Below are 467,444 nucleotides of genomic sequence, written 5' to 3'. Positions count from 1 at the left end.
TTACTTTCAGCCTTCAGACTTTTCTGAAATACAAACTGTAAAAAACAAGCCATTCTTTGTTCATCCTCATAAATCATCACACAATGAAATCATTGCCCTACTGCCTGCAGGTGACTGATTGGAAAAAACGAGTCCTGATAATGAAGAGATTATGATGAAGAGCAGGGCTTAAGAAAACAGAGCCTGACGTGGAAAAAGAAAAGGTTAACTTCCTCCCCATTAACTTTTGGGGCACAGAATTCTAACACATCGATTTCAAACTGATGCTTTATGTCAAAAATCTCTACATTAAAGCAGGGTTCCACTCTTCTGAGGGGCAGGAATGAGAGTTTCACAAAGGAGCTGAGATTCAGATGTCTTCACTTCTTCCCCTCTGCCATGTACAGAGCAGGATGCCACATCAGAGTGGTACAGAATGTTCACCATCTGCTATTGGCTGAACTCTCACCAGGACTGAGTTTCTAGATGCCTGCATTTCAAAAGTGCTGAGACACTCTGATAGCTCATTTGTCTATGAACAATAAGGATATTCCCCACACCATCACCTAGAAATTATCCACAAAGTTTAAGAGTGAGCTCCAAAATTCTGAGTCAGGTGCCTGCAGTCTATAGAAAAGGTAAATGGTTTATATGAGCTTTGCAATAGCCAAACCACTGAAAGGAGGAATATGCAAAAAACTGCACTTTGAGGAATGCCAAGTGAGAAGAACGGGGAATTTTGCAGAACTGGGATTTTGAACAAAAGCATTGAATCAATGTGAAAGGGATTCAGAGATAAAAACCATCTTTTGACTGAAGTACTGAAGTTGCACACATACATGTAATGGATTACCTATAAAATCTTCATGTCAATGAGATAGCCAGGCTCCATTTACACTCAAAGGAGAGATGTGAGCACTCCCAGAAAGATTAATTTATCTACTTTTTAGTATCAATCTTGAGATAAACCAAGTCACAAATCACATTATTAGCACTCCTATAAATAGTTCCTAGACATCAGATTACCTCAGTTGGTTAGAGCACAATAATGCCAAGCTCATAGGTTTGATCCTCATTAGGGCCATTCGCTTAAGAGCTGGACTTGTTGATCCTTGTGGGCCCCTTCCAGCTCAGAATATTTTGTGATTCTGTGTAACTATTCAGATATTGACTTCTGTATTCATAGAATCATAGATCAGTTTGGGATAGTAAAGACCTGTAAAAGTCATCTTTTCAAAACCCCCTGCAGAGAGCAGAGCCATCTCCAAGCAGACCAGGTTACTCAGAGCTCCATCCAAATTGACCTTGAATATTTCTAAGGATGGGGCATCTGCAGCCTCTGGGCCACATTTGAACAGATGACTCTCATCGTCCTGTCAGATTGAAAAGATGGTCATTAAACAATTTGCCTGAGATCAGGAACAGATTAATTATTACCGCATTTACCAGATCAGTAGGAGACTTGCATTTTATTTTTACCCCAGTAAAAACCCAGTGTTTGGGTTTGTAACCTACTGAGAGAAGGGGACTTTAATCTCTCATCTCATAGTACAGGTGGGCCACAGTTCAAGCAAGTAACAGGGAGTAAGCCAGTGGCAATATCCCTGAAATGGAATTACAGTCATCTGGATTCCTGTCAGCACTTCCCTGAGTGAAACAATCATGATTAAAATAGGGCAACAAAACTTAAAGCTAGATCTAGGTCCCCTCTTTGGTTCTTGTTAAAAAACACTGCTGGCAAGCAAGACATTCTTAGCACACCCTTTTAACCTCTCTGACTCTTTAATTCTTTGCTGCCACTGAAGAATAAAGAATGCCTTTCTCACAACCAGATGGTTAAGTTCTGCACTGGTTGCCCTGCATACCTCTCAGGCATGTGAGCAGCTATGCCATTGACCAGAAAATAGGCTTGTCCATTCTGCTCCTATCTGCTGACTTTGAAATGTGGCAATACTGACTATTAATTTGTTAGGTATAATTAGAAAAAGCTTAGAGACACTGCAGCCTTCAGGGACCTTAGACTCCCTAAAGAAGCCCAGGCAGAGAACAAGTTCCAAAATGTTCAGTTCAGCCACAGTAGCAGTTTTCTTAACTATACAGAATAGAAAAACTCTGGAAGTTCTATTGCTTTTTAGTTGCAGAAATGATTGAACAGATTAATTTTTTATATTATTTTCTTGTTACAATTAGATATCTGTTTTTCAAAATATACTTTAGGCATCTAGACAATATTTTCAGATTTTTAAAAAATATTTGACTTTTCCTTCATTAAGTTTCATCTCATTCCCACTGTACTGTTATCAACCTCATCTAATTTTTCATGTATACTCATTCTCTTCCCTATCAACAGTGTGACCCAGTTCCATATTAGATCATTAGTTCAATCCTACTTTTTGTGCCAAAATCATTAAAGAAAATACTCGAACTCCAAGGCTGATTCATGAAAAATGGTTTAGTAGTTCACCAACCCATTACATATTTTTCTCAAAATTGCTCATTTCCATCTCCACTTTAAACAACTCCCGAAGTATCTTAAAGTTTGTACCTCTGTGTTATTAATGAGCCCTTTCCTACGGGCATCATTTCAGATACTTTACTCATAAATTAGACTGTCTCAGTGGGACTGCTTCCATTTAGCTTCAGACATCTTCAGAGTGGTCATCTACATCTGAGCTAGTCACCCCTGGCTAACTTTGCAGTCAATGGAGAGAAACAAGCACTTGTGAGTGTGATTCATCTGACTTATTTTAGATATTTATTTCAGGATGGGATGAATCATACCCTAAAAGGAATTATTTTTTGGAACTGCTAAAAAAAGAGAGCATGAGGTGAGTAGTTCAGAAATAGAGGTCACCAGATCGGATACATGCATTTAGTCAGATCAATCCCGTCATTTATTACTAAAAATTTTTGATCCTGCATATCTTTCTGCTTTGTAAAGCCTGTTATCCAAAAAATGAATTCAGTTATTCAGACATAAACCTCACTTGACAAAATTTATTCTAATTTATACCATTTTCTTTTATCTTTATGTCATATATTATTCTTTCCTTCATTATTTTATCTTGCATGCTCTTGATGTTACACTTGATGTTACTTGAGGTCTGTTGTTGCTCAGTACTTTCACCCTGAATAAATTAACCACAAGGTGTTTTGCTCCAATCTGCAAAGCAGATTTTTTTCTGCATTCATTCAAATTTGTACTTTATTAATTTTTATTTAATATTATGTGTTTATTTATACATATTTATATACTACATAATATTGATCTTCTTTTCTTTATGCTTATGTTTTACATTTTCTGGTAAAGTGCTGGATATTCTGAAAGTAAAGCCCAAGCAATGGCAGAAGCTTGGAACACAAGAGATTCATTCTGAGGTATGGTTTGAAAGGATGTGCTGCCCTTTTGTAACATTTCAATTGTGTGTCTTTAATCCCAACTTTGAAATAACTAGTAAAGGTAATAAATGCAGTTAAGCATTCATTTTACATCCAGTGAATCACAATAGTTATTGAAATCAAAAAACATGGAAGGGGGAGAATGTAAAACTACTTAGAAATATGTAACACCAGAGCAGTAAACAACTTCACTCCCTAAATCCTCCTTATTGTGAAGCCTCTCTGCGAACAGATGCACTCGAAAATGATCTCTCTGATGCTTAGTAAATTAATTTCAATTTGACTTTATTAATACCAAATAGGTATCCTTATTAACAACACATATTCATCACTTGATTGCCATATTTATAAGAAATAATAAACCGCAAACATTTAGCATAACATTCCAATGATTAAAAGACTGGAGTAGGGAGGGGGTTTTCATACTCTGAACAGTCAAGAGTCATGCATAATGTAATAGCATATTTTTCAGCTGGTGTCAGCAGGCCAGATTTCAAGACATATTTAAAATGTGTTTTTATTAACAAGAGGAAAAGATCTTTCAACTGATCTGAAGCAATTTCTGTGTAAGAAGCTGAAGAGGCTATCATTATAAAATGTAATGGTAAACAGAGAATCCTGACAGAGAACATCCTAGGAAACTGGTTTCCCCTATATTTGATCTGTATTTAGTGAGGAACTGATCCAAAGCTCATTTGAGAGTCAGTTGAAAATCCCCTGCTGAAACAAATGGATTTTGGACCAATGTTGGACTGCAAAAATAAGGTAGCTGAAATTATCCACCAGTCATGAATATAATTGGTGTTAAAATGAGAGAGGAGACGAACCTACAAACTTGAAAACAATGTGAAGCTTTTCTGGGTTATTTTCCCTATATGACCAACCCCAATGGCCCTCAAGGCTTTGAATCTGTGGTTTTATTCCAAAGCAATACAGAAATAGGTGGCAGGTATAAAGTGTAGCTGGTAGAGGCTTCTATGGACCTACCAGTAAATCTTAATTCACATATCAGAGCCTGGTTTATTAAATACTATGGGTTAATAACATAAGGAGCACTTAAAAAATACATGGATGAAAATTTTTAAGGGAAATCAAATTATCAGGAAACACTGGTAGTGAAAACACTCTCATTCAAGAAATGCGTCAGAGCTTCCTATGACCAAAGGTAGAGAAGCCAATTCACTCATAAAAGTTTTTTTTTACATTTATCTCTTGTGAGAGTGAATCACTTCTGTATTATCAGTAGTTCACTCATCTACCTCTTATAGATTAATATATTTTAGTATTTATAATAAATTATTCCATATATTAACCTGATTTTATATCAGGGTTAAAATAATAGAAGAGTTATGCTTTGCAGGAGTACTTTGCTATCAAGTCACTGCTCATGCTGGGGTTTCCATCTGCAGACTAGCTCAAGCTGTTCTTCATCTTTAAACTTGGGTAAATTAGATTTATCCAAAATAGGTTAACTACCGAATAACACTATTTTAGGCAAAACCATAATTTTTAAATTCAAACTTTTAATCTCTCCTTTCCATTTGTTTTTACTCCTTGGTTAATATTGTAATAATAATTTTAATATATTTCATATTATTGAAGATATTAATTCTTAATGTGCTATCTGTATTGTATTATTCTGTATTATTGCATTGTATTGTGTATTTAAGATTTTTAGTAAAAATTTAAAGTATTTGTTACACTGAGAGACTTCCATCAGGGGCTGACTCCTGGAATTTTCTTTGGGAGGATCTCAAGACTGAGAATTGGCTCACAGTTTCTAGTGTCAAAGGGGACAGGCTTTGTTATGTTATGATTTAGCTTCTGCCAATGCAAATCTTCAAAATAAGTCTGGGGATCTATGAGTGCCTGTTTTTCTTCCTGTTGGCTATAAAGAAGCACAGAATGAGTAGCCCAGATGTAGATAAAGAGCTACATGTGATCATTTACCCCAACCTCACTTCAAGTGATGTAAATTTACCTGTCTGTTGTCTAAAAGTCTTAGAAGGGGAAATACAAATCCCATTCAAAATTTTACTCCACATCTTCAGGAGAAGTTCCAGCAGAGAGGAAGAGGAATGAACAGGACATTTTGTGTTCTCCAAGAGTTTGCAATTCTACCAGTCTGACAAGGTGCTAAAATTTTCAGTGACATTGCTTACCTTGAGAAATCGTAAATTCTAAGACAATTAGGATAAAATCTTCAAGCAGGAAATTCCTTAAGGGATGCAACCTTTGCCAAAGACAAGGCAGATTAAAACAGGCATTTACTCTACATAGCCTGTAGATAACCAGAAACCTCTCTGGAGCTTGAGAACAGGTACAAAAGGAAGATCCAGCAGCTAACTGTGAAACAAAGAGTTTGTGTGATAGTTAACCAAGAAAAATATGTTTTGTCTGAAATGCTGCATAAGAACATGTGTGAGCACAGTGTGATCTGTCTTCCATTCATTTACAGTGTACACAACAGCTTCCTGTGCTCATGTGTCCCCAGGTATGCTGACTGAGCAAATGTGAGATAAAATGTAGGCTTTTAAATGATCTGCAGAGCGTGTTCCACCAAGTTCACACTGACAGACTGGTCTGCCTGACTCATAAATTTAGTCTTGATAGTTAGCCCTCAAGTCACTGATTTGCTTCCAGTGCATCACTTGGACACACTTGGTCATGATCTGGAAATGAATGACTGTTCAAAGTATTCTGCCTTGGCAGTGTTCCTGCTGCAAAAAGAAAATCCCTTGCCTATTTAGGAGTTTTGTGGAAACAAGTGATTGTGACCCAAATCTTTAGATCTAACTCAGACCCAAACTCAAAGAGCAATAGCAAATCTACAGCTTAGTCTCTTCAGTAACTTTGAGGATATTTAGCAATGTGACTTAAGATGTTATACGCTTCAGAGTCAGCAGCATAAATTTATCTGAAGTATCATTCAGAACACACAGTCTGGTTGAAAGTCCAACACTGTACTTGCTTACTCAATGCCTGGGCAACGCTGTCAAAATCACATTTCTGTTGCTGATAAGAACAAAAAAGCACCTGCTCTTTTCTGTTTCTCCTCTTTTTTCTTGCTTTTTTGGTGTTTTTTTTTGGAGAGCTGAGGCGCCTTAAATTTAGCACATGACAAAGGGCCTGGGCAACTCTTTCTAGATTGCTGTTAATGCAGAGTGGAATTGAGGGCTATTTATAGCCTTTGCGACTTAAGAAGCCATTGTGATTGAAACAGAGAACTTCCTAATTCATTCTTCATCATCCTATAGTTGTTTTCGTTTGACCTAATTACCTGTGACTGCAGGTGTCAGTCTTTGTTAATGTGCTGGAATTCTGGCTGGGAAAAACATCTCAAGCGCTTAGAACATTCGGATTCCCAGACAGACAATCTATAGAGTCTTTTATTTGCTTTCCATGTGCATCACTGGTGGTTTAAAAACTATACAAAGTAAAATGGGGGATTTTTTTCAAACTAGTTTATTTCTGGCTAAGCTTGGTGCTCTAAGGGCTGTAACAGAACACAGTTACTCTGTTAGCCTCTATGGTTTAGCAAGGTATTTAAAGGGAAGAAATCACTAAGCAGACAGACTGCGGCAAACTATGTTTGCAGCAGCTATTGTGCAATGCTGAAAGGTGATTCTATCAAAAAAAGAGAGCCATTCTGTAAATCTAGGGTAAATATGGGATTGCTACTCTAGTGAGAAGGTCAGGATGCACAATGTTACATAGCAATCATCCAGAGTAAAGATGCAGCTTGCAACATGGGATTGAAGAAGACAGGACAGCACTCTACTCAGGCACCCTATAGTTGGGTAAGTGGTGAAATCACACTCAGCTCCACTCTTGCCAAAGTATGCTGATGGTAGGAAGGCAGTAGCCAGCTTTTCTATTAGCCACTCACTGGAGAGATGAGGACTCAGGCTGCACTGTAGATACCTGAACTGGAATCAAAAGAGTCCTCCCCTCTTTGTTACAACGTCCCTGTTGCTTTTACTCTGTTCAATGTGCTCCCCCCTCTTTCATTATTAAACTCATTCATTAAATTAATAAGTTGGTAGTGAAAAAGTACAATTCTCAGACAGCCTAATTTTTCACATTTCTTGGAGTGATAAGGAAATTTTGCATGTCTATAAAGTTTATTGTGGTCATTTCCACTGAACCAAAATCTGTGAACCTTGAGCAAATATTTGGTTTAGGGTTAAGTACTTTCATGCACAATATATTTTCTTATATTCATTTATTATGTATTTTATTCCTCCTGTAGACTATAGCAAAAAATCTTCAACCAATGCATGTCCTTTCCCTTAAACTATGTGAGACTGACTTGGCATATATTCAGCCTCTGCAGTGGCTGCAGCAGCCACTCCTCACCAAATGTAATAGCACATACTCTGAGTCTCAGGCAGCTTTTTTATGCTGTTTTGTTATTTATGATCCACCTACCATGCAGGGTGGGATGGGGGGGAGGGTACCCCTAGTTAATTTAAAATTGCAAGCAAAATTCTGGTGTTAAATTCTGCTGATCCCTTAGCACTTGCACAGCTGTGCTCACAACCAACCAAGTCTGTCAGCGAGACACAAACTAGCCCTTTGCAGATGATATGGAGCATGGGAATCCTGTTGTTGGAGCTATCTCATTTTTATAACAGGGCATGCAGATAGTAAAGGTGCCTTCCATGCTCAACTTTGCCTTTCCAGAGTCAAGTACATATCCCTTCCTGCTTGCTACTTCCCTTAACTTCACCACCCCTATGGCAACAAATGAGGAAGGTGGTGTTCTTAGATATGCTGTGGATAATGTCTTCTGGGAAAGAGTTAGCTTGGGTTGACTGCTGGTGGTTCTGCCTGTGTACCTGTGAGGGCCCTTACCTCCCACTACTGAAGGGAACTAATGAGATGCAGCGCACATCAGAGAGAGGGAAGGCACAGGCAGACTCTTCAGCTGTCACATAGCCTTTGTTTTGGTATTCCAACGCACCAGGATCACTATTCTGTCTTAGGAAAAAACCATTTGGTGTCACTCCTCTTTTGTTTTTCTGAACATATCAGTGCACTTTTGGAGATCTATGAAACAGCTACCACCGGGAAATAATTTTGTTGCTGGATTTACCTCAAGAGTAGAACCATTTAGCATCCCAGACACACACACCAACTATTCTTTTTCTTGCTACACTACAGCATGGTTAACTGGGAAAATCTATTATCCTGGACCACTATTACAAAGATTTTCCTACTTTTCAGCAGGATTGGCTCTAACGTCTGTCTATGGGGGAGAATCTGGTGGCAGATTAATCTGATTCTGCTGCTAAGAAGAAACTTCATACACTGCTGTACATGCAATTTTACCTAACTATGCTCCTTGCCACCATCTAGTGGGTGGCCAGACATTCTGTTTATCCCTAAAAATTACTGGGCTATCTTTTGGAGAAGGCACAGAAATATTTTGCATATGTGCCATACTTAAATATGTTTGTCAAAAAGAGCTTCTCTGCTAGCTCGTTCAATAATTGCTATATCTGTTTTATCTACTACATATTTTCATCATAAGAATACAGCTAAAAGTCAAATATGGCAAATCTTCGCTCTGTATTTAGTTCATCAAAGCTGTCTTTGGAAACCTCAGCCCACTGAAAGCCCTTAGAAATGTATGACCATTTTCAGATGGAGCCACTACTTGCTTCAGCTTTGGCTTTTATAACAGAACTTATTGCATATGTGCAATATGCATATATTGCATATACCAAATGTGTATATACAATGAGAAACCAAGTCAAGATGACTTACTGAAATTTACTTCTGACCTCAGTCAGTTAAAACTACTATCTGGTTTTTCATACATACACTTGTGTATAAGTTCCCCTGCAGCACTTCTGACTCCCACTAAACTGAAAGCTTAACAAGGCACAGGAAATACAGATGGAGTCTTAAGAATGCACTTACTGTTCAGGAGAGTGTTTTGCTCTGTTGTCCAGTCGCAGTGCCAACCTCCTGTTACACTGACAAGCACTTTCCAGCTGGATCTATCAATACAAATTCAATCCTCTGAAATCACAGTCAGTTGTGTAATAGACATTGAGTATTGGGAGTCACAAAACATTCACTCTGTTGCAAAGAAGCTTAAAACCTCCACTGCCAAAGTCAAAAAACTGCAGCGTACAGCAGAAAAGAACAGCAGTATGACAAATGCTCCAAAATAACAATGAAATTTTTAGGAGATAGTTAAAAAGCTGCTCTTATTCCTTTCCAAGCTTGTTTCCAGAACTCTTTTCAGCAATCATTACAGTTACTCACATAGATAGATAGATAGATAGATAGATAGATGTGTGTCTGTACATGTATATATATACATGTCTACACAAATGCATATTTTTTCCTGCACTTCATCTATTGTGACTTACTGATGATTCCTTATCCATTCTTATTCACAGTGATAAGGATTTCCTCAGTTCTTCCAGTGGACCTTGACAGTCTTTCTCCAGTGAATACACAGCATCGCCAGCTTAAATGGCACTTCGAGACCTGCTATAAGAACTCTTTTCTTGCTTACATATGTCTTAATTATTGCTGGTAAAACAATAATGTGTGAATTTATGATGAGTACACTTTCTCATGTTTAAAAAACAGTAATTCATAATTTGCTACCATTTCAACAGGCAAAACAAGGTTCCCTTCTTCCAAAACCTGAGAATTGTCAACAACCAAAACGAAGCTGGTATGCACATCTAAAGCAGGCAATTTTTCACAGAATCATAGAATCACAGAATGGTTTGTGTTGGAACACACCTTAAAGACCACCTAGTTTCAACTCCCCCAACCCTCCACAAGACCAGGTTAAAGCCCCATCCCACCTGGTCTAGAAGACCTCCAGAAAGGGGGCAGATAGATGTCCCCTGTGCAATCTGCCCTAGTACCTTGCCACTCTCATACTGAAGAAATTCTTCCTAATATCCAATTTAAACCTACCCTCTCTCAGTTTTAGGCCATTGCCCCTTGTCCTCTCACCACATGCTCTCACAAGAAGTCTCTCTCAGCTTGTCAGCCCCCTCTAGGTACTGGAAGGCTGTTCTAAGGTCTTCCTAGAGCCTTTTTTTCCAGCTGAGTAACCCAAACCCTCTCAGCCTGCATTCACAGGAGAGGACTATGAAGCCCCTATCTCATCGAACCCATCCTCATGGTTCTCCCCTGGCCTCTAACAAGTCCACATCCTCCTTATCTTGGGGGCCTCAGACCTGGACACAGCACTCCAGGTGGGGTCTTATGATCGTGGAAAAGAGGGAATTACCTTCATTGACCTACTGGTCAAAATCCTTTTCATGCAGCCCAGCATACAGTTTGTATTTTTGATGCACTAGATGTCCTCTGAACCAAAACTTGTATGAAGTGACAGCAGTGCCCCCTTGGGAAGAGCCTAGAATGCCTAGAAGGACCATAGGTCTGCCTACAAGATCTTTCCTGTAGAAAGCAGCTCCTCAACTAGCTGTTTTTCTAAGAAACTGTTAGTGCTGCTTCTGTTTTTAAAGAGTTAGAATAATGCTCATAGCAATAATTATCATATGAGTTGGTTTTCTTTGCTGCTTATGAGAGAAAGAAGTATAAGGCATATTCAAGAATACTTTATATGGTAGCTGGTTTATTTAGGTAGTTAAATAAAGCCACAAGATAAAAAATATTAGATGTGACACACAGAAAATATATTTTCTTACAAGAAACACCTTTTGAATTTGACAGATGGCTTAATGTGAGATCCCAATATAGCTTCAACAGAAAAACAAAAGAAATAAAGGTGGTAATAAAAGTGGTTGGCCTAGAGGTATGTTATTTGCATGGGATTCAGAAAAATTAGTTTTCAGTTTGTGTCAAGAATTTACAGTAGCCTGAAAAGGTTAGGCCTAATCTCTACTGGCAACCAGTGGAGCCACACAAAGGAATTTGAGCAAGAGGAAATTTAGCCATTAGAGAAAAACCTACTCCCTTCCCCATATGTTCCTTTTCATTTCCTCATTGGACTATCAAGATCTTAAGTGGGAAAGGCTAGTCCTGAACTGACAAACATCAAACTGAATTTGGCAAGGTTATTGCTCATCTCTCAGCTTTAAGGTGGAAGCAATGATGTGTGAAGGTAGTGCACATGAATGGTGCCAGAAGCTTCACTACTCCAGAAGCTGAAATCCCTTTTCCAAAACTACTGAGTGTACAACAGCATGGGTAGTCATTGAGATGATTATATCACTATGTTTGGACCATACACAATCTTAATAAATATTTTTATACCATCCCAAAGAAGACTGCAGCCTCTAAAAAATATTTTAGAAAGCATTTATCAAAGCTTTTTTTATTATTTTTTATTTTGGTTTTTTTCCTTATTATTCTTTTCAAAATGGACAAATATTTTTAAAAAATCCTAAAATCTATGAACCACCTCTACCATGCTACTTAAAGGATGTGATACAGAGCATCATGCACCATTTCAGAATGAGACTTGGTGAAACTAAACACAAAATAATGGTTCCTGAGGGAAAAATAAAATCAACAACATGAGCACAAGCAGTTGCAAAAAGAAATTTTGTTATTATTGCAGTCAAGAGATATTAATCTTTTGCCACATATTTAAGGGAATGCAACTGCATGAAAGCAAATGTTTAAAAATTCATGTTATAGAACTTTCTGGGACAACATAATTGAAATTATTGCTTGCTATAATTATTGCCTGGGGTCTTAATTTTTGTCTACTTTTCTATTTTTCTCTCTCATTCCACGATATAGAGGAGATACAATTCCTCTTCAGGCATCCGTGTACCTGAGTTTGTTGAGTACTGCCCAGTGTTTCAGACAATGGGATATGCTAAAAAACCACACAAATAAAGTATTTTATAATACATTTTCAGAATATGGAGTTCCAGTATCAGTTATCACGATGTCCAAAATTTAAGAGCAGTAATACAATTAAATCCCTATCTTATTATTTTACATCTGATGGGGTTGGTGGTCTCATATTAGACATTGCATTTAGTCCTGCTGTTAGTGAGCACTGTAATAGCCTTGTAGGAACAGAAGATTTCTCCTTTTGGATTAATTTGGTTCTTCATAACTGTTTGTTTGCCAAAGCTACACACTGTATTTCCTGACAGCTCCCTGTAGTGTTGTATCAAGGGATAATTTAAGGCAAGAGAGTACAGGACAGTACAAGACAAAATTTTTGCAGCACACCAGAGTGTTGCCATTTGAGGTCAGGGACATGATAGCACCAGGGCTTAATCCTGAACACAGCAAACTTGCTCAGAGGCAGCTGATATCTCATAAAATGGTTTTCAAACTAAATGTGAATGGAAAAGGAAGACTCAAAAGCTAATGTGAATGTCTGTATGTACCAGCTAGGGCTATAGTTCTGCCTGGCTCCAGTCTTCCCCATCCAAGTGTTGACGCTTTCATACAACTACTGCCATTGAAGTCAGCACACACATGTTAGGAGCACTTGGCACTTTTCGGAACTCGATCCTCAAGCAGATACTGATAAAAACTGTAAGTGCTGCTGATGCCTTATGCTTCAGCTTTCATATTTTCAGATTCTGTGGTGCCTGGGGATGTAGTTCTGAGCCTCATATTAAGTGCTAGTGAGCTCTCTTCATAGAGTAGGTAGATAAAACAAACCCTTTTCCTGCTGAAGACCAAGGACAAATTTCAGGCCCAAAGCATAAACAATTGTGGACTGAAGAGAGAAAACAAGATGAGACCTCACAACCTGAAGCTGAAATTGGACAATTAAACTTCAATATGTAAATGGATCAAAACTTATAAAAATGTCAGATCTTGTGACCAATCAGCCATTTTGTGACCATTCATAGTCCACCCCGTGTGTAGCCCTGGTCAGACTCTTGTCCTGCCCAAGGTGGATCCTGGAGGCCTTTCAATGAATACCTACTTTATTCTCTAGCTCTGTCCAGTCTCTGTTTCAGGTCGGCCTTCCCAAGGCATCACTGCAAATGCATGTGGGTTGCCAAGGGTTCTTTAAAGCCAGATATCTTTCATAAAAATAACTAACGCTTGACTTGTGTTTGATCATGTTCCACAGGGCACTGCATCTGTGGAACAGTTTCTTGATACATCTGACTCACTTGGAAGCGAATAAATACAAGAGTAAGAAACATGAGCAGAAATGTTTTTCCATCAAGAGGTGGTCAAGAAATATCTTGTGTCGTTAGATTCTGCCTAAAGGTTTCTATACAAAGTTCAAAGAGACGGACTTGCTGAAAGCTCTTCATATATTTGCCTCAAGGAGTGGTACTGGAGTGCATGGTTGATATTTTTACCTTCAGTGTGCAGACTGGAGCCATTTCTTTTTCTTTTCGATTTTTTTTTTAATTTATTCACTTCTTTTTAATGTGTTAAAAAATAGTGAGAAAATAGGCAGCAAGGTTTTTCTTTCTTTCTCTTTCTTAATAAAACAAACTAATAATTGCAAGAGGTGTTTATTATTAGTCAGGCCTTGATTTGCCATGCATTGAGCCATCTATCTTTTGCTGTGGTTACAAGAACAACCTGCTATGGGTAAGCCAACCCATATATGTTCTTGTGGGGCATCAACTTTTTTGCAGTCACTGCCTACACACACACATTGCTACTCTGACTTACCCTGGGGTAGATGCAAGCAGTGAAGTTATTTTTCCTTTATTATCCTATTGCAGAATCTATCACAGCCCAACAATTCCACAATTGATTTGCTGGCAGCCGAGCCCTGAGGCTTGGAATGTAAATAAGACTCAGAACGAAAGTGATGTGCACTGCAGCAGCCAACACTGAGTGCAGGTACTTCATCAATTGACCTGATTTCTGGAAAATCTGCTTGCAACCTTGAAACTTGCTTGCAATTACAATTTTTGCAATAAAATATTAGTCTCCATGGTAATGAAAAGTGCTTTACTAACTCATTTAGGGAAAAAAAAAAAACACACAAGGAGATGACAGTATCTCTGAGAAAATGAAATTTTCAACATTATTTCACAGTTGGACAGCTTCATGCAGACTTGTCAACAGATTAGTAGCATTCTTTGCATTTTATATATGGAAAATCAGAGTAATTAATAGCCCTCAGGCCTTCCTTGCAAAAAGGAGATTTAATGAGCTCTGTAGCAGTATCAGAAGAGAGGAGCACATAAATAGCTTGCCTCTGTCCATGCAAAAGAACACCACCAGTAGAAGGATGGCCCTGCCCTACTATTTACAAGATCCACTTAATGTTATTAGATAAATGCTGTTCTAAACATTTGAATGTTGCAAAATTCTGGGGCACGAATTATCTCTCTGGGGCAGGAATTCTGTCTTTCCTATGTTTTTTTGTAATATCTATCACTACAGGGGTCTCACCCACAGGCCTTAGCTAACTAGGAGGAAAAAGAATAATTGCATTTCAGTAGGAACAAGAAGAACAAGAAAATTTGTTACAGGCTCTGTAGAAGGCCAGGTGCTCAAGAGACAATGTGTTGTTCAGGCCAACTTACGAAAAAGGGTCTTTTTTACAAGCTGCATACACAGGCTTAAAAAGCTGGTTGTGAAATCTTTCTGAATAACTTCCTCACAGGACACAGTCAAAATAACAGGCAAAAATATTCAGGACTAGGAGGCACAAAACCGAGGTCAGGGTGGGGAGAAAGAAAAGAACTATCCTTTTTCTCCCCTTTTAGAGGGTCAGAGAGAAAGGTGCAGAATTCAGTGCATGGCAGCCTGCCCAGGAGTGTCCTATCAAATCCACTTTCCATCAGCAACAAGGCCTCTAGAAGAGAATTGGTTAGTTGAAAAACTCAGTCCCATTCCTCCTGAGATGGAGCTCTCTTGGATGGGCAGAAGAAGGGTGCAGTTTGTGTCCAATGAAACTATTAGGCTTTTAACATTCTTCTAGCTCAGCTAGTCTTTGTGAGACCTCGGAATTCCTCACTAGAAGGGAAACATTATGCCATAACCAGCTCTGTTGGGTTCTGTTTCTTGTTCTTGCCATTGAATTACTTTCAATCATGAATAAACAACTCTATCTCATTATTCATTAGGTTTTCCACCTCTAGAGCAAGACGCTTTCCTTTCCCAAGCATTTTAGATGAAAACAACAATAGATTGTATAGATATAGATAAAGTATTCCTTCTTAAATTTGTTATACAGCCGTAATTACCACTGAGCAAGGAGGGAAAGAAAGAAAAATGTTATTTACAAATCACAGCTGGAAATTATCTAAAAGCAGCCACTCTAACTACACTCTACAGTAACTCATAGGTCTTAAATATCTCAGTGCTTTCTTGGGTAGACACTAAAAATACAAGTATGATCTCATACTTATAGCCACAATTATATAAAACAAAATTATTATAGTAAGAACTACAATTTAATTTAATTTAAAAAAAGTTTAAAATAATTTCTGTGGTTTATGTCAGTGTTACTCTTTGATATCCTGGCCTGCTGTCTGATGGTGTCTAATAATTGCCTCTCGGATCACACTGCTCTTCAGCTATACCTCAAACACAGATGCATTTTTAAGATCTTTCAATAAAGATTTCAACTTAGAAGTTGGAAACTGGGTTCATGTGAATCATGCACTATTAACTTCTCTTTTTTTCATTGTGTTATAGTATTTCATTGTATGTATTTCCCTAGAGTTCTCACTTTTAGAGATCAAAAATACCTTTTTCCCCTCCTACGTTTTAAATGTAGGCCTCAGTCATGGAATTCTTTACATGCAGGTGAACTTTCAGGATTTCATGGAACCCGTTTTTAGGTAATCTGGTGTGTGGAAATGAAATAAAAGACAAGGTTAGACTCATGGTTGAAAAGTTAAAAATAACAGGAAAAGGTAGAGGCCTCAATTCATTCTTCTTCTTCACGTCATCATAATTTCATACTACTCAGTACAAAATTGCATCATCTGACTGATTTACCACACTCAGCACTGTGTTTTATTTAGGCAAATTACTATGTGAGTGCAAAATGAAGGTCCAATTTGCTAACATTAGGTAATACAAGGAAAGGCAAATAATATTTCTGGTGCTCTCACCAGGGTTTCAAATACTTTTCAAAAGAAGTTTCTTTAGATGCTGGAAGGTTTTTGCAGTAAATGATAATTTTCCTAATCTATTAATGTATCACCCAATGCAATTTTTTATAGTGTACATTAAAGTTCTAATCAACTTAACCTTAAGATAGATACAGCAGACTTTAAAAGTGCCTATTTTAATTTATATTTGTGTGTGTATGTGTGTGTAGTTTAAACACTATTAAACTGGAGGACAAAAGTAATGAATTACAAATTGATTCTGACAGCATAGATGCTTGTACAGCTTCTTGATTAGGACAATACAATTTTAAAATGTAAAACTTGGAAATATTCTTAAATCATATTGTTAGCACATGCAATCATTCAGATTGTGGCTTCAATCTTTTCCTCACACAGCTTTAAATAATTTTTGGAAGGAAATTCAAGAACCTTTGAAAATTATTTAAGGGTTCCACTTTCCATTTAAATTTTCTTTTTGTTATCTTCTGCTTCTTTGTGTCAGGAACAGATAGTTATTTTAATTTCAATGTCTGGCAAAGAGAGGTGTATTTTTGCTAACAAAAAGCTATGCAGATGCACAGAGTGAAACAGTTCAGTATTAATAGTGAATTTGTAGCAAGCTGGTATAACTACCTTGGTACATTCCTTGAAAGGTTTAGGTTGATTATTGATAGACAGTTCTTTATTTTTCCCGTAAAAGCTTATAGCTTTTAAGGGAAGTATAGCTTGTATTACATCTAAAGTACTACAGTGAGAAGTATTGAGTATTCTTATGCTTCAGAGAACAACAGAATAGTGGAATCTTTGTTACCCACACGTCTTTGACCTACTACATTTTCATTTTTTATTGAAAAGAACACATTCTACAGAGCATATTTCTCACATTCAGAATTAACTGATTAAAAAACATATTTCTTATCTACTTATTTAGGAGAAGGAACATGTGTGATTAAGTATATACTTTTAATACAATTTAAGACTGTGAGCCACAATTCTTCAACTCTACCCTAAACATTTTAGTAGCAGCAAAACATAGTAACAAGTCTTCAATGGATCTGCTCATTCTCAACCGATGAGCAGGGATATGTCTACAGCAGCAGGGCTAAAGGATTCACTACTTCACTGGAAGCCTCAATTCAATAGAAAATTAGAGTTGTAGGGTCTTTCTGTCAGTACTCTTATAATAACTTCTGTTCCATTTAATCCAGAGTTATCAAAGTACAGGAGCCTCAAGCACGTTCACTTCCTGCATATTTCATAAAAAAGCCCATAATCACTGTGAAAATGGCAGCAATCTGATAGATACCTTAATGAGAGACCCAGCTGTCACCAATTCTGTGTGGTGACTGCCTGGCCAGGAAGTCTGGGCAGGCTGTTCACCAGCAAACACACTCATAGCTCTGGTAAGTCATGGAACAATGTGAACCTGAAACAGGTGGCCAGCCAAAATGCAAAGTGAAGAATACCGGGGGATCTCAATGAGGATGACTTACATGGGTCACAAGGAGAACCACAGTTAGTAAAGCAAAGAGGTGTTGGAAGATGAGGCACAGAAAAAACAGGGAACAAGACTCTGATCATTGCACTCGCAACAATCTTGTTTAACTTCTGTTTCATTTCTGCTTTGCTTTTATGACTTACAGCTGATCAGCATTGGAACTGCACCAGGCATATGACTTTGGCTGTGTCTACATACAGGATGTGTGCTTACAGACACACACACACACACAGCACATGACATACAAAACAAGCTGCCTAAGACCTGCTACTTAAAATGCCTCATTCAGTGTAATTAATTGGGACACCAGCTGTCAAGAGGAAGAGACCATCGAAATACTGTTAACAATAGTAGGGAAAATATGCCTATTCTTTATGAAAATATTTGCATGTAAAATGCCTGTGCATACCTCAGCCATGGAACAGGTAGGAACAGCCGGTTACCTACAGGCACAAGCTGTGGCTGGGCCCTCAATGGCCACAGCCACATTTACGAGAGCAAAGTCCAGGCAATGGAGAAGACATAGCTGTTCCAAAAACAACTGTGGTAGCAACTGACAGCCTTTTTAAGCTTCTGAACCACTTTGGTTGAATCCTGCATTACAACAGTCCCTGACATTTTGTTCTCTTGTCTCCAAAGTGACTGTGATACTGTCAAGTGCTGATCCCTTGAAATATGACGTGTTCTGCACACTCCTTTCTTACAAAAGCGAGGCTGGCCTTTGTGCAGATCTGCAATGGCAGGCTGCTAAAAATAAGGATGCAGTAGCCACTTAGGCAGATCAATTTAGCATGCTGAGAAAACTACAGAGCGAGGAGATACTCACTTCATACACACAACCCTCCCAGAAACTGCAGATTAAAAAAAAAAAAAAGTTGTATTTAGGAACTGCTTCAAATTGAAATGCTATAATAACCCTCCAAAGAAGCAGACTGAAGATAAATTATGCAACTGTAGCTGATTTGAATCAGATTTTGAGGGAACTAGGGAAATCTCCAGAACAGGTATTTGCTCTGCAGTTCTTCATGTTAATTAAAGCAGAACAGAAGGTCATCATAAAAGCTGATCTATTATAAAAATAATAAAGGCCTAAGAAAAAAATGGTTATTTCTAAATGGAAAATAATGGGAAGCAGAACCTTCTGCATGTGTTAACTAGTTCATATGGAAATGTTAATCACTATTGTTGTATTGACATAAGTGGTGATGAGGTGATTTATACCATCTGTGCATCTGGCTGTGAGGAAATACATATATTTGACCAGAAATGATGATACCAGCAGACACACTGAACAAATGGAATTCCAGTTATAAAGCACAGATACAGGACATGCAGATGTCCAAGAAATGTAAGCAAAGGAGCTCCTAAGAAGAGTATGTGATTTGAATGGGTCATTAGTAGAAATAAATACATCAGCAAATGTGATAAAGTCAAACTAGCTATGGAACAAACACAGAAATGTGGAAGTGAGTCAAATACTACAAGTCTGGCAATTGTCACAGTGAGTCTGGTGAAGCAAATCTCAACCTTGATTCACAGAACCTTACATATATTTACATATGCTTAAATTAAAATAAATTCTTACATATGGGCAAACTTAAGCATGAACTGAAATTTCATTTACTTCATTAGAAGTTATAGAAGATAAGATTGAATACATGATATATTGCCTTTTCTAACTAAAGGAATTTTTTTCTAAATTGGGCGCCTCTCTTCTGAGTTAGGGCCCTTCCATTAGCAAACACTAATTAAAAATTCTATAAATATTGTAATCTCAGGAAGATTATTGAATTTGAGAATTCTTGTTGACAAGAATTTGACTTGATAATGCATATGTGTGGTAGTTTGGGGGTGTGGAAGTTGAAACAGTAAGGAAATGTCAGGAAACATCAACCAGTACTTCCTAATCATGAAATAATATGGCAAAGCTTCTTAAAAAACTTCTTAAAGTTATTTTTAAGAAGAGATATAAACTTCAGTGCTTTGGATTGTAGAAGCAGAAACCTAGAAAACATGTCTCTGCTGATTATCTCATGTTTTACCTTGAATTTATAAGGCAAAATGACCCAAAAGTCATAACAACATCTTTCACTTTTACCATTTCCTGAGGACAAATTATGAAACACAAAGCTTCCTCATTGTGCCGACCTAGATCACTAAGTCAGGGACAAAGCCAGGACAAACAAGATCATTTGAAAGTACAAGGCTCAATTTATTGGTTTGCAGGTCTTTGCGTACCTATTTTAGCTCTTGTACCACAGGGACCTGAAGCCTGCAATCAGTTCACAGAGCTTTGCGTGCTTGATGACAGCAGGTCGCCGGCTCTCCACCACTTCACAAGCGAGGAGCACCTCAGACGCTTTGTGGTAGCTGTTTAACAGGCACAAGTTACAGACTTCCATCTTAAAAGCAGGAGTTGCACATATACAGCTGAATAATATACGAGCCTGGCAATTGTGCAGTCTCAGCTGCTGCCTCTCACCCAGCTGAGCTGCCCGTGTTGCAGAGCAGATGTTCCAAAGCAGGTGTCAGCAGTTATGGGTGGCAGCCACCAAAACCCTCCCTCCCAAAGCAGTGTTTCCACTCGAGAGTTAAAGCCTCAAAGGAGCCATGAAATAACCTTGTTAATTTGACGTTTGATAAGGCAAACATCTTTAAAAATCCCACTCCAAATCATATGTCACTCCCTGGCACACAGCCAGGAGTTCTCATCCAATTTCAACATATTAAGATTTTGATGGGGGATTTTTAGAGTAGCTTCTGCCGAACATTTGGTGCCACCAGTTCAGTGTTTAATCACTTTCTTACGAGGAAATAGCGATGATGTTTAAACGTACGAATTACCTACACCTGATACAAGGCTTTTGTTGTCACCTTACAGTACCTGTCCTGCGGAGACATCTGCAACAACCCCAGTAGGACGACAGCCTCCTACAAAAAGGCTGGAACGCTCTGCCCGCTCGCCCTTTTATCGGTCCTAGGCGGCGAGATCCCGACACCCATCCCCGCCACCGCCCCACTGGGGCTGGATCAGCTTCCCGGGGGATTGTCGCTCCGCGCACGCCCGCCGCCGCAGGAACCTCGCAAAGGCGAGAGGCGCGGGGGGCTCATGCTCGCTGTTCTCCCGCCCCCGTGCCGGCCGGCCCTCGCTCTCCCCGGCCCACCCCGCGGCCAGCCAGACACGCGGGACAACGAGCACCGCCGGGGCACCCCGGGCGGACGCGCACCGGGAACGCGGCGCAGGCGACGGCGGGCGCTGCCGGGAGCCCGCCCGGCCCCGCCTGTGCGCGGGGCGCGGAGTTTGGGATGAGGCGGGAGCGACCCGCACCGGCCCCGCGGCCACCGCGAGTGAGCACCCAGCTCCGCGCGCCCGGCCCCGCCCGCCACACGTCACCGCGGCCGCAGCCAATGGGCACGCGGGGCTGTCTCAGTGGGCGGGGCCAGAGAGGGGCGGGGCGGGACGATGGCCAATGGGCTGCGGGGATGTTCCCGGAGGCGCAGCCGCCGCGGCCCCTCCCCCGCCGGCCGCTCCGGCTCGGGGCTCGCCGGGCGGGAGAGTTTCGCTCCCGGGTGGGAGATGCCGCGCGGGCTCCGTGTCCTCGCAGGTAACGCCGCGCGGGGGAGCGGGGGTCTCGCCGGCGCCCCGTCCGCTGGCGGGACCGGCCCGGGGGGTGAGGGCCGGACGGGACGGGCCACCCCCTGCGGCGGAGCCGTCGCCGCCAGGACAAAAGGGGAGCGGCGAGCGGGGCAGGGCCACCGCCAAACTCCCGGCGGGGCTCGCTTGCTCCGGAGCCTCGACCCTTTACCCCGCAACCGCCGCCGCGTTCCCGGGCGGGTTCCTTCCCCTAGACCGCCCGCCGGGTGCCCGGGACGCCCCCAAGTTTGCGGGGCTCCGGGCACGGCCAGCGCCACCCTGGGTGCGAGCCACCCCCGCGGCTCCGGCGCTCTCCGGCGGGAGGCACCGTGCCCGCCCCGCCGCGGGGTGCCTGCGGTGTGCGGCGGGCGCTCTCCGGGTCGGCTCGGGCTCGCCTTTCCCTGGAGAGGGCGGCGGGGAGGCGGCCTCCCTCCCTGTGCCCTGCCGCCGGGCAGCGCCGTGCGCGCCGCTCCGGGGAGGCGGCGGTCCCGCGGGGGTGCCGCGCCGCCCGGGGAGCCGAGGGCCCCATGGACCGGCCTCCTGGACCGCAGGGAAGAGGGCTGGCACAGCTGTGCGCCGGATAAATAGAGCAAGCGTAATAGGAGAAACTTTCAGGGCGAAATGATTTTTGAGTAGATTAAATATTTTAATTGCGTGGTGCGTGTTGATGCTGTATCCGTGCTGTCGGGAGCAACGCCGTGCACTTCCCTCAGTTAGCAGCCACGCTTTCTCTCTTTGTTCCCGTGAAAACTACTCCGAGAAAAGGTTTTGCTCTTAAAGCAGCTGCTTTGCTCAGCCGGAGAGCTCCAGCCTCTCAGGTTGCGCAGCTCCAGGTTACTGACTTTATCTGAATTTAGGAGCAGTGCCATATGGTCTCCAAAGCGAGGAGGGGCACTGGTGTGGCAGGGTGTGCTGCCTGTCCCTGTGCGCGTCTGTGTGCAGGAATTGGGAATATGCGAGGACCTGAATGAAGTATTGCGAAAGGAGAAAGCTACAGGGCAATTGCTGTAGCAGCTCTAATGGTCAGCTCTGTTACAGGAGCCAGATGATTGGAGCTGTTTTCCTAGACCGTGCAAAGACATTGAATGCAATGGTTCAGGGGTGCGCCGGAGCTATTTTTCTAGATTTTCTGCTTTTCCCGTATGACGGTATTAAATGCAGTATTTTCAGGAGTGCAATAGTTGATTTAATAAGCAAATAAATATGAAGAAACTGAAGATAGGCCACTATACGTGCCTGTCATTCTTTGGGTTTACAAAATAAAAAAAAATCATGTTCTGCCTGGCTTTTACTGCAGTTTTCCATTCATAGCCACCTTTGCTTGCTGTTTATAGCAGCACTTGATAATAGGACCACTCACAGTAGTGTCTGAGCACCCGAGAAGCAGAAGCAGAGCAGTGATCTGGACAGAACGCTGGCTCTGGAGCATCCAGGAGACCCACCTGAGTAAAGGTGGCTCATGGGTGTAAACCTCCAGCCTTAGTGTCTCCACACTGATGTGTCACTCAGTGTCCTTGGACTGCAAGGTCTTTTTCATCTGTGTCAACAACCTCATGAGCCCATGAATACAGCTGTGGAATTTCAAATGCACTTGAGGTGTGCAGGGTGATTTTGTGAGCGCTATTCCCATCTCAGTTCTATGGGTCTTGTTGTCTCATTGCTTAAATTGTTGAGATTTAGGGCCTAGTCGATTAACTGCTATCTCCATATGTCTATCTGTGATGTTTGTATGAATTCCTTGCATAGAGAGTGGGTAAGACTAGGTCCTTTAATTTGATTAACTGAAGGGAGTTGAGCTCTTTTGGCAATTGAAAATGTTTGCTTTTTAAATGTGGAAGGAAATTATAATGTTTATCATTTTCTACAGAACTTTATAAATACTTCACAGTCTCCCTGATGCATCTGCATGTACTGCTTGAAAAGAACAGTAAGAAACAGAAAAACAGTGATTTGCTCTAAGTTTTAGAATTTGTCTGTGCCAAAGTTTACCCTTAGTATCTAAGGATTTCTTATATTTCATCTCTATACTCCAACCATGAGAAATTGTACCTTCCTCATTTGAAGTACAAAATTATGTTTAGGTATGTTCCAGTAACTATGAGAGGCACTGAGAGAAAAAACGTAAGGTTGTATGAAACTTCTTCTCTCCCAAGCCAGCTTTCCTTTAAAATTCTTTTTTAGTCAATTAGAGCTGTAACCATGCACTTGTATGTGTTTCTTCCAGATTTTCAACCAACATAATGCTGAAGCTCCCAACTTGGAACAAGCATTTCACAGAATGGCACAAATGGAACCTAATCTGGACCATGATGTCTCATGGTTCCTCCTTCCATCATACTGGGCTAAAATGGTTGTGGCACTAATTTCCTTCCTCTGTTTTGCTAACAGCTATGATGGAGATTTTGTCTTTGATGATTCTGAAGCCATCATCAATAATAAGGTTTGTATCTTTTCTTTTCCTCACATCCTTTGGCATAAATGGTCATAGGTAAAGAAATAATGGAACAGTTAATTTAAATAGACCCAAAAGTTTCAAGTTTCAGCTTCAGTAAAGAGCTTTTCTTTTGGTTTTGTTTTTTTTTTGGGGGGGGGGGTGTTTGTTTGTTTGTTTTGGGGTTTTGTTTGGTTTTGTTTTTGTTTTGGTGGTGTTTTTTTTTTTTTCAGTTTTCTATTTTGTGTTATTGGGTGTGGTTTTTTTTTTAAGTTTTTTAAGTTAAGCCTGATTTAAAGGTACTTGTACATCAAGACTGCCAGTAAGTTTAATTTAATTATGCTTATTCCCAAGTCAGTGAGAGTGTACAGTAAACTTTTCTGATACCCATGGATGTTAATAGGAAATTTTGTTCATTATCTTCTTGGGGTCACATAGTAAGACCAATGAATAAACTTAATCTGGCTGCAGGTACATAAGGCATCATTAAGCTATTGTAGGGTGCAGAGGCTTTTCAGGTGTAGTTTATATCATAAAAATGTTACATGGGCAAGCAAAGCTCCCTTTTTCCTCCTTCCCCCCTTAAAGTTCCTGTGACAACAGTATTTTTTTGAGATGGAGGTGGAGTATTCTTGTGTTCTATTTTAAAGGTGACAATACATTGAATGAACAGACCTTGAAAAGCTTAGAAATTAACATGTGATTCAAACAAACCTCTAGCTGAGATTCTTTTCACTTTGAGCAGTGGAGTGTCTGCAATTGCTGAGATACTTCACAGGATCACATGTAGCAGTGAGTGAGCCTGTGCCCATGGATGGGTATTGGTGTTACAGCTTTTATGCTGTTCTGGAAGGTACTTGTTAAGCATTTAGAAAGAAAAGCACAGGATAAGAATAATCACATTCATCTGTTGGTTCAGTCTTCCTGAAGCCGTGGGGTTTTACAAAGAGGATAATCTGGAGACTCATACTTCTAGAACACAATTCACTTTTTTTTTTTTTTCCTTGCACAAGATATAGAGGCAACTTATCACAATGTGCCTTTTAGAATCATGCAGAATTACTGTTTCCTTAGACAAATTTCTGTTATGCATGTGTAAGTCATCATACCCTCAGTTATAAATGTATGGGGGGGAAGATATATCTGTCAATTTAGAAATAAATCTCAAAGCTTCCAAGAGAATACTGTAGACAAATTAAGAACCTATAGCCTTGTTGTTTTGGGTTTTTAAAAAGTAGTATTGTAATTTATATTGCACAGCTCCTGGCAATGTTTCATTCTGCAAAGTTTTATTTGGGACCTGTTTATAATATTTTAATTTCTTAAAAGAATGAACAAAAGACTGATGTTGAAACAAGGCAGGTTGTTTTGTTAATGTGTAATTTCCACACTTGTAATCTCCCTCCATTTCTTTCAGTCTTTACTCTAAAAATGTTTCAATTTATCTATGCAACCCACCAATTTGCACCAGGATTCAAGCTGTTGGCAATGCCAAGAAATTCAACCAACTGCTAAAATAAATTAGTTCACATGTAGTCTGTATGTTCGAAAAACTGTGAGGCTGATTCTATTTTTCACATCAAAATCCTCTATTATTCTCTAGAAATTAAATGAGGATTTTGTGACCATATCGTTTTAACACGGGGATCATAGGAAAATATGGAAATTCAAAATCCACAAGAAAAATGCAGAGACAATGAGTTTACCCGTTTAATGGGGAGCGAGATTATCTAGCAATGGCACAGTTTATTAAACAAAGCGTAGCATATTTTATTCCTATTTAATAACAAAGGCAGCAGTTGAAGTAATTTTATAGGTTTACTGAGCATTGCTACTGTAGTATTTTCTTGGGTACTACACAGTGCCATTTCTGCTAATTTACTAGGTGCCATCATCCCAATCTTTTGTTTCTTTTATTGTTGTTTTAACAAAAGATACACATTTAGTTGACCCCATGCTCATTGTATCATGGAACATTCCATTATTGAATTTTATTGGAGTTAAAGGCTGTTTTTCAGATGCTTTCTTATCATTTTAAGCAGCATTTTAACTGGTAAACAACAGTGGCTTTTGTCTTTATTTATTTACTAACTTGGCAAGACAAACAGTTGGATTAAGCAGAACTTCAGACACAATATGTCATTTCCATAAGCCTTTATATAGAAAAACTGACCTTTCTTCAAATCTTGAACTCTGCTGTCTGTAAGCTGCTGCTAATCAAATATTTAGAGATTATTTGATAGCTACTTTTGGTTTTTAAAGAGAAAATCATATGTAGCTTTTGAACAGCTGTGTCTCTCAGAGCAAACTGTTCCTATTTTAGGGTAAGTTCGCTAAGTAGGAGAATTTCTGTAAGAAACTTTCTCACAGAACTTGGATACAAGGGCAAGATACATGATTGAAGATATCTGGGTCGTATGAAAGTGTAATCTAATCACTAAGTAATTCCATGCATTCAGCTTTTCCTGCATTCTTCCGATGGAAGACAAAAGAACCCTGATTGTAGCGGAACGAGAAATCAAGCCTTGTACATTTCCCATCTCAAGTTATTGAAGACTATCTGTGCCAAGGAAGACATACTTTTCTTCTTCAGTACTAACATTTATAAAAGTATGTCTTTCTTAGACCTTATGTACATAAGGAGCAGTGCTGGTGGTTGGAAAAACACTCCCAGGGCCACACCACCCTCTGACAACTGTCCCCTGCAGAGTACAAAGACTTCAGTAGATTTTGGTGTACATCCCTGTCCCAGCTTGCCCGTGGAAAAGCTGGCTTTATTGATTTAGTGAGCTGCTGGTTGAGTGTGTTCCTGCTCTGAGAGTCAAATTATGACCTTTAGGGTTTGCACATACCAATGAAGAAAGGAACAGGAATTTAGGTGCCTAAGGCTAAAATTGCAGTTCTGGGAGAAGAAAGAAATTTCTAGCTATTACTTGGCAGTAGAAACATCTGTGAGAGCATGAAGAAATTTTTCACCTTGGTAATTCTTAAGCCCAAGTAGGATCCCCTGTGAGTCTTGATTTCTTAAGAATTTCCCTGAGAGTGCTTTATTTGACAGCTGCAGTCTAGGTTTTTTCAGACTACAGTTTCAGCCCTGCTCTCTTTTATGTGTATTGATTAGTAATCTATTAGAGAATACTTTAGTTCATTTCACTATATGCTAGGAACTTTAGCCTATTTCCCCTTCCTAATTTTTTTTATCAGTTGTCTAATACTGGCCAAATTTGATCAAGTGATAGAAATAGAACTCTTCCTGGATTTTTTTTTATAAATTTGTACTTTTGGATGGATGAAAGTCAGAATATATTAAGAATATTCTTGTTAAAGAAGCAAGAAAAAATTAGTTATTTTAAGTTCAGTTTAGCAGCAGCCAGTCATTAGGGTCCAGCAATTTGGCTGTAGTTTGGGAGTATGTGCAAGACAAAAATACTAGCTAAGGATGAGAGGGAACGTACTGGAGACCACAGAAGTGCTCAAGATACTATAGAAGCAAGTGAGATGGTAGCAACATTGGAGCAATATTCATTATTGGAATTAATAAACCAAGGGAATTGCAATGTGGGAATCTTGTAAGTAGGTGGAGTTCTAGGAATAATAAGACAGGGTGCACCAGGGTTGATAAGACCTTTCATGGGGTTAGCAAGCCTATTTGTCTACTTAATTCTGTTTGCAGTGTCCTGTCCACTTCCTTTGGTTCCTTGGTCTCAAATAATTCTAAGGCAGAAGGTGGGGGTAGAGTAACTTGTTGATTGCAGGAGTAATACTGACTAGTAGAGTTTTGTTGTTAGGTTCTGTCTCAAGTGTCTAACCTGCATGAACCTTGCCGTAGCATAAATTGGTATTTAATTGCACCAGGGAAGCAGAAGAAGGGCAAGAATATGTTAGTTTGAACTTCTAAGCTTGTCCTCATAGAATAGTGAGGCCGATGCTAGCAAGATCCTTGTTTTCCTCCAAAGTGTATGCTTTCCATTTAATAGCCTACATTATTTGGGTTTTTTATTATCAGCATGGCTTTGACATAAAAGGGAAGAGCAAGCAAGCCTTTTTCTTTGCAGTCTTTTTTTATAAGCTCCTATTGCACCCCAGAGTAAAATAATTCATTACCATTCTGTCTTTTAATCTTTTAGAACGATATATAGAGATGTTGATTCTTGATTTCATGTATTAAGAGTTAAAACAATGTCAACTATTTGAATAGTCCTGTGCAAAGCAAGACTTCAAAAAGAGCTAACTGTTGTTTCCTACCTTTAGTTCCCTTGATTTCATGCTTTTGTTACTGGTTATGCTACTGCACTGGTAAAAAATGTAGCAGTTTGTAGTTGGCCTTCTCTGTAAGATAACCTACACCTAAAATCAAAGGCTTTTTACAAAATTATAAGGTAAGGAGATTTATGTATTTCATATCTCAGCTATTGACCAGATTATAAACTGATGTGAATATAGCTCTAAATTTCATGTAGTTATGCCTACTTACAGAATCCAGGATCATGGCCTTTATAATAGCAGGCATTCAAGATGTACCTTCATTGCAAACTTAGGTACCATGGGTTGAATGTCAGTAGTGAGCCAACAAAACTCCTCCTATGTCCACCTTAGTGTGAGCTTGTACTAGCTTGTGGTTTAGCTGTTTTGAACAAACGAAGAATTTTAAGAATCTGATAATTTGTTTTCTTGTAGGACCTCAGGGCAGAAACCCCACTTGGTGACCTGTGGTATCATGACTTTTGGGGTAGCAAACTCAGCAGCAATACCAGTCATAAGTCTTATCGACCGCTAACTGTCCTAACTTTCAGGTGAGACTTGTATTTTTGCTTGAGGTCCGAATATTTTTTAACCTGTATTGACTCAATTGAATTCAGGGGAGAAGCAACAGAAAAGGCAAGAACAAACTAGCTGGAGGGTAGTTGGATACCTTTCCAGAATACAATTTTTGAGTTCACTACCTTAATCTCAAATGGTGTTTTAATTTTCCAGGGGTTTCTTTCCCAAAATAGTAATTATTTTGACATTCTGTATTTCTGCTTTTCAGAGATTTTTGTCTTAATGGTCTTCTATACCTGGTACTAGGAGTGGTGTGGTACTATGTCACATCATCAAGGAACTAGGAAGTGTATGTTCCCTTCACTTGGCCATGCTGCCACTTACTTACGCTGCTATTGTAGTTTTTGTTCTCTGCTTACCTGCTGACTTGTCAAATGGTTTATCTTATAAATAGCACCAAGGTAGTGTGGCCTTTTTCCATCAGCTCACTGTGTAGTCTTTCCACCTCTTCATTCCAATATTCTAACTCTAGTGTCTGAGAATCTAATGAAATGTCTGCCTATATATAACTTGCTGGTTTTGTTAAATAGCTAAAGATTTAAGAGGGTTACTTCTGTAGATGCTTAGCTCATGTTTTCTGCACAAAGATTTGAACAAACAGTAGACAATGTAGAAATCTGGCACAGTAATGCAGAGAATATTTTAGTACTCAGTCTTAATTTTTTTTATTCTCCCCTTGTGACTCAGTGGTATCAGTGGGGACTTGGTGCTCATTCTGAAGTTGCCCATTCTGGGCCAGGGACTAAGTAAGTGCAGAAGTGTTTCCACTCTTAGTCCTTATATTCAAGCAAAAACTTTGACCCTTTAGGGCAGTGTCAGTGTTTTAGCACTGTGGGTTTCACTGTCTATTGGGCTTTCTTCACATTTTCATCAAGAAAAATAAGGAACTGAGTAAACTGAGTAGAACATGTCAGAGTCCTAAACCTATTGAAGTCTTCAATGCACTACACAGAACATACTTTACCTTTTTTTTTTTTTTTCTTTTTTCCTTTCTTTTCTTTTCTTCTCTTGTCTCTGTAGTATACTCCATCTCTAATAACATTCTCGTTTGTTTAAAGAGTGAACTAGGATACAATCATTACTATATCTGAAAATGTAGATGAGCCTTGGAGATGGTCCATAAAATGCTATTTTCACAAGTAAGAAATGGGTTTCCTTAATTTCCCTAAGCTCCAACCTTTATGTGTATCATATTTATAATAGGTTATGTTTTTAATAGGTTTTGTTTATGCCAGATGCAGATTAACCAAAAGAATAGTGTAAAATGCCCTATTCAAACTAAATTTCTGTGTACCTCACCTACTGATAAAAGCATATGAATAATAGCACAGTGTTTTCCCCCTTTTCTTCTCAGCCTCCATTTTACTGCAGAGCCTATCTTGAATAGGGGTTTAAACTGAATTTTCCCTAATTCCTCCTTCTGATTCTAATACTTTTATGAAATGTGTCTCTAACCAGTCTCACAAATCAGTTACCAAGATGTACTGACTACCTTCTGGGGGGATATTGATTGTACCCACATGCTTAGGACCTCTTTCAGAGAATATGTCAGTGGAAATCATAGTTCCAGTGCACATTAGTTTCCTCACTGTGTGGATTTAATTGACATAATTTCATCAAGTTGGCTGCTCTTAAGCCCAGGGGTATCCCTCAGTGGGCTGGGTTATTTATCCCCAGGATACTCCTGTGTTACAACACTGAAGTTACATTGTTGGCCAAAAGCCAGTTCTAAGTAACTATAGGAATGATTAACATAATGGTACTAAGGCACGTGTTTGGATAGGATAGACACTGTATCCATGTGATATTCCTTATGAATACCTTGGCCTAAAGACTGGGATATTGTTCCTATCCTGTTGTGGTGGCTAAATGGTAACATCACATGTACTGAGATGTCCACTTTATTTTTGTGTGCCTATGTCTGCTATGGGGCTGTTTAGTTTTTCTATTTGTATTTTTCTAACCACTGTTGTAATTCCTAGCCTTAATATTTTTGTTTCTATACAGAATTAATTACCTTTTTGCTGGAGGCTTCTATCCAGTTGGTTTCCATGTCATCAATATAATACTGCATTGTACTATCTCAGTGCTGATGGTTGATGTGTTTTCCATATTGTTGGGTGGATTGCAATTCAGTAATAAAGGAAGACGGCTAAACCTGGCTCCAAAGTCCTCTCTTCTTGCTGCTTTGCTCTTTGCTGTACATCCAGTGCACACCGAGTGTGTAAGTATTGAATAATTATCTCGAGATTTTTATTTTAGAAGTTCTTGAGCATCTTGACTAATTAATTCTGGCATAGCCTTATACTCTACAGATTGATTTTATATATTCTTAACACTTCTCTTGGCACATGTCTTAATAGAACAATCAAATATTGTGGTTAGTACATCCAAGGCTTGTAATTCCACTGAGCTAGACCTTATTAAGGAAGATAAATCATTCAAGTACAATCACTAAAGGAGGATAGCACTATGCTACAGAGTTTCCCTACCTCTTGGACTTCCCTAATTACTTTTCATTTCCATTTGCATTGATAAAAAAAACGAAGAGTTTTAAAATCAGACTAAGGGCACTCTATGAACTTTGTATGTGACTTAGAATTCTGTATTCAGTTTTGTATCCATGCTGCAAGGACAACACTGGAAAAAATGGAGAGTGCTCAGAAGAGCCATGAAAGTGATTAAAGGGCTAGAAATCATCCTGTTTCATGAGAGCTCAAACTGGGTCTGTATTTTTAATATGAAGGAGAAGATTAAAGGATTTTTTTTAATCGCAGTCTGTAATTATGTACGTGGGGAACACAAATTTGACAGTAATGGGCCCTTGATAGTGCAGGCAAAAGCAAACTTCTAAAGATGCAGAATAGAAGCATGGCACATGTATAGCAATCAGTTAAAATATCTGACCAAAGCAAAGTTCTTGCATGGGAATTCTGTGAAGAGAAGATGGTGTTCTTAAAAAGCTCTTTTGTGCTCATACTTAAGAAAATCTTATGGCCTTATGCTAGTGGGGTTGCTGAATGTCATCACTGATTTCTTGATCTTGTGGTAATGAATAAATGAAATATAAAATTATCACAAAAAGGAAAATTTTGGGGGTTTTTTGTTAGAATTTGGAAGATCTGAGCTACAGAAATAGTCTTAGCTTTAGTTTTGATTTTGTCCTAGCAATGAACAGTGAATCCTACAGTGTACATTCTACATATGTGGCACTGATTTTTCATTTATTCACAGTATGCCATGGTTTTGGCTTCTTGCATTTGCTCTGCACATGATTGGTGAGGAAAAAGTTATTGAAATCTCTTCTCTCAGCTGACTGGAGACCTTGCATGTATTGAAGACCTAGAGATGGTGCAAAGTTATGCATTAGTAATTTGGCACCTTTTCTGGTAGTGTGGCTAAAACATCTTGACAATCATTCTCTGGTGTTCACTCGCCTGCACAATAAATTCTTTGTGAGAGTGCACTGTGTCAGAAGGGTCCCTCATATTCGTTCTCCACAATCAGTTTTAGATGTCAGAGTAAAGTGAAACAAGTCTTCAGTTCTTTTGATGTTCTGACATGTAAAGAGAAATCTCATTTGAGTCTTAACTTTGTAGTAGACCTATTATTGACCCCTTTATCAATATCCATAAATTTATTCTTCATTCCATTTGACTCTAAGAACATATTTAAATCAGCATGAGAATAGTAATAAGCCCTTTGCCATGTTAAATAAATTACAAGTGATGTGGTCTGCTTGCATATTTGAAGCCTTGCAAATGTTTCAGGCAAACAGTGGAAGAAGAGGGGGGGAAAAGTAACACGCTTATATATCATCTAAAATCCAGGAATGAACAAAAGCCTCTAATCATTTACATGGTGAATAATAAATCTTGCTCCAGTGAAAAAGTCATTATACTGCTACAGTTCTAGGATGAATGTGTGTCTGGCAGCATCTCTTAAAAAGTGTTCCTTATGATTTTAAACCTGTGAGTTTTAAGTATCCGACATCCTGGTTTTGAAATGAGATGACATATTTTGACATAAAATTGTGAAGAATCCGTCTGTTTGCTGCTTTAGGTTTTGGTTTACGCAGTGAAACAAACTGTCATGTAAAACAGATATTGCAGTGTGTTATGCTTTCAGTACCTATGTTAGGAAAATGCTATAATTTTTCTACCTACAAGTAAATACTCTTGTGCTATAGTTTTCTGCTCTAAAAAAGGCCTATTCTTTGTGCCACTTCAGTGATGAAATGCTAAATGAATCACGGACATAAGACTATATCTGATACTAATTTAAAACTAGTTTGGTTTTTTTCCCTTGTTTGCCTTCTTGCCAGAATATATATGCCTTATCTTGCATTTTAGGTGACATTTTGCTATTGGAGTCATCTGAGCCCATGTGTGTTATTAGCTCCTTAATCTCTTTGCTGTAACAAGTGGACATTTATTTTCGAAATTGTGTCAGCTCACCTTAACTTTTATCTCATTAGGAAGAGCGGCTCCTGAAGCAGAATGACACTTCATTATTTTCACCTTTCAAAGTACTCCACAGCTATTGAGTTAATTCTCATAATTCCTTAGTATGATAGAAGAAGAAGAAGCAGCAGAGAAGTTAGGTGCACAGTGGTAGATAAATCAAGAAGTTCTGAACTGAATTTAGGAGTCCCAACAGTTTCTTCTTTTGCAGTGCTCAAGTGAAGCTGAGGGTAAAAATGAGAGAGTCTCTTCAGTGGAATCAGTCGTACTCTCATGCCTCTACACTTCTCTTTCTCTGATGTTATTTAGAAATAGTTGCTCCATCATGTTACCCTGATACCAAAAATGCTCTTTTTACTTTCCTCTTTCTGTTCAACACACAAAATGGGACAACTGGTATACTGTAGAAGAACTGTAGTTTCTCCTTTTGTCCCTGAAATATGATCACAGAAAGTGATTTTAAAAAGAAAAGCTAAAGCTGTTCTGCCCCGCTTCTTTACATCTCCTGAGAACACGGAACTCAGCTGTCTAGTAAGCAGAGCTAGACTGAAAAATAAGGGGCATTTCCATGATCCTTGCTCTGGGTGTATATTCTAGTAAGGTTCCAACATCAGGACCTATAGACTCCCCTACCAGCTCCATTGTCATGATTTTCACAAAAAATTTGTGGTGTTATCCTGACACTTGTGTAATTAGGAATTGAAGATCCAAAAGTGTCTTGCTGTGTCTTAGCAAGTTGTTGTAAATACAGTTTAGGGCCTTGAACCAAAACTTTCAGATAGATAGTCCTGAGATTGCATTTGATTTAAACAGGTTGGCACAGATCTCGAGTATAGAGGTCCCAGGATGTGCTTCTCATTTTCTTTTACATTAGCACAACTTCTGTTTCAACATGCAGTTGGACATTGCTCTAATGCAGCCAGTTGATGTAACACAAAAGACTGCCAGAGGGAGATTTTTTTTTTTTCTTCCCTGAATCTGCAAGCTGGAAGCTATTTGTCCATTCTCAGTGTTCAGATTGCAATTTGAAGGCTGGCTTGTCTTCTGAAAGTGAACAGTTTTGATTTGTGTTTCAGCAGAGCTGCCAATTTAATTGTGGTTCAGGATGTTTGGCTTCCAAGCCATGTAATGGCTTCAAATTGAAAGAGAGTAGATTTAGGTTAGATATTAGGAGGAATTTCTTCAGTATGAGGGCCGTGAGGCACTGGCACAGGCTTCCCAGAAAAGTTGTAGATGCTCCATCCCTGGAAGTGTCCACGGCTTGGATGGTGCTCTGAGAAACCTGGTCCAGTGAAAGGCAGGGGGGTTGGAAGGAGATGGTATTTAAAGTCACTTCCAACCCTAACTGGTTTATATTTTCATGTTTTCTAAGTGTTCAGCTGAAATGCAATTTTATCCAAAAAACAGATGGAATTGTGTAGAGCCTAAAATTTATTCAGTGAAGTCCTCCTTCATGTTTTTTTAAAAAAAATCCATAAACTAAAATTTTCATAAACCAAAGCCAAACCATTTATGTAGTTGATACTACGCAATACCCCAAAAAATAGGATGCATCATTAAAACTAGATATAATTAATCCAGTAAACCAAATTAAAGGAAAAAAAAGTGATACAGTTATAGTCTATTATATATTTCACTTTGTATGTGTTCTTTTACTTCATGTTTTCTAAGAATAAAAATGTGGTAATTTGAAATTTTTTTTTTTGAAAGGTTGCTGGGATTGTTGGCAGAGCTGACCTACTGTGTGCCCTGTTCTTCTTGTTGTCATTCCTTGGCTACTGTAAAGCATTTAGAGAAAGTAAGCATTCTGTTTGCCCCTTAATTACCTATTGTGTATATTTTTACTCTTTGCACATTTCAGTAAAGTATAGCAAAATTTAAAATGTCAGGTTGATTTGTTTACCCTCAAAAAATATTTTTTTTTTTAAAATCTGCTTTAGCAGCTAGTTATTGTTAGAAATTCTAAAAAGGTTGCTGTCTCTAATTCTTGTTAAACACTGAATTTAATTTAAGAAAAGTCCATTTTATGCCAGGCTTATTTGCTAAATGTTCTATTGTTTAGACGTTTTAATGAAGTATTTTAATAAATATTTTAGAAATAAACCTACAAATGTATATGCTTAAATATTTTACTACTCTTCATGGCATTATGTTGGAATGTCTTAAATGGAAGTCAACTTTTCAGAATGTTACTTGTATTTTTAATGAATTGCAAAGAATTATTCCTATGAGTAAGCCTTCTAAATTCCTGCAATATGCAAGTGCTGGCATATTATGCTGAATATAGTGTTACTCACAGACTTTTTGAAAGACAGCTGTGTTTAGGATGAAAATTTTCTTGGTAGATGTATTTTCAAGTGAGCTTTCAGATCTCTGGTGTTATTTGATCTGAATGCAGGTTGGCAGTTCAAATACAGTTGTGGAGAAATTATCTTGGGGGCTCTGTTAAATAAGCACACAAGAAAGACTGTGAAAAGCTATGCAGGACATGTAGTCTGGGTATCTGAATGTGCTCCCAGACAAAATACAGGACTCATTTGGTGAACCCCCAAGAAGCTGTGCTGTGAAGAGTGTGTCTGTTGTTCAGTGGGCATGGCCTGTAATGATTAGCCAGAGCTGGCAGGGTATTTCAGAGGTGCCTGAGCTGACTTTGTGATCTGGCCTAACACCATACTTAAGGCATCACAGAGACCTCAGTGTGGGCTGAGGGGAGTGAGCTAATCCACAGTGAGCTGTGAGATGCTGTGAGCAGCTCCTGCTGGTTCAGTTTAGATTGTTTGGAACTATTATGCATGTTTCTGTTGCTGATATCATAAGTTTCTCTTGCCATTTCAAATGTTACTTAGGATGATTCCTGTTTACTTCAGATATATTTTTCTTCCCTTTGAGTAGGTTTAATTTCTTTCAACTGAGCTGATGATTTCTTGATGAAAATTGGCCTTGGGTTCTGGCTTGTTTGTTCATTCTTTTCTCACCTATTTTATTGGATATGATTGTGCTTATGATGTTTCTTCTATTAGTGGTAGAGTAAGATAGACAAATCAAAATATTGCCTTATCTCTTTTCCAATGTCTCAGGTAGACAGTTATGCTTGTATGGCAGGGGTAATAATCTTTGCCTGAAGAACTCAAGAGCCAAATTCTTAGGGTGATTGCTGGAGACAATAATATAGGACCATCTGATTATTTTGTTGTAGAGGACATCTTGGGATTGATAAAGGATGTATATTCTGGTTAAGGATGCTCTTCAACTTGTGAATGCCAGTTTAATAGCTTTAAAAATCAGTGTCAATGTAATAATATTCTTGGCTGAAATTTGTGTCATTGATACAGAAGAAGGAAAATGTTGCAAAGACAAGATATTAAGCAGCCCTTACTCATTTTTTTACTGGGAATTACATCATAATAGGGGAGCAGGTGTGTCTTTTGAGCTATTTTGCCAAGGAAAATTACAGTCTGCCAGCACTGTCTTTCAGGTCAGTTTTCAGTGTTTACTGTCACCTTCACTGCCTGCTTTTCCCTTAGCAACTTTTTGAAGAAGTTTAGACTTTCTCTGTACACAAGAATTTGTACCCAAGTTACATACTTGAGTCTTTCACCTTGATTGCTGCAAAGGCACACTACTGACTTATCAGCCAGGAGCTTATCAACCAAGCACTCAAGACCTTTTTCTGCAGAGCTGCTGCCCAGGCCTTAATTGTTGTGTTTGATTTTCATGAGGCCCATTCCTCCAGCTTGTCATATCCCCTCCAGACAACAGTCCTGTTCACTATTGTATCCATCTATCCTCCAGCTGAACCCCACCAAAGACAACAAGTAGTTTTACTTGCTGCCCTTATTGTAATTTTTTTTTTCCTTTGTGGAGGGGAGGTTTGTCCAACCTGCAGCTGTTTGAATGTGAGTGCTTGTGTAGGAAAGGGGCATATCTGGATTGTAAAGGGCAGCTACAAAGAGAATGGGGGCTCTCTCTTCACAAGGAGCTACATGACCAAGACAAGGGCCAGTTGCACTGGGAAAGGTTTCACCTTGATGTAAGAAGGAATTTTTTTACAGCACAAACAATCAATCACTGTAACAGCCTCCCCAGAGATGTGGCAGAGTCCCCATGGCTGGAGGTTTTCACGATGCATTTGGACAGGGTTCTAGGTGATCTCATCTAGGCTCCCTTTCCCACAAAGATTGGGCCCAGTGATCTCTGGAGGCCCCTTCCAAACTGAGCTGTTCCTGTGATTCTTTGTATGAAAGGCTTTAGGAAAAGTGACTGTCGTAGAATATGACTCTTCAGTGTGTTTGCAAAGTAAATAAAAGGTTTTACCCTTGGTATGAATTTCCTTCTTTTGTGAACAGTTCTTCTAGGTACTCTCAAATAACAGGTTAAATAAGGAGTAAAGAACTTTCATCTGACTTTAGCTGAATTTGATTCTGCACAGATTGAGCGAGTCAATCCCAAGATGTAAGTTGGTCTCACTGTGAATATAAGAACATGCATTTTGAATATATGCACGTATAATTTAAAAAGCAGACTTAGACAATGTCTCCTAAGCAGCAAAGAAAAGTACTTTTTTTTCCTCTAAGGATGCTGTCCTTCTGATATCAAATCCTCATGATCCAGAATGTCTTTGATACTGCCAGTGGATGTTGGTAGTTCTAGAGCAAGCTAAGAGCTGTTACTACACTATTTTCTAGGTCAGGCCAAGAAGGTAATTTATCTTTGTGAAATAGTCTTTGTGAGAAAGGGAGAAAGCAACCAAAACCCCCTCTGTATCAGGGTTATGTTCCTAATAAAATAGAGATGCTTTATGGTGATTCTGCACAAAAGTGGATTGTGCCAGTTTGTTCTAACATCCTTTTTCCTTTTGTCCTGCTAGGCTTTTTGTATATTAAGGGCAAGTGTGCCCCTAAACTATAGGTCAACTTCATGTGTCTTTGTTCCTGAATTTGACTGTCACATTTATATAGAGCTTAGCTCACCAAATTTTTACAAAGAGTAGGAGAATTATTGAAGGTTGATATTTTTTGTTTGTTTGTTTTGTTTAATTGTTACTAATAGACACATTGTAGTGTGACTCTTTTGGAACACTTAAAAGTGGGTACAACTCTTAAGACCATCAAGACTTGTGAATTGCATTTGTGTTGTCTTTTGAATAAGGTTACCAAAAGATGTTTGATGCCAGTTTGTTTTTATTTCATGTACTTTAAATGAGCATCAGAGCAAAACAAACATTGAAAAACATCCTGATGTGATGCTACTGATATGGTTGGGTCAGTAACATATATTGTTTTGCTACCAGCAGCATCCCAATGCTATTATCAGACAGATTATCCAAGTTTTTAATAATGAACTTGATTATTCTTGCAGCAAGGCAATGTGAAAATTATGTGTGACTGAATTCAAAAAATCTGTTTGTGTTTCAATAGTTTAGACACAAACTTCAATAGTTAATGAATTGTCATTCTTTAAAGAAAAGGGTCAAAAATCATATGTGAGAGACTTAATTTCACTTGAGAAAATGAATGTAAAGTGGGGTTTCTTTGAGGTTTTTTGTGGGTTTGTGTGTGTGTGTGTAGGAGTAGGAGCTCATGAAATGTCTGAGGAGGATTTAGAAATACTATGGGGAAAGTATATGTAATAGTGAAAACAGTGAGGAGATCAGAAAAATATCAGTGTCAGGCTGGAAAACTTCCAAAGGAAGATAATGGGTTTTGTAGAGCTCAAGATATACTGCAGCTTGTTTACCTGATTTATTTGTGGTTTCAGTGGATTTTTGGCTAGACAATTTCTTTAAGCCAGAATCTGAACCTTTTTTTTTTTCTTTTTTTTTTTTTTTTTTAAAGTATAGGCATTTAGTTATGTGGGCTATAATTATGTCCTACTGAAGTTCTACAATTCTGTTACTTTTTCCCAGTATACCATTTTTGAAGTTAGCATCTTTGAAAGGATAACATTTATAATTGCAAGGAACTAATCTGTTGTTCTCATTCTGTCCTGCTATTTTAAACACAACTGTGGGGACAAATCCACTGCATAGGCTTTGGAGACAGCAAGAGCTGACAACTGTTTAGGTATGTTCTGAAGGGAATTGTGGGTTATTAACTTTGTTGAATTTTAATGCAGCTTCTCTGGGAATTCATAAGGCAATTTAAAACTGCTGTAGTGTTCATTTTTGCCTTCCTTTGTCTTCAGTTTTGACAGTGATCCAGTTGCATGTATTTGCCATCTGCATTGGCGATCTCTGAGTAACATAAAATGAGGAGTTCATGACTCGCTCCATGTGAATAATATTGGTGTAGGTATTAAATACAGAACCAACTCTTTGCTCATATGCTATGACGTGTAAAAATTATTTTGTGCTGGTTGTGTGTTTCTGTTTTGTTTTGTGCTGTGTAGATGTCAACTAATCATCTACTAGTTCATTGCCAATTTAATAAAGCATGCAAAGTAGTGATGAGTTCTGTGAATATTGGAGGTTTATATTATGGAAGTTTTCCCACATTTTCCACAGAATGGAAACATTTAAGTCTCCTGTGTGAAAGAGATCATTGTTAAGATATGGGGAATTTGTTACCAAATGTACAGTTGGTCAAGAGGTATTTACCATTGTTAAACATGTGGGCCCTGGTTTTTCAACTGTGTGCCCTACTGTTCATATTTGGACACATTGGGAGGGAATAGTTGTAAGTGAAAAACCTATCAATTTTATTATTTTAGTTGGCTGAGGAAACACAATGACCTTTTTTCTGGCAGAATTAATGCTAACTTTCCCTCCAAGATGTTGTAATTCAGGGAATAGATGCTTCCTTCAGTGTGGCCTTCAGGTAATGAGTTTGAGATGACTGGAAATGTTTAGGAATGGCATTTCCTACTGTAATATCATTATTTAGTGAAACACTGAGCTGAGCTCAGTAGTATGTACATTTGGAGACGCACAAGGAGATCTTGGGCTTAATTTAATTCTAACAATGGATTCTTATTTGGTCTTTTAAGACTAGCTAATTCTGCCCCCTTTGCTTGGCAATTCACGAGCAGGGAAATCTTAGAGCTTGATTAGAAGAATATTTGTAGCAGTTCAGTTGGAAGACACCAGTCCCACAGGCAAGGCACATTAATGGAATATATGAGTGCTTGTGATCTTTTTCAGTTAGAAATTAAAACTTCCTGCAGGAGCTCAACATAACTTACTTTGCTTCAACCTTCAGAGGAGTAGGTGCTTTCACAAAATCAGTTGCTGTGTTTCACCTTAAGATGGTGACTCCTTAAAGTGCTCCAAGCTGTCACCTGGCAGACTCTTAAGTTGCTAAGCTGGGTTTGAAGGAAATGCTGAATGCCTAAGTGTAGTAGTAATTACTTTGGATAGAGTTAGTTTGGCTTTACAATAGAACTAAGCTTGGTAGTTTAAATGTCGCATTTTCTTCATATCCTTCGCTTCTAAGAAGTTTGTTTTCATTGACCTGTGGATTTAGGACACTGGAAAATAAGGTCTGTTGAAATAGGATTAGTGTTTAAGTGCGCTGTCAATATGTTGCTCGTAAATTTAGGATCAGTCAATTCTGCACTATAAAACATTTTGTGTACGCATCCTTGCCCTAGGAATGCTTATACTCAAGTCTAGCAGTCTAAATGGAGGAGCTCTCATGGCTTGTTTATGGTTTACATAGGTATTTTATTGAATCCCCTCAACTTTCAGACTTGATATACCCCTAAAGAGAGACCATCTGAGCAACGCTTTTCGGGTTTGTGTAGAAACACTATATTTCTCCAGATTAAAAAAAAAAAAAAAAAAAAACAAGCAAGTACTCTATTTCTTTGGCATGCTTACAATTTTGTCCATCTGTTAGAGTGGCAAAATGCCCACTTACAATATGGCATACCAGTTTCAACCAGACCCAGGTGCCAATGAAAGATTGGTTTCGTTTTCTGACACAAGATTTTTCTGGTGGGAAGCAGCGCAATATTAGGGGAATATGCTTTGTTAGACTGATTACTTTAGTTGGTATGTGTGTATCTCATAATAAGCGCTTATGCGGTGCTTTACATTTTCAAATCACTGTTTAAAGAAAAAGATAAAATTGAAAGCATTGCTGAATGATGGTCTTCTGTATCTATTTTGCCAGCCTAGTTTACTGAGATTTCTGCAGTTGAGGCAGGGGGTGGTGGGGATGGAGAGGTATTCTGCATATTGACCCAGGAACAAGCATGAAATAAAATGTTTCTTAATTGAAATTCTTTCTCTTTGAAGTTTAATCACTGATGTTTTTTGATAATATTACAATTCTCTGTATAACAGTTGATTTTTTGAGCCTGCAAAAGAAAACAAAGGAGCAAAGATAGTGCTTTTCAAGAGATCTTGTTCACAGAATCACAGAGTGGTTTAAGTTGGAGGGGCCTTGAGGTCACCTGAGCTGACCTGCCCACACAGGGTCACCTAGAGCCAGCTGTCCAGGAGGCTTTGCTGCAGGATTTTGCAGTTTCACTCAGTAAACTATATGAGGTTCCTGCCAGACCATTTCTCCAGTCTGACAAGGTCCTTCTGTGTGCTTTCAACAAGTGTGCTGAGGGTGCCCTCTGCCCCATCATCTAAGTCATTAATGAAGATGTTGCATCGGACTGGACCCAGTATTGACCCCTGAGTACACTTGCTTTCCATTAGACGTTGTGCCACTGACCATCACCCTCTAGACAAGCCACTCAGATAGTTTTCAGTCTATCTCACTGTCTGCACATCCAGCCTATTCAGCAACAGTTTCTCTGTGAGGATCTTATGGGAGACTGTTCAAAGGCCTTACTGAAGTCAAGGTCTTTGATGCTCAGTTTTTGGGACCTTCATTATTTCTCTTTTCTGTGTGTTTTTATCATCTTTGTGAGTCCATGCTTAAGCTGGACTTTGCTGGGCAAGCTGAGACATTTCTTGCATTTGAGACTTGGGATGTTCAGAAGAAACTTGTTTATGCACAACTGTGAGTGTGTACCTATTGAATGGCTTCAGTTTTCTTTTATTTGGCTAGACCATTTCTCCAGGCCAGACTGGATGGAGGTCTGAGCAACCTGGTCTAGTGGAAGGTGTCCCTGCTTGTGGCAGGGGTTTTGGAATCAGATGATCCATAAGGTCCCTTCCAAACCAAGCTATCATTCCTTGTTTTTTCCAGTTTGTCAATGGAATTCTGACTTCTCCTTTGTATGCTTCCTAGCCATTACAGCCTGGCAGCACTTCTGGTCTTAATAAGCATATTTCTTATTCCATCATCCAAATGGAGTAAGGACAAAGGAAGAATCTAGTACAGAATGTTATCTTTACTTTTTTTCACAGCAAGCTAGTATTTTACTGTAGTTTTCCAGCTGTTATTTGTATCCATTTTATAACAACTTTATGCAGCCTCTTTTTTTTTTTTTTTGCGGCATATTTCACTCTGCTTCCAGTGGTATTCTCATGCCTTTACAAAGTCAAGATATAGGATGTTTACAGATTACCTTTTATCAGGAAGACTGGTTTTTTTCTGTCCAAGTCAAAAGTTATACTTAGTTCTATATAAATGACTACAATATTTGGCGAACAATTAATCATATTCTTTCATGTTTTAGAGTATCACCTAGAAAATATTTTGTCTAGGTGTAGTGATTTCTTGTAATTTTGACCAGGCAGCTTAGCTTTACATCTACAGTCTATCCTTTCATATTTTTGCTCCTTTTCAAAAGTAGACAGGTAGACATTGCTTTATTTTATTTCAAACTTCTGGATTCTCATGTATTTTTCATGATTTCTCAGAGGTAAGAGTTGAGGTTACTCTGAGTTTTTATAGGACCTGTTGAAGTGAATGTAACCAATCATAATTTAAAACAGATTAACTTCTCTATGAATTCTGTGTGTTGTAGTTCACTGTTTTGGCTTTTGTTCTTCCTTTCTGCTGATGCTGTACTCACCATCTGATTGCAACTGACCTTTTTGGGAAAAAAAATTAAGGAAAAAGGCACATAACACTTCTGTTTTCTTGGCATTGTCCATTTTATTTCTCAATGACTATTGGAATAAATCCTTCTTCATTACCCTTCTTACTAATATATCCATGGAATTGTGGGGTTTTGTTCTTTACATACATTACCTTTTCTCATTTTGTGATGTGACCTTTCTGTGTTAGTTTTTCTGTATGACTGTGCTGCTATTACACTTGTCCTTCATGATTTGACCTAGTTCCCTTTTTACTATTACTCTTATATTTTGAATCATCAAAGCATTTCTGAATTGCCAGCTGGTCTCTTGCTATATATACTTCCCACTATCTTCGTGTTAGAATAATTTGTATTTGTGTACTGAATACTGCTTCTCTGAGAAGTGCTTAGTTATCCTAACTCCTTTCCACTAGAATTTGATTCAGAGAAGAAGAAACCTCTCAATGGAAGTCTACTTCCATAAACACAGTAAAGTCTATCGACTGTCTTCATTTTTTCCTTTTTACACTTACTAAGGATGATTTATTGTCATTTTGTGAACACAGTCAATAGCTTTGCCTTCTATCCTTGCATTCTCTGTTCTAGTTGATCTCTACACAAAAAAAAACCAACAACAAAAAAACAAAACTGATTTTCAAGACCTGTCTGAACAGTCTGTTGTACTGCAAAGTTTGAAAAATTGAAGAGTTCCTTGAAGAGATGTATTTAGACAGAATTCTTTTTGACTTGGCAATAATCATAGAACAAACATTGAAGCTCTTTCCTCCATAAGTTACAACCCTCAGTTGTTCTTCTGTATAATATGTGTGCTGGAGTTTCCCTGTTGCATTTTAATTTTTCTACTTCCAATGTCTCTTTAGTCATTATGTATTTTGTATTTTCTTGCTTTGTTTTGGTGTTATTAGATGTGTATGACTTCTTTCCTAAAAGAAGGCTTCGTTTCATCTTTATAGCATTTGCACCTCTAATGTTAAGTCTTCCCTCATTTCTGGAGACATAATTTGGGCTAGAGGGAGAAGGATCAAATGCCCTCTATATATTGCGAGGATGAATCTCAAATATCTTAATATTCACTCTGTTGAAGCTTTAGAAGTCTTAGGTAAGAAAGGAGTGTTAGTAAGCAACCTCAAAATCTGTTCTTCAGCATATTTGTATTAAGTGTGGAGCCCTCTGCTACAAAAGATGTCGTCTGGTTCAAAATGAAGGAGGAGGCCAATGTCAGCAGATTCTTTTCACGCTTATGGTTATGATTTGTATCTGGCCCCAACAACATTGGAGGTAGTGTACCAATTTCCCTGTATCATCAGTGCAGAGTTACTTCTCTGAAGGGTGTTCAGCTGCATTTCATTAGGTAACTTAATCTCCGAAGGTGTCGGTTTCTCATGGCCAGTTATAGAGGAAGCCTAGTGTACTAGCTTAGGTGTAGGCGCCTACTTCTGGTGAAATTAATCTTTTCATAGACCATTATTGCAGTTCTCTTTAGGCAGTGAGGGTCAAACCTGCATTAGCAGTAGAGGAGAACTGCTCTAGAGATCAAGGGATGTAGGAAAGGGATTCAGTCAATGAATGCAGAGTTTGACTTTGTTTTTTCACATGTCAAGTTTGATTCTTGTGATGCCTGTAGAGCCCGTGTTACTTGAATCAAGCAACTGCCTCTGAATGAGCAGAGTGCTTCCCGCTGCTGCTTGCACCTATGGAGTAGAGGTTGTGACAGATATGTTTTAATGTGAAGTACCTGTGTATTCTGTGTGTGACAGTACCTTGGCTGAAGTAGGGTTTATTGTTGTATTCATCTCAGGTATGCCTGCTTGTAGTACCCAAAATCAGCTACATGGTAAAGTCTTTAAAGTCTTTTTCTTTGAGTAGAAGCTGTAGTTGCTCTTGATCTCTTAACCCCAGAGTTCCTCACCCTGCTGTAAAACTGCTTCCTGAGTGCAAGGACTGACTGCTTCTGCTCAGCTGCTGACATTTTTGAGCTCCATGGCATTCTATTGCAGTGATAATAAAATGACACGAGGTACTTGCTAAATGCAGCAGCCCTGGAGAAGCAGCTCATTGTGCCTTTGTAGACTAGACTGCAGTTAAAACAGTTTGTGTGTGTGACACTTCATGAGTAACTATTATGAAGAATTTCTTGTTCTTACAGTAGTTTGGAAGAGAGTGGCCAGTAATGACAGAGCTCTAGCTAAGGATGATAAATCTCTCTAAATATTGGGAATTAACCTTTGCAGATGACAAATAGTGAAAATTATGTGAAGCTTCTGCTGCTCTAATTAATCTGGCTAAAACATGAAGCAAATAAGGAGATTTTTAATGTCTCCAAGAGCAGAAAATGACTGCAATAAAGGGACAAATGCCAGCATATTGCAGGAAGTGACCTGTGCTTTTTAAGTCTGTGTATCCAGATCTTGACTGGTAGAAATTACCGCAATACTAAATGCTGTTTGTTTTTTGAATTCTTATCTTAATTTACCCTTAAATTTATAAAATGCCTAAAGAGATGGCATTCTTTGTTTTGACAGATAAGGAAGGGCATACGTTTTCGGTATTCTGGGTCCTGGTGAGTGTTGTCTTAGGTGCAATAGCCATGCTGTGCAAAGAACAAGGAATTACAATACTGGTAAGAATTTTCTTATTAACTGAATTTTGACCTAAACATCTCTCAGGTGTAGTTGTAAAGTCTACAGGGATGAATCTCCTCCACAGCTAATGGCATGCACACCTTTTTATTCTGCTGAGAAAACTAGTTAATGTTGACAAAAAGCAGTCATTCTAGTAGATCTGTCTTAACTGTATCTTTGCCAGTCTGTTAGATTTTTTCACTTGAACTTTTGTAAGCAGGTTGCATATATTTTTGCAAAGTTTTAAGGTTTTACAGCATTAGTTTCACTTTTGTGGTCCTTGTTTTTGAACATAATTCTTGAGATAGCAGGACTACAAACTTCTCATTGAAGGCTCATGAACCAAGATATAACCAGAGGAGAGCATTTTTAAAAGTTCCATTTCCTTGCTTTTCTGAACAGTGCTATTATAAATGGGGTCATTGTTTATGCTCTTCTAGTACTGCATGTCTTCCATTTCTCCCTTGTTTAAGGATCTGTCTGTGGAAACAGATGTAGTTATTGCTCGTGTTTATTGTGGTCTGGCTTTTTATAACTTCAGTGAAGACAATGCTGTTTTGGGTGACCAAACTGGCCACCTGAAATGCTGTATCTGTGATTTTTACCTTTTATATAGCCATGTATCTTTATTAATAGTTCCAATTTAGAGTTTTAGTTGACATAGATAAGCAACAGAATCAGAAATTTCTTTGCAGCAAGGACCCTCTTGTCCTTGCTAAAAGAAAAGGGGGGGAAATTACAGCAAACTTCTTGATTTGGGATGGGTTTTTTGATAGATGTTTGTAGAGTGATGTCTTTTTCAAAGGTGTCTGTAAGGTAAACTTAAGGAACTGTCTAAAAACATGGTGTAATTATTTACTCTAGCAGTATGAAGAACTATTTGAGCTATCAGACATAGAACTATTATTGGATTTGGGATTTTATTCATTTGCTGTTGCTCTGCTAGGATGATTATATTTATTGTTGTGCTAAGGGTCACAGGTCAGAGGGATAAAGGGCTAAATCATCCATTAAAAAGATTACTTGGAGGCTGAAAGTGATTTTTAGTAGAATTCTTGCTTTCCTATCTCCATGTGAGTGAGCCAAAAGCCTTTTAATTGCCAAGTGGCCTTTCTACATGGAACCAAGCCACACTTTAACCTATCTTCTGTCTCTTCCCTTTGACTGTGAGGTGCTTGTGGCCGCCCAGTGTTCCAGCTTTTCTTCACCTGGAATTAGTTTTACTGCTTCTTTTCTATTTAGTCTTTAGAACAGTGAGGTAATTTCCAAAATTATTAGAATAATAATTTTGGATATTATTCAAGAATTATCATAGTGATATGCTGAAACTTAGAAGGAGAAACGCTAAGGTTTGATTTTGCCAGTAACCTCAATAGAATTACCCCTGGACACATTTATACATTTTGGTTGCCTGCTTTAATGTAGTTATGTGCAAGTGTACTCCTGCAAAGCACAGAATATGTTCTAGTTTTATGTGCAGTGGTTGATGTCATGTGGAACTCTTCTTTTTTTCTTTTTTTCCCCCAGCAACTTGCACTGTGTTTATTGCTGTAATTGCAAGAAAAGCAAGCCTGATACCTCGGTTAAATCTTTCTGAGCCTTTGTCTGTACCCTTTAAAAACAGTATTTCCAAAACCTGGAAGTCCAAAGATACCATGCAACAAAAAATAAGTAGAAGGCTTAAAGAAACTCCATCTTATTCATAGAAACCTTACCTCCTTTATACTGCATTTATACTGCAGAACATTTGGAGAAGAAGATGGAAAACAGATTTCTGTTGTGACCATGCATATGTTATCTAGCTTGCTGGTGCATGGTATTCCCTGAAGAGTTATTCCATGTGGCAGGAGAATTCCCATTACATTAAAATGTTATTCTACTTATCTGAGCTCTATTTACCATTCTGCCATCATTACTACCAATGTATCTCTCTACTTGTTTGAAATCAGAATTAAGATACAGAGTAAGTCATGGTAGAAGTGCAATTGAAAATGTATTTTTAAAAAAATGTGTGATTAGCTGCTTCATCTTATGCTGTTATTTTTCTCTTGGCGTGTTAGGGTTTGAATGCAGTGTTTGATGCACTGGTGATTAACAAGATAAATCTTTTGGAGTTCATTCGAAAGTTACTGTATAAGGACAAAGCATTGGAGGTGAGTCTCTGGATGTTTTGTTCATTCTTACAGATTTTGTTCATTCTGGCCATTCAGACAGTTATGTCCTAAAAGAAAAAGATTCAGCTTTTGACAGTTTTGTTGTTGTTGTTGTTGTTGTTGTTGTTGAGAATTAGGGGGAAAAAAAAAACCCAAACCAACCGAACAAACAAAAAAGGCGTGATTAGTCAGCCTAGTAAAGCAATGTGCTATGACATCTTTGCAGCAACATGAGTAGTAACAGGGTATTGTTAGAATTGCATTGGATAGTGAAATCCCTCCCACAATTTTCTCAACAGTATGTTAAAAATGTTGCATGGAACAGTTGACTGCTTGATGCAACAAGTTCTTCAGGGTCAGTAACTATGCACCTGAAACAGTACTTGGAATGGCGTTTGATCAGAATAAAGAGAGGGAGAGATTTATTCAGATTCTCAATGACAGTTTGACAAGTACATTAAAAACACATTATGTTAACGGGCCCTAGTAGCTTTGGAGTTTAAAAGAAAAAGTTATGTAAGCACTGATAGTTGTTAAGGATTGATTTTTCTGACTTTCGTTGATGTCACTTTATCTGGTATGGTCTCAAGTGGAGTCTGGCACCTAGTATTGGCAAATAACAGAAACAATCAGCCTCAGATCAAAAATGGATAACAGCCAAATAGACCTACAGCCTACTAAAGCATCACTGCTATTGAACAGCTAAGATTCTGATCCAGCATTCAACAAGGCAAAAGAATATTCCTTGTACTTTGCCTTAGTCGGTAGTTTCACTGCAGAGGAGTATCACTAATGTTTCCACAAGTCCTGTGGGGCTTTTAAATTCCTTTGCAATGAATGAAATGAAGAGCTTCAGGGGAAATCAGGGGAAGTAGGTTCTCTAGAACTGAAACAATAGATTTGACCAAGAAAGGCTAAATGGGGACTACAGAGTGTTTCAGGCAGCAAATAGGAATGCTGGTCAGCTTTGCTGAATAAGGAGGCTAATATCAACTAGAGTATGACAAGGGAAGCATCCAAAGCTGTAGGGATCTAAAGCAGAACTAGTTCAGAATTAGGTACTGGAAACAAAAGGTAATAAGTAGAACCTCAGGAATAAGTAGCCAGTCAGCCTCACATCAGTGCCCAGTAAGATCATGGAACAGATCAGCCTGGAAGTTATGTCAAAACATATGAATGACAGGGAGGTGACTGGAGACAGCCAACCCAGCTTCACGAAGGGCAGGTTGTGCCTGACTAATCTAGTAACTCCTTCTGTAATGGAGAAGGTTTCAGGGAGACCACCTCCCAAGAGGCTGGTTCCAGGGTTTGACCAATAATAAATTTTTTGCAATGAGGGCTGTGAGGCACTGGAGCAGGTTACCCAGAGAAGTTTTGGATGCCCTGTCCCTGAAAGTGTTCTGGGCCAGACTTGACAGGGCTTTGAGCAAACTGATCTAGCAAAAGATAACCATGGCATCCCTTCTCCAGCCCAAACCATTCTATGTTTCCAGGAAATGTCAGAGTCAAACCTTTTTGGAGGATTATTCTTTAAGCATGAAGAGCTCAGAGCATGATGCTTCTGTTTAAAAGAAGAACTTTTAAATGGTTTTGTCTCAGTGAAAAAGCATCAGATGTACCTTTTTCCTCTTATTCTTTTGGGAGAAGTAATTAATTTTAGTTCCTGTTACCTGCAAAAATCTGTTCTGCTCTTTCCAAGGAAGTTCATCTAAGATTGTTTTGCTTTGTTGAAAGGCAGATCCTAAAAACTCTTCAAGTAAGAACAGGTGGGTTTTTTTCTTCTTGATTGAGACAGGTTTCAGTTTCATTCTGGATATCAGTAAGCTCTAAATCAGAGGGGATACAATAACACTACTTCCACTTTCACATTCTGCCTACTGAGAGATTTTATGACAATTGTGAAATCTGGCCTTTAAGATACTGCATGTACTGTTAAATGAAATGGAGCCCTGGGATAACAGATTTTGTTGTTAATATGTCATAAAACAGTTATAAATTTTCACTGTAAGTGTTTTTTTTTTATAGTACAATTTTCTCCAAAAGCTCTTCTATAGGAAAACCATTCCTAAATCCTCCTTGTTGAAATTTGGTTACTGAGATGTCCAGCTTGGAAGCAATCATTGAGCACAAATGCTAGCTTATGTAAAATCAAAATTACAGACTGCTTCATCCTTAGGTTTTCAACTAAATATTTTATCATGACTCTTGTAAATTACAAATGCTAAAAACCAATCTGAATTTTTTTAAATTTAATTTTTCCATCGTTTTAGAAAATAAGTATCGTCAGCCAGTGCACTGATGTCTGTCTTTGTTCAGGCAGCCTACTTTTATTTTTTTAAACTTCAGACATATATTGATATCCTAAACAACTGTGGTGATCCTTGCTAAAGAGCATATAAAAGGTAATAATAATTATGTGCCAACCTAAAGCTTTGATTGGTGTATTGTTATACTTGCTGGTGATTCTGTTTCCAGTCTCCACTGGTGAAGCCTGAAGAAACTCTACAATGTTCACTGGCTTGTTTTTTGGTTTGGGTTTTGGTTGTTTTTTTTTTTAGTTTATGAAAATGATGTGTGCTTGGAGAAAAGTGTTATACATTCTGGAGAAAAAGATTTAAAAGTCTGTCAGATTTACTGTCTATACCATCACTTCTTTATGTTTTATGTGAGTTGCCTTCTTTACACCCTGAAGTGCATATTATAAGATGCATGATGTAAACCAACTAAATTAATCTAAATCAAACACAAGTGTCTACTTTTTCTGATCTTGGCTAATTCACCCTGAAGTAAGTGATTTGGGTATCATTAGCTTCTAATCATGTTTTTGGGTGTGAAAATTTTAATTCAGTTTCTAATTCCTCTCAGTTCCTAACTGTGCAGTTTTCTTTGTATATACCTGTAATTTTACTTCTAAAGATACCTAAGTCGACAAAAATTTTCCATGACAAGCAGACAGCTGGAAAGAGCTATTTAAAACAAAGTCTCCGAAGTAATCATCGTCCAATTTACAAAGAAAAGATAATTTAATTCAATATGCTGTATACTAAAGGTTGTATTCCTCTCAAATTCCCTGTCAGAAACTGCCATGTAAAACTACATCAGCTATAGAATTACAGAGGATTTGTAGAAGGGTGTCTTCTTGAACTAACAAGTTTTTTTTACTGATTGAGAAGGAAATTAAAATGTTTGCAAAAAAATACAATTAAAATGTCAATTCCAATAGCAAAAATGCACAGGAATAGCTTTTTCCATCTGAGATAGAGTTGAAAAGGATGTGAATGTGTTGAGTGTGAGAACAAATACTGTTTCTGCATGAGGTGGTTTTCTTTCTTTCTTTCCTGTAGAATGCTGGGCTGTTAAGGAAGGGACTGCTTTTCAGGACAACTCTTTTGATGTGTGGAGGGGCCGGCATACTCTATATCCGCTGGAGGATTATGGGCACAGGACCACCAGCTTTCACTGAAGTAGACAACCCAGCTTCATTTGCTGACAGTCTGTTTGTAAGAGTAAGTTATGAAGTTGCTTTTTTTCTGGCCACCTCAGAGCATTTGTCTTTGTCATAAAAATGAGTTTTCTGTGCTTCCTGGAGACAATAAAGTGGGCAATTTTTACATTTCAATATATGTGTGATGAGTCACCTTCACTTGTGCTGCTGTGATAATTCTCTGCATTTTTTTTTTCATACTATACTATGTATATTCTTTACATTCAATTTAGGATGCACTGTACACATTTAAGTACTTTTCCATTTACTCACTGTTTTTCCCATGCATGCAAAAGATGAGCTTTTACTGATTTTCATCCCTTTTTCACATACTGTGTTTGACTTTTCATCTTCTTTCACAACTAAAGAAAATAGCACAAAGTTCTAGTCTGGTGTATTTGGAGTATGTCTTGGCTATATACCTCTGATGGCATTATGGATCTTTCTGGAGATGGAGAATGAAAGATGAAGACAGTGGATGATGTCTGTTGATGTTTTGTCCCATTGCACGAGATTGTTCTTTTAATACATGAATATTGGTTGGACAGCACAGAATTGCCTTTCCCTGATCTGAGCTAGAGAGCCGCCTAGCTATGTTTAAGAGAAAAATTAAGGATTAATCCCACTGCTGTAATAGTAATGGATATGTAAATAGTTGTAGTCTAACTAACAGTATTCATGGCCTCTTTATTGTGTTACAAGGGAAATGGGGGAAGAGGGAAGGACTAAAGTTGCCCCCTTCCCCCCCCAAGTTTAGTATCAAATAAATGTTTGTTTTCTCTTTGACTGACAGGCTATAAACTATAATTACTACTATTCACTGAATGCATGGTTGCTGTTGTGTCCCTGGTGGCTGTGTTTTGATTGGTCAATGGGCTGCATACCCCTCATTAAATCCGTCAGCGACTGGAGGATAATTGCACTAGCAGCACTTTGGTTCTGCCTAATTGGTCTGATATGCCAAGCTCTGTGCTCAGAAGACAGCCATAAGAGAAGGTAAGAGACAGTGATGAATTTTAAATGCCTGGCCAACTTGAGTACAGTATTATTTTGTTAAATCCACTACTGATAATTTTAACAACTCAGTGGAAGCAGTGTCTAGCAAATGCAGTTCAAATAAATATTTATAGCTGTCATTACAGTTTTATCCCAATTTGGGTCCATCACTGTACACCAACTAGTAGAAGCAGAGTTGGAGGAAGAGGCATGGATGGCTGCTTTATTTTTTCTCCTGAAGTGGTATTTTGAGATCCTTGACACTGTAGGTGGTAAAAAGTAATATGTGCTCAAACGCAGTAGGAAATTACGTTTCTTGTTGCCCATAGTTCTTACAAGTCATCATTTTCTTTAATTTTCTCCTAATAATGAAAGAGAGGAGATGTACTTTGAAAGCAAATAGAAATACTGGCCATGGTCAATACAGTTAAAAAGTAAAATGCTTGACCCATAGTATGTACTCAGAAAACAACTTGTACTTTGCCCAAAGGAACTAAGAAGTTTATTGTAAACTGTTCTTTCTCGCTACAGACTTCGGCTTAACTTTGCAGATTCTGTTCCCATGGATTTTATGTAGACTTAATTTTTCAGTTCCTTAAAATTTTTCAACTGCTCAGTCATAGAATGATTTGAGTTGGAAGAGACCTTAAAGGTCAGGTAGTTCCAGTCCCCCTGCCACCAGCAGGGACACATTTCATGAGATCAAGTTTCTCAAACCCTGTTTATCCTGGCCTTGAACACTTCCAGGAATATGGGGCACTATCGCTATGTATCCTTTTGAAAAGCCGATCTCCAGCTGTCTTGTTGCCCCCTTTTAGACACTGGAAGGTTGCTAGAAGGTCTCCCTGGAGCCTTCTCTTCTCCAGGATACACAACTCCAACTCTCTCAGCTTGTCTCCATAGGAGACGTGCTCCAGCCCTCTCCTTATCTTTGTGGCCCACACCTGGACTCACTCCAGCAGGTCTTCTCTGTCTTGAGGGCCCCAGAGCTGGATTGCAGCATTCCAGCTAGGATCTCACCAGAGCAGAGCAGAAGGGCAGGATCACATGCCTTTCCCTGCTGGCCATGCTACTTTGATGCAAGCCAGGATATGGTTGGCTTTCTGCACTGCAGGTGCACTTTGTTGGTTCATGATCAGCTTCTCATCACTGAACACCCCCAAGTCCTTCCTTCTTCTCAGGGCTGCTCTCATGCCATTTTCTGTCCAGCCCATCTTTGTTCTTGGGACTGCCCTGCCTCAAGTACCAGACATTGCACTTGGATTTTATGGGGTTTGCAACAGTCCCCCTATCCTATCCAGGTCCTCCTGGATGGCTTCCCTTCCCTCCAGCGTGTTGACCACACTGCACAGCTGGGTGTTGTGAGCAAACCTGCTGAGGGTGCACTCAGTCCCACCATCATGTCGCTGACAAAGGTGTTAAACAGTGCCCATCCCAATACCGGCCCTTGAGGAACACCTCTTGTCACTGGACTCTGGACACTGAATCACTGACTGCAACTCTTTGCGTGCAACCATCCAGCCACTTCCTTAGCCACTGAGACGTCCAGCTGTCAAATCCATATCTCCAGATGAGGATGTCATGCTGGATAGTGTCAAATGATTTGCACAAGCCCAGGTAGATTATATCACTTGCTCTTCCTTTATCCAGCAAAGTTGTAACTCCGTTGTAAAAGACTATAAAATTTGTCAGGCACATTTTTCCTTAGAGAAGCCAGATTGGCTTTTGCCAATCACCTCCTTATTATCCAGGGGTCTTAACATATTTTCCAGCAGGATCTGCTCCATGATCTTGCCAGGCAGAGAGGTGACCTACTGACCTAATTTCCTGAGTGCCTTTTTCCCTGTTCAAAACATGAGGGTTAAGTCTCCTCTTTTCTAGTCAGTGGGCAGTTTCAGCAGACTGTCATGACTTCTCAAGTATGATGGATATGTGCTCAGCACTATCTTAGCAACTTCATCCATCAGTTCCCTTGGGATCTGCAAGTGCATCTTACCAGATCCCTTGGAGTTGTGCACCATCAGGTTCCTTAGAGTTCTTGAACCTGACCTTTTCCTACAGCAGGCAGTTCTTCATTCTCCCAGTCTCTACCTTTGCTTTCTGGGATTTGAGCAGTGTGGTTGGAGCACTTGCTAGTGAAGTCCGAGACAAAAAAGTTATCAAATATTACCTCGGCCTTCTCCATGTCCTGGGTAGCCAGGCTTCCCGTTTGCTTCCAGAGAGGGCCCACATTTTCCAGTCTTCCTTTTATCACCAACATAGGTAATTCTATTGTTTAGAGTGCAAGATCTTTTCATATTCTTTTCTTCCTTCTTATCCCTTCAAATGTTTACAGTGCACCCACCTTCCTTTCTGCTGTTTCCATACTTATTTGCACAGATAAATCATTTTGGAGAAGGGGTGGAACTCTTGCTGCAAGTGATGTCATACTTTCTAGTAAAAATGCACACACTAAGCTTTTATTGCTAAATAGCTTTTTAGTAAAAAGCGAAGACAAAAAGTATAGTAAAGGCCTAGGACTTGTGGGGAGGAAAAGAGACCAGGAGGACACATCTGCCTTACAGTACAGAGATTCATTTGTAATAAATTAGAATAGAAAATTACTTTTGTCCATTGCCTTTGTAAGAAATATCTGATGACATAGACCTGAATTTCTTATTCCCTTATGTCAGCTCTGTAAAAGTGAGGTACCTAGACTCTTTTGTCTGAGCTCTGTATAGTCCATAAAGCGCTGAGTCCATACTTGCTGAGGATACTAACATTGGTGCCTAAAAAGAGGAGGACTGCTCTCAAAAAATAATGTGTCTCTTCTATCTGTATACAGAGAGTAGATTATTAACTTTCAAGTGGTTAACCACAATGGATTCTACTACTGATGTGTTTGTTAGGAGAAAAACCACCCTCTCGGTTGAATGTGCACCTAAGTTTCTTCTTTAACACTGGCTTATGGTTTTGTCCCCATTACTGTCTTACAAGGTCCAAAAATAGACAGGTAGCTTTTACCATTACTTTTCCTGCCTGTGTATTTTAAATAGGAGTTTTGTAATTAATATGTAATGGGGCTATTTTCTGGCCTGGAAGCATGAATATTGCTTTTCTGGAAATTATAGCAATGATTTTTTAAGTGCCTCACTGAAATTTGATCTTAGTGGCTCTCAAAGGCTGTGTTTGAATACCCTATTCTATATGCACATCCTTCTACAACATTTGAACAGAGTTTGTAAGTTAAGTGGAAAACGTACTTTTGTTAAAATTTGTAGTTAATCTGAGAATCTTTCTTGTTTGCAGAATCCTTACACTGGGACTTGGATTTCTTATTATCCCTTTTCTTCCTGCAAGTAATCTGTTCTTCCGAGTAGGATTTGTTGTTGCAGAGAGAGTCATCTACCTCCCCAGTATTGGATATTGCATTCTCTTTACATATGGATTTAGTCTCTTGAGTAAGCAAGCCAAGAAAAAGGTACCATCAAATTAATCAGTAAAGTTGTTGATGATGAAGCTATTCAATTGCATGATTTGTTTCTTAACTTGGCTCTCTTTCCTTAAGAAAATTCTTGCTGTGGCAGTACTTGGAATCTTGTTGATCAATGTTATGCGCTGTGCGCTCCGCAGCAGCCAGTGGAGGTCAGAAGAACAGCTTTTTAGGAGTGCGTTATCTGTGTGCCCTCTGAATGCAAAAGTAAGTCACACATGGACTTCTAAACTTGTTTTCTTTTTTTCTTTTTTTAAAGTGCTTTGAGATTTGGGGTCAAGGAGGTGTCATGCATAGTTAATATATTGTGCTACACTGTTACTCACAGTCTTGGCTGGGTTCAGGAATGACATTGACAGGTCAGACATCTAAATTACAGTGGTAGCGTAGTCAAAATACCAGAAAGTGCAAATTACAATATTGTCATTCAGAATTTGGAGGTGGGGGTGGGGAGGCGAGGGAGAGGGGAGAATGCACTTCAAGAAAGGCATCAAGTCAAATTGGATGTACTGCAAATAAAATCTATTTAGAAGAATTATGTGTATAATTGAAAGTTATTGCAACAAAAATGTCAAAACAAGGTTAGTAAGTTGTAACAAAGTATTCAACTGAAAAATGTCTGTGCTGTTTTAAGTATCTTTTCTGTGCACCTTCCAGTGGTATATAAAGCCAGCACAGCTGAGGGACAAAGCAGCATATCATCAGTGCAATTGTGGGAGTAAAATCTTGCTCCCACTTCTGCTTTTTTTACAGCAGCTGATGCTCTAGACTCTTCAGACATGGGCACTGAGGAAAACTGCAATTTTCCCTGCAGGCTTAGTGAGGGAACAAGGAAGATGGTGGGACTGGATAGGATGTTTCACTGAGCTGAGCAGCAGTGTTCAGCCTTGGAGACTGTCTCCAGCCTCCAAAAGAGGTGACCTCCACAGCAGTCCTTTGACAGCCAGGAGTGTGACCTGTTGAAGCATACCACTGAGCCCTGATGTTGTCTGAATTTTAGCAAAAATACTCTTTGAAGAGCCTGGGGGTGGGACAGTGCAGCTTGTCAATAAAAAGACACTGATGTTTTAAAAGATTAGATTTCTGTAATCTAGAATGGTATCTAAAAATTGACAATCAAGACACAGGGTTTAAAAAGGAACCTGGGAATGCTCAGCTTCACAAAGAGAATGGTAAACTTAGCATTTACTGGAATGCAAATATGCAACTGTGAGATGTAAAAAACATTTATGGCCAATATTTACATGGTGGCATCTTTCAGCAGTCTGAGATTTTAATACATAGGAAAGAGCTGTTGTATTTTATTGTGTGGCAGTGGTAGGCAACCATCTTCTTTTTTATGATGACCTCAGTATATCTTGTCTTCTGGATGACAAGCGCATACTATAAATGGAGCAAATGCAATCTGTTTTCTTTGTGTGTAACTCCATCCATCTGCCATGGCAAGAGTGCTTTAGACAGATCCACACTCTTTGCCTGTGCTCCAAGCTCCTTGGACTCCAGCCATGCCTGGCTGGGAAGCTGTGTAACTGTGCTCCCGCAGCACTGCACTTCAGCAGATAAGCTGTGCACAAGCTACTGAACTAATGCAGCTGGTTTAAAGCCAGTGAATGTACAGGCAGAATGAGCTTGTGTTTGTCAACACTGGGCACTGTGGACATGCCTGAGCTGTGTTTCTGCTGGTGACAGCTTGTGCAAGTGGAAAGCATGGAGATGTGAACAGGGAAAGGACTGTAGGCTCACATTCCAATTTTGCTGAAGGATGTAACTTCGAAATCACAATAGTGGGGAATTTTTCTAAGTAGGAACATCAGACAGTCCATGTATGAGAGCCTATCTCTTTTTTTTCTTTATGAATTCAGCTATATTTATTAAATTTTGACAAAGGTAAATGTAAAAATTTGAGCCAGTTTTTGTTCTCATCTTCAGTTGTCTTGAAATTGCAGGCTTCCTTGAAAAATGACTCCACAGGACTTTCTTTCAGTGACCCATTTATTTCAGTGGGAGGCTGGTGCAGACCAAAGAATGGCACATAGATAATAGCTTTTTCTTGTTGTTCTTGGAACATATTAAATATGTGTAATGTGGTTTTACTGCCATTATGTAGCAGGATCTCAAAATCTCAAATCCTCACTAGCAGAAAAAGCTGCTTGTGTTTTGTTGTACAGCTCTTTTCAATTCCAAATTGTCTGTGTGGGAACCATAGAGTAAACTTACCCTAATTCTAAATAACAAGTAGTAACAGCACCGCCTTGTCTAATTTCGAGACTCATTTCTTTAAACATAACTGTATGATAAAAATGAGGAAACTGCATTAAATGAGATTGTCTGGCCCAGTAGTGAATCTGGTGCCTTGAGTGGTGGCACATCTGGCTCAAGAGGATGACATTTAAAGTCAACTTTAATAAACCATGCCCAGTAACTTTAAAATTTATTGGAAACAATCAGGTACCATAATGAAGCTACAAATATTTTGACCTCTAAAAAAGTTCCCAATACAGATTTTTTAAATGTTTTAAATATTTTTGAATTTTAATATTTAAAATTTTATTTACAATATTTAAAAATATATGTGTTATTTATATACATATATATTATTTTTTAATATACACATTGGGTGGGTGGGGTTTTTAAGAGAGAGAAACAAGTATGTTACAGATCTTGGTTAAAGCATGTCCCACATTCGTACTTGTGTGGCCCTGCACTCAGGTTGGTTTCAAAGGTCGTTAGACTGAAACAGTACACATTTTTAATAGATTTGGCAGTATTCTCCTTAGCTGAACAAGAGGTGCCTGCATATTGATTCCATTTTTTCTACCATCTTTTTTCATACTGTGTCGATTGTATTCTTCTCCTGGGGAGAAGAAACTGTTTCTTTTGGCTGTTTCTTTTAGCTTGTGGTTCCTCACCTTGGACTAAATGAAAGACATAAGTCAGAAGGGCTGTGTCCTAGATTTCTGTCTTTCTCTCCACTGATGATAAAAGAATATAAGAAGTCCTGACAACTAGATACATAAGATTATGTGAGATTTTGACACTCTCCTACTGCTATTCGCTATTTCTAGACATTGCTGGATTGCTCCTCACTTTCCAAAGTCATTACACATTGTTTCTTTTAATTTAAAGATTATTCCCAAAAATGCTCTTCTTGTTGCCTTTTCTTTTTGCTGTTGGAAATGTTTGCACTGCTGGAAGAACTGAGTTATTTTTTCTCAGGTTTTAGAAAAGTCACAGCAGTTAAGAATCCAGAGATGGTCTTTATTCCTGGATGACGTCCTCTCATTGATTGTCCATAATAAATAATTGCAGTTACCTTGTTACATACATGGGAAATAGCTAGCATTTTTCTTTTCCTAGATTTGAAATAACTGAATTTAAGTGATTGTAAGTTGTTATTTTGTACGTAATCCCTACATTCTCTTTGCTGCTGGCTTTTCTTCAAAGGATAGAGATTAATAAACATAATTTTTGAAAAGCCATTTCAGTAGCAATTTTTCTGCAATAATAAGCAAGGAAGTTAAAATACTCCCAACATAATGTTAGTAACTATCTGCCTTGACATATCAGAGTAAGGAACTTTGACATTTATGCATTATGCAAACTGCAATCATTATAGATACAAATTTGTCAGAGACGAGCTGTGCTAACACTGAAAAGGTACAGTAAGTTTGTGAGATTGGTTTCTATACTTTCTTAAAAGGTCCCATAAAACCTCTTTGTAACAGAACAAAATTTAATGCTGTCTGATCTTTGATCTTTAAAGAAGGAGGGCATGATCTAGAGGGCATTTCCTTTAGATATTGAGATATTTTTCTTTATGCTATATATTAAAAGAGGACTATCTTCTGGGGAATTTAAGTGCTGTGAGCTGTGTTTATATGGATTATTTGCAGTGTTTTGCCACCATTTTAGATGTCAGTTTTTGTGTATACAAGCACAGTCATGCAGAAAAACCTTTAGACAACATTAGATACACAAACAAGATGTGAATATCAAAAAAGCTTTGTTTTATTATTATTTAGGAAACAGAGTTTCAGTAGTAGAAGAAAGAGAAGATTGATGACAGGAGCTGGCACTGAACAGAGGCATCTGCATGTTGCTGGAGAATTTTGACATCTGTGCTTTGCTTTTATCCTTTTCAGCAAATGTTCATATTCACTGAAAAAGATTATAAGCAGCTAGGAAGAGAGAGTAAAATTGGTGATAAGAGTAGTGCTCCAACTGAGGGGGTGTACCTCCTAGAAGATGATATTACAAAAAGCAAAGAAACCAGTCTGGCAATAATTTCATTTTTGTACAGGAAAATATATTTCTTTTCTCTCTTTGTTTAAATTTAACATTTAAATAGGCGTTCAAGTACTACGTATATCTGGTACAGAATAATACTTTTAATTTTTTCTTTTTTATACTGGCTTCTTAGGCTGACTGAGGTATTGAACAGACCAATACATAGAGCCTATTCCTTGGCTAGGCTCTGGTGCCATGGTTATGTTAACCTAAACAACACATGCCTATAGGTTCTACCCTATGGTTTTTTTTACCTGGTCTCTTAGATTTTGGAGAATATTGTGTTGTTGTGCATCCCTGAGATATGCTCCTTTTAGAACTATTACTGTAAAGTAATTGCCTGTTTAAGATTGATAAAGGATCATCTAAGTATAATGTAATAAGTCATTTCCAGTTAATATTTAATCATTTAATAACGAAAGGCTCTTAAATGTTTAACCAGGAAAGGAAAATCTTCCCTCCCAGGCTGGCATGCACAATATCTCTCAAAACCAGAAGAGCCACACCTCTAAAGATGAAATTTTAAACCACTCACCAGCCCCATATTATTAAAGACCAGACTCTTCCCACCCGTTGGTACACAGGAAGCATTTGTGTCCCCATGTTGTTCAGGAGTCACAGCCTTGTGCTCAGCAGACTGCAGGTGGTTTCTGCAGGTCTGCTTTGAGTGAGCTAAAGGCTGACCTTGGCATCTCTCTGCTGTGGCCACTGAAGTGAGGGACTCAGCTAGGTGGCAGAAGTAACCTGCACCTCTCAGATGATTATATGTGCCTGGAAACCCTTTGCTGGTTCTGTTCTTAAGAGCAGGCTGTTACTGCATCTTATAACCCACTGCAGAACTGGTTTTGTCATTAGATATTTATGGGAGGCTGTGCACTTCTTTTGGTATGTTTGGTTTTGGAATTTTTTCCTCTTCTTTCCTTTGTCACTGCCATATTAAGAGGAACTAAAGCTACAACTTCACTTGAAGGGAAATTAGAAAACTTACCTACAGCAAGGAGACCTTCATTTTTGGGGATATTGTATAGAGACATTATTTCCTTTCACATAGGATCTATAGATGAGGACAAAAGAAATACACCATTGAAAATGCTAGTAGATTATTTAAATAGTTGTGCTGTCAGTTTTAATAGACTATAGTACATCCTTTTAGTTCAGTTCACAAAACGTACATGTGCACTCAATACTTCATTTGATGTTTTGACTTGAGAGAACTGATATCTCTCAGTTTTCTTCAGACTGCACAAGTCTGTTAGCATGAGAAAAATATTCTTGCTGCTGATGCTTTTGGGAAAAAATGGATGTGAAGATACTACATGCTAAAAAAAAAAAAAACAACTGTGAAAAATAGAAAATGAAGCTGACATGTGAAAGACTGAGTGGTTGGTGTACACCAAGATTTTTCTCATCTGCTCTGTCCTGGTTTTTAGTCAAATTTCATTTTGTAAAGCTTCTTAAAGAAATAAATTAAATCAAGGTAAATATAATTTTGTTTGCTGATACTGAAGCATAAAGTTATGTACTTGAATACATCCAATATTCAGTGAAATCCTTAAGTATTTCTTCTGTGTTGCCACAAGTTATCTTTTATGTGGGTAAAATTTAAATATGTGAACTTCAATATATATAATCAAAGCAATCCAATTTGGTTAGAATGTTAGTGTTCTGAAAAATTTCTGGAAGAGATATAAAAATAGAATTCAGTCCTAAGAAACATCTTTTAGGGTACTTCATTTTACTTTAATGACTCTTGGGAAAATGCTGCTCTATCTTCATGTATTTTTTTGACACTGTCAATGGATCTTCATTTGGTTATTTCTTGTGCCATTCTCTTGCTTCTTTGCCATGGGCCCTGTCTTCTTTATATGAATGTACAGTACAATGCCAGGATTTTTTTCTTTGTGGAAATTCTGCTAGACCTGCTTTTATGGGATGCTGAATTTGTGTACTATTTTATATCTTACAGTGTGAGGACCTGCCTCTGTGCATATTTAGTAAGCTTTATAGTATCTCTGCTCTTCTTAGAACCAGTGAAAATACTTTTTCTCCCATTTGAGAAAGCATGGAAAATGTCCTTAACTTCATTTGTTGATGGTATGTTATTGCATAGTTACAATCATATAGAGATGAAATTCAACAATTAAATACCATAACAACTAGGCTCCAACAATTGTGTGCACTGGATCAGTAGGTCCCAGATACTGTGCCAACTGCAATTAGGATTTTTCAGTTAATGGACACATCAGATAAAATCCTTTTTTTTTGAATGTAGAAGGTGAATTAGACTTATCTAAGTGCATTAGAAACCTATCTTTTTGGACTTCAATCTGAAGTTATTCGTCTATAGTGTTTTAAAATTAGATTTTCATTTAAATGACGTATCTACAATTTGATTTCAAATGGTAATCTAAATAATGAGTCCTGATCTGAGTGCTGAGAAATCTCTTTTCAAGAGTCAGTACTCAAGGTACTTTTTGACCAGGTAACATAGTCTCCTGAGATTTGCCTTAAAGTGGGATTTGAGATGTCTTCCAACTCAGATTTATCCTGAAATATATTTATTCCTATTTATTCTTGCCATAAATTTGGCTGATGCATCTTTTCCCTGTAGTCTGAAAGCTCTAGATCGTTCCTTCATTCTTCAGTTTTTAACAGGCAGTCTTCAACATGTTGATATACATATTATTTCAGAAAAGCTCTTTGATACATTTTTATCCTAAGACAATAATTTTGCCTGTCTCTTGCCTTTTGTTCGAGTTTTCTGTGAATGTTGAGTTTCTCCTAGTTTATGCTATAATTAAAACAAGGTTTGACACATTGCTGTAGTGTTCCTTCTGCTATGATAGATTTGATTTGAGTCAAACTTTCTCTTGCCTGGTTAATAAACAAAATTAAGAGCAGGAGGTCTCCATACAAAGTGTCTTGTGAAAGGTGTGGTGACCTCATTAATAAAATTAGGAAGTGAATAATCTCTCTTAATTAGCTGGATTAGGGAAGCTATTCTCTACCTCAGATTTTGTCTTATGGTCTTCATTGTATGAATTATGCAATCTTAAGTACCAACCTACACTGAAAACCAGCAGTGAATGACACAAGTGCTGACTGTTTCTTTTTGGAGAAATAATTTTTAGCTACTTGGTTCCACAAAATATCTGACTGTGTGGCATCTGGTGGAATATCCATCTGTGTTTTCAGGTGCACTACAATGTTGGCAAAAACCTGGCTGACAAAGGAAATCAAAGTGCTGCAATCAAATACTACAGAGAAGCTGTAAGGTATTAGAAATTTTACTGCTTTAATGATCTGTCCTAAAATTGCTTTCATGTTTAATATGAAGAAAATGCTTAGGTATTCATTCTGATGTTCTGCAGCATTGCAGAGCTAGAAACTTGCATATATTAATACGTGTCCATACATAATATTAATCTCTTAAATTTTAAATTTTAGGTTGAATCCAAAATATGTACATGCCATGAACAACCTTGGAAATATTCTGAAAGAAAGAAATGAGCTCCATGAAGCAGAGGAGTTGCTGTCCTTAGCTGTACAAATACAGTATGTTTAAACCAATGCTAAAGCTGTGTTTTGCACCAACTGAGCCAAAATTAAACAATAGGATCTTGTGTTTCAAATGCTTAATTGTTCACTCTGTTGGTGTTTTATCCCAATTTGCACAGACCTGATTTTGCTGCTGCATGGATGAATCTAGGAATAGTGCAGAACAGTTTAAGAAGGTTTGAAGAGGCAGAGCAAAGCTACTGGACAGCAATTAAACACAGGAAAAAATACCCAGATTGTTACTACAATTTAGGGCGGTTGGTAAGTGCTTTTGAATAAATGATAGCTATGACTGGAAGCTGTGTGTCTTTCTGTGTAGATAGATAGAGAGAGAGAGAGAGAGATTTATGTAATTCTGCTGTGCTGTTAAAAGCTGATAGTTATCCCAATTTGCTTATATTGTATTTTAGGGTGATTTCATACTTTTCATAGCTTTTCCTATTGCTTTCCTGGTATACTTTCTTCCATACAACCTTTGGTAATCCTACTCTATCATATAAAGAAGTATAAATAAAAATGGCGATTTTAAAATTATTTTTTCCAAAAGGTATTATTAATCATTTCCCAATATTAACGCTGTTTTGCATTCATCCGTATATTGTTAGCTGTTAGAACTATGCCGAAAAATTCAAATTAGATTTTTTGGAAATATGTACATTAAACATGTACTAATTCTCTTATGTAGATTTCTAAATTGTATGCTGTTTCTTCTACTTATTCTAATGGTACATGCATATTTGAAGACAAGCCTCACTTCCAGAGAAGAGAAAAGGAAAATTAGTATATAGCATTCTTATCTTCTGCACTGCAAGAGTATTCCTTTTACATTTATTTTTGTCTATACAAAGAAATCCTACTAGAAAGGAGCAAGACATTAATAACTCTTTATTCTCTTTATTGTCTTTAGTGAATGATAGGAAAGTAAATCAAGTACTAGCAAAATCACTGGATTTTTCTTTTGTTTCAGTATGCAGATTTGAATCGCCACATAGATGCATTGAATGCATGGAGGAATGCTACAGTCCTGAAACCAGAGCACAGTTTGGCTTGGAACAATATGATAATATTGCTTGATAACACAGGTAAAGGTCTATTTTAATGTTTTCATTAATAATTCAGTGTCTAGAAAAACTTAAACCTTTATCTGTTTTTATCTAAAAGGATCTCTACTACTTCTTTGGCAACCCAGACACTCTAATAATATAAGAATGCCTTGTCACTCAGTGATTTTAAAGCATAACTTGAAATCTAGCCCATAAATTGAATTTCTGATACTTACTTGAAATGCCATCATTGTGCAAGCATGCTTGTATTATAGATTAAGTTCCAGAACTTTTTAATATCTGCTTTGTTCTTCTGAAGGTGTTACCTGTTGAAAACAAAATGAAGATACTCTGTTGCCTGCAGGATTTTACATTTGTGTGTGTGTGTGTGGTATCTGGTTTTCTCAAAAAAAATATGCAGTCAGCTAGTTGTAAAATATCTGTGCTTGCAGCATGAAAAGCAGCTAATCAGGCTGTGTTAAAATAAAGCATGCTTTCCCTTTTTTCGCTACCTGGGCTCCCAGGCAATCTAGCTCAAGCAGAAGCAGTCGGAAGAGAAGCCCTGGAATTAATACCAAATGATCATTCCCTTATGTTTTCCTTGGCTAATGTACTGGGGAAATCACAAAAATATAAGGTAGGTAACTAGAGTAGGTAACTTTTTGACTCTTGGGCTTTGGGCTGGCTTTAGGTGGGTTTTTTCCCTTAATTAAACTCCACCTATGCTTTTTGTAGAAACTGTTTGAGATCATTGTGGACTACAACTTAGATAATCTGTTTAAAATATTTCAGTGCCTTTTTCTATCACAGTATTGGTGTGTGATTCTGTCTTGAGCTGATCCCTCCTTATTTTAGATGCTTGGGTGACAAATGTTACTGCCTTACACTATGTCAGTGGTCAGTGGAGAGAAATAGGCTCTTAAGCACACTAGAGGGCAGTTAGGGTCTTGTGTTGCTTCACTGGCGAGGGAGAGAGCCTGCATTGAACTAGAGACCTTGTTTCAGGAATACAAATTAGACAGGACAGGCTAGTCCTTGTGCTTTTGCTATGTGTTCTATGAATATATATATACAGATAAGAATTCTAGCCTATTTGCCTCAGACATGATCTAAAATACAGTAGTAAGAGTTTGTTAATCCCAGATTGAGGATTGGATACCTGGGTGATCTCAGAATACTATGAGAGAAAGTACATACTCAGTGTATTGAACTTTCTCTTGGATGCAGTGGACCAGCCTGTGAGTGGTACCTCATTATTAGCTATCTTTATTTGCAAGTAGTAAATGTAATGAAACTGATGAGAATGACTTGTTTTCCAAGGGGAATTTTACAAAGTGACAGAGAATAAATCATACACATTTAATATAGTTAGTTGTTTAAACTGACTCTATAATCAGTGATTTATGTATGTGATAGGGACAAATTAATAATCAAGTTCTTGTTGTTCCTTGGAAAAACATCATTTACTGAACTTTTTTTAGGGTTTTTTTAGGCTTTTCAGGGATTTGATGTCTTTTTGATAGTGATAATGTTAACATCACTGCAGGAACATCCTCATTTATATACAAAGTAAGATGATTCTCCAGTATGAAACTTGACAAGAAATGGCCTAAGTTACACCAGGAAAAGTTTAGATTAGATATTGGGAATTTTTTTTCTTTTCTTTCTTTTTTTTTCTCTTTTTTTTTCCCCCCAGCAAAAGAGGTTGTAAAATACTGAAACAGATTGCCCAGGGAAGTGGTGAAGTCACCATCCCTGGAACTGTTCAAAAATGTATGGATATGGCATTTGAGGACATGGTTTAATGGTGAACATGCTGGTGGTGCAGCGTTTACAGTTGGACTTCATGATCTTAAAGGTCTTTTCTAACTTGAATAAGACTAATAAGAATAATAATTCTCAAAATAGATGTATTGTCCAGTAGTCACTTTGATTACTTATATTTCTACATATTTGTTCATGTGTGGAGTCTTGACCTGTCCACAAAGAGGCCAGGGCCTGTGACAATGCAGGACTGGCTTTTGTTTGTGTTAGTGATGCTATTAAACACCCTGTTACTGTTTTTCTAGACTGGCTGAGGTTTTTTTCCTGGACATTCTAATTCTTTTCTCTCTCCACTTGAGACTGCTATAAAAGATATATTTTAGGTTAGTTTTACAAAATTACAGAAGGATACAAATTAACATCCAGAACGTATGAGGTATGATATTATGGAGGAGGTAATTGCTAGAATTATTTTGGTGAGTCAGGCCTGTGGAAGAATAGAGGATTTTATAGTCATTCACCAGGAAGATTATGTAGCATGACAGAATAAAGAGCATTTATAATGAAATAAAGTTGAAAAAATAAGTTGAAAACAACCTAGAAAACTTTTCCAGGTGTAGGAGAGACAAGTCTGTCTTAGTGGATTTAAGAAATAAAAAAGAATATAATGGTTTTGATTGCCAGCCCTGAAAGGCTATTATGCTGCAGGAGAATGTGCTGGAGACAAAGTAGAAGTAAGAGTAGAGGAAAATGCAGCTTTAAGTCCACATTCTTAAAAAAGCAAAAGGAATAGTGGAGCCCAGGAAAAAAAAGCAGAGTGCCAGTGAGTGTTTTAATAGTTCAATATGGAGTAGTAGGTTTGTGCAGAGTTTGACTAGTCACTTAAAATTGATGGTTATATATAACAGGGAGAGCAAATTATTGGAATTGGAAAGTGGGCTCACTTTAAAAGGTTATGATCAGTTGTATTTGGCATTGCCTGGAAAGAGATACAGATTTGTTTGTAATGGGAGAGTACTTACTGACAAAAAATAAAAAACCATGAAAAATTCAGATTTCTTGTCCATCCCCTCACCATGTAAAAACAGAGAAGCTGATGGCTCTTCAAGGATTTTTATTGCATGGAATTGGAGGGGAGGAATGGGGATGGAGACTGTCAAGGTGATGGAGGTAATTTTCAGAGTGCTGCCTGGCTGTATCTGATGTGTTGTATAACCTCAGGCATTTAATTTATTAGGTTACTCATTATGTGTCTGTATAAAAGCTGCTACTATGTTGGCTCTGTTGCCACAAACAAAGATCTGTTCTGGGATTTTTTTGTTATTTCTTATTTTAAAAGACATTAAGTCAAAAAGCTTTTATTATGTTGTGAATTGATTTCCTTCCAATAAGCACACAACATTTTCCTTCAGTTTCAAGTGCCCTTTAATTTTCAGCAGAAGATAGGTTTCCTACGTCACAAAAAAATAAAAAAAATAAAAAAAACCCACCACAACAACAAACAAACAAAAGAAAAACCAGCCCTTTATTTTTTGTTTGTATCTAGTGATGAATGATTTATTGTTTTAGAGAGAAAAGCACATAAAGGATGAGCTGTTTCTGTGGTTTTGTTTGGGTTTTTTAATTAACATCTGTTATATCAAGTTAGATTCTCCTTTAAATGCTTGTTTTATCTCAATTGATGAAGAACCAAGCTATCTTTAGTTCTTTGAAAAAGATGTGTGCTATATTTTTGTTACATGTACATCTATGCTTTTTCTGTAAAAGTGCAATAAATTGAAACCATTCAGCATTTTTTGTATTTGAAATAAAGCCAGACTACAATTCTGTGGCCTTGGCAGCAGATGGAATGCAGTCTGCTTACCCCAAGCCTTTGCTATATGCAAGTTGCAAGTTTCTTGGCAACACTTAAAGATTTGGCGAGATGCAGCAATTTGAAATATCACTGATGTACTGGAATGTATATTTACTCCATATATCCACAGTAATATGAATATGATGCACCTTAAATAGCCTTTAATCAACCACTATGCTTCTACTAGCTGCTGAGCAAAGTAGTGGTGATAAAAATATCCTCAGCATGGAGCTGAAGATTTATGGTAATGGCAGCCAGCTCTTGAATATCTGTTTCATTAAATTATCTGGAAGCATATTGCACGTGTTGTCCCATTGTGCTTCAGCAGTGAAAGGATAAAAGTATGTACATTAGGTGCTTCTCCTCTGTGTAGGTGGCAATTTTAGGTATAAGGCTGAATCAAATGGTTAGCATCTCTTTCATTCTGATTGCTGTTAACCTGCCCAGTGAGGAAAAAAGAGATTTACTAGGTCAAAATACTAAAATTTGGAGTGGGGAAAAAATGCAACTTTGTGAGGCTTAAAATTACTACATGCTTTCAAGTGCAAGTCCGCTGTTGATTTTTAAGATTGGAGAGTTGTATGAGAAGAGGAATTATTGTGCACCACTTGCCAAATTTTTGAGTCTCAGTATGTTTCTCAGGTGATTGATAAACATGGAAATCATGGAATAATTTTGCCTGGAAATGACATCTAGAGGTCATCTAGTCCAACTCGTAACCCAAATCAGGGCCAGTTCCAGATGAATCCTGAATATCTCTGTGGATAGAGATTCCGTAGCCTCTTTGGGACAGCATCTTTAAATGCTTGACTTAATATAATGAAAAAAACTGATGTTTCCTTTAATTGGAATTTCTTGTATGCCAGCTTATATCCATTATGTCTCATCGCATCTCACAGATGTGTGAGAAGAGTCTGTTTCCATCTTCTCTGTATTACCTTATCAGATAGTTGTAGGCAGCACTTTCATCTTCTCTCCTGAAGGCTGAAATGGCCCAGTTTTCTCAGCTGTTTCTTGTGCTCCAGCCCTGTTCCATTCTGGACACATACTCCAGGTGTGGTCTCAAAAGTGCTTATCAAAATCCCATTTTGGCCATCCCAATGGCCACCAGAGGTCCATTCCAGCCTCAACCATTCCGTGATTCCTGCTAGTCTGTTTCTCTGCCTAGGTCCCTTAAAATAGTTGTTCTCCCCTCCAGTGTATTTCTCACTCCCTCCTCTTAAGTGCTATCTGTAAAGTTTTGAAATTGCATTCATTCCCATCATCCAAAACATGAATGAAGTCATGAAATAGTTTGAGTTTCAAAGAGACCAATGCATCCAGAAACAATCTGGTTTAACAGTCTGGGTACGAGAATGCTGAAACAACTGTTCATGTCATAGGAAGGCAATGCTAAAACTTGTACCATGGAGTCATATACTGTAAATTTGCAGACATCTGGTTCTCTTGTTAATTCCTATCAGAAGTATTTCTTCTCCTGAAACAAAATCACAGAATGGTTGGAGTTGGAAGGGACATCTGGAGATTGTTTCATCCAGTTTCCTGCTAGAGCAAGTTCACCTAGAGCAGGTTGCACGAATCATGTCCGAAGAGGTTTCGAATATCTCTGGGGAAAGACACTCCATAACCTCTCTGGTCAATCTCATGTTCAGATGGAACTTCCTATGCATCAGTTTCTGCTCATTGCCCCTTGTGCTGTTGCATGGCATGAATGAGAGGAGCCTGGATCCATCCTTTTGGCACCTTCCCTTCAGATACTTAGACATCAGTGAGGTCCCATCTCAGTCATCTCTTCTTGAGGCTGAGCAGGCCCAGCTCCTTTTACCTTTCCTCATATAAAAAGCTCCAATCCCCTCATCATCTTCACAGCCCTCCACTGGACTAGCTCTGAGAGTCCTGGGGTTTGTAATTTCCTCAATGGGTGGAGACAAAGGCGCTTTCCGCATGAGTTTCTCCTGGCTTGAGAATGGCAGCCTCAGCTGTGCTCAGCAATGCTTTTAGTTTGGGTTCGAATTTGGACATGTGGGGAGGCTCTTAAGTCACTTAGAGCTGAGTGACTCAATCTTGACATCAGAAATTTCTTTTCCCCTGGAGGTACCCTTACAGAGAGTTATTTCATGCTTGACATGAGAAGATGGTGGAACCAAAACTCTGGCTGACAGGTTTTCTTTCTCAGTAGAGCCTGTGTTATATTTTAAGCAGTGAAAGCTTAGCACAAAGGAAAGGACTTTTCTTCATATTAGTGTTCTCACATACCTCAGACAGCAAGTATGTGCATACAGATGGAAGCCTACCACATTGAGGTAATTTTATGTTCAGGTCATTTGCATTGAAACTGAATGAACAACTTTCCTTAAAGCCCAGCACAGCATAGAAAACTATGTAAAATTTGCTCTCAAGTATCTAAACTTGCATGTCAGCAAGTAAATATGTTCCATTTGGATTGGGGACTTTTTAAACTTCCACAGGAAATATGCTGTGGGTGAAAAAGTATCAATATTAGCAGCTAGTTTGGAAAAATAAAATTGTTTTAATTAGAGAATAAATTTAGCGGTAAATTATTCTCTGAATACTAGGTGAGGGAGCTGAGTAGTATTCAGATATCAAGAGTCTTAAAAGCACACACTGCAAGCAGTAATACAAAGATAACTGGTGAGGAAAATGCGAAGGATGTTGCATGGCATGATATGATTTGGCATGATTCTCTTAGTAAAAGGTACTCAGCTAGTCTTCATAGGGAACCACACTGAAATATCTGTTTGAAAGGGATTTACTGGAATGCCCCTATTTTTAATGCTAAAACTATTGTAAAAGGTAAAGTGTCTATAAGCAGTTTGCTTAGATATCAAATTACATTTCCTTAATTTGATTGCATAAGTAGGGAAAACTTCAGCAGGTAATGTTTGAAAATACTATAACTATTAAAAATAGTGCTTTAGTTAAAGAGCAAACTTCACTAGTGCTTAGTGAATTTCTGCTAAAATAATAGCAGTCTGTGAAAACGTGAAGTTCATTTGTTACATTATTACTCTTTTCAGGGGGCTGTAGCTACCTGAGCTACAGGATCAGGCAGGCTCAGGGTATTTGTATGGTGGTATCATATAGATATGGCATAGTTTTGGAGGGTTTGTAATTACAGTGGTGGGTAAATTTGGCATAGTTTTATATATATGAGAATGGACTTTCCTGATGACTTATTATTTTAAATTATTCAGGAATCTGAAGCTTTGTTCCTCAAGGCAATTAAAGCCAATCCAAATGCTGCCAGTTATCACGGTAACTTGGGTAAGAGCCTTTCTAACTCTTATCAGCTATATTGTTTATTTGCTTCATATTCATTGTGTTTAAAAAGAAAAAGCAATCTTTTGAGCCTTCTTCCTGCTGGGCAGATTTCTATTTTACTTTCTAGAAGAACTGCCAGCCAGAAGAACAGGGCACTAAAGCCAGAAAAGCTGTCACACGATATGACAGATCAAGAGGGCTGCACAGTCCAGTCCAGAGGTAGCTGCACTTTAGTGTCTGCAAATTGGTTCATTTATGCTATGCTTGTAACCCGCAATGAGCTCACCAGATAAGAGCTGCCATTTATGGCTCCATTGTAATTCATTCCTTCATCATTCCCATGCCAGTTCTGCTCCCAGGCTTTGCTCCTGCATTTGGCAACAGAACAAGCAGCTACTGTGCCACCAGCCAGTGACAGACCCTCGCTGGAAACAAATACTTCAATGTTGTTCTCCAAGTGATTGGCAAGATTGTACATTATTCAACAATATTGCTAATGAAATTCCCCATTGATGTTCCAGCTGTGCTTTATCATCGCTGGGGAAACCTTGACTTAGCGAAGAAGCACTATGAAGTCTCTCTGAAGCTTGATCCCATGGCACCAGGAACCAAGGAAAACTACAACCTCTTAAGAAGAAAACTGGAGCAGTTGCAAAAGAAAGGCGGTGCCTGATGTTCCTTTTCAGGTTGCCCGTGCATGCTGTTTATGACAACTGTCACATGGGTACTTTTGACCATGTACAGGATTCAGTCATCATTTCTCAAAAACAACACCACCAGCACCGCACACTTGAATGTCCAGTTTTGCCCTCCTACAGATCCTAACATTTCAGCTTGAGGGATCATTTTATTTTTACTTGAACTGCTTTTAAAGTCCATTAGAACATTTTTATAGGTATATGAAAGCAATGCAGATGGAATTTCACACATACACTTGTAATTTGATATCTTCATCTGACTTCTTAATAGCGGGATGAATAGCAGGAGGCAGTTTCATTTCTGAAAGTGATACTTAAAAGTGCAATTTCCTGTTTAAATCCTGATCTTTTCAAGTATGAAAAATATCTGTCCACTTCAGTTTTATTACTGCCTTCCAGTGCCAGTCCTGCAGAGCCAGTGTAAGAATGAATTCTCTCCAGCACATCAGTCTGCTCATATAGTTTGAGTTAAGACCTTATGCTCATTTCTGTCTCCAGCCTGTGAAGTGTCAGATTTGTATCGGAGTAAATAAGGGCAAGGATTTGACTATAAATGTCTGTCAGCCACTGTACTGCTCAGGTATGCTTAAGTGTAGAAAATACTGTTCAGTGAGGATGGAGATTTTAGCAAGCAGCTAATGAAAAGAAGGTGAGGCAACAGAGGAGTCAGGTAGAGTTTGTGTTCTTGCAGGCAGCCTCATCTACACAGACAGCATGGGCAACAAGTCACAATTGCTTTAGCTCCTGTGGCAGGTCAGTAGTTTAACCACAGTACAGTTTCTGTAAGAGCTAATTGCTGTGTTCTCAGGCAATTCAGTGCTTTCTGGTTAAGGACATTACACCTTTCAGTTCCTATATTGCTGGGGAATAAAGAGGGAATTTCTGTGGAAAACCAGCTGTGCAGAAGACCTGACCTTGGCAGTTGATCTGTTGTTACCTGAAAGAACTTGGCTTCACCTTTATCTCCCATGGCTGGTGTGTTTGCTGAAAGGGCAGATAACTAAGCGTAGCTGTTAATGCATAAACTGAGCACATCCATGTGCAATGAGTCAGAGGTCGTTTTTTCGATACCATGTTACCTCTTAAAAGGGGCTATGCTTTAATACACATTTGAACTCTGGCTGTCCAGAGTTGTTTGTCACATACTAATATTTACATTCCTGCTTCAGGAAGCAGTCACGTGTCTGTTTATTTGCTGGTGGTTGGTTTTTCCAGTTTCTTTGGGGGTTTTTGAGATGTTTGGTTTTGTCGTTTGTTTGTTCGTTTGTTTAAGATTGGAAGTTTGCTATTGGATATGAAAGCTGGGGAACTTTACCTGTCTTTTCATATTCCTTTATTCATGCCATCCATGTCCCTGGGAGAAACTGATCAGTGCAGTATGTGCAGCTTTCCTAATTTGTCCATTGATTCTTGTGAGACTGTTTAGCATTCTCCACACACAACTCATCTGTGTGTGGAACCACTAAAGTGTCAGGGAAATTCTTGCCACAGGACAGGATGCTGTGTGCCCTTCTCATCTGACCACCATGTGGCTGTGGCAGTGTGGTGCTGTCCACAAATTTGGCTTTGAACAAACTAACATGGCTACACACTGGTTTTAGTCAAGGTGCCAGAGGCATGAATGTGTGCTCCTCTCCTACAAATATAGCCTGTTTCTCAGTGGGACTAATTAGTTCACATAGGGTACAAAGCTGTGGCAGTTGCTTCCATTTCTTCTGGTTTCTGGACAGAATTTTCAGAAATTGTTTTCTGAATATGATCCAAGCATGCTCTTTGGTAAGCATGTGGTAAGCAGAACACTTCACCAGTATGACTAATCATCTTCCAATGGCCAGCATAGTTTAGTACCAATTTTTGTATCTGAAAGGTGCTGAAATAGGTGCACCTTTCAGTACAAACAGCAGGTTCTTAAGGCTTTCCATATATAGCCTACTGTTCGTCAGACAGAGAGAACATGTAGGTTCTTCAGTCATGAGGAATTAAAGAGTTGGGATCTGGCTGGATGAGCTAATTTATAGCAGAAGATAAATGTTTACTACAATCAAGTCTTTTCTGTATATTTGGAATATGATATCCTGAGTCTAAATTATTATTCTCATCATAAAGTCCACTACATGTGTAGTTTTCTCTGTTGCTTTCCATATCAGCTTTAAAGACATCCACTAGATCAATATTATGTATGAGGGATGAATTCTTTGTAGGTCATTATAAACCAAAGTTGTAGAAATTCCTCTGTGGAAGTCCATTCAAGAGTCTTAAAGACAGAAGAGACGGACAAACACGTTGGATGTTTTGTTAGTATTTGAAAATGGTGTTTGCTTTTCAGCACAGACAACATAATTTCTTCTTGATTAGCTTTCTGGCTACCTGTATATATTTTTGTGAGAGTTTATTTGTTTTATATAATATTTACTGCTATGGAAATTCAATGTGATTACTTGTATGATGGTAATATGAAGCATACCCATATGTCTGAGTTTCATGTTGAGGCAGGATTGTTTTCAAAAGAAGCCACAAAGACAACTGCTTTTGTAATAAAAACTTCCTTAAGATTTTTAAAAATACTAAATATTTTTTTACTTTATTTTCAGAAATATTTTGAAAGTGCAAACAGTGCAGTAGCTTTTATTAAAATGGTTGTAATGTTAACCTTTTTATTGGTTTTTCATACCTCATTACTGACTCCTGGAACAGTGCAGAATACTCAACTTCAAAGACAAAAAGGTGAAGAAAAAGTGGGGTTGTACATAACTGTAGTTACAAATATCGTCTATCTCTCCAGCATGCTGCATTTTTTTCCCATTGCTAATTCCAGAAGATTAAAGTTTCCTTATCAGTTGGCCTGTTTGATTCTCTAGGGAAATTAAGAAGCCTTTTTCCTTATTTCTTTTTTTTTTTCCCTTTAGTTTTTGAGAAAGATTACTTGTTCAAATACAGTTCTGAGAAGAGAACTACAGAATAATTTAATGCACAGAATGGAGTCAGGAAAACAGTCACAATGACTACTATGGATGTTAGTCTCTTTTCACCAAAAACTTCCAGTGAAGTTCCCTAATTGTATGTCTCTGTTGTGTCTAGGTCAATGCCATGTACATGAAGTTTCCTGTTATTTAAGTTCATAGTATTTAAACTTAAGAGATATGGGTTGTGTATGTGTTTGTGGGCACTAAGAAATAAAAATCTATAATACTTTTGAATGGTTTGTTAAAAATATTGGGCCTATTCACTGGGAACCTCTTCCTTCATATTTCAGATACCTGTATTTGAGCTATCCATCCTAGTTTCTCTGTATAGTCACTGGGGAAAAAATCTTTAGAATGTGAGATGTCATATTTGAAGGATATATTCATCTTCACTAACCTCAAAGGGTAGCTAAAGTGATCAGCTCCTATACATAAAGAAAAATCTGCTGCTTTTAGTTGAAGTGATCTGGTCCCATACATGAAGTAATCTGGTTCCTCTAGAAGTCTCATATAGTGTTGGCACCAAGAATGTTAAAAGACTGGCATTGAAGCAAACTGGCAGGTACTTGCCTTGAGAGTCAGAGAATAGCTGGATGAGAGAATGGGAGAAAATGAATTAACTTTGATAAATTTACATGACTGATAAAGCACTGAACATCAGATCCCTGTGTATGAAAACAACATTCACATCCAGTTCGATTAATTGCTAGCTTGTTTATGTTTCTGTAATGAACAATAACAGCTTCTTATTGAATTTTGGTGTCCTTCACTCCTATTTTAAAAAGCGATTCTGAAGCAACTGTAAATTTGCAACAGTGAAATTGGTATTTTTTTCCCTTAAGTTCCAGTTGCTATTTCAAGCTGTAGCTGTTAGAATGTTAAATGTGATAGCATTGTGTGGTTTTTTGTTTTGATATCTTCTGATATTTGTTTGCTGGTTCCTGCCTGTGTCCCATATTTCACATGAGCATTGGTACATTCACATACCTGTCATTACATGTAGATTCTCATATGCTTCTCAACTTGGCCCTTTCACTGAATAGTGCTCCCCTCCACAGCTCTTGGTGTGTCTCTACCAAATATGTGTTAATGAGGACATGTTTTACTAGAAAAGACTGAATTTTGCTAGGAGCAAAAGTGAGATCACATGGCTGGATTTCTGAGATGTAAGAGCTGAGGGAGCCAAATTTGTGTCATGGAACACCATAAGCAGGAGGTGCCACTTGTAAAGGGCACTTCAGACTGTGCTGGGCTCCACAATAATGTGAAGTGGTTGTACATAGGTGTTATGTTATAAACACCATTGAACCCTGTGCTTTAAAGAAAAAGGACTGTGTATCTCTCCGAGGAAGAGGATGTGCACAGCTGCATGGACTATTGACCACTGGAGGACTGATTACTTTGTGTTAGAAAGTTGCACTGCCGTGTTGTGGCATGAGTGTTCAGTGTGTGTCAGTGACGATACATGTCAAGTGGTTCAGGGCTTTTTAAAATAAGTATTTTTGTTAGGACAAATCCCTACAGGTACTGAAACTGGTAGCTTGTGATTTCTGAGCTGAACTTTTTTTATGTAGTGTTAATCATTTAGATTGCCAATGGTATGTTCCAATTTATTTTCAGCTGAGCAGGAAGTAAATACATTTGTAATGAAGCCATGAAATAAATCTGCATTTTGCTATCTCTTTTTTTGCATAGATTTTAATTGTGACAATGGTGTTCATTTTTGTAGTAAGTTTTTGATTCAGAGTTCTGCTACAAGCTAGGAAGAAAACCTAATGGGCCTGGCAGACCAGGACTGGGACATACAGGAAGGCATTCTTCCTCTTAGAGTAACAGTTCAAAATCCTGATTCAGCAGGAGTGTACTGATGTTGAACGTGTGTACCTAAACAAACAAAAAGCAGCATCTGAGGAAAGCAGTGGAGTACTTAACTAATTAATTAAGTGTCTAAAACGATAACATATAAAAAGCAGGAGCTACTGCCTCAAATGCTGAGCAACCTCCTCTGCCAAAATCGGATTTTTTACCCATTGTGTAACTAGCCAATAATGACACACTTAAGAGAGACACTGATTATTTCAGAATTGCACAATCCTGGGCTGCTCAGTGGTATTGCACAAATTACACACACTAATTATAAGAACTTTTTGCTATTTATACAATTTAGCAAACAAAGGAATTAGTGGTCATTGGCTACAAGTTATATAGTTCTCTTATTAACTGGTATTCTTTTATTGGTTAATGATTCTCTTGTTTCTCATGCTAATTAGTCCCATGCTCAGTCTTTCTCTTCTTTGGGGTCGGTGGGTTTCTTGGGTCAGTGGCCCGTAAGCCAGTGGTCACGATCTCCCCCTGTTGGAATTGTCATTTACCCAATCAGAGCACAATTGCTGGGTTGGGTATTTATTAGTTTCTACTTTATCTTGGGTGTTCTGCCAGATGTCTTTGTGGCCTGTAAATTCCGTATTCTTTGTATCCACTATCAGTGATACATCTTTCTTCCCAAGTTCTGTTAACCTTCCCCTAGGTCTGAGATCATCGAAGCATTTCAAGCCCTAAACTCTTAACAAGGCAATTCTACCAAGTAATTTGTTTTTCTAACACCTGGACATCACTTAGAGCTTGCTTGTTAGCTGTTATCTGTTTGACAGATTGAATACCCCTTCTTGTTGATTAGGCTTAAAAGCATACAAAGAGCAAACATCAAAGAACATCCTTTCTTAAGAAAAATTTTCCATCTATTTACATATACATATACATATTTATTGTTTTGCAACAGTCCTACCCAGTGTTATAAGTGGAACAGAATTATTGAATGGCAATTGGGTAAAAAAGTGAATAGTCTATAAGAGATACAACCTAGCTTCCACTTAGTAACTAGTCAAGGAGGAGGGACTGACACCAAAATATCACATGCTGTCCCAATAACCAGGCTACAGAATGGTACTTGTATGCTCTAGAGAGAATAGTAGAATATCCTGAGTTGGAAGGAAACCATGGGGATCATCCAAGTCCAGCTCCTGGCCAAGAGTCACACTGTGTGCCCAAGAGTGTTGTCCAAAATACTTCATTAACTTTGTTGGGTTGACGCTGTAACCACTTCCCTGGGAAGCCTGTTCTAGAGCTCAACCATCCTTTGGCTGAGAAACCTTTTTTCTGATATCCAACTTCAACCTTCCCTGACAGAACTTCACAGCTTCAGGTAATTCCCTTGGGTTCTATCACTGGTCATCAGAGAAAAGAGATCAGTGTCTGCACCTCATCAGGAAATTGTAGACTGCAATGAGCTCTCCCCTCAGTCTTCTCCAGGCTGAGCAGACTGCTCCTCATACAGCTTCTCCTCTAGACTCCTCACTATCTTCAAAGTCCTCCTTTAACTCTAATAGTTAAGTATCTTCCTTACATTGTGGCACCCAAAACTGCACACAATATTCAAGGTGTGAGGCTGTCCCAGTGCAGAGCCGAGCGGGACAATCCCACTGTGCCTGATGCTCCCAGGACATGCTTGGCCCTCCTGGCTGCCAGGGCACTGCTGACTTATGTTCAACTTGCCATTCACCAGGACCCCCAGGACCATTTTTACAGCAACAGTAGAAAGAGTATCTCACTCTTATTCTGTGATGGTTCTGGCTTCATTTTCCCTGCCAGGATTGGGATTAATACACGGGAGTCTAAGTTCATGTGCGGAGTTGGATGTTTATTATTTCTTACCTGTTTACAGACTCATGAGCTGTGAGCTCTAACGAGGACGTTAGAGAAATGAGGTAAAATGGAGTACTTTTCTATCTCTACCACATCTTTTCAAGGACAATCTGTCCAATTATGAAATGCCACCTAAATTATTTTTATTTTAAGTCCAGTAACTAACTAATTGAAGTCTGCAATGAGGACTCCATCAGCCAATTACAGAAAATCACGCAAACCCATGAAGAAGGACCTAGACAATGTCCAAAGACCCCCATCTTGACTCACGTGTATTGCTATATACTAAAATCCCAAATTCAAGTTTTTCACCCTGTGAGACACACAATATTATTCAAACTACACACCCACAACCCCAGTGCTATCACTCAACCTCAGAAGCCTGTTCCAAGGCCTCAAGTCAAATGTGGTGCTTGCTTGAGGGTCAGCACTTTTCAGCACAGAAAGCCTGAAATTTTCATGCTCCAGGGTTCCAACATTATTCCTCTTATCAATGCATTCACTTTAAAGCGATTTATTGTGTGGAACCTTAACATGTCTTGCTAAAGAGCAGACTGATCCCTACGGAGCCAGCTTGGGGGAATCTGGCTGGTAACTAGAAGCTGCCTGCAAAGGTGGTAAACAGGCACTTAGCACCCTCAAAGTTTAAAACTCCTGCTTCAGAAGGCTCAAGACCACTTGGTGCCTACAGCCAAAATCCCTTTCAACAAAGTAGTCAACAGAGTTTATGAAACAATAAGGTTTTTTTTTTAAAGGTTCTCTAAAGGCCAGACTGGCTGCCAAATGTTGCACGTTTATCACGGCCTCCAGGAGGCGAGGCCCCGGCGCGGGTGTCGGGAGCGGCCCTTCCCGGGAGCGCCGGGCGCTGCTCCTGCTTTGGCAGAGGCCGCGGGTGTCCGGCTGTCCCGGCCGCCTGGCCGCCCTGTCCGCGCTCCCGCCAAGCACGATCCGTCCCTCTGGCAGCCGGGGCGGCCCCGGCCACCGGCCCGGCTCCCCGCGCTGCCCGTCTGCGGGGGAGGGAGCGCGGGCAGGCGCCGCCCCACGGCCCGCTCCGCCCCGCCGCCTATTCCCCGGAGAGGCGCCCCGGGCCGGGCAGACGGCGGAGGCCGCAGGCGGGAGCGCGGGGTCTGACGCGGCGGCAGCGCTGGCGAGTGAGTGCCCGAGGAGCGCCGGGCAGAGCGGAGCGGAGGCCGGGCCGAGGCCGGGCCGCTCTCGCCACACGCGATGCCGCGGGGAAGCGCTGAGGGGAGGCGGAGGTGCCGGCGCGGGCTGCGGGAGGGCCGGGGGCTCTGCCGGCGGAGCGGCCCTGCGGGAGCGCCCTGCGGCCCCGGCCGCGCTCCGAGAGCCGGTGCGAGCCGGCCCGGCCCGGCCCCGCTCTGCTGGCGGCCGGCTCAGCGCTCCCGGCCGGGACACGGCTGCCCGCGGGGCAAGGGCACAGCACCGCCTCGGTGTGCGAGGGCAGCCCGTCGGTGAGAGCGGAGGGCAGGGAGAGCTGTCCCTGGCGCTGGAGCGGCCAAGGGCGTGATCACCTTGCGTTCTCCAGGTGCTCAGCCGCATCCTCCAAACAGCAGTGTTCACTGTGATCCAAATATTCCTTTTAGTAACATTAGTTACTACATTTAGTAACCCGTTACTAACCCTTGTAATGGGTTAGTGGTGGGTGTTTGGAGAGCTAATACCTAAACTAGAGGGAAAAGATAACGGCAAGAGTTCGGCGGATATCGTAGCCGCAGAGTGTAGCAGAAGGTGCCCCTGTCCACGGTAGGGCTTGAAAATAGACGGTTTAAAGCCCCTTCCGACGCAAATCATTCCGTGACTGGATATCCTTACAAAATAACATTTCAGAGCACTTATGTTTTTGCCTGCATTGCTTGGACCAGAATATTTGAGGGGGTCCTTTTTTTTTTTTTTTTTTAATCCACCCTGGCTTTTCATTTTGCTATACTTTCATCTGCCACCTGTTCTGTATCCTTTTCCATTAAAGAGTTACATTAAGTTGTTTAGGTTTGGGTTAAGGTTCATTTAGTCATATCTGTGTTAATTCCAGACAATTAATTTCCTCATTTTTTGCTTCAGGTATTTTTTAATTTGCTGGTTCTGTAATTTTTGCCATGCTTTGAAAATACCAAGGTAGCAGCTTCTGTAGAGCTGAACATAGAGCAGCACAGCTGTAAATATCTCCATGACCAAGTTGTTTCATGTAGAGCTCTGGGAGGAGTGGACTTGTTTTATATACTCTCTAGCTTAAGCAGGCAGTCAACCTGGAAAAGCAATTTCTTGACAATTAAAGTTGTTCATTGTGTGACAAAGGCCATTGAGAGAAGCTTTAAATTTCACATCTCTGAACAAAACCTGGGCAAAATGTCATCATTTTCCCTTCCTCTTGAGGGAAGTTTTAAAAACTTAGACTGTCTCTACAGTATATTTAACTGGCACTCATCTCCTGCCCTCACTCCATCATAACTGTCAAAGTCATAGGAACACTAACATGTCTTGTTACCTAAGTGTAGAAGAGCTTTCTCCTGCCATGGTTAAATAAATGCTAAACAGAATAGATGTGTCTTTTACTGTCTGTCTCAAAACCTGAATTTGCAAACAGGTTGCATGTTAAATAAAACAAAAAATGGCCTTTCTGTGCACTGTCAATGTTTTTAAATCTGCACCCGACTGCTGACAAGTATTAACTACTTGATATGTGCGTCACACTTCATTTTCCTTGGGTTCTTACAGCCTGTTTGCTCCTCACTTTCCAAATTAGCATGGTTTTCTGCCATCAGCTTTGCAAGCAGGTTTCTTTGAGCTTGTTCATGAGTTTGTTTTGAGACCACTGGAATAACGAACACAGCTTCGCTCCATCACAGAAGAAAGCGTGTCATGATGTTGGTACATGTCGTGTCATCTACTCCTTATTGCTTTTCTTTTCAGTGGCTTAATATGTGTCATTAGTTTCCGTTGCTTATTTTCTCCTATCATTCAGTGTAGAAACATTGCTTGGAGTGTTTTATTTACTGCAGCATCTTTTTATCCTTTAGAAAGGCTTACCATGTCAGTTCATGCTTTCCTTGGCTGATGTTTGACATGGAAATCTAGGTGCCTCCAGAGAGCAGAGGGCACAAGCAAGGCCTGGTTTGCACCAGACATCCTGCTGTGTTTGCCACCCACTGTTCTGCTGAGCACAGCCTCTTCCCTTGGAAAGTGCCATCTAGTATTGGCTTTGGCCCTGCTCTGAGGGGGGGGCTGGGCTAGATGACCTTCAAAGGTCCCATCCAACCAACATTCCTCCAAGTCTGTCTGTACATTCTCGTAAATCCCAATAGTAACCCAACTGTCTATTTTAACGGAAGTTTCGTCTTGAAAATTTCTTTCACCTGACTGCTCATGTAACCACAGGTTTTGCCACTTCTGCTTCTGTTGTTTTTATGGTTGTGTTTGTTCTTGGGGAACTTCAAGGAAATGAGGTTATGTGACTGCCTATTCTACATTGTGAATATGCAAGTGTAAGTACAGGCACAAAGATAAAGTCATGGGGGTGTCATGGAGTGAAATAAGAGAGTAAATTCCAGGGGTATGTTGAGGCATTTGCCGTATGCTGCTAGCTCTGGTACACTTTTACTCTCTAATAGATTAGCCAAATTATTTTTCTGTGTAATCATGAATGCTATTAATAGTTACTGTTGGTAGAAGAAAAATACACATTTCACTCTAGTTTTTTGTAATTTCATTTTCAGAGCAATGTACTTTTCTTGTATGTTTCTTGTATGTTTCTTGTACTCTAGAAGTTCTTTGAACTTGAACCTGGTCAAATAATTTTCATAACTCTTTTAAGTAGAATTGAATGTGAAACTGGAATGAGATTTTAAGTAATGTGAACTGCTTAAGCAGAGAGCATGTGCTGTAACAGAACTCATTTTCTATATGAACTGATGCTACCTTTTGTTTTCTCATCTTTCATAGATATAATTGCAGTATTCTGACAGAAAGGGTAAGTATTACATAGATAATTGAGTAAGAGACAGGGGAAATGGATGGACCCAGTCATATCATTGAGTTAGCAAATGTGATACCCTTTCCATTCTGTCTCTCTAAAAAGGATGTTTAATACCTTTTTTCTTTAGAAATAGAACTACTCAGGCAGTAGTAAATCACTGGTCTTAACCCAGAATCCATAGCTATCCAGAATTTTTTGCTCTTTTTCACTGCAAAGGTTTAATTACATTCTATGGACCATGTCAGATACAGCTCTCTTTTCCCCACTTCCAATTAACGTTAAAGAAGGACAGACTGTACCAGGGTAATATCATGTCCTATTGATTTACCATTACAGTGTTGTGGAAGAATGGCCTTTACATTAAGACTCTTGGCCACTGTGATTTCTTTAAGTGTGTCAGCTATTCGCTCTTAACATCTTGAGAAAACAAATTCGATATCACTGTCACTCCTGATTTCTCTGTCTTACAAGACACCTCTTTTTCTTTGGAATTACCTACATAACCACCTCTCTCTGCAGTGCTTTGACTGTAATTGCTCATGACCTTTACTAACAGCCAGAGTTACCATTGTATTGCTGACATTCTGACAGAAGTTCTTGGTCACATAGAATTGCTGTTTTTCATCCTTTCCCTCAAGCATTGTTTTCTTTCCAGTGTGGGTTGCTACTAAATAAAAGGGACATCATCCCACCTGTGCTGAAGCAGGCTTCAGGTGTGTGAGAGTAGCTGTATTAGAACAATGCTGCAATTTGGAAAATACATGCTATCAGGTAATACCAGAGTAACTGCAAGTCTCTTTATCTTCTTTATCTCCCCTCATTTTATCTAGCCTGATGCAGCCCACAACTTTTATCACAGCAAAATTCAAGTTGGGAGGGGCATGGGGAGTCACTCATCCAACCTCCTTACTCAATGCAAGTAATTGCATTTGCAATTTGCGAATTGTTTCTGTGGCCAGACCAGATTGTTCAGTGTTTTATCCAACATGTCTCGAAAAGCTATAGGGATAGAGACTACACAACACCTCTGGGCAGCTTACTTCAATTTTTGTCTGTATCATGAGAACCCTTTCCCTTGAATCAAGTTGGGGCCTCTCTTATTTTGGTTTATACCTATTGTTTTTTAAGTCTGGCATGTACTGCTGTGAAGACCCTGTGTTTCCTGGATAGCCAGGTATGTTTCCTGGATAGCCACAGGACTGCTATTAGGTCGATTGAAAGCCATCTCATCTCAGGTTGAAAAGGCTGTTTCCTGAGCTGTTTTTCACAAGGCAAGTGCTTTTGCCCTGTGACTGTCTGAATGCACTTTGTCCATATTTTTTCTTGTTTTGTGCCCCTAAGTGGGTGTAGTATTGTAGGTGTAGTCTAGTGAATGTCAAGTAAAGGGAGATTGTTGCTCCCTGTAATCTGCTGGTTGTGTTCCCGTTAATACAGTGCAGGGTGCTTGCTGTCTTGGCTGCTTGCTTTGTTCAGGAAGGTGTATTCATGAATCCAGAGGTACGGATGTGTAAGGTAAAATCTTTGAGATGTCAGAGGAAACATGGATCCCAAACAGTATCATCTTGACTGCTGTACTGCACTTCTGGCTGAGTCTTGGCTCCAACAGCAGTCAGGGTTGTAGCTCTCCCTTTTAGTGAGGAAGCAGATGTAGATAAGCCGTTTCTCATCACTCGTTTAGAAGTCTTGCTGTTTACTTAGTATTCCAGAAGTGTTAGGAATGTTTGTTGGCATTATGTTACTTTCTGGTAGAAATATCATGCACAGTTTCAGTAATGTTTTGGAATGTTAGTATAAAAGACTTCTCTCTTCTCCCAAATATTTTTCTTACACCTGATCTGGACTCAAATCTTTTATAGTTTCTCTCTTGTATTTTTCCGTATCTGGGCCTGTTTAGCCTGGAGAAGAGACATCTAAGAAAGGACCTCATCAGTGTCTGTAATATTGAAGGGAGGGTGCCAAGAGGATGGAGCCAGGGCTGTGCTCGGCGGTGCTGAGCAATAGGACGAGAGGCAGCGGGCGGAGACTGATGCACAGGAAGTTCCTCCTAAACATAAGGATGAATTTCTTTACTGTGCAGGTGACCAAGCACTGGAACAGACTGACCAGAGAGGTTGTGGAGTCTCTCTTACTGGGGTTACTTGAAAACCGTCTGGTTGCAATCCTGTGAAATATGCCCTAGGATAAGCCTGCTTGAGCAGGGAGGTGAGACCAGTGGTTCCTTCCAACTTGACCCATTCTGTGATATATCCTGGGTTTCATCCTATACCTCTGCTGCCACCTTTGCATCTCAGGTACTAAATGCTGTCTACAGATCTTGTGAAATATGTCAAGTTAATACATTTTGCCTTCTGGTGGGCAGGCTGGTTTGTGTGCAGAACTTCCAGTAATTAAAGTTCTGTTATTTCTGCTGACACACAGTACTGATAAGAACCATGAGTTTGTACTTCGGCACTGCCCCCTTCTTTAGTCTACTTTCATTGATGACACATTTGCGTTTGAAATGTGAGTTTCATTTGTCGTTGCTGACAAGTGATACACCAACAGATTTCTTTACTGGTGAAGCCTGAGTGACCAGCCTAGATTCTGAACCGTAGGAAATTAAAGCAAGGTGGATGCTACTGTCTGGCTCATCAGAGGCTATTAATGGCAGTCTTTCTGAATTCTTTTAATTGAACACAAGTGTTTGTTGTTTAATTTGTGCATTAAACTAAGCTAGGGCATGGACACTGAATTTTATCACTAAAATCAGTATGTCATTTTGATTGTCTCTGGATTCTGTCCACTGCAAGTTCTGTAATCAACAGTCCTGTTCTTGGTTACATCTCAGAATGTGTGAATTTCACTAGAAATCAAAGGTAACAAGTTTGATTATTTCCCATCAGGAGAGGCCCAGTTCACATGTACAGTCGTACTGAAAGCCTGAAGAGAAATAGAAACAAACCAATTTTCTTCAAAGCATTGCTGAGAAAAATGATCTTGGAAGTGAGACTGTAAGTAGTGAGTGAGAAATAAAGGTCTTGTTCTAGTTTTCTGTTGGAGGAATGGTGTTCGCAGTGGTTTTTAATGTCAGGTAGACCTCATCATGTCCTCTTGCCTCCCTTTTGTGATGACATTCTTTTGGCCACTGTATTTTTTGTATTTTCCCTCTACTTAAGGGATAACAAAAACTGTGTGATGGCAATATGCGAAGGGAGTGCTGGAATATGCACTCATTGTGGGGATTTAGCCAACTTAGCTCACCTGGACTGAGAAGATGTAAATCTTCACTGAGGCAACAGGTTCTTGTTAGTGTTTTGGCTTGGAGGAAAATGGGAATTCCTTCATGAGTTTGCGAAAAGCTCATGGAAAAAAAGGAGAAATGTTAGGAGTCTGGAGAAGGGACTTAATAACATAAGCATCCATAGTAACAAATTTAAGAGAAAATTACTAGATTCAGTTTTTTTATCTCGGAGATCAGAAGACAGGACTAGTTGAGAGAGAGACCAGAATATGTGGGTAGAAGAACTGGACACAACTGAAGGAAAGAGTTTTCAGCAATAGTAGTTTGGGTGCAGATGATCAGATAAGGGATGAAAAAATAAATACTTACTATGATTTTCAGCTGAGATGTGATGGTCTTGGATTTATTGACAGGAATAGAAGGAGAATAATAGGTATTAGAGTTCTTTATTCCCCCGATTGCATTCTTGCTCGGGTGCTCAACAGAAATTGTGGCTTGAAGAACATATTAGGCCCAAACTTCTTTCTGGCAAAATAAGAACTCTGAAGAGGATAGGACAAGCCCAAAGAGTCTAGGAAAGTGAGGAGAAAAGGTTACTAAAAATTACTGTGTAGAAAACATAATCTTGCAATGAATGTCATCTTTCAGATATGTTTGAGTGTATATCAACTGCTATTGATCTTCTTTGAGGCAGTTTTTAGTGAACCCATCAAAACTTAAGATTTTCTGTGGAATGAGTAAGTAGGAATGTGAGCTCAGTGTTCCAGAATGTTTTCACTGAGAGGAGATGGATTACAGCACATATATGGAGTGTGGCTTCATGTACTGTGAAGCAGTGCTTCAAAACTTAGGTGCTGCTTGTGAGGTGCGGAGATCATGTTTGGTAACTGTTAGGAAGGGACATGGGCATAGGAGAGCAACTAAATTAAATTTAGATGAGATTGCACTGAGCCTGCACTATATTACTAAAATGCATAAATAACTGAGAAACTATATGAATGGAGAGGAATGTTTCAACACAGCTTATGGAGTGGAGCCCCAGGCTTGATTTTGCCTTAGCTGAAAATTACATAGGGAATAAATCCCAGCAGGATGCTTACCATGCACATACACATTTCACACATCAAACCACTAACCTGCTCCAAGGCTGCAGTCTTTGCTGTGATGTGGTTCAAGTATAACTGCTATGAAAAATTTCAGGATATGAATCCAGCCACAGGCCAAATCTTACTGAAGCTTTCTGAAGCTCATTTCAAACATCATAAGTAACACAAAGTTACATACTTAGGAACTTGCTGACTGGGGAGAGTGCCCAAGGGGAAGGTGATATGAACGGCTCAGAAAGAAGAATCTCTGCCTTCTGTGGACTCTGTACATAACTGTTATCTCTAGCAGGGGTCAAATTCAAGAGAAGAGTGAGCATAAAAGAAAATCAACCTTTAAGATATTTAAAGTATATAACAGGTTAATGATTTATGTATTTTGATTAAACTGTCCTGAGGCAGTGGGCCTCATTTCATTATTTGGGTTCCAGGCATGATTAATGTCTCAGTAAGGTGAATATGCAAGTGGTTATGGGAAGCAACAGGAAACCTTCTTAACAGAAACAAAACATCTTTGAGAAGACAAGCAGGTGAACAGAGAAAGAAAAGGATTTGATAGTGTTTTTTTCATCTTTGTAGTATGAGACTCCTTACTAAGATCTACGGACTGGCTGGTTATTCCTCTCCCTCCTCTGCTTGTTTATATTTACCTTTATTTATCTTGTCAAAATATCAAGAAATTTAGGTCAAAATATATCTGGATCCATCTGTTCATCTAGTCTGTTCTTTTACTGCTAGTAGTTATATCTTTTAATTAAGTATGCTTAGTGACAGTTTATTATATTAATGGATAGCATCGAGTATCTTTAATTTTGTACAGGATGAACTTAAAAATTTTCTTCCTAATATCTGTATAACAAAACAATGATTTAATCTCCTTAATTTGTCGTATTGTAGTCTGTATGTCTTACTTGTAATTTGTTTTAGGTGGAAACTCAAATCAGACTCTGTATTTTAGCTGTCTTTTGCAGAGGTTTATTATCATTGCAGTCTTATTGTGAGCTCAGGAAGTGTTTATTCATTGACGTGGTGATCCAGTTCAGTTTTGAATTTTGTTGTGTACTTAGTCTTTTGATAAAATAACTTTGTGCTCTGAGTCTTATGACAGACTGAGAAAATTATCAAGTCCATGATTGACCTTTCAGTTCTAGATTTGTCAAACATTTTGATAGGTTTTGGGGTGCTTTTTTGGGGGAGATTTTGAGATTGACCATCAGTGTTGTTGCAACCAGATGTTTTGATGCTGCAGACGCCAGACCTGGTAGGTATGATACTAAAAGGAAGGAACAGATGACATTACCTTTGGATTCCAACTCTCATTATTTCTGTCTTGTGGGCAAAGCTGCTGCAGATGCAGCTTTCGTTGCATGTTTTCTGAGCTACCATGATACGGTCACTTAGCTGTCTAAGAAATGTCTACTAGCTTACATTGTTCTTTTTGATAAAACCTATGACACTGCTGTGGATTACACTCACATACACGTGCAGCAGTTTACCTGTGAATCACATATGCAGTGGGTAAAAAAATGTGTGTGTAAGATTGTTTATTGTATGTCTAGAAAAATAGCAGTGTCTCTTATCTACAGTTGCCACATCAGCCTCTCAGAGGAAAACTCTGAGGGTATAGATTTTTAAAAGTTCCATATCAAAGTGATGTATCTCACCAGCATGCTGTCAATAAACAAATAAAACCTTTATGCCTGTGAACAAAACAATTTCTATTTTTACAATCTTTATTGAATAGCAGTTATTTCAAAACTACTTGGGATTAAAATCTGTCATATCTGTGGTCTAAAAACAGTTTTTGACATGAAAAATAGACACAACTAGGAGAAGGGTTATTTTGTGGACTCAGATTTAAAGTGGCCTTTATGTATAATATGTAAAGCAGGATGGCTGTCTTGGAAGCCTCAATGCACAAGTGCGTGTTGCTTTCTACCTAGGGAGCAGAAGTTTCAGAGTGGGAATGGTACAGGTGAGCTGTGCACCTGTACTTGAGGCTGTGGTGTCAGAGGCTTTGGTTGTTCTTGCACTTTGCCTTCTTCCTGTGCTTTTATCAGCCAAAGATGTATGGCTGAGCTGGCACTGCTCCACCTTTGAGGCAGTTATATCCTGTGTGTGCCAGATCCAACCAAAGCCAGCTGCAGTCTTTGGCCGGTCTGAGTTCAAGAAGCCTTTGGGCAAAGCTCAGGCACGTGGTGTGATTGCTGGGTTGTCCTATGCAGGGCCAGGAATTCTACTTGAGAATCCTGGTCAGCCCCTTCCAGCTCAGCATATTTTATGATCTCCTAAGAAGTAGAAAAATGAGATTCATGCCCTTTGTCCCCAGGGCTCTAACCCATGTCCCATTTGGTCTTGTTTGGCCTTTTGAAGCTAGATCACAGTGCAGAAAGCAATGCAAAATTCATGGGGTCAGAAAGCACTCAGTGTAACACCTCAGGATTATGTCTCTGAGTGTATTTAGGAGGCACTGCATGGAATAAGAAGGGGTGGGAATCCAACATTTCATTTGCTTTTTAGGGTTGTTACTATTTGGGAAAATAAATCTTAAAATCAAGTAATTGCATAATGTACCATCTATAAAGAGACAGGGAATGGGATCTCTACTAGAAACCTCTCCTTGAGGTAGCAGGGATCTACTAACTAGACCTCAGAATTGGTCTCTTGCAGTTTCCATGAGTAGAGTGTTCCTTGCCATGTATTGCATATGATTTAAACTGTCTTTTATGTTTATTTTTAAAGGAGGGCTGAAAGATTGGCTCATCCATTTTCCTGGCAAAAGCCAAGTTTGGCAGCTGCAGTGTTATTTCTGATAGAGATTTGCTGTCTTGCTATTGAGAATAGACAGTAGTGAAGGATTCCTAACTTTCCTAGTTATCTATGCTCTTCCTAGGCACTGTGCTTATCAGGAGGTGGACAGTCTTTCTAATGTCCATCTGCAGAATTTGAGCTTATTGGATCTTTTGTCAAAGCACATGTGGAAAAAAGCTTACAGCCTCCTCCTCTTCCAGTATGCTTTCATATTCTTAAAGGCATGATGCTATTTTCTATAAAAGAAGTGATCACAGTACAGGCTCTTTATTTTTGTTGTTTTCTTCTGTAGGTTTTGGTTTCCTGACCTATGATTGTTCTCTTTGTCCAGCTGATAACAGTTCTTTACATGTAGTGCTCAAAGCTGGGCATACTACTCAATTTGTGGCCAGACTAGAGCAGGATGTTTTTTCCAGCCCTAACAGTTGTTGACTCTTGCTGAGTTCATGATCATTATAATTTTCAGATTTCTTTCTGTGGAAATGCTGTTACACCAGTCTTTCCACAGATTTTGATCATGTGGTTGGTTATTCTTGGCACAATCTTTGTTCTGGCCTTATCTGAAGGGCTGCTGAAGAGCAGCAGTTGTGCAGGGGCTTGTGACTTCTCATTAGCCTTGTGCACATCATTTGGTGTTTTCCTTATTGGTGTTTCTCTGGTACTGGAATTAACATAACAAATCCTGAGCATATGTCCAGTTTGAGGTTAACATCTGATAAATACTAACTAGTCTTTCTAACCAGTTTTGGAGGTTTGGTTGTTTGGTTGGGGGTTTTTTTTTGTTTTTTTGTTTTTTTTTGGTTTGGGGGTTTTTTTGGTCTAAATATCGACAATTCTTTTAAATCATGTTTTTCTAGCTACCTTATGGGAATATCATGAGCATTATCAGTGTCAAAAGTTAGAACTTTTGACAAAGTAGCTAGTGAAGGTCAAGATAAAGTAACTAATATGGATCAAAACAGATGATTTCTTTTCAGAATCTGCACATCTTACCAGTGATAGAGATGGGAAACTGCCTCTGTGTGCATTCTAAATATTAAGTTTTATTGCTAAAAGTTCTGCATCCCTTCTTTCTTCCCTAGGAGCTGACATTGGAAATGGTGTGTATCTCCATCCAGGTGATGTCCCCTAGGTCTGCCTGGGTAGTCTTTTGCGGTGGAGGACACATCAGGCCACTCTGCTGAGCAGCTCCAGCTAAACCTTTGTGACCTGTGTATTACTTTACCAGTTGTCTTTCTGCTCCTGTGCATATAAGCACATTCTGAGTCAGTGACCACTGAATACTTGTATCGTTTGGAAGAAAAGGATCCTCTAAGGTCTTTTTTTTTTTCCCTTTTAAAAAGGGATAAGGGACTAGGGAGTCCTGAAATAATTAACACCTTGTTTTACAGAAAACTACTGGTGTTTGGGTGGGGTTTTTTGTCCGGGTTTTTGTTTGTTTGTTTGTTTTTGTTGTTTTTTGGGGGGGTTTTGGGTTTTTTGTTCTGAAATGCTGAAGCAAACCAGTGGTGGTGGTAATAATAAACAAAACCTGCCTGTAAAACCTGTCTAACTTGGTTAACCCACCAGATTTAAACTGTCTCTTTTAAAAATTACTTATTTATGTTAACATCTGTTTAAATCAAGCATTAAGGAGAAGAGCTGCTTTTTCTTAATGACTTGCACCCCTTTTCCTAGGCTTAAGCTTTATTCCTGCTTTCCATGACTGTTTTATTCCTTATATGGGTTGATGTTATTTGATACTATTATTCAAGGTTGTATTGCTTGCCTATCTTCCTTTATGGGATTTGGAAGCCTGTCATCAAAAAGCTGGCCCCACAGATCAGCTTAGAGGTAGTAAATGCCTTGCAGGCACATAGAGATCTCTTCCAAACATTGTGGATCCTAGAAATGCACTCACCTGAAAATAATTCCTGTATCAGGGTTAGCTTTGCTCCTTTAGCTTTAAAGTCCACAGTGACTGCACTAAATCCTGAAAACTTGTACCTATGGAAGCGCTTCTGTCTTAACTGAAAAAGTATTGAAAGACAATATGACTTCTGGAAAGTCTGCCGCAGGAAACTCATGCATAATTAGTCGAAGTGTAAGTCTGAGTGAGATTTTACAAAATAATTATAAATATCTTGATTGCATTTTCCTTTGTTTTCTGATACAGAATTTTCTGCCAAGATAGAGACTCCTAAACCTTTTGATTCTGAAATACTGCACCCGTATGTTATAATACAGTGTTTTCTATCTTTCTTGTATAACAAGCTTATGACTTTTTTTTCCCCCAAGAGTTCGGGATTCTTTCACTGATTTCTTTGAATGCTGTATTAAAAATCTAAGTCTCATACCAGTTAATCTAACTGCCAGCCATAACTCCATCTGGGCTTTGGAATAAGCATCAAAAGCTGAGGAAGTTTTCATTTTCTTATGCCCATTATCTAAAGATTAGAGCAAATAAATGCATGTACTTTCTCATTAAAAAAATACAGGGTCACCAGTTCTGACTCTCTTCATTTCCCTTTAATTTGTCAATTTTTTATTGGCTCTACTTTGCTGATAGAGTGGAAAGAAGGAGAGACTGAAATTAATTAAATCTTCTTTGATATTTAACTTTTTGTTTAGTGTCTTGAGGATCCAAGGAGCTCAAAGCAATAATCAATCAAAATCGCTCCCCACTGTCTATTCTCAAGGGAACTGTAATAATAACCAATTAATACAGCCCAAGACAGAAAGGTGGTGATTAGCCTCTACAAAAATTGATTGCAATTAGCAAAATTCTGCTGTAGCAGAAATCACCAGTTAAAGTGTTTTTGTAAAAAAAGGTTTAGGCTTTAGCTTGCTTGAAATACAAGAAAATTTTCACTTTGTTCGGGGCTTTTTTGACCTTGTCTAAGGGATAAAGGCTTTTAGACACCTTGAGCTTCATTTTTAAAATGACCTGCCATTATCAGTTAACTGATAATGTATCAATTAACAAAAAAAAAAAAAAAAAAAAAAAAAAAAAAATATCTGTGCATGACTCGGCGTAATTTTCTACAATTCCACTTCCTTTGAAGTATTGCTGCCCTAAAAATCAAAGCACACACAGACACACCACTGCAGAGCGTTGTAGAAATATATGGTGTTATTCTGGTGACACCAGGTGTTGAAAGTAAAAAATGTAATGCATTATGAATTCAGAAGCATGCCTTTACTAATTGATAGTTATTGTGAGGTAAACGGTGAGCTGGTGAGGGTTTGTAATTTGGCAATAATTTATCTATTTTGAAAGAAATGTTCACATGCTGAAACTCAGAAGTTACTTGATCATTACCTGTCTTCTTAAATGATATCAAAAAGACAAAATTAAAATGTTATATGATTTCTCGTCCGTGTTTTAAGTAATGTACTGTTTCTTGATTTACATCTGGCACCCTAATTATATTATTTAATTTTTTCCTCAGTTAATTAGCATCACTAAGTGAGTGTTTGCTTAAGAAGTGCAGAAGTGAAATTAACTGAGATTTCCAGATGTCCCTAGATACTGTCAAGTCTGGGAGAAATTCTGTTCAGAATAATAACATTATTCCTGTGTTTGGGCATTGGGAGTTGCCTGAGTCTGCTGTACTGTACAGTATTTGGGTGGGGGAGAGTGGCACTGGGAGGGCAGTGACAAATTTGTTCAAGAGCTGAAATGTAACTTCCTATGGGCAAGTTGGACTAAGAAGTTATTTAGTAATTATTTAATAATGTTTTGTGCATTTTTTATATTGTATGAATAATGCTTATCTTTAATATTTTTCAGGTAGCATAATTTTAACTCCAAAAATATGATTTTTGGTTAATCTGTAAAATTGTCCTTTCTTATTCCAGTATTTCATTGTCAAATGCATTTGGTGTGAGGGTGTACCAGTGTTCATCCAGAACTACTTCTTAAAACTTGGCTCATTTGCTATGGGCCAAGACCTTTCAGTGCAAGCAGTCTGTTTCTAAAAGTGTGGTGCTGATTGTATTTACTGGAGGCTGCTGTCTTTATTTGTGGCATAAAAATAAATTATAAGTGGTGCTGGTAAATTTATTTTAGTAGGAGCAAAGTTGCTGACAGGAAGAGCAGTTGGCTTTATATTGTGTATCAGTTTGTGCTGAGAGGTGTGTGTTGAAAATGTCTGCTGATCCCAATGCAAGAGGAAACTTTTCACTTAGAAGGATAAGAGAGGTCTTGGGACTTGCTGTTCCTGTCCTACTTACCCTGTTTACTCACAGTGAAATTTGTAAAAGCATGAGGGAGTGAATTGGAGAATATTCTACATACTACTGCATATTTGGGACCGATTTGGAAAGGTGGGATCCCAGTAAAATAGCAGCATGTATGAATTGTTTTCTTATTTCCACAGCATACCCTGAGAAAGCAGGAATGTAGTGATCCATTGTTACTTCTCCCTCGTGTCCCACAGTATGGACAGGGGACAGTGGCAGTTTCCCTTTCCATGCTGAGTTCTGTGAATCCCCTTTGGACAGCTCTGTTGACAGCTAATGTAGCTAGTTTACCCATCCCCTTTTCTCATAATTTTGGCCCATATTTGGGGGCTGTGAGGAGGCCATTGTGGGGAGATAGTAAAGCTAGTCAGAGGATATGCTAATTTATAATGGAGGCCTAATCACCTTTGCTTGGGACATACTCCAATCCTAAATTGGCTACATCTTAACATTTTACATTGTAATACTGCCTAATTCATGCTGGTTTTCTCAGCACAAACTCTAGATTGATGGATAGGTGTAGTTGGACACTCTCCTAGATATTTCAGTGCCTTAAGGTATGCGAGTTTCTTCTGATGTGCACACGAAGTAACTTGGAAGACTTATGTCTCTAGAATGCTAATTTTATTTTTAAAAAATTTAGAAGATCCTTTTCAGCTGCTCTATATGCTCTCATGATGCAGAAATGTATCACAGATGGAAACCACTTGGTTTGTAGAAGTAAAATCCTTCATAAAAGCCATTAGAGTATGTCCAGAGCAGGGTGACCAGGTGGTGGAAGGCCTCAAGGGCAAGACTCACAAGGAGTGGCTGAGGTCACTTGGCACGTTCAGCTTGGAGTAGAGAAGGTTGAGGAGGGACCTAATCACAGCCAACAGCTTCCTCAGGGGGGACAGTGGAGGGCAGGTGCTGATCTCTCTGCTGACCAGGGACAGGATACAAGGAAATGGGATGACACAGGGGAAGTCCAGACATGAGGAAAAGGTTCTTCACTGAGAGAGTGACTGGCTGCTGGAACAGGCTCCCCAGGGAAGTGGTCATGGCTCCAAGGCTGTCAGAGATAGAGGAGAGTCTGGGCAACGCTCTTTGTCATATGGGTTAGATTTAGGCAGTTGTGTGAAGAGGAGGGAGTTGGACTCCATGATTCTTATGTGTCCCTTCCAGCTTAAGAGATTCTGATTCCTTTATTGCCTTCAAATGATGAATGCCCCAGAAGCTCTTGTCTGTGGTCCCCAAGCACATGTTCTTGCACTTTGTATCATTAAAAGCCATCTTACTTCAATTACACAGTTCTTAGGCCATCTCATGTGGCTGCAGCATGAAATGATGCTCTTCTGGATGCATCACACACAGATGTGGTAGGCACACAGCTAATTACTGCAGTAAGATTAAAAAATAAAACAACATTGATTCCTGAGGAATGCAACTGGTAACTTTTGTCTGTGCTTATTACTTCTTATTTTAATTCAGTCCATTAGAATCTTCCCTTAACTTACTCCTTGTTCATAGACAGTTCTTCCCTATGTCTTGGTCTGGAGATGTTTTCACTGATGATTAAATAATGAACTTCAAGTTCACTGTGTTATCCTTGTCAGAGTAGGTTGTTTAATGACCCTGGCCTGGCTTTTTTGCATTCAGAACCACACTGCATATTAATCCCCTTCTCATTTACTTCCAGTGCTTAATTCTGTTCTTCTTTCTTCATTAAGTTACTATCAGAAATTCTTTCTCAAAGGTCACTGAAGAGAGGGTGCAGAGCATGTTTAAAGCCATTTTCATTTATGTAAATATTTTATTTGTAAATAATTGGTTCATATAAATTAAGATGAATATTATGTAATCCTGTTACAGTCTTACCCCTGCTATAAGATGTCCTTCATTAAAGCTTCCTCCCAAGCATTCTGGAAGGAGAAATGGCAAGGAGACCTTGAATTAGAGTAAATTCTACATGTCATCATTAAACCAAAATAGCTTTTATCTGCAATTGCAAATGTATATGTAGAGATAGGGAATTATTTCCATCAGTAATTCTTGTGCGACTCTTGTGGCTCCATGAGAAGATTTAAGGGGTTGTGTAGCTGGTTTTCCTCGTTTTTCAGTAAATACAGATCTTACAGAACTGTGTTAAATTTTGCATTAGACTATAGAATGCTTTTGCATCAGAGACCAAGCCACTCTTTACCAGAAAATAAACATTTAATTCAACATATTCTTTTAGGACACATACAAATGGGAGATTTCTTGTCTTGTCTACCAGGCAGGAGGATATGTGGGAGTTTGGTTGGTACATTTTATGGATTTGAAGGCAAATACTCCAGTGCCTTGCTAAGTGCTTGCTAAGTGCAATTTCAGGCTTTTTTGGATGTCCCCAGAATATGTATTTGTTTCTTCTATGTAGAAGATAGGAGGCCAGTAAATGTATTTACTTTGGGATAAGGCTGCATTCCCTGTTGCTGAGGAAGGATGTGAGGTATGTTTAAAACTTCATTGCAGGAATTTGTAAGTCATTCTTAGAGAGCAAAAATCAAGACCAGGACAGTTGAAATAACTCATTAATTCTCTTTTCATGATGATCTGTGATTTACTTGTTCTGTAGTAAACTTGTTACTAATTTCTAAAGAGAAGTGATATGTCTCAGAGTGGGATTGAAGTTAATTATATACATCTGTTACGGTTCTTTGTAGTTTTGATTTGATGTCCTGTTTTGGTTTGTATTTTCTTGCCTTTTATTATATTAGAAAGTGGTGGAAGAGATACGTTGCTGAGCTACTGATTGGGTTTTTATTTCTGACTTGTATTAAGTTGCAAGCTGAAATTCACTAAAAAATATTTTTATTAAATAAAACTGCCCAGATAGCTTACCAATGTAAGACTTACTTTAAATTACTAAGACAAAAGAACTGTAGTGAATTAGAATAGAATCACAAAATCATTTAGTTTGGAAAAAGACCTTTGAGTCCAACTGTTAACCCAGCACTGCCAACTCCATCACTAAACTGTGTCCCTGAGCACTGCATCTACACATCTTTTAAATACCTCCAGGGATGGTGACTCCACCAGTTCCCTGGGCAGCCTGTTGAGCTGATTTACTTTGTTGCTAGTATGTCTCAGTATCATACTAGTATAAATATTACGCTTTTCCACAAATTTGATTCAGACTGAAAGGATGGTATAAGACTTTCTTCTTTAAAAAAAAAAAAAAAAAAGCTCCACTTTTGCTTCTTTTGCATCTTTAGTAACCTCAGCTCTAGTCCCCTAAATGTCAAGGAGGGCCTCTTCCTTCTATTGCTACCTAGTGGCATACATACAAATAAAAAATCGTTATTGTTAGTGCAACTTCTGTGTGTATAGATATGCTTGGTCTACTATTCCTTCTCAACCTCAAAATTTGTATGACTCTGCTTCAGAGCAAATGTCCTTGGCCAGTATCCCACGCTATCTGTACACTTTCTGGTGGAATATTTAAAATTGTCTTTACATTTAGATCTGATGGCTCCACTAGTACAGCTGGTTTTAACCTTCCTCTCTCCTTTTCTGGTGGCCACTAACACTTCACAAGCAAAGCATGACTCTGTGTAGAAAATCCTTGTGTGTGTATATGTGGTTACAGCAAATGTATATGAATTACCTTTCTTTGACCCTTTAAAGCACCCCATAGTTTCCCAGGAATCATGTGTTGAAAAAACCCAGTCTGTTGCATTTTTCTAATGTTTGATTTCTGCCACATTGGTCAAAGGTTTGTGTTTCAGTAGCTAGTCCATACTGGCCTAGAGTATGTATGTATTTTTTGTGGAAAAATACTACAGTGTAATGTGATACTAGATTTATACATGGATTTTTCTGTTTGGCTCATTTTAGCAGAGCACATTTTGTTCGCTGAACATCTCTGCTGTCCTTTGGTTTTTAACAAGGTTTGAGGAGCACTGTGTTGCAGTGACCTTTCCACATGGTGCTGCAGGGCTCAGGCACCTTGACTCATCCCAGGGGGACATCCTGCTATGGAACTGTTGGCTGGAGTGACCTTTTCTGTTCTATCAGGATGTCCAGCTACTGGCCCTCCCAGCCAGCCACACAGTGAGGCCCAAGAGGCACCACTGGGTCTCTCCTGGGCAGAGCTCATCCTGCCTGCAGCCCTGCCATGGCACCTCCACGGAACAGGGGCAAAGGCATAAGATGGCTTCCCAAGTCAGAGGCCCCTGCCAGTGGGAGGATGCTCTTGCTCACCAATGGGGCTTTATAAACATCTCCTTTCCAGGCTCAGTTGCACTCCCAAGGGACAGTGCTGGGCCATGACCTGGGCACCTCTCCCCTCCTCACAGAGGATCATTGTGCAGCTGTTCCCTCATTTCCTTTGTGGAAAGGCACCTCATGATCCCACGCAAGACCCCATCTTTTCTCTCTTCCCGTTCTCTCTCTCACCATCCTTTCAGTGTAGAAAAATACATTCCCATGCTTAGGTACTCAAAGTGTTTGCCATGTTTCACAGGCTGGGATGATCTTCTCGGTCCAAAACAGCGAACTGACCGCTCCGGGTATTGGCATGTAAATTAATGTGCTGACCTCGCAGGGAACCCGTCCAAGCTGCAGCCTCTGTCCCGAGTTTCAGGATGTCGGCGGTTTGAAACTCTGGGCTCTGTTCTGCATCTCAATGATGGAAACCACTTCAAATTCACCATGGCATAGCAGGGCTGCCCTATCAAAAGTTGTTTTTCTACTTTTCTCCTCTAACAGCAGTCTGGCATTTAAAGCTTGTGTTCCATTCTTGCGGGTTGTTTTTTTTCTTTCTTTTGTGTAGATACAACTGTGTAAGCACCTATGCTAAAAGTGCAAAGAAGAGATTATTTTTTTATATATAATTTAAATTAATTGTAGTGTATTTAAAACTGCATTGTAAGGACCCACCATGCTTGAGTGGGATTTTGAGAATCTATCTAGTCTCTTGCCTTTCTCTAAGACAAGAATAACTGTAGCATCCATGATAGTTTGAACAAAGTTTTCAAGAGTTCCAGTTTTCATGGCTTCCATACTGTTTACTGATTTTCAGTAAACACAACTCAGTCGGCACTCAAGACTGAGATGCTTGAAGTATTGCTGTGTTCTTCTGAAACATCAGTGTGTTGCTCAACACTCAAAAAGGCATGGGGAGAATGAAGTGTGAACAAAGGAGGGTGCAGGGTTTCTCACCCTGTGTAAAGGTTTGGTTTAAACCAGACATGGTTTATCTATTCTTAAATATTTCAGTTCTGGTTTTCCTATGTCAGAAAACCTTAGGAGAATCAGTAAAGAGTGCTTCTTGGTTTGTTAAATATATGTGGACTTGTCAGCCGTCACTGAGGAGGTGCACAGAGCCTCCTGACTCAGGAAGATGAAGCAAGCAGGCTTCAGGGGAAGACCCCACAGTAGTCTGGCCTCATGCACACACACGCAGTCACAGCCTGGGGCTGCCTTCCATGCTGCTGCTGCCATTGCTGACACAAAAGCAGGCGTGAGAGGTCACAGGAGGAAAAGGACTTTACGCAGCACAACGCTCATCACTTTGACTTGGGGAGGGTCTGGACCCAAGTCTGGAAATGCATCGATGTTGCCGTGCCCTGTTCCTGTGCTGCGATGCTGAGGTATCTGTTGTGGACCACCCTAAGATAGAGGGCACTGGGGTCTCGAGCTTTTTGGGGGTCATTTGTTATGGTTGTTCTTATGCCTGTCTGTTCTTACAATTGGAAAGCTGCTCCTGTCCACGTTAATGATGTCGTGCAAAAAATTTTGGCTGGTTTTGTGTTCATGTATGCAGAGAATCAACTCTCTTCTTAAATCCTTTACCCATATTTTTAGGTGATTATGCCCTTCTCATCAGCTCCTGCTGGTTCATTCTTGGCCCAAGTAAAACAGTTCTGGACTCAGTGCTCTGCCCTGAGCTCTTTCTAAATAGTTTTGTAGTCCACAGGTTTCTGAATTGAGGTCCCAAGACTTCAGTGGCACCTGTACAACATGACTTAATATTAGGACAAAACAGTCAATACTTAGTAAAATAATTTTTATAATATAACATAATTTTTTCTTTCTCCTTCTTCCTCACAATTCAGTTTGTCCACTTCCACTGACCTGTTTTTTTATCCACCTTTTCTTGTGTGTGACGATGTGCTGACGATCCCCTCCTGTCTCTGCAGTGTAGAAATTTAGCCTGTTAATCAGTCTAATGTTGTGTCCAGCATGTGTTCTGCATTCCGTCCCCCACATCTTTCTGTATGTAGTAGTTTAATCTGTCACTTTGATGCCTTCTAAAAGTCACTTTGGGAATTAAACTCTTTCTGTAAGTAATAAAAATTAATCTAACACATTTTCTCTATGCAGTACAGTTGAAAGTGATTTGGAATGTTTTCAAACAGACAAAAGGCAAATGTTTGCCGTGATGACAAAGGGGTACAAAGCACGTGAGCAGTGTTGTGATTGATGCCTGTCCAAAGGAAGGGCATCCTCACTCTGCCTCCTGGCAGAGACTCACAAGATACTCCAGTTTAAAAACAGAAGTATTTGTTGTTTTGGGGATGTGAGTTATCCAAGGAAGAAATGAAAACAATCTGCAAAGAAGGTTAAGTGGAGTTTCAGGTAGTGCCCACTAGCATCCAGCATGGCCCTGGTTACTCCAATACTCTTGTTTGTTTTCCCAAACCAGCACCTCACAGTTTTGGAGCGGGTGACTGCTGCGAGGAGACCATAACCTCTTGATTTCAAAGGAGCCATCATTTCGCTGGTGCCTCTGTGGTTAATGTAAGAAAGGTGTCGTGCCATAAACTTTTTCCGAGGTATTCAGCAAGGTTGGGAAGGGGTCGGCCCAGGCAGGAAGCCCTTGTCTGTGCTATAAAGAAAATAGCAAGCAACAAAATGAAAGCATCAAAGGACCAACAGGATGCGGTCCCAGGAGTCCTCTCTGGCATGTTAGTCCTTCTTGAAAGTTAGCATTGAGTGAAGAGTGACCTTAAAACTCCCTTCATTCAAACAGACTGGGCTCAAGTTTAAAGTTCAAGGCATTTTGTTTTTTCACCTGTTTCCTACAGTTTTTAAGAAACTTCTGAAGAATTAATGTGTAACTATATCTGGTCACAGAGCCAATGCAGAGAATTTTTCTCAAGGGAAAATAATGTTACTGTATGGAGTGAGAGAAATGGATACTTTCTGAGTTAGGTTTTATTTTGTTGAAACTTTTTCTCCCAAACCCACTGTGAGCATGATTGCAAACAGCCCTGGAGCCAGCATAATGCACGGCTCGGGGCCATGCTTTATTTTTAAAAGAAGCTGGTAGGGTCCTGTAATTGTGGGGGGAAAAAAAAAAAAAAAAAAAAAAAAAAAAAAAAAAAAAAAAAAAAAAAAAAAAAGGTGGTTTTTGCCAAAGCTGCTGCAGCCACTTGGGAAGCAAGGTCTTGTTTTGTGCACAACGTGGGAGCAAAGAGTCTGGTTGCAACTTCATCTGTGAGTGCATGGTGAGTGAGCCAGCGACTGGCCCTATGGCCATCCACCCTTCTGTCACCCTGCTGGAGCTGTTGGGCCTCGACAGGGGAAACCAAAGCCCTGACCCAGCACTCCCTTGGTGGGTGAGGGTGGATGTGGATACAGTGCTGCCGCCCTACCAGCACTGGTGCCAAATGGTAACCCAGCTGCTCCTGGCTGGCACCAGTCGTGAGCCACTTTTCACCCAACAACACCTACCCGTGTGATGCTGAAATAGCTCCTCTGTTTTCTGATCTTTGCATCTTGCCTGATGAAGCAACTTGTTACAGATCCCACAAGCGATCTGGCAGGTCATCTTTCACAGCTAAAAGAAATAGTTTACAGAGATGACGTACAAATTTCACTCATGTTTCCCCATGCCATTAAATTTTAATGATTCTGGTATGAATATTTCATGAAAGTACTTTCTGAATGGGTTTGTTTTGTCCTGGCAGCTAATATTCAGTGTAAGTCTGGGCAGCTTTTGCTTGTTTTTTGTTGGGTTTTCTTTTCCTCTCGGGTCGTTTAGTGAAGGTAGGAAGTGTCAAACTGGATTAAGTGAGAAAAGGCAGCTTCATGTTGGTGATTCAGCAAGGGGGTGCCATCTATAACTCTTTTCAGCTGCGTACTGGAAGCCTGTGAAATGACCCTCAAAGACAATTCTGCTCTGTGCTCTCCTGCCACAAGGTGGCTAAAACTCTTTTAAAAGCCCAGGATTTGTGAGCGCTTTAAGTGATGTTAATACATCTACAGCCTTTCTGCAGCACAACACAGGCACACTGGAGACCAGATTTATTGTGCAGAAAATTGTGTATGTCTTATTTATATGAAGCAGTGATCAGGAAATGTTATTACCAAGTTTATTCCAATCCCTCCTTGGCTGGAGGGCTGGGCTTTGCTTTGTTGTTGGTTTTTTTTTAATAGAAGGAGAAGTCATTGTGCTCAGCCCATCCAGCATGAGCAACAGGGCTGCTGTAGGGCACAGAAGTGCCATAGGGAGCTGTGGCTGAAACTTCAGCTTCCCACTCCATCTCCGTTTGTACTGCCTGCTGAATCAATCTGCTCAAAGGCTAAATCAGAAACACTTGCCCAAACCTGGGTTAGCAAGTTCCTTTTTTGCCGTTGAATTCTGTGGACCCTGCACTGGGCTGATGGGGGCCTTTCTTTAAATGGGTGATGTTCCCCAACAGCCAGCTGCTGTGCCATCAGAAACAGGGGGGTTGTTTTCACCAGTTTCAAGAAATGGTGACACTGTTCTCTGTGAACTTTTTGGAAGCTTATCTCCAGCTGTACAGTAGAGACAGGGCTTTTGTTTAATGGAAATGAAGCGTATCTTTTTTTTACAGATGCACCACTCACTGTAGAGCTTTTTATGTGCGTTTTAGGTTTCCCTTTTTATTTTTTAACTTATTAACTCTGACAAGTAACCTCTTGGTTGTGAACAATTTAATTCACAATTCATTTTTCTGATTCAAAGTGAACACGAGTGCCCTAATCCCCTAATGGGAATTAATTGCATGTTTCAATGCTTAACTCTGATCCTTTCTCAATCCCCACTGGGACAAGTTTCTTCCTGAAGGATCTGTGTTTGTTATTCAAAACACAATCTGAAAGGTAATGATTTTTCTTATAAAAGAGACTCGGGCCAACTGAATATTAATGCTTTTTTTTATTGTGAGGGAATGATCTGCATCTAAGAAAAAAAAACTCGTTTATATCATGAAGGATAAATTACTCTGAAGTATATCTGATGAAATACAAGGAAAAAATCAGTGTGTTGTTATTCCCCTAAGTGAAAGCAGTTTGCCAGTAAATGAAGGCACACACTGTTTTTGCTTAGAAAGCTGTATTTTGATACAAACTGTTTCCTTCACCAAAGGGGAAATTGCTTAGCTACTGAGGATTTTTAAATGACGCTGTTCTCGGCCAGCAACACACCCTTTTGGATAACTGACCTAACCTAACAGTTTACTAAAATAAGAGTAAATTGCAGAAAATAGATTAAATTTCTACCTCCAGTCTGTTTTTAAATATTTCTCAAACTTGAAATACATTATTTAATGACAATCTTTCCAAGAGGAGCTGCACGGGCTCCTCTGATGTTTGGTGTCTGGCCCAGCCAGGTGACTGTGGCTGAGGCAGGCTCTGCCCAGTCAGTGACTACAGGTAAAATGTGGGAAAACATCACAGTGCAATTACTTCTACCCTACAGAAATGATGGAGCACAAACAGGGCGCAGTGTGAAAAAATAATGCAGGAACTATGAAGGTACCTTCCCCCCCATTACATTTCGGTAAAGCCAGTCTTTTATCCCATTTAAACCAATTTTGAGTGTTTCATGCTCACAGATTAAACAAATGGTCATTCAGGGTCTGTTGTCAAGAGGGAGCTCACACATGTGCAGACCAGCTACTCGAGGTGATTTAACACCTTGGGGTGTCTGGGGAAGAGGGGAGGGAACACAGCCTTACCTGGACCCTCTGCCAGCAGCCCTGGCTTCCAGCTTCTCCCCTGGCCCCACAGTTTTCTGTTTGGCCTTTGTCTGTCACTCAGCAGGTGGGACCTTGGCGCTGGCATTGCAAATCCACCAGCACCTCCACGAGATGACTCCACACCAGGTTACACTTGCTTTTGGGAAGTCACTGAGCACAGCACCATACACTTGCTCCCATAATGGTGAGAGAGGAGAAAATTAAGACAGATTCAGAGTTTTTCCTGGGAGTCGGGGATGTGTTGGCTGGTGCTTGCAACTCCTTAAAGAATGCAATTTGCTTACAGCAAAGAACTGCAAAAGGCTGACTTTCTCCTGGTTTCTGTGTTTTTCACGGATGTATTTGTTGGCTGAAAAGTTTCTAGATACTTGAATTGAATATGATACTTAAATGTGGTATAGGGCTATGAGACCCCTTCTGCACGCGCCCAAACAGCCTGTTTTGTAGGAGGTGTCTTGGCAGGGCCATGGCTCTCCAGGTTCTGGCCCCGTGGGTAACGCCCCTCTTTGTCTTTCAGCTGCTTTTGCAAGTACGATGGCCCTGGCCCGTGTCTTCGTCTACGGCACGCTCAAGAAGGGCCAGCCCAACTACAAGCACATGATCAACACGGCCAAAGGCCTAGCGAAATTCCAAGGAAGGGGCCGCACGGTGGAGAAGTACCCACTGGTGATTGCAGGGAAATACAATATTCCTTACATGCTGAACATCCCGGGGACGGGCCACCACATCGCTGGGGAGATTTACTCTGTCGACGAGCAGATGCTGCAGTTCCTGGATGAGTTCGAAGGCTGCCCAGACATGTACCAGCGCACCCTGATGAGAATCCAGGTGGTGGAGTGGGAAGAGAAGGGCGGCACGGGAGAGGCCGACAATGTCCTGGAGTGCTTCGTGTACAGCACGGCCACGTACCCGCCCGAGTGGGTCGGGCTCCCCTACTATGACAGTTACGACTGCTCGGGGAAGCACGGCCTCGCCTATGTCCTACGGGAGAGCCGGGAATAGAAACGGAGGCGATGTGGCCTGGCCGAAGACATAGTGCTAAGCAGGTGTTGCTCGGTAACCTTTCCAGGAAAGCTGTAATACCTTGTTATTAAAATGCAAGAGCTCTTGTAACCTTCCCAACCCAGGAGCCTTGGCACTAGTGTTGAAGTCCTGTAGGCCCAGAGCTGCAGACTCCTCCCCAGTCAGTCAGTGTCCTCCTGGCCCCCCCAGCCTGCTGCAGGTAACTGGGTTTGCACCAGGTGTAAAATGTATTTGCTCATCGGGTCTGGGGTCTAATTATTCCCTCTATTACACCCTTTGCCTTGGTGCATAATAATGGAGATCAGTGAAAGGCAGAGGAACAGATTATTTTTTTCCCTGATTGACAAATTTTCTTGCACTATCTGCAACTGATTTAAATGTCTGCAAAGTAAAGCACAACTCCTATTGAATACTGACTTGTAACGGGTTTAGTAGGCTACTGCATGTAAACAGGGGAAGCTGGTCAGATAACTTGGTGCTTCTAGACAAATAGGAAATTGCTGGAGAAAATGTAAAGATTATTCTTACTCTGCATTGCAAATGGGTTTTTTTCTGAACTGGAAAGGTATATTTTTAAACCATGTTTAGTTTTAAAAGGCACTGTCAAGAAATACTGAGAGAATATAAGGGAGTTACATTTAAAATTGTTTTTTTAATTTTACATTCTAAGCACTTTGAGTTCCACTTCTGTTACTGTGTGACTGTAGGATTTGGGTGTGTGTGTCTGTGTGCCTGTGTGTGTTTGTCTGGGGGGATGTGGGGGCTGTTGGGGACCAGGAAAAGCATGCTACACTGGAGCCATTGTGTGCAGTTACTGTCAAGGTGACTTTTGCCAAGCATTTTAATGCAGAACTTGCTACTGTATGCAAACTGAGTTTCCTGATGGGGGAAACATTTATGTACATTATAAAAATATCCAAACGGCCTGCATTGTGATTATTGCAACATTTCAATTGGAAAAAATACGTAAAGAAGACTGTTGTCCCCCTGACCCAACCAACTGTGCTGTACAACTGTGCTGTACTGGTTTCTGCACAATCTGGGAAAATTGTGGCTTTTTCTTGTTACACTTCTGTGCCTTATATTTTCCTTCAGCTGCAGTGTTTGGTACAGATAGATTGTACAGTAGCCAAAGCTGCCAGAGGGATGGGAGCAGGCATTGTATGCCATGCAGTGAGCCAAAGTACCATCAAATGCAGCAAGGATACAATTAAGAACTATTTTGTACTTTTGCTTCACTGCCAGTAGCCCTGTGATGGCCAGAGGAGATCCAGGGTAGGGAATCAGCCTAAACCTTAGCAGCAGTAGGCACTGCTGCATCTTATTTAGAAAAGCTTTTATGTTGCTGCAATAAGCAAAAACAAGTAACTTGATAGTAGAATACTTGTGTCTCTTTACAGTACTTCTCTGTTTAGGACAACCTGCAGAGACTGAACTGTGCTCCTTTGGGAAGGGCTAAGATGGCAGTAAAGGAGACTTGTACGGAGATCTGCAGGGTCTCTGCCTCAGTTTCTCCAACTGCAAAAGCATTAATTTTCCTGGAAGGCAGGTACTGTCCAAATGCTCTCCTTACTCATCTTGATGAGTTTTATAAACTAATTCCCTAAGCAGATCCCTGGGCTATACATTCCCCCTTGGCCATGTGATGTAGTTAATCAGCAGTGTCTCAATAACAGGAAGAATGCCTCTTCAGTCAGAAGTTCCAAGCAGAATCAAACATTCCTAGTTGAACGTGAGTTACCAGCCCTGTCACCGACTGTTTTCCTCCTTCACCTTCCAGTAAAGGGCCCAGGCACCTCTGGCCACAGGGTTTCTTTCTGGGAAGTAGCAGGACTCTGCACATCCCCGGCAAGAAGATGAGAGCAGGCCCACTCCACTCCAGGGCAGTGGTCAAGGTCCCTTTGTCTCCCTTTCCTGAAAGCATTCAGGCCTGGTCTGAAGGACAGCGCGTGCTCTTAGCAGTACCTTGGGGCTGCTAAAGAGCTCTGAGAACAGTGCCAGCTCCTTCTGTAAAGGCATCCAGTAATCAGTATCAAGAAGATAAGAATGGGGAGATTGAGTTTGAATAAAAGAAGACAATTCCCTTACAATGTCAAATGAAAGTACATGACAAATGTCTGCACTAGCAAAATAAAGACTCTAACCTGTAATTTAAATCTAATCTATACAAAGCATTAAAAATATAATAATATATAAGTATTTTTAAGTATTTAAAATCATAATTTATTATTAATAATAATTCAATAAATACATATCCTAATTCAAAATAAATCAGATCAGAATTTAAGCCGTTGGTGGTACTTGTGCAGCACTTATACGGAGTAAAGGAAATCTGCTCAGTTTGCTCAGTGGTTAATGTTTCATTCTTGCCAGCCATTCTGTACAGCCTGGCTGGGGCCTCAAACCAGGAACATTGCTGTGGAGAAAACAAATCAGATTTTGGCTTTTGTAGTGTTTTCTATTTTTTTTTTTTTTTTTTCAAAAAAAGAGGCTTTTCCTGTTTCAAAGCAGAAATGGTATTTTATTGATTTTATTTGATCCTGAAAAATCAAAGCATTACAAAGGTTATGTACAAGTATTTCTGGAAGTAAAAATCTGGGATCTGTTGCCAAGATTTAACATCTGTGTTTGCTGTCTTAACCACTGATACAGTAAATATGCCTGTATAAAATCTTGTGCATAGTACTGTCCGTTTTCTGTGTTGAAATGTCTTAATGTTACTTTACAGATGAAAATAATAAAGGCTTAGTTAATTCAACAGTGTAGAGGCAACCTTTCATTCCAGTTCCACCAGCAGATCTTCTTCTCCAACAGTGTCACCAGCTTTGCAGTGCACAGCTTTCACCTAGGATACAGAAACAGCAGAATTTAAACCCGTCCTCGACAGCCTGGTGAAATAAATGGTTTGGCTGACATGGCTTGTATTGCCCAGAGCACTGCATCTGCATGCATGGGGTGATGGCCACTGTGCAGCCTGGGGACACCCCAGGGACACAGATCCACCTGTGCTGCAAGAACCTGGAGCTGTTGAGTGCTCGACCTCCAGTGCTCAGAGCCCAGCTGAGTTTTGAGTACCAGTGCTTGACAAATACTGTCCAACCCCATCAGGGTATTTAGGCACCTACCATTAGCTGCTTTGCTTGCAAGAGAGATACTTGAAGACCTGAATGTCAGACAGAGGTGCCACTTTTTGAAATTAAAAAGTACCTTTTCTTCACCTGGTTGTGAAGAAACACAGGCTGATTGTTCAGTACTCATGTTGGGACATTGCAATGAAATACTTCACCATTTCTTTAATTACAGTTTTTAAATATAGCAGAATCTTAGAACTGCAGCCGTGAAGTTTCTCTCGATTTCCAGAGAGTGTGGATAGGTGATTCAAATCTGAATTAGGATTTTTTAACATAACTGAACTTGGCAAAGGGCTACTACCACTGTCAAGTAAGTGCAACTATATCTGTAGATGAATTACATACTCCCATGCAGATTCCTGAATTTTAAAACACTAACATCTTACACTAGTCTCTTATTTCCTCTATAAAAGGCTGCAACATGTTTGAATTCCCTTTCAGCACATGAAGCAATAGAAAATATTTGAAGCTCTATAGAATTTGCTTCCAGTATTAATTCAGAGCTCATACTGACATGCCAAATCCTTGTTCAGCAATAGCTCATTTTAATCATCCAAACACTACCCTGGGTCCCTGAAGGAAATGCACAGCATACCCAAGTACCAGGCTGTGATGGACATGCTATTGCCCACATCCATGTTTGACAGTCTAAAGTCACGTGAGCTGTAAGCAGATCTATGTCTCTGTAGCACAGGCACACTCACAGCACCGCTCCAGAAGTGATGCTGAGCACAGGCCAAGACAGCGTGATACGTACAAACAAGGGCTTTAGTTCTAAATCAGTAGTTGGGCAGTGTACCCGATGAGCCTCAATCTTCTAGGAGAGGAAAGTAGTGTGAGAAACATTCTGCCCCTTGCCTTTCTTTTTCTACAAAGCCAAGGTTCAGCAAACATCGGAGCTAACCAGAGTTTCAAACCCCCCAGCGATTTTTGCCGTGCAGCGGGGCCGGCTCCTCATGCTGACCCAGGCACAGCTGTCCTGTGGAAGACAGGAGGCTCGCCAGTTCCCCTCCAGATTTCGCTCATTTTTAAACCACCTGCAGCTGGAGTAAACTCAAAGTGGATAAAAACAAGCCACTTTTCTCACAGTTATAAACAGGAAGATGGATTTTGATACAGAAAAGGAATTCAAGTCAGGAATGAAAATGGGAACGTCTTCCAGCTGAAGACAAATGAACTGAGTTTCAAAACATAGTTTCAAAGCATCAAAACATGGACTAACAGCCTGTACCAAACATCCCATTCCTGTGGAGAGGCCAAGTTATTTTAGCGCTCAGAGCCATGACTTTGCACTGCAGAATAGGATGAATTCTCTTTAGCAGCTTCATTTCTACACAGCCCAAAACTTTTGTGCTTATTCAAATTCTTAACGTTCTAAAGGTCAAATAACGTGCTTGCTATTGAAATGGGTGCACCAAGGGGACACTGTAAGGTGCACACGTGGCCCCCTGAGTGGCCTGTGCACCTTTCACATCTGACCTTGGAGGATTAAGAAACCAAACACAGTTTTCTGTGTCATCTGTACTGAGTGAGTGGGAAATATTTATTATTAGGAGAAGTACGAGCAGGATGGTTAGGAACAGGCCCATGGATTGCAGAACACCTTGTTGGGAAAGGGAAAGTTAAAATGAAAAATAAATAGGGTGGGTGGGAGAGGGAATGGCATTTTAATTACAAATACTAGTTAAAGCCAGTGGATGCAAAGAGCAGCAATAAGGGGTTAAACAAATAAACTAAATGCTTGGAAATATTAATCAAGTGAGAAAATAAATTATATAGAAATTAATGCATGAAATAATAAAGCAGCAATGTTGGAGCAAAAAAAAAAAAAAGGAACATAGTCCTCTCAGTATTTTTTTCTCTTGAGATCCAGTTTTGCACTGGATGCACTGGAAGAGGCAAGTCCTGCGACCCAGCCTCGGTGTCAATTTTAGAGCTGTGCCAAAAAAGCTTTTCTTGTAAACACACAAACAGTCCTTGGCATTGAGAGCCATCCTGAGATCCCAGCGAACCTTGCCAGTGGCAAGCCCCATCCCTGCCCGCAGAGTCAGGCTCCCTGCTGCCTCCATGTGGGCTGAAGGCTCCTGCCCTGGGGTTCGTGCCTCAGAGAGAGCAGAGGGGCTTGACTGAACCCAGGCAGAGATGGGCTAGGGCAGGTTAGCAAACATGCAGTAGAGGAGAATATATAATCCAGATCCAGACAATGCTCTCCCATTGGAAAGGATGGTCTGGGGCCCACGTCTAGGTGATAGTATCAGGCTGTGAATTATAATCTGGCCCAGGGATGCTCTGAAGTCCCACCTTGAAGTCTTACAGTCCTCAGACCAACTGGGGTTTAGGGCATGCCCTTGTCACATGAGCTTAACCAGTTCCCTGCCCAGAGTGCTGGTTTTGGCACATCGTACACTGCAGCAAAGTCCCAGCTCCAGGGCTGCATCACTGATCCCTCAGAAGCAGGACAGCCTAATGCACAGCCTTGCAAAGCTTAACAAATGTGCAGATCTAGGCTTGATATTTAACAGCTACAATAATAAAAAAATGCTGTTTTTTTCTCTCCTGCAAAAGCACTTTCTATGCCTTGTTCTGGCTGGGTTTTTTTAACGTCAAATTATTTGCCATTAAATAATTAACTGGCAAAGAGAGCTCTCTTCTTCAGTTGCTCTCTGGAAAGATGAAATTTGGAGAAATGGTCTGCAACACCTTTCAATTCAACTTGGCATTGTAACATCACAGAAAACAAATCATTTAGGAGAAAGAGAGTTATATGAATTTCCAAAGCCAGTAAAACTATTTCCTGCTGTGCTATCTAAGGCTCGGAACTACTTAACAGCATTCACAGCAGATGCAAATGTTACAAAATTAAAGACACCTCACTTTGAAAGACTTACAGCAATCAGACTTAATTCCTTAACAACCAGAATCCTCCTTTTTTCCTTTTTAAATTCTATCCTGTTTGACAAGTTGCATATGGTTTTAAGTGACCTAAGGTGGCTTACCTTGCCTGTTTTAGCAGCAATCATACTGTTCTGCATTTTCATTGCTTCAATTACACAAATCTCTTGACCTTCTGAAACCTGGTGAAATTCAAACAGTACAAAATGAGGATAAAGGATTTGAAATGTTCTAAATGTGATGATTCTTATGGAAAATAAAAGGATTATTTTGTTAAATGCTATAAAGACTTTCATGACACAAGTCAAGTCAGCCAGTTACACAGTCACAACACAAATGACAATCACAAAACTGGCAACAAAGTAGGGAAAAAAAATCACCTGCTTAAAACTATCTATCACCCCAGGCACACGTGAGAGGCTCCTCTCCCATCCATCCATTCAGCTCCAGCTTCCACAGTTCACATTCCACAGTTCACGCCACCACAGTTCAACATCAATTAAACGCAGAGCAAAATTTAATTCATGCATTTTTGGCTGGGGAATTTCTGCTTTGCTTCACTGGCACAGGGTCCACAGATATTCATACTGATTCAGAAGCCAAAAGTTCCTTGGCAGGTGTCTGGGGGAGCTTGGGCTGGAAGGTCCAGCAATACCCAGTGGGCTGATGCTGAGAAGAATGTCACCCCTCTGCACATGGCAGCCTCTGATGGTGGCTGATGACTTTGGACTGACAGAAAGGAGCACATCCATGAGGAGCCACCAGCTCTCATCCACAGGGGAGACAAACGCATCACTTTCACCACAGCTCACAGCTCTTAAAAGGAAACGCTGAGGCTTCCTCTTTCTGTTTGTTTGTGTCCTGCCAACAGACATGTCCAAGCTCGAGGTCACCAGGAACCCACTGGGCTGCTCTGCTGGGCTCCCTGTGCCTCCCAGTCAGATCTTCCCTCCAATGTCTTGGACCACCCTGTGCAGAGGAAACTGCCACTCAAGGCTTGACAGTGGTTGTGGAGGCTGCCTAAAAACGAGAGGCAAAATGGGAATTGGAATTTACCCATTGTAACCCAGCAATCAGCTGGTCATTCCACAAAGATGATGCATGCCAGAGAGAAGGGGTGCCAGGACCTACATGCCAGGATTTAGGACCTATGCACTCCTATGGGATGCCTGGTTCTGAGTGCCCACTGCAAGTCTTTTCATTGGGCTCTTTTGCAGATGGAGTCTGCTATTCCCTCATTATCCCAGCAAGTTTGGGATGCTTTCACTCTGAAGTCCAAGTTTCATTAAACAGGGTAATCTGAAAACTGCAGAAATCTGGTTTATGCACTGTTATATGTGCCAGTGCCAACAAAATGTTTATTTATATACACACATATATACACATAGGTATAATTCTCTAATTATATGTAAAATGAATAATACATATTTAAGGACAAGTGTGTACCACTTGGAGGAATATACTAACAGACAGATGTGAAGTCAGAGATCAAATGAACATTGCATGAAGAACATTCCCAAAATGTAAGTACAGTTGTTTTTTTACTAAATGACTGAAAAGCACTGATATCTGCCTATGGATTCCGAGCAAAACAAAACAAAAACCATTATGTTAAAAGGTGCTTACACACCCTTTCCCCAACAGACTGGCAACAACATTATGAGAGGTTTGGGAGGGTAAAATATGGAAAGCATTTGCTATGGGAATATGGTGTACTAACTGGATACAGAGAATAACCAAAACCCAATACTCTGCAGAAATTCCATCCTGAGCTTCAGGCAAGCAGTTAAGTCATTAGCAGGTGTCCAATTTGTTGAATAGTATCAAAGAATTGTTCTTTGTCCCCAGTTATTTCCCCTCTATTCCTTTTCCCTGTCTTTGGTCTCCTTCCTTTCACACCTGCTGCTCTGCTCATAGCCTTGTCCCAGCAGCTCACTCCTCCTTTCCTTTATTCTTCTCCTTTCCTTTTCCCTACCTCATTACTTTTCTTCCATCTGCTCTGAACTTTCCAAACATTTCTGAGGTTATGAGGAAGCAATGAACATCTACTTTGGATTCAAAGAGAAGGGAAAAAATGGGCAAAAAAGTTTGTTGGGAGAGGGTTTTCTTTTAATAATGCTATTATTAAAATACGCATTTCAGAAACAACTTTGCCACCCTCTGGTTAAACTCTACCATCAGAGAGCCAAAAACACAGGTCTAGGGGTTGCTGAAGATTGATATGCTAAGGACAACAGATCTGAATTCAGTGGCTTAATTACAAAGCCACAAGAAACTCTCTCCTTGAGCAGTTAAATGTACCTGTAACATGGCTTCATTGGGAGGATGGTGTGAAATGAAGCAGTCAGCAATTATTTAAATAGAGTTCTGGAAATACATTTACAGGAAAAGTACAGAACTGCCTCAGTAGATCTAAAGTATGGTGCTAAAATGGCAGAAGTGTTAGTCATTGTGGGATGGAAATATCCCTTAGTCTGAATTTCCTCCCAGTTTCCCCTCTATCTCAAAAATAAAGTTTTTGTGTTTTATATAATGCCTGCTGGGTTGATGACAAAGGACGCAGTGTCTGGAAAGGAAATAAGCCTCTCGACCCACAAAATTCATAGTCAAAGTATCCAGTTAACATCTAGTCTTACTGATTTGAAAGGAAGGAGGCACTTTCAGCAGGTACCACGTGTGAAAATGCGGCGTCTGTACTTCTGATGATGTGCAATTTGTTCAAAATTATCTTGGCGCAAGTGTCACTTAAGCACAGAAGTTTAATTACTGTTCTTATGTTAAACCTTTACAGCTCCACTCATTGTGTTGAAAAGCGACAAATCCTAAAATTAGGCACTTGTATCTCTCTTTCCTCTTTTTCAGTCTTTTGGGCATTGTCCAATTTCTTTCATTCTATAATTGCACATATCCTTTTGCCTGTTATTTAGCCTGCAAATGAAAACCACAGAGATGTGTACAAGTTCTTGCTGTCTAACTTATTTAAGGATTTATCGGGACCATTTTAAATGCTCTATTTTCCTCGTATAATTTATTTCTTTCAGTGGATGGTAAACCAGTGAAAACCACCATCTTTACATTTCCATTTAGAGAGGTCTCAGTGATGACCCAAATCTGTCAAAACAGGAAGCTAAAATCAAACAAAAAAAAATCTCATTTATTTGAACCAAGTAAAGTAAAAGGGCTCATTTTCTTAAAAGAAATTAATCTCAGGTATCTTTTTCACAGATTTACACTACAGATAAATCGACCTTTACGTTGCTTGGTATATCAAAATAAATGAGTGATTAACTGCTAGACCTGCAGTCTGTATTTTAGCAGTTTATTTCTGCAAGGTGCAGCTCAAAGTAGCAGTTCAGTTTTGTTCTCTACAGAGTGAAAAGGAAAAAGAAACAGAAAAGAGAAAGAAAAAAAAAAAAAAAAGAAGAAAAAAGATCATTGAAGTACCCAGCATCTCGATGCTGCTAACAATTGTAATGTGAATTTGGGAACAGTCAGTGGTGCTGTTTGAGTAACTCAGAGACTGCACGGTGAAAAGGTGACACACAGGACAGGGAGCTGTCTCCAGTCATTTCCCAACCAAGCACCTCAAGCCACAGGGTGGAAGCAGAATGGTAGATGCAGCAACGCCGACCTGCTCTCACTGCACCTACACGAGGACCACAAAGACTCTCTGCACTCAGAGATAGCGCTCTTTAAAGCTCAGGAGCACGAAAAGACGGCACACACCCGAGGGCATTGCTACCACGGGATCTTTGTGAATATGGTACACTTTCTGCAGACTTCTGTGCGTCATCGGAGAGAGACTTACTGATTGTGACAGGACGTCTCCCATGTTAGGCTTACAAAATGGTCACAAGCCCCACAAGTCTTTCTGATAAACCCAATGGGCACTGATGTATTTCCCCGCTCTCTGTCTAATTGGTGTAAAGTTTGCAGATCTGAATCACCGATCTTTTATCCAGCTTGCTGCGTCCTCTCCTTTGACATGAGGTCAGGGTTCACATTCGCATCCGATTATCGAAGTGGCACTCATTAACCGGCAGCCTGCCTCGCACCAAAATGAGTTCGCTGGAAGGGGAACTCGGCCCATTTACTCAGCAGATTTCAGCATTTTAAGGAGGCCTGAATGTCACACAGTATTGCTACGTTTTGAGGAGTTTCAGACATCTCCAGCTGATGATTAATTGTGAGTGATGGGAAATAAAATCCAGTAAAGCCAGCTGCTTGCCATGGTCGGCAAAATTACTATAATGGATATAGGCTGCCAATTTTCCAGTTTTACTGGCAAGTCTTCCAAGTGTAATTAAGGGAAGTTATAAATGATATGGAAATCTATCAAGTCCCATTTATTTTCAGAGGACTCTTTCCCCTGAGACTTTTATCTTCAAGCTTATAGTTTGCTTTGTTGTGCTAATGATTTAAACCACTTCTTATTTCTGATTAAAGCCCCCAATATCCTTCACAAGAAGTTAGATCCACTTTATTCAGAAGGATTTAAAGAAACAGAAGCCTTTTTAAAGTTGTGTTTGTAAGCCGTGCTGAGCTCCCACTTCCTCTGTGGAGGCATAACAGAGCATCCTCCATCTTAGGCACCTCACTACCATCTGGATTTCTGCTTCTGACAAACTCTGGGGACTGGGAAAGATTTGGTGATGAGGAAGAAGGGAGAGAAAAGAGTGAATAAAAAAAAAATAAAATGTAAAAAAACCACCATCAACAACACCCCAACTTGCCTCCCAATCCTAAATCTTCCAAAAACAAAGATCGTAGGTGCTGCTTAGACACCAGGCATTTAGCACAGAGTGGTGTTGCTCACTAATGTTGTTTGATTTGGAATAAAAGCATGAAAATGATGTGCAAAGGCCTAAAATTGGAGATGTAAAGGATGACTGCACAGTATTCCATTTCTCAATTTCATCCTTCAGAGCCACAAAATGGGGGTGATACAGTTACTGGATGAGATTTACAGTAACAGCTGTGGTCTTCCCACACAAGGGAGGACCTTCTAATGGGCTAAGGTCTGTTTTGAACAGACGGGGAGTAGCAAAACAAGGTTCCCTATTAAGGGTGTGCAGTAATATTCCTGATAAAGAAAATGAGTAGTGGTAGTCAGATTGGCTTAAAAGACCTAAATCTCCTTTCACTGTTAAAAAAAAAAATAAAGAAAAGAGCTATTTTAGAAAGTGCTAACTGCTAAATAAATGAAAGACATGTAAATGTAAGGGTTTGTTTTTTGCCTAATCTCCTCCCTACAAACTGTAAAGAATGCATAGGAACCAGTGCCAGGGGCATATGGCTTTCTCCTGTGCTGAACATTCATACAAAAGACAGGTTCATCAGTCATTGGAGTATCTGGATAAAAAATTAGCTCCTGATGGATGGTATTTAGAGCTTACCTGCTGCTAGTACATTACCAGAGAAGCACAGGTTTTGAAACCCACATGACATCAGAAACTGCAGACCATGAAATACCCCACGTGCAGGCGCGCTCATAATGTGTGCCAGGTTATACAAAATAAGAAATAAGCTATTTAAACCCTCTGCCTAAAATTGGGCCCGCTGCAAGGAACCCTGGGTCAGCCCTACACAGGCCAATTAATGCACAGCATCTGCTGTATAGAAGCCGTGCATGAAGCACTTCCGAATGATTTCAGCAATTAAAAGAAAACTGTTTCCTGCCTGTTTTGACAGCAACTGTTTCAATGCAAGAGTGAGCACCAAATCATTGTGTGCAGCTGAAAAAATTAAGTCTCTTTTTTTTTTAATCTTGTGAAAAGGAGGTGGGAGGGATGAAGATTTCTTACGGAATCGGATCTTTCTTTTGTTGTCCGACATTCTGTGTTTTTCTGCCAAATTAGACAGAAGGCTCCGAGGGTTTACGGGGCCCTCTACAGTATCACCTTCTGGTGCACTGTGGCTCCCTAAAAAGACGGATCAATATCAACCCTGCTGATTTGCCTACAAAAGTGAAAATCCCTCAATTACATTTTTAAGACCATTATATTTAGAACACAGGTGCTCTGATGCGTAACATTTTTAAGGCTCTTGGAGCTGAAGTGGAAAGAAACAATGACAGCCCTAAGCAAATATGAGCTTGGATTTGGTTAAGAGTGAAGTGAGAGTTGTATTTTATTGGTTTCTCCTTCCTCATCTTTGGGAAGACACCAGTAAACATCACTCACAATTTCCACCATACCGCTGCTTAAGTCCCTGTTGAGCCTTTTAAAGTGAAAAGAGACAATGCAAGATAGTGCCATATGAAAGAGAGTTATCCTCCCTTGTAGCCTTCTGCAAAATAATTGCAAACATGCATCTTGTTTATGCTTGTGCAAAATCACTGAGCCGTGAATTAAGTATGCATTCACTATTTATAAAGTGAATAAATTTGTTTGTTTATTTGTTGTTTAAACTTAGTCCATGCTATTATCATTCCCTTCCCAGATTTTTTTCTCTCTGACTTGCTGACAATCTGGCAGCCAGCATCCAACAAGAAAACAAATCAAGAGGAATTGGATGAGCAACAATTGCAATTCCTTGGCATTGTCCATTACCATGTAAAATAATTAGTGCAAGTTTTCTCTTCTTTCCAAATTAACTTTGAAACCAGAGCTACAGAACTGCAAATATAATTAGCAGCAATTAATAGGACTTGACAAATCATTACTAAACTTTTTTTGCCACACTCCTTTAACGAATGAATCTGAACATAGCATATCCCACATCTTCTGACCTCTGACTAAAGGTCACTGATGTCCCCCTGACAGCAATCAGCACTGGTCATTGCACTCCCACTTATCCAAAACACACTGCCCCAACTGCCTCTGCCATCCCAGGGTGCTGGGGAAGTGATATGCAGGCAGAGCACTTCTGGGGCTGCTAACTCAGCCCAATCTGTATCAATCAACTTTTTTAGAAACAGCCTTTGAAAAGGCAAAGCACACCAAAATAATAATAATAAAAAAAAAGTGTGAATTCATCTCAAAGGTTTGGCAACATTTTTTTTCCCCTAGCAGGAAATAATAATATTGACTATTTCTAACTCATCATAATAGGATTTCCTTCTTTATTACACTGTACTTGAACACAAATCTCAGACTATGCAATTGCATAAAATATGTAGCAAATTTTTTTCAAATCAAATATAAAAAATCAATACATTATGAATTATTATTATAGGTTTTTTTTTTTTCAATGTAACCAGAATCATTACTTGTGGCCTCATGTAATAAGAATGGTGAAATATTTGAATACTTTTACTCTGGAAATTATACAACCATGAAAAAGTTTTCATTTGCTGTTTACCAACCGGGTTTTTTTTTTCCCCCCCAAAAGATAAACCGCAAGAAAATTGTCAAATACACAGAATCATAAAAACTATGTATGGTTTGTGACCCTATATTGCCAAGTTTGTGAATTCCATTCAATTGACAAGTGGAGTTTATATTTTCTCTGAAGAACAGGAGTCAGGAAAGGAGGGAAAGGGAAAGAAAAAGGAAAGATGACCAAAAAAAAAAAATCCATACAAAAGAAAAGTAGTATTTGAATTAGATAATATCTTACTACTTAGTGATACCATATTTATCTAAATAGAATGTGAAACTTAAGCAAATAAATTTTTACTATTTTAACCTGGATGTTGTTTCTCTACTATAAATTCTGATTAGTATAACATTAGAAAAGACAAAATTTTTTTTTAAGATTTTGAGGCCTGAATAGCAAATATATCTTCAAACAACACACTACTCTCTGATGGCAACAGGTAAGGTTAAAACTTCACCTTTTTTTTTTTTTTTTTCCTCCACAAGAATGAAGTAATGACAAACAGAATTTAGAAAGCTCTTTTGTTTTGGTTTTTAGTAGTGAGCATTTCAGCAGTACAGGTCAAACAAAGTATCTTTTCCCATAGCAAAAATTTCCCAAGGCTTGTGAGATGGAAAATCGTGAATAAAGATTTTTTTAAAAACTACTCTTCTAAAGAATAACAAGAGAAATTGAAATAAAATACATGCAGCTGAACTGAAAGAGGAATGCAGTTTAAAACTTTTTTCTTTAATTAACTTTAAAAGGTGGAAACACAGTAATGTCTTTTGTAAGTTATACAACTAAAAAAGCAGCCTTCAAGTTACCCAATTTTGAAATTACTGAGACAATTAGCATCTACATTTAACAGCTGACATTTTGGTAGGAAAAAATTCATCCCATGCAGCATTAATGCCCATGGCTATACTAGCATCAATCTGAAATCATAATGAATTTTTATATGAGAAAAGTACATTTAAAAAATGGCTTGAATGGTGATGACTACCATAAACCTGGAGTAACCTTAATCTGCTGGAAAGAGAGGAAACTTAGAAACTTCAGTGAAAATAATTTATCATCCTTCTTTTTTGGCTGTAGTAACAGAGGAGTGTTTACCCAGAGGTGCTTTACTCTTACATATTTAAGTGTGGGGGGAATCATTAAAGTGATTTAGGCTGCCAGGTATTAGGCATTAGCTTAGTGACCAGTGCTTAGCTCAGTAATGACAATTGTCCTGGCTAATGTTACTAAAAAGGAAAAACAACCAACAGAAACATACAGCGAAAAGAAAACCACCTTCACTTTCCTGACAGACAGAAAACTGAAATTGCAAAAAATATGTTCATAGGTGAAAATACAGCAAAGGCTGCAAGGCAAACAGGACAGCTAAGATCTTTCTTTGTTGCTGTGGACAGTTCAGACTACTAAATTTGGAATCAGCAGTGGGAATACTTCCGGTGGGTTTGCTTTAGGAGCAACATTGCTTTCTTTACCTATGCAACCATTAGGATCTAGATCCTTCCCCACTCCTGCACTTTCAGTGCACAGAATCCTACACGCACAGAAACTGAGCCAAACAACTCAACACAAAGCAGAAGTATTTTCAAGTGCCCACCCGTGTCCTGCCCTCTAAGTAAATAAAGGAATCTGTGCAGCTTTAGTAGTTTGTATGGTGCTGTCTTTGTGGTAGCTGCGGTGAGACTAGAACCACGCGCAGTGCCATCTCCACACTCTGGCATAAAAGTCCTGCTGTGTGCTAACCAGGGCTGGCTTGTGCTGCCAAAACTGAGTGAATTATTTGCCTGGATTCTTGAAGTCCAGTGGTTTCTCTGGCCCATGGCAATAGGAGGAACCAAAAAGTAATTCTCCCAAAACCAAATTTCATCCTAATGCGCACAATCATTATGTGTGCATTACATAACAAACACCCTCATATCCAATAAGGGATATATTTCCTGTATTAATGGGACTGTGTTATCATGAGGAATGTAATCTAAATTTAAATTTTCTTTCCCTAAATAGTATTAACCTTCTTTTCTAGTCAGCCAGATTTCTGTTTCTTTGTTTATGTTGCTTTCTGCTTCTGAATGCCTTCATTGTGCTTCCAGGAATAACTGAGTGACAACTAATTACAGTCTTCTGATCACATGAAGGGAAATAAAGAAAGTAGAAAGTAACTAAAAACCTAAAGAAATTGGCAGCATCACAAGTTCTGCTTCTCTGTAAATGACAAACAGCACTTCCCTACTGTGTTACTAAAATCTACAGATCATCTTACAGACAAAAGAAAATAAATTTCTTGCATATGCAATATCTTTTGGCAAAAAAATGAATTGAAAACTGCTTATCAGACCAGCTGAATAGAGGATGCTCACGCAATCTTCTATCAGACTTCATCAGACCAAAGTATTTCTCAGCAACAGCAGACAAGAGAGACCACTATGCTTCAAGTAAACACAATGACACATCGAGCGGGGGAAACTAACCCCAGAGATCAGCACTGCCCTCTCATTTGGCTACGGAAACATGGAGAGGGACTAACAAACACCATGTGCTTTACCTGACGGGGCGATGCCCCGGACCTGGACCGTAGGCAATAAACACGAGTTTATTGACGGCCAGTCAGCCAGAGATGAGCTGACCCTCTCTAGGCGCTTTTTCACCATTTGTAAAGTCACACCTGAGGGAGGGGGACGACAGCTCAGCTCCCCGTGGTACTGACCGCTCTGAGAGTGTCTCTGAGCACAGGGACTGTGCCGCACCGACGCTGTAGCACACGGCTCACAGCTGAGGGCAAACAATCTCAGAGTAGCTATAACCTGACAGCTTTATTGCTAGCAGCAACAACACCTGAGGGGAAGGATGGACAACTACCTCACGTTCTCCCATTTTTCAGCTGTGCTGTTTTCACACACCGTGCAAATCTGAGCTGCCAAACCCAGTGGCAAGCACACGGAATAGGAGCTACTTAAATTCCCATTTCTCCAGCACACTGAAGAAATTAGACTTTTCCCAAGCAGTGCAACAAAAAAAGCTGTACTTATCAAGGAGCTACAGTTCCCTGCCCATCATGCCTTCAGCAGCTGTAGTGGGTGAGCTGGTTTCTGACAGACAGCCAAGACTGGTAATCTGAATCCCACCATCCCACTGCTTATTCAGTGCCGATAGCTGATGTTACCCTCATTCGCTCGCTGGCTCAGGGCTTTTTTTTAACGTTTTGACACTAGTCCTGAAAAGGAAGGATTTAAGTTAAATCCTTTTCAATAACGCAAATGTGTTTTTTGCAATTAAAGCCACACAATTAGCAATGACAAGCTCAGGTCAGCAGAACACAGATTATGGTGTTCAAATGCTCTGCCACTCAGTGCCTCCAGCAAAAAGCTGCAGGAGAGGAGAAGAGAAAAAAAAATCTCACACACATTATTTAACAACTTGTGCTCTGATGCACAGCACCACTTGTAGATTTGTGGAGAGAGCTTCATTTATTTATTTACTTAAAACCCCTTAGGCTCTGGCCTCCTTCACCACTGACTGTATACCTTCAAGACAACAAGAACTATTCTTCAGGGCAAGAAGGCTGGTAACATTTAGAATTAACTTCTCAAAACTAAATACTAAAAAAATATTTAAAGTTTCAAAATCCTTGACTTAAAAATGTTTCCATTAATTCTTCACAAAAAGAAAAGTATTTGCTTATGATCTCCCTCATTCAGCCACTTGTATTGCCTTAGACAAAGAAAGCAGATTGCTCTGACATAAAGAATATTATTGAGACATAAAGAATAATTGTAATTGAATACTGCTTTAAAGTATTAAACTATGTGTGTGCATGTATAGATCATAAACAAGAAAGCTAAGTGTAGAAGCTAGAAGAGTTTTTAATTTCTTATCAGCTTAGATCTGTTTCCTCTGAAATGTCTTTATTTCATTACTACGAACATTGGCACCTGCAGATCTTTTATATTAACATGACGATTCTGTTTTCACAGTACACAGACAGAAACAACGATATATTTTAAAACCAAGGTGGTATCATAGTAAAATGTAAGCAAATATACCACTTTGCCAGCATGATCAATGACTGTCACCTAAAAAATGCAATGCTGATTTTGAATTTCAGATCTTGATCCCATTTTTGAATCATCTTTCAAAAAGATCTAGGTTTCATTGCTGTAAATTATGAACCCTGTGATTGAAGCTACATACATGTTTATGGTACCATTTAACTGACAACAGTACTTGAAAATTAATATGACCTGATTCAAATATTCCTGTGTCTGCAATCACTCTCTTGTTTTCAACAGTTATGAGAAATAAGGGTCTCAGCCTTAGAAATAACACATGATACAATGTGATAGAATTTCATATAAAGCTGAGTTCAAGTCACTGTTTATGTTCAACTTTAAAACAAAAACTTGTTTCCAACTCAGAGTGAGGTAAGAAGCACTGGAAATCACCAAACCAGCACAATCCCTTGCCCTTCTGTATGACAACTTTATTCCTTCTGCAAGACAAGAAGACTATCACATGTGCCTGGAAATTCCCAGCACAGAATTCCCAACTCATGTGCCCTGCAAAATGATAACACAGGGCTTCTTAAAAAAAAAAGAAGAGAAAGAAAGAAAGAAACGAAAAAGGGTAAAGTTAAATATCTGTCCTGTGTCCCTTTTTTTTTCTAGCAATATTTTCATTACCTCAGGGCAGAAAATCAACAATTCCCTCCTGCTAGCACTGACAGCTGATAGACGGATAGATGATAGATAGATAGATAGACAGACAGACAGACACACACACACCCACTTATGTGAATCTACTCACAATTTTCTCCCTTGTACCTGTCCTGCCCCTCAAGGTATTGGGGATACAAAACCAAGCTATCTCTTTGAGTTTCTTCTGTGGACTTGTACTAGGCTGAAAATTTTCCTTTTGAAGTCAGTTTAATTTGAATTCGTTTTCCTTACAAGTTTTTATAATTCGAACTAAAAACAGCACACATCCTTCAGCACACTTTATTCTACAGGTGATTTTAAAAACCAGAAAGAAACAAAACCAAGACAACAATAAAAACCCTTCCACATCAAACATGTAGTTTCAGTTGCACCAAGGCGAAATTTCTGTGGGATATATAATGAAAATACAGATATATAGATCACATTTCTTACCATGTCCCCAGGCTTGACAGAAACTGCCACCACTGTTCCAGGCATGGGAGATCTCAAAATGCTGGAGGTGTCCTCTGCTGCTTTCTCTGGCATGTACTTGCTCAGCTCCGCAGCAACCTTCGTCAGTATTTGCAATTTGTACTAAAGAATAGGAAGAGGACTGGTTTAGAAAACTGTACCTTGGTGAACTCCAGTCAATAACCTGCATTATTTTATGGCACGTTTTTATGTAATACATCTGTTAGATATTCTTCACAGGAGCGTCTAAAAAACACTGTTTGAAATCTTTATTCAGAGTTTCATTTTCAGGATGCAGAAAGAAAAATATTCAACCCAAGTCTGCAGCAAAGTGCACATAAAACCAAAGAAACGAGTAAAGACATGTCAGACTTGTTTTAAAATTGTGGGTAGAGAGGGGAGATGCAAATATAAAAACAAAAATGCCCTTATGTTTGCTGCACATTATCTTTGGTGGATAAGGAATATTCAGGGATTTTTTTCAGTGCAGTGATGAATTGGAAATTGACCTTTTGGGAAAGTCTGCCAGACTTTCAACGACATGACTGATCTTAAGCATTGTATTTACCTTTTAAGCATTTCTTTTTACCATGTAGTTCATGTTTGAAGTTAGTAATTCGCTCAGCTTTTGCAATTAAAACCTATTAATTCAATTTCAATCCTGATTTTTCATACATAAGCAGAACAGCCAAACGTTGTTGTGTTGAATATGCTTTATCTGCACTAAAACCCATTCAGCAGCCGTTACCTACCCGGAGAAAGTTTTGTTTTCTCTAGAATGTTTTACAGCAATTAAAAACAGGGTGGAATATGATGACCCTCAGGTGAGAGCATCCCTTTAAGCGAAACCTTTCTGAAGGCGTATAAACGTTGCCTAAAACATCTCGGGCCCAGGGCTTTTAATTTTTAAAAAAGTTGCCATCACTTGGCGAGCTCCCTGGCCTCTGACAGACAGACAGACAGACGGACGGACGGACGGAGGGCCGGCACCCGGGAGGGAGCGCACGGAGCCAGTAGATGGCAGCAGGTCTCTGTGTGACACTCCCGCCTCGCCGGGCCACACCGAGCCAAGGCCAGCGCCGCACCTCATCAATAATTTAAACAAAGGTTTTAATAATAAGCATCCGGCGGACGGCATTTACAATTCAAATGCGTATTTTGCTGATGGAAAGTTCAACACCTTGCTTGGAACAGTATGTTTTGCTCCAAAACAATTAGCTATTGTTTTATTAACAATAAAATGTCTTTACTTTTCATTTTTTACGTGGACAGAAAAAATCCGATATCCTTATGGTGAAGGTAAAGGGGGACTCTACCTTCTGCTTCTGCAGGAAGCAGAACAAGTTATTTAGAAATACATGCAAAAGGTGATTAACTCTGCAGTGACATCTTTAAAACGCGGCTTCCAGAGCCGAATTCAAACAACATAACAGAGGATTATCATCCTCCACAAATGGTGTGTGGACACACAATATTTTGCGAGATGAACAGTGCAGCCATTCACTCAGAAACACTCGCTTCTAACCAGAAATAGAGGCAAATGGTTACACGAAGCGATCCTGCCACCACACCCCAGTAAGTGTAACAAAACGCCGCAGCGATGTTCCCTGAGGCTTTAAGTGGCACCCAAAGATTCGAGGACCCGTTCGCAGCCATGTGCCTCGGTCCTAATTGCCGTGGCACGGGGAAACCAGCACCATTTTGTATGCAGAAAGCAGCTTTAACTCCAAGCCTCCCGCAGGCATCATCACGGCAATTCAGGCTGTGGCGCTCACCATTCCCCCCAAAACACAGGCGGCTCTCCGCCCGCTCCAGGAGCGCGGCGCACGGGTGCCAGCGGCACGGACACACGGCCCTGGGCAGGGACAGGGCACCCGCTGCCTACGGGAGAACTGGTGACATAAGCCGCCAATAGAACTGCAGCAGTGTGACAAGTCAAATAATAACATCTTGTGCGTGTTGCTTTACTCTTGAGTGTCTGTTTTGCAATCAAGACATACAAGTGTCTGCCAGTTTCTGAAGGATATGATCCTTAAGTGAAATTACTGTGCAAATAAAAGCTTTTTACTCCTATTAAAATTCATCTGAGTCATAAGTGGCAAGGAAAAAAAGCTTGCAGAGTGTATTCTGCTGTCAATCTAATAAACATTCTGTGTAGAGGGACTATTTATCCAAGATAAATTGTACTTTAAAGTCCTTCATTAAATCTATGGGGGGGAATATAATTACAACAAATTGCACAGTTTCAGTATCCATGGTTGGTGTCTTCTTTGTACTCAGAGTTTGAAAATAATTTTTTTTAAAAAAAAGAAAGAATGCAGAAATAAGTTATATTTGTGGACCATATTGTTGCCTCTTGCAAGAGACTATTTTGATATGATTTGAAAGGATTAGGTTTAGATGTCATTTAGTTTTTTAAGCCACATTAACACTCCTGAGCTGCCCAATTTCAAAATTTAAACTTGAAGGGAAAGCCAGACCTTCTGCATTCATCTAGGTTACAGTATTCCACAGGGGTTGAAATACAGAATTCCCTATGCACTTTACAACATTCAACAGTGGGGGGAAAAACACATTCCTCAGTATGCTGCACTTTAAAGCTCAGTTCTCCACACCAAGCTAAAATATCCCTACCAAACATTGTTTTTACTATCTTTATAATTTTCATATCTTTTAGATTCCTTTCTCTGCAGGACTCCTGCTTTGCTTGGAGTGAGATGTAAGAGTCAGTACTCTCAAAGCTTTAAAATGCAGGTCTTTGTTATTGATGAGCTGTTCCTTTTCCTTTTGTATTTGTTTATTGTTCTTTAGTCTGTTTGGGGGATAAGCAAGTTACTATAATCAAAAAGTAAAAAATAACAACAGTAAACTTCTGGGGAAAGGCCTTTTTTGGCACAGTTGGTTCACAAATGACCTTTCAGAATATGAAAAGACAAAAGCCGCAAAGAAAGGTTCCTTCTCCAAGATTACCTTTGATGTATTTCTGCTGCTGGCTGGATCCCACTAAATACCTGCATAAATATCCCTTTGTGATGCTGCTATTTATCCCTGGAGATGAGTTGTGGAGCTCATGGGTTGTTGGGTGCAGGGTGCTGTACACCCAACCCGGGTGGCTCGGTGAGAGCCGCAGGACTCTCTTGGAAGACCAAGTCAAACAACGCCCACCAGTGCTGCCACAACAAAGACAATTAAGAAAATACCACATATTTTCATTACATGACAAACGCTGCTGCTATGCCTTTGATTTAGCGAGAACAATGCTTGAACATAGGAAGCAGAAGTTTTGATATGCTTCTAACCAAGTGCGGATGAGGTTCTGATTTTCTTCCTTTATGCTCAGAAGGAGGAGATGGGAGAAAGAAGGGGGCGTAAATTGGGGAAGGCTGTTAAGTTTAGGTTATAAATAGAGACCAGGAGGTTTCCACTGGCCTAAACCAGAAGAAACATTTGTTGGAGTCATAAATGGATTGCAGGTGGACTCTGAGAGCAGGGAAATCTGCTACCCATCAGATCTGTGCTGATGAGTAGTTGTCACCAGCCACTGCTCCACTCCACAGGGTTTCAAAGCCCAACTCTGCCAGCCAAAGTGAAGTCAATAAAGCAGTACCAAAAGGAGCCATACAGCTTTTAATGGCACAAAACAGGTGTTTCTTTACCACCAGACCACTGGAGTCCACAGTCAGCTGACAAAAAAATACAGTAGGGAAAAGTGATGTTACTTAATAGCTTTCTAAGGGTAACAGCATCCTGTCCTACCTCTCCCACTAAATGAATTGGATGTTTATGTAATGCAAAACTACCTCTTACAACCAAATCTCCATGACAAAAATAAGAACACAAAAAGGTGCAGTAATAGCAATTCAGGCTGGGGGTGGAGGAGAAGAAAGCAAATACAGTGAAAATTATACCTTAGGTCTCATGGTTGTTTTGGTTTTTTTTGTCAGTACATTCCCTACTGATCCCCCAAGTCAGTAGACAAGTAGACTGACTGCAACAAAAAAAAAAAAAGATGGCCAGGGCATATCTCGCCCCATCTGTGCTTAAAAACAAGTTCTGTAGTTTGCACAGATATGGTTCCCTTAACGTATGCATCAGAATATTGTAAATCTTCACTAAAATGCTCAAAATTGCACTGTGTTACACCTCACATTAGTTTATTAAATATGATCTTCCCCTGTACACTTGAAACTCATGTCCCCAGAAGCTGTAAATGTTCAAAATACATTGGAGGTTTTATAGAGTAATCACTACCCATATGTTACTTACGTTAGTGTTTGGACTGCTGACCAGATGTGGATTTTCAGTATGCTTTACCTAAATGCTCAACCATGTTTTTCAAATAGCTGTCATTCCTGTGGTCAGAAGGGTGAAAATCTTACATAGCTCAGATTTCAGTAGAGAAATTGTCTGCTGTGTGTCTTCATTATTTTCACTAGCCTCACAGTCTCAGGTTTGGAACCAGTGAAATGTATTAACTGTGGTCACATAATTTCCCTTCAGCATTCCTAATCCACATCCTGCCTCAAGTCACTTCACTGTTGTCACCTGTGCTTTGACGCCATCGATTCACACGGAGTATATTATTCTGTACTCAGTGGAAGCAATACCAAGCAATGTTCCAGTTCCAAACAAAATGAGCACGCTGCCTTTTTTATTAACCATTATACACGTCAACATCACTGAAAGACCGTACTCTTGCTTAGATTTCCACCACAGCATCTAAGCGGGAAAATGATCCCTGCTTAGCATTTATTCTGTGCTACTAGACGGTGTCAGACACCACCACCTTCTTTCAGAGTCAAGGATTTCTTACCGAATAACGAGATAAATGACATTTTGCAAATCACAGAGGCTTTTCTCTCCGAGCTCCGAGTTCTAGAGCTAATTTGCTTCCACAGGGTGGTGGTGAGGATTGGCATTAACACCTGCACAAACTAACAGCACTTTTAGTCTGATGGAGGAGCAAATACCGAAGCTACAGAGACAGCTGATGAAAAAAGTAGCAGTAAGAAATATCTCAAACCAGTCCCCAAAAATCGTGAGCCTCTAGTAGCATCAAAAGGGAAAGAAAACCGAGAGGAGCCTCACCAGCACGTAGCACACACTTCCAGCAGCAGAAACTTAATTAGACTTGTAATTCAGGCGCATTTCCCACTTTCCATTCCTTGTGTGATACATAATTAGCACTCTAGAGAAACCTACCAAGGGTTAAAGCCGTGCACACAAACAGCTTCCCTCGGCTTCAGACGGCGGCCGTGCGGGCAGGGCGGACAGACGGACAGGCGGCGATGTCCTGCGGGCCGGGGAGCGCAGCGGCCGCAGCTGCCGCCGCCGGAGCGGCCCCGGCGCTCGCACAAGGCTTTGACAACTCCATCAGCGCAGTCTCAAGGTAGCTGTCAATCAGGATGCATCATTTAATACAACAGCACACTAAGGATTTTCTCCTACAACCCACATGACAGCGTATCTACAGCTCTATTTATATCAGCGCCCAGTTGTGTTTACAATGCTGTTGTAATTAGAAAAGATGCAACAGGCAGCAATATTATTCAGATTCCCATTTTGCCGTGCTGCCGTGTAAAGTGCGATCCTGCTTCACAGAGTCATGCTAAATGACAAAAGCGCTATTTTCTTCAGTCTCTGTGCTCAGACAGCACTTCATTTGCAGCTATCTATAATTAGATTAATGGTGTAGTGCCGTACAAAGCGGGCCCACTTCACATCAGATAGCATATGAATTAGGACAAACACTTATTTCAATTCCAGGCAGAGAAAGCAGTGACTGGGGTATTTAGCATACCCTTTATGGTGGAATGAGATGTTAATTGTGTACCATTACCTCTAAACTGCTTGCTTGTTGTATAAATCACTGTGCTAATTGATGCAGAGATAGAAACGTAGCCACAGGCAAGAAAGCAACGGAATGAGAGCTGAAGATGGTGGATAAAGGATTATCGGGTAAAACCATATGGAGATGAGATTCCTTTGAAACCTGCCCACAAGCAGTACTACTATGAACTACAGGGGAAAAAGTCCTGCACGAATGCGTAAGGAAAAAAAACCCCATATATTTTTTTTATTGTATAGTTTACATCATCGTTTCAGAACAGAATCATAGAAGCGGATTCAAGCCAAGCAGAAAACTGAAGAATAAATGCGTGTAATGAACTTCAACACATGCTTCCAAAAAACAAGTAGCAGGCTGAGCCTGGCCTGGGAACAGGCACCACACTGCCCGGATTTGGGGGCCTGAGTTAATAAGTAACACTTGCAAACTATGCAAAGCAGATGTTTCCCTGACCCAACCGAGGACTGGAGATGCAGGCTCTGCAAAGAGAAAACGTTGGTGCTAAAATAAAATAAAATGTAAAGAATAAATTAAAAAAAAAAAAAATAGAAAAACCAACCAAGACATTCAAGTGGCTACTGATAAGCTACATGTCCTAATAAGAAGGGAGAAGGGAAGCAGCTTTACACACCTGTTGTAAAATTCATTCATACTCTGGCCCGTGCATATGCTGACAAGAAAACTCATATAAATCCCCCTCTGTATACTGCACAAACAAGAGGAGAATCTCTCAGAAGTAACAAGTAGTTGTGTCAGCACCAGGACTATCAAGGCCTGCTTCTTCTCAGATGAGGTTTGTAGTTGTTTGTCATGTAAAACACCATTACAGCCCTGGGGCTATTCCCAGCTGCACACCCCAGTCTGCCATTCTCCCATCTTAAAAAACTCGAGTTTAACCAAACTCTCTGACCACATTCCCTACCACACAGAGTTGCAGCTTCCTCCTACAACTGCACACATTTTATTCAAGAAACAGGTTGGACCATAGTGCTTTTGGGATTCTTCCTCCTCTGATATGCTTGGCTGAAGTCCATCAGCTGAGTCAAAGGTACTGCAAAGCCAGAGAACAAACACACACGGAGCCTTCAGCATGCCTGCCTCAGCCTTAGTTTCCTAAAAATAGCATTAAAAAAGGAAGATGAGCTACAATACCATCTTGAACTACAATACCATCATTAAAGGACAAGCCAACTTGGTGACGTGCTCACCTTTGAGCCAAGCTTATTCCCACAGACACTGCAAATCTGTTTGGCATCATTTTTATTCTGCAAAAGAGTGGCTCTAGTATACCTGCTGGAGCCAACGCCACCGCGCTCCAAACTTAAATTCCCCCTTTCCCCTCTGCCCTCCAAATTGTTGTATGAATCTTTTTTTTTAAGTTTCTTGCTCAGAAAACTTGGTTGAACTTGTACACAGCTAAGACTTAGCTTCATTCTTTGATCACTAGAAAAATGCTAGCAACTAAAATACTGCACAAATGTCCTGTTCTAAGAAAATGTATTTCATTCTCTTGCAACATGATACCTGAGAGCAAGTGCTGACTTTCAGCCACAAGTTCTAAGATCTCAGTGTAGCGAAATAAACTTCCAAAAAGTACAAGGTATCTTCCCCTTGAGCGTTCAATCCCCTCTACTCTAGTGTTTGATATTGCCTTAGCTTAAAAGAGCAAAGAGAATGCATTATGTCTGCTAGACACTTCACTCTCCTAAGGTTCATTAAAAAGACTGAGATGCTAGATTTTCCAGCCTCGTTCTCAATTTTCTTTTGGAACTACTTGTTTTTCCTACTCATGGCACCTAATTATTACTTGGGGCGAGAGGGGTTAAAGTGTTAATTATTACTTGGGGTGGGAGTGTTGCAGCAGTGTCTACTGATCTCAGTTCCCAAAGAAATACACATCACAAATATATATGTAGATGTGTATCCATGTAAATAAAGGGAGGGCTTAGGGGTGGACAGTTACCCATTACAAACAAGCAGGACTAATGTACAAATTACTGCTTGCCGCAAAAATCAAGTGAATAGCAGAGGAGAATCATGTACTGGTTGATGCAGTGCTCCAGTTACTCCGAGAGGGACCTTTAGATTATTTCCAACACAATAAACCAAACAGGAGTAAGCAGAGTGATGGCAAAAATACTTTGAAATGACAATAGAGTTCCACAGTTTTAGATTTTGGTCACCAGACATACTAGTCTGAGGATATCTTTCTTTATCACTAAAGCTTACAACTTTAAGGAAATACTAGCTATATCTGGACAACCAAAGGGACTTAAGAAATAGAAACGAATGGTAGTAGAAAAATGCCCCTGCGCCGACTACTTTGAAATAACACCTCCCAAGTGTGCTGCTGGTTGACGTAAATGGAAATGCACTGAGGAAAAGGGCTGCGAAGCTGTGTAACAGTCCTGTTCCTAATCATTAATCACTTTTTTTAGGCCATTTAAACTAGCCCATTAGAGCCTGCAGCAAAATGCCAACACTCCCATCACCTGTATGTCAGCAGTGCTGGTGTTAACAGGAGAAAATATATGGTTTCTATGACTGTGCCCCAGTTCTACAGCATTTGCTACTTTTAATTGAAAGAGGCAGTTAAACACAAGGTAAATCATTCAGTTAGCTAAGCTGTTTAATAACACATAATTGATAATGTCAATATGTTACAGTGACATAATGCATCACTTTCATCACCCTTATGCTTCAAATACGGTCAACCTATACTTCAAACATTTACTTTAAATCTGCTACTTAATGACAAAGCCAGGGAGAACTGCCCTGAGTACCAAATGTGGAACATAGGTAAAACACACACCACTGCCTCAACTCATCTGCAGGTTGGTTAGAAACGAGCTTCTGCCACAGCACTTGCAACTTTGTGAAAATAACTTGGTTACATTACTAATGACTTGGTTTTTTGTTTTAAAATACCAGAAGTTCCTACTGTAATAATCTCTCTTTCTCTTGATAAAATCTGTTGAAAAAGAGCATGAAAATATCTGCACAAGGAAAAGCAACTACTTGTTTTCTGAAATGTGTCCCAATCCTGAAGGCTTTTGCCTAACCTTTCACAAGTAACCAGGCCAACAGCAGTCATCAGGACTTCTTTTTAGAATAAGGCAAATCACATGCTTAAGTGTTTACAAAACCATACCCCCTAAACATGGAATATGATCTAGAGTAGGAAAAATACATCTTGGAGATGTGTACAGCATGGTTAAACATGACTAACCCTATTACATAATACTGAGGTTTTTAACATGCATTAATATTAAAATAAAATTTATTTCTACAAGCATTTAAAAATGGGCAAGAACATTTGACCTGTTTATTTTATATAACAATAAAAATGCAACCACTGACAAGAACCATGCAATTGGTTCTGCACTGCATAGCAGAGAACACCCAGATGGCTGCAAAATGGGATGGGGTTTTGGTTCTGATTTTCAAAAAAATACATCCCCCTAAAAAAACCCCAACAAACAAACAAAGCACAATCACCTCCCAAAAAAACCAAACAAAAACCCAAGCAAACCACTTAAGTGACCACTGTTACAGGATGCATGCAGGAAAAGGTGAGGGGCAGACCCAGTGACAGCAAGGCAAAACTAAGTGTGCTCATACTCTGAACCCCCATGTAACTATAGCTATTACAGTTACTTGCACATGACTATAATATTTGCTTGCTGTGAGATTTCAGCTGTACCACAGACAGCATGGCTAGAAAGGCTCAGTATTCTAAAAGTAAAAACATGCTGCCTCATAAGTAGCCACTTGACCTGCTCCTTTTCTTATCCCTGGAAAGCTGCTGTAGAGATAGAGGAAATACCTTCACCTACAACTACATCTTTAAATCTTTCAGAGAGAAATTTGGTTCAGCTGTCCTGGAGTTCACTGTCTGAGGAGTTACACAGATGTCCCCAACTAATAAAGGCTGCCATGAGCTGCACTGGCCACAGGTGACTACGAACTCGGTTGTATGCCTTGACACAGTAACTTGTTAGAGTAAGGGATTCTCACAACAATAAAAAGCAAATCCATTGATAATAAACGGCACAAGGCTCACAAAAGCAACCTGTAGAGGCTGGTCTGACTAGAAACTGAGGTAATTACTTATAAAAAGGGAAAAGCCAAAGATGTGTGAAACTGAAGTTTCACCAACCAAATACATAGCAACCTAAAACCTGTAGGATATTTACTACTTCTCACCCAGATTCCTTTTGGTTAACTACAAATTTGTAAGCTCTTCAGTACGTTCAGTATGGAAGCACTTTTGAAAAGTACTGTCTGATTTGGGGCAAAACATAGCCTCACTAGGAAAAAAAAAAAAAAAAAAACAACCTTTGAGTAAAATTCATTTAGAGAAAGGTCAAGCAAATGCTGCTTCATTTGTAGACACCAATGTTTTTCCTCCTCTGGGTGGCCAGGATATAATAAATGTTTGACTCCTCTTGCCTTCAAGATCAGCACTACTTTTGGCACTCACTTAAATGGAGGAAAAAGCAGAGCAGAGAGAGGTCTTTCATTCACTGTGAAGATACCTACAACCACACAGAAATTTAGACAGACCTTAATTCCCACTGACTGCAAAAATGGTTTCAGCCTGTACATTTCATAGAGAGAAAACTGCAGAGCAAACTGCCTTCTTCCACAGCTTACTAAGTTTTCTAATGGTTGGGTAAGCACTGGTTAGAGTTTGGTCTGTAAATTTGCCTTGGAACACTTCCAAATACTACTTGGTAAGCCACAGCATCTTTCTGTTTTGTTTTGTACAGCAGGTAGCACAATGACATCTACAACTGGAGGAAAACGTGTGTAGGAGGCCAAGGCCTTTGTACAGACATTTAATTCAGTATATTTTCATCCTCTCTAGATTGAAATATGGATTTAGTAAAGTTTAAATACGAAGCCCCTTGAACCTGGGCAAGTCCAGATACATTTGCAAAGCTGTTGCAAACTCAGAATTCCAAGCAGGAGTCTAGATGGTCATGAGGGGAAGCTGTGAGAAAGGAGTACATGTGTGAGAGCTCAAGTCATCCAAGATGGTGCAATTTTACATAAATGGTGTGATAATCTCTTCCATATGTCTTCCTGACTGACACTCTGTTCTCACACCATGGCAATTACACAGCCTGACTACTGACTTAGGGGGTTTAGTAGCATTACTGGCCAGGTTAGAGATTGAGAGGCTTTAAATCCTGGATGTTATTTTGTTCTGGATTTGTTTTTGTCAGTAGTCCCACTAATTTCACTCAGTTCACAGTATCTCCCAAGATACTTTACTTAGAACTTTCAATTCAGTAAGAACTAAGTTAATTACTACACTGCACGTAAGTAAGGATATATCTGCCTGGAAAAAAGTTTTTTTGAAAAATGAATCCCTCATTCTTACCATCTTCTTCAGGAGGGGGCTGTTGAAAAACCACTTAACTGTGCTCTACTTTTTCATTCTACGGTTTTAAAAAAAGTTCATTTTTATTTAGAATGCAATAAAAGACTGGCAGACTATGAAAACCCACACAAAATCTGTGCATTTTATTATATGTAATAAAACAGGATTTAGTTATGGTTTTTTAATTATTCTGGATACTAAATCATCATGAAAGTCTCAGCCACAGCAGAGCACTGGTGTGATAACTGCTTCCTACCATTAAATCTCCAATGATAGTTTCATGGCATTAGGAAGGATAAATACACAAGCAGTAGACGCACATTTTCTAGCCTTTGTAATTTAGAAATACATGCTATTGCATCCATGATTACTAGCAGAACTATTCATATAGGACTTAAAATTGTCTTTTGTGTCACAGACTAGTGCTTTTGTAATTCAAACCTTCATGACATCATTTGCTACTATCTAAGGGCTCAGTTCAAAAAGACTTACATTCCCAAAGTAGGACGCTTAAGCAGAATTGAAGCACCTAAACCCAAACTGGCAATACAAATCCCCAATCATCTGTCACTTAGCACTGAAGGTACTTGTATTCTGTCTTCCTCCTGGCTCAAAATACACATTTGGAGCTTTGCTGCTGTACCTCCTCAGTACTACATAATATAGATAGATCCTTCTTCAAGTTCAAATGTGACACAAAAGTCAGCAGAACAGGGTCCAGTTCTGCTCTAGGGGCCACTTCTACCTTCTAGCAGTCTTCTACTACATAAAGGGGTCTACAAGAGAGTTGGAGAGGGACTTTTTATGAGGGCCTCTAGGGACATGAAAAAAGGTGATGGCTTTAAACTGAAAGAGGGTTAATTTAAATAAAATATTAGGAAGAAATTCTTTACTGTGAGGTTGGTGGGACACTGGAACAGGCTGCTCAGAAAGGCTGCAGATGCCCCATCCCTGGCAGTGTTCAAGGGCAGGTTAGACAGGACACTGAGCAATGTGGTCTAGTGGAAAGTGTCCCAGTCCTCAGCAGGAGAGTTGGAATGAGATGATGTTTAAGGTTCCTTCCAACCCAAACTATTATATGATTCTATAATTAAACAACTTATGACTGAGCTATCTTAGCCCAAACTCTTAACATTCCTGTAAGAAGTGAGTCCTGGAACTTATTTTTCAGTGAGCAACAACATTATCCAGTAGACTTGGGACTGGAGATGAAGTGATGAATGTTACTGTATGCAATACCTCAAAATGAAGAACTTCTTCCCCCTGAGGGTGTCAGAGCACTGGGACAGACTGCCCAGGGAGGGCGTGGTGTGTCCCCCTCTGGAGACTTTCAAAACCTACCTGGACACGTTCCTGTGCCACCTGCTCCAGGTGACCCTGACTTGGCAGGGGGCTTGGATCAAATGATCTCCAGAGCTCCCATCCAACCCTCAGGATTCTGTGATCCTGTTGAAATATGCTCGTTGAGTCAGTAAAAGGCAATCACCCAAACTACCATCAGACTAGAGCACCTCAGTTAACCACTCATAGTCACTCCCACCAGAGTTATTAGTGTGTGAGCTTTGGCCATTACTTCATAATTAATTTAACCTCTGTCCTCACAGCAATATTTTGAAGTTCTTGGTCAAAGTGATTTAGTGTTTAATTTTTTAATTTAACTGAGTTTTTCTGAAGTGTTCACAGAGTGTACTGATCTCCACATTTCATCTCTGTAACTGACTCGATTCTTTGCACAACAATTAAAGGATCATGTGAAACTCTGACTATCCTAATGAAAACAGTACAGAAAGAAAGCTAGGAATATTTCTTTAAATGCAAATCAAACTCAAAGATAACGGACTTTGAATAAATTTTTTATCAGTTCTCCACTTCACTGAACAATTTTTTTTTTAAACACCATGGGAAATATATTTGCAATTGCCATTATAGGTTTTTTTTTTTAGAGATGTATTTTCACAGAATCACAGAATGGTTTGGTTTAAAAGAGACCTTAAAGATCATCTAGTTCCAGCTCCCTGCCATGGGCAGAGATTCCTCCCACCAGGAGGAATCTGGGTGGGTTGGACCAGGGTGCCCAGATTTTACACATTCTGTTCTATCTTATTATGTATCTAAACTATGTTTATTCCTCACACCAGCATTTTTCTGAGTGTAATCCAACAGAATGATTGCTCAGACAACCTACAATAGATCTGGAGTATTACACTTGGAGCTACCACTGGTTTAGATCCAAAAGCTGTTTTCCAGGGTCACCAGGCTAATATCTCTGCTGGTTTAAAAGGTGAAATGTAACCAGCAGTGCACTTATTTCAATCACTAGAAAACATTGTTGCATTTTTTTAACTGCCATTCTTTGCTTCAAAAAACCGAAAAGCACTATTCACAAAACATTTGAACTCCTTCTTAAATCTTGTTGTTAATTTAAGTGAATTTCTCTACTTTGGGAGAAGACTAGGAATGATCCACTAGGCACAAGGTAAAAATCAGTCAACTGCAAAGAATTTTAGTGGCAATGATACAGTAGAGTAACACATCCATAGTTAGATCTCTGTTTTCAACACACCAGTTCATCACACTTGGCATAAATAGCAACAGGAGTGAGTCTGCGTATCAATAATCATAAAAACCTAGTCTGGGAACACGAAAAGGAACTCAGAACAAAGAATGCTGTTGAGAGCGGTAAATTCATGAGTATTGCTGTGTAGAGTAATGTGAGGATGAAGAGAAGGAAAGGATTTTAAGACTAGAAATAATTAGCACTGATTTTATCCATCACAATACTCTCACTACTCAGTATAATGTTAGGAACAAACATGCTGGTTATCAGGATGTTTTAAAGCTTCCCAGTTTGTCAAATCTGCAAAGAAATAGATCTGGGGACATTTCACAGTGGGATAAGATCAAAGTTTAACAGATCACTCTTCTAACATTATTCGCTAATAAATTTTTAAACTGAGACACATTGCAAAAAAATTTCTTTTCTTTAAATTTTAACTATATCCAACATCGTTGAAATTTGGCTGACAATGCAATACTGGTCTGGCTAATAAAGGGGTGCTTTCATCAGTAGATGGAAACAGCAACACACCAAGCAGAGTGGTGAAAGGGCAGTCAAGATGCAGCTCAGCACTCTATACTTCAAAATGGACTCAATAATTAAAATATTTACAAATTTGACTACAAGGTACTCAAAGAAGACCTCTGCTGCTGTGTAAGGCATGCAGTTATGCATGCAGGAGTGGAAAAACAGGACAAGGGAAGAACAAAACTAGTTATGTGGCCTAAAGGTGAAGGAACTCAGCTGGGAAGAGGAGAAAACTGCACTCTGCTCAGCTACTTGGTGTGACATGGGGAAATGGTTCTGAAAATGAGGATCAAAATTTGCTTTCCCCATAGAAATTTGCTTTCCCTCAAGCACAGAGAGGGTTTCTCCTTCTATCACTCTAAGACTTGGCAATTACAACATACTGCAGAAATTTCAATTCTGTCATGTGGAACTTAGCACAGAACTCCAACTCACAGTCTTGCAGGCAAGTGCTCTCAGCAGCAAAAGGAACTGCAAGTGTTCACCTCTACCTTTTACTGCTAAGAATTTTCATCAGCATGGCCACAGCTGCTAGGCTTTGGCTTGAACTCAATTCTGCCCCATCCATGCTAGATGTTTTCCAAAGCCTATTCTCTCAGGAGGCTTGAGTTGTACTCAAGTACTTTGTTTCAGCAGCACAGGGAGGGTAAGTGATTTGATATCCAGTTCTGCAGAGCAGGGTTGCTGAGAAGACACGTGCCTTTAGTTGGACAGCTGTTAAACCTATTTTAGGTGTCCTGAGGAGACTCTGAAGGTTACTGGATCCTAAACCTCCTGGATCACTTTCTTTGACTCAGACACATAAATTGTACTTGAATCCTGCTGTAGGTGCCAAAAATAGGCATTTGAACTGCTCTGAAGCTTTAAGTCTGATGCTTCTACCTTCACTTCTCTACAGGTTACTTTCTACAGACAATCTTCACTCATGATGAAATTGCATCTACCAATTACAATCAGATGGCTCACATCCTCCACCCCTTTTTCATATACAGACAACTCTTTATTGCACCAGCTCTTTTGAGCTAATACTGTTTCCAAATATCAAATTCTAGACACAACCAGCTACAGCTTGGTTGCGAGGTATTTGTTACTAAATATCTGAAATGAGACAAGGGCACCATAGCACTGGCAGAATTCTGTCTCCTGCTCTCTTCATACGGTTGTGTGATAATCGGCACCTTATCTGCTCATATACGAAGACTTCAGGATCACTGTGCAGATTGTGAAGACAATGTTTGAGGTACATGGTCAGTGACTAAATCTCAGTTGTACAGTCAGCTGTAATCTAAAAAAGGGTTCTCTGTTTCACAGTTTCAGTGCTCTAGCTGCTGCTGTTTAACACGTTTTCTGTAAGGCAGTTCATTTTCACTTTAAGGGAATAGATGCAAGAGCAATCCGAAGCCATCCTCATGGTTGACTCATGTTTGTGACAGTTGAGCTTATTGCACTTGTTCTTCCTTGATATTCTTTCATGGAGCCAATGGCTTCAAAGATGGTCAATCAACACAACTCCCTTCTCCCATTTCTGATTGTTTGCTCATTTTGAAAGATCAGGACTTTTGACTGCAGAGTCCATAGTCACAATAATATTCAAAGTTTCAAGGACTGCTGACCTACGGCATGACCAAGGGCCTGGTTTGCTGCAGTCAGTTAACACTGTAGTTCCACTTAAGGACTGTCAGAGGACCTGGTACCAGTTGGGATCCTACCTTAAGATCGATTACAGGCATTGGATTTCTCTTCCTCCTTTAATACAAAACAAAACTAAAACGTCTTTGCTGCAGTTATGGAGGGGAAACTTTGCTAAAACTTGCAGCTGTAACTTGCCGCATGATATCATATTACATGACCTTCACTGTTTATATAGTTGATAGAACATAATTTATTGAATTCATAGAATCAAATTAATTTCTCCTATGCTGTATTCATTTTAAAATAGAATCAATATTATTTACCCTACCTGACAATAATGCCCCATGTTTCACATACAATTGATTCAATACCAGCAGGTAGTTATCAATGAATGCACTTTGCTGTGGCAAATGAACACAATCAATACCCAGAAATGTGAGTTTTCTGGTGTGTGACTGAATTGTAACTGAAGTGAAAGTTGAGCTTTATCTTTTTACTTCTTCATTTATGTTTCATATAAGGAGAATCTGAAATGAATAGGCAGCACCTGTACAGTAACAATCTGAAAAATTACCAGGCAACACCACTGCACACTGAGCATCACTGAACTTCTGACAAGGTTACATCACATGAGGTAGCCAACAGAAAAAAAGGAAACTTCGAGAAAGAAATGTTAAAGACACTCAGCATTTCTTGAAAAATATATGTTTGAACTCTTGATCATCATATGAGTATCATGTGAAAGACAACTCTGTAGAAGGGCAGATTGAATAAATTTCAATTTGTTTTGTTCAAAACAGAGTAAGAAAGAAATACTTAGTTCTAGGGAGGACATCCAAAGACAGCATTTTTCATTTAGAAAAGAAAGTATTAATGTAATATCAGTTAGCATAAGCTAAAATTAGTTTAAAGTTGTATTACATGCATTGAAAACAAAGCTAATGTCAATGAGACTGGCAAAACAACTGCTAACTTCAGAATCAACTAAAAATAGAGACTGTGGCAAAGTAATTTCATTTACAGCTACTTAGAGTAAAATGTGAGAAAAGAAGATTTTAGAAGACATTAGAGATAAGGGTGTCTGTGACCACCCCCTTTCAGAGGGAGCTAGTCTTCTGGTTGCTCTTTCTCCTTCACAGACCGTATCTTTGACCCTCAAAATCCTTCAGTTTTTAATCTTTTTAAGGCAGTCCCCATTTTTCCTAGAGTAACTCAACCTAGCTTGCACCACTCTGAAGTCACGATGCAGCAGTCATTCTCCCAGCTACCAAGGTTTCACTTCTTTCTAGCCACCTCCTCAACCTGTATACGGATTGAGCAATCCTGATTTTACTTATAGAAAATTCTGGGAAGTACACTGAAGAAAAGCTTACTTGCATAGCACACTTGAGCACATGCTTTATTACTGATTTAATATTCAGATATTCTTTGCATAAGAGCCTGGAAAACAAAACCAGAATGCTTTAGAATAACACTGGAACATTTATATATATTTATGGAGAGAGAGAGAGAAAGAGAGAGAGAGAGAGAATACTGATTTTAAGTATAAACGATCTTTACAGCTCATATCTTTCAGAAATCAACTGCAACTTCACAGCTTTTTTTATACATATGTTCTAAGACTTAAGTTGCCTTTCTTGGAAAAAACTGCAAATTCCTGAAAATCTAGAGTAGCTCTTTTCCTTAAAAAAAAATCTGCTCATATATTACATCTATCAGTTTATCTATTTGCTTGCAAAAAATACAGCAAGCCAGTATGTGTCATCCATATTTCCTCCCTTTTACCTGTGTTTCTTAAAAACATCATTGTGACAACCATAATCTCCTACAAGTCTCACAAAAATAGAACAGATGCTATATCTAGCTTCACAGAATAAATATAAAACTGCAATTAACAATCTATGCTTTGTATTATTTCCTGTGCAACATTAAATCACAAGCAGAAATTTCCATAATTCACTTTCAGGTGCCCATGATGACAAACAATACTCAGTACAGCATATGTAAAATGCAGAAAGCTACTGCAACTACTGGAGTCCACAAAACAAAAGGTCTGACAGCGAGGCAGTAAGGCAATTTAGTGTAGGAGTCAACAACCACCACCAAAGAATCTTTTATCTTTGCTGGTTTTTCTTTTTGTTCCTATTCTTCCCAGCCTCATCTTCCCAATGTCTGACTTTTAAATTTGAAATACCAGTTATTAATTGGCTTCATAATTTCACTAATTTATTTAGCATTCACATCAACAAAGTTACAGGCGGGGAGAACTAACTAAGCTTCTTTATCACATGCAGAACCATACTCCATACTACCTGAACACACAAAGTGCAAACATCATTTGATTCATTCATATCTACATTGAACTGTTTCCTTTTTACCTAAATTCAATCTGTATAAACAACATTAGGTATAATAGAAGCATAGAAATCCATAGTGTCTATGTACAAATTATATTTATACATTTGCATAAGTAGATATACATGTAAGAATTTATTTCTGTTTCAAGGTTTATAAAACCTTTTATCTTACAGCTGTGAGTCTTCCTCTTGCACAGGAAAGAATGTATTGAGTGGGAGGGGTTAAGTGGGAAGGGAGTTTATTATTATCAGCAACATGAAACATGGAACAAAACAAGGCTTTCTCTTGTTCTCATACATTTGAAAGGCATTCTAAAGGAAGTTTTGTTATTCAGTTAAGGTACTAGATATTCTGCTGGTAATGCTCCCAGTAAGTTCCAGACTTGAAGAGAAACTTCCCGTAACACCTCAGCTTTAAGGGTGAAGTTCAAGTGCCATTGCCATTTGGGATGCTTTAAGGTGTCCTATCCAGCTTCTGCATGTTGCCCTAGAAAACCACAGTGCACCTGTAGGTCCTGTGTCAGGGCTGCCAGATTCCTGTGGGTGTCTGGGGTATATCACACATACGGGAAAGTTTGAACAAGGAAACTTTCACCCCTCTACAGACCACACAGAGAAGCACATAGAAGACAATCAGTCCCGCAAGTACCTAATTCTCTCTATTGACTAAGCAATCTCCAATTACAATGTCTAATATTTGGTCATTTCCATTAGGACAGGTATAAATCAGACTGATATTATTCTCAGTTCTGAAAAATGCTGTTCCTTAGTCAGGAAACAGTAGCAAAAGATCACAGGACAGAAAAACAGAACTACACTCTACTTGAAAAGAAAGAACAGGTATATAGGTTTTTTTCATAGTGGGATAATAGGGGAAAACATTCACAAAAGGCCCTTCTGAAAAAAAAAATTTAGGCAAGTCATTATGTCAGAGATTTGCTGGTGGATGGTTGGGAAGGAGTTTCATGTTTTCCCTCCATGGCAGTTAAGTTTGCTTAAGACAAAAGACAAACAGCTTAGTTTCCAACAAGCAGTTAATCCAGATGAAGCCTTATTGGACCTGGAGACGTGAAAAACTCAGGACTGTGGAGGTGACAGATAAGGGTTCATCCACAAGACACATACCCAAAGCTTTTGAGTAAGGAACATAGCTTTTGAGTAAGGACTAGCCTGTAGGAATGGAACAGGAACTTGGCAGAATGTGAGCATGTGCACAAGTGGTGAAGGAGAACAAGACTGAAAGGGCCCCTGGTGATCCAAGGCACAGTCCTTGAACTTCTTGGCACCACCAGAGTGCATGTCCTCTCCCTTCAAACTACTGTCTGAAGTGCAGAGGATTTGTCCAAGTGGCATAAATACACAAGTGAACCCTATATGATTTCTGATTCATCATTTACTCACTGCTCAACATGGAATACCAAACAGGCAAGTTTAATCGTTTCAATTTCCAGCTATTTTATCTGCTTTACTAATTACCATTATAGCACTGATTAGACTCTAGTGGCTATTCATTAGCTGTAAGTTGAACAAGGGCTGATTTGAAGCAATTACACTTACTCAACATGTTCTGAGGACAAATTATTTTGCAGCCATCAGACGATGACAGATAAAATACACGATCAATAATGAAGACCCAAAAGAATCGGGGTGAAATTCTAAAATCAGAATCAGAATCACTTCTATTTTCAGTGTGTGCATTATTTGGTAAAACCTACTTTCCTCCAGCCAGGGTAACTAAGGATGCTACTGTAGTGATTAGAAAAGCAGACTTTGGGATAGCTCAGTGTTACACCTTACATACTTGGTCTTGGAGAAAGGCTGTGTTTTGCCTGTCTGAAGGTCTCCTTACAAGTGATTATGGCATCTTATTTCTGGAGAACTTGTTTGTCCTTGCACTCAGACTTCTCCCTTACTCCATCAATCCTTACTGACAAAAACTTCTTCCTCACAAAAATCACATGAGGAGAGTATTTCTTATTTCATTGACTTGGAGTTAGCATGGCTGGAAATACAGGATATTTCATAGGGAAGACATTGAAATTGGGCCAGAGAATGTCTCTGAAACATCCCTAGGCAAGTGCCTCATCCCCATGAGGCTTTAGAATGATGACAGCAACATACTACTACTCCCTCAAATGATTTAAAACAACTTCTTGAATTAAAAACAATGGAAGAAAACAGCAGCTTACTTCACATGCCCAGAACTAGAAAGCCTAAGATTATTAGGGAAACACCTAAGCCTTTTCCTTTAAACCTTGAGTCATTTCTTAACTTGATGGAACAAAAACACAAAGTACACCACTTAGCAGAAATAAAACAATACAGAAATACTGAAATGGATACAAAACATGTCAAAAAAACTTCAAATAAGAATGTGTTTTGTTATAGCTAATCATGACACTGAGAACAGATCAAATGACCTCTCAATATATCTTGTACTCTATGAAAGTTTAACAATGCTTGAAAAAAACTGTGTGGTGGGGGCAGATGAAAGTGAAGAACCTATTTTGGATGCCTTTCTTAGCGACTTCTATTTTTACATGATCTGATCTGTTGCCTTTGCTCATCACCCAAAATACCAAGACCCCTCCTCCCCTGCCAAAGTCACCCCGCCAAGTTCCACAATGACTTCCATTGATTTTCAAGACATATTGTCAACTACCTAATAATTTAACTGGTAGGCACAGCTCTTTTGGTTGAAGCTTCAGTTTCCCAAACAAAAGCTAACCACCTGAGACCACAGAGGACAGGATATGAGCTACTTATAGCAACACTGGACCAGTGAACAAGAATAGCAGGAAAGCTGCTTATTTTATTTTTTTTTCTCCAGCAAAGCCCTTTGAAGTAAACTATTTATTAAACATTATAATACTCGAAACAAAAATCTTTGAAGGCAGGTTATCCTCCTCTGCACCATGTCCCGTTGTGAATGAATTGCTTCCTTTTCCTTTTTGGATTTTTTTCACTTGTGAAACTGACACTCAAATTGTTCTCTTAAACTACTTGGGGAAGTCTTCGTCTTTGCTGAGAGGAATAATCCATCCATCAACAACAGGATCATTAAAAATATTTATAACTCAAACTACTTCAATATCACTGCGCTGTAAGCAGCCACCCTGTTCATCAGGCAATGTTATATAAATACAATAAATAAGTTCCTTGTGCACAGAAAAATAGTATTGATTAATAAGTAATGATGCAAACAGATCTTTTAAAAAAGAAACAAGCTAACAGTAAGACTTAATTTTTCATTTTTTAATTAAAAAAGTAAATTCTCCCCATTAACCCTGTTACTAATGAATACTTGTGTTTTTTCTTTGTTCTTCTGATTAAAACATTCATCTCTCTCCCTCTCTGTTGTTGAAAGAACTAATTTGTCTCTACAGCATCACTGTAGTATCAGTGGAAGTTTCAAGACCAAACACAGAGAATTGCCTTTTTTAAATACATGTATTTGGGCTACAGAGACAGAACTGTCACACACTGTGCTGTATTTGCATCTTTGGAAATCTGGCACTGATGTGCAGTGAAGAAGAGGAGTGCTCTGAAACGACTGCTCAGAACTGTCTGAGCCTGAGAAATTCCCTGGCCAAAGCCTGGGAAATAATCGGAAGTGAACTGAAACTCCCACTGGGCCACCATGCATGCCTGCATAGTAAAGATGTCACTGGCAAGCTGCAGACAAAATCATATTAGAAAAGGTTTTAACAATTCTCTACTGAGAGAAATATGTTCAACTATGCGACAGTGGAGAACTATCAATACCCTGAGTCCTGAAAGATGGAAGAATTTGCAATTTCCACTGATTTGCATGCATGCAAGAGGAATCTATCACACCTGAAAATGTAATCAAAAAAATACAACATAAGACTCCTGACTAATTTCTTACCTAAGGAGCAGGCACTTGCTTTTTTTCATGCAAAACAAGCCACTTTTCTTTGAGTAGGCACATTTTCTTAATTTGTTCTGTGCTGTGATTTCAAGTACAACCTGGCGCACATACAAGTGATGACCAAGAACTATGAATTTTAAATAATCTTCTTCTCCATCTCTTAGACATTTGTCCATCTGACAATATATTCCTATTACATATCATATTTTTGTATTTTACAGAACCACAGAATATTCTGAGTTGGAAGAAGCTCACAAGGATCATTAAGTCTAACCCTCACAAGGTGATTGAACCCACGACCTTGGTGTTACTAGCACCATGCTTTAACCAACTTCACCTTCCAGAAACACCTATAAAGAATTTTTAAAGCACATATAAGAACTTGCAGTGGGCTTTTTTAGCCTCCAATGAAATGCTTTCTTGTCTATAGAAGTGGGCTAGATGCCTCCTCCCTGAAGTCTGCCACCAGCAAACGGCCTTAGTTTATCTGTGCTGCATATAAATATTTTGGATTCCTGCCACCCTAAGGTGAAATTTGGTGGGCTTCTTCAATGCCACAGTCTCGACCTTTGAAGAATACAGAATCCATCCTTTAATCATTTTTCTTACTATTGGAAGATATCAACTTGCCTTTAGCCATGTTACTGCCTCTACCATAAGGACATATGAACAAGAAGATGGACAAATGACAAACACTTGTAAAATTTTTACCTGTGGCAACCACTGAAGTACTGGAGAACTTGGAGAAGGATTCTCTCTGGTGAGAAACCCAGAGCGTAAGCTCATGATTTGCTGGAGATTTTACAGACTTTCTATGGAATTGAAATGCTCTGAATATAAACTGTTACAAATGAAGAAAGATTCTTTGGGCATTCATAATTCTATTACTTATGAATCCTTAGTCACATGGAAACTACTGAGAAAAGCAGTACACGTACTGGAGGCTTTGTCCTCTTTTCCTTTACATGAGCTCTTTTGAGTAGGCAAAAAAGCAATAATATATGCAGCTAAATGATGGACCAAGGTAAAAATGTCTGTACAGATCTCAGTTCCTAAAAGCATGTCACTATTTTAAGTTTATTCAAGGATAAAGCCATGATGACTCATTCACTGTAGCACTTTTCTAAGGGCCTTGAATGTGTCAGCAACCTCTCTATCAGCTTTAAGGTGAAGTTGATAGTTTGGGGTCACTCCTCAGAATGGACAACTTCAGTGGTTCCATTCCTATATCTTTTTAAAAGCCTCATAAGTTGTTGGGAGAAATTCCAGATTTATTTTGAGACATCTAAAAGCAGCCATAAGATAAAAACTCTGTAATTCCCCTGAAACTGCATCACTTCAAAATTCACTAAGACTGCATCAAAGGGAGGAGGAGATGGTTGTAGGCTCTTGTTTCCCCAGGATTCTTCCTATCTGAAAGTCTTTCCACTGTTTGTCTTCACACCCCCAAGTAGAACTGAATCTCATTCATTAATTCCCCCATAATATGCCTAATTTCTACCAAGCATTTAAATCTGAGTCTGGATTTCAACTCACCATCTGGCAGCACAGGCACAAAGCGAATAAGGAACTTGATAGATATTAAGAAGATATTAATAAAAGGTTTCCATTATTTCTCCAAGATCATTCAATTAAGTTTCACTACAAAACAACTAAACGTTGTATTTACATTGCAGATCTTAATACATTTTTAATTTACAATGCTAAACTTTTTTTTTCCTTTTTTGTGTTTCCAGTTTGGTTATAAACAGAATGGTTTTTTTACTGTTACTTTAAAAAGCATTTTCCAGCCATGCACGGAACTGCCAGTAAGAGTGGCAGTTCAATTAGCTCATATATTCTTCACCACTGCACCTTCTACACTCCAGCACCACAATCAGTGGGACTTGTTCTCATGTGTCAAAACTCTACATCAAGTTTTTCTCATCTTTAAAACTTTTTTGCAGTTCTCACTGAATCAGCTGCAAAGTCACTGCATGTTCAATAACCACAGTCTGGAATTGTGGTAGGGAGGAGGCAGCCATCCAGGGAAAATCAGAGGGGAAACTGGGGACCAGTTAAAAAAAGTAATTTGCAATTAATGAAGTAGCAACTGGAAAGAAGTTTCATTCATGCATTTAGCACTGTTGCTTAGATCAATTAGAGATACTCTCCCAGTAATGTAAGCAGAATCTGATCCTTAATATGCATATACCTTCACAAAACTCTTTCAAGTATATGAAAAAGAACCTTGAAATAATGGCAAAACCAGCTCATTACATCATTTTCGGACACCATTTATATCAGCTAGTGCCATCTCCAGGATCCATAATAACTTGATTTTATTAATTCTCATGAAGTCTGATTTTACATTCAGGCAGTCAACATGATTCTAAGTGACAATATCTCAACCTGAAAGTCAGCAAAACATAAAATAACATCAGTAGAATATTAAAAACTCCCACTGAGATAAATAGAAATATGAAGGTTCAGACAGAGCCAAATAGATTAGTGCTCACTTTCTACTCATTATGTGCTTTCAGCAAGCACAGCACAGGTTTATAATTTGATGGGGAAAAATTATACTTTTTAGCTATTTTCCAACCTGACTCTCTAAGGCTGCTCCTTCCTTTAAAGACAGCATAGTATTATTACCCATACAACTATGACTACACAACGAGCTCGGAACAGTGATGTCCATGTTGCTAGGATATATATTAGTCTCTCAAAATAAGTCTTGGGAGGAACACTGAAACCTAGGAGAAAAAGTCAGGAGGAGGGAAGGGGAAATTTTTCTTTGACATCCTCCTTACTGCAGAACTTATTTGTAGAATAGAGTCAAATGTCGCATCAGCAATTAAACTTTGACTTCTACTAGAGTAATATTAATGTAGAGTGAGTCCCAGAGCAGCACTGCCCAGCCCTGTGCTTGGGGTTAGCTCCAGTGCTAAACAGCACGTTGCTGACCGACACAGGAAATCCCTCTCCTGTTCCTTGAGTTGAACTGAAGGGCTGGCATAAAGAAATGTCCAAGCAACAAAAACTATGGGCTCAGAGTCAGATTTCAAAGGCATTTAGGTGCCTAACATGCATTAATTTTAGTGGGACTAAGCTGCCTCTGAAAATCTGGCCTTCGGTCTTCACTATTCTTAAGCCACTGCAGATCCTGTGGCTCTGCCAGGGTGTAAAAGCAATTACATTTCACAACTTTGAATCCAACAATACATTTTGGAAATCATTCAAAGTACATGTTTTTTAAACATAAAGTTTCCTTGTTCAATAAAATATACTGGAAATTTAGATGCTTGGTATTTGCAGGTCTCCCTCCTTTTCTTTAGATTGAGACCAGAAGATAGCAGTCTGGTGAAACCTCTGACATCCAAATAAACTCTGCTTTCTTCCTTTAAGTGCAAGAAGTGTTTAATGGATAATCCTTTGACAAATATTTTATAAATAGTAAAATATACAATCTCAGGTTTACTGAACACTAATGCAATTGCTCCTAAACAAAACCACTGCCCACAGAATCCTAATGCCAACAAAAACTAGTGCAGATGTTGTAGTGTGTATAAAAATCAAATATTAGCATTTGAGGTGTCCATTCCCATATAACTCCAAGATGAATTCAGCCAAACAAATACCAGCTTGGCTTGTAAAGGAATCCAATGTAATGAAACACATTGAAAATAAGAAAACCAAATCCTCATTTTTATTCACGAGGCTGGCGTGAATACAGCTGAGCACCGAAAATTGATCTCAGAATATTTTAATAAAAAGAAACACAGGTAGCTGTAATATCTAAACAGGGGTAGCTATAATATCTGTTAAAGCCAGGCCATTTCATTTAAAAATGCTGCCACTGCACTGACAGTTGGTACACCAACTGTTCAGAGCAGAAACTGAAAGTCCTTGCCTCACCTGTGCCCATGTTTGATTTGTCCCTTTCTCTGGTCCCAGCTTCCCAACATCAAAGTGCAGAGATGGAGCCTGTGAAAACATCTCAGACCAATCCCCCTTCCCCACTGAAGGTGCAGCAAGGAACAGGCTGTGAACTTATGTGCTGCCTTTTATCCTCACAACATCATTGGCTGGTCTAATAAAAGATGCTGGTTTTCCCTGTGAAACTTGCCACACTTTATACCTGTGGTTTTCCTTTCAGTAAGACTTGATTTTAATATCTACTGATGTTATACAAAGAAATCACACTGAAAATATGTATATTAGCTCTTTAAATACTCCTTTTTCCCCACTGGAAATGGTCAGTGGGCTAGCACATTAACCTCCTTCATAGAACAATGCACATTGCCTCTCACGGGGAAGAGCAGAAATCTTATAATCTTTCAGGAGTACACTGCTTTCTCTCTGACCCTATGAGGCAGTATCCTTCTCTTCCCCAATGGAGTTTTTTCCTCGATGGCCTCTCAGACCTGCTTGTAGCTGGCTCACACACTGCTGAAAAATCACTCCTGAAGAGAATAGCCCACCTCCCCTTAAGCACCTGCTTGAATAATTTCAGGAAATTTGTTCCTGACTCAGGCTAATCCTTCCTGGCTAGTCATCTTCCCTTTCCTTCCCAATTCACTATTATCCTTTAATTGTTGATCTGATCTCTCATGTTCCAAGTCATCAGGGCTCCTTCCTCACGCCTGTGCAGGACTAGTTCAACAGGAATCCCTAAGATGGTTAACATCTGATGGTTAACATTTTATGAGAAAACCTCATTTCAAGATGAAACCAAAGGCAGTAGCTTTGGCTTAGAAAAGACAAATTCTTCTATTCTTTTATTAAGGTACAGAATTGAAGAATTTATTGCTGCTTGTGTAACCTGAAAGTTATTCAGTGTTTTTACCCCTTTGCCCTCATTTAACCTTAGACATGAAACTGGTTGGGGGATGGAAGTAAAGAAAATGTAGAGTAGCTGCATTTTCTTTCATCTTTCTTCTGGAACTCAAACAAAACTACAATGTGATAAATGGCCATTTGTGCCACAGATGTTAATGCAATACTAAACGAGAGAAAAATCACCAATGCAGTTTGCAAGGCTCCCTGTGATGTACGGTCATCAGGCAACACAGACTGGCATAAACCCAGATTGATTTTGCATATGCAACCAATACATGTTTCAATTATTGATGTCAATGTTCTCATCACACACAGTTGGGTTAATTGAAGGCAACCACGACCACATTCCAGCAACCTTTAAGGAAAATTTAAATGGTCTCTACGGCAAGTACTACACACAAAGGAAACATTTGAGATGAGTTCACAGGTAATTTTACAATTTATACTTGCAAGGTGGAGTACCTGTTACTGGCAGAACACAGGGAGGGGCCGTCCAGCATACTAAAAAGAACAGTTTAAGCCATCATTTGGCTCAAGTCACAGCACATTCCAAGAACCCTATAAACAAAGACATGTGCAATGTTAACTTTCTCTTTTATGCTGACAGCTTTTTTCTCCCATATAATGACCTTCCTGCACAGTGTGCGTTACCATAAAAAGAAACAGAGCCCAGTAAAATTAGAGGAACTGCTTAATATCAAAACGTTTTATCTGAGGAAGACACCACTGCCAGTGTAAATATAAAAAAAGCACAGGAATTAAAAAGTATTTGTTTTGCTGTCTCTTCTTTAAGTTCAGATTGTTCAAACAAACCTAGCTCGGAGTTTTCAGTTACTCTGCACTACATGGTCCTCCCAAAGGCTGAAACGGTACTCCAGAGAACGTGAACTTGGCTCCAGTTTCAGACAATTTTCAGCTTTTTCTGACAAAAAGTATTTGAATGCTCTGCCTGTAGCCAAGAATTTGGATATGAAAGGCACACCAGTAAACAAGTCACCAAAACGGGCCACTACACAGACTGTAGTGCATGCTTGTTTTGAAAAAAAAAAAAAACACCTCCCGTGGCCCAAAGGACACGGTTTTATTTTACAAGCAGAATGCTAATGTGAAATTTTAGTTTGATTTTATCTCTCTCATCTAAGTACAAAAGAAAAGCTACATGCATTTTTGATAGACAGAGCCTACATTTGCTATTTTGTTTGTACAAAGAAAAGTGAAAAGGAAGAGAACCTAAGAACCTCTCAGCTAGTTGGCTTGGTAAAATGCTGCACCAAACCAAATTACTTTTTTACAGTTTTATTTGAACTACTACAGAGAACCAACAACCCTTATTCACAGCATTCATCTTTCTATCAGCATTCCCAGAATGAAAATTGAAACTTTAAGAATGTTATTGCTTTGTACCAAATGTTCACTAGCTTCTACCATGGCAACTATCCCACAAAACCCTAGCAGGGCTAATCACAGTTCCCAAAGGTTTATTATCTTTTGTATCAGGGAGGCATTCAAATGCACTAAGGCTGCCTGGCAGCTAAGGCAGATATTGTCCTCACACAAAAGAATTTTAATTTTAGCCTTGTGCATTTGGTGAAAATACATTTCTGAAAACCAGAGAACACGCCAGCGAAAAGCTCACACCAGCTCCAGCGTGGAGCTTCTTGCTCCGCAAAGAGACACATGTGAGAACTAAGCAATAGCCCCGCAATGCCAGGGAGACTTCACGTCAGGAAAGTCTCCCTAAGCTGGCCAGGAACCCAAGGGAAGGAAATGAGAGTGATTATGTACAGCTGAGCAAGCACAGTACAGAGACTCCTAAATCAGTGATATGGTGTTCACTGCTGGTGTTCCGTGGTAAAAATGTTTACCATCTGTGTTACTCTCTCTTCGTTATGGACACTAATGGAGCCTTCAAACATAAAGGCATGGGGGTGCTTTTATGAAAACAAAACCACGATGAAGCCAAAGTACTTGAGAATCACTTTTAGCTGCATATTAAATAAGGAAATTCTGAGACAAAATGAAAAATGGATCGATACCAAAACATGAGCACTTCCAGGCTGAGCTCAGGAGGGCTGCACAGCGCTGGCTTACTCTGCCCTGGAGGCCTAGGTCTAAACTATCAAGCAGACAAATCCTTTAGGTACAGAGAGGTGGCTCTAGCTCAGACTCAAGAGAGAAACGTACACTCCAATCACTGCAAAGGCTATTAGGCCTATGCTCACCATGCTCATGGCAGAGAGTTTCCTAGCAAGTAGCTGCATTTCTACAAAGTTTTTCTGCACAGGAACTTCTCTGCTGCTGTCTCCTGCTGTTGAGAAGCCACAATGGCCTGGAGAGTATTACAGTCTGTAGTGAAGTCAAAAAGTAATATATGCCATTCAGTTTGAAGTCAGTGCATAAAACCAAGCATCAGACTTGCTCATGCTAGACATCTCACACTGTCATATATGAAAATTGGTGGAAATCAGAGCCTTCAGCCTGACTTCCATCTCAGATACTTTTTTACTCTCCTCATCAAAATTTATACAGGGAAAATGAGTTCCAACAACCTGATATCGCCACTACAACCTCAAGTAGTTGCCTTAATACATCTTCTCACTTCTCCTTCCCTGCCCAGAAAGACACTGCAGGGAACCTATAGTAGCAGGAGTCTACCCTGCTTCCTTCAAGCCCAAGGAAGTCATCTTGGCTCAGACACCCCTACCTCCACTCAACAACTAGCTACTGGAGTGCCTATTCTCCAACCCTAGCATATCCAAATTCTTCGGCAGCCACTGCCCAGTTTCAACAGAGTTGTCAGTAATTTGAGGCTAAATGCTCAACCCAGCATAGGCACACAAGCTGCACAAACCACACAAGATCATCTGTCAGTGAGAATAATGCTTTTCCAGATGAGGTGTTCCAGGTAAATTGTTACATGTGTCATGTTAGTGATGCCAGTTCAAATATAATTCTAGCACAACAAGAGTGGACTTTGTGAACCACAAACCAAGCCAGCAAGAAGATCAGAAGCAGAATAGCAGTTTATTTTCTCTCCAGCTGGAGGGGCCTCCCAGCAGTCTCATGACACTGAAAATGGTTTTAGAACAATTAGTGCCAACCGTCACATGACCAAAACTGAAACACCACAAACACCACACAGGTTTGAAAAATGCTTCAAGAACTGGCACAAAGGTGGAGGAGCTTCTGCAGTGCTGACAGCCACCTGAAAAGGATATTAATGTATCAGTCATGGACTCAAAATTCACTACTGCTAATGCAGGGTTCTCAGCAGATGAACTGCTGAGGGTGGATCATTCAGTTATAAGCTTTTGAAAACTCCTCCTCCTCCACTACTGCATTCTGCTATATACCTGTGTCTCCACCACAAGTGTTCAGTCTTTTTCAGATTAGAAATGGAGCTTGTCCTCAACTGGATACTTCTCAGTGCAGTCACACAAGCTCTGGCAAAGAATGATTATTCTCTTTTACACTAAGCATTAGCACAGACCTGGAATTGCTTGTCCTCGTTTTTTCTTCATCTGCCTCACTTCTGTGTCACTGCCCAGTGCCCTGGGGACAGCCAAGAATTTGCAAATTACTGAACACATTGTCAGGATACAGAGTTCATAGAGATATTCAAAAGAAAATTGGACACAGCCCTGACGAGTGTGCTCTCACCAACCCTGCTTTGAAGGAGTGGGGGGTTTGCTTCAACCTCAATCATTCTATAAGAGCCACCTCTGGCCTCTCTAAGGATAAGTGTGTTTGTACAGTTACCCCACATGTAACACTGCAATTCTATTTGGCTATTGAAGATAAATTAGGAAACATTAATGTTCTGTGTTTTCATCTTGCCTGCAGCATGACTTTAAGGGTGGAGAAATTCACTGCCTCTCTAGCATCTTGAGACACTTCGTAACTTGACGAAAGTTGTATTTTGCTTTACAGGACATCTGAATATAATTTGTGCCTCATAAAAGCCACCATTTGATACTGTAAACAAGGCTATTTCCATTATCACATATTCGTGTTCTCAGTCAATGTGTCAAAACCAGGCTGTGGAAAAAATGCCTGTCGGAACATAGCTGGGATCTTCTTGATGTAGTGTCCAGATCTGGCTTAGGTGCAGCAAGCACATTGGGTTGCTCTGCTTGCTGAGTATTTGTTAAAATGTCAACAGTGGGCTTGGAACTTGCAAGGCTAAGGGAGGGCTTCCCTGCAGCTCCTTTATAACCAGAAGACAAACCTACGGAGAAAAAAACCACCAAAACAACAGAAAAGGATCACAAAAAAACAAGGAACGCCCAAAGAACTTGTAACAGAATACTAATGTAAGTACTTTAAAACTCAAACATCTTTGTTTTTCCTCATATAAAAGCTGATGTCAAAGAAAGCAGCAAGTGAAAATTGCTTCTGAGGGCATGTCAAGAGAAGTTGCTCTAAGGCAGGGAGGAGAAAGAGTTATAGTGGAAACACAGAACATTAACACAGCTTTTCTACCCATAGGGCTTTTTGGCCTGGATTGAACATTCCTGTGGCCCACTCAGCACTGCCCTGTCACATAAGCTGAAGGTCTTTGGCACAGGGGCAGTTTGTTTTCACTGTCCTCACAATAGTGTGGGTCTTTCCTTTTCATCCTCATTGCCCTGACCTCCCTTTTCTCTCTCCCTCCCCGCGATCAAACACCATTAGATGCAGGAAGAACCTTGTTGTGATTCTGCTGCTCATAACACAATTTGCTACGTGAATGCTTCCTGTGCACCCTGCCAACATGGCACCTCTCCAGGACAGAAGACTGGTGTTTGGGAGATGGTCACACAAAGCATGAGACTTCCTACTACCACTGCTCTGTCCTTCACCTTCCTTTGCCTTGCTGTGGGCAAGGACTATAAATATCCAAGAGCATGAATGAAGCAAAGATGGAGACTGCCTGCTTGAACCAGGTGAGTGCTTGCAGCAGCATGGATTGCTGTCCTTCAGATGAGCAGGGATGCACAGAATCATTTTTAAAACATCATTCATATAGTTTTCAATGTACTTTACACAGAATTTATGTGAAACTTTATTGCATAAAAAAGTGAAATAAACTCTGTTCATGTATTCTTGCATGATATATTCCCGTTATTTGCAGAGGGCTTTAAATGAACACTGGGAAAAAATAAAGTGCTTCAAAATATAGATTTTATATGCTATGAAGAAAATAAATAAACAAAGGAACGACTTTTGTGTTACAAGAGTCCCTGGTAATCCCCCCCAAAATCTCTAATATTTTTATGTTAACTAGTAGCTATAGTAGTAGCTATACGACTTGCTGATGCATAGCAATTTTTCTAAAGTTTTTTTTTTTTCCTAAATGCTACTTAGAGAAAGACATGAAAGTTAATGTCAGATTAATACTATTATCTCTTCACAACTCATGTATCTTTCTAAAGGGAAAAAAAAAAAAAAAGAAAAGGAAAAAAACCCCAAAATACAAGTGTGTCTAAAGAGTCTGACACAGGAAATACACAGGAGAAGCAATCTGAGTAAAGATGGAGAAGGTAAATATGGCAGAAGAAACAAAGAAAGGATTACTAGAAAGAGGAAATGAAATAGCAGTGAAAAGACTTGACATGGCATACCACAAAGTAATATAAAGCTTTAGTGATGAAAACACTAACGTCAAGTAGAAGGCAGTAAATCCTATCAAACAAGGCAACACAGAAGTGGACCATTTTAAAGACAGCACAGTTGAACATACATTCTGGAGTTCATGAAAGCACGCAGAAAGAGGAACTGAAACCAGTTTTAGTTAAGAGACAAATCTTAACACAATCAAGGATTTCAGCTGTGGGAACAAAAATGTATAAAATCCACGTAAAAGTCAACTGAGTGCATGACAACAGCACTTAGAGCACCACACTGATTTCTGACCTGCTTCAAAGAACCATGCAGTCTGCTAAGTTTGACCTATCACATGGACTCAGAGTTGGTCTTTCTTCCCTCAATGATGGTACTAGCAGTAGAGATGCTTTAGCTCAGAGACAGACAAAATGCAGTGAAACAGTAAAATTATTAGAGTTATTTCATCAGTTTGTGGATTTAATTTATATCCTACTGTTTACTCATCTTTTGTCACATATTCCGTAGTTTTAACAATGGGAACACAAAATTCACTAAGCAATCTCTTTATTTGAACCTAGGCTATAACCTGCAGTAATTATGAGCAGTATGTAGCAATATTTTCACTATTTAGGACAGGAAGTGAAAAATACCAAACACATCTAAAATTGCAGTAGGGATTTCTGTAGACAGAAGGTAATTACACAAAGTGGACTACGGCCAAGACTCTCAGAATATGAAGCAATCTCAGAACCTTGTGGAAATTACCATGGGATCTTTAATGATAAGTGGGCTAAATCTTCCCTTAAATTGTCCTAAAAAGCATGCCTTCTCTGACAGTATATTGCTACAGAGTGACAGGACCATTGTATTCCAAAATTAGATAGCATATCCAACACTACAGCACACAAGTGGAAAAATCAAAAACAAACAAACAACCCAAAAAAAACCCCAAAGCACAGTCATTTAAAAGAACAGACCATGAGAAGACATCTCAAGTGTTTCACGTGCACAGAATTATTTGCTTCCCTCTCTAATTTATTTCAGATTAGTAAGAGATGTTTTATTTTAGGTCAGTGTTATGACAATGGAAGTATGCCAACTTAACCTTCTTTTTCTTAATTAGCATTTAACAAGAAGCTTGTCCTCTTCTAGAAATATTTCCTTCCATAAGGAAGAATAACCTTGAACAGAAGACAAAGCTAAGCCAAGAAGAAGAGAAAAATGAAACTGAAGCTCCAAATATATTTACGTGTATTTAAAATATATTTATTTACATATCCATAAAATGTAAATAAAATAGATCTAAGTAAAAAATTACTTCATCTCCCAGAAACAAGCAAAGCGCCGTATCTGTATTCATAACTACTCTGGGGAAAACCAACCACAAAAATCCTCCCTCTTTTACACATGCTCCCTACCATGGACCATGTGCTCATGTAACTCATTGTTTATCCAGTCTGGAGACAAAAATGCCATGAAAAAGCAATCACAAGGCAGATGGCTGGTTTCACTAATCTGACCCTGTTTCTTCCAAGTAAATCTAGTCTACAACAGTGATGCCCCAAATAATCCACCATTCCTATAATACTTAGATTTGCATATTTAGGTTAGAAATGCCTGGCATGGCTGGATTAAGACTTACCCCCAGTAAAACAATGCTTTGTCATAAATTCTCCCCCAGAGACCATGCAGGTTCTTAAAGCAGACATGTCCACACACTGAAAACACGAGTGAAAGCACACTCACAAAACATTCTCACCAGTGCTCACCTCTATAGGTGCAATGCTTTTTACTCTGCTTAAACCTGACTGTATAGAGTGACAAATGCAGAGATTCTTTCTGTAGCCGCCCCCATGATAACAGATGACAAGATGCAGCACAAGCTTCATCTCTTGCTAATTAAACGAATCAATTAAGAGACTATTGTTGCAACTGTGTAACTGCTGTTCTATAGTGGCAATAACAACCCCACGGGGAGGTCTTTTACTACATTAAAATGCTGTCCTCCACAACTCCATTTGATATTATTAGAAACAGTTATTTGCGTCTTGCTGTCATATTAGTAGCAAAGGCAAATTATGGAAATATGCAGACCAGAATGGTCCCAGTATGAGATCAGGTTTGGTTTTCAACCTCCAAGGGAACAATTGCTGAAATTCCAAAGTTCCCTAAAGTTCTTTAATGGAACTGATAAATCTATCAGCACAGCATCCATTTAGATTCTAGGTAAGGGTCACATATTTGCATACTTTCCTGCTAAGCTGATACAATTCAACTAGATAAATTATCATATTAAGTTTACCCTCCTGAGTTAAACTGATGGAGTTCAAAATTGTTTTCGATGGTTGTCATTAATCGCTGTTACATCCTAAATGCTCACTTTGAAATCTAATTGTGCTGGTGTACCAAGGGTCATATTAATAGCATTTTTAATGTTAAATCTTTGTAAAACATGTTTATTTTACTGATATTACCACTGAAGCCTAGAAGACTAATGAGAAACAAAGTATATTTATTATCAATAAAAATTTCATTTAAAATTTACATTCAGAGACTTAAATTAGCTTTACTAACTTCATCATGCCTTTGTTTCATGAAGATTCCTGATTAAGCTTTGAAGTCATGTAAATTAATACCTCCTAAATAGTTCTTGGATATATGCCAAAGTTGCAGACATCAAAATACAGTTCCAAAACATGGGCTACATGTATGTTCAGTAAACATCTTCATAAGAAAATACTCATCTTCACTATGAGGTAACAGTCTTGATACAGAAAAAAACCTCCACCAACAATTCTTTGGTCAAATGAAGCAATTAATAATTATTTCAGTGGTAAATCATAGTCTGCCTAAGTAAATCACTTGAGTTGCACCTTTGGGTAAAGCTGTCCACTTGTCTTCCAAGGAGTAACAGGCTAACCAGCCAAGTTCAGCCCTTGTCCTCAAAGTGTTACTGAGTTCAGTAAGAAAGAAACTTGTCAAATGAAGTATGGAAAATCAAAAATCCTATTTTTTCTGAATTTGCTTATTTCTGAGGGATGAGGGGACTCATTCATTATAAACAAAGACCACTACACTACAGATAGCACACACACTACAGAATCCACCAACATAAAGGATGTTCATGGAAATCCTGATCTACTTCTGATGTCATCACAGGTTTTGTTCTGCAAATTGAAACTCTAATTGATAACAGATACAATACCAAGAAAAAAATGAATAAATAAAAGCAAAATATTAGAATTTAAAAGCAATAGCCTAATTCCATCCTTGTTTTGTAAGAATACAATGCTTGCAATGCAAATTTCTGCCTCTCAATCCCCATTCACAACTCCTTATCCAATTTGCACCCACATACACTGTTTAAACTGCTGCTAAATTTCAGCCAAATTACCATAGAAAAGCTAAGTCCATCTACCTACAAGTACCACAACTATGTTTTCACACGTCTTCTGAAGAGCACTGGCTCTGTTACAGAAACAAGACCAAAATCCATAGTCCAGTTGAGGGAAATTTGGCAGCAGCCAATTAGGCATCCAATAAGCACCTGAAGCATCCTCAGCTTAACCTTTGCACCACCACGTCTTATTCAAGGAGATCTCAGGCAAAGACTGCAAGAAGTTTTTCTGTGGGAACTTGTGGCACTTCTAGTTTCTTTTAAGTAACAGGAGGAAAATTCAGAAAGAACTCCAAGCACCTTCTTATTTCTCTTTCCAAAGGAATCCTGAACAAGATTTCCAAAATAGTCTGATTATTTTGACTGTAGGGACATGGCTTTAGGTAACACTGGTATTTCTAGATTGTTCGGGTGTTTTTGAGTTTACCCCCAGTGGACAGTTTGAATACATCCACTATACCTTCTGCTTTAAAACATGCAAATAATATGTAAGAGAACTGAAATGTGAACAGCTTATGTAGCTGTGTGACTGCACCTGATCATTCACACCTCATGAACTGGAACAATTCTCACTGTTGAGTCCTAATGATGGTCACTACTTTCACAAGTGAAATCCTTGTGTGAGTTACCTGCTTTCCACAGAGTACTGCAGCACCTTGCTGCCAGTCTCAGGATTCTCATAATCCATCCATCCATCAGGAAGCTACTGTTTTCAGAAACAACTGGATGTTTTTTTCTGTTGACACCTTTTGCACTACTGAAATGCCACTGATGATAATTCTACTACTAGAAGCACTGTGGTTCACAGTGCCTCTAAACATGGATGAAAAATAAAACCTATGCAACAATACAATTCCCTTTAAATCAGCAGAGACCCTAATCTTAAGGCTTGTGAGTAGGAAGAGTAAAAAAAACATTTTAAAAAAGACATTAGCTTGCAAAATAAACACCTACTGGCCTATATTTATTTTCTTGTGGTTAGTACTCTATATATTCCAATAAATATCACCTTTGTAACCTCTGCAGGTCTTCAACCAATGTTTGAAAGTCTGCATAAATCTTCAGTACCTAATTTCAGAAGTGTTGCATATAGGAAGAAAAGCATAAAGAAAGAAAAGAACTTGTTAAGGACTATGATTTCTAAGGGTGAAAGAAGCAGGCTGTTAAACATTTGCCATTGTGAGCTGAATCAGACTCATACAGCCAAAGCTTTATAAGAATGCAGGGAGAAGGAAAAAAGGAGGAGTAAACTGTCTGCTGATGAGATTATACACAGACTGCAGGGTTTCAGGACAATTTGTAAAGCCTCAGTAATGGGACAAAAAGTTGGAAGTTGGTTGTTGAAGCAAAAGCAGATAAGCCATGACAAGAGAGAGCAGAAGGGAGAATCAGCAGCGACAGAAGTTAGTATACTGGCCTGTAGCTCCTAAGATTACCTTAGATACATAACTGAAATAAGAAAATACAGTATGACAGGAGCAAAGGCAAGGATTTTGAGGATTGCCTTTACATAAAGCTCTCCATTTGTGACTGCCATGAACAGGATAGAGAACTAATAACCCTGATTGCATATGGAATTTCCCTTTGCCAATCTATCTGGAAGAAGCTAAAATCCAAACTTCATTAATACTGTGATTACAACTGCACTAGAATACACGTCAGTATGGCCAGAGCTTGACAGAGACTACTTTTCCTAAGTCCAGTATTCTCAACCTGGAATTTGCAGATCTGGTTGCAGTGGTGGGCCTCAGGACTATTTTAAATGGGTCTGCAAAAAGGCTGAAGAAAGGATGTGTAGCATCAACAGGCTAACAGTAATCATAAGTGAGCATAAGCTACCAGAGAAAAACCTCAAATATTTTGTAAATCAAAGGTGGCAAAAAGCACTCCATTGGTGATCAGCAATGGAAAAGCCTCCACTGAGATGCATGAATCAAGAAAACAGCACTAGCAAACTCAGAAAGTACCTAAAGAGGCTTGACTCTTAAGCCAGACTAATGCAAATCTATTCCATGTGGGTTCCTATATTGTGTTCCCCTATATTGTTAAGTAATAGACTGAGCAGGATATCATGCATATGTTCTTTTATCACTACTCAGAGGAAAAAAAACCAAAACTGTTTATATTTCTGCTGTGATGTTAGAGAAGATCAAAGAAGCAGCATAAACGATGAGCAGAGGATAGGGACCGTGACCTTTGAGGAAAGTGATCCATTGGGTCAGCAGAGCACCACTGTCAAGCATGACCTGCAGCCCAAAACTGACAATGGCATTACAGACGTGATGGGGCCAGGCTGCTCATGATCTGAACATACACAACCTCTTTATTTCAAATTCTACACACAGTCTAGAATACATTTAATGCTTGCACAATAATCTGCAGTTCTCTGTATACTCGCAGCTTTCTTTCTGTTAAAGGCTGCCTGCCCAGACATATTTCATTGTTGAAGTCCAGCTGAGAAGCCTGAATAACCAACAAATGACTGGGGCCAGCAGTGGGCCAGCCAAAAACATTTCTCTCATGTAAGAGAACAGACGGTGGAACAAAAAGACAAAAGACACAACAGAAAATGGAGGGTAATTACAAAGACAGGAATGAAGGGTGGACTTGGGTCTTCCAAGTACTCAAAAATCCATTTCTTTGAATTGCAGAGGTTGAAGCAGGAGCTCTGCATATCGACCTTAGTGCTTTGCTACAGATTTTATGTATCTATTTTATATGATCTTTACACCTAGAGAACAAGTCCTGTGAGGAGCAGCTGAAGGAGCTGGGGTGGTCTAGCCTTGACAAAAGGAGGCTCAGGAGGGACTTCCAGACTCTCTATAAATGCCTGAAAGGAGGTTGTAGCCAAGTGGGGATTGATCTCTTCTCTCAGGTAACAAGTGATGAGAGAAAACTGCCTCAAGCTGCACAAGAGGATGTTTAGATAGGATATTTGGAAAAATTTCTTCATGGAAAAGGTTGTCAAACATTGACCAGGCTGCCCAGGAAAGCGGTGCAGTCCACTGTCTCTGAAGGTATTGAAAAGATGTGTAGCCATAGCACTTGGGGACATGGATTTGACAATGCTGGCTTAACGGTTGGAACTGATCATCCTGGAAATCTTTTTACAATCTAAACAATTCTGTGATTCTACATTTTTGACAAACCTACTTCTGTGAGCTGCCTACACAAAGGAGATACCCCATAAAAGACTGCTTCCTTATTTCCTGGAATCCTGGTTTTGGGCACAGTTTTGGACATTAATCTGAATCGTGTACTATCCTGCTTCCTTTTTCTTTGTACAATATACAGTACAACCAGATTACTTGTTGTTATGGTAATGGTATTAATAAATACACTATTGGAATAAATCTAGCGTGAAGTGGCAAAATAGCAGGACTCCATCAGCACACCACATCTAGTGACATTCATCAGAAAGGACAAATGAGCAAAAACTCATGTAAAATCTCAATTACAGCAATAACCCAGGATCTCCTCTGCAATAATTTAGTCAGGACTCAAAATGCTATCCTCACAAGAAAATTAAACCAAACCAGTGCAATTTCCCATTCAACAACTATTTCTTACAGCTACAAGTTGCTTGCTCCTCAGGCAGAAACATCCTCCTACATCTTCCAAAAGCATGACTCCCTATTATATCTGAAACTCACAACCCTCTATCAAAAAACAATTTGCAGAAAATAAGCTATCTAATTCCACTACAATTTGGAGAGCAGAAAAATGCTCAAGTAGCAATGAATTTCTACACCTGATCAGAAACAAACAAAAGCATTATTACAAATCCATGTAAGACCCCCGAGTGATGCTAACAGTATGTACTCAAAGCTATGATATCACTGGACAAAGCAACATGATTTTTCCTGTTCTCCTCTAAAATAACAGAAATATGCTGCTACACTAACAGAAACATTCATCTTACTGTCCAGATGTTTACCATATGTTATGCAGCAAAATTCATATTATACTGTTGTCTTTCATCTGCAATGCAGTCTTCTCTGTCTTCCATCTAACTAACTGGAACAGCCAAGATATTTCTAATAGAGAAGTACAGCTTTCATTTCCTCTCAGAGTGTCATTTGCCTTCCTGAAGCAGTGGCTTGTGTTTTGTCAAAATCCAGCAGCAAAGTTGTTTCTACAGGCCAATGTCAAAAAATCCAGTGAAGCCATTTATTGAAGCTGATGCCTTCCTGAGAAGCCAGGCAAGCTGTGTTCCTTACAAGCTGGTTCTAAAAATACATTCTGCTGGACAGATCAGTGGTCTGGACGCTCCACAGGACCATTTTGCCTGGTACCACTGGAGTGCCATCAACATTTGCCCTGACCAAAAGGAACACAGGATGCTCAGGGTTATCCTTTATGTTTGCTACTACAAAATAAGAGTAGAGAAGTAACTTTGCAAGCTGTTTATTATGTTGGTAACAATACACTATAATAAAAATAATAATGAGCAATCAAGAGTCTTTTCTGCTAAATTTTCTTTTCAAACACTTCCTAAGTCAACTGCATTTAGCAAGGGTTTAATAAGAGAGAAGTAATGGTGAACTCAAAATGTATTTCTAGGGCCTCATTAAGATAACATTTCCTTTGTTTGAACGTTTACATTTGTGTATGCGCACATGTACACACATACAGACTGTCTATCTATATGTGCAGCAATTTGTAGTGGATATCATTGTATCTTCCCCTCCCCCCGCCTTCATTACCTAAACTGAGTATATTAAGTTTAAATCAGAACAGTACTAGGATGTTAATTGAGGGAAGGACAAATGAAAAACCAGGACTTATGGAAAGGAAGACACTGGGCTAGAAGAATGGAGAGAAGCAGAGGCACAGATTGGATTCTATGGGAAAACTGGTATTGGAACAAACCCTGGGAAGCAGACTTCATTAATGTTTCTCTACCCTGATTGCTGAAGTTCTCTCTCTGGGTTTGATAAGCAAGATGTGCATAATTTATATTAAATAAAAAAAGCTCAGCGTACTCAACGCTTTTCTGTTTAGTCCTCCTGAGAATTTTAGTTGTAATCACATACTTGATTTCCCCAAATAACTAGGATTCAATAAACACACATGAGTTAGTCAGTAAGATCTAACATATATTACAATCCATTAGCCGTTTCATCATCATTTTTTTAAAGTTAAAAGGCCATCAATTCTATTCCCACTTTTATCATCTTTTCCTGTTGCACAAGGCCCAGAACATGAGTTCTGGTCTGTGAGACTTCAGGGCACTTCTGACAAAAGAATACAAAATATTTTCATATCTAATTTGAACTAATTTTAATATTTAATGTCTGAATACATTATCAGAATTTTTCCTACTACAGCACCCACTTAAAGAGAAATCAGTTAAAATCTAGTCAGTATTATCAAGTTGCATTTGTGTTTATGTATTATCTACTTTTGAGTAAGTATTTTCTTCTCACACAGAGACTGTCTGATCAGTCACCTAGCAGCAATCTCATATACACAGGTTGCAACTCCTGAGCCAAAGCATCCTCATAAATACAGTGCAGAATACAACTTCATTTTTATGTCTTTATGCTACTGCTACTCTGCTTGTGATTAAGACAAATAAATAAATATGCATACACAGAGATGTATTTACAGAAGTAAAAAATAGTAGGGGCACTTTTCATTTCTAAAAGCAAACATATAAGGTAAAAATCTAAATGCACTCTTGTTAAGTTTATCTTTAAGTTTACCTTTACCATGTTAGCCTCACCAACAATGGCTTCATAGGACTTGCAGAAGAACTAATCACAAATAGAATGAAAGCATGAACATATGCAATCCTAATCCACTTGTGTCCAAAACAAATAGTGCACAAAGATGTTGGGACTAAATTCTAAATGGAATGTTTCATTCCTAGGCTTTTGACTGTTAATATCACTACAGTGAAATCTACTGGCAGCAAGCAGGACAATACTCTTGAGGATACCTCAATTTTATTTCATTTTCAGAATTATTTTTAGATGCACATGGAACTTGGAAAAATTCAATGGCTGCATTTTAACCATGCAAATCACAGAACTGGAAGTTGCTTTGATCACATGTATATTTATAAGCATCCATGACCTAACACAAAACTTGTATATTATACATAACTGCTCCACAGAACAATTTTATAGAGTAAATTCTGTCTAATGATATAAAATCTCGTTATGATTTTAGGCATACTTCTATCCAGCAAATAAAACCTGAGAGAACTACAGAGCTACCAAACCTGGTTAGAGTGAGAAAAGAACAGAACACTTTGCATTACTAAACAGGTTTTTTTCCAAGACAGTTACTGGGATATGGGGGTATGGGATATGGTGAAGCAATAGAGATCAGAAAGTTGATGTGAGGAAGAGTGGGATTGATCCTGATGCTCACCAAAACTCAGTACACTGCAATAAGCTTACAAATCTACAAGCAGTTACTTTTAGATCCCTTCTAAATGAAATAGATGCAGACTTGAATCAACAGAAAGGTAGAACACAGATACTGTGCCCTGGAAATTAGCTCCAGTCGGCCTACATTCACCTGCTAAACTCAGAGTATTTACACATAATACTGGGGATACAATATCCCCATAACTACAAGTGTAAATGTACTAGAAGTGCAATTTAGGTACTTTCTGCTTACATTATATTCTTCTACCAACTTAACTCTTTTCAATACACAGTCATTACATGCTTACCACTGTGCCTAGAAACTGAATGCTTGTCTCTCCAGAGGCATTCCGAGAAATCCGCTGAAAAACACAAATGTAAGAATCGATTAAAGTAACTCAAAATTTGTAACCATTCCATTTTCTTTGTCACATCACTGTAAAGTAATCAAAAATAATTGAATACATAAATCTATACATAAAACAGATAAAACATTTTCCTTCAACAGAGGTACTAAAAGCCTAAACCCTACTTCTCAGATTTTGGTTTTAGTTCAGTCAACTCAATAAAATTCATTTTTGAAGGACAATGAAGGCAAATATGGCCAAGTACAACATAGAGCAACCTTGTGCTCGAATGTCATGAATAATGAGTCTTCTGCCATCTCTGTGATTCTGTATTCCTGTTACTCACATTTAGTATTATCTTCATTCTCTCCTAATGAGAGACATTTTAATCTCTTTTTAAAATGCAAACCTCAAATGATGCTACTTCGGAAACAGAAAAAAAAAATGACCTTATGAAATGTCTGGTCACCTACTGTGGTTCAGGAGTTGATTGAAGTTATTAAACAGTTTTCAGATATTACATTGTCAGTAAGCCGCAAGACAATGCAAGAGAAAATATATTACTGGTTTCACACAGTATTAAACATAATTTAAATATGCAAAACATATAAAGAATTTTTTCTTCCTGTGAATCATTTTCTCCTTCAGTGTCAAAAGTTTTTTCTCACATTTCACTCCCACTATTTATGCCATGGCCCACATAGGGCCCAACACAAGGAACACAGCCCTCGTTTTACACAATGCCAAGTGAACATAAATGTACTAAAGCACAGATCCGAGAAGATGAGTACTATTGCAAAGAACTGCACAGAAATCTTCAGCATTTCAAAGAAAAAAAATTGTAAGAACGGGGCTGCAAATAATCTTGAGATATCTTCTAGCCCAAGACTCCCAGCAGAATCAAAACACACCAGTGTGACTCCCAAACGATGTGCTTCTAACTCATTCTCAAAATCTTTCAGTTGCAAAAATTTCACAGCTTCCCTAAACAATTTATCCCAGTGCTCTGCATCTTTACCATGAGAAAGATTGTTCCTAATATTTGAGAAAAATAACTCTTACTTCAAACTGCATTACTCATATTAATTCTCATCTCTTTCATTACACACAGGAAGCACAGATTATTCCCTTCCTTTCTACAGCTACCTCCACGTATATGAAGAGCCTTACCATGGCTCCCCTAAGTCTTGTCCAGACCAAATGAGAAAGTGCTACACAACAATAGCTAGATATCCCCCAAAACAATTTTAATAGCAATAAATTAAATCCTGGTCCCTTTTCACTAATGGTGTTCCTCAGCTGCACTTTATGAAGTAATAATTACTACAGCCCAAACATGCTTATTTTTTGACTTAACAGGTCACACACTGACATTGCAATCTGTACAATCATATGAAAACAAAGGGTGATGTGCCAGAGCCTGACATATTTCAACAATAATGATTAATGGAATGGAAAATATGGGAAATAAAATTTCATACAAAACCTGACGTTTACTTTTATAAAGGAAACAGGAATATACACTTTTCCCACAGTCTAGGATAAACACAATCAGGTTTTGGAAACCACAAAGAAGAACAAAGTACCGGCTGACTACAATGAATGAACCGCATGCCAAAACAAACAAGTCCCAACCACTTGATAAGCTGTCAGAAAATGGCAAGCCGAAAAAAATTAAAGGATTTAATTTCTTTTTTTCCTGGAATGCCCTCCACCCTCGTTAGAGTTCTGTCACTTATTGTGCTACCCTTTTGTCCGCTTTCAAGGGTCATTAGAGACCTTTTCATGTCCTAATAAAAATTCCACTTTTTTGGCTAATCTCCCTGTCACACAGAAAAACACAACTTAAAAAACAAAACAAAATGAAAAGTAGAGCCCTTTGTCATTTTCTTTAAAGGCTTTCAAAGTAAAGCCAGGTATCTTGACAACTTGACTTACTTTTCACAGCTGAAAAGAAAATCATTAAAATATTTCCTCACACAGATTTTCCTTACTTGCAGCCAAATAAGCTAGCATAGCAAAATCCAAGCCCTTTCAAAAATAATTTAATAACCACTTTATGTATATAAAGAAGGCACCTTCTAAAGACTCAGCCTCAAGACAAAGATAGCAGCAGCATTTTTCCTGCCCTGACACTGTTGAAGCATACTGGTATCACAGTACAGCAGTTCCTCTACTGTTTGCTGTGTCCAAAATACAACGCATTACATTCAGTGTTGATCGCATTTAAAGTCAGTAAAAGCACTAAAATCCATTTCTTAAATTATCATCTGAGATGGGGTGGGAATAATGGGGAAGATGAAGAAAATTGTTTAAAAAAACAGGAGAAAAAGAAATTTCCATCACGGGTGTATGTAAAAAAACCAAAAGGAGAAGGAAAGGTGGTGAAATTCTCCAAGTCACAAAACATATGTTACAGCAAGAACAAAAAGAGAACTGCCAGGTTTCTGAGAACTGTGTTACAAAAGAAATCAGAACATTATCATAATTAATGTTTCAAATTACAGTAAATAAATTTCAGCTATTAGATGTGATTAGATTTTTCTGAAAAGAGTTATTTCTGTTCCACTGGCAGGCTTGTATTTCTGGGATTTGTAAATGTAATTGATGTTTTCAAGAAAATGAAAGGACATGGTTAACAATTATTCTTTTATTTCCCACCTCTTTAGAAAAAGGACCAGTCTCCAGTTTCTCTTGTAGAGTTAGATATTTACATATTCTATACCTCATAATAGATGGTTTCATATTGCATGTCATAGCAGGAAAGTAATCAAATAGAGGTAACAATAGAGAATAGCTAATTATATGCATTGTCCTTGCTCTCCTAATAAATTGCAAATTATTTGCTAGGAGGTTAGCACCAAAAAGGCAAGGGAAATTTATCATTTGTTCAAAGACAAAACATCTCCATGTGTTTACCTGCCAATACAGTAAAATCACATTGTTGATATAAATTACACAATCTTAGATATAACCAATTTCTTTTCTGGTTGATTCAGTGCACAGAGCTTCAAACTAACTTAAGTAATGTCATGCGAGTTAGAAGTATTTTTTTTTCCTTATGAGAAAGCAACGAGCTAACTCAAATTTGAAAAAAAAAATCGCAACTTCAAAAAATCCATCTGCAGTCTCAAAGCTGTCAAATGGGAGTGTGTTACATAAATATTATATGTATTTTTACATACACAGGTTACAGTATGTTATACTGCATATGCTATGTATATACAAACAAAATGCTTATCCACACATGTAAAAATAGAAAAGTGTATACAATCATGCAAAATGTGTTTGATTCTCCTCCTCTATCCTGTGTACGCTACACCACAGTCATTTCACAAATAATCATTTTAATCTGCAAATCCCAGTAAATTACAAGAGGTTAGTGTGGTATGACTTTAAATTCTTCTGCTTTGCCATAGAAAATTATTTCCACTTAGTTGGGTATCAATGATGTATTCATTGTAAGATGCAATAGGGTTACAATCAGCTTTGCATTAAGCCTGCAATGGATGAGCACTAGCAGATAAAAATTATAACCTCTACAAGAAGAAGGATAAAGCAGCTCGAGAAAACAAAATATATTTATTACTGAAAGACATTCTTAACTGACATTATTAGACAACAACAAGATCTTAGCTTATTTTCCACAAATCTTCTGGTCTCTATGACTCTCAGGCTACTGGAAGGGAGCAGCTGCAGAGAAGGAATTATACAAAAACAAAGAAACTACAACAGACCAAAAGCAATTTTTTTTGCTTTGCTTGCAAATGAAAAAGTAATGATAACCTCCAAAGCCAGAATTAATTTGAACTGGCAAAGGCAATCAGATAAATAGATACACAACCTTCTCAAACAATTATCTTGAACTACTATATACTGGCTTTATTTGCTGAAAGTAAAAGCTGGAGACAATTTCTTTTTTTTTTTTTCTGGAGACAGAAAACACACAGATTGTCACTCAGCCAATGTTTCTTGCAATTTTTTAAAGCTATGGCGTGACTATATTCCCAGTCAGACAACATGCAGCGAACTACCAAACCAAAACCAAAATTACAAGCCCAGAAAAGTTATGGATAGGCTACAGATAAAATTTTGAGTGAAACACTGGTAGTTTCCCAGCATGGAGCTGTTTTTCAGAACATAGAATTTCTTGCAGCCCAGCCCCTATTATTTAATTTCAACATCTCACTAACAAAAATTCTGAATATCTTAAGCCAGGAATTTTAAATGGAGGATTGCTATCCACTTTTTAGCAAATACTTATAAATTCTTGAAAATTCCACCTAACAAAACCAGAATCATCCCCAGATAGGTTTAATTAAAAAAATATTCCCACAACAGGGAAGTCGGGGAAAAAAAACCCAAAGTATTTTACCTTCTAAAGTTTTAACAGATTCATTTGCTAGTATTTAATCTATGAGATTTTGTGTTCACGAGGGTGCTTGGACATCTGGAAATCTTCATCTTCCACCCATGTCATTGCTACCTTTGGAGTCCCATGGTTTGGTCAGAAAGAAGAAAAAGGCTGCAGAAGTAGCTGTGAAACCTTTAAGTCATCCTCTCAAGAAAAATGGGTGATTGATTTGACCTTATCAGTCTCCTTTTCCATCTCCTTCTAGAAAGCAGAACTTCATTTCAGCACTGCCTTTCCACTGTGGAAAACCCCAGTTGAGGGATGTAATCCCAGACTAGCAATGTGACCAAGACTTGCAGTATGCTGGAGTCTGTCTATATTGTGCTGCACATTCAGACTTGTTCACCCTCACAAGCCTTTCCACTTAGGAATCACCCTACTTTTTCACAATTTAGCATTCTCCACTGGTGGTGCCATCATTTTCTCCCCTTAGAGCATTAAACTACAGACGGGAAGTTAGCCTGATTTTGTGCACTGCTCTACCCTTAGCCATTACCAGTTTCAGTTCACACTTTATAGTAAATGAAGCCTCAGTGAGTTGTTCTTCTCAGGGCACATCCACATTTCCCAGGTTCTTACAAGGGCAGCAGCCATCCAGCGGGAAAAGAGATGATCAAGGGCTGTGTGTGAGCATTTTTACTTGTGAAAGGTGTTTAAGACTGCTGTTAGTGGCACTGAAACAGTCTTTCCCATTAAAAGGAATCCTGCCAGAATGCTGAAATACTGGCCTCCCCTGGACCTGTTGCAAGCTATCTCAGCCCTTTTCCAGGGACAAAATGGAATCTGTTCCCAAACAGTACAAATACAGATGTTAAATACAGGATGAATGGCTTATAGGGCATCGATCCACACAGACAATTGTGCAGGTGCAGTTTCTAAGAGGCTAAGGCATCTTATCACTACTTTTTAGGAGTTCTCTTAATGCTTGTGATTCAATTACAGTAGGTGATTTGGGAATTTCTGTCCTCCTACAAACAGAAAAATAGAAACACAGATCCTTCCCAATATTTCTTTATGTGATATCCAATGTGACTATTACTTGATACTTCTTTTTGCCAATTTTTATTTTTATATTAAAACCATGGCAGGTATGCTATTACATATACAGAGAGTGCCTTCTAAGTATGTTCATGCATTTCTTTAATCCACTTAGACGGGAAAGTGTTACAAAGAAGTAGATGACAAGTTTTAGAACTAACAAAAAAAGAAACAATCAAAAAACAAACAAACAAAGCCACACAATCCCACCCCTCCCAAACAACAACCAAAAAAACCTCCACAGGAAATACTGCTTATTTGGTAAAGAACGAATCTAAAGGACATTTACTTCAACCTAAGATTTACAACAACACAATAATTAGGCATTCAGCCTTCTCTATGAACTTCTAAATTTTTGCTGTTACTACATTAAATCACAACATGACTAGAACTTCTGGAAGTTTAACCCTTTTTTTGGCATGCCACGATGCATCTTGCTCCTATAAGGGAGGGGAGGATTATGCAGTCAAAATGCTGCCATGTGATTCTACATCTGATAATGTCTGTGACTGCCCTGAGAAAAATTCTTGACAGGATCCATAGTCCTTTCTCACTCTTACGCCCCTCCTCTTCCTTCCCCTTTGCTCCCTGAATGTGTTACCACGTTCAAGAGAGCCATTTCTCATCTTTCAGGGTTTAGATATCATAAAACTACAATGTCTGTCAGTGACTGAACCCAGTGCTTTGGTTCTTGGACATATACAGAATCCTTATTCATCTTGAACATTGTTTTTCTTGAAAATGTATAGCTCCAAGAGGAAAAAAATATGGTATAAGATACCATGACAACTAACATTATTTGATTGACATCTTGAGTAAGACAGGATAAAACTAATCCCATTTCAGAGGGATTGATGGAACGTATCAGTTGATCACTCATTTCCTTCCTGAATGAAAAAAAGAAAGTATATTCATTTTCATTAAAGAATTGGTAAAGGTAGTGGTGTGTGCTTTTAGCTCTTCTGCTGTAGTTTCATGAGCTTTGATTCCCATTAATTTTCCCCTTCCCTTCACACATTCTCCATTTGAACCATGGACAAGAAATCTGTACCAGGTTTGGCTAGGTTAGCCATAACTGGAACAGGCTGAAAAAAACCCCAGGGAGTGAGCTACAGGTTAATCAATGTGGGCCATCAAGAATTCAGTGCTGGGGCTCACACTGGCTTTTCTCTACCCAAATGTACAGCTATGTGGGTCTAGGATAACCAAATGTCTGCAGATCATTCTGAGTCCCTCTTCTGGAGAAAACCTACCAAGAGTAATTTTGAAATCATGGTTGAAGGACAACAGCAGAGTATGTGCAGTAATTACACAGCACTAAAAAATGGACTGTCAAGCAGTCATGAACATTGCTCACTAAACCTCCCCAAAATAATTTTCAGGGGTTAAGAAAATAAGTATTCTGAGGTAATGGTATTTTAGACTGAAAATGTATATAATGTATCCTATCATTATCACAGATTACATCTGAGATCTCAAAACAGCAAAATGACAAAAGGTAATTTTTCTTATAAAAGTAAAAAAAAATTGCACATATGAAGAAAGTCTCCAAAGAGTTGTAGGAAATGAATACTTGGGCAAAGGCTTTGTTCTCCTGTCAGACATTTCCCTGGAACAAAGATTTCATAACCAGCATTCTCATTTTTTTCTGTTATTATAGACCAAAATAATAATCTAAAGAAACATTGTACCAGAGAAGCACTTATATTTGTCATACCCCAGGATGCAGAATATACTACTCCTGCTGCAATTGTTGATGCAATAAATAAATTAAATGAAAAAATAAGTGATGCTATCACCAAATTCCCTTTAACACTAAGTAGAGAAAGCTCCCCTGATAAATCTTCATCTATTTCATTCACAAAAACACTTCAAGCTTGAGACTGATGATTTCAGCTTTACAGGATCATGTTCTTGTTTAGCAACTCCATTACTCTCTTAATTACACCTTGCTGTGACTGATAAAGACCTCTTTACTGCAGAGTTTCGGATGCCCAACAGACACAGAACAGTTTTGCTGGAAGGGACCTCTGGAAATCAGGTAGTCATGTTCCCTGTTCAAAGCAAGGCTAGTGTCAAAGTGATACTGGCTGAACTGCTCAGGACCTTGTCCAGCTGAGTTGCCACTACATCCTACAGAGCTTCAGCTTATTAGGGACTAATTCCCCGAAAGACAGGAAATATAAAAAAGGAGGTATCACCAGTGCTATTGTAAAATTGCTTTCTGGAGGTGCTAAAAGCCATGAAAAGTTTTCCAGGATCCAGGCAGAATGCTTACACTACCTTTAGAGGGTAGAAGGTTTCAGAATAGCAAGATAGCAGAGCTGTGGGCCCAACAGTTTGGCAGTGAAAAGGCTGCGTTCATATGATGGAACTAAGGAGTACAAAAATATTGGCAAAGATGGTAACAAATAATTCAAACAAAAACATTCTATGGTTCTGGCTCAGCATCATCTTGCTACAGGGAACTATCTGCAAGTAAAAGGTATTTAACAACGAGATTTTTGATTGTTTGATGGTGGAATCAATGGAGACACAGCATTCAACAGCACTAAGCAGTTGTAAAATCTGTCCATGTAGCATTGCCACAGAGCAGCCTCGAAATCTGAATGGTCAGTGGAGAGGTTTTTGAGAACCTGCCCAAACACAAGTAGTTGTTGCTTTGAGGATCTCCTTCTTGGAAGCACTTTTTTCTTGAGCAACCTGCTCACCCTGTGGATATCTGGTCTTCCTGTGCAGTGTCCCAGCAGAAGGCATGCACTTGCAACCTGACTAGAAAGGAGAGAGCTGCAGCTGGGTTCAAGCCCATCTGCGGGACTCCATGGATTCCTTGATTTATCTTGAGGTCCCCTTAGATTCTAGTTCCCATGAGGAATAAAAGATGCTCAAACTCTATGGAAAAAGACAGCTTATTCCTTCCTTCTACCTGCTCCCTAGTTCATACTGGAAGACAGAAGAGGTCATAGACAACATCTGTGGGCACACGGCTCACTGAAATCTAGCTTACTTGTATATGGGAGGAGAGGCAAAGAAGTAAAAATGCCCTAATTTTCCCAAAATATGCCTGTTGTCTTTCTTCCAACTGTCATTACTTTCCAGGATATCACACTGAGCCACCATTCTCCCTTCCAGTTTCCATTGGAATTCTTATTTTTCCTTTCCACAACTTCAATCAACCTCCACTTTTCCACTCACTCTTCACAGGAATCATTAAGACCTCATTTATTAATTTATTTTTATTCTAAATACTTCCTAAAGGGTTATATCATATTTAAATCCCATTTTATATATACAAGTATTTTACAGATGCATTTGCAATTAAATTAAAGCCAATCCCTTCAAATCTGAGGAAGGTGTATTGCAACTATATTCCTACAGACCTTTGATTTTCAGCAAAGGCAAACTCCAAATTCATAATATAGCTAGATGTAAGTCAAATTCTGAGCCACTAATGTCTTTTGAAACAAGTATGGGAAACCATTTTGGTAAAGTATTTCTGTACCAAAAAACCGTCATTTGCTTGGTGGACAAAATCCTACACTTCAGGATGTGTTGAATTCAGCCTCATCAAATGAGAGAGAGAATTTTGCCATAAGTAAACAAAATGCTGAGAAATTGGGATTAACTGAGGAACTATTCAAAACAACCACAAAAACTCCCATGATGAAATCTAAGTGCTACAAGATATGCCATGGGGTCTGCCCATCCTTGGAGACTGTATCTCAAAAATCTCTTGCTCAAATGATCCCAAGTTTTCCTCATTTCCTTACTTTGTATAACATCCCTTGGATCTCAGAGTAACCCAAAGCAGCACAATGATTTCAGAGCCCTTATGCTGCAGCCACAGGACCTGCAGTATACCCCAGGGTTCTGATCCCACTCTCATCTGGGTACCTGGCCAGGCACTCCGCAGCTCCCATCTGCTGCACACAGATGGGCTTCCTCACACAGGAAACAAAAGCAGGAGGAGGGGGGCTGCCACACATCCTTGTTGTGCCCTGGTATGCCCTAGACAGACTGTGACCAGAGCCTATACTTCTCCTCAGGCACTCAGGTCCCATATCTAGAAACTCTCCTGGAAAATGTGAGTTTTTAACTCAAAGGCCCTTCATAACTCTGCAGTAGAGTTGGTGCTCTGCTTTGCTCTAATTCTCATTGAGCCTTTAGCAGAGGAGTGAAAATACAGAAGCATACTTAATAACGTATTTTTTAATAGATACACAAACATTTGAATGTCTAGACTATAATTCACATAAATATATTTCAAACCGAAACTTTTTTAAGATTATTTATTCCCTGTTTGAATGCTTAAGTGCTTTGCTAGTTTATGGCCAAACTGTGGGATTGAGCCAAAGGTGCATAAATCAAACCTTCAAAGAAATAAAACACACAAAGATTGTATTTGGTTGGGCAAATTTAGAATTAAACCAACTATGAGGAAAAATTAGATCGGCTGCAAATTAATAAAGCACAGCTGGAATTATTCAATTCATCCATATTTTTTGCTTAAATGGCTCTAGGGCTAAGTTTTGCAGAAAGAAGATACTTCAAGACTCAGGGGTCAATTGCTTTTGGAGACAAATTGACCTACAGGAATACACTTGTCTAATTTGGTTCTTGCAGTGGGGCAAATCTACAGAAATATATAACCAAGAACCCAATTTTGATTCTGGTGAGTGACTGTCAGAGGTCATGTTTAAGGTTCCCATAAATTTACATATATACACTAAAAAATTAATAACTTCTCAAGCTACTGAGTTTCTTTGCTAAAAGCAAAGGCAGATAAAATCTGAGAAGGAAACAACATATGTGCTTTTTCCACATTCTGTTGGCTAGATACCATGTAGTCAGCTTATAGCATGTTGCTGTGGCTAGATCTGCAGTATTTCATAGGGTTTGGTCCTACTCAGGGAGTAGGAAGTAACACTATTGCTGGCTCACCTCCCAGAAGAAAGCTTCTTCAGATCATATGATCATTAATTTTGGAACTAATTTTATGGGCCAATTCAACTATTATTAGCTAAATGGTGTTACTACTATCAGTTATTATATATCCAGTCATACAGTAATATAGTTTGCAATGAGGTCTTGTGAACACAGTTATCCATTCTAAATAAAATGCTTGTCAACTAGGCAGATTTTATAGATTCATACCTTGGTATTTTTTCCTGTTCAAAATTAGGAATGTACTTTATATAATGGCACCAAAATGGACCAGTATTAAAATAATAAAAAAGAAAAATATACCTAAAAATAGAATATTATTTTAGATATACACACTCCTTGAAGCTAGCATAAATCTCCCAAGAAATCTACAGAACTCAAGTCCAGAATTTATTTGGGAAATTTTCACTCTCGGGCAATACTAACCTTGAAAGATAAAATAATTTTTTATTTTCAAGTTGCAGTCTTTTAAATTCTATCAAAGCAAAAACAGTGTTTCCAGCTGAGTAACTTGCCAGGGGTAAAAATGAAAAACTAAATTCACACATTCCATTGTAAATGATGAGAAATCTGACCATTGTATCACTGATAAATGGATAGGAAACAGATACTGTTAGATGTAGAAAACACTTTCAGTAAGTTTTGATTTGTTTTTCATTAATGTCAGGATCAACAGATATTTGTAAATAAATGATTTGTCAACAAATATATAAATCCTGACTGAAGTTACATTTAGAAAAGCATTCTCTGGTGCGTAGAGTTGGTTTCAAACACTTAAGTGTTCAGAAGGAAAGAAAATACAACTACTTTTAGCTTTTCAGTCCTCTTTTCTAAGAGGCACATAATTTTTGCGATGTTTTCTATATTTATCTTCTCAAAATTATGAAACTAATCATATTTCTTATAAGTACATAAAAAACACATTACATGTTACATGGGAGATGTGCTGCCCTGTGACTTTCAAACTGCAAAGGCCCAGAAGTGTAACAATCACACAATCCACATGAGACTAATTTTACTGTAGGTCCCCACATGGGTTTCTGTTGCGAGTTGGGTTAGGAGGGAGGGTTTTTTGTTTCAGTTGATCAGTTTTTTCAGTTGGTTGGTTTTTTGCAGTAAACCATTCCTTATTTTTTATATGGTTAAGAAACTGTCTCCTCACAAGCTACTGAATAAAAAGAGCCTATAAGCTGAGGTAAGCTTCTATCTAAATAAGGAACTTCTCATTAAAAGCAAGCTATTCAAAACTCTAGATAAGCAACTTCAAGTGCATCCAGAGCTTTAGTGGAGTGAATTTGTCACAAAGTAGAAAGATTCTGCTGTTTGTGCAACATCACATAATTTTTATGATGCAGCAAGTTTAGACCCCATGTTTCAGTATCATTTGTATGCCCAAAGAGGCTTTGGTGAGATTACCTGTATAGTCCTCTGAGTGCCATCTATGGTGACAGACAACAAGGGTGAAGCCAGGTTCCACTCGCTGGTCACATTCAGTTTCATCCCATCAACTTCCACCTGTTGTGACACCAAACAAGGCTGTTACTATGAAGACAGACAGAAAACTGATCTCAAGTTCATTACTGCATACAAAGCAGCAACCATTTTAAAACAGATGGCTCCCAAACAACCTGTCATGTTTACTGCTTCTGCCATAAAAGACAGGGTCCAACAACAGAGTCTTCCAGCTATCTCTGGGGAGAGGTGAAGGACCTGTGAACAGCTGCCTCTGAGTAGCAAGGTTTCAAGTGATTTCCAGCAAGTAACAAACAGCCATCCAACTTTTAAACCTATCTGGACATGCTACATTTACTGCAATTAGACAAGTAATGCATATAAATTCCAGTGACACCTTGCAACCCACACAACAGGGCTTGCATATAATATTCCCTCCAAGGACCAAGGAAGAACTTTTCCTATGCTTCTAATGAAGGGCTTTGCATTGTTATCTTAATTAATATGAGGCAGTAATTAATTCTTCAGCATTTTGCCTCAAAGTCTAGAAAAACTTTGGAAATTCTGACATGTTTTCTTTCAATATACAGATGATCAGAGAATACAATTTCTGACTTGAATGCCAATATGCTTATCCAGAAAGTGGGGGAGTTAATCATACCATGTTCATTATACAAAAATATTTCTAGGAGAAGAGCAAAAATTCTGGGTTCTGAAAAAAGTATAGATCATCATAGCTGTAATGATCTTCTATCATTCTTCTGTTGTATTATACTGTTTGAAAAACACACATCACACATTCAACACTATAAGAGCTATCTCAGAGAAGGAGATGGTTAAGAAAAAAAGTATTACATATGGACTAATATAATTGTTGATTAATATTTATGGCATGTTTTGAATGATCATCATACTGTTCAAGGTAGGCAACTATTATTTCAGTTCTATAATTTACTATAAAGAGAAGAAAAATCATGGTTGATAAATTTTCTTCCTCTCTCAAAATCTCCAAAGTATTTTCTAACCAGTAAATTTCAGATTATAGTGATAATGACACAACTATTGCATACATTCTCAATAAACTAGAAAAAAAATTCAATGTATTTAGAATAAAAGATGAGCACACGTTTTGCAAAATAAAACTTATAAAGCCTACTCTTTTAGGTCTCAGACTTATTATTTGACCCAATAAGAAGAAGCATCTTAAAAGAAATCCATAACAGAGAATGCAGAGGAGTAGTGTGCAATTCGATAAATTTATTTCAGTTAAGAAGCAGCAGTTCTGGCTTAAAAACCATTCTGATTTTATAGGTTTTAGTTTAGAACAGAAAGTTTGCCTTAGCGATACAATCTATGCAATTTCTATGGGCTTTGACTATAAATAAAGTCACATGTAAAGAACAAGAAGAAAAACAAGTCATTTATAATGGTTCACCAATAGGCCAGATTAGCTGGCATGCTTCAGGTACTTTACACTGCTCCAGTGATGCAAACCAGCCACAAACCTGGCTTGACTTAAGCCAGACCTGCAGCTGGTTTGTATTTCCAGAGCACTGCAGAGCAGCTGGAACACTCTGGTGAACCCAGCCCACTCTCAGCAAATGTGTATCAGCAAATACTGTCTTTATTGAGAACAGGAGAAGCATATGAAAAAGACTTTCCAAATGGAGAAAAGCATATCCAGTGCTCTGTCTCAACCCTCTTTGATTACCAACTGAACTTCGGTAAGGCAATTATTTAAAAAGTTTTAACTATTTCTAAAATCAGAAAAAGACTGTCTGCACTGGAGCCTGGGTCTGAAAATATAATTTACCATGTGTTCCCAGGGATCGAGGTGAGACAGCATCAAAGAAGACCAGGCTACTGGTCCCCAAAAATACCTTCAAGTAAACACCATACCACTTACAGCAGTGTAGGACTTACATGCAGCCTCAGAAAAAATCTATAGCTGCTATCTACAGTTCTAGCAAAGGGTGTGTCCAGGGGCAGGATGTAAGTCAATACCTCCACAACAAACTCAATTTAATCCTTAGCTCTTTAGTCACTGTACAGATGAGCAAAAGAGGAGAAAACCAAGTGTGTCACAATGGTAAATGACCTGCCCAAAACCCCTCACCAGGGTCTATACAAGTCTCGCCATTCTTGATTCCAGATTACCACCCAGAAAGGAGAGAGCAAACAGATGCTAAGTCTAAACAAACTGTGCACTGTAGGCTACTTATGTGCAGTAGAAACCACCATATAATATATTGTCACTATTACGGTTTCTCTATTCAAGAAAGAATAAAGGGTCAGGGGAAGGGTATATGAACTACTGCTTATCCCATAAACTGCAGCACTCTTCCCACATAATGGAGCTACAGGGTCTTGGCTGCCTTCACCTGCAACTCACCATGGTATGTGCAACTGGGGAAGATCACAGAAATCACAGAATATTCCCAGTTGGAAGGGATCCACAAGGAGCACTGAGTTCAACTCTCAAAGTTAACGGTCTCTAGGGATCGACCCCACCACCTTTGCGTCATTAACACCATGTGTAACCAACTGTGACGCAATGCCAAGAGAATCCCAAGGAAATTTGGCTATGCTCTGATAGGTAGGATGACAAAGACAGGACATCAAGATATCAGAGAAAATGAACAAGGACTGGAAATAAGATATTTACCACGTAGTGATCACATTATTTTTAATACAAATGAGGGAAAACGCAGAGGTGGAGGGGAAGACAGGACATGCTGTGACAAAAACCAGATGGGGATTGAAACCAAACCAATACTTTATCTAATAGAGCAAACCTCCTTTCTGCAGCTCAACAGCCTAGCAAGGCTAGCAGGTAGAAATAGGGGAAGAGAGAAGATGGTAGAAGAACTCGTCAGAAGTTTGTATTTGCCTTCATTCCTCCACTAGCAATAGATATCATAACTGAACCTAATAAATACTGCAATAAACCCAGGACCTTTTCGTGTTAGGCTTGGAGGTTGGTGTTTAGGGTGTGAAGGGGGATATGGGGATTAACTAATGACATTACATTTACTACTTCCCATCTTACTTTGTTTCTGTGCTCCTAAGAAAGCCAAGAACAAATCACCATTCAATGGATGCTAACACTTGAACTGCAGTGAGAAGATCCCAGTCAATTCACTCCTGCAGTGGGTCACATTGTGCTTTATACCACACCTATATAGTCTAGCTTTATCCTTGACTACTCAGTTCCAAATATACACATATGTGTATGTACATCTACAGTAACTATGACTGCATTGCTGCACTACGTCCACATGACATAGTGGTGATGAATTATTCCTTTTTTAAAAGGTCTGTTTGTCCCTGTGTGAGGACGTAAAAAATAAAAGCAGCCATGGTCCTTTACAATTATTTCCAATTCAAAAGCTACTGTAAATGAGGTCTCAGAAAGAAGACTGACAAGTCCAAGACACAATGCTAGAAAAAGGTCAACAGCTTACCCCACTGTCACAACTTTGCAGACTTTCGCTGGCATGCACCTGAACTACACAAGTAGCAGACCCTTCACCTCTCGTGGAGTGAGTTCCTGATGTTCAGCATGATAGGTACCAGCTAACCAATAGTGCAAAGAGCTGCAAAGCATAATCTGCATTCAATTTCCTTTAGAGAACATAATTTGGCATTCCATGTGCATGTCAGGCAATTAAAGAAGGCAGCACAAGCCTGAGTGTTATAGCCCTGTTAATTTACTAATGCAGAGTCTCGCGTACATCTGGCACATGTCACTTCTTTTCTCCTGGAAATGAAGGTGGTTTTCCAGGAGACTAGAGGGCAGCTGAAGCATTTGTTTCCTGCCTGATGTTTCAAAACATTATGCCTGAAGTTCCTCATGCCAGCCTTGAGTCTGACTAACTTAAGTCTGCAGATTTAATCCCATGGTTTCAATTCTGCCTCTCAGCATGGTGTTTAACTCAAGAGTCCTGGCCCTAACTACTTGGCTATGCCACCCTTAGCCATAGTACTTACAGCCCTTAATTCTAACTCTTGCTATAATGGAAGAAACAGCATTCTCTAATCAATCAGATCTACAAAATGAAAAATCACCCTCTGCAGACTTGCTGAAGTCTTTCTCTGATCAAGACAGCTGCCCATGAAGATATACTTTTCAGGAAAACAGACAGTACTCTTCACAAGATATATATGAATATTCACTTCATAGCCTTCACTCCCTTCAACTGGCAATAATCTAAGGCACATCCAGTGGGCAGCAAGGGTTCTGCAAAGTGAACCTTAAAATCATTCCCACAAGGAAGGAACAATAACAGCAAGTGTAACTCTTGTAAACGTGAGGTAGCTTGTATGTATTTGACTTTGTTCAAACCTACATAAAGCTCTCCTCTTCTGTGGAAAAAGTAACTGTCTCAAGCAGAAGACTCCTTACCCCCACCACTGCTAACCACAGCATCCATGCCAAAACATGAAGGGGTGTTGTCACATTTTTACACATCAGGTAAAGGATAGGTATTGCTTCTTGTGCAGAAGAGGGGGTGACCAGAGAATTTGTAGCACAGTGGCTATAGAAGGTCCAGCCATAGGCAGCAGTATTCAGTAACAGTCTGCAGTGACCTCAGACTAAGCCAAATTGAGCTGGATGAAGCAGCTTTTGGTTCCCAAACAGTTTTCACAAAATGCATGGAACTCTCGTCTAATCTACTGTCCAGCCAACGTAGAAGCACACGGGAATAGAAAAGGCAAGTGAAAACTGTCCTCTTTCAAAGCTATCGTCCCTTACCTTATGCAGTCCCATGCCACCTCAAGAATGTGAGCAAAGTCTTTATGGGGCTGGTGAGCCTAAGACTTCCTTTAGAAGCATGATGCATGAAACCCTATGCATTTTGTAAAATATTTTCCTAGTTTTTAATGTAAAAAAAAATAAATCAATCAGCAGAAGAGTTCAAACACTATCTTGCATCTATATATGCCAGTAGCAAATAACCACAATACACTTCCTTATCATGAATTACTGGCTACCTGGCCTGTAAGAACATGTGGTAATTTGCAGAGTTGTCTTGGAAACTACTGGGTCTTCTTATACAACTTGCTCTAACTTCCCCACACTGTCTTTAAGAACCTCGAACAAAATCAGAGTCATATTTGCCACATTAGGAAATAGCAGCAACCAAATAGCACTTCACATGCTGTCATTCATTAATGCAAATGAATTATGCATAAATGCAAAAAAACTCAGCTAGATTTCCCATGTGGGAGTTCTTATTAGTTAAGCTCCTTCTTGTATATGCTTTATCTGCTGTTCTTTGGACTGTATTTGCTAGTGACCCAGGGTCTGGTTACTCTCAAAGTGTTTGACATTTTCCAGGACTATGTCCTGGAAGAGGTGACAGTATAGTCTTGTGGAGTTTACAGATGGCACAAAACCAGATTAAACATTCGAGAGCAGGGCTGCCATCCAGGGGAGCCTAGACAGGCAAGAGGAAGGGGCTAATGAAAACTTTGTGAAATTCAAGACTAATTTTTAAGTCCCAACGTAAGAAGGATGAACCTATCACAAAGATACATTGTGACCTGAGTAGCTAGGGAGCAGGTCTGTGGAGAAAGACTTGAAAATGTGGGCAGACACATCAGCAGGATGTGTTTGAGTCAGCAGGACACCCTGGCACCAAAAGTTGCCCTGTGCTCTGTTAACAGAGGTGTAGTCTGCAGATAGAGGGAGGTCATTAGATCCTTCTACTCGAAACTCAGACCACATCAAATACTGAGTCTTCAAGACAGGCACTGACTAGTCAGTTTTACTAAGTTCCCATTAGCCCATTGCTCTTACCTGCCTAGGTCCCACTGGGTGGCAGCATTGCCCTTGACTGCACTGAGCTCTTTCTCCAATTATGCCTTCTGTAGATCTTAGGGCTGTGCACTCTCACTGCTGCCTCCAGGCATTGATGTGGTTGTTGAACAAGACTGGTCACAGTGCAGATCCTTGCAGCACCTTGGTAACCTCCAAGCAGAGTACAACCCATTAACCACGGCCCACTGAGTCTGACCACTCAACTGGCTTGTTACCTTGTTAGGTGACATCATGCCAAAAGACTTGTTAAAGTCCAGGAAAATGAGATTCATTGCTCTCCCCTAGACCGCAAATCCTGTCAATTTATCAAACAAATCTGTCAGGTTGATGCCACTTCAGGTGGGATCTCACCAGAGCAGAGTAGAGAGACAGCATCATCTTCCTCAACCTGCTGGTCATGCTGCGTTTGATGCAGCCCATGATACTACCAGCTGCCATGAAGCCTCTCATCCAGCAGCATCCCCAAATCCTTCTCAGCATGGCTGCTTTCAATCCATTTATCCCCCAGCCTGTACTGATACCTGAAGTTGTCCCAATGCAAGTGCAGGACCTTGCATAAATAAAGAATACATTGACATCCACTAGCCTCGTGTCCAGGATCTGTACCCTGCTAATCTTTTTCTTCCTTTCCTTCAGGGTCCTAAATAACAGCCATTCATTTCATGGCTGTCACAGCCAAGACTATCTTTGGTATCACCTCTTCAACCAGTTCTTCCTTGGAAGTGAGTCGCTGATCTGGGTGTGTCAACACCAGTTCACCCATCCAGTCACAGTATCAAATAGTTATCCCAAACACTATTCAGAAACCTTCCACCATTCATCTCATATGTTGCCCTTCCAGAAGATGTTGGCGTCCCTGCGACCAGCACATCTGTGACAGAGATTTCCTTCAGTTGTTTAGAGAAGTCTTAGTCTACTTCCTCACCTAGATGAGGGGACTGCACTATGCTATTTTAACTTTTTTTTTAATTGATCAAGCCAGCAGCCTTCACGTGCTCAAGTGATTTTCTAGTTTGGACTTAGGAAAACTTAGCTTTCAGTTTCTCTGTAGGCACAAAATGATTTGCTCTCCCAAAAAAAACAATGGCAAATTTCTAAATAGGTTGTTTTGTCTCTAGTTAAGGATTCTTCTGGCCTCCAAGCACTCACAGTCACATCTCTGCTTCTTAAGCTCTGCCCAGTTATGTGAGCACACACTGTGCTTGCTGGTGCTAAGTGTGTCCTGGAGACACTGATAGGATTGACATCCACACCAGCAACATGTGCCCGCCCCTTTGTCATCATCACCATCCTGGCCTGCATGCATACTGCCACTAAAACCCCAACTTTACATTCACAGGTCATACAGGCAGGGAAATCCATACTTTCAAGATGACTGCTCTCAACTCAGTGAAAGAGAACTTAATGATTCAGAGTACCTTGAGAAACCACCTTTACTAACAAAGGGTCCAGAAAGGCTGGACATACTTTTAAGATGGAAATGTTAAAGGTGCAGGAGCAAGCCATTGCTATGTACCAAAAGACAAGCTGGCAGGGAAGATCAGCCTGGCTGAACAGGGAGCTTTTGCCGGAACTCAGGGGGAAAAATGAGAGTTTTTGACCTTTGGAAGAAGGGGCAGCAAACTCGGGAAGAGTACAAGAATCATGTAGAGAGAAAATTAGAAAGGCGAAAGCCCAGCTAGAACTCAATCTGGCCACCGCTGTGAAATATAATAAAAAGTGCTTTTATAAATACATTAACAACAAAAAGGCAGGCCAAGGAAAATCTCCATCCTTTATTGGATGCTAAGGGGAACATTGTAACCAAGGCTGAGGAAAAGGCTGAGGTACTCAACAGCTTCTTTGCCTCACTCTTTAACAGAAGGACTGGTTTTCCTCAGGATAACCAGCCCTAGAGCTGGTAGTCAGGGACAGGGAGCAGAACAGAGGGAGGAGGGAGCAGTCAGTGACCTGCTGTGCCACTGAGACACTCACAGCTCCATGGGGATGAGGGGATCCATCCGAGAGTACTGAGGGTGGTGGAAGAGCTCACCAAGGCACTCTCAACCATTTACCATCAGTCCTGGTCAACTGAGGCGGCCCCAGGTGACTGGAGGTTGGCCAATGTGACACTCATTTACAGGAAGGGTAAGGAGGAGGATTTGGGCAACTGGACTTGTCAACCTGACCTTGGTGCTAGGGAAGGTTATGGAAAAGATTGTCTTGAGTGCAATCACACAGCATAGAAAGGACAACTGGGGGTCAGGCCCAGCCAGCATGGGTTAATAAGGAAAGGCAGGTCTTGCTTGACCAACCTTGTCTCCTTTTATGACCAGGTGACCCACCTAGTGGATGAGGGCTAGGGTCTGGATATTTCCTACCTGGACTACAGTAAAGCCTTTGGTACTGTCTTCCACAGCATTCTTCTGGAAAAGTTGGCTTTGTGCTACAGTTTAGTTGAAAAGGTGTGTTCAGTTAAAGGTTGGACTCATTGATCTTTGAGATCTTTTCAACCTTAATGAGTCTGTGATTTTATAGAATTTTTCTTCCTTCTTAAAATACCACATAGGATGAAATTTGGTAGATGGATGCTTCCTTTAGCACACTTAAATGTCTTAGAAGTTTTGCTTATCACAAATACCAATGGTTTAAAAACCTGCAATATTAGCTGCCAAAAAAAGTGCATGAAAGAGCATATAGGACAGAGACAGACCCTGTGGCCAACAGTGTGGTATGTCGACAAATGTATAAAAATGTCATAAAAAGAAGTTCCTTTAAGCCTAAAACTGCAAAAATTGAATTCACTGATGCTTATACGACATTAATTTCTTTGATTCAAATTAACCAGCTGTTTTATCTTGTATTTTCAGTTATTGACAATATATTCACATCAGATTAGCAGACTGACCTTTTTTCTTTTCTTCAAGTGACTGTAAGGTTAGCCTTTTGGACTTTTGAAGTGGTTGGCCAGATGCTTTCAAAAGGAAGTTAAAGTATGTGAGTTTCAATCTCATTAAAAAGGCCTTTTTTAAAAAACAAACTTTCCTTTTGTTCATATCAGCACTTACTTTTTTAAAAGACCCCAAGAGAGAGTTCCAGTCTATAGATCACTTGTCCTGAAGAAAGCTCTGTTAACTATTTATAGATCATGTCCTTTTGTACCGAACTAGATCAAGCAATTTATTCAGTGCATGACTGCAGGAGAGAAATTCATTTGCTCTAAGTGTCATCAAGGCAGCCTTTTACCTGCTATGAACAAGACCAGATGAGCTGAATTGCTGGGCTTTTACTTCAAATGCACATTTTGACATTGTGTGGGGTGCCATCATAACTTTCAAGTTTTCAAAGTATTAAGCACATTCACAGAATGGGCAGTCCTCAATCACAAGAGCAGCAAATAGCACATAACCACTAGAATAAATCAAACACATGTGCACACATTGAAATTATCTCTCTTTTCTTTAAAGTAGCACTTATAGATGCAAATTACCATTAGCTGCTTTGCTAGATCTCACTTTAGAAATGGGAGCATGCCAGCAGAGAGACCAAGGAAAAGAGCACACAACAGGCATCAGCTCCTCAGCTTAACAACAACAGAATCAAAACAAAAGGAGAGGGAGAAGTGATGGCCTTCATCACCTCTAATCAGCAAGGGCTTTCTTCGAGCATTCACCAGGGAAGTGATCCTCTCTGCAAAACCTAGTAGAGGGGCTGTATGCAACAAAAACACTTCACTGCAGCAAATGCTTTGTTTTACTCCTTCAGTTTTTCTTGCAGAGTCATTATTAAAATGACATCTCTTACTTGTAACCTGCCTGAGCCCACTAAGGCTACAAAAAGGGGTGGGGGAGCAGAAGTTTAAAATAAAATAAAATAAAATAATTTACATCTGCTGGCAACAGCCTCACACACAGCTATACAGGTTTTGGGAATATGGGTGTCTACCGTTATTGGATCAGTGTGGAAAAGGAGAAAGAACATGACTCGCTTTTTACTTTGCTCTACAGAGACAAATGCCCCGGCTCTGCCCAGCTAAATACAGTTCAACCTGGCTACAGATATTGCTCCTAGATGGCTGAAAAATCATGCAGGTGTTCAAACAGTATTGCTATCATGTGCACACTGGGCACTTTGAAAGCTGCATTGCACTCAGCTGTCCTTGTTTGATAGAGAACAAGAATATCCTCAGCAGATTATCCTATCTTGAACTGGGGTTTAGCATAGGGACCAATGACAGGATCTGGGTGAATAGGAACATTACGTTGGGAGCTAGAAACACATCAGTTAATAGACTGTGATAAGGTAGACAGAGCTGGTTTAGTAGCTATTGAGTCATGATTCATGTCTGTATACTGAAATCATTAAGCAAGCCTGATTCCAAAATGACTTTGAGCTGCCAGGTTTCCATTCTTCCACTTCAGAGGCACACAGAGATCCCAAGCCCTATCCCACTTGACAGTATAAATTCTCAAAGAGTGGAATGACATTATCATACCAAAGTGCCACTACAAAACACGACAGACTAAAACTCATACTGCCCTTTTAGAAAAAACACATTTTGGAATACATTTCTTTCTTTTTAAGTATTCACCTAATACATATATTCATTTAGTGAATATTCATTTGATTCAGTAAAAGCTATGTAATAAGGATATGCAAGCTAAGACAGATTTTACTTTTTTTTTTTTAAATAGACTGTATCACCAGACGCTGGATCTCAGGCTTAGAGTCAAGAACTAATGAATTACTGCATTGATTGCCAATGTGCTGCTGACAAGTCACGTGTAAGTCTCAAGTCTCTAATTTTTGTTTTCATAATTAGGAGAGGGGTGGGAATTAATACTGGCCAGTGAGGAACTCCCAGTACTACTACCCAGATATCAAAAACTGGTTCCTACTAGCCCTCCTTCTATCTCCTTTCTAAAGTGAACATTATGCACTAGGTAGACTTCCGTGTCTGATCTAAACAAAACATACCACAGCAATTCGAAGAGCATTTGTAATCATGAGGATTGTATCCATCAACTGAGAAGTGTTTTATTTCACACATCATTTACAACTGATACAGAGACCCAACAAAATTGGCAGGCAGCAAAACAGCTAGTGAGAAAAAAAAAAGCACCCCTTTATTATATTTGGAAGTTGTATTCCACTTTGGCCTAGTTATGTAGGATGGATGCTCAGACTGGACACAGTCTGCCATTGGTTTAAATTACTTTTCCCATTGTAATGCCATGGCAGCAAGTCTATATTCTCTTTGAATTAGTAAACAGCTAGAATAAGCAACAGTTAAAAAAAAATAAAAGAAAAAATGTCTTTGATTTGACATTGTGTAGTGACAAGAAGAAAGTACAGTGGACAACTGGGTATGGATTCCATCCAGCAGTTCCAACCTGCTGCTCTCAGCTGTCACAACAGGATATAGGTCAACACCAGTCCTTTGGATATACCCAGTCCAAGGTTATTCACCACTTCAGCTAAAAGCTTCATATGCAAAATATTTCCTGTTGCATATCTTCCCCAAACTGCCCCAGATGGTTCAGAGCAATAAGCATAACATAGAACCAAACCTGATTCTTTCAAAAGTCAAATTTCTTTTGATCTTATCTGCAATGTCCTTTGATCAAATAGCCAAAAGATCACTTCTGTATGGCTCTATCAAGCATTTGGATTAAGGTAAACAATAAAATTTTAACAGCCAGACTAGCTCTAATGTTTCTCAAGTATAAGAAAACGTCTTTATAGGAGACCTTTTCTTTGAGCCAGGAGATATAAAAGGTCTTTCATTTAAGATTTAAAAAATAGCACTGAGGAAGAAGAGTCTAGATGCGAAAAAAATACGTATAACTCTATTTCCATTGTTTGGTTACTTTCAAGGCTTTTAACTTTAAAACCAAAGCAAGTGGTTTTATCTGGTAACTTTTCAGAAGCTGGTGAGAAGTGATAGCATCATGAAATCCTTACCCAATCCATTCCATCATTTCCTGCTCCCTAGCCATACATTTGCATCTCTCTTGGGCATATTTGACTAATACCAAGACAAAATTACTCATTTTTATCAAAACACACCAGCCATCTTGCAGGGAAAGGAAAGAACTGTAAGGAATTAGTAGTAGCAGTAAGAATGTTTCCTCTTTAGAAACCCCTCCTCTAGCTTTAAAATAAACGCAGAACAGGGAATAAGAGTGTCATCACTCCAGATGTGTCAGTGATAAATAGAAAAGGGAAGAACACAGGCCAGTGCACAGGGGATAAGGATGCAAAGCTGACACAGCAGGTAAAAGATGAGCTATCACAAGAGTCACAAGCCGCTTACACAAAAGAGGAAATGCAAGAAAGTTTTAAAGCGTTTCCATATGCAGAACAAATCAAGTCATGTAGCAATGTAAAAAAGATGTTTGCATCTAATGCTATTTACCTTAGAAGTTAATGGGATTGCATTGTTTATGTTAACAAACTGATTACCATGAATTCACTCAAAAGGCATAAAAGTAATGGGTGTGAATAGATACCTCTGCAAATTCAGTATTTCCTCATGGTTCCAGCTACTTACATTTAAATAGGAGACAGTGACTTGCCACTGACTTTTACTGGGGTAAATTCAAATGCACCATGCTAACAAAACCAGTTAAATAAGAAATAATTTTCTTTTAAAAAGCCATATAAATTAAATTTGAGTTCCTTTTTATGTTTTATGTTGAACAATTTTAATTACACTTTTAGTACATAAAAGTTGATATGGAAACTGTTCCACAAGTTGTTTGGAACATTCAGTTTTCCGATCTACGTAAATGTAGGGGAAAAAATGAAGTGCACACCCTGAAATAATTTGGCATTAGAGACAGATTACCTACATCCTTTAGCATTAAACAAAGACAATTTCCTTAACAGAGAAACCTCATGAAGTGATTATGATACTCCAGCTACAAAATTGCAGTTAGCACCTGCTAAACAACCTCTTTATTTTAATCACCTATAAATATTCAGACTTTGGACAAATCAAAAATACATGTCTTTTAAACAGCTGTCAAAAAGAAAAGAGCAAGTTTTACACTGTCCAAAATAAAACATTCAATCACCAGACATTAAGCTGCATATTTACTACAACACTGACATTAAGAAGATACGATTTAGGTATCAATTAGATGTCAGATTGGAAGAAAATGCAGAGAAAATACCTAACAATCAAGACTCTGCTTCTCAGGCAGCAAGAGAAGGAGCATCCTGACACTACAGTTGCCTTGGCTGGTGTAAATACCATGGGAAATGTATAGATTTTTAGGTTTTCTCACAAAAGGCTTGTCTTTCATAGAATTGTACTATGATGCTATCTCTAAAAACATTTGGGGACCTTTCAGAAAGTCTGTTAGTATTTCTTAACTGGATTTTCTATAAATTTTTTCTAAAAACTCAGAAGACAAGACAAAATCTTTCATTCTAGCAGCCATCATTTCATATTCTCCAGCATAGCTGTAAAACATCAGTGAGATGGGAAAATGTGAGAGGTTTATCTGTGGATCCTCATGCTTTCATATTTGAAGTCCTAGAAGTCACAACAGCTTTCCACTTTCTCCCAGCACTTTTAAATGAGGGCCCAATTCCTGAGTCCACTAAATCTGTCTGGGCTCTAACACATTGCAGAAAACATCCTGTGTAAGAGATGGGGGCCCTTGTACAGTCTTGTAGACTCCACTGTCTCAGTCATTTAAAGTGATCCTCACATGAGAACACAGAGATGTTCCATTCAGGGATGAAAGAATCAAGAAAATCTCTGTAAGAGAAATTCCTCCTTCTCTTAGGAGACTGAAAAAGAGCTCAATGCAAGGAATGCAATGATTCTGAACTGATTTTGCTCCCTTATTCACACTAACATTTGCCAGGGGCATCCCTACTTTTAAGGGGTCAGTCCAAATCACTCACCTCTTCTACATAAGGACAGTATATCCATACTGTGTAGAAGCAATTGCTGTTCACCTCCAATGACAGCATATGGAGGAGAAGTCAGCTGATCTCAATTTATTTCAAGAAGTGAGAAACTCATTCTCGCTAAGAAACAAGATTTAATTTTGACATTATAACAGCAAATAGTTGGAAGCACCACAGAGACTTCCACAGAACAGGCCACATGAAAGATTTTGCTCCATAGAAGCTTTAACCCATAAAATAAGAGAAAATATAACTGCACAAAACATTCTTTGAGATCCAAGCCTTGAGAAGGCTGCACCAAAAACCCAAAGAATCAATGTCGCTGGAAATTGAAAAATTAGGAAATGGTCAATGAAATAAACAAAAAAAGACCTTTATAATATTTCTTAATAGCTTGAAAGGTTATATGCAAGTGTATCAGCAGGAAATATAATATAGTACAAACAGCAGGCAAAATGAAAAAATTATGTAGAAGACAAAAAATGTTTAAAAGCTCAACAACTTTTTTTAAAAAAAATTCCAGAAGCAAGTAACAAACTTAGGGGAAAATGTTCAATAACATTAAAAGAAAACACCAGCAAATGAAAAATGAATTTTGGATTCAGTTAAATAACTACTGCATATAACAAGGTCAAAAAGGCAAGGGACACAATTTCAGAGCAGGGAAATCACAGTCCCTGTCTATACAGAGGCCCTACTGAGAAAATCATCTTAACAAAGCAAACTTCACACATGAGAAAAATCAAACAGATCATAAGTGGTAGGGAGAGGGCTATAAAGACCTTGGTATCATCATGTGTCTATAATTCAAGGCCTCATTATTCAAAAGGTGGTGAGGAATCGAGAACAGCAGAGACAGAGCAAGAAGGAACTGAAGTGAGCTTTAATATACTGCTATGAAAAACAGCAAAACGCTGAAAGAGACAGCCTCCCAATTATTAGTGACAGAATATCACAACATCACACTTGCTTCCTTCTGGTACCACCATGTCCAATGCTTTGACTTACAGATGAACTTTGGCAAACAAAGGACAGTCAGGAATATCAAGTTCCAAAATCTCCTACAGGTGTAATCACCATAGTTCTTGACTGATGTGAGTAGTATGGCACAATCCTAGGGAAAAAATTAGGATTGTCCAGGAAGAATCTTTTAAGCCAATGAACAACAAATTTCCCTCAAGAACAAATGCCTCCTCCACCCTCTACTGAGGGCTTCCCTGCTAGCTGTGGGAAAGACCCAAGAAAGAACATAGCACTGTCTGTTCATATTTTTCTTGGTGGTCTTTCCTGAGCACAAGGACACTGATAGTTTACAGAACTACCGCTGCCCTGTGAGAGAAAAGGATGACCCTGAAATATGAGATAGGGATCTCGCTCCTTTACCTTCCGCATGGAGTGGGATACAGCAGAGGACAGCCAGGGAACACAAGAACACCAGGTTCTGTTTATTTTCAAAGTACTGCTCATAACAACTGTACATTACCCTAATGCACAGTTTTGGGAAACAGGTTTTCCTTATTCCCAAGACATTATTAACAGCATTTAACGTGCTTACAGACAGGTAAAATTTTGCACCAATAGTAATTTCAGTTTACCCTGTATTCTATGAACTTTCAGAATTAAGTTGCAGAACCAAGTAATGAACTGTAAACACTCCTTTAAGCAAGCCAGTTAACCTAGCATTGTATACACAGAGTCAGCAGATGTGAATGGAAGATTTTCTTGACTTCAAATATTTTAAATGAAATTGTTATCTGGAGCTAAACAACATTGAATGATGCTAGCACAGTATTTGAATTTTCAAAAGAATCCAATAAGCTTGTGTGAATGCCACAGATAGAACACTCGATACTACAAGAAGTATCAGAAAGCTACTCCTTGGAAATTACTCATAGGCATAATTCAAGAACAAGCCCTAGTTTTCATCAGGCCACTAAATACATGTCATTTTCAACTTGTCACCACTTGCGCCTCCCATAACAATTATTCTCAATTTATTTTAATCTGTTCCATAAAAAATGATTGCTTCTGCTTTACCTAATCCTCCACTTACATCAACCCTATTGTTCGTTTCCTTCCCTTTCATCTTCTCCACATTAATTCCTCACATCGCTTTTGATCTAGCTTTTTGTTTCCCTTTTTCCTCTACAGATTCTTCCTGATGAAGAATTTACAGCCCTAATGTTCATCTGACATGTATGGTGATATTTTATTGATTTGCTACACTGTCTATTAATTCTGTATAATGAATAGCATTACACAAAACACAAGATGGGTTGCCTTTGCCTGTATCTTGGATTTAAAAAATCAATTTAGTTGAACTTGAGAAATGCTCCATTTTATCAGTAAATATTCATATTTAATTATAATTGGAGCAGCATATGCAAGGAGCAGCCAGAGAAAATAAACATTTCCTCCTCACAGTCCAAAGAGCTACTCTTTGCCATAGTGGCAAGCCAAGTAAATAGAATAATTGCGATTTTCACTGCTGCTAAATAAGAAATAGAAAACCTCTCCAGGAACTGTTCTGCGTGCCTGTAATAAATGCCCACAGAAACAAGCTAACCTACATTATTCATTCCTCTACAGAAATGATGGTCTTTTTAGAACTGGAAAGACTTCAAGAAGTGGAACAGCTGATTTTAGCTGATATAAACCATAAGTTATATTTTAAATAGATGCTACATTCAATTTTTAAGGGGTAAAAATGGCATTTAGTTCAGGAGACTCTTAAAACTTAATGCTGAACAAGTGTTTCATGTCCATAGATTATTACCAATACCCAAGTATATAAACCACTCAAAAATTACTTAGTATGCTGTATTTATTGCAAGACCACAAAACCTAAGCTAAATTTTGGGTTTACTCAGTTGCATCAAAACCAGTCACTGGGCAAAATCTCTGAGCAGTCCCAGAAGCAGAAGCCAGGCCAAGCCTCCCTTTCTTCCAGCCTTGCAGCCCCACAGCCATCCTGCAACACATTCTTCCTCAGGCATTCAGACTCTGCTCTCAAGAATCTGGTATATCTCACTGCGCCAGTAAAGCTTCAACAAAAGAAAGGCTTTAATTACTTCCCACTACACATAACTGGCAGATGGGTGAGTGGCTGCTGGGTCTCGTGCTGAACTCAACACTGGTAGTGTTTGTTAGTCTAAAGAAGGCTTGTACAGGAACAGCCAAGCCATTGTTTATCTACAGCAATAGGTGGGAGAGGGATTCCAGCACTTCAGCCCAGGCATAATACTGAAGGTTAATCCTAGATTTTGATGAAGACCCCCCCCCCAAGAATGAAAGATCAACATACCATCTGCATACAACAGAGATGTATGAACACTTCTGTTGTTGGAACAACTGATTTCTTCTACAGAAGAACTATGTTGGTTCTTTGGTTTGCACAGTGAATCATTTGTCATGCTCACCATCACACGGTCAGCCAAGATTATGGCAATACCAGACAAATTTAGAGAACTAAGCAACACCATCCTCTTTCTGCCCCAGCTACTGGCTAGAGACAGTCAAATGCTCCTTCTTTAAGGAAAACAGAAGAATACTTCTACAAGGGAAAAATATCCAAAACACAGGGTTTAGGTCTCCTTCCTTCTCTTTTACCTGGAAGAGTTATTTTCACGAAAACAGAGCCTTTGCCCTTAGCCTTACACATCACCTCTCCCCATAAAATGAACAATTCATGTCCGCCTGATGAGAACTTGGCAATGGCAGCATTTGTTAAGATAAAATTTGCCACATTATGGCTGTTGCTTAACCTCTGGTTCAGTATTTTGCAGGCATACTAACAGGAAAGCTTTGGTGAAGGACTGGAGAAATAGTAACTTGAATGGGTAAACCTAGACAATGTCTGCTGTCTTAATACTCAATAGATGGTAGAGCAGACAACTTAATCAGTAAGCTCAGGGATACTTAGGAAACAATACCTTAACAGTAAAAATCCTTCAGTACAGACAACTGAGATTGACAAAAAAAAGCCTATTTTTTCTGCTCTTAAAATGATCTAGGAAACAAAATCTGTCTAGCTATCTATACTAATTTTCAAAGCAATCATACTCATGGACAGCTACGAAGTCTGACACACAGAGACACCTCTGACAGTTCACAGGTGAAGTGTCTAGGAAAGGTCAAAATACCTAGAACAAACAACCAGACCAGCTGTCAAAGCCATAAATGCATAATGAAATGCTAAAATTCTAACACTGAATTTTTATAACTACATGAAGATGACATAATAAGAAAACCAGGTATGTTTTATGTATTTATTTTTTCAGCAGTCTCAAAAAATTTATATCATAAGTTTTAGATCATCTTTATTATATAAGAATAATCATTCTAGGAAAACTGAATTCAGACAAGTTCATTCTGCAATAACAGACTCCATGAGCTGGAGCACTTATTGTTTGGGTTTACTGCTAACTCCTCTTCCCTACAATGAATGATCTCTACATTTTCTACAAAAATAGCTTAAAATACGAGATTTTTTTTAAGTTGTAGAAGACTTCTATGTTGCATTACAGCACCAGTTGACTACAAAATAATCAAAGCTTGTTAACATAGATATAAACTGTAATTACCTGACTCTGCATTGATCTTCACTGTGGGGAGTTTCCTTGTTATAACCACAACAAAAGTGATGTCTACCGATAGTAATGGCAAGTAGGACTGGAAAAAATTAATATTCAAAAGTAGCAAAAAGAATCTCTCAAAATACCTGGAGCTTGGTGAACTTTCTGTCCAAGAAAATGCCAGTTATTGCATTAAGTTTACAGGCCTTCTTTTTGTTAGTAACTGCAACATCTGATTATTTTGTAGCTTTGCACATCTTTTTACAGAAATCTACTATCTTACTGCCCATGGATTGAGGATTGTTCAGCTTGAATTAGCTTTGATGCCATTAAGAGTGAGGCCCTGCTCACTGATATTCTCTGATAGAAAGAATTTCACCCATCACACAATGAAAACTTTTCACACATTTTTCCTCAGCAGAGCTAGATAATGTAAAACAAAGGAGGGATCTCTCTTTTCAAATTCTCCAATTCTTTCAAGGTATCAAACCATTACACTACTTGCTACTTAGAAAAAAAAATCACAATATAGACACATTAGCATTACATTATGTGCCAATTTTTTTCATCTTCACCCATTTTGTTTCCAGACAAAAGGCAGCAGAACTGTCATAAGTGTGATAAAAATTAAATATACTTTCAGTAAAAGCACACATTCTGTATCTGTAGTCTTGCTGAAGGCATTAATTCAGTTAATAAAGCTCAAAATTGCAAAATCCTCCTTACCATTATGTTATATAGCAAGGAACCTTACACCTTCAGAAGCAGAGAAATACTGAATAAAGCAGCTCAACTAGACAGAAAAGAGAGGCTGGAAGTATTTTGCTCACCTAGTTAACCTAGTCATGGATTAGGAGAATGTCAAGATGGAGTCATACCAATACCAGCCCTGATTTAACTGCCTTTACTTCATCCTTTGCTGTGACTTTGACGTGTAAGAGAATGTGGACTTTATGGAATTAATCAATCCTTATATGCCATTCCAAATAGGTATAACTACACACCTATTTATTGACACTTTCTTCTTTTCCCTTGCAGCGACTCCTGCTTTATAACAGCCCTAAAAATGAAATCTACATTTTATTCATTACAGGACTGCTGCAGTCAAACATGCTTGAATTGAGATTTGGAACAACAGGTGCCTAATGGGACATGAGGTACGATAAGTTTCCCTTTAAGTTCAGGCACAAAACCATAGTGGTAGTTTTAGGAAAAAATATTTAAAGGTCTTACAAGTTCTTGACAGAATTACAACCATTACAGGGATAATAAAAGACGGTGGTCCTACTCAGACTATATTTTTACTCCCAGATTTCCTAAAAATATGGTACTTTTATTTTGGCAGTCAATGCTTCAAGAGTGACTTTGACAGTTACATGATCATGTGGAGTGGTGGAATCTGCCAGTCCCCCTTGCCCCTGGAAACTTTAAAACACTTTCTCTCTTTTCAAGCTTCCAAAGGCTTAAGATTTGCCTAAATGAAGCCACAACACTGTTACTGTCCCCTCAATTCAGTTTTTCAGTGCGAAATCCATTTGCCAGCTTCTGGTGTAAATAGTTCATGGTCAGATTTCTCTCCACAAAAAGGTATCCCTTGCCTTTTCTTGAAATTATGACTATGCCGTTTACATAGGTGCTGCTTGCTGCTGCTGTGCTGTTGATCACGCTAAGAGCCTATCTTTCCACAAAAAAAGTTTGAGACTTGATAATGGAAGTGTAGTATCCTTCAACTCAAACTAGATAAAGCTGCCTCTGAACCAGCTTAAACCATGTTCTCTTCATAGGGCTGCCTGCCTCCCTAACATAAAAAGCTGGCAGTTCTCATTACACATTCACTATGGTTTCAGCCCTCGATGATGAAAAGAAACTGCAATAAACTCACTACTAAGAAAGGTGGAAAAGAAAAAGGAGAAGACTCCTACATTACACTTACTCTGACAAAGCCTGCTTCTTCCTGCTCACTGGACTCAAGCCAGACCAGAGGACGGGGTGTTGAGTGGGATGTGCTCTTTACACTCAACGGGATCTCTTCTTAAATACACACAGAGACATGCGAAGGCTGACACTGGACAGGCAGCCACCAGACAAGCTCCTCCAGCCCTGAGGACGTACCTCATCCTTGGCACTGAGACAGCAAAGGACACCCACAATAAATAATTTAAAATCTCATAATTGACTTTTCCATTGTCACTGAGGAATCCAAGCAGAACTGAAAAAAAATGGTAACTCAGGTATACTGTAACTAAAGTAGACATTGTATGTACTTTTCCATATGGAATTGCAGTTTCCTACAAGGCCTTGCACACTGAAGCACTTCAGGGGAAAATGAACAGTTCAATTCTGTGTAGAGAAATTGTGGGCAGGCTTTTACTGTAAGGCAAACATGCTTCTGATCCATGAAATAACCAATGCCAGATAACCAGCAGTTCCTCAGTGAAGAGACACTTTGGTATCATTAGAATCTTTCTATCTATCAGCAACTAAGGACCAAATAAAGAAGACTTAAATACTTTCTCACACAATTAAAACCACTGATCACCTATTTACATTAAAACTGACAACATTATAAAGTTGCATGTACCAGGAAGATTCAGTGACGATACAAGAATTTTAGAGCTTTCCATGATCCTAGTAAGCCATTTTGTTGTATTAGATCTGATACCTAAACTGCCAGTAGCTCACATCTGTAAAAGCTCCATTTCCTCTGTCATGCAACATAATGCAGAATGATCTAATAAAACCATATTACCATTAAATTTACAGAAACAAAACAAAAACCTCAATCTCAGAAAAATGAAAATTCTTATCTCTTATCCCATCCTAAGACTTGCAAAAATCATTTTTTGAAAGTAAGATATACTGCAACCACAACTTTTTTAGCCTAGGAAGCAAGCAATCAAAATGGAGATTATCCCTACTATTTTAAATACAGATGCCTTGCACTGGAACAAGGAGAAGCAGCAGACTGTGCTTATGATAAGGTTTCCATAGATGTTAAAGGACAGCATGCAGCTCAGGGCAGGATTCCTACAAGCACTGAAGCTCAGGGTTATCTAAACCCAAGAGATTGCTCTGACAAAATTTATTTCCTTAACGAAGGCAAAAAGGTGCAACCAGGAAAAAAAATGAAAAAAAGCATACCAAAATATCAGTTCTCCCTAAGAGATTTAAGATACTATGAAAAAGTATCACAATAATGCTTTTTCAATAATGTGCTAAAATATAATTAAATATAATGCATACATTTATATAAGTACGCACTTAAACACATATACCAAAAATGTAAAGATAAAATTGTGAATATTCATGTAAATATCATGAAATAAGCATCAATGTAAAACAGAAGCACAAAGAGAATGATCTCACATTCCTTTATTGCAAAACATATAATAGCTTTACCATTAACCAAAAAAAAAAAAATTACCTCACATTTAGAAGTAGCCAGACAGGTCCATCCCGCCCTAATGATCACCATATAAGGACACTATTCATTACAGGCATCCTTGTCTACATGACCCATTTAATTCCTTACAACCCAACAGGAGAAGCCAAGATGGCTCCTTGCATCCTGGTAAAGATCACCCACGAGTGTGCACCATAACACCACAGCATAGCTGTATGTAGAACTATCCTTGTGTGTGTTTGATTTAGCAGAAAATAATGAACAACACCCTCTTTGTAAAAAAACAGCTATATAAAAATAATTATAACAGACAGGCCTTAAATTTGTATATACAACATCCTTAAACTGGGAATGGACATTTTATCTTTCTCAATGCTCCCTTAAGTTATGTGTTTGTAAAAGGCAGCATACAGTTAAATGAATGTGTCCTTTTTTGCAAGACAAAAAATATTTAAAGCCTTCAGTGTGAGAGGATAATATTCTAATACATGGTATTGGCATTACAGGAGTCATTCAAAGTATAAAAGGCACTGTGGAAAAAAATATCAAGATACCTGTTGGGAAAGATGACAAATAGCATTAAAGGCTGGCAAACTCAGCTGGAGATAAAGGGTACCTTACAGGTGAAAGGCTCAGACATCTCTTTTCTTCCCAATGTTAATTAATCTTCTACGTGCTTTGCACAGATTGGATTTTAATGACACTACTTCACAAGGAAAAAATCTGACATAGTTAAGATATACTCTGAGATTATCTGAAGTCACAGAGCTGTATCTAAATCATATTGTTCCAACAGTTACCTGTACTTTTTATTTAGTCTTCAGACATTTCTTGAGGACAAGACAAAATTGCAAAATTTGCACTGAGCTTTCACCAGTGCTGCCACCAATGACAGGACACACTGATGCAGGTTTAGAGATAATCTGCTATGTTCCACTGAAAATGCAACAGAGGGTAGTGTTGTTTTAACAAGAAAAGAAAAAAACAAACCAAAATAATCCAACCAACAATAGTTTAATTGAAAAATACACCAAACTTTGCCATGAGAGTTAGAACAATTTTTGCTTTAATATTTTTTAAATATAATTAAGTTTAAAGGAGAAAGAAAATACATTATCAGATTTTGAAGAATTAATACAACATTTCAGCCCATGTTGTTTTTAATTCTGATCTGGAGAAGTTGAATAATATGTCTTTAAAATTCTAACTTAGTGCACTGAAATACGCTTGTAATTAGGAAGGCATACAACAGAGATGAAATATAACCTCAAAGACAGAATAAGAGTTTATACTCTGAAGTAATTTCATTTGCTGATCACTCCAGTTATCTGTACCCATGTTAAAATGATAAACTAATGGAGACCATTAAAAAATTCCATCTGAAGAATATCCACAGAAAGAGCCAGGCAGATCTAGGAAAGCAGATTAATAGTCCCAAATGACTGAAAAATAAACAGAGTTTTGTGCAACATTGAACATACTTCCCACTACCATTTTCAAAACAATTTCCCACCTATTCTGGAAAGCATTACTAATGTTGAATTTTCTGGGACACACCCATAGCTATTGAACCAGCTTCTGTCAGGAATGTGAATTGTTCAACAGGTTCAAAAGATCCCACTCTGTAATACTTCCAAAAGCATTCATTCTTACAGCCATATGGCACTTCAGTTTTTTCAAGCACATTTTTACAGAGCAAAACCACATCTTGAGAATTGGGGTTTATTATATAAACTACAATAAATGAAGTAATGAGGATTCATATTCTGCAAAGTCAGCATGAACAATTTTACATCACCAATGGTTCACTTTGGATTGCAGATGTAGCCCACATAAGGGGCCAAAACAACTTGACCTCACCACAGACTTTGGCTGCATAGACTGATTGACTGTGACTGACAATGACCATCCCTGGGGCCTTTCCCCTATGCTCCTATTAACTAATCTATTTCTTGCAAGTTTTCCTTTGCCAAAGAGAGGATCTATTTCTTTTTTATCTTGAAAGTTGCTGCTATCTTACTCCAGACAGTTTTGCTCTTGGTCTGTTTAATTGTTAAACGAAAGAAGGTTAGGTTTCCAGTTTTCTGAGATTTGGATAGACTATCTATCTGTCTATCTCTACCCTTCTCTTCATTTATTGCTGTTTACCTTTAGACAACAAAATCAGTCTTCATTCTTGCTTATTGCATATTAAATGTTCAAAGTCAGGCTGGATGGGACTTTGAGCAACCTGATATAGTGGAAGATGTCCTCGCCCATGGCAGGGGTGAGTCAGTGTGTAACCAGATCTTTAAAGGCCCTTTCCAACCCAAAGCATTCTGTGTTTTTATTATGATGATTTGCCACCAATGTAGCTTTCCTTTGACAGGTCAGTTAATAAAACTAATACAAAAGAAGCTAAGTTATTCAAAAATATGTTTGTTATAAATTAACAGTATTCAAACCTCACAATCATCAAAATCATAATGCCAGTTTGACTTAATATGAAGGGTGTATGGTTATTTCCCTCCTCCTCTATCAGCTAGGAGAAAATATTAAATTGAAACAGGATAAACAATGCATGCAAACTAGTCTGTTGCCATCAAACAGCTGGGCTGCTCCAACAGTGACAAAGAGGTCACTGTGTGAAAATACACAGCAATTACAGCAATAAAGGAAACAGCTGATAGAGGTTAGGTGATGGAAACAAGGGGGCACCCACAACAGAAAGAAAAGGCTGGAATGAAGACAGGAGCATGGGAGTAGCAGAGGAAGAGCCTGCCAAAAGGCATGGGACTGGGACACAGCTACAGAATGAGGGGGAAGAGCCTTTAGTACCAAAGTTGTCCATTATCACACTGCATTTTCAGTTTCTAATAACTCAGATGGATTCTATTAAGGCTGAACAGTCATTCAGGAGTGATTTCAGAGAGGAGAAATTTCAGAGAGAAAATATGCAGCTATTTCTGACACAGAACAAGAGTACATTTTTGGCCAGATTACTAAATTTTATTGACTTTTCTATGCAAGGCTGAAATATCTCATTTATGATTTAGAACAGAGGCTTGAAAATCTGCCTGGGAAGTGAAACAGTTGGAATGTACCTCTACCATTCTCCTACAACCAGCATAACTTTGGGCAGGTTCCGTGCATTTCAAAAAGCAAATCCTATCTATATCTGTAGGTCACCACACTTCACAGCCACAGTTCTAGAAGATTCTTCCTTGCATTTAATATATACTAGCCTTGGGAGGAACACAGGTTCCCACTGAAATTTTCAGTTTAGATTGTGGAATACCAGATCAAACATGAAACTAATAAGACTATCACCTCTGGAATTTCAGTGCTTACTCCTGCTAGAGCTGAGCAGCAAAGGAAGAAGCACAGCCATAAACAACCCTCACACAACAAAAATTGGACACTGAGGGCCCCATAACTGGAGAAAGCAGGCTGGGACAAAGATTAGCTGTGTCTGGGAGGGAGGTGCAGAAAAGATGGAGAGGAAAATTTGGAGCAAGTAATAAGGAGGCAGGAGGGAACTCACTGAGCAAGATGACTAAAAATGAAGGAAATAAATGGAAGTGGTAACGGAAACACATGAAACCTATCTCAGAGAATGGAAGCAAGGGAAGTAAGCACTGATTGTTCAAGAAGAAGGAGCTAGAAGTACAAGATGAGGGTAAAGAGAGAACTACCAAAAGAGTCAAAGAGTTATTAGAAACAGAACTACCAAACAGACTGTACGGTAGAAGAAATGGGATAAGCAAAATCAACATTGAGGCCCTGGAAAATAAGGACCAATACATGGATGAAAGCCTGTAGGTCTGTGGAGAAGGGCACAGATACGTAAAATTCTATAGAAGAGAACCAAGACTAATTGGTAATTGATGGGGAAGTCCAAAGGGGAGACTCAGACTAGCCAGACAATGAACATGAACCAGTCAAGACAACTGAGGAATGGAAATTCCTAGGACTAAACAGAAGAATGAAACCAGAACAAACTCAAAAGAGGCAGGACCTGAAAAATGACACATTAGCAGCAGTGAGCAACAAGATGTCAATAGGCATAAGGTACAGCTTTTGAATGCATGATCACCTTTTAGGAACGGATTCTTCCCAGGAAGTAGATGATGGAAATCAGAGAATAACACTCTTGTCTTTTCCTTTGTTTGTGTGTGTGCAACTTTTCACTTTTGTTTACTTAACTGCCTCATCTCAACCTACAAGTTATTTTCCATCTTATTCTCTCTGCCCTGTCCAGCTGAAGAGAAGTGATAGGGCAACTTGGTGAATGTCTGGTGTTCAGCCAAGGTCAATCCAGCATATTGGTGCATACAACATGACCTGAAATAATTGTAGAGTTATGGAGTTATAGGCCTATTTTGGTTTCCAATTGATTTCAATTTATTGTGTGTCCTTGAGATACGTAAATTTTCTCCAGAACATGAAATATTTGCAGCAGATTATAACTACTTAAATCTGATTCCTTTTTCTATTCTTGATAAGCCATAGACAGAAATGCAACTCATTGTTAATAATTTAAAATAATTTCCCTTCTCCTGCATTCCAAACAGCCTTGTTTTCTTTCTTAACCCTTTCAGTAACACTACCTTTAGCCTGATCTCAAAAGGAAAAAGAGGCTAACAAAATGCACGGTTTATTTGCATGTCCCTCCTCTAAATTCCCAGCACACACTCAACTTTTGAACCCACTGACTGGTCAGTATTAACCAGACATATTAAAATCCCTTTAAATTTTCTGAAAATGAAAAGCTGCACAGAGGACAAAATGAGTGCTTCCATTCAGCTCTTGGACAGACAAGGGCAATTTGGTTGTCACCCAACAGCTGGACTGGCCAACTTGTGAGTGAATACACAGCAGACACAGTCCTGCTTTCTGGCAGGACAAACGGAGAATCTCTGTGGACAGAAGATTGAAAAAAAGGAAGGTGACACGGTGAGAGGCAAATGGAGGAAATGACTGGGTGAGGCACAGGACAGGAAGAGGTATTACAGTAAATGGTTCCCAGCAAACACAAAAGTGTGCTGGAGTTACTGATTGTGCATGAGTAACGGGGACCCAAGAGACAGCCCAGCAGACCAACCAGTTCCATTAATGCGAAACTGCTCACAGCCCACTCCATCTCGCACCAGCATGTCCAAGGTGCCACTGTCTGAGGCAGCAGGGCTGGACTGCCCTTCCTTTCACAGGGAAGATAAGAGGTGAATAGCAATGTCCAGTGGCAAAAACAGTTCAGCTACACTTCTGGGAAGCAGAGAAGTAAAGCACCACCAGCCTGTTCCTGCAAATTCCACTTAGTCTAAATGACATCATGACCCCAAAGAAGCCAGTGGGGGATAGACAAGGACAGAACATTTGTCATCTTGCCTTTCTTCCACTCATTTTCCTTAAAGATCAATCACAGCTGTATCCAAGTATCACACTCTGATTATTTAACACTGATCAGACACTTCCCACTACAGTTTTAATGATATTCTTTACTATAGAAGTGTCACAACATGGCCCAATGCACTGTTTCACAGGGTTGCACATGCCAGCTCTTAACAAGTTATTCCAGCTAGGAGCAGTACAACAGCATTAATGCAGCACTTGCCCAAACTATGTTAGTCAGCACAGGCTCCTTTGTGCTGCACTAAACTGCACCATGTAAACACATCCTAAATGGGGAACAGAGCACAGTGTCTCTTGGGTGACACTGCACTGTGCATAAACAACAAATAGCACTGCTATCCACCAATGGGCCTGATCATTTGTACTCTAATCTTAATTTTCATCTTCCCACAAACCAGGTTCCGTGGTCTTATTAGAATATCCTGCTTGCATTCAAATCTTTGTTACAACAAGCTTAATAGCCAGCCATACAGCTGTCCCCCTAGTCTTGTATAGCAAGATCTATTCCACAGATCTCCAACTGCCACCAATAGCCAACACTGATACCGAATGAACCCTCATGAACAAAGCTATGTTTTCTTAATAATAACAGTTGTATAAACATAAGGTCTTCTCAGTTAAAGGGAAACCAACATCAAAAAGCAGTAAAACACGGAACCCTAAACCCTTCTTTCTTTGAAGAAACACGTTTGAAGCGAGGTGTTTCTAGTTATGGGTGAATGAAATGAGAATTCAGCTGCAACAAACGGACATCCAGTCTGTATGAAAGACTAATTAGATCCATCTGAGAAGCTGTGTCTAAAACTGCTTCACATATTTCAAAGGAAAGCTCTTCTAGTCTATCTTTTGAGAAGACTACATCAAAACATTTAGTCACAGCTGACGCACATCTATCCACGACAGGAGCGCTATTTTTCATGAGCCATAAAAGCTACATTTAAGTAATTTCAATAATCTGGTTTATTTAAAAATTAAAGGAGGGGGGGGGAAAGCAGCAAAGAAATTTAATGCTAAGAAAGGAACTCAAAACAGCAACGGACCTTATAGTTCCTCCTTATGCAAAAGCATCAAGAGATCCAAAAAAATAGTCTTATACTGAATATTAAATAAAATGTGTTAAAATTTCCTCAGAGAACAGAATTAAAGATGAAGCAGCATCCAGGAGCTGCAGAGTTAACTATGGCTTTTGTGGTAATAAGCCAGGCTCTTAACACTATATCAGCAGTCTTTTAAATGCAACTATTGCTTCTTCAGAACCAGCAGGAGGAGCTCACAACATTTTTTAATCTATTCATTCTACAAAATTTGGGAAGAGGGGTTGGGATGTTAGAGGCGTTTCTGGGCACAGGATGGAGTTGGTTGGGTATTTCCTTTCCAGTTTTGTTGGATGAGAAATTAGTGGTAAGAAAAGCATCAAAGTAACATCCATGTAAGTACTGCTTTTAGAAATTAGAAAATCATTATATGAATATTGTGGTGCAGGATGTCAAGTGTGCATGGCACACAAATGAATTGAAGCAACACCCATTCCTCAAGGTATTTTCTGTCTTCCACCAGAAGACCACAGGAAGACTAAAGGGTGATATGATAATTAAATGCTGTATGCCAGAAACATGACTTTCTGAAGAAGGAAAATGCTATGTTATTGCTCTGCATTGTTACAGAGCTTTAATTTCTATTTCAGTTTACTGCTCATTGGAATTCCTGGAACAACTGGATCATTACCCATGGCAGAACATAGAATCCATTTTCATACCACAGGAATTTGTGTTATGAAGCCACCTGTGTGGGTAAAACACTTCATCAGATAATTTAGAATTAATCATTGTAAAAATCTAATTCTTCCTCTGCCTACTAAGGAATATCTTTTAAAGCAGTGAAGTCTGATTCTAATCCAAATTGACCATGCCTGCTTTTAAAATATTTTGCATTTTAGCATTTCAGACCTTTCATTACATTTTCTTTTTAGAAATGTCTTGTAGGCTACATACCAGTGCCAGACCATGTTACTGTGAGTTTTGTAGCAGAATAAAAATCTCCAAACATTACTATAACCAAGTTATTACACTGCCCTGACACAGAGGGAAGAGCATATTTTAAGCCACACAGTTAATAAATACATTACTCAAGTCCTTTTTAATTCCCAACCTTGTAGGTATTTTCTCTATATGCTTACGGAGTACTCTGTGAACAAACTTACCTGAGACATACAAATTCACACCAACAATCTCTCTTTACAAAGCAAATATGCACCAGCACATACGTACTGCTAAACTAGCATGGTTTTTAAGAAACCTGTACAATCCAGACACACTCTGCATCTCCTCTGGCTTAGAACAAAGCACACCCAAGTACATACAGATTATCACATGAGTATACTCAATATTTATCTCTTTTTCATGTAAGGGATCCCAGCACTTAAGCTGAGACATTCAATGAGGCAGAGTGGAAATGCAGACCAGAAACACTGAGTTCACAACAAGATACTGAGGTCAAGGCCACTTTCATTAAAAAACTACAATGTCAGCAGTCACAGAAATATACCAATTAAAGCAGTTGCCACAGAGTCAAAACTCAGGGATCAATGCTCTCCTCAGATTGAAAGACTCAAGTGCAGAATGCTTGCCTCCCAGGAGCACTTGTCCCCATCCCATCATGATAGGATGGGGCAACCTCTACCTGTACAGTAAATCTGTCAGACAGAAAAGGGACTGCAGGATCTGTAAAGCCACAGAGTGCATCAACAAGCAGGAATGCGACTACTATAGCCAGTGCTTTCCAAGGGTGGAAATTAGGGGGTTTGCTCTCACCACAGCACTAGATTATGCATACTGCATTAAGGTGACATTATACAAAACACACAGCTGTTACAAACAGAAAATGCTCTGGATTTGAGACTGAACTAAGAGATTGAAAGTAGATATACAACCTTTACAACAATAGTTTCTATACGTATACAACCCACAGAACTGTAACAAAGTTTTGTTTGCACAACTGTACGTATACTGCAACGAAGAGCTCGTGTGCTATGCTGCAAGTAAAATGCAAACCATATGGAAAAAGGCAGGGAAAGTTTTCTGCTTACAGCTGTAAGGATTATCCAACAGATTTTGCCCCACCCACTAGTGCCTTTACACATGCACATCCCTTTCATTCAAACTAATATTGGACATGAGAACAATACATTTTATTTCAAATAAAAACATGTAACGATATATACTTAGAACTAATCTAAGCAGAAAGTCTTCATCTACTGCTTCTAGGGATATATGTTAATTTGTATTACAACTGGCTGCCCCTCTTATTGTTTTAATTCCTACAGGTATTTGCTTTTCATCCCTATTAATACAGTACTCATATTTCTTTCATATGACCAATTAATTATTGTATGCCTGAAGCACATCAGAAATGTAAAATACTACTAATAATGTTGGTATTTTATTAATTCTCTTAACAAGGTTATTAATTTTATAGTGATAGATAGGCAATGTTATTCTTCTACACGGACTACTGGAAAGACAGAACTTAATATGCGCTGAATTATTATCCTACTCCATTCACATTTGTGTTTAAGGAATTAAATGTGAACTAAGCTTGCTTACAGCAACTTTCTGTATCATTGCTCTAATTTTCCATTATACTATTCCTTGTTCCACTTGATGCTTTTCATACTTCCATGTGATTTTTGGGTGGTATTTTTTCCTCCCCCTTATGACACAATGAAAATATTTTCTGAAGTAGTTTTCTAATCAACTTACCCATCAGTCATGAAGCTTACAGAAAACAAATACATCAAAGTTCTCCAAATTAAATGCTTATTTTATTTTCAGTCAAAGCTTAACAATAATTAGATAAACATGAATTCACTAACTAAAGTAACGCATTCACAAAAATATGCACCTACTTATATTGATCATATAGGATGTATTCAAATTATGATGATAGTATTGCCTTACATTTTATTTTTACGCTGGCATTTCGTACTATACAATAGGTTTTCTCTTAGAAATGTTAAGAGGTTCGCAGGCTGATTTTCCACCCACACAGGTATCAAATAAATTCTTTACTTCTCAAGAAAAAGATTAGGGGAAAAAGAAATCTGTGTTTTTCCCTAAAAATTATATAAAACACTCATTTCCAACTGGACTGAAAAAGTGGCAAAAAGTTTTTCTACAGATTTCATATTTGTACTACATTTATCTGTTCTTAACTTTGAATTTAGGAAGTGATACAATGCTTTGTGAAAATGGTAGCCTATTCTAGTAACAACCTGACCTAAGGAATTTAGCTTTCTCTATTCCTCTTATTCAGCATTTGACCTATACAGGTCCCTCTGGAAATATATCGAATTTCAATTTGCCCAAAGTAACTTCTGAACTATGACACCTTATGCTTAAAAAAAAATAAAAAATAAACAACTTCAATGATAAGAAGCTACTTTATAACTGAAAACATCTGGAAATTCTTTGACAACTAAACTGATGAGAAGATGAGGCTAAGCGGTCTGGGAAGGTATGCATTAACTGCAGAGATGAAGAACCCTAACAGAAAGGACTGTTTTCAAACAGGAAAAAGGAGAGTAACAACTACTTGCAGAGAAAGCATGCAAGTCATCAATAAAGAATTCTAAAGACAGAGTATTCCTACACTGTAGCAAATAATCAGAAAATGGATAACGGCAAAAAGATTTTCAAGAATTAAGTTTACTGCATAGAATAGAGTTACAAATTCCTCATTGAACTAAAATTAGGTTGAAAGGATGGTTAGAACTAAATTACTTTTATGGTCCCTTCCAACTCAAACCATCCTATGAATAAACAATCCCACCATCACATGGAACTGGACCATCCTTGGCAGCTGACATCTGGTTTTGGAGGGTCATATTCATATGCTGCAGGGACACCACACAGCTAACCAAGTTTCCTCAATATATGTAGGTTCCCACTTGATTTTGTCTCTCCCACCCTTCAGTAGCCTGCAGAACAGTCGAGTTTTGTAAAGGAAGAACAAACTCCAACCTTCCACAGCAAAACTCAATCAACAAAATCAAAAAACAAACACAACTGATAGCCAGACTAACAATTGAAAATGGCAAGATGGGAAAGATTCCTGTTTGTAATTGAAGTAAACAAAAGATTCCAGAGTCTGGTGGTGGGGTGCTTCTGGGCTGCTTGTGGCTGTTTTGCATTAGTCTCATGCAAAGCGAGTACTCTTCCTTCAAATTTTATTTTAGCAGTAATCTTGATTGTAAGATCTTTAATTCAATTGACAAGAGAAAAAAATTTAAGCAGAAGAAGAACACTAATCAAAGCTAAGAATCTGACCATCTGTCCTCTAAAAAACTGTGGTATATATGACAAGCAGTTAGTTTAAATATTCTTCTAGCAATTAATATATAGAACAAAGAAAAAAAAAGAATAAATGACATTTACATCAATTTAATTGGCAAGTTTTTTGTACACAAGTTTTGTACACAAGCAAGGTCCTACTAAAGCTGCTAAATTTTAATTTTCAAGTCAGGTCATTGGAGTCTTTTAATTGCAAAAGCATTTGCTATGTTGATAGGGTATCACCAGAAACAACTGTCTGGTACTGAAAATTCTAGTACAATAATTTTATGTAAATTTTATTACTAGCAAATATGTTGCTGGCTTTAGAATAAAAACCAAGTTACTTCTATTTTAAAAGAAAATAGATCAAATTAGGATTCACAGAAGTTTTTAGCCTCTACTGGAATCATAAAAATTAATATTTTTGTTTGCAGTGCTTCAGGCAAAGAGCATCACTTACACTTGACCACTTCTCCTTCAAATCCTTCAATTTTGGGAATCAAGGCTGCTAAAGTGGCCTAAAGCCAGCCCCTATCAAGGACCTCTGTTACAAGCAAAATAGTTAAAAACAGATGGTTTCAAAACTCAAAATTCTGAAAAATAAAGAGCAGCGATGAGCAGTTAACAGTGCACCATTCATTAAGGATCTCATGATAAACGAAGAAAACCACAGATGACCCACAGCCCAAAATGCTGACGAACGATCCGCTCGGAACAGCGGGAACCATGGAGAAGCCTGCTGCTCACACTCCCTGCACACAGCGCAAAGCACTGCACACTGCCAGCTGGGGAGCTTTTGGCTGGCGAGAGGAGCAGAGTTACAGGGAAAAAAAGAAAGGAGTCACTGCTGGAGGAGTCCCTGTGGTAAACAAAGTAAATCAGGATGCGAATGCTGCTGCTGCACAGCACAGTTTGCGGTGCGAGTTAACTTCTGAAGGGGAATGTGAAGGTGGCCCTCCCACTGGGCTAGCTAACTGCACCACAGATTCAGCTATCTTTGTCACAAGCCACGAGGGGACACAACCCACAAGGGTAGGAGCCTCTGTCACACCAACTTAACAGCAAAAAGAAAATGCAGAAGTTCAAAAAGTGAGGCTTGTGTTTCTGACAGCAAAGTTAATAAAGCAAGCTTCGAATTTCTCCTTTTTTTTTCCTGATGGTACGTTATAACTCCTGATCAGAAACAAGATTTCCCATTCCTAGTCTTGACTTCTCTTCTTTGAAGTTTTAAGGCAGTTTTTGGTTTTCCATTGTAAAGTTTTGAATAACAAGTCAGATTTTTGATGGTGCTGTATTTACTATATATTCTTGTCTGCAGCACAATCAGAGGTGAACACCAGGAAAAAAAATTATTGATGAAGAGTAACATGTCCTCTGCTATTTATCCAGTAACAATAAAAATAAGTTTAACTCTAAACAACCATGCTATTAAAAAAGAGTTACCTGCTTTTTTACATACTCAAGCTCAGGCACAATTTTTAATACACTATATCTTTATTGGTATATGGTTTTAGCAAAAAAGACTTCTCCTGAAATCCACCTAACGTGATTTATTTCACCAGGTATTTTCCAGATACAAATAAATAAGGAATTATATCTCCCCAAGCATACAGGCATGGTTAGGGTGGAAATAAAATGCGAAAGCAATTGTCACAAATCCCTCCAGTCCAGGCTTTTAGGCACACAGCCAGTCCTAACCTGGTACCTGTAATTTCTCCCTAGTGCTTAGGCACCCCTTTCTCTGACACTGAGGGATGCCCTTGCCTCCTTGCCTAGCAGTTGAAGGTAATAGCAGTAACTTACTGCAGGGACACAAGGATATGAGAAAGAACTTTCACATTTGTTATTGTTTGAATAACAAACCAAAAGATCAGAAATCAGACTCCACATATACCTTGTCAAACTGGTTTACACTAGCTATAATTCTCATACTGTTGTAAGTCATCACAATCGTTAGCAGTTCCATTTAAAGCGAGAGACAGGTTTGGACTCAAGCAAATTTCCCAAAAATGTGTGCACGTATGCAGATGTATGCTTGTGTAATTGGCTGTGCTAAACAGCTCCCTGGTTTGGAGAAGTCTAACTGTGGGAATTAGATTTGTGAGCTCACAGCAGCCAGGGCCTACACAGCACTCATAGCAAACAGCATGCTCATCCCCACAGCAGCTGGCAGCTCTTGTGCTGCAACACAGCAGCAGTGCTGCAACAAAAAAGGTGGAAAGGCTGAGGGCAGTGACTGCTCCTGGGAAGGGCTCTCTCTGTCACACAAGCCAATGCCAGCCCAACCCTAAACTGAACTGAAATCTGACAGAAGTGTTCTGTGGTTTGAATGGGCTGTATCCAAGTTCACAGGATGCCTGTTAGGAGTATTATACAGATTTTAAAAACGGCATGCAGACCTGGTCTTTGCTTCCAAAACTACAATTCAGCAAGTAGGGTGTGTTATTGCCATACTAAGAGAATCTGCCTTATTAAAGCCTTTTTGAAACCTTTTGCTGAAGAGTCAACAAATACTATCCAAGTCAACTGCCTATTTAAAAAAAAAATAAAATCTCTTTCTGGTTATGGAATCACCATTAGCAGATATAAAAAGTATTTCTCCCTATAAATTTATCTTCTTAATACTTCAACCAGCTTGTTTCTTGACTTTATTCTGCTGAACAGCTGAATTACCAAACACAGCACTACTGTTCTTCTACTGTCATGGCTTGTCCTTCTGCCTTTCATGCTGACTACTTTAAGTGCTTAAATAATTACCTTAGAATATTTGCAAAAAAAAAAAAATAGTTTATACACATTCATCTGAAATGTATAAGCACATCTTGAAACACTGGCATTTTACTATGACCACATACAGTTCTACCACAGAGTGCTGAATAATTCCATTCCAGTTCCAGTATGATTGCTTTTTCAATTCACTTGGATCCTTGATTTGTTTTTCTAAACACTAGCTTAAGGTAATGCAATTTTTGTCAACATTGCATTTATTTTCTTGCTCTCATATAACTACAGGGGAGTATAAGATGCTACTTCTAAATGAGACACTAAACAGAATAATTTAGGAACTAATTTAATAAACAATTATATACAAAAATGTTCCACTGGCATGAGCCCTGAGAAAAATCTCAATACACTAGCACTTTTTAACTGTCAGGGTCTTGTTTGGTAATTCACAGCAATGCCTACTAAAGACAATCCACACATCTATCCTTAGCCAATGAAAAGATGGAGAATGTTAGCAGGTGTCAAGGATGATATATATTGACTCCATCCACTGAATTTCTTAGAAAATGAGCAGTACTTACAGAAAACGATGAGCCATCCTTTGAAACTGCAACTGGGTAAGTTCCATCTCCTAGATGCACAGAGAGCTCCCAGCTACTTCTCTTTGATTTAGCAATAGGAATTCTAAAAAAAAAAAAAAATAGACAGAAGAAAAAATTTTAACAGAGATTTCATGCTTCTCCCAAGTTAACCAGAAGCACTTGCCTCATAGGATGGTCATGAAGGATATAAAATACCATTAATCTATAGAGACAGTTGGAGAGCATACTTGAAAAAAATATACTAAATACATATTTCTATCAAACAGTATATAAGGAGAAAATACACTCTTACTTTCTTTCTAGATTTGCCTTGACACACTGGGTATGCTGATAAAGTTATAGGAGGCCCTTGAATGCAGCCAGCACTTGCTGCAGAATTAGCTCAAACAGGATGAAAAGCAGATGAGAAAGTGGGCTGGCAGGAGAATAGCAACAGTGATAACTGGAGCAGTCTTTTCAAGGGCAAAATATAATCATTATTTCTTTAATCTCATTCTCAGTAAACCTTAATTAAAAGCCAATTACAGACAAAAGATTCAGTCAAACAAGTAATACAAGTAATTTTATAACTAATATACATTTTTAAGTATCTCCTCCACAAAGCCCTTCGTACTGGAAAAATAATGATGTATCATCACAGCCCACATGCAGGATTATACTGATTCCTGCAGCATTCTGTGGCTGCACCATTTATCAAGTAATACAGGAGACCTGAATCTTTTCAACTTAAAAAAAGCACACACCTGGCAGCAAAGGAATGAGAACTGAGCCTCCATTCTTGGCAATTCAGAGTGAAACATGCAATTTTCAGCTATTTTATTTAAATATATATACATTTTCAATTTCCTCATTCTAACTTCTCAAGTCTCTTCCACTTTGCCATAACAACTGGTGTCCAAAAGTATATGACAACTTTTCTAATGAGTGGTCACCATATATTACCATGAGCATGCACCACTTGGCCTAAAGGGAAGACAGGAAGGTGTGATTTCAACTCCATTAAAACAAAAACACATTTTGGTATAGCTTTTCGTCCACACTGACTCTTACACAGTTAGATTTTTCTGTAAGAAATCTGTAGGGAAAATAATTTTAGCACCTTTACATCTCCTCTAAGGATAATTTCTGCTGTAACATTAATCTTGTGTACATTATAGCACTTACTACACCTTTTATTGCAGCCTTCAGAGTCTTAAAACCTGTAAATACATTATGTCACATGCATCCTCCGGAGGATTCAGGTGACCAGTGAACCACATCTCCCCAAAGAGAGTGCTCAGGTTTCCTGTGGAATCAACAAGGGAGAAGCACCTGTGAGGCCTCCAGAGGTCTCACAGGAAGAGAAATTATCTGCCCAAGCCAAGGATAACACACTCACTTGCTACACATTTCAACAATTATTTTAAGAACATTAGGGTTTTTAGATACGTGGAACTCAAGAAAGTACAATTTCAAGTATACTTAATGAGGCAAGGAGCTTCCGAAAGCTTGAAAAGAGGAAATGGAAATGCTAAATATATCACAAATAGATGCATACCTATCCTTAGTAACTTCTGGATGCAAGCCAAGTAAGATCTGCAACAAATTTCACCAAACACCTTGGCTCACCTCTATCACTACCCTCAAAGTTCACAAGACAGATATTGAAAAAAACCTGTTCCTGTGCTAACAATGGCAAGTGTCACCTTTCACATTTAATATAGTGATAATTGTCAAAACAAAGGATCTGAGGAATTATCTATGGTTTATTGAGTGTAATGTCATTTCTCAGCAACACATATTGGAATTCCTGTATGTCACCAAACATTTAGACTGGCTGATAGGAAATGTGACAGACACAGGAGTTCCTGAAGAAAAGGAAGAGGAATTTCCTGCACAGGTAGCAGGCAGCAAGCTGAGAGATGTTTTCATTGCACTTCCTGGTATCAGAGCACCAGTACAGAGCAACACAGGCAGCACCTGGTGAAGTTCTCCATGACACTCCACTGCAACAACCAACAGGTTTTAGTGGTTTATAGCAACTTCATATTTCTTATATTAGAACTGAGACCTCATTGCAAACTCAACTTAGTAGATCTGCTTCACTGGTGTCATGAGATTCCTTACAGCCCTGCTGGCACAGCCCTGCTTCATATTACATTTGACTGGAAGTGACCTCATGAATCTGGCTGCAGGCCATCAAAGGAAAGACAGTCTTGTTCTCCAGCAGGGATTATTTTTGTTCAGTCCTGTCTTGCTGAGCTTTGTCAAGTGTATCTCCAAACAGGATGCATGCCTCTTGAAAGGCATGACTGTCATCACTGCTTTGCCTGGGTTTCAAACAGCCACATAATTTCTCTCTCTGCAACACCAGTGGCCAGGAGGGCAAGGTCCAGAGCTGCATCTAACACCAAGTATACAGCAAGTTGTGCTTCCCTCCTGGAATTGCTAGATCCATTCACACAGGGACATTTTTCAACTTTGCTAATGAGCTTTGCCTGTGGTTTTGCAACTATAACTGACACTGGCTAGGACAGATACTCACTTTAGCTCATGACAATCCTGCTTCTTCATTAAACCAAATTTCTTTCAAAGAAATTTTCTTGTAGTAGACTCCATTTTGATAGGATTTGCGGGTAGGAAACGTTCATATAAATAACAATTACAAAGTCCAAAAGTAAGGATCAAAGCCTAAGTTTGTTGGATATGAAAGGGAAGTTGCTCACGTCCATGAACCACTTTAGAAATGCAGAAGTTTCTACCAGGCTAAGAAAGGAGATTTGTGGTGGGGTTTTCTGTTGTTTTATGGTGTTTGGATTTTTTTTTAGTATCTGAGAAGTCTCAGTGCATGGGAAATTATTTTTGTTCTTGGCCAAGCTTGCTTCCTCAGCTGAGAAGACTTTTAAGTCCTCCCAAACAAAGCATCTGAACTCTGAATATATTTCACATTAGTTCACAGAAAACTTCCCAAACCTCTAGCTACTCTCAAAATATAGAACTTTTAAAATTCTACATAATGGGCTAAAATCCAACATATTGTATTCACAGGGAAAAAAAAAAACCACTGAAAATAAAAATAGTGTGGTTTTTGCCATCCTAAAAGACATAAAGAAAATATAAGGCATTTCTCCTCCAACCCTAGATTCAGAATCCACACAGTATGTCTTTCCTAGGGTTCAACATGCCCTCCCTTTTTTTCTGCCAGCTTTGGCAAATGACATATCATCCAATAAAATTACTTCATTTGTGTATAAAGATCACTGGCTGCAGGAAGAAACACAAGTTTCACACCAAGATGAGTGCCAGGTGGATGAGGACCAGTGCCATGGAGAACTGTGCACTGCTCACCCTTGCCAGGAGCATTACACACAAAGGGACAGAGAGAGCAAAGGCAGCACTGCAGCCACAACAACAGGAGATGGGTGGAAAAGGGTGTTATAAACTCCTTCCACACTAGAAAGGGCAATTCTGAACCTCTCCACTCCAAATTGCCTTCTAAGGGGATGCATCACAAGCACAGGAACGCAGCTGAAGAGTGATGCCTTGGCTTTAAGTCATAAGGGCTTTACTCCAAAGCACCAATTACAAAAACATGTAAGCAACGAAACAAGAAAAACAGCACCATTTCCCTGCTTAGTTATTTATCTTCAAGCTCTACTGCTGTTTGTTCAACTAGAGATGATGTCTGCATAGAATGCATTGTGTCCCTTTTACCCACAAATGCCATGTGTGGGAGAGGGAGACACTTGAGAATAACGCAGCAATCAAAGCTCCTGGTTTCTTTGCAAGTTTTCAGCAAGGAAAGCAGACGACTGATAAAAATTATAGGTCAGCACATATTTACTGTGCTCAAGGAAAACATGAATTAAACTATTATCTATTCTAGTCAAAAACAAGTAATGAAAGAAAACAGACACTCACAAAAGCAAATCAAGTAATAACTCTGCCCTGACCATTCTGATTGTTGCCAACCAATCAGATAGAAGGAACTCAATAAAAACTACAATTTTCTGCAGTTTGTGGCACATAAATTTCCATCTCCTGATTACCACTGATGATGTAAATGAGTTAGGATGTCACCAGCTCCTAAAGGATCAGAAAATTGAGTATAGATTTTTTTACTTCCAATTCAAAGTATGTGTTCTAATGCTGAGAGGGAAAACATTTACAAATTCCTCTTCACTTCTGATATTTTTGCTGCCTAATACTTTATGTAAACAGAGAAATCCCAAACCATCATAACAAATCCTCCCGTTTGAAAGATTACAAGCGTTTGAAAACCACATTATATGACACTACATAAAGCTGTTTTTCAATTGTGCAATTACCTATTCAGCAGTTAAATAAAAGTGAAATATTGACTTAAAACAATGTTAATGGTCAAAGAATCATTAAGAAATCCTTCATCATAACTTTCACAGCAGGTGGCCTGTAAAATGATCAAGAATAATGTGCTGGATTCTGTAGCCACCAAGGTCAGTTTCTGCATACAAATCTTGCAAAGGGAGAAAAAAAGACCTTCAGAAAGTGGGCCATTCATCTGAACCAAGTTCAGAGAATTTCCAGCACTGTGAAAAGATATGTTATGCAAGCACATAGATGTATTCAGTGGGGGTAGACTGAACCAGCTACATGGAGACTACAAAGGAGCCCTCCCATGGCTCATGAATAAGTCGAGGAAATGATCAGAAAAAAATGCAGAGATGTTTAGACAGATGGCCCACTTAAAATGCCTGGGACAGGGCATAAGCAATTTTAATGAAACTTTAGATCTACCATATAAATTGTTTCTTATTTTCCCTGCCCTCCCCCTACCCCTCAAAAAAAAAAAAAAATCAAGAAAGGCAAATAAAAATTAAACAACTCAAACAAGAGCCTATCTTGTGATAAAAAAAAAAAAAAAAAAAAACCAAACAAAAACTCAAAAACACAAACCACAAAAAAAAGTCAATCTCACACTTTTGTGCATTATTGGTTTAATAAGTTCATATGCAAAGAAATATCCTTCACAGAACCTTCAACTATCAGATGAATATAAAAGCAGGGAATGGATAGATTAAAAGAATTCTAAACAGAAGTGTACTGCCAAACAAAACACAAATCTAAGCTTTAGTATCTGAGTACTTTCAACACTTTCCAACATAAAAGTTCATCATCACACAGAAAAGATAAAAGCAGCACTTTCACAGGATTATTTTAAGAACCAAATATTATGTGCAAGGGACCTAAGAATCTGGGAATATTTTATTCAGCAATTTGAAGTATTTTCTGTATCTATTCACACACATTTTCTACATATATTCAGACTGGTCTGCCTATATATATGATGTGCCCTTTTACATAAAAATAGGTTTTCCTTCTTCCTGCTTTATATGTGCATACATATACGTGTACCCCTTCCACTGTGAATATGAAAATATACCATCATTAGACTAAATTATAGTTCTTCATATGTCATACAAAATAATAACCTCTACTAGCCTGTGTGCCAGCTGATCAGACAAAGGCTGAAAGAATTACTCAATAGTTATATCAAAAAGGTTTTTACATTACATTTTCTTACATATCACATTGAGATCAATAATAAATATGCATATTTATAGCCTATACTCTATTTGAATAGTGACCACAGGAAAAATTGAAATTACATGGAGGGTAAACTATTAAATAAAAAGCAGTGCTTTAAAAGGATGCTATGGAGTGCACTGTGCTTTGATTCAGAACAGCATACATCTGGATGTTCCCTTTAACAGAAGCTTTTTGAGCAATTTGCATGGACATAAAGGCCTGCAGTCCAGTGCCCAATGAAAACCTCCAGTGCCTTCAGCAGTGAAACCCAGATGAAGGCTAAAGAAACAGTTAAACTACTTCTTATAAATCTAGGGTGGATTTAGCTGCCCAGATCGAAGAGTATGGCTCAACACCTCTCATCCTCATTTAACTGAGAAAGAACCTTGCGAAGAACCTGAGTCACCCTGGCTAACCTGCTTCCACTGTGGAGGTCTCCAAACATGCAGGGTTGGGTCCTGCAAAGAGAGACACCCTAACCCAAATGTTTCACAACCAGCATCCTCAGCAGCCTGGCAGGGGCAAGGAACTAGAGGCTCCTCTGCCAAAGCTGTGTCCACAGTCTTAACAAGAAATGATCCTCCAAACAGGCAGGCAAACAACAATTCTAAGCTTCTTGAAAGATCTTTCATGGCTCTTTTAGTTTTAAATCTATTGGATAAATTAAGAAGGATTGCTGTTATTGCCTGTCTTGATTTAACAAAGTCATGTTTGCAGAGTGGATGTCCAAAGAATCCAAGATCCATGCTATCAGTCTTCCTCAGCCTGTGGGGATTCACACCCACCTCCCATATCTCAAGAGAAAGAGCAAGGGCCCAGGTAAGCACTGGGGATGGTAGGAAGGAATGAGAGATTCATGGAGGCTCAGATTTGCAGCCTGATGATGCATTCTTTGGGACAAAAGGTTTTGGCACTTGGTCCTAATGCCAGGAAATTTCTATGCACTCTGCATTAATAAACTGGATGAAACACAGTAACACTGTGAGCTGCAAGTAGAGCCCAAGACCTCCCAGTTTCACAAAAGGGTCAGACTGCCCAGTCCTTCAGCATACCTTGAAAATTTCAAATAAATAAATGTAAAACATATCTGAAACTGATTTTCTCTCCTATGACATGTTACAACCTACTTTAGTATTTGGTTTCTGTTGGAAAAAGGAAACATCATAAGCATTATTGAGAAATGTGGATATTTGTCTCATTGCAAGCATTTGTGAAATAAGAAGCAAGGAACACGCAAATCAAGTGTTCACAAGTACAGTGAAAAGACATTTATTTTTAGTATAATTTACAAGTCTGTTCTTCTAATCTGTTTTTTCAACCATCTTTTATTTACCAAAGGAGGAACCACTTACAAGAGGGTGTTTTTCATCAGATCAGTCAACAATACTGACTTGTGTGTGCTAACAACTCTTATGGAAAGAAAAATCTAAAAATCTGTTTGTCATCAAAAAAAGTTGGGGCTATTTCTCCACCAATTAAAGTATTTAATTTCATAACTTTGTTGTTTTCCAAAACATTTTTTAAAATTCTTATTAAGAGATAACTTTAGGCAGTTGGCAAAACTAATAATAATAATTTACTTCATAAAAGGAAACCAGCAAACTCCTTCTCCTATACAAATTTTCCCTTATTTCCTTAAGCAAAGAAACTTATTGTGCAGATATTTAAGAATAGTCTTACAGTAATTATCTCACTTTCTTTTTATGTGCAAAGAGCTTCATAACAAACCACTGTGATGCAGCAGGGAGGACTAAAGCACTCTGTTAGTATCATCCAGTTATATACTTTCATATACCAATATGGGAAATAGCTGCTTCTTGAGCAGTCTGTGTCCTACACCTCCCTTCAAAGAAGGGCTGTTCCCAGTAAGAACATGCTGGTTTTCACTTTGTATTAAGTTAAGAATACTACAGGTTTTCTGTCCACATAGCAAACAGGCAGAAGGAAATGCTAACCTACTAATGCTAATACGAAAATGAAGAGAAGTGATTAAAAATTACCTCTAAGTTTGACAAGGAAATAATCCAACTTTACTTCTACATATATAAGACTACTTTCCATACTCTCTTTTTTAAAACATCCAGGCAAACTTTGTGCTAGATTTCAGTAGTGAAATCTGCCTCCTAATCTTGAGCTCAATTGCCACTAATAGCTGTAAACCTGAATCAAAATACATTTAGTGCTTTAATCCGTTATCCCTTCTGTCAGAATTTCACTTATTCACCCCCTTTTGTAACAGAAGTTCTGGAGAGTATGAAAACTCAGAAGTAACAGGACAATATGCAGGGGCTGTGAGAATATCAGTGCTGTACCTCAACTCAGGAGTAGTTCTCAAACCAAATTATCCCAACCATCTGCATTTAGACTGCTTTGGATCACCCTGCAGAAGAGTCTGGGGATGTGCAAACCAGGTCCCTTTCTGTTGAAGAAAGGCAAAAACCACTTTCCAGAATTGCACCCAGCACACTTCAGTCACAAATGGCCATTGAATTCACAGGACTGGACTAATCTAACCAAAAGTCAAATATATACAGTGAGAATATGAGTTCCTCACTATGAACAAGATGATACACTTGTACTGGTACATTCTCTAATGATAGCTAGATTAATTCTTGAAGAATCCTTTATTCACATGAAGAGATTTTGGTCTTAATGACAATTTCTGCAACTGCCTTCCCTCAGTATCGTAAGTTCAGTATTTAGTCCAGATATTCAGGAAAAAAACCCTAACAAATTATCTGATATTTAAGAGGGTCAAGCTCAACCCTCCTTATTTAGCTGCCCCAGTAAAATTTCTATTAAGAAATGTTTGATATCTACCAGCTCCTGCGAGCTGAAAGCAAAGAAAATATTGTAAAGTGCAGCATATCTGAAAAATTCTTCTGCATTTTGGAGGAGACAATGCATATTTTAGAATCAAATTTTTAAATTCCATTTTTGAAAAAAAATCATGGCCTGAGCTTGATAAATCTAATGAGATTTATCTTGTTAGATAATATCTTCTTGAACAGATTGCCATTTCCCCAGCTATCACTAATTTACAAACTTAATCCAAAAAAGCACATTAACCTATCTCTTTCTTTGACTCAGAGATAGGTATCTGATCCACAGGCACTAACAACAAACTGAAATACAGCATTTCCTTAAAGTTTTTAAGACCCAATACAGTGAAACTTTTCCGTACCGACCGAACCTACTAAAGGAGGCACACTATCAGGAGTGAGAGACAACTACTACTGTCAAGGGAAAAGGAAAGACATCAGAATAAATCCATCTCCGAGGAAATTTGGCAACAGCACAGAGAGCAAGAACACTGGCCTTTAAGACCCACAAGGAACACAGTGTGCAAACTAAGGAAAAGTTGTAGATTATACTAGCTAACCAAAATAAACCCCCAACCTGTCTTAGACCAAACTGAAAATGTCTTTCTAGAGGACACCACCTCCAAAAATCTTTTTGAGTTGTTTGTTAAGAGTTTTGTATTGAATGCTGTCTTTCCTGTGGTTTACAGTTTCATTTAGTTCTCTCGCCCTTTTGATCTGTCAGCCCCCTTGGAACTACCCAGACTGTACTGCCAGAAGTATGGAATTTCTGCCACACTTTGTAGGAGTCATGATTTGACCTGGTCTCTCTAAAGCCTGTCACATATGCAATATCCCAAAGGTCATTGTTTAAAATAGAATTACACTCATTTTTTTGTGCATCTTGAAAAACACAATGTTTGCTCCAGATATCAGTAGAGTTCCAGAGTACTGTAAGAGCTCAGTCATTACACAGAGTTTATGACTTCTCACAAACTTGTTGCAGCAGAACCAAGAGTCCATCCAAGAGCTTAACCATCTCTTGCCAATGAAATTGGTTTTAAAATACAGCCATATTGATCAAAATTTTCTGTTGCGCTTTCCCCTGTATGAGAGATCTAATTCATGCAATACATAAGAATGCCCATTCAGTCCTGCAAAAGGATGACCAGATTTTCCTTGCTAGCCATCCTACTTGCCATAGTGTGAGAAACAGAACTGGTCAAGAGCTGTGATTCATTTGGAACTCTGTTTTTTTAGACAGTGCCTGGCTTTTCAAACTCCATGCACAAGAACCAGTGCTGGGTGACAACACAGGTATTAGCAATATATCTGCCAAACCACAAGTAAATGTGATTACAACATTTGGCTAGAAGCACTCAGGCCAGTTTTCAACAGGAAATGTGACAGCTACTTCCTCCTCCCTACACGTAAGAAACATGGCGTATTTCACAGATGCTAAAGCTTTGTTCTCTGCTTCTTCTGCACTAGAACCCTATGAAACAGATTAATGCCACTAATTCTGTTCAGTTAAAGAGAAAAAACACAGCAGATGAAAAAACTCCCAAAAGTTCATTAAAAATTGTATTAGATAACATAAAACATGGATATGTCCAACAAGCACTCACATGTCATGTCTGGACAATTACAGCACATAGAGCTCAGTGACTCTCATTACCTTCCACACATCACCCCGTACACTTTCAGCCCTCATCTGGCACTCACCACCAAGCTTTCAGCACCTAATATTAACCATCTTTTCCCTTCTCAACTAATGGAAAGAGAAAGGTACCTCTCTCAATGAGTTAGACCTGAAATTGGCTGAACTACTTTTAGGTAATGCTTACCTGTATTTTTTACATTACTTAGGCACTGCAATTCCAGGCAACAGAAACACAGCCATCTAATTATTTAAGAGTGATATTCATGTTCAAAAGATGGTAAATATCTATCACTCTATGCATTTTCATCCTTTTAATAAGACATTTGCCATTGTTCATATTATGGTCTCACAAGTAAAGAGAAGAAAGACAATAAGAGAAACAATGAGGACAGACTAACTTTGCTAAAGTTATATACCTAAGACCTGAATGAAGGAATTTGAGAATTATTAAACTGGGGTTGAATGTGAAGGACAAAAAATTTGTATCAGCTAACCTTTCAGCTAACAGCTAACCTCATTCTCAGTACTAATACAAAAATTTTTGCCCACTAAGCTTTCTGCTGACTAAGGTCAGAGTTAGAGAAGCCAGGCTGTGTAGGTGAGATGAACCTTATTGATTATGGCTATTTTAGCAAAATCATGATCAATACAGAATGGGGACATAAAAATGGCTGTACTGACTGGCCCATATTATATTAATCTAGTCCAATATTCAAAGATAAACAGTAGAAAGTTAAATAAGGTCTATGAGTGTAAGAATATAGTTACACTTCTACAATGCATTTAACTGTAACTTCTGTCTCCTTCCGTTCCTTTTTGCCCAATTAGCACTAATCCACGCAGTTCAATAGGCAAAGAATTCATGTCCTAAATATAAAATATATAGAAGAATGTGTTAAAGAATTCACAAGGTAAAGAACAAATGTACTAAATATAAAATATATAAATAACACAATATATTAAAATATACGATGTAAGTACATTTTAAAACGCTATGGAAAAAATTTTCTTTAAACATTACCTTTTACACATCCAATTATAACTTAATAAATATAATTACACATAGATGGTACTGTTCTTCTTTCTCATTAACCCCATACTCATGTTTTTGTGAACGTTTCTATTCTATAAATAAGCATGACCAAACAAATTGTATGTGATCAAAAGGATGTTAAGAAGAACATTAAGATTTTTCTGACTAAAAAAACATCCACTTTGAACAGAAATGCTAAAATGTGAAGTAAAACTGTTGCAAAAACATGAGGAAGATCCAAAGTATTTCTAAAATACAATTTCAGCCACAGAGTGCAGCAGCTGAAAGAGGATACGTAAAGATGTTCAGAATTGGTTTTCACAACTTTGCCTTCAGCCCCAATCTTTCCTGTGCACTTCACCTGCTGCAGGAATCCATACACAATATCCATGTGCTCCCTCAGCCCAAAGTTTCCTTGTCTACGCACGACAATTTTTCTAAAATGCAAATTACTGCAGTCATTCTGGACCTTTCTAGGTGAGACAAACTAGCCTTATGTGCTGATTTGCACAAGGGTAGAGGTAATTTTCTTCAAATTTGGTGGCTGGGGTTAAATCACCAAAGTCCTTATCTCTGAAGAGTTATGCTCCACCTTTTACAAGCCATGAACACAACAATTTCTCATTGCAATCCAACTTTTTTGAACTGCAAAACAGCAAAATTCTATCAGGTCTCACCATCCCTTGCTTCTGGGAAGACACACATGAAGGAGAAAGCTAAGGAAGCTGAAGAGAAGTGGGCTGTGGAAAGGTGCTACCTAAGGAGACTGAAGCTTAAATGGTTGTAAGACTACCACAGTTTGGAAATCACTGAAGCAGAGTTGCAGCCTATTTACTCGAAAGGGTTCACTTAAATACAAGTGTTAAGACTTGGGAAGAGGCAGCCTGTAGTAGTGGCAGACATGCAATGGCCAAGATCAAAGAAGAGAAAAAACCCCACAGTGAATAGAGGAATAAGGTTGACTTAATATTAGCAAGCATCTTACAATGATTGTGATTTGAGGATATGAGTAACAAGAATAAAGGCTTTGCTGCAGGGGAGGAAACAGGGCAGGCAACAAAGAATTTAAAGACAAGTGCTCTCACTAGCTCAAGGAAACAAACAGGGTAAAGCTGCCTAAGGACATTAACAGCTAGGTGCAGCTAGATGAGGACCTGCTTTAAATTTCAGTGTCTAGTAGAAAAATGGGCAGCAGGACCTAGAGAAGATCATTATTGTGTCACCAAGGTACATCACCACCTCTGCCACCATCATGCCAGACAGAGGAGATTTAGAAACACATATCAGAAAACAGAGGGGTAAAGACAAAAGCTTAAAGCCTAGGAGCCCAGATTTTTTAGAAGTATTTTTTTAAAAACTAGAATTAATATGCAAATAATTTATTTGTATCATCTCACTACTAACCGCAGAAAAACTAATTTCGCTAAGCACCACAGAGAGACAGGATAAAGACCTGTAATCTCCTTTCTATACTCATGGGTAAACATCCCTGGTTTCAAAAGAACAAGGTCCTGTGCTGTTCTTTCCTGCCCAGTCTTTCTCACACCACAGGCTTTGAAGATATATGTTAAGGGGAAGCCACAGCCAAAACAAACTCCAAGCACCACATCTAATTACACAGAAAAGTAAACTACTGAAGAATGGTCTGTGAAAGATATTAAAGAATCATCCATAATCATAAAAGAAAAAGTCAACTGAGCAGTCTCAATACAGATCCAGGGGAAAACATTCAGGTCTTTGAATACTTACGAAGAAACAACAGAAATCATTATTAAATATTTTTTTACTTAAGGCATCATCTATCCCAAGCATTCCATTGAAAATACCATTACAAATCCATGTAGCTTTCCTTTCAAGATTCACAATACCTCCCAGTTACAAAACAAAAAATATATACAGTACCTAAGGTGCAAAGGAGGTCACCTCTAATACAGGTAGTAGATAACTGATTTAAGTTGTGCAAATATCAGGGATGAGATCCAACTCCAAGATAGCACATAGCAACACTATTAGCAATGTTACCTCTCAAATAACTCTCCCATTAGAATTATACAAAGCTACATTGTCACAAACCAATGAATAGGCCTGTGGTCTTACATACAAAGAAATGAAAAATATTCCTTTCTTTTCTCGTTCCTCGGTAATGCGCATACCAGGACTATCTCAACACAGAAGTGAAGATCTCCAAGTCTTCTGAGACAAAGGTAGGGCTTATTTTTCTAATGAAAACGTCTCTTCAGTATTTTTATTTAAACACACACACACTCTAAAATTATACAGATGAGACCTGCCTCTCTGAAAGTTGAAAAGAAAGAAGTCTTAGCTCAATCTTGTATGTTTACACTTTTAGTCTTACCCTTAAACAAGACTGAATTGAGCATAACTGCACTGAAAGTTTACCTTCTACACTGGCATATCAAATTTCAGGTCAACAGCTCTTTTATTTAAAATATGTTAGATAAAAAGGTAATATGCTCTCTGTAAAGAGTTCCCTGGAGGTTAGAACCACCAATAAATTAACTGTTACCATATGCTTGGCTCCTTTTGGCAAAATTCAGTAACAAAACACTGCCAAACCTTTTTAGGCAGGTAATAATATTTGGTAGCTTATAACACAACTTGGAAAATAGAAAACTGGACAGAAAGTTTGGAAAATAATAGAAGACACTTCATTTCTATCCTTCTATAGTTAGCCACATGCTGTTGGAAGAAAAATTCTAAAAAAGTCAACTTTATAAGTCTGATCTACAGCAAACAGTTGTCTTCTGAAGGAACTCACACAGTGGCTAGTAGAGTAATTAAATATTCTGCATTTGGATTTTTTAAATGACAATAGATATGTATGACCTATTTTGAAAACAAGAAGGTTTGTAAAATCAGTATTCTAAAGTGTTAACATGCATATTATCAGTGCTTTCATGATGGATTTATTTCATTATAAAAAAGAAAGTTTGGGCTTATTTGCAATGCAATGTTTTTAGATGTTACTTATCATAAAATTAAATACTTCCCACCCCGTCTCCCCATATCTTTTATACCTATGTAGTTGAGAGTGGATTGTGACAGATAAAAAGCCTTTAACACTATACCTCTAATTATAGTTATAAACTGGTATTTTAAGGACATCTATTATAGACATCTTTTTAATACCAACAAAAAAAGTGAGGGCAAATCTGGCTGGTCCTATTCCTTTACTAAGACAGGGCAGGACTTGCTCCGTAGCATCAGTTATAGGAAATCAATGGTTTTTTGAAATCAGTATTTTCAGATATGAAAATGTCCATTTCATTTTCGTAATCATATATGATAACAAAAATTTATTATTACTCTTATTTCCAATAAAATGGTTATAGCCTGTTCTACATGCCATGATGGTTAGCATTTAGAGGAAAAACAGATACTTAAAAATTCCATATTTCTTTAATCAACTGCATCATCCCAATAAATTCTAATTTTGATGTATAAAAAATACTTGTTATTCAGCTTACAGTTCCACACACATCTGGCAAGCAGTGGGAAGTAGGTTGACATGTATAGGCCAGACATTTCCCTTCTTAAAGTCATGTTATTGCATGTTTAATCCTATATTTGCATTAATTCGATACAAGCACTTACAGGTAAAAATAATCCCAAAGCATAGGTCTAAAGATTATAAAAATAAGCCTCTGGAAGGTTTTACCAGAGGAAAAATATTTTTTACTATTCTAGGGATGTTTGCCTCATTCAGCCATTTGGATTTTATTAATCTTCTGATTTCTTACTTTTTATTTTAAGTAAGACAATTTCTGTGAAGACTTGACACTGAAATCAGAGACTTCATTACCCTGCAAAACATATCCACATTTTAAAGTATTTTAAGAGGGTTAAACAAAATGCAAACATTTAATGCAACATTAAGCATGTGAAATAAAAACTTGATTGCCTAAAGCAAGCATGCTATGCTGTTACCCTGGTGACAGGTTAAAAAAGGATTGTGAGCTGAATGGCTGTATGATATGAAATTAAAATGTTTCACATTGAACAATCCAAAATGAATTGGGAAAGGTTAGAGCAGAGGAGAGAGAAATCAATTCTCCAATGGCAATGGTGAATGGAAGTGAAGTCTGAATAGGATTTGCCAGTGGGGTGCAACAGCTGCCAAATATCCTGCAGCCAAAGAATTACAATAATACTGATGAAGTGTGCAAGAGCTTTTGGAATCATTGCAGGGAACAGAGAAATACTCCTACAATAATGAGGCCATTTTGTGTCCCATCCCACTTTTGCAGCTGAATCAAAGGGAAAAGAAACGGTTGAAAATTGTAATACTCAACAACAAAGGTAAAAATGAATTACCTATCCCTTCAATCAGTATCTTGTATTTAACTGCAGCCTCTGTGAACGTGAATGAAGCAAGCATGCTAAAGAATGGACAAATCGAGACACATACATGTAAAAGTATGCGGATAATATCGAATGAGAGACTTGCTTCCCATATATTTTGTTGACAACATTTCTATAGCAACAGCATCCAGAATAAGCTATACACTACACAAACAAACAGCAGGACACAACCAGTGCCTCAAGGAACTACACAAGGTCAGGTGCTGATGGTCATGCTTATCTTTAATAATCCCAGGAAAGAAACATCAGCAAAACTTCTCATGCAAATGCAATCACAGATGTATTTACTGAGCTCAGAGACCTCAGAAGTCACGAAAAATGGTGCCCTTCCATAAAGTTATCCTACACGACTTCATTTCTGCCCTTGGAAACTCCCAGTAAAATACACAAAGGAAGACAAAAACATATCCTAAAAATACCTGTAAAATGACCAGGGAGCACATAGCAATTAGCACACACCTTGTCAGTTCTACGGTTTCACGTATACACATTTTACACACAGAAAAATACTAAAGAACAGGTTTAGGAGGTATAAAACTGCATGAGAGGAAATAATCGTTGGGCTTATAGAGGGGATCAAAGTAAATTAAATAGAGAAAGGTCTTGTAAAGAGAGGATCTTGCAGAAGAGGTCATAAGCAAAGCACAGATGAGAAAAGGGCCAGATTAACAACTAAAAAAGGAACAGGAATTTGGCAGCACAATAGAAAACGTTCACATGTCTATATTATGCAAATTCAAGTTTCAGCATTAAGTGAACAGTAGCTACAGAAGCTATAAAGCTCTTACAGCAGATGCTGTTTTCCCAGAAGACTTGGTGAAAATATAAAATAAACATAGGGACTTAGCCAGGTCCATTTACTTTAGTGAATGCCTTTCCCACTAGCAATCACCTCAGCAAGATGTGGAGATCTTACCAAGAGATGTTCACTGAAATTCAAACTTTAAGTAATTATTATCTTCATAATGATTTCATAATAGTTAGCAACCCTAAAGATTGGGCAAGTGCAGATTCCTTAGTGCCCAGAATACATTTTTCCCTATAAATGACAGCAATGACAAGCTATGAAAATTTCCCACGACAGACTGCTCTGTTCCTGGAATAGACGTTTAGGAATCATATGGAACAATGGCTCTGCTTTCGAACAACTACAGAAATACCTTATATTACTTGTGTTATCAATCTGATTGCATTAATTTAATCAAATCAAAGAAAAAAATTACATACACTCTGTAGAGTCATAAATGCTACTTTAATGTCCCATTTCAACTTTTATGTTTTCCATAGAGGTTCATTCCCAACTGGCAAAAAATGTATGTTTCATGTATTTGCAGCTATTTGTTTGCTTCTAGCACATATAATCCTCTTTCTGTGATAAGCAACTGAACAACCAAGAAGGGTAAATAATACCAGATTTTAAAGACATCTAGAATATTACATAGGGCATCTGGTTTTGCAGTTATTAAGCAAGATTACAAAAATAAATACAGTAATGACTCACGAGAGGTCAAAAGAACAACATTAGATAACAGCTAGAGAGACAAGAGAGTTACCACAACCAGAAAAGCCCATTGCAAACAAGGATTTCACAAGAAAGGGAGAACAGCGTCTTGGTACCTTGTGTGAGTCTGTGGCAAAAGAGAAGACCACACAGTAAATAATGGTGTGAAGCTGCAGTAGTTACACAAACATACCAAAGACTTTCAAGGGCCTAACAGTAAATCATGGGAAGAATGCTCGACGTGTTGAGCAGGGGAGCAGAACAGTAAGGATAAGACAGTGTTGTTTTCATGAGCTAAGGATGACTGCATAACTCCAAAGTGGGGGAATGAAATGAGGAAAGCCACAAGTAGGCTGGACTTGATCAACCATACCAACGAAAACAAAGCAGTTTTTCTCTATACAGAGGGTATGTGTAGCCAAGTATACATGTTTAGCTGCACTTGCAATAACTGTTCATGTTAATACTGCCGTTCTAGGGAAGAAATAAAAATTAAATTCACATAATACAATCGATATAGTTCAGCAGTGCCTGTGCTGAAAGTAAGAACTCTTTGCCTTTCCAAGAGGCCAGTTCAGATGACTCCAGTGAATTTTCCTGACGTCATCTTCCTTCTTTTTAAAATTCATGTAACATAACCTTATTTTGTGCTGCTCCAGCAGTGCAGGAGAGCCAGAAAGCTCTCCTATTGGGCAGCTGACCATCCTTCCATATGGGAAAGCCCTAGGCTGGCAAAGAGCTGGCTCTGTCCCAGACTCCAGCAGGGTAATAGGTGTAGTCTCTGTGAGAGCAAGGATGCCTGAGAGGTGTGGGGCTCTACTGCTCTCTGAGCAGTTCCCTCGCTGTCCTATAATCAAGCAATGGCAAGGCAAACATCAGTACAGCTGTACTGAATCAACCCAGACAGGAACCTAGAATAAGTCAGTAAACATAAAGCTAAATAAATTAATTTCTGTTCTTGCAGTTCACCAGCCATTTTATATTCACTGCATTTGGACCCATGGATTTCAGAATTTTATAACAAGAATTTAGCCAAGCTATTTCAGAACTTGACAAAAACTTGTTTGCATTTTAACTTTTCACTATAACACCTTCCTTCCTGGGAAACTATTATTTTATGTTTAGAAAGCATAATCCATTTTACATCTTAAAATACTTCACACATGTTGATAAACAGATATTTATGAAACCTGAATAGTGAAGCAAAGTATTAAGGCAATTTTGTGTTTTTGTAAACTGAGGCCAAATTCAACTGACTTCTCTAAGGTCCCACAAGAACAGTTTAACTCAAGACTCCCACACCAGTCTTCTATATAAAACACACAAGCAAGAAAAACCTTTAGTGTTGGGTTTTTTTTTTTTCTTGTTAGCAATTTAAAATATTTTCCAGTGTGTTACCATCTTTTTGTGTATAGTATCAGCTAATATGGGCATGCAGCCTCACTCTTTTTTTTCCAAGTCATAAATGATGAAAGGGTAAAACCCATAGAAAAATTAGGAAAATACACTTAGCAGCCAATACAAGCAACACATAGGAAGTGCTGTAGGCAATTTGGTTTAGAAGTATAAACATCACATTAGTAGACCCATGAGATAGCGTGATGTAGCCACACCTGGAGAGACACTCTCCTATTCCCCTCCCAACCCACTAATGAAAACAAGTCTGAAGCCAAAATGTGAAGATTCAACTGTACAACATCATTTCTGGACTCAAAGGCTAACTACATCAAACAGACATAAAATAAGCTGGATCCACTTCAGCCAAAATATGTTTCCACTTGAAACAAGATCAAGTTCTGTCTAGAAGACCTTGGGGTTTTACTAGACGCTGTAAATCTGTTCAGCAGCTGTGGGTGGCACCAGTCTCACAATAAAGCGGACTATGGAGTAAGTAGGAAAAGTCCCAGGTAAAATAACTAAAAGCTGAACAACGAAACAATCATTAATCATCCATGGCTCTTTCCTGTAGGAAATATGTGCCCCTATTATCTGGACATCACAGTCAAATATTCACATTAGTATGTGGCTCACGAAATACCAAACACTTTCATTAGCAAATTGTCTTTCAAAAATACTTGAAAAAACACTCCAACCAGGAAAAATTCCAAAAAACCAAACCATCTCACATCCAATTTTTCTCAAGAAAATGGGTTAAATAAAAAACAGTTAAGTTAAAAATAAAAAGAAAAACCCACAGAAAATGCTCTAAATACTTAATTGCATCACAAAAGTAAATGCCTGTATTCCTGTAACTCTGAGCACGCATGGATCTCCAACAGCTGTTCTAGCTAAAGCCTGGCATGTTAGTTCTAGGAGACTGTTGATGAGACCAGGGACACTACATAACAATACAGATAGTGGAAACTCACCTGTAGGTGCCCCATCCAAATCATAACACCATTAATTCGAACACAGGAAAGGCAAAATAGCCTTGGGCTTGTGGTCTGCATTAACCTCAACACCAGACTACCTACTGCAATGAAGACTGTCACTACAGAGGTCAGGTTGGCTGAAACTAGCTGAAGGAAGTTGGATGCCTAAAGTGGAAACAGCTTGCTGGTCATCAGAATATATTTCAGCAATGACCTTACACTTGATTATTCAGTCACTCAGGGGACAGCAAAATATATATTTTCCCACCACACCCTAGAAAATATTATCAGTTATAGAGAAATCCCTCTCTTGAGGCTGCTACCTGTTTGACCTGTAGCACAGAGCTAAGGCCCACCTCTGAATCCCTTTTATGAGTTCACATCTTCCTCCTTGCTACACATTCCCACTCTTGTAGCTCTTCCAGAATAATTCCACTTGTCAGAAGTAATCAACTTCTGACAGAATGATCCAAAGTAAACCATTATTAGTTTCTATGCTAATACAGGTAATTTTTGCAGAACCAGAGTGGAATGCAACTAGACACAAAATCACGCCTGCATACTGCACACCTGCATGGGAGGAGAAGGAAAGGGAGCAAGAGAGGAGCAGCCTGCAACAAGATTCCTTAATCTGGCTCAGCTGGACTTCATCAGATTATAGTCCCAGTAACCCTGACAGTGAAAGCTGGAGCTTCTGCGAAGAGCTCCAAGCATGGTACTTTCTGTCTATCTGACCAGAATAACAATCCTAATCATGGGCTGAAAAAATCACAGGGAAAAAAGGGAACACAAAATACCCCTGCAGTTGTGAAAAGAATGCATATTATAAATATGGCTCCCAAAAGGGAAAAAACAAATTAAAAGCAAAGATAAGCATGTAACTCAAGTTCAGCAGAAAACTGTCTGCTTGACAGCTGTGACAAGTTTAGAAGAAATAAGGTATGATTTCAAAATACTACTCCTTCAGTAGTTTTAAGCACAAGAATTGCTCATTTTCTTTTAGTGCAGATGAAAAAAAATGCTGTCAACCTAAATAGTCCCAGAAGGCTGAAAATCTGTAGGTGATGATCAGCTTATCAATGTACTTATCCGACCCATTAGGAGAACATTACATATCAACTTTGGAGCATGCAGTCTAGTCTGCTCACATCCCCCAACACAGATTTAAAACTCACACAGACTCCAAATGCCCAATTCTACTGTAGTGAAGATTGCATCCAAGATTACAACTGGCCTCTTTATTATAGCACTGGTACCTGCTCTGAACTTTTTTGTTTACAAGTATTAGCCAAGCAGAGTGCAGCATTATGAACAGAGATGTGCTTTTTCTCTGGCCACAACCCTGCTCATTAAAAAATACTGGTATGGATATGGAACAATATGGAACACCTTCAAAAACAAGGCAGAGGCAGTTTGGGTAAGTTAAGGACATGATGAATCCTTATGGGGCTACAGTAACTCATATGCTCCACAATGCTCAGTCCCCTCTAGAGGGAGTCCACTAACTGTTCTAAGGAATGGAGAACACTGTCCAAGACACTGAACAATCCTTCAACCTCATTCTGCCTTTGCTTCTTTCCTTTTAGCTTAGAACAAGCTGTATGATTTTGGGAAAGGGTATCATTATCAGGTTTGGTTTCTTTAGAAGTTACTCACCAGTAAGCATTTTTGCATTAGCTCATCCTTACTTGGCCTCAAATAGGCAGCTTTGCTATCATTAAAGCAAGTAGATCTAACAGTATGTATGTATTGAAACCATGACACATTCAATAAGAACCACACTCAGCCACCACTTGGAGAAAATTCTAAGCTTGACTTCTGAAGGATTCATAAGTACACCCCATCATGGCAAGAGAAAAATGTTCTGTACTGAAAAATGTTCTCTTTCTTTTCTTTTTAGCTAGTCAGAACATTTTACAGGGAAGAGAAAAAAAATCAGAAATCAGAGCAGGGAATGCAATACCAGTTCGATCATCACTACTTGAATTAACAATTCTTATCCTTATTCTAAGTACAAAGTAATCCATTGCTTCTCTGTAGCAGTACCAGACTACTTAACTTCTATGCTGGCCAGTAAAAACTACAATCAAGGCTCCTCCTCATTTTCCCTGATTTATCTTTTTTTTAGGTAACAGCAGCCTTTGAATGTCTGTTCTCCTCCTTACGCCATTCACGATGGAGGATGTAACATGTGGAAGGAAATAAAAAGGTGCTTTACTTTCCCCTATAGATGCATAAGGCAAGCAATGACCCAGTCCTGCATATGCTATACATTACAAAGCTGTTATGCTTGCCCTAAGTGTCTCTTTTTTTTTCTTTTAATACCATATGGTACTAATTATCTTTGTGGGTACAAATAAAAATGAAGGCTTCTTGAAACCACATTTGAGTTATTCCTGACCACTGTAAAATCAGTAATAGAATACACTGTCAAACCACTGGCATGGAATGTGAATAATGTCTACCCTGCACTATGACTTCCCTCACACACAAACATATATGCAACTACATTACAAAATATGAACCAAGGAGAGTTATGCTGAAGTCAGCATTCCCTGTATACAACCGTTGCTAATATCAACTACACAAACGAGCTCCACAAATTCAGTTAATTCTGACAGAAGGTCTCAAGGCACTGACAGTGATGGGCCAGAGGACAAGAAAAGCTAGACATCCAAAAGGAAAAAAGCATACTGTTCAAAAAAGCCAGAGAAGTGAACTAGCATCTTGACATGGGCTACTGATCAGTTAACAGTACTGCCCACGTTACTCACAGCTATGATTCAAAAAATGGGGGAGTGGGGGAATAAAAGCACCAAAAAAACCATACTTGAAGCAAGGTGTTGACTCTTCAACCAATTACCTTCCACCTTTGGACTCTGAAAGTGTTTTCAAAATTAAGATCCTAAACTATTAAGGTTCTTCATCAAGGTAGCAAATTACTCACAAATCTACAATATTTGAAAGCTCTGTAGCTGAATATTCATATTATGCCAAAGTGCTTAGATTGCTTCAAATGGGCACATGGGAAATTTGTGATGCTCAATTTGTGGTTAGTTACTAATGCAGCAACATTTTGCATTAATGAAACTCCTGATGTGCATTAATTACTGTACTGGCTTGTAACACATTTTGGTGCCTATTAGTTTGCTAATACTTAGAATAAAAATAATCATGTATGACTTGTGCGAGTAGGGAAATGTAAGCCACAGCTCATTTGAATTCAGAAAAAACAGACTATATTAAGAAACCATGCAGTTTCTCACCAGTTATTCTTGTGCATGAGAAGATGCCATTAACGAAATGCATCAGCACATCTGAGTTCCTAGAAATGAACTTACCTTGGAGTCCCTAGAAATCGCTGTGATCTCAGTTGTTCAGCCACATACAAAGACGCGGCTGTTGCCAGTAGTTGTCTTCTTTCAAGATCTGTCAACTTGTGTCCTAGTTTTCAGAAAGAAGTTTGAAAAAAAATTATACACCACAGACCAATACAGACAAAAAATAACAACTACCAGTAAAGACACCACTCAGTCCTTACACATGAAAACTACTTTTTTTTCCCTCTACATTAAGATGAGGCGCAGCATAGCAGACGCTCTGAGTTTCAGAGTTTAAATTGCATGTTTTCATACAAATCAGCCCAACTGCTAACATTGGTATCTCTGTTAAAAACAATTTGACAACTGAAAGAAAAGAAACTGAATGATGCTGCAGCATCTTGTTTTCGTTACTGAAATGTCACTGGTTGACATATTGTGCCTCATGCTGGTAAAGAATCCATCTGTATGTTAGAACTTACTCAAAATATAGAACACTCTCAGTATTTTAGCTGAAGCAAAGGCTACAGATCCTTCAAACAAGAGAGACAGGGCAACAGTATAAATCCAAAAAATATATAGGGATAAGGCTACTCGTAAGCCTTACGCAAATTTAGTGTTATTTGTGTAATCATTAGTTCACAGCTAATGGAATCAATGTCATGTTTGACACTGGCTCAAAGCAGTCTACAGTCTGAAGGCAGGCAACCTAATAAATATTTGGCAAAAAGATACAACTGAGGTGATATGAAGAGGGTTTTCACCCAGTCTGGTCTTGCTCCAGAAAGTGAAGGGTAAATAGCGATTCAATTGCCCACCAACGGGCTCAAAGGACACAGTGACAGAACTCTGCCCTCCCCATCTTTAGGTCAGAAATCACACAACACAGATTTGGTATGAAAAGATGGCAAAGAATGATGCAAATTCCAGAGAAGGGCCACCAAGATGAGTAGAGAAATGGAGCACCTCTCGTATGAGGAACAGCTAAGAGAACTGGGATGGTTAAGCCTGGAAAGAGAAGGCTTCAGGGTGGCCTAACTGCAGCTGTCCAGTGCCCCTGAAAGATGCCTGCCAGATAGATGGAGAATATTTACAAGAGCATGTAGTTAAAGGACAAAGGGGAATAGGTTCAAACTAAAAGAGTTTAAACATTAGGAAGAAATCCTTTACTGCAAGAATGGTGAGGCACCAGAACTGGTTGTCCCGGCATGGGTGCCCCATCCCTGGAAGTCCTAAGGCCAAGATGGATGGAGTGCTGAGCAACCTCGTCTAGTGAAAGGTATCTCTGCCTGGGGCAGGGGTGTTGGAACCAGGTGATTTTTAAGGTCCCTTGAAGCCCAAGCCACTCTGATTCTCTGAGAGAGAATGAAAAGATAAAGTACTCGGTCCACAAGGCAGGAAGTTAAAATTGACATAAAACAGGACAAGAACTGCAAAGCTGAATTGTCATGAAGAAAAGAGGCAAACTTTATCCTTGAGAAAGAGATTTTGTAAAAGTGAAAGCAAGAGTGTTTCACAAGGAAGAGAGGATTACACAATAAAGTTAACAAAAGATAAAGGTTGAGAACTGAAAGATTTGTTGAACTCTGTTACAATATAGCTTTCAAAAAGTGCTTTATGTGTACATATCACAGCAAATGCCATCATCCAGAACAAGTACAGATTTCACATGAAAGCATGGGGGAAGAGCTTCAGAAGGCTCTATCTCCCAGAGGAACTCTGCCCAGGGGGACACATGTACTTCCAGTCCTGCAGCAGACAAACAGTTACACAGATCCCTTCTATATCTCCACCCTCCCATCACCTCAGTGCTATGTAATGTAAATTCACATTCCCCAGTACTAATTACTAGCCAGTGACAATTTCTATCAGCAGAATAAAATAAGACTAATGAGATCCTGAAGAAAATCTAGAAATGGAGACTGCTGTAAAGGACTGAAGCAGACTCTACAGCAACAAAGCCACAATTTCAAAACAGGATGTCTTCTGTGTAGAACCCATCCTTCCACTGGGCATATTAAACAGGGTTAGGTAAAGAGGCTAGTTAGATTCCACGTCAGAAACGCAACATGTCACAGTGACAGGAATATATTCATTAAAGTCCAGCTAACAGTACAAAGAAGTTGTCACAGGCCAAAAAATGTAAATTTAAAAATAACAAAACTCAGAAAATCTACATCAATCTCTTTTAATTTAGTCCACATTAACATATTCTGGCTGAATATTACTGCAAGTTCCTTTGCTCAGTGTTTATTTTTTTTTATCTGCCTTGAAATGGAAACGGTCTTCACTTCAACAAACCCATGCAGAAATACAAATGCTGAAAGGTTGAGAACCTGGCTTCAGAAACAAATGTGATCTTTCCTTTGCTAGTTATTAGAAAAACTGATTGCGAGGCAAAATTCAAAAAACACTGAACTTTTGTACTATTTGTATATACACACACATATACGTGTATATATATGCCTTATGTAATTGTACATTGCAATAACATCAATTTTCTGGATCTGAGATGCACCAATTTTCCCATTGTTTACACACAGTGAAGAAGCTCTGAGATCACATTTTCAAAACACAGAATCTAAAACTCATGATTTGTTTACATGCCTCAGCTAAAGGCACATCAGAAATCTGCCCTAAAGCCTTTGCCTTTCCGTCCCCCCTGCCCAAGACTCAAGACAAGACTGTGTGACCAAAACTGCACGTTCCCACCTGCGCCAATACACATGGTTAGAACCAACCCAAATAAAGGACCAAGGCAAAACTAGAAAGATCCCATATCAAAGGTTTTATTGCATGACCTGCATCTTGGATGAAATAACTGCTTTTGCGCTTGCTGGGCTACAAAAACTATTTTCGTCCTGTATCTTCAATAAAAATCAAACTCCAAACAGCAAACAAAGGTCAATAAGTTGAAACAGGTTAACAGCTGAACAAGAATCACACTTGCTTCTGCCAACATGAAAAAAATATTTATACATTTGTCACTACTTACAACAGTCATAGACGTGGCAAGCAGAAAACCAGTTATGACAGTAGTATCCAATGTAGGATTTCTGGGAGATAATAGAAACTGTTAACAGGAACATACCAAAATTAGGTTTTGGTGTCTGGCAATAAACATATAACCCTACCACAGAATGTTCTTAGCATAATTTTGGAGGTATACCTCAGAGTTTGATTAAAGGCTGCTTCCTAAGGATGGGAATTAACCTTTAATACACAGGACAGACTGCTGTCAATACTGCCTTAGTTCTCTGAACTCCAGTCCCATTTCCCTTGCTGTCTGTTTTTGCTTTGCTGCTATGCTCAACTGAATTCTGAACAATTTTGAAGTCAAACTTACAATTACATTACTATATTAGGAAATGCACCAATGTTCCAGATAGAAGTATCTTCCTTTCTCGCCAAGTATTATTACCCTTCAAAAGTTACTCCTCAGGATTTCAGTGGGGTGTCTTGAGGAGTAAATTAATGTTCACCATCAATAAAGACATAACTACACAGTCCTTCAGGTTCACCATACAGATTGATTTGAAGAGTAACAAAGCAACCCCTGGAGCAGTTGTCTCAGTGCTTCCTTGAAAGAGAGCAAAATAAGCAAGTAGAAAAGGTCCCCCAACTTCCAGTAGAGGAAGTTACTGCCCTTCCCTGCTCTCATCACTGCAGATGATCATGTAAGCCAGCCATCACTCCTGGCTTACACAGAAATTTCGCCTCCACAATCAAACGTGGAACTGGCAGCTCCCAAATCTGTTTAACCTGGGGTATACTTCTGCATTATCACTGAATTATCAGCTGAATTACATAAGGCGAATGCAATACAGGAAGAATGGTTATAAAATTAAGTCACAACTAAAGGAGCGGAATCAGTGTTGTTCATATTATTTAAAACTAGACTGCACACATCATATATTATTACTAAATTGCAGAACCCTGGTCGGAAGGAAGACAAGAAAAAAAGTATTTCTCTCTTATTTCCCTGATGTTATGATTGCTTAAATCAATATTATCCCAGTATCCCACAAGCTGAGTCAAAAAGGTTCATGCAATTACTTTACATAACCAACATCAAATTAAATTACATGAAAGGTCATTTTTCCCATAACAGTCTCATTTGCATTTTGTCCTAGAAACGCGTTTCCTACTATCAATTACAGTGAAAAAACCAAAACAAAACAAACAAGCCTTGGTTATGTGCCCCAGTTGGTTACTTAATACTTGAAGAGTGATTCTTTTCTGGTTGGGAAGAATAAAAATTAAAAGCATAATAGGCAAAATAAAAAGTGCAATGCACAATTCAGATCAACACCAACGTAGGCAATGTTTCTAACATTCCTAGGTTCTGTTTCAGCTCAAGTTTTTCCCAATCGATTTTGAAGTTAGCCATTACAGATGGCACATATACTAGGCAGGCTGAGGCAGAAAACACAGTTCAGTGTTATTAAAGGGTTTAATTTCCTGTGAAGTTGAGCACAGCTTTGTTCCATCCAAACAGCCATGGTAAAAGACAGGCAAACATTGCATAAACAATCTCAAACCATTCAGAGTAGTGAAGAAGTCTGTCTCAGAGAACAAATGGCCACTTCTAAGATGGATGCTACAGTATACAGAAAGGAAGCCTCTACTATTTTGAATTATAAAGGAAATAGTGACAGACAAAGAAGTGGGGTTTTTTGCCTCACATGTCAGAAAGAAGAAAGTAAACTGTTAAATGAACCTTTATAATCCAGCAGCTTCATAAAGTTAAAACTAATATTAGACTCCAATGCAGAGAAAATCAATGAAATTAGCAGCAATCATCTTCCATCTTCTAACAGTGACAGTCAGGAAGTTTTATCTCCAATTAATAGCGAAAGCCTCCAGACTTAAACTTAAAAGTCAAATCCTCAGTCCCAATTCACCTTAAAAAGCACTTTCACTCAGAATCATGGAATGACTGAGGTTGAGGAGACCTTGAACTGTCTTTAGTTTATTCAGTGTGTCCCCTCTCCCCACCAAGCAATCTCAACATCAAATTCAGAATAGATTGTTTAGAGGTTTGTGCAGTGAGACCTTTAAAATCTCCAATTTATGACCCGACTCTTGCTGTGCTGCTGTGCAACTCATTGAAGAGCCTGGCTTCATATTCTCGGGAACCCCCTGAGGTCCTAGAAGGCTGTCCTTAGGGCCACCCTAAGCTTTTTTGCTTCCAGGCAAAACAAGACTGGTTCTCCCAGCTCCTCCCTACAGGTCATCTGTTCCAACTCCAGCACCACCCTTGTGGCCCTTTACTAGACTTACTCATGTTTATTTCCATCTTTCTTACATGAATGAGGAGGTTAAAACTGGACACAGTATTCCAGAGATGGTTTAATAAGTGTTAAGCAGAGTAATAATATTGTACACTCACAAAATTATGATAAACACAACCTATCTAAAAGTCTTCACCTCATGCACAGTCTCTGGAGCCAATATGCCATTTCAGAAAAGTGCTTCCTCTTTATTCCTTTCTGTATTGGAAATATAAAGGATTGTCAATGAGAATTTCTGTTTCTTCCTCTCCATCCAAATGACGTAAACATGCTAGAAGAGGAAAAGTAAATTAGTCTTTTTCTTTATCTTCCCCCATGTATTTCGGGTGATTCTGTGATAACCTCTTGGAAAATGCCCCATCTTTCATTGGCTGCGTCTCCCTAAGAGAATGACTGATTTCAGACATCCTTTAATAACCAGGAAGAGTGGAACATCAAGAAAAAGAAAATCTCAATACTTCAAAAGAAAACTAGGAAAATATAAACTGTGAAACAGACTGAACCGCAATGTCTAATCTCATGAACAGGGTACTAACCTAAAGATCCTTTAATTTGCCTTTTGTCCAAGACTCTTCTTGGATCTTTGGGAAAATAGAGATACACTTCCTGTGCCTATAAAAATAGGGATAATACACAGTAAATTTCCTTCTCATCATGCAGACTAGAAAGTACAGAGGGGCTCCCCAGATTGTCTGGAAGCTGCAGAAGAACAATGCATCTGACTCCTGCATGTTTGGCAGACATTTTTATTCTATAAGCAAAGTGCTTGGAGGCCACTCTAAGGTGTACTTGTGCCACCTGACCTAATCAGTGCTCCTGCACCCACCCTCAGATCCACATGCCTCCCAAAACATGTATGGGTGCTCAGAGCAACAACCCACTCCAGCTCACCTACTGCCAGCCAGCATTCCAGCCAGCCACCCCTCGCATGGACAAAAAAAGGCATGACAGCAGCTGCTTTCTCATACTAATGAAACTCTGCACAAGGGCACTTCCAGCACAGCTATTATTTTAAAATAACTCACAGTACGCAAACTTTTTCTGGTAGCGAACGTTTACTTAAAAATGAGTAGAAAGTGTTAAATCATGAAAAATTCTAAACATGCCCATTCTAAATGTAATTAGAGAGCATCACATCGGTTAATGGAAAAGTAGCCAAGATACATCTAATAATCTCCTTTTTCTTAACTTAGAGTAAAGGTTTTCGAACAAAGGATTATAATGGAATTCAAAAATGAGACTATAGAACAAAGCATCTCCTATTTTACTCTTAAGACTCAATATTTATACTTGAAGAAAAATGCACATACAAAATGGGCCAGTACTTCATGCAGCCACCAGAGAGAACACAGCTGAGACTCATTACTTATCATCAATGTAGATCACTACAATTGTAGTGTCAATTGTGCAGGTTACAAAAGAAACAATTTGTAACAATGTTACATTTTGTAACACTGAATTGTGCTTGAGCATTAATATTACACACATCTCTATCGAAATGCTTCTGTTTCTTAAGTTTTCCAATTTCGAAACACTTCTGGTGTTTTAACAGCACATATTTATATTTAACAGCACAACAGTACATATTTTTACATATTTCCAGATCTATGTTGGCTATACATTGCTCTAATTTTTCAGATTGTCACACCTCTTTTTTTACAGCTATTCATCTTCTATTAGCAATAGAAAGATATATGAAGCTACTTAATTTTCAAATCCTCCTGGCAAAGTTTGCCCTGGATATTTATAGTAAAAAGTTCTTTTAAGTGATTAAAAATATTACATATAAGTTTATTTTTGTCTTTGCTTCTCTTCAAGAGCTTCTACCTGTCATCTGCCCACCATCCTTGCTTGCCTTCAACTGTTTCCATTTGAGTCTTTGGATTTGTAGAAATATTTTTCAATAAATACTTAAAAAACTATCCTAAAATTCAAATAATTTTTTTTAACATGAAGGATTTGATCCAGTGCAAACTACATCATTAAAAGGGCTCTCAATTTCTTTGGTGAGCTTTTAATCACTATTCACAAGTATCTATCCTTGAAGTACAATGCCATAATATGTTCCATTATTTATAATTAAGAAGGCTAACATGTGCTTGTGTTTAATACACGGGAGGAGGTGAGCAAGACTTTTCACAGAGCAGGAACAAAGTCTAGGAAATTCATACGCGCCAATCATTAGCTTCTGTTATGAAGCGTCACAATACCTGTTGTGTCCTCTGGTGTCCAGAGCAAAAGCATATCCTTAGGAATCTGTTGACACAATACTGCTGTTTGGTTTATGTTTTTATTGTTCCCAGTTATGTGCCAGATGAGGCTGCCTTCTCACAATATGGTATAGGGACTCTAACATCTTGCCTCCTTGCCTTTTTCCTCCATTCACCTCTCCCCATTCCCAACCTGCCACTCACTTTGCACATCTACTGAAGTTCACCAGATTCCTTCACAAGCTAAGTCAACCCATGAACTTACAAAAAAACTACCGCAACAAAAGCAGCAACAGTAAAAAAAAAGGCAGGTTTCGCAGTGGTTTAGAGATCTGGATCCATTCAGGAAAATGAATAATCCCAGAAACATCAGGGAGATGAGGCATGAGATTCTGTATTCAAGTGTCAAGGAAAGGAGGGAGACCCGCTACAACAGCACCAAGCCTTCTAGAGCAGATTATCTGAGTACCCTGGAATCTCAGCAGGATAAAAGCCAGAGGAGTTACTCAAAGATTAGCTAAACATCCCCTAGCAAAAACAACAAAGGAATTTTTCAGCTTGAAGCATCACAAGCCCACTGCCATTCAAGGTGGCTAACACCTGCTCCTGCGGTCTCAGGCAGGAGCCAGGAACAAGCGCAGGATGCATTAATCCCACAAGTAGGACTGAATCACACACAGAGTTGTCAATTACATCATGATATCAAGTAGCTCTGGTGCAAAGAATAGTCATCCACACACTCACACACTGAGTCCTGAGGTAAGAAAAATCTGTTCTGCTCCTTAATGAGACTAGAATTTGGCAAGATGCCAGTCATGTCCAGTGACTGCCAATCTGGCAGTGCTGCCTCCAAAGTGGGATGAGGATTCTGCCACATTGGATTAATGATGAATGGGGGAAAAGGAGAGCTTTATGAATCTCCACGGGATTCATGAAGGACCCATGAATGATGAACCATAAATACTGTCTTTCTTTTTAGTAAGAAATATGTTCTGCCTGATGAATGCCAGCTGAGGTGAGAGACCTATATGGAGGAACCGAGTCTCTGACCACACAGGTCAAGAAAGCATCTATAGCAGATTGGCTAAGAAAGAAGACAACCTTTTAAAACCTTGTGAAAGGAAACCAATCTATTTGTTCCCTTACATTTTTCTAGAACTGATGGTAAGCATTTTTGAAATTGAGTAGTTTGAGATGGTGTAAAGAAATAATTGCATTTGGGTTTATGTTAACCTAGTGTATGAGTCAACAATTTCGAAATGATGCCCATTACTGTGTGTAAGGAGTATCAAGACCAGGGTACCAAAATACTCTGATAAAATGCCAGACAACACTACAGTGAAAACAAAGGGTGCCAACAGGCAATTCTAAAGGTGCTACAACAATTTACTGAAGAAGGAGCAGCGCTGAATAGAAAAAAATCTTATCTGACTATAGTTAACAGTTGAAGTAGTGCTGTAGTGAAGCGTGATAGCATAGCAAAATTGAATTGATGTTTATTTTACATATTTCATATCACCTATAAATGGCTTTTTGTCAGTTTGGGTGTATTCAATTTATTATTTTATCACTGGAAGTATGTATTTTGTCTTCTTGAAAATAATAAAAAAATACTATTTCAACTTTATACATTATTTAAAAACTCCAATTGTGTGTAGTCACAGATATATTTGAAGAAAAAGCAAAGACTGGGGAGCGTATCGGTCTAAAAATATAAAGGAGCCATAATCAAAACAACACTGTTCAAGAAAAGAAACATTTCCAAATGGAACAAACCTTTAAAACCCTCAGGATAGACTTCAGGAAGGAATTTAGTGCTGATGTCTCCTTGAACAAAGCGTGGATGGACGATCACTTCACGTAGTAAAGAAATATTGTGAGCCACACCTGAAAACAAAAAAAAACCCAAATCAATACAAAATCAGGTAATACTAATTACAAATTACAGTAGGAAAGGACTTAAAAAATATGAACTCCTATCTTTCTGGAATAAATATTTGTTCACAACTAAAATACCATAGTACTGATGTAACCAATGCAAATTTACCAATTTTATTTCACTCCTGCCTCAAAATCCTTCTAAACACACAGTTTAATTACAAAGTAAACAATTAAATTTTCACTCCATCAAGCCTAATTCAAACAACTAGTTAAGGAGAGCAAGCACAACTAAGAAAGAGACTTTTGGTTCAGTTCTAGAAGATGTAGGCAAGACTGGAGCCATCTCCTTTGAAATGACAAATTAGTCATGACAGTAAATATTATCTCAATTCTACTGAACCCTGAATGGAAGATATGCACCATGCTACACCTCAATCAGAGTAATGAAATACAGTAAAAACTTTTACCACTTAGCATACCGTTTTACAACACTTATCATTTGTAATACATAAGACTCCTGTATAACTTACAAAACAAAGAAACGTATTGTCTCCCCCACATGTATTTATTCGACTTTGCCTGGTCAATTCTTTTATTGAATCCCTTTTAGCACCACTCTGTGACACTGTTAGGCATATAGTCCACAAAAATTATTTACTTAATTTTAAAATTACTTATCACAGAAGCTTTGGAGACACCTTTATCCTTTAATTTCTTTGACTGTTATGAAACTTTATATTTTCTGCATTTCTTCATCTCATTCTCATTCCAAGACTTCTTGGCCTGTCTCCTCCGTCTCCTAAATGACTTTATTTTTAATTGAATAACTTCTGTGTAACTAAGTTAGTGACTTAATGCTAAACTGCACTTTGCCAGAAGTACTTGCAGTTTAGCGCTGAATATGATGGTCACTAAAAGTCCTTCATTGAAAAATACACGGAAGTCCTTATAGGAGGTGGGAGAGAAAAGGCGGTATTAAAAAATCCTCGAAGAAAAGCTCTCTAGATCATTTAAATTATCTTCTCCTTCCTGCAAACAATTTTCAAAAAGAAGGTACTATCTCTTTTGAGATAGCTTACAGGTGATTTCTGGAAAGTTTAAGATTACAGGTCAGAAAACCAACATCTTTATCGCCAGTCTTTTCTCAATTTTAAAGAGATCGAGCAGATTCCGATAAGCCACAAGAGTTCCATCTTAATACGACTACACACAATAACACTGGCTCATAAACATTAATATTTCTTAAGAAAAGCTGGAATAGACATGCAGTTCAGGAACATGACAGGTGTTGATTTATTCCAGGTATGGACAAATGAGGAGCTCCTCTAGGAAAGAGGTTATCCAGCCCCAGCAGTGCATATTCTCACCCCTCTGGAAATACAAATTAATCACACTTTTTCATCACTGTCAGAGGAACAGGTGACTCCAAACATTGCATTTGCCATAACACATTAACTTTGGCTTTCGCTGCACACCATCATGTATAAAATGCTGAACACATGAAACAAAACAGTTTAAGGTAAAAATTTGTCTGTGTATCCATATCTCTTGCAAAGCACAAAATTCTGTACTTTACGTATGTTTACACACAAGTTATTATGATCGTGCTGACATGACCACGATTAAAGACAACACGATTCAAATATTTGAACTTTTTTTCTTATAGCTCTAGTTTAAAATAATGTATAAAAAGAATTCACTGCAAACTCAGGTATTTCAGCTGTCAATTAGGTTATTTGGATTATTTTCCCTTGTTGGGATCTCACCAAAGCAAAGACACTAGCATTACAGAGCATGCAAATTGCTGAGGCTACAGGAGATTCTTTTACACTCCTTTTTCTTTTGTGTTTTTCCAGTTTAGAAGCATGAACAACATCCTTGTTATTTTATATGCAGACCAGTTCAAACACTTTCAAAGCTTTCTTCCCCTACTAGTCTGCTGCTGGTGTGAATTTTCAAGCTCTCTGTGTGGCCGTCACTGAAACCACTTTAAACGCACTGAGTCAGTCTCAGCCTCATTGAATCATGAAGTCACAGCTTTAAAGACTCATTCATGAGTCATTAAATAGAAAATGACACAAGCAGTTCAATGATGACATGATAGAAATTCGTCCATTTGATTAAAAGAAGATCCTTGCTGCCTGTGACCTAAATAACCGTTCACAGACCCCGATTTCATCAACACTGAAAGAAAGTCACACTGCACCTCCACTAAACAAAAGAACTAAAAATCTTACACTAAATGCCCATAACTTGGAAACAAATAATGTCTCTCTTTGGCTGCTACAAATTCCCCCAAAATTTCCAATCTTAATAGTAAGTTGAAATGCCCCAGAGACTTCATCTATGACAGGATCAAGATGAGGAGTTCTTCAATGCTGCCCAACCTTGAATCCAGGATTTAAACATACTACAATGTGTAACCAGATCATCTCACATTTTTCTTTTCTAAACTGCTATAAGATCCCTGGTGAAGTGATGGCTGATGACAGATGACAGAGCTTGGTGTCTCAACTGACTGCCCCAAAAGAATCGAAATTTCCTAGAATTGAAAAAATACTATGAGTATTCTTAATATTCTTAATTATTTCTACCACATGTGCATCTGAAAAATATGAGGCTTCTGCAATGTTTTAAGCTCCAAAATTCTTGAATAAGTTCAATACAGCAGACAAGCCTAAGTGTTTGGGAAGCAATATAAAATGCATTTTACATACACGAATTAAAAATTTAAGAAACAAGTTTCCCTTTAAAGTATGAAGAAAGACTTATCTTTATCAGTCTCTGTAATCATTATGTGAGCAATGAATGCATGGTTGATCTGCTTCTCAAGACTGAGCTGATGCTTCTAGCGATGTACCAAATCATAGGGCTTAAAAAAAAAAAAAAATTACCAGGGTAATCCTTCAGAAGTCTAGAAGTTTTAGATTTGCAATTTAGTGTGACCTCTGTCAAAGTTCATAAGGTCTCCATCTGTGTGTGAGTAACTACTAGGCTACAGAAATATGGACCCCTAGAGCAGCTTGCTCCTGACTACCTGCTGCTTCCAAAACACTGCCCAGACATTAGCCTCACACTCTCACAGGATCAAACAGAGGCTAACAGGCAGTGCTTATTTCATGCAAAGTTAGACGCTAAACTGAAGTATATTGTATTTATGTTAAAGTGGTTTTCAGAGAATTTTTCTTTTTCTTGACCAGATCTGCAGACTGCCAGGAACAAAATCACATTTGTTAGCCTGACAAGCCATGACATTTTGAACAAACAAGCAAAATCCTAAACTATATCAATTCATTTCTCCTCCAGAAAACAAAATTTCACTTCAGCATCACAGTTTTTACATTGTTAAGGCTGATGCAGAACTGTAGTTACAGTTATATTCTTCTTTCCCCTAAGTCAAAATATAATCAAATAAAATAACCACTGTTCTTTATACCTCTATTTTTTCATTTTACATGGCTGTAGTTTTCATACAATATTACATCACTAGAAGCTCAATTTAAAATATGCTTCTTGGGTTTCAATTTTTACACTATTTTCTAGAATATATTGGTAAAAGAAAGCAGACTAGCATTTAAATAATGGAGAGCTAATGAAATTTTTTAGAACTACATATTCATATGCTTTATATAGAACACATATTCCTGAGGTTCCATTAATTTTCCAGTTAAATTGTCATTATTGCCTAACGAATACAGGAAGACACTAAATAATCACACTGCTCAACAGAGCTTATTAGCAACTCCCTGTTTGAAGAAGCACTCATTAAAAAAAAATTAAATTATAATCAGAAGAAATTACTCCCCATACTGCCTGTCTCTATCTTGCCTCCTTCCCTTCTTCATTCTCTGCCTTAAAAACTCTGGTAAGCATACCAAACTTTCCATTAACTTACATGCTGTAGCCTAACTCCTAACCCATTCTCATAAGAAAACCCTCAAAGATGACAATAAAATACATTTTTTAGAAAACAGTTTTATAACAAGTTTATGAAGAGGCTATCACACCACATTTTTATTCACTAAAAATCAGAACTTGGAATGCCAAGGCACAAAATCATAGGCAATGTTTTCACTATAAATATTTACTGACACTAAACATATTCGGTGTTGATTAGCCTTTTTACAGTATTAAGCTTCTGTCATCTTGATGCCTGCAAACACAAATCTGCATTTATCCATGTAAACTTAATTGGAGTCTTACATGCCCCTCTGTAGATAAGCAGTTGAACAGACTTAACTTGCTGATAGCTTCAAATGGTGCTCAGTGGAACAGAAAGAACTTTATCTGCACTTATTGACTGCAAAACCAACATGTAGAATACAGGACTAGAGGTTTCTCTTTTTAACAGCCCAGCAAAGCTAAACTATCATCCAACAATTTAAATGCTGAATAAGAATAAATGTCATGAAGCTTAGGAGGTATCTCAGTCATTTCTCTAAGCAAAATATAAAATATATTAACTGAGCTCTGCACTGAGCATTACCAAACACTGATTATGCTAGTGCTCACTTAAAACAAGAATATTATCGGATTTGCACAGACAATGAAAACACCACTTTCAACACATGAACTTCTCAAGTCCATGATTACTACCCAGCAAGCCTCCATGCTTGTAATTCCAAAAGTGTTCATAATATTCCCTGAAACCCTCAACATTCAACTGTTAAACTGTCTTTCAAAGCTTGTGTTTTGCTAAAACTCACTTCAGAGCTGGCTATCTGCATAAAAAAAATCCTATCCCAAAAGTAAGAAAAAAAGGGGGCTTTTAGCTTTTAATTTTAATACACAAACATCCACAGAAAATTCTCACATGGGATCAGTACACCACCGACCCTCAGAGCTGAGCATGTATTCCAATTAAAAACAACAACACTTCCAGATACATAAGTCTAGAGCTCACTGAACTCACACACTAGGATAAAGGGGGGAAGGAGGAGGTAAAAGGAGATAATATATGGTAATATCATACTGTAAAATCATAAGTTCAAACCCTAAATTTTGTAACTGCATGTGGTTCTGAACTTCTTAGTAAGAGGACCATTATCTGTGGTGTTAGCAAATGCATATAAATGCTTGAAATGTTTGAATCAGTAGAATAATTGGAAGCAGAAGCTAAGCAGGCTTTGTCAAGAAAAGTGAAAGAAAATAAATGGCCATTCTACCATCATCCTCTCCTCAGATATCCTTTTACCCTGAAGACAAGGAATACAACACTAGGATAACTTCGTATCTAGAGAAATAATAGCACTTGTTTTTCAATGCCTTCTTAACTGGACACATTACATTTCTTGTTTTTCACTACCCCAGTTCTTTCTCCTTAATAAAAGGAAGAGAAAAAAAAAATCAACCAAACAAAAAACTTATCTGGAAAAAAAAATGGTACCTTTATTTTAATTTCCCCTTCTGCACCACTAACACCACCTTCCTCTTTTACCTGATCTGCCTGTACTTCAACTGCCCATCCCTCTTTCTTCTCCACAGGACACTGGTAATCTGTAAGCCTTCCTAAACTACATCCCACAACATTTTGCTACGAAGTTGGCATTCCTACTCCCTCCCGTGTGACTGGCTTAAGAAAAGGAAGAGAACAGGAGCAGCATCTGCGCTCCAAGCTAATGCTACCAAGCATTCTGAAATGGTCCCTTCTAGTGATTTTGAACTAAGTTTGTTTCCTTCCCTTCTCCAGTTTTGGTTTCCACATCAATACACTGGGGAATCTGCAAGGGGTGAAAACACAAATACTCTTGCAGAACCACCTGTCTGTTACCTCTGCTATGCAAAAGTTGTATGACCTGTTGGAGCATTTTTTAAAAGCACAACCAAAAAAACCAAAAGCTCATTTCATTTAAAAACAGACACTATACACTGCTTTTGCAAGAAAATGGGCTTCTTACACACAAAGGTTGTGTTGCTCACAGTATCAGTGAGAGCATTTGCAGGGGATCAGAATACAGCAGAGTCTAAAACTTACAGATATACTGCCATTGAGAAGTACCTTTTAAGTTAAAACTAAATAACTTAATAATTTGTAATGTTTAGATCTAAATTAAGGTTTACTGTGAAAAGCTTTATACCTGAAACTAATTTATTTCAATATATGATAAAATACTAAAATTGAATGTTTTCCCTCATGTTTTACGATGACCCTGCTTGAGCAGAGAGGTTGGACCACACGATCCACTGTGATCCCTTTCCTACTCATTCTGTGATTCTTGGAAAGCCAAAGCCTTCTCACAACACTAAGTACAGTTCTCCTTTTTCCCCCAATTAGTGTGTTTACAGTTGCAAAAGCTCAAGACAACAGTTTCTTCTGCCACTATTCTGACAGGTCTCCACTCAAAGTTAACTTCTGCATTTCTCTTCCCCTCAAACATTCACCACAGTTATTTAACACTTTTCTGTTTTCTGTATGCTCTTTCACCTCATGCTGGAAGATTCCTCCAACCCCAGCTGGTGGCTCCCTTATTCCCTCCTCATTTCTGCTCCTTCTTGCTTTACCTGCTGCTTACCCTTTTCCACTCCTCTTCCTCTTAAATGGTCTAATACATTCCTCTCTCCACAGAGCAAGCAGGATTGCAACAGAGAAGGGTTGATTTTATACAAAGACTTAAACTTCACGTTATTGCTTTACTTTTAATACTCAGAGAAGTTAAAAAGCAAACAGAGGTCAAAGGTAAGATTACAGGAATCTGCACTCAAGGATATGAGCTATCAGACCTCCAGTGAATCGATAATGTAGTCTACTTGCTGCATAAATATAACCATTTCTTTTATTTAAATATATAAAAATAACTCATACACAAGCTTTCCAGAACTCTATACTGAGATTTATATATGTCTTCAAATGGACAGCACCAGAATTGGTGAACATTATCCAGCACCAGAAATGACAAAAAAACATATTAAAACTTAAGAAGAACTGAGAAGGAAAGCACACCACACCATGTTTACGCACACAGAAGATACACTGGAAGGCATTCTTTCAGTACCCTATTTATGTTGTTTAAATTAAATGCCTGCAGAATAAACAAAACAAAAAGTTCAAGAAAAAGTACCATAAGAGAGAGATGAACTACTAACAACAGTGCATGCTCAAAGGAAATAAATCATGCCTCATCCCAATGAGCAATGGTGCCTCTCTGCTTGACTGGAATCTTGAGGTTTTCACTATTCGCAAATTCTCCAGTAACCACTGCACAGAACAAGAAGTGTCTCTTCTTGAAACAAATCTGTGTTGGACCCTTAACTTTAATCACCCCTGAACTATACTGCAAGACTCAGATAAAAATGTTACCTAATTATATCCTTTGTCATTCCAGAGTCTCAGCTGAGATTCTGAATTCAGATTAGTTCTCAGTGGAGGAGTCAGTTCCTGTCAGAAAAATTTGGACTGTAAAGAACCTCAAGAGATCATTTAATCTAATCCACAGCTCAAAGAAACACTATCCTAGACTTTCATCTGCTCCCATTAACAACAATGAAGATGTTACACAGGAAAAAAGATGGAGATTACATTCCCATGATCACATTGACTCTATCTTGACTCAATCTGGAGTTAGTCATACTCTTAGCATCTACCAATGAACAGATTGTAGCATTTCCTTTTTTCACTGTGTACAAGTTGTCATCAGCCCAAACTGTAATAAAATATTAATGCAGCAGGCATTTTCACAGCACAGCATTGTTGCAAATACTCCGATTCGCTTTATTCAACATTTTTAATGAAGATATTGCTATTAGAAGCACTACATGATGCAGCCTTGGTTGCTTAAGGTATTACTCAAATTTTGCTTAAGCCTGCTTTCTTTGCAAGTATTAGACTATTTTTAAAATTTAATTATTTTAATTTCCTTCATGATCTTATCAGGCAGATTTAACTGGGAAGGACAGCTAAACCATGAATTCAAGGCCAGGTAGTATCCAGTCAAAGAAAACAAGTCAATAAAGCCTTGTCTGGGGACTTGTTACCTGTAAATAGAACGGAGCTAAAAAGGAATGAGATAACTTGTGAATATCCCAAAGCCACAACAGTAGAAACTGAATGTTTTCTCACACAGCCAATAGACAAGGAGCAGCAGAGTAAGTCCTTGCCCTTCACACTGCTTACATGCCTCAACCCAGCCTAGATGAGTCACCTCCTGAAGGGTCATGTGCTACTTCAGTCCTGGCTTCTCTGTTGGGACTGCCATGAATGACATTCTATAGTGGCATTTGCTCCAGGAAGACATTTGTTTTCCAGGAACTGGATAAAAACCACTGATTTCATGCAGGTCAGCAAGCAGCCATCAAAATAGTAGTGACTAAAATTCCTTACCAACTTTTGCTTGCTTTGAACTAGTGACACAGAAGTGATGGGGAAGACTCCATCCTCCATTAGCAGTCCCTAAGCTACATATTAGATGGTCCTTGACCTGTTACCCAGTCACCCTACATCCCATTCCCACCTTACGTGAGTGAACAAGCATCTTTGTTTATAGAAATTGCAAACAGTGGGATTTTAAATCTAAAATTCTCACAGTGAACATCATTACTACAACTGACACTGACTTCAGCTGGTATTGCTTATCTAAAATGTTCTGTAACTCAAAAGAGATACTTCCTTATTTACAGGGAAAAACACAGTGTTGCTAAAACACCATGCAAATATAAATGCTGCTTACCAGGAAATCAGAGGGACAAGGGGTTGGGAAATAGGGATCTGGTGCATACTATTCAGGAAAACAAATAATCTCTCAATAGTTACGTACACACTCAGTATTCAAACATAGAACCAAGTAACTTTAAAACTAGGTAAAAAATTATTCTGTATCTTTTACTACTAACAAAACTCAAGTTGGAAAAGACTTCATGTGAAGTACTTTACAAAAGATCAAGGTAGTTTAATATTTTGTTATGTAGAAAACCAACACTGCAAAGCAAAAATATACACCATCATTTTAGGGGGAAAAAACAAAACCAAACAAACAAAAAATCAAACCATCAACCAAAAAATGGAGTTCTGCACATGTCAATGCAGTTTAGAATATTACAGATTGGACAGTTTCTACTAACTACCCTACCAAGAATCATTCACACTAGGTATGAGAAGAGATACTTTAATATCCACAAATGTTCCATTTTAAATAAACACTGTGAAGAAACTACCAGCTGTGTAAAACTACACAAAAATCCTGGTGGTTTTCAAAAGGAATCTACCAGCCACTGTAACTAAAAACGTGTTTTGAAAATTCATCTACTTCTGAAACCTGTAGTACATTAAATTCTGTGGTTTGTAGTACTTTAGGAAAAATATCCCCCTGTAGTTCACTAATTACCTCTTTAAAATGTTTTTAATAGACTAAAAGCTTTCTCAGATAGAAACATTGGATATGATAGATACATGCATACTAATAAAAAGACTGTCAAAAACCTCAAGAATACAAATTAGTACTTTTCAGGTGTAAGGCCTCATATCCTTCACAAGTATTTATAATCTGTGGAACTGCCATTAGGTACATCTGTGTAAAACACCTAAGCACAAACAATCACTTTCCATCCCATATTATAGCACACAATAAAAGACAATGCTCCACACACACTTGCAATATTCTCAAAAATAAAATATTTTAGCATCTCTTGCTCTCATTACCACAGAGTGTAAATCCAGAGCCTGTCTCCATTAAAAACAACACCAACAAATCCCACCTCGCATCAGTCAAGCTACAGCAGTATAAATTTCTCTCTCATATAAATTTACTCAGCTGTTGTACAGCAGGGGTTTACATCAGCACATTGTACTGCTACAGTCCAACGTCTCAAGTTGCACCAATATAAATCTATGTTAAGAGCTAGAAGTTCATTTACAATGGCTAATCCTACCATGTATCTAACTGCATTGTGGTAGAGGGATGTTCATTTTCCCCTAGACAGATAAATCTTTCAAGTTTGACAGGGCAACTGTACCATTCAGCAGCCCAGCATTAATGTCAAACCCAAGTTTTACAGAAACTTCACAGAAATTTTTACCTCCCTTATCCTGATTTGCTCTTATTTTCCATAAGACACAGAGGAAGACCTAAAGATCTCTCCCACACAAAACATGACTTCCCTCACCAAAACTTAAAAAGAGTGAAAGTGATCAGGGCTGATTTACATCTGCTGCCTGGAAAGAATGGAAGAATGGCTGCATCTCCTATGCAATCAGCAAGCAAGAGCTGAAACATAAGCTGATCAACTGTCTATATCTGTATCTGCCCAAAATCTAAACAATGATCTTGAAAATAAGAGAAATGTATATATATACACAATCAACTATTGCATTGTGAAAATATTTAATTGTAAACAATGGATTAAACTCGTAAAAATGGCAATTACTTTACATTTCTTACAATGCAATGGCTCTTTTTCCCCCCTCTACAACATAATAAATCAATTACATGCTGCCATACAGTTAGAAGTATGAGTTTTAAGAAAGTTATTTAAATATTTATCTTAGAATATTCAAGAGAAAAATGGAGGAAAAAAATCTCTTTAGAGTTGATGTATCTTCTCGGCTTAATTAACACAAGCTTTTCCTTTTTTAATTTGCACTTAAGAAGTGGGAACTTTACTCAATTTGCTAATTACTACATTTTCAAGCTGTTTTCTTGAAATAGATGACAGCCTATCACACTAGGAATCCAAATTTCTCTAGTTACCTCGAATTACATAGTTGTCCAAAGCCTCTTCCATTCTTTTCAGTGCTTCAGCTCTATTAGAGCCATAGGTAATCAGCTAAAGAAAAAAAAAATAGAAATTAGATGTTTGTCTCTATAATTTGGATAGCATTTAAAAATTAAATAGGTTTGCAGAACTTCTGCAGTTAAAAAACTATTTCTTGATCATTACTGTATTTGTGCTACAAAGTCTGCCTTAAACATCAAGAAAAAGCTAAGATCTCTTATCACATTCAATGAAAGAAGGCAAATCACTTTCCCTCCATAAAACTTAAGGCATCTAAACAAGCTCTCAGAAAATCAGATGACAGGTTTAATATCCATGCTGACTCACCAGATTCATAATGCCCAACAAACTCCTAAGATATCATTTTTTTGAGGACTGAACTCTATCATGTCACATTTTAATTTACCAGTATATTCCTGATGAACAAGTACTAATACTAAGAGACACTGTCAAGCATTTCTTTCAATGCTTCTTTTTGGAAACCAGAATTATTGACATTTACATTCACGCTAGACTATATTAAAAAATATCTAAGTCAAGCAGTATCTAAGTCAAGCAATAAAGGCTGGTGTTTAAATCAGAATCTTCTCAATAATTAGAAGCTGCAAGACAAATAATTACAGTGTAAAAAGGTAAAAAGAATTTTATTGACAAATAACACTGGATTTCCTCTACTCCGTATCTTCCTTCACTTCTTTGATATTTCCTTGAGGCATGTTATGGCACCTCTAACATACTGATTTACAAATCCTTTAATATGCTCTCTCTCATTTAAAAGAGCTATGTATAAAATCAGTACTTCATACCTTTAGAAATTTGAGAAATAATAATCAACTCACTTTCGAAATCATGGGATCATAATAAATGCTAATGTCACTTCCTTGTTGTATACCACTGTCAACACGTACCTTCAAAAATAAGAAGTAAAAATAATTATACATTACTGACAAAAAAAAAATTCAACATGGGAATCAAATCTACCCATCAGCCTTAAACCATAACCCCCACAAAGCTTAACACATACATTTTCCCCTCTGGAAAGACTAGCATAATTATCTGTTTTCAGAGAATCTGGGAAGAGGAAAGGGAAGCCTTTTTCTTCACCAGCAAAAACACTTGCAAATTAGTCTCTTCTTTATGAGAAACTTGACTATAATCTTGAGTTCATGGTAAAAATTCTCTTTTGTTCTCCAGAATGCAGAGTAAACGCAGTAAATCTGATCTAAGAATTTCAGCTGTGTTACACTTTAACTCTATAAACACATTCAATTCTGATTTGATCCCTGTAATAAAATACAGTTGTAATTATTTTTCTGACTGACACCTGGCATGAGGGATGACCCTTATAATCACACCCTTTCTGCATCTAGATGTAATCACAGCCCTCACGTTCTGCTACAGCCCTTCCAAGAGCTTCAGTAGGCATAGAAGTCGGGAGCATTCAGCAGGAACTTTGGAGCGCTGCTTATCAGCTCCATAGGAATACTGAGCCTATGGTTTTCATGTTTGTAACACTTTCCTTCTCTGTCTCGCCCTCTCAACTGTTAAACATTTTTTTTTTATGTTGCTGCTCTTCCCTCGAGGCTTTAATGTTTACACAGCTTTTTCCATGGCTTTGCTTTGTAAGGACACAGCCCCAATTAAAGCTCTGATTCTGCAATATTCATGGAAAAAAATAACACGAGTTCAAAAATTTCTTTTGAAGAGGTTGATTGCTGTTAACCAGCCAACAAGTTAGTTTGTATATTGCTGATTCTTGTTTTCATCTCTCAGTTTGATTTCATCACTGTAACAATGAGGTTAGCCATATAAAACTTTTCAAATGAGCAATTTCTGAGGAATAAATATTTATTAAATTGCTGGTTTTGAGCACTGGAATCCGAAATATTTTTTTTAAACTAATCAAAATAACTCAAGTGATAAATGCATTTTGAGGATCATAAGGATGGAGGGCTCTAATCAAAGCTGTTGAAACAGCAGGGCTCCGATATACTGCATTGTAAAGGGGGTGGGAAAGAGGGTCCTGGAATCTCACTTAAATCTTCACCTGTGGGAAGGAACCTTTGTAATAAACAGCAGCTCATCTGTCTGCAGCAAGGCAGAAAAAGGTCAACGCAACGGCTGTTAGGCCTTTAATATTTTAATTTAGGCAATTATCAAGGGACCACATGTAGAACCTCTTGTCTAGAGAATCCACATGAGGGCATGATGATGACTTTATTATCCAAATGACATAAAAAGATACCCTAGCAGGTGTATGCACTTTCTTCAGTAAGAAACCTTGTCTGACTAGTTTTTAGGACACTGCATTTATTTCAAGAAGGAATTCACTTATTCACATATTTGTATTCACATATTTATATTTACGTATTATTTTTTCTATACTATACTATTTTTTCTATTTTAATACGTGTAAAGGCAGCATCGCTTCTGCACCACTTTAATAGCATCTTATCTGAATGTGCTTTATCTGTGCTTAACTGGGCTCCCCACTACTCACATCAGGTACATTTAACATTAGCTACTGATGAGAAGGTAGTTCAGACATGTCATGATTACAGAAAAAACATGCAGTGTATTTCTCAGCTTCCTTTCTTCCAGCTGCTAAACCATCCTTTCTCACAGAATGGCTACCTATGTGTAAAGTCAATGCACATGTTCTCACATTTTAATCAGAAAGATTTCATTTACCTACTCAGTTCCAGATAAATCCCCTGCCCATGATATTTTTTTCGTAATACTCAATAAATAAATACATAAGACAAGGTATGACAGACATACTCCACACATACTTGAGTTGTACTGTGACTTTCGTCTCTGAAGCAGCACCTATAAAGTGATTGCACACAAGTGTTCGGGGTGCTTTACATATGCACAGGTAAGTACTGACACATGTATGTCATCTTTCAACAAAGAAAAAACATACAAAAGGTGCATAATTCAGACCCACAATAAGTAGGTTAGTCACACCCTAAAGTTAACTAAGACTCCTGAGGCTACCAACTACATGCTCTGCCTGGCTCTTTTTCTGTTCATATACAACACATGTACATGACCACTAGAAAATTCACATTTTTCCCTAACTACAATATCTTGAAAAGGCTACAGTGAATATAAACTACTTTAACTACTGCATAACTTCATTTTTAAAAAAAATCTGGAGTCTTTTATGGACATTAATTTTCATAAAATAAACTCAAGATGAGTGAAAAAAATGACAGCAAAAAAGAAATACATTTATACTATCTTCAATTCTCCCTGTGGTGCTTACATTTTCAGAGCTTGGTAACAGTAGGTGATTTTATAAACTATATGGTGTGACAGAACTTAATGAATATTGGATGAACAAGAAACCCTAATTCAACAGATACTCGCTATAATGTGCTGAACTTGATAAATAATAGCAATATTTATTAGACTCCAGCATTTACTTCTGTTTAATATATTTCCTTTCTTTTACTCAGTATTTTAGATATTTAGGAAAAGCTAGGGTTAAAGGTCCTGCTGTAGCCTAGAGCTCATTTCATATTACAGCCCTAACACTTGCTGTTGTACTATCCTCCTGTGCTATTACATTAGGACAACAGCAAATGAATGAAAAATGTTTTGGGGGGGTGGAGGGAAGTACAATCTGTGTCTCAGTCCTGCAATGAACTCTTAATACATCAAATTCCACTTAGGAACCCAAACAGATTCTAGCATTCCTGAATTCTTTGCTATATCTGAGTCTAAGACTTTTCCTGGTAAGAGTCATTAAAATACCAAACCGCTGCTCATACTGACAGAGAGCAATGCTGGAGCTCTCCAGATAGAGCAGAACATGTTGTGAAGGAGCACCAAACATCAAAGCTCACTATCACACATAAGGGGCTGGTTTGTAGTCACCTGTCTTAAGCTTCATTATCAAAGACAAAAAAAGATTTGTGACTTATGAGCACCATGTTCTAAGGAAATTACAAACTACGTGACACAAAACCAGCCATCATATTCTTCTCTATGGCTGAGCAAAATCTCTCACACAGCCACGCTCACCAGTTTCACCAGCATGAGCAGCTGACACACAGGCATGGTAGGCAATCAGAGCTAACCTGAGACACAGAACAAATGAACTGCAAATACATTTGGTAATACACCTAAGTTGAACTTGCTGTGACACACTACAAGTCTCTGCTAATTTTTCTCAAGCCAAATTGTTGACAATTCTAAAATCTAAAGTGCAGAAAACAAATACCACAGCACCAACGGGCCTGTAACGCTGTACCTTTTTAGCCATATTAATTTTGTTCTTAACAGCACGACATTCTCAGGAGAGAAATTAGTTTCATGGTAGCAGAAATGTATGTATTAAGACACCAAATCATGAGTGTCTACATAAAAATAGTTTTTCTATTTTTTAATATGACAGTGGAAGTAAACAGGAAGAGAAAGCCTAGAGACTCCATATGAGCTCCTCAAACCATTGCTCTGAAGCCTCCAGTGTAATTAAAATCTCTTTCTTTGGTACCACGATGGACTACGTGAAGCAATCAGGCATCTCCCACCCTTCATTTTCAATTCACCTCTCCCCCTAAGCACAACTCCCAGCCCACCCCGTCTACCTGACAAGTGACAGCCCAATCTGATTAAATGCTTGCAAGGGAGGGGACTCATGGGCCTCCATGACAGGCCAAAAGTGATCACCATGGAGATACATAATTACAGCTGTCAACGCGTCTACTGTCCTGCTGGCATCAATTTGATTGCTCCCAGCAATAATGATAGACAAAGCTTAGTGTGCACTCTCCTACACCCAATCACTTTATCTATTCCGTGGTCCATTTAGCTGACATGCAACATTCACACAAGCAAATAACAGCAGTAAGCAGAACATTTAAGGCATTTTAATTGTTTTTTCTTTGTATGGATGGCTCACAAGCGCAAATGTTATTACATAAAACTCCTGCTGCAGCATTAATTGAAGAAAGATTTGGTGGGACAAAGACTGTAGGGGGTATAGTTTGTCCATTATCACTTGTACTTTCAACAGGTCTCACGTTTGGAAAATTGCAAATTGCAAAAACTTGCAAGGGCAAAATGTTTGACATCGTGTTAGCTATTACAACGTGGTGAAAACTTCTAACAACCACTGGAGTATTCATTATAAATTCTTATTAAATACACTCTTTGTTTCATTAAAAAGAAGTTTAGATACATCCAGTGATACCTTTTTCCCCTCATCTCCTCTTTAAGAGCACATAATGCCTTTTAGATCTTCACAATTTTTTTCTGCTTTCAGGCTTTGAACACAGCATGAAGCCTTAAAGACCAGAAAGGGTCAGGTCCCTTTGGAAAGTACACGGGCAAAAACAATTTAAAAAGCGAAATAAATCATATATCCAATAACAACTCCACATTTAAGATCCCTCCTGTAATCTCTCAGTATTCTCCGTGCAAGCAATCAGACTGAATAATTGTATTCACAGATGGTACAGTCTCATCATTGCACTGACACGGTGTCATTCATGTATATGTGCACTTATAATTTAAGACTACCTTGATTTTACAGAAAGGCAGTGCATTTGCTTTTTACACCCACCAGAAAATACTGTTTGTCAAACACCTATTCTATATAGTTAGGCTCTACCCTGAAACACGTAATAACCACTGTGAAAAACTCTTTAAAGCTAAACAAAAAGCACTGGCGGTTTCTCACCAGTGTCCCCAGTTCTCTATGCTGACTCAACAGTTCACTGTCATTTCTAATGACCACAAATACATTTACTAAAGCGGTGTTTGAAAAACTTAAGCTGAAAGTTATGGAACAAACTATTTCAACATGTATTGGTTTTCTGTTATACCCAATCTGATCATTTTTAACCCAGTTTGGAACTGTTCACTTTTAAGCAGTTTTTCAGGCTGCACAAATCAGTACTGCCATGTCCTGTCTCCACTTTGGCAAACAGCTGGAAGAAAAGGCTTGGTTTACAAAGCTGCTGAGTATTTATAGTCTTTATATAAGAGACACTCAGCACCTACGAAAACCAGAACAGAGTTACTTACACTTGGCACATGCAATGGTTCCTGATACTGAGACAGTTTACCAATGGATGGCAGTCCAAAAGATTTGTAGGGGTCCTGGAAAAAAATTCAACATGAGAAAGCATTAAGCTTTTACAGATGTGGAGCAGATAATGTTTAAAAGTTTTAACTATAAAAGAAACTGCTACTGGAATGACTCTTTTCTTGCCCAGAATTACTCGTATCGAAGAACATTTCTTCATTTATCTGCCCCCATAACTTCAAATAAAGAAATGGAAATATATAAAATCTCTTGCATCAGTTTAAAAAAAAAAAAAAAAAAAAAAAAGGAAAGAAGTATTCTGCACCCAGTTACAACATACCAAAATAAAATATACAAAGATGACATTTTCATTAGCTACACTTAGAAGAAGGATAGAAAAGTGCTCAGGAGGCCAGGCTTGAAAAGAGAGTACAAGAAAATACTCTCGATGATAAAAAGGTCAGATAGAATTTCAATTATCTTAGGAAGTCAAACTGATCTTTATGCCACTGGAAACCTCCCACATTAATGTACATAATGCAATACCAATACAAACTTAAGAGGAAAACAAATAAATATATGACCTACAGAATAACCCAATTCATGGCAAAGTGGTTGGATTCATTACTTAAAAACGTGAGGGGATTTAAGCTGAACAAAACAAAAAGCCGAAGTATCAGTTACTCCAGGGTAAAGCCTACTAAAACTCACAATAGCTTCCATAAGAGTCACAGGGCAAACACTCATTCTTTATCAAAATAGTCTGTACAACTTGGAATCAGTAGAGCAATTTGGAAGTTTTGTGCATGTCATGAAGGGAAAAAAAGCCCAACATCAAGTAAGACGGTCTCAGTAACGAAACTCCCAACAGTTAAGCCAGGGAAAAAATGTCCCAAGATGCTGAATTAGTTTTGAAATGCAGAGTTACTTCAAATGTTCCTGAAACTAAATGAAGGAAGATAGGCCTTATTTTCCAGACCCCACCCCTGAAAATGTTCCAAAAAATGCCAGACTGGATGGGGCTCTGAGCAACGTGGTCTAAAGGAAGGTGTCCCTGCCCATGGCAGCGGGTTGAGACTAAATGATCTTCAAGGTCCCCTCCAACCCAAACCACTCTGTCATTCAACGATGACTTCTTATTTATTTAATAAATTTTCATTTTCATGTATCAAAAGTGATAACAAAAAGACATTATGTCAAAATGTCTTGAAGGCACTTGAAAATAGGGTTTAAATATTCATAAGCTTCTTTAAGTTGAGATAGAGACTAATACTATAATTACAGTTATTTGTTTTGGAATGCGCTTTTAAAGTTTATCCTATAAACTATTGTTTGAGATGATGTGTAACTTGGTTTTTCAACAATCTTTTCAAAAGTTTTATTAAAACAACAAAAAATTTATAAGACTTTAAATTTCAGTTGTCTTTTTAAGTCAAGAAGTTTCAATTACACATTTCAGAAACCTGGAAAGAGTAGTGAATTCTGGTAAATACCTTCAGCATCACTAATTGTGAACCAAACATGCAGGCTTATTTCTAATGATATTTGCTTACCTCTCTCTCACCATCTTTACTTTCAATTTTTAGGAAAAAGCTATGTTGAAACACACACCATATTTTTAATTAAAAAATAAAAACTCAACTATTCTACAAAACCTCATTAACCATTCGTGTTACATGCTCTAAGCCATGACTTTCATATGATATTCCTTGATTTCACCTTGGCATCTATCCACACCTGGGTATTATTACGCCACAATTCAACCACCTACCCCCTCCTCCCCATTACCACTCATTTACCTCAGCATAAACTCGACATTCAACCGCCCAGCCGTTGATGGGAATATCAGCCTGTTTGTGCCTGAGAGGGTAACCCTTAGCAACACGGATCATTTCTTGGACTAAGTCCAGGCCGGTAATGCATTCTGTGACGGGATGTTCAACCTGCAAGGTCAAGAACTGTCAGTCAGTAGGTAACAAAAAAAAACAACCGAAAAAAAAAAGCACCTCATGGTAAACAAACACAGATAAACAAGAAATTTGACCAGCCAAGGAACAGAGAAAGAATGCTTCTATTTTGATCTTTTTCCGTAAAAAAAAAATCTACTTAAACTCCAGCAACTGCTGGTCTTTGCATGGAAAGCACAAAAAAATAATTAGCAGATTACAATAACTTGGGGCAGCATACAAAAGGAAAACAAGAGAGGTGACCTGGGAGGATTTATAGGGGGGGTTGGTTTGGGTTTTTTTCACTTATTTTACAAATTCAAATGCATCTGGTGCCAATGAGTTAATTTTTCTTTGTTTGGAAGCTTTTCCCATTCAATATTGTTTTGAAGAGACTCACACTGTAGCCATAACTATATTTTAACCAAAAATCTCAAAGTAGATGACAATCAGTCCATTCTGCTACACTTAACATGGCACATACAGGAGCCACTACCAATTTTCCACAGAACCGGCATAGCCTATATCTCACCCATTCGCCTTCTTTCACTAACCTGTCCTGACAAGCAACCAGATTAGCGTAATCTTGCATCAGCGCAGTGTAGCAGAAATGAGCAGATGGATCCTTCAATTTTTTTTCCCCCCCTCTAGACTTATCTGTTTAGTGCTTAGCATGCACAATAGCTGGGCTGGACCAGCAGAGTGGCTCCGCGCGCTCAGCAAATTGCCGCTAACGGCTTTGGAAGGCGCTGCCCTGGGAATTGCCGTCACTCGCGCTCACGCGGGATGTGCGTACAAGCATGTACACATGGGCGGGCATATGCACATGCACACACACTTCTGCCTTCAAACAGGCAGAGAAACAGGCACGTTGATTAACTAGGCACAGGACAGTAAAAAGCAACCAAGGTGGTTCCTCTGATCACCACCACATCGATCAAGTAAATGGTAGGCATGCTAAAAGCACATTCTTCACATTGAAGGAGCTATACCACCTTCCATATAGAAATCATGACAGAACTGCTGGTTTTGTTATAAAATGTTTGTTCTCCAAGGGGCAAAATACCTCAAGAAAAGCACACTTTGCAACTGTTTATCCTGAGATGTCATACTATGTACCTTTTCTGACACAGGAAAAGGTCACTGACCAAACCACCTGTCTTTCTTCCTTCAAGTATATAATATTAAGGAAAACATTCAGTCATAACAACATTGCAGCTTACCAGACCAAATAGATCCTTTGGTCTTTAAGAAAAAAAGCTTTGTAAAGATAAATGGATGGCATTCACAATTAGCCCTGTGTGTGCTGTGAGTTTGTTTAGAGTTTCAACAATATTTTAAGATGTTTTGACATAATTTTAATGACAAATCATTACTGAAACAAGCACCTATTCTTTGAAGGACAAAAGTGACATTGAAATGGGTATCTGATTATACAGTTTAAGGATGTACCTTTGGGATTCAATCTTGATTCTACCTAACACATGATACTCTCCAGCATGTCAAGCTTAATAACGGTATTTTGAGAATCTATGAAACATCTCATCCATCCTGCAGTGTTAAATTGAAGCAATTCATTTTCTATTAAGACTTGAAGTTTCTATTAAAACTCCCTAAGTTTTAATAGAAATTTACTTATCACACATTCATATTGGTACAGCAGAATTTATTTTCCTACTTCAGAATTTAAGTTTTAGAAGATTACATTTGAGCTGAGAGCATGTTTGGAATTTTAACATTCCAGATAATTAAAATATTTTTTATTTTTCCAAAGATATTTGCATTATTTAGTTATACTGCCATTTTTCTTGGAGAGCAATTGGCATTCCAGCTTCAATAGCTTCATTGTTGTTTTCAGTTTTATTGTTGATGATCAAAATAAGATGGAATGTCTCTGAAAAGAAAAATATTTTTGTTGTTTGGTTCTTACGACTCACAAACATTTATTTAATCCATTCTTCAATACAGATCTTTGACTTGGTCAATATTTTCTTCTGTTTCTTCAAAACACTCCCTTTGTGTCTCCACACAAAACAGCATTCAGAAAATATGTATAGGAAAAAAAACGCTGAGAGTTTTTTTTGGAGGTGGGGAGAAGCTGTCCAACTTTATTTTAAGATTCTGCTTCAACTACTACTATATAGGCATAAGACAGACAATTCCAATCATAGCATTAATTTGGGGTACCAAATACATTTTAAATGCATTTTAATATTCATTAAGACCAACAGATGACCAAAATATGATACGAAAACTCAAAAACTCTACAACAACTATAACAATCAGTTGACTAAAGTAATTGTATCTGTTATAAAGTAATTCTTAAAAGCTAGACTTCAATCACTTCCCTCTTTTCCACTTTCTACTTCAGGTGCCATCTTTATTCTGCCTGTCTGTTGTATTTTCTTCTATTCATTTCATGCTATATCTCTTGTCCATCAATAGCCTTTACTTGCCAGTATATGGAGACTAAGTCAAGTACTACACTTTTAACAACATGAGTGCAAGTTTGCTCACAAATGGAGCTGAATCTCACTCAACTGATCAACCCTTTTAGCTTTAGGCCATACTCAGTTTTGCAGTCGACTGATCCAAGATGTTGCCAGTGAACGTCAGCCATCAAAGGGCCAGTGTTGGTATGGTTATACAACAATGGCTACATTCACACATTATTGCTGTCTTCAACAAAAAGGGCAAAACCAGACATGTCTGTGGCAAGCAATCACAGCTGTATCAAGGCAGCTGTACCTTCTCAACAGGACAGGCAGAAAAAATTGATCAGCAAGAACTCTCAATTAATTAGCTGCCAAAAGCAACACCTTTATTATCAGTTCCTTTACTCATACCAAGTCTGCTCATGAACAGTTGATAACAAGTCATCATTTCAAAGCACTGAAGAATGAGATATACCTCCTTTAAAAAGCCTTAAGTCTCTGTAAAATGTCACTTATATTCCTGCTTTCAAGTCCACAAAGCTATACCTGCCATGACCTGCAATAGCTATACAGAGTAAAGGGAAAGTGTTCCCCCGTCATACTGGATCTACTGCTCTTAAGACATATCACAGCAACCAGACTTCCCATGAGCATTGCAAGTGTTTTTGCTTCACTAACCCCTTCCCATTTATACACCAAGAGAAACTAGTAGCAAAGCCTATCAGAAAATAATAATTACAACCCAGTTTACAGATGGTAAAGCAGGTATACAAGAGTTGGGGAACCTAAGAACACCACAGGCCAGTTAGCATCCATCACCAGTGCAGTATGGAAAGGCTCCTAATTCTTCTCCTGTTCTGTGACTGCCAGTGGTTTTAAAGCTTTACCATACTGGGGTTCATCCACAGCTACAAAAATAGTCATGCAGTTTTTATGGACAGCTGGAGTTAAGAGTTAAATTAGGGATGACTGCTCCCCTTATATTCAGCAGAATAATTCTGGGGCACATTTTTCTCAAGACTCTCAACATACTCAGATCTAACAGCAAACACTTCTGGACACTCACAGACTGCTCCTGTGCCTGTGTGTATAAGGCATCAAGTTACTCACACACCACTTGGAACATTCAAGCACACCACATCAGCCAAGAAAATCTAAATTTCAGTAGACTTAAAACTACAGCCTATGTCACCTCTACTACTGTAAGTCCCTAGTTGGTGTCATATACCCCTTTACATTCAGATAAATAATCTCAAAACTAACTTTCAACATACACCTCAGTTTCCAGGAAATGTGATTCACCTGGAGTCCCACAGGCTTGGCTGCTGCAGCCAAATCCAGTATCAATTGACCCAAACACACCAACTTACAGATGCTTCTCAACCCCCTGTATTTCAGTAAGCCTGGTTTCTATTTCGGATAACTGAACAGCAACAGAGGTGCACACATGTTCTGCTCTTCAGGCATGCAAGCTTCCTGACTACTACGAGCAGGAGCACGCTGGGGTCACATCTTTCTGCAAAATAGTTCACATGTACACGGGGTTTGGGAGCACACAGCAAAAAACAGTTTTTCATAAAGGCTACTGAAAAACAGATAATGGTTGGATTAATGTACAGAATGAATGGAAAGCAGGAATACATAACTGGCTACCTACATCCTATATAACAACACTTGCTGTTTGTTTTCTGACTTATTAGTATACAGTGGAAGAACTGAAGGCAACCAGCTTGCAAAAATTTCCACCAGCTAAGATGTTCAGGTAGACCTCTCTTATTGTTTTCCAAGTAAGATGTAGAAATAAAAACTAATGCATAGACATTTGGTACAAACTAATTTTTTAATCGTAGCATATGACTTTGAAAAAGTATTTAATTTACTTCCTCATAGGAAGTTATAGTCCAATAATCATTGACATAGTTCTCAATTTTCTTCTGCAAGGATTTGTTTCTACATTGTATGGGACAGACATACCTTATGTAGCCTATGAATTCTGAATCTTTTCAGTGTTTTAGACAAATAGCACATACTTTAGGTCAACAAGTTAATTAGCTCACAATTTCAACATAACTTTCTCAATTAACATCCTGCACTAAAAAAAAAAAATTTCTTGAAATTCAGTAATTCTACACAATGTCCTTTCCACTACATACTTTGTGTAAGAAAATAAAGAAACTAGTATCCACAAAACCAATATTTTCTTTCCTAAATATGTAATTCCTGCTTTTACTATATTTAGCTGCAGTATTAAAGCCTTCTCAGAATGCTTCAATCAAGATGGCTCTGGCCACACTGCAGCTATTCTTTGATTTGCTTTACATCAAATTCACCAAAGCAAAGAAACTAACGTACCCTTTGAAGAATGACCTTTTGTTTCTCTACTTACTAAGTAGTCTCCTCTTTCTCTACTTTTTTTAATAGTATTTTTTGAGAGTTACATGGGAATCTCATCTCTAAGATATCACTCCATGCCTTGGCAGCACTGTTAATGGCATCTTTCAGATTCAATGACTTACACAAACAATGTTGTTCTCTTCTGTCAACAACAATTAGTAATGCTTTTCTGTAGTTCTTTTGGGAAGCCTGAAAAGCAGACAACCAGTAGATACATAATGGAAGTCGCATTAGGAGGCAAGAACGTGGCAAAAATTTGGTTAACTGTTGTCGGCTGACCCTCTTGTGTGAAGAAGTGGTGTTTGGCAGGAAAATCACCTTTTCTTTCGGTTTTAAAAATGGTCATGAACAGCTGGTATAAACTGTGTGCAGAATGGATTCTGGTGGGCTTAGCAGATTGGTAATGGGATAAGAGACCTTTCACCTTTAGGTCAGTAGTTCGAATTCAGCCCAGGTTAGCAGCAATTGAAAGTCTTTACTATCTGACACTGTTCATTAGACTATTTAAAATGACAGAAGTGAAGTGTTGTCACAGTAAAACAAGATTCCAGTACTAAGAAATATGAAGAGTCTCATCAAACAGCAGAAACAGTAGCTTGAGGATTTCCTTTGAAATCCCACCACAGAAATCTACTCCTCTAATTCCTGACAGTCCCTTTCTCTGCTCCCATACTCCTGCCCACCTATCACAAGTCATCCTCCAGGCAGCTACCCACAATCAAGACAGCAAGATCACTGCTTGCCATCCCGTGGCTCCACCACAGATACCGAAGTCACCACCTTTCAGTGGCTTTAAGTGACAGTCTGGACTCAGCTCAACACTTCTCTATTTGCATTTTGTTGTTACTGTTACATATACAGATACAGCTGCAATATTTTCCAGCACTAATATCCTTTACTAAGAGAACGTAGCATGTGTCGAGCCCTGAGGAGCAACAGAATAGAGATACCATTAAAAGGCTGTTAGAACTAAGAGTTTATAAGCAGTGGAGCTCCAAACCATCTGCAACAGGATTTCTACCTCCTTTTAGATATTTTCCAACCATGCTTTGTATATTTTCATGGGGGGACAAACATGAGAAGGAAAGACATGATGCATGTAAAAATTCTTCCCATGTTTTACCCTAGTCACAGCCACTTTTGCACAAAGTTATGGAATATATAATTTTCCAAAGGTCAGTGAAATCTGATGAAAATCCAGAAAGTGATAAACAAAAGTCTTAGCACTAGCTAATGTTTTATAAGTCTGTAGAAGGTTACTTAGCTTCAGTTTATGCCTTAGAATCAAGTTACTTTAAAAGAACTTAAAAACATCTGCATAAAATACTCTTGTGTCAACTGTAAACTAAAAACTTAGGTAAGCAAATCTCTCACAAACACATCAGATTATTCTACAGAAGTAATTTTTATTTCCTAAAAAGTTGTGACAAAAATACTCAAACTGACACAAGAAGAGAAAAACCAGTGCTACTGAAATTACCATATTTCTCAGCTCGAGTCTACATAAACTATCTTTTCAATTACATTAAGCAAATTCAGTCACATTTTGAGGAGGAAGGGAATAGTCCCACATTATTTAAATCTCACAATTCATGAGGGAGGCAGAGGTTGGGAACAAGTCTGAGATACAAACATATCAATTATATTGAGTGTAAGTGCTCAATTCACATCACTCATACATTTCTCAGTGTTTCTCTAGCCAACAAGGGATGCTTCTCATTTCAAATTACTACAAGTATCTAAAATATGAGATATTTTCCCTTTGCTGTCACTGATTCACATGTATGAAGTTTAGCTACACCACACACATGTATTAACAGATATTTTTTAAGTACAGACCACAGATGTCCTTCATATAAAGTCCAAGAGAAACATCATCTGTTCTTCCAGTGAAGAAAAGAAGAAACTTTTCTGGTGAAAGCCAGCTTCTGAAGTACCTTATGAGATTCTGACATAACTTGGAAGCCAGAAAGGCTATCGATCTCAGGGGTCAGTATTTTTGTATTTATTGCAATATTGATCTCAGGGGTCAGTATTTTTGTATCTATTGCAAAGCTCTGGATAAGTTGTTTTGGACCATGACTGCCCTTGATTAGGCTGATGACAACCAGGAAACAAAAAACACACCACACTATGAGCAGCTATGAAGAATCAGATATTCAACATCTGGTCTGCCTCAATTTTAACAGTGGTAACTGCCTGAAAACCACCACAAAAGTGCTCAAAATGACACTGCACATAAGTTCTCTTATAGAACTTAGCTGCTAGGGCAGACACCTCTACAGTCTCTTGTGGAAAGTAAGAACAACTAGTTTTACTATGTAGTTATCCAATCCTCAATCTTATGTCTCATACTCACCAGCCAGCCTCTAAAGATGACAGAAAAGCAGATACAACAAAAAGAACATTGCCAACAGCAAATAATAAGCCATTCTAGTTGAATCACTTAGAGGCAGTAAAACATCTGTAACAAATTTGTGTAGCATACAAGAGGCACAATGGAGCTGATTCACCAATTTTCTTTTGCTTCTCAATCTTGTATAGTATTGCAGCAATATTTAAAATGAAAACTAAATAAAATATAAACTTCCTCCAAGGTGCTATTTACACTTCTTTTGCATAACTATACAACAAAAAAGGTATATTCCCAGAGAGTCCCCTCAAAAAACAGCAAAGTAACAATACAACTCTGATTACTGCAAAATAATTTACCAGAAAGACTGAAAGGCATCCAAAAGATACACGAGAGGGGGGGAGAAATTAACACTGGACACAGTTTAGTTTGCAAGTATATTCTGAAGTCTGTATCTAACATTAAAATGTTCCAGTGATCTGCTCAGAGATTGCTGAAACATTAAAACAAACAGAAAATGCATAATTTAGTAGAAATGTTCTGATGATGTTGACATGTAGCTATGTCTAATGCACACTGACAAATACCTTAAGAGGATCATTTATGGATCAGACACCCATCATTTTGAAAAGTTCTTCCAGCTGTGGGGCGTTCCAGCAAGAACGAGGTAAGTGAATCTGACAGTCACTGATCACAGTTATGAGATGCAAAAGGGAAAAAAGACTGAAGGAATACAGGGACATCTGGAGACTATCCTGGCCCTGATGTTAAAGCTGGACAAGCTTCAGTAGAGTTTCTAGGCTTGGCTCGTAATAGTAGGGAGCAAATACAATACATTAGCTGCAGAATTGTTGGCTCAACAGAAAGCAAACCTTGAGACTTGAGAGAAGTGAGAGATCATTTGGGTAAGACTGGGGAAAAATCAGAGAAAATTACTACTCCCAACTCAAGCTGAAATGCTAATTTAGAGACAATACACAGTCAGGATAGAGGAAGTAAAGAATATCTAAACAAGCAGTCTAATTTAAGACTAATAAATTTCTTTAGGAGTTGGAAAGAATGGGTTTGCTATTAGAGGGGATTGTTAAGCTGCTTAGGCTTTATTTCAAAAGGAGTCTAAAGTCCTTAAAGACAGAATTGTGAAAGCTTTCTCCCTGCCTATGTGGAGACCTTAAAAATTTGGGACTACAAACATGTACCAGTGGGTATTGCAAAAGAAAGACACTCCAAAACAGCAAAGATAATGTCATAAAAACAACCCACAAAAAGGAGTCCAAGGATATTCTGCCACAAATTCCACTTATGAACTCATGGTCAATAATACTACACCAAAGAAATGGTTTTGAAGTTCTGGTGGGTTATGCAGAAAACCATACATTAATTTTCTTCTATGTAAACAAGAATGTGAATTTGCTGAAGAAACATTGGCTCAAAAACTACAAGACAGGGGAAGGTGCAAAGAATGTGACGAAAGTGAGACAATTCTTCATATTTTAATGAACTATACATGGTCATTAACCACCATTCCCTCTAACTGAATCTAAGGTGGACCTGATAATAGCTAGCAAAAGCATGCAAAGTGACTGTCATGGCTAATTTCAAAACCACTGCTGTCCTGCAAGGCAAGAATAAATTTAGCAGCAGTCTTCTCCTGGCACAGATGATTTTAACAACCCCTCAAAATTCTCTTTAATTTCTTTACCCAAAGCATAAACTTAGCTAAATCATAAGTTTATCCAGTTATTAGATAAGGTCATTCAAAGATACAAGATTATGAGGATCTCTTTATGATCTATCATTGCCCACATGTACAAGCAGCACACAGGACATAGCCCTACTCAAATGTAGCTCAAACATAATGGGAAGCTCATCAAACTGGTGCTTGATTCCACATTCCAATCTTTCTGGTGTTATTTAACAAAATGAGAAATGGAGGATAAAGGCAACAGAGTGAACTTGCTTATAAGTTGAACACTCTTCTGGTCTTCGAGAATGATATCCAGACTTCAAGTAATATCCTTGTTCTCTTAGCTTATGACCAGAAATCCATAAAACAACCAAAAAAGTGGTAGAGAGGGTTTTCCCATAAAACACTGCTCATCTGTTTATTTGCAGTGTACACTAGAACAGCTTCTACTGGCTACATGAATTGTCACAAAAATCCTATATCGTGTCAGCATGCTTTTTACACAGTTGCATTCAAGTCACAATTTCAATCATATGCAGATTGCTCATATACACATATAGTTTCAATCATCCTTCTAGAGAAGCTCAGCAAGTCATCATCAAAGTATACAAAATAAGAAAGAAAGTTCAGGGACCAGTAGGCTTCAGGAAAGTCTCAGTGCACAGTGCCTAACCACTTACTGTGAACTCACAGAGGCACTTACCGGTGACCTTTTTGCAAGGTCTTTAGGTCAAGTGTAACAAAGAGCAAAAGCTTTGAACATTTACTTGAGTGCTGTGCAAGAGCTGACTGCTGCAAAGCCTTGCATAGGCAGGCTTATGTGAGTAGATCTGTTCAGAGAGTAGATCTTTTAAGTTCAGTGGGAAGTGCTCACATGCATCAAGATACTTATGTTTAAATCTTTGCAGGAGCAGAACCTTAAATATGGGAGAAGGTTATGGTCTGTTTATTTAAATAACATTTTTCTGAATCTGAAGAGTTGTTTTTCTTACCTGAAGTCTAGTATTCATTTCCAAAAAGTAGAAATTCTTACTGGAGTCCACAAGGAATTCTACTGTTCCAGCAGAGGAATACTTTACTGCTTTGGCAAGAGCTACTGCTTGTTCTCCCATTGCTCTTCGAGTTTCAGGGTCTAGAAAAGTGCTGCAATATAGAAACAATGACTTTTTTAGTTAAAAAATAATTATTATTCTATCATTTAATCTTCTGTTTAAACTATGGTCAAAAGAGGACAGCATCATTATTAAAGTTATGAAAACATGTCAAGACTGTCAAATGTAGGTCTTTACATTTATATTGCCCCAAAGTAGATACACTACATGCGTTACAATTGCTACTAATGTACAGGAAATTCAAGATAAACAACCATATTCTCTAACATATAAAATAATAGAACACAACACTCCTAGAATAGTGAGATCTAAAATAATGCAAATTAAATGAAAAAAAGGCAGACTGATGCAATCTTAGAAGACATATTTATTATCCACATTAACCGCAATACATTCTTTTCCACAAATCCTGGACACACTCAAGGGCTCCCAAAGAGCAGCTCAGCGAACACTGCCTGAATGCCAATGTCCCTCATTCTAGGAGAGCACCCCACAACTTCCACTGGGCCAGTGAATCAAAAGACTCTGGAAGTCTTTTTGAAATAACACGTTTTGCTTGTTACTCTTGTCTGTACCACAAATGCAGGTTTGGATTAACCTACAAAGATTAGATAGATAGTTTTGTTTTTTATTTTACCTGTGGTGTTCCACCAAAGCCTTGAAACCAGTTGCCCCTCAATCTGATACATTGAGTTTTCAATGAAAGAACATGTAGCTACTCATCTTACATAAGCTCATAAATATATTTTTATTGATATTTCTGTTTTGACTTACATTAGGCACATAACTCAGCTATCATTTTAAAAGTACATTTGCAAGGGAATAGGCATTCACTTCTACCTTATCTCCAAGTTACTCTTTAAAACTAGAACACCAAGTGTTACATATTTCCGGAGATTGCTTCAACAGTGGGCCCTAATTCTGCAAAGGAGCAATCAGGAGCCCTCACCTGTCTAAAGTGGCTTCAAAGTCAGTGAAGTTCTATCTGGAGCCCCAGACTGCACTCAGAGAGCAGCCAGTGCTAGGTCAGGACTTCTCTTTCAGCACTTACTGTGATGTTCTTCACTGAGACCTGAACTCACAGAAGAGCTAGAGACTTACGCCACAACAAATGATATTTGACATGACACAAGAAGTGAGCAAATATCAAGGCAAAGTAGGAGACAGTGGAATCCCTCTTTTTTTTTAATTTTTTTTCCTACTGGAAAAGTGCTACTTCACACCTCTTTCCTTCCAGTGCCCACACAGGAAGATTCTAACGGACCATAAGGCATGCGTTTCCAGAATTTAGGAAAAAAAATTTTTCTTGGCAAACAATGGGACCAACAGGAAAAGGAAGTCAAGTCTTATTCAAGAAAGCTGTATGACATCCTACATCAGACGAAAGGGAGATCAGAAGACACAATTGTATCATACTTAGGAGAATAGGCACTAGTAAATGTAAAATAGTTTCATAATATTTCTTATTTTGATTTGGTAAGAGGATAAAACATTACATGAAATCAACATTCTATAATTCAGTGTGGGGTTTCTGCAGAGCTTTGATCATGAAAGGTCAATGAGTGGCTTATGAAGAACAAAACATTCTCAATATCAGCTTCATACTCTATTTCTAGAAAAACCATTATTATTTATCATATAGATGAAAGACAGTTACTCCCCTTCATTACAGTGGTGTCTTCCCTATACTTGTTAAATATAAGTCTGAGATCTCACTGTTCACCTCCTGCTGTAGCCAGAGAATGGAACACAGGTGTCACATGGCTAAACTTGATCTATGCCACACAGTTAAGCTTTACTCTCTGAAATGGCTGGATCAACCCTACCATTGGCTAGGTTAATTAACCAAAGTTTTCATATTCCCCTCCACTGCTTTACCTTTCAAATACATTGTTTCTCCCTTTTATAACCATGCATCTTTTATAACCAATATAACTCTTCTCCAGTCTAACTAGGCATCACTTGAAAACACAGCATTTTAAACCAGACTTCAAATCTTTTTCTCACTCATACACCTGTTATTCATTAGACCAAACAGCTCCTATGGCAGCACAAAGGCTACCATAAAAAAGATATTCACAAAATAAAAGTATCCCAAAGAAAAAATAAGTCAGACCTGACACTTCATTCATAAGACCTTCATCAAGTTAGTGTAAGTTAATCAAAGATAATACAATCAGTTTGTCACTTTGTTTCGACAGCCAGGGAGATGAACCACATGGGCAGATGTTACCTCTCCACTGCTAGTTTATCATGTAAGGTGTCCCAAAATACCCGTCACCTTCACTCACAGACAAAATTGAGATTTTGAAAAATACAAACAGCTACACCATCAGTGGAAATTTACTGCTCTGTTTGAACAAAAAATAAATCATCAATTACACTTACCCTTCCTCTAAATAGTCCACCACACTGTGGGAATGAACCTCAATTTTCTAAATGTCAAGGTCAGCTTCTCTGCTTCAAGCATATGGTTTGTTTAAAAAAATTACTTATCTACACAAAGCATTATCCTTTGAGATATTCATTATATACTACCAGACCATGGGCATAAATAGGCTAAAGGATTTGAGTACACAGTTCTGCCCCCACATCTAAATGGTGCCCATCTTTGAAGCACATGCACAGTCACAATCAGAACATGCTCACATTTCTCTTAACCCAAAATCCTTCAAAGATTTCTAGGCAGTGAGAGGAAATGTAGAGTCTGACACACATATATGCATAACAACTCTAAGAAGAACCTGTAGATAGAGTCTAATTCAATAATGCACCTTTCTGCTAAGTTCCTGCCTATATACATTCATTCAAATTGTCAGTGCCTCTGAACAGATGACCATTGCTTCACACAAGTGGTGAGGCAAATTTGAAGTGCTTTAAGAAGCTTCTAACAGGTTCAGAAATTGTTAGATAGACACATGTGCTCACCAAAATAAAGTTTTAGAGCACTCCTCTGAGTTACTACTCCAATTATTGAATAGGATGTCGGTTAATACTCTTCTGCATTCAATTCTGATTAATCCTAAAGGATCCATGGATTTTCTGATAAACTTATAGGCCTTGTTTTTCCACATGGGAAACAATCTCTTATTAATCACTCCAGCAACAGGAAAATACAACCACACCTTTGTTTTTTTTTCTTGCCAAAGTACAGTGTCGCATGGCAACTGTCTCTGAAAATGAACAGAGAGAAGAGCTTGGGCACTTGAGGAACAAAAACTCAACTAAGGAACAACATAGTATTAAATGCTACTCATCTCTTTAAATGTCAGCCTCTGTGAAATGAGAAGACAACAGCATATCCAAAAATGTGTGAAAGTAGAAGCAGATAAAATAATGGTGCATCACTGGATGCTTTGTGCATCACTAATTTCACTGAGCACAAACTAGAAAACTGGTGATGATTGGATGTGTCTTATTGTCTGTGCTTCCCAAAACAGGACAACTCACCATGTGAAAAGGGTATAAGTAAAGTTTTTGGTCTCCTATTTGAGTCTGGGGGATTGACCATCATGAACACCAGGGGTCCTTTGAATATTGTAACCTCATTAGTGTGTGAGCTGAAGGGGTTTCTCTAGGCAAATGACAGCATTTTTTGTTTGCTGTTTGCTTTTAACAAAAGATCAAACTTACCTAGTAAAACTGGAGACACAAACACAAAATGATCCATAAGGATAAATTCAGCAGCTGCAGATTTAGCTTTAAGAAAATCATAGGGTACTCTCCAAGCCAGAAGGCCCTCTGTCTCTTAAATTAGACACTTAGGAAAATGCTATCATAATAAACCAAAAAAGCCATGAGAAGAGGCCAATGTCAAAAGCCCTAAATTGTCCAAAAGACAAAACCCCCCAACATTTTAGCCCACAACACCCCTATTTCCCAGGCTTCATGAAAGAAAATAAAAAGGGTTGACCTGTCTCAGAGTTTCTAATAGCAGCTACCATTTAAAACAGGAGAAAAGAGGACAGTGTATTTCCTACATCCAGCTATATAAGAAGAAATGTGTCCAGGATTCCTTAAGCAATCAAACTGAAACAGCATTCACAGGAAGGGTTAACTTGAGGCTTTAGGGTCTCTCTGGTGTCTCACCAAAGTTAGTGCCCTGCTTTATCTGCAGGTCTTGTAACCCTTTGAAAATTAATGGATTCTGCAGCCAAGTGCAAGTGGCTGTAAGGCAGGTAAAGCTTCCAAAGCTGCCAGCAGAAGTCTGGCAGTCTAAAACATGCAATAACAAAAAGGAAGAAATGTTTTCACGCCAAATTTTGGAAGCTATTGACTTGCCCACACTCTTGTAGGGTTATAGGAAGGGATGAGAAAACTCACTAGCAACTCCAACAGAGAAGCCCAAAAAAGTTAAAAGGCCAGTATTTCTGATGAAAGAAAACACTCTGATCACATCTGGCTGGTGAGAGAAAGACAAATCATGCCACTTGAATTGACCGCAGGCATGGATAAGGAGCAGCCAGGAATAACAGGCATTGCCTTAAATATACTTATGAGGCAGAAGATACTCCTCTTTTAAGTGCTTAGGTACACATAGATGCACATGTGCATTATATCAGGACCTGAAGTTTTCACTTTCCACAATAACACAGAAAGATCTTTAGGCATAAGCAGCATAAGGTTTCCAAGAAATGTACAAGCACAAGCAGGAAGCATTTATAAGTGGATTTGTAGCTTTAGATCTAAACTTTGTTCTTTTATTTAAAATATAGGCCAACAGTGGCAGTCCTGCAATTACAATTCAACATTAACTAATGAGACACTTCGAAAGAAATGTCATTTGCATCACATAGTTCTGTGCCATAAAAAAATATAGCAAACCTATCCCAGCTGGTGAACATATTACACTGGTAATTCCCACAAGCAGTGATAGACCCGTCTGTGCCTTTTGGAAATCAGAATTTCTTGCTGCCCTTTTTATACACATATTTCTGATGACTGCTATGCAACAGAAAACACAGCAAGGCCATATCTTGCACAGCAGCAAGGTATTTCAGCTTCACATTAAACCAGTAAGATTAAAATAATTTTGCACTTTTTATTTACTAGACACCTAGATGTCCAGCTCACTACCATGAATGGTACTAAAGTGCTGCAGAGTATTTTGTATTTCATATTCCGATTCAAATGGAAATACACAGTATTATGTGGCCTTTAACAGCCAAGTACCTGTATCTGTGGTAAAATTCATACTTATTTCATATTTTACTTGACTTTTACATCCAAAAGTGAATATCAAAGAAAAACCTCATATATACAAAGAAAGCCATACCACACACATATAGTATATTGGTAAGATCCAAATCCATTTTATACAAGATCACAAAAAAAATTTACCTACACGACACCAGCTTTCTTACAGAAAGACACTATAAAGCAAAATCAAAACACCCTCAAGAATATGATCAGAATTGCATTACAGTCGAATTACTGTACCAAACATTTATTTTCTTTGTGCTTTTTAATAGAATAAAATTTGCTTGCACTTGTACAATAAATAGAACCAGCAGGCTTCCAAAAGGGCTTTCAGTTACTACAAATCTGCATCAAGAATCCAGTATACACACCTTGGTGCTTCCTCCACAACTTTCTGGTTTCTCCTTTGAATGGAGCATTCTCTTTCATTCAACCACAAGGCATTGCCATGTTTATCTGCCAAAACCTGAAACAATAACACACTGTTATTAACAAACAAATGTAAGCATATGGTGTTTTGACATAATACTGTTATGCAGCATTTAGGATTTGGGATTTTTTTTCTCAACTAAAAATAAAGCTTGGGGGTAAAAGCTCATGTAGAAAATTAATTATATATGAAATACTAATTGAACATTCCTTCACATTCTGAGTAGGACTATTCTAAAGCCTCTATGTAGAGTCTGTACATAGCAAAACACCCTCTCACTTCAAAATTTGATTTCTGAATATTAGGGATTTTCTTAAAAAAGGCTGAAATAAGATTAAAATTAGATTTTTCAAGCATTTTAAATTGCACTGCATTACAAAAGTACACAAAAGCAAAATATTGCATCAACAAAATAAATCTCAAAGTATGCCAAATTTTGCTCCTGAATTACACACAAAAGCTTTCAGAAAAAAATATCTAATGGAGTTTTCTTAGTAGGCAAACCGCAGTGCCCTGTCTTTAATGGGGAAAAAAAATTTCAGAGACTTTGTTATCCTTCATTAAGGAGAATAAAATTTGCACCTACCTCAGTACTTGCAAAGGAAATTAAAACAGTAATTTCAACAGGTTTTTTTAAAAATCAATAACTACAGTTCTTGGCCGCAGCTTCAGTTCATGAAAGACATAACAAAATCAAGTATCTAGACCCCAGTATCAAATACATAAATTACACGCTAGAAAAAACCCACAAGTTGAGCATAGCAAAACTCTTAATTGATTCTTCCACTTCAACCTAGAGGTGAAAGTAAGAAAAGGAACTCTGTCCCTTTATGAAATTGATGGTATGATGCAGCCATTTCCAATACCAATACTAGATTTGAAGATTCAAGTAGGCTTCTTCCCATCTTATGATGATAACTGTACACTTATTCTTAGAACAATTTCTTTTAACACAGACCACACCTGCTCCCTTTCTTCCTTATAAAATTTTTTTTCTAACCCATTTTTTTTTCATCTGTCTTCCTGCTCTGATCTGCGGGAACCCATGCCAATATTCATGCTTCATTCTTTAATAGCTCAGTTCTACACTGAAAACCGACAAGATAAAAACAAGGAGACAATCTTCCTCAAACTGTGTGAACTCAACCATATCTACTCACATTTGTGACAACGAATCTGTATTATTTATTATTCCTTTTAGCATCAAAAAGAACTATGGCACTAGGCAAGATGAATTCCCGCATCTATGACACCAATGGTTGGTAAGGCGTGAAAAATCTGGGTAAATGTGACTGCAAACGAGGCAGTGAACTCATGGAGACAACTCACGTGCACTGTGCAGCATCAGATCCAGGGTACTCTGGTAACATCAGATGTTTCCCCCTCCTAAAAAATTCTGCTGTGCTCCCACAAATTTATGGAGCTTTCTAGTGAAAAAAAAAAAGAATCCAGCAGATAGATGACTTTAGGATTTCCTAAACTACAGCATCTCCCAGAACCTTCTTCCCCTGTCCAGAGGGAGGTTTAGCAGCAGCAGTAGCACCAGGATGCTACAGGGTGGGAAAAGGGCAGGGAAAAGCCCAGGTACTTCCTACCTAAGTGCTCACCCATCCAATCCAGATGACTGGAATCCTACAAACTCATGGGGCCCTACAAGAAATCATTCGTGAGGTCCAAAGATTTTTGGACTCTTTTGTGGGGGTTATTTTAGCATTAAAGCAGTACCTCTAGAGCACAGTATGGTACTTGATAGAAAAATCACTGTCCTGTTAGAACAATGATTCCTTGTCAGCACTTCTGCATCACTAAACTTTCCACAGAATTCTGACTTGTCAAAACAAACAAACAAACAAAAAAAAATCTTGGAACATTATAATAAAAATTGGTCATTGTGTTTCTCTCCTCTCTCTCTCTCTGTATTTTTCAGAAGATATCCTCTTCTGAAAAATGCAGAGAGAGGAGAGAAGCACAATACATTTTTTCAATCCAAGCAGTAATTTTTTCTTCACTTCAGGACGTTTCTCATACCCTACCAAATTTCAGCAACCTGGATCCTAAAAGAAATGTTTTTCCGTTATTAGTTACTGGAAAAGAGAGACAGGCATGAACATCTGCTATGAGAAAGTTATTAAAAATAGAATAAGCCAACAACATCCAGCATTAGGCTTTTATTTTTATTCTGTGTCCACTACTTCCAGTAAAAGACACTAACTATAGATATTTGCAGCATTCTGAAATCATCACCTCTGAGATGACATGAGATTCCAGTACACATCTCACTAAAAATGCATGTCCCAGTTACAGCTTTTGTTTCTTTTATCTAAATATTCATAAAAGAAAATGCCTCATTTTGCAGGATTAGATGATTAGGACATTAGTACACACTGTGTACATCTACATGCCAAAATAACTAAATATTATGTAGTGGAATCCCTCCTACATGATTCAGCTAAATTCTGTTTCCAGTGGTAGGATTGTTGTCTGGCCAAGTATAAGACATTCCATGTACTCTTACTTTAAACTTTTTATCAGATACTTCAGGAGAACAAGACTTCAAATCAGTTCAAGCATAAAGTGTATTTGGACTCTATTTTCCTGTTAATTGTTTTAGTCTTTTCTCATGTTTTACAAAGTGATTGTTTTATAGCTAGACACAGGAAACTTCTTATTTCATAATTTTGAGTACCAATGCTTTGGAGAAATATGAAAAAGCTAAAAAAAAGTTCTATTTAAAAGTCACTGCTGAATTAATAAATATTTGGCATCTGGTCTCAAATTGTTTGTATATTCAGCAGTTTGAAAATGAACCAAGGTCAACGTCCTAAAGCTGATTAGAACATGAAGTTAAAATGATACGCTATGATATTGTTAAAAGGTACCATCAAAGTGCTGGTATAAGGAAAACAACATTCACTGTATACCCATTATAAATAAAACTATAAATTATTAATAGCAAAGCCATTTTGCTGAAATTATTCAACACTTTGTAAATACAGTACTACTTAATTTTTCGGGGTAACCCTTTTTTAAACCCAAAGGAACAAAGACAATGTAAAATCTACCCAGAGTTCATGGAAGTATGGCAGAATCAATCTCATCTAATTTTTGTCATTGAAGAATCAGTAGGAACCTGCTGAATCTCCCAAATCTGCAAGCACTGAAAGAAAGAGATCTTTAAGGTGTACTGATCTGCACAAAGAAAAACAGACAGAGGTAGCCAAAAATTATTAGCCATAGCAAGAGAATACAGAAAGATGCTCTAGCAATCCAGCCTCTTTTGAACACTAAGATCAATGCTGAAACTGAGTTCAGTATATACTTTTCCATGACTTTTCAATAGAGAATAAGGTGGGGTTTAAATTTCATTTCTGTACTGTTTCTCCATTTTGCCATCTCACTGTTTACAGACTGTTTCTTCATTTCACTCTTCCTTCTTCCCTTCTACTCCTCCCTGCTGAGACCATACCAGGAGTACTACATCCAGCTCTGGAGCCTTCAGTACAGAAAAAACATGGACCTGTTGAAACAGGTCCAGCATAGAACCACAAAATAATCAGAGAGACCAAACACCTCTCCTGTGAGGAAAGGCTAAGAGATTTGGGGTAGTTCAGCCTGGGAAAAAAAGGGGTCTGGGGAGACCAAATTGCAGCTTTTCAGTACTTAAGAGAGGGGCTGATAAGACCAATGGAGACAAACTTTTTAGCAAGGCCTATAGTAACAGGAAAAGGAGTAATGGCTTTAAACTACAAAATAATAGATTTTATTTTCGATTTTTTATTTATTAGACCTTTTTTATTTAAACTAGATATAAGGGAGAAATCTTTCATTATGGGAGTGGTGAAACAACAGAACAGGTTGCCCAGAGAGGTGGCAGATGTCCCATTCCCAGAAATATTTAAGATCAGGCTGGGCAGCCTGATCCTGTTGAACATGTCCCTGTTCACTGCAGGGGGTTGGACTAGATAGCCTTTCAAGGTCCCTTCCAAATCAAACCATTCTAAGATTCTACGATATGCAAGTTAACCCCATACGAAGCATCAGGCTGTGGGCACAAATATGGCAGAGTGAAAAATGTTAAATATATCACCCTTAGAAATCATTCTCCCCTATCAAGTTTACTGTTGTTGTTTCACTCAGTCATTGAGCTACTTTAGGGTCTCACTATTTAAAAATTTTTAAGAAACAACAACCATGTGCCACAATATGGAAAGGGTTTAGATTTTGCACAAAAAGAAATTAAATTTCTGTGTAAAAAAAGAAATTTAAGAAATTTCTGTTGAGGAAATGAATATGCTCCATATAGATTTCTTGTCAGGAAATACTCAAGGCTATTGACAAACACAATTCAGCTATCTACATAAGATCAAACATCATCACAAATTTTGATACCGTAATTTTGTGAACAAGTGCCTAAAAGAAACAACTTACGTTCTGCATCAGCAGACCTGACTAAACTCAGTAAATGACAGAAATGGAAATAATGCAGAAGTTAGAAGATAGATCTGATTTTGAACCACAAACTGCCCAAAATGGGGCACAAATCTTCCTGAGTTCTCAAGTAGAATTAGATATTTCAGAACAGAATTCCAGAATACTGACAAAACCACCTAGACCTTGCAAAGCATTGTCAAGCATGGCAGTTCTTGAATTCCTACATCCTTTGCTGCACTCAAGCACTCCAACAGGATCCAGAGTTCAAACCTCCAGCCTTCAGGACAGATGCCTATAACTTTTTTTTTCTCCCCAACAAACTGAGCACAGTTCACAGTTCTTCCTGCCAAAGAAAGGCTAGAGAATAAAAACAGGAAGGCTGTATTGTACATGATAGCCATGTAGCTTGAGCAATGACCCAAGACACCGGAAAACACAAGACTCTAGGCCTTTTTTAGTGGAGTGTTTGAAACATTTTGAACTTTCATTTATTTATTAGTTCAAATCTCATTACATAAATACACAGTAATTAATAGTAGCAATAATAATAGTACAAACCTGGATTTCTATGTGACGAGGGTTATCAATGAACTTTTCTATCAGTAAGCGATCATCACCAAAACTTGAAGCAGCTTCTTGAGAAGAAAACCTAAAACCTTCCCTAAAATAATGAGAACAAAGAAAAATAATCTGTATTTTAAAAGTCCAGAAGCATACAAGAAAGAACACTTACTGATTTCAGTAAACACTCAATCTTCACTAATCAACACACAGATCCAAATACCAAGTTATATAATTTGCAGCTCATTCTGTAATGAGTATCCCTTTTTTCATGCTTTTCTTACAAAGACAAAAAAAATCCCAACAAACCACAAACCAAACCAAAATATTCTCAAAGCACAAAAAATTTCATTGTGTATAAAAAGCCTGAACATTTACAACCATTATGTATTCATTCTCTTTCTTGGCATTTTCTTCTATAAAACTAATAAAGTAAGAGAATTTTAAGACCAGTTATTACCAAGTAGTTGCTATACAGAAGTAAAAGTGAAGCTCACCATTACTTACAGCACACAGCCCTCTTAATACTCAAGAACAGCAGAAATTGGTTAATTGTGCATTAAAGAACTACAAATGTATTACTACAGACATTGCAAATTCCACCACTGAGCACAAACTAAATATGCAATACTTGACCTCACAGAACACACCAGCTGTACTAGCAGTTTTTCCCCGCCTTTAAGTATAAGTGAGTGTTATACAGAGCATTCTGCATGCTTCCTTGTTTCTTCTCTTTACATATGTAGTTAAACAAAATCAAGATTGCAAGACACTTCATTTATCAACTTCTTTTTTTTTTTCCTCTAAATAGCAGAAAGAATACTCCTTGGGTCATAAGCTCTGACAAACAACTTCATGAATTGCTTTCTCAGGGTGAGACAGCATAATGCAAGGACCCAAAGGCTCCACTGAAATTTTCTATAGGCTCTATACTCAAGTGGCATATTAGTGCCATTCATGTTGATACATATGGAAAGTTTGGTCAAATTTCTGTGTGACTGATTACCAAAATAGAATCCCTGACACTTGTGCCCACAATAAGAACCACAGCACAACTGAGTTAAAATTTTCATGCTTTCCTCCTCTTGGATGCAGTTAACCTAGATCATAGATTCACAACATAGGTAAATTTACAGTAGAGAAATGTGTCAATCTAAAAGTATATATTCACACTTTTTCAACAGTGTTGTAATTTCAAGAAATTACACCTAATGTACAAATCTCCTAAAACCACACTTAACTTCAATATATTTAATTACCTATTAAAAAGGGACAAAATTAGTGATTCTAAGCACTACCTGATCTGTCAAAAAAAAAAAAAATAAAGTGCTGCAACAAACAGCCATACAGTGTTTCTTACTGAAACTGATTTACAGGTATTTCAACTCCTATATCAAAGGCTCTGTCTTGTTTTGTAAACATTTTTATATCACGTAGTTTTATGCACAATTATTCACAACTGACTTTTTCTTTCACAGAAGGAAGTGTGCTAATTAGAAATCTAAACTGCAATACCTGTTAAAAAAAAGACAGGTGCCTAATTATCTCATCCATACATCTGTAAATTATTTTAAATTATATCAAATAGAAATTACTATCTGATATTCTGACCTTGTTTTATCTTACAAAACTGTGCAGCTGCAACTGTCCAGTGCTAAAAATTACTTCCAAATGGATGTGAGGAAAAAAAATTTCTGGAAAGAATGAAGAAGCAGAGCAGGCTTTTTAGGGAAGCTGTGTAATCTCAGTGCAAGACCCAATCAGGCAAAGCTCTAAGCAATCAATTTAAACAGAGAGCTGAGTCTATTCAGAGGATGAAGGTGGACAAGATGCTGTCTCTAGATCCCTTCAAACATACACAATTATACAGAGGAAAAGAGGATCTCTCTAAGAGAGATCCCTCTCTCCCTACTGTACATTTACTCACACTGAAGTTTAAGTTGTACAAAAGCATTACTGATGTTGCCACAAGCCTTCCTGTAGTTGTCTGAAGTGAAACAGTCATGCCAACTTTCTGCCTCCAGCTCTGAGATCAGCAGTGCTGCTTTAATTAAAACAATTTTCTTTCGAGGCAGTCAGACACTAACAGAAGACTGCTCATTATGTAAAATTTCAGTTTTCAGAATCAGGAAATAGTAAAAGTTTTCTTGTCAAGGCCAGCATTAGAAGGGCCATCTAGTTAAAAAGTAGATGTTTGATAGCCATTAGTATTGTAGAAGCCCTCCAAACCCCTGATAAGTTAAGTAGCCAATAGATACCCAAATTTTATCGACTTCACACACAGAACCAATACAGATTGCTTAAGCTTAACTCTAAATTTATAAAAAAAACAACTAAAAATTATCTAGTCTCAGCATTTTACATGTGTTTATACATGTAGATGGCATGTGAATATGTGGGGTTTTTAAAAAATAGTTTAGTAAACATTGTTCTTTACCTGTCCAATAGATTCCTTCCCCTTACCTGAACATCACATACCTGGCCAGGACAGACCAAACATGTCAAGCCCATACACTCCTGTTTTTGCACAACACTTTGAAAGGCCAAATGCAATGCTTTGGGAAGATAACTCAATGTACAGGCCTGTAATACGTAATGCTGATGAGTTTTTAAAGCATTGTCCTCTTATACTGCACACTTCATATATCCTTTGCTTTAGGAGGTGGAAGATTCAGAATGATTTGCTACTTATTATTTCACATTAACTTCTTCCAGCCCCACTGCTCATTCCAAGCACAAGAGCACAGAAGAGAAATTATAAGGCATTTTTGGAATCTGAGAACAGATGTTCGAGTTCCGTTCTTAAAATTGGCATAAGCACCAAGAAAATTCCAAAAACAGGACCATTTACATTTTCCTATTATTATAGGTTAAAGACAAAATCTTTTCATCTCTCTAAATATCTGTTGCTGGAAGCTGCCTTGGCAAAAACTTTTAAAACAGATATACACTAAGTATGCAAGACTTCAATATCTAGGAAAAGTTACAGAAGGTGAGACAATAGGGGGGAATTACTAACAAAAAGCTCCAAATTTTTTAAAGGTTAACTCTTAAAAAGTAATTTAGTACAAATTTCTAGCTTGGAGGTTATCAAGTCTGCAGCTGAAGCTACTAGCCAAAGAAACTAATTCCTATCTGCAAATCCACAGAGTTTAAAACATGGGCCAATAGCTCCTGTATGATGACCTTTGATACTGAACCTACAAGTCAGTAAATGCCTTTACATGCAAAGATTTATCACAATCTCTGCCAGAAAAATTCAATCTGTTCTTTGGAAAAGACAGGGTCCTGAATTCAATCCCTTTTCAGAGCTGCTAGGCCACCATTTGGAGCCATGAAGCCTGAAGATTTAGTTAGATAGTTAGATGTACACTTGCTATGAGCACATTGGAAGGAAGAAGCCTTCAGTTTCTCCACAAAGAGGGAACAATACAGATGAGGTGTAGTCAGACACATGCCCTAGTCATGTTTTGCTGTACTGCATCATGAACTTCATAATGCCTATACCTGGAAAGCACTTTCAGATCAGGTTCACTAGGATGCAAGCACAGAGTCTCTTCACATACAAGGGCAGAGTTGGGATGATCAGTGACTAAATTAAGAATACTTTCAGATACAGACCACAGCAGAACTTTCTCAAGGCAGTAAAAAAATCTACCAACCTGAACTTAAGGTAAACTGCTTTTCAGAAATCTGCCCTTCACTTTCAATACCATTGCATGTAGGCATCTATTAGTTGAAGAAAAGGCATGCTAAACTATACTTCTCCAAATCAAGAAACCTAGCTAGGGATTACATTTGAGTGAACATAGGGCTATTTTAATTTCAGATGTGAGTCAGTGGCTCAAACTGTACAGAAAATTCCACTCTAGAACTTGATCAAAATTTGGAAAAAAGCAATAGAAGTGAGAATTGGGAGGGACTCAGATCTTAAAAAACACAGCAGCCCTACTGATCCCCAGAGATGGGGTCAACACTGCTGCCCATCCACAGTGAAGGGCATGTGAACAGCTATTTCAAAAAAACCAAATTGTAACACTGACAAAACTGTACCAGTATTTCTTTTAGAAATACTATCTGAAAGTTAACAGAAATCTTAGCTATAGCTGGAATAACGTAATTACAGAGGATCTAAAACAACTGTCATCACCTGGTATGTTTAAGGGACATGAAAGATGAATCAGTAAATCACCACAGTGAATAATTCTATAACGGCAACAATTAAGTTCCTCAGATTGGTCTTTTTCACTTCCAGTGGCTATTTCCACATCATGCCATACACACATTTAAGCCTCCTTATTCTACACACAGCCAGTTGAAACAAGAAAGGTTTTCAACAAGCCTGAAAATCCGAAAGTATGTTTCAAACAAGAAGATTCTTCACCCAGAGAGTGGCTGGGCACTGAACAGGCACCCCAGAGAGGTGACAGAGCTCAGGAAGTGTTTGGACAATGCTCTAAGATACACGGTGTGACTCTTGTGGATGGTTCTATGCAAGGCTCGGGGGCAAACTCCTTGATCCTTGTGGATCCCTTCCAAATCAGGAATGATTCGATATAAAGACTTCCGTTTTCAAGTAGTATTTTCAAATAATCTCATGAGACAAAACCAAAACAAGTTTACAGATCAAGATACTACCAACCATTCTTCAGACCCACCTTGCCTTTATGAACCCTAAAGTGCAAAAAGTCATTCAGATATTGGATTTTCTAGAGTCCTCCTACAGCTGATAAATTCTTTATTTTTAGTATTACATGGACCTGAATGCAGTGAAACTATACAGTAGTTTTATGCAGTATTAAAACTATCAGATACATTGTTTTGTCAGTAACAACTGAGTCACCTTCAAAACACTCAAGTCAGGTGTTTTCTAGACACATTAAAAGGAACAATTTAAGATCTGTAACACAACTAATGGATATGTACAACAAATCTTTTACAACCGCACAGGTATTCTTAAAGACAGACTGGAAGAAAAAGCACATGCTCCACTTCACTTGCAAAGTAAATTTGTTTGTCTTCAAGTTCTCTTAAAACTCACTTTCCTCTTCCTGCAACAAGTATTCTGTCAACTAAATTTTACTTATTCAAAAATGTTTAAGTAAGCATTTCTGCTCGATTTAGGTTCAATAAGTAGTAGTGATCTGTGACAGTCTGGGTGTTCTTCTCAACACCTGTTAAATTTAACATTACACTATAAAGACAAAGCTTGCATAAGTAACGGAGATTATTATTATTATTATTATAACGACTCCACTCCAAATAATGTGGGGCTAAATGATACTTCAGAATTGAACTGGACTCAATGATCCTTGTGGGTCCCATCCAATTCCGGATAGTCTATCATTCAAAGGCTTTCCATAAACAAGGCAAGCAGTTCAAATTGTCATTAAATAGGACTGAGTCAAAGTAATATCACTAAATTAATTTAGTGATATGCAAATGTACATAAAATAATATCCTTAGCTAGCTTCTACTGGTACTAATCAGCTCTATCAGGTAACTCTAAACCATAACCTCAACCTTTCTCCAAAATAAGTTGGCAATCACAATTTTAGGTCCACTTTTACTTTAAAACAGTTACTTTAATCAAGTTCCTTCACTCCTTTCTGAACTAAACAAGAAATGAATGCCTTCCCTTCAAGTCCAACAGATGGAACTGCTGCCTAAACAAGATCAAGGCAGTTTTTTGGATTCTAAAGCAGTAGCAACAAAGTACCCTTTTAAGAAAGCAGGTTATTCTAGATCTTCATTCTAATGCACGAAACACTATTTTACTGTTTAGATTTGAATATAAATAGACTAGACAGAGCAAGGTACAAATAAACCCACCATGTTTTCCTTAAATCTAAAATTTAAAGAAAAAAATTGTTCTTTCATCCAATTTTTAGGTTTTGACAAATAAAAATTTAATAGGGGACAGGGAATTCTTGCAGGTGACTAAATCAAACTAAGACTTCAGTTGTACATTGAGTGGACTCCAGCACATGCGCTGCTCTGTCTGTGCAGAACGGAAAACATCCAGGTTGCTTTGGATCAAATAGGCTTTTCATTACAAGTTTTGAAAAATCAAAATATATTTTTCTGTAAGATCAGCAGCACACAGAGTTGAAATCACGCTCCTTGCTGCCAGAACATCAGCAGAGAATGGATTGTAAAATTCCAAGCCAACAACAAAGCATCATGAAATGTTAAGGATTCAGACAACCAATAAGAGACACAAAAACATCTGAGTGTTGAAATGTGTGTTGTTTCAAAACAGACAAAAGTACAATAGTTTGCTGATACAAATGCTTTAAACACAGAAGTATGCAATTTATTAGAGCACATTCTGGTAACACCATATGTGTTTCCACGTATGAATTATCAGTTTTATCAACTTTACAGAACTAATGGCATGCATTAATGTTTGTGAATCAGGGCCAATAAATATTCTGCCTAACACAGAGAATTAATAAACAGCATTCTGAAAGGCATACAGCAAAATGTTATTTACAGTCTACCACTGGACTAACAGTGCTTGTAAATATTGAGGTTTTTACTCAAATGAATGGACAATGTTTTTTAAGGTTTATCCAATAATTAGTTAGAAATAGGCACATGCAAACTTCCAAAGTATATTTCTCACTATGCCAAAGGGAGAAAACCAAATAATATCCAATTTCTCTGTCTAACATTTCAGATCTGCTCAACTGTCAGCTCACAATGGCTTAATGGAACTTCAGTAACTGCAGCATTCATCAAGGCAAGCTTTTGGACAGCATCTCACCTGGTCTCTTCATCATCCCAAGCGATTCTCATGCCTTTCCCACCACCACCTGCTGAGGCCTTGATCATGACAGGGTAGCCTAACAGCGGGGAACAATTAGACAGAAGTTCAAACTTTGTTCAGTTGGTCAGAGGAACATGACAACTGACCACATGTCCAATAAAGCCAGTAGACAATAACTTCGTTTATTAAAACACTTTGTTTGCAGGGAGAACAGAGGAGAAATTTTTCTTTTCAAAACTTAGCTGTCAGCACAGTAATTTCTACAGCCAAGAAAGGCTGTCTTCTCCAATTCATTTATACCAAAAACAAACTGAATGAATTATTCTCAAATAATGAGTGATTTATGAATAAAGCATTTGACATTTCTTTAGTAACATTTTTTCCTTGTTGCTGCTTAAATAATATTTTCAACTAATAGCAAAAATTAATAGAACTTCATAAATTAAGTCTAAATATTAAGTAAACAAATATGCATCTTAACTCTTCTAGTGCAGCACATTTTAAATAAAAGCAGCTCAAGAGCTGTGCTGCTTAGACATTATGTAATAGTACAGAAAACAGATTACTTTTGTAAAAAGTATTCTCCCCAAACTGACATGTAGTAAGAAAAAACAAGGAGTATAAATCTGTCAGCATTGTACATAACTAGTAATTTCTTATTCGTAGAACAAGATACTGCAATACAGATATTAGCAGGACCTTCCATTTCTGAGAGCTACAAAATTACATTAACAAAGTACACAGTTTAAATGCAGATTTAGTAATGACTGTTTATCTTTTAATACAAACCATTTCATTCAAAGAAACTTCCTGAAACAATTTCATCATACCAGAGAACTTCACTTCTCTCTACAGGAACACACAGAAAACTAAAAATCAAGGATCCGATTTTGACATTTCTAGGATAGCAGAAAATTCTTCATGCCTTTGGTGACCAGTATGTTTAATGAAAATCACAACATTAGGCAAATATGAGACCAGCCGATTTCAGCTGCCAAGAAGAGTCTATCAGTCCTTGACAAATGAAGATATATTCTATAAAAAGCTTTGATCTGGGGACAGAAAGAGACATTTGAAAATGGTTCCTAGAAGTGGTCCAGTCTACTGTCATATGTATTACTGATATTTACAGTTTCTTTCTGGAATGCAGATCTACTCTTGCTCCATCAAGTGACAGCAATAGAATATTCCCACCTCCCCCTCATAGTGATCTAACTGAAAGGAGGTTCAGAAGGAGATAATTAAAACCAGCAAGATCTGGAAGACCTTTGTTTTCTTAAAAAGTCTGAAATAGATACAAAAAAAAAAAAAAAAAAAAAAAGGCATGAGACAAGCATAAGGAATGGTAGTGTTGATTGGAAGGCAGGAAAGCAGCAACAGTACAAAAGAACATTAAATTAACAAAGAAACAGGGGGAAAAAATCAATAAAATACTTTCCAACATAACACATTATTAGACTGTGAAACCCCAGGCTGTAAAGCATTCACATGGCTGAAAGCTGTAGAGAGGTAATAGTTAAGCATATGTAGAGCACAAACCAAGCTCCTATAGGCATGGATTACCAAAAGGCTATAAATCTCCATGCCTTGGAGTCTAAAGTAGTCTCATTACAACATATAAGGTTAAGACCCAACAGAGCCATGCAAATAACTTTTCTAGAGTCTCTCAGATTTTCTTACAAAATAAAATAAGCCACAGAGTAACAATGCTTGATCCAGGCCTCTACAATCCCAGAGATTAAAGGGTAAAGGCAAAATAATTCCAGATTACATGCAGCAACAGTGAAATTCAACCAATTTTGATGAAATGCAGTATGTGCAATATCTACCCAAGAGGACTTTATTGATGCTGTAGCTGCTTCTCCACACCCCTGGCAGCTGCCAGGCCCCTACACAAGTCACTGGTTATCTTGAAATAAAGCTAAAAACACTTCTTGTATAACTTCCATGCAAGAAACAAGATTTTACTGAATAACACTAGCAAATCTCTGGCAATACTATCACCATCTGGAGACTCTGTCCTACCCAAAAAGCTGTAAGAGTGAAATTTTGAAGCAAGCATTGTTTTAAGTCTTATTATGGCAAACGCACTAAGGCAATTTCCATCACTTAATCTATTTTATTCAGTGTTAAATGTACTTGAAAAAAATCATCATTAATTATGCTACCAACTTCAGTCTAACAATATCAGTCTCTTGAATGGTTTGCTGATTTTAATTCTTTAAGCAGAACCTAGTCCTGATTTACTGTTCTTTAGTTTCCAAAGCAAAACAGGCATGTTGAAAATGAGCCTTGGTAAGCCTTTGTATGCTTCAAAATGTAACTTATATATCACAACTCACATGGTTAAATTATCAGAGTATATACAGGTTACTAGTATTGTTCACCAAGCACAGTACCACTTGGCTTCCATTCCATTCCCTCACACCCTTTATACAGTGATTATATGTCATACTTGTAAGGCAGTTAAAGACTTCCAAGAGCCTATATAAGTAAAAATAAAATAAGTTTTAAAAAAATGAAGTAAGGCCTGTTTTGAAAAAATAGATACACTTTTTCTGGTTGAAAAGGAAAAATTGCAACAAACCTCTACATGTCAGCATGTAAATTAGCCAGTCCCCTGAAAACAAGGGTACTGGAGCTTTTGCTCAAACATGAGGATACACACTCCTTGCTCTTAGAGGCACTGAACTAAGCTTTAGAGCAGCTTTGATATTAGCCAATGTGAAAGACTGAAAGAAAGGCGTTGCAAAATTTAAGTGTTGATACATATTTGGTATAGGATACTGCAATCAGAATGCATTACTCAACACTCTCCACTTTTGTACTATTCAGCAGCAAACAAAATTGCTAAAATATGTTCACATGGATTGGTTGGGTTAGTAGTGGGAAGCAAGAGGCATGCAAACAATTTCTAACACCATTTGTAAGTACCTACAACAACAGCAATGAAATGACTCACAAAGCAGATGCATTTTCAATCCTTCCCCCAAACTAGATGCCAATTTATGAGAAACTAAAATTCCATCTGAGATTAAATCCTACTCTTGTTTTGTAGTTTTTCATTCTTGTGACACCTCTTAAAGATGGGTCTAAAGATCTTAGGAGGCAAGAAAGCAAAAAGTAGTCAGACTTGAAGATCACAGCACTTGCTTTTGCTGCTAAATAGGTACTCAGAAGTTAGAACTGCTTTGTTTCCAGAACAATTACTGTTCTAAGAATCTGAATGATAAAAGGAGTAAACAAACTTCTGATGTCCCGCAGCTGTTAGCTCCCATCCTTTGCCACCATTGGTTCGGATGTCATTTACCCGTTTTTATAAAGTGGAGGTAGTAGACCACAGAACACACTGTGTAATACCAGTTTGGGCATTATTGCATGTGGCAATACAAGATTCTTCTCAGTATCTATTGAAATGATATCAGTATCTATTTCTTTTCAATATCTATTAAATGTTAGCACTAACTAAACTCATGTCAAATAAAACATGACCAAAAAACCATCTTGTTTCATCTCCTCAGTTTTGTACAGACTTCCATTTAGTTTTAAGTGACTGCACTTCATAGCTGTTCAATCCTTTCAATTAGAGGAGTCAAATTTTCTGGAGCTTCATCGATGCTTCAGAATTAAGAATCCAGCAGTTCTTAATGTACAATTCTACAAACAGACCAAAAAGCAGCACGGGAAAAGGGCCAATGTAATTAAGCACTACAGAAAGGATCAGAAGAGCGCAACAGCCCACACCAACAAATAGAGAAGAGAGACAGTAGAAAGGAGCCAGTACAGCAATTTGTGCCTGAACTTCTTCCAATTTCCGACTTAGACTAGTTCCCGTCACGTTCTCTCTATAGAACGCAGGAAAACATCTCAAATCGGGGCAAAAATAAGGTTTCCCTCTCACACCTAGAAAATGTGTATTCATAGATAACAGCCACTGAAACAGGTAAAGGCTATGTTCTCAACCCTGAGGTGCTATGCTCCACTACTACCGGATCTTTGGCCAAAACACGGCAGGGAGAAGCAGGAAAAAAACCACAGGCAACAAGAGAGCATCACACACAATTTTACTGTTTTAAGCGCTGACCCATGGTTATTTTTTTAAGAATTAGTTACGCTTTCTTAGAAAACTGAAACTCTGGATTAGCAAAATTAGAAACAATGTGAAAGTATTCCACTACAGATCAAGTGCTTTATACACAAGGACAAACGCATTATATATATACACAAGAGGCTATAATTTCATTCTAAGATCCTTTGAAATTAAAATCACTATGTTTTATTTTGGTCAGTGGTTACAATTAGACAGAAGCTTAACCAAATTGATCAATTTGTCAAAACATGGGTGGGGAAAAAGAGAGAAGGGACATTTTTCTTTCATTACATGGCATCATAGTACAAACCCTTCTTGTATCAAAACAGTTTAAGAATTTTCCATCTAAATAAAGCACCACCCAGATGTCTGTAATTGACTTTATTATCACAGATTTAAGACTGCCTTGATATAATGACCTCCAAAGTGCTACTAATATTAAAGACAGGAACCAGTCAACAGAACACCAGAAGAACTCAAAAGAAAATTAGAAAAGAATGTATTTTAAAGGGGTGTCTAGAAAGCCACTGCATGCCTTCTGCCTTACATTCATCAAACCTGTTTAAAAAAATACTTACAGGAAATCTTTAAAACACAAGAGCAAGAAAGATTATTGAAGAGAAAGTGAACTGAAATAAAGTCAGTCACATTACTATGTCTTTAGGTAGGACTAAACCAAATTTTATTTGCTGTTCTCTTCTGAATGTTCCCATTTGGTTAATAACCTTTCTTTTGGTAATGCTCCCATGACATTATCACTGGATTTCACAACCAGGACACAAAGCCTGACTCACAGAAATGCTGACTTCAATTATGTTAGCCTAAAAGTCGGACAAACCTAGGAGGGTTTTCAGGGCAGTTAACCACTGCACGGTAAAAGCCCCAGCTTAAACTGAAAGCAGAAAGATCTTACACTGCTTAGAAGTTATCTGTAGAAGTGCAACTCCCACTTTCTATCTGGCACAGAAACAGCTCTTGACACAGGTGAAAAGCTGTTTATCTACCTGTGATAAACCTAAATAGCTTTTCATGGTTGCAGTTTCAAAGGGAAAATTAAAGAAAAATCCCAAGAAAAATCAGAAATCTTACTACATTAGATTCTTCTTCTAGAAAGCATTTAAAAACATGTGTAATTTCAAGCATATGGTTTAATATTTTCACTAATACCAAGCTTTAGTAAATAAAAGCCAAAACTCATTAAACACATATTACACTTAACCTTCATCAAAATGAGTCCCAGACTCATTTGCTGGTTGCTCTTTTCACCATTCTGCAAGATATTCAGAAGCTGAAGAGTGACTTTATTCTAGTAAGCACAGAAGGCTGGTGCTCTGGATCATATTCAAGCTAGCTGCAGTCCACACAGTGATGAAGATCATAACATCACTGGTGTCAGTCTCCATATAAAGAGAAGTGTACCATGCCTAACCTCAGACTATCATGTCCAATTGCAGATATACTTTTAGATAACTCCTTTAGTGAGGCACTCATTACTGCATATTACATTCATTCCACAAATCATGGCTGCACTTGTTCTGTGAAGTCCAGTTTGAAAAGCTCAAATGTGATGATTTAAGAGACAGGGCATTAATGCCTAGATTCCTCCAGTCCTATGGGCAATAGGGAACTTAAAAACTATTAAAACATTATTTGTTCTATAGGGATTACTTATTACACATTCAATTTAGTCAACCATGTCTGCTGAGAGGCACACAAATCCCACCATAGCTAATTTAAGAACTTACCAATTTCCCTTGCAATTCTGACAGCTTCATCTGCATCCTGTAAAAGCAGGAAATGAGACCCAACATTAATCCCATCAGCCATTGCACTGTGTCCTGAGGGCAGTCATATATTGCACTACTGTCTCCTCCGATTCATTTAATGTTTGATTTTACAACCTTGTGACCCTTTTCAGCCAGAGGAGTGTAAAATTAATACCATAAGTGGAATGTAAATTCTACCTCATCATTAGTGCACTGAGAAACTCAAAGCAATGAGGAATCAGCTGACAGGAAACACAACCAGGATTGCAAAATGATTTTCTGCAGTTGTAGGAATTTAATGCTAGAATTTAGAAGCTTACAATCAATAATGGACCATAAATCAGATCGTTAAAGTTTGTCCACTACCAGCTTGTTTCTGTCCTCGCAGGTACTCTTGGTGTTTTCCTGGTTGCTGTCAGTAGGGGGAGTTGATTCTCTATTGTTTGGGAGTAATTCAAGTTCAGGGAAAAAAACCTTCTAGAACTTCTTCAAAGACAAATGGGTTTTGTTTACTCAAGAAAGAACACAAGCACTTCAGTTTTGAAAGTTCGGCATTCTGAAGACAAAATAAACCTTAAATGCATCTTTTTAAACTGTATCTGAAAGGAGAAGATTCCCATAATTGTTTTCATCTAAGAGTTGCATAAGCCAACCATACAAATCCTTTTGTTGATGCCACCTATTGCTTCAGCTGTCTCATACTACTGTAGTCTGCTACAGAAAACAGTCCTGGGAAACTCAGAGAATAAAAGCCAGAATACTTGAATCACTTATATTTCAATAACCAAATCACTCCATCTGCAGAAGTTAATTCTGATTATTTCTACTGATAGGAGTATATTTCCACTACACAAAAATTAGAAAGAAAAAGGGGTTAAACTCCAGGAGTATGGGTTAAGCTTGAAAATTCCATCCAAATTTGCTAATATTTATACTATCCCATGACATACATTAAAAAATTTGTATAGAAGGCAGTAATGTCTGGAAACCACCAGCTGCTAAGTGTGTCTGAAACTATGGGGGCTGACTTATGAACATTAAACTGAAACCTGATATTTTTAAAGCTTTCAAGGCAATCCATTTTAAAAGCACCCAGGTCAGAACTTAAAAAAAAATACATAAGAAATGTTCATACCTGGTTCATTTATGTCCGATAATAAAACAAAATCCTCTTTAAAAGTCTTCAGTACCTAGTAACAGCCCCATGAAGAATAAGGGGGCTGGCAGGGGAAGTTGTCAGAAAATTTAATTTCCTTTCATTAGCTAGTCTGCTCCACAAATCGGTGCTTGTTAAGTTCAAAGCAGTCCTGAAAGCAACATCAGTTTTAAGTCTTTTTACTCCAGTCACATCTGTTAATGAGATTTTTCCAAATAACAATTGTTTTTAACTCAAGAGATAAATCTAGCAAAAAAAAAAAAAAAAAAAAAAAAAACAAACAAAAAAAAAAAAACCACAAACAAAAAAAAAACACTACCTCAAGAGTTTACTGTTTTATTACACCTTGCTGCTTTCCATGACCCTGCACCCTCCAAATTTTAGCTTAAAGGGATAAAATGCATGAAAAGGGTCATTTAAGAATGTTAGTGGTTTCCACACATTGAGTTTGAAGGTTCTTTGTTCCTGCCTGTGACAGTTATGCGAGAATACTTCCCCTTAATAGCCTCTCTGTCAGGAAGTGTTAAACCTGCCAAATGCAGACAATTAGAGCCTCTTGAACAAAATGCAGGAAGAGTGATGACTGATAAAGAGCCACGATTATAGTTGAGAAGGAAACTTTTACATTTCTTTTCTCTTGCAAATTCCCCCATATATTTGCAAAATAGAATTAAGGGGGGGAAGCAAACAGGGTAATCTTTTTTCACTTAGTTACCTGCAAACAAGTGGCTAACTGATACACTGTACTCCACAGGAAGACAAGCTGCAAATTATTATAGGGAAACTTTTCACTGCCACTGTATTTTTACACATGCATACAACAACTTTAAGTAACAAGCAGATTGGTATCAGCAGCACTAATTGTCTTAGTTCTGGCTTGAAAAGACTTCAGTCATCTGCCCAGCAGAGTTATTAATTTACACTGTTTCAACATCTATTTCTTTCACAGTTCTAAACATATTAGAACCCAAACTCTTAAGATATGAGGGGGGGGGGGAAAACTATGCATGCTCAAATTTTCACCTTCAAAGACTATTTCTGAGCCAGAAAACAAAAATACGCTGTGATTTAAAGAGGGAAACTAATTTTAAAAAATAAGAAATTGACATATTGCAACCCCTGGTCTTTTGATCTCTTTCCGTAAGAAGGTATGTTGAATGTATGTTTAAAATATCACAAATTTCACTTCCTGATTACCTAAATACAGAAGCAGTTTGAGTAATCAGAAAAAATTAGGACAGTTATTTTAGCTTTTTGGTACATAGAACTTATGACAGATAAACAATATTAGCCCAAGAGGAGCAAAAAACTGAATGCTATGATACCACCTAACACACACATCCATAAGTGCAAAATATACAAAACCACACTGGTACTAAAAACACTTTAAATTATTTTTTAAAAGCAAAAGTCCTCAATTATTTACTGCTGTTTCCTCCAAAAGCTCATTACCTACACCACCATTTTTCCAAAATTAACTGGAGACTATAAAGAAATAAATAATTTTAGCACCACCTTTTATTGTACAAATAAAAATGTTCAAGTAATGGTAGAGGTTAATAAAAATCTAAGAGTTATAAAATTATGGCATACCATTTTCACAAATAAGTGATTCTATTAAGTTAAAGAGACATAAAATACTTCTTTAGCATAAGAATTCCTTACCCCCTACTTTCATGTACATGCCTCTCAACCAGGTACCAGCAGGTGGAGACAGAAAAACAAAACTCTCTTGATATAAGGGAATGCCAGGATAAAGCTGATAAAGTGACTCCTAGAACTGTGAAATATTGTATTAATTATGAAAAACTGCATAATGGTTTTCATGGCTGAGGGTGTTAGAAAAACTCCACGTCAGTCTCCAGAACCAGTCTCTTAACCTGTCCAACTAAACAGTGATCATTCAATCTTAATGACAATACCCCAATGCAAAAATTCAGCTAAAACAGGCACCTAAACTTAACTACAGTAAACTCAGAGCCTTGCTGAAGAATTCTAATGTGCTTACTGACATCAGTGAAATGAAGTAGACACAGACATTATTCTTCTGTGTCTACATCCAGCTGTGTTCTACCAGCCATAAAACCAAACTGGCTGTATATGGTGAAACAATACAAAAATCATTCTTCCCTTGCCATTCCTTTGCCCATTTTTCACCACACCATGTTCTTATGCTCATTACTCAGCCTCCACTTTCTAGTCTCTTTTGCCCCTTTAGCTGTTTACAGTCAATACATCATCTCAACCCTAACTTTACTATAGCCATTGCTCACATTGATTAATGCTAATTCTTTTGATTAAAAGCATTTACCATTGCCCCTCCCAATCGGTTTTCTAAAACTGACTGTAATTACACATTTTGAAATTAATTGCTTTTGAATGTTTTTGCTGGCTCTCTAGCTGACAGCACAAGACTCTGGTACCTTACATGTTCAAACTGGCTAACCCTTGCCCCAGCCAACTGAGAAACTGAACCAGGGATGAGAAGAAAATTACTCTTTGTCAAACTGCCCTCTCCATTCCACATCTTTCATTCTCAGCTTCATATTTGCTAGAGCATTTGCCACTAAAAGAACAGTTGGTTGTGTCTGTAATGCCAAGCATCCTGCTCTTCAATCCTTCCAACTTTAAGTATACTGTTGAAGGCCTTCCTTCTTTTAAATTTCTAATCTAATTTCTACTCACTGGGAACTTTTCTGCATGCAACTTCTCCAGGATGTTATTACAAGACCTTACAGTGTCTCCTATGTGTTAAGTGCTAAGCAACATCAGAGAGGAAAAATATCCTTTATTCATGAATGACCTAAGTATCTTCACCACTATTTAACAAGGATAAAGACAACTCTCCTAGTAACAAAGATTTTCAGTGCAGTCCTGAGTTGAATAATCAAGCACTAGAAGTTGTTACTGTGTGGTTGTTTTAACTATTCATCCAGAAAGTATACATGCAACGGATCTGCCTTAATTTCTAGCATTGTCAGAGGCATGAATGCAGTTTTCCTCCAGCTTTACTAAACTCTGCTTTAAAGCTGAAGCCACCTCTAATCACTTTAAGCATCAAGCAGACACTTAGTCCTTCCTAAGATCTCTACATTTTTATTTCTCAGGAAAAAGAGCTCTCAAAGGTTTTGAAAGCTTCAAAACTGTGACTAAAATAGGTTTCCCACAGAATGGCAGAAATCCTAAACAGTTTGTAGTTCTTTGTGTGGTGGTGTTCTGATTAGAACTGGTATCATGCAGCTTTGCCCTTCCTATCTTAGTCTGAATTTGGAAAATCGTATATCAAGCTCTAACCAAAGACCAGGCATCCTGTATGACCTAATTATTTGGGTGTTCATTTGGGCAAAAGACATTGTCACAGGAAGGAAATCGGAGAACAAAACAAAGACACATATTTAGATTCATAGCAAGTATGGCACTATCAATTATCAGAAGCTTTATTTCCTAGAATTGGTAATCAAAGCACTAGTTAGACTAAAATTTGCAATTGTACTTTTTGATGGAGACTACAATGCTGTCAATGCCTGTGGACTTTCCTTTTTCTTATTTGGTGGACACACTGGAGGTTTGGGTTTGGGATTTTTTTTGGTATGTACCCTTTTTCATCAACACTCTGAGATAATCAGAACTCATGCATGCTGAGGTATGTGAAACAGGTATGACATGGACCATTTGGGATTAAGCAACTACCACATAGTTCCTTTTAATAGCAGAGGACTGGAGTTGTCAACTCAGTCCTACATTCCAGCTCATTTGGTTTTAAGGGTATTGTTGCATATAGCCCATTGCCAACCACATCACTTTAGTTTCCTTTTTGTATCAGGAACTTCAGATAATTGTCAAAACAGTGCAACTGAAGGTCTACGAAACAAGTGCATACAAGAAAGCAGCTCAACAAGTTGCACTGGGTATAGGGCTATCTGTTCATTAACCATTATCCTACTTTGTCAGGTTTGGGTTTTTTTGTTAGCAGAAGAACAGACCCTTATGTAAGTTTTAACTTGATACAATGAGAAAAGCAGCATTTTGTGGTGTTTGAGTATTTAATTCTGCATTAGAGAATGCTTTGTGGTGTTCAAATGATTAATTCAAAGTTATCACCTAGCTAGATGCTTTTTCTGGAAGTTATTGTCAGGATTCCAAGAAGAATATACAAGACATCAGAAAAGAGAATGTTATGCAAAACAGCTTGGCTGCTGTTAAATCTTATGAGTGCTGAAGGACCACATTCACAAGAGACTACTAAAACATGCAACAAAAACCTGAAATTTGCTACTTCCAGACATCAACATGGCCACAAATGCCAGTCCAAAACACATACGAAGTCCTCCAGAAGAGACAGAAATCTTTGCACTTTTACCTGTTGCAGCATTATGCTGCTAACAGACATTATAAACATCATGCATTTCCATCACAAGTACTGAAAAATTCTCTCAGGCATTTTGACCTCAGCTATTTTGTGATTTTATCATTCTCTCTCACTAGTCAAGTTCTCCAGGCAACCTCATTGGACCAGGCAATTTTGTGGAGGTTTAGCCCCTTTGTACTCTATCTTTCACTTTTAGTTGGTTTGAGGAGGGGTATTTTGTCTCTTAACAGAGTTTAAAATCCAGCTTACCTACCACACTCTTTTTCATGCAACTTAAAGTTTTACTCAAACTTCATTCAAAAAAAAATCTCATTTGACATGTAAAGCAAAAAAATTCAACCCAGGAGGCCAACATTTTATAATGCACCACGTTTTAGTTTTATACAAGGAAGCTTTTAAAAGAGAAAAGCTTAACTACATTAACATTAACTGACAATATATTACGACACATAGGAAAGCATATAAGAGCCCAACACAACCACTATAGCAGAAAATAAACAAAAACTAAGATATACTTTATTTAACCTTACAAACTATAAAGAAACAACAATTTTTTTTTTACAAAACTGTTCAAAGACATTCCTTCTAAAACCACATAAAGAGCATTAGCTGTAGATTCTGATAAAGAGCCATCAAACCCCCCCATGCCATTCTTATCCTGAATTTTGCAACACATGGAAATATGCACCATCAGAACAGACCACAAAATGGAAATTTCACACAGTTTAACAAACTTAGCTTAACTCAGAGCTGTCAAGACCTTGGCCAACAAGACCTGAGAAAAGTAAAGATGTGCAAATAAGTCAAATCCACACCTGACATTTAACACATCTACCTGCCTTAATGTTAAATTTAAAGCAAAGTATTTTTAGAGACTCCACTGAAGAACTCCTAATACATAATTTATTATCAAGGACTTTCTCCTCTTCTCCAAAGCTCTCTTGTTAGTAAAACTCTGTACTCCATTTTTAATTATATTTTACTGAAAAAGAAGAGGAAATTATAATTAGATTCTGCATCAGACATTTAATAGGTGCACTTTGATTTAAACACTGTTCCTACAGTGGGCAGACAGTAATTAAATGATTTCTCACCTTGACTACTCCATCAAAGCCAGGGATCGTGTTGACCTTTGCATTCTTGGCTAACAATTTGCTTTCAATCTTGTCTCCCATAGCTTGAATAGCATGTGTGTCAGGTCCAATGAAGGTGACACCTTCTGATGCCTGCAAAGACAATGAAGATAAAACTTTAGGAGACAAAAATAAAAATCAGCTTTTTTATACACAGATATTACTATTAACTTCTTTCTCCTTTTGAGCTGACTAATGCAACAAGACTTACATGGCAGCGATCTCTTTACATAACAACAGAGCAATATATAAATATTTCAGACAGTTCATTAAAAATGTGTATGACCTTGTGAAACTATGTATACACAGAGATTCAAAGCCCTATAATTAGCATTTGTATAAATCAAAAGCCAGGCCAGGGAAAAATAGCTGCAAGTGGAAGTCCTCCAGCCTGAAAGTTAGAAATACCCCTTCAGAAAGCAGAGGCTTGCTAATTCACCATTGAAATAACCAAAAGTGATTTACAAAGATGCACTTGCCAAATGATAACACAGTTTAAAATTCTATTTAGTATGCATTCCTAAAACCAAACCTCAATGAAACATCAAAAAGAAAATGCAGTCTTTCACTCAACATATTTAAGACCTTGAAAATAAAGCAAAAAGCGAAATAACATTTCCTGATTCTTTCAGTCAACTCTTCTCCAATAATAATGTGGAAATGGGTTAACATAAAATGTTTTAATACTTCAACATCAAGACATAGGTAAAACACTGAACTGCATGTTTCTTTCTCCTATTTCTCTATGCCAACAATAGACTTCAGCAAGGTTATTCAGATAGAGGCATTTTTTCAAACCTTTTCAGGTCAGTACTACAGTAAGTTAAAGGCAATTTCATCAGAATTGTTGTTATTCCCTGAAAATTACTGATGCAATAGTGAGTACTCATGTTTCAGGTAACTTTACATCTTTTGTACTGGAGGGGGAAAGAGAAGATAAAAGAGGAGTAAAGATAATTTTTTTTTTTAAATCAAGCCTTGCACAATTTTTCCAAGCTACATTTATTTTCTTCTCCCCAGTTCTAAGACACCTGTAAAATGTCTAAAAACAACTTGTTTCTAACCAAAGGGCAGCTAACCTAATACTAACAAAAGGCAAATAGCAGTTTCTTATATCGCAATTTATACCTTAGTACTTTGTTTTCCTGACAATACTTGTGCTATACAGCCCATATAGTTAATAACTAACAATAAAAAGTTGTTTGTTGAAGCTGTGTTTATTTATTTGATGGTAGTACATAATCCAAACCCACAACATATTAAAAATACATTTAAGTTGGGAAACATTCTCCTATTTGTGACCTCATAAGAGCTGAGAGAGCTCAACATGCTCGGGAGTCACCATTTGCACTGCCAGCAGCTTCCTAGCAAGACCAATGTTAACAGCAGCAGCTCTGTGTAGATTATTTCATACTGTCCTAGCTAACAGGGTGCTAGAGATCATCCAGAAAAGATCAGGTGAGCATTATAGACACATGAAGCTCAGTGGAAGGACACCTAAACTAAATGCATCAGTTCTATCACATCAGAGGATTGGTAGCTTTGACTTACAATGGGGGTTTTTCTCTGGCCACCCCTTCTCTACTGCACTGGACTTCTTAGCTTAGCAACTCAGGAATTAACAACTTGATTAATAGCTGTCTTAGAAGGTTGGGAAGACTGCAGTAAGAAGAAGGAAGAGATAGGAGTGTCAAAACAAGGGTGCGGATCTATTATTTAGTGTTCAGACCATTTGGCACTTTAAGAAATTCACTTTTTAAAGGAGAAGGGAAACAAAGCAAAGAGCTGATGCGCAACCACAGTGACACAAAATTTGGAGCTGACTGTTTCAGAAGCAACCTGAAAACTGATACTTTTTCCCTGATACTTAACAAGAGGCACAAATAGGTACCCGAATACACTAGAGGTAGGGCAGAGCTCTCTTCTGTCATCAGACTGTATTCCAATTTTTAAAAAAAGCCTTATGGAAAAGGATCATTTACATACTTGACAAGTGGAGTTTACACTGTCTCTCTTGTATTCTGGAAACACCATGTTTCCACAGTTTCTACCACAACACTGGCATTGCATTGCTTCCTCTCCCAACTTTCTTCTCAGAATTTACCATTCAAAACATGAGATCTCCAGAGGTCAAGATAGCAAGTTCAAACTTTTGCTGCCATAACCGACCATCCCAGACATGTAGCCTGCAGTCACTTACGGTATTTCTCTTTTCTCCTCTTTGTTCTGACAGAAAATTTAAAATCTTCTTTCAAACTGGAGGTCACAGAGGAGGGTAAAAATTACATTGATAGTATCAGCAAGCATGCACTTTTCCAGACAAATGCCGATAGGGGACATCATGCTTGACCTACAGTCTCATCTCCCTGATTTGTGGCACAGACTTCCAAAGTGCCCAGTTCACACCCTGCTCCTGTCCAAACAGCTGGATGAGAAGGGAACAGTTCAGGAGACCATTCAGGAGAGATTCCTGAACTAGCCGAGAAGGAACACTGCTGGCCATTTCAAGAAATTAATCTCTGCATCCAAAATATTTGTTATATGAATCCTGCAGAGCATTAATATTCCATATGGATACAGCCCATAGTACTTATTAAAAATTAAGTACCAGATGATGTGCAGCACATTCACATTACTCTAATGCAAGTATCACCTGTTGCAACCTGCATCTTTGTCTTTTTTTAATGTATACTTTTCATAACTCAGAATTCACAAACTGCACTTGTCTACATATGCAGCTTTTGGCTTTAATTGCTTCAAACCTTTGTACCTTCCACAGATCAGCTCTTTCATGGTGAACAAGCAGCAGCATAGTAACACCTATTCTCTCATAACATCAGTCAGCTGGGGCAGTCACCACAGCCAGTTATTTCTCCTTCAACAATCTGAAACAAAATAATTTAACTCAGTATGATATCACAGGACACCTAAAACTATGTGATTCTGCAATATCCATAAATCAAAAATAAGTTAACAAAACCAAGGAGGTTCTGCTGGTTTCCAGCAGTGTGTCTAACCATCTCTTACACAGGAAAGGTGTGTATTCGCTGACCTGGCTCACAACTAACCTCAGCTAAGCACATAAAAAAAAGACTTTGTCAGCTTAAGGCACTACTGAAAAAAGTCTTGCAAGTCTTGGTACAGTAATTTAATACTCTATCACTCAAAGATGCTTGCTCAAAGCTCTCTGCCAAAGTTTCTCAGCTCATCACCAGAAAAGTGCCCCAGCTTCTCTATCACCCACACAGAAAATGTATTAATCAGTTCAAAAGTCCACTGCCCAATACTGAAAACACCAAAAACAGACCATGAGAAAGAATGTGGTGGCAACATCTTCAGCTCCCACAAAGATTCACCAGTTTATTCACACACAGATTTTTCAGTGTGGCAGCAAGTACTAAAACCTGTGCTGTTCATACCAAACTTACACATCGCACATCAAACAAGTTTTGAAAGAACTTCTGTTACTCCTCCACACATTCAGCAGCATATTTCAGCCTTGAAGATTAATTATCTGTCTGCAGAAAACACATCAAGTTTCACCATAAACATGCACCAGCATTTTGTTTAGGAACATACCTGTTATATCTGTGTATCACTGCTTTACTTCGCATAATCAAAGGTACAGGCAAATAATAAGGAATATTTTATAAAATAACAATTTCATAATAAATTTGTACCAAAAAGGTTAATTGGTTAATTTTTAGTTGTCTTTAGTAGTAGATATTGAACAGCTTTCCCCAACAGCTCCCTATTTCTGAAAGCAGTTACAATAGGTCTCATAGCCGTGCTGTAAGAATTGCTAGCAGTTCATTCTCTCTTCCTTTTGGTTTGGTGATTGGTTTATAAACCAGACAAAAGCCTTAGTCTACCCTCAGGGAATGCAGGACCCCTAATATAGTAAAAACTAAACACAGTGTCAAAGTACAACAAGCAAAGGCAAGATTTGGAAAATTCATTTGGGAAGTTCATGATTGAGTTTGTAACCATCACACTCAGAGTCTGTCAAACATCTGACTGCTCTGGGAACAGTGGGCCAAACAGACCTATGCCAGTGAAAGTCATCATACTCTCAACATCTGGAAAGGACCTGTCCATCTGACAGACTCCTGCAGAACTGAGGTAATTGAAGAGATTGAGTCTAGAAGAGGAGTTTCCTTTGCACCTCCTCCTGGAAATTACGAATGTAGATATTCACAATCACTGTATTATAGTCAGTAGTGGATTCAGTCTCAGTAACAGCCTAAGCAGAACTAAAGATAGAAAGCATGAAGGAGGGAAAACTGCATAAACAACTTTTACACACGTATACTTGGCAATGTATACTCTTCTGTGGGCTTATGAATCTGTGGCAAAGCAGCCAACTCACTGCCAGGCCTCCTGGAGCTGCAGGAAATTACTGAACAGTTCCAACTCAGCTTTAGACAAAGCAAGTGATACTAAAACTTATCCTCTGTCTTTTACTATGCTCGTTATGGGCAATTAAACACAGTTTTTGGTATCCTCATTTGAGCCAAGATATTTGAATCTGCATGTAATATCAGCTTAAGAGGAGCAGCTTCAACCAACGAGGAGATATGCCATATACAAAAACACTGCTATCAAGAATCTCGTGTTTTCTCTTCCAGGATCATTTGATGAGGGGATTTTTCCACTCACAGCACACTGATGTGGCAAAACAAAAAAAAGTGCCCAGCTGCTTCCAGGTGCAAGAGCCCCGACAGTTATCTTACCACACAGAAGCAGTGACAATAATGCAGGCTTTGTACTTGTTCATTCCCTAGTACCTAAAATGACTAGTTTTAAGGAACTATTTCCCATCTCTGAAGAAGAAATGGCTGAGAGGACAGAGACCTCAGAAGCATTTGTAGCTGCTCTGCTTTATTGAAAACAAGCTTTTCTATGTAAACACAGAGCTGGATTTAAACAAGCTCACGAAATTTAAAGGAGGACCCAAACAATCTGTTGCATGCTGCCACTGAACCATAGGTTCTCAAATTCAGACTCACATATGACATTTTCAGCTCAGGGTGATGCTTACAGAAGACAGTAACAGCCCTCGAGTGACTGAGGCAACTGACCGAGCTCCTCTTCCCTCATTCTCTCTCCTTCCCCTCCTGCCTTCAGTCCTATCTCTCTCCCTTCTCTAAAGGCAGGCTTAAACACTCCTCAGCTGACTTAGCCGACCCACATGGCACAGTGGCCTATTTTTTTTGTGTAAGAAGTGTTTTCCATCACTTTCATGAGACAAAATGAGCTAAACTGAACCTTAATGGGCGCCAAAGGAAGGACCATGAGCTGCTGGTGCACAGAACTGTGAACAAGAACCTTCTTTGGGAAGATGGCACATCCTCAAACTCTAAGGTGCTCGGTAGGATGGCTGCATGCTGCCATATCGACCTGCTCTTCTTGTCAAATCTGCATTACCATTTTAAGGTTTGTTTCAAAAATCAAACGTGATGCTTCTCTGAGGAACATTGTTTGAAGTACAGAATGGCTCAAGTCTGAAGCATCAAAGCCACTGCTTAAAAAAACTCTTATATATGGTGTTAAGTATTCCAACAACTTAGAGACAGGAGAAACAGAAGTAAGATTCTTTGGCAGTGAGGGAACAGCCACAGCTGTTCACATCAGCAAGTGTGGGCAGCACAAGTTACCACACTTACTGAAGAAGTTATTGGTGAGATTATGAAGGAAGGTCCACAGATAAAAACTTCAGTGGAAACTTTATAAGAGGTCTGGTTTTCAAAGGAGTTCTGTCTTAACCCTCCAGTTCTCTTCACAGGAGAAACTAGAAAAAGTTTCCTTTAAATCCTTATATGCAGCTGATTAATTCTTTCATCGTTGTACTACTGCCTCTTGACACACAACCAGTCAAGGAGGCAGACCCAAGAGAGAAGGGAATAGCCACAAATAGTCTGGTAATTACTGTGTTACAAAAAAATTGGGATCATCCACAAATACTGTCCCCCCATGTACAGCTCATAGATGACCAGAAGGACACAAACCTGTCCGTGCAGCTGCCTGCAGACATATACAAAGCAGAGCAGATAAGCAACACACCTCAAAGATGACTGGAATAAACAGCTGGGCTAAAAAGCCTCCAAGTCACATGGGCTAAAAGCAGGGCAGAAAAGATGAGCTGGCAGCAAAAGGAAGGTCCAACAGAGGTACAAACAACTCAGGAAAAAAACCAAGCAGAACAGAAAAATCCAGATGAACCATCCAAAGACAGATAAGATTCAGGAGTACTACCAGGGAAAAGGGGTGGGAAAACAAACAGACAAAACACCACCACCACACCACCGTCACAAATACAGGCACACTGACATCAGTTGAAAAAGGCAGGTACACAAAACACTTCGGAATTCAGGAACTCTCCATTCAACACTGGGAAAGAATCCCTCAAGGAATCCACTGGAATATATAAGAAGAAGCATTCACTCAATAACTTTGGAAATACTAAACTGGTAAAATGCTCTACAATAGAATGTGGTGGACATGAAAAAACATCCTGAAGCTTTCTGCTAGATGCACAGTAATGATCTATCAGCTCAAACATTTGGGCCCTGTTGCTGCTGTCTTGAAGGCTCAGAATTAAGAGCATACACAGGAGCAGCCAATGATTTGTGCAGGCATCAACCTGCGAATTTAGTACCAATAAACAGAAAATTTAATTCTCTGCTGTTGAATATTAAGCTGCCAAGGACCTGAATCAGTAAAAAGCCTAGGTATTGTCATGGATCACCACGAGCAGTAACTCTCCAGCAGTCCAGTGAAGAAAAGTTCCTCCAATCTTGTTTACAACGAAATAAGCAGAACTTCCAAAGACAAAGGATCTTTACAATGCACACACATTTACTTAAAACACATTCTAGTAGCATCCTTCATTAGAACAAGTATTTTTACAAAATGAGCCATGCTGAAGTAAATGAAAGCCTTCTATACAGGCTTATTGCAGAGTGAAGACTGTATGCTGATGCAAGCAAAAGCACAGATATGCAAGAGGGAAGGGCTGTAGCATCCTACTGTTCTCTTACTATACCTGCCTTTGACTACTGCAGTTATTTCTGCAGAGGTTTGGCTTTTGTTCTGTTTGAGGTCTTTGGAAGGAGATGGATTGCTACTATCACCTTGAGCTGATGAAGCACAAGGCAGCTTGTGACAGCAAGTAGCCTCAAAAGCAAAATATAAATTGGCAGTTGGAAGAGCAATAGTGCCTAAGGCAACTTGAAGAGGAAGGTGGTAATAAGGAACTGTGCTGCCCAGCCTGTCAGATCTCATGGCTTCTTCCAAATTCTACTTTAAAATCAGAACTGTAACTTGGCTCCAAAACACACTACAGTGTAGAAGTCAGAGCTCCCCACACAAGTTATGTCACTATCTGTGACTACTGTCCCACTTCAAATATCTGTACTCACTGTCTCAAACAGGAGTACATATTGGAAGAGAAAGTAATACATTGAAAGTGTTTCCTTTGAAAAGAAAAAGCTAGCAGAATAAAAAGGCTTTACCTAAAATTGAACACAGCTGCAAAAAGTCTATCTCACTTCTTAAGACTGAATTTAAAGAACACTAAAGCATTTTCCAACCACACGTTAAGAAAAGAAGAAAACTGCTGGGCAGCAATACCAAAATTTAAAAAAAAAAAAAAAAACACCAAAAAACACCACACCACACACCACAAACTAGAATACACTCATTTACTTGAAAATAAGCCAATTGATGCCAATTTCTGTATTTAACATCTACCATGGGGAGGGAGATGTGTTAATATACTCCCTTTAAACTATCATTCTAAGACATATTAACTGATTTATTTAAACTTGGTATGAATCTGTTAGCATCTGACTCCAAAGGATAGTTTCAAATATGCAGGGGCATGAAAATCCATTAATCAGTTATCAGAAGGGCCAGACAAACTTCTGCAGGACCAAATGAAAACAAGGCTTATCCAGGCCCCAAACGTGCCTTCTTTAATACAGGCTGGAAATAAAATGCAGGAACAGCATGTAGCTCTATATAATATAGACAGAGAGAGGCATAATTATGTTTTTTTAAAATGTAGTATATGTATATTGAGATACTCAAGGTGGAAAGAGAGGATTCAATTTGTTAGACTATTCTAAAGCTCAGCTCAAACAAAAGGTACAGTTGCCAAGCCAGTACAAACAATCTAAAGCAACTTAATTACAGTGTCCAAAAAAGTGTACACCACAGAAAAGGTACAAAACCTTCTGCATAAACCTTCTGCAGCGAATGGCCAGAATAACTCCAAATGGTCAGCACCACCTTAAGCACTAATGCTGCATGGAAAATCGTTTTTTAAATAAACTTTAAACCTATCTCCTCTAGTTCCACAGAAGTGGAAGTCAGAAGTCAAAACTAAGAACCAGACTGATCCGTAGACAACTTTGTCCTTAACAAAATACAAGTTGCGAACTATTATTATCATGGGTTATATGTACAAAGGGTAAATGGGCTTGCATTGATTTAAGTCTGCATTTTGAAATTAAAAACTCCCCTGATCAAAAAGTTCAGTGTATATTGTAACTTGTAAGTGCTTCCACTTACATAGCTCCCAGTCATACCTTTGCAAGTGAAAAGAAGCAGAGTCAGCTTTTTCCAAGGGCTCAAAGCACAAGACACTGAGAACAAGTACCACCTCTGTGGCTCTGTACTTAAAAGTTTTCACTTCGGATCTGATCAGCAACCAAAGGCTTACTTGATAATTTCACTTTGAAACAATTTAAGGCTTTAGATGGTGTATATATATTGTATGTTTGTCCAGAACCTAAATGCAATATTGAATTAACTGAGTTCAGAAGCATTTCTCAAATACAAACCATAAAAATTGAACATAGCAGAGTCTACATGACATGCCACTGTAAGTGATTAATTACTTCACCATACATGGAACACTACATTGACACCACCCGAGGCACAGGAACTTAGCTCTAGTATGCTAGAAAGAGTTTTGAGTAGTCACCTATATCAATAGTAAGGATTGCCCAGAAAATTTAAGGAGAAACAAACTAAACTTAAGAATTTTCCCTGGATGGTTTCCATATTGCTTTTCTTCACTTCATGGCATTGAAACCACCCTTGATTTTTACATGATAAAAGAAATCTGTGGAACTAATCCTAGGAACCTCTTTCTATTTCCTTGCTTAACACCTCCAGGCGACAGAAAAGACAAAATGCTTCATTTGCATCCTTAAACATTAGAAACTGCGAATGAGCCTTTTCAGCTGCAAATGTTATTGCATCTACATTTCCAGAAGAGAAAGAAGGTTAAACAGCCTACTCAGGTTTATGTTAACTCATCTCTTTTTAGCACCAGTGAGCAGCACAAAGAGCAGAAAATGCAGAGGCTTAACAGCAGAAGCTCTTTCTTCATTAAGTTCAATTAGATCCTGGCAATGGATATAGCTGCTGATTACACGAAGATAAAGAGAAGGAATCAGGTATGCACAAAGGAAATGGCAAACACAAGTGTAATCTTAGTCTTCCCGATCATCGAACTTCAGGAAGACCATTTCATTTTTCATGCAACACAAAATAGTTCCACCAGTTGCATGACCACACAAGATTTTGCCTGATGTAAAAGCAACAGTTGTTTAATCATTAATTCAAACTCAGTTTAAAACGTAATATGCCAGTGTTGCACAAAGCCAGCCTGAATATGTTAGCAAGGTAAGAGAGAGTGCTTGCTTATCGATAAGTACTCCATCTTATCAATTAAAGACTACATTTGAGCCACAACTAATCAAACCTATTAACCACTTCATCTCAAAACACAACCAATTTATTTTTGAAGCATATCAGCTTCTTACTTTTTTGAAAATTAGGATTCAAGATATATATTTTTAATTTGTTTGGTGGGGGGAAAGCACTTGGAATTAATGTATTGAATTCAGTAGAGAAAGTTAGCAGCACTTTATTTTCTAGGCATTTGGCTTTCAATATGGAAAAAGCCTTCAGCCTGGCAGAAAATACTCCATGAGATGTTTAACAAAAAATATACATTAGTCTAAATTAAAGCCAGGCAGTCATGGAGAAAAAACAGGACAGTGATGAGAGTGAAAAACAGGAGAGCATCATTCTAGCCAAAGCAATACTTCACATTACCAAAGACCCAAGTTTATGGCATCTACAAAATTTTCTGTATCAAACTGAAAGTTCAGTAGGGAGGACAAGTAGAATAACAAACAGTTCAAAAACTCCAGTGTTAGAGCAAATGAAGAAAAGGCATGGACACAAGGCATACTCTTAATACAGCCACACTATTTCTCCTGTCCTAAAGCTGCTCGTGAAGCTTTGCAAATTAATACAGAACACAAACATATAGCCTAATCAGTAAGTGCACTTTGCAATACCATAGCTTCTCTTTTTCAAAGGGGAGGCCAAATTAATGATCAAAACATGAGAATATATTTAGAAGTGAATGAGTAATGAAAAATCAGCACTGTGTTACTGAGATGCTACATTGAGCTTGCAGTCAAAGGGTATTAATTGTATGCCTGCATGTTGAAAAAAATTTGGTATTTTTCCAGACATTCTACAATGCTTTCAAAGTTCGGTGGCTATAATTATATTTATATTGCACATTCAGAAACTAAATGAAAACTTACAATGACTGTTGAAGCTCACACAACCCTCAATCTACTGATGACTTAAGCATAAGCAACACTGGTGTTGAGCCTAGAATTATCTTCCTAATAATCATCTTCTCTAAAAACTACATTGAAAAAGAGTCTCAAACATTGTAATAGACAAAGACACTGAATGAGCAACATTCTTGATAAAAACAAGACTGTTAAAAGCCCATTGCTCTAACCAAATTCTAACATGGGCAATGCCATTCTGACCTACAGTGCAGTGCCCTTTCCTCAGCTGGCCAGTGGACTTAAAAATCCTCACCACTGTCCTCACAAGGTTACTCATTTACTTCCTGTCAAATAGCTTAAATTGCTGATATTTAGACAAGTGTTACTGTGTCAACAAAAATAGTCATCATCAAACGTTTGATAAAGGTTGTTTTGAAAACCTTCCAACAGTTTAGAAAGACTCCCTAAACTACACCAAAAGATGCAGAGCAAACCACCAAGTTCACTTCAAAAAAGTGGAAGCATGTAAATCTTGTTAGCAAAGTGGAGTTATTTTCCCACAAGAAGGGAGTAATTAAACAGCATTAAATTTAGTATCTGTCATTCAAAAAATAACATTAAATTATAAACAGGCATGTTTATGAAACAATAAATACCACTTTGTCAGTTACATTAATCACAATTATTTAAGAACCAAAGAAGCAGTAAATATCAGTAACAAAATGAGCATGGGCACACATTTGTTTGTGGTTTTGTTTGTCATCACCACTCCAAACTAGGTTTTAATTTACTAAACCAAAGAGTATCTTCCACCAAAGCCAGGACATATTAACCCTGCAATTAATAAAAACACAAAACATCACACAAGTAAGGGAAGGATAGGAGTGGGGCAATACCTGCTCAAGCATAAAGTTATTATAAAACCCAAGGATGGAATGCTGCCCCATAGGTCACAGTAACTGTCACAGAGTAGTGACCCAAAAAGCCAGTACCCCCAACCCCAGGACACAATTCCTCCTGATTCTCAGGCCACCAGCAGCAGCTGTGCAGAATCAGTTTGGGAATCACATGAGCTAAAAATAGCTAAAGAGGCAGGGGGTACTTAGAGAATTTTGAGGGACAGTTCCCTCAAAGGGAAAGAAAGAAAGGTTAAGGCCAGTAGGGACAACTCAACTGTCAACAAATACACTGCCACCAGACATTTAACAGGGCACATGGGGGAAAGCACGCAGGAAATGTGGAGGGAGCCTGACTGAACTACATCTGTGACCAGACATGCCTGTGGCAGTCACTAGCAGGGAAAACCTGGGAGTTACAAAGGTACTGTCATGGCAGTAGTGATGAGACATGTGAGATAGCTGCAATCTAGAAAGGCAAGAAATACTGGAAGATGTTGATCAAACACAAGAATGCATAGCTGAGAGATGTTGTGGAGTCTCTATCCTCAGAGATACTTTAAACTCAACTGGCTATGAGCCTAAGCAACCCGTTCCAGCTGATGCCTCCTCAAGAAAGGCACTCGTCTCCAGTTACCTTCTAAATTCATTTATTCCACAAAGCTAGGTGAAGATATCAGGAAGATCATAATCTCTGAGCAGCAACAGCAACTAAAAGCAGAGAGAGCGCAGCACAAGCCTCGTCACAAAATAGGTAAGATGCACATATTTTGTGTGAGATAAAGGGATATATATCCTCCTACCAAATCTCACAATATCCAGTTCTTTAAGAGAAAGCAGAGCCTCCTCATACTGATGTTTCTTCTCCAGTAACTGGTGGTACTGATATCTCCAGCCATTTATTTCTACATCTGTACTAAAGTATGCTGTTCCTTTAGCTTTGCAGGCAAGTGATAACCATTAGAACAATGAAATAATTTAAAGAAATATCCAAAGGTTCCCGTTTGTGGAAGGCAAGCTTATCCAATTGTCTTAGGTCAACACAGGATAGATACAGCACAGTGCTAGGAAAACACAGCTGGGGGGCAAGCAAGGACAAGAGGGAACCTCCCTACACCAGCACAGGCATGGAGGAAGTTGGGAGAAGCAGCTACAATCTGAGAGGATGGTAATGGAGCACTTCTGTGACGCCTTCCCATCCGCTGAGCAAGCACTAGTGTACATATGGGATAATGCCAGGCAACCCAATCACAGCAAAGATACCATTCCATGGTATTCCATGAAGCACACTCTGCCTTGTCACCTTCACTGCCTCTTCACAAAAAGATGCATGTAGTAGTATTACTAATAGAAGATGTTCTTATTCAAATCTTACACACAGTTCCTTAGAGAAAAACTGTAGATTAATTACCCTGTAATGAAAGATAACTAGCTCTTACAGCCACCCACCAATAGAGACCTACACTAAAGTAAATGAAAAATTGATTTTTTTTTTCCCCAAGGAAATCGTTCTCAAAAATATTCTTTTCTTTTCTATATGTTTTAATCATCAATGTACATAGCTCTCCCTCCAGTTTCTATTTTTGCTCTACTTATATGAAGTTTATATTAGGTATTACGGGCAGAGATGTCTGTGATTGCATTGCCCTCTTAAATGTGTATGTTCAAATAAAATTAAGAAAAAAGTTCAGGTGCTTTTGTAGCTAAACTTAAAAGAAAAATATTATTCTAATTTTATTACCTTTAATTAATAGGACTTGTACACTCTTATATCCAAATCTGGAGTTTTCCACCAAGCCCTGTTTTTACTCACACATTCTTCCATGAATGAAACGTGCAGATTTGGCAATTTAATTTTATCTTTACACTGAAGGCAAATAATCACACGTGAAAATAAACACCACTGAAAATTAAAAAAGTTTCAAATTATTTTTGAAGTATGTGTAAGTTATACTTCTTGGCTAGCATAAGAGAGTAACAGTGGAATTTGGCACACTTAAACCTGTGGAACAAAATGTGATGGACAGGCAATATTACATCATTGAAAATGCTACAGCTTTGGGACAACAACTTGTCACTATCTCAGTGTCATAAACGAAATAAGTCAATAAATTGTTTTGATATGTAGCACCAGAGAATTTACAGGCACTTAAGCAATCTATGAGATGCCCTTGTGGTCCTACTCCTATGAAGCACAACCATTCTGAACTCAGGATAATGTACTATGACAAAAGTATCTACCATGTATTCCCAAATACCACCAACTCTGAATCTGAAACAAATTTCATCTGGTGACTACGGGTGTAACAGCTTTTTGGAACAGACACAGTCGAGTTCCTCCTTCCCCTTCCCAACAGATGGGCCTGAGAGCTGGACAGTCTGGCTTCACTCATGCTATAAAGTAATTAGACAAACAAATCTGGATCCTGTAAATAAGCATGTGCTTGAAATTAAGCATGCTTAAACAGTTACAGGCCCTAAATTTCAAAATTTTAGCCTGTAGAGGGAATCAGCTGTTAAATTAAGGCAATCTTTCTGGAAAAGTTGGTATTTATTTTTTTTCAAAAGCAAGAGAGGCATGAAACTAGGGTAAAGAGAGACTAGAAAACTATCAAATGAGAAAATGAAATATATGTTTCATTGTGATGCAAACTGATGCCTCAGAACTGCATAAGATAGTAAGTCAGACCCTGGAATCCCAGAAAATTTTTCTACTTTAATCATTCAGCTAAGTTACACAAAAATGGTGAAATACAACATGTAGTCCAACCTCCAATTTATCTGCTGAGCTAGAATTACCTGAAAATTCTTAGTAAACTGGGTTTTCACTTGCAAATTGAATGCTGAAAAGTATGTGCAATGACGTATTCCTCAAAGCTACAGAAAAAAATCCTTAAAGGTAGAATATACTCTGAGACATAAGCAGTAAAAAAGCACCTATAAGCATATACCAAAGGCTATATTTTATCTCCTGCACCGAAGAAGAGGGGCAAGGAGACAAGGAGAGACCACAACTGCATCACAGGACATATGTAACCAGAGAACAAGCACAGCACGGCAGAGCAACTCTAGTCCCAACATGCTCTCAACCCTGGAAAGGCCCATTTTACAGTCATGAAGCTCCATCTTCCTTATGGTCATCTGCTAACAATACATCAGGTAGCAGGAAGAGGTTTGCTCTGATGGGCTCAACCTAAGATGAAATTTAACTGTCAACAGTGAGAAGTGCTCTACCATGGTAACAAAGTCAGAATGTAGTACCATTCTGCCACCAAAAAAAAAGTAGAGTCCTGACCTCCAGGCTTTTCATTTTTCACACCTCAGCCATCAGTTTTGATAACTCCTCCTTCCAGATTACTTCTAAGTTTGCTCTAGATGACTACATAAATACTAGTCCCAGCACAAGGGAGATGGCAGGAAAAGTGACCAGGGCCAACACCTCCTTACAACAGCGGGTAAACTCTTCTTTATAGAGATTACAAAACTGCATCTTTGCATAAATCTGCACAAGATGTGAAGTGGTACAATGGCTCCCATTCCTTGCTTTGTCAAGTACCATTGGCAGCAGCAGCTAGAGCAGGATTTGAAATGTTCACTCAGGAGTACCAGGAGGAGGAAAGGCTAGGACAGAAAGGAATTTACCATGCAAGCTCTATAGCATACTCCTAAAGAGTAACTGGCCCCACCACTGAAACGTCTAAAAAAATTAACACTGCTTGCTAATCACTTATTAAATATCACTTATTAAAATAACTATCTTTCCCAATTTCAAACAAGTATGCCTTTAATCAGCTGAAAGATGGGAAAGACCTGCTCCAAATGAGAGCAGAGCTATTGGTGAAGAACAGTTCTGCATCAGCAGAACTCCATCCCCAAGTCTCATACTTCAGGCTCTCCCTGAAGTGTCACAATCTCACGTGGATATAGAGTAAGCATGATACTATGAATGTAAAGGATTAGCTTGCAAAGTTCTAAAATAAGTAAGAATCACCACTTCCAGTGAGAAATCAGTCATTATTTTAAATATGGTATCACAGTGATCTCTCTACATTTACTGCAATAAAAGATTTTATTAACTGCCTGGAGAGAAGTTAAATTTACTCATTTTCTCTGTCCAAGTTTCAGTCTGCGTATATTTTTTAACAAAAACACAATCCAAAGCATGTATTTGTTAACATCTGTGCATAAAATTGGTGCTCATCATCTCTCCAACAAAGTGGAAATTAAAAAACATAATTTTTTTTAAAAAAAACCTAAATTTTAACTGACAACAGAGTTAGCCATGAAAAAAATTAGGTAATTTGACAGAAGATATTCACCTACAGAAAAGTACTTATGGACTAGAGCTGGTGCTTGGGACTGACTTCTTTTAGAAGAACAAACAAACAAAGATCCTGGCTCCCAAGATTTTCAATACAGGAAAGAAATGTGAAAATAAGGAATTCATTAACTCATGTCTGGAATAAATAATGTTTTCCACTCTGAATATACGCACATTCCAAAAGAATTCAAAAATATTATGTATAGGAAGGGAAAGTTCCAAAAATACAGAAACCAAGATAAATATTGTCACTTTTCCAGGCAACCTTGCCTCTTATTTTAAGGACTACAGCACAGATATCAGGTCCTTAAACCTGTAGGGTTTTATGAATTAATATAAAGAGCTTATTCTTTAAGAAAAAACAAAAGTTGCATTAAGTAGTCTCTTAAGCTCATCACAAGCATCATATTGCATCATAATTCTTGGCCTTCCCTGGTCACATTTTAAACAAGTTTTACGTTGAAAAGCTGCTGTTAATGGAGAGTACCAGACTCTTCCCACTATAGAAGCTTGAGAGTTAACTGAAAAGAGGAGACAGTAATGCCCATACCTTTAAATACTGCTTTACTCAGCCACAAGGACGGCTTGCATGTCTCCATTTTTAAAAGAATGATGAGGACTGAGACCTCTTTGTGGCTGCAGGCATTAAGGTTTTCCATTTGGAGCACCAGGTTTTTCTTCCTCGCTTATTTTTTTAGCTTGCCCCTTTATATTTTTTTTTCAGATGCTAACAGAATTGGAGAAGGGGAAAAGGCATAATTCAGCTTTTCACTACACATGTGCATATGACATGGGATATGGTGAGCATAATTAGGTCCTTTGGATTTTGCTGTAATATAGATGAAGTCAACAACACATTAGTGATACTGTAAGGTAATTACATTTATTATAATTTGCAATATCCATCATTACACTTAAAAAATGAAGAGTCATTTAAGTGTTAAACAGTCAAAAATGTGATTGAAGTTGTTTCTATTTTTGATCTTTCAAGTAAATTTTCTTCAGCTCCAGGACTACATCTTCACTGCTATTTATCCTTCAACATTAGATCAGAAAATACATACAGTGACCTTTGTGCAAGGAGCAAATCTCTTCATCACAGATGTATGAATGGTTCAGACAAGAGTTCTTGCCATTCACAAAATTAAAACTACATTCACTCTATAACTTCAAGGTCTCCTTTCAACATATTATCTCTCAACTAGTTAATGCAAGCCTATATATTTTTAAAGGTATTTTACGGTTCTGCTGTCTAATAATGATTAGTTATGCTCCATTTACCATATCTTTTCATGAACAGGCTGAATACCTTGGTGAAAGGATAGCTTCTGTTTTACTCACTCATATAAAGCTCCAATTCCACAAGAAATTTGAACCCCATTATTTTAATCCCTGAAGAAAAACTAATTTGATAATGCTCAATATATTAAACATTCTTCTCTTGGTCCAAATACTTATACCAGTTATTCATATTATGATACACTTTTGTAATCCAAAAGGGAATACATACATCACTTCGCATAGTTATATATATAGTTTTGCAGTCAGTTTAATTTTTAGAAAGACGTGGAGAATTAAAACCCTTAACTATCATACCTAAACCTCATTATCCAGTAAATGTCAGCAGCCTTAGTAATGAAAACTCATAATATATAAACAGTTCAGACTAGTTTTTAAAAAAAAAAAAATCACATGACATCTGAGCTGTTTCAAAACTCCCTGGAAGATGAAGATCACACTGGATCCTTGTTTTAAGGAAGTATCTCCATTACCAGCTATTACAACGCAGATAATGTAGCTGAATGCTAAATTCCTTTAAAGCACGCAATTCAAAAAAGTAGCAAGACATACCATTTTCTTGATGCCCAACAGTATTTCCTTTCCTGCTCACCAAAGCATCTCAGTTGTTTTCTATTCTTAAAAAAAAATTACTGCTCAAAAGCTAACTTCAAAGTTTAAGGCAAGAGCTTTTTGACAATTTTAAGACTGAGGTTCAAGTTTCTGCACTTTGCAACAGTACAGCATCCTGACCAATCCCTGTTTTGGAATAATTAGCATAAGCTACTACATTATAGTGATACCTGTAGTTTTCACTGCAATCCTCAAAATACAGTCCAACATGAATGAGAAATTTCAGGCTTATAATTTTGTTACAAGACAGTAACAAAGGCCAAACTCCAGATATCTTATATAGGGAAATACAAGATCAAACCAGGAATCTTACACTCAAGTAAGAGTAAGCAACCAGAAGTTAAATTTAAACTCTCAGTAGTAACATTAATTATTTTACATCACTTACATCACCAGCATTCAACTATCACAGCAACACAGGCTACAAAGGTTTTTTATCCATGTTGAAACCTAATCATTACCTAGGCTTTTTATTAGGCAAGTTCCATTTCTATTTCAACTCCACTAAGTTATACCTGCGGTGGCTTTTCAGTCCAAATATTTTAGGAAGATTTGTCACTCCTAGAACAGAATCAAATAATCAGATTTTATTTCACTCCACCAGGCCAAGATACAAACATGCTACACTAGAAACTCCTTAAAAGGGAATAAGATTCTTATTTCTAAACTCTGGTTTCTTTCACTATTTTTCAAAGGCAGTTGCAATGGTAGCACTTTTATAGTACTGTCTATCAAGACTGACGTGCCATTACATGACATTGAGAATACATAGCAATATAAGTATTTCACTGATGGAGTCACAGATTCGGGAAACCATTCCTGCACTGAATGATAATGCAGGCTTTTTAAGAATTAGCTGGACTGGAATCTTAATACACAGACAAGAACTTCTGGGAGACTGTGTTAGTAAGGTTTTTCAATCCCATTTTCTTCTGCTGTTTGATCGGTTTTAAACTTTGGTCGCAAATTCCCTAGTCTCCTGTAGCGTGGAAATACTAAAACATATTTGTGTATTTCCCCTAAATCATACAGTAGAAACTGGAAAAAAGAAAACTTACCAGAAAACAGATTCAAGAGGGACAGGGAAGATAACAATGGGGTTTAACTGCAAGAAGAATGCCTCGTTTTGAAGTCCTCATGAATGATAATTTTCCACAGAAATATGGCAGAATGCTAAATGATTCCAAGTTATATAGACTTATGGTCCATGCATGAACATACTGCAGATCACTGCTTCTTCAATTTTAGGTAATGAAAAATTCAAACTGTAAATTCAAAGAAAAATAGTTCTGTAGTTTTCTGGCACTTGGAGCTAACAATAGCCTGGATTATATTTAGAAGATAACGTGCAAACATGCATCAATACAGTCATCCATGGATACAATATGTGTACTCAACTCTTCAAGCTATCCTTTATGGGTATTTTGGTGCTGTGAGGCAAGCAGTGTGTCCGATTTGTATCTGTTATTTTCTAAACAAACCAACTGCTTTAAGATTAAGTATATTGAATTACAAGAACAGATACTGAAATTAACATATTTAAGTTACATCTGAGAGAAAAGCACTTGCAAAAGCAACAGGCAAACTACCAGAAATAATCAAAGCAAAAACATTCTAAAACCAAATACAAATTTAAGAGAATCTTTGGCATCTTGCTGTAGGAGTTGTTTGAACCTCACATCCCTTTAATCGTGGAGGCTACTTAAGAAATTCTGTGTCAGTCAGGACCAATACTGAAATACAACTATAGTAGCCCACTTTCAAAATTCTGAAAATCCATTTGAAGATACCAGTAGGGGGTAAATTAAAGCTGTAAGCATTAGGAAACTAATAATTTGAAAAATGTAGAGGCAATGAAGCCTAAAGTTATCAAGCACTGAAATGACTGGAAAAGTGTTTTGTTTAGTTGGAAATAACTAAATATAAAAAAAACCCAAAACCTTTTGTAAAACAAAAGATACAATTATAATCTACTATACAACCTAACAGAACTGAAACAAAATCTTGTAGAAAAAATATGAATTTGTTATTCCACAGACATTTTGGTATAAGGTACAGTAGAAAGAGACACTCTATACAAGAGCAGAAGCCAGAGTGCCCTTTATGCACTCTTTGAAAACTCTTACTTGAATATACATTTGTCAAATTCTATCTCACTGGACTCCAGTCTTTCATTCCAAAGATTTATTGCACAAGAATTTCTCTCAGCAGATGCAAAAGGCTAGAACTTTCAGTAAAAAGAGTTCAGAAAGAATAGTGGTAATACTGTTTAAAGTGTTATTCACAATAAGGTGAAAATTTGTTTCATACAGCAGCTGAGAGGCTTCAGTTAACAACCATGAAAGCAGAATGGAAGCCACGCTGTACGATGCCAAGCATGATATATCATAAATAAAGCCATTACTATTCTCATGAAAAAGTTAGCCATATTTCAGTTCATAAGCCATGAAAAACCTCAATTTACATCACTTTCTAGGGAGAATCTAACTGTCAGGTACTATGAAAACTCATTATAATCAGAGCACATTCCACCCACAAGATGCCCAGACTATCTGAAATTGCTCCTTGGAGCTGGAAATATCTGTAAATAAGGCCACTTATCTCTTGAGCTTCCTGCGCGTTCCAGATGAAAAGCCATGACATTCTTGAACACAGAAAGGAAAACGAAACATGCAAGGAAGGAGGAGGACAGGATCCTCTCCTGCTCAGCTCAAGAGCAACGAGATGTTTTGAGCATAAATACATTAACATGTATAAATTCACACATACAATAGAAATGGACAAAGTTTCTCAGATTAATTAAATATACATGTGCCCAGCACAAGGCTTGAATACTGTCTGAAGCCAAACACTAAAGAGTGAACACAAAGCAAAGAAATACTCAACCTCCAAGCAAGGTGAGAGTTCCATGTAAACAAGCAAGCAACTATGTAATACAAAACTGTATCAATGCCTACACACACACACAAGACTCAAATGGAAGTCTTCATTTAGGCATTTTTTACCTTTTGAGTAACTTGTTTTTAAATAGCCTGATATTATTTTAGTACGGTGGCTTTGAATTTAAAATTAAGCACAGCTTGCCAGCAAGGTGCCTTGTCCAAAAGTCCAAGCAGAGAACTTATTCTTCCTAAATTCCAGCCTGCATAAATTAAACAACTTCTCTTGGTGGGATAGGTGGAAGCACCACTCTGCAGCACACCTGCTGCCTGCCTTTGAAAAGCAAATTTACACATGGAATTCCTGAGCAGCCCTTTTGTGCTAAGAGGCATGTTCTCCATATACAGACATAATGTACTTTCAGCTTTTGTACATGCTACAGCTCACACAGTATTTGCATAGTCCACTACGCTCATTTACCAGAAGTCATCACAGTTTATAATATGGCTGCTGTGAGAATTATTTCTCTACATTATTATAACAGAACCCATGAAAAAAGGTACCAGTCTTAAAAAATTCAAGTGCTTCAGTTTGGTACCACCTTAAAATAACATGTTCTTCCTGCAAGCAGAATAAAAATATACACTGAAAATAAGAGATTGCCATATCCCATATATATATATATAATTCTCTGGCTTCCTAAACTCATTCCTAACTTACATATGCTTATTGTCTTCCCAAAGACTAAAATTTTTTAATCACAGTTTGGGATACAACAATTAATGCCTGAAATATCACATATGCCACAATACCAACTACTTAAATTAAGCAACTTGAAAACTATCTTTTGAACACTGCAGTATAGGTTGCATGGGTGTTGAATTCTCTAGATGCCTTCTACCAAAAATCTCCTTGAAGACAAATATGGTTATGGGCTATACCAATTTGGCTGACCAGAATCTGCCTCTTGCTCCACAGAAAGTCAAATCTAAATTTAAACTAAGAGAACAAGCAACTCTCTCCCAAAAAAATAGCTAAATGACTAACCTGTAGGAACATCCTACATTATGAGATCAGATCCTGTTCCAAAGACCAAAGGATCATTCATCTACTCAGAACCACCTTTAATGTGGTAACAGCTTTGCCCCAGCATCCACATATATGTAATTTATTCTTATCAGAGCACATACAGGAAGGTACAAGATGCTCAGTCAAGATGTGGATCAATGCTCCAAAAAGTCACAAGATCCAGAAGGCAAATAGTTCCCCTGCCTCTAACACAAATACATACAATGCCTTAGGACACAACTTCATTGCTTGAATGACTAGGAAGGGCAGTGGCACCCACAGCAGCCATAGGACATATTTGTTAACCATCAAGAAGCACATTCAGCCAAGCAGGAGTAGGTGAGAGCTAGAGGACCTATCCAGTAGAGACTAAGCCCCAGCCCAGAAGCCTACCCTACCATAAACCTCCAAGAAGAAATCCTCATTGAAAGCACTCTTAGCCCCCTCTTCATTTCATCCATTCAGAACCACAGTCCAGTTGTAAAACATCTGCAAATACTTTATGACTTCAGCTGTGACTGAAAAAGAAACTAAAATCCTTCTAAATTTAGAGGGTAAAATGTTCTCCCCACTTTTGTGGAAGTTCTGCTGAAGCAAACTCAACTGTTTGCTAGTCTCAACAACTCTGCCAGGCAAGTATCTCCAGATTTCTTAGAGAAATAGACAAGCATCCTAGCCAAAAGGCAAAATATCTCACACAAGGTTTTTTTTAATGAAAAAAGCATAATTTTCCTCAGGTTTTTTAATAACAAACTATGGAAAAAATTGTGGCTCACAATCAAGAAAGTTTTTCCAGTAACGTCCATAGATACTTTACTACTTGTTAACTCAAACTAGTATTTGTTGTCTAATCACAATCTCAATCACTGAATTACCACTGCAGATAGCTCCAAGCTAACACAGGAAAGGTAAAGGACACAGCCTTCCCAGCTATTTGTAAGCAAAGAGCTATTTTGCAAATTAACGATAGGAATTCCAAACCTGACCAAGGCAACTATGAAAATATTTTCAGTGTGTGAAAAATATTCAAATGGCTCTACTTTCTACAAACATTCTCATTTAAATACGTGCACCCAATGTTCAGATAGGGTAATGAAATAGTTCACAAATTCTTACACAGTAAACTGTCAAGTTTTATTCACAAGAATGTTCTGGAATATCTTTTGCTGGTTTTTCCCCCATTCTAAATGTTTAATGCATTCCCCATCCCCAAACTGTATAATAAGTAACTTGAATATAAACAGTGTTCACAATACCTAAGAGTGAAAGTGGGAAAGAGTAAGCACCAGTACTCTTTTGCAAGAGCTCTGAAGAACATGTCAGTATGATCCTAACAGGCATCTGGAATAAAAATGCTTTGTTGTCCGTGTACATATGTAAATTCAGCAATATCTATCCTTTCAGACAGAAAATATATGCAAGCCTCTCCACAAAGGAAAGTATAATTTCACAGTATAAGTTTCCACATAGTGCTCTGAAAATAGAGTAGCTTGGAAAAGAGCAAGAATATCACTCCATCAAGAATACATTTAGCTAATCATACGGTTTTATTACTAAACTAAGCTGTTGTTACATAAAAGCATCAATTTTCCTCCAAAAGCAACCTTTATTTTGCATCTGAATTGCCAACCACGATGTTACTGCATCCCAACACACATATTTACCATTACTGCAGTGAACCACACACATCTTCAAGCCAGTCAGTAGGAGATGAGGCAGAGGAAAGAAGGAAGTACAAGAGCAAATATTCGCTGAGATCCCTATGACCATGATCTGAGAGCAGGAAACTGTACAGCCTGTAATATCATCTGTTTCTAGGACTCATTGTACAAGCATTACTTTTCTGTACCACTTCTAAATAAATAACCTAGTTGGGATGTCCATCTAATGTACCATATTCTTGCATTAAGAGAAGGCCTGCTAAAAGAGAAATTTTGAGGAAAATTATTGTAAAGGCAGTTACAAAGGAAGAGGGGTTTGAGGGTAAATCTACCTGAAGTAACCTTTCTAGACATCATCTTTGCATTTTTCTGCTGCTTCATGCATTACTAATCAGTGGCCCACTAGAAACTTCAGCACCAATTGAAAAGCCTGGCAGGGTATTTGGCTTTCAATTCTTCTACTCAGTTTATTCCCAACACAAGTATATTCATCAGGCTTAAAAACAACTCTTGAACAAGGGCAGCCACTCAGCAATGAAATGTAAATTACTGACATGTGCTAAAACCTGCACTTGCCACTGCTAATGAGCACATTAAAGGAAAAAAGCTCACTAGATATTACTGCAACCTTTTCACTTAACCCTATATGTACTGAAAGCCATAATTGAGCATCAATTAAAGAACCCATCTCTAAACAGTGAGACACTTTTCAACAGGTGTATGCTTCCTACTGATACTAAAATCAGAATGATGTACAAATGTGTGGACACTGATAACAGACTTATTTTTAAACTTCCATTAAACTTTTCACAATATCAGTAAAAAAATCATAAACATGACAACACATAAATTTCCAGGTTTACAGCATTAGCAGTGTCAGATCTCAGGTGATTAAATAAAACAGGATTAGCTGCCAATAAGCCCCAAGGTTAGGAAGCCAACTTGTAGCAACTTCTCCCTACCTATTATGCTCACAGGGAGGTAAAGACACTGAAAATAATCTTCAACAAACAGCAATAGCCTGCAGAGTCACAGAAAACAACACCTTTGCCTCCACAGCATCTAACAGTGATGCACTCCATAGCGCAATAAAAGCCCTACCAACTATACACTCACAAGTCTCACAGCTTTTAAAAATTCACACTATCAATGTTGCAAGAAGCTACTGTAAACTTCTAAGGCAGAGAAGGGGGTGACAACTTTTGGTGAAAAACTACATCAATACAAAGGGGATCTTCATATTTTGTGGATGAAAGAAATTATTTAAAGCCCCCTCCCTTCACACACCTACAGACATTGATGAGGTCCCCTCTCAGGCATGTCTTCCCAAAATTGAACAGGTCCAGCTCCCAGAGAGATGCTCCAGTCCCTTGACCATCTTCACTGCGTTCCACTGGGCTCACTCCAGATGTGACCTCCCCAGGGCTGAGCAGAGGGAGCAGGATCACCTCCCTTGACCTGCTGTCAGTGCTCTTCCTGATGCACCCCAGGGTACCACTGACCTTCCTGGCCACAAGAGCACTGCCGGCTCATGGACAGCTTGCTGTCCACCAGCACCTCCAGGTCCTCCTTCTCAGAGCTGCTTTTCAACAGGTCAACCCAAGCTAAACAGGCTTCAAGAATTAAATTTATAAACTTCCTCAAAGCTTCCCTCAAAAGTAATCACCTCCTAGCCTTGGGATGAAAGAGACGGACCATGTTCATATCCCTCCTCATGTAACACACTGCTGTCAACAACCAAAACCCTTGTGGACAAAAACGCTGCATGTTGTTAGAAGACATCTTGGCTCATAAAGTGTGTATTCAGAGTGATTTTGGTCCTGTTGCAATTATAGTCTTCAGCTACAGTAGTGAACAGAATAGTCATATTGTGATAGGGAAAATGATTCCACCACACACAATTACTGCTTTAATGTATTACAACTGTAAGAATGCACAAAAAACCCCCTCTTTGCTAAGTTGCATTCATTTTTAAAGTCAGAATTAATTTTCTTGATATGTATATTTTATAAAGAATACATATAAACTCTTAAGTATTCAATCTATAACGAAGATCTACTGAACACAGAGCATCAATCACTCTAAAATATATCATTTTTGAAAATGCAGGCAGAAAACAGAAGTGATTATTAAGGAAACATTGTTGAATCCTAAGCTGAAGCTTCATCTGCCTTGCCACAAAAGTAAATTAGAATCCACAGAGCAACAGAAGTTCTTATTTCAAAGACATTGTCTTAATTATTCATGTTAAATCCAACTCCACTATTACTAATGAGACATTTAAAACTGATTTTAGAAACCGAGGAGGACATCACATCTGCAAGGTTACCACATAAGTTTACATCAGTTTACAGAATAGGACAAATTAACAAATCACCATAGATCAGAATGGACAGAATTTACCATAACCAGACAAGCTTGTCTGCATGATTGCAAGGCAATAGCAAAGGGGAAGAAAGTGAAAGGAAACAATATTACCTGTGGAGGAAGAGAATTACATAGCATTTCATTTGCATGTCTTCTATTATCGCAATGAGTAAAAACACAAGTACGCACAGTTAATATAATTGCAGTTGTGGAAACAGTAGTACATTTTTCATTTTCACAACCAGACATAGCAACAATGAAAAAAAGAGAACAAAACAATGTATTTCTGAAGAAACAGGAAGAATTCCTGTAAGTCTGGAAGTAAGTATTATTGCAGTGACACTGCACATCAAGAAATAATGAAGTTTTACAAATCAGGAGTCCATATATCCATTCATTTGCAGAACCACACACCCTAATAAGCATGCTAAAGTACTGCTATTGACAAGCATCTCATGAGAAACATTAAATGACTTTTGATAACCCATATAGGCAAAAATACCTCTATTGTCTTCTTTAATCACATGCACAGCATAAATCATTCCTCCAGAAGCCATGCAAGTCCACAGTGCATCCACTAAGAGTCTCACGTGGCCAGGCACTAGTGTTCAAATCAAGAAGTTCAGTACTTGCATTTTTCCTAAGGACAGTTGCACATGTTACAGCTTTCAAACTAAACCACTTGAAGAAAAGACAAAGCTTAAAAAAACACAAGTTAAAACCAAAGGCTTACTCCAAGTGAAAAACAAATACAAATAGGTTAAGACTGCCATGTCATAGAAAGTTGCCTAATCACAAAGGAGATCAGAAGAAAAAACATATTAAGATTATGAAGTTTAGGCAAAAGAATAAAAAGGGAGGAGAGTACTTTCATCAAATCACATGAACCTTTGACAAAACACTATCCTGCATCTTTAAATACATGCATATAGGTTATACACACATATACCCACAAGACCTGTAGACTGAGACTGTAAAAGTTTAGGCATACACCTACCCTTGAAAGAAATGCCCTAGCTATATCCAGCAGCTCTCAAGATAGTTATTTGAAATTTGCAACAAGGTAGAACTGTCATCAATTTATTTTGTTGCATAGCGGTCTTATACAGGACACTGATGACATAAAGTAAGCCATCAAAGGCTTTTAGCAAAGGTATTTGAAGTTTTCTACAGTAAAGGAGTAACACAGTTCCACACAAGTAAGGGCTAAGCAGACAGTTCAGACAACTCAATTTCATTTTTCTAGCTCATATGGACTACTAATGTCTGACAAATACTGCCCATGATTTAATACACACATTATTTGTCTCTCTCATGGATTTCACCCAACCTGATACAGCAGATTTAGATTCTTTTCCTATGAAAGAAAGTTTTCTCAGAATTAAACACAAGAATACAAGTAACACACAGAAGCATTCTGCCCCAGAACAAAATAAGTATCAAAATTATAGGTTCACAGTCAGAACTCTTCTGGGTAGCAAAGTGGTGACCTGTTCACTTAGGCCAGTACATTGCCTAACCTTTGTACAGACAAAACCTCCAGTCTCCAACAGACAAAGCACCTTAAGCCACCACAGGCAGTGGCGGCAAACACACTGTTGGCTTTGGTAGGCAATGAAACTCTGGCCTGCAAGGCAGAGTGTATAAAACATACTTTAAAAGCTCTGTCTTCCCCACACTTTGAATTATACCATCTCTGCCACAAGCAGCTTCTTGATACCAATCTTCCACTGCCTTTTTTTGACCACCTTTTCACAATTTGGCACTCACAAATGCTAATCAGTCACAAGAGTTGTCAGATAAAAAGCTAATGCACGTGGGAACAGCATGAGAATCATACCAGGTGTTCCTCAAAAATGTAACATCCACTGAATCACAATAAAGGAACTTCACAATTTGCTTACAAGTAACAAAGCCATGCACAACAATGGTAAAGAAACCTTCCTGCCAGTAAGAGTTTACATTTTAAATGGTGAGAAACCCATAATTAGCTGTCTATAGGTCTGTAGAGCCACCTGCACTAAGTTCTTCACAGATCAGACATGTGTCCCCTTACAGAAGGTAAAACAAGTTGTTCTTTGGTTTACCTTTTCCTTCTCAAACTTAGCAGCCATTTACAAACATGTGATCGATCATTTCCATATACATTGTTTGCCCATTTATTTTAGACAATACATTGTTGGGATTTTTAATTCCACCAAGAATGTTAATCTAGCTTCAAAGGTAAAGAGAAACAGCACTGGCTGCTTTGATCTCCCCCAGTCATCTCAAACAGTAGTTGGTAAAAAGGTTCAAAAGATGTATACAACCAGGTTTCACTAGGAACTCCAAAAAGATTCATATTTTACTCCAAAATTGAATGCTTTTTTCTCACCATGTTTATGGCTTCTATCCCATGGAATGGATTTTGGCAGGAGGTAGTGGCTTGCTACTTTTGCATCAAGAAACAGAGCATCAGAATATTGTCAAGGCTGTATTCAGAAAAGAATATTCCAGATAAAGGTTGCTTTTGTAACTTAAACTGCTATAATTTTGAGATAATTTTATGCACATATTAAATCATTTTCTTGGAGGAAATACGCCACAATCCTGACCTTTTATGAAAGCACAAACTCTATCACATCCGTACAAGACACCAAAACACACTGAGGATTTATAAACTAGCAAACTGATATTTTTCATACTAGGCTTGCAAAATAATAATTCAGCTGAATTTGTTTGTTTTGTTTTTAACAGTTAGCATCCCATGGGACTTTCAAGGCAGTCAGTAAAATAGAAGTTCATTTGTGTTTCATTAAATTAAAAGGAAAACTGATCCCATTATGATACAGAGCCATCATGCATCAAGGTCAAAGTTTATAATCATTACCAGGAAGCAGGAAAGGAACATATCCTCAACTGCAGGAGTAAGACTCCTACTTGCTGCTAACATCAGCTAGACAAGCAGCTGTCTCTGACTCTGGAATAATGACTGTGCAACACACACTCACTTTCTTCTCACTCTTTTCTCACCCAGACTGGGGGGAAGGAAAAAAAAAAAAAAAAAAAAAAAAAAAACACCAGAGTCACTGGGCCACGGACCAATCCCCAATTTTCCCAAACTATTCAGCATGTTAAGAGACCTGACTCAGCACTCCCATCCCCCCATCAAAACAGCTGTTCTGGAGGTTTACAAGCAAAAAACGAAAAATGGCAATTTCAGATAACTATATATTTCAATTACAGGTCAGCCAAAAGGCTCAGATTAGTCTCAGGCCTTTCTCCTTCCCCAATTCCAAAGACCTGCTTTAGGTGACAGCGTTGACAAGGCTTCTCAGAAAATTTAATTAATTTTATGAAATGGGAAACATCAAGCAAGCTAACCTACATACAGAGGTCACTAGCAAACTCTTCTAAAGTAGGAAAGGAACAAACTGCTCTTGCAATCCTGCATAGCATCTGGCAAAGGATACTAGCAATTTTTTTTTAATGCAGCAATAGATTTTTAACTTCACTTTAACATTTATGACAGTATTGAATATTATGCAATTACTCCTTGAAGGAGGGAAATTACTTACATGAAAATATATTTGCATGCATAAACTAAAAGTACCAACTTATTTGCTGACTCTAATGAAATACATTCACTTGCATAAACCCATATTTTGTTATTCTACGTGTTATCAGCATTTTCATGAATTCATCAAAAGATCCCACATTCAAATACCAATCTTTAAGAAATTAACTTTAATATTTATAAAATCTTTGACACACTCACTCAGTATAAATACCATGGATCCCTCTTCTGTCAGCCAACAACAGCTACCAGAGCAGATACACAAAGACAGGACTGAATGCACCAGTTTATTTACTGAATCACAATGAACAGCACGGCAGATATTCGCCCCATTGACTGTTTTTTTGGAAATTCTGTTTTGGAAACAAAGGATCATTTATTTGTGTCTCTCTTGCCCATTTTAAGAGAACAAAATTAAGTTTCTAAAGAAGAAAAAATTAAAGACCAGCAATTTTCAATACTCTGAATATCTCTCAAACTCTCCAAAAGTATGGTCTATAGCTGTGTACTACTCCATGAGTCAAAGAACAATGAAAAAAAGACATGCTTTTGTTCAAATAACACACTGTGGGATTACATGTGAGCTGACCCTCTATGCATTAATTGAAGATAAAGCTTTGCTTTGAGCTTATTACTGCTCTTACAGATAGACTGGCAAGTTTAGAAAGTTTGGTGTCCTTCTCAGCTTCCCAGTTTAAGAAGTTTGTCCTAAAGTACAGATGCATACCAGGAAATAAGCCCAAGTTTCATAAGTTCCATCACTATTTTCAATGCAAAAGAACAAAACAGTGTATATACAAAGAACGGGATAAGGAAAAAGACAACAGAACAAAAATGTCTTCAGCAACTTCATAACAGTTTAACAACATAAGAGTTACAGTCTTCAATAAAGAAAAGAAACAGCAGGCAAGTTTTCCTCCTAACTGTATTCATAAGAGTGCTTGAAAAAAATACAAGCAGGCCTAGCAATAAAAAAGACCATTTCACCAGATCTCACTAGAGGTTTGATCTTATAGAGCCACTGACATCAAGGGAAGCACAATGATGTCTTAATTGAGACCTCAAATAGTGCATTTCAGAAAGCAAAATCACATTACCTTGTTTTATTATATATTTAGAGAACTGAACACACCGGTTTTCTGAAACATAATTAAAACTATTTTGAGACTACAGCACCAACCAAAACCTCAAATGTTTCACCACATTACTTCAGGAAATTGTTCAGAAACTTTTCTAGGATCTGAGTGAAAAGATGAGAAATAGAAGGATGGAGAGGATCTACAGGAATGTTTGTACTTCCTCCATTTCTGCTTAACACTGCCAAAAAATTGCTCCAGACTGTCACATTACCAATATTGTAACTAACATTACCACACCACTTACATTTTGTTGTAAATAACAACCACACCACTACAGAATGTGCCCAGTTCAGAGAAATAACTATCGAACTTCCATATTCAGCAGCAAAACAAAGCAAAATAGCGTAAGTGAGCACTTCCATTTCATTGAAATTTTTTGTTACTAAAGAAACAGGAACTGCCAACTAAAGCCAGTTATCCTGCTGGTCTAATCCACTGAGAACAGAGTTTGTTATAAATTAAGCCAGGAATCTTCCCAGTAAAAAGAACCTCCAGCACACGAAGCAGAACAGTGATAAAAGAAAGCTGCTAACCTGCATGAAGCTAACATGTAAGAGATTACCCCAGATTTGGTAAATCCCGGCAAACACCAAGTGTTTAGAATCCCTTTCAACTTTAACATCACCAGCACTCAGCAGGGTGTACTCAGCATCCCACAGAACCTGCACTTGTTTTTGTCTAGGGGCTTTAAAAAAAAAAATTCACAGCAACTTGGAAGTACGAAATTTTTAGATTTCAATCTCAAATAATCTCCTTAATGGGCAGGTGGCATTCTCTAACAGCAAATAATCAACTAAATAGTAAGGGTCTGTATTGCAACTAGAACTCAAGCCTAAAGAAACATAGTCAAGGAAGGTGCATGGAAGACCTGTTCCACAGATGCTAAGGACAAAGACATTTTAGAATCAGATTCTTCATCTAAGTTTATCCTTAATTAGAAAGGAGCAAATTTTTCTCAAAGGCAGAAACAAAGTTATCTTGCTGCCTGTAAAACAAGGTACTTCTTCAGCTACATGGCTCATGGTTCATACTCCATAACAAAGCTGATAGCTGCAATGGCTTTTTACTTTGAACTTTAACGTAGTATGTGCTTGTCCTTATTCTGAGCAAAGCCAGTAGACAATAGCACATGATCTGCAGTGATTACACACACAGCATCCACCCAGGACACTGAACAAACATTGTGAATGTAACTTCCTCCTCCTAGCACTGCTCACACTTTTAAGCAGCTGCATGAAAGCTTCTGGAAAAAAAATAAAATCAGACCATGCATCATGATATACAAAAACCTTACAGAAGTAAAGAGGTTTTGAACAATCATTTTTACAAATTCAGACAAAGTGAAAACAGCACCCTCTTGACTCTCTGGTCCTTTCAGAGAATACAGTTCCATGATACAATACTACCAGCAGAGAAGCCAATTTTTAAACAGCCTTCTATTTGCATCCCAAAGTGCAGTTCAGCACCTTCTCAGGGCTGCTGATACAGCTGTTGACCAGCTGTGCTACGAATCATCAAAATGATCACTTAAAACCAGATACTTTTAACCTAGATCATTTCAGTGACCCAGTTTTGCAGAGCAGCCCCATAAACAGTCCAGGCATAAGTGAAAATCCTGACAGGTTTTTATATCCTGGGTAAAGTTCTTACAAACACACTTCTCCCAAAAGAAAACTCAGGCTCAAAATGCAAGAAATCCACGTGTACAGAAAGCACACTGAAATCCCTTATGTTAAGGTATCTTTTAGATTTGCCTTGAGTTGTTAGCTTGATTCCTCAGATACCTTGAAAAAAGTATGTGCCACCTAGTGCACCAGTCACAGCCAAGCAAATAAAAATAACTTACCAAACGTCTAGCAAATTCTTTATTTTCTGAAAGAAATCCATACCCTGGGTGCACCTTGGAAGAAAAAAGAAAAAATTCAAGCTGATTGAGTTCTGAAACCAGACGTCAAAATCACTAGCGTATTTTCAGATTCTGGGGATAGTGAAGTAGATCACTAAGCATTTAAATAGGTTGAATGCCTTAAACTCTCTTAACACAGTGATTTTTCTGTCCTAACCCAAGTTGTTGAGCTACCATTTCTGAAACAAACTTTGCTTATTTAACTGGGGAGAACAGGGTTACTTGCAGAGCAAATGGAGCTGTTTGCAGAGCAAATGGACATTCCCTTTGGTGATTTGCCTTTTGCTCTTTTTAGCTCCACTGCAGACTTCCCTAAATATGCTCATCTACACTCTCCTCAGTAACCACTATAAAGTACTCTGTATTCCAAAATATTCCCAGCACTAACCATAACAATGGTGCACAGGTCCACAGTCATAAGCCTCCTACCTCCAGTGACCCTGGCTAGACAGCACAATATACTCTCTTCATTAGTCTAAGTCAAGCACCCTGTGTGCCTACTCACACCCCAATATACATTCTGCCTAATTACTTGGGAGAAGCATGAGAAAGTTTTCATTTTATTTTGCAAGTCACATAAGATTCTTGATCTAACATACTCTGACAGACAAAGCATAAGCCATTTCTTTCACCTCTTTTAAAGAGCCAATAACTGGGTTTCATGCTCAGAAACTCAAAGGGAAGAAAATCCTGGTTTTCTTCATAGGAAAGTTTCTGGCCCCTAACAGCACTGTACCAAAACATCATGTTTGAAAGAGATCAGAGTGTCAATCCAACTGTTCAAGGGTAGTTTGTGTTGCTGATATATACACATCAAATTTTATTTTAATAACTGCTCTGTGTGCAGTAGCTCTGAATAATACATTTATTTCAGTGACAGAACAAAGAACATTAGGAATGTGAACATGACTACATATTAGTTTTTCCTACTGATTCCTGTTAAGCTTTGAATCTCTGGCCAACTTGGAAAGAAAAAAGGCAGACTTGCCCACATTTACACAAATAAGCTAATGTGCATTTTGTAAACATTCTGAAACAAAAGCAATTATGGGATGCACCATTTACCTTCCTGCAAGTAACATTTACACAAAATAGAAAGTGATTCAAATGAAGTTTAAGCAAAAGCCTTTCTGGACACACTTTGTAAAGCATTCAAAAAAGGCATTATGGCATATAAAGGGTTAGCACTCAAAACTAATTGGGATTTTTTTTTTCCCCCAGCAAATTTGGAAATGAACTGAAGCTGCTCCCTGGTGTGAAAGCTGAATCCAGCAGCCACCTGCAGGATCAGCGACCAGTGCTGCCAGATGCTACAAAGCCTTTGATTTCCAGTAGCGATTTCAGACACATTTAACTCATGTGACATGAACTAACTGGAACAGCATATTCAATCACATCCCCCACACACACCTTTAAAAAAAAAAAATACAAACTCTGGCTTTTCTGCTTTCTATATATGAAACAGCTGCAGCAGATAGACACATTCAGACTCACAGCTTGGGCCCTGGTTTTCCTAATGACTTCCATGATGGCATCCATGTTGAGGTAGCTTTTGCTGGTGGGAGCTGGGCCAACACAGACAGCTTCATCCGCCATTTTCACGTGGACCTGAAGAGGCAATATTCTGCATTAACAGATGCTCCCAGCAAAAATAATTAACATCACCCAGTTACACGCACACAAATCTGATTGTGTCAAAGATCATTTACATACCATAACCATTCTAAAATACACACTGAAATTACCAACACTGGCATATAAGTACTTGCACAATAAATTTCATTTCATTTAACTCTGAGCTTAAGTCATTGTCAAAATGCTTTATTGTTCTAATCCATTATTTGGAATTTGATTAAATAAAATCAAGACAAATATAATTTCAGCTTCCTATGTTGATCATCTATATGTAAATTCAGACTAAAAACTACTTTGTTACTTGTAACCAGGGTAGTCTAATATCTTAATACTTAATAACAAACATTCATGACCAGTTCTAAGCAGGCTCCCCAGGAAGTTGGGAATAATTAGAATGAATTGAATGAAGGGATGCAGTGAGTGTCCCTGCACAGCATCAGGTCAGCACCATGCACAAATTAAAGCCTATGACTAAAGAGTTCAATATCACCACACGTGAACCAGAAAATCTTGAGAATTATTTAAGCAGGCTCATGTTTGACTTCTAATCCATTGTATCCTAATTTATATGCATTTGCCAAATATTTTTTTAGTCAAACAAAAAAGGGACAAATATCTCCAACATTTTACTAAGAATAGTAAAACAGTTAGGTTTCAAGTCAGAAATCTTCTTACATCTCACATGAATTCTTATCTTTAAGTTCAGAAAGTTTAATTAGATTGGTCTTTAACATGCTTTGAGAGTTCAAAATACTTTTCTTTTAAGTAAGATACACGTATAACCATGAAACAAACAACCAGTTTTTCTTCATTCTGCTTTTTGTAAGCTCCCTTGCAGTACATATTTAAGAAAGCATGCCAATGCTTAAACTGTGTAAGCTTGTTAGCTGTTAGTAAGACTTGTTTAGAATGACAATTTGACATTTCCAATGCTTACCAATTTTTAAAACTATTTGATATCATCTTCAGTATTTGAAACTGAGAATATATTGACTAAAAATGGAGTGATTTTAGAAAATTACTATTAACATTTGAGAAATGTAAGATGCAGAGATGAGTTCAATTGGTCAGAGCATGGTGCAAATAACACCAAGCTTATGGTTTTGATCCCGGCATGAGTCATTCACTTAAGAGCCGGACATTATAATCCTTGTAGGTCCCTTCCACTCAATATTCTGTGATTCTGCATAATATTTTTGGTTTATGAACAGGAAATTTTGTTCTTTGTGAAAAGGAATTTTATTTGCAAGTAGTATAAAGGCTGTCAAGAATGTCAAACTAGTTAGAAGTTATGTAGTCTGGATACACTATTGGCTCATTCAGAAGAAACAAGTCCAGAAAAAAAATCACCTACAAACACTGAAAGGCAGCAGTCAGACAATATTTTATACAATACAATGAGAAATAAGTAGCAGGTAAATATAACAAACATGTATGACAAGGAAGTGAGTCACTTACTAAGCATTTTAATTTTTTCTTCAGTTTTACTGACCTTTTCTGAACTTGTCAAAAGTTAATCCTGCCAACAAGGAGTGTATTAACTTGCTACCTAATTCCACGTTTCTTTCTGGAGGCATCTCTTAAATAGCTTCTGAATTTGCTGTATTCTCAAGTATATGAGAGCTCACATAACCTCCTGGAATCACCACACGTCTCACATTTCAACTATTGCTTCTATAAAGTCACAACTTTTATTTTATCACCACAGTGCTAGTCTCACAATATAAACAGAGCAAAACCGAAAAAAAAAATCTTAGAGCAGTAGCACAGACAATCATACAGCAGGTTTTAGTTCTTTCTAGTACATAGACCTTAGCAACTAAGTAATCTATTTTGATCAAATGCTACCAAGATTAGCCTGTTGCAGCACTATGTTGAAGAAACAGCATGTGCTCCTTTATCTTCATGATCAGTTTCTATGCTTAAGGTTGTTCTGAATCCCAATGTAGCTTACATTTCTAAACAAAGTGATTCAAGCTTAAGCTTAATTAAGAATGTATGTTTTACGAAACCAAAAGCTTCTTTACAAAAAAGGACTAAATATCCTTAGCTATTTCTAGGTATCAAGATGAAAACACACACCCACTTCTTGCGCTAAGACATCAATATAGTACCCACTCCAGTTTGGTACTACAGTACCAAAAGCAGCCACAGAAGATATCACCAACCAATTGATTTTATACACATAAACAGTCTTGTGTGCTTTTCCCCAATATTCCCCCATTCCTTTCTGAAATGCTTCATTGCTATTCAACTCTTTGGAGTTTCAACTCTTTGTTTCCCACATTACCCAGTAATCTGGTAAATCCATTTCTCCTAGTTCACCTTACTGCAAGTTGTTGGTGCCTTCCCTAGTTCAGCCTTGAATGCACCAGGCAAATCTCTCAAAAAAAATAGGTCTCCATTCCAGCTCTACTAGTTCAAAACCTCCAGATTTTCAGGATCCAGTGATGGCTGTTCCATCTAGGAGGCTTCTCATACCTACTTTTATTATGAGTTCATATCTACTTTTATTGTGAGTAAACCAGCACATATACAAACTGAAAATTGGCCACTTGGTAATTCACAATGACATTTCTCCTTAGCATTTAGATTTCTTTGACAATGCACTGTAGTTCATGAAGAAGATCCCAAATATTGTAACAAAAATGTATCACAGATTTTTTTTAGTATAGTACAAATGCAATTACCAGCAAACATTATAACAAAAGCCATCATTTCAGTCTGCATGACAATTAAAACTTTCAGCTTACTACCAAGTGCTGCCTACTTCACACAGTAACTCACTAAATCTTTACCTCTGCAGAAGCTAACTTATATTGCAATATTTCTAGACAGTCCAAAGAATCCAGCAACTCGCCTTCCTCAAACACCACAAATTTCAAATATATTGATTTTCAAATTGAAGGATTGCTTAAGTACTTGACTTAAATCACACAATTCTAGGTATTTAGCTGTCCTTACCAGCTAAAACCTCAGAGGTGTAATTTCTCTTTTCTGTTTTAGCTCACAAAAAACCCCAATGTCAACAAAAAGAAGCAAGTCCCAGGAGATTCTTGAAAAAAATGCAATTCCTTCATAAATATCTGAATTGACCCTGCAATCTCAAGCATGAATGGATAACAACAAAGGCTGGGAAACAGTTGAAACAGAGTGCTTAATGGTTTATACTGCATGTTTTAATCACATTGGGATACCTGGGCCTCAAAAGAAGTCTCAAGAAGCTACCAAGGGCTTGTTATGTTAGAGAATACAAACGACTAGATATCATGGAAAGATCTCTTGTGTGTAAAAGCAGATTAATTTCTGTAGAAGTTTTACACTTTAAGTAGTCTATTTCATAAAGGCTAATTATATTTCAAAAACAACAAAACCAAAACCTACTTAATCTTCATTTTATAGAACCTCAATCTAATTCAAAACCTAGAGACTAAATACAGTCACCTATGGGAATCCAAACCAATCACAAACAGCCAGCTCATCACAGACTCCTATATCTATGAGAGATAGATACTAATAATACTAATAATAAAGCTACTAATAATACTAATAATAATAAAGCTACTAATAATAAAACTCGGGATTTAACGGGAAGTGTTAGCAGAACAACATTAGAATGAATACTATTAAATGGTGTAACTATTTTTGTATTAAGATACAAAGTCAACTGGAAATAATTTAAAGTACAACAATTATTTTATTACACAAGTCTTCCTGACAACAAACAGACATAAGAAGTAGCTCAAGTCCAAGCTTATTCATTCAGAAGCAAACTGCACAGAAGTGACCACTGGTTACAAAACCAGTTTAGGGCCAGCAGCCACCTTCATGGCAAGGCATCTAAATCAGCAAATCTTGCCAGATCTTTACACAGGAACAGCTTCATGTTTTTTCACCACCTTTCCAGCAAATATTCAAGTAAAGCAAGTAGTCCATTGGGGATGATTTGTCAGTCATTTTCGGCCTGGACTGGTTTCAAGCACCACTCCACACTGCAGCAGCTCTCAGGGTGCAGAGTATAGTAAGAGGTGATAACAACCACAGAAATTAGTTTTGGAGATTATGTTTCAATATTCCAGGAGGATTTATAAACTATGTTTGGTGCCAGAGCTTGGCATCATACTCCAGAAGACAAATATGTCCCTAACCTAAAGTTTTGGATATGAGCACCACAAAAATAGTCAATATCTGCCTTGCAGATAACCCAGTTTAGAACGACTGCACTCAGAGCTAGGACATAACCAAACAACCTAGATTATTTTAGCTCTCCTTTATCCTGGAGAATGACATGTGTTCATTTGACAGTAGCACGCTCTCTTGCATAGCCCATTTACTGAATTATCCTCATAATTAAACCTGTATCTCAAATAATCATCATTTTAAGAAATCAAAATTAGTAACTTGCTAACTAAAATATGCATAGGTCTCCTGGAGATATATACATAGGTCTCCTACCTAAAATATAGGTCTCCTCCTGCTCTGTTTAACACAGCGGTATCAAGGTAACCTTCTCTAGGGCCACTAAGTTGCTGGAGATCACTGGCTGAAATCTACATTATAAACAAATTACATTCAAATGTGCATGTCTCAACATTTAAATGCAGAAGAGTTCTCAGCATGAATACAGAATGTGTTAAAAATTATTTTAAGGCAAAGAACTAAGCCACTTACTTTCAGTGCATATACAGCCTATAAAACAAAGACACCAAGAGAATTTACTGATCCCTAGCATTATAATTATTCAGCAGCTCAAGTTTGTTACCTTCTTATAGATCTAGTTCATGACAAAAAGTGCTTTTCTCCCCAGTCTGTTTCACAATCAATCATTCTCATTTACTAACTCCAAAAAGTAAAGGCTGACTTTGTCAACAAAAAAACAAAAATTTACATGCATTTCCTAATCAAGTGTTTAATATCATCTGCACAGTTCTACAGATGATTTTATATACTTCAGCAGTTTCTGAGGCTTATGTGACAGATGTAATTTACTTCAGTGTAAATGTCTAATTAACACATAGACACACACACACACTCCCCCTTTCCTCCATCTCTGAGGAGGTAAATGTCTGGGATTCCCCAGTGTCCCTGTTTTTCAGAGTAGGTCAGCCTACACATCCCCATGTCTCAACACAAGTTGATATTCATTCAGCAGAGACAGTTATACTGAGTTGCAGGCTGCATTTTTCCCCTAATTCTTCTGTGCTGTTTTAGAATTTATATTATAGGGAAACTGTTATAGCTGCATATACAGTGCTAATCAAACCTAAGGAGCAATTAAAACAACCTCAGTGAAGAGAATACTTTTGTTTAGTACACTAGATAAGATTGAGCATTGTTTAGACAAAGAAATCTAATCAAACAAGCCTTTTATAGCTCAAATCAATATTACACATTGGAACAACATCCGTTGGTGTAAGTGGATTCACTTAATTGGCCCAAACTGCATAATACCGCTCAGCAAGACAAATCACAATTAGCTCAACCCATAAAATAGGGCTAATGAGTAAATCCTTTGTAAGGTAGCTAAAAAAAACCAACCACCTCAAACCTTGCCAGCACTATTGCCAAGAGAGACAGACAAAACAGAACAAAAAGCCTGTGGCACTGAACAGTCTTGAGGGGTTTTTTTTTAAAAATAAAAAATTAAACAGATGCAAAAAATATTAAAATATATTGCTTTGCCAAAAACGTATTTTTCATCTGACCTAAGTGTCTTTAGTGGCTTGACATTAAAATACACACACACCAATAATACAGTAAGTATAAGCACATGGTGTGCAGTATTCATACAGTCTTTAAAGGGCTATCTGCAAAGAAATACTGCCACAACATTACAGCATTTAACTCTAAAACAAAATAATGGAAACACATCCAAAGCACACAAAAAACAAAACTGTGAAAGATAAATAGCCTCTATTTCCTATATTTAATTTTACTTAGCATACCAAAAACCTAAATAAAAGTTCGTGCAAATAAACAGGTCAACCTGCAGAATCAACATAAATAGATTTCTCTGCAAGCCTATTTTAAACTAGTTTAATTTGATGGCCCACAAACAGTTATAAAAGGACTCTGTAAAACGATTCTTCAGTGGGCCTCAGACATGTTTTGGTGAAGGGCATTCACTTACATTCCCCTCTAAGTCTGCAATGACCCTCAAAACAGCCCACTCATTAGCATCTGCAGGGTTAGAGCCCTGGTTCATGGACACCAGCTGAGAAAAATTAATTTTAAAAATAACACCCTTTCTTAACTTCCCCAGTCTTGCACCCTTCAAGTTTGCCAACTGGTCAAAAAATGAAGACAGTATATAACCTCAGCAACCAAGGGCCTCAAAAATCCAGAGTCTTCTACTAAAATTAAAAGGAATGGATCCAGGTTGAACTGAACAATCACTAAAAGACAAGCAACATGAATCAGGCAAGGAAGACTGCATTATTAACCAACACCAAGAGAAAGCACATTTCAACATATATCAAGACTTTCATCTGTTAGCATTCTCACTTACACACATGAATTTATTTTTACAACCTTAAAAAAAGAAAAAGTAAATCTCCATTCTCTCTTCCATGGATGAAGCTCTGGAAGACTGTTTCCTGCTAAAAAGACAAAATTATTTTGCATCTTGAAGAGGAAAGGACTCCCCATGGTACTTAGAGGCCTGATCGCTCGTACTGTGAAACCAGACCATGCTAAAGCTGTCAGAGTGATACTCGCAGACTGTTCTCCTTGTGGAACAAGCAAGAAAATGCCTCCCGAGTGTCCTGAAGACAATACAGATAAGACTCTAGAGAGGAGTTCCAGAATGGCCCTGGCTCGTAAAAGCCCTTCCCTACGTGCCTACTCTGACAGATAGCTGCAAAGCACCTTCTAGAACATTGGTGAGAAAGAAGGCTTCTCCATCAGAATTTTATTGTGAGTGCTTACTGTGTAGAACCCTCCAACTACTACACAAGTTGGCTATTGAAAATTTAGCAGAATGAAATAGTTAACGTGTATTACAACCTCCAACATGTTTTACTCAACAATCTGGAACAATCAGTCTTTCTTCAGTAGAATAACTGAGAAAGTAGTCACCTTGTTCACTAATCTACCTTTGGATGAACTGAACAATTAACAGAGGTAGAGCACGCAGGAGGGAAAAACCAGAATGCCCCAATCTTTAACTCCAACCCATTGCATCAGTAGCCAAACACATTAACAATCTGGAGGGAAAAGCATTCTTCTTGCGTCCTTCCACTGGTGTTTACTTTGGTGGGAGAGCTACCAAGTTTCTTTGCGCAAGTGAAAACTGGAGGCAGCACAGCCACTCATTGCAACCTTTGCTGATGTCTGGGGTGCTGTGAAGAAAGTCTGCAAGCTTGCAACTGCACTCATATGTCTGCATATTTTTACTATTTTTACTTTGGAATACATTATCTAGAGCAAATCTCCAGGACAAACAGGAGATTTTTAGTTCAGAGCATACACTAACCATTCAAAACATTAATAAATGTATTTACCACAGAAAGAGTCTCCATCTGTTGCAGGAGTTGACCAATTAATCATATTTATTTAGAGCAGTCCGCTATGCTCTGTGAGGATGCTCAGAGTTTCATCTTTGCAGCGTAATGTGATTCTGCACTTTAGGTGTTTCAGAAAAAGAATTTTTTTGTGATGTTAACAAAATAGTGATGCCCTACAGTGTTTTTAGTAGCCTCCCTGCATTTCAAACACATCTGCACCCACATGTCAGCCTTTCCCTAATGGAATCTCAGCTTCTAAGCACATTAGCAAAGCAATAGGACAGATCTTTCTCATGCTGTTTCTTTTTCCTGCCTCTCCCAAAAACAAGCTCACCAAGGAATGCATTTGATGCATGCTTCTTTGTTTTGCTTTCTAAAGGGGTTAAGACATGTAGGAGATGGGAAAACTGGTAGTTAAGCAGGTCTAGGAAACAATATCACATGGTAGGAAGGGCAGTAAACTACAAAACTTCATATAGTAGAGATTTAGTTCTTAATTAAGCTAGATATTCCAGAAGATACTTGGGATTCAGAAAAAGTACGTTAAACTCAGCTCCAGTACAAAGCAACACACAGTATGCACTAATGACATGCTCCTATCCAGCATTTTCAGCTCTAATTTGGATTGAGTTCCCCTTTCAGACAGATGAACACAGCAGTACACAGCCATTCAGATGTCTACAGATGGATGGACTGCAGAAGTTACTTCCCAGTAACCACAGATCAAGGGTTCCTAAAACCAGTTCTAGTTTTCAGAGAATAGCTCACAACAAGCAAGGTGAATTCACAGCTACCTGGCACTTCAACTACACAACAGTACTTAACAGAAAGATGAAAAGGGAAATGTGGACATCAAATAAATGCAACCTATTCTGGATCAGTAGGTGGAAGATTGACTTTTTAAATCACGCAAGATGCAGACCTACAGTCAGTAATGTTCTTCCCAGTGTGGATTAACTTCAGGCCCAAAATGAACCATATACTGAGATTAACATTAAGTTTGACAATAAGCCTCACTTTAGGCATATACCAAATGCCACTCAAAGGATGCTCTCACCCCTAAACTCTCCTCCACACTCAACTCCAGCAATTACAGTGCTGCTGAGACAAATCAATGAACTGTACAGACACAGCGGAAAAGTAATCTAAGGGGAGGGGAAATTAACCTTCTGTCAGACAAGCAAGTTAAACCATCTCCCAGCCACATGACCATCAGATGCCATACAGTGAATGAATGGGAGGAGGCTGGAGAGCTCAAGCACTCCTTTCACAAGTCGTTTAGACTTAGAGGGATTTAGACATAATATGAATCAAGTTCTACAATGTCAAATAATCCAAAGAAAATACCAGAAAAAAACAGTTTATGAGTGAATGCAGAATACCTTAAGGAAAACAAAATTCAAGAGCAGGTTTCCTAAAACACAGATTTTTTACCATGTCTATGTAATACATATATGCTCAACAGAAAACTTATATGCATATGTACACATATGTACATACACACACCCCTTAACCACTTCCAGGTATCCAGTGAGAGGAGTTTTTCCACTAAGGTTAAGTACTAAAGCAGTACATTTAATTAACAAAAATTACATCATAAAATCTCAACATTACCATTACAGCAAGCATAACCTTATGCTTCTACAAGGAATTAAACACTTAATGCATTACAAAATATTCTCAATATTATGTTATTACATGAAATTTACAAAAGTAGAGCATTTTTTCTTCAAAATTTCACTAATGTGAACATTTAGATTTCTTAAAAAAACAATTCTTCGCTTAGTTCTTAAATAAAATTGTTAGTTTTGCAAGAAAATTACTTCTCTGCCAATGTATAATAACTATTCATTATAGCACAACTTCGAAGAAGATAGTCCCCTACATAAAACCCATCCTAAGTTTTCTATGCTCAAAAGCCTTCTTCCAAAAGACAAGACAGCTCTGAGATTTCAAGATGCAGATTTCAACCTGAAGTCTATAAAAACAGCACAATGGAGTAAAAGCAGCAAACACTCCTGAAAATGACTGCACAGACAAGCAGCCAGCTCACCAAGTCTGTAAGGATTGTGTATGGTCTAACAAACATGGAGGAATAGATAAGGAAACCTGCATTGTCCAAACACAGTTTTCACACAGTTACTACCAACACTGGACAATTCATTCATGGTTGTAGATGCCAGACTCTGTGTGGCCCCATACTTTTCCAGATCATCTGACAAAAATATTTTCAACCTTTTTTTTTTCCTGTCAGAGTTCTGCCATAACTACAACTCAAATTGTAAAAATTTTATTTTATTGTGACTCTAGAAAAAATCCTGCATTTACTTGGGGGGTTTTAGTTTACTGACTATTTTCCCTAACAAAATTTCCACCTCGTAGCATATTTCCTATGATCCCCACTTTTCAGACTTAACTCAATGACAGTGAGCAGAATCTTTGCCTCCATTGCATCCCTTTAATCTTAGGCAGTATTAATTCAGCACATCAAGCAGATTTAGTCTAAAAACAGTGCATGTATTGAGGAAACAGGTCTTGATATACAAAAGAGCATTCTTTGCAAAACACTACCAAGTTCTCCCCACCCAAGCACAAATCTTGTTCCAATGAAAAGAATTACACTAAAGAGCTTCCCCCACCACCTAGTTCCCACCCTTCTGTGACAAGCTATCACTTCTGGGATACTCGTCCTTGAGGCAAGAATTTCAGAAGTGCTAAGAGAAATGCTCCAGATCTTCACCTTAGATAAAGTAAAACCTAGACAAAATGTACCACTACCAGAACAACCTGATTACACTATCATAAATATATGTGGCCTATTCATACAAATTCTATTAATACATATTTAGATCTTCAATATAGCACACTTGGTCAATGCTAAATATATTTCATATGATAAAATCACATATGAAATATAATTACATGCTATACAGACAACACCTGCACAACACCAAAGGAAAGAAAACCTTTTTCTCTGAGATGACAACTGTTTCCATTTAAGAGGCACAAAGTTTTGCATTCCTCACAACATATACATAATATTCACAGGTTTAATAAATTAACCCAACCTTACGCATAGTTTTATAAGCCACTGGAGTAAACATCTATATAAAATTCCTATTTCAAAAAAGCCTGGAATTTTAAAACATCTTTCTAGGTTGCATGGAATCTACATAGCACAGCAATACACACTCACAGAATGGTTCCTTCTAAATCCTCTTTCCTGTTAGCATTTAGGTTTGGGTTTTTTTCCCCCTCCAACCTGCTAAATAAAGTCATATTTCCTGCTGACAGCAAATGATTGGTTTACCTTTAACTCCAGGGGGTTTAACTATCCATCCTTTAAGAAGCTTTGACAGTTTAACCTGCTGAGCTCACAGCACCCAAGGGAGGGTCTTACTTGCAGTTTTACTTCTACTGCTGCTGACCACTAATACTGACTCCACAGATAATGGATTTCAATAACAACCTCCTACAGGTTAACATTTTGGGCAGTAGCCATGATACTGCTTTAATTAAGCTAATACATGAAGGTTACAGTTTGGTAGAAAGTTGTATTAAATTTGGCAGTGCTTACAATAGCAGGAAAAGTGCACACGTTCACCTGCCCAGTAGCTCTGGGATAAATTTGCCTACCAATCCAATTCAGTTGGTTTAACTTTTTTTAAAGTGGACTCAATTTATTAATTCCCTTTCCTCTAAACATGAATTTTTCCAGCATAACTGATAACTTCATGACAGATAGGAAATGGATGCCTCTAACCATGCTGAGCACAGAATGCATCTACCTGGCATATAAATAGTCCATGCATTACAGTTGAAGGGCGCTGTGTTTGGTTTCTTTACTTTACAAGGTTTGGAGCATTCTGATAATGGAAAATATTAGCATTCCTACTTCCCTGAAGCTAAGTTGCTAACAATTTTATATTTTAGCAAGATATTAATTATGTAAAAGCTTAAAGATGTTAAAAACATCCAACTGAAAGTGGAAAATAATTCACCTTTACTGAAAACAAGCACTTGTCAAAATACAAAAGCTTGCAGATTGGAGTGTTTAAACATATTCTGCAGGCCAAGCATACACCTTACCTTTCTCAACACAGCACTTAAAAGCACACATTGGCTTCAGAAACAGAGAGGAAAGAGGTTCTTGGTTTAAAAATTTGGTATTAACTTTACCTGCAAAAACATCAATTTGTTGGCTATCATTTTATTTTTTGTTAAAGTACACAATCTGACAGACACTCTACACAGTAATAATGAAGCAGCATGGGAGCCATTTAATATATTTCTTGATTAACTCATTGCCTGTCCAGTTCTCATTCAGACATGTGCTCACATGTCATAATCGTCATAACTGCCATCATCCCTACAGTTAACACACAAGCTCCTTGATTAGTGCACAACTCCCAGACGAGCCATTGCTAATGCTAAATAATTCCCTCCAGCCTCCTGCGACTATACCGCGGGCTCTCCAATTAAATATAATGTCTCTGATGAGCCATATTAATACAGACAAATTCCTGCCAGAGATTCTAGCCCACTCACTTCCACCAAAGAAGCAACTGAAATAAAAAAAAAAAGAGCTGTGTACACAAAAATTAGCCAAAAGAATCATTTCGCTACGCGGCTTTAATTATAAAACTTTGCTGTCACAAGTATGTTATTCTTGGAGGTATCTGGGAAACTGAGTTATTAATACAAGTTTACTGATAAATGGCAAAGAGTAAATTACCATTTTAATAATTGAAAAGCAAGCATGTAAAACAGATAGCTTTTCAATCAGTTAATTACAATTAGCAATATCTAATCACACATGATAAAATTAACTCAGATCACTTGCTGCTGGTATAGCAATTATATTCAGCCTGTCTTGTGCATTAAGAATTATTTGAAATACTGGCATAGCTGTACACACCTACACAAAGTTTTCTCAGGTTATAAAAATATTTCACTAACGACACATCCATAAAATTTTCAGAACTTGCACCAAGAAACTACAAGGCCTGTTAAATGCCTGTTGCAATAGCACAAATTATGTAGTGAAGTCCACCTTTCTAAAGATATTTAAAGATGTACCAAACAACAGTAAAATACTGTAATAATGTAACAGATCCAGTCATGGGTTAAATATAAAAAAGCCAAATGACAGTAATCTCCCCACGTTAAAATAGGTTGAGTCATTGGAAAATCTAACCTCTTCAGCATACACTGAAATTCCTTAACATTTAACTCAAAATTGCTGCCATTTGCTGGAAATTAACTACTTAGATTTTATGAAAATCACAAGGAGTTCCCAGTCCTTACAAGAGAGAGTTTAATGTCCTTAACCCTAGTGCTGACCCTCTCACTAGAAGAGATATCAACAAAGGACATGTAAATAGACTGTTGCAGAAGTATCCTTTAGTAGTTTAAAAATATTGCTTGCAACTGCACAAATTGTAAGATATTCAAATAACCCCCATGAAATTTTGATAAGCTCTTCCCCAAGGTCCTTGCACCTTCATCCTTACACTAATGCACTTCATCTTCATTTACCTGATCATTAGTTTCCAGTTTGTTCAGCTGGAAACCAACACACACTAATTACTTTGACATCACAAAGTCCTATCTGTCTTCACCACCTCCCCAGACAGCAGGGAGAAATTATCAAGGGTAGGCATGATAATATCCTGATAAATGATGATTCACATCACCTCACTGTCAATCATCCAGAAGTGCTCACGCAAGATACCACTCAATCTCATTACTGAATCCTAGGGCTAAGAGTACAATACACACCAGGAGTCATATTTCAAACAGCAGGCCACCTGGATAAGATGCAGCTCTCGGAGATTTTCATGAATTTTGTTGGCTTTTTGTTTTAACACGGTAAATGTCAAATATTCATCTATTTTACCATGTGTATATAGGCTGGCAGAAAAGGACATGCTGAAAGCAAGGCAATTCTTCTCAAGGGTTCAAGTGAGAAAAAAAAGTGTAGGTTCTTTGGAGGGGAGGAGGACAGGTAAATCTCCTTAATTTAAGAAGAAAATTAATCAAGCTACCTAAAGTTTCAAAGTTTAGTTTCATAATTTAAGCATCCTTCTTGTTGAAACAATGTAAATGTATTCAGAGGCCTGAAAGAAGAAATGCAAGCTTTGAAACTCATTGACACATTCAAAGTTCACTTTCCATGATGGAAAGCAGATACAAGATAATTCTTGCTTCAGTAAATAGCTGATGGGGGTGGGCAGGATGATAAGTCAAGAAGCGAAATAAGACAGTAGTAGCTGCTTTCTCAGAAAATATTACTTCTTTCTCTATTCCCAAAATAGTATAATCTTTCCATCTCTCTCAGTCCAATTACATATATAACTAAAGCAATCTCTAATGGTAAAGCTCACAGCTTGCTATCTAGCACAGAATCTAAAAGTTGTTCTAGCATAGGAGCTACAAACACCACCGTCCTCTAGGTCCGTACTCTACGTTTTCTTGCCCAAGACCATAATGCACGATCACTAACCTTGCACAATGGCTGATTATATTCAACATATGGTGCATCACTTATGCAACAGATGAAGGAAAAGGGAAAACAATACTGAAAGATTATGGGGAGGAAATGTGAGGAAATTCCACAACCATGTCCACTTACGCTAGGTATTGTCAGTGATAAAAAAACCAGCCAAAACTAAGGATCAAAAATTGAGAACACTATAGAAAAAACAAAGAGTAGACAGCAGAAGAACAAAGGAAATACAAAGACACATTCTACCATCCCACAGTACAGCTCTGGCCAAAGACACTTTAAACACTCCACACAAGCCAGAGCAGCAGGGCGCTCTCTTGCAGGTGTGGATGGTACTGCTGCTACAGGCACACTGGTTCTGTATCCAGCCACTGCCTGCCCACACCACAGAGCCTGAACTTGGCAGGAATCCTCACACACGCTTCCTTGCACCTCCGCTGCCCCAGACTGTTTGAAATACGATCACAGGCTCACAATGAAACCCTTGTCCCATTTCAAAGTACTCTCCCCCTGTGGGGCTACGTAGGACAGGCAGCAACTTACAGGCTCCTGTTAGATAATGTTAACATAACATTTCTCAAGGAGAAATGTCGAGGTTTCTCCTTCAAACGTAGTAAGTGTTCTAAAATATATGTAAATGCAAATACAACAGACAAGCAAAGCTCCATAAAAACCCTGAATGAAGTCTTTTAGGTATGGATGCACTACATACCTGAGACTAACTACTCAGTCTACTTTTCAAAGCAAGCCTGGATCACAACCGAAGTTCAAAACCCAAGAGCTCTTCACAAGCCTCTGTCAAAATACTCTCCCTAAAAAAAAAGCCAGTTTCTAGTCCACATATGCACATAGATTTCTCACTCTCGAATCTATGACCCGCACCCCTCACCTCTTCAGCTTATCAAACATACCTTACCAACCCTACCTATCATGCTATGTACAACAGATTTTACAGCAACTTGTCCAAGAAATGTTAACCACCACATGCTTGGACAATGGCTCTCAAAGCATTTTCCTCTAAAGAACCAGACAGCCCGAAAATAAAACATAACCTCTTCACTCTAGCACATGAAGCAGGACAAAACTATGAGCAAAACCAGAACCTTTTTCCACTGAATGCAACCTCAGTGCTTTCTTTCCTATCTTTAGAGAAGGGCTGTGAACAAATATAATAACAACAAAATTGAAAGTATCACTCCAAACAAACTTAAATTTTAGAAGCAAAGTTAAATTTAACGAAGTTAAATTTTAGAAGCAAACTTAAAAGCAAATGGCCAGCTTCATCCCAGACCTACCACACCTCTGGTTTCTTAAAGAACATGTGATCTATTTGTGCTGTGAGAAGGCTACTGTTGGCTTAACTGCTTGAAGGCATACAATAGAAATTTCTCCTGCAGAATGAATATTGGTGCAGAGAATACACAGGCATGCATGCCTGCAAAATGAATTTACCAAAGTTAATTAATTAGCTGTACTCACAGAAATGTGAAGGCAGAAAATTGTAATAATAATTCGAAGCTTTAGTTCAGCTGATGGGCTTCTTTATGAAGAAGAATTTATTTAAAATAAATTTATTTAAAAATCTTAACACAGCAGTGTCACTTCTTGACTCTCAGCACCCTAATTAAAAAAAATTAGCTTTCAGAAATAATTGACAGAAAACACCCACTACAGTTTTTGTTAGTTAGACTGGAAAATTCTCTGCCCAAAAAAAAAGAAAAACTGGCACAGAAGCAAACTTTATTATGAGACAAACACTGAGTTAGACACATTAAAACATAAGAAACCCTACACCTTTCTCTTAAGTTATGGAAGTTAACTTGAAGCAGAGTTACAGTACTTCCTCTAAAGAAAAAAAGAGAAGAGTAAATGGGAAACTGCTGTCAACAAGTGTCCGTACTGCAGCATTCACTGTCTAAGTTTATCTGCCAATTTTGAGCTCCACAGATACTGAACAAGAATCACATGACAAAACTTCAGGCTCAGTTCAACCTATACTCAAGAATGATAATAAAAACCCTTCCAAACATTCAACAAGTAGAAATCAAATGCAAATTACACTTTAACTATCACACGAAAAATAAAAATTACATTTGCTAGTCAAATTCAGAGATTTTGAAAAGTACAAGAGATACAACAGTGGTTTCCACAGTTCCCAAAATTTTTGCTGTGCTAAATAAGGTAAACAACACAAGCAAACACATAAATAGTTAAGTTTAGCCTACCTAGAATTTAGGAGCAAGCAAAGCAGGAACTTACTGAAAGCAGAAGAGAAAAAAGAACAACAATAGGTTTTCAAATCTCCACAGCCACTCACAGTGGCAGGCAGTGAGGCTGCCCAAGATCGACCACTCTGCATTTCACTCTTCTACAAAAAGAAAGGTTCATAAAACCCAGGCTCTAATTTTATCAGGCAACAGCACTCAAAGCCCTTCAACCACAGTCCCTTCCCTCCCACATACACAAGGATTGCAGCTGCTAAATGCATACAAGCAAGCAGTACTAAGTCATCCACACTCAAAGGCGCTGGGGATCCTTGCTCACAGCACAAGTGAGTGCCCTAGGAGTGCCAAGAGGCAGGCCAAGCCGGGCAGGCTTCCAGCGCCAAGCCTTCACTGCAGCAGACAGCAGACCTGCCAAAGCCCTAATGCTACACAAGTGTCACAGTACATAAAACTTGTTATCACAGCTTTTTGCTGCCTCCTCCCTCCACGGGTTCTTTTAAGTTGGGTTTTTTTTTTTTCCCCCCATGTTAGTCTCCAACACATTTCAAGTAGAGCTTCTCACCTCCACAGAGCATGAACATTAGTCAGGCAATACAATCACCCTTCTTATATTCAGGAAAGGCCTTTAAAGAAAACATAAAAATCTGAATCAGAGTCAGCAAATTAACTTTTTCTTGGGTTCAGGAACATTTCTAGGGGATTGACAGTTCCAATACTTAAACCAGCAGCAGCATCCAGAAGTGCTAGTTAAGTAGGATAGCTGCATGTGTTGGAATGAGACCATCTCCAAAGTTGAACTGAAGAGCTTGCAAACAGCTAAAGCACCACATACAAAACCGGAAAGCATCAACCACAAGATCAGCAAAATTATAAATCAAAGTTTGTCATCAACATGAGCTATTATTAAATTCCCTGGACATTATTCTTGAAATTTTACACTCAACTTTTATTTAAATTAAGATACAAGTGGAGGTTTGTGCACACTTTTATTAATAGCTTTTTATACCTTCTCAGAACCACATCAGTACTTTGGTAATTTTATTATGCCAATGAAAATATTCACTGAAAAAGGCTTCCCCAAAGCTGAACCTGATAGTTCTGCTATGGGTGACAAGCAATTTATAAAAACATCCTCCAAGTTTAGAAAATAATTAAATAAATAACTAAAACACCATAGATCATACTTCCATAATAAGCTTTTAAATTATAGTGAAGAGGCTTCCTCTTCTCAAATATGATGCAATAAATGGACACATAGTGTCTCTCACATTGCACAACCAAGGACTATTGATTAATCATGTATTTGCCCATTTGTCAACATAATAGAAATAAATTTAGTCTGTTCTGCTTTGCAAGTTCTTCTCCCACTGTCCGAGCTTTAAAAAAAAAAAAAAAAGGCACTAAACAAAACTGAACAACAATTACAGCCAATTTTTTCAATCATGTAGTAGTTTACTTAAGTTGACTACCTCACAAATTCAGCTTCTACACAAAAACTTCCTCCTGTCCCTTCACATCCATCAACATATTCAACATCAGCAGAGCTCTGATTTCCTTAATTATGCCCCTGCATACTCAGTCTCCAGGAAACCTACACCTGCCTTCATTTGCTCTATTCATCTGAACTCTGTCCAAGTTCCTTTGGAGAAGACTATATTGAGTATGAGTGGCTCTCCTGAGCCACTTTGACTTCCAAATCAGCCTTTCATGACACCCTGGCAAGTAAATCCTTGGCTTGGGAAAAAAATACTGCACTTCCAAAATTCACGGTTGCAATTTGACTGTTTGTCTTACTCCTCTTGGAAACCTAAACCTCACCATTTCACAGTAGTCCCAGGCTTCACATCCCTGATTACCTCGTTCCTCTTTGTAAGAGGTCTAGCACAGCACTTCCTCTAGTTAACTCAATCATTTGTGTTAAGAAATCATTCTCCACATATTCAGGAAGGCTCCTCAATTGTTTTCACTGTCTCACATGTGTAATAGTGTCTTGGAAGGATCACATTTCCTCCAGTTTTCTAGAGCTGGCTTTATCTGCCTCTTGTCCATGATTACGTCTATGGCATCCTTCACCACCTGGCCTAGCGGCAGGAGTCAGCCTCCCCCAAAGATCTCCATCCTCCACTTACTCAAGCCAATCTGTCTCACACAAATCTGTTGGCACTGCAGCTTCTCTGCAAAGGACCTGTCAGTCTGTTTGTCCTTCCTGATCCCGCAAGTCAGCACAGCTCCTTCCCCTACAACTCAGTGCTTGGATCAGAGCACAACTCACATTTACAAGGGCCCCTAGCTCCTACTCTCAGTCTCAGAGGGAAGCACCAGGCAATTGCTAGAGTCCAAGACAAGAAAGACCACAGCCCTACTTCTTCCACAAACCTTTTCATACCAACTTATGGCTGCAGGAGAGATTTATGATTAACACATATTCAGTTACACAAAAATACTTTCCTTCTACTCTTACAATATGGTACAATAAGAAATCAATGAGGGCAGGGGAAAACTTTTGCAGCAAGTATCATAAGAAACCAAAGCCCAATATTTGACTAAAGTTACTTTCAAAGTATCCTTTAGAAACATAGTGTTGATACCACCCAAGAACAAACATATCTTTTAAAAAGTTTTATGAAAGAAATCGAGCTATACAAACAAGTGCTAAGCTCCCCTGGCTTCTTACTAAATGCGTAGAATACCAGTTTGATGCAGGGGCCCCAGCCAAACAAAATTACAAGAGATAAATCTAGGAAATACACTTCCTGGACAGGGATGCTCCTTCGCTACAAAAAGCAGACAAGGGAGATGATATGCTGTCACAAATTTGTCAACAGCTAAACCCATATTAAAAACAATTTCACTTTCAGAACTGTCACCAGCCTACTTTAGAAGGCCAGTAACATTACAGGTCAACAGGTGAGCTGACATTAAACATCAGCTACACAGGGACTGCAAGAATTCATGCAATGTTATATAACCAACTAAAGTCCAGGAATAAAACTTGAAGCACTGCCCAATTAGCACAGCAACACAGAGGCAGAAACCAGGAGGGGTACTGTATCTAAACAGAAGACATGAATTTCTGTAAATCCAAGTTACTACTCAATATGCCTATTAGCTTGCACCAACTAGTCAAACACTGATTACCATTCTTCCTGTACAATAAACAAGATAAATTAAGGGTTTGAGGGGGTGGTTGGTTTCAAACCGCTATCAAAAGATCCTAGTTGCTGCCTACAGACAATTCAGCAGTTTTAAGTAAAACAGTATCTCATACTCATCCTTTATATAGTGTTTCCTTGTTGAAAGTAAACAAGTGACAGATGCCTTTTGTAAACAAGGTAAAAGAATAGAACCTAAAATCACAACAACCGTAAAAGGAAATACAACATCTATACCTTATACCTCACAAATTGTGTCTTCATTTCCTGTCTCCCATCTTGAGTTTTTCAATCTTTCAGACACCTCATAAACAATTCAGTTTCTTGTTTAACACTCCTCCCTAGAAAAATGGCACCAGGATCACATATGTGGAATCAGGCAGACTCCACAACTGCCTGGCAGCTGTTTATTGAGTGATACAGCTAACAGACAAGGACAGTATCTGGTTTTAAATACAATGCTGCTTAATAGGATCTTTTAAGATGCCCCTGCTCACCAATCCAACTCTTCACATAGTGTGAACCTATATCTCTGATACCTATTCCCTTACCTGCTCTCTTTTCCCCACTTCTCCACTATTAGGGTGTGTGATGACATTAACTCAAGACACAAAATCTACACTGCCTCTCAAAAGGTTAATCAGGTATTCATTCTCCTTGTCCCTATCATGTGTCCTGATGCCATCAGCTCCAGCATTCATTAACCTATGCAAAGAGCCACATCAGCTTGCTGATACACATTTCTTTCTTTTCTTTCCTCCACTTTCTCATACAGATAAGCAGCAAATTTAACATTTAACAAAAGGCTGCGTGTGTAGTACTACACAAAAGAGAGAAAAGAGAACTACTCTTAGTTGACAGCACAGTCTTGTAGCAGTTGTAAAAGTAATTTTCTAAGTACTTGTGAACATTATTCACAGAAAACCTGCCTTAGGTCCATCTCTGTCTAGAGCTCACTCAACTACTAAAAAAAAAATTCAGCCTGAGGCCTGTTCACCAGTATCTACACCCACACAGACAAGAAATTAGAGATACTACTGCCAAATAGTATTGTTCATTAATAGTGTCTGAAAACAGATCATCCTGGAATAACCACAACCACAGCTGATAACAAATACCACAACTGGGACAATATGAACCACAGGAGCAATGAATTTGCACAATCAAATAGCTGCTGCTGAGGACATGGGTGAAGGATAAAGTCAGGAAAAAGACAGGACACTCAAAGCCCCAAAAGAGGAATCCAAGGGACCTTATGTTCTGTATCCAAGGAAGTGAGGCAGCAGGAAACTATCCTGCTGCAGCCTATTTCTTACAGAGGAAGATGGTAAACCTGTCTTTTTCTCGTCACACCAACAATGTTCATTTGCACTAAAATTACTACATACAGCACTTTCCATCACCTCTGGAGTGGTCTAGAGATCAGCACAAAGCAAACAGGCAATAATAGATGTACACCAACTTGGTTTCTTGGGGAAACCCACCACAATAACAGTAAGTTCAAGCCAGAATTATGGCAGCAGGAGACACTGATCCAGAACTGCTGATGGCAGCGCCCTCACCACATACCTGTGGCTTCAGAGGAAGGAACTGCCTGCACTCTGCCACTGCTGCCCAAGAGAGGCAAATCTCTAGAACAAGTGAAGCCTAATGATTCAGACCTGCTCAGCCCAAAGTTTAAGACCTGATCACTAAAATGCCTGAACATTTCTCCAAACCCCACAGGTCTGGGGTACAGCATCAAAGCCCTGCAGACAACCAAGGCAACAAAAGCACTTTACTGACCTACCCCAACTGAGTTGGTTTCTATACATGGCTACAGCATCTGTCACACACTCCGATGAAATATTTTCATATAAAAAAAATCAGTAGAGAAAAGTTTTAACTAACTTGATCAATAATATGTCTGGTGTGTTCAGAGCATGGAAACAACCCAGCACAAGATCAGAGAAGTGCTAGAGCACCAGGAGGGCAGTCCCAAGCAAGCAATTAGAGTGACTTCAGTACACATCAGTATTTAAGTTCAAATCCGGAGTGCCTTTTTTTTTTTTTTTTAAAGTCAATCTCTCAATCATCCTCACTTAAAGCACATTTGTCTCTAACACTCAGCTCTCTCAAAGCGCATGAACCAGATACCTGCTGGATACAGCAAACCACCACAAGCAGACACCAAGCCCTCAACACCAGACAAGAACCAAGCACAGATACTGAAAGGCAGAAAGGAGGAACACCATGTCTTCAGCATGAGCCATTTCACTCCACAGATACACTCCTGCTACTTCCCCGCTACCTACTGGTGTAGATAGACAGCCATAGCACCACAGAGTCACCACTTGACTCTCCACAGCACTGAGGACCTGCACCTTTAAGCTGCAATTAACTTCACTGACTGGGCTCCCACATTTTCCTCTCCCAAGGGTAGTTCAGTACTTCTGACAACAGCCACTTTCCCTAAATGAGCTCTGTGACAGGAAATTATTTTTAATTCATGCACTGATCCTTCAAATAAAACAGCTTGGTAATTAAATAATCATCCCCACAAAGGTCAAAAGATCTGGTATCAATTCCTTCGTTATAACATATACTTTCCACCTCCAAAGCAGTATCCCCAATAGGGCTACCATGTGATGCTTAAAGCATTCTATTCTACATCCTTCCTCTGCTACTCAGTTTCAACAAGAATCCAACAAAAGTGACATTTCAGCTCAATCATCAAACAAGGCAACAGGAGTCTGACTCATTTCAGAGGTCATATATGCATTTCACATCATCATATCACTGATTAAAACACACAAAGGCTAAACTTTAGGATTTTAGAGCTCTGATGAACCCCTCCAACTTTTAAAATTGCAGATCAAGCTTGCATTTTTCATTATAGCAAATGAAAAATTAATTACTTCCTCCAGCAACCTACTCAGTTTCAAATCAATAATAAACTTAAAAAAAAAAAAAGGCAAATTACTTGACAAGCAAGCTACAGTTCTGAACAAAAGCACACTCCTTCCACAGAGGTATTTCCCTTCATGGGATTACCACCACCTGCATTTCTCCTGCTTTATGAAACTGTCCAGGAGTTCACTCAATTAAGCATGGAGACAGGATAGTCACATTATCTCCATCCCCTCTCACGAAGAGATGAGCAACACGCTGTCTTGCTTTTGAAACAAAAGGCAAATACACTGAAGGAAGAGCAGATGAGCAATGCAAACCTGACCCTAACATTTCCTTGGTATGATCTGGCCAACTCCTGTTCTGCACACTCTGCAAACATCACCACTTAGGGAGAGTGAATTTCTCCGGACAGTGTACAAAGGCAGAGTCCACTCTATACACTCTGCACAACAGCCCAGGAACCAGGTATTTCAAAAAGGCATTAAAATATTAGTTTCATTTTCATATAAGTGCTCAAAACAGATGTCTCCAAGTTTTCTAAGTACAAAATCCTGAAATGCCATTGGGAGACAATGAGCAGTCAAAATGACTGAATTTCTAATTTTGTAGCAGATAATGGAAGAGAGCTTTGTACATTTTAAAGGACAAAGAAAAAAAAAAAGTAAATGAGAGTTCAGACAAATGTTAAAATATCTTAGTTACAAGTCAATAAAACCTCTCCATTTTAGATAAACTTCCACTTTTCAAACCGATTAATTTTTTAGATTGAACTTAAATGCCAAATTCCCCTCCAACACCTACTTTTGCCACCTAGATTTCTTAAGAACAAAAGAACCTGACAGCATCTCACTAAGCTGTAGGGAAGTCTTCAGCAAAATTCTAAGTTTTTATTGTTTCAGAAAAAGCCTCATCTCACACAAATTCGTTCAGCTCAATAAAGATATGGTATAGAAACTTATAATCCTAATGAACTTTGCAGTTTCCCTAAAGGGAAAGATTTTTCCCGACCTCCTCCTGAAATACTGTCTCAACTCCAAACTTAAAAAAAAAAAAAGTTAAGAAAAGAATACCAAGGCTCTTCCACTTCTAGTTATTTTATTTTTTCAATTTTTCCATCCCTCAAAAGACTACAGTCGCTGGAGAACAGCTCAATTCTGTGCAATTAGTTTTACATCAAAAACGTATTTGCATTATTTTTCATTTTGTATTATGTGGCAGAACAAGATTCAGAAGAAGCAATTTAATACAATAACACCTGAAGTCTTAAGTGACTGATAGGAAAAACCTTATATGAAAGAAGTATAACTCCCTGCCCACTACTCTGTTAAGTTTTGGTAGTTTACATTACTTTCCCATGGGATTTTTTCAGTCATTTATAGTTCATTGCTTCATATGGCTATAGAATCCCTGCTGTGTTAAAAAATGCCAAGTAAAATTATATCTCATTCACTGCTTTATGCTATACCTTCTTTTGTTCATATCCAATTAGTGAAAGCTTGTTCTCCATTTATCATACTTTTAGCTGATTACATTAGGCATTACAATAGTTCTCTAGCTTTCCTTGACAATGTTTGCACCATCAGTGTTACATTTATGGTTGAGGAGGCTCTTTCATCTTAACCCTCTATTCCAATCAGTTCAGGGGGAAAAGTACATATGATTACTCTTGTTCAGACGAAACTTCTTTGCTTGTTTTCTCATATCAAAAATAACTCCACCAGATGTTTTAATTTAAAAAAAAAAAAAAAAACAAACTGACTTTTCCTGGTCCTTCCGCACTTTACCTATTCAAATTTAAAGAATCAGTGTTTTGAAAGTTGAACACTGAAGTTAAAAAAGTCAACAAAACTCAGCATTTTGAACAGTATACAACTTTTTCCTCTGCTTTCCCCCAAATAACAGATGCAATCAAAGAGTATTAGCCACTATTTTCAAGAACCTGAAAGCATCCATTATGACCTATTTTATTCAGTACCACGTTAGCAACTGTAATGCTCTATGGGGGTCTCAGCAGCCATTTTGTCAGGCTGTTTTTCGCAACAGTTCACACACCCTTCCACCTCCACAAAATTAAATGCAATTCAATCCCATTTAACACTATTTCCAGCTATCTGTAAATCTGCATTAATACAGAAGCATCCAAAAGTCTCTGAAGTCACCCATCTCCTTTTAAGTTTTCTTAATGTTCTCCTCCTTACCACCATTACAATTTTCACCCACAAAAATCTTTCAGATCTTTGGTCATTTTTTAAATTAATAGCGCCAAACAGTATATTTTGTTCTTTGTATTTTCCCTCTTCAGGTAACCTTTATTTGGTTCTCATCAGGTTGTTCCATTTTTGCCACACTCCCAGTTTATAACAGTCCTCTCTGCTGCTTTCTCGTCATAACAGTAAAGTTTAAATTTCTTGAAATTAAAATTGCTTTGCACTCTTATAGTCTACTTACTAGTTTTAGCTATTAATGGTAAGTATGTCCAGATTGATATTTCTCTAACAGCATCCTCAAGACACTTGCCATGGTGCTGCACAGAAACTAAGTGTGAAAAACAAGAAAAAGGTTTTTCATGAGAAGGTTATATGTATTTTGTCTATTCCCATCACCTCTATTCAGCACTGTAAATTCCACAAGGATTCCAGTAATCTGCAAATTTAAAAAAAAAAAAAAAAGTTGAATATTCAACCAAGAGAAATCTAAAATAAGGCTTTAGGACAAGATAACTCACTTGCAAGCCTTACAGTACTTTCATTCAAAGACCATTATTTTAAGACTGTGTATACAACTCCTATACAAACATTAATGAAAATGCCTGCTTGAATAATTTATGCATATCACTAGGTAAGGAATAAATTAGAAGCTACAACTGAAGAGCCTGAATTGCTAAATATTTTGTGATAACTGTTTTCTTTCTTGCCTTAAATATTTAGTGAGCACGCTGAAGGAATCTTGCTTCTGTTCAATTTCAGCTCTGTTTTCAAACAGTATGACAAAACCAGAGATGTAGCAGGACCAACTGGACTGTCCTCCTTTTGCAGTTATATTAGTTACAATTAATTCATATTAAGAGTATCAGGCTACCTACTGTTCAGTAAGTAGCTATACAGATGACAGGTAATGTAATAAGGGTCTCTTACTTCATCTCAAAGGTTACTCCAAGTTCTAAGCTAAGATTTATCTACTGTAGTTAGTGCTACTTCTACACACATTAATAAAAAAATATTTTTGTAAGATATCCCTACCTACTTTGGTTACTTAAAACCAGGTCCCACTATTTTTAGCAAAAACAGTGTTGGGATGGGCACTTAGTTCAAATACATGTCTTTACATCTATTTCTGTCTTTGGTTCAATGACCATCATCATCAGGGTAGCTGCCTATCATACTCATTGTTTGTGCAATAGAAACCATGAAGGAGTGAGATACCCTGTCAAGCACAACATCAAAAGAATATTAACAACTCTCTTGCAGCATGCCATCACTAAGCAAACACGGCTCTCCTAGCTCCATAAGGACAGAGGTTCCTTTGGCAGGTTGCATCAGCTCCTGAGTATGACTTGAGAGCATTTGAGATTCTGCTATGATGGGTACAACCAAGAAGGATGCTGTTGATGAAACACTGGACATAATTATGGACAACTATTGTTGGTTACTTTATGGAAAGTAACAGAGTCAAAGAATTTGGGCTGTGGACTTATCTATCAAGTAATCCAAAATGGCAATCACACACATCACTGCAATGGGCCAGGTCATTCCCACAGTGAATAACTGAAGTATCCAAATCATTAAAACCAACAACATTAACTAAACTATTTTCCAGCGCAAGCACACAAGGTACTGACTGAAGGATTTATGGCAGACATGAACAGCATGTATAATTAGACCCAAAAAACTAGCTTAGACTTCATACAGTACCTTAAGTACACAGAATAGTTTTTCAAGTAACCTTCCTCTCATTTTCCTCTAAATACCTGGAGCTTCTTCAATGCACACAGCTAACGCTTAACCTTGTACAGATAAGTTTAGTCAGTCTTTAGGTGAGGCTACAAAAATCTAAGCAGACACTACATCAGCCTTACAGCATTTGTTAGAGCCTCATCTCTTGTCCATAAACTCAAAATGTCAGCATCCCTTCTAACACACTTAATGTTATCTTTATGAACTTTAATATACTTTATGAGTATATTAAAGCATTTCTGAGGTACCAGCTTGGATTTTCATTCTCTTGGTAACTACTACAAATTAAAAACCCTATTTGTATTTTAAAGCTAAAACAGCACTGCAGATCAAAGTAGCATAGACATATTTTCAATTTCCTTTTTGTAATTCACTATTTGTACACCCTTCCCCCTAAAGTCATGAGTTACACTTTTTTCATGCCATTCTTACTCTCATTATTTTCTTCAGTCTTTGCTTTTACTTACTGCCTTCAGATTTTTCACAGTCTCCAGTTCATAGCAGAATCCACACAATAAAAACAGACACACCAGGGAAAGACCAATTCATTTTCTCAAGTCTATAATGGACTAGTGAAAAAATGTGGGTTTTTTTTAAACCGCTTTTTAAGTCAATTTTCAGGATGAATCCACGCCAGTCAATAAGGCTATGCAGTGCTGCTAAACAGTGAATCCATTTATCCTAACAGCAGATACTATATACATAAGGTGGAATTCAAGTACTCATCACCATGCTTCAGTTTTACTAGAGGAATCACAGATCTTACAGAGTAGTTTGTATTCATATTCACATGACCCTTGGCTTCCAAAAGAATTAAAATTTATCATGATGTCTGACATCCACTCAATTAAGAATTCATTTCACAGCCCACTGGGCACCCACAAGCTACTGCATTACCACTTATGGCTACTAGTTGAAATCCAGACCAAGTGTACTTTCCATTCACCTCAAAGAAGAAAATACTTGGCATAAAAATCCATCAGCAGAGCATTTCAGAAAGTCCCATTTCAGTCCCTTGCTCAAGCTACAGCCTATTCATATGAGCTGAGCTGGCCATGTAGTAATAGAACCACAAAGGGACTCAAGACAAAAGCTGCATCAAAGTCCAAAACTCCCAACAGTTCTCATCTTTCATTTAACTCTGAAAACACCGAAGTTCTAAATACTTTCCGATTTCAGGAACCATGTCTGCTTTTCTAATGTTGAGTAACTCACCACCTATTTTCACAAGTCCCATCCTGCATAAAATACATTTTTTTTTTTTCCTGGTAGCTTGTCTGAGTGACTTCGTATTAAATCATAATACAGGGGTTTAACTTCCTTACAGATTTCAACAAACTTTCCTGGGACATGGGGTTATCCCCAGTCATTTCTCCCAGTAGCAATTCTTGCAGGCAAGGAATAATATTGTGTTCTCTCTAGTCAACAAGAATATGTATGTATGACTACACTTGTTGTTACACCACACAAGAAATCATCCTGCTGTTGTTGCCATGAATGATAATGAATAGACTACAAAACCTGAAAATGGGCAAGACAGGTACTTTACTTGTCTAAAAAGCCATCTTACCACCTTCCTGCTATGCTGCTGAATACTGAAGGCACATCAATATCCTCAACAAATGAACAGTGCCATTAAGCCTGTTTAGCATACCTGGTAGAAGTGGACATTTCACTGGAAAGTGGGAAGTAATGAAAAAGATTGACCAGACAGAGGAAAAATTATATTAAGCTCTATACCTTCTAGGATCCAGTCTTCATTGCCTTTTTATGCATATTAGCAAAACAAAATTTAGGTTTCACTGCCACTCTCACACTTGTTGCCCACATCTACCTCCTATGGGCACATGTATCTAGCTTAATCAACACAAAGAAGGTGGCATTTACACAAGCAAAAAGAATTCAGAGAAAAAACATGCTAAATTCTTGTCCAATCCTTCCTTCACCTCAGTATCTCCACTCACTTTAAGCACATAGAGCAAAAGGGTATACACAAAGATACTTCAGAACTACCAACATGCCTACAATAATAATCAGCAAGACTGCATCACAGCTGTGAGTCTTGCTGAATTACTACAACCTCATCTCCCACTTGAATTAAGTAGTACTCACAGCATTGGCGTCGACATCACTGTGTATGGCAACCGTTTTAATCCCCATCTTCTTACACGTTTTGATGACCTACCACATAAGAAGTGACAATTACCAATATTTAAATACCAATAGTTTTAGAAACAAACATCAAAAAATTAAAGTGTTACATACTTACTCGGCATGCAATCTCGCCTCTGTTGGCAATAAGGAGTTTTTCAAAAGTCTAAAGGGAAAAGAACAATAAGAGTCTTGAGAGACAAACAGAACAAGTTTTTCTCTCTCCAGAAACATGCATTATTTTCTCCTCCACTTCCTACTAAAACTATGGTTTATCCATGAGCTTGTAATTCTGAGATCACCTACTTTTAAAACGGTTCTCCTGATTTAAATGATGTTACAACAAACAACATGCTATCCTAGATTTACCTAGCACACACACAGTCCAGAAGAAAAATGCTTTGACTATTTGCACCAGCATTCCTTGGATCTCCTTGCCAACCAGAACACTACAGCAGCTCTAGAAGTCAGTCAAGCCCAGGGGAGAGGTGCAGGTAGCAGCAGGAAGCACAGGAAGCAGAGGTACGTATTTGTACAATGGTGGCAGGTGTAGTGGTCACTGCCCCCAACCAGTATAGATGACCTGGAATACAACACTCACCTGTTATGGGAGCCCTTTAAAAGACATTCCAATCAGAAGGAGGAGAGGCTCCACCATGCCTAGGTCATGGAGGGTAAAAGACCAACAGCCTGATAGTGTAACAGGCATCCCTGCTGAGGGCAAGACTGGTGCAGCTTTCTCCTATCTCAGCCTCACCTGAGAAACCTGGTAAAATTCTGCACAGCCCTCAAGACATTGTTACACACTCAATACTAAGTAGCAATCACAATGCAATGGAATAGTATATCAAACTTACTACTCCCTGAAATTCACTGTCACCCTTCACAGTGGAATGCACTAATGCTGCAAGCCGTTTGAAGTCAATAAGCCTTACACCCTTTTCCATTCAGAAAAGAGTGGTGGATCAACAAAGTTGCTCATCATGAAAATCTCATTGCTGGAGTGAGGGTTATTGCTGTCACAGGCCTTGCTACTAAACACACAGGTGCACTTTGGAACTGCACCTGCTCAGTTATAAATACAGACTGCCACTGAAACAGACTGGCCTGTGTGACACATCCCACTGCATTCCACACCCCAGACCACAGGGATGCAGCTCCAGAACACATCACAATTTTAATACAGTAATTGAACAGTCCTACTCTGCCTTCCATGCTCCAAATGAAAGACACAGGATAGGGAATCAGCAGGACTCTCTCCTTCAGGGAGAGTCTGCAGTCATACCACATCAGGTTTATCAAACAATATCCAAAGACATTTGACAGCTATTCTTCCTCCACTACAGCTTGTTTTGATATGGACTAGGGTAGAAGGTATCACCGCCACCACAACTAAATGGTTTACTAGCCTCACAGCCATTTGCTAATTTGAGGAGGGGAACACAGGTGCCAGAGGTGAGGAAGGAACACTGCAAAACCCCAACAGGAATTGCTATTGACAGACTAGAACACATTATTTGCTCTGTACACCAGAGAAACTCAAGGTGCCCTTGACCAAATTTATTTTTTCAATGCCAGAGCTGACCTGACATCACATGACCAGTTTAAAAATACTACCACATGATAACACCATATGGAAATTAAGTGATAAGAAACCCCTCCAGGTGAGAGCTGCAGCAAGCTTATACAGTAAATTCAGCCAGATCTGCTGAATACCACTGCCCAGCGCACACCTGACTCAGATCTTAAACACCCTTAAACAAGATCAATTAGAAGAGGTATAAATACTTTAAGAACACCACAGGAGTCAGCAACTTCTTTGAAGAGCTTTTTTATAGATGGGGATCTGGTCTAAAAAGATTATCAATATAATCATACAAACTGTTCTTGCATCTCAATTTCAGCATTCTAGATACCTTGAGATTTTTAGGTATACAGAATTGAGGGGAAATTAAAACAATACTCCCAAATACCTGATATTGAAAAGTGTCATCATCAACCTCATCACCATCAACCTACTTCTTGCTGCATAAAAGCCATTTCATTAATCAGCTGTGGTCACAGTGCAAGACAAGACTTCCAATATCAAGATAAGAATATTTGACATTCATTTTAATTTTTCAATTCTAGTCTCTGTCTAAACACACGGAGACTATACTCAAGTCCAGGACAATAAAATAATTTAAAATCACATACTGCTTTGGAGCAACATTTCTTTATATCATTTCCACTAATTAGGCTGAGAAGGTGTCACCTGAAAGTCTTGTCATTACGAAGACAGTTCAAGCTCTTTTCTGGTTTGTTTTGTTCACTGCCCCTTCCACTGTCTACTGGTAGTAGACAGTAGAAGGGGCAGTAGACTGTAGCAGTGACTGTAGCAGTCACTGGTTGAAATGACACAGCTCCCAGTTGAGAGAAACCAAATACCCAACTATATGGCCTAAATATAATTATGCATTTAGAAAAGCAAGGGGACCTTAATTAAGCAAGAACTTTAAGAAAAAAAAATCTGCTGAAAAAACTGTAAAGCCACAGCTCTAGACACACACTGGTTTTCCCCACTTCTTAATATTGTTTCAGTTCTAGTTAATTGCTTCTACACCAGTGTATAAGGACAAGCCTATGAGTCCTGAATTGTTGGCATCCTTGCTTTTGAATATTAGTGTACCTTCAGTCCCATTATTTTTCCAAGTGTGTTACTTCAGAGGCCATGCCAAGACAATCTTCCATGAGGAAAGTTTTTCTTGGCTCATAAGTGTAAATTGAGATTGCTACTGTACAAGCCCCAAGATGAGGATTTGCTATTCTCTGCAGGCCTTAAAGGCCCACCTTTTTCCAAGGTCTGAAGTTCTCATCTCCATGCCAGGTCATCTAATAATCATGCTGCCACTGTTACCTAGTTTTGTTTCCACAAACAGCTTTTGGCTAGTCTAGCTCCCGAATGTTTTAACAGGCCCATTACCACCCACACCATGAAAAACATTAACAGTTGTTTCATAATTATAACAGGTTCAGGCCAGTATGTAACTTTCCCAAGCTCACAATCACTTATTAAGCCTTTTGGTACACACTCCAAGTAGTATCCCATCTTGCTTGATACGTACCCTGCAAAAGCAACTTGCTTTTTGCTTTAGAAAGAAACACATGCTATTAAATCCATCATGGGTTATACCAAGAGAACTACCATTGTTAGCAGCAGCACAAAGAAGAGAGCAGCTTAAAAACCCAAGTGTCAGTATTACATTAAGATGCCAAAAAGAAAACATGCACCATACTACTTACCTTTTCATTTGGATCATACACAGATGAGTAGAGTTTCTGTGAAGTTATAAGGCACCATCTTGAACACAGTGTTTCCCACTACAGAAGAAACAGGGAGTTAAGCCTGTTACAGTATGCCATTACATTAAAAACATTTCATACACTGACATCTTAAGGAAACTTCCATAGCCTTTCATTCCCTCACCAAGTGGATTAAAGCTCATAGAGAACTGCCGTTCTCCAAGCAAACACCCATAAACAGTAACCCAAAACAATTCAGAAGCTCTAGATATGAGGTCATTAGCTTAAGCATAGCTTTTTTTTGTAATATACTCTCTACTATACCACCTCCTCTCCTTCTTGTTCCAAGAAATATCTACAAGAAATTCACAAAAGCACATGTCTGTACACAGAGGGGATGGGGAGAGGCCTTCACTGCTAATGTTGGGCACACAGCAGGCAGCAGACTGGACCCATACAGAGGGAGAAAATAGAACAGACCTTAGATACCAGCAAAGCTCTCAGTCTTCCCTATCACAGCCTCCTGACTGCAGTCTGTGGAAAACAGGTCTTTTTCTCTTAGACTTCTGCTCTGAACCAACTTCTACAAAGAAATTCCCATAGTTTAACATTTTTGCACAACACAGGAAAAAGCAGTATACCCACGCTAGTTCAAAGAAAACACAATAGATTATATAGATTTGCAAGTGAATCAAAAAGGAGATTCAGGTAAGTATTACTTAAACAAGTCGTTTCACAACATAATGGCAGTTAGCCAAAACCAAAAATAATCTTACAGATAAAATGATACCACACCAAAGATGCATCAATACAGACAGCTCTGGCAAGGTGACACTTAATCACCCACTTGGAATCAAAAAGACTATAAAAATCCTTAATAATAGATATTGTCTAGTAGGAGACACAAAACAGCAGTGACAGGAACTGCCAGAATTCAATCTGTCAATTCTGTCTTAAAGAATTGTTTTCAAGAGTTGCAGAAATCTGAGGAAGTCGTAGAAAGTAAAGGCTGTCCTCTGAAAAGACTGGGGAAAAAGACTCTACTATAGACTACATTAGAAAAGCAATCAAAAAATAAGGAAGCATATATTCACATAAAGAGCTTGATTAGAGAATTCATTTGCACATTCCACAAGAGTAGTGAATTTAAGATAGTTCAAAAATTGATAAAATTTTAAGTTTACTCTAAGCTCATATTGATTTTGAGGTAACAGTGACTGTCAGTAACTGCAATGTGAACACTCATTATAGAGCCCTCCAGCTTGATCACGTTCAGTAATACTTCTCCTGCTGCATCACAGAAAGCATAAACCAGCCCAGGACTGAGAAGGCCCTCACATTTGTAATACAGCTGATCTTTTAATGCTACAAAGGAAAAACAATATATTTCAGCACAAGTAAAGGAAGCCTTAAGAGCCAAACCATCTCCTTGCCAGCTCCAACCAAAGTTCATGAGCAGAAAGCTACTATAGTTACACAAATTGTTTAGTTGCCAGTTACTAGTGGCAGACATAGCATACACTGTTACAAGATAATCCATCTATGAATCCGAATTAATCCCAGATAATCCACCTATGAATCCACCTTAATTCTTCCAAACAATTCACATACGTTTAATTTTTCTGAAACTACAAAAAGGTTAGTGGAAAGCAACCATTACACCTTGTTTCACTGAGTTGTTTCCCATTCAGTTTTGTTTGTTTTGGTGGGGAGTTTTACTTCTTTTATATCTTTCACTTCGTTCCCCAAAGATAAAATCCAAACCAACCTGAAACACAGATCATTTGATATGCTAGAATCAAATCTGCTAAAGGCTTCTTTGGGCTTTGTTTTGGTTTTTTGCAGCAGTATATTATTCTTCATCTGAGGGAGTAACAGTACAAACTGTTTCAGGCATTAAAGAGATGGAGTTAAGGACAGAATTTTGCAAGCTGCAATCACACCCGCCAGCTGGTCTTTATCCCAAGTTTACAGCATGATTGTTACACATTCAGTGACTGCAGTGTGATCTAGATATTGTCAGAGGGCAGAGGAAGGATACCTATAGAAGCATTAGAGTACACCCTCCTGCTCCAGAGTACACACAGTTAAGCAAATTGAGTTTCTCTCCTCGGAAACACTATTGACAGAAGTGCTTGAGGGACCACAAACAGTCTAAAGAAGGTCATACAGGACACACACAAAAACTCTCCACCGAGTTAATATTATTCATTGGAGAAAGTGCTTGTTAAGGGTCAGTGGGGCTAATCTAAATACTTGCAGTTAGCAGGAAAAAGGCAACAACCAGGCAACCAAGGAAAAGCTTCTGAACTTTCTTGTAAATACCCTTCATACAAAACTAGCTTTGGATGTCTATGAGAAGCCAGAAGAGCTATGCATAGGAGAAATCTTGGGGGGGGGGGGGGGGGGGGGGAGGGGGGGAAAGCCCTGTTAAAACTTTTTATGCAGAAAGAATAAAATTACCAAGCAATTAAAAAAAACTTAGAAAAACTTTAAACCACACTCTGCACTGGTTTTACACTACAGAATTGGACAGATTCCACATAAAAATCTTGTAACAGCCTTACCTAATTATATATCTATGTTTAAAAATTTAATTGCCTCCTCTCACACACACAAGCAAATAACTTAGAAAAGCCAGGTTCAGCCCTGAATTGAGTATTTGTGGGGTAATTTCCTAAAACAAATCAAGCATATTGCTCAACTCAGATGTGAAATTCCACCTCTAGTTCACAGCTTTTAAAAGAAGGGGTTCTGTATGTATCTATACCAATATAAACTAAGGTTTAAGAGCTTGCTTAATCTAGCATCCACTTCAAGAAAAATTTCATTAGTTTGCTCCTAGCCACTAAGAGCAACTGAATAATTACTTAAAAATAAACAATCATTTTGTAAATAATGCACATTCAAAGCCACAAAGGAACACTACTAGACTACCCTGTCCAACTCTACAGCTATGCAGGCATCATCATCAACCAGTCAGCTCCCAAGCTCCTGCCATAGGTAGGTTCTTTAAGGGCTACATCAAACCCCTGAAGACCTCTCAAACCAACAAGTCAAATCAAACTCTCTCTCAAACAAATCTATCTCTCAAGTTACGTCCTTAATTGGCTGCCTCCCCCAAACCACACATGCCCTAGCTATTATACCTTACAAATACATTTCCCCAGAACACAGCCCAGAGAGCTCAGTTTTACCTAACAACTTCCGTGTATCTTGTGAAAACTAGGAGAGGGCAGTAGAGTCATCTGGTATAACCTATTTTTGTCATTACTTGTTACTTCCATTTGATAAAGCTTTTGACTCTTGAAAGCCCAAGAATGCAGGCTATTCATTTATAAGAACTCAATTCTGGACTTCTGTGTTTGGCTTGGAATTTCCCGCATCTACTAAATTTTTGGAAAACACTATCAATGGTGCATTTTAGAAAAGCATCCTCCTTGTCTATTATCAACTGTAAAATAGCCAAACTGAGCTAAAATTACCATAACATTTTTTTAAAAGACTTCATATAAAAAAAAAAATCGAACTACAGAGTACCTTGAAGAACAGTATGCACACGGCCACTTTGAGACCTCACAGACAACCCGCCTTGGACACCCAACCCTAGGAAACCTTCTGAGGTGGTTTAAGGACACACCATACAAGAGCAAAACAGAAAGTTAACTCATTATTTGGATATAGCTTATATGTGTGTTTTTAAAGGTTTACATGCCCTCCTGGAGGAAGGAAATCTTCCTGCCATGCTGACCAGCTTGTAAATAACTCATTGATATTGAGCTTTACAGGCAGAAAAAGGTCTCAGTGTTGAAACAGAGAAGCAGAGTTCCAGATTTCAGGCAGGAAAAGCATCGAATATCAATATTTGCTATAAGAAGTCTAGTATGAGAAGGAAAGTGTATTTTAGCATTACTAGAAAATAAAGTAAACAATACCAAATAGTAACAGCCAGACAAGCAAACTTCACAAGACAACTTCTACCTCTCCTAAAATTTTTTCTACCTCTCTGTATACTTTCAGAGATTCAGGTGTAAGGTACCATGAGAATAACCCCTTTATCTTTGTGATGTATCTAGTACCAGCCATCAGTATTTCTGAGTAGTTATAAAACTGACTAAAATTATTATTTCATCTTTCATACTTTGATTACACAGCAACTGTTCCCAAATCTTTAACTCATTTGACAACATAATTTCCTGTGTGTGGAACTCCTGTGTATACAGGAGTAGGTATAAAGCACATAGGAAGCAGACACCTTCAGAATTTTAATCTCTAAGTTTGAAAACATAGCTTTTTAATACAATATTGTACAAATCTCATAAATGGGAAGGGAAATGCTTCTATATTTCTTTTCTCTAAGGATGCACTTTCCCTTCCTTTGTATACTCAGACTGCTGAACAGCCAAGCCCTTGTAGCTGTAAGCAGATGCTCCTGAAGCCAACTACAAACACAGCTGTGGTACAAGGTTCTGTAACACACACTTCGCTTCACAGTTCCTTCTCTCTGACCAGACTGACAAACATCCACGATTCTAAGAAAGAAAATTTCTTTCACGTTTGCCAACATAGCACACAAACTACAAACAAGGAAACACTCATCCACCTAAGGCTATTTTTTTAAGTTAAATCATTCCAATATCCAGGTAGTTTCTCCTCTGTGTCAGTCCCTAAAGGTTGTATAGTGAACCAGGCATGGGAATACAACCAGCTGAGAAGCAACTCACAAGGAGTGGGAAAAATGTATTCTCAGCCAGATTTCAGTCCAGCTTACCCAAGATATTCATGCACAGTGCTGGTACAAGTTGGAGGAAGGCAGCAATTCAAAAGGAGCAACCTGTAATCAAGACCTAGCAGGTACAGAAAGGTGGAACAGTTTCTAATGGCAGCAACCTAAAGAGGTCCAGTAAGGCAGGCTGGCTGGCTGGCACCTTCGAAATAGATCACAGTACTTTAACAATCTGTGCAAGCTGGGGACAGACCAAATAAATTAAAACACAGTGTTTCAGGAGAAGAGTGACATTTTTTTTACCCAATAATATAGACTTTATTGAACTTGCCTTTTTTTTTTCCTTTCAAAACTTTGTTGTACTTTTTGCCCGCAGTACATAGAACAGCATACCTTCCCTACAAATTCCAAAAAGCTACTCCTGGAACCAGAAATCTCTATCTGAATTATGCTTTATGAGTGCTTGTCAGTACTAAAATCTGTAGTTTACGTACTAGAAACTCCAGAAGTTTATGGCTACATTCACCTCCATAGATTGGCAATCATGTGAACTCCCTTCTCTAGTGGCAAATGATATCCAACTTTGCTATCCCATCAGCCTGATACTTTTGCACTTATGAACAAGGGTGAAAATATTTCCCTGGAATAACAGCATGCTAAAAATAACATCAGACAAGAGCAGGGAGCTCCCACTGCACAGATAACTTCCATGACTTAAAAATGTTGGATGCACAGATGGCAAAGAAACTTTCCATATGTTTAATTTAATGATTAGAAAACTTACCTACACTGATAAGATATATACCAGCAGTTTACTCTTGAAGTCATGATGTATAGTTATTACCACTTTGTTTTACATTATTTTAAACTGCCCAGCAACTCTCAAAGTTTCATAACTGAAATATCAAAAACCATGTCTGACCCTCATTCTCTGTTTACAGCCTTCTTTCAACAACAGGTTTTCTCACAGCTCCAGAAGCATAAAGCACTCAAAGTGAAATTTTGGTTATATTCTCAGCAGAGCCCATTCTGCGTAAAACCAAAACAGAAGCGACAAGCACTACATAAGAAACACAGCGAAGACTCAAATCCCCAGCTCAGGGTTTCTGCACTTTTCTCAAGTCCTTTATTGACTCCCACACGAAAGCAGGACAAGAAGTTAAGGATATCTCAGTAGCTACTAGCCCTTGCAAAAATTGTAGGAATTCTGAGCCAGTTTGAAAATGTCAATTTATATTTGTCTATGTTAGCAAAACAGAAAAGAATCTTTGAAAGCAACTTCTGTGCAAATTCATTTTATTAGAGGTTTCTCAACATTCTGTTGTCTTGATGGTGACCTTCAGGGCTAGAAGCCACTCAAGTGACATAACTCATAAGTGTTATTAAGTAGCTACAAAAACATTTTGCTTTACATAGGTGCCACTAAGGCAAGATTTTCAATACTGCATGCACTGGTGCTGTCAGACAACACCCTTGAGATGCCAGAAAAAAGGAAACAAAGTAGGCCTTTTACAGGCCTTCTGGAGGCTCCAAAGCACAGACATCAGTGTCTTAGAACTAGTAACTTTTAGTAGGAAGAGCAGAAGCCTTCCACATCTATACACACATATCCATGGCTCCCAAAAATGAAGTCGGCAAAACAGGATGAGTCCGCTATTAACGTGAAGTCATCTCCAATTAAACAACTGGGATTTTCAAAAAGCTTCCCTTGTATACAGCTTCATAGGAAAACAGATTTACTGAATATATATTCCATAAGGAAAAATACTTGGGCAAAGCACATGCCCTTTTCCTCTTTAATCCCTTTACAAAATTCCGTGCCCACAGAAACCACCTCTTTTACATGTTTCCTAGAGACAGGTGAGAAGTTCTTTACAGTATTGCTGTGTGGCAACATTCCTCGAGAGAAGGCCATCCTACACCCTCAGGGGTGCACTGGGCAAAACACCTTCTGCAATTCATTGCACTCTTCACCAATGGAACTCTACACATATTTTCCTTTCCAGGGTTTAAAAAAAAAAAAAAAAAGTGTAAATTCTTCTACAGTAAATAATTAGAAGTATGTTAGAAGTATGTTGCACTACTTTTCCCATAAAGAAACTAACTGCAGTGTCATTCAACTGTTACACAACAGAATGTGCAAATGCTGTTTGTTCTTATCTAAAATCTTTCAATAAATATATCTTTCTCTTAATACAACCTGTAGAAGCAACAGACATGAAAACACAGCAGGTGCCTCAGTGAAGTGACTCCACAGGCTATGAAATAAGGTTTTCTAGATCATTTCAGCTGTTCATCAAAAACATTGGTATGGTACTGCAATGAATTTATTGCCTTTCCATGAAAAGCAAGAACAAGAGAGAAAACCACAGTAAAGTTTTAAGTAACAGCTGAAAGCACCATAAGTATCTGGGGTAAAGGGGGAGGTAGGGGGGAAGTGGGGGGGAAGAGACAACTCCTTTCTCTGTTAACATTTCACAACTAAAAATAGCACAAAATCACCCTCTACCCCAGCGTTTTCATAAGCTTGTGTTTAACAGAAGAAGAGGGCAGAAGGAAACTGAAATCACAGAACCTCAGAAGCAATCAGGTCAAAAAAGACCTCTGAGACTACCGAGTCAAACACACGGCCAAACACCATCATGTCAACTAGACCACGGCACTAAGTGACACGTCCAGTCTTTCAGTGAACACCGCCGGGGACGCTGATTCCACCATCCTAAAGTACCGCATAACCCGGCTCACCAGCAGAAAATTAACTTTTAAAGAAAAGTAACAAACAAAAAATCACGGTCTCCTGGCAACACGCCGACGGGCTACACCAAGGCATGGCCTCCAGGATGCCGGGAGCCCGGAGGCAGCGCAGCCGGCACAGCAGCCAGGTTCCACAGCCCCCGGCCGCACGGCCGCTCCCGGCGTCCGCCCGGGGCCGCGGCCCAGCGCACACACGGCTCCCCGGAGCCGCTCCCCCGGCCGGGGGTCACACGGGGAAGCTCCCGGGGGGAGAGACACCGCCCACCCCCCGCCCTCCCGCACACAGCGCGGCCCCCGCCCGGCGACCCCATCCACGGGGAGCCTCCGCCGCCCGCAGCTCGGTGCCCCCCGGCTGCCGGCACTCTCGGGCCGGCCCCGAAGGCGACGCTCACCCCCGGCAGCCGCGCCCGCCGGCCGCCCCAGCGCAGGAGCGGAGCCACCGCCATGTCCGCGGCCGCCGCTGCCCGGCCGCCCTTTCACCCGCGCCGGCGGGGCCGGGCCGCGCGCAGCCAATCCCGGCGCTCGCCCGCCCGCCGGGGGCGGGGAGGGGCGCGAGGCGCCCGCCGAGCGCGGCACGTGGCCCTCGGGGCTGCGCTTGCGCGTGCCGCTCGCGGTCGCGGCTGCGCGCGCGCCTCCGCCCCGCTCGCGCCGAGTCCGCGCGCTCCCGGCGCGTGCGGCTGATCCCGGCGGGGCCGCGCTGTGCGCGCGCACGGAGCCACGGAACGGGACCTCCGATAAAGAGAGCACATGGAGGGGAGCCGCCGGGGTCAGCCAAGGCACACTGCCGGCCCTGCCCAGGACGGGCCCCGAGGCACAGCATGGGCCTGAGAGCCTTGTCCAAAGGCTTCGGGAGCTCTGTCGGCCTGGCGCTGTGACCACTGCCCTGGCGAGCCTCTTCCAGGGCTCAGCCACCCTGTGGGTGACAAACCTTTTCTTAGTATCCAGCCTAAACCTCTCCTGGCACAGCCTCGTGCCGTTAGCCTGAACACATGGGGCTGCCTGCTCTTGTGCGCCTGCCAGAAGCCACAGCAGCACCGGGAGCGGATCCATCCCTTCCCTGGGCTTCCGTGGGGAGAAGGTGAAAAGCGCAAGTGTGACAGCGTGCCCGATCCAAGCTCCTGCCCTAGGAAACGCGAGCACGGTCGGCACGATAGAGATGCTGATCATCCTTTACTTCTCATATCTGCAGGAAGTACTCGCTGCTTGGCTCCCTAGCACGCGAGAAACTCCGAGTCAGTTCCCTCTGGAATGACCTGTGCAGCTGGGTCCGGGTTCTCTGCTGCAGCGGTGCTGGATCTCCTCTGACAGACATAACAGTAGTGGCCAGCCCCAGGTAAATTGGCATCCCAGGAAATGCTGTAAAGGTTTTACCGTGATGAGAGTGCATCATCTCAGACCTCTGTTAAAATACAACAGAGGTGTAAACTGCCCGCAGCGCTGACGCAGAGAAAACACACAATCCAAGATGCCCAAACAACTGCTCACAAAGCATAGGAGTAACAGGTTTTTTTGTTTTGTTTTGTTTTTTCCTTTAAATAGCATTATTTCTACCTTTTTCTCTACAATGGTGATGTGGGAGATGAGTATAGACCCAAGCCTCCTCTTCATCCTTACTACAGTAGTAGATCAAGACTACATTTTCTGAGGCTGAAAGACAATTATTCTCAGTTAAGAAAAAGGAGTAGGTCATAGTTTGCAGTTCACCCAATACATGCTTTACAACATGCTCCAATAGGGTCAAAAGACAGCAAAAATAATTACATCCATAAGGAAAATGTATATGAGCAATGCACACATTTAGATTAGGAATAAACCCCTCAGACTTTAGAACAGTCTAGGTCCTTCGGTAGGTAAGAAGGTGCTTCCTATACAGCCAGATGATTATGTAAGTGCAGGTTTTACCAGATTACATCACCCCCTCTATTCACACATCATTACAGAACAACCTTTATGTTTTATGCTTTTATAGTCCTCAGTAAATTCTCTCAGACTATATATGCAATATGTACAATCATATTCTGCGTATTCCCATGCTGCAGGGAGACACCAGAGGAGGGCAGAAGCCCCTGGGCAACTGGGTTCACCCAAACATGGATATTTTCATAGGATACTAGCTGCATGGTGCCTTCAGCAAAGCACAAGTCCCTACTTGCATTTACACATAATATTGAAAATATTGACCTAGTTTTATTGTTTGACATCACTTTGTAAACCTCTTGTATCAGCATTTACATTCAAACTGAAACATACAAAAGCTGTGACCAAAAGAAAGAGAACACTAGTATTTGAATGCAGAGTGTCCAGAGGATGGACCTAGGATCTTTCTCAGTCGTGCTGGTCAATAAGATGAGAGGCAAAAGGAGGAGCTGAAACACAGCAAGTTCCACCCGAACATGAGAAAGACCTTCTTTACTGTAAGGGTGACTGAACTTTGGAAGAGACTCCCCAGAGAGGTTGCAGAGTCTCCTTCCCTGGCGTTACTCAAAAGCCATCTGGAAACAATCCTGAGTAACAAGCTGTAGGGGTCCCTGCCTGAGCAAGGGGTTTGGACTACAAGACATCTAGTGGTCCCTTCTAACCTTAATCATTATGTGAACTCTGCTGCATACCAAAGATTTGTGAAATAACTTCTCTCCCTTTCCTCCCAAGCGAGTAGCAAAAATTAAATCTGCGTTGGTTCCCCTCTGTTGCACACTTACTCATTTGCTCTGCTGTGTTAACAATGCCTACAACCACACAGGTAGGAACAGTGCAAGAAAACTGTTCTTAATATGTCTACAGGTGGTCACTGTATTTTCAATTGATAGTCACAAGCAGACCCTGCAGATTTTTTTTTCCAGTATATATGGAGAGCCTTGAAAGTAAAAGAGACCAGGAGCAGAAAGGAGATAGACTGACCGCATTCACCACAGGCACTGCATTAGGTATATTAGATGCGCAGAGATAACACACCACAACGTCGTGTAACTGCATTAGAACAATATCCTGAGGCACCTGACGTCAGTTCCTCCTGCATGAATAAAGCAAACAGTCGCATGGCATCACCGGGGTGTTTTCTTTTCCTCTACAGAGGAGATTCTGTTTGCCAGCCCCAGTTGAGGGATCGGCAGCCACCTACAGAGGCGCATCAAAGGAGGCCCCCCGCAGCTGCAAAGGGAAACTGTCTGGGATTACACACAGACACCGCCAGCTGGGTGCATAAAGAACTTGATGAGAAATAGCCTAATGCAAGCCTCTTGCCAAGTGAAGCTAAGGCTCCTCACCAGTCGAGGGGACTGGGGGAAAAAAAAAAAAGAAAAAAAATGCTAATCTCTCTGCACATGAAGTTTTCCGCTTTTGATATGATTTGATTCTGACAGATTTCTACAAGCAGTCTTTCTGTTTTGAAATGGGTAGTGCACACAAAATAGAAAATTTTATTTCTGTAAGAAAAGAAAGATATGTAATGGATCAAGATCGTACACAATTATTATTGAACATAAAAAAAGAGAACATACATCATCACTGCTAAAGAAATTGTAGATATTCAAAAATTAAATTGCAAAACTAAAATATCTAGAATAATTAAAAGATATATGAGTTAGAATGAAAACAAACACCTTAGCTCTGCATGTCTATAAGCACATTTGTAATGTCATAGCTCTATATACACTCCTGTCTCAGTTAGTGAAGTTGTTAACATGCAGAAAGTTAACCAGGTTTATAAGACACTGGAACACTGTGCAACTTATTCTCACTTTATTTTGAGGGGGTCCCAGAGAACTGCAGGTCTGAGTACTGAGAATTTCTTTGATCCTTTCATTAGAGCAGAGAGTTACCTTCATCTTCTAACATAACCCCAAATTCAGACTGAAATCGTAAGTTGTTGTATCATCACTTAAATTTTAAGCTGCAGCCCAGGGAGAAAACTGGAGCAATTGCAATCCTTCATCTAACAGGAAATATATTGTATCAGGTTTACTGAACATGAAATGCCTTATGCACAAAAGCATGTGCGTGAAGAACTCAAAGCTAGAAAAACTCTTTGAAGTATCTGTTATATATTCTGTAAACAGCCTTTTCTTCTATCAGCATTCTGCTCAACACCCTGCAAGAGATGGAAATTCAGCCTTAGAACCAGACTAGTCAATATCTCCCTACATCTCTCTGCTATGTACCTACAGAAAAACCTTGACTGTGAGGAAAGATCTCTCATGCCAGATTCACCTAAGAGAGTCAAAAGCTGGAGGGGTTCTCAGGCACCCCAGAGAGACCCCAAAGCCCAGCCACAGACACTGGGAAACCAGGAGAGGGTGCAAGCTATCGGCTCCCTACCCATCTGGAGCACCTTAATTTCAACCCTATGCCCAGCTGCCCAGGCTTTGAAGTACAGTGTGACTCTTTGGAGGTGGCAAGAACACCTTTCCCCTGCTGAGGCTCCTCAGGATTGACCCTACCATGTAAACACACACTTCAGAGTTGACTTGATCCTTAAATTGGCCTCCTGGCCTCGGGGGTAGCTTGAAGCTTTGCATGCCATGTGCTCTCTCTTTCTTCAGGAAAACGAACCACCTAGGCATCATCATTCAATTTCCCCAGTCTTCAGGTCTCCTCAGGAAAGTCCTGAACCTCCCTGGCCTCAGAAGCTTCTCAGAGGCAACTCAAGCATCACTAGTCAATTCTTAGAGGGGCTTGACCTCATCCTCTACCTGGCTTCAGGGGTGGCATTCACAAGCCAGGTAGAGGATGATGGATCCCCAAAGCAGGTTGCCTTGTTCTGTGACCCCCCCGCCTTGGCTCCCAGGGACAACCTTAACCTCTGCAACCATATAGTTTAAGAGGAGAGTTCAAGGAAATTTGGATTGTCCAACTCTTGCTCAACCCCACTGACAGCTTCAGCATCCCAGTTTCCTGCTGCTGGTCACACACCCCCACACCCATTCCACCACACCAGCCATTCAGTCCCTAAAACTCTTTGGCGGCAGCAGGAACTGGCCCCAACCACCCCAGAGGAGCCTCAAAGCCTAGGCAAGGGTGACTCAGGGAGCCCTCACCTATAGGGCACAGTCCTGTAGGATCTGAACAGGGGGGGGCAGACTTGGGAGCTGGTATCTAAGTCCATCAACAGTCCCAGACTGCTAAAGGCAGATGACCTCCTCCACTTGGGTGGACATCTATCCTGGAACTCCTGTCAGGTGGAGCAGCAAGAGGCAGAGCTGAACACAGAGCAGTGACAGAAGAGCAAGGTTCAGCCTGGAGACAGGACCAGTGACTTGGAGACAAATACACCTCCAACAACATAGCTTGAAGCAAGGCTGCAGGCTCAGGCCTGAGCTTAAATGGATGCCCCAGGTTATGGGCAGAGGATGTGGGTGAAGACCCCAGGTGAGGATGGTCAGGGACATTAAAGGCTGTTGATGGATTCAGTGCCCCAACACCCTGTCAAAGTGGCTCACTGCAGCACAGGGCTGGATGGGGAAAGATGCAGAAAGGAGATCACACATTAGCAGAGTGAGAGTCCTTTTGTCTTGGGGACCATGTCTGGTTTCCTCTGGACACTGATGATTTGTATCAAACATAACTTTTAACTTTTTCACCACTTCAGAATGTTAGAAGCCCAATGACAGAAGCAGGATGTAAAAACTAGGAGTTAACACCGCCTGCTTTAGGCCTAGCTGGAGCCCACACAGAGCCTGCAGCAGGGAAGCAGAGCACCTATCAGATAATTCCAAGCTACTCGTGGGGTACAGCCCTAAATGGCACATTTCGGGATGGCATTGCACTTGGATGTGATGAAGCAATACTGCTTAATGAAATTTCTTATGAGATTAGCACAGGAATCTCAACTGCTTTGACACCAAGAAGTGATGTCTCTGTGGAAATTGTGTTTTTCCTTTGATTTCATGGACAGAAGGGTTCTGCAAGACTGCATCAAAGTAGCAGAAATCAAGAGAGTTCTTTAAGGAGGAAAAGGATGAAAATCTGAAATTCACAGAGAGAAGGCAAAAAGGCAAAAAAATGTATTCCAATGTAGGATGTATATACCACCTTAATGAAATACTGAAAGAGATTCATAGTCTGAGGAGAACTCAGACCTTGCCAATGTAAAGGTCCTACTTCCTCTTTAGGAGCCTTGGGACAAGGGTGTTACAGAAGCAGGATAACCATGATGGCTCTACAAGTCTGAGCAAATATGAACTCATAGTATTATTCACCCCATTGTGCAGAAATTAGCTTTGGCTTGGAAACTTGCTGAACAACTCCTGGAGCTGTCACGCATGTAGGACCAAGAAAAAGTTAACACAATCATATGATTGCTAGGATTGCTGTTTAGCACCTGCATGATGCCTCTAGAGGTTCTGCATGATGGGTGGGTCATCTGTCTGGGAACCAGGGAAGTGACTTTTAAAACCAGAGAGGTCCAGAGTGCTTGTTGTGTATGAAATGCATTAAAGAGCTCTAGCACATGGACAAAAGTTTTGCCGAGTTGCTTCTCTGCTGTTCTCTATGCTTCTCTGTTCACACTGAGTGACAATGGGCTTGCCTAGCAGTCTGAAATTTACTGCCTGCTTGTAATGTGAATACAGTTTTAAACAGCTTTGGATCCTTTCTAAGGCATTAGGAGTAACCCCAAAGATTAAAAACAAATTTGTAATTCATTTGGTTGAAAAAAAACCCACATGTTGTCAGGACTAACAAAGATTTGTGCAATGGCTGTCGGGGCTGTCAAGCCCTAACAGAGTCCTGGTGAATTCCTGCTGTAGTATTTATTGCCTGAAGGTTCACTGCTCAGTAAACAGAATGGTACATTTAAATTTAAGATTGCTTTTAGAATTTTCTACTCCTGGACATAGACAGGCTAAAGGAGATGATGAAATTCCTTAAAAGAGGCAATAAATTCAACAGGGCTAAATCATTTGTTTGAATTCCAGTCATGGTGTGAAAGCTTGGAGCGAGAGAGACAGGTTGGTTTGATTGAAAGGAAAAGAAGCTTTCTTTTTGAGTACATAGTCCAACCATACCCCTGACTACAGAGATGGAAGTGAAACTCTGAGGGAGGAGAGTGGAACAGGCATGAGAGAAAGTATTTGCTCAGCTCTGTTCCTGATAGTGGCTGCCAGAACTGGCAATTGAAACAATCTCCAGTGGGTTACAACTTGTTTTGCTACTGCAGCAAAAACATATGTTCCCACCCATCTCCTCTAATTTCTGATGGACACACTGGGAATTTCAAACTTGTAAAAAGGAGTTCAAGAAGGCTAAATCTCAAGGTCAAGCAGCATATTCATTTAGTCACAGTGCTCTGACACAAAGAGATCTCTATTGTGTGGATTTTCCCATCCCATTTTTCCTCGGAACAATTAGTATCTCCTATCTGGCAAAACATGTGACACATGGGTGATAATCCTCATATCAAGCATAAGGATACTCCTGGCAGGACCTTACTTTGCCTGTGAAGATTATTTAAGCCCCCTAAGTCTTTAAAACTTTTCCCTGTTATGAATTCCCCAATGCCCACAGGCTCATGTTCCTCATTAAATCCAGTGATGACAAAGGAAGACAATGCATTCACCATAAAGGTGCTAGGAAGTGCTGGATTTTGGTAGTTCAAAGGGTGATGGAGTTAATAAAGACCAGATTTTGAGGTATTAATTTCAGGAACTCCTGAGCACAAATAAGCTGTTAAACACTGAGGAAGGAGCACTACAACCACTACTTGCTCTCTCTCTACCTTTTCTAAGAAAAAGAGGGTTCTTCTCCATTCAATCCATGATCCAGATGGGTGGTTGGGATGGGGCCCTAATTGTCCTGGTCAGCCTCACTGCATGTGTGTCATCAGCTCAATTACCCCTTTTCAGCTCAGGTCTGGGTCATTAGGCCTGCTCTGAGCTGTCAGTTCCTGAATTATTCAGATTTTCTGGGTTGACCTTGCACCCAACTCATGACCTTGTCTCTGTCTGATGATGGTTGGACTGTCAATGGGACCTATTGCTGTCATGACCCCACTGGGCTGCTGTGGGACTGACTCACTTGGGTTGTGTCCACCCTCAGCTCCTGGTTTACATGATTCCTGAAAACTCACCCCATTTTTCATGCCTCCTCCCCTAAAGTCTCATGAATCCATACCCTCTGCCTATGTTCAGGAGCCCAATTTCAGCTTGCTGGACTATTGATGAGACCTGTTGCCTTCAAAACTGTTGCTCTGCTCATCCAACAGTGAGGGCACTGCCATGCCTCTGCTGTGATCATGCTCAGCTCACCTTCCCTCGTGAAGCAGCCTTGAGATTGCTCCTCTCTGACAGTCTGTAGGGATTGTAGGAAAAAGGGAAGTCAGCAAGGGATGGCTGGAAGAGGGAGATGGGAGAACTCTGGGGAGGGTAGCATTCCCCAGCTCCCACCACTAATTCTCATATTTCTGACAGCTGATCTCAACTGTGTCAGGGAAGACCACAACGAACGTGCTGTTTCTCCAGCACTTCCGAAGAAGCAGCATTAGTTCTCACTCTTTGGAGCTAGGTACATTCTCTTCCCATTCATCTTGTTCCTGCTGAGAGCTACCTACTTTGAGAAGATCTCTGTGTGGTGGGTCACAGAGTGGGGTCTGGCTCCTTTAGGGCTGACAGAAGATCATTTTATTCTCTGGGGAAATGTCCAAATTCTGGTAACTACTGCCTTGTGAGCAGACAGGTACCTCTATCCTCCTACCACACCTCTGGAATGGCCTTTTTTCTCCCCTTTTTTGGTGTTGTTTTTTGGTTGGGTTTTTTTGTTGTTGTTGTTGTTTCTGGTTTGGTTTTTGCTTTTTAATATGAGTATCTTAACAAGCCCGTATGAAGCTAGATGCCTTTTCCACAGCTTGCAACTTGTAAAGCAGATACCAGTGAGACTTTATCTCTTCCAGATCCAGCAGTGGAGAAGATACCCTGGTGATCCCTGGAGGAACTGAGGAGGAGAAGGTGATGAAGGCAAAGCCTCACTGAAGTGATCCACCAGGTCACAGGGAGATTAATATTTAGAAGAATGTGTACAAACAGCAGGGATATCCTTAGTCACACACCTAAATGACAAGCAATATAAATATAGATGGAGCTTGTCCTGTCATCCTTCAGGACACATAATATCAACCAAAGCCAGAGGAAAAGAGCAGTGGAACAGCCTCTATTCAGCAGGGAGCACATGCAGCTGTTTAAAAGACCTTCTAAGTGTGGCCAGGTTATTCACATATGCAGAGTTAAGTGTGTACTTAGGCTCCCTCCTAAATAGGGGCCCAAAGGCAGCCAGGATTTGACCCAGATCACATAATGATTTAGTGAGGCTGTAGGAAATAATCTCTGGATGCACTGGCCCTTTCTCCAGCCAGTGAATCATGGTGCCTCTCCAGGCAATCTGACTGGCATAATCCTGGGGGGGGCTGTGAAAGTAGGAAAATAGAAAAGGATTTCCATTTTATCAAGATAAAGCTGTAGCCAGAGCTGATAACAGGTTACTTGAAAGAATGCCGATCATGTACACTTAGTGATTGTTGCTTAATTTGTTTAAGCTAGGAAAGCCTATTTCTACAGTGGAATACAAATTAGGGTAATTATGTTGTGATGGAGTACTGCATGTGTAAGATGAAAGCCTTTCTTTACAAAAGCCTCTTCATCACTTGAGTAGAAGAAAATAAAATCCTGCTTAAACAACATGTTGTTTTCTGTATTTCCATTTGAACAAAACACATTTGGATCTTTTCCCCCTGTAATATTGCATGGTTTGGTTTTCTGAAAGTGCTTTTACTTTTGACAACCTCACAATTAAACCCTCCAACATACATTCCAATATGTAAATATAAAAGGCCGAGGTAAATATGGTAATGTATAATTGTTTCACAGCCTCTGTAAACTATTAGTAGTTGGGCATTCAGAGTACATACTTTTCATATTCTCCTGACTGTCACAGTTGCTCATAAACTCTTGTCTGTCTTAGTATTCTCTAAGTGTCATAATAGTTCAATACACAATGGTGTTTGTAGTTGGTAAAAATAAAGTACTGCAGGTTTTTATATGTGTTTTACAGTCAGATTATCTGATCATGAATTATTCAGATACAGATTGAAAGCAATTCACTGCATATATCTATGTGCTCATGATAATTATTTTTATTTCAACCTGTAAAAACTTTTATTTCCACTTCCTATGTGGACTGCAGTTCATGTTTTGCAAGGAAGAGCTTCTTAAGCATCAGTATGTATGAAATGCTCATTGCACGGGCTTACTCAGTTCACTTACACATTTGCAAATCTATCAAAATTATTTTATCCAGGCCAGCCTTATTCACATGAGCAAATCTCGTAATTAGTTCCAGCGAATTGCTGTCTAACTAGGACTGACTTGCAGAAGTAAGAATTTGCAGGATTGTGCCCTTAGTTAACATGACAGGTGAGAAAATCAATTTCCTTGTGTGGGAGAAGTAGACAGTGTTAAAGTGAATACTCAGAGAATCATTATTTGTTCTCTTCACACTAGAATTCAAAACCGGTATTTGAAGTTTGGGCAAGTTGTCTTAATTAGGATTATTTTAAATTGCCAATTGAAAGACTGGCAATTTAATTACCAGGAGAACAGATCAAAGTAAATGCCTGAAATGTACATTTTAAAATGACTTACCAAGGAAGATGGAATCCAATAAAATAAGGGAGGAAACAAAAGTAAATATGCATTTTGGCCTAGTACTCCCCTCCCAGGGAATTAAGAAGACTCTCTCCCTGGCTTCATGCGCTTGACTGAAAAACCAGTCATCCTTGTACGAAATAGATATGTCAGACCTGGTATATGCACATGTACAGAAAAAGACAGAGGACTGATTCTGTCTCTAAAAAACAAATGTTATTTTCTAGGTTACTTTTGCAAAAGTAAGGCTGCTATTATGCATTACATTGCTGTATTTGCAAGTAAGGTAAGATGTCTGAATCTCAACATTTACAGCTATAATTGATTGTGATACAAGAAGGCACCTAGAAATGGAAGATGTAATTCGACTTGCAACAGCACAGAGCCTCATCACTCAGAGGAGCCTTGGCAGGAGGACAGAGAGAGCCTAGTCCTGCCTGCCTTAGGAAGATGCAAACATGAGGAGGGGAATAGCTGTCATGCTTCTGTGTATGGGTGCAGGGGAATTGAATTCACTTTGGGGACCTACCACTTACTGTGGTTGTTCTCATTGGTTCATGATGTCCAGTAACCTGAGTTAAAATATGTTCCTAGACTCACTAAAATTATGCAGTGCAGGAAGTATGAGAAGCAAAAGTTACTTACTAGATATCTATCCTTTTTGTAAAATATCTTTAGTCTATTACAACTCAGATTGCTTTTGATATATTCAATAAATCGGAAGCCAAATCAAAAGGCATAATATTATTAAAAGGAAATCAAAACAAACAGTGACTCTTAAATGCTTAGGGAAAAGTCCCCTGGATTTTTGTGGCTCTATGCAACCAACAGCAGGCACAGCATTTTATTGCCTTTTTTTTCCTCTTTCCTAAATGAAGAGGTCAATATATGTCATGCAAGAAAATATTTTTATTATTTTATTTGATTAATATTTGCATTGAGCTTATCTTCTTTCATTCTGACATTACTTGCACTAATTCTTTTAGTAGTCTGAGATAAAGAGTAGTTTTTTCCATTTCAGTTCTCCAAAATGGTGCTTGCAGTCATACAATTCATAAGGATGCACCAACACTTCTTTAGTGTACAGATATTGCACCTAGAGCACATTTTAACAAACAGTATTCAAATATTTGGTAGTGACAATGCCCTTATATTTAGTCCTGGCAAAAGAGAGAGCACAGGGGTTTATCTCTGTGATCCAAAACAGGTCAGCTCACAGTACTGACCTAGCAGAGCTTTGGGTGGCTATTATCATAACACAATATTATATTTTTATAAGGTTGTTCTGCCCTCTGAGCCTTCCACTGACATCCCGTGGGAGTTGCCCCTGTGTATCTGACAGCTGAATTGGTCCTTGGTGAATTTTTAGCACATGGAGCTCTGCACACAACTTTGGTTAACAATAACATGTTGCTATGGGAGCTCTATGCATGCAACTCCTTGCTTACTGTGTTGAAAATTGCTCTGGAAGGCAAATGTAAGTATGTCTGGTATTAGTCTAATTATTAAGTAGAATTAGAATCTTGTGCTCTGTGAATATCAACCGGAGAAGGAGCTTAGCATGAATAAAGATGCTTGCCAGCTGTGGCTGAGGTGCTTCTTCTGCTTTCCTTTAAACAGAAATCACATCCATAGCCAGGAGACTAATTATTTTGGAACCTAAGGGAAATGCAGCCTATATAAGAGAGAAAGTGATCTGCAGTTAAGGATCAGTGAGCCAGCTAATGGCTGGTTAGTCAGGAGGGTACAACTCCAGAATGTTAATAAAACATGTCTGAAGTCCAACACCTCAGGGAAGAGGCTGAATGCTGCAGAAGATAGATGTAGACAGAGGCTCTGTTGTTTTCTACTTCTTAACTACTCCTTTAAAGCAGGTTTTAAAACTGTTTTGAGACTTATTTATGAATATCAAAATACCAGCAGGAAAATAAAGCAAAACTCACTGTGGCCGAAGCAAAAAATGTTGCTATAAGAAAAATATTACCCTTTTGTGAAGTACATAAAACATGTTTGGTGCTTGCTGAGCAGGTGTGCAGTGCAGTACTCTTGTACAGTAGAAGCTTGGCTAGTTTTCATCATGACCTCAGTAATAGAGATCATGACTTATTAACCAAAACAGCATGCAACATTTAAAAATACAATATAAATGCTAGCTGGTTTATCCTTACAAGAAACAGCTCAGGCCGTACCATGGCTTTATTTTGTGAACAGAGAGTATAAAGTACAAATCAACTAGAGGTTTTGACAAGAAAGCCTGTAGGAAATACCAAATACTTGTTCTGTATTACATAAAATAGTTACTATATTATGTTGCTTGATATAGTGCATGCAGCTGTGTAATAAATGCTGCAGAATAGTACTTTTATAAACACAGGAGAATATCTCCCTCCTTAAAATGTCCCCTATTAGAGGACAAATTCCTATGATCCTATTAGCCCTGCACCCAGACTTACTTGGGGCTGAGGACTGCAGGATGAGACTGCAGGACTGAGGACACACCTTGAAGACCTGAGCAATAGGGAAACTGTTGCAGGAGAATTCAAATCCATCTGTCCATTGCCCTCTGACAGATTTCTGTCCAGCACAGAGCCCTCTTATAGTAGTAGGAAGAGGCAGGTATGTGTTTTACAATGCTTTTACATCTCAAACCATAGCACCAGTTGCTTTGCTTAAATGAATTTATTATTTGGTGGTTTACTGATTACTCGTATCAGTTTTCTGAACAACGGGGACAGGCATTTATTATCTGGGAAAGGTGCTAGTGAGACTGATACTGTGACAGTGATATTGCCCCCAAGGCATCCTGCAATGTCACCCTTACAGAAGTAGATCTCAAGGGAAATGAAACTTTTTGCTTTAGACTTGGAAGATTACTTCAGCCATGCTTGATGTTATGGTATCAACAACAGCCTTCTGCAAATAATGTCATCACACAAGATGTTTGAGTGATGTAGTAGGGTGAACCTACTACATCTTGTAGTCTAACCTCTCCTTCCACAGGAGTTTATAATGGATATTTTAGGCTGTGGGATTACTCCACCTGCTCCTCTGCTGGCTATTTTTGTAGTTCCACTTTCCAAAGAACTATTTGAAAGGCAAAAAAAAGTTTTTTTACCAATTACACTGAAACAAGACTCAACTGTTATCAGTAGAGCAATTCCAATTTACAGCACCCTAACTAAATTTGCTCTTGAATTGCTTAAAGCATTCCCAGGAAAAATGTGTCTGCAGGTATTTGTGTAGTTTTCAGCTTCTGAAAACAGGTATTTTTAGTATATTAGTCCTTTTACTGGCAACTTGCAATATTTAGTTGAAATATTTTTCAGGAGTTAGGGACATTTCAGAATAAGTGACTGTATATATATTACAAGGAGCAAGAGCTGACAAATAGTCCAGAGCCGATGAAGGACTTCTGCTCCACTGAGAAACATTAAGTGTTCAGTTTGGAAGATGGAACAGAAGAAACTTTTAATCTGGGAAGGAAGGGAAGCAGCCAGGCCATGGTCTTCACAGCCGTATGAATCAGATGATGACTGCGTGCCTACAAGGAGCAGGACATTGCCAGCCTCTAATGAAGGCTCCTTGCTAATGACTGTGCCCTTAAAGGGTATCTTTCTTACCTGTTGGACATGTATTACTTGGATTGTTGGCATTTTATAATACCAGACCCAATATCCCACCCAATAGAGATTTGAATTAAAGATATCCAGAGTATCCCATATAACCAGTAATAGACAAAGATACAAAACATTGTATAGCAGACTTAAGCAAAAGTTTATCCTCATTCCCACATTCTTCTGCCTACAATAAGTTCTGGCATCTTTTTCCTATTTGTGATCCCATGTTGGTAGAGATAGACATAAATTCAAAACAATGCTTTGGCATACTTCCTGAAAAATGAGTTCATACACTGAGAAATGGATTCTTAACAGAAAATGCATGTTTGTAATTTGGTTTGACCTGTTTTCATTTCCATGTCATTTGTAATTTTGTAACAATGAAGTTTGCAGGAAAAACTCATTCAGTGTTTACAGTGAGACCCTTCCAAAATGCAGTCAGTGTGTTTGGTATTTGAAAACACAGCCACAGCTCATGAAGCCCCAGAGTGAAAGGAAATCTGGACTGAGTTTTCAAAAGCGGAAAGTGGGAATCTGCACACAGAGTTGGGTGTTGGGTTGCACAGCTGCAATGAACTGTCCTCTGACTGGGAACCGAAGCAACCAGGCAAAAACTGGAGCTTGCCTACATTGCTGTGCTGGTGAGGAAATATTTGCCTGCATTATTAGTTCAGCAGTGCCGTGGTGTATTTGTTACTTTGAGATGATGTAAGAGATCCTGCTTTCCTAAACATGGGAAATAAGAAATGACGAGAAATAATCTCCTGGGCTGTGCTAGCAAGTACTTGAGTAGAGAAGACAACGGCACAGCGCATTTCTGCTCAAGTACCTCCTGCAAAACTGTCTTTACCAGAGTGCTTCAAATTCCTGAGCAGAATAATGCCTCTGGTTTGTCTTGTGACTTCTGTGTCAGGTCCCTGAGGGTACCTTCAACCCCTACTCTCCTCTACAGTCTTCCCAGTGACCTCCATGCACACCACCTCCACCCAGGGCACAAGATTCTCTTTTGGCTCAGCCATGCCCCATCTCAGCCACATCTCTGCTCTCTCTGGCCTGGGCTGGGCCCAGCACCACGGGGATCTTTTCTCCTGGGTTCACTGATGTCCAAAAATACCAAGGGCTCTTGCCACCCATGGGACAGCACCCATCAGGGGTCATGGCCAGCCCTGGGAAAGTCCCACTCCTGGCTGCACCCCACAGAACACCTGGTTTTGGCAACAGCCCAGAATGAGGAGCAGGGAGAGCAACCATCAGTCTCACCTGAGCATAACAAACCCAGAACGACTGTGGTTTCCCATGCAAACTGTTCCTTCTGGTCAGGGGTTGTAAAACAAATGAAAATTTCTCCTTTTCACCGTTCTTTTTATATTCACACATGTGGCTATACAGTTTCTGTGTGTCCAAATAGCTTTCTACCACATGGACCTGAAGTTTCTTTTAATGTCTGTTTTCTTTCCCACCCTTTTTTCACTCTCTTCTCCAAACTTCATCTACTAGTGTTATACACACATTTCATTATATCTGAAACCACGATGCTCATAACCCTCAGGTTATGAGAATCAAACCCTCACAAGGGCCAAAAATTGCATCCCTCCTAGCTTCAGTTCCTAAATCCCAAACTTTATATGGATTCTGATGGCTTGAGGGCTTCTATCTGAGAAATTGACAGAACAATCTGACATTTTTAAAGAATATTGAGTTTACACTTTTCTCTAAACCTGGATGTATTATTTCTTCAGCTGTTCTTATTTGCTTTACTTAAGAAATAGTATTGTGTCTCCAGTTTTGATTAAACATTGTGTGTAGTCCACTCTTCTAGCCTGCAGTGGAGAAGAAAATACGTTTTCAAAGACCAAATGTCAATAATAAGTTATTACAGCTGATGTAGCAAAGCTGTAGCCCATGTTTTCACCATCTTTTATTCTATATGGCTTCCTGATCTATTCCACTCCAAAATCTGCTTCCTTGCAGTCTCCTCAAAGGAAATTTTATGGGATTTTTCATCAAGACAATGCAGAAATCTCCAAGTCCCGAGACAGTGCAAAATATTCTTCTTTCTCTTTTCAAAAATTACAAGAAGTTTTTTTATCCTGTGCTATGGAATAAATGGCTGGGAGTTAAAAGGATAACATTTGATAGAATACTTCTTTATTGAAAATATCTACAAATAACCCAAGGGGTGTTGGTTGAGATATAACTGACCCACCAATCCTTGAAAATTGTACCTTGTGCAGAAGAGAGAATTGTTGTTCTTCATCTGCATTGAGAACGGGCAGGTTGCCACGGACCTCTCCTGCATGGGGAATGGCTGTGTTTCCTGAGGACCACGCTGATGAGGCCTCAGGTCCATGGGGCAGTGCTGTGTTACCTGCCCTGCAGCAGGGCATGTGCCTGAGAGCTCCTCCGAAACCCTGAGCTCACTGACCCAGCTGGAAATGGAGAGAAGGGTCACGTCTCTTTGTGACATCTCACAGGACTAGATCAGGAGTTTTATGCTGTAATACATTACTGTTTAGTAAGTATCCACTTAAAAACATACTATGCAGCCTTATATGTGGGTGTGTCTCAACCTGATTTCTTTACAAATGACCTTTTCCTCTTGTAGGTCCCCCTGTAGATCAAATTCAGGCCACATCCTTCTGTTAATCCACCTTAATTCCCATTAACTCCAGAGTATGTGTTCCATATGAAACAGTGGACTATTGTGGGAAATTACAGCTTGCTTTTTGTTTTTCCAATACATTTATTACTGTTGTGTCACAGATTTTTTTGTAGTCTGCAGAAGTCCCTTAGTTTATTTCAAAACTTAAGGGTCTAAATTAATGCATCTACAACATTTCTTGTTTTCCAAGAATTGCAGTTTTTAAGGCATTATGGCAATAAGATCTTTCTTCCATAAAATATGCTTACAGTGTGAGGTTTTTTAGTTCTTTACACTTCTGATGTCTTATTAGGTTTTGCAAACTCTGTCACAGTCAATGACAAAGTAGTTTCCTGCTGATGACAGAGCATTGGCTTGTCATTTTAATGTTTTTGCCTCCACTTCTTTTTTGAGACAGATATTCAGATATATGTCATCTTACTGCACCAGATAAATTGGGTCATTGCCATTTCAGCCATTTAGCATTTTTTCTCAGGTGGACATTCTTTGGGTTTTGTGACAAAATGCAGTTACAGAAAGAGAAAGGAAACTTGGCATATGTGGAAATATATCTCAAAAGTGAACATTTGGTTGTCTTTCAGTACACACCTGGCTAAGATATGAAGACAACAGCTGACTCTTTGGAGTTACAAGCTGTGGAGTTTTCAGGCTTTCCGGAAATAATTTTGTTTATATGCATTCATTTATTAGATATATATATTAAATATTGACATTTTTCCACATTGATTTAGAGAAAAGAAGGAACAAACCTCACCTCCATTTCCAGAATTATTTCTTTGTGTTACATTAGCATTCCCCTCCTTCCAGAAATTTCAGTGTATCTATGAAAAGGCTTTTTTGAGAACTATGCAATCTATGGTTTACACCTACTCAGATGTTAATGCACCAGGTTCTTATTTGAGTAGGTTCTGTATTTAACATGTTAAACTAAAGACAGGCAGTTTGCTGAGTTTGGGACACTCTCAGTATGGAGACTGAATACACTCTCTTGGCTCTGCCTCTTCTAATGTATGTTTGCCTTTACTTGTCAGTTGGGACTTATAATAAGGCAAACTGGAATTATTTACTGTGTTATTGCACTGGGGATAAAAATGGCACAAAAATGTCATTGCAGTAAAAAATTATTCTTCATCTGGATCCCTGTGCGAGGTGGTAGAGTGGCTGGAGGCTGTCTTCTGCAAGGCACAGCTGTAGACAGTCCTTTGCCTCAGAAGATCCAGTCTCAGCTCCTCAACCACAGGCTTGCAGGCACTGGGGAATTACTGCCTTCTACTCTGGCTTCCCAGGATTATTTATGTATTTGGCTGGGTGTCTTCTCTCTTCTGGCTGGCTGCCCTACCCCCTAGGTTTTTATTTGATGTTTCTTCTTGCCTGCCTTCCTCCTGGCCTCATAACTCTTGCATTCCTGTCTCTGCCGCAATCCAGGGGTAGAGGATGTGGCCCCCACCCAGCCGCTCTCCACTTACAAGGCTCCCCAGGAAAAAGTCATGCTGTACCTCTCAACCCTTCAACAGCTCTCAGCCCACCTCACTTAAAACTTCTCCCTTATCGGTCAGACTGTCTCTGAAAACAAATTCAGACTCCCAATCCAGAGCAAATCAGGCTGCTGAAGCCTAATGAGGGGTGAGGACTAAAGCACAGCATTTCTTACCCAGCTGTGAGGAGCTCCCTTACCAATATTGGGCACTGGGTAGGTTATCTCTTGAATATAAGTGTTTAATTTTAAATATTTCACCCCAGGTAACCAGGCACCTAATCTTCTTGTGAAGCCTCCTCAGGAAGCAATAAGGTGCCTTTCTGGATCACACCAGGGTTGTCAGATCAGAACCATGCTACAATCAAAACACAGCAGTCAGCTCACCCTGCTGCCTCTGCCAAAGCTGTGGTCCAAAACCTATTGCCAGCTGGAGAGTAGTGCCATAAAACATTTGGCACTGAGTGCTGCATGATCCTTGAAGACACTGGGTTTTGGCAGGAAAGAAGATCTTGCCTCCTTAGAAATTACCCCAAGGGATAGATTTTTTTTTTTTTTTTTTTGTGCTTCTCCTCATTACATCTTTCAGTAGATTTTGTAGATAGAATGTAAAGGTTTCAACACTTTAAAGCAGCATGAAGATGTTGATAAAATCTGTAAGGGAGAAGAGTTGACCTCTCTAAGAAGCTGCATAGCCGCATTATGTTTCATTTATTATTTTGTAAATTATTTCATAACTTGAACTTTTCTTTAAAACCTGCTATATATACAGCAGGCACTTTATATATAGACCTATTTCCTACAGACACTACACTGCTTTTTGCTTCCCATAAGCAATTCTACCTTTTCTTTATCCTTTTGTATTTGTTGAGAAGGAGGAAAAGTGATTAAGAAATAAAACATACAGTCAAATAGGAAATGTAATTTCATTCAGATATAAGCTGAGTTGAGGAAGAGATAAATGTCTCTTTCAGTCCTTACTCACTAGTAATATGAATATCTGGGAAAATACACCAAATACTGCAATGTTCCCTGGTCTGCAGTTGTTTTCCCAGTAAATATGGGAAAAGTGTTAGATGGTTCTTGGAAGATCCAAATGATGACCTTAGAAATCACAAAAAGCTGCATTTAAATGATATCTTAGCACTGCAGCTGTGGAGTAGGGAAATACAAAAACTATTGAAAAATTGTACTGGCTTCTCATTGTTCAAAACAGGGTTCTAGCAAAAGTTGCTGCAGAAGACAAAAAGCTGGTTTTTATACTCAGGGTTGGTTAAAGCAAGTTTCCTAGGCCAATGTGCCTATAAATGATCTGAGACAAGTTTGTTCAGTGACATCAACTTTCATGGTGTGTTTGGAAAAAGTAATTAGCTTTTCCCTTAGCTGTAAACTAGAAGTTCAGGCTATTATTTTAGAGGGAAAGGAAGGGTTTTACCATTACATCCCAGTATCTATCTCTCATAGTGCTACCCATGACACCTGCCAGGTGATGTCTGTCCTGGAAACAAATACTCTTCACCCTTCCTGATTTTTAGCTGCTGGTCTGCTTCTGCCTCCTGCTGATGTTGCTGCCCTCCATCAGAGCTTTCTCAGGAAGATTGGGAGTCAGGCTTTAGTCCTGTTTAGGAGTGTGGAAAATACGGAGCAATTTTAATTTCAGATTCATCCCAAAACAAAGTTTAGTTTAGATTTAGGGTTTACCCACAGCCATATTGAGCATTTATCAGTCCTAACCATCACTTTCTTAGAAAATAAGAATTAGAGAAAATGGAGCTTAATTGCACTTTAAAATAGCAACACTGCAGCTTGACTCCTCAGTTGCATGCAATAGGGAAAATAAATTAGTTCCTCACGGCTGGCCCAGCGTTGCTGTCCTAAAGTGTTTAAAAGGAGAAGAATGCAGAGCATCCATCCTTCTAAGTTGAAAGAGATGGCAAAGTCCCTCCTAGCTTGTCTTGGTCCGTATAACTGGTGCAGAGTTTCGGATTAACAGAACTAATCAGTAGAGACAATGTTAACTGGATATACATACCTAGCAGCTACTGTTAGAAGGTAACATCATTTTGTTTGTCAAGTTTTGGTTGGATTTTTTTTCCCTGTTGAACCATAACTCATTTAGTTGGCTCTATATGGAGCAGTCTATTTATTTCCCTGAAATTATTTATGCCACTGTGAAAAGTAATAGACTTTTTTGTCTGAGCTCAGTCTCTTGATGCTGAAAGCATACCTGAAAAATGCCAGGGTTGCAGTGACAATGCACTGTTTATTCAGTGTTATGCCCATCTTGCCTACTAATATCAGAGGAGTTTCATGCTAATTTTTGGTAATGTGGTAACATCTTTCTCTCTAATTTATGTTTCAGCAAAGAATTAAACAGGATATGAATTTACAGGCAGCTCAGAAAACAGATTAAAATGCTGGAGCAAGTTAGTAACTGTCCTTGATACTCTGTGTCTTTTGAGATGGCTATAGATCACGTAAATCTCGCTACAATAGTTCTTGAGGTTGGCTGACTCTTGAATGTTTAATCTTTTGACCTTTATGATGTATTAATGTTTTCAACATATTTATCTAAACTTTTAAGGAGAAGGCATCTCAAATTATGTGTGGAGAGGGGAAAAAGGAAAGGAAAGAAATCTGGAACCAATAAACTTGTGGAGCTTGTAAATTCTTTCTTTCCAAGTTATTCATCCTAAAGAGGGTACAGCCTCTGCCTCTTAGAAACAAAAATGCAGACAGAGGAATGGGACACTTAATGAGCATAATATATCTGGAGGCTTCAGGCTGAGGACAACCTATGTTGAAGTATCTGCCTTTCCAGTCAAATATCTTAAATTTCTTTCCCAAAATGAAAGGTTCCTACTACAAAACAGCCAAAATTAGTGGAAAATTAATCAAAACCTGACTGGAGGACACTGGTCTTAGATGCAGGTTACATCCACATTAACTTTGCTGTGACTCTCATAGTTTGGGAGGTTTAGTCTATGTGGAAACCATTTTTTTTTTTAGTTGTGTTGTTGTTGTTGTTGTTGTTTTTCTTTCTTTCTTTCTTCCTTTTTTTTTTTTTTTTTTTTTTTTAACCATCACCACTTCAAAAGTGGATGAAAGAGCACTGTGAAAAAAAGACTTAGGAAAATCATTTAGGGGCAAAAGCCACAGAGAGGAAATTCAAAGCCACAGAACATTTCTTTAGGAAAACTGATCACACGAAAACAGGAAAGGAAATAATTAAATTGAAAATATATGGCAACCTTAAGTATAATAGACACCAGTAATCATTTGCTGATGTGTTTACTGTATATACAAACTAAGTATAGACAATATGTCAGATTTCAGGTGTGAGCCAGGTTATGTGTTTATTGCCTTAAGATTCCCAGAAACGTGTGTTTTCTCATCAATGTTCCCAAAAGTGTTTGGAATATGGAGACTGTAGTATTGAGACTACAAGCCTTAAAAAGTAAATATTTCATCAGTAAAGCAGGTAAGCTGCTTTCCTGTTCATCATTTCATGTCCTGTGGGAAGTGTCATACAGCCATGAGGCCCCAGACTGCAAATTGTGGTCTCTCATTCGACCTCAAAGCTGCAGACTGAGAAGATATCCCTGCAATAAATTGGGAGATTGTATTATTTGTCAGGTCTATCAAAGGTAGACAGTTGTTTTTCATGAATTCGGCATCTGGATTATCTGCAGTGCTTGCCCCTTAAAGTGCAGCAAGAAATCAATCTGTGTCCCTGACTGGTGCTTTTGCTCTCTGCTCATACCCCTGAGTATGAGCAGCTATTGTTGGTTCTGTAGCAGGGTAGCATTTCATTCATTTTAAAATCAATTTCTATAAATTAAAATGGATTTTGTTTACCTCAAAGACAGTCAAAATTAAGATAGCAGGAAAAAATATTGAAAATCCTTTAGAAATGTTGGGAGAAAAAAAAGTTCCAACATATTTCCAAAGAAATTGTACCTTTGAGGTTAACTGTATCATTGAAATGGGAAGATCTAACCAAACTCCATGGGTCCAGTGCCTTCGCAGGGATAATCTGCTGATGTCAGAGGAGAAAGGCTGTATTAATTCATTAGGGGGAATCTCCATCTTTTAAGTGACTGATCACTTCCTGAGAGATGACTAAGTGCCTCTCCAGTGTAGGTGGTTTTGGTTTTCCAGAGGGAAGCCCCACACAGCAAAACTAGCTCATGGCACAACATATTTGGGAACCCTGGCTCTGTTTCTAAAGACTTGCAATTTTTCCATCAACTGTCACAGCAGTGCAATTTATGTGGGATCAGAACAGTGAAATGTTGACAGGTGAGTAGAAGACATTATATTCTGCTGGTCAGGGGACACCCAAACCAGGTCACCCAAGAGGTCTCTGGGAAGTAGACAGGGATGGTACTGAACTCTGGCTACTAGAAGGACACAGCCAGACACTGCCTCCATCTCCTTGTCAAGAAAAAGTTTATTGTTTTCCCAATTACAATTTCAGGTAAAATTACACCAAGGACAAAAGGATCTAGGCACAGTGTCACTGGAAACACGGATGCTTAGATCCCTTTTAAGCCCCATGAGCAGGTGACACCATCCACGGTGGGAACAGACAGGTTCCTCTTGCATCAAGACTTCTTTGGAGTCCCCTACGATTTGAGTCGTAAGCCTGAGCCTCTGTATCTTTACAGAAAAGAAAAGACAGATTACAAGGATGTTGAACTGCAAAGAGAGCACCAAGATGTTTTGTGTGGAAGGGCCAAACCCCTGCCTGGCACTGGGACAGGGGTGTGCTTCAGATCTCACCAGTCTGTACTTGGCATAATGCTGAAGGGCCCCAAGAGGAGAGGGCTGGGGCTTAGTAACCCACATGCTCCTTCTCCCCAGGGCAGCACTTCATTTCAGCCCACAAGGAAAGCACTTTTGGATCATGCAGGCCAATTTACTAAAGAGAACATTCTGACCCTAATGAGAAATGGGCAGTCACACTAATGCGGGAGGATATGTTGAATATCATCACATTCTATCAAATTCATTGTCATAAACTTCAAATTCCAGTTATCTGTTCCTGTCAGACCAAACCAGCTTGAACTCACAGACCAAGCCACTGATTGCAGACACAGTGCTGTGTCTGTAATTGTTTGGTTTTCTTTGAAACCAGCTTCCACATCCCCTTGTATCTCCTCAAAAACCAACTCATTCTAACTGTCAGTTATAAGGTGGAGTGTGAGCACAAACTGCTTTCGATATTCATCACCAGTTTTCCACACTGGACTTTAATTCTCAAATTGTATGTTGGCAGTTGCAGTCAATAATGACTACAGAATTTTCTATTACATTAACTGTACCAAACTGAAATCTAGTACCTCTGAAAATACAGAAAATATCCTGAGTGTTATTAAAATAAAATATTTGCAAATGGAGCCAGCAACTCTCCTCTAATTACTTTAAATTTCAGTATATGGAGACTATGTTGAGTGACTAGTCAATTTATTTGCATGCTGGAAAAGCTCATGTTCTAGGCATGTGTTTATATGATAACAACTTCAAGTATATGCTTTTTACTTTTCCCAAATAGACAGATGATTTCTTTTTTTTGGAGGCTCATAATAGGTTTTCTGCTCATGTGCTGCAGTTAGCACGTATTTTTTCTTATTTATAGTTTTGTGGGAATGTACTGTTCTTGGAAAATGTTAGATTGACAGTCCTGCAAGATATTCCAGCTTGCCCTGCTATTTTCCTTAATCCTGACCTGATGAAATCACCTCCTGGGGAGAGAAAGATGGTCACTCTTCATCTCCTGCTGGTACCTGGCTTCTTCACTGAAGACTGCTCACAAAACTAGAAAGCAAGACCACTTCTCAGAGTATGCAGTGTGGTTTGGGCATCTATGTGGAAGAGCTGGTTGAAGAATTTTTTGTTTGTTAATCTGTTAATTCTATAGACATAGAAGCCTAAAATTCAGTTTTCTTTAGCATACTAGGAACTAGGATATGTCTCCGTAAAATTTTGCACTGAGTTTTACAACATTCAGTATTTTATATAGATTTTTAAAGTAGAATAGCAGTGTCCTTGTTTTATACAAATATTTCTATTTCACTCATGTGTATCCTGAAAAGAAAAAAAGTTGATTGTCTGTTTATTTATTAAACTCCAGATCCCTTTCACAATGACCACAATCAAACATTCAATCATGCTAGATTTGAAACCATCAGGGGCTTGCTTTTTGGTTTCTTGGGGGTGTTTTTTTGTTTTGTTTTGTTTTTTAAGGAAAACTGCCTCACTGACATGTGTGAAACTACACTACAGCTTGGGGCTAGAATTTGATGGGGTGAGTCTTCATAAAATTCAACTGTAAGAAGATGCAGAAATACCTTCTGGAAATAAATAGTAATTGACTGTTCTGTTCTTTACTAGATTTTTAAAACTCTATCCCTGAGACATTGTGGCCCTTGCCTTGGCAGCAGTTCAAATCAGCTGAAATAAACCTGGAGGTTTCATTTTGTCTGGCTTGCCCAGGAGACAACTTTTATCCGTATGGAAACTGAATATAAAGCATGTAGGCATGCAGTGACAAAAGGTGCCTACAGGCAGCAAAGGGCAAGAAATCAGGATGGGTCAGCTGAGTAAACATCAAAGACTCTCAAATAACCAACAGAAAAGTAAATATTCTCAGGCAAATGGGATATGCCCATAACACCATTGAGACTTCGTAGAAAACATTCTTTGAAAACAGTTCTGCTGGGGCGCTTCTATTTGTCTTTCCCATTCTAGAATATTGAATTAAAATGGTCTGTTTGCTCTTAAAGTTTATAAGTTCCTGCTACTCAATCCCCACTGCAGCCTCTTGACACCTCAATTATCTCTTCAGCAACTCCTGATAGTACTGCAGATGATGGCATTGCCCATCTGGATATTTCTGATACACCCCCACCATGACACTTGCTTAGCAAAATACGTGCAGAGGATAAAAGGTATTTATCTATAAAAGGACTGTGCAAGGTCTAGGAATTACTTAAAATCCACTTAAACCCCATGAAGGTAAGAAGTCATGTGTTCAGGGATTATTATTTGAGAGTATTAAAGGAACATATTTTAAAGACAAAAATCTCTACGTGGTTTCTTATTGCTTCATCTCCTGCAGAAATTAAGATGAAGGATTAACACACCCATTAATTTCAATGCTCAGGCCCCTAACTTGGGCTAACCTGAGAACTTTAGCTGTTACATTCTCTCACATAGCTTCTGCTGTTCTTTGATAATAGCAAAACTGCTATGAGCTGCATATGATGTAATCATTGTTTATTAAAAGCCAACCATTGGCTGGGGGAGTTTTGTATGTTAGTGTCATTCTGGCTTAGGTGGTGAGATCTCTAATGTGCTGCACATGGGAGCTGATCATTTTGGCTGCACCACGAACCACCCCAGCAGCTGATTTAGTCACTTAATGTCTGGCGTGAGTGGTGAGATGAATGAATGCTGGAAGCTAAACCTCCTTTCACAGCTGTAGCAGGAGGGAGCTGCCAGAAGCTCATGCCATAGCCTGTGCTTTCAGGCTAAGGTATAGTAACTTTCTGGGAGCACAGTGGGGCAATAAAAGATGTGCTAAATATACAAGTCCGTGGAAGGCAAATAAAACATATGAGATTTCTTTTGGCTGGTAGTGGTGGTTGGTCGGTTTTGCTTGAGAAGCAAGAACCTGCCCCTAAAGCTGTTTCTTTGCACCTTCATGTGTGCCTTTTGCTTGTTATTCTCCTTCCTGGAAAGAAAACGTTGCCACTGTATAGACAGAGGAAATTAGGGGCTTTTCCAGTGTAACTGTTGCAGTACTAGGTTACCATTACATTTTACATTACCTTTTGTGTCGTGGAGCATCTTTTTTCCATCTTATTTCGTGTCTCCAAGCAGGTGTGTGTTTCCATGGGTGTTTGAGGGCAGATGAGGCCAGCAAGCTGGGAGGCTGAGATGCCACAGCATCTTCTGAGCTGGCAGTGGAGCCCACATACTATGTGGGATGCACCCGCATGGGTGTCCTTAGAAAGCTTTGGAAGTGTAAGATAAAGGGCATTAGTGTGAAAGGGCTCATGAATGCAGATGTATCCCACCAAAATAAGAAATGGTGTAGCAAAGACTGCTTCTTCCCTTCTCCCGCTGCTTCAGAGGCATAGTCTATCAATGGTCTAGTTTCCAATGGTCTGGTTTCTGGTACCGTGCTCCAGGCACCGGCACGGCCTCTCAACCTGCCAGTGCCCGGGAGCGGGGCTGAGCCCCGACAGCTGCCACTGCCACATCCACACCGCTTCTCGGCACGGCGCTGCCCACACCTACACACACACCTACACACACACATCTACACATACACACACACACACACACACCTACACACACACATCTACACACACACACCCCTACACACACACACACCCCCCTACACACACACACATACACACACACCCCCACCCACATACACACATGCACACACACACATACATACACACCCGCCGAGGCGGGGGACACCTCGCCGGCCCCGCAGAGCTCGCCCCGAGCCTCCCTGAGGTTTCTTGCCCGCTGCTTCATCGGAAGGCGCGTACGGGACCCCTCCGCGGTGCGGGGAGAACCAGCACTGGGGGCACAGGAGCTCCCAGCACTGAGGGCACAGCGGAGGGGGCGCTGGAGGATGCCAGAAGCCGGGAGGGAGCCGCAGCCCTGTTTGTTCACGTCCGTCCTGCTGCAAGAGCTGGCGGGGGCGAGGGGCCGGGATTAGCTGTGGGAGGTTACTCGCAGGCTCCGGAGCCTGGCAGGCACATTTCACACAGTGCTGGCACAGCCTGTGCGTGTGCCCCGCCTGTACCTCCCGAGAGCTGGTGCTGGGGCATTCCAGGAGGACTTCCCCCCTCTTTGCCCAAGTCGCCCCGGAGGCGGGGACAGCCTCACAAAAGCCGAGAGCACCTTACATATCTAATGAAGCGGACGTCTAAAGTCGCCAGGAAGTGCCGAAATGCCAAGATGACGGGCACGGGAAAACGAGACCCGAAACCCCTCCGGTGCACCGGAGCGGACTCAGGGGACCTATCACTCGGTGGCCCCCCGTTTCTCCCAGTGGTGAAATTCAGGACAGCAGGATGTACGGCCCCAGTGGGGCGGAGGCATCCCGCTGTTACCGCCACGGGAGAAGCGGGAACAGGACGGACAGTGCCGCTGTAGAGCCCGGGCGCTCTGGGGGAGCCGTTCCCGAGCCTGCGGGACTGCGTGTCGCCGGGCTCGGGGATCGAAGCCTGGGAGCGGCCAGGACGCACATCCCCTTTGTATTCTTTCAAGGGGCGCCGCTTTCAGTGCTTCCCCGGGGAGGACAAACTGGCCAAAAAAATAAATAAATAAAACCCCCACAAAAACACAAAAAACCCCACAAATAAAACCCCAAACACCAAAACCAAAAACAAACAAACAAACAAAAAACCCCACCACGAACAAAAAAAACCAATTAAACTCATCATCGTGTTGCAAAATTGCGTTCATCGGGTTTGGGGACAAAAGCTGTTTCTGACTTTTACGTTCATGCCCCCAAACGCCGCGGAATCAGGAACCTTTCCAGGCGAGCGGGAGCTCCCCGAAGGACTAGCGAGTCAAATCCCCCTCATCCTGAACCCGGCTTCCCCTAGCCTCAGTCGATGCTTTTATTAAACACAACTGCCCCTTTTTGTTAAAAACCCGCCGAGAAGGGTTAGGTTCCTACTTCTCGGGAGGCAGACGGCGTGTGTTGGCCACTGAGCATCGGACTGTCCGACCAGGGCAGGGCAGTGGCTAAGTGCACCCCTGCCAGCTCTGTGTGCACGAAGCACCTTGGCAGGGAGAGACGTGGGGCTGCTGAGCCAGCTTGTTACAAATCCATTAAAAGAAAGGTTCGGGGGACAGGATCTGGACCCCTCTCCCGGGCCAACAGTCCACCTGCTGTAGACACCCCAAATACCTCGGGGCACCCGCGCGGCTGCAGCGCAGGGTGTGCAGGGAGCGCAGGAGTCAGCCCGTGACGGGAGAGCAGGGGAGGCACTCACAGGGGACCGCGGAGTGTGGGGCCAGGTGGGCCGCTGCCCCCGGCAGCTAGGACGTACATCCTGTCAGGGATCGCAGAGACATCGCCCTCTGAGCTGGGGGGCGCGGGTGGAGGGAACACCTCGCGGGGGATCCGCGCTAAAAACACCCCTGAGTCTCCAGCAGCCTCTGCGGGGGGAACGGGTCATCCGTAGATACCTGTGCTGTCTTTGCCAATTGCCAAGTCCCAGAACTTCATTGAAGAGCTGGGAAGGAGAAACTCCTCTCCCTTTTTTTTTTTTTTTTTTTTTTTTTTTTTTTTCGGGAGGTGGGGGGGGCGGTGGGGTGGGGTAGGAGGATGGGGAGGAGGCTTGGTGGCCACAGCCGTCCGCCTTAGTGGGTGTCGTTTGTCCCGGACGGGAAAGCCTCGGCGCCCGCTGCCGCCCGTCCCGGCGCTGCCGCCCCCGCGGTGCGCGCAGGTAGCGAGAGGAAAGCGGCCGTGGCTCCGAGGGCGCTTGGGCAGGTGCGGGCAGCGCGAAGGGAGAGGCCCCAGGAGCGGCAGCAGCGATCCCTGCGGCATGGGAGGGCTTTCGGCGGGGCAAGCCCTTGCGGCTCCTCTTTGCTGTTGGGCGCACGTCGGGCCGCGACGGCGAGCGGTCGGAGAGCCCTCGGCCCGGGGAGCGACCTTGGGGTCGCGGGGGACCTGCCGTGGCCCCGCTTGGCAAGGGCTGGTCCTGTTTCTCCTCGCTGCGCAAAAACAGCCCAGAGCGCAGTGCGGATTCGTCCCTTGCTTCGGACAGCTCTTGGAGCCACTCAAGGAGCCACTTGGATCGGAGGATAATTTGGAGGGATGAGAGGAGAAGTTATTTTATCTGTTTCCTAATGCGAATGATCCTTGGCTTTGCTTTTTATTTCTTTTTCTTTTTTTTCCTCTAAAGTAATATTTTTTTCGATATGAGTACCAAAGATAAATAAATGTGGGCAGGTATGTCCCTCTCTCCCCGCCTCGCCCATCATCACTCCGGTGACGTGGGGAAAGACTCGCAAAGGAGCAAGAGGAAATTATGGGCACCACTGAGTACGCTCCTCCAGAGGGAAAAAAAAAAAAAAAAAAAAAAAAAAAAAAAAAAAAAAAAAAAAAAACCACACCACAACATAAATAGGGGATGGAAGAAAAAGGACTCACAAGCCCCCCTCTCAAGCCTCAGGGGGGGAGTAGGCAGTAGGTTACCGGAAGGAGCAGATATTAAGTCTACCTTTAGCGTGCTCAAAACTGAGAAGCATCCTAGTGTCTGTACTGCTGAACAGCAAGGAGGCTTTCAAAAAGCCTCTTTACTCGGTAAAAATTACTCCGGGCACCTCTCCCGCAATTCCTCCCCCTCCGCGCACCCCGAAACCTGCCGAGGAGCACGAAATCTTCCTGGTCCTGCCGGGCACCTCCACGGAGCAGGCCTGCAGGTTTTCCTGTAATTCCGGGATTCCCTGTTGTAAGCTCTTAAACAGAGTACTGAAAACATTTTCCTTATGGTGCGCCTGTTCTTGCCTTGTAGCGTTGGTACTAAACAAATAAGAAAAGTGTGTTAAAGGGAGGCTACGGTTACAGCATCTTGGCCTAATATTCCCACATATAATTAAAACCATAGCCACAATAATACATAAATAAATAACAGCAAACAGAAGGGATCGTTCCTGTCGAAAACAACTGTTTTGGCTCTGTCACTGTATTATGTTATTGGAGCAGTCTACGCCGTTCCCTCCTAATTTTATTTAAATTTATTTTAGTAGGAGAGACAGAAGGGAAAGAAATGATGCATTTGTTTTTTGTTTTGTTTTGTTTTCTTTCCTTTTAAGTCCATGTTTAGTTTTAATTTTCCTGTATTTTAAAATAAACACGTTGGCTGCAGAGTGTTTGATCTTTGCAAGAAGGAAGCCTATATTGTAAAGGAATGTGCAGCAGTTTGGTATGAAAATGGGGTTGTGACTCACAGCTGCAGGCAGAAAAAAAAGGTGTTGTGGTGTCAGCCAGAGGTGTTCAGTCTAATAACTCAAGCTGTAAACTGTATCCTCTAAAATTACTTACGTAGTAAATCACTCAGGGGTTAAAAAATAGACTGGAGAGCGTAAGGGAGAGGAAAAAAATCTTTTAGAAGTTCCCTTCATGAAAATTATTTGTAATGATGGGAATTAAGAGTTTAATATCTCCCTCATTTTCTTAAATGTGAGGCTGATATAGTTAATTGCCACTATATAGCCGATGGTGCTTACTCTCGGTCGTTCGCGAAGCAACAAACTTGAAACGCGTGTTTGGGCATAGCTGTTTCATGGGCTGCTTTATCCAGTTTACAGCTAATTTTGACCATCTCGAAAAGAAAAAAAAAATTAAAGAGGCAGTCAGGGCAGTGAATGATCCTTGACAATTTTGTATCGCAGCGAAAACCCTCGGAAAAAAGCCTCCTCCCTCTGCACAGCCGAGGGGAAAGCGCGTCTGACATGCCTCTCTCCCCGAGACACGGCGTGTTTCCATCTCTTTGCCTCCCGTAGGTGCATTGGTTTGGTAACAGTTGGGAACTGGGGAGGCTTTGAAAGGAGAGCTCTCTTCCAGCGTAACCGCTGGGTTTGCAGCAGTCCAGTCCGGGAGAGCAGAGGGGGAAAAAAATTAACCCTCAACTCAGTGTCATCTGCAGCTCTTTGCTGTAAAGGAATGGAGCGAATAATGAAGTAGGAATCCGAAAGGATCATCCCGAGTAGAGATGTTGCCCTTCAGAGGAGCTTTCCCCGTTTTCAGTAGCGGTTTCCTTCGCTGGAAAGGACATGCTGGCCGTGACTTTCGGGTGGTTGCACCTCGGCTGATAAGGAAAGTAACTTGCTGGGTAGAATTCTGTCAAGAGACTCATTGAGAGATTGGGAAAAAAAAATAAAATAAGCAAAATAATATAAAATAGGACAAAAGAAAAAAACCCCACCACAACAAAAACAACAACAACAAAACTGGGGAAAATGCCCTACGGACGTCAGCAAATGTTTACAGTGGAAACAAGAAGTCAACAACAATTAAAATCTGGAAGCCACGTTCATTAGTATTCAGCACATACGATCTATCTTTTATGTTTATCTTTCTCCGCGGATCAATATTGTAGCAGCATGTGCCGGGAACAAGCAGAAATCTGGCCACTGCATGTGGCTGACCTTTCCCTCTCTCCCTACAGGTCAGATCGTCTTCATCAAAACAGGTCAGATCGTCTTCATAACTATCATCACCTAATGCGGCCACAGCCACGGCTCTCATTAAAACCGGTATTTAATCTAGGCGCTGTGACTAAGAATCAAAGGAGAAGGGGTGTTTGCCCACACAGAGGAATTAGCAGTCTAGGAAGAAGGGGGAAAAAAGTTGGAATGAAAATTGCTCTTTTTTTTCTTTCTTTCTTTTTCTTATTTTTTTTCTTCTTTCAGGTTTGTTTGTTTTTTTTTTTTTTAACTTTTTTTTTTCCCCGCCGCAAACCGCTGTACGCCGAGATCCAGCCCGAACCCGCGCACACCCGCACAGTCCCCGTCTCCTGCGGGGCTCCGCGGCCAGGAACGCGAGTCGGGCCGAGCCCCGTCCCCGCTGCCCCCGGGACGCCCCTCCCGCGGCCACCCACGGACCCGCGGCGGCCGGGGCTCTCTGCGGGGTCCCCAACATCCGCGCCCGGCGGAGCCCCACGGGCAGGTGTCGGAGAGATCCCGTCCCGCAGCGACCAAGCCTGCCCGCCTCGGGCTGGGTCACGCCGGGTGCCCCCCGCGGACCCCACGGCCGCCCCCAGCCCCCTGCGAGGGGCGATGCCGCGCGTGTAAAACACCCGCTCAATCGCTTACTGGCGCTTGAATTACTCCCCACCCCCCTCCCCTGCTTTAGTTGCCGATTATTTTCTTTTTAACACCAAAAGAACGTCCTCCCCCCTCCGGAACGCAACAGCTGATCCCGCGCGTGGGGCCCCGGCGCGGCCAGGGGGCGGCTGGAGGAGTCCTCGCTCCGCTCCGGTCCCGCCGCTCGTCCCTGCCGGTTCCCCGGCGCTCCTCATGGAAAAGCGCTTGGGATCAAGGGCGAGGGACGCGGGGAACCTGCTCGTGTTTCCTGCGCTGCGAGGAAGTGGGACCCGGGCTCCGTTTGGTGCCGCGCTTCCTTTTCTCGGGACAGCAGTTGGGCAGCCACTCTGAAGTGTTTATTAAAGGCATGAAACCTCTAGCGATGGTCTTCCCTCACCCAGTCGTCTTGTGCTACTCCTTCTTTTCTTTTCTTCTCTTTTCTTTCTTTTTTCTTTTTTTTTCTTTTTTTTCCCTCTCTCCCAAAAGTATTAGAGACAGAGGAACCGCCCAGAAAATAAACTAAAGAGAAAGAAAAAGAAGAAAAATGAGGAAACCCCAAGCACTGGGGAAGACTTGCACTTTGGGACAGAGGGGGGCACCGTGCCCTGCAGGGTGGGACAATAGTTCTTGCTTGCTCTGCTGCTAATATGCAGCTCCATCCCCGGTCGTCTGGCTCGGGGAAAAGAGTGGGAAAAAAAAAAAACACCCAATCGAAAAACAATAAGGGAGGAAAAAAACCCCAAAACCTAAGAAGAATGAAAAAAAAAAAAAAAAAAAAAAAAAAAAAAAAAGGAGGGGAGCGAGGGAAGAGGAAGCAAAAAATAAGCGACTCCAGAAATTTAAAAACACCAACAAAAAACCCTCATAACCATGCGTGAAGATGACAAATAGAAAAATACACATACCTCGCTGTGCCCGGGAGCACTTCTAGCGTGCACTTGTGGCTGAGGAGAGGTTTGGGGGAGACTGCTCCATCTTCATAACGGGCAGGAAACGTGTACGAGTTTCTGAAAACAAAGGGGAAACTTAAAAGGCTGATACGGGTTTGGGGAGGTCTGGCCAGAGCCAAAGGGAGCGGCTGCAGCCCGGGCTGCTGCCCGCCGGCACCGGCGGCGGTGGGTTGGCCGAGCAGGGGCAGCCCTTTGCCCGCTGCGGAGCCCCGCCGGCACCGGCAGCGCCAGCGGCACCGCCAGGCTCAGCAGCCGTTCCGGGCTCGGGCAAGAGCTGCTGCATTTTACTCTGTTTCGGTCTGGGCTGTTGTCATGTCTGTCTGTTTCTTGGGAGGTTGGTTTGCCTTTGGGTTTGGGTTCGAGTTTTTTCTGCCACCACCAGCTGCAACCCAAAGCCACTAGAGCAGCCAAGCCAGGTGAAGCAGAGCGGGGGCAGATGAAGGCAGAGCCCTGAACTGCCCTCTAATTGCGGGAGCAGGGGGCAAAGCACAGCCTGTTTTATGGACGGATCCTCAATTTTTTTGGCTTGAGAGGAGAGAGTAACTCCGAGGGAAATCAATCCGTCCTTTCAGGGGGTCCGCTGAAAGAGTTAGGAGGGAATTTCATGATTAATAATAACAACGATAAAAACTACACCCACCCCTCCAAGCTGTTTTTCACGGTGTAAAGGAAGAATCACACCTCCGCAGGACAGCCGTCCAAGCGGGGCTGCCACAGCTGGGCACGGGATGCCGACGGCGGGGCAGCGCCGTGCCTCTCACAGCTCACCGGCGGCGGGGGCCGTGGGGCCGAGGCGAGCCGGGAGCCGTCGGGGCAGAGCCGTCGGGGCGTGCGGGGCACCCGCCCGCTGTGCCTGGGCGTGGGGGGATTGTGGAATGCCAGGGTCGGCTCGGGACTGCTGGGGAAGCCTCAGGCCTCCCTCCAGATTCGTTCCCATATTGTCTTCAGGGCCAGGACAGGAAGATTTGGTAAGTTCAGGGTTAGTGTAGAAGACAAAGGTTCGTGGAGGGAGGGATTTGGGGTTGAGGGTGTCGAGGTGGACAAAGGAGAGGGGCGAAGAGGAGGACTCTGGGGCCAGTGGGCTGTCCTCGCACAAGGCTGTGAGAGGGATCCTGGCTGCTCTAACCCCTAAAAAACCCCAACCCCTGAACCCGATGACTTACCGCTCTCTCTTAAGCGTGTCAGGGCCGGGCCGGGGTCAGGGCACGAGGGAGGCGGCTGGAGAGGGGCTGCGGGCTGGATGCGCCAAGGCCAGGGTCAAGTTCAAGGCCAGCCTGGGTAGGACAGGGAAGGGGGGGGAGCTCACTCACTGCCACAGCCGCCACGGCCGCATCCCTGGGCCTGGCGGAGGAGAGGCATCCCTGCCGGAGGGACTCTGGCTGTCCCTGCTGCCACACGGCCTGTGCTTTGGCCAGAGGGAGGCTGCCTGCCCCCCTCAAGGATCATCCTCGAGCTCCCCACAAGCCAGAACGGTTCCGAGGGGAGGGAGAAGGGGAGCCCAGCTCCCGAGCGCTTCTCTCCGGCCGGAGCTGAGCCCACGGGGTCGGGGGACAGAGGAGCGGGGTTGGTGGCCCTTGGGCAGAGCTGCTCGTGAGCCCCTGGGCCCGGGAGGGGATTTGGGCAGATTGTGGCTGCAGGGACTGGCTCTGGAGCAGGACCTCTGTATGATTTTTCAGCTGTGGGAAGGCCGGCAGGACAAGGAGGGAACCTCTCAGCTGCATTTCCCACGGATGTCTCCAAGGGGCAGGCGGCATATGCCAATGATTTTAATAATTTTTTTAACGTAATATTATTACCGAACATAAATTAGGTTTTAATAGCCGTTTGATTACCCGGGGAACTGCCGTGTGCGCGGAGATGGTCTCTTCGGCAAGAGCACAGCCGACGAGGAAGCTCCGGATCCTCTCCCCATCTAAACTTCCTTGTCAACGGCGGGACGGGGGGAGGGGGTGTCTTTCCCTCCCTCCTCCCCTTCCCCTGGGTGTAGGTAACCCTCATCTCACCCCAGAAGTGAGCAGGGCCCCGCGCACCCTCATCTCCTCACCTAACTCCCTCACACCGGCCGGAGATAGCTCTACTGATGTTTGAACACACGGGAAAAAAACCCGGAAAACCCGAAGAGACAACTGGCCCGGGGAGGGGCTGAGCGATGGGCTCGGCCGGGGGTGAGGAGCAGGGGCTTTTCCCGGGCTGCACAAGCTGCCGCTGAAGGCAGCGCAGCCACCGCAGGGCGCTCGGTGCCCGGCTCACAGCGCTGCCTCTTCGCACGGCGTATTTCGGCGGCTTGACAAGGCCGAACTTTTTCCAGGATTTCCCGGCCGCTGTCACGCTGGCCTTGTCTGTCCCGGTGCGGCGGGCTGTGCCCGGAGAGCTGCTGTCGCGCTGCCCTGCACGGGCGGCTCTGCCGGCCCGGCCCTGAGGGAGCATGTGGAGCCAAACGCCGGGCCAGCATCCCGGAAAAGTCCTCTCCCGGCGGCTCTCTGTCCACCCAGAACACATCTGCCAACCTAAACCGCTCTCTGGGCTAAAATAAAAATAATAAAGATAGAAGGAAAAAATATATTAAAAAAAAAAAAAAAAGGAGAGAGAGAGGAAGAGAGAGAAAAAAACCTCGAAGGGGAAATGCGAGCTCTCGGTCATCACAACTTTCTTCTCTCGCGGCCTGCATTGAGACTACCAAAAAGATGACGAGACAGGAGGGAAGGACAATCTGCGGCTCAAAGCAGCCAAGCTCAGAGCCTGGTTATTGCACCTCCACCCCTGTCCCAAAACGCCCCGCTTTCCCAGCCTGTGGGGCAATGATCTCCCCAGCCACACAGGCACCCAGGAGAGAGCGGCGAGCCCGAGGAAGGCAGGAGCAGGAGAAGATATGCTCTAGCCGTGTAAATCTCTTACTAGAGGAGGTCTTGCCTTGCAAGTCATTTGGAGAATATGCATACCCTCCCTCACTCTTTTCTTTCGGTTCAGAGGCTTCACAAAGTTTTAGGGATTTTTTGTGGCTTTTTCTTCTTTTTTCTATTCTGGATGGGAGAGCCCAGCTGGAAGGAATCCTCCTGTTCCAGTAACCAGCGGAAGTTTTAAAAGCATTTGTTTTGCAGTCACCGCCCAGCTCATCACATATCTTATAGCAGGTTTTAGAGAGCCTTTGGCATAAAAAGGAAACAGCTCGTGCAGTTTCAACACGTTTTATTATATTTCTGTATGCATTACTCTCAAAACATATCACAAGAAATGATGAAACCACTTAAACCTTCAAATAAAAAATCTGAAACAGTTTATGCTCACAATTGTACATATTTATAGTTAAGAAACATTCTTTATAAATACTGTTTCCTCTGTAGCAAGTTAATACCATAATTTAATTACAAATGGATAAATATGGTAACAGGTATTTACAGGAGGAAGGGCGTTATTACGGAAAAGCTAACGGCACAACGTTTATTTTTCCTCACAATCTTCCGAACAGGAACTAACAAATTGAACTTGCAAAAGCACTAAAACATCACATGTAAACCCAGCTAACAGAAAAATACATTCACAAGCGTTGTTGTTCGTGTGTGTCTGTGAGTAACAGAATGGAGACTTTGGCACGGTATTTCTTCCCCAGTCTATAGTCGAAATGCAGTTTACAATCAAGTTGCTTCTTAAAAAGGAACACAATATTCAAGATATCACAATTACAAAAGAAACCATTTTTTTTTCTTCCACATTACTTTTCTTTTAAAGGGATGAACTAAAAAAAGGAGAAAAGAAGGAAGTGGGGAGGAAGAGCGGGAGAAAAGAAAAAAGTCCATGACTTTCTCAGGGAGGGAGAAAGAGGGGGGAGAAAAAAGAAAGAGAAGGAAAAAAAAAAAAAAAAAAATAAAAAAAAAAAAAGAAAGGGACCAATCCGCGGTTTACAAACGGGACGAACTTCTATACACCGAGAATCCAGGAAAACCTCGTTCCCCACCTCGCCGGAGGAAGGAGAGGGCCGCTATATACACAGTTCATGGGGCGGGAGGGCGCTGGCTGCTCCGGGAGGGGAGGCGCGGGGACCAGAGGAGTTTGAGTCTCTGATCTTTTGTCTGAAGACTCCGGAGGGAGAGTTTCTTTCCGCCGGCTTGGGAAGCTTTTAGCTGGGTGATGTGTTGGTGGCGCTTGGGGTTGTTTTTCCCTCCCTCTGTCTCCTCTTTCCGTTCCTCCGTTGATTTACTCAATTCTCTTATGTTTTTTTCAGCGCGTAGTTTTTTGGATTTTTTTTTTTTTTTTTTTTTTTTTTGCTGGTTCAAAACGTTCTCAAAAAGAAAAAGGAAAAATCCAACCCAAAAAAAAAAAAAAAAAAAAAAAAAAAAAGGAATAATAAAAAAAAAGACGCGAAGGCAGGAGGGTGTGGGGAGATGAAGGCCCCCTGTCCCCATCCTGCTCGGCCGTCATTTCGCTGCCGGCGGGTACGGCGGCATCTCCCGGCGCGTCTCCGGCGGGCTCGCTCGGTCCCTTCCTGCCCGCCGCCACAGCCACCGCCGCCGCCGGGGCGGGGAGGGCGCGGCGGGGCCGTGCAGAGCAGTCCGGCGGGGCCCTACACGTACCACTCGTTGAAGTTGGAGGAAAGGCCGCTGTGGCCGCCGCCGCCGCCGCTGCCGCCGCCGCCGCCGCCCCGGTGCACGGCGGACACGGCCGCCGCCGCCGCCGCCGCCGCCGCCGCCGCCGCAGGGGAGAGGTTGTTGGCGCTCTGCGACTCGGCGCTAGGGGACACCAGCCCCGGGGGGTGGAGGACTCGTAGCCGGAGCTGGCGGCCGGGGAGGATTCGGAGCCTTGCGGGGACGACTCGTGCACCTGGGGGGCAAAGGCAACACGGCCGGGTGGAGGGGGGATGGCGAGGCCGCGGCCGCCCCCCGGGCGCGCCCCCCGCCGCCGGCCCGGCCCTCCGCCGCCCCTGGGCCCCGCGCCCGCCGCCCGCCGCCCCGTCGGGGCTCCCGGCGCGGGGCGGCCGCCCTCCCGCCTCCCGCCGCCGGCTGCGGGGCCGGGTACCTTCATGTGTTTCCGCAGGGAGCTGGGGTGGGTGTAGGACTTGTCGCACATCTTGCACAGGTAGGGCTTATCCGAAGTGTGGACGTGCATGTGCTTCTTGCGGTCGCTGCTGTTGGCGAAGCGCCGGTCGCAGCCTTCGAACTCGCACTGGAAGGGCTTCTCCCCTGCAAGAGAGCGGCGCAGCAGCGGGGTGAGCGCGGCCGCCCCCGCGCAAACCCCGCGCAGCCCCGGGCCTACTTTCCCCGCCCTCGTCCTCCTCTCCCAGTCGCTCGGTCCAGCAGTTTCCCAAAGCAAGGGGCCGGCTGTGTCCCGGTACCCGCAGCGCCGGAGGGCCGCGTAGCTCACGCGTTGCCCTGAAGCGAGGCAATCCCCGTCCCCCACCAGGTTTTCCTACCAAAACCCCGGGGATATACCCGTCCTGGCACCTTGCCTAATTTTATTTCGACCGACACAACATAGCCGGCCCCAAAAGAGATTGAAGAAGAAAGACAATTTAAAAAAAAAAAAAAAAAAAAAAAAAAAAGCATCATCGAGCCGTTTCGCCTCGATACCAAATCCGCTATCCTGTTAAACTGGAAACCATTACCGAGAGATTTAAGGCCAGGCATATTGTTTCGTGTATGGATATTCGAGATAAACGCACATCCGCTGGGAAAACTAAACGTCTGTAAAATACTTCATTTAATTTTCATAGGGATTCCTGTCGCCCGGCTGCCAGGACTCCAAATGCCGGGGAGTACTTCGGAGGTGAGAACTCCACATTCCCCTGCCTTTGGAGGGGGAAGCATTTAACATTAGATTCCATTAGCACCTAAATTGTTTCTTAAAGACATCCGCTCAGACACAATGACTTCAGTGCGGGCATCTCATGCAAATACATTTCTCAAATTTTAAACCTTGTTAAAGCTCGTCTCGCACCTCGCATCGGGCTTAGCACTTGAGAAAACAATAGGCCTCGAGATTTTTAGCCTTTCTCCGGGTAAATATTTGGAGTGGAAGTCGCTAAAATATTTGGCCGTCTTTTATGAAATAGTCTGGCACGGTTTGAGCCGGCAGGAGTAGTAAATGAATAATAGATGAGGAGGGAAGGATGCGTTTATTTTTGTTACCCTTCGACTCAGGCGATTTTCCATCAGGAAAGCCTGGGCTCCCTCGACCCTCTTCCACCTGATTTGGGTGGAAGTTTCCGAACCTCAAATCCTCTGTTCCCTATTACATAATTTAATAAACTGTTGCAAAAACACCTTAAATCACATCGAGTGAGACTTTAAAAACAAATTTTTTTTAAAATGAGAAAATTTTATTGCCTTGCTCACACCATTTAAATTTAATGAAAAGCATTCCCAGAAAGGGACTTTTGGCCACTTCTAACGGGATTTAGGACTAATGGTTGATTTGACACGTATTTATATAGTTTCTCTCGGTATCCATAAATAAAAACCATGCTCACAAGCGCCGAAGTTGTATGCAAATACATTGCACAGAGCAAATTACTAAGGCAGTTCAGATGGATGGATGGACGGATGGACGGATGTCTTCCCGTATTTTAACAAGACGGCAAAATTTGGTTCGCGCTCTATCCCGCTTTTCTGCGGAAAGGCTCCGCTGACCCTCAGCACGAACCTACACCTCTCACTCCCAGATTAAAACAAATAAGTAAAATATCCTTTCGAAATCTGGAATGGAAGGGAGTGTATGCTGCTGGGGAAAAAAAAATAACCAAAACAAACCCAGCCATGTGATGGAGAGGGTAAAAAAACCCAATCTGGAATCTTATTTTATCGCTCTCCTAATTTAACATCACTCTCTCTGAGTATCTAACAGTTTACATATACATACACACACACATATATAGGCAGGGGCAGAGGGAGGAAATCTGCCGAAAGAAACCCGAATTACCTGTGTGCGTCCTTTTGTGAATTTTGAGATTTTCTGATCTGGCGAAAACTTTTCCGCAGCCAGGGAAGGGGCAGGGGAAGGGTTTCTCTCCCGTGTGCACTCGGATATGATTGACCAGTTTGTATTTCGCTTTGAAGGGCTTGCCTTCGCGGGGACACTCCTCCCAGTAGCAGACATGGTTGCTCTGCTCGGGTCCCCCAACGTGCTCCACCGAGACATGGGTGACCAACTCGTGCATGGTGCTGAAAGTTTTATTGCAACTTTTTTTGGGGTTGTTCAGCTGTTCGGGATCGATCCACTTGCAGATGAGCTCTTGCTTGATGCACTGCTGCCGCATGTAGCGGAAAAAGGCACCTGGGTGGTGGTGGTGGTGGGCTGCCATGTTCATGCCCATATTCATATTCATGGGGCCGTATTGGTTGTGCAGCTGAGCCGCCGAGTAAGGGTCAGTCCTGGGGCTGGAAACCTGGCGGTACTGATCCGACCGGGCGAATACCTCCCCCGGCAAGCCCAGTCGCATCTGCCCGTTGAGAACATTTTGGGAGGCGTGGGGGCCATGCTGGTCGTGGATGCCCGGGAAGAGGAGGTGACTCTGAGCGTCCGTGTGCGGGTGGTGCAGGCTGCCGGCCGCAGGGCCGAAGATGCCGTGCTGTCCGCCGGCCGGCGACGAGTCCCCGAAGCCCCGGCTGCGAAACAAGAAGTCCCGGGTAGAGTTGAAGGGCGCCCCGGAGTAGGAGCCGACATGGGCGGCGTGGGGGCCCAGGGCGGCGGCTGGGTAACCGGGCGCCTGCGAGGTGAACGCCGAGCTCTGCCCGGGGGAGAGGTCGTGGGCGCCGGCGTTGAGCTTGAAGGCGCCCATGTGCGCCGCCGCCGAGTCCACGAAGCTGTTCTGCGCCGCCAGGCTCAGCTCCCGGTCCTGCATCTCCGCCGCGGCCGAGTGGTGGTGCCGGGCGAAGGTGCCCACTCCGAGGGCCGGGAACTGCGGGCCGGCGTCCAGCAGCATGGTCCGCGCCGCTCCGGGGACGCAGCCGCTGCCGCCGCTGCCGCCTCCCCGCTACCGCCTCCGCCTCCGGGCTGCCGCTGCCCGCCCGCCCGGGCGCGGGGCCGCCGCCGCTCCGCTCCGCTTCCCCCCGGCAGCCGCCGCGTCCCCCCGCCGCCGCCCGCTCCCGCACCGGCCCGATGCCGCCGCTGCCGCCGCCGGCGGAGTCGTATCCGGAGCCAGGCAGAGCAGAGTCCAAAGGCGAGCGGAGAACCAAAGTGTATTAAAGGAGCTGAGGCGGGGGCGGGCAGGGGAGGGGAGGGGGAGCAGGGGAGGGACGGGGCTAGGGACGGGGAGGGAGGGGGGGGGCAAGGCTCGCCTCGCCGTTCCCTGCGGCACACACGCACGCACACACACACTCGCACACACAGCCCCGCGCACACGCCGCCGCCGCCCCCCCGCTTCCTCCGCCGCCACCGGGATGTCAGCGCCGCCGACCCCCGCCCGCCCGGCCCCGCGCCGCTCCCCGCGTGGGCCGCGGCCCTCCCCGCCGCCCCGAGCCCCCCGCCGCTCCCGGGCCTCCGCTTCTCGTTTTATCCTCCGCCGGGCATTAGCGGTGTCTCTCACGGAGAAAAACTTGCAGCCGCGGGTTCCCACGGAGCGAAGGGACCCGGGGGGTGCCCCTCGCCGCGCCGCCCCCGCCCGCCGCGGCGGAGGGGCGTGAGGAGGGGGGCGAGGAGGGGGGTGCCGGAGGCGGATTAAAAACAATAAGGGCGGCGGTGGGGGTGGGGAGGGGAGACGGGGGGCGGGAAGGGGCCGGGGAGTGCCGGAGCGCCGCGGCCGGGGCGGCGGAGTTGCAGCCCCGCTCCGCCCGGGCCCTCGCCGCCTTTCGCTCTTCTGTTTATTTCGGTGGGCGCTGCTGAGGCGGCGGCTTTTTATTCGCCCCCCCCCCCTCCCCCTCTTTTTCTTCCCTCCCTCCCCCGGCCTCTCTCCTTCTCCCCGCCCGCACTGGCGGCTCCTCTCCCAACGCCGCCTTCACCCGCTGCCCGGCCGCTCTCCCGGCTCCCGCTCATTGGCCCGAGCCGCCCCGTCCATCCGGGCGTCCCCGGCCACCGGCTAATGGCGGAGCGGCCGCCCCGAGCCCTGCCCGCCCCACCGCCCGCCCCGCGCCCCGCCGTGCCACCGCCGATCGCCCCGCGGCCGCCCGGCCCCCGCACGGCCCCGCACCGCACGGCCCCGCTCGGCGCCGGTGGCCGCCTCCAGCCCCGCACTGCCGGTGGCTTCTTGATTTTTTGGGGGGAGTCACACCCCCCCTTCCCCCCACCCCCCCCCACACCCGCCTCCCCCGCGGCGAGGGGAAGGGGTGGCGCGGGGAGAGGCGCGCCGATCTCGGAAAATATCGATGTACGCTTTGGCATGTGATCCTGCCTCGGGAGGCAAACAAACAAAGCGAGGGGCTTAAAATATAACCCCTGCAGCCCCTTTCCCCATTTCGGCTAAAGCAGATAAAGCCCGTGATCAATAAAGGGAGCGAGGGGGGAATCAAATAAAAGTCACGTTGACGGGGCGAGGGTGGCTGGGACAAAAAAAAAAAATCAAATCAAATTAAAAATTAAAATATAAGAGGGAACGGTCGTCCTGGCTGTCTGGGCTTTTAAACCACTTATGTGGGAGCAGAGAAGTCGATCTGCGATCTGCATGTGTTGTGAATGTGTATCTGAGAGCAGATGCTTTAGGAGTTTTCCTTGTCTTTTCTCTTTCTCGAAAAAGAAACAAAAACAAACCCGAAAAAAAAAAATCCCTACCCAAAACCCCACCCTGCCATTGTTATTTGGAAACCGGATTCTTACATGGCAGGAATAAAAAAGCATAAAGCCGGCACACACACACGCACCCGCGCACACACAGAGCAAACAAGTCCCCTTCCCCTCCCCCTCCAGTCTGGCCCCTCATTCGGTTTGTTTTGTAGTGGCTGAAAAATAATCATCTCGGGGCCAGCAGCTCACCAATAAATAAGGCTTTGTAAAAATCAAAGTTTGGCATAACGTTTGCCGTCTTAACCACCCTGCACGAAACCTTGTGTCTCCATACTCATCAGTTCTGTGCTTGGCGAAGAAGCAACCCAAAATATAAGGGTTCGTGTGGTTTGGGGGGCGTCTTTTTGAAATCTCCCTTCAACATTCCTCCTGTGACTCCTCCTGGCATTAAATCCTGTATCAGACACAGGCAGGCTCAAACCTGGACCCACAGCGTCCGAGCAGGAGTTTTACAAGGAGAGATGATGGATGGATGGATGGATGGATGGATGGATGGATGGATGGATGGATGGATGGATGGATGGATAGCAGGAAGGCAGAAAGACAGGCAGGAAGGAAGGCAAAGGTAATACTGCCTACCAACTAAGGTCTTTCCCATCACTGTCACTAAATGGTTAAAATATTTCCATGACTGTCCGAAAGTATTTGAAATGTGTCGGTACCGGACATTAGTCTTTGAACAAGGCGAGAATATAAATTGGGAAGAAGTGGGATTCCTTCTAATCTGAGATGGGCAATAGGAGATAAACCGAATATTAATGCAGAGCTGCACCTCTGATGCCAACAGCCTTTTTCTCTTTGCTCGCTGTCATTCGGTCCTGCCTTTGCAGGCAGGAGTGTCTGCTCCCCAGATCTTGCCTTTCCAGGCTGTAGCTTGGGAGCATATGCTGTCCTTGTTCTGACCCCCCCAGGCTCCTAGGAACAGACCGCGAACAAATTCTATTTTCCTTCTCTGAAAAGATTTCGAGGCGGAGGTCTGTGAGGAGTCCTCCACCGTTGCTGGGGATTTCGAGAGCCCAAGCTGGAGAGGAAAGCTTGGTCTCCTGCATCGTCTGCCTCCAGATTAGTGAAAAAAATCACACAGAAAACTAGACGTTTGAATACACATTCCCCCTTCACCCCGCCCCTCCGATTTAAAAGGATTTACTACATTTGAGATTAGAAAAAAAATAAATATGTGCAAGAAAATTGGCAGTGTAAAAAACCAGTTTTGGAAAAAAATAATAAGAAAGGTGAATATTAATACAAATATCTACCTTCTGGATTTCCCTCCTCGGTTTTTTTCCCTTCCTTTCTCTTCTTTCTTTCTTTCTTTCTTTCTTTCTTTCTTTCTTTCTTCTTTCTTTCTTTCTTTCTTTCTTTCTTTCTTTCTTTTCTTTCTTTCTTTCTTTCTTTCTTTCTTTCTTCTTTCTTTCTTCTTTCTTTCTTTCTTTCTTTCTTTCTTCTTCTTTCTTTCTTTCTTTCTTTCTTTCTTTCTTTCTTTCTTTCTTTCTTTCTTTCTCTTTCTCTTTTCTTTCTCTCTCTCTCTCTTTCTTTCTCTCTTTCTCTCTCCTTCTCTCCTTCCTTTCTTCCTTTCCTTCCTTCTCATTTCTCTGTTCTTAATTTTTTTCTCTCTCTCTCTTTATTATTTTGTCTCCTTTTTCTTTCTTCTCCTTACCTTATTTTTCTGCATTTCCTGCCTCCCCTCCCCTCGCCCCTCGCTCTGCCTGCTCAGCGGTGCCGGCATCAGGGCGCTTTCGGGGGGACACAGTGAATTCCAGCCGGAGCCCCCGCAGGCTGGCCACTCTCTGCTATTCTTTCAGGGCTCCAGCCCTACTCTCTCTGCAGGAAACAGAGGAGCTGATCCAAGTTCAAAGTCACGTCGCCGTCCCTCCTAAGAAGTGCTTTATTTGCCTCTGAACCGCAAAACCCCTTTCCCCCATGTCACAGGGTAACAAGGGAAGGGAGCGAGGGAGGAAGGGAGGAAGGGAGGGGGACAGAGGCACCGGCAGCCAGCCCCGCACTCTGGTCGGGCCACCGCCACGAACACAGCCTGCGGCTCACGGCAGCTTTCGAGGGAGGAAAGCAAGCGGTCACCCAAAGTCGCGGCTAAACCAGTTTATTGAAAGAAGTTTTTCAACAGGTTTCTGGAGGTGCCAGACCTACAGAGCAAACGTCAGCTTCCCCGGGAAAGCTTTCCCGTCTTTGTAAGTTTTCCGAAAATCGCTTTAAAGCTGCTCTTCTCTTCTTCTTCTCTTGGTGATGCGAAGAGAGCTGGAGGGTGTGTGGAGGGGGGGAGGCGGAAGGAGGGGAGAGTAATTTCTTGCTTCCTCTGGACTGTATATATCGTCTTCTCCTTCTAACCCTTTTCCCGAGAGGTGTCACCGCCCTCTGGGGAGGCTCCGTGTCCCCTTTCTCCATCCCCCCGTTCCCTGGCAGCCGTGGGTGCCGCAGTGGGGGTGCAGGCTGTGGTGGGGCCGGGGGTTCTGCCCACGGGAGGATGCGGCTGGCGACGGCCTCGTTGGGAAAAAGAGGCGAAGAGACCCACCGGCGATGGGTGTGTGTGCATGTGAAGGAGAGAGAGAAAGGGGGAAGAGGGTATATTTTCCCCAAAATTCAGCCTTGCGACGCAGTAAGGAGGCGAGGTGCGGGGCGAGGAGGGGAAGCGTAGCCGGCCCGTAGCCTGCGGAGAAGAGGCCAGTTGAGCGGCATCACTTGCACCGTTGTCTGTATCACAGACACTCATAAATTCAACAAGCTCATCAACAGGATATTAAGTTGCAGGTTACCTTTGATGGTGCCGATCTGGGCCACTTCTAGGCCGTTCGACCTATGACCCGTGAAGACCACATGTGTTGTGCTGTAGCCTCCCTCTGTAAAACACACACACTTCGAGACAAAAGTTCTTTGTCAGGCTCTACCGGCAGAGTAATGTAAAAGAAAAAGGGGAAATAATGAAAATCTCAGCCAAAGCTGTAACTTTTAAACACTTCTTTAAAATAAAAAATAAAAATTTAAAAACTAGGTTAGGCAAGGCAGGGACAGAAGGAAGGAGCACCTCGCTTTCATGCCATTAATATTTATTGTTCCTTCAGTTGCACTTATGTAAGTATAAAACCCCAGTCTCGGCCATAATGCCGTGAGACAGCGGGGGCCAGGAGCAGTGTAGCACTTTTTTCCAGGACGGGAACCTCGGCCGAGCAGCAGCCGGTGCCTCTGCCCTGCCCAGCTGCGGCCGGGGGACGTGCAGCGCCGCGGATTTTGCGCGCCCTGCCCCACTGCGCCGCTCATTCTGCAGCCAGCGCGCACCCGGCGCGACGCCCCCCAGAATGGGGTCTGCTGCAGCACTGCCAGGTTTTATTAGATGCACCTTTTTCCATCTGGAGATGCCCACAGAAACGTTAGAGGCACGGGAGAAGCGTCCCAATAAAGCGCGATGGACTTTGTAATACAATTTATGCTGTCATTCATAAATAACAATGCCATATGGTAACCATATTGCTTATACAAGTAAAGCCGTCAAAGTGTCACTATTTGATTTATCTCAACAGCTTCTTCCAACGGTGACGTTCAGAGAGAGGGGAAGTGGGAAAGAGAGAGAGCAGAGCAAAATTCGGCCTGGGTTTCCTGAGACCGCCTCCCTCTTCATCTCTTTCTTTCTATATATGGATAGATAGATAGATAGATAGATAGATAGATAGATAGATAGATAGATAGATAGATAGATAGAAGGATGGGGTTTTTTTTTTCCTTATTTTGTCCCTATTTTAGCAAACCCCAAAGAGGATGGCCCCTCTGGAGAGGCGTGCACTGGACACGACCGCTCCTAAAGTTATGCTCGTAAAATCCGTATCCCAAAGGTGCGGCCGGTCCCGACCCCGACAGCCCCTAGCCCTGACGTCGAATCCTTGTGTCAGCCTCAGGTTCCCACTTGGATGCACCGAGCGACGACATTTGACACAGGAGAAGTTTAATTTTTGAGAGTATAAATTATCCACCCGCTGAACCCCTCCATAAAGAAGGGGTAGGGAGTCTCACGGCCATATAGCTACTCTCTTTCCCTTTCGTGCCCCTGGGGAGCCTCCCGCTCTCGGCCGAGGTCCCGGCACCTCCGTGCTGTCCTCCTGACGGGACAGTGAGCAGAGTGCCGGTGGGTACGTCCTTCCCCTTCCACGGGGCTGGGACTCGGGGCGCTCCCTCCTGCCACGGGCGGACGGCGCCCCCGATCGCGCATATTCGCGGGGGAACGGCGCCACAGGCTCCCCCACGCCGCGAAGCAGCCCCACGAGCACAGAAAGCCGCCCGCGACGGCTCGGGAGGAGGGTAGGCTTTTCTAGTATATTTGGGGAGTCTTGCAGGTCTTCCCGAGGAAAGCGGCAATCGCGCTCCCTTTCTAATTGTTCCCCAGAAGAATGTTTTACACGTTATAAAATATTGCTCCCCGCTCCCTAGCTATCAATAAGACGTGCATTAAAGACGATTGTTTGTAAATGGTGTTCATGATCATTAGCATACATTTACATAATGCAGCTCACAGCGCAGCGTTTTACAGTTAAACACCTCCTAAAGCCGATAGCCCGAGCTCAGTTTATAGAGGAAGCTTTACGAAATAAATTTGAAGGCTTCTAGGCTTTCACCCCGCCTCTGCAGCCTCTCCCGACGTCCCTTGGCAGGTTTGCCAGCGAGCGGAGCACTGCGGGAGGGCTCTGCAGCCGGCTCCGCCACGGGAACAGGGCGCGTTCCGACCCCCGACGGGTGCTGTCGGGGCTGTGGGGGGGCTGTGGGGGGAGCACAGCACGCCTCCCCTCAGCTGCAGCCCCAGAGGGCAGCGGCAGCCTGGGCCTGAGCTGGTGTCCGTGAGTTAACGGGCTTTAAATTCTTCAGGGTTCTCTTGGAGCTGGCAGTGTCCAAAACTGTCCCTGCGCGGGCAGACACCTTCTTTTTCCCGTCGTTTGCAGCCAGTCCTAAAAATGAGCGAATTTCCACGTGAGTCTCCATCAACCCCTCCCTCCCCACAGTCATAGGTCAGCTGCCTATTAGCCAGCTATAAAATATTTTCATTTTTTATAGCCTCTCATAAAAAGAAATTGATCGGGGTATATATTTGAATTAAGACATATTAAATCGATGACAGATACACATCACCTGCGTTTAACAGGAGAGGCACAAGGAGGCATGCGGAAGGTTCCGCGGAGCTGCGATAGTTGTTCACCTCCACAGCATTTGCCATCAAACCATTCCGCCTCTGGACCTTGCCCCAACAACGCGCCCAGAATTTGGGGAGGAGAGAGGGCACTATTTGGACGGACGCATAGAAAACACACGTGTATAAATACCCGTATAGACGTATGGCTACTTTGCGTGAAGTTTTACTGTGCAATAAAACCATCGAGCAGCCGCTTTTAAAGCCCGGGGATCATTTATTCCCATTCCTTGCCTTACAGCATCACTGAAACCCCCACGGCGGCCACGCGAACCGGGAGCATTTGCTCGTCTCCGCTGGGGGGGAGAGAAGGGAGGGAATCTCGCTCCTCCTTGAGCTCCCCCTAGAGCCTCTCACCCCCCTTTTGGCAGCCGTGGGCCAAATCTTGCTAGCATTCCCCCCGCGAGTAGCGGCGGGAGAGGCGGAGGAGGGGGAGCCTGGAGCCTGGCCCAGGAAATGCCGGACCAGCACGGGGCTTCCTTTGAACGCGGCTTGGCACAGGGAAGCGGCCAAGACGCGCAGATACAGTTTCGTCAGGGGGATTAGGTGGCCGGGGAGAGCCGGTGCGTGTGGATCCACTGGCGTCCCCCGCCCCGTTTCATCTCCTGGACAGGCGGAGAAGAGTCCCTGGCTGCCCCGAGGGCTGGGAAGGGCAGCCAGCTCCCCTGCACTTTCCAGGAGCGCGGGAGCTCAAGGCATTCCAGGGGTGACCAACAGCCTAAAGAAAGCAGATGACATATCAATAAAAGCTACTTCTCCTCCCACAGAAAAGTCACGATAATGCTCTTTTCCCCTTTTGGCTCGCAGGGAAATCCCGGCCTTGCCCAGTCAACCCCCTCAAAGGGCAGCATCCTTTGTGCCGACGGGCCAGTTTCGGCGCTCCACAAAGAGCTTCACTTTCGAGGATCAGCACACCCCGGACCCCAGGGGCGGTCCCATCGCTGTCCCCGCCCGTCCTCTACCTCTGCCCTCTTTTAGGACGTCTCCCACTTCTCCTGCCTTTTCATATAGCAGCTCGGGGCGGACACCCACCAGCCGGAGACTCACCCATTTCCCAACCTACCTCCCCCCTCCCGTTCCGACATCCTGAAGAGTCGAGGAGCATTTATGCTCGGGGCCGGTACCACTGCAGGGGTTTCATCTCTATTTCGCCGCTGCTGAAGTGGATGCAGCTGCCTGGGCTACGGCTGGCGCACCGCCGAGGGGCGTGGGGTGGCTGTCCCCACGGGATGCCCCGGGAAGCCGCCGCGGGACGAGGAAGCTCCAAAGCGGCAGCGAGCGCAGGTTCCCAAAACTTCGCTCTAACATGTGCCACTTGCCCCCCTCCTCCTCCTCGCCCCGCTCACTCGTTTATTTTCTAAAAGAAAGGAATCCCAGCCCCCGCCGTCTTCGTTTTAGGGAAACTTTGGCCGCCTTCCCCTAGCGGCGCCTTGGGCACGAGTACACACAGCCTCGGCCTCGCGTGGGTGTGGGGTTGCGCACATTGTTGCGTGAGGACGTGCTTTCCCGCCTCATCCATGAATGAACGCGGCCCTCCAAAAAAAGGAAAACGGGAAGGAAGCTGAGCGCAGAGCCGGGCAGCGGCCGTGCGCGTGGGCCGCCGCCAGGCGAGGAGAGAAACCCCCCGGCCCCGCGAACGTAAACACGGCGGAGCACCTGAGCAGGGCGCCCCGTCCGGCGCCCGGGGCGCAGAGGCAGCTGCTGCCCGGGGCTGCCGGCGGGGGGCGGCGGGGGAGGCGCCGGGTGCGCCCCGTCGGGCCCCGCGCGAAGTTTTGCAAGTGCAACTTCGGGGGGCGGCGCGGGGGGGCCCGGGGGGGCGGCGGGGGCGGATCCCCGCTGCGCCGGCGGCCTGAAAGGGAGCCAATCGCGGGGCCCCGGCCGCTGCCAATCATCGCCATCCGTCCAATCCCTCCGGCGCGGTGTCCGAGCCGTATTCCCCAGCGCGCCGCCGAAGTGTGGTGAGGGCTCTGCCAATCGCGGGCGGGCAGAGCGGGGCCAGGGATGCGCGGGGCTCGGAGCGCAGACAAAAGAAGTTAAAGAGCCGCTTAATATATACATGTTTTTGAAGGCGGGTAAAGGGAAAAAAATAACAACAGCGAGCGTAGATGGGCTTGGCTGTGTCGTTATGGAGCCCCCTTTGAGCAAGAGGAACCCGACACTGAGATTAGCGGATTTGGCAGCGGCTCAGCCCCATCCTCACCAGAACATGACAGGCTTCCCGGGGCTGGGGAACCACCACGTCCACCCCCACCACGCGGCCCACCTCCACCCCGGGGACGCGGGCGGCGACCCCGGCGGCGCCCTCACGCCGCTCGGACCCGAGCACATGGCGCAGCCCGCCGCCCTCAAGCTCACGCCCGAGGCGCTCACCGCCGCCGCCTTCGCCGCGCCCGCCGCCACCACCACGGCCGCCGCCGCCGCTACCGCCGCCGCAGCCACCACCGCCGCCGCCTACGCGCCGCCCGCAGCCGCCCTCCCGGGATACCCGTCGGGGGGGGCCGCGGGCCGGGACTTCCTCCTGCGGCGGGAGCTGCCCGCCGCCGCCGCCGCCGTGCACGGGGCGCTGGGCGAGCAGCACCCGCCCGCCGGCTCCCCCCACCTTCCGCACCCGCCACCGCACGGCGTCTTCATCTCGGCCGCCGGCACCTACGGCGCGACCGACGGGGCGCACGCCGCCTTCCCGCCGCCGCCGCCGGGCGAGCAGGGCGCGCCCGCCGGCCGCCACCCGCCACTCAACGGGCAGATGCGCCTGGGGCTGGCGGCCGCCGCCGGGGAGCTCTACGGGCGCGCCGAGGCGAACTACGGGGCGGCCGCCGCCGCCGCCTCCTCCTCCTCGGCGTTGCAAGGCTACGGCTCTGTCAACCTCAGCCTGGCGGCGGCCGGCCACGGGCACCCGCACCACCACCACCACCATCACCACCACCACCACCATGCCCACGTCGGGGCCGCGGCGGCGGCGGCGGCTGGGGCCTTCCTGCGATACATGCGACAGCCCATCAAGCAAGAGCTGATCTGCAAGTGGATCGACCGGGAGCCGCCTCCTCCACCTCCGCCGCCGCCACCGGGCGGTAGGAAGCCTTGCTCCAAAACTTTCAGCACGATGCAGGAGCTGGTGAGCCATGTCACCGTGGAGCACGTCGGTGGGCCCGAGCAGAGCAGCCACGTGTGCTACTGGGAGGAGTGTCCCCGCGAAGGCAAGCCCTTCAAAGCGAAATACAAACTCATCAACCACATCCGAGTACACACGGGAGAGAAACCCTTCCCCTGCCCCTTCCCCGGCTGCGGGAAGGTCTTCGCTCGCTCCGAAAACCTCAAGATCCACAAGCGGACTCATACAGGTGGGTTGTTCTCGGCCCCCCACCTCCCCCCGCAAGGCTTTCCTTCCTTTTTTTTTTTTTTTTTTTTTTTTTTCCTCTCCCCTTTCCTCTTCTTTTCGTCCTCTCCTACGCACCGCCGGACATGTGACTTTTTCATGAATAAGTAATTCGGCAGCACACGGGCCACGCACACACAGCTACGTACACGCACCCGGCCCCTCTGCCCTGCACACACGTGTCCCGTCCCCCCCCTTCAGCCCCCCCTTCACCTTGGGCAGCTCCCTCCCCACCCCCACCCCCTCCGCTACCCACCTCCCCACATCCCGGCACCACCGGATAAATACACCGATTAATAAATAACGCAGAGCCGGGGGAAGATGAGCAGCAGCCCGTGCGGAAGAGCGAGGAGAGGATGAGCGCTCGCCCGTCCCTGCTCCCGCCGCCCTTGGCCGGGGCACCCTGGGGGGGTCACCCCGCGTCTGCGAAGCGCTGCGCTTTGCCACTTTCCCCCGTCATGCCGAAGGACGGCGGTTCTGCTCTTCCTGCCGCTTCTATCGGCGGGGACGGAGCCGGGCGGGTGACGCTTGGCCCGACGGAGATGGGGCCGCGGGGGCTCTTGGGGGCGCAGTTCCCCTGCGCTGCGGGCGGCGGTGGCGGTGCTCGGGTCTGCCGCGACTACCGCGACTACCGGGCTGCCGCTGTGACCGGCGCTCCCGGGGCTACCCCCGTTCCGGGACTGTCCCTACTAGCGGGACCGACGCTGCTGCCCGGTGTACCCCCCGGCCTGGGCTGCCGATATCGCGGAACTACCGGGGATGCTGAGGGCGCTGCCGGGGCTGCCCGTGCCGCTGTGCTGCCGGACTGGGTAGAAATCCCGAGGCTTCTGGTGCTGCCTGGGCTGCTCCCGCCCGCGGCAGTACTCGGGGAGCGGGGAGCGAGGCGGGGGAAGGCTGTCACCGGAGGACGCTTCCCTCCCTTTGTGGATCTGAGAAGCAAACTTCAAAGCCGCCCCGACCGCTCGGCGGGGTACGGGAGGAGGGAGCAGTACCCCCGGAGAATGCCTTGGGGGACAGGCAGGGGCCTCTGGAAGGGCTTGGGGGTGTGTTTCAGACCTTTAGTATTTCTTTTTTCTGGATGTGGTTTTGGTGGGAGTTTTTTTGTTTGGTTTGGGTTTTTTCCCCCACTTTCTCCTCATTCCTCTCTACTCCCGAAATACGCATTTCCATCTGGGTGTAAAACTCTGCCGAAAACGAATGAAGCCGGGATTTATAGTGGCAGACAAATATTATTCCTTGGAGGATACTTAAGGAAGTGGAGCTGCCGTAATTGCTTTCTTGATTTATTGTTTGCTGCTCGGGAAGAGAAAAGCGGCGACCGTACAACGTGTTGTTCCGATGTAAAACCAAATGGCCCATGGCTGAAAGGATTATAGATTTTTATCTCCAGAATATGTCAGGCATGAGCCCATATGTAGCAGCGGAGCCCTGAGGGTGCCCAGTGCTGTACACCCAGAGCCGGGGATGGTGTGTGGGGAGCAGATTTCTCCGGGGGAGAGGAGGGCCGTACGGTCTGACACTTTTCCTTGTTGTTGTTGTTGTTGTTGTATTAATTACCCCGTGGAATGAGTTAGCTAGAGACCCGCGGTTTTGTCATCTATAGCCTTCTCCACCTGCCTTGATTTGAAAAACGAAACCGCACCGCGGACTTTTCTGGGCTCCCCAACTCCTTCCCCATCTCAGCTCCAAGGGACAGGCGAGAAGGAGTCTGGGAGAGGCTTGATGGGAGGCGGAGAGATTCAGCGGTAAAAAGAGCCCTCCACCAAAACCCGAATTCCTATCAGGCACGGTTTGCAGCTCTTAGATGAAGTCGAGCATTGCCTCGAGGCAATGCGTGGGACGCGGCTTCTTGCAAGAGAAATTTGGAGAAGTTTTCAGCTTGGGGCTACCCCGGGAGGGTGTCTGTGCGTGAGCCCACAGGTAAGGGCTCTATCCACGCATAAGCGCTCGATGCACCAAAGCAGCTCTCGGGGTGGGGGGCAATAGCGCCCCTCGAATGACAGCTCGGCCCATGGGAGGGCAAAGGGGACAGAAGTCTTTCCCAACGTATTTCCCCCCACGCCCTCGAGTGGATAAGGGATCCCAAACTTTCTGCCCGCTCCTATCAGATTAAGTACTGTCATTTTGCCTCCTCAGCTTTAACTTAGTCATGTGCAGCCGGGGAGCAGGAGAGGTTTACAAACTATTTGTTTATTATGGGCATTTGGCGCCCGAGGCGGGGGAAAATAATAACACCATAATCGTATCATTAAGCGATTTTCCATGTTTCTGGTAATCCTGCAGGAGGAAGAGTATTTCAGTAATTCAGGAGGGGGTTGTTGTTTGAGTAATTTTTTTTTCTTTCTTTCCTTTTTTTTCCCCCTGTTTTTTTTTTTTTTTTTTTTTTTTTTCGTTTGTTTGTTTGTTTTTTGGGTTTTGTTTTTTTTTTTTTCCTTTCCATCAAAAGCATCACCCCGGGGGCTGCATACCACCCTCGGCAGCTACTGCCCCATTTTGGGGACAAATCACTGTTCCCAGATGCCAGTGCATTCTAGCAGGAATGGGGACCTCATCCCTCCTGCAATTTTGCTATCCCCTCGCCAAAGACGATGCTCAGGATGGTCAGGCTTCCTTCCAGCGATTCCCAGACCCTCCAAAAAAAGTGACCCCAAGCCCCATCTGTGCTCTTCCCAGCCACTGGCACTGCTATTTTCAAGAGGATTTAGGGGATGGCGCCCGGCATCTCGCCCCCTTCCGTGGGTTGAAACCACCTACAAATGGTTAAACTCTGACGTGATGACCTCGTCAGCGTAACGGGGACACACCGGGACCTTCCCCAGTCCTGGACTTACGGGGAGTTTGATTGTCGTGATCTGGAATCTGGCGAGGGTGCCCACGCATGAACCCAAGTGGAAGGACACTTCCCTACAACCCTGACAGAGTGGATGCTGTTTAGTCCAGCTGATTGGAGCATTTCTCAGGGGGCTGCACTTCGGGCTCTGTGAGCCAGCAGCAGAATGTGTGAGGCTCCATTCTTGGGGTAACACAGATAGAAACTGCCCAAAACCTCCAATAGATCTGCTTTGTTTTCCCAGAAGAAGTACTAGTAATTAATGAACAGACAAAGTGACTGGAGACTTGTCTCGGGGGTGTGCAGAGGTTTTCATGCACTTAAAACTCACAAGGCACAATTTTAATTTTAATTTTTTTTCTCCCTTTTTCTTTTTTTTTTCAAAATAAACTCTGCACTTTCTAGTGTTACCACTTTGGTGGTAGGTGAGCCGATTTGAATTGAACAAATTGAGCATAAATAGGCTGTGGAGGTGTATGTTTCTATAGTAACAGCCAAGAAATTGCTTCTAAAAATAAAAATAGTTTTCTTATTTCCATTATTATTTTGATGAATAATAAATGTGATACTATCTTACAAACAGGGGGAGCAGTAAAAATCGCTTGGTGGTAGGGAGAAAATGTCCACTGAGAGAGCTACTGGGTTGTTATTTCTGAGCCCTCAGAGCAAAACACATCTGAAAATACGCATCAGCCATGTCTAAACCGAATCAAGAGTCACAATACTCATGCCAAAGATTATCAGTGCAGGTCTGTCTGTGCTGGACTCATGTGTAGCATGGCAGTGCGAGAAAAAACTTGCTGTAAGAAGCTTCGGTGCAGGGATCTGGCACTTTTTTCTTTTTCATCTGTTGTGCCAGCAATAGGCATTTACCCAGCCCTATTCGGGAACTATGAGGAAGGGTCGGTTCGGGAACTGTGGGGAAGGACACAGCTATAAGTACCAGAACATACGTGTTCCAGGGCATGCTGCGGGAGACGAGCGTGGGTGAGAGAGGTACGCCAGGCTAACCGCCCCGGGCTGATTTTCACAACCCCCTTAACTGTTAAGCGATGCGTTGAAACTCTTAAAAGTAGATCATCCGCACACGTTTATACCCAAATTTGCCCGGGGTAACCAGCTACGGTAACAGCAGTCTGCTGCCCTTGTCTCCGGTGTCTGGGTTGGTCCCCACGACTTGCAGGTTCGTAGTTCGGGCTGCGGGGTGCTCCCTCTTTGTTGTCGGGATGCTTAAACAGGTGTTACTTTAATTTCCTCCAGACTAATTACTCCCCCAGCGCAGTGCCCATTGGGAAAGGATTACGCAGGAGATGTGCCAGGCGAGCCAGGCTGCCGGCGAACGCCAGCCCTCGCAGGCAAAGGCATTGAGAGGTTTTGTTTGGGCTCGGTCATTAGAGCGGTAATGAAGGTTTCTCGTGTGCGAGGGGAGCGCCGCAGAGGGCAAACAAGGCCGGGGGGGCCCTGCTGCCGCCAGCCCGGGACTCCGGGCCCGAGGACTGCCGGCAACTTGTGACAGGCGGCAAAACGCGGGGAAAAAGTCGGAAACCTAGGGCATGTCACGACTGTCGCGAAGGGGGAGGGAAAAAGGGAAAGCGGAGGAAAAGGAGGGAAGGGGAAGGTTTAGCCCTGCCGCTCGCCCCCCGAGGCCGCGCTGCGGAAGGGCTGCGGTGCGGCGGGCGGGCTGCGGGCAGGGCCGGGCCCCCTCCCGCCGGTAACGGTGCCGTTGCTGTGTCCCCGCAGGGGAGAAGCCCTTCAAGTGCGAGTTCGACGGCTGCGAGAGGAAGTTCGCCAACAGCAGCGACCGCAAGAAGCATTCCCACGTCCACACCTCGGACAAGCCCTACTACTGCAAGATCCGCGGCTGCGACAAGTCCTACACCCACCCCAGCTCCCTGCGGAAGCACATGAAGATCCACTGCAAGTCCCCGCCGCCCTCCCCGCCGCCGGGCTCCCAGGGCTACGCGGCGGCGGGGCCCCCCGACGGCCCGCTGCCCCCCGAGGCCGAGCCGGCCGCCGAGCCGCCCCGCGGGCGCGCCGCCGCCCTGTCCCCGCCGGTCACCAACCTCAGTGAGTGGTACGTCTGCCAGGCCGGGGGCGCTCCCCGCCGGCCCCGCACCCCCTCCAGCCGCGACACCTCCCCGGAATCCGAGGAGGACGAGCCCCACAGGACCTCGGGAGGCAGAACTGCTCCCTAGGGCCGTGCCGAGCTGTGCCAAGCTGCCGGTGGCCCCGGCCCCACCGCACTGGCCCGGGCCACAGCGGCAGCCACCTGGCACGGGGGGCTGCCGTGGAAGTGCCATCAGGTTTGACTCGCGCTATTTATTCCATGTACGAAACCCTATGGTGTTTGTACGGTAACTAATTTAATTAAAGAGACTCGGACCTTTTTTTTTTTTCTTTTTTTCTTTTTTTTTTTTTTTTTTTCTCTTTGGTAAATCAAAGCATTAATAACGCCAGGCTGGGCTGTCCCAGTCACTCGAGCCGCACAATTTTGCAGGGGGATGGTGCCAAGGGAGATGCCCATCTTCCACTCTGCCTGTGCCCATTGCTCTCAACAAGAGTTAGCTGGCAAAGGCCGTGAACAGGCAGAACCCAGTCCATCTCTGGAATGGCTCTTAACTACCTTAGCTGCCACCCCAGCGCCTCCTCTTTGGCCTGGGTAAAGCCCCAGGTCAGCAGCAGCCTCCTGTCTGTAAAGCAGCACCTGCTGAAGCTCTGGCCACTCAAGGACAGGTTGCTCATCCCTTAAAATAAAATTTAAAAAATACATTTCCCCACCCCTCTTGCAGTTCAGCTCCTTTGTAATTGATGGTTTCTCTCCCAAGTCGGGGGGTCCCACCTGCACCCGGCATTTTCTCTCCAGCCTTTCTTTCACCCTTAGCCGTAACATTGTGCAAACGATTTTTGAAAGGAAAGACAAAAGATGCAGGACTCCTTTTTCACTCCTCCACGGTTTGTACTTGTATGGCTCCTAAAACGTAGCCAGAGAATAAAAGAAACACGCTGCTATTTGACAACTGTGATACTGTGATACATTTTGGATTTTTTTCCCTAAAAAACCCCCACGAAAACTCCGCGAATTTTCCTTTTCTTGGGGTTGGTGTAATTATTAATCTGATTATGATTTCTTTTTTAAAAGTTTGTCTCTCAGACGAAGATTTTGCCTCATGCTCCCTTCAGCCCCCTGGGGGGTGGGAGGGGGAGCAGCCCCCTGGGCCTGACGAGTCCCGGAGTAGGGGGCAGGCATAGAGGGATTATCTTTTTATTATTATTTTTATGTATATTATTTCATCTCTCCAACCGAGCTGATGCATGCATGCTTTTCACCACCCTCCTGAAGTGGCCTGGCAGAGTCACCTGGGAGGTGGGGACCAGAGCTGCTGGGAAGGAAGCCAGGGGTGGGGACACAGGCTGGGATCGGGGTGCCAACCTCCCCAAACCCTCCACCAACCGAGGGGCTGCAGGGCACAGGGGACACCCCGGCCTAGAGCCCTTGAGTCAGGAGCGGGGTGCAAATGAAGTAAAGAGCACTAATTCCTCCTCAGAGACCCTGAGAGAAGAAGCGGCAGCCTCTCTCCCCTCCCCCAGGGCTTGTGGAAATGTGTTTTGTGTGCCGTGAATGGTGGATGTCGTCTTGTCATTGTTAATAATGTGAATGTGAACGCGATTATTTTGTACAGTCAAATTAATTTATTTTCTGACATCACCCTTTTTTTTTTTCTTTTCTTTTTTTTTTTTCCTTTTTTTTTTTTTTTTTTACTCCCTTGGAACAGTACAGAGCACACCAAAGAATTATCTTATTAATTTTGGTGATAGATTGTTGTTTATGATGATGTGGTTTGTACAAAAAAAAAAAATCATTATATTTTTCAGCTTACTTGAATGAACGATGTAATGTGAAACAGACTCTTCCTGCATGTCGTCCGTGCGGTGTGTTGGTGCTGATAATATATAAATATATGTATAGTTCATAGAGATATTATATTATTAGTACAGTGCATGGTGCTGTCACTCTGGAAGCCTTTAAACATTGTCTTCATATTGTTGTGTTGGATCTAAAGAAGCAGGCATTACTTTGAAAACAAACAGAAAACTTGAATAGAAAATAATTTTTTAAAGTTCATTCGATTTGCTTTTTATTCGTTTTTCAAAGCGCATTTGAATAAATAGAAAATAAAGTAAGGTATGAACTTTTTAAAAAATAATTTATGTAATGTAATCTTATTAGAGATATATTGGTGCTGATTTATAAACAAACTTATTTATGCATTTTTTTCAACAACAGATTGCACTATACATTACAACACGGCAGGGTTTATAAACTATGGCTCGGGGGGATATATCACTATTTTTATGTATTTGCTACACGTAGGGTCACACACTTGCCCAACATTTTTATGACACATGATACCTCCTAAATAAAATTTTAAAAAAGCTAATTTTAAATTTTTCATCTCTGTAAACCCCATAAAAAGAAAAGAAATTATCATGCAAATGAATAAAAATATTATTCCTATGTATTGCATGTGCCTTACTAACAGACAAGGGGCAGAGACAGACCAAAACAACCCCTTTTCCCCCCGAGGGTCAGCAGGTAGATTCAGATCCAGCCACAACCTCACAGCTCTGCAGGAGCCGCACCATGAGGTGTTGGGGGCGGCTGAGATACTCCGGCTTTGCCCAGCGAAACGTGTCAGTAAATAGGGTTCTCCTTCGGATTTACCAGCCAGGTAGAGGAGGGATGCTCCGGGCAGAACCAGCCCTGCCTCCCCCGAGGCTGCGGGCCTTGCTCCTGGGGGTGTTTGCCGGGCTGAGGGTGAGGTGTGGGCAGAGGATTTTGGGGTGCCTGGGCATGATGGAGCAGCTGGGTGCTCTGCTGCTGGCATCCCGTGCACAGGGGGAAGAGAGGGAGGGACAGACAGACAGAGGTAAGACACAGGCACAGGTCAGATGTTTATACACATGACATTCTTCATCTCTCTCAAGAACAGCTAATCAGAATACCAAATCCATTAAAATGTTTGTTTCTGTCGGGAAAAAAAAAAAAAAAAAAAAAAAAAAAAAAAAAAAAAAAAAAAAAAAAAAAAAAAGGAGAGAGAGAGAGAGAAAAAGATTCCGGGCAGTATTCTCCTGAGGATACTCGTGAGTTAAAAAGCACTGCTCGGCCGTAGAAGCGAAACCGTATCCCAGAAGATGATTCTGAAACAGAGTGAGGTCAGACAAGAAACAACGCCAGGAAATCACTGGAATGAAGGAGAAGAAAACCTCCGAAGTTTTCAGAAGCTGAGTGAGGACTGGTTTCTCATTTCGAGAGAGGAAAACTGAGTAAAACCAGTGAAAAAAATCCAGACAGAATAATGTGTCAGCATCCTCCAGGATTATTTCTCCTTATAATTTTCTTTTTTAAATAAAATAAATAAAATTGGCCCAGAGTGATTGCACCTCCCACCCTGTAATTTACCAGTGCTCGAAAATGACTGGTCAAAATGTCAAGAACAGTTTCACCAAAAGGTTAGAGTGTTTTTTAAGTCAGTTTTGTTAAATGTGGTAAAGGTGAAACAGGTTGCAAAGAGTTGTTTCAACCAGAATGACAATAACCAACATACGAAGCAGAAAAACACTCATAAATGAGGGCTCCAATCAATGGGAAAACTTATAGCTCCCTAATGAAGTTTCTTGTGAAAAGGAGGGCGACACAAAGCCACTGAGACATGAATCATTCATGGGAAATATAAAAGATAAAAGATATCTGACAATGAGCAGAACCTTGTATAGAGTGTCTAAAACAAGTTTCCCCTTCTTATTTTCTGCTTCCCCCCCCCCTCCAACCTCCCTCTCCTAGTGTTCCCTGCCCGCCCTATAGAGTTAACATTGACCAGTGCACGTCCTGCCCCACTTCAAAGTAATTTAGCCCAGAACGGAAGGCTTGGCGCTTGGACAATCTTCATGGTGTGTTAGGATTTCTATGGCAATTGGCAAGCAAGACGTTCCCATCTGAATATGGCTCAAAGAAAGCCACTTATTGACACCGAGTTGGCCATCATCAAAGACTTCATCTTTTCCTAGGCGAAACGTGGTCCTAGCAAACACTGTTTAAATCATCTACCTTTGTAGTCGCGGCTGGGAGACATCTCGCCACACACTATTGCTGGCGCTCGGCCCTTTAAAGCGAGAGCGGCGGTAGCGAAGTTTGAAGGGACTAAGAAATTTCGGGAGTGTGGGAAATGGCATTGCGGAGAGGGGGGCTGTGGATATGGATAAGAGGGGGAGTTCTCGGCGGAGAGTCTCGGGACTGCGCCCCCCGACGCAGCCGCCACGGGCAGGGTGTGGGATGCAGGGCAGGGATAGGCTGCTGCTTTGTTTTTCAAAGGATGGGTGGTGGGGAGAACCAAGGATTTTCAGGGGCTTTCTCTGCGTGTTTCGTGCTGCTAGAGATGTCGCCAGGGAGTTGCGAGGTGCTGGCAAGGATGGACTGTCACACACTTCCCCCCCCCATCCCCCCCCCGGCCCTTCTCCCGCCGTCACCCCGGAAAAATATTTTCAGGTAGAGCAGAGCAGGAGGGATGAGGAGTGCGCTGGAATACACACTCACACTCCCCGCGGACACACGCGCTCCCCCCTGGCTCGGACACCCAAACGCCGGCGGGGCGCTGCCAGCGCTCCCCCCGCATCCCGCGTACCGTCAGCGCACACAACCACGCTCCCGCATTCACACACACACCACGCAAGTGCCTAATCAGGCAGGGAGAAGTTCAAAGGCAGGTTCTTTGAAATTCAAACTACTGCTTTTATGGTACATCAACATGGAGCGTTAGGATTGCTATGGCAATGAGCGCAGCAAAAGCAAGCTGCATTTGAAATAGTCCACCTCGATTCGAGACACTCTATTAAGATACAGTTGCATTGACCTTTAGTTTCATGCCGTGTTAGCGCAGTCAATTTTCACTTCATCAGAACGTCTCATATTTTTTGGCCTCTCTCCCAACGACCCTTCCCCTCCCCCCCCCCCCTTTTTTTTTTTCTGGACTCCCCCCTCCCGAACTTCAGCAGATAAACAAATAAGCGAGGAAGAAGCTCCATCTTCAGCTCTTCTCCTCTTCTGCCTCCCTCTTCTTTTTTTTTTTTTTTTTCTCTCCCACCTAAGTACTTTTATTTGCAGAGCGATTGTTCTTTGTTTATTTAATACAAGTACTGTGTGAATGGTGAAAAATAAACACGATGAAAAATAACCAAACAGATGATTCCGCCAAGTGAAAAAGCCCGGACTTAATAAAAGTGCGAAGCAGTCACCGTTGAATGAGAAATCCTTTGAAGTGGAACTTATTATAGGAAGAATACTTTTTGGTTTCCCTAACGACGCTGCTGAATTGAAAGGGCTCGCCTTTGTCAACGATTTGTTCTCCTTTGCCGGGATGCCCGCAGAAATTACTTACATGGGCTGCCTTAACATGCAGCCTGCAAATCAGTAACTTCGCAGCTCAGACTCGCAGACGCCGCTCTTCTAAGGACAAAAAGAAGTCAGGAGGAAAACACCCCAACCTTTCACTCAGCCTCTTATTTTGGGGGGTGAAGGGGGGCGGAGGGAGAAAAGAGGGTTTGGGACGAGGGGGGGAGGCGAGTGTGTCCGTGTCCCAACACCCCCCAGCCCCCGCCCCCCCGGCCCGCCCCGCCCGGCCGCACGGACCCGGAGCGGGACCGTCCTCCGCTCCGGCCCGGCCCCGGCGGGAGCAGGGGGGTGGCGGAACTCCTCCGGCAGCACCGTGTCTCTCCTTCCCCCACCCCCGCTCCCCCTTTTTTCTCCTCTGCCAAGTGATTTTCCCAGGCAGAGACATATTTAATAAGGGTCGTTTATTACGAAGGCGCTTTGAAGGGTCGCCCCTGAAGCCCTGTGTCCATTTAAAACATGGAGGTGACACTTAAACCTCGTTTTAAAGGAGCTCTGGGGTAGTTCAATGAAAGGCAACTCGTTTGTCTTATGAGCTTGGAAACAACCTCCCTTCTTCTCCTTTTGACCACATGGCATAACTCAAAAACAATAGTTCAAAAGTAAAATGGCATCGTGGTGTTCAGCCTCAGACAGGCACCCATCTAGCAGGAGAGAAAAGGGATAGTCCATAACACAATGTGCTTTTTGTGTCCGACTCTGTCACAAGGATTTCGTTGTTTGCTTTAGAGGCTGCGCCTGTTATACTTTCTTGAAAGTGCTTGTGTTAAACAAGAGTTATAAGTCATCCAAAACAACAAACATTTTGATTTTCTTTGCCTAAAGGGTTTTCCCTGGCCATGGGCACCGTGAAAAAATAATGTACTTGCTGAGAAAGGAGCACCAGTAGTAGCATTACAAGCACAGTGCATTAAATATTGAATGACACGAGGAAAAAAAAGAACTTGTCGAGGGGCACTCAGCCTTAAAGTCTTTCTTCAACTTTGTCTTCAGTGCTTGTTGGACTATTTAAGATGGTGTTAATTAAGGGCTGCATCTGATTCCACTAGCCCCCAGCTTTGTCTCTTTGCAGCGCTCCCTTCAATAGCCCCTCTCAACCGCGGGCTTTCCCCACACGTTGGTTTAGTGGTGCATGTGTCACTTCTTATTTCGAGGCTGAAGAGAAACCCGGATCGTGCATTAAGGGCAACGGGGAGATAGTAATCAAGGGGTGTTGTAGGGTTGGGGGGGGCTGGCGCGGCGGGGCAAGGGCAGGAGGAGGAGGGTGTGCGGCCAAGGCTGGAGCAGGGCAGCAGGGAGCGGAGCGGGGGCACGGCGCCGGGGTGAAAGCCTGTTTGCACATTGCCAACAGCCTGTTTGGCAAACAAGAGGCTGGCGAGCTTAATTTGTTTCAAATTAATCGTTTTCCACGAAAAAAAAAAAAAAAAGGGAGAAGAAAGGAAAAAAAAAACAAAACCCACGTGTCAAATAGCCCTCCCCAAAATCCTGCAAGGGAACAGGAGGCGCTGCCTCAGGTCCCGCGGCAGCCCCGTGCGGGAGCCTACGCGTGGCTGCGTGGGCGCCGCGGCGTGTGCCTGTGCCCCTTTCCGGCTGTACCCCGGCCGCATGCAGGCAGCTGCAGGCGCTGCCCTTCGCGGGCCCCGTAAATGAGGCCGACCCCCGGCGTAGGGCAGCCCCCAGTGTGCGCCAGGCAGCGGGGTGGGCGAGGGCAGCCACGGGAGTAAGGGGGGGACACAGTCTTGGGGGCATCCGGCGGGACGCCTCGCCCTGCAATACGCCCTTCTCGAATTTAGGGACTCGCCGCTCTCCCCTCCGCGGGAGCACCGGGGCACCCCGCATTTCGGGGAGAAGCCTTTCCCGGGCCCCATCCCTGCGCCCCCCGCCCTGTCGTGGGGGCTCGTCGTCCCTTCCTCCCTGAAAGCGCTGGAGGCCGAGAGGGGCTTTGCCCGTGGGGGGCATCGTCTCCGCGCTCAGCAAATACCAACAGCGGGGGTGCAAATTGGGGGGCGGCTCCGCTTTTCTCTACGACTCCTTTTCAACCTGCCAAAGGCACCGGGTGTTGAAAGCGAGGGGACGCAGAGGGATCCTCTGCAGGTGTGCGGGGAGTGTGTGCCTCCGTTTCCCCCGGGATGAGCAGGGACCCACTGCCCCAAAGTTCACTCAGAGCTGAGGTCGGGTTAGGGGAACCTTTAATTGGATTGGGGGGTGGGGGTGGGTGTTCACCTCAATTCTGCCCTGCCCGAGTGGTGAGGAGTGGAAAGCCAAGAGTGAGGCTGGAAAACCCAATAGCCAGATTTTGTTCGTCTTCTACTTTTTTTTTTTTTTTTTTTTTTTTTTTTTTTTTTTTTTTTTTTCAATCTCTGTGTTCCCCCTCTCCTCCTCCTCTTCCTTTCACTCGGCAAGCTCGTCTAAAGCGCTCCAAATGGCCTTTCAAACAAGAAAACCCTTCAAGGAAAAATGGGCACACATCCCCTTCCAGGCACCTTGCCAAAATCTCCCAAGCACCCTACCTGGCATCCTAGCTTAAGTTTCTTCAAGAAGTGTGTGTGTGTGTCTGAGTATGCGAGGGGGGTGGGGGGGTTCGGGGCCGAGGGGGGGTGGAATTACAGCCGTCCTGTAGTGGTAGACACAAGTTCAGAGCTCCACTTCTCCCCTCTTTAATTAGGCTGGGGAGAGCCGCGGAGGCGCCTGGCTGAGGTGCGAGCGAGGCGGCCGGGCCGAGCGAGTGAGTACCCAGCGCAGCCCCGACGGGACGGGCACGGGCACCCCGGGGGAGCCGCGCCGGGGGCTCCGCGCTCAGCGGGGAGGAGGCGCGCAGCCGCCCCCCGGAGAGGGATGTGGGAGGGGAGGATGAGGGTGGGAATAGCGGGCCGGGGGTGTGCCAGGGGGACTCGCTTCCCCGAACTTGCGGTGCGGGCCGCTAGGCGAGATTTGGGGAGGCCAGCGCCGGTGCTGCAAAAGTCAGCCCGACCCAGCTGTGACTTCACCTATTAGCCCCGATGTCTTTCCGAGGAGATTGGCGGAGTTAAACAGCCCACAATGGGCGCTCTGGGGCGTCTCCAGCCTGACCTCTACCCGGTTTTAATAGTTTCATAGGAACTTCATTAAATCAATTACTTAGTGAGCACATCATCATTTATTTGTAATTAGCACTGAAGAGCTTGATTTTTGCAGCAGCCCGCAGCCCGGTTCCCAGCGGGGTTGGCCATGTACTACAAGCACTTTTGTTTGCTGTGTGTGTTGACTCGTGGTATTATTCGGCCGCCACAATAAAAGTGTAATCTTCACGTCTTAATCTAGCGTTCAGGGGGGAAAGGAAAACAAACACTGCGCGGACGAGGCACCGGTTCCTCGTCTCCGTGTCCCCCCCTCCTTGGGCCGCCGGCCCCGCTGCGCGCAGCCGGGCGCGGTGCGGCTCCCGGGCCGTGCTGCGGGGAGGAGGGCGGAGGGACGGGAGGGTGGGACGGAGGCCGGGGCCGAAGGGGGGGAAAGGGAGGAAATGGGTCATCCGCAGCCAGGACAAAAGAGAGCGGCTCGGTGCCTTGAAGGGCATGAAATAAGGGCTGCAGCTGCGAGTCGGCTGCCCGCAGCCGGGCAGGGCGTGGGTGTGCGTGTTGGGGGGAAACCAGCGCGGCTCAGGGCTGGGGGGGCAGCAAAGAGGCTTTCGTTTGGGGGGCCTCGGGGCAGGAGGGGGGATGGGTAGGGGCAGGGAAAGCCGCCTCGGACGTGGGGTGGACGTGACTGTTGGGGGCGGGAGGAGAGGTGCATAAACTCCCCCACGTAACCAGACGGGCCTCCTCCGCTTCTTCCCGCAGCCAGCTTCTTGCCATCGCGCCCCCCCACGGGGAGGCAGCTCCACGCGTGGGCCGCCCCACGGCTGCCCCCAGGCGACGGCCCCAGCCCCTTTCTCCTACCGCAGAGGCTGCCGCGGCCGCGTCTCTGCGCGCCCCGCTTCGGGCCCCGCGCCGGGCCCGCGGCGCGGTGAGGGGCAGGGATCCCGGGCCGCCCCGGGGGGAGGAGGGCTTTGCAGCTTTGCAGCCCCCTCCCTCCTCGGGCTCTACTGGCTCCCAGAAAGATGCCCTCCAGGCAGGGGGGGTGTGGGGAGTGGGGGCTGTTTTGGGGTGTCTGCCTGCCGCCCGCTCACTTCCCTCCCCTCCTCCCAGCGCGAGGGAAGGAGGGGAGCTGATGCCCCCTTAGAGGCTGCAGCACGCCCGGCAAAGCTCTTGGGCTTATGCACTCCACGCGTAGCCAGTCGCGGGTGGGCACCGAGGCAGCGACCCAAGGCTAGAGGAAAAAGGGGGCGGGCCGGACTGTGTGTACCCCTGCATTGGGAATAGCACCGTGCTCGGCTCTGACGACACCCCCACCTCGGCACCCAGGCGCTGCCCACATTTCGGCAGTTCACCTGCAGAGAGGCTCTGTCGCCCCTCCGCCGGCCAGGTCCTTCCCCACGGAAACCCGTCGAGGTGAAGGGGACGAACAGCCCAGCCGATACTTGCCCGGATCGGCTCCTACCGGCTGAGGGGATGGGGCAATCCTTAATTTCCACCCTCCACGTGGCGAGAGCCTGGGGGCGAGGCAAGACAAGTGCAGGGGAGGGTGCAGATGTCACCCGCGACAGAGCCGCCCCTCACCGTCGGGCATCTCGTCGGGCCTGGTGGGTCTCCATCGCCCCCGGCCCGGTCCGTAGGGGAGCGACCCTCGGAGCCCCCTGGCTGCAGGGGCCGAAGTGGGAGGCTGATGGTGCTGGCAGGGCAGGGGTCGCCGTGCAGGGCTGCCGTGGCGGCTGCGAGGCCGTTCGCATACGGGATAAAACACGCCGAGGGGGGAGGGAGGGGGCGAACTCTCTCTCCCCTCCGCCCCAAAAACACGGCTCGGCATTACTGCAAGGGCCAGAGGTTCCCAAAGTCAAGCAAATAGCAGGGAAAAAACCTTTAAATATCGTCCGGGAGTCGGAGATGAGAGAGGCGCGTTCCTCGCGTGGAGTAGCCGAGACGCGGCGTGATTTTAATTGCTACGTATTTTTAATATTAAATCTCTTAAACATGGAACATATCCAATCTCCTCTGTCCGAAAACCACCGTCCGCGAAGCAGAGCGGGGCGGACTTGTCGCTGGGGTTGGGATAAACGGGAGCTCCCCCGCGATGACAGCGGGGAGGCGGCGAGGGACGCTGCGCGGGCTCAGTTTGCGCGGCGACCGACAGCAGCCCCAGCGCGGCAAGCTCTCTTCTTGCCGCCCAGGAGACAGGGCCCAGGACAGACCCGAAACACTAAACGCTGAAAAGAAAAAAAGTGTTTCCTGTGGGAGAGAAAACCCCTACCATCCCCTCGCCCTGCTCCCCCCAAATCTACAAATCCCGCGACTTAATCCACGGGGAGCGCTCGCGCAGAGTCGTGGGAACTGGTACATGTTGTAGGGTGCTGTTTTTAGGGCGTGCGGCTGGAAATGAAGGGATAACCCTAGGCTTTGGAGAGCAAGAGAGCTGCAGGTGGGGAAGGTAGCGCTGGCTGCAACCGGACGAGTCAGCGTGTCAGCCGTGGGTGACACGAGTTTCTCGTGGGAGGGGGAGAAAAGAAGGAAGGATCCCACGCCATCCATCCTCCCCGTCCGGCCCAGAGCCTCAATTTGCCGGACAGCCGTGGCGGTGCGCGCTCCCGCCGGGCGCGGCCCCAAGGAGCGGAGGCGGCCTACGGCAGACACCTGCCCTGAGCAGGAGCGGGTCCTGCCCCTGCCCATGAGTTCTATGGAACTGTGAGCAGGTTCCCAGCCCGGACGCGTTTTATAGTCTAAACCCGGTTTGGGTGAGTGGCGGCGCTGCCACTGTGCCATCCCGAGGCTCCGCGGGGGATGGATGTCACGGGTGGAGCCTCGGGGAGTCGCGGGCAGTGGGGAGCGGCTCAGCACTGCCCGGGCCCTGGCTCGTGTCCCCTCTGTCCCACGTCCCGTCCTGCCTGGCCACGAGTGTTCCTGCTCATGCCTGCCCGGTCCCAATCGTGCTTGCCTGTGCTTGTCCGTCCTGCCCGTGCCACCCTCCCTGCCCGTCCTGCCTCTCCCTGCCTGCCCAGCCCGCACCCCCTGGACTAGCAACCCTCAGCCCCTGCCCCTGGTGCTGTTCATCGCTGGCAGGGAGCTCATGGACATTTGTTGGGGGCTGTTCCCTCTCGCCAAGTGCATCCCTTTCACCTCTTACTAAGGAGGAGGGAAGCTGCTTCCTGTGGGAAATGGGTGAGGAGAGAAGGGTCAATGTGACAAGTCCAGTCAGCTCTCCCCTATCCCAAAGCTGGAAGCAGCTTCCCAGACACTCACCATCACCAACCTGGATGGCAGATCGAGTTTTAAAGTTGGGACCATGCTACAAAATATTTTACAGCAGCTGTTTAATGTTCTCCTACCCAGTTATTAAACACAAATGGGAGTAAATTAAAATGGCAAAGCGAAATAAAACCCCTTCTTTCATTCTACTAAAAGGCAACATCTAATTAAGGAATATTTTAATTCTACAAAAACACAAACACAGTGACATAAGACTTTGCTTTTAAAACTGTAGCCAAATACAAACCAACCCAGCTCAGACCAAGCTTAGGCACAGCCTCCATCCCAAGGGCCAAGGGCCAGGGCAGGCCAAAGACAGGGGGCTGCTGCTTTGATTCTGCCCCAGCTCAGATACCCTCATTGTAGGGGGCCTCCTTTGACTTTTTTGTTCTCATTTCTTGCAGGACCGGGAAGCAGGCTTGGCCCAGAGCAGATTTTTAGGTTCCAAGTTTGCTGGTGGCAAGCCAGGGCAGCACCAGGCGCTGGCTTCAACAGTCATGCCCAAGTGCCCAAGCGTGCCTAACTGTTGAGGACAGCCCTTGGATTCTTTTTCCCCCTGTCCTCTAGCATAGAAAAAAAACCCCAAACCCCTCCCTTGAAACTGTTCATCATGGAATGCCTGAAAACCTTGGATTATTTTATGCCATCACCCGACCCAGGGCAATCTGCCCAGGATTTTGTCAACATTTACTTCATCAATACTTAGATTTCTATTCTCTAGTTGGCAATGTTCACATGCCAGATGCATTTGCCATTTAGTGCATCCTGCCAGGGTTAGAGAAATATAACCCTGGAATGAGATTAACCTGGGAGCATACCTGTGGGGTTTGATGCTTGGAGCTGCCACCTGGGATCTTTTCAGGGGTATGAACCTGCCAGGCAGTCCCTTGGAGAGGAAACTTTGAGCTGGGTGCATACAATTCTGGACCAGGTGGCTCTTAAATAGAAAGGAGAGAATATGGGAAGAACTTAAGCCCAAATACAAAAATAAACTGTGGACATTGGGCTCTTCCAGTAGGGTAGAGAAGCGGGGAGGTCAGTAGTTCCAGTTGTCCAAGATGGTAATGAGCTGGACAAGATAAGGATTTAGCAACATTTTATAGCCATGTAAATGGAGCTACATTCAGTGTTTTGTAAGGTACCATAAAGCATAAGTCTCTGCCTCTTTGCTGCTCCAGTTCTGCTTTGTGTTTTACCCAAAAAGAGACAATGTCTGCAATTGCAGTTAAAACCCTCTTGACACAGATAAGAGGTGAAGGCACCTACACCTGGTTCCCAGCCCTCCCCTCCACACAGGCACCAGTCTCACCTGAATACCCTCAGATCATGTTCATTAGAACAATTAGTTCCACAGGGATTTTCCCAGAATATACGGGAAAGAAAAACAACCTTGAAAGGAAGACGATGCTGCTGGCATCCATTTGCCTTCTCCCCTGAGCTCACCAAGGACGCCACCAACCCCTTACCACCACACAGAGCATGGGGCACAGAGTGACAGCAAGGTCCCCTTTATTGGCAGATGTGGCCTTATATTAATGACCTGTTTTGTAGTCTTTTCTTTACTTTTATTACTTTGTCACTTAAGAAGCAGAGTCCCAGCTTTTCTAGGGATCAAGGCATTGCTCTCTCCCTTTCTCAGTTACCTATCTGTTGAAGAACTGAGAATTTTAGAAAACCCACTTATTGTATCTAAAGCAAATTAAAAATGTCAAGGTGGAGGATTTTACTAAAAAAAATTGCTCTGACTGCCAGAAAACATGGGGTCAAATCATCGTGAAATCCATCTTACCTGCTGCCCTACCAGGAGCATCACTTGCAGCTTCCACTCTCTCCAGAGAACCTGGGGGTCTGAGAAGCCAGCAGGGACAGGGGTGGGAGGAACATGTATCCCATCCTCTGGCTGGGCAGCTGGGCAGCCCAGATATGGGACTGGGAAGGGTAATGCTGACATGATGGAACAGACAGCCCAAGCTGGTCCCCAGGGGAGAGGGCTGTGTACATTTTGTCTGCTGCCTCTGTCTACTGATTTGAGGAGGGCAGCCTTCATCTCCTGAGGGAAGGACCCCACCTCTACCTGTGCTGGGGCAGTGTCCATGCTCTGACATGACAGGACACCTTCCAGCTCAGCATTCCCCGTGGCAGCACTGGGCTTCTGATTCACGGAGGGGCAGCAGTACCATTTGCTGTGCTAGCACAGGCCCTGGTGCTCCCCGATGACAACAGGGAGCAATATGACAATCCGTGAGTTGCTGGTGACATGGCTGTGCAGGCTTGTTTGTGGCTGCCAGCTCTGGGAATGAGTGTAGCTCAGTGCTGGCAGAAGGTGCTTGATTGATGGCTGGGTATTATGGGGCTACAGTAGGTGTGTCGTGCCAGCTCCTGTGTACCCAGTCCAGAAACCCAGGGATTATATCAAAATGGCAGCTTACAACCATGCCTAAATAATAAAGGTGCTTTCTTACAAGCGCAGTGAACCCAGCCATTTCCTAATGCCAGCACTGCATTTGCTTTCCACATTTGCATCTGTGGCTTGTCTGAGCTCTGCACGTTGGGGAATTTAAAAACAATCATTCGTATTTTTTTCCTTGCTTCTGAATGAACTAGGCTCCTGCAGAAAAATAGCAGGGGGGAATATATTTCTGTTCAGGGATATAGCATTCTAGTCAAGGCATTTGGAGAGTAAAAGTGTAAATGTACAAAGCTGTGAAGAAATAATACACGAGGAAATGATTTTTTAAAATATAAAGGTAAAACCAGGATTACACTTTTCCCGAAGAAATTTCTAGACTGTGTGGCAATAAGAATTGGCATGGCAAGTGCAAATCTTGGCTATGCACATATAGATGCTATAGGGATCCCTTCCCTCACCAGCCATTTAAGACAAATGCTTAGGGCCACAACACGATGGTGTGCACACACTGAGGTGTGATACATGCTCACGCACAAACACAGACATGTATGTGCACACACATATCTTTACAACCAGAGCTGCATGATCATTCTTTCATTTTCAGAAGGTTTAGAAATTTTGAAGCACTCTGATAATTTATGCTTACCTATGGTATCTCAACCACTGGGACGGCACCTGGTTTATTTCTTGTTGATGTTGATGTCAATAATTTATTTCAATGACCAGAGGGGACGTGCTATGCATTAATGATTATTTACATGCTCTATACATATTCAGATTTTGACTCCTGAGACTATGCACACTTAGTTTGCCAAGAGATGCTGCTGCCTTTCCAGCAGGTATTATTAACTGAGGCAGCATTAAAGCCGCAAGAGGGGCATTGAGAAAATATCACTGATAGCTGAGAAGGGCCAGGAGCAGATCATAAACTAAACCTCACTAAAGCTGAAATGCACTCAGAACATTATCTTTCAGTGAAAGATTATTTAAAACTCAAGTCTTTGAGTGCAGAGATCATAATGGGATCAATTACATTTCAGAGCCAAAATTATGTTGCCAGGTTATAAACTCACATTTCTGTCACGGTCCAGTTGCTGCTGGCTAACCATCTCTTCAGCCACCAGCACTGCATTTTTAAAGAACAGTTTGGGAAATGCATGACTTGGGAGGAACCAGGGTGCCAGTCTGGTTCAAGACTGACTCTTTGTGTAGCACGGGAGGGACCACTGAGCCCACGGCATTGCCAGCTCAGAGGAGGCAAGGGAAGCACAGACAGAATTACTAACCACATCTCCCTCCATGACGAGCTTGCTTCCCTTGTAAGAGGTGAGATACTTCTTCAAAGCACAAAGGAGAGGGGATAACTGGCAGGTGGGGCTCTGTTTGAGCATGCAGAGGTTTTCTCCCCCTTCCCTGAGGTCTATGTTTTGTGGTTGTGGCTGCCTTTGAAAGGCAGTAATGAGGTAGGAAATCTTCACACTTCTTTTGGCATTGAAGGGTTTCAGAGCAGTATTGATGCTGGATGGCTGGAAAGAGAAAGTCCAATACAGGAAAAGTATTTCGGGGTAGTGTAGCTTTTTAAAGTGGCATGCATGCAAATAATTTATTATTTGTGACTTCATGGACAGCTAGCAGAGCAAGATCATTTACAAGTTTTCCTAAATGAAGGTTCTTGTAGCTGATCATCATTATGCAAACTTGGTTATTCCTGCTTCCGAAAGCCTATCTTCTTTAGGGTCTCTCTGGGATGATGTAAAGTTTTAATTGACAATATGGATTCCTAAGTCAGCTAATACTAATGGTGCCCTTAAGACAAATCAACATGGCATTGGCAGGAAGAAATAATTCCCTTAGTGGAGGCTGGAAAGTGTTTCTTTTCTCTCTTGTGTGAGAGAAATAAAAATCTTCCCCCAAACCTGCTCCAAGAGACACAGTCTGTGCACAGGGCTGAGAGCTGGGACACACAACCACTAATCCCAACTCTGACAGACCCCCTTGGTGGCAAATCTCCCCAGCCTCCCTTTCAACACCTGTAAGACGGAGATAATGAGCAGGACATCCCCTCTTCCTTGGGGTTTGGTGCGTTGGCAGCCGTGTGTGGAGCTGCCGGGGGCTGGCCCCGCAGGCGTGCCTGTGTACAGCCCTGCTCCACACACTGGCATTCTGCTGCCATTTGGTTGGCATGAGCACCCCACAACAGCACAGTGCTCCAGACGATCATGGGCAGGCATGTAGCAGTCATCCTTTGTTTTCTTTAAACGATTTCAACCAAATAACGTCTCTTTTTCTGGAGCTGCAGGCAAACCATTTGGCCTGCTGGCAGACAGCTTTCCCAGTCCTTGTGAGCCCACCGCCATTTACTGAAGAGGCTCATGTTGTGTTTTCTGCCCCTTTCTCTCAAAATGTTCCTTTTGGGGAGGAGGGGAGGGTGTATTCTCATTATCTTTTATTTCATTTTTTGAGTCCCAGAAAAGAGCCACCTCAGAACAAGAGTGGCTGGTACAGAGCAGTGGCTGTGGTGGGGATGCTTCCTGGCTGCACGGGCTGTGCACTTGTGATTAAGATCACTGTCAGAAAGAAAGTGGCACTTTTAGAGGGTTTTTCATAAAGCACCCAGCCGAACCCAGCATGAAGCAACAAGAGATCTGGCAAATGCCAAAATGGCACTCAGAGTGAATTTTTTTGTCCTTGGTGAGGTTTTTAAAAAACTCTTCTATATTGACAAACTGTCAAGGAGAGATACTTCTGATTTTCAGGCTGAAACAAAGCACAAGGACTCACACTATGGCCCTAATAAAGACAGGCAGGTGACAAAAACTAAGGAGGAAAGAAGCACTTGCTTGGCTCTTGACCCCACATTATTTGTCAGTGCGTCTGTGACCTGAGCAAGCTGCTACTTCTGCCGCACAGCTGCCACCACAGTAGCCCACGGTATCACAGGGAAACTGTCCAGGTGCAGCCAAGGTCTCCAGCCACCAGTCCTGGGCCCACGGGACAACCTTCACCAATGCTCAACTCCATTTCTGCTGCAAAAGCGCTGGGAACGCTGAGCAAGCAAGGCCACCCCAATGGTAACAAAAGCCACTCCCCCCATTGCACCAATAAAATCATTTCCCGCCTCTTTTCTACCCTGAGAAAGCCATGTATGAAGTTGTGGCAGAGAGGGCCCAGGCCACACCAGGGACTGGAGTTTAAGAGAGCTGAATCCTACATCCACCTCCTGTCCTGTTACTCCATCTTGGAGATAATTGTGCTGTGTCTGTCTGTCTTTCAGCTGTCCTGTTTTTTACATCAGGCTTGTTCTTTTTATTTGCACCATAGGTAGAACCAAGGAGGCTCCCAATTCACTGTAGTAGTGGTAGTAGCAGTAGTAGTAAAAATAGTAATTATAATTTTATTAAGAGACTGAACTGTAGCCAAAACAAAATCCCTTTTCACACATTCCTATTTGAGATGTGATCCATAAAACTGCAGTTTTATGTCAACACATTGGCAATGCTATAACCCAAAGGCTGGAATAGGCAAAGGCATAGCTATATGCATATTTATTTTATATCAGCCCATGTTTACACCAGTGTGTATATGATTACATGGCACATAAGAATTTATTCTCCTATGTTCATTGGGACATGCATATATAGCAGTGCTCCATTTACACAGCTAATGTTAAATGACTAATTTGTTATTCTGGGTGGTGCACAGGTAGCCTAGCCTTTTTTGATCAGATGCAAGCTGGTCTAACTCTTTTATGGCACCACAAAGGATCACCAGGCTTATAATTTCAGAGAGGCAAGGAATTGGCCCTTGCCACTTGTAGTCAAAAAAAAAAAAAAAAAAAAAGACTAATTGCAGGAGGTGCTGCCGCTTCCTCTGATGTCTGATGTGGCATTTCCCATAGCAGCAGATTGTCTCTCTGGCTCATCCAACCCTGGAGTCAGGTGGTTTTCAAGAACTGACTTTTCTCCCTCTGGTATTTTGGCTCTTGGTCTCTAGGTTGGAGGCCGCAATTTTCAGCACCTGCTAATAATTTTTTCTTAACAGATGATAGAAAGGAACATTTCCAAATGCAGCAGATACAATCTGCTGTTGCCTGGATCAAGCATCGACCACAGGGTTCATTTGCCCTAGAGCTGGGGGGCTAATGATGTCCATGGTTCTGGCAATCATGTTGTGTTCCTCTAGGATGATGGTCAGTGTAGCACCTTTGCTGCAGAGGGGAAGCACACTGTGCTCTCCTCGTCCTGCTGTAGCAGCAACCAGCTCCTCCAGTACCAGGAGAATCCACGCTGCCCAGAACTCTAATTTGCAGTATTTCAAACACACTTCCATTTAAAATCCAAAGGAAACATTGAACTAATTCAATATATACAGGTTCAAATTGCAGCACCACCACCGTAAGAATTCAAATGTTCTGTTCCTTGCAGAGATCGTGTCTGAAATAGGTCTTGACATAAAACCCTGCTTCAATATTCCTGGCAGCTCTCTATTGCACGACTTCCACCACCCCTTGCTAAGCAAGTCCCTTGCCCCCTTCCCTCTGTTTTTCTTGTGATAGTGTGTGTATTTTAATCCAATATAACTATTTGTTCTCATAGCCTTCTCTGGCCAGCAGGAAGTAATGGGACCTCTGAACGGCTCTTGAGAAGCAAGGGAAATAAATAAAAGACGAGGAAATTGAAAGAATAACAAAGAACAGACCATCCAGGGCAGGTTTCTATTAGGCTCAGGAGGCAAATGACAACAGGCGTGGAAGGCTGTAGATGAGACAAAATGTCTCATAAGTTTTTTGTCACTCTTTGATGATACTGGACAGAAATAAAGATGCCTTTTTGTCTTTCTTCTGAGTCCTAAGCTGATTCAAGGTGAAAATCGGGAGAAATTTAGAGGGTTGAATGTTTGCAGAGTGCGTGTTTTAGCTGGGACTTCTTCCACTGCCTTTTCCAGTGTGTATGTATATAACTGCGTGCACATATCTGTAATGCCAGCCGTGTCTCCATGTGGTAACTGGTATGGGAGAGCTGCACTGCTTTCCTCCAAGAAGGATTTGTTCATCCTTGTCCCAGCCCATAGGTGGTGGGTACACATGCTTTTCCCCCATCTTGCATTTGGGAGTTGCCATTAAGCTCTTTTTCACAAATGCATTTCTTTCAAACATTCCCATCATAGGGTCAGAGTCTGAAGGTGAAGTTAGATAAATTAGAGTCCAGGTGAATAACATTCACCTCCTTCCCTGATTTTTTTTTTTTTTTTTAATGCTTGCAAGACTCTTTTTCAGATTTGGAAATTAAAGTTATTTTCCTGCCAATGTTTTCTGATCCCATGTGGCAAACATTTCTCTTTCCAGTGGAGCAGAAGCCAACATGGCTGCCTTGAGCATGCATTGGTTTTGTGTATCCTGTCAACTCTTTCCCAGACAAAGTGAACAGTCCTGAGATCTGTTCTGCCTCTCCCTAGCCCACTGGTGTGTCAATCCTCAGTTTTAGCACATCATGGCAAAGTACTCGCTACTTTTTTTCTTGTAAATACGATTTTGAGGACATTGCTTGTTTTATCAGAACTATGAAACCTTTTCCAACTTTTCCCTGTAGATTTTCAAGCATGGCTATACTAAAAAATGTGACCTAACACCCAAAGCACAGACTGCCATATGATTTGGTCTGAGTGACTACTCAACTTAGTTACTCAGGTCCCAGATAAATAGATTGTCCTAACTGCTCATTATGTGAACTTTTAATGTTGGGTTTCTGGCCTTTACAAAACACAGATCAATGTTGGTGCAGGGTCTGAGACAGTGCAATGAACTGGGGTATCTCACTGTGCTTTACAGATGGAAGAGGTGAGTGGGCTGCCGAAGTGCACTGGTTGTGTCTGTGCATACCCTCATCCTTTTCACTGGCAACCCAGCACACACCCTTGGGGACAGGATTCCTGGCTTGCTGGCCATTATTGGTCCTGAACTACAGTGGTTATACTTAAGTAGCAAAAGTATGAAGCATAAGGGAAAACAGCTTCAAGACAAGGCAGGGTTTTTTTGTCAGTGCATCTTAAATATTTCTGTCTGTGATTCTTGCTACACTTGTATTCTTTCCTGCAAGTACATTTATAAAATCAACAACTATAGTAGTCGTATGTGATTGTTAATATATAGGCTATACACCACTTCTGGATAACATCCATGGTTGTGGATGGCTTTTATCCCGAAACATGTGTGTGTTCCTTTGCCATGGAGAAGTCCCAGTCCATGGGAGCTTGGGTAATGAACTGGAGATTTAATTCATGTTTTCTGTCTGGTTGTGTCTATTAAGGGGCTTAATTATGGAGTCAGTAGCTCTAGGTCCTAAGGAAACATGCTAGGCTGGTTCTCTCTCCTTTTAACTTTGTTTTCATATTTTGCATTCCGGACAACATCTATTATATTATTGTCCATGTGCTGTTCCTTTTTCACACAATACAAACATTGCAGCCTCTGCTGAAGAGTTTTTAGCTGTTTGCTAAGTAACAGCAGATGTAAAATGAAACAAAATTTCATCTCATAGCCCAGACTAAGTGCCAGGTTTCAAAACCTGTACTTTGGGATATGCTTCAAGTTTTGCTTTAGTTTTTATGGTATCATTGTTTACTGTGTTGTCAACAGATTTACTTCCGTTCTACTTCTGCCCTTATGATACATGTACTGATGACTGTGTAACTCTTGCCAGAGCGTGTCTCCCATATTGTGAATAAATTGCAGCTTGAAGTTGCCACATTTTGCTCCCACTGAAAAATCACTGTTTTATTCATTATGATGCTGCTATGGTCCTGCCATGATGGTCTTGAGTGTGATTCTGTTACTCTCAGCAAGTACATGAAAAAAATATGGTATCTTGTCCTCTGATCTGCTACCTATAAATCAAAGAATACGATTTGACATATAACTAGACAGATAATTGTCAAAGACATATGCCAGTTGGGACAAACTCAAAATGATTTTGGAAAATAGCTGACAAACTCATGGTCACTCAGGGCAGAATGTGCTTCTGCTATTCCGTTCAAATAAAGCCAGAATGCCTCCAAAATGACTGGTGCTTCACGTCTGCCCTCTTCTTTTGGGGCTACTATTTATTTCTATCAGTGGATTAGACACCATAACAGAGCAGTGGTCCTGAGAAGTGCAGAGATTTGCTCCACGGCCACCTGGGGTCTTGGATCTGTGGCACTGAAGGTTTCCATATGCTGGCAGGGCAGGTACAGAGGGGAGTTTGGGCAGCAGCCATTGGGTGCAGCATGAAGATACGTCCGGTACTGGAGGCGATTTTCTGAGAGCTTTTGTTTTCACAACAAATTTCAGGAAAAGAATGAGGCAATATAGGGAGTGAAAGAAAGGGCAAAGGCCAGACTATCTGGAGGTCTCTTCTAGATCTCTAGCAAAGAGTGTAGGCCATGCACATGGGCAGCTAGTTGGAGTCAAGGAGTCAGAGAAGTCACCAAGAGGCAAGGAACAGAAATGAATGCAAGCCATCCAACACTGACCTTGAGCTCTGATTGAAGCCAGGTAATTTCTGCAGTCCTTACCCAAAACAGACTCTCCTTGGACCAGCAAGGCTTTGGTCTCTGTGTGGACTGCACATTCTGGGCTCTGACATACCCTGTGGTGGCAGGTTTCTGCAAAAACCAATGGTGCAAGGCCATTGCTCGGGGCTTCACCAGGAGAGAGCAAGCACAGGGGGAAGGGATGTTTCCAAATGAGAAATACTATTTTTTTTTTAAATGAGCGATATGTTGGCTTCAAGCAAATGGCAGAAGGTTTTACTGAAAAGGCTTCTTTATGGGATTGTGGTTTAGCTTGGGGTAGCTTAGAGAAGTCTGTAAACCCCAGGAGCTCAAGGAGTTTGACAGGTTTGACAAGCCTTCCTGCTACTTATGAACAGGAGGCTGGAGCAAGTGTTCTTGAAATCACCTCCCTGTTTTTCATCAAAGCATGCTGGCAAGACAGAGGAAGAGAGAAAGTGTTTTCTTCTCTCACTTTATTTTCTTATATAAAGACAATCTTTGAATTTTTTTAAGTCTTTAAAACAGCTTTGTTTGGCTCGTCTCAATACAAAATTCCTGTCTACATTTCTAGGCTTTGGATTAGACCTTTTCACAGATCCTTGAGCGCCTTAAAATCCTTACAGCAATAATCATTAGTGACACACCAAAAACTAGTATACATCACCTCTAAAGAACTTGCCAGCTCTAAAGAGCCACTCTCTCACCTGAGCCCCATTACCACTGTTAAGCATTTTTGTGTTCATTTTTAACTATACCATGCTCCATGCTGCCTTGTCCCAAAGTGAGAAAATAATGGAAATTATGAAAATTATAAAAACTATGAATGAAAGTAATTGAAATAATGAAAATGAAAATGACTGTAGAGCTGTATGTCTATCATGTGCAATGATAGTAAGGGCTGCATGTACTAGTGCTGACAGGGAGAAGAGCCCTCTTTACTCTCCCTGGGTCAATCCATGCCTCCACACCACCCCTGATCTTAGTAAAGGGAGTGAGTGCTTCTAATTAACATCACATACTTGCCAGGTTTGCAAGGCAAAGGGCTTGGATTTCTGCTGTAACAGCAGTGACTGCTGCTGCAATACTTAAGCTGTCACTGGTCAGAGCTGTTGCAGTGTTTGAGCTGGGGGTCACTGCCCTGCAAAGGGAAAGCCTGGAAAGAATCAGTAATTCAGGAAAAATAAACACATAATGAGGAATTTCCTATTTCTTTGAATGATAGTGATTTCATTTAAGAAGAAATCCAGTGAAAACTTCCCAGGAAATAAATGCCTTTTTGTAAATCTCTATGGTGAAAATGTGCTTAGCTGAAAATCAGCAGAATTCTTCTTACTCTGGTTTCTAAACATGCTGGGTTTCTAACCCAGCCCTAAGCTTGGGAAACTGAAATGAGCTCTGATAACATGAACAGAATGCTTAGGGCAGAGCAAACCCAAGAGATTAGGTTAAATTTGCCAGCTGAAGAAAGCTTCTAAGCTTTATCAAACATATAAGCTGGAGAAAACTCTGAAGGCAGCATGTGAGCCTGCTGATACCTTCCACCAAATCTTCCAGCCACAAGGAGCTCCTCAGACCTGGGGAAGTCTCCTACCTCCTAAGGAGGAGCATCTTAGCTCTAGAGACCAGCCTGTAATTCCATAGCCTTATCCCTGGCAGCCCCTGAGCAGCCCACCTTATCCAGCTGGCCCAGCTGGGAGGCTCATGGGCAAGCCACTTTGTTCAGCACCAGCACAAAGAGAAGAAATTACAATCCTATAGGCAAAGCACCAGAGAAGTCTAGCTGGACTGAAGAAAGAAAAGCAAGCCCTTCACTGTAAACCTCTAGCTCTATTCTACTTTCCTATTTTTTCTTTTTTAAAAAAATTTTAAAAAAATATTCTTATTGAGGTCTTTAATGCAAATTATGTATTTCAGTCTCTTAATTCTCATACAAAGCCAGTTCCTGCTTTTCTGTGCCCAGTTTGGTGGACTATGTCTTACAATTCTCAAATCGTTTCATGGAGCAAATATTTCGTCCCTTTCTGGACAGAGAGTCATGAAACCTTGGGGTTTCTTTCACATAATCTAGACACTTACCTGGTTTCTTCAATTAGGGCAAAGACTGCAAGTCCTAAACTACTTTGCTAGAGCTGTGCAAACACAGTAAGAGGTGACCTGTATGCCAGAGTGCATCATCTAAATAGACAAGACAAAGGAAACACTAATGTATCCAGCTGTGTAACGAGGAACTGATGTATACTGAAATTTCCACATAGGCAATGCATGCTAGGAGAAAAAATTAAGTTTGGTTGAACTTAGTACTTTATCACCTTGTGGTTCTCTCTCTGAGTAGCTTTTTTTCTCTGGAATTAAATGTTACCTTCCAGGTTTGCTCTTTGCAGGTTCAGACCAGCCCAGGGGGGTTGGAGGAGTTATCACCACAGATCACAGATTACTTGTGGTGGATATGGACCTGATGATGCTCTGAGCTGCCGCTAATCACTTGCATCACATCCAACAAATGAAAACCAGAGCATCCTTCACATACCTCCATCGTTAAACAGTTGGTTACGACCATATGAAACCCTTCAGGAGCTGTGGGAATTTCCCTATGGCTCCAAATCTGGGATTTGGGGTGCACCTTCCCTTGGTGGGGAAGCCTCACGAAGCATCCCTGTGCTGGTGACTGCCCTTTGCTTGAGTAAGAAATGTCCAACATAGCTTTTCAATTTGAACTCAGCTCCCACTCCACAACTCATTTTTATTTTACTGGGATACCGGTGAAGCTGTAGCTCAGTAACTGATGTTAAGAGGAACTTTTAACACCTCAACAGCAAATGGAGGAGAATGTTTCCCATTAGTGGCTGAGGAAGTAGTGCTCCTGTAACTTCAGCCTTGAAAGCTAATGAAGCTCAGATTGTGGCCGTGGCCTTTGATGTAGAGATGCCTGAGGTCAGTGTAGCTTTCAGAGGTGCCAGTGCTATGCTGTGTCACTGCATTCGTCTGGGCGGGGGCCCAATAACTCTAATCCTGTAATCATGTTTCTGTAAGCAACAGTATTTATGGTGCAGATAGTGGGGGATAGCTGCAGTGGTAATTAAATCGGGAGACGCCGTAGAGGAGAAGCTAATCCAACCCTGTAATATTTCCAGTAGAGGAAGTTACCGCCAGCTACGTCAGTAAATAAGTAGCAAAATACTGGGATCGGTGTAGGGAGAGGGTGTGGGGATTAAAATGCCATGTTTGGCCATCTAATCCATCTCCCTGCCAGGACCCTCATTCTGCCAGGGGAGTAATGTTAACACACTGGCAAAAATCAGGCCATTCAAAGCTGTGCCTAGACACTGCATCTTTGGCACCCACTAATACATGGGGAGGGGGCTTAAAGCACCCACTGATGAGTTTGGCACAGCTAGCTTTGAATTTAATTCTTTTAATTCTCTTCGTCTGTCTCACAACCTCAGGCCACATACTATGTATTTTACATCTTCTAGTGTAGGCTGTTGTCTCCCAGGTGCATGTGAACTGTTGGGAAAACACAATGATATGTTCCCCTCCAGTGTAAATATGGTTTTACCATGAGTAAATATGGTTTATCTAGGAGATGAGGAGAGCCTGTTCTGCTGTTCTGCTGTACTAATGAGTAAGTGTATATACCTTTCTGTTATTTTATTTTGCACAACTCCATTATAGATAAATGTCTTCCTATGTATGCTTTGTTAAGTCAGAGGTCTTTTGTACCCTCACTGTTTTAAAGAGGAGAAAAAAATGGGAGTTATTGGTATACCCCTTTTTGATTGTGGCTGTCTCTGAATTTGGTGGGGATTCTGTGTGCAAATTTGGTCATGAAGAATCCACTCTATATATCAAGGAATAAAGAAAAATGATGGTTTTAAAAAAATCTAATGTCAGACTGCAGGCTTCAGTTACATTACTCACAAATGTACGCGTGCACATACACAAATAGACTAATATATAGTATGTATGTCTAGAAATGTACACTCACAAACATATTTCCTTTAGCTCAGTCCCTAAAAGTTCATTTGTGGGCATCCTGATTCTTGATATATTATTTGTAAACAGAGGGCCAGGGGACTGGAGTATTTCCTTGACTTCAATGGATGATGAGGCTTCAAGCTGTGCACTCAGATTGGGACCTCTAAGTATCCTGCTGCTACCTAACAGCTTGCTGAAAAATGACATAATTTGTGACATCAGCAATATGCTGCTTTAATAGGGGTTTATAAAGCGGTTTCCACCCTTGTGTGTTAGGACAAAAACATCCATAGCTACTAAATCTGAGGTGGCCCCCTCCTGTATTCCTCACACACCTTGCATCCTTTGTACCCTTTTGGCATATGTGGCTATAAAGTCCCAGTATGGGAAGAGTGATCAGCAACCATTCAGCAACATCTGTGCGAGAACTCCCTCCCCACCAGTGCCAGGGAAGATGTCACTTTTCGGGAGAACAGTGGCGGCCAGCGGGAGGTTCAGCAATGCAGATTTTAATGTGGCGATTTAATTTCAAATACAATTCACAGTTTGTATGCCGTTGAAAAATGTTTATTACCACCCGGATGTCCAGGACATTGTTTCGGATGAAATAAATTTCAATTTGGGACAATTGCTGCTTTTAAAGCTTTTCACAGCCCTGTAAACAATATGCTTTATGCAATTCTAACGGTAACAGTGATGAACACACCTATTTTACAATCACCCAAAATAATGCCAAAAAATAACTGGCAATTTTGGGTAACCAGACATTAGTCTGAAATTGATTCAAATATGAGGGTTGTAATGCCTTTTGCAAATGTTCCATTCTATAATACAATAAGAAAAGAATGATTTGCTTCTGGGGTAAATTTGTTTTAAAATAAGATGCAAACTAAAAAGCCTCACTTTCCAAAGAACATAAACATTGTCAGAACCTGACCAGCAGTAGGAGTGTGCTTTAACTTGAAAGAATTGGTGCTCTGAAGTCACTGCTGTGTCACTGATACATGAAATGAAGTCAGTACCTGACAGAAAACCAGCTCTGCAAGTCACAACTGCCCGGTCACACCTTCAGATTCTACTCAGATTTCTGGATGGGAGGAGGCTTGACACACTCATGGGAGAGGGGCCTTCACACATGACTCCTGCCAAGTGAAATGGGAAGGTACCTCAGGAGACAGATCATCTCCGGAAATGAATGCATGGTGGATGAGGCAGACTACCTGTCTCTTCAGAAGACCGTAATCTGGGTTTTGCAGCCCATCACCACTTTGCCCTCAGGCAAAGGTGCACTGAGTTAAGAAGAACATAGAAAAAATCAGGGAGGGCCCATGCAAAAATACAGAGACCTTAATTTTTATCTCTCTAAATAGTAGTGTTGTAGGAAAGAAAGAAAGAAGAAGAGAGAAAGAAAGAAAGAAAGAGAAGAAGGAAAGAGAGAAAGAGGGAAAGGATAAGAAAGAAAAGAAAGAAAAGAGGAGGAAGGAAAGGAAAGAAAGAAGAAAGCAAAGAAAGAAGCAGAATAGGACCAAGACAAAGAAAGAAAGAAAAGATAAGGAAAGAAGAAGAAGAAGAAAGAAAGGAAGAAAGACAAGAAAGGAAAGGAAAGAACCCTAAAGAAAGAAAGAAAGATTCTCTCTCTTTTCAAAAGGGAGAAACTGTTCATTGTGGAGCTATCTATGCAGCAAACTTAGATGCAAGAACAGCTTGAAAATAATACAAGGGTAAGAAAATAAATGTCCTATTCTTCCCTTGTTCATTTTAAGATTTTCTCGTAATCCTGTTTTTGTTCCCTCCCCTTACATTATATAGCATCAAAAACTTACTATAGTATAAAAAGTTCCTAGAAAAGACCTCAGGTAGACAGACCTCTAGTCTGCCCCCTCATGAAGGCTCTGTGGCAAATACTTACCTTACCTGCCTTTTCTAAAGAATTTTCACCCCTTTTCTTTAGCAACTCATCTCTTTGTGCAACTAGTCTTCAATAAGATTCCTTCTTGTTTCACAAATAGTGAAGATGCCCATGGATGCTGAGAACCAGGGATGACTCTACTGCAGGGTATGAGGGAATAGGCATGCATCTGCAGGGATGAGGGAATGGCACCCCCATTCCTCAGCCATTTCTCAGCCACTCTCTACCAGTAATTACCCCACCTCTTTAGCCACATCTCTGTTATCATTTGCTTTGCAAGCTGTTTTACACGCTCATCTACTTTTACTTGGAGTTGGTTCTTAGTTCAGGCTGCTACTTGGATGCACCAGAGGAGAGGTAGCATAAGGGCTTCTACTGACAGCTCCAGACAAAAATCACCTCAGATGAGCTTTTGCCATGGGAAAGATGGTTTGTCAGATATTCTAGGACTGAATAGGAGGCAAGCATGGAAGGGGACCTGTAAAGGCAGAACTCATTGGGTTCTGCCAGCTTCTCTTCAAATGCCATCAGGAACCTCAGTGATACAGTGATGCAAAGAGGAGCACATTGAACTCACAATGCAGTTGGGCTTCAGCCCTGTGTTTACTTCTGTGGTAACAAACATAAAATATGGTGTAGAAGCAAAAACAATTTCTGCTTTTGCCCATAACACTGAGTTATAACTAACCTTAGATCTCTGCTCATGTCTGCTCTGGTTTTATGCACATTGACTGCATCCGGAGGGAAAGCCATGGGCTTCTATTTTCATACTTGGTTCTCACATGAAATAATGGGGGGAGAGGAGGAGGGGGGAAGATGCAGCTGCAAAAACAGTCAGTGAAACATAAAAATCCCTATTGTTTTGTTGTAGTTCTCAGTGCCCTTCAACTTCTGGGCACAGACAAGACCTCCCCCTGCTCAGGTTCAATATGCAGGGGAGCCTTGAGGCTCAGAATTCCCTTCCTACTTTTACCTCAGCCTTGTTGTCAATTGTGCTTTTGTTCATGGAAAAAAAAATTAGCCGAATGCATGCTAATTTATAGCCAGGGAAGCAATTAAAAAAAAGTTTATTATCCTTTCCCCCCTGCCTCTCAAATGGAGTGTTACAGCAGCAGGGTTTTTTGGTAAACTTGACACAAACTGATGTCAGTGAGAGGGGAAGCAAGGCCAGGAACCAAGCACAGGTCTTTACATCTTCCCTCCATGTGAAATGGGACAGCCTTCCAATTTTCTCTGTCTGCCTATACTCAGGAACATGTATGCTTTAGGAAAACCTAGGCACAAAGACACATTTGTTTCCTTAGGCTTTGTCAGTAAATGTGTTCTGTACACACCGCCCTCACACACCCACTTAAAAAAATGCTTGTTAAACATTAAAGAAAGAATTGCCTGATATAGTCACAATGTAGAGACATATTTACCTTTTATTACTGAACTTGCTGTGTGCCTTTTTCTGCAAATTATGGCATATTCTTAATATTCAACAAAACATTAGACACCAACTAGTCCGTATGGTGAAGTAAGTTAATCCAGCTTGTATCTAGATTTTGCAACTCCTTGCAAAACCTTAGAACTGCACCAATAGAGGGTTTGCCATTAGCACAGGACTGGCCTTTTCTTTCAGGAGGGTTTTTTTCAAAACTGATTTTAAACAAAGCAACAGATGTCTCTTCCAACAAGGTATTTGAAGTGGTCTCTGGGTGAAGTCATGATGTGGAGTTGAAAGTGCCTGAATGCTTTCAAATGAGCAGGTAGCTTTCACAAGGGCCCCAGAAGTCACACGGGGCAGGCAGGGATGGGCAGCCTCTGCAGAGGGAGCTCCTTTTGCGGCACCTCATGGGCAGAGACCACAGCTCTTCCCTGCTCTCCCACCAAGTACCACAGACCTGGGGGACCTTCTTCCAGTAGTTTACAGTGAAACATAAACCCTTCACTGGTGACCCAAGTGGTGATGACTGGAGAGGCTGGAAGTGATTTTTCCTCTGGCCTGTGCTCCCACTCAGCAATACCATGATGTAACCAGACAGCTCTTTCCCATCCACTGCCACTGTATCTGAGCTGCATTTTCAGACAGCAGGATGTGGAGAGTTAACATGAAGCATCTTCAGCGGCATCCCATAGAGTAATAGTGTATTGACACTACTTTATATATTAGAGACTACAGCAAGAGCAGGCCAGGAAGGAAGTCAGGTATCTGGAAGCCTCGACTAGGTCTTCTCAGCAACACGAACCATAAATGCCATAAATTCTAGGTTATTGCAGGCATGTGTCACACAGAGACAATTCTTTTACTTTCAGCAAGTTTCAGTTCAGAAAATTCTTAACTGGTGTTTGTGGTTGATAGCACAGTTTTAATAACATTAGCAGCAGTAGAAGAATTAGGAATAAAATTTTAAACGTAAGACCCAAAGCTACATGGAATCACCCTTTAAATTAGAGAGGCCCAAGGAAGTAGCATAGGCTTTTATCACTCCTCATTCTTATCAGGAAGATCAGTTTCAAATGATGCCAGCAAGCAGTGGGCACCTACAACAGCTTTAGAAACAGGGCTTCTTGCACTTCTGAAGACATCATTCTGAGCATCACCTTAAGGTACTGGCTTTGATATCACATATTGGCAGCTTCAGAATTAATTGGGGAAGCAATAATCCTAAACACAGTGAAGCTGCCTGATCTCTCCCCTGCTTGCAGTGTGCACCCCATTCTCTGCACCCCAGTGTGAGGAGGAAAGTCCCCATTTTGTTGGCACTGAGGGACACCCAGTGCTGGGAGCCAAAAGGAAGTTTGAGGAGCACCACGAAGACAAGATCAAGAGGGTCTTGGGGTGATGGGGAGGCAAGGTGTGATGGCATTGGAGAGCGCTAGTTTCTGTGCCGTCCCTTGCAGGCACCATTGGTGCCAGGCTGGAGTGTGCGTGTGTGTGCGTGTGTGTGTGTGTGCCTGTGTGTGTGTGTGTGTACACCACTTTGCAGGTGGCCTTCCCACGGGCATCCTAATCCCGTCTGGAAGGATACTGTGGGGCCTGAGGGTGGTTGGAGGAGACCGTTTTTGTGGCAGAGTAATGAATGTGATTAAATCACCTCTTCCCTTTCCTTTATCCCCTTTCCTTTCTCCCTCGTGTCCAGGGCTACTGGCAGCAGTCCAGGAAGTCATGGGACTGTCCTGATCCCTGCGGGGCCAGGGGCTGCCGTCCGTCCGTCCGTCCGTCCGTCCGTCCATCCATCCATCCATCCATCCATCCATCCATCCATCCATCCATCCATCCATCCATCCATCCCTCCCACGGTCTCGCGGCTGCCCCCGGCGGTCCCGCGGCAGTGCGGAGTGCTCCGGGAGTTTTCCTGCCGCCGCCCGGGCACCGCCGCCAGCTTCTCAGCTCCGGGTGGCGAGGACACCCCTCCCATCTGCGGGGCACCTCGTGCAAGTGCCAGCACCCCAAAGCCACCCGCGGGCTCCCCCCGCCCCGCCGGGCGCTGCTCCCGGGGCTGCCATTGCCACGGCAAGGGGGAAAAATAGAAGATAATGGACCCGCACGAACTTTTATTCCCTTCTTCCCACTTTTTAATCTTTATAACTGTTGTTATAAACTAGCCCTGCCTCGGGGCTTTGCCATGCTCTGAACCTGAGGGAGGTGCAAGTGGGAGAAGAGGGTTGGAAGGATGGGATGGATGAAACGCAGTCAAAGTTGTTTTCCCCCCGGGCCCCCCCCCCCCCCCCCCCCTTCCAATTCAAAATCAGAAATTACTGCCCGAGGAGCAGATACTCCGTTTTATTGGCTCGTAAAAAAAAAGTTTTCAAAGCCTAATTTCCACCAGATACATTGATTTTCCGTTGAAAACGGAATTAAAACAATACGCGCGAGTAGGTGCCATTAAAGCTAAACCATCTCTGGCTGTTAATCACGGGAGAGAAGGATTAGAAAAGTCAGTAAAGGAGCGCTGAGTTTGAAACGCAAAACTCCGGAGTTTAGGAAAAGTACGCTCCGAATGGGCTGAAGCAGCTCAAGAAACAAGGAGAAACCCTTAATAAGAGTTAAAATCCAGTGTCAGGTTACTTCTCGATATTGCAAGGAATACGCCGTTCCTGTAAGGGATTTGTGGTTGTGAAATGCATCCCCTGCTAAAATACCGTTTGGTGTTCGTGTCGAAAAGAAAACCAAAACAATCTTTTTTTTTCCCTTTTAAGTCTCGATTTCAAAACCAAAACCAACCTACCAACCAAACAAAACACCCCAGAAAAATCCCACTAAATTTCCAACCGCAGTTTTGAACAGCTTTGCTGGCGATATTTGCTTCAAACCTCACAGGCTCAGTACCCCTGGGTTCCCGAGGGCTCCCTGCCCTCCCTTCCCCCTTTTCTGCTGCTTGGATGGTCGGCAATGCCCGGCTAAATAATTGCTAGAATTTGAAAAAAAAAAAAAAAAAAAAAAAAAAAAAGCAAGCCGGTAAAATGCGCACCAGCATTCAGGTGCTAACCTACTTATTTGAAAGTAATTTATTTTCCATTTTGCCCGTTTTCCCCCTTTAAAACAGAACGCTGAAAGAAAGAATAAGTGCTTTAACATTTCAGTGTTGTGCTCTGGTAATTACTTTTTCACTTTTCCCCTAAGTTCCAATGTGAAAACCTCACAGGGGGGTCTTTGCTGTAGCAGGGCTACAGTTCCCAATCCCAAGCGCAAGATCTGCAATTACAAACCCATTCGGTGCCCTTCCCTATCATTAATATGCACGAAATCCTGCTGCTAATCTTATAATCTGTTTTGTTTCATCAATTGCTTGCCTAGCACCAGGCGGGAAAGAAAAAGAGCGAAAGAAAAAAAGAAAGAAAGAGGAGAAGAATGAAGCCGGAAAACCACGGAAATCTTCGGAAAGTAAACGGAAAAGCCAAATAAATCGGATTTTATTTTTGATAAAGCAAAAAAAAATCGTTAAGGCTGCTAAAAGGAAGTAGGAGTTTCCGCTGGACGGGTGGGTGTCAGGGAAATTTAAGGAAAAATCTGAATACATGCAGCATTTTATTTGCATATTCGATTTCTCCGCGTACGGGTCACGAAGTTCCTTTCGCAGTCAGCTGCGGGGGAGGGAAGGGGCGCGTAAACACCTCCGGAGAGTGTGTTCCTGCCGTCCCTTCGCCATGCCCAGGGAGAGGAGGCGCCGAGCTGTGGGTGCGGGTCCGCGCAGCTCCCGCGGGCTTGTCCCGCCTGGCCATTAAGGCTCCAGTAAAACAAGGAGGACATTCGTTTTTGAAATGTCCTCATCCTACTCCTCCCCCCCCCGCTCCCTCTTCCTGCGCGGTATTAAGGGAATAAAAACCGTCTACACCACACGCGCCCTATTTAAGATTAATGCAAAAATGATGAAAAAAAAAAAAAAAGGAAAAAAAAAACCCTCAACCCACAACAAAAAACACAATCCCAAACAACCCTTATCTCATATATCTTATTCTCCGTGCCCCGCGCCAGGCCTCGCCGCCGCCTTGCCGTGCACCTGATGATTTATTAACGCAATCTGCGGGGAGAGCGACACGCGTGCCCGGCTACGGCTCGTCCCAGCTCATCTCCTAAGTAATTGTTTCTCATTAGTTCTGATAATGTTTTAATAGCGCTGCCCATAATTTAGTCAGCCTGGAATTAATAACGGAGGGTGTCCTGAAACGCGCGGGG

At 40.3% G+C, this 467,444-nt stretch overlaps 5 protein-coding genes across 5 annotated transcripts; 3 read left to right on the top strand and 2 right to left on the bottom strand.

The window, feature by feature from the left end:
• The first annotated feature begins 21,421 nt into the window (after positions 1-21,421).
• TMTC4 (transmembrane O-mannosyltransferase targeting cadherins 4) lies at positions 21,422-75,599 on the top strand. Its single transcript, XM_066313487.1, has 18 exons — positions 21,422-21,503; positions 23,757-23,972; positions 28,641-28,756; positions 30,792-31,008; positions 34,958-35,045; positions 45,712-45,809; positions 47,871-47,963; positions 51,308-51,469; positions 52,241-52,443; positions 55,732-55,903; positions 55,991-56,122; positions 63,398-63,477; positions 63,650-63,757; positions 63,880-64,021; positions 64,728-64,842; positions 65,328-65,440; positions 71,638-71,707; positions 72,226-75,599. Exons 2-18 carry the CDS (start codon positions 23,811-23,813, stop codon positions 72,375-72,377), a joined length of 2,223 nt encoding a protein of 740 aa, XP_066169584.1. The 5' UTR covers positions 21,422-21,503; positions 23,757-23,810; the 3' UTR covers positions 72,378-75,599.
• A 4,542-nt stretch (positions 75,600-80,141) lies between these two features.
• On the top strand, positions 80,142-107,879 carry GGACT (gamma-glutamylamine cyclotransferase). Its single transcript, XM_066313486.1, has 2 exons — positions 80,142-80,218; positions 104,905-107,879. Exon 2 carries the CDS (start codon positions 104,922-104,924, stop codon positions 105,387-105,389), a length of 468 nt encoding a protein of 155 aa, XP_066169583.1. The 5' UTR covers positions 80,142-80,218; positions 104,905-104,921; the 3' UTR covers positions 105,390-107,879.
• A 16-nt stretch (positions 107,880-107,895) lies between these two features.
• Positions 107,896-378,403, bottom strand: PCCA (propionyl-CoA carboxylase subunit alpha). Its single transcript, XM_066313485.1, has 24 exons — positions 378,321-378,403; positions 370,449-370,526; positions 367,285-367,332; positions 367,128-367,196; positions 338,640-338,753; positions 337,086-337,139; positions 304,792-304,923; positions 298,152-298,188; positions 292,314-292,392; positions 285,542-285,644; positions 280,494-280,588; positions 274,804-274,954; positions 264,796-264,939; positions 262,996-263,070; positions 257,796-257,864; positions 256,932-257,007; positions 246,148-246,258; positions 236,889-236,991; positions 214,227-214,329; positions 178,459-178,557; positions 166,608-166,661; positions 123,895-124,035; positions 111,538-111,615; positions 107,896-108,255 (listed from the first exon to the last, which is right to left on the bottom strand). Exons 1-24 carry the CDS (start codon positions 378,372-378,374, stop codon positions 108,187-108,189), a joined length of 2,136 nt encoding a protein of 711 aa, XP_066169582.1. The 5' UTR covers positions 378,375-378,403; the 3' UTR covers positions 107,896-108,186.
• Positions 378,404-415,586: 37,183 nt separating this feature from the next.
• On the bottom strand, positions 415,587-419,022 carry ZIC2 (Zic family member 2). Its single transcript, XM_066339784.1, is given in 4 exon segments — positions 415,587-415,859; positions 415,862-415,925; positions 416,121-416,284; positions 418,020-419,022. Coding segments are annotated over 4 exon segments (1,422 nt in total). The 3' UTR covers positions 415,587-415,668.
• A 9,031-nt stretch (positions 419,023-428,053) lies between these two features.
• On the top strand, positions 428,054-434,424 carry ZIC5 (Zic family member 5). The gene is given in 4 exon segments (XM_066339772.1): positions 428,054-428,385; positions 428,387-428,450; positions 428,453-429,335; positions 433,941-434,424. Coding segments are annotated over 4 exon segments (1,734 nt in total). The 3' UTR covers positions 434,396-434,424.
• Positions 434,425-467,444: the final 33,020 nt, after the last annotated feature.

This window comes from Sylvia atricapilla, chromosome 2 (genome assembly GCF_009819655.1).
Source record: "Sylvia atricapilla isolate bSylAtr1 chromosome 2, bSylAtr1.pri, whole genome shotgun sequence".
Lineage (NCBI taxonomy): Eukaryota > Metazoa > Chordata > Aves > Passeriformes > Sylviidae > Sylvia > Sylvia atricapilla.
This window is presented reverse-complemented; position numbering and strand designations above follow the sequence as displayed.

Excerpts from the sequence above, each read along its gene's own strand:
- TMTC4 (XM_066313487.1), top strand. The coding sequence starts at position 23,811 with ATGGCACAAATGGAACCTAATCTGGACCATGATGTCTCATGGTTCCTC. Across the intron at positions 51,470-52,240 it reads CTGACAGTCTGTTTGTAAGA|GCTATAAACTATAATTACTA; the intron begins GTAAGTTATGAA and ends TTTGACTGACAG. Across the intron at positions 64,843-65,327 it reads AATATTGCTTGATAACACAG|GCAATCTAGCTCAAGCAGAA; the intron begins GTAAAGGTCTAT and ends CTGGGCTCCCAG.
- GGACT (XM_066313486.1), top strand. The coding sequence starts at position 104,922 with ATGGCCCTGGCCCGTGTCTTCGTCTACGGCACGCTCAAGAAGGGCCAG.
- PCCA (XM_066313485.1), bottom strand. The coding sequence starts at position 378,374 with ATGGCGGTGGCTCCGCTCCTGCGCTGGGGCGGCCGGCGGGCGCGGCTG. Across the intron at positions 298,189-304,791 it reads GCTTTGATGGAGTAGTCAAG|GATGCAGATGAAGCTGTCAG; the intron begins GTGAGAAATCAT and ends CTGCTTTTACAG. Across the intron at positions 274,955-280,493 it reads GTTGTGGAGGAAGCACCAAG|CACTTTTCTAGACCCTGAAA; the intron begins GTGTGTATACTG and ends TCTATATTGCAG.